Source organism: Plectropomus leopardus, chromosome 18 (genome assembly GCF_008729295.1).
Source record: "Plectropomus leopardus isolate mb chromosome 18, YSFRI_Pleo_2.0, whole genome shotgun sequence".
Classification (NCBI taxonomy): Eukaryota; Metazoa; Chordata; class Actinopteri; order Perciformes; family Serranidae; genus Plectropomus; species Plectropomus leopardus.
The window spans coordinates 14,932,407-15,470,748 of NC_056480.1; the positions used below are offsets into that span (position 1 = coordinate 14,932,407).

Here is a 538,342-nt window from a genome sequence, read left to right on the forward strand (position 1 = left end):
AAGTCATTCAGTCCTTCATTACACTTTTTAATAAGCACAAATTAAATCATACACATTATGAAACAAACTTTAATATAACATATGAAAAATATCTATTTTTTAATAACTGCATCAAAAGCCTTTTTTACTTTATATACTATTTATCATAATTCTATTCTACCTTTTTTAATGCAGTAAATACATCAACAAATTTCTCTTGTCAAACAATGGTATTCATTCAAGTTTCTCACCAACAACTACATTTTACAAGATCACACTGAACACACTGAGAACATCAGAATTTACCTTCACCCAATACTCATTTTTACCAAAGACAGCTTGAATGCATCATGGTGCAACTTCATGCAACCTCAATTAGTAATAACAGCTAATATTAACCAGCTCTGATTTCAACATGGATTTGTTGTTCACAATGTAACATTAGCAGGGTTTAGCAGGATGCATCCTCTGACACAGATAGTGAGTTTAACTTTGTCCTTTCGTCCAGACAGCATCTTGGGGAAGACATCTGTTTGTCCCAAACATGTTTTCTATTGTCTGTGGGACATCATTAGTCTTTGATGTGACACATTGGAAAAGCAACAGCCACTGCCAAGGGTGAATGTAATCTCATTAGCCAAAAGGCCAAAGACAGTTACTAAGGTGAACATCAGCTGATACTGATGTGTGGCCAGTAAATCTGTGCGCATGATTGAGAGCCGCACATGAAAAGTGCACCTGCAAGTAGTCCAGCGAAATTACTGACTTCAAATAACAGCACTAGTATTGATGACAGAATGAAACATGACATTTGTGAGGTGCCGCTAGTTGTCATGCAGCCAAGTTTTCTTCCTTAACCTGGCAGATATCTGTTACGGGACGCAGTTTGATGCAGTCTCCTAGTAGTGTATTAAATGAGAGCTATTGAAAGTGTAAGTACTGAAATGTATCACAAAGACTAAGATACGATGCATAAACTTCATGTTATATTTGGGGGTCGCACAAAATGTTTCTGAGGACGGCCATTTGTATGCATGCTGTACTTTGAGCAACAATGCTCTAGATTTTTGGTCCTGTTGCATTAGACAATAAATAATAATTTGGCCTGTTGTTTTCTGGACCTTATGTTTGATTGCTGCTTCCAGTCATGAATACTTAATGTTACAAAGCAATGACTGCATCTAAAGATGGACTACATGTCTTCACTGCTTCACACTGTACAAAAATGAAGCCAAAACATTCCCGATACGGGCATTGCCATCTTGCACTGGTGATGTACGTATTTGGAGCCACAGTCTGCACAGTAGAGATCCTGAAGTGGAGCCACAATATAAAGGTTTTGCCCATGCATCCATATGACTCCACTGCAAGCCGTGCTACTGATTACAAGGACACACACAGCTGTCAATCATCACTTCAAACCCCCTTTTTTACAGCATCACATAACTAAATCCAATAACATAATTGAAACAAACATAAACAATCATCAGCAAGATACAAACTACCTAAAATGACAGAAATCATCTTTGAAAAAAAAAACTGATGTGTACTTTGATTTTTTAGTTTGGCCCATAACCCATCTGCTAACATGAAGGGGGTTGGGCTTCATGACTGCAGCCAGTGTATTGGTACCTACCTACCTATATGTATAGGTACCAATACACACTATCAGTATCAATACAGGTACGATAAATATTCTTGCAATACTCATCTTTACAACCAGGTCAGACCACATATAAGTGTTCACTTGATCTTTCACTACCAGAAGTTTGTAACTCAGCTCTACGAACTCAATGGCCCTCCAGCTATCTTTAAAGACTGATTCGTATGAATAAAAATAGTGATCTAGATTCAGACATCTTGACTTTAATTTCTCTCAGTATCCCTCTCTTGCTATATGTCAAGCCCCGAGCATTCAGACCTGCATTAACCTTTTTTCTTTCAAAACCAAATAAATTTTATCTGCGCATAAGGCAAGGAAAAGCAGAGAGAACGAGAGTAAACACGGGCAGAATAAGAGAGCAGAGGACATTGAGGTGGGCGGGTGAGCGAGCGGAAAAGAGAGCCACTTTAACTGTTTGGGATTAGAAATAAAATATATTACGCTTAAAAAAAAAATGAAGCACATTATTGAATGGGCTCATGCATTCACAGATGAGAACTCCACAAGCAGCATGAAATATGTATCAGCCTGAGATATGGTTTTCTCTCGGAATAATAATCAACGCCGTGGCCAGCACAGAGCAGTAACGACAAAATCAAATTCCACAGCCACCCGCAGACACAAAGTAAGCCTGGTCGCATCGCAGCCGCTACCGGCACCATCTCAGGGGGGAATCTAAATTATGTTCCAGGGGCACTAAGTTCATGCAAGCTAGACTAAGTTGTCATTGTAACACCAACTGTGCCTGTGAGTCTCCAGCGGCTTCATGCTAGTTTAGCTGTCAGAATCTCTGTGTTTCTGCATAGAGAGCACAATGACAAATGTTTTCGGATGATATGCTGGGAAATGTCAAAGGTTTTATTCTGTTTGTCTCTATCTGTTGGTAGGTCTGCACTCTGTATTTTACACATCACTGTCTGTGTTTGTGTGTGTGTGTGTGCGCACATGTTTACAAGACTTGTAAATGTTGCCACCTTGTGATAGAGTTCTTAGCAGTGATATCTTTGCCATTTCCTCGACATTTCCATATCCCCTGAAATACGAGCATTTTGCACATTGCCTTTCAAAGCTGCTTCACCGGCCACCACTCACAGGGTCGTGCTGGAGTTGGAAACACCATCAAATATCCACAGTTGGCAGTTTATCAAAATTCTAATTCATTCAGCATGAAAATAGCTTTCTTTTTCTTTTCAGGCAATAACTGAGACAACTGGCAGCAAGTGAATGTATAAATGATTGAATACGTACACTGAGGGGAAAATAGAAGCTTACTGTTTGAGCAGCATACTGTTGAAATAAGGAACACTGCCAAACCAGACCTGTGTTTTGCAGACTATGATGAGCTATCATCAATAAGTGACTGTTTAGTGAAGATACAGCAAAATTTGTGCAATTGGAAAAGCCTGTGAGTAAATTCAAACCAGAAAAGCTGATCAATTGGTGAAAAATGCTCCATCAAGCCATTTATACAGACTAACATGGACTCAAATAACCTTCTGTGATGAGACCAGGGCTGTTGCATTGTTCGAATTTGGCTTTTGACGATTGACAATGGCTAATCAGTGCCATATTTGGTATTTTTGCCTTTTTTGTTGTTGTTTTTTGCGAATTGCTTCATTTATCCTAATTTTAGTGCTTTATAAATAAGCTTTATTGTTTGGCTATTATTAGTAGAGATGTTCTAACACCATTTATTTTCCTTTCTGGTAGCAATTTGGATACTTGATCTTGCATATCATCTGATACAGAGAACCAGTCGAATACCAGTGTATTGAAAAAGTTAACAGCTGTATACTACCAACACTGGATGGATCTGAGATTATTATCATTGTTGTGGCTGCACAGTGCAACCAGCTGTGTAGGCTACTGTTTTAGTGCAATGAGAGACTTGATTTCGGGGAAAAGTGGCCTTTTATCCAGGTGTGAAACCACTTTAAAGTTTAAAATATTACATGATACTGGATCAGTGCATAGAATCGCATGCTTGCTTATACCTGAACCAGCATTTTTAGGCAGTATTGAAGGCATTTCTGGCAGGGTTCTACCCAGAGTTCATTTTTTTTCAACAAACAGCACCTGGACCACTATTGGCCTTTATAGCAGAGTGTAAATATGCATCCATGAAGGAAAAAAAGGAAAAAACACGGACATAGATGTTGTTGCAGTTGCTTGTCATTCACTTTGGTTGGCTTGTCAATACCACAATGTTGCAAAATCGCTGTTATCATGACAGCGCCAGATGTAACGGAGTTAGTAAAACTGAACCCGCTGACAACCAACCTCCCAGTCTGAGACTTGTTATATTAGTTGAGTTTAACAGAAAATCTGATTGAGTTCAAATCATGCAAAAAAGCTGATGATTCCCTGACTTTTCATCTTGTACCACAAGATAGTGTGTAAAATATCTAAACATCTACAAAATGAACTGTCTACAGTTTGGTACAGACAATCATGTTCCTCAGAGGATGAATCCTTTGGTGATCCTGACTTCTCCTTTAGTGCCACCGGAAACAAGTTGAACTGTTAGGTTACATAGTTACAATAATAACACTGATTAAAGTGAGGGACCATGTCATGGTGAAACGAAAACCTTGCTTAATGTCAACAAAAGCGGGAAATGAACAGCCGTTTTTTGTTGATTGATCCACCGCAACCTCCTCCCTTTGTTGGCTTTGTGGCTCTATAATAGCGTCACATTACTTCCTCCTTTGCTCCCAACGGACAAGAGTCATAATTCTCCTGGCAGATAGAGGGCATTATCACTTTAACATAGACATTTGTCATTTTTTGGGAATCTGCTGAAATTACTGATACCATCATTTTTCTTGGGAGGCCAGTCTCAAAGATTCACAATCAGAACCGAATACTGTAGAAGCATGCTCTCAACTATTTTTACTGTCATCAATTTGCTTTTTATATGCAAGTATCTTTTAGTCCTGACATTATTTGTTCATACATTATCCATAAGCACCACATAGTATTGAGGCTTGCTGCTGTTATTTCATTTTGTAGTCTTCCTGCTCCCCAATGCTCACCATTCACTAAATGCTGCTTTAATAAAGAACAATGTCAAGCAAGAAAAGACTTTAACACAAAGGATGGCCCGTACAGAAAAGAATCTAAGTGATGTATTTAAGGATCTCATTAGCGTGGGATCGAAGGGCACAAAGTGAAATGTTCATAGTTTGAACCTTGTCAAACATGAAAGAACAGCAGTTTATAGAAAATACAAAGAAGAGAAAAAAAACCCTCTCCTTTGTCATTCAGTTGCTTCTGACATTTCAGTGGCATCAGCAGTCACTGATAAGGTTAATGGCATAGGGAACTGGGAATTGCGTTTTCTTCACATTCTGACAACAGAGGCAGAAGAATAAGCAGTGTTGAAGCATGTTTATGCTATATGGTTATTTACAGCTGATCTTTTAGCATTGTCTTCCTGTTGACAGAAATAAGATGTGGCTACATCACAGTATTCTTCTGCTCTTGGCATTTCAGCGTTGAGAAAACACTACAGTTCTCTATGGGCCGAGATTTGAGGCATCTTGATATATAAATGACGCTTAATGTCTTTGATAATATTCCTCTTGGTATTTACTGACATACTGAATGGTTTACACGGCATGTTCACTGTCACTTCACTTTCCACCTTCAAAAGATGAGGTGTTTGCTATGCTTCCTTGACAGTGGCGCTGGTTAATGCATTTCAGTGTTCACTGATCTGTAATGCTACTTGGACAGTGACACCTCTTTGATGGTTTATTTTTATGCTGTTATCATTTTGACTGTCAAATCACATTGGAGCTGTGAGGTTAATGTACCGAAAGCTTTGCTTAGTGAAGGTTTTGCCCCCCCATCTCCCTGAAAAGAATAGTTTAGAACATGACAGCGCTGAATTACAGACATTAAGGGCTGCTTTATTATGGTAAAAATAATCATCACAGTAATTTAGGTCATTATTGATATCACGATTATTTAACACGATTACTCACTGACTTTGGAAACATCATGTGTTCTTTGGAACTTGCAAAAAACGTGTCTTTTGAACAGTGGATTGTCTTGAACTTTGAATAAAACTCAACTGAAAAACAGGCTGTAGGTAAAATTCACATGCTACAGCCTTAGTGACAGTGAGTTTCGGCCTTTAGGGAGGGGTGAATGTGTACCACTGTAAAGGAAAGGGGCGCACTGGATTTATAACACAAAGCCAGGGCTCTAACTTCTAACATTATTTTCAAAATGAATAGAAATACATAGCATGAATAAAAAACTCACCATAAAGATGACTAAATTATTAATTCATTCACATTTTAAGAAAAAACACTTGCTTAGTCTCCTCCGTGGTACATTTTGCCAGTTATGTCACTTTCGACACCATAAAGCATAAAATATGGGGCGCCGTCATAACAGATTGACAGCCCCCAAAGGTTCACTTCGTCCAGATGTCATTGTTGCAGGTCATCTTCTCGCTGTGTGTGAGCATGTCAGTGTGTGCGACAGAAGGCTGGTGCACTCCTAAATTGTGTCACAATTAAAATAAAATAGTTTAGTTGCAGTTGTTTCGCTTTCTTTAGGCAAGGTCTACCTTAAATCTTACAACAGTCCCTAGAATGCATTTTTGATTGTACCTGATCTTTTTTTGTAGCCCAAGGACGCCCCTAAAGGTCCAGTGTGGAGGATTTAGGTGGATATATTGGCAGAAAAGGTGCAGAATATTTTCATGGTTTCAGATGGCTAGATGTCGCTAAATCCTACACACTAGACCTTTAAGTTAGAGACCTGCAGAAGACAAAACAAGAGCATCTTAGTGAAAAGGAATGCAGCATGATCATCATTTTATTTTAAATGATCTTGTTTTGATTGTGTTTGGAAGAAAATATCAATAGTGAATATAAAATTGAATTAATTGAGATTTGAGTATGTGATGCTCCAGACTCTTCTTTAGTCATATTTTTAAAATATATCAATCCTACATGCGAACAATCATGTGAAATGTTAAAGTGTATCTTTCACAGACTAAAGATGTTTAAAAAACCTTTTTTTTCAACAAAGCACAGCTCTTTCCTCTAAAGTGCAGTTAAACCACCTCTCAGACCTTTAAAAATGAGTCAGAGAAATTCTGCAGGGCAAATCATTCTTAATATTTTCTTCTTCCTCTAGACATTCAACTGGACATTTTGCCCAATTTTACCATCCACAAAAACCCTTTTCTATTTCCATAAGTGTATTGCAATTACAGGATTATTTCTTATCACCTTAAATGACTCGAGTGTTAAAAGACAGTTGTTTATTATGCATGAGATCAATTCCAGCCTCTGCAATAAAGACCAGCCCAGACCCAAGACTCTCAGGGCACAGAGGCACAGAAAACTCCAATCAAGGCCACAAATAACCCTGTCATTCCTGTGAAAATGGCCTGCACATCATCTGGTTCTATTTCACCTCTTTGCAACCTCTTAAAACTATCGGTCAAGATATTCTCTCTGAATGCTCTATAGCCAGAGCTGGAATAACAACTAACATCTGAGACTGGATCATAACCTGTTTATCGAGCAGCCACTTATTTACTTTTTTGTACATTTTTTTTTCCTGTAAAGTATATTTCACAGGTTTTACTCCATGGTCTCCACTTTTCACTCTTGCTAACATCACTCAGGTTTCATTCTGCTCATTACTCCTACATTTACACTGGCGTTCAAAGTTTGGAATTGCCACAAAAGCCTGATTGGATATCCCCTAAGACGGCTGAGAGATCGACTCCGGGTTTTTTTAAAGTTCCTTTGTGCTTTTAGGTTTGAAAAAAAAAAAAGCCAGTGCACTGCATTGAGAATAAAAGGCTGAACAAATCGTTCAACCAGGCGGACGACTGAAAAAGCAGAGAGAGACAAGGACCTCTCTGAGCAGCACATGAATAAGAACAGAAGAATCGCCGGTTATTGGTAATAAAAGCTGGAAGCTTAGTATCAAAATGTGTGCAAATTTCAATAGAAACAGGTTCGTGTTTCAGCATCACAATGCTTGTAGAAAGCTCAAACAAAAAAAAGTTCTTCAAACTTCAAGATAGAAATAGAGGGTTTGTCCAAGGTTAACAAGCAATAACAGCTGGAAAAACTATGAACAGACAAATCACAGTTTAAACCTATTTGATCTAACCACTGAAAAGACCGCAAAGGACCCACAGAAAAAGAAAAAATTTTTAAAGCTGAATTGCACTGCTGTGGTTCAATAATGACATAGGGTCACTTCAGCACTTCTGGACTGGAACATGGTAGAATAAATTCATATTGTGATAATGGGAATATATTGGAGGAGAGACAGCAGCACGCACAGGTCCAAGTGGAGAAAAGAACTCAATTATTTAAACAAATGCCACAATACTTATAGATTGACAGTGTTTTTTTATATTTGGTAATTTTTTCATATTTATAGGTTTTGATCACTTTCATTTCCTTGTGATATTTATATTTTATACAGAATCTGAATCTCATTCTGAGTTACTGTTGTTTACAAACAAAAAACTGATATCATTTTTGTTCATTTTTTACTGAATATTTGAAGGTGAACTACATCCGTGTTTATATATAACTTTAAAACAATTATCTTATTGCACTTGTATGTTTTGAAAATTAAGAATAAATTATTTTCAGTATTTTTGTCATACCTTGACAAACATTGTTATCGCAAAAAAAAAACTGAAATATTGCAATATTATTTCACGGCCATATTGCCACCCCTAGTGGGAAATCCTGGTGTAATGGTCTATTTAGTTGCCAGGGGTCGCTGGTCTGTGTGTCAATTAGTCGGGCACATGGGTGGATCTGAGCTGGGTAGCCATCAGCTCTAAACACATGGTGCATCATAATCTAAAGAAAAAAATGTTGTTTTTTTTGACACAAGCTAGAGAGTGTGAACAGAGAAGTGAAGGAAAAAAGGTGTCTCACTACTCTTTCAGACACGGCGGCTTGTTGATTGGTGGCGTTACATGTTGTTGCCAGTGTTGCAGTTTTCTCTGGTCCTTTAAGGCTGATTGCATTTTAGATCTCGTCAAAGACTGTGTTTGGACTTGGTCTGACTGTCTCCTGGTCCCTTTGTAATGTTATTCACATAGAGTCTGTAAGTAAGTGATACATCTAAAATTAAAAATTAACTGACTTGAGCCACCATAAGCCACTAGGAGTACTACACCTATTAAGGCTGAGTGTATTAAATAAAGTAAGGATGTGTTTTTTTTGCAAATGAATTGTTTTTCTTAGAGGACAAATTTGTCGCTTCTTTTTAAACGCTACATAGTCTCACTTTTTTGCTTCCTTCTGCGCTGTGATACAGTTGGCTGCTTAAGTTTGAAAGAAAGAAAATGCGTGAAACTGCTCAGAACACTGTGTGAATTATCTTGACAAGATGTAAATTCTCTTTAGTGACCAGGTCATGATTTCTGGAAAGAGACGTTGTTGTTGAGTTTTTTCAAATGTGTATTTTTGGCGATTTGAGCACCACAAGCCGAGCGCCATCTCCTTCCATTAGAGCGCTTCAGCAACATCAATGATGTCATTATCCCACAAAACATGAGTTCATTCTTATTTTCCATAATACCCAGTGTTTAAAGGCCACTGTGGCAGTGTTTCAATGTCCAAATAGTGTTTCCTTTTTGAAAAATCAACAATGATTTTCTCATATTTTTTTTCTATTTTGTCGTGACAACAGTACTCATACATTTGAATGTTTATTTTACAGCATACTGTGGAAAAACAACACTCCATGTGTTAATTAATGCTTATTTTCACATACAGGATTTGTGTTTGATTGACTGTACATTATACACTGTGATTTCAAACGTCTGTGAAACAGAGTGGAAGAGATGTATTTCCTGAAAAACTGCATGTGCGTGTGAGTCAGGGAGTGTGTATTGTACACACACTGCAACACTTCTCCCCGTGCTGCAATCAATCCCTTTAATTACTCTGTCGTCGCAGCAACCAAAGCCTTCATCACAGTCCAAAACATCGCAATCGTGGCAGAGTAGAGAGAGAGAGAGAGAAATATACAAGACTAGATGAGAGAAAGAGTTCAAGCTGCTGTTAAAGATGTTTCAGGTATATCTCACCTGTCACGAGCCTGGTAACTCATTACCCCTCCTGACACTGTGAGGTGTTGGATATCTTAATATTTCATTGAATGTGCAGACATGACAGCTTTACATAACTTGTATGTATTCAATTTGCATTTATGCAAATCTATAAACCTAAATCAACTGAATGAATTAGCATGCATTAGCTATTAATCGAACATCATTTCCAAATTGGTTTGCATCGATATTAAAAAGGAGAGTTATTTCATACTTATAAATGATAAGAAATACATGCTTCTAATTTCAGAAAGGTGGCAGGTAAATTCTCTGATTTTCACTGAAGCAAAATGTCTCACTAGCTCCAGAGTTACCCACAATACACCATCACAATAAGTGGTATTATTGATATGGCTTTGTTTTTAACATTGCATGTTGCAAGTTTATCTACACCGCACAACAGCGCTTTACAAACTTTTGTTTGTTATCCATTAAAATGAAACAACATCTCCTTTTGGCCCCCTCATTACATGCTACAACGAAAACAAGAAATCTCAGTCAGTTGGTGTGTCTTTCTGTCCTTCACATAGCTCAAAAACTATTCATTCGCTCTGCTTCACACTTGGTGGGTGTATTTGTGGGGACCCAAAAACATGGTGAGTCTTATTTGGTGAAACTTGGACACGTACCACATTCAATATTAATAAACTGTGACTAAACAAGCAAACAACGCTCTGTGCAATATACAAGTGCTAATGTTACAACAGACCTCGTGTCCATTTCCCTGGAGTCTTTGAGCCCAAGCAGAGGAACAGCGCCACTCTGCCTCTGCACAAATTGTATAGTTCGCCATAATAATTCACAACACTTTCCAGCTGGCAAAATGCCCCTGCCAATTAAATCCATGCTCTACTTATATAACCACAGTGTTTATGTCAAGGCAAGTGACTAAAAATGCCTATATGGAAAGTAAAACCTCCACTAAGTGATATGTAACCAGTGTTTCTGACACTGGGTAGCCGCTACAGGTATGTTTTTTTAATGTTTTTTGGGGCAGTTGTAGTAACTTTTGTAATTTGAACATCGTCTTGCTTTACCTTTCACCCTTTCTCCAACATGGATTGTTGTTATTGGCAGAGGAAATAGTCAAAACATTTGTTTCTATCAGTGGTTCTCGAGAGAGCTGCAAGCAGCAGTAACATAAGCCAATCAATCAGCCCGGCATGTTTTAAATGAACACTGCAGTACTGTCTATATACTGAATTATATTGTGTTTCTTTTAAATAACTTCAGCAATAATATGCAGAAATTCACAAGAAAAGTGAAAACAGGAGCAAAGTCTGACAAATAAAACAGAATTATGTGTAAGGAGTTTAGTTTTTTCTCCCTGTGATCATCTTTAAACTCCTTGGACCCCCTTTAGCCTTTACATAAAATGTTTTTGGGTGATCAAATTGCAATTTGACAGTGCTTGACCACATGAAAGTACACATTTAAAAGCACCCTAAACATATTGAGGACTGATTGTGATACACTTGACCAATCCACCAGCAAGGTAGCAGCCATTAGTCAGAAAGCAAGCTAAACTGCTATCAAAAAAAACAGCAGAAAGCATATGAACATTCAAGACAGGACTAAATGTCTGCTTTCAGGTTGATCTGACCAAAGTATACAAGCAACACTTGACAATTTGACTCGCAACTAAGCCATTTTATAAGCAATGGATAAGCAAATGGTGGAGAGTGGCTACAAATGAGTAGACGCAGGTTGTAACAGCAGTCCCACAGTGAGAAGCTCATCACTGTCAAAAGAATTTTATCCAGGGTCTTTGCTTACAAATCCGTGGAAATGGCCATCCTTAAACCTCTCTCACTGAGAGATTTAGGACCACCCTTTTAGAGCCACAACCAAAGATATCGCCACAGTATACTGGGCTTAACACCAGGAGTGATGCTCAGTTGTTTAAGCTGGACAGGCTGACTGGGTCTCTGGGTGGAAGTACAGACTGAATTTCACAATAAAATGAAAGAAAAGACATAAGAATGCACTAGTATACAATCTAATAGTCTCAAACAGTCTCTGTTTGACTGTTGGCTGCCCCATCTCATCAAAACTGGCCTAAAATAATAGTCCGTTTAGCTGTGGCAAAGGTCCACATTGTAGTTCATAGGCTAGCTAACTCATCGCAGCTAATTATTTTTAATTAGCTGTATCTTTTTGCTCCATTACTCACAGCTGTACTGATGTACCACTGTGTCAAACCTAAACATAAACACCCACAAAAGGGACCAAAGTCTGATAGAAATGTCTGAATTCTTATTTCAAGTATTTTGCACAGTTGATTGTTCTATAGAAATCAGTGTCACTGTATGTCACCGCTGCAGATCTCACTGTGCAGTGAAACTCTTCAAATCCCTCTCCTTATTTTGAAGCAGGAGGCCGCAGTGTTCTGTACTCTAGTTGACTTGCTGAGAGTGCAGTACTCTGGGAGCCTCTAGGCAGTGTTCAGAGGCTGGCCCGGGGGTGTTACTTTGTTTTTCATCATTCTCAACCTTTAGAACGTGCCCATAGGAGGTGACAATGCTGTAGCTGGGAACTGGTGTTGTTGTTGTTGTTCACCTCTGCTGCACTTTGTTCTTTTGTCCTGGCAGATCGTTGTTTCTGTGGTCTAATGAGATCACAGAGAAATACCATAGAAAAATGATTCACACCGAGAGACATGTTTGGGCTTTTGTTTTGATGAAGTAGGAGAAAAAAGACCACACTTTTACACATACACACACACACACACACAGACACACCCACGCACACACATATGCACATACAAATCACAACAGACTACTGTGTCAAGTCTGTGGACAAAAAGGGGGAGTTTTCGGCTCGCTAAGTGACAATGCTTGGCTGGCTGACAAACTGACTTGTGAATTGCTGTCTGATGGAAAAGGAAAACAACAACAGAAAGTTTGATCGAGCAATCACAAACTAATACTCTTTCCTGCCGTCAGTCTGCACTGTGAGTCAGACAAAATGAGGTTCTTTGAGGTGGCAGTGGGACCAGCACTGCCGGGGGTGTTGCTCTACTTTTGTAACATGTTTTGTGACATGGCAGTGGTTTTTTGAGGTGACAGGCTAATTTAACATGTCGCTTTAAGAAGAAAGAGTGACGCTGTTCTGGGTGGCATACATTACAGTTAAACATGCTATGCTGCGAGTGAATAATGGGAGATTTCTGTGTGATTTGTGGGGTCAATATCTGTCTATTATTATCCATCCATAATGAGCCAACAGTATTTCAGTCACAAACCCTGCATGAATCAACCTAAATCCTCAGTGAGTCAGCTGTAATCAATCGCTAACCATCACATTGTGACTTATCCACGTTATTTACACAAGCTTCCTTGTCCGCACTTGAAATTCATAGCAGCCCTGCCATGGTTAATGACATCATTTTAATTGAAATCTAATAAATAAGGAACTAGAATTAGCACCTTGTGGTTTTATGCCTCCACAAACGAGTTAAGTTGCAGTTACAGTTTATATCCATGTCTGTCCATACTCATATGTAGCCATCACGGTTAAGAACGCTTCAAATATTAATGTTGCTGCAAAGACGCTAGCGCTAGCATCAGCACAGTTTCAAGATGGGCACGCAAGCATCACCAATTCAATATCTGACCAAATGTCTCCCTTTCTGCTTCCTGAGTAATAATAATAATAATTATAATTACAACTGTTGTTGTTGTTATTATTGTTATTATTATTATTATTAACTTTAATTATATAGCACTTTTCTTAACAAGGTAACAACAAACACAAACAACTGATAAAAACAAGGTAACGATAAAACAACAAGAAAATAAAATGCAAACAACAATGTTGGATGAGGTCCAGAAAAGTGTCTTTGCAGAACATAATGATGTCACAGTGAAGCTGACATTTGAAAAAATGTCACCACTTTATCATTTTTTTCTATTGAACATTTGGGTGAAATTTTGTCATAATTAGTGGATACATTTTTGAGTAATTGCCAAGTTTGCAAGGTGACAGTGACATTGAGCTTTGGCCACTAAATTCTGATTAGTTCACAGTTTTGTGGACGTTTGTGCCAAAATTTGAAAACATTCCCTTAAGGCCTTGTTGAAAGTTGTGTTCACAAGAATGAGATGGACACAAGGTCACAGCGACTTTAATTGGAAAAACTAAACAGTTCATTATTGAGTCCAAGTTGATGTTTGTGTCAAATTTTTAAAAAAATCCTTCAGAAATTCCCTCAAGGCGTTCTTGAGATATCACATTCACGTGCATGAGATGGACATGGTCACGTGTACGTTGACTTTTACCACCAAAATCTAATGATTTCATCATTGAATCAAAGTGGACAAAATTTGAAGAAATTCCCTAAAGGCCTTTTTGAGATATCGTGTTTACGAGAACGACATAAAAAATATTTTACCTATTTGCATTTGTGATTCAGCATTCCCTGCACTGCATATTTACAAGAGTAGCCGTTTTTTTCCCCTCATCAAGCCAGTCTAAATGTTACACCAACGCTAATGACAATGCACTTGCTGTGAAGAAACCCAGGCAAAGTGTTAATATCTAGAGAATTTTGCTGTGCACGACATTAGATTTCTGTTCTGACCTAACTTTTTGTCAACCTGTTGCTGTATTACTTCACAGCCTCCTTGTTGTCCCTAATGCGTTTCAATGATACAGCGAGGCGTTAACCAAGCTAAGGTTTCTTTGTCGCTGCCTTCATTTTGTCTGGTTATTTTTCTTCTGCCAGCTTGTTTGTTGCGGTCTGTCCTTGCGCCCGTCTCTTGGCAGTGAGCAGCTGAGTTAGTGCGAGCAGAGAAATTACAAGAAATGGGCTCCTAGTGCAGTCATGGTTTGACATCATTTCCATACGGACATCTGGGGCCAATCAAGAAGCTGAATCCAAGCAGCGGAAGCTCAGGTGTCTGAAAGGCTTTCATAATAAAGAAAAATAAACTGGGACGGAGGCAATATGAGATACACAAATGGACGAGAATGCAGAGATGGGAGGCTGCGTGCAAGTCGAGTATACTTGTTAATGAGCTGCAGAAGTCTTGCCAAGCCTCTCCTTATGTTACGCCTCTCTTTCCCTTTTACCCTCTTACCCTCTCTCCCTCTCTTTCTTGCACACACAAATCTACAGTAAAATGCTCCCTGACCCAGAAGTGCCAAGGAATAAGACTGCATTTAGCTGCCGTGGTGTATAATGCACTTTGATCACTTCTGATCAGAATTTGTGACACTTCCCAGCTCTGTCTCTTTTGCCTGTTGGGGATTTGAATAATAAAGGAACAATCTCTTAAAGGTGCTTTTAAATTCTCCATTTCCTCCATTTTGTATTTCAGTGAGCGGCACATCTCCGTCTTTCTGCTATGTAAGTTTATTTGAAGCAGGCGAGGCTTGAGGGGTTTCCAATCTGGGTGAGTCTTTCAAGGTGAAGAGCTATGGCTAAATCTTAAGCTTGTATCACACATGTGTATGTATAATGGCAAATTATTGCTTTTTTCATTGTGTTCTTCATGTCTCCTGTATTTTCTTCTTTTCTTCTTTTGATCCCAAACAACCCAACCTGCCAATCTACTGCAGATATCAGCAGAAGCGAAAACTTTTTTTTAATAAGACGCTACGGCCGCTCAGGCGGTCATAATGAGTGCAATTCCTTTCTGAAGTCTGACTCTGAAAAGTGTAACCTTTATAGGCAACAGACATGAAGACAATAAGCCCACCAGTTTGTTGCTCTGTGCTCTTTTTCTGCCACCTCTCCCTCCCTCGCTTGGATAGAAATACCCACTGAAAATATTCCTCTTTTGCGCTCATATATGGACTCATCCACCACATATTTTTCACTGTGTTCCACACAAAAGGGAGATGAGCAAAAAAGTCTGTACCCAGGAGTAAAGGTAAAGGCTCTACATTTCAAGACGTACAATGTATTCTGATATCTTGGCTTTAATCAGAATTTGCTATAGGTCAACTCCATATTCCTCTGTCTCTATAATTATAGTGCTGGGGGCACACGGCCATGCCACATTATTTCTGTGGTCACCTACTCTCTGGGTGAGTGAGACAGAAATAGTGCTGGTAGGGGAGAGAGCGAGGGAAAGAGAGTTTCACCAGACATAAATGTGCCCCAGTTAGTTTCTTGTCACTTCTTTTTTTTTTTTTTTTTTTATAGAACAGGGAAAGGTCGAGTCGAGACATATTGAACCAACATGGCTGAAATGCCAGAGAGTGCTACTTTCTTCTTACATTCACATTTTGTCTTAAAGGGAAACTAACACATGTTATACAGTAAATGTCCACCTGTACAAAAGGGCTAAAACGGATGAGTCAAATGTCAAAAAAACATTGCAAATATTGCAAAAGCATTTGCTTATGTGTGAAATCACGAAAGGTCCTTAAAGCTGTTTCTGTTGTATGTACGTACGTGAAAATGAAACAATGCCTCCAAATATTACCCACAAAGCATAAATCCTCTGTGCTGCTTCTCCAAGCATGTCTTTTATATAATCAAACAGGGTTATATTAAGAGAGAAATAACATTTTACCCACATTTTTATGCAATACATAAATGCTGCTCCTCTATTTCAATGTCCTCTGCATAGATCATTTATGGTGATTTCTTGCTGGAAATGGAGCTTTAGCCTAAGTCTGCCAGCATTACATCATGTTGTGTCAGTGATGTGTTTCATGTGACGTTGATATCCGTCTGTGTTTGGATGAGCGTACTGAACTGAAAGCAAATCTCGCAAACCTTGGTTGTGCAGTCATTAATAAATGATTGATTAATATATTATTGATTGTGTGTAGCCATGAATTGCATATTTAAGAACTTTCTACATGGTTCTTGTTTTAAAACAAGTCAGCTGGAAAAAGTGAAAAATTCAGCCTTTCGCTAACCAATTTATAGGGCTGGCATTAATTAGCTGGCTAGCTCCAGTCTGTACTTTAGCTGAAAAAGCCAATAGTTGTCAGCTAGAAACAAGCAGCCTGGTTTTGTTTACAGCTGTGGGAAATTTAAAGACCCACTGTTTCAGCTAGAATTACAGCCTTGTGATTGTATGCTTCCGAAAACCATTTAAGATGCACTTACAGTTTACACCCATGTTTATGAAAACATGGATGCTTCACACATATCTTACAGCTGGCAGCACAGATCTATAAAATCAGCACAGTTTCAAGGTGGGAACACAAGATTAGTGTCAACAATTCAGTTTCTGACCAAACATCTCCCCTTCTGTTCCATTATGACGTTGAATAAGGTGCAGAAAAGTGTTTTTGCAGAACGTCTTGATGTCATAGTGAAGTTTGTCATAATTAGCGAGTCAATTCTTGAGTTTTTGCTAAAAACATGATTTGTGAGAGCACAGCGACTCTGACCTTCCACAACTAAATTCTAATGAGTTCACTCTTGAGTCCAAGTAGACAAACAACTTTGAGAAAATTCCCTCAAGTCCGTCTTGAGTTATTGCTTTCATGAGAACGATGGATGCAAGGTCACATCAACCTTTGACCTATAAGACCATCAAAATCGAATCAGTCCATCATGAGTCCAAGTGGACATTTGTAACAAATTTGACGAAATTCCCTCACGGCATTCTTGAGATATAGAGTTCACAATAATGGAATGGACAGACGGATAGATGGACAAACAGATGTGCAACCCAAAAACATACTGTCTCAGACCTTGGCCACTAACCAAGTTAAAGGCATTAAAATGACTTCAAACATCTACTCGTAGCAAATGTGCCATTGTTATCATTGCAAACGGTCTATGTGCCATGCCAGAATAAAAACTTGATGGACATGGCAACTGTAACTTAGGTGAGCAGTTTCTGAAGAGAATCATTTATCCCACACTCAACAATCAGCATCCAAGATTGGACAAGATGACCTATTTACTCCCATTAGAGCCGCCCTCCGGTGAAAATCAAGTTTTTAACAATGATAACATGCCCATAAGGCGACTTTTATATGCGACAAAACGTATAATGAGTAAAAAAATTAAAAAAAAAAAAAACACCATGGCTGAGCATTTATGACTTGGAACTGCAGTGTACCAACAGCAGTCTAAAAACACAGATTCAGACCATCATGTTATCTATTACCGTTTACAAGCAGCGGTTTGTGTGTTTGATGAGCAAACTCAAAGATGAAACTCAAAGCTTCATGCAGGCAGCTGAGGGGCATATTTATAGATCTGTGCATACTAAATGAAGCAAAGGTGTAGAGATATATTTTTTCTACGAAAAAAACTTCTAAATATGTAATTTTGATGGACAGAGATGAGTTCTAAGGGGTTTAATCAGTGCTCAGAGAGAATCTTAAAAGAAAAATACAGGTCAATCCAGAATAACCAGATAGCACAGGTGTTTGGGTTTTTTTTTTAACAGAAAATCATTTTTGTCCTTGCCTTTACATATTTTTCTTCAGGCTTTTAAAGAAAAGAGCTTACTCTCTTGTGTGAAGTTGGAACACAATGATTCTCCACCGACACCCAAATGTGAAAACTGTTCTTCACACATTGAGGATATTTTGGACATGTTGGCTTTGCAAGGTGCCCACTTTAAGACACCTAAAAGGGGCTTGTAAAGGGCTTAAATGTTTTTATGAGCGACCTCTCCAACTTTATTTGAAGCCTTGAAGGTTAAGTATCGTGAGCTAACCGTCCAAAATTGGATGTGAACCTAAAACGAGTGCTGTGTCCTCAATTCAAATATGAATAACAAGGTCAGCTGAAACATGAAGAGGTAAAGGTACAGTGAAGATGTCATTCAGAGCAATGACATTGCTTTTGGGAGAACAGCCACACACACACACACACACACACACACACCTGTCTTTATGCAAACTATCAAAGAGGCAGGTTTGTGTATGCGGTCACATGCTGACTAACACACACACTCACCACTCAATTAAAGACAACCTGGCCTAATCTTTACCCCTCTAATTAAGCCCTGGTGAATAATGCTTCCAATCTGCCAAGGGTTACCACGCCGACAAACCACTGTTGCTAAGAGACGGCTAGCCTCCAGAAGAAACGTGGATACTTAGAGTCATTACCATTCAGATTCTTCTTCATTTATCTAAACAATTGTTTGGATTGCCTCCACTCTTATTTTATTTCATTTTCACTCAGCTAAGACGAGGCCATCACTGTGGGTCATAAATCAATTAATGTAACCATGAAAAAGGCCAAAGATCAAATAGAGAGAAGTCAAGAATATTACATTATGTATTCGCTTTTTTTCTTCTTCATCTTTTTATCACATCAAGTGTGTGGTAGCAGTCAACATCAAACATACTCTGCAAAATAATCCATGCTCCATGTCTTTTTTGCTTCTGCAGTCAGAGAAAGAAGCATCACATTAGGTTTACAAATTTGATTTAAGGATTTGGGGTCTTTTCCTCAAAATTTTACAGAGTTGGTTTCTTAACAGCCAAGCAATTGTCCAAAAGAAATGTTCTGTGCTGGGTGCTTAGTGTTAAGCAAGTTTGAGCATTGGAAGAAGGTGCAATCTTGCCCTAGATTAATGGCCATATTCCATGATGAATTTGGTGAGGGTGGCATTATTTCCTTCTTCTTTTATCCACCATGGGGTTTAACGTGAATCATTACTGTATTGTTGCTCTGCTGTAAACACTGGACAAGGTGCACGGTTAAGATGAGTTAATGTGGGGAAGGCGCAACGGGAAAGCGAGAGATCTTTGTTGGAATTGTGTTTTCAAGTCTATATATGGTTGTTGAAGTGAGGACATACTTTTCACAAGCACCACTGACATTCAGACAGCCAGCATGCCAGGGAAATTTTAGAGCCCATTACAAACTCACATTATGGAAAGGTAAATTGCATTTTTGCCTGGTACAAAGAAAATGGTTTGGGTCTCTATGGTTTATTTCAACAATCAGGACAGGACATTTTTTAGGTTGAGGCCTCCTGGAGGCTTGACAGGCTGTCTGCGAGCCACTGTTACAATCTATGAGTTAGATCCACCCTTTGCTCCTCCATAGCTAGGACCCTTAACCAAAAAAATTGTCTCTTCTAGCTCCAAAACTCATGGTGGCGATGGTTGATTGAGTGATCTCAGGGTAGCAACATGCATTACTTGATACAGTCTGCAGCAGAGACATAAAATACCAACTTTTTTTCTGGAGACTGGGCTGTTTTTTCAGCACAACTATTGCATATTGCTTTGTGTGACTCACATGTCAAATAGAGTGGTCACAAGGTGCTGTTCCATGAAAACTGGCCTTCGTGTGCCTGTGATCTTGCTTTTCAAAAGAATTAATTCTATCTTCGCTCTGCTTTTCGGGATGAAGTCTCTTTTTTCTTTTTTACTCTCTCAACTGTCAACTTCTTTTGTTTAGCCGTGGGCACACGGTGCTTGAATACTGATGCAATCGCAGCTTCATAGCCACACAGCAGAAGCAATTTGATACTATTGATCCTGAGCAGAATCCATCATCTTGTCATGTGTCATTGTACCAATAATCCTCCCATCTTTGAGAGTCTAACCTCCATTTTTTTGTTTTCTTGAAAAAAAAAAAAATGTCTTGTCTCTGACTATTCATGTTGGGTAACTAAGGGAGAAATAATCTCAACCTTTCCAGGAACAAGCACAATACTGTCTCTGTTGCTCTGCACGTTTACACTGTTTCTTACTGAATGCAGCTGCTCTGCTGACCTCCTCTCCTCCCTGGCAGAGAGAGAAAAAGATTGAAGAAAGCACATACGACCTCTAGCTAGAAACTCCCTACCGAGCTTGATACGAGTTTTTGCTGACTATTCAGAGTGCACATCCGAACACTTCTTTCCTCTTCTAGTCAGACTGAGAGACAGCATGAGACCAGTCGAGGAAGAATAAAGGATTATAGACAAAGCGAGCTGGGCTTCACGAATTGAGAACTGTCGATTCACTCACTTAAGGTATTATTTGCCTTATCAGAAGGATTGGAAGCTTTGGCTCTGTGCACCTTTTGGGAAAATCTCTCTTTCCAACCAAAGCCTTCCATTCAGCCATCACTTGGTGATTTACAATTTCCTGCTAAAGACGTTCCTGAATGAACATTTCATGCCTTCACGGAGATAGTCTACCAATTAAGATAATTTGTTTTCTTTTTAAGATTTAGCTTTATTACACGGTGTTTCACAGCATTTGCCATGTTCGGGACCTATCTGAGCTATTTCAGGAGAGCAAATAGACCATTGCTTGGGAAGAAACCTATCCTTTACAAAGAATGACAATATAAATCATGAGTACAATAGATTGGTGCCATTACACGTGATGGGACAAGGACCAGCAAAAAGGTCAATGGAGTACGATTCAACCACTGAGAGAGCTGAGATTAAATGAGCCAGAGAAAATGTGTCAGTTTCAGCTATTTCCCACTCGTTTCCTTGACTATGTTTGTGTGTGCAGAACGTGACTCCTGTGTGTAATTCAGCAGAAATGTGAAATGCAGTCTAAGTTGTCTTAATCACGCAAACCAAAAGTGTTATAATGATGCGTAATGGGCCAATCAAAGTCCTGACCCCGCCACAGATGATGAAAGACACTACACACATATTTCAAATAGATAAAAGACACACCCAAATGATGCTGGCTGAGCCATTAGCTGCTCCTATTAACTCATTGTAATTTGCCCACAGTTATAAATGCATACAAGCTCTTTCCATCTAACGCTCTGAAACACAACATTTCAGAGTATTTGCTCAACTGTGTAGATGCAACCGCGCACAGAGAAAGGGGCAGGCTCATTTTTCCCTCTCTGTCAGTGCTTACATGTGAGATGTCTCTGCTTATGTGAAATCCTCCTCACACTACAAGAATAGGAGCATTTGTAGTTGTGTGGCAACACTTTCCATTCTGAGAAAAACAAATAACTTTTGCTGAAAGAAAAAGCGAAAAAGGGAGAAACCAAGATAGAAAATAGCAGAATTTTAAAAGGGTTTCCAGGGTTTTTATATCGAATACGTATTAGATAGCAAGCAAATGCACATAATTATGCATAATCCCCCATTTGCAAACACTTGAACAGTGGTTGAATTTACAGTAGATCACAGGTTATCGATGGTAGTGGTGAGCCTACTGTACAGAGTAGTGCTGCAATATGAGAAAATGAAAGAATTAATAATTTATAAAGCCACATTGATGGTTACATAATATAACCCCAGTTCCTAGTTCTAGCCTATTGATCAAAGGTGTAAGATCTCCAACAGGGCTCCATTGGTTTCCAGTAACTTGATGTGGCAACTCTCCTCAGGAGTCTACACTTCTCATTGTGAGGGGTCATCGCTCAGGATGGTGTGAATACTGACACAACGGGCTTCCTCTAAAGAAATGTTCCTTCCACCAGCACTTTGAGTGCTCCAACAACAGAGCACATGCCCCTAGCTAGTAGTGAAATACTCACACCACAATGTGGGCCTCTGAAAGGGAACAGAAGAGGTGAATTACGATCTCAACTGCACTGCATGGTAGCACACTGAGGACTAGTCCAAATCTGAAAATGTAGGGCAATTAAAAAATAAATAAAAGCAACAAGGATTTGCCCTTTGGCCATTTCCCTTTAAGTGTCAATAGACAGGCCCTTGGACTTATTTCAACAGTCAGTAGCTATAACCTCAAAATATATTTATTATTTTTATTTTTAATCAGAAAGAGCTTAATGCCGAGTAGGAATGAACATCGATAAATCTGAATTGGTACTTTGGCGCATACTGACATAACTGCAATAATTTGTGCAATAATTCAACTGTGCAGTACTCTGGCATTAATACTGCATTTACTGTGCAATTTAACTAATATTCTTATACAGTCCTTTATGGGATTCTTTTTCATATTTACCACACTTACAGATCTATAAATAATTTTTTGTTTACACAGTAGCTATACAGGATATTGTGGTATGATACACATTTGCACATATTACTTATATTTATTATTTATGTAATTTCTCTCAATATATTTGTGTTATTTACTGTATAATAATGCACATATTTTCACATCCTTTTTAAGATTTTTCTTATATTTTCTCTATTTTTATGTATATAAGTGAAATTGTAACATGAACCAATTTCCCAAAACACAGCCTCAGATTGTCAAAAAAAATCAGGAACATCGCCTCTGATTGGTCTACAGACTCAACCTAAGGCATCATGGTTGGCTAGAGGAGGGCTTACAACAAAAAAAAAACAACAAAAAAAAAGCAAAGCTCACATGCAGTGTTCCAAATATATTTCATTAGTAAGGTTATGTCAAATGAGACATCATCGACCTCAGAGCTCACATTTTCATCAGTCCTATTTAAAAGTCTGAGACTTGTACATGTAGCTCAGCTCAAAAAGCTGCAGCAATACAATACGCACGTTTATTTCTCATTTGGCCAATTGGACAACTGCATGAAGCAAGCTGGCAAATGTTAATGTTGAGCCATAATATGTTTTAAAACAAAAGCTAATCACTGAAATTAGTGCTTTATATCTCTAGTAATGTTGTAGCCATTTGTTTCTGAGAGATGTTCAGGGTGGTATATGCTTTAAACATGCAAATGAGGTCTGTGTCTACTTTTTGAATGGTCTGGTACCAGTTGGTAATTACTGGATACAAGGTGATTACCATGCATGTCTTCCACAGCTGTGCAGCAAATGAAATATCTAGGGTAGACGTGCATTCACATACATATATACATTCCCGTGCACACACATATAAACCACTGTTAAGCACGGGATGTGAGACATTCATCACCATCTGCTCTGCAATCCATGCGTCAAATTGACTTTATTGATGACGCCTAACAGCCTCAACTGCCTTGCAAAAAATGTGATTTCTCCAGCAAACATTTGCTCATACATCTATTCAACAAGTTGACATGAATGTCACTGGATGCTAAGAATGTCACAGACGTTGTTGGAGCAAGTGACAGTTCCATCAAAAACCTTTCACACGTGGGCTTAGATTGCCATCACCGTCTTAAAGAATATTGTATTTTTCACGTGTGGTTTGATCAAGGTCAAATATTTACCCGGGAAAGTTTACTTTTTCCTCTAAGCTTCATGACAAAGCAGAAAAAAAGAGTCTGTTGAGCATAAAAAATGATTTAAATGACAATCAGGTAGTGAATAGCAATTCATGACATCCTAAGTGTTCTGTTAATGTTATGTTCTGTATTTACACTGCCACTCTGACTCCTGACACCTCCAGTAAATCTCCATGGACTTCTGCCCTCTCATGATACATATACATTAGGGATGCAACAATTCACTCAACTCACGTTTCAATGCGATTTACGATACTGGGTTTACGATAGTGGGTTCACGATACGATTTTCTCATGATTTTTTTTTTTTAAATTCAAAATGAGATTACAGAAAAATTATGACTGAAAAATATTCCCACCCTCTACTGTTCAAAAAAAAGTATCCTGGTTCATCTTTCATTTCACTTATTTGAATCTCACATATTTTGTATTGATTTTTAACTGCCTCGCAACACATTGTTACATCCTTAATATACATGCCATCATCACACTTATTTTTTATTTCTAAGGTCTTATATTGTCACTCTCACAAAGAGAAACACTACAATGTCTGACAATGTGAAATCTTAGATTAATGCAGAGAAAGATAAGTCATTGTAAAGGTTCAATTTGGTCCAATTAGATACAGTCTATAATAACTCTGGAAAAGAAAAACCTTGTCACAGCCTGTGAAAACACTTGGAAGTCCTCATATTCTTAACAACCACTGCAGAAAATATAAATACACTCACCTCAGTGTTACCCAGGGATGCAAAGACATAATCAACAACATGAAATGTGTCCCTAATTGGACAGCAAGAGGTGAACTGACATGTCTTCTGTATGCACATGTGAAACACCCAAGAACCTGCCAGTTTACTATATTTATAACGACTGTCGAAAATCTATCATTATCTTGTTTTTAAATGAGACACTAACATTTCAGAGGAAGAAACTATTTCTAACCTGCTGACCAAAATCACACAGGAACAGCTAATGGAGCTAGTTTTGGATTATTCATGATTTCGTGGTTGCTTTGCCCTTTACAGTGAAAAGTGCTTCAGCCAGATATGCACCTTACCTGAAAAAAAAGGAAGGTAGCGTAAATGATACCTGTGCTGCTGTACGGGCTAAGAAAATGTCAAAGCAATTATGGATGTTAAGAATGTGCAGCAACCCGGTTTGGGCTGAATGTCAGTTAATGAACCTGACACAAAGGTTTACTTTTACAGCCGCATCTAATGCCTTAAAGTATTAGTTTCGTGTTAGAAAATGAACAAAATACAAGGTACATGGTTTTAGAACCAAAATGACACTCAAAATAAATTAAAGATTTTCTGTTAAATAAATGACTTAAAAGGAGAGGCTGAATTCTTGCTTGATCTGGTTTAAAGTGACAGTAACGTAAGTGGATTCAGAGGTGTGTAGACAACAAGTTAATCTGAATGAAACTTTACCTTTAAAACACACTACGGTCACAACTCCCTCACCGGTCACATAATACATCTAAAGGGTTGAAAATTTTTCCCCTTTCATGAAATACCTAATAGTTTTGCTTCTTCAGGCTCATAAAACTAATCACATGAAACTATGTGAAGGAAACATCACTTATTCAGTGCACAGGTTCATTCTTGATCTCGGGAAGAAATAAAAGCTAACTCAACATTCACTTGCCATATATTATATTAAAGTATGGACATAGCTAGTGTGACATATCCAATTAGTTTATGAACTCCTGTTTTGAAGCCTCAAGTTAGGCAATTTGGTTGTTGTCATGTTGATTTTTTTGGAGCTGGAAGTCCCCATACTTGAGCGTGAGCTCGAGCTGCCGATAGGCGAAGATGGATCTGACTAAGAAGCCGAGGACAGTTTTCGCAGAGAGCCTGTCACTCAAAGTGGCCCACCCATAATTATGCGAAACTTTGAGTCTTACAAAAGTGTAAATGGGTGAGCCGCCTTCTTCACCACTGTGAAGAAGGCGGTGAATATGTAACTATGGCTGTGTGTCACACAGCCATAGTTACATATTAAGGTCATGTGATAACAACTGAACAAGTTCCTCTCACTAAGGAGACCATGGGATTCAGTCAAAAGCTGCATAAAAAGCTGGTAAATGATTGCCTGGGTCCAAACTTGATATCCTTCCAACCCTTCGAGTTGACTGATTTGTCTGGTATTGTTAAATGAAACAGCAGATTCTTGGTAAAAGTTTAAAAAACTATCCAGTGCCACGGGATGATTAACAGGCTGTGCGCAGTAACCAATGAAGAGTAATAACAGTGGTGAGCGTTATAGACTAAACAGATGCCGCTACTGCTGCTCCACTCTACTCTTAGTATGTTGGCATGTATGAGTGTCGACTTAAAATGATGTTAGATTTAAGCGTATATGTTGGTTGCTAGTGAATGGTTGGGGAAAGCTGAATCTCCCTCCCTAAAAGTGGAAAACGGAGTGGGACTGGAGTGTAAGGAGATGACAATTCTGTCTGGGTTCGAGGAAGGTACTTGAACCTCGAGTCTATGGTATTGAATAATCTTCCTGTGCATATGGGGAGTTTGCTCAGTGGATTGGATGGTAATTCGCTTGAAAGAACAGCTAGATATATTGTGTATACAAACTGTTATCAACTAACGTTTCCAAGTTCAAGTATGAGCTTTCCATTACGAGACTGGGGCTAGATCATGGCTAAACTACAATGCCATCTGCCAGTGGAGACATACAGATTATTTGATCTATGTCATTGAAGAGCAGCAAGCACCACCAGCCAGACAAGCTCTTATTGACAGGAGCGACGCAGTCAATAATTCTGATGAAATCAGTTTCTGAAAATCGAGCCAAACCTTAATTTCTCCAATTATTCTCCAATTATCTTTAAGGCATTTGGCAATGTTTTCATGAGCATGTTCTTATTTCTTTCACTAATGTTTGCCTGTGTTTGAAACTTTTAACCAAATAATGTTTTTTTGTTTTTTTTGATGGATGTAATACCCTCAGTATGGTTGAGCAAAGGTTCAAATTAATCATGTTCAACTCAGTCCAAGATTCCATAATTAAACAGAAATAATCAAAATTTAAAATGCATGGTCAGTTGCTTCTAAAGTAGGATAAGCTGTTGTAGACACAGACCTATTCCTGGTTAAATTAGCAAAAAAGAAGCCAAAAAGGTTACTGTACTGCCATCATGATTATTATATTTTAGTAAAAGCTGATATAATCTTACATTTCAGTTACTTGGGCCGCAAAAATGTGAAATAAAACTATGTGCAAAGAAAAACCCAGGGGGTTTCTTTACAATGCGATCTTGTTTATGGGTTTTTCTTCCTCAAACAAGAAAATACATACAAGCTCATGGATGCACACATATATGTAAACGATATTCTCATGCAGACTGTAAGTGTATAGCTCACTGTTTGTGAAAGGTAATCTCTGATGCAGAGATGAGTAGCATCTCTAATGGCATCTGTAGGAACGTATGAGGAAATTGCGACGCTGACTAAGTTGAACCCCCCGTAAATAAATAAATAACTAAAACGCATCAGCAAAAAGCAGAAATGATGTACTTATTCTTTGATCATTGCTGGAATGAATTCACCAACATTCACATTCTCAAGTGCTATGTCATGCCAGTTCTGCTTGACTAACATTTTTTTTTCCTGAAAAGTGCTTGCTTTTATTACCATATTAGTCTACATTATGATGAAAGAGTGTGTGCGCACGTTGCAGAATGTGTGAACCTTCTTCGCTACAGACCGCCTGCTGCAATCTCATCGTAATACAGGAAATGCATGCTGCCTCACACCCTGATAAAGCTCTCTCACACACTCACACTCACACTCACACACACACACACACACACACACACACACACACACACACACACACACACACACACACACAGGCATCTGCCCAAGCACCTGTAGAGGTTTTTAAGCTTTGCCAGCTGCCCGGCCAGTCCAAGCACACAGTGCCAGTGCCTGTCATAATCTACAATGCCACCGCACAGAGACACATTTAAAGCTGGTCTAATGCATGTGTGTGTGTAAACAGGACCAGTTCCATAAGAATAGTAACATACTTGTGCTTTGGAAAAATCCTTCATTGTGCACCCCTACACCCCTTTGAGGAAGAGGGCAAGTAATTGCTTTTGCTTTTAAAAATAGAGATTCGATCTTGCTTCCCATATAGAAGCTAAGAGTAAACACTTAATCTAAGAGGCTTTGGTGAGGGAAAAAAAAAAGTTATTCCCATAACTCCTTTTTGAAAGGGAGTCTATCCTTTTGCTTTCACGCATGCACTCACACCCCCTTGCTTTGGCTCTGTTATCACAAAGAGACACACACACAGTGGGGGATCCTGTTCGTATTCTCCATATTTTACTGCCACTTCTCCCTCCTCACGCCTCACCTCTCTATATGTTTTTATATGTTATTCTTTATTATTCCTTGTTCTGTTTTCCTCTTATTTGAGTCCAGAAAACTTTTCTCATCTGTTTGCACCCCTCCTTCTTTTCTTCCTCCTGTTTCTCTGTCACCTGTCTATGCGTCTCTTCTTTTCTCTGCCTCTCTGTTTGGTGCTCTGCCCAGGCAATGTTTCACTTTCTATTTAGATCTCGGGCATCCCCTCTCTCCCTGTGTTCCTTTCCATTCTATCACTTGCCACTTCTCTTTCTCTTTAGAAAAAACACAAAAGTCAGAACCCAAAATGAGCATACTACACTACCATCGGAGATGTTTTTCTATTTCACAATAAAAATGAGAAATTACTGTTTGTTAATTGAAGTTTAATGGGAAATGTGAAAGTTAAAGTACATCCACTTTTTCATCGGGGATGACAAATATTTAATGAAATTTAATTTCTGTTTCCACCAAGACTTTGTATTTGCCTCAAAGCCATTCATAAAAATGAACCTCACATTCAACCCTTTTTTGATTTAGAATCTCGCTCGCGGCATAAAATTCAAAGAATTTCTACTGTGATCTCTTATCAGTTTTTGATAGTGGAGAGAAAAAAAAATACCATTCTACAATTCTGAAAGGTAGAATAATAATCAAAGCCTGGTGTTTCAGCGTGTGATTTGGGAAGAAAAATGGCCATTTGAATATTTCCATGACAACTAGACATGTCCATTTGCTGAGGAAGATTATATGATATGATCAAAGGCTCCATAAAAGCTACTGGGTGGACAATGTCGTCAGATTTTCTTTGTCAGTGAAAAGTATTGTCTCAAGAATGCAATTATTTTTGTATTTTATAACTATATATTGAAAATGTAATGGAAATCTGTGGGTAGTGTTGGTTTAAGGACAAAAACAGTATAAAGATCACCACACAAAAACATTTGTTGTAATACAAGTGTAGGTAATCATCAGTTTTGATGTGCTAACATGCATGTTTTATAGTGCATTAGCATTACATTCACTCATTTTTTTTAAATTATTTATAAGGATCCCTGCAATGTTCTTTTAATAACTGTGACACAAATGTATACTGTGCAACACTTTCACCATCAAAAAAAAAAAAACAAGACAATTGGCAACACTGTTTCTTAATGACCTAAAGCATATCTCTTCTGGACTACAATGTCTTGGTAGTCATCAGCTAATATATACTTCAAAACTACTACATCTGCAACAAGCAAATATTGGCTGGCTCTACTGTCTTTCATGTTCATGTCTGCGAGACGAAATGTCAATCCATTCTGTCTTTACAAAGAAACAAAGGCACTGTTTTCAAATTCCAAGAACAGACAGATAGAGGGGTGTCTTTCTTGAGTCAACTCTCTAAATATTATTGACATCGGCATGCTGAGCACATTACCAAACAAAGCCAAGAGCTTCACTTTGTAATGGTCCATGATCAACTGACTGAATGAATTAGCTAATAAATAAAAGTGATGGTTGTCGTCTCAGCCAGCAATATCAGAGATTTCCTGTAAGTCTATTAGTTCTGGGAAGACTGATTATTTTCACAGTATCAGTTCCCTCAGATTGATACATGTAAATGAATCATACCTGTCAGATCTTATGACTTATGATACTTTTTGCAAAATATGGTGTAAGTTTCTCTGTGACACTCCGTTATAGTACATTCAAGTCCGACAGCATTACCCAAAAAAAAAAAACAGGGTGTGGGTGAGTGGGAAAAGTCAAGGAATCATGAGCATTCGGATGTGGCTGACCCAGTACATACTGAACAATAAAAATATAATACAAAAAGATTTATTTATTACTTACTACTTCACTTACTACAACCTATTTGTCTCTAAACCGCTTTCTTCTTTACCCGCGTCTCTTTCTCTCTCCCCCACACCATGACGACGGCCCGTGCGCTCCCTGCCAATGGATCCATTTTAAACACTCTTATCTTCCCTCTCTCTAAACAGCATCATTCACATTTTCCCTAAAATGAATATATTCACTTCTCCACCACGATCCTGCCTTTCCTCATCATCTATCTATTATTTCCTAACCACCTCCCACCCATTCTCCACCTCCTCATCTCTCCTCTTGACCCCTCCATTCACCACTGCGTCACCACGCCGCCCAGCAAAGCCAAACTTCCAGCAGAGCTGGCCTCATGACTGGGGCAGGGAGCTAGCCAAGAGCACTGGCCCGGGACCAGAGCTGCGATCCTGGGCGGCCCGTGCCCAGATTAGCCCCTCCTCAGAGTGGCACTGGAGCTCCCCTGTTCCCTGGGCTCCAGCTGGAGGAGAGGAGATTAGAGCAAGAGGGAGGAGCAGATTGAGACACTGGAGATTCCAAAAGCCGTTTTTAGACCGCCTGTGAAATTGGATAACAGATAACTCTCAAATGTCCTCCTAACACTTTATATTAAGTAGAACTAATAACATTAATCTAATAAATTGCCAAATACTTCAGTGGTGCTTTGAAGGGAGAGCAGGGTGGATTCAAACTGGGTGTGTTCTCAATCTCGTCACCAGGCAGCACACACTGTTGCTGTTTTGTGTTGGGGTTCGCCTGAGTTGTGGATGGGCTTTGTTGGTGTTTTGTTGGAATTTTTTTTTTTTTTTTGACATCTTCGATCTAAAGCTGCACTAATCAATATCAGCATTAATCCAAACAACAATGTATAATATAAAATGTGTTGCTCAGAGGGACAAAACCACTAAAAATATCACCCAACAGCAGTTTTGTCCATTCTGGTTCACTGTTTTGGTTTCCAGGCCTGCAGACTTTGCTCTCATGAACACACTGCACGTTATTTATTAAACTGAAAAATGAAAGTTTTTTCTTAGTTTACATAATACTTTTTTTGCAGCTTTTTTCCTAGTGTTGAATTTAAGCTAACATCAATATAAAATGAAAACCCCCAAAATAATTAAGAGCAACAAAGTAAAGGGGTTAAGAGCGGTTAAAATCCATGCTGCAATTAGCATTAAGTACCTCTTTATAGAGATTTTGGGCCAATGAGAATCTCGTAACACCTGAGCATTAATCCCCACATAGTACACTGATCACAGGCTAAAGCCAAAAACACCTACTGCACTCAAATTTATCAAGCTCCAATACATACCGTTTTGTTACAAGTGATAGGTGACATAAAAACAGAAGCTGCTAGCATGAGATACCAAGCTTTTCTGGCTTTCAATTTATTTTTTATTAAATTTTGCTAAATTTTGTCACAGCTCCACAGTGAGAAACAAGTTGCATCAGCCCAAGAAAAGTAAGAGTGACACATACCCGTTCAGGCAACCACTCACACAGTCAATCTAATGTTGGACCCAAAACACATGCTTGCGCCACATGTCTTGCCTCCCACAGGCGCAGCATCACCTCATCCGCAGCCTTCTCCCCTTCCACAAGAACTAATAAGAGGTGTCAGAAGAAACACCTCCTCATTTTTGTGGGTAATAATCATATACTGGAGCAATCATGTCATGCTATAAAATTGGATTCTGCTTGGGTTTATGTGTGCGTGATGCATCCTGATTTGGTTTACAGAAAAGTCACTGATTCCAGGGGGTCCACAGGCCAAATCAATATGGATTCTCTAGTTGGGCAGATCGATATGGAGAAGCAAAGGTTAACCTTCCTCAGACTGCATGATAGCTCTCTGCTAATATCTAGTACACCTTTAACCTTTGGCATGGCATCATTCACTGCTGCTCACAGTGGTTTGCCCCTGTTAAACCAATCGCAACAGCCTCTCCCTTGAGTTGTGACTATCTTTCACTATCTTCAGCATTATAGCTATTGTATCATCTACCCTCTGACACACACTTACACATTCTCATTTCTAAATTTGGCACCATTTCTCACAAATGTTTTATCATTATTGCGTTGTCAGGGCTGTGTGGCTCTACTGTTGATTGCTGGTAATATTGGTGATGTAGGAATTAAATTGCTGCAGTAGCTCACCCGTGATAAGAGCATCAGATAAATGTGTCTAAATCTACTTGATGGATCTCATAATGTGGTAGATTATTTTACACCATCCATCACAAGCTGTGCTTATGACTAGAAAGTTCTTCTTTGCAACCATACGAAGAAAGAAAGAAAAATGAGAGGCACAGCGATCGAAGAAACCAGCATTTCTGAGTACACTGTGACACTGTTGCTCTTGAGTTGACTCAAGTGCTGCACTTCTAATAACTCAGCAGGATCCTTGATGTTCTGTAAGGTATTTATAGAGAACCTGCCAGGGGCTCGTGTTTTGTGCAGTTTCAATCAAGCAGTCTGATTGGTCAAAGACTAAATCCAACCCTGCAAAGTGACGCAACCGTATACTGCCATTATTTTGAATCACGCCTCCCCTGCACATGGGACTTTTATCAACACCCACAGTATTTGCACATAACATGCTATAATAGTGTGCATTTAGTAAATGGTTACAACTATGGTTATCATAATATGACATGCGATTGTTTCCATTATTGCCCCCCCCCCCGCCGACTCGAAACTTTTCCATTTCTATCTCTAAAAAGTTGCCCTAAATGGCAGAAAAAATTGGATGTCAGCAAACAACATTATTGATTATAAGATTCTTGTGTGTAGAATTCAAGTAAATCAAGTTTGACATCCATAAATCATATTTCCAGCACAATGAATTTTGCTAATGCATTATAGGTAGTTGTCCTAAATTGTATTTGAAAATAAGTCACAGGAGAAAAGGTTAGATAAAAAACATTATAAAAGATGGGTGACACTGAAACAGATATTTACTGTAGTCATGGCCAGACCTGAGGTACTAGTACAAAATCTGATGCTGGGTGAAAGCACAAAATGATGAATTTATGACCTGCTGTTATACTCTTACATCGATGTGTTCACATATATCTTATTGTTGAGCTATCATAAAGTTGATTCAAGCTGAGATTTACTTTGAATTGCCTTGCTTAAAGTTTAGATTTCAGCAGAAGTCTGGTATAATTCACTACCTGCAGAGACTCCTGTGACAACACATTACTACTCATAGCTGAAGCTAAATAAGGCAGCTGACATTAACACCTGAAATGCTGTCAGAGCCAAAGCACAATAGCTGGCCACCATGCTGATTATAAGTGGTGGCAAGATCGAATGCAATGTATGCTTTAGGAAGGCATCTATATTTCTATGTATCTGTGGATATAACACAAAGTTATCGGCTACAGCCGTTTCCATTTTCTCCCAGTTTGGATGTCACAAGGTTTGCAGAGCATACACACCAGAACACTGAATTCTCACTGAGTCATAGCAGTTTAATCCTATCAGATGTTTGTGCTCTGTCTCCTCTGCCGGAAAGGCTCTGACTGACTTCAAACATAATCAAAACTGGTTTTATATGTTCAAAATGACAAAACAAAACAAATCTTAACACGACAACTGTTTTTAGTTGTTTATCAAAGATGGATTACAATGTTTTGCTCCTTTGAATATGTTCGATTATGATTGTCACCCTGCACCGTCTTTGGGAGTACAAATCTTTCAAGTGACTACAGACGTAACATTTCCTTTAATTTGCTTGAATCCACCCCTGGTGTATTTCATGAAACTCAAGGACCTACTGTATGTGTTCAATTAATTTTATTCCTTAGTTTGCCAAAGAACACAAAAATATAACAGAGGCGAGAACAGGAACTGTGATGTCGTAATCAAAGGCAACTGGAAAGCACATTTGCCTGAATATTTCTCTCCTGATCCAAGGAGAAAAGAAAAAACGAAGAATTGGATTGTTCTATTGTTTGTGAGGCACACATACGTGCTGGCTGTCAAGGTCAGAAAAGAAAAAAATCAGGCATTTAAGGAGGTTGTGCGTACATGAGTATTGGCTCACAGCTTTGGTTTTACTGCTGTAATGGATGATTCTGGGAGGGTTTCAGCTGCACGGTTGACGTGGTTAGCAGCCTTTAAAAAGAACTGTGACGCACTACACAAAACCTTCCCTTGACTTTTAAACAGCCAATTATTTAAAAGGAAGTATATGGGTCTACTAGTGTGGGAGAGAGGAAGAGAGAAAGGGACATAAAGAGGTTAAGAATATGTGTGGAAAAGCAAAAGCAGCTCCAGCCATACAATCACAGAAAATGACACATGACATTTGAAACTCAATTTGTTCCATATAGCAGCCCTTACTGTAAATTACCAAACCAATCACCCATAACCACTTCTTTTCCCTCCTTTTCTCTTTGCAGGCAACACATGAAAGCAAACCTTCTTCAGCATAGCCCTTTATAAAGTCAGTTGCATATTTCAAGGGCAAAAGCCACATGTGACCTTGAGATGCACTCCATGCATGAGAGGTGAAATTAAATCAATGGGTTGTAGCTAATGGAGCCAGTAAGAAGATTCCAGAGAAGTGGCGTTAATACAGCTGGCCTTTCGTTTGACACCTTTTATCTCCAGTGATACTATTCTAAGTTTATTTCTGGTAACATATACCTTTCTTTAACCAAGTGTCCTATAGATTAAATAAAACTCTTCGATTAAATTGCAATTAGTTTAGCCTGCATATTTCTTTTTACCTACTTCACATATTACAGAGCTGAGATCTGCACTGAAGAAGCCGCAGATGTCTGAGAGGATGCAGACAATATGGTCAGTCTGTTCTGCAGCGAAGTTCAGTTTTATAACACAGCTCAGTCTGAGGCAAGTAAATAAGGCTCTATTTATATAGCACTTTTTGAAGCACAGTTACAAAGTGCTTCAGAAACAAACACAAACACAAAAAGTATAAATCAGTGAGCAAATCAAGTAAAAATAAATTACAATATAAAACACTGCACAATGAGAGAGACCAAACTAAAACAAACCAAGCTATAAGACAGGAATAGAGGTCTATATAAAGGTTTTTCCTACAAAGGTGGGTTTTAGAAGCTGATTAAAATGTCTAAGGACAAGGCAAATCTTATAGATTGAAAAAGATGATTCCAGATCTGCTTTTGCTTTGCGGTTGAAATAGAGGATGTAGTAAAGGCAGTGATTTCAGGATAGGAGTTGTACAGAAATAAAATATGGAACGAGGATATCAGAACTGTATCTCGGGGCAAGGTCAAGCAGTGCCTTACTGTATATGTAATCAGCAGGATATTGAAGCTTATTCTGAATTTTAAGGTGAGTCAATGGGGGGATGCAAGAACAGGTGTAATATGTGACCAAGAAGTAGTTCTAGTTAATTACTCGACGGAAACATTTTGGACCAACTGTAAAGTTTGTGGACTAATAAACTGATCAACTGCTGGGGCAAAGTTAACAGGTTCAATTAAAAATAATATCTTTTGTCAGGGTTTTAATGGAGGAAATTAAAAGACATCCAGATTTTGTTGGTGGCTAAGCAACCACATTGGGAAGACAGTTGATTTAGGTTATTGGGTTTGGCAGAGAAACAGATGTGCATATCATTGATATATGCGCATATCATAAAATCGATTCATCAATGCATTGCAATATGTTTTTTGCCAATTCAATATCAATTCATAAAACCCTGAAAAAAGTTTATTTCCGTTGTAATGACGTCCTACTCCCGTGGGGGCAGCGTGAGCACCGCCAGAGTGTGATTGACGATGTTCAGAGGCCCCGCTTGACCCCCAAACAACATCTGTTGTTCATTAAAATGGCAACAGTGGTGCGAGTTAGCGGTGTGTTAAAGTCAGTGCCGACAACATTAAAAGACACAAAGTCGATAGCAGTTAAGTTGTGGGTGAGCCTTGTGCATCAGTGTTAAAACACCGCAACAATACGACGAACCTACGTAGCCATTTGAGCCAACACCGTGCAGATGTTTTGCCACCTGTTGCTAACGCTAAAGCTGTGGATCACACACAAATGCAGGTTGACAAATCCTGCATAAATGTTTATTACTTTTGTTAAGTTCCGCTCAGGCAAAAATGTGCACTTTTCTGTACTTTAAATTTATTTTAGTTTTAATTTTTATTTAATAAAGAATAATGTAATGGTAAAATACGTTTTGGTGTCAGTTTGTTCTGAATAATGCAGGCTTTATTGAACAAATATCAGAAGGTATTCTAATGAACTATCTGGGCATTTCTGACATCAGCCCACATAACTGAATTGATATCGAAAGCAACTGGGTCAATATCGAATTGAATCGAAATCGAATCGTGACCCAAAGAATCAAAATTGAATAGAATTGTGAGGTTCTTGACAATACCCAACCCTACAAAGTTTTGGAGAAATATGTATTCAATATGGATGTTCCAGCCATGGTTTAGTCTTAATGTATTTGTGCACAGAAAATAATAAAACTGTTCCCATCTCACCTTTGAAAGAAAATCAGCTATACCTCCCTGCCCTAATCCATTAAAACCAGATGTTTCTGCAGTGTTGTTGTAATCTAATCTAAAAGATCTTATCTGAAAATCATATGTGATGGTTAAGCTCCATACTTCCCTCTACGCGACTGTGTTGATGGTGATATCAAAGTGCGTGACACACTCTGCCCTGTCCTTGATCTCGCATCGACGAGGGGATTGAGTCATCCCTTATGACATGTAAGAGACTATAAAATGTTGGGACAAGGCGCCTGTGTCAATAATAAATAGATTTGTCCATTTAGTGCAAGAGTGATAAGATGTTGTAACTCCTTTCATCTGTCTTGTTTTCTCTTTCCATCTCCTTCTCACACTGCCTTTTCTTTAAATCACAGAGGTCGGATTGCGTTAGAAGAATTAGCTGAAAGTGAAAGGGGAGGCTTGACTCGCTATGCCGAAAGCAACCAGTCTCTGACAGTAAGACTCAATATTTAACACCTCGGCAGTCATCTGAGGGATGGATCACATCAAACTGAAGTGGGAGAAGAACAGAAAGAGAATTAAGGAAATAACAAAGCTGAGGGAAGCAGACACTTGCCTGTTGGGATTTTAAAACTAGAGCTGCTAATGAAAGAAATTGAAACAGCGGCAAACATGAGCCTGCATATCTGAGACAGGGTGTGAAAACTGTGCATTCACATGGGAGTCTGCAAAAGTTGACGGCGGTGCACTGGTGTCCATGATGATGCCTGTGTTCATACGACTTCACTGCAGTGTAGCTGATGTATGAAAGAGACGTGGCGCCTCGATGAAGCCAGCCATGAAATTGTTCTGAACACAGAGGCCTTAAGCACTCTTACACACACACCACAATTGCCTCTGCATACACTTACACACGCAAATGTAGTCAGAGGGACAAGAGAATGCCTTAGGAGATGAAAAGAGGACCTGAGGATATTAGTGAAGCAATGAGAGCTGACCTTCCCCACTCAGGAAAGCAATATCCATCTGACACAGAGCAGAATGTAAATCCAAAGCCTCGGTATTAACTTGGCAGCTTCAGCCATGTGCTGTTTAGCCTACATGGGCATTCCCATTTATTCAGACGTCTATTATAAAACTGATTTCGCTCTACTTTACTGCTGCCTGCATGCAGCAGATGGATGCCAGAGATATTTAGAAGCTAATGAAAGCACAATATACCCAATAATTGTCCACACGTGTGAGCAGCTTTCCTGATTTACATTCATTCTGGAGATTTTCTTTCTGACACTATTTTTCTGATTTGTGCGCTGAAGAGAATAAAAAGTTAAATTGTCAATTGACCCTTCACTGAGCCCCGCCTTTTTTTCTTTTTTTTTTTGTTAGCTGCTACTACTCCGCCAGGCTGTCGGAGCTAGCATTGAGCCCACATTATCACTAACTGCACTCCCTGATGTAAATGTTAATTTATTTCAGAGAAAAGCAGACAGAATGGTCAACATTATGTATTTGAAGAATATATCCAGGATGTCAAATTGAGTCAGCAGCAAAAATGGACTTAAAAGATAGAAGCTAAGGCCTACAGATCACAGTGTAAAACTGAACAACCACATTACTTGGCGATCAAGACAGAAGCCAACAAAATTAAAAAGAAAAACCAGGACTTTCCACACACTCCTTTACTTGTGGCACCCTGCCATGGTCAAAATATCTGCTGCAATGTATTGATTTTATATTTTTTAAGCTGGACCATTCATTAGGAGTGCTATTAGACTATATACATAGTGTTCCTTATTCGCCACTCTCTTGGAGCGCAAAGTGTACTCTGGGCACAGACAGAGCAGCAGAAGGCTAGGTGCAGATAAAGTGAAACATAATTGTTAATTGCGCTTGGTCAAAAAGTTTGCATTCCCTCACCTCTGCAGCAGCTGCAGGACTCAAACTTCCGAAACTGATACTGGTACTGACCTGAAAAACGTCTGAACTTAGAGAGGGGGCACCAAATAATAAACACACTCAAGGCAAAAAGGAAATTTTGTTGACACTCCCGGCGCCCCCAGCAACTTATAGATTCTAATTCTGCGGTATTTATTTACTGTTACAACATTAAAAAGCAAACACAGCATCAGCTTCAGTATCTAGCGTAGCATAGAAGTGCTATAATCTGCTAATGTTAGCTCCACAGATTTTGCGCTCATTCAGTAACACTTACCGAAATGTATATCTCTTTCCAACCTTTCTGAGTAATGAGTTTCACTATTACACATCCCCCAGGTAAAACGTTTAACCATGACTAGCTTAAAACTGTCCTCAAAATGACAAAAATCTTGCATAAGAGTCAATAGAGCACAGCCGTTTGGTAGTCGGACCCTACACAGCTGCAGATGCTACACTATGACTGGCCAGTCTGCGTTTGAATGGCTAGACTTAGAAAAGGGTGAATTCTAAGAGGAAAGGGAAATACAAAAATATCTCTTCTTTGTCCTACACACAACTGAGCTCAATTTAATATCAATATGAGATTTTGACAATTTTCTCATACTTCTAAAGATTCAGCTCACTGAGAAATTGTCCTCCTCTTGCCTCATTCAAGATCTTAAAATGCTCCTTTTCCTCTTTCACTGCAGTAATCTTTATTAATCTGAAATAATCTACTCGTAAAAACTAAACTAACTAACTAATTCAATAAATTTCTTGCTGCCTTCAAATAAGGCAAATAATTAACACGTCACTTATAATAAATTTCTCTTTATTTCCTGCAACCTGTAACACTAAATATCCTCAGTTGTCCTTGGAGACCTGCTGCATTTGGCAAATCAATATTTTCTATTGATTGTAATCACTCACCAAACACAGGTGTCAGAATCAATTAACATTGAGTGTGTAGTTCATAGGGCATGCACGTTTATGCATACAGTGATTACAGCTCATGTTTTTATATATTAATTGAATTATGAATTATGAATTTAATTTACCTATATTATAAGAATTTGTATGAAAATGTGTCTTCTTTCCCTCATTTGATCAGTATTCTTCCCTGCTACTGGTCCTCAGCAGATCTCATCCATGTCTCTAAACCCAGAATAACAGCAAATTCGCAAGAATTCGTTATTAATTTCCCATCAGAAATAGCAGTCACCTCCTATGACAAGTGCTCCTCTCATTCTGTTTTTTTTCTTTTTCATTTTCATTTTTCATTTCCTGTAGTGCACCTGAGACGCAAATACTCCCTCACGGCTCCCCCTTTGTGCTCCCGATACTCTTCCTCCTCCCACATTTGTGGACACCCTGACATGTCAGCCAAACATACATACACGGACTCAATATGATATCTTTACTGTGCTCCGCATAGATGGGAAAAAAGCAAGCATGCATGAGAATACACAAATACAACCTCGACTGTTGCAATGGCAATACTATCTGACATGGAATCATTCTGAGATTGAGATGATGTCGGTCATCTTGCTTGCAAAGGAAAAAAATCCCTCCTCTCTTCAGTCCTGAGCCACCTGTCGCTTTCAGCTCTTTATCTGGATATGTTTTCAGGTCTCGATTCCCTGCTCCGTCCAGGTACACTCTGGGCTTTGTGTGATTCTGGAGATAAAGAGCTCGCAGCAAAAAAGCACACCCAATGTCACAGAGACTTCAGATATATTTAATCCCAGCCACCTTTTTAGTGTTTTTTGTTTTGTTTTGGTTTTTTTTGTCTTTTCCACAAGCAATGCACTTATAATGTTGGTTTTGGGTTCAGTTCATTAATTAGAAAATAGCTCTTAATCCTTGATTTAACTATAGGTTTATTTGTCTCACAAGTGCATTTACAAAAACTGTTTTGACAAAATCCCTATTCTTAACATTACATTTTGAGTTTTGTTTGTGTGCTTATTACGGTGTGTATTGTTTTATCATCTGTCCATTTTACTAAATAGGCAGCTACAGTACAGCGTAAGCAGGAAGAGACAGAATGAGATGACATGCAACAACGGCCATTTGCTACAGTTACATGATTAGTTTTACCCCATTACTGTTATGACTGGCTGCCACAAAGACAGCGCCAGAGTTTTCTTTATTTTTTTCCATGTTGTATACACACACTTCACAATGGACCACTGACCCAAGAAATACGTGTCAGTGTGAAGGGCTTGACCCACGTTGTAGAATAAGCTTGGTCAAGCTCAGGTTCGGTAGCCAGGTTAAACTCAGTGTTCAGTGTCTCTCTCAGAGTTGAGAAACAATCCTTTTTTATGGAAGCCTCAGGGTTATTATCTGGAAAACTTTAATGTTTGCAGTGTTGAATTGAAAAGCTCCCAAAAATAAAGTCTCTATAAGTTTACAAAAGAATGCACTGAGCACAGGACTTAAATATCTCTGACTTTGGAAGTTTGGCCTGTTCACCTAGTATCCCAGGTGAACAAGCCTCGGTCTAAAAGTTTGCATTCACTCACTCTGCACTCTGTTTCTCCTTTCTTTCATCGATATGATCAGCTCTGACTGGATTAACTGATCAGTTATCCAGGCCATGACTCAAACTGCTGCTGAGGGATAAAAACAGCTTATGATGAGTTTTGCCTGCATGGCTTTCACAGACCCCTAAAAACATCCTAATTTAAAGAGGGGACACAGAATGATTTAAAAAAGGGACAAACAAACATAAGATTAAAAAAAACTAATGCTAACACCAGCTATTCTAATTTAATTATTTATGCATCTATAGCTAGAAAGTCATATGATAGCAACTGGAAACTGGATAAAGAAAAATGTGAAAATAATTTGAAATTGCACTTTTTTGTCAAGTTAAACCCACAATGTAGTTATTATGGTTGCAGTTCAGAACATGAGATATAAAAAGCACCATTAAAAATAACAGCACCAGCACTGAAGTACAGGGAACAGTGAAACATATACTTTGAAAACAAAGGCATTAAATCATCACTATCATTCAAATTATTTTAATGCCATGTTGTTGTGGTGTCAATCAAATCAGTATCAAACTATCAATAGCTTGCATATATTATACATATTTGTGTACTTCACATGACAGTGTATAAATCTCATCTGTTTTTTGTTTTGTTTTTTAAGAATAATTAGCGGCTAATTAGTTGTCACTGTTCGTCTCTGACTCTTAGCCCACCATTTCACCAACCATTACACGTCCTTTCTTTTTCATGTGTCATTGGCCGAACTTGACTGAAGTAGAAATTAGATTTAACCGGCTTGATGCTCATTAGCAATGTGGCTGCGTGATAGGTGATTAATCAGGGGCATCACTGGCTTTGCATACAGCAGCATGAAACTTTGAAAATAATTCAGTAAAAGTTGTTTGACTGTTAATATTAATTGCCATAACCCACAGTTTCCCTTCAATCAAATTAGTCCTGACTAATCAAGCTGCTAAAGATTTTTTTTCTCCACAGAAGGATCTTTTTAATGCATTTATATTAATTCATTATTTATATCTCATTCAATTATTCTGTCACTGGCCCCAGTGGCACTGTCGTGGCAAATTAAAGGCAGTTTGCAAAAAGACACATACACACTTTTGCAACGCTGACAACGGTGACATATCTTCATTAAAATAATAACGCACTGTTTGTGCACCAACTTATTGACATGCACACACGCTCTGTTTATCAGAGGGTGTCGTTGGCAATAATGTGATTATTTGCAAGTGTAATGCAGAACAGAGTGTGGTGAGGGGGGAGTAAGAGGGTAGGATTGGGGGAGGGCGTGTTTGCATGCTGAAAAAGGATAAAAGAAGGGATAGAAACAGAGGGACGAGGGGTAAAGTGCAGATTGTATAATTGAGCATTTCTTTTTGGAGCGAGGCCATAGCAATAACTGTTCAAACACACTGCGCAGGTTCCAACCCTCCTAGGGGACAGGACAATGATTGTTTACGGGCGATTAAGCAAATTGCTAACTAAAAATATGTGTGTTTAGGAACAAACAAAAAAAAGGAAGAAGACTAATGGAGTTGTTAGGGCACATTTTCCAATTGGCAAGTTCTCATTAACGATCCTAAGAGTATTAAATGGACCCGAAGACAAATGTTTTAAAGATAGGGGGTCAGCCCACAACTCTGGCTTCCACATCTTTCTTGCCAGCATTTAGTTAATGATGAGGTTAGCATTATTTAAAACAAAGTTCAGATGAAGTTCTCTGTTTGGCCTGGAGGCTTTTTTAGTCGGGAGAGCAGCTCATCTTTCAGTGGCTAAAGGACGACTGAATCAATCCCAAGGTAATTTCAATTGGCCGGGCATCACTGCAAAAGGTTCTCACCTCCGCAGAGAAGGTCAGCACATTCAGCGCAACTGAAATATGAAAAGCACAGTGCTTAAAACATGCAACAACTGCAGTCTTACTCAGATAAGATAAGAAAAGAATATTTTAAGAAGGCACCCTTTGGCTTCTGTGTTTTTCCTTCTTCAGCCTGCAAGTCAAGCTTTATTATAATTTAAATGCCAGAGGAAATAAACACACCTCATGCCTCGAGATTATGTCTAGAAATAGTCCCTGTGATTATAGAAATCAAACAAAGGACATGCTCATGGCTCGAGAATATATAGAAGCAATCATTTTGGATTTCACAAGTATTTTAGAAAATGACTGTTACCAAGGGCACGAATCTTTTTCTCCTGCTGAAACTCCGTTTGCAGCTGGACCACTCTCTGACCCCCAATCCTTTTTTTTTTTTTTTTACAGGTTAAACAAAAGAGATATAAACTGCTAATTGACAAGCTTTTGTTACCTTCAGAGAGAGCCAGGCTAGCCTTTTCCCCTCTTTTCTTGTCTTTGGCTTAGCAAACATTCTGCTAGCAATGGCTTGTTGTGTATTAAGTTTGTATTAAGTGTATTAAGTTTTGCCCAGTGATAAAGCAGTTATTTATGCAGGATTTGGAAGTGTAAGCTTTTTTAACTATTAATGAACTAATTAATTAGATGGTTTTAACAAAAGGATGCACTGATCTGATTGATACATATTTAATGTGTAACGTAAAAACACAAAAGGTTGCTCTGCTGCTTTGCATTTTCTCAATTTTATGTATTATACAATGAGGTATTCATTTGAAATCATTTTTTACCAGTTTCTACACTTTTTTTATGCACGGTTCTATGCAGTTTTCATCCGTTGGAGGGCCATGGAATCTAGAGAAAAATAAATAGACCAGCTGCATAGAAATTAACATTCAGCTACGTACTGCCCCACTACCAAACACGGTTTACGTGGTCAGTGTAGTAGCTTAAGTTGACTATAATGGACGTGCTCTGTTGTGGGCATACTGCAGCATGTATTTTGGCCATTATAAAAGTCAACTAACTCTCAAAAAAAGAACGAGAGTAAGTATATTACGCACAATGTCATGTTTTCCATGAACAAGAATACAGTCAAACTTGACATAATAAACCTTGACACTGTGTGAGGTAGCTTGAGTCCAACTGTGAGTGTATGAAACCAGCTTACAACATAATATTCTGAAATACAAACTGCACTTACGTGCAGAAGGGATTCCCACTTGGTGACAGTTAGTCTACAGCATACACGTCAAAATTGGCAAACTATATCAGAGAAAACGTGCAGCCACATTCAAAACTATGCTTCTGTGATCACAGTCTTACATTTTCTGTCTTTAAAGGCTTGCGTGTGTAAGGGCTATTCTAATGGCTGGCTTCTGTATTATCCAGAGCATTGGCCTGGGGTAAGGTGGGGTAATGTTATAAAAATGACATGCAATATTAATGGTTGTGGGCAGCAGCGTTTCTTATACCTAAGGTAGATGTAGATGGTAAATCAGGGCAGCACGAGTCCGTGAAGAAAGAAATCCTTTTGTTGTCTGCTTGAACAAGATGCAGAGAGCTCTGTGTGAGCATGACGCTGACACAAACAGCACTTTGACTAAAGAATAATACAGACTCTACACAAACTGACAAAGCAGACACATTCAGACACACTCACAAATCCAAAAGACTAATCCACGAGCATGACGAGGCACTCGGTTTGGGTGAACACATTCCTATAGGCACACTCAATATTGTGGCATTTTGACAAACAGCCTGCCAGAGCTGGTCTGTCCACAGAGGGGGGACAGGAGCCAGCAGAAAGTGCTCAGAGGCAGTGCTCTCCTCTGGGGATGAAATCTGCTTAATGTCCTGGAAGGCTGCACAACTTCAAGGACAAGCCTATGAGCACAATGAGTACCCGGGCTGTTCCTGTCAGGCTGAACTTTCAACATTGTTGTGAACAAATCCGTGACCCAAAATGAGAGTTGGGCGTTGGGAGAGGGCGTGATAAGCTGATGAGGCAGTTATCAGAAAATAGACTAGAATTAGGGCTTTTCATTGGGGCTGTAATTTAACATGAGCTGTTAATCGTTTCGTAGTGTCGCCCAACTCTCTGATGACCCGATTCTACATATGTGTGTTTTGGTTTGTGTGGTAGTGTGAAATACCTTTTTTATTGATCCAATAAGTATTTTAAAAATGTCCTTATATGGGAAAATGCAAGGGCACGCAGGTCGCCTAATTAAATAAAGCCATGGTTGGTTTTTTTTTTAAATAAGGTCTGTGAAGACCATTTATTTCATTTTTACTATTAGACAGTTAGTCGCATTCAGATTTTCTCATTCATTAGAATGGACAGAAAAAATATGATTAAGTATTTTTATCTTGTTTTTTTTTGCTGCAGGCTTATGAGTTCATTAACTATAAAAATCAACCACTAAAAGAAAAGGTTGAAAAAGGACATAGGAATAACTAAAAGTACAAGATTTTGTCACTGTGATTGATGCATTTCAATATTTTTATTACTTTATTCTCAGCTATGTTTATTGTTCTTTGCAAATTACTTTGTTCTCATTAATTAACAGGCAGATGTACAATTCCAAACCTAGATGATTTCATGTGAAAATTAAAAAAGTGCATAATTCTTTCTTCTTCTTTTTTTTAAAACAGTGAACGTGCTGTAATAGCAGTCATGACTTTTAGGCTTCCTGTTTTGAATATTTTTTTCTAGCTCTGGAAAATCAAACATACTGAAATTTCCTGTCATTGAGGGTTAATCAAAATATCAAAACAAGTTCTGATGAAAAAGGAAAAAGTTTGACAGCCCAATTTTTTTTTTTATCCTCTCTCTCTCCCCTGTTGGTCCTCGTCAATGCAGATCATTCCTGCTGAGTGCAGATATTTGGGCTTGTTTGTTATGGTTGAAGTGTATCACTCACTGAGGCTCTGCTGCGCTGCATCACATGAATTAATGATGAATAGAAGAAGAGATAGGAAGAGGGAAAAAGAGAGGGCAGAGGGCTGCAGAGGGATGACAGAGAATGAGAAACGTGAATCAGAGATTAGCCAGAGACATTAGGAGTGGCTCATTCTGAAAGGCAAAATGACAAAAAGGATTGGAGAGAAAAAAGACAGATAGAGAGGGAAAGAGAAAAAGAGACGAAAGTGGGAGCGGCCCCTCTGTAGATTGATACATGGCCTTATCTTCCCTGGTTGTTTTGTGGCGGAATAATCATGGAACTCATTTGATTACAAGTGTCTCATTGAAAAACATGGGTTTTCATAAGTGTGCAGCCAAATGCTTCAATCACAATCACATGGCATTTTGTAACTGTGGGTTTGTAATGAGGACTAACTTCACGTCTGGGTGATTCATCTCGTCTGACGTAGTGCCGGGCAGTTTGGCACTTTCTGGTGATTTGTTCTTTTAGAGTCAGTTCCTGGAAATGATTCAGGGTGAGTTTTCAGTAATGTTAGCAGCGAGGCTCCAGAGATGGCAATATTAGTCTGATGTCCCTGCAGTCACTCCACTGTTTTTTGCCTCGACTAAAACATCTTAGCAACTAATGGATGGATTACAGGGCTGGGATGATATGCTTATCTCAATAGTTTCACGATACTTGGGTGTAAATTCAATATGTATTACAATGTATATGTATTTTTTTTCATTACAATTATATTGTGATACAATATCACAATCGATTGTGATATGCATAACAACCAGAATCAACCAAGCATGGGCAAACACCTCTTGGATACCTGCAGGCTCTCTGCGCTGAGGAGCAACTCCAACATTCACCACCGTCATGGCAAGTCCAGACTGACCATTCATCATGTTAACTCAGAAGCTCATTGTAGAAAGTGCTACCTCAATCTGCCTTGTACAGAAATCCCATTGCATAAACTACAGAATGTCTGCATACACTAAACAAAAAGATATCACAATAGCAAAAACAATATTATTTATTACTCAATAAAATAAACCAATTCAGAACCCAGTCTTGGTCTAGCCTGTACTATTGTACTGTAGTACATTAAAACTGCTCATTTTAATGAAACTTGATTATGTGCTCACTGCCTCGGAGAGATGCGAAGACGTCCTGTCTCATTTTGCAAAGACGTAAAAACCATTAGCCTCCAGAGAGTGCCTGGTCCTTCTTCCTGTTCAAGCACTACCATCTCTTTCAGCAATTTTGAGCAATTTTCCCTTCAAATATTTAATTTCATCCGGATTTTCCTTGGACATGATTCATGGAAACTCTGTAACATTATGTAGTAAACAAGGACAGAACACATTAATGTCACCATCCTGTGATGCAGATGTGCCATATGTGGCCACCTGCAGTTACTGAGCAGGCCAATGTTGGAAATGTAAGAAAACATCTCAGAAAGAAAAAGGATATGAATGAAATTAGACTAGATTGAAGCTCTGTTAACTTAGATTTAAATTTTGTGCCAAGACCAAACACTCATCATACACTACTATCTGCATTAAATCCATTTAAAACATGCAAACTGTGCTTTGTATCATATAAACAAAGTGTATTACTATGATTACAGCAATATCTTCAAGTAAACCCTTGGAAATATTGAGTGACATGACATTTCCAGAATGCCATTCAGTGTAAATGTTTTAAACTCCAGTTATTCCACATCTAATGAGAAAGCACTTGTGGTAAAGGTCACTTGTGTTAATAATACTACAGTTTGAGGATCACACAGGCCACTAATCCTTGCCCATGGATTTTACACCAAGTCCCTGAAATTCTCAGACCAATTTATAAAAAATAAATAAATTACTCTTTCTGAAATATGTTGGTATTTTATACTGGCTAAATTGATCATTTAGTCTGTGATATTAGCATGGCAATAAGAAATAAAAGAAAGGCAGACAGAAGAGAGTTAGATAAGGTCTTTCATTCATACATGTTCACAGTCAACTTTTGACTGTAGGTCTGAGTAGCTTCTGTGAGATCTTAAAAATATTTGCCTTAAATGAGACAATAAAACAGTAAAATCATATGAAATGCAGCAAAAAAAAAAAATTGCATTCATGAATAAGTATCCACATTTGTAAAGGGAAGAGGCTTCTCCAGGGATAAAAATAAACATACTATATTAAAAATGGGATTTAAGAGTTAAGTTATAAAAAACGTTCCAGCTGACGAGATGCTTAGCGAAGAGTTGTTCTGTTTTTGTACAAAAATAGGAGTACTATTTGTGACAAACCAAACCTCGCCTTAATATGTGTCAAGAACATCATTAAAAGTATCTAATTAGACATTTGAGAGTAAACATTTTCAGGGCTTTCAATCATATCTCACAGTCTTCATTAGTGAACTGAAGTTGGCTCAGATGTCATGGAGAAGGTTCAGTTGGGAACATGTGAACCAACTGAACCAACTTCCATGCCCTGATCTGATTGTGAAATGTGGTTACACTCTCTGATAATATATAGGCTCAGTACACTAAAAGCAAACCTCGCTTTCTGCCCACACTGAATCCATTCAAAATAAACTTCTGGTACGTACTGTAAACAAACCACGTACCTATCAGCAGTGCGCTCAAGATTAGACTGATGATATAACCAATTGAAAAATGGGTCAGTGCTTGCTATCTTCCTACGTTTGTACTCTGTAAAAATAAAAACACGTTTTACATTGTGATATTAACTGTAAATGGCAATGATATGGCCTGCAGCAAGTAGATTGTTATTAGCACTGGTCATTTACCAGAAACTTTCAGATCCCTGGTGATCTCCCTCCAGCCGGCCGTCACCTCGTCAAGGTCAAGAAATCTTTATTGTCCCCCAAGGGACAAATTACATTAATTGCACACAATACTCAAGGTGTAAGTTTTTCTCGTGAAACAAGGAGGTGTTGTGTAGATAACTCCTGATTTCAGCTTTAACAAATCAGCTGTACTTCGTCCATCACAGAGCTTTCAAAGCATGCAACAGGTATGAATAGAAATAGAGTGTCTGACATAAGTTCACCTTAAAATGCCGAGCTGGGCAGCACTGTGTCACTTGTGGCCAGTTAAGACATTCGGTTTGAAAACAATGTAATCAAACTGAAACTGATTTTGCTGCTGACGCTCGCTTGTGTCACTTTCATTTCAGACGCGGTGAGCTGAAGGATGATATTTGCGTTTAGGTGTTGCCCCAATGAATGTAGGCTTGCATAGAAATAATTAATAAACTCAAATCTATTAAATATATGCAGAAAATATTTTACCATAGTTTCTCCCATTTGTCTAGGACACTGAAATCTTCCAGGATGTGTAAAAGGAAAATCTGACTTATGAGCAAGTAGGGCACGATTAGTGCGCAGACACAGAGGGAGAGTGGGTGGGGTTGCAGGGACTGTGAGAGAGAAGAGACACAATAACTAGCACGGCTTTACAGAGGAAGTAGCGTAAAGTAGTGTGACTCCACATTAAAGTATACCGATATAAACTGTCATGTCTCATCCTATATTTCATTTAAAAATAAATCAACATACCTTCAAAGATTGATAGACCGCCAACTCTACTGTAGATTATTGTTCTCATAATGAACTGCTTGGCCTGACCATCCCAGAAAGATCAGTCAACAGCACAGCCGTAACAAATCCAACAATAACTTTTCTTCTGATTACCAGAAGAGGTCAGATGCAGACCAGAAAGGTTATCTCTCTTGTCTGAAGCATCCCTCAACATTTTTTGTAGTTGTGGGTGCATGTCTAAGTTTGGGTGTGTGCGCTTTACAGTGAACATTGCCATAAGGCCTGGTCCTTTCCACTAATCATTGCAGCAGGGATCCATTACCTCAAAGCCTGCTGGGGAAAAACATTCTGCCCAAGACGCACTGCTCATCTGCCAGCATATTTTACTCCCTCCCTCTGGAGATGTCTCATAAGATGAAAATGAAATATGAGTGTAATCAATATCAAAGTGGGTTTTTTTTCAGTCTCATGAAGAGTAATTACCATCGGCACATCTAGAGGACAGTGTGATACTTTATTACAGTGGAAACATGCTGTCGTTAATGCTTCTATTCACTGTCAAACTTACCTATAAAACAGCTTTTTATGTCTCAATAGTGGAGCAAATAAAAGCGTGCTTGTATGTGCATTTGAGCCATACTGTACTTGTAGGTGTGAACACGCGTGTTTGTTTTTACATTCCCCTAAAGGCTGTGCTTACAGCAAATGCTGCTTAGACTTATGCGAAAGTATTTAATCATACATACATGCAGGATTTATGTGATCCCAAGTCTTAAAAACAAGATTAGCAGTTCCTTTCTTTCTTTCTCCATCGAAAGCAGTAAACACTTTTTGAAATCCACTAATTACAACCACTCTTTCCCCAGATGTGCAGAAATAATTTAAACATTTAAATGCATAGCTTTAGTGTTGAAAAACAGTCAGCTTGAAGACAATAATCTGCAACAACTTTGGTAATTAAATGAGTTAATTTCTAAGATGAAACAATCAATCCATTAGCTAATGAGTTGACTGTTTGAATATTAATCTGTAGATATTTTTTATAATTAATTCATCTAAATTTCCCATTCATTCATTCCATGACACATTTCTGAATCAAAATGTCTGACATTTCCTGGTGCAGCTTTTCAATTTTGAGGACTTGTTTAGAACTTGACCAGAGTACCTTCTTCTATATGTTTGAGGAGTCTCCCACATACCTTCCACTCCAAACGTGTTATTTTTCACTCTTAAAACAATGGCTTTTTGTCTAGTCATTTTTCCATAATGCCCAGCTCTTTGGCATGTATGGCTTACAGTGGTCCTACAGATACTCCAATTTCCGCTGTGGAGCTTTTCAGCTCCTTCAGGGTTATCTTTGGTCTCTTTGTTATTACTCTGATTAATGCCTTCCTTGCCTGATCCTTGAGTTTTAGTGGGAAGTCCTCTCTTGGCAGGTTTGTTGCGGTGCCATCATCCCATTTTATAATAATGGATTTTATGGTGCTCAGTGGAAGGTTAAAAGTTTCAGATGTTTTGTTTGAACCCAGCCCTGATCTGCACTTCTCCAGAACTTTATACCATGGAGAGCTTCTTGGTCTTCTTTGTCTTACTTGTTGCTTTTCGGTGTTGCAGACTCTGAGGCTTATCAGAACAAGTGTATATACTAAGATGATGTGACACTATGAACACAGGTGGACTTTATTTCACGCAGAGTTTGCATGTTCTCCCCGTGTCTGCGTGGGCTCTCTCTGGGGTCTCCGGCTTCCTCCCACAGTCCAAAGACATGCAGGTCAGGTTGATTGGTGACTCTAAATTGCCCGTAGGTGTGACTGTGAGCGTGAAAAGGTTGTCTGTCTATATGTGTCGGCCCTGCGATAGTCTGGCGACCTGTCCAGGGTGTACCCCGCCTTCCACCCGATGACAGCTGGGATAGGCTCCAGCCCACCCGCGACCCTTACGAGGACAAGCGGTTACGGAAATGAATGAATGAATAGCAAATGGAGTGAATACATATGCATGCACTACTTTATTATTTTTTTTAATTTTCATTTTTCATTATATTTAACTATTTTGCTTACAAGCAAGAACACAAAATGTGAAGTAAGCTTATGAAAAAACTGAAAAAAAAAAAAAAAAGAATGTGGTATCACCACTTCAGATAAAGTGGCGCTTCTGCAGAATCTGAAGCTTTTTCCATTTGTCCCATTTCAATTTAAAAAGCCTGTGGGTCATTTTCATGGACACTGCTTAATAACCCAATTCCAAAATATCACAATATATATATATAGACAAAACTAAAAGCTGTGTTTCTGAACCTGTGATATGCAAGGTCTCTCTTCAGCAGTGCCTCAGTGTTAGTCACGGCCAGTACATTTCCGTGAACTGCCCCTAGCTTCATTCCAATAACATTGTCTTGTAAATCTCTAACAATTCATATATTCTCTTTCATTTGGCTGTCTAGCCGTCTGGTGTCTACAGAAGCAATCCTTTTAAAAGCCTGTACCAGAATTATATACAGCCAATGTGGCCGGGATAATTAAACACTGTCTGTCTGTGTTTGTGTGGTACTGTGTGTCCATGTTTTTCTCATATTCCTCATACTAAAAGTTAAAATTCTTCCGCTCCCCAAAAGGAAACACCAAGTTCTCCTCTACAACTTTTTTCCATCTTTATTCCTTCAGTGAGAAGACTGAAATACCATGAGCGATGTCAGATCTGCCAAGAAATGTTAACCATTTGCAAAACACTGAAGAGAAAGACAATGAGCAGGAGCAAGCAACAGAAAACCAAGGGTCACAGTGAAAACACACGTCTTCAGGCAACATTAGGAGCTCTCAACATGATCAAAAGTGACAGCGCAACACCTGCATTATGGATATTTGATCATGGCCAGAGATGCAATTGGACACACTCAGGGGAACACACACATGTGCATGCAAATAAATTCAAGTTTACAAATACATGATTCACATTCATGCATACACACAACTTTTCTGCAATACGCTTCAAGAAGTGTTGATTTACCATAAATTCTATTCCTGGTGTTCTCTATATACAACATCCAAAAAAAAAAAAAAAAAATGAGAATGGGGAAAATGGAAAAACTCCAGGCGCATTTTGAAATATTTTGATACACATTTTTACATAGCGTCAGCAGTGTTCAAGCTCGCTCTAATCAAAATGTGTCAAACTTAACTTTCCTCTATATGCTATGCTGCTATGCGAGAAGCCTGCAGTTGTATTCTTCCTCCTGGAAAATAGCAACAAAAAATCCTGTGACATTTTCTCCTGCATGCCATCAAACCTTTGTCATCCTAAAAATAACGCCCCGGTGCGGGGAATTCACCTGCGGCAAAGCGCTTCTTTTTTTTCCCATCTCTACCACCAGGAAAAAAAAAAAAAAAAATTTCAATATGGTTGCTTGTGCCAGCGTCAAATCAGAGCGGGAAGGTAATGCCGGCGATACATCATCATTATGCAATCCCTCGGAAAAAAAAGTTAGAATAATGAAATTTCTTTTTTGCACTTTCGCACTAGAACACCTCATTATAAATCACACCTAACTCATCGCAAGATCACTCATTTCTCTACCTACTCTAATTCTCTGCTTCTCTCTGGAGAGTGAAGAAAGAGCAATATATATGAAATCCAATAGATGCCAAAGGTGTTGTTCTGACAGCGTAAGGGAGCGAGAGGGAAAAAAAACTCTTGACATGGGATGATAAATATATGGCAGAGGTGGAAATGGTTTCCACCTTATTTGATATGGAACACTCTGCCTGTCCCTCTTAATCTCGCAGACTTGGTAACATATTCATTGGCACTGTCAGACACACTGCTTTATGGGCTAAAGGTGGGGAGTGTTGCCACATGCTCTTATCTATACAGACCCACGTGCAACTGTTGGCATTTCCATACAGCACACACAGGGAGCTCTATAGAATGTGCAAAGTAGGGACTTCATGTCACAGAGGCATAGATATATCATTAGTATATGTAAATGATATTGATGTTTAAAGCTGGAGTGTGGAACTTCTATCTCCGCCCTTTGACAGTGAGAGCATGTTTTCCCACACATTCATTTATTTGTGGCGGCCTGCCATGAGTAAAACATCTGCCACCGTGTACTGATTTTATCTTTGGGATTTATACCGTTCAGTAATTCATTTCGGAGCGCAGAGTGTAGGTTACGCACAGACGGAGCAGCGTAACAGCAGGTGCAGTAAAAGTGAAACTCAGCAGCTCCTCTCATCTATCCATCAGTTCTGACCAGATCCACAGATCAGGAACCCACACCGCCAATCAAACTCGTCATAGTGCTGCTTAGGAAACAAAACTCATGACGAGTATCGCCTGTGCTGCATTCTCGGACCCACAAAATTGTCTGAATTAAGAGAGGACGCAAAATGTAAAAATGTGACACCCACCCACCCCAGAAGTGGTCTCTTCTTCTTTTTGGGGGTTTAATATTTACTCTGAAGTTCATTTTTAACTGGAGCATCCACTCCAGAAAGTTTTTTTGGATGGTCCTTTGGATCTTCTTCAAGCTGCGACTCAAACACCATGGTCTTTCTCCCTTCCTGCCCTCTTTAGCTCTGGCTGCTTGACATACAACACATCACTTCTGATGCCCCAATGCAAGAAAGCCGCCACAAACACCAGACACCACAACTCCAGTGAAATACAGTGTTCCCTAGTGGCGACAGGCTTAATCAGCATTGTGTGAACTAATTTGGCAAGGGCTTGAATGTAGCAGACCTTCATTTATATGTAAAAGTTCGGCACTCCACCTTTAAGGTTTATTTAAGTTAACATTACGATCGAACTGACCAAATGTTCAAGCTGATCTCGCTGCAGGCATAAACATATTCTCATCAGACAAACACTATCTTTTTATCTATATCTGTCTTGGTGTCTGTTGGTCTATATTCATCTGAAACACACATACACAAATTCCCTACCTCTGCATGGAGAGCTGGGTAAGCTGCTGCTGGTGATATAGAGAGGCTGCAGAGGCCCCAGCTGACCTGGGCTCTGCTGCGCTTTGAATCTTTTATCACATCACCTCTGCAACCGCTGCTCACCACTCTGCCCTCCCCACTTTTCCCCCTCGCTGCTTCCTTTTCATCAACACACTGCAAAAACTAACGTTATAAAACCAAGTAACATTAGAGAGCATTTAAACATTCATTAATGATTAGCAAATTAATGACGAGATATTAGTGTCCATAAACAACTGATGCCAGAGCCAAGAAGACCGTCATCCTCTAACAGCCACGTTGCCTCAGAGCTGCCCAAATTAAAATTAAAAAATAGCCTGCATCACAGCATTTATTTTTATAGTTTCCTTTAACATTTTATAGTGGCCTATAGTGTTTTATATCTGTGATCTAGGAGTGTCAGTGTAGATCTGTTTGATAAGTAGTGCACAAAATCTGAGCATGAAATCTCTTCTCTGTATAGTGTCTGAATGATTTATCATTTGGCCAATCACGTAAATACAGGTTCTAGCATATATGTTTATTTGTCTATTTGAAATTTCTTTTTGCAGAATGTAATGGAAAAAAAGATGATTTAGCCCATTGGTTCCAATGTATCAATTTAAAGATATTACAAATACAAAATTAAAAAAACATTTCTACCTTGAAATGACTTCAGATCTGAACCTTAAGGTGTTATAAAACACATTGTTCCATAATTCCTGACAACTGATATCAGTCAATATATCTTTTTTTTTTCCCTTGTACCCAAATTTGCATCAACCCCAATGGTAGGGCTTTAGTACCTTAAATAATTCCTGTAATGGAAATAACATGTAGAGTTCATAGCATGTATACTTTTGCTACAAATTCCACAAAGCCATTTTTTGCCCCTTGCTCAACATGTAACCCACTGTTGCAAAGTCCGTACCTGTCAGGCAAGCAGAGTGACTTATTTTAATAACATTAACCAATTGCCATCTGTAATTCAAATCTCATCTATAAACAGTAACTCTGTTAGTGCTTTTCTAAAGTCTGATGTTCCAGGATCTGGTTTGTATTTGTTGTTCTGAAAATGACACACTATCATAGAAACAGGGGCACAATCTTTAACATTTTTAACCCATTTTAAGTTCCCAAAGCATGCTGCAGCATTTCCAGTTTCCATACTTATTCTGTACCTCAAAACAAACCTTGATCTTAATAGAACATTTCTGCAGAGCCTACAAATGTCATGAGAATTTCTTTTTTTTTTCAAAAATATACTGAGGTGTGCAGTGGCTGTGTTATGGAAAACCTAATGATGGTGAATGATATTTTTCATGAGCCTGGACTTCAATAAAACATGCTTATTTGAAACACCTACTAATGAATGGCTTGAAGGTACGGTACATCACTCAAGAAGATTAACTACACATCTTCCTCAATCATTTCATTTTTCTTCACATATAACTGCAGCAGTTTATTGCGTAGGTATAGATCTATGTTGCATGTCTCATAGATACATTTTGATGGACAATATACAAGGTAATTCACATCTAATGTTTATGTTTTATTGGAGGAGATGAATAAAATAAGTGAGTTCACAAAAATATACTGTAAAATAATCACAACATTATATGTGCATCACATTATTTTAAGAAAACAAAGTTTGAAGAAAACAACCAAGAAAAATGTATGCGACTCCAGCGACAAACTGATCTTACTTTTAAAAAAAGAAAACAAATTGCCTTGGAAAAAAGGAAAATATGGTAGAGAGCTATTAGACTAATATACGACTAATATAGCAATATATTAGTCATATATTAGTCTAATAGTCTGAAGTTATGTTAACTTATAAAGTAAACAAAATGTAAGACTAATAGCTATGTTGATTTAGCTTTTCCTTGGCCATTGGTTTCCTATATTTTTTTAATATAAAAAAATCAAAATAGGAATATGATGCATTCATTAGGTACTGCGCTCTCTTTGGTTAACGCTAAATATAGGTTATAGGGGCACTGGTCCACAGAGATATGAGAAATATTGTGGACTTCCTTCCATGTCCACTGGTAAATCCTCTGTAAAAATTAAAGAGGATTCATAAGCCTTGACTTGTTTTGGTTTTCCCCTGTAGGCAGGGCTGGATGGAAAGAGGAGGAAGATGAGGGACTTAGAGAGACAGAGTTGGAGAAAATGACAAGCAGGATAAAGAGTCACCCCGAACCCACGCACAACTGTGTAAACACTCCACACCAACACTTCTCACAAGCTGTATTCAAATTCAAATGCCTCTCTTCTTAACCTCCAGTCATTCTCGACACTGCTGTCACTCCATCCTCTGGCAGTCCGGAGAGAAGGTGTGCCGTTCAATTATCCCTCTCTTTACGGGACGAGTGCGGCGACCTTGGCCACCTAGGCTCAACTTTAAATGAATAACAGAGGGGGCTTTTATGTGAAATGTGAAACAGTACGGCACATGACAGGCAATTACTCTTGGTGATGTCACTCTGTCAAGGGGTCACTCCTGCCGCCATTGTTGGTATGCGCTGCTCCTCCCGCTCGCCTGACTTTTGATAGACATTTCTTTAGAGTTTAGGCCGAGCGTTGCTGGCAGTTTGTGGCTGCGCCTGGACAGAAACTCAATATGGGCCAGTGCTTGTATGAATGAACTTGGAGAAAGAGACAGGAGGGAGGAGGAAAGAACGGAGGGCGAGGGAGTAAGACAACAGCTTTAGAAGTGACACAGAGAGAGAGACAGATTTTAAAAAATGACTCCCAAAGACTTGGAGAATAATTTTTGTTCTGAGGTTGTAGTGAAATTCAGTCATGGTTTATTCATGCCAATCTTTTTTAATTTCTATTTACATGCATAACATATTATTCCACAGTTAGCCCCATCCAAGTCCTCCGAGACATCTCTGACTGCATGATGAAATTTTGAGTGACAGTGGAACACCATGGCTGATTTCAAAAGCGCTGCATCATTTAGTGGAGAGAAAGAAAGCCCTGCTGTTTTATAAATACAAACACAAGCAGGCATCTTGTGAACGTGCGCAGCGGCATCCTTTTTTAATTTTTTTTGTCAACGTAACTGCATCCCATTTCCCTATTGGGAGTCAGATAGCTGCTCATCTCTCCCATAAAGAGCGGAGAGAATTTGCAAAAAAAAAAAAAAGGGGGGGGGGGGGGGGCTCTTTTCCCCTGGGCCCCAATTAAAACTTCCTTTGGCAAACTGGCAGCTTTATCCCTCGCTTTTCTCGATGTTTTTTCACCACATCTCTTAACAAACTGCAGGAAAGAAGCAGTGAAAGCAGGCTATTAGAAACTAAGCGCCAAGTGAGGGAGGAAGGAGGGGACGAGATAGGCTAGAAGACGGAAAGAGCAAAAAAGCTATTAGTCACGCATTAGTCAGAAATTATGGAATAATTTCAAATGTTAAAACTCCATATCTGGTATTCAGAGTCATTATTATACGGTTTGCTTGAACTTTGGGGAATGAGTGGACTGCTTATGTAGAACAAGAACGACAACTGAATGGAGGGGCGTTTATAATGCCAAGAAACCAAGAAGCAGCTGCGAGAAGTCGAGAAGAAGAAGAAGTAAGAAGAGTGCTGTTATGAGTGTACAGTGGCTGTGTGAAGTGAGTTCCAGCTCAACATACACACTGGCATTTTGTCACATTTCAAACACTGTAAAGATCCTGATCCAGTTGTGAGCTTGCTGCTGATTCTGACAGATAGCACATGCCCAGATGCTTATATTCACAGCATGACGCTCTAGTGTTTTAGCTGATCGATTTAGTGCGGGTATACATGACGCCACGTCTATATTCACAGTGATGCTCATACATCTCAAAGAGTTACACTTCAAGTACAGTGAACTTAAAAATCCCTACATGCTTCTGCTGCTTTGATGAGAGGCAGTAAGCTGTGCAATGATTAGTTATGCTTGTGGGGTTGGGATGGCTGGCTAGATGTCTGTGCTTTTCTTTTCGCTATCTCCGTAAGCCAACAGCTCAGCTTGTTGTTCCTCAGAATACAAAGTTTCCATCTGGACCAGACCATCAGATTCAATTACTGAGCACAAAGCCCACAGCAGCACAAAACCCGTAGCATTCAATAACAGATGGAAATAAATAATATGCTTTTATAAAAAAAAGAATAGGGAGCTCCAAGATAGCAGAATTGGCTCATGAGGTATTTTGATTAAAAAATATCCACTGATTGCTTTCTGTCCATCGTTCTATCCTATTCCATTTTGTGTAATTTTCTGCAGTGTAAAGACCTGAAAGAATAAAGATGGGCTCCTTCTCACGACTGGAGCCAAAAATCATTTTGTCCCTGTGCACTTGTTTGAATTGGATGAAACTTTAATCAAGGAAATCTCAAATTGGGTTGAAAAGGTTGAAAAAGTTGTCAGTAGACACATTTATGGCTGTTTGGTAACTACGGTTTTGACTGCAAATACACTGGGGGAAAAAAAATTAAATACCAAAATTTAAGAATAAGTTCATTCTTTAGTCCAAGTGAACATTTGTGCCAAATTTAAGGACACTCCCTCAAAATGCTCTTGGGATATTGCAGTTAAGAAATGTGATGGACGGATATACAACCCAAAAAATAATGCCTCTGGCCACAGCCATTGCCTGCGTTGGAGGCATGATAACAAAAATTTAATTTTTCAACAACCTGCAGGGGTGATCATCGATTAAAATGCAATTCTGCTCCTCTTCTCTAATCTTATGCCTGTCTGTGTGTGCCTGTGTGTGAGTCTGCTCATTTAGCTGTGATACTAGTCTATTACTACAAGAATATAGAAAAAAATAGACTACACACCAAAAATATAGCTGCAAAATTGAACCCTGTGGCTCCACAGAGCTCCATTGCCGGCCTTTGAACTCTGTGGCTTCCAGGCTTCAGGGCACGTTTTGGCACTTCCACCTCTTGTCTTGACCCAGCTTTCTCACACAGATGTGCTCTTAGTTACCAAAACTTGCCACTGATGGATTTAACATGAATCAGTACTTGATAGTACTGACTTAATTTCAGTTGATTCCCTTAACAAAACCAAATTCTTTACCCATCCCTACCTCCATATATCACTTTTATCACACAATAATCAAAACTGAGTTTCCCTAAATAACGATGGCCAATGTGAAAATCAATCACTGATTGCTTTCACACAATCATAAAATTGACTCCCGGAAATTGAACCAAGAAGTTCTATCTTTATACTGAAAGACGAATTAAAGTCAAAATCGCATTCAGAGGGGACGCTGGCATACAAAACTTTATCTAAAAACTCCTGTATCGGGCAGCTTCCAAATGCTCCACTGTAGCTCTCTGCAGCATGTAAACTCTCCATCCATTTGAGACTGACATATTAACGACGTTGATCCACAGCTATTTCACTACTGCACAGATAAGAGAGCCACCATTGCTCCACATAAATGAAATCAGAGACCATATCTCACACTGGTACATGACGCATTATGAAATATAGAGCCAGCCGTGCAAGATGGGTAGGTACTGTGTTGGCAGTGAAATGTGTGTATGTGTGTGTGATTGCGTGCGTGTTGCAGGGAATGTGACAGCCGGGATCAGATAGCAGTGAATGCATCCCAGACTGGATTTAGAGTCAGCCTGATATAAGGGTGGAAGGGGGGAAGATTGTCTCCGATATTTACTGACTGCAGCATTTGTGGAAACAGAAGTGGAGATGCAGGAAGCAAAAGAAACTTTCATGCTTTGTGTTTTCACAATTCCAAACTTGTATTAGATTGGACCTCTTTCACACAGCTTGATTTAACACAGATAACCCTTGTGTGATGCCCTGAAACACAATCTCGCCTGTATTCAATGGGTTTTGGTACCAAAATCTGGCACCAATACGGCACCAGTTCCTATGTTCGTAGCAAATGTGTGGCCGAGAGAGAGAGTGTGCCAGTGATGGTGTTAGTGGTGGTGATAGTTATCCAAATTAAAAATTTGTTTTTCTGTTATTAACACTGTAATGCTTATCTAGGGTTAGATTATTGTAGTGGAGTTAGTTTTATTTATTTTGTGAATCTGTTAGGTGTTTTGTATTTTTTCATATTTATATATTTAAGCATACCATAAACTGTTAAGCATTAACACATAGTTCAATTTCAAGTTTAAATTTGCCTTTACAATTAAAAATTTAACACTGTTGAATGTCTTTTTGTGCTTTCTTTTAAAAGAAAGTCTCGGTTCAGGCACCATTTAGGCACGAGTGCCAATTTAAAAGTATTGTTTTAGCATCAGTATCAGGAAAAAACCCGAATAACGGCATGTCATAGGTATCTGCGGATATAGTCTTTAAAATGAAAGATCAGAATATGCCAACATTCTGATTTCTGCCAATATCGCAAACCAATTTTTTATTGACAAAGTTAACATCAACCCTAAGTTGAAGTATTTTTCTTATTATGCACAATAAAATAATATTACATACATGGAAAAGCATTGTATTTTTATGTCCCATCACAATAAAAGTATGCATAATATGATGTTAATTCAACTACAGAAGAGACTCTATGGTCACTAAAATTAGGTGAGGAAAAGTGAATACATTAATATCAATATTGGTTGGCCAAATGAGTTGTTATATATTGGCATATTGGATAACGGCAAAAAAAATCCAATATTGTGCATCTCTAAAAGAAACCCAACCCTAGTACTGAATTAGGGGTCGAGCGATATTGGTTTTTCAGGGTCGATACCAATACTAATTATTAGTAGATAATGAGACCAATAACCAATATTTGGAACAAATATGAATTTACAATGAAATGAAATCTTTCCGTCATTATGTTTAGAATTTGAAATATAATAAACTAGAGCACAAAAACGTGTTCAAATGTCTTTAGCAAATGTTGAATTAAAACTGAACAAAAAAAACAAAACAAAAAAAACTGAAACGCTAAACATCATAAAGATCAAATTTCCAGCAACTTTTTCTTTTGCAAAGTCAAGAGAAATTTTGAATAAAAAATGAATTAATAAAAATAGCTCCCTGAGGTTTTACAACATAAAAGTTCCTCCCATGCTGACACTTTTTTGCACTTTCTAATTAATTAATTTTACCATTGATGATTAAAATAAAAGGTTGATACAGATAATCCACACAACGCCAAATATCTTCCCCAATAATCGGTCAAGCATATAATCTGTCAACTCCTATACTGAATTTCCTTGTAAAACATGTAATCATACTCTGAGCTTGAATTGAACATTCTCCTCAAAAGTCTGTCCCTAAAGGCCACTGGTTTGCAACTTGTCAGCAGATAATTACAGTTGTCAGAGCCACACTCGATCAAGTCAGCGTCCAAACTCTGCAAACCCTTTGTGGGCGTCCTGCAAAGGGTATTTCAGGACGTAAGGCTTCTGAATCCTGTCGCTTAAGATTAATCCATGTCACTATAGCTACACTAGTGATAGGGCAGGAGGGTAGACTGCATGCCTGAGGGAGAAAGATGGCTAAAGAGAATGGAGAATTAAGTCTTTGCAGACAGAGTTAGGAGCGCTGTAAAGGCAGGTAAGAAGAAAAAGCACAGTGATTATACTGTTCCTTTCTGCATGACTGAGTGTACAGCATGCAGACTATGTCCAACCCTCTATGTGTGCCTGCCTAGGGTGACGACACAGTTTGTCACCAGGAGTTTATGTCCTAACAAGTCTTTGTCTGTAGTCAGATTGAGGCAAAGGCCTCGAATGGACAAGCAGCCTGGAGAGAGAGTCTGATTAGCTACACGGGGCCAAGCCCTCGGCAGACCTTTCCCAAGACCTTTTCCTGTCTTCCTCTTCTCACTACTGGAGACAGCTGAAGAGAAAGCCTTAGGTGACTGGCCCTGAATGTAGAATAGTCATCTAAACACTGTGGAGCTTTATTTAGCAAAGACATTGCTTCGCATTTTTCCATATATATGTATGCAAACAAACATCCCCAAAGGCATGAATCTCCTGATTTGCCCTCCCTCTTCAGTTTATTTCTAAGACCCGCTGTCTGTTTGCTCAGAAGATTGCCTTCAAGTCTTAGGATGGCCTGTGTGCATTACCATCAAGGTGGTGCTCCACAAACAACATTTGAGGAAGCACAGGCAAAATAGCATTTGCATGACGACAAGTTCATCAGTTCCTCAACCTCTCGTCACCCTCTAATTTCCTCTCCTGCCATTCCTATTACCTCCACCAACAGGAAATCTGTTATACATCTTGACAGTGGTGGGTGTTTGCCTGCGTGCCAGCACAGTAAACGGATGGAATACTAAACAGGTCTATACGCTGTTTCTATATGGGCTCGAAGGGGGTTGAATTATACATATATTTGGAGATCACTGCAAGTATTTGTGTGGAGAGGGAGAGAAGGGGAGAAAAACAAAGCTGCAAAGGTTGAAGGTCCGCTATGTAGAATCAACTGTCAATTACACTGGCCTCATATTCACCCACTCCTCTCCCCATCTCTGCTGCCCTCTGTCAACTGCACTTGTTGAATTTGGATGCATTATTGTTTGTTCCCCTCCCACCACCTTGCTCGCTCGGTCCCCCCTGATTGCAATCGGAGCTCCAGCCTTCCGGCATTAAGTATGCAAGCCGTGCAGCATGGGGTGCATTCGCTATCAGCAATCAGCAAATGCCACAGTCTCTTGCCTTTTTCACGTGGATGGGATGAAAAAAGACTAACACACACAAACCGGCTGAAAACTGCACAATGAAAGAGGATAAAATAGAAAGCAACGAATGTCGACAAAAGAGGACATGGAGGCAATAACACATACACACCTGTCACTGTGCAACTCCGGTGTTTAAAATGAAGATAATACAACCCAGTAGCCTCATTATCTCAATACATAGCCTTGAATCTGTACCTCAGCAACATGGGAGTCTCATCTTTAACTTGACTTTTGCATGACCTTTTATGAATCTCATATTTTCCACTGCTAATGTTACAGGTGGTCTGCACTAATGAATGCTTGACTTACTGGCTTTAAAAACACTGCTTAATTTCTGACATTTAAAAGCCTTTTGGACATTTTCTCAGCAAATCTGGCAGAATTGCAGTTAAGTAGAGGTGTGTTTCTTGACAAGTTCAAAAGGCTGCTGTCTAAACCTCTTTTCAGGAAGCGCAATGCAACTAAGATAGAGACTCTTGTGGTTTGGGGAGATTAAAGGCATTTTTTCAGACAGATGCATGTTGTCTGTCATTTAATGAAAACATCAGCGCCTGCACTTTTATCTTCTGAACAGGCAGACGTCACTGATGATCACAGCTACCGCGAGAAGCTTGAGCACCTACAGATGCCTCAATCTCACACACTGATGAGCTCGACGTGTACCTCAAAACTGTGGCAGCTACAGTCGAGCCTGAATTTAAATAACTTTGCTTCGAAGTTGCACAGTTGAGTAGGTTACGGTGTACTTTGTTCTTTAAGTGATTCATTCACTGCATGTGATTCTCTTGGAAAGCAAAGTACACAAGATAAAAAGTGTGTGAGAAAAAGCAGCGATTTATTTCCTTGACTGACGACTTAATACCTTTACAGATGGATTGTCAATGTATAAGATTTTCTGATGGTGCATATTTGTTTTAAATCAAAAGGTCTAGGTACAGCAGGGTCTTAAAGGCAAAAGGGAACATTTTGGGAGATGAATACATTGTCTTCCTTGCCAAGAGTTAGTTGAGAAGACTGGTAAATACAACAAAATAGACAGCAACTGGTTACCTAGGACTGGGTATTGTTTAAATAAATTACAATACCAGTGCCAATACCAGCGCCCTTTAGGTGTTAACTATATCAATAGAGTAATTAATTTGATATCCTTTTACCTTCTTCATTCATCATTTGAGTGGAGGCATTCATTTGCGTAAAATGCCTCCAGACGCCAAATTAATGTAGTATAGCCACTTTTGAACATCTTGGTGGCATCTCAACATACTAAACTGCCAGTTCTATCAATTCCATCGTGCTCGAACTTTCCACAAACAGACTGTACGGTTTGTTGTTGCTGAAGAACGCTTGTGGTTATTGTCAGCAGGCAAAACCATACAGGAAATCATTTTTTTCTAGATCTTGATACAAAAAGGATCTCACGCAAGTATCATTCAACTGGAGAAGTTTTGATAATACTTGGTACTAGGTTATTTCAGTCATTACCAATACTTAGGCCTGCATTTACCTTAGCCTGGCATAATCAGAATCAAAACCTGGTTTACTGCCAAGTAGTTTCAAGATACAGGAAATTTGTTTCGGTGCAAAAATAATCATAAAATAGCAATCTAATATCAAACGAAATACTAACTAAAACATGTACAATGTAACTGTAAAATGATATGCTTGGTTGGATCGTGCAAATATATTTTTTAAGGGATGTGCAAAGGTTCAGAGTATTAAAAATAAGCATATGCTACGTACAGTATAGTAGAAATATAGTACAGTACATATAATGTACATATAGACAAATGTTATACTTATGTAACATGTAGTGACTATAGAGGGATAAGATAACAATAGAAACTGAGAAATAAAAATGCTGTATTCAAATTAAGGATGCATGATAATATCAGCATGAAATGTCAGAATAGGCCAACATGCTGATTTTTGCCAATACCACAAACTGATTTTTTTTGTTTTATTAACAAAGTGAACATATACAAAACATCAACCCTAAGTTGAAGTATTTTTCTTATTTTACACAATGAATGAAAATTACATACAGTGAAAAGCATTGAATTTTATGTCTTCATCTGCTGGTGGGCCATTACTACAAGGGTATGCAAATCATGATTTTATTTCCACTACAGAAGAAATGTGAGGATCACTAAAAGTAGGTGGTGAAAAAAGTGAATATGTCAATATTGGTATTGGTTAGTGGTCTGATGATCTGTTATATCGACATATCCGATATCAGCAAAAAAATACAATATCGTGCATCCCTAGTTTCCAGTCTCTGTACTAAGCTAAGAAGCTTCTGGCTGCAGGAACACATCTAACACACTGACCTGAAATCGGACTCAACTTTCTCTCAGCAGGACAAAAAATGTTTTTTTCCCAAAATGTCAAACTATGCCTTTTAAACAGAGCAGCTTTATACATGTTGCTGATATTCTGCAATAATAGCATTTCACTGAATTGCTCTGGGCCTGATTAGCCCTTTTGAACTTCCATCTGATGATTTGTGCCAACAACCTTTCATCCATTAATAGAGAGGCTTTCATACTACATTTGAGTATACTTCTTCACAGCAACGCGGCATGCACATATCCAGAGGCCTAGCATAAATACCACTTTGATCTGCCCACAATAGAAGAGTAGCTTAGGGATAATGGTGAGATCACCTCTCCAACCCCCTCTCATCCACTCCCTGGAATATCACTCTGGCAGCAGGCAATGAGCAAAGCTCTGTACCAAGAGTCAATAGTGGAAAAGGGCAGCATTGAAAAGAAAGCATTACTGAGTCAATGATTTGACCATTACTTTGAGATTAGCATTACTTGAATTACGTTGTTCAATGTCAAGCCTAAACAAGGACTATCTCGGAGACGCACTCGTTTGAAGCAAGGTTGTAAATCAGTGAGTGTTGTACGCTGCACAAAAATAGCTAATGCCTTTGTTTTGATTAGCAGTTTGACCTCAGAGATGGACTTGGCTCGCTTGTTGTCAGTGAGAGACTGGAGGGGAGCGTTGGCATTCAAACCAGATTCCTTGGCAGTCATTTCACTCAGCAGGGATCAGCTGCCTGCCAGAACAGATTACACCTGGGATACTGACGCCGTCTCCGGAGAGTGTTTTGACAGCTGACCCTGAAATAAAAGTGATCTCTCATGGAAACACAAGTGTGCCTCAAAGGAGCAGACTTAATACATATTACGTTTAACATTGGTTGAAGTGTGAGGATTGCATACAGATGCATCCCACAGGACTTAAGCCTGGAACCCACCCTTGAATATTTACTGAGCATTGATGTTAAATCCTGGAAGTGCTTCATAGAGTTTGTGGCAATAAACAAGCCTTATATTACATTCTTAATCATCAGAATTATTTACATGTCTTACATCAGATTTATAATACCCTGATGTACAGTATGCTAATAATTTACCTCATAAAGCCTGACCAGTGCAAAAAAAGATGTCTACTTAGCGAATAAAAAAATGTGTAAATAAGTTGTAGATGGATCAACATTGCTAGAAATTATCTTCCTCAACAAGAGAGGTACTTTAATGTACAACTCCTGCTTGATTTCTGTTTATACACTGTATGTCTGGAAATGTGCATACTTCTTTCAAGAGGTCAAACTTGCTCTGCCCCTGTCTTATTTCTTCACAGGTTAACAATTAACAAGGAGTGGTTGCTAATTGTGTGCAGAGTGTGTGTGTCCATGTGACAATTTTTGCACATTGTTACTTGCAAATCACAGAGAGGTACAGAGCTCAAGTTTACCAGGAAAATATTGACAGGAGAGAAATAAAGATTAAAAACAAAAGAATGCACACACCTGCCCACTGGGAAGGCGTGACCCTAACTGCAAATGAATAGAGAGCTCATACACAGCCAATTAGTAGAGGTGCTTGTTAAACCGGCCACTTAACACATGCTGTGTCAGGATAGATTGGCCTTTCATGGCTGCTTTGGGGCTATTGATATGGCTGCTGACGAGTGCATTAAGAGAGTGGGGAAAAAAAGCTTCTGCTCTGGACAACTATTTTATCATCAGTGAGCAACTAAAAGAAGATCGGCTGGCTAAACAGCAGCCGCAAACTACTCATCTGTTTACTTGCTCCTTCAGTTTTACCAGCTCTGAGAAGAAGGGAAAGAATGAATGGGAGGTAGATGAGGTGAGAGAGAGAAGCTGTGAGGTACTGCAGAGCTGCAAATCCACAGAAAAGGGAGAAGATGGAAAAAAGAAGCAGCTGGAGCTGAGGATGAGAGCTGGGCAGATAAGCAAACAGGTGAATGAAGATGTGAAGAAGAAGAGCACAGGAAAGAAGAGAAGTCACTTCCATAGAGATAAGCCAGAGGGGATGAACAGTGTAGACAAACTAGCATGGTGAAGCAGAGGAGGGCGGGGAGGACTTGGCACAGTAGAGGGAGGATGGAGGCAGCGCCGTGGTGAGATGCCTCACGGGAGGATGACACATATCTCATCCCCTAGAGAGTGAAGGAGAGGGGCCAGACAACCCTGCTGATTGACTGGCAGTGTCTTGGCCTGTCATTCACCATAAACTCACACTCATCAACACTGGCTGGGCTCCCTGCGACAGAGCCAAGGGCAGAAAAGCAGCGTTGCACAATACGATTCACCAGCATAAAAGACACTCTATGCCAAACGACTGCGTTGCATAAAAGGAGCTTTTAAAATATGCGATTTCCCCCGTCCTCAGCTCTTTTTTCAATAAAACATCCATGTTATTCTGGCAAGACATCTGAGAGCTGTGTCAAGCATTTCTGATAAAAACAAACAACATTAAATTTGCCATCATCCCGAGGAAAAAATTTGAAAGAAATGGGCTACAAACTGTTTTTATAACTTGAAAAAAAAAATGCATTCGCATGCCAAGTCAAGGCAAAATCAGTTTCTATTGATACAATCAAAAACAGCTTCTCCTTATTGCAGTCTGCCCTCTCTGAGTTAGGTAGGGGTTAGTTACAGAGACCATTTTCCACTCCTTTCTTTGTTGCACAAACAGTAAATATGTGATTATTAATTACTGCACGGCTTCCTCTGCTGAATGCAAACATCCCGAATACAGTGGCAGTATGACTCACCAGATTGGCGCTGTCCAAGGTGCTGCCAGAGAGAATACATCACACTTCTCAACACTGCAGCCCACCAGGAGCATCTGAGGGTTTAGTGTATTCGTACTGCTCTCTAGTGGTCATTACACGTATTACTACGCTGTTCAGATAGGTCTCTATCACCATCTGGTGGGGAGGAGAGACATCACTTTTTTAAAAAAGAAAATCTTACAGCTCTTGAGTGCTTGACTGTCTTTAATATTTTACGATTAAGGATGGGAACCAGTGTCTTCAGTGATGGGGAAATCACTGTTTGTACAATTTTGCATTGGCTTATGTTAAAGACTGAATGTCTTTAATACACAATATAAAACATGACTGTCAGTTGAGTTAACTGGCAGCCAATAAAAAACCCCAGCAAGTGCCCCTAAGGCAAAAATCAGTTCTCAATTGTCATAGTTTCTATCTGCAGTGCCACATGAGTGATTTTTACATTCCTATTCATTCATCATTCAAGCAACACTTCTCAATGTGACAAACACCCGTTTCACAAATGTGCCTCAACGCTGAGTCAAAACTGATAATTTCTTTGAGTGTGCTCAGTCTTAAAAGATGCTAAATCCCACTTTGAAAATTAAATGGTTTTGCTCTGAAGCACCAGAGAATGATATGCACCAGTGTAGCCTGTGGGGAGTTACTGTGCGGAAATACTCGCTCTGCATTAGACAGAGACAATTGATCAAAACAGACTAATTAATGTATGTGTTTTACATATATTCATTTCCGTATCAAATATTAATGAAAATAAACGTATTTGTTTTTCAAATGAGCACAAGGCTATCAAATATTTCAGACACACCTCATTAAAGATACAGAGCCAAGAGCAAGCATGCATTTTTAAAGGGCCACGATTCACAATGGCATAGTGCGGAGTTGGCTGCTCTGAAGTGTGGCCTAGATCAGCTATGCAGAGGGCTGAGTGTTGCATGAGATCAAGGTCTTTGTGCAGAAGAATAAGTATAATGTCCTTTACAGCAAATAGGAAAGCAGCTCTCGGGCTCTTGATGTACACTTAAAAACAATTCACATATCGCTGGGAGTTACAAGAAGCTTGAATCCAATGAATTTGTAGGGCGAGTTTAGACCTTTGGCAATACCACAATTACAATGTTGCCTTTAGTGAATCTTCTGTAATGAATTTTGCCAAGTGAAGGAATATGCCAGATTTCTCAAAATTATTTCATTTTCCCTTTTGCAGGGGGAGGGAGCATTGGTGCTGTAATGATCAGGAGGAAAAAAGATAATTAGACCGTGGATGTACTCCAGTTGACGGTTATAGTAAAAATTAATATATTCAGGCTTTTTTTTTTAAGAGTGTTTCTGATATTTGTCTCAGGATTCCTACAGCTTGAAGTAAATCAAATTAAATTTTTTTTAGACTTTTTATTCAAGTTAGGATGAAATTTAAGACCAATTATACAATACCCAAAACCTAAGGAAAAAAAAAAACATGAACCATTATATTTTACATAGCATTAAGGGTAATTTTACCCCAAAATTTCCTGTAACATTAAACATTACATTTTTGGTCCAGTGAAAAAGTTAGATCTGGTTAGACTTGGGAAATATCTAGCATTTATTGCTGAGTTTTATTACCAATTTGTGTTTCTCACCTTTGTGAGCTTATTCCACTGCTTTTATTCCTTTCATGAAGATCTTACGAAGTGGAATTTTGTAAATTATTTTTTCAAATACTTGTTACCAATTATTTAAGATTTGACAATGTAATGTCAGAAAAAAAGCAATTTGTAAAATTCTTCTTCCCATGTCTTTGCATTTTAAAGACTTTTGAAAGACTGATTTAAGACATTTTAGAGTCAGTTAAGGCATTGTTTATAAATATATTAATTCAATGCCTTTTCAGACTTTTTAAGGAGAGAACCCTGATTTGTCTATTCTATGTCAATCATAACAACAGACAAAATTAAGGGAAAAAAAACCTGTCATTTATTCAATACAAATCAACACTACCACAAACTACAGCCTCCAAAATAATAATAAAGTTGCCCTCTAATCAGCTACTTTGATGTTTATTAAATAATCTCAGTAATAACTGAAGTAAAAATTCAAGCACCTAAGTTATCATGATTTGTCAGATGTCTTACTTCTCTGACAGTAAACAATCTATTTGGGTTTGGGACATTTACTGGCACAATTCAAGATATTTACATATGTCAACTTGTGCTATGGTAATTTGTAAAGGCTATTTTTCTCTAAGGGAAGGTAGCAATGCACAACAGGAAAGGCATTTCAAAGATTTTAAGCACTGAGGAGGGACTTGTGTTTTTTATTTCAGCTTGGGAGAAGGACATACAACTTTAATAGTTGTATTTTATATTTATTTTATATACCATCTAAACCCCATTACTGCTGGTGGATTTTAAAGGCATGTTTTGTTTAAAAACACCATAATTACATAATTTTTTATAGCTATAAACTGTCAAAACAGACACATCATGCACAACTAAAGCTTCCGTCATTAAAATAACTGTGTCTCATTTAAAATGGTATGCTTATTTATGGTGAAGGGAGGGTCATGTGTTTCCCCTCAATCACTCAGGGAGGCTCAAGGAAAATTACTTGCAGCCTTCCTGAGGCAACAAATATTCAAGATTAAAAAACAAAACACACAAAGTAACATCCCAGCAACCCACCTCCTCCGATAAAGTATAGTCCCTTACAGATGTTTCTAAAATACCTGCCATTTTAATGACCATGCAATTAATTAACTATGTGAGAAAAATAATTGACAGACAAAGCTAATGAAGACAATTATGTACTAAACAGAATAACCTTCATGAGGTGAAGCTAGGGTTGGTGTTGTATTGGACTACATTAATTTTAGCTAGATGTAAATAATGTACTGCCAACGGAGCCTATATTAACCTTGAAACTTGAGCAAATTAGCGTGTTTCTTTACAAAACATGAAAAGAAGGTAATGGCAAGTTGAAAAGAAATTACCCAAAAATTAGCAAGAAATTTGAAATAGAAAAAGAAATATTTTTTAAAAAGTACAAGAAAATAATGTGGAAAAACAAATAAGGAAATGGCTTGGGGGGAAATGTGCTTAAAATAAAAACAATTCTGAAACAGAATTTTAAAGATATAATTGTGATAATTATAAATATAGCTTCCTGGGAATTTCCCATATTTTTTAAATCTACAAATTCTTAATAATTTGCCAGCATTTCTTGGCAATTTCCCTTTTCCTCCATGTTTTTTAGAGGAAAACAAGCCAGTTTTAACCACAAGGTTAAAGGGTTTTAAATATTTGTTCGTGTCACCTGATCACAGCAGAAAAGCGATGTCGATCCAGGTTTATAATGATTCATCGTGTGTTACAAGATATAAAGCTGGTGCAGATTCATAAAACGGATCTCCTTAGACTTTCCATGAGACAACAGATTTCACAACATTATAGGCCCCTACACGCAACTCACTGATATCAAGTCAGTCAGACAGACAGAAAGTGCATCAGACTGAGCACATACCGCCGTTATGAATTAATAACAACCAATGTCCGGATGTCTTCATGCACACAAGCTCACGGAGTCAACACAAACTCCTCAGCAACACAAAATGACCAACAGAAACTCGCACCCAGCTGAAAAGACTCAAAAACAGGCCTGGCGGCCATCGAAAAAACACACAAAACACCACACTGCAAATAAAAACAACTTGCACTTACTTTTTGTTGTTTGTCTTCGCGTGAATATCCAGTGCTTGCGTTCATTTCCGAGCATATTCCGTCTGTTTGTGTCCACTGACCAAGTCCTGTCCTTGTCCCTTGGCCTTTATAAAGTCCTGTCCGGCGTTGTGTCGTTTGTTCCTGTCTCCGCGTGTTTTCACGATTAAAATGTCCTCTCCTCTGGTCAAAGTATCCGACTTGCATTTAAAGACATTTGGTGCTGTCAAACTGCAGAAAAGTCTTCAACCTGTCCCTACATCGGTTTGCCTGGAGTAACCCAAGCTAGCTACAAGCTATGCAGCAGGTAAGGCAACAGGACAGACAGAGACAAGTTGTGGGTCTCCCCGTGACTAAAAACGTCAATTTATTCATAAAAATGTGTATTTAAAACCAAGACTATAATTTATATATTTGTATTTAAAACTTTTAGCCGAATTTATTTCCATTTAGCACCCCTACATGTGGCTAGCTAATTGTGCAGCTAAGTGGGCGGGGCTGCTGCTCTTCTTCTTCTGATTTGATGTGACGCATTAAAGAAAAAAACACACGAGGTAATTGGTTAACCCTCTCAAACCCGAGCACCTGAAGGGAATGGGCAACTAAACAAGAAATGGGCAGATAAACGACAAGAAATTCGTTGTTTTTTTTTTAATTACAAGGAAATCATCTGAAAATAACTACAAAAAAAGACAGAAATAAAAGTAAGTGCTTGATTTTTTTCTGTGACAAAATTTTCAATATATAACGAGAAGAATTAAGAATATAGTTTTCTGGATGTTTTCCCCATTTTTGATAATATCTAATCATCCCTGCACAACTAATTTTCAAGTAATTTTCCTTTCACCTTTTACAAATTTATTTGCAATTTACCAGACTCTTCTTGTTATTTTGCATTCACAAATATGTATTAAGATCATTTTAAACCAAACTTACTAAAATTCCTGACTCATCTTAAAAAAAAAAAAATTAAAGTTTTTTTTTAAAGCAATAATTAGGGACTATACTTATCTGAGGAGGTAGGTGGCAGGGTTGTCACTTTTTTTTTTATCTTTACCCTTCCTGAAACTAAAGAAATATTTTACCCTAAGCCTAACCCTGAAGTAATTTAGGGTCATCATATATAACAAGAAGTCTCTTAATATTTTTCCAAGATGGTTGCAGAAAGTGATATGTTTACAGCTGTTCACTACTCACTACTTTTTTTTTTTTGCACAAAAAATGTTTAGTTTTATTAGCAAGATCTTTATCTATATAAATGATATTTTCCAGACAGAAAAGCATTTATGTTACTCATCTTGCTTTTTTTCTGTAGCAGTAAGCAGGCCAGCATGCATAACACCAGGACCCTGAATATGAAGCTGCTAAATAACATGCAGCCATCGTAAATGTTATTAATTAAATCTGTGTTTTGTACTGTGACATGTCAAAATTTTTGCTGTGAAAAAATAAAGCCTACAGTTGCTTTTTTTAAATGAAATGTCAAAATGTCATCCTCATACTCCTTTGCATGCCAATTATAGTCTACAAAACAGAATATGTCGTACATTAATTTGCTTTTATTGAATTACACTACATTGTGTGGTAATAATAACAATGATGGTTGGTACTGCTGCCTTACAGCAGGAACGCTGTGGGTATAAATCCACTGGCTGTACAGAGTTTGCTTCAGATTAAAGTAACATCAATTTATGTGCACAGTTGTGTCAGTTTGTGGTGTGTAATCGTATCCATAGTAACTGGCATCAATCAGCCATGCAGTTTTAGTGCTAGTGAATGTGACAGTGGTTTTAGCCCATGTTTATACTTTTATATCTGCAATATCAACCAAATTAAAAATATCTTTTCTAAGACCTTGATAGAAATGGCTGCACCACCAGGACAAGGTTATTCCCAGTCCAATAGCCACTGTAAAATCTCAGTCAAGCTTATTAAGCTGTATTTACTCAATTTTGTGAAGTTGTTGCAACTTAAAAATGTCATGTGACATCACCTTGGTCTTTCTATGTGTAAGCTACTTCAGTGAACCAAGTTGGTCTGACTTCATTATAAAAGGGGTTTTGCCGATGATGAAGTTAGGAGATATACTTGCTGTGTTTTGTCAACATGTTTAAGAAAATACAAATATGATTTAATAGTATGCAACCAGCAGTATACAGATATATAAGCACAATAAACTTGGTTAACTGAAATTGCTAAAACACAGATACCGATTTACTTTAACTTGTCATTTTTAAGTTGCAACAACTCTTCAAAATTAGGAAAATAGCTAAATTTGAAGTAAACTCAGATATAAAATAAACATAAATTAAAGCAGTTGGTTTTTCTAGATATTTTAAAGTAAAATTAACTTTAACTTAATAATTTTAGTTGTTGTTTTTTTTTTTTTAATCTGAGGTGAAAATAGAGCCTGACACTTGTCTTGTCTTGTGCTTTCAACCCATTGCACAGCAGGTTTATGATTTTGATCATTGTCTGAGTCAGTTATGATGACATACTGAGTCATTTATTTCGACTGGCATCAGATAAAAACCACGAACATTCTGTTAGCTCTTGATGACACCTATGGGCGGGAAGCAGTATAATATGAAGTACATCTGTGGTCCATGTGTGTCTATAAACACATCTCCTTTTTACTAAAAGAGATGTTCTTGTCTTGAACTAAACAGGCTCTACCATTCTGTGGCATATCATTACTAGTTATACAATCTGTTTCTTAGGAACTCAAAAGATTAAAATCATATACCAGAAGAAGTCAAGTGGAAAATTTAAGGCCAATTGTATTCATCGTAGCACGCCAGACTGAATAACATTGTATGATGGTGCCAGTACAAGAAATACAGCTTTTCAACTGGAACAATGAACACAAAGATTTTAAATCAGAGGCTTTGGTTGTCACACATTTCACTGTAGATGACATTCATATTATTCAAAGCAGGCTGAGCAGCAATGGTAATACAAGCTCATTTGTTTGCGGTGCTGCTGCATTATTGCAGGCAATGACAATAACAAGTCAGTCAGATGATCAAAGTTGGTCAAAATATTCATTTGATAAGATTACTATTATTAGCATGTTGCAAATGCACTTGCCTTGCTTACCTTTGGTCATGACAGTATATGAGCAGCAGAGGGAGCCCTTTCAGTTGGTTCAGATATTGGCTGGTGTCGTGATTACCAGTTGTGGTTGTGAGTCATTTCTCAGTACCACGGTGTCCTGTGCCTTCCACGTGGTGCTGACTCACTCTCTACTGTGGAGAGGACATGCAGGACTGGCTTTGACTGACATGCCTCATGAGCACACACTGTCTGGGACAAACTAAGAGTGTTAATCACCGAGTGCAAGGTGGAGGCTCATTTTTGAATCAGGGTACTTTTTTTGTTTTTCTGACATTTTGTTATGAGGGCTGGTCTAAAATATTCTATCGCAAGTAAGTAACATCAAAGTAATACTGGCACTGTAACATAATTCATAGGCTGAAATAGAAGGGAAAACACAATATATCCCCTTCAAGGTCCGAAAAGGAAGACCAACAAAAACATCTCTACTTGGATACAATTAAGCAGCTTGCAGCCAAGACAGAAGGTTCACAGCAGTATATCCAGAAATATCAACCAATGATTTCTTTAGTGTCAGTGTAAACTCAAACTACCAGCCTACATAAGGTACAAACTCCACACCTACCATTGACTAACAACTTAAAGGAACAGTTCACCTTAACATCAAAAGTATATATTTTTCATTTTGCCTGTAGTATTATTTATCAATCTAAATTGTTTTGGTGTGAGTAGCTAAGTTCTCTCCAATATAACGGACCTGGATGGCACTTGGCTTGTGCTGCTCAAAGCACCAAAAAAAAGGCATTTTAAAAAACTTATAGCCTCATTACTGAAGATGATCCACAGACCTTGTTGTAAGCAGTTTCATCTTGGAACTATTTTTTTCTACCAAACTACACCTGCCAACTGTATCACAGCGCAGAAGTGTGCATCTACTCATGGACAAGAGGCTCGTGCTTTTGACAGTGCGACACGTTAACATTAATCGCACCCTCCTTGGCTGAGCTATAATGTTAGCTAGCTCAGTGGTGCCAGGTGAACTAGTAGTAAATGCTAGCTTCTTTCTGTGTGTTGATACTTTTAGCAAGTGTAGTTCAGTAGAAAGAAGACAAACTGCTCACATAAGGCCTGTTACTACAGGTAAGAGGAGAAATATGTACTATTGATTTGGGGGTGTCCCTTAAGTTTTTTTAAGTGTCCCTTAAAAAAAAAAAATTCAAAGGCAGAAGAAAAGACACATATATGCTTTTTATTTCAATTTATTTATCTTTAAAGAACCAATACGAATTGGGGATGTTTTCAAAATGGGTACAATGATAAAAAACTGACCATTTTCATTCTTCTCCACCTTGTCTTTCAGACTAAATCTTCAGCTCTGTGTGTGAGTTAAATATGCATATTTAGGGGAAGTCCTATTGTAGCCCCGTTAAGGAGAATGAATAAAAGCAGGAAAAGTACCTGTTGTAGGAGTTGTTATGTTTGTTTCCTGTTTAACTGCCTGGATGAGGTGGTCTGAAGTGTATGTATACGTGTGCGTAGGATGCTAAGCAGGGTTTGGTAGGCTTATCTGAGGTGGACTGATTATTGCACTCCAACAAGATTTAAAAAAAAAAAAAAAAAAAGAAAGAAAAAAAAGACATGGCTCTCAAAGGATAAAAAACATCAACAAAACTATTGGATAACAAAGTGTCCTTGCCCCTGCCAAACTCATAACTGCCACACATATCATATCTTGTGAATAAATATTGCAGACATATTCAAACTGAGTGAACCCCTAAACTGAAAGTGACTTTAAGAAAGTGAAGGGTAAAAGGAAACATTACTGCATTTCAGGTGAACCTTTCGAGTTTTTGTGCAAAAAAAAAAAAAAAAAACACCCCAATACCAAAATGGACAGTCACAATATGTGTTCAAAGTTTAAAAATGTTTTTCTAAAAAGGTACATTATTCTGGCCTAATCATAATGTCAATAATTAGTGGAAATAAAAATAAGCAATATCATTTAACATTTCATCTTTTCTTCACCATTATTTGTGTAAAAATAAAAATTCACAAAATGGAAAATGTTATCCCATGATTACAACTGAAAAAAAAAAAAAAGAAAAAAAAAAATAGAAACAGGATGGACTCAAGTTGAAAAAATTCTGGCCCGTGGTTGTACAGTATAACCGGGAGGCGGGCCTATCTGTGTGCTTTGACCTTCCATTCATTGGTTCGGCTGGTGGATCCCCAGATCTGGATTCATTCATTCGATCACTCGCTAGCTCTCCAATCAATTAACCATGACTCAGTGTTAACAAATCATCACAATAATTACTGATAGCACTCTCTTCATTTTTTTTTTGTGTGTATCTCCCTTTGTTGGAAGATTCCCCCGCTAGATGCACATAAGAAAGATGCACTGACAGGAAGCCTACTGCACACAGCAGTTGTGGCTGTTGTTATCCTTGAACCGCAGACGCATTTTGGGTCTGTATTTCTCGAGGTAAAGAAGCTGTTTGGAGTTGAAGGCTCCACGTCTCTTCCTATGAAAAAAAAAAAAAAAAACAGGGAAAAATGAGATTAAACAGCTATATCTACAAAAGAGGGCCGATAGCACATTATAGCACTACAATCATTTCCGTAGTGATGAAAGAAATAATTCTACATTTTGGGAAATACACTCATTTGCTTTCTGGCAGAGTCAGTTGAAAAGATTAATCACACTTTTATATCTATATTTTGAATATAAGGCAACAGTAGGCAGCCTGTTAGCCTAGCTAAAAATAAAGACTGGCAACAGAGGGAGACAGCTAACCTGGCTCTGTCTCAAGACAACAAAATCCAACTGTCAGCACCTCTAAAAAACAATTATTAACACAGTATATCTTGTTTGTTTAATCTGTCCAAATATAAAAGTAAAGACATCAATATGCTATTTCCATACAGTTTATGTGCTGGACTATTTCTTGGAGCTTGGAGCAGTAACTTCCTGGAGTCTAAAGACATTTTCACACATGCACTTCAAACTTGAAAATATCAAAACATTTCCCAAAGGAGTTGCATGTAAGACGCAATTGTCTGCATCATTTGGAATGGACATCAAATGGACCTTATCCTGTGAACTCCGTAGAACAAAGTGTGTATAATGTCTGACAGTGTCAAGTGTGAATGAAGCAGCTAATTGTCGAACGAACGGGCGTGGGGGTGACATTTCTATCAAGTGGCTCATGCAAAACTGGAAGAAAACAATTTAATTTACATAAAGAAGGCAACAAAAATGTCTACATGGAGAGACAAAAGGATTGAGGAACTTCTGTTTATAAGGGCAGATGCCGAAATCATCAGACACATTCAAGGAATGGTAATAGACTTGGTGTAATTTGCGTCATGTCCTGCCTCCTGCAGGTGATTATTTGCATTAAATGAGTACGCCGGGTTCAAACGAGAAAAAGGCTTAAGCTAGTGAAGATGCAAACAGGTTTATTTTCCAAAATGTTGTATTATTCCTTTAACACTGGACTTCTTGAAGGAACCAGTGTTGTTTCAAGTGTAAATACCAGACTCGAGAGTTATAGTTAAAGATTTACTTTGCGCACTACAGACTGACAGATGCCAAAATGAACAAGTCATTGATATCAACAAATCAAAGGAATATAAATCATTAAATGATTTACCTCAACTTCAATTACAGTTTGGCTAAAAACCACAAGGGGCCATCCATCTTTTTACATCAACTGCATCATTAACTGATTTAAGACTCAATCTTTAATGAAACCTTAAAAGTACAAAAGTAGGAAGGGTACTTACTGCCTTATGTACTGCACAGCGTCCTCATACTTCATCCCACACTCAATGAGGGCTAAGGCCACCAGGACTGGAGCTCTGAGAGGTGAAGAAATCCAGTGGACCAGTTCACAGAAGACAGAGAGAGAAGCGAAGGAGGAGAGAAGGAGAAAAGAAGATTAAATGCCATGGTTCACATGGTTCCATAGTGATACAGTGGCGGGGAAGGGAGAGGGTTTTAAACCTGGGAAACAGGCCTGGGAAATCAACAGGGGTGCACAAGTTCACTGTTGACCTGCTGGGGCACGGTGCTCACACCATAAGCCTCTCTCTCTCACACACACACACACACACACAAACTGTGATATGTTACAGCAAGACAACCTTCTCCTTTCTCACCAGATGAGAAAAAAATAAATATAAAAACTTTGCAGACCACTTGGCAAGTCAGATCAGAGTGCTGACAGAGCATTTCCTTGAGTGGCCTTTCTCTCACACAAAATTCTCAAGGGTTAGTATGTGAGAAAAGAGGAGTTGAAAGAAAATAAGAAGGGGAAAAAACAATACGATAGCGTGAAAGGAGGAATGAGAATATTGTTAAAGAAAGGACAAACAACAACAAGGCACAAAACTGCAGCCTCCCACACTAAGGGCCTTAAGAGAATTTTGGCTCGTGTAAGGCGGATCAGACCGTAAGGCTGTGGAAAGCCCAGATGACTGCAGTAAACACAGGACAGGGAAGAAGAGGAGATGAATTCAGAAAATGCCAGTCTGACCAAAACTGGTAATTATACAACCCCTGGAATGCCACAGCAATGCAAAATGCTGGAAGCCATTGAGAACTGATTGGCTTGTTGCGCGTTCGTGGTCAGGAAAGACATTTTCACACTAGCTCGCCCACATCATGTGCTTCTGCCTTCTTTGTTTTCACACTTGTGTTGTTACTCGGCAGAATTCATCTGTAATTTGCTGCCACACTGGTCCATGAATAAGATATCTGCACATCATTTGTGCAACCTCATGACCAACAGACAGATCACATGCGAATGTAGTCGCCTTTTTTTCTTTCTTTTTTTTTTTCCAAGTCAGCAGAGGCAATACACTGTTATGATTAATGAAAGATGTTTCAACCAACTGATTGTCTATTAACACAGCACTAACAGGAGCAGGAGGAGAGCATGATCATTCAAGAAAACGAATAATCAGCAGGGTATACTTAGGTACAGATGCACAGGTACATTACAGCACATTTAGTTTCACAGCCAGCCAAGTCAGCCTTGGGCTGTGTAAGTACTGAAGAAGCAACAAGAGTTAAAAGATCAGAGGGGGGCTGAGAGAAAGGCTAGAAGCTCAGGAGAAAGAAAGACTTATACGGACAAGTAACTAATTAGTGCTCTCTGTGGCCTTGTTTATTTACATATTCTAACAGGTGGCCAAATCTATCCCTTTGACACAGGGGAGATGAAATGATCTAAGCACAGACTGCACAAAGGAAGTGGACGTAGCCACAGTGATGTCACCCAATGGTTTCTGGGTTACTGTTCTGAAGTGGTAGTAGTGTTGTATTTTGAATGTCACCATTTTGGTTTTATGGAGGCAGAAGTGACCATATTTGGACAAGAGGGTGAAGTTGACTGACATGCCTCTATCCTGCTTGACAGGTTGGCTTAATAGCAAATCTATTTTACTCTAAATGGGTTCAGAATTTAACTAAGGAACAGCATGCTCTATTGAAGAAGACTTGAAACTAGCAATTGAGACCAGGAAAATATGAATAAATAACCTGCCTTAAGATTTTTCAAACATTTTAGATTCAATCTCTTTTTAAACATAATATGAGCTTGTTGGCATACATGAAGAGAGAGACAGAACGTAGGGAGAAAATGAAGAAACATACATAATGGTTAACGAAACTTCATGCGTTGCCACATATCAGAGCTACATTATCCTACAGAAAATAAATTAGACGTTATTTGATGTTTCTATACGTGGAGGGTTATCCACAGAGGATTTCTGTAGCAACTTCATTACACACAACAAAATCCAAAAACTTTTCCAAAACTTTTGGAAAACATGATTGTGAAACTCTATGATCTTTCCAGGTTTTTCATAACAGTGGAAACCCTAAAAGGCAGTTCTGCATTAGCTTTACATTTTAAACCTTCTTTTATTCAGTCTATGGCTCTAAACACCCACACAACATCACAGTGAACAGATAATACTAACAGGAAGGGGAAACACATTAGGTCAAATGGGTAGCATTACACTGGGGAACGAGCTACTGCTGACAAGCTTCAAGTTTGCTTTGCTGCTTTCCAATTGGTGTTCTACACCAAAAAAGTATAACATACATCAAACATGGCTACACTTTAAAGAGTGATTGTTGTTTAATTTGTTTAACACCCAAACTCACCCACCCCTACCGTCACAGTTCAGATCATTGCTACAGCGCCTCTGTCTTTCCCCCTACCTTTCTACATGTTTTCAACTATTTTAGCCTTTACAATAGCCAGCAGAGGCTCACATTTTACTGGTGCACCTGAAACGTAGCATTTTTTACTAACAAACATGGATAGCAGTAACACTGACATGTGCAATGCCGTGTAATTTAGGGGAGTGGTGTACCAGGGAATGTCATAGGTTTCCATGTTTTTTTAGACATCTAGAGAACAGAATTACTCAGCAAAAATCTAATTATCTCCCTTGCAAAAAAAAACCCCAAAACAAAACACAGATAGACTGGGACCAGAATAATTTCACAGTATGATAAGTGACAGAACACATAATTCACTTATTCAAACTAGAATTACTGTCACATGATTGCATGCCTTAGCAAACCACTCAAGCTGCACTTTCAGTTTACATCTATGTCTCCGCTATGGCTTACATTCCAGAGTTATGACACTGAGTAATGGCCAGAAAAGTGTTTTTGTAGAACATTGTGGGGTCACAGTGACAGTGACCTTTGAACACCTAATTCTAATAAGTTTATACTTGAGTCCAAGTGAATGTTTTTCTTAAGATATTGCATTCACAAGAATGAGACAGACAAACGTATAGATAGAACTCAAAATATAATGCTTCTATCTACAGCTATTGCCAATGTGGAGGCATACAAAGTTAATTTTGTGTTAGGTATTCTTTCAGCACCTCTGAGTTAGTAAATTGTCTGAGCTTCCATGCTGCCATTGTTTGCTGGAGCCGGATAATCAGCAGGAAAAAGTTAGATGGAAAGTCTTAGCCGTATCCACAAACCTGATTTCCCTTAAACCTGAAATATCTGCCACTGGAGGAGAAATTTTATGGTACTCACTCACATCCATATCACAATATCTCTTACAGGACGAAGTAGCTATGTGGATTTCACATCTGAGGCCAGTCAGAACTTAACCGTATAACAATCCAGACCACCTAATCTGCCTGTAGAATTATTGTTACATCTCTTGACAAAAAAAAAAAAAAAAAACAGCTAGCCACTCACCGGCCAAGTCCTGCCACACAGTGCACAGCGATGCAGCATCCAGGTTCCTCTCGAAACTTGTTGTTGACCAGCTTGAGCCAGTCTTCCACAATCTGGTTGGGAGGAGGGGCCCCATCATCGAAAGGCCAGTCCTAGAGAGCACAGAAGAGAGTGTTTGTGTTTGAGAGTTCAAAAGGACAAACACAAAAAAGGAAAGGCTGTCATATGTGTACGTGTGTAAACCGTCTCTATATACGCTATATATCCTTTATTTAACAGGTGAAAGTCTCACTGAGATTTAAAATCTCTTTTTCAAGAGTCACCTGGCCAAGAAGGCAGCATGAGACAATGTATACAAGCAGACAAATACGCTGTCACACATTATAAATGAGCAAACATAAAATACAGTCAAAATGAAACAAGTGCAAGTGTCTAAGACAATCTTGGTGGTTTTTTGAATAGCAATCACATAGACCACGAGTACCACTTTCTTGATCCTTTAAAGTTGACTTGAATTCCATGATAGCTATCAGTTCAGGCAATTTCAGGTCCTTCCGTTAATTATCCCACGAAAATGGGGCAGCATATTTAAAAGCTTTCTTGTCAAACCTTAGGGATCAACATCTGTAGAAAATTGTGAGAGTGCAGGCCATATTGGTTTTGGTTTTCACAAATGTATGTACACAAACAAGAAGGAATCAACTCAAGCAAAGATTTATATACAAAAAGCAACCAATGCGAGTGTCTGCAGACGGACAGAGAAGGCCATTTAACAGTAGTGTACAGTGTGTATTAGTGCACGTGGTTTCCACTGCCAGTAATAAAATGTAAAGCAAAACAGAACACAGCATCAAACTTCTTTAGGCACTAGTCTTAACTCTTACCAGGACCTCTATCCCCTCCTTCTCGACTGGAGTCTTATCGTAGGTGGCATCGCAAACTCTCACCAGTGTGTTCACATCACTGTTTTTCAGGTCCTGGCAGGAATCAGAGGAGAGAGGATTTTAAACAAAGGACTTGCAAACTAACGCACGCAGATACCAACAGAGACAGAAGTGGGCATACCTCTGTGAACTTGTTGAGCGTGGCATTGGTGGGGTTGTGGGTGATAAGGAACCTCATGCTTTCGTAGGTAATCTCGACTGCAGCGGGGCGGTTCATGTTGGCGAGACGGCTTAAAAAACAATTACAATACAATACTCTTACAAAACAAAAGAGACTTTTGGCTCAGAAGTCAGCAAAGACTGCTAGGAGACTTATGTGTTCAAAGGAGGGTAGAATAAATAAAAATGACAACACGTGGTGAAGGATGGGTCAGGAGGACAACAGGTGTTCAACTACGGGATGATGTACACAGAAAAGGGGAACAAAAAAAGGATGGACTAGTCCACAGTACTCCGGGATGTAAAAAAAAAACAAAAAAAAAAAAAAATGAATTAATACAAAACCAAAAAATTAAAAAGAATTTTAAAAAAGACAAAAAAGATGGAGAGACTATCCAGGAGTCATCCAATCAGTTTACCCCATTCAGGAGAGCTGTTTGTGATTGGCTGTTCAAGGAGAAAGTGGAGAGCAAAGATTTGTCGTATTGGTTGGGACAGGGCAGGGCAGTCGGGCCAAGGACTACGCAGTTTCCCAGGGGGCCTTTGGATGAGTCAGCAGTTCCTTGTGTGCTGGGCAGTCAGGGGGGTTTCTGGGTAGCGTAGTCCCTCAGGGGGCGGCCGATTCACTTCTCCACAGAGGTGAGGTGCTGTGCCTGGCAAAATTCTCCGCTCACACACGCCATATAGGTACGGCCCAAATCAACACAGAAACCCTGCCAAGAGAGGACAAAGATGGTGAGTGAGGTTACACGATAGTATTGACATCACACTCGGACCTATGGAGACTGAGCTGTCTCGTTTTCCTGTTTTTAAATTCCTCCAGGGATCAATTAAGTATTTCTGATTCAGATTCTGAATAACAACTGTGTACATAAACGCGCTCGGTGATTGTCTTGTAACAGTTTCAGAGAGCTAGCTAGTGGGTCGCTTGGTAGTTGTGTTAATGACAGCTGGTGAGTCTGAATTTCCTCCCAAACTTTTTTGGATAAATATGCAGCTATGAATAATATTAGAATATTATCATCACAAAGGTGTATGTATTAAAGAATGTTAGGTATATACTATAAATGTAATATCTTAATACGTGTGGACAAAAATGTGTCAACTTTTTCTACAAAGGACATGCAAAGTTTCTACAGAGGCTGACTTTTGTTTGACTGACTGGAAACCTTGGAGGACATTGAAACGAGGCATCTGGATTATTTCAAATGATTTCATTCATGTATAAACAGGTCAAGTTTGTTTTTATGTTTAGAAACAATTAAATCTTGAGATTAATTTATAGAAAAATTGAAAATGACATATTTTCCTCAAATCGTCCAGTAGTACCCACAGCTTTAGTGTTATAATCTTGATTTCCATAATCCCTTTGGCAACATTTACGTTCGGTTAATCAAGAAGACGAGTACACAATATGTTGCATGCTCAAAGCTGTGGTCATAATGGAAGAAGTTGTATCTTGAACTTTAAAGTTAAAATGTATACTATACAGGACTGTCAAAACAGTGTGCAGTCTCACACAAAAGTAATCACTTTCAATGATCACTTTAAACCCATGAGAAGTGTGTAGCAGTGTATTCTTTTCAGCAGAAACCCTGTCATCTGCACGCATTTCATTGTTTTCTGTATTTTGGACACTGTTGGGCAGAGAGCACAGTTGAGGTCCGGACTCTGGACTATAAAAAAGTAGCAACCAGGTGCAGGAGCGGAAGCAGCACACATCCAAGAGGAAGCTACAAAAATGTACATTAATCCACATTTAAACAAATGTAAATGCACCTGAGTTACAGTAGCTGCGGAGCTCATTTCCATCAGTATTCCCTTGCCTGATGTTAAAAGGCATCCTTAAATAGTAAAACTGCAAACAAAGTACAGAAAAATGCAAATATTTTCATTTTATTTTACCTTTATTTACCCTATGCAGTCCTATTGAGATTCAAAATCTATTTTTTAAGGAATCCTGGCTAATATGTGGCATAAAGAATTTCACAAAAAAGAACTGTATGGCAAGGCGAAACGCAATTTGTGATCGGCCTTCACATTCACTGGCACTACTGTTTACAAACAGTAACCAACTATGTCAGTGTGATGTACCTTTAATTTTAATAATCTCCCTCTGCACTTCTGAATTTCAGCTTTCTGCTCATGTAATTTTAGGTCCATAAACTCAAAAAAGGTACCATCATGATGACCATATTTACTTTCAGGCCTTAATATATTCATCTGCTGTGAACTGACTACAACTGTGGATTACATCACCCTGTCAATTCACCACCTGTTACTGAAATGGAAACTAATAATATGCACAGTACCAAGCACACACGCTTCACAAGGGTGTCTTAGAGAACAGGTAATGTCTGGTCTGTAACTAGCCAGGGAGCAGTAAGTCAAATGGTGCCAAGTCCTTGACAGTCTAAACCCAGCCGCCACAAACTGGCTGGAACCGTCTCAGAGCAACATAGGAGGGAGGTAGGAAGGGAAGGGGAGGGCGGAGGGAGTAGGGGGAAAGTGGATGACGAGAGCTGGCTATCACTACTCTAACTACGTACACACACAAGTGGTGGGCGGGAAACGAAGAGAAAGGGCTTGGACTTCAGCACCGTGTCACAGGCAGTAGTCACAAGGTGAGGATTGCAGGGTGGGCAAAGCTTCAAACAGATCTAGTATTTCAGTCCCACGCTCCCTATTTTCACCTCCTTGAGACTGACACAAGACTCCCTGTGCTCTTTCTGACTCTCTCTCTGTTCCTATTTAACTCAGTCATGATTTACTCTAGATATTAAAACTTAACTAGATCCTGAGTGATCATTTTAAACTCAAACTGACAGTTTCTGAAAAGGAATCTGTCATGTTGTCATGAACGAGCTGGTGATTTGTGTTTATTGTTTTGTATTATAGTTGGTGTTTTAAATTGTGTCAAATCATGCTTGTATAGTATTGTATGTAGTTGTTGAGTCATGCATTTTTAAAGGCCCATCTAGGGACGGGCATTGCCAATTAGCTTAGGCTATAAATGCTGTGGTATGTGGCATCAGTTTTATGCTATATACTTGTCCCTATTGAAATAAATAAATAAACCTTAAGATGCTATATATGCTGTTTAATACTGGTTCTCTTTATCCCACCTGCTTGATTTCTATTAATCCAGTTACAGGCATCTATTTTTTTTTACAACCCAAGGCCACTCTTCAAAACTTGACCAACTCTCTGCTCTTTTTCTCTTGCTCCCACCCACTACCCCAGTGTCACTTATCCTCTCAGTTAACTGCCAACCACAGAGCCACTGTCAAGGGGATGCATCAACCCACTCTCCTCCATAAATTTCTTTCCTCCCCAGTCTTTTATAATTGGCAACAGCCACAAGGGCACTCAAAACAGTCTTGATTTATATTTTTTTGCATGATGGCCATGATCCTCTGTGACGCCTTTAATTACCGCCTCTGAGCAGTACTGAACACAGTGTGGCATTGCTGCATGCAGATGACTGAAGGTTGGGGGAAAAAAAAGGGTAACCAGACTTTAAAAGCCTGTTGGCTTTAATCCTCCAGGAATGAAAAGGATGGACAAGGGGTGAGAGGTGGGGAGTAAAACGTGTGTGCGTTTCACCTGTGAAATCTGACTGTGGAAAGCAGAGCAGGCAGCTGAGAGACTGAAACATGGAGTAAACACTGAAGTAGAAAAGAGCCAACAGACAAACCAAGTACACCACAATGACAGCTTATGCTAAAAGATGAAGAGCAGCTGGTTTGTGGATGGATGCCCAGATGCACAAAGTGACTTCATACAGTCTGTGTTTTAAACGTGGCCAATAGTCGGGTTACTGAGAGCAAAAAGACAGACCATAAGACCATTTCAAAGTTTACACTGCTATATACATGAAGAACATCTGGGCTAGGTGGGAAGAAGTTGTTAAATAACAATTATTACAACACTATGTTTTGGCTACCATTCCCTCAGCATGATTAATATGATTCTTAGGTTCCCACACATATCCATAGACAAAATTTCTAAACTTTTAATGACTTTTCAAGGTCCCATGATTTTCTCAGGAAGAAAATGAAGAAGCAAATTTCACGGTAAACAAAACACTGTAAAACATCAATGTACATCAGAGCTACGTTACGTCGACAGCTACAGGAAATAACATTTGCCATTATGTGGCATGACGTGAAAGCTTATCCATAAGTGGTGCTCTGTTTATGAGGAAAAGGGTGCAGGTACAGAGCACTGAGGTGCGGAAGGGCAAACTTTTTTACAAAAGCCTAAATCCTGCCGTCAAAGCCATTTTAAATAAGAGACTCCAGAGTGTCTGCTGTCGTGTGTCGTCTGTTATACAATGTGTACAGTGCTGTATGTGTAAAGTAATTTCCCCTTAGGGATGATTAAGTCTAAAGTTTGAAGTATTGTATTTAAAAATTTTATTGTAGGCAACTGAACCCTGGCCTCAGTCTTGAGCGAGCTTGTCAATAGAGAAGTGAGTAAACTGTGGTAACATTAGGCCTGCGCTGCTGGGAACACATGCAAATCACTCTGAAATTTGCAAACTGGTTCTGCAGTTACACACTGCACAGATGCAGGAAGAACTAAACAAACACACACACACACACACACACACACACACACACACACACACACACACACACACACACACACACAGATACCATATCTGTTTGTAAAAGCAAAAACATGTTTAACCACACAGGAAACGAGCAGTTTAAACTAAAAGAAAAAAATAAATAAACTCAAGGCTAGACAATGAGCAACTGTCAGCAGCGTCAAACATGAATGGGTGAAATGCTATTGATTTACTGTTTAACCATAACACAATCAGTGTATGCAAAATACATTGCAGCAGCAACTGATGATTATTTTAATTATAGATTAATCAGACAATTATTTTATCAACTGATCAGCTGGTCTTGTTTGTCTAAAAGTAGTGAGAAAGCTGCACAGTTGTACAACCAACAGTCCATGACCCAAAGATAGTCAGTTTACTAAAACACAAGACTCAGAAACCCAGCAGATTTACATCTGAGATTCTGGAACCACAAAACATGTGACATTTTTTATTTTAAAAAAATACTTCAATGACTACCAAAACTTTCATTAGTCAACCAACCATTTCAGTCTTGCATTCACTGTCTATCTTGGCAAAGCTGAACAAAGCAGCATCTCAACATTGAAAGAGCAATGTCTCTCCCCAAAAAATCTCTTAAAGTGACTAAGGAGAAAGAACACAAGCAGAGAGAGAGAGAGATGGCAAGTGTGAGAGAGCAGGGAGTAGCAGTGTGAGCTGATAAGGACCGCAGTATCACAGAACAGAAAAGGACACGCAAACCTAAACAGGTGATAAAGTCGCAAAAGAATGGGAATCAGGGCATGGGTATCCTGACACTGCTAACTCATCGTTTTGGGATGATTCATCAGTCTGTCTGGCAAAGCAGAAAGCCACGTCAGGTTTAAAAGCAAACTGAATGACAAGCGTATTCAAATGGAGAGTAAGAGACGAGGCAGTTTGTTATCTTGATTATACAGTAGCAGGTTATATGATTTAATATTTTCCATTGACAAAGCTCATTATATCAGCAACAGATTGGAACACTGCCCATGGAAGTTGTAAAATATCACAGCTGAAGTGTATGGAGACAACTGCTACAGTGATAGTCATAATTGAAAGCCTTCCACAGCAGTGAGCATTTTATTGCCATGGGACTTATTAATTGTAGAGCTAAGGCTGTGGGCAGCTTTTGCTGACACCTGATAGCTGTCAGGTGGCGAACCCTCATCACTCGCACCAGTTATACACATTCTCTATGTACACCATGTACATAGTGTAGATAGTCACAAGCTGGATGAGGAAATATATTTGCCACAAGGGCAAGGGGGGCTGTTCTAAAATTAGAAGGAAAAAACACACACACACACACACACACACACACACACACACACACACACACACGCACACGCACACGCACAAATGTCTGGACATTGAATATACAGACTGGAAGGGCATGGTGGCAAAACGTCAGACTTTTACACAAAATGTGGAATGTCTGAGTCCATCTTCTTCCCGCCTTGTGAAAGATTTTAGTTAGTATTACATGCAACCCTGTCTGGTGGTCTGAGGCTGTGCTTGAGTCTCGCTGCTGTTTTGTCTGGAGACAGACTGGGCATGACCAGACTGTACTGCCTTGAAGCAGCTGGAGGGCTACTTGACTGTGTGGGAGCAGAGTCAAGAAGCAGGGGGGAGCGCCTGTCATCCATTGCAGAACGGAAAGTGTGTGTGTGTGTGTGTGGGGGGGGGGGGGGGCTCTTATTGGGGGGACAGCAGCATGGACAGCACGAGGAAGCCAAAGGGACTGACACTGTTGCCCTACATACCCACCTGCTTGCTACTCTCAGTGCACCCACTCTGCATTCTCCTTTCAACTGCCTGATATAGCTGATCTGACACTCACAGGAGGATCAGAGGAAACAATCACACTATCAATCACAATCGCTATCAAACTCAAAGAAACTGTCAATGAGTGGGAATAGAAATAAGGTTAAATGTCATAAGGAATGTCTTCATTCCTGTGGCCTCTGTGAATGCCAAATAATAGATAAAAGATATGTTTGGAAATGTCAAGGAGGACAGGGACAAAGGAATAGTAACATGAAGAAAGCTGGTGAGATGTGAAGAAAAAAATCATCAAGAGGACACAACAATGGATAAGCTAGATCAAGCAAGCAAGAAAGAAAGCCAAAAAAGCTAAGACATGCAAAAAAGTAAAGTCAAAAGCTTGGCAGTGACTATGGCTGAGATAAAACAAAGGATCACACCTGCCCAAGGGTCCAGCTGGTTCCTTGCAGTGACGACAATGCTGTTGATACACCAGGTGGGCCGATCTCACTTAAAAAGCTGTTCACAACCTAACTGTGTGCTCACACCAACCCGCCAACAAGAGATAAAGAAACCACTATTCATTCATTCTAAATGAGTGCTGGGACACAAGAAGAAAAAGCAACAGCTGGTTGGGAGATCTCAGTGACTTGATGACAGGGAATGCTGGGCAGGGGCCAGCTTAATAAAACAGCTCTACTGACAGACATATGCCTACTTTTAGGGTGTTTTTTACACTTCAAGATGTTTTCACTATCAAACCGTGGCATTTTCAAAGGCCCTGGTACATTTGGTTAGGTGTGACAGTTGGTGTCAAACTTAGGTGTGGACCAGACAAGCAGTCTCTGGTTCACCTTAAAACTGTGGTGGTGGTGCCTGCACTGTGTTCATGGACCACACTCCAAATTTGGAGGGTGGACACAGAACAATACACAGCGAAACAGATGTATCTAAAAAGGTTTGCAGTCAGCTGTGTGCATTGTACACAAACCAACCAGCCAGCAGTTTGCAAGGCTGGGGTGGAGATGCATGCCCAAAAGAAACGCCTACATTTCTGGTCGAAAAAAGAGACACACCCACTTCATTACATACTTGGATATCAACTGGTTTTCAGAAATGCACAAATATCGCAACACACTGACCTTTTCAAAAAGCTGGCTGAAGGAATTAAAATGCGAGGCTGTGTTTGTATGCTCCAGCACATCACGTGATAGGGAACTGAGGTTAATGGGAGTATGCACAGCTGCATGTAAAGGGGAGTATCAGTGGAAAATTCATTTTCGTTAATCAAGTAAACAGCTTAGTAGGAATATTGTTTTTTCCAGAATAAGGGCAAAAAAATATATTTTGAGCATGTGATCGTATTCAGCGGTAACTGTCAGTTAGATACAAGGTCACAACACAAACATCTTGACATTAGCCTACTGTGAAGGTGCAGCTGCATCATGACGTGCTGCACGCACATAGGCATGACTGGTTTTCATCTCTTTTTGCATGTCAGCAGGGACTCAGTTACAGTAATAGAATGAAAAGCATCTTATTTTATTAAGTTTACAAGTTCGGCATAATTGGTGCACCTTTTGCCACAAATGACTGTTGCACAATAAAGACTCTAGAATATATAGAAGCAAACTGTCAGAAACATCTCCCAAATATACTTTGGTTTACCCTCAAGTATTTAGGTCTGAGAAGTCTGCAAATGCTTTTAGTGGGCCTCAAGATAAGCAAATTTACTTCAAAATCAATACAGACAAAAGCATGCTATGGGCTCTCGGGACACAGTCCAAGAGTGAAGGGGCCTATCAATGTGGGGTATGGTAACAGATCATCACAACACTCAGCAAACAGCGCACGCACACACATAAAGGAAGTAGTGTGCCTTACTCTCCCCTGCTCTTAGTCATGCTTGAAAACACACAAAGACAAACAGACTAGCAAGCAAGAAAGCAAATATACACACACACACACACACACACACACACACACACACACACACAACTACAATACACTATACTACTTAGGGTTTTAATCTTTCTTTCTGCGCCTCACCAGTTCATCTAGTGTAACAAGTGAGGCTGAAATCTCCAGGCATGCCAGGACAAGACGGCATTGAGAGATACACTCCAACAGAGATCCTTAACCGTTGCTGTGCCTCCAATGTGCTGCACACCCCTGGGGTTTGCAAACAGGAGCCTCAGGCTGAAAGTGATCCTTCAAGTCAGTAGATTCTGTGTGGCCTCATGCTTTGTTGACTGAATTCTGATAACGTGCCCGCCCGTCGGTTTCTGAGAATGTAGGCACCCAGCGGGAAGGAACTGGTACACGTCCATTCAAAACTTTTCTAAGAACAAAACCTTAACTTCACTTGTCATGAGGGTAGGGAAGAGTTGGCGTGACAAAGGTTAATTATGGCTGTGTGGGAAGTGTTGCCACCACTTCAGGTGACCAATCCCCAGAATATCGTTTATCCAGTGACAATCTGCTGGATACAGAACGCACTGCTCTTTTCTTTTTTTGCACTTATTAAAGCTGCTGTAGTATGTATATAGCTGCAACGATAAGCCTCACTGGTTAATTGTCAACCGTTGTTAAATTAATCCCAAAGAAATTTGAAAATCAATCTGTTTGATTTTTTTTTTAGAAAATAACCCTGAAAAATTCAAAGATTCCAGCTTCTTAAATGTAAATACTTGCTGGTTTCTTGTGGACAAGACAAGACATTTGAGGATGTCATCTTGAGCTTTGGGGAACATCTGCAGAAATTTTAGTTCACCCCTTTCTGGCATTTCATAGACCAAACAACTAATTGTTTAGTCATGAAAATAACTGCCAGAATAACCAATGATGAAAATAATTGTTAGTTTCAGCCTGACTTGATCTAGATGTAATGGACTTTCATCTGTGTTACCTCATGACTTTGCATTCACTACAAATATACTAAGGTGTGTTTTCATTATGTAACAAAACAAAAGTGCTGTATTGTAATCCAATTTCCCCTCACGATCAATGAAATATTCCATTGCCATTTAGGTGGCCAAATTTTTTAAAGGTTTAAAAGTGACTGCTTTTGGTGATGCACCTATTGATTACTTTTTGATTGATGCATCAAACAACTGTTTTTCCCAATAGGTCGATTCATCTAACAACTAATTTATCAATTATTTGAAAGACTTTCTTTTTTTATTACTCTCTTGATATAAAAAGCTGCCAATATTCATCCCCCAAATATTTAAATAATACATTCATATGCAATAGTGTAAAACCATTTTAGCAGCAGCCTTGGGCTGTAGTTCTTTCTACAAAGGAATCAATACTTTGACCATGTGCAGCTTACTATATTGTGACATTCATTGCACTAGCACCAGGGTTCCATCCTGCAAAAGTTTTTAATACTTTATTTGGGCCGTGATTGGATTCTTTTTAAAAGTTACAACACTTGTATTATAATTGAAAAGGCCATTGTTGCCAAAATTCTAAAAATGAAGAATAAAAAGTTTAACCTTTATTATTGAAAAAATATTAAAAACGATGGATGAAATCAAAGATGGTCATGTCTTGAACATGTACTCTATCTCTTAAATTAGGTAAATCCTGCCTCAAATGCTTAGTGAAGCAGTTACAAGCAGTGCGTATATACGATAGTGGGTACGTTTACAAATTCCAGTGCCAAATGCAGTAATTTCTTGTCTAGGTTTAAACATGATGTATAGTACAAAAGTGGAAATGTGTGCATTATCATAGGAAAGCAGTTTGAATGTATGTATGGACAAAAAGCTGCACAGCAAAAAACATAATGTGTGAATATGAGCAAAAATAATAGGCTACCTGTCCCTGTCACCTAATCAGAGCCTTACAATTGGGACATGAGTCACAGTTGGTCACGTCTGTGTTTACCTGTGTCAAAGCAGAACCGTGCACAGACGGTCTGACTCAGGCTTGTGGTTGTCTCGGTCTGAATTATAATAAACCTGTGTTTTTCACAGGGCTATTACCACAGACCCCTAAGATATACAGGCTCCCCACTCTAGGTAGTAGTACTTGAAAATGGACTAGAAAAACCACAGCACAGACATCTCCATGGAGCAGGACAACATTGTACTCTCAATCCAAAACTCAGATGTGGTAATGAGCCACAAACATTTAACAGTGTGCTCGGGGAAGACCTTAAAGCCTAAAGGCTTGGTGTCAATTACCACAATTAATAACTGAAGATCTGGCATTGCTGACAAAATGAAAACCAAGATGGCAACACTAAGAGTATAAATAAAACCTTCATTAAGACTTTCCTTTTGCGCTCGCTTGTAAAGAAAAAATATCTCTCCTGTTATAGCCTGTCTGTGGGTGGACTGTGTTTGATCAAGCCTAGAAATAGGTCCGGGATACAAAATGACCCTCCATGAATGCAACACTCCAACCCAACAGAAATATAAAAATACTCAAGGCTGCCGACAAGTTAGATGCTTTATAGATCCACAACAATGTCTCACCTACCCTTGCTAAGGTGCTTTTAAGCAGCTTAAAACTATAGTTAAAGTCTGTAGAAAGGAAGTGCAATTAAGGAAATAAACATCAGTTGTACTGACAAATAGCTTAGGACCAGTGTGCTCACTGAGACAACAGGAATGCTTTACTGCAGTGTGAATATAGATAAAAATGCTGTTGTAGGGCAAATATTTTTACTTTTCCAAATTTATTACTTCTTCATTTTAAATTTTAAACGTATTTTGTTTAATTTAAATTTAAAAAGAAAGAAAATCAAACGGCTAACTCAGAACAAAAGGCTAATAGTAAAAAAAAAAAAGGCTTTAAAAGAAGATGATGCCTTGACAAGAATAACTTTGAGGTCCTGATGTGGAGCGTTTACAATGACATGCTTAAAATATTGATAGGCTTTTAAGTTTACTGGCAATTTAAATTCTAGATCACTTCCCTAAGAATAACACAGGACTCTTTTAGTCTGTATGAACAATGAAAAAACAGCCCACTTGCTTTCATGCAATATATCACAGTAGACTAGAGGTTTCTTTCTCTAGAAACCATTTGGTCATGCATAGATAAGTACAGACACCGCTTTTCAGAGAGCACAGTAACTAAACATAAGTCGAGTTTTTCTTGACTGTGAGTATGAATTTATGGAAATAACTTTAAATACCCTGGCTATAACCAATTACATTTGCAAGCAACAACTTTAATCTCAAACAGAGAAACAATTGCCTATTCAAATTAATAAAAATAGCATCTCTTTAACAAACTTAAGTTTTGGGGATATTCTTCTGCCTAAAAAAAATAACAGGCAAAAGCACAGTTTTGCAACATTTCTTCAATGTCTAAAAACATACCAGCAGCATGTTATAAGTCCTGTTCTGTGGTTCGTCAGAACAGACACACCAAAAACATTCAAGATAGAGGCTGTGAAACATGGCTATGATGTCTGTTTTTTTCTAGATTATATCCACTTATCGCTTACTGTATTCTTCACCTACAGTAGCTCAGCTGTAATGTCTTTGTAAAAGGGTGCGCACCTTAACAGTGCATTTTAAATTTGATGTGCTATTGGATTTTAATGCTTGTGATGCTGTGCCACGCCTTGAGAAAAAATAATTATTTTACTTATGATGGCAGTTGTTTTGTTGCCCATGCAGCCTTAATGCTGGTAAATGGACATTTTCATTCTGTCCCCTATTCAGCACAACAGGTTACCTCTCTGTGTTCCCAGAGGACAGGAACTAATCTTCCCGCAAGAGCACTTGTTGTTCTGGCTTCTTGTGTCCGTGTAAATGTGGCTGGAGAGAGGAGGTGAGAGGATATGTAACCCCCTATTTCCATGAACAGGCGAACACCCTGTACGCACGTACTCACACATGGCAAAGCCCACTTATCACACTGCTTTGCAGCCTCTGAGTGAGCACAGATAAACAGTGTGACGATCAAAGGCCTCTGATAGCGCTTTGGGGGGGGGCAAGGACTGATCCGTCTCTGGAAAGGACTGAAAGAGACCAGGGCTCAGTACCTTAGAAATGGGAATGAAAAGAGGAAAACATATCCAAACAAAGGCCTGTTATGTCCTCGCTGTGGCCTAGTTGCACTTTTAATCACACTTTTCACAAAATTAAACACCTGCATGATAGACACTTACAACAATACATCAACAGCTTCACGAGACAGATGAGGAAAGACAGAAGTTAGAGCCCAATTGATTGAAACTTTAACATGCTGGGGCCTCACTTGTTTGAACATTTTCCTAATGTTTCAATGGATCACTAAATGACTGTTAAAACTCATTCGTTCAGAACAACCATGGCTACGATGTTGCAATAAAGTTAGCCGGTGGTAAGTTAGCAGATGGGGGGAAGGTACTGCTTTTAAAGTATCACTTTTCACCAGCCTACAAATGTTTCGAATAACTACCTATGTTTTAATGTGCTACTTAAATATTAATGTATAGTACTGTGCAAAAGTCTTAGGCCATCTTAAACCTTGTTATTTTAGCATTGTCATAATGATCATACATATTTATTTCTCCAGAGTCTCTTTACTAAAGTACAACCAGAAAATATGTACACAGTATTAAAACATTTTCAGAAAAAAAAAAAACTTCAACAGGCTATAGTTGCAATTATGTAGTGTGGCCTACCCCCCTTCCACTTAGCATGTCTTGAACTCTCTTGGGCAGACAAAATGAGATTTGCAGTACTCATCTTCTGCTATACCAGCAACTACTTAAGAAAAACTTCAAGATAGTCTGCCCAACAGAATGTGTAAAGGGAGGTCACACTAAGTATTGACTGCAGTCTAAAGAGGCCATTTTGTTCTGGTATATACATATACACACACATATCCTCATATCCTTTTCTGAAAAACTAATCTATGGTGGCAGAGGACTGTATATCGCAACTTTTTTTTCCAGCTGTATCCTCCCCAGACAGAATGGTTAAGTTGTATATTTGAATATGGGTCGAGGGACTATATTCAGCCATCTGAGCTCCTTTGATAAATCATAATCTCATGTCACAATCCTCAAATCGGCTCCAAGACGACATCTCCCAGCGTCTACAGACATTCATCACAGCAGTGAGCCACACCTCCACCTGTTTGCACACGCACCAACGCATGGATAGTTAACATTTAAACTAGCATAACAGGCAGAGCAAAGACGTGCACAGCTTTAATGCTGATCAGAATACAAGCTGTTCCTTTTCCATCCCATTTCGCATTGCTTCCACTCTGACAAATAACTGACAGCTACTTTCCGTGAGGCTAAACTAGTTTTACAGAAACAAAAGGTTCTTGCGTGTATATGCGTGTCTGGTTTGTGGGTTCATCTAACTATTTAGATGTCAGAAATATAGACTCCAGTCAATGCAGGGCACAATTACTAGGACCCATCATGGTAATTAGTAATTACTTTGACCAAAATCATAGTCATTTTCTAATCTAAAATAGAAATAAGTTTCAGAACAGGCAGCCAACACTCAGCAACAGACAGACCCAGAAAGGAGAATGCCTGCTCACATTTTTTGCTGAGAGGTGCAGTGTCCCACTGTGACATCAATTCTTCTGACATTTGGAGACTAAGTTGGCCTTCTGACAGCGGCATCAGGGGATACCTGTTGCCATAACAACGATTATCTCAGCAGTAGCAACAAGTGTTCCTGTAGGGAATTTTGGTGTCCCTCGCGAAGAGATCAGAGAAGAGCAATGGTGCTCTCTTTAAACATTCACAGAGAGAAGTTGAAGACGCAGCAGGGGGGTGCAGCATTAAAGAGGGTCAGGGTCCAGAGTAAAGAGATACTGATAATGTTTTTATCTATTCTGTATGTTTTACCGACCTATATTGACTATTATTATTATTATTATGATTATTCTTCTTCTTCTTATTATTATTATTAGATGCCTGTATACACTGACTGATCTCAGGACTTATTAACCTAGAGAGTCCAACTTCCTTACCAGAGGCATCAAATACTCACTGTGATCAGCTCCAACTAGCAAATCCATCTTTTTCAGATTATGGCCACAATGAACACATTAGTTTAAGCCACGTTGTGAGAGGTAGTCCCACATTTCATGCATTTAATAAGCTGCTTACGGAAATGAAGAAAAAGCCAGTGAGGAGCAAAGCAGTGCCTAGGCAATAGGAAAACACAGCAAGCTTGTTTATGTGCAATAACCCAGCATTTTCCAGACAATAGTTGCTTCAAAACTCTTTCTGGATCAGTAAAGGTGAACAGCTACATACGCCTACAAACAACAGCTCTAATAACAATAACAACAAGCTTTACTATAGCATGTTTTGGCAAAGGACAGTGTTTTCCCCTGCTAACAGCAGCTCTGGCAGCTGTAGCTAGACAAGGTAGCTGTAAACACAAATAACAAAAGAAAATCCTATTCCTACCTGTTGCTATAGTTTCAGTAGGCAGCCTTGCAGCAGCATCTACAAGAGTTGTCAATCTGTCAGACACTGCCAGTGCTGCGGAGCCAGTGCCTTTGCTTTATCCCAGCTCTGTGGCAACAACAGTAAACGAACGCCATGCCGACAAGGGCATGATTCATTAACCAACATGCAGCGCAAGAAACACACAAGGTGCCCATAGCTACTAATGCATAATTACATATGGCTTGGCTCTAAATGTCTTGAAATGGGGAGAAAAAAAAGTGTGGGCATCTTATCCTAGTTTTCCACTTTGAGTTGATTTCAACACAACAAAATTGCTCCGCAGCCAGGGATCTACACAAGCATAGTAAAACCAAAGCTTGTGTTGCATTCTCACCACAGCCTGACACCCAGGGGCATAACTAGATTTTAAATTGACCAAATCTGTTAAGCCAGTCACTGGAACAGACCTCTTCAACCCTACCTTTCAACACTCACAGCCACCCCGTGGCTAGATGGGCTGAATGCCAGCAGGCTACAACATAGGTGTTCTTCTCCCCCAGTAACCTCCTCTGTAAGTCGGTGTCGTGTTACTGTACACTAGGCTCGCCTTTCTCGGTTACGGTAACCAAGGCTGAGAACTTCCCTTCTTGTCACACTGCTTTTTTTATGCCGCCTGTAGACAGAGGAACCACCCTACCCTTGGTGTAAAATGTCATGCAGGCATCCAGCTACATTTGAACCTACAACAACCCACTTCAGTCTCATTACAAATCATTTGGAAGCAGGAAGGGTTGAAGCCATAGGCTATAACGGTTATAAGGTCTACCGTGATATGAAAGTTGAGGATTATCATACTATGTGCATTTGTTTATTTACTATATTGAAAAAAATGTAATTGGACAGAAAATCTCACCTTTATTTTAGTTATTTTCAAAGGGGAGACTCTTTGCATATACTTCATTTAAAAATGGTTTCAAGTCTTAATTATGTTGGTAAAACATTTGTTCAACCGAAACTAACCATTGTGTTTTCATTCCTTTAAGGGTAATTCTTGCTGATAATAATAATAATAATAACAATAATAATTCTGTAATACCACAATACCACATAATTTTCTGAAACTGTTATCAGACTGTGAAATCTCATACCGCTGCATCCCTAGTACACAGCAATGCAAAATAAAGACACATTTCACGCAAGTCCAACAACGATACAGCGAAATTAAGGTTGATATGTTACAAACATACACAAAAATAAGGTTGTTAGGCTTGAAGTGTGGCATCTCATGAATGAGGACTTCCCACTGTTTAGGCCTGCCTTTAGCTGCAGGCCGTAAGTGGACTGAGAGGAGCGATACTATTTCTAGCTTGGGCTATGCATCGTGTGTCAATTAGCTATAACATAAAGCAGGTCACCAATATGAGTGACCTACTTCCACACCAAAGTGTGAATAGAGCATGAGCTTCTGGCACAAAAGAGTTGTGAAATTCCAGTCTTTTTTATGGGGCGAGTATGTCACTGGTGCTTGCATTACCCAAAGGAGCGCAATTGTGTGATTTGAATACAAATATGAGAACTATAACGGTTGCTTCTATCATACATTGCCCTCAATTTCTTTGGATAAAGATATTGAAAGCATCTCATTTTCTATACCCTTTACACTCAAATTAGGTCACCTTGCAGTGACTCATAAGCAGGAATGTAATTAGCTTACCTGTTACACCAGTTACTCATTGACTCATCCACCCATGGTTGTAGGAGTGTTCAGAGCTATTCATTTGTATTAGCCACCCACTAGAATTTATTACAGAGGAGACTGAAACCATAGGAAGGTCATAAATTGAAAACTGAGAGGCATGGGAATGTGCTGCGGCCTTTAGTGTCACAGCTGCTCTAGTCAACTTCCTCCCCAAGTGCATTTCCTCATTTTACTTCATCCAACATGGCTTAATGGTTGGGTGCTTTCTGCTTTAAGAAGCCAGACAAGGCTAAATTATAGACTCATATAACCTCAGCGCAAGCTACATTTTTTTACACGAAAGGCAGACGATATGAGTCAAACCGGGTAGTTAACAATAAAGGACAGTTTGACGATGCAAACCAAGAAGACACGATAACAACAGGCAGGAAATATCGTGTTGGCGGCCACGTCATTTTTGTTATTAAAAATATTAGCTTGGCATGTGGCTTCAAATGAACGGGTCAACTATGCTCTGGGTCAAGATTTGTCACAAAGGGCGGAAGGCAGTTAGCTCAGTCGCCATCTACACCTCTAGCCCCTACCTTTTACTACTAACAACGTCTGAAGCTGAATATAATGGCAACCACTGGTTATATTTTAAACATCGAAAGAGTGCTCGAAAGCCAAGACACCAGTTAAAACGTTAACCACGTCGTCGTTAAGCTAAATGTTGACCAAGAGAAAAGCTACCTTTACTAATACACCACTGCACGGCTAAGGGTAACAGCAGATCTTATTTTATGAAATTGCGGACGACGTCCAGTTTGCACAATAACATGGCGTTATAAAACATCTAATGTGGTGTATTACAAAATAAAAATAAAACTCAGTGACCACATACTGATACTGGTGGTCACAACGTTATTTGTTTTGATTATTATCATTATTATTATTCGAGGAAATAGCCTTAGCCCCTAATGGCAAGCTAACGTTGCTACATTAGCTAGCAGGCTAGCTCAGCTCCGTCACTTTCCCAGTAACGTTTGGCAACCAGTCCAGAGATACGCCAAGACTGGCTATATCAGAGTTAGCTTTAACTCACTTGAGGGCGGTTAACACCGATTTAGAAAACAATACTGGTTTATATTCGTAGACGTCAACACATTCATGAACTATATTCTAGCCGCACAAGCGAGCTAACGTTAACGTGGCTACACACTCTGCTCAGACAACCACTCGTGTGACTTACTTTAGCTCCCTTGTGTTGTGCTAATCACCTCACAATATGTAGCCCAACTTTTAACCAGGCTCTTGGCGGATCTGTGTTGCTGCAATCGACCATATCAGAGGCAAGTACGAATGAGTCAGTTATAATTAGCTGGGGTGTTTGGGGTACTTACAAAGAGCAGGCTGAACATTGAAATCCCGTGACTACCCCGGAGAAAGTGGAGGGAGTGTAGAAACCGCTGCCAGGTCGCCTTTTTGTTCCTCTTCAATGTGGCAGCTTGAATTCTCGTCGGAGGTCGGGAACTGTTGTTGGGGAGGAGCCTCCTCAGTATGCGCACACCTTCATGGACTGTCGGAAATATGACTTCCAAGGAAATGACAAGACAACACGGTGAGAGGCGACTGGCAAATCAGTACTTTTCTGTGACACACGAGTATAAATGTGCTTTGTAATTCTGCAGAATGCACGCAGTGGGACTACTGAGCACAAGCAATGCGTTTCTACAAAACAAGCAGATGAATAAACATTTTTCAAACGTTTTAAACTACACTGGGCAAATACACACATCTTTTATTATAATTTCATAATTTATTTCTTATATTTCAGATGTGCAATGTTTTTTTTAAGGGGAAATAATTCTTTACACACTGCAATAATTCAACTACGACAATCCTCCGTGCAATTATTCAAATGTGCAATATTCTTTCAACTCTTGAATGTAGGCTATTTAGACTATATTCAACATAACATATTGTATGTATTGTTATTTTTCTTCTTAATTATGTATATATTTGTTGTACATTGTAGCATCATACACATGTTTTATATTTCTAACTTTCCATAATAGTTAGCCTATATACATTGTATTGTAACATAAGGTACATCGTTTTATATTTTACACACTTGACACACTCAGCACATTATCCATATTTATGATTTAAATATTCACATATTAGTGCAAATTGCGTCTTATTATTTCTGTGCTTTCATGTTATATAATTTTTTTTCACTTAACACACTCAGCACATTATACATATTTGTAGTTTCAAAAATATTCTCATACCAGTGCTAACTGTTTTTATTGTATCCTATGTTATATTTTTACATACCTTGTGCTGCTACTTATTTCTACTTTCTATAACTCTATGCATGAAATCAGAGCGACTGTAACGAACCACAATTTCATATATTTTCAATAAAGAATTTCTGATTCTGATCAGAGTTGAGTCTGATGTCATTTAAGATGTTTAGGACAATACACATAGAATAGGAGAAGTGATGTGGAATCTTTTATTCCTTTATTGACCCTTAATTTATTGCTTGAACCATGAGACTCATTCGGCAGCTGTTACTTATTTCCGCAAGAGTACGTATGTGCACGTCAAGTCGTTTTCTCAAGTACTCGAGTTAAATGTACGAGTTTACCGGTATCACGTGAATGCAGCATGGGGGTCTAACGTCAGTGCGACGTAAGAAGAATCCGGGTGCACGATGACAGCTCACCATGGTGACGACAGTTCCAGAAAATAACCACATAATATTATAGGCCCGCGCTCACCAGTTGTTTGGTAACGTACATTTTATTTCATGTCTTTATCCAATCACATCTCGAGTAGTTCTAATAGCCACTCGAGACATGCATATTATAGGCCACTAGGGAGTTTATAAGGCCTATTAAGGTGGTTCCACAGTGGTCCCACTACTTGCAGACCTGTTCATCAAATGTATGTATTTATAATTTGTCAAATTATCTCTCTCTCTCTCTCTCTCTCTCTCTATATATATATATATATATATATATATATATATATATATATATATATATATATATATATATATATGTGTGTGTGTGTGTGTGTGTGTGTGTGTGCAAAAATATAGGCTATGTGTTTAGATCATATATTTAAAGTAGATTTTAGTATCATTGCACAATAAAGATTGACATATGTCCTTCTGCTTCTGATGTCCCCCTAAGATGATTTGCCACTTCAAAACACAGAGCAAACTAAGAAAAAGATTGACACTGCTTGTATAAATATTTAATTTTAACTAGACTCGTTTTGTGTTATCTGCAATTATTGTGTATTTCCAGAAACTGACTGGCACACAGCTGTTATCTAAGTGATCTTAACTGACAAGCAAATGCCTATCAATGCAGCTCTGAGCTTACTGGCAGATCAGACAAGGCTCTATCAAGTGTAGAGGCCTGACCCGTAGTTTTTACTATAATTGTATATCTCCCTCTAGTGTTCATTTCTTTGCCTGCAACACATTTCTACACCAAATGTGTCATGATGAAAATGTCTTCTTGCAACTGCTCTGGGGTACTTACTAGGAGAGACTGGAGATATTTTCAACACTTTTTGTATTTCTCAGAGACTTTTATGGAATACAAAAAGTTTACAAAAGCAGGCTCACCCAGATGATAAACACTAGGTGCCTGGCAAAAGATCATGTAAAAGACGGAAAAACAGATATTATTAAATTTACATACCATTTAAACATCATTACATATCACATATGGTTCACAATATTTATGTGAATGGAAGAAGACAGATGTTGCAACTGACCCTAACCCTGGGGACAAATGCAACATGTTAAAGAAATAATTAAATTTCATGATTAACTTGTGCTTTTTCCCCTAAAAAGCATAGTTTGCTGAAATTAGGTTGTACAATGATGTTATAATGTTATTAATTTCTACAATAACATCGTATTTATCTTTTTTTTAGTATAATTTAACAAATTCCTGTCAGTAAAGCAATTACTGTGTCTTGTTTGTGGGAAATCCCTCTGTTAAGAAACATCTTCCTCAATCCAGACATACTGAAAACAAACAAGCTAAATTCCTATTACTATTTACTAACGGAGAATTACAATAATGAAGTTGCAATAATATGAAATAATGAAATCATCACATGATTACATTAACTCTAATGATTATGGAACTCACAACTAACTTGTTACTCACTCATTTGCATATACAAATGTAGGTTATACATTTTAACTGGGTATGTGTATATATGTATCTGTCACCTCTTTAGCATGTTTCTGATTGGAGGAATAAGAGCTGTTTAAGCATCCCATGTTGCAACCATCCCCACTCTCCCCTACTAGCAACAATACTGTGTGTGTTGCAGTGATTTAAATTTTTCTTCATAATGTCCACATGCAGATACAGTACAAACAAAGAGGGGACCTTACACCAATATACAAGAAGGTTTTTATTGATGTGGTATCAATACAATCAAGTACTGTAGATTTTGTATAAGCAGACAAACATTTTCAATCAAAAAGAGTGCATTTTATACCCAAATTCTATTGCATAGAGTGCACGCAATAGCCTAGTATGACAAAAATCCTCTAAGTTGATACATTGTACATTACGCAAATAGAAAATAAAAGTCCACAAATAATCCTTCACAAACAACTCTAGAATGCTAACTACACGTTGTAAATGCTCTTAACTCATCAATGCTGTTAAATACCATTTATACGTTCTAGGCTTCGGTGGTCGGTTTTGGCATCCCTATTAAATTATCATAAATGTATAAATACATCTTCATTAATTCCATGTGCAAATGGGAATGGCCGTTTGTATTTATTGAAACTAAAACAAACAAATATCCCTTAAGAACCGAAGCAAGGCTTTTTTAAAAAAAATCTTTTTTTTTTCTTTTTCTTTTGTTTCTTTAAAAGAAAAACAAAAACAACACTTCAAAGCATTTTGTGATCGGGGCGGTACATGGATCTTACTTGTTAAATGATTTGCACACAGGGCAAACTCTGAACATGAGTGACATTGTGTACAACATAAGGACAGAGAGTTATAGCCACATGTAACTCACATCACCATTAATTGTGACGAAAAATAGAAGGCGACCAAAAAAAAAAAAAAAAGGCAACATACAGTACATAACGAGCCTTGGACTGTCTTGTAGACTCACACAATAATAATGAAATGTAGCAGTTGTAGTTGTGTTCATGTTATGAAATGGAAAGAGCGAGGGCAAGTGCATTGTTTGCATTACATAGATGTAAAATACTGATTAGGCACTGCTTTTCCAGAAGAGTTACTGTTTATGTATAGTGATGATTAATAGAAACTGTTGAAAATCAGTATACATTCATTCTGATGCAAAGCTCAACATTTGGCACAATCATGTACATTGACATCCTCCATCAAGGTGTAAGGTAGTCCTTAATTCAGTGTAATGAAAGCATTTTGGCAGCATAACTGGGATTTTGTTTAAGCTGAGGCATGTAAAGGCGCAAAGTTGTTATGATAAGCGTAGACTTCTCAAATTTTGCCCAAATGTCTATCTCCTCTCCTTTGTAACTGCAACCACTTCACCAGAATGTCTTATTTTGTTCGTGACTTGGTGCAAGTCAAAAGTTATTGCACACCAGTATGCCACAGAATTATGTTTTATGTTTAGTAAATGTTTTCATCTTTTATCATTATATCAGTTTCTCTGTCTCCCATCTATTCATGATATAACTTGTTCCCTTACTTTGCAAAGGCACTGTCACTATGTGGGATAGTCTTAGAAAAAAAACAAAAAACAGGCCAAAACATTTTAAGTGAGATCTCTTGTGGAACATTTACAGGACTGTAAATTATTCCTAATGTTTTGTAACTTCACTTAAGTTTGTTATTATCCTTACAGAAGTTTTCACGACCTGAATGCCAATGGGACAATGAGACACAACCCCACACACACACACACACACAAGTATATTGACACAGTGACAGAGAGAAGAGTACACCTACTAGCATACACATACACACACACACACACACACACACACACACACACACACACACACAGCACGTATCTTTAATGCCTCATCCAACAGAAATGAGTAAATACACTGCTCTCACCTCTGGCCCACCACCTCTCCCAGAAATCTGGCAGGGGTTTGTTAAATGTTACACAACCTGCATTTCATAACCAGCCTCTGTCAGTCCCTTTACTTATTTATGGAGTAAATGCAGATTGATTCTCATTTCCGGCTTTGACATCCTTTGCTTCTGAAACATCTTGTCCTCGTAGCCACGGATGTTCCATTAAGTTTAACAATAAATCAGATGTTTTAGACACAACGGTTTAGGGATTAATGGTAACTCTTTTCACTCACAAATGATTCAAATTGCTCTCATTTGCCCAGCATAAAGTCACACAAAAACTGGCCCTGAAGGAAGAAAATTAATGGGTTTTTTTTGTTTGTAGGGTTCGCACAGACGGGGGCGAGTCATATTTAAGTTCGAAAGTTCTTTTTCAAGCACTCATTGTCATGTAATAATAAAATTGTTTTCTCCACAAAAATCTGTTGTAAGAAAATTGTGCAAATTCGTAAACGGAGCAAACGTGCTACTGGGGCCTAAAATCAATTTATTATTAAATAACTGCTGCTTATGTACCGCCAAATTACAGATTGAAACTCGCATCAACGGTTGACGTTGCTCAGCCATTGGTGTGCGACATCCTGGTGCCCACTATTTACGGGTGTTTACCGACCATTTGGTGCCAATAAGGAATTAGCAGATAATTGAAACCGAAGCTGTAAGACGATTATCTAATTTAAAAAAGAAGAAAAAAATATGCTGTTCTTCTCTCACTTATGTTCAAGTACTTCTTAAAGGACCAGGTTAAAAAAAAAGTCTGTTTTTCAAGGCATTCCAGGACTTTCTGAGTGTCGAATTCAAGTACTTCAAGCACCTTGTACGAACCCTTTGTCATCCATTTGAATCCCTATTTTCTTAAGCAATTATAGCATCTGCACAGATGTTGCAATACATGGCCAGAATGGGGCTTTCGTAGTTTGGCGGTACAGACTGTTCACTCGCAATGTTAATGTGATACTGATTTATTAATAGGTAGTATACCATGAGAAAGCAGTGATGTCATTGTCAAAGAGTCTGAGGAGGATTCCTGTGACAGGGTGATAGAATTGGCAGTGCAAATGGGAAAAATCAGATCGATACAAGGAAGAGGGGCCATCGATCCAGCTGGAGTTTTGTCCTTATTATCCATTTTGCAGTTGCTCTCAGTATCTATTCTATGACATGTAAACATTGACTGCATGCATACATAATGTCCTTAATTAATATCGTCCTGAAAAAAATAATTAAAAAAGGCATTATCCGCTTTAAAAGGGCAGTTAAACTTTACAATGCTAATACTGTGAGGTCATTAACTCTTGGATTGTATTTATTGGTTTGCATTTCCGGACAGCTCAATAAATTATAAGAAAGATAAAGATCATTTTAAATTGTCACCGACTAAATTCAGAAAGAAGCAGAGAAAAAAGCATCCTACAGATGCCAACTAATTGTCAAAATATATATCTCACTCTACAAACAAAGATTTAATCCCATTAATAATTTTAACATTGTTTAGAGTACCAAAAGGGTCAAACAAAAAGAAATGTGAAAAGTATTGGTACTACAACACCAAATGCCTTGTTTTGCTGTTGTTTGTCTATATTTTCTGTGTTGTGTCATTGCTCTTTAGGTCAATATTCACTGTTTAAATAAGATCACAACAGGGACGTGACTGCAGCCAGAGGAACCGATCACCCCTCAGGGTCTGGTGATGTCAGAGCATGTGGGCAGGATGTGCAGTCACACGGGAAGGTCTGTTACTAGCACATTACAAAGTAAGGCACTTAATAGTCTGAATCCGAAAAACAACAACAATGATGACAAGGACCAAATAATAACAATAAAATTATGACAATATAATAATTAAAATAATATAAGCAAAAAAAACAAAAAAACAAACAAAAAAAAAAAACACCAACATAAAATACAACCCAAAACACACATTTGAAGGACACTGAAACAAAGAGCACAGTATGAAATTCCTACCCCTGTCTTTTAAAACTTTCCATATTTCGTTCACAAAGTTTCTTTCGGTGATGTTGCTGAGCATGAGACATATAAAGATGATTGCAGTAATATTGAGAATCCTATGGGTTTTGCGTTTCTGTTATGGCTGCAGGTATTTTAGGTTTAAGGCTGCTCTGAGGTGCCAATACAGGAACATGTTTGAATGAAAGGACAGGGTTATGTGGGACAGAGCAGGAATCCTGAGAAGGAGGAGTGGATGTACTCGGTAGAATAGAGGCCGTTTGCCTGATCTGACGGCATCTGGACCCAAACCTGGTCACCCTCCTTCAGCTCCAGGACAGCACTACCAGACGCCTGGTCCATGTAGCCTTTCTTGTATTCGTCATAGGTGTAAGTGGCTGGTACATTGTTCTTGTACAGAGCCACCCACAGGCTAGTTCCCTTTACATGCATGTGGTACGCAAAGTAGTAGACACCAGATAAAGGAGCAGTGAACATGCCAGTAGCGGAGCTGTAGGCGTTTTGCCCGTTGTACAGGGTCCTGTCAAATTTGATTGGCATGGCAGAGGGAGGGAAAGGTGTGGTGAGGATGGCTGTGAAGGCCGGGGCCACGGAGGCAGAGAGTGGGACTTGACTGTATGCAGGCCCCTTCCTGTCCCCTGGTACTTCATCCCCTTCCAGCTGCGAATCAGTTGGCCCTGCAATAACTGTTTGGCCATTTCCTGGAGGGCCAGGGGGCCCGGGTGGGCCAGGTGGGCCGGGGTTACCATTAAGACCAGCAGGGCCTGGTTTACCTGGAGGACCCTGAGGACCTATAGACCCCTTTTCTCCAAGCTTACCCAGTCCTGGAAGCCCTGGAAGTCCAGCCTCACCCTTCGGGCCAGGGACGCCCTGAGGCCCCATGGGACCCATGGGCCCCTGTAGACCAGGAATGCCTGACTGACCCCTGGGGCCTGGAGTCCCTATAAACCCTGTTTCACCTTTAGGCCCTGGAGCTCCTGTCAGCCCTGGATTTCCAGGCAGACCGATGTGCCCTGCCTCACCCTTGGGTCCAGGTTTTCCAATAGGACCATTAAGCCCAGGGATGCCTTTTTCCCCAGGGATGCCAGGTTTTCCAAAGGCTCCACTAGGGCCTTGGTCACCTCTGAGGCCAGGAAGTCCTGGAGGGCCCTGGGGCCCTGCCTCTCCCTTCTGTCCTGGCAGCCCATGTTTTCCAGGGAGTCCCATTGGGCCTTGAAGTCCTGGTGGTCCTGATTGTCCATCAAGGCCCGGTTCACCAATTGGGCCCACCATTCCTTGCTCCCCTTTGTCCCCTGGAAGACCAGGCAACCCACCGTGGCCCTTGTCTCCTTTTGGCCCACTCAGACCAGGTTTTCCATAACCAGGAGTCCCAGGAAATCCAGGAGAACCTCTGGACCCTGGCTCACCTTTTGGACCTGATGGACCTGGTCCTCCAGGCAGTCCGTCCAGCCCAGGCTTCCCTATCCCAACTGGTCCTGGTAGACCTTGTAGACCTGGAGCCCCAGGCTCTCCTGGTTCTCCTTGTCCCCCATCAGGTCCTTGATCACCTTTAGGACCAGGAAGTCCAGGCAAACCTTTTAGTCCCGGTTTGCCTATACCTGGAAGACCAGGTGGTCCTGAACTGCCTTTTAGCCCAGGAGGGCCCCTTAAACCCGTAGGCCCTGGCTTCCCATTTCCATTCTCGCCCTTAAGCCCCCGCTCACCTGGTGGGCCAGAAAGACCCTTAATTCCTGGTTCCCCCCGAGCTCCAGGGGGGCCTCTGATGCCTGGAAGTCCAGGTTTCCCATTCAGAGACAAGCCAGCTGGGCCAGGGAGGCCGGGCTGGCCTGGAGCACCTCTAGGACCTGGTTCACCACGTGGGCCAACCTCACCATTAAGCCCTGGCATCCCCTTTGGCCCAATCTTTCCTGGGAGACCTGAAAGTCCAGGCTTACCAATGCCTGGAAAACCAGGAGGCCCCTGAGGGCCTGGTTGGCCATTGAGACCCGGCTTGCCCAGTCCAGGTTTTCCTGGAAGCCCTGCTGGCCCAGGGGGACCTCTTGGTCCAGGTTTCCCTTGGGGGCCTGGTTCCCCCTTGATTTCCATCATGGGTGGCATATCTAGAAAAAGAGGAGATCATGTTGTTAGTATAATAACGTATTTCAAACAAAAAGAAAGCAGATCAATAAGTTTATAACATATGAAGGGGTGTGTGTGTGTGTGTGTGTGTGTGTGTGTGTGTGTGTGTGTGTTGTGTATTGAACGCATTTAGAGCAAAACAAAAAAAAAAATTCAAATTGCTTTAGGTCAAAGCTTAATATAAAAAAATATAGAAGACACTCAATAAAAAAAAAAATAAGAGAAGCAATTCCTATCGACGCTGCAACCAGCTGCACCCACAGCTGCTGCGCCATTAGAGGTAAATTTGGTAACCAACTGTTTTTGACTTGGCAGATACTGCTTCATCATCACGTAATAATTAAAGATGGTGGAAACCTGGACTTCACACATAATTGCCATTTAGCGGTAAGGGTGTCAGGTTTGTAAAATAACTATGAAATAAAAGAAAAGACAATGAATCATCGCTACAGTGTCAACTCATCAGTCCTTTAAAGTCTGCATTAAGTTTAGCCATAATGAATAAGACTTTTAAAAGAAATATGTCTTGATCAAGCAAATGCATTAGATGACAGTATCATTGCAGCAGTGCATGCATCAGTGGACTGTTTAAAAGATTAGATACTTATGAATTAAATTTCTTTTGTTGATATCAGTATTTTCGATAAGCCGCAGTGTTTTAAAATTTCATTGTCAATATAAAGACAGTAAATGTAGCAGCTATTAAAGGCACTATAGAAGATGATCTAAAAATATTCCCGAGGGTGTCAAAGTACATTTCCAAAACAATAATGTAGGGAAGAAGGAATTAACAATGAATGAAACAGCTACATAAAATCATAATACCTTGAAATTGTTGTCATCTTGAATTTCAAAACATTATGTCAGAGTTCAAGTCTGTTGGATAGTGTCCTCTGAATTTACTTTTATATCATTTTGTGATCTGATGACTTTTTCCATTCTTCTATCCTATGATTTCTTCTAAAAACATAGGGGGAGGGCAACAAGCAACTTATCAAGACATGGCAAAAATTTTCAAAATAATTTATTTATTTAAAAATTACAAGAAAATTACCTGAAAATAAGCAGCAATTTATTAATTTTTTTTTATATATATATATATATATATATATATATATATATATATATATTTTTTTTTTTTTTCTTTAATATAATTTGAAACAATTATATCATTATGTAATTGTTATATTTTAAAGTATCATTTTCTGGAAATGTTTCCTCTTTTGTTTATTATTTCTTTTAATAATCCCTCCCTGTTTTTCAAAACCAAATTTTAGGTAAAATTTCATGCAAGTTGTGGGACATTTCTTGCAAAGTTTCCAATTTTCTTTGTTTTCAAAGGGTCAAATAGCTTTTCAAAGGCGTCTGAATGCGGCACGAGAAAACTGATTTCAATACAGGTTTCAAAGGGAAAAAAGCACAGTACTATTATTGTTTTTTTTTATTGTCTATGCAGGTCATTAATTCATTCTTTTTGTTAACTGCTTGTTCAGTGTCATGAAGGGCTAAAAAGCATTTTAGCTCAGACTGAGTGGAAGGCAGGATACATTCAGGACAGGTCTCTAATCCATAGGCTTCTAAACTGTTATGTAATAGTACAATTGGACAGGAATTCACTTTTCTGTTTTTCAGCTGACTGACTTCAGGGTTTAATTAGGTTTGAGTGTCTGTAAAATGCTATTTTTTTATTGCATAACAAAGGGGAAACTAAACTGAACAAGTATGCCACATGTCATAAACTGTGTTATTATTCTTTCCTAGCAGAGTGGAGCAGAACACAGCTAGGACACAATGAGCAAAAACACAAGCTTGGTCTGCAGAGCACAATTACGCTCAGCCAATTTCAGCTGGTTTACTACCTCATTTCAGCAGCACCTCGCCTGTAAGTCAGACGGCCAGAGGGCATTTCACCTTGTGTTCTTTTTATAATGATGCATAAATGACAGGTATCCATGTTTAAAAATTCATAATGTGTATTTTGGATCTTGGAGTGTATCAAATGACCAACCGCTGCTTGTACCCGTCTACCTTCCTGAACGCCAAGATTCTGGTGAGAGGACAATCTGAGCCAGTTTATTTCATGAGTAGCTTGAATAATTTCTCCTTATGTATTAATCATATACAAATAAAGCGTTATGTAATGCATGGCCGGGATCTGTCAATATACCTGCAGTTCAACAATAATAAATGAGATTGGGGGGAAAACTTACTCTTTCCCCTTCCTTGTAACAAACATGCATGTAAATTCAATTTGGAATTCCCATCACATCCCCTAAATCGGTGACACTCAACTTGCAGCCTGAAGATCAATTTCAAATTCACAAGGAAAATAAATTGTTTCACTGGCAATCTGTTTCTTTTGGTTTTTGTATTCTGAATGTAAGTAAGGTGCCAGAGTGCATAAAAAGCCTCAAAATAGAGCTTATTAATGAAAAAAAAGTGCAAGAGGAGGATCCCAGAGGTCCTATACACCCCTACACTGTGGCTGCACAGGGCTGCTGTGACTGGATTTGCCTCTTAGCAAAGATGAGGGAACAGAGCAACAGTTAAGAGGTTGAAAAAAGACATTTAATTTATTATCCTGATTACTGTTTTATTGTTTATTAACTGGCCACTGGTATCCTGTCATTTAGGAAAAGTTCAGTATCCCTGCCCTAATGTAAGCAAAGAGCTCTGCTGCCACCTGCTGGCAGTTAGCAAGAATGCAGTCTGTTTTGGGTCACTTTGAAATAGGACACAAAAATTAACCCCTTAAAAGTCACACTAAGAAATGCCCTTGCAAAAAATTACACAGCATTGTGGACCGTAGAATATGCAACTGAAGGCATCAATTCATTAAGAAAAACAAACATTTATTCATTGTAATGCATTGTAAAAAGTAGACATAAATAATTAGATACAAATGAAACAATGAAACAATCTGTTTAAGTATATGGTAAAAAATAAATTGTCAGTCTGAAAAAAGCAAATTCATGAAATAAACAAATGTGAAAAAAATATAGAAATAACACTGAATCTAGTAACAAGATCAGTCAATTTAGTATAATAAAAATACAGTTGAATAGAATTACAGTGTAATCAAAATACTACAATGCATCATATAAAAACATTTGCATAAAATTAAATTTGGTTTTGCCAGTTTTCTTCTGAAGCAATTTAACTGCAAAAATATCAACTATGTGATTACAATGCCTGTTAAAGGGTTAACAAAAATCTAAATATTCCAAAACAGGACATCATTTAGGGCATTGTAGGATTTTAGTTATGTTTGTTTTGTGGTAAATGCACAAACACGACAGGCCTGAGATGCTTAGTTTAACTTTGAAATCTGAAGAGATGGCCAAAAAATTAGCAGGAAATTAGTAACAAAGTTTTTTGAAAAAGTAAAAATAAATAATAAACAAGGAAATGACCTTAAAAGGTGATGAAAATGTATTTATTTTATATATTTTACATTATTTTGTTGTGTAACAAATTTTACGTATAAAATTATTTTTATTATAAATATGGTTTAGTGGACATTTGACCTATTTTGGGGGAAAATTTCAGGTTTCAAAGAGTTAAAAAGCTTGTGAAGGGTGTTTGAATGCAGCTCAAGAAAACTGATGTTGATCGATATTTCAGAGGGTTAGAGCTTGAAAAATAGCAAATGGAAAGCTTAAGAAGTCACACTGATAAGTATAAGTTTAATAAGTATTAAACTGATTCTGCTTACTGTCACACTATGCAGGTTTTGTACAATAGTGAGATTTCCTGTGTGATCACTTTAGGTTTCACTGCCAGATAAATGCTTTAGATAATATGTCTAGACTTGAGGTTTTTTCTATATCAGTGATGTGCCACCTGGAACACTGTGTTCAGGTGTGTAATGAGCATTACAGCCTCAGCTTTGTTTGTTTAGCTCCACTGTAAGCCGCCGTAATATATCACCCAGAGAGAGAAAATAAGGCGCTTCACACTTCAGAGGATATAATGGCTTCCTCATTACTCGTTGCAAAGCTCTCCAGCAGTCAAAGACTTAAGTTGTAGTTTCAAATACATTTGAATCGACAGAGTGAAAACATTTATTGTACTTTGCTTTTGCAAGAGAAAAACCAACAGGAGCACCCAGGCAAGCATGAGAGCCATGCTGACTTAGACAGATGCATAACCCTCAGCTCACGAAGGCTTTTGAATGCACAAACAAAGTTACATGACTGGTACATTAAATGTTTTGCACTGAAACATTCGACAAGTTTGTTTATTATACAGTCTTTAATCTTTCTCTTCATTTGAACATTTATTGTTAATAAAATAACCTCAGAAAGGTCTCTTCAAGTTACAACACTCAAAGTGAATGGGGTAAAATTATAGGTATCACCATGAAACTACCCCAGGTGATTACTTATATTAAGACGCTTATCTTTTTTGTATTACAAGTTGTTGGATTTTTTGTGTTAAAATATACAAACGAGGTATTATCTGATTATTTAGTATCACTGATTTGCATACATTTACAGGATACACATCTGAACATTGGATAACGCCAGGTTAAAAATTGCTGTTTTATTTTCCTGACACATTACAGCCAATATTTTTTAATGGAATTTTAGAGAGGTTTTAAGGATTTTGGATATTTCTTTTTATCACTCAAAAAACAGAAACCAATGTCAACAGCCATTATTTATTTATTTATTCATTCATTCATTTATTGGCACAATTTTAGGAACAAAATGTTATATGTATCTGGCTAGAAATGACATATGAATAAGCCTGAAAAACTTTCAGAATACAGTCAAATAAAAATGGACAGTTTGGTGTATGGAAGTGCTACTGAAGAGATTTTATGGCTCAGAGTATGAGGAAAAATAATTCTGAGAAAATGGCCTTACATTTTGGACAAAAAATAACACCACAGGTGAATAGAGTAAAGATATCACCATGAAACTTCCCTAGTTTATTATTTAAATTAAAGATCTATCTTGTATTACAAGTTTACTGAAATTTTATGTTTAAATATGCATAAGAGGCATTTTCTGAGTAAATATGCACTTTTAACAAACATTTCAAGAACAGAAATCTTAACTAAAATAACCTGTGTGTGGGTTTTTTCTTTACTCTAGTCTGAAAGCAGACATGTTATGGAGGAAAAATATGCAAAATTTAAAAATTGACCAGCGCTTGTAAAAAGCTATGTTTTTACAAAAGCTGTCCTGCATCAATATATATATTGACATGTTTAGTACAGTACAAATCCTTTATGCCTTTATACATTCTGTATAAGAATTTGTGAATTATTTGCTATATTTCTGGGAAGTTGACTGTTTTTGTAAATTGTATCTGATGCAATAGATTTTACAGCATATGGTTGATTAATAATTGGTAAATTACTAAATTGTTCCAATCGTGATGCAATGTGGACATATGACCACTGAGTGGCAGTAGAGACATTGCATTCATGTGGGCCACAGAGAGCATTTTTTTCACTCCTCCAAATTTAAATCTTGTTTCTACCACATTTTGAAATCCCATTTCTAGAAAGCATAATTTCTTTTAGCAGACTTTTGATGTTGCTGAGAGGGATTTAAATGCACCATTTCAACCATACATTTGCTCTGAATCCTGCTTCTGGAGTCTGTCTTTGTCAAACACCATATTATAACACTGAAATGAAAATGTGCCCTGCGTTTGCTTTGAAATTTGCTTTGAAGAAGGGGCCCTCTGTTAACACCAGGCACGTCTCATGTGATCCAGAACTTGTATTGGTAGTTTGAGTCAAATTTGATAATGAAAGCAGTGACAGCATGCACATTTTTTCAGGATGATTATCACCCCCCTCCCTCTCCCAGTTCCCCTTGCCTGGGCCTTTTATATAATCTATTTTTATTTCCTTCACACTCTCATCCCACAGCTGAAGAATATGTGATAAACACTGGGGTAACAGCATCCAGATGGCAGCAGGAACAACTGGCCCAGTGGCGCTCAGCAAACAGTAGGCAATCAGGCCTCCACAGGCCCCAACACAGGACCTGCCAAACACTGCTGGACCCGCAGGGCACCGAGACACACACTTCAGTGAGCATTTTAACTGCCTGAAGAGAGCCACTAACCCAGTAGCTTAAGTGTACAAGTCTGTCCTGGGAGGGGACTTCCTAAAACATTGTATTTCACCTGGGCACTGTTCCGCGTGCTTCCTTACACAGAGTGATGTGTGCGTGATGCACCTTCTTGACGGCTCACATTGGGTCGTCTTGACACTTTTTCGATAATCTAGCAACACCATCATCTGAAAAATTATTTCATTAACCTAATATTTGCCTTAACCTCAAGATTAAACCTACAGAAAACCTCATGCATAACTTTATCTTCAAATAGGGATGATTTTTTATTTTATTTTTTTGGTCAATGATTTATGAAGATACACTTAGATTTTTGCTTTATGGGCTGCTGGTGTGGCTGCAACTGTCACTAGACATCACTGTGCATTTTCAAAAGACTTTTACCTGACTCTTGAAATTCTCGACTATCATGATGTGAAACTTAAACATATCATGGCAAAAAGGCTTATTCTGCAAGAATGGAAATCAGCTTTTCCTCCTTACTTTACAAAATGGCTAAAAGACAATGCCTTTATCTTAAAGAAATCTGGTATACTCTGTCCAACTCCCTCATCAAGTTTTCTATAATCTGGGGTCCTTTTATGAAGATATCAAAAGGGTAAAAAGTCAAACAGGTAACTAACCACAGGGACTGCTTCTTTACGTTGGACTGTACACTGTGCCTCCATCTGCCAGGATACTAAGTCTCTGTTGGACCTTCCGTGACCACGCGTGGTCCTTACCCCATGGATGCTAGCATTATTTATTTTTTATTTATTCTAACAAGTTTACAAGGCAGAGAATCCGTTTCTATGTGAACAGATGTGAGACCAAATATACAAATTATAGGGAAACATGAACAGTGTAATCTGTATGCCTTTGTACTTGTAGCTTGTATTATTCAGTTAAGTTTGCCTAATGAGTCACTTGCGGTTCATTCAGAATGGACCTGTGACCCACTTTTGGACCGCAACCCACTAGTTGGGAACCACTGTTCTGAAGGATGTATGCAGACAGTAACTCTGAGTCAGGATTTATTTAATCTGAGGCGGCACAAACATCAATATACAGTTTGGGTATTTATGGACTTACTAAGGAATGTATCGCAATAACATGGGGTTGAATCATACTGAATCAGTTCAAAATGACCCAGTGGACTGTTGAAGTGTGAGTAGACCCGCAGGTCTGCGGGTTAACAGCTTATGAACAGGGATTACTCACCAACGTAATGTCCCTTTCCTTCTCTGAATGGGGGTCCAATAGGCCCTTTCATCATGGGCTGCATGTACTTCATGTGGGGCATGGGGGGATAGCCTCCGGCGAGAGCACGCGCCCCCAGCATCAGTAGCACACAGACAGGAGCCAACAGCATGGTCACAGGCATCCCAGGCTTCAGACGTCACACACAAAGAACTGGAGGCACACATAAAAGAGGAAAGAAAACAGAGTTTATAACAATTCAAAAAGAAACAAAAAGAGACATTCAGTCTTTATCTTTTTGAAATCAATAACAAAGCATCACTGAAAGAGCACGACGGGAAAAGGCAGAGATGGCATTTACACCCACGGTGATAATGAGTTAAGAAACCAAGCATGGAATCTCGCAATTACACTTTAGTGCATCTCAGCCTAATTTACAAGACACCACATTTAATACCACAAATTTGTGGAAAAACACTTCATTTAAAAAAGTTGCAAGACAAACAGTAATTTACTCCTGTGAAACGTGCATTTACTGTTAATGGGCTGGAATTAAATGAGCTAATCTACCACATGCAATTTGAAGTACCGTAATTCACTGATAATAAGTCTGTGAGGATTAGTTTGTAGTTTTATTAGTTTGTCTGTCTACAAGCAGAGAAAGTCTAAGCCAAGCTAGGCACAGATATTCTGGGGAGGAACAAGGAAACATGTTTCTTGTAGGGAAAGCTGAAGATATTTATGCCCAAATATAATGACTAACGTCTCCTAAAGCACACACGTGTAACTATATTAAAAAATAAACACCTCCTCCAGCATTGGCAAAGTGACACTAATGGTCCCACACTTTTTATATAAGTCCAAACATGAGGTGCAAAGACGAACACATATAACCAGTGAGCATATTGCTGATGCATGTCCCTGTTCTCAGCTGCTGCACTGTATGCGGTAAGTATCTGGCTCAGTTAATGTTTGTGCTAGATGGTCCTCAGAACCTGTGACAGGCAGATCTGTTGACTTTAATTTACTTCAGGATAAAATGACCACATCACCCTCTGCCAAATATTTTCACAACCGTGGTCAGGTGCGAACAGGAAACCACCAGAGGATGGCCAGTGTGTTTGTGTATCGTAAGTGAGCAACTGGAGGCGTCCAGGACTGGCTTTAACTGGTGAAATGAAGTGTGAAAATGGCATAAATTTCCACTCCAGCTCTCCCCTGAGCTGTTTTTGTCAGCTGCCTGAGGAGCGATGACTGTCACGAGTCATTTTGTGATGATGTGGGATGCAAAATGTAATCTCAGGTTTAGCCCGCTCCTGTTTAATTGCCAAACATGACACGCTTCTATCAGGCATGGAAAATATGCGAGGATGAGAGAAAATGGTACATATCTGAGAAAAACTCAAACTCTATGAATCATCCAGCCATAATAGCATAATAAACTGAACCACCCAGAGTAGTTTCATTCAATGACAGGCTCTAATGTCGATTCAATATGCTAAAATTGTCCCCCCAAATAAAATCCAATAAGGGCCAACTAGTGCCAACAGTGCAGGACAGACTACAAAAAAAACCCCCAAAAAACTAGGGCAAGAGACACTCACCAGTGGCCCGACATTGAACAACAGCAGAAAGTTAATTTGTTGCGTCAAATCTCCCATAAAGGCACCGTACAGTGTACAAACACTGCCCCCAAAAAACCCTTGTCATAAATAATACATTATGTATGACAGTTACAGGTAGCTACAGGGGCCCCAGCCTTCTCTGCCTCGGCCCCCCAGATTCTAGGATCGCCACTGCTCACATAATACAGCTGATACAGACTCAGGGGAGTTCACTCTCCAAGTTTACAGCGAGGCACCGCCGTCACTGAAACATGATCTGACATTTTCTAATTTGAAAATGATCTGACATTTTCTAATTTGAAAATTACATCAAATCATCCTCTAAAGCTAATTGGAAGCAGGGATTGGGGAGTAATCTGGGAGTTCACCGCAGACTTCAGCTCACATGTACTTAGAAAAAGGTGTGCTCATTGCCACCATGTGTGTGCAGAGAGGTCTGTTTTACTGCTTTTACTTTCACCGACGTCTGTGATTGTTTAGCAGCCACATAGCTAGCTCGTCAAATTCCTGTTTTACAGTCATTTACCAAAGTGTTTCTTTGGGTTTTTGAGGAAGCTTATTGTCATTAGTCATAAGTGTGTGAGTGTCTGTTTATGCGTGTTTACATCTCTGCTTAGAAGAATCAAAGTTCACTTCTGAAATGTTCACACCAACGCTTAACCTATGAAACATGAAGAAAGCAAGGATGTTAAAAGAAATAAACAAGGAGTAAGAGAGAGCAGTACTGGTAGGGGAGTGTTTGGTCGTTGGCCGACTTGCTGGCTGGTTGGCAGGGAAGCTCGTCTGGTATGGGGGTCTGTGGTTTTGGTGGAGATGTAATTTAACAGGCGGCTCTGGATGCCCACCATTCTACAGGCGTCAAACTCTCTCAAGAACCAGAGCGACACACACTCAGTCCCAGAAGCCGTGCATGAGCAGGGATCAGACAGGCAGTTTCACAGACCTCCACAATCTGTTTATCAAATGGTTTTGTTCAGAAAGCTCTGCAGACGTTGTTAAAAAAAAATCTCACGCAATCCTCTCTGGCTGGCCACCACGAGCCACCGTTGGACCGAGACTCGTACATGCTCTCGCACACAAGAACACCCACGTCACAAAACACACACTCTCGGTATGCATGGGAACACAATATAGCTCTGGTGAGTGGTTATGGGGGGTGTCTTGAAAATGCTCAACCTCGTTAACTTCCCCCCATTTTCACGTAAAATCAGTCAATTCAAAACAAAGCATAACAAAGAAAAGTGGGCTGTGAGGAGAGGGGAGCTAATGGTGAATCACAGCCTCATTCAGTCATTAAACACGAGCAGCATCCAGAGTTACAGTGAAAGAGCCTCGCCTGGCAGGCCGAGTGACACTTTATATAAAACAGATTTAGCTGAAAAAAGAAATCGCCACACACATTACAGTATCAGGTCCAAAAATATGCAAAGAAAGAACGAAAGAGCAGAACAGAGAAGTAGCTTTAATGAGGAAATGAGGGAGAGTCTCGCCCTTGGGTGTAAAAGGGCACCGCCAACTCCACTGTAACATTGTTATAGTCATCACTTCGCTTTTCCCAAATCAAGACAGCTGTTAAATAACCGTGCTTTGTCTCACATCCACGGACAGATGATGAGAACATGGACCCGTGGACGAAGGCATGTAAAAGGCTGCCCACCTCTCTTCATAGAAGCAAGACACTCAGGCAGACAGTCTCTTTTTGGTGGTTTTGCGTCTCTTCTGAATTGTTTTGTGCTGCTTTGTAGTTATTGAGTGTGTCTTTGTAGTTGTTTTATGTCTCATTTTGCATCTCTTGGGTTGTTTTGCTTCTTTTTGAGGTTGTTTTGTGTCACTTTGTAGTCATTTAAAGTCTCTTTGCAGTTGTTTTGTGTCTTTTTTTGTCATTTTACATGTTTCTGTAGCTGTTTTGGTTCCTTTTGAGCTATTGAGTCACTTTGTGGTTTCTCTTTGTAGTTGTTTTTTGTCTCTTTTTAGTTATTTTTCATGTCTCTGGAGATGATTTGCATCATTTTGTAATCATTAATTGTCTCTCTGACATTGTAATGTGCCTCTTTCTGGTTGTTCTGCATGTCTTTGTAGCTGTTCTGCTTCTTTTTTTTCATTTCGTGGTCACTTCGTGGTCATTTGGTGTCTCTGTGGGTTTTTTTGTGTCTTTTTTGGTCATTTTTGTAGGTGGTTTCTCTTTACCATTTTACATGTCCTTGTAAGTTGTTTTTCTTCATTTTAAGTTTTGAATCAGACTCTTTGACATTTGTGTCTCTTTTTGGTTGTTCAACACTTCTTTGTAGTTGTTTTGCATCATTTGTAGTCTTTATAGCTGTTTTGGGTCTCCTTTTGGTTGTTTTGTGTCTCTCTGTGGTAATTTCGCACACTATACAAATTATAGGAAACCATGAAAAAAGCCTGAGATGCACATTCTGTTTTTTTTTTGTTTTTTTTTGTTTTTTTAAGCATAATTGTTTGTCTGCTCTACCATTGTTACAGTATTTTAATGAAATGTTTCTGTTGCCTCAGTATGCTGTGCAGCTGTTAAAAAACAAAACAAATATTGGCCTGTATTTGGTTTGCAGATACTCTGACTCTGATAAACATCAGGAGCAAAAAGGCCTACTGGGCCCGTTGAGAAATCCATCCATACCCACATCAAAAACAAAGACACATGTTGGCAAGTGCACATCATGAATACAGACAGACATCCCACTTTCCCACATACAGTACACCTCAAAGATCTGTCTCCAAACCACCTGGTAATCTGAGTCCCGGACACTAACCATACCCAAAGCTTTCTTCAACACTTGTTGGATGCCGTTTCAACAGAGCCGAAATGCTAATCTGCAAAGGCTTCGGGCCGCCAAAGCAGACTCAACAGCCTCCAAACCCAAACTCAGCAGCATCTCAAGTGGCCCTCTCAGACAGGCAGAAGAGACACAGACACTGCGGCTGAGTGCAAGCCAAGCACACACTTCCCTAACTGCTCCGTCTACCCGCTAATGAAATCAACAGCGCCGGGGAGGTGAGGTTGAAGGTGCTCTGCCTCCACTTCCCTAAAGCGGTACATGTGTGAATTCAGACTGCTAGGCATTTCCTAAACCACGTGCCACAGAGAGATTATAGGTACACCGATTGTGAGGATTCAGTGTCACGATGGGGAAGAGGGGGCGGTTGTTTTTGCGGTGTACATTTGAGCCGCTCCTTGAGTGGAGGAATCATCACCTGAACATCATGTACCAGCTTTTTTTTTAAAAAAAAAAACAAAACAAAACAAAACAAAAAACACCAAATGGTTCAACAACAACCCAGCTCCATGGTTGTTAGATAGTTTGGTTGCAACCACAGAGAACTGCACTTAAAACCTGACCACATTTTAGCTGATTCATCCAATTCTGACAAACCTGAGCCACAGCCATGACCATAACTATCCCTAACTGTAACCATGAACCCACATGGGTGGTCAGCTGTATTAAACCACAGCCATCTTCTTTTACCAAACTCTCTTCTTGTAAATTCAGCAAGCAAATGTTGGAAACTTTCCTTTTTACAGCAAGAGTGAATTTCCAGAACTAGAGTCGGATACTAAAAATAAACTTAATTTATACATCTGTGGTTTATTATTCAATCTGTAGTCTAGACATTTGAGTATTAACGGATTTTACAGATTTGCAGTAAAAACACATGCACCAGCAAACATAAAGCAAACTCTTAAAACATACACAAACAGGCCAAAACATTGCTAAGGCATCACTTCCAGACAACACAGAGCTCCACTGAACATTGACCTGTGCGAACACGTTGTTCTATAAGAGAGTGAAGGAAAGAAGAGGAGGGAGAAGTGAGCACAGCAGTTACACAACATGCTGGTGTCCAGAGCGACACAGCTTCTACTCTGTGTGTGTGTGTGTGTGTGTGTGTGTGTGTGTGTGTGTGTGTGTGAGGAGCGGGGAAATTGAGCGTGTGGGGTTTTATTTAGAGAATCACCTTCTTTTGAATGAGGTAATCTCTCTTTCAGCCTGAGTGGCACTTGGACCATTACGCCAGTCCCGTGTCAGCTCACTGTGTAATATTTGAGCCGTGGTCACAGCTTTTGGTAGCTTTGAACGCACCCTGCATTACTCAGCTCCAGGGAAAACAGTATGGCTGTTCATTTAAGTGTCCATGCGTGTGTATAAATGTGACCACAAAGCTAATACATATATGATGAGACATTAACATCTGCTGTCACCAGCTGGAAAGTGTGTGTTGTTGGTTATGTTTGGTTGCTTTTCAAGAAAATATTGTCCAGTCTGCGCCACCACAATAAAAGCTCCTGTGTTGCCTCAGTAGTCGATACTCTAAGTCATCTGTAAATTATAGAGTAGTCATTAGAAATACTGTAAATTATTATTTTTAATGTCGAGACATGATGTACACCGTTTATATTTCTACTGTAACATAGTGATGCATACATGTTTGAGAACACTCATTTACCCAATACACTATAGGACAGTATATTTACTCATTAATACACACACAAAATGTTTTCATACCTTATGCAACCTTAAATATGCTCTTATATTATATTACCAAAAATATGTGGACTCCCCTGGTCAGGGAATGTAGATGGTTTGGGCCTTTCAGGTCAAATTAAGGGAAATCTTAATGCTACAAATAGTACAGTATTAAAAAGATAAATATATAAAAAAAGAAAGAAAAACATATATATGCATACATACGCACACATATATAAAAATCTATAGCAATTGTAATAGTATGAATTACTATTATTATAGTAATAGTAAAAATGTATATACATCATTTATACTTATAAAATAGTGACAACAGTTTTCTAAAGCCAAGGTGATGTTCAGATTGCTTGTTTTGTCTTACCAACACTCCACACTGGTTGTTCAAACAAACAACATGTCACTTAGCCTCTTCACTGACACTCTAAGCAGGTGAAGATCGTCTTTGGGAAACACCGAAACAATGTTTGCTCATTTGCTTGTTTGCAGCATCCAGTTTGGCTCTGTGTTACAAAGAAACTTGGCCTCAAACCAACCCAACACCTCTGGGATGAAATGGACTGCCAGACCTTATAGCGTCAATGCCCAAACTCACAAATGTTTTCACGGCTTCAGAGGCCATTTTAACAGCATAAGTGACATGTTCAACCATCACATACGGTGTAATGTATCTACATACTTTTGGCCATGTAGTTTATATTTCTGTCAGCTATGGGTCTGTGTGTGGCCAAACAGTTAACTTGTGAAAACTGTTAAAATTTATCAGAGGAGTGACAGAAGATGATGGAGAGTCATCATCCAGCCCAGCGCACAGACACACGCAGCTCATCCATCTTTCCCTCTCTGGGTGGCAATAATGATGATATATATCTGCACTACAGAAGACACAAAGGGCACTATTATTTTACACTTGAAATGCTCCCCCGCTGGAGCGCAGGTTCCCGAAATCATTTTTTGTGTATCTGCCTCATGTCTGTCATCTGTCTTGCTTGTTGTCAACCTGAGGATTCCCCTACAACAGCTTGACTTTTCAAACATATCTGTCTTAATGTTTATGGGAGGACGCAAAACACAAAATGACAAGTCACAAATGTAGCGCAGGTGAACTAAAGACAGGTTTGAAAAAGGCTACGCTTCAGGAGAGAAAAAGAAAACCCCATAAAACACAGAAGAGATGAAGTAAAAGAGAAGAGTCTCATCAATTCAGGAAACGACTCCCGTGGAGCGGGGGCAGTGTTTTCCTAACATCCCTGAAGGTTGAAGCAAGCGAGAACAGGGCTGAGAGACGGTCGGGGTGAGTTTATGCTGATGGAGAGGTTTAAAAGTGGGAGTTTAAAAAAAGGAAACAGACGGTGCAGGTGGTGGTGGGGGGGGTGAAGGTTGTGAAGAAAACACAGGGAGGGGAAATGAGTGAAGAGGTTAGAGAGAGGGTTTCCATTTCTTGGTGACTTCATTCAGAAGAACACGTTTAAATCCCCTGGGCACTTATTTGAGTGCAGAAGCAGACGTGCTAATCATAAGATGGGGTGTGATGTACTGTGCATATGAAAGTGTGTATGGACAAAGGGCAAAGCAGTCACAGAGAGGCTAATTAGCTGCAGAATTATTAACCTGCAGAATCTCATGCATGTGCAATTGCATACACGTTCTGAAAGGGACCCTTATTTGCCCCTAGAGGGAACTGTTTCAGGCCAGTGAAAAGGCATTGATTACAATATATTAGTCCGTCTGGCTCCCCTGCTGCTTTACAGATTCGTGCTGTATCACCTCATCTTTCTGTGAAGAATATAGCCAGGGGAGATGGACTGAAAGTCTGCAAAACATCCAGACTAACTCCTGACCTGCCAAGAAGCCAGTTACAGTATGCTGGGAGGGAGCTGAGAAAGCCGGAGTCTGACGGGCGCAGCTATACCTTTCCAGTTGACCTATTGATGCACCTAAAGTGATTAGGTAATCAAAAGCATAAAAATAATAATCTCATAAAAGGTGATCTGCTTCCAGAGCAATAAATCTTCAAAACAGGTCACTGAAAGCGCACATCGCCACTCGCAAAAACTCACAGCGTTTGCTCATCATGTGAAATATGATCAAATCAACATGAAAATAGAGATTTATAGCTTGGAATATATAACCATAAAGGGACTTGTGTTTTAGAGGGAACTGCGGAGATGACCTCACATCAGAGGGAAAAACTTCGAGGACACCCAGTAATACAATCTCCTGCAAAATCAGAACGATCACTTTGTCTCTCTCCGCCTGGCAGGTCTCGACTGGCAACCTCAGCTCTTCTCTCTCCCTCTCCTGTTCCTCCTTTTCTCTCGTCCTTAAGCCTCCTGCTCTCCGCACCGCACCGCTCATTGCTGGTGTGAATACTTTTATTGTGCGCTGCCAAGGCCTGACCAAGCAAGGCGTTTCTTTTTTCCCTTGTAAGTCCACTGGTACTGACATACACTCAAGTCTCTGTTATTCTTAATTAACATAACAGCAAATGTCGAGGGAGGAGAACAGAGAGGAGAACAGAGAGGAGAAAGTGGGAGAAAGAAGGAGAGAGCGGGGACAGCAAAGCAACAGCGAGTAAGACTGCCACTTTTGCACACTGCATTTGCAATTTACCTTAATAAGAGAATGAATTGTAATTTTTTTTTCAAACTACAGATTTTGATTTCACACAGAAATAAACAAAAGCAGCTTCTCTTTTTTTCTAGTTGATGGTTTTGGATTATGTCAACTAAACAGAGAAATGTTGTAGACAGATTTCATTAGCAAGCTACCGAACACAGGTTCATGTAAATGTGTTTTGAAAAAGTATCACTTTGGCGAGGGAAAAAGGACTTCAGGGTAAGCAATCATAACATAATGGAAGCGTAACGCTTTCTAACAGTTTGGCTGCAGTGTTGTGCACGTGTACACTTTACAAGTGCTAGATCAAAGTTCAGTTAAAAAAGATTAAAATAAACAAGCTCATGTTCATGTGCACAATTTAAAATTTTGAACAAAGCACACGGTCCCATAAAAATAAAAAAATTTGTGCTAATTTCTTCAATTTTTTCAAATATAAAATAAACCCTTTGATCATCATTCACTTGTAGTTATTTCCCAAGACTAGTGGGATGGTTAATCTCAATGTGTTGTTTAAAATTTGTTGCAGATTTGGCTGATGCTTAGACGTTTGTTTTTTATTTCAAACACAGGGGGCACAATTTTCAGAAAATGTGTGATTTTTTCACTTGGAATCTTTACTGATTTGTTAATAAAGCTCCTTTAGATATTCACTTGAAATGGCTTCAATAGTACTGATGGCTGCATTGTCTGAATTGCCAGTGGCACTATAGCCATGCATGTGTTGTGTTGAAGTTTGTCTCCCTCCTGTTAAAATGGGTAGCACCCCCCTCAGTGGTTAGGTAAAGGAAAAGGTTTGGTTCAGAATTATGTAGGGGGAAACGCATATCAACAGGGAAACAGTTTTTGACTAAAAACAAAAACAGAATGCCATGTGCCGTAAATCCTTGGTTGCAGTAAAACAGTGCTGGAGCATTATTCAGTATCCTCTTTTACACTGCCTGTTCGAGGCGAGAATATTGCGCCGTTCTGCCACCTTGCTTGTCTGTATAAAAGGTCCGATCGCGGAATGGGGGCCCAGAGTCTTCACGTTTTTTAGCTGCCATGGGAGGTAATATCAGTGCCGCAACAAGATCTGCATAAACAGGACAGCGGGCAGGATGGGACCCTGGGTGGTATGGCTGTGACATTTAACGGCAAGTTATGTGTGTACCTCACTGCGGGAGATTTAAAAAGTAGCTGGTAGCAGTTGGCAGCTAACTCAAGGATGAAGAAGAGCAGATATAAATGTCTGAAAATTGGGAAAACAATGAGGTCCAGGAGCTCCTTACCCTCTGAGCAGCTGACAAGATCAGCCGCCATATAATTGAGAAGGTAACTGATTGTAATTGTCATTTTATGCCCTTGTTATTGTTGTTGTTGTGTTAAACATCATGCACCTGTTTTGCTTCAGTAATGCCAGCATGCTATCTAAAATCACACATTGTAAAAATGCAAAGGAGGCATAAAGAGGGGACTTAGTAGCGGCCCTATAGTGCGATCTCTGTGTAAAAAGGGTTACTGTCACAAGTGCGAATAAAAGCTCCCATTTACAGGCATTAGCTGCAAACTGACATGTTCAGTTCATCAAAAACATGTTCTGTAAATGCACTGTTTTAGCATGTTCATGCGAAACACAAGTGTATACTTCCTCAGACAAAAGAAGTTACTATCGCTGCTTTAAACTAGAATCTTGTTTCCAACACAGGGAATATTTGGTCCCCACTGGGATTTCTCCTCACCACACAGAAAAAGATTGCTCATGACATACCACAACTGTAGGCATTAAGCTAGTTAGCTGGACATGCTAACATCTTATGTTAAAGCTGATAAACAACAGTTTAAGACATACTTTTGACATACTTTGTTACACATGTTATACTTTTTCATTTATTAAAAAAAAACAAAAAACATGCCATACCCCCAAACTCTTATCTTAGATTAAAGCTCCGTGTATTTCAGCATTTGGAGTTATCCAAAACTCCACAAACTTGATGTGTCTAGTTACAGAGTTTAATGAATGGTCAAATGCTCAGTAGCTGGACGAGATGGTGTTGTGCCGGATCAAGGATTGGATTCAGGTCTCTGTAGGACTCTAATGTACTGGGCTGAGCTTGGTCTGTCTTATGTCTTGTGTTTCTGTGCCATGTCTCCAAGTAGCTGTTACTTTTCTCCCTTCACTGGGTGGGTGGCTTTGCTTCTGCCAGAATGGGGCCTCAGAAATGTGCAGTAGCCACACAGGCCAGGGAACACAAAAGCGAGACAAAGAAAAGAGCTCAAAACAAGCCACCGCACGAACAAATCAGGATTTTCCTCATAACGAGTTTCACAGCAAGCTTTATCGCAACATAGCTTAGTTATTTCCTGACTGTGTGTCAAAATATGCATGGTGGCAGTTCATCCAGAGGCAAAGCTGGCTATGGCAAGAATTCAAGTCCATGTGGAGAAGTGTGTGCATGGGTCTATTTACGATTCAGAGCTCTGAAGGTGAGAAATGTTCCGGGGCGCTTAAATAAAGACTAAACCCGGAACAATCGCACACCATCAATTGTTCCATTCTTTTTTGCCAGGACTGGAAAAAATCCCAAGCTGCACGTAGCTGGGGCGAAATTCCAGGAGGGAAAAGCCAAGAAAAGTCCTCTTGTAGTCTGTTTCTATCAAAGGATTCCACAGTTTGACACTCCATGAAAACAGCTAATACAGATCACATTGTCAAAGGCTGCCACTGGTGGAGATGGAAACTTGTGTCAAGGGACAACGGAGAAGAGGAAGAAGAAGAGGAAAGTGCCTTATTGACCGTAAACGAAATCGAAGCAACAGAAGGGGGAAGAGAAAGCAACTAGCCATGAAGGAGACGTGAAGTCATTACGACAGGCAAAAAAGAAAAGACGGGGAGATGGAGGAGGAAAAAAATGAAAGGGGAGCAGAAAGTAAAAAAGCTTTAGCTCTTGATCTCCCTGTTGACCCACTTCAGATGCGTGCCCCGCCAATCATCTCACACGCTCCTTCCGCTGGCAGCCCAAACGGCTTCACACGTACATGCACACGCCGCGCGCACACAAACACACACATCAGTTGGCAGTGAAACAGAGAGGGAGGCCTATTTTTCTGTCCGAAATGGAGAGAAGGGGAGAAAGAAAGAGAGGTAGAAGGGAGATTATAATTTAATAAGGGGCAGGAAATCTTGGTCAAATCCCCCTGAAGGAGCTGAAATGCCTCCGTGCTGCAGGCTACTGGACTATAGACTGACTGGGCTCCATCTGAATGGGCTTCTCTGGCACAGGCAGCAGGGCAGACAACCAAAAGAGCAGACAATAGACCAGGAAGAAAGAAATCCCACAATACTATAGTTTGGAATCATATTCCTCTGTGAAATATTGACCCAGAAATGAAAATGAAAATCCTTCGTAACAGCTGCGTGATTTCTGGCGGATCCACTGTGATGAATTTTGTGGGCAGTATGTAAGTGAACAAGGCTCAGATATTCATGTATCAGTTTAGCTTCTCCCTATCGCTCATTTAAACAACACAGTCATCTTATGTCATGTCTGGTGTTGCGTTTTGTTTCGATACTAATGTCAAATGTCGTATTCAAGCAAACATACAATAAATTTGCTCGACTTATGACCTAAATTGAGATATATCTGTATAAAGTATGTGCTGACAAGACTTTGTGTAAATTAAAAAGTGTTGTCAGTATGAGTAGCAATTATCACCACATGTGAAGAAAGCAGCATGCAAAAGAGAAATAAAGTCACAGGGCTGGCCCGCTGTTGGCTTGATGAGAATACTCTGAGAACTGCAGTACAATAACAGAGCCGCAGTGACCTTAAAGGCCCAGCGTGTCGGATTCAGGGGGATATATTGGCAGAAATGGAATATAATTATATAAGTATGTTTTCGGTAGTGTATTATCACGTGAAAATAAGAATCATTGTGTTTTCATTACTTTAGAGTGAGCTGTTTATATCTATATAGGGAGCAGGTCCTCGAGCATGGAGATCGCCATGTTGCATCTCCATGTTTCTACTGTGGCCTAGAGCAGACAAACCAAACACTGGCTCTAGATAAGGCTGTTTGCATTTTCACACTGCCCACTGCAGTTAGCAGCCACTTTATGACAAGCAGCATAGGAAAAACACAGATTTTTAATGTGACACTGCTTTATTTATAGTGTTTTTACCCAAATTACTGGGTCCATTTGTTTTGGAGAGGAAGAGACCTCTGTGGATAATTCGGCTCCTGCTAAAAAGCTCTTGATTCATTTCAAAAGAGTTTCTTGAGTCAGATCTATTAAAAATATCCTTATCAGACTTCATTAGCAACCATAACACGAGCACAGGCAGAAGACAATAAACAACTTGTTTTACTTTTGTAATAAAACCATTGCGATGTTTATTTGTGCCATCAGCAAACTAACACAGAAATATCTATTCTGAGCTGCTAACAGTTGCTAACATTAGCCACCATAAACCAAGTGAAGCCATAGAAGCAAAACCCAAGAGTGCATCCTATTACTCATGACCTCTCTCTCTTATTTTTAAGGAATTTGTGTTTTTCGTCTGTCAGAAGTTACATAACACAACCAGAGCAAAAAAAACAAACAAAAAACTAAACACACATCAGGGAAAATACTCAGTAAATGACACAAGAAAACCACTAACTCCAATTACACAGGCCAATGTGAAGCCTGGAGCTCAGTCTTGACAGTCTCAAAATAAAAGGGATTGACTGAATGCATTGTGGGGTTTTAAAAAAAAAAGTGAGTCTGAGGAAATGAGCTAGCAAGTGAACGGTTGTTGCTCGAGGACTCAGACAGCGTGACGCAGGGCCGTCAGAGGATTAAGATGTGGGATGGGATGACATAGAGAGATACGCAGTGAGCTCTTAGACACCAGCACAATTATGTTGCTGTCTTTCCAATAGTGTGTGAAGGCCGGGGTTAGCGTTGTGTGTGTATTTGCACTTGGGAGTCTTTATATAACATCTAACATATTTGAGGATATCAGGTCACACGGGCAGTGCACTCTCCTTCATCACTCCTCTACCTCTCATTTCTCTGCTCCGGAGGGCAGAAGGAAATTTGCAGAATCCCTCTCTGCTTAGAAATCACTTGTCCCCCCTTCCACCTCACACTATGTTTTAAATAGAAATTCACTGGATGGTTTGAAACCCATCGAGGACCATTAACTGTTCACTGGGCCCTGTTTGATTGATCACTCACTAAAAACACCGCTGACCCCAGAAGGGTGTTTAAGTCTCCAGACTCAGCCAACTGAAAAGAGCACACAAAGCACCAAAAACACACACACACACACACACACACACACACACACACACACACACACAGACATGCATGCATATTAACCAGACCACCAGCATACAGTGCATAGCCCCCTCTGACTGTGGTCCTCACTGAAGCCCACCCCACCCATCAGGATCAATGCAAGTCTTTATTAGCTGCTGGCAAAGAGCGCTGGCTGTGTAAGAGGACCCTGCCAGTTCTGGTCTCACACCTCCCAAAATCCACCGCTGGGCTGTATAAACATGGCTCTGTGAGTGTGTATGTGTGTAAAATTCTGTCGATGTAGTTGTAAAGATGCTGTTAAGTTCAGAGAAACAAAAAAGAGATAGAATTAAAAGTAGGGTGTAAAAAAAAAAAAAATCAGTCTAATTTTTCAAGACGTTCCAGTTTCTCGCAGGGTTGTTGAAACAGCGCTGCAGTGTCAACGGAGCAAGCATGTGATAAGTGGGACTTTTACGGTTGCTACATCTGTGCAGTCATAATCAGTCTGCTTTTCTAGTATGAAACACATAAAAGAAGCTATTTGGCTGCTGACGAGCACCCACAGGGCCATGTGAAAACTGTGAGAAAACTGAGTGAATACGTCCCGTTGGAGTAGTGTACAGCGGGCCCACGCCAGGCCCTATGAAGGCAAAAAGAGCCACGAGGGAGCAGCACCGATCACACCAGACAGTATTAGGAGCTCTGGGCAGTGTCAGATACTCGGAAGGGGAGTATGACAAGTGGAGGGCTGGGATCATGCCCAGTGCTATTTCACACTTATGCATGTTACTGTATGTATGATTTAGTATGTGATTTCAGAGATACAGTCTAAACTAAATGCACGCCTGCAAGTCATACACACATACTGTACTGTACTTTAAATGACATGCAAGCAGACATTGCATATGAATAATCAAATAAATGCACATACTGTAATTATTGGTGTATTTAGTAGTACTATAATTGTTTTGATCCATCAATACATCTTTCAACTGTATCGATCTGCTACAGAAAATATTATTTAATGCATTAACCGCAATGCATTTAAGGTTTGTAAGTGACGCTTTTGTTTTTTCAATCGTGTTAATCAACAGCCAACATTTCTGTCTTTAAGAGGCTGGGGCTAAGGGAGAGTTTTAAAGGTAGTGATGATACTGGTAGCCTATCATATCAAACTAGAAGAATACAATGATAACATGTGATGCTAGCCTCTCAGTAAGGGAGCTAAATAAAGCTCAATTTTGGTTATGGAAAAACAGCATGGACATTTTACAGGGGTCCCTTGGCCTCTGTACCCATGAGTCTACCTTTTATAGACAGGTCATTTGTCATAGTCACATGCAGTTTTTTGCTGTTATTTGATTCCTAATCAAGAAAAGCTGGTAAGAATTGCTGTACCTTGTCAGTATTGACTTCAAAACTGTTTTGAAATGCAAAATAATGGAATTGAAAACGTGTTTAAAAAATGAGCGTAATCATGATTAACTGCTGAAATTAATTTGGATATAAAGACTTCAAGAATGTATGACGCTATTGGACTGTCAGATTGCTTTGAAGGCAAGGGGACACAATAAGCTGAAGGTCTGCATACTGGATTATTTTCACCCCTGGGTGCTACATTTCAATACATATATTGTGGTTATATTAGGATTTTCCTGTCAGTCAGCCCATTTGTTCCTGCTGGAGATGTAAAAAACAACAACAAAAACAAACAAACTAAAATTTTATTTAAATTGAATAATTAAATGAAAAAGCAAACTAAAAAAGTTGGTCATTTTAGTTTTTAACAAATATTACTCAAACATAATAGAATCATGCATTTGTTGGGGATTATTTTCACTTGCGGATGAAGACACGTGGTGCATTAGTGAACAGTTATGGTGGCCGGATTGGCTCAAAATAAACATGTCACCCAGTGCAACTGTTCAATGATTAAAAAAAACAAAACAAAAACAGGATAAAAAAAGGATAAATAATAACCCCTACAAAGGCTCTCAAGGTTTCTGGCTTATTCAACATCCCCTGAACACTACATATGGCGTGAGTGGCTACTTTACAGAAGTCATGGAAATGTTTCCTTGTGGAAGTACACCGTGTTCTCCAGGTCAGTCAATTCGAAACAGGCCAACGAGTAAACTTGGCAAAATCACGATAATAAACTTCCAAAAGAAAAAGCACTAGCAACAGCCAACACATTCATTAAAATATCTGAAATCATATTTGGATTATTTATAGTCATTAGCTGAAATATTCCTGATTCTAGACAGAAGACAAATTGGGCGTGCTGTTTGCTCATTTGCTTGTGATCCAGTGCGGCTCTACAGGCACGTTTGTTAAATATCAAGGAAGGAAACAGAAGACAGAAACACCTTGGTTTGCCAAAAAGCTCTGTGTCTTGTTTCAATAATCACACTTTGTACAATGAAGAGGAGGAAACAAAAAATAAATAAATAAAGGCTGAATGAGATGCTGCAGATCTGCGGCCGGGCCAAGACAACGGAGAGATCACCGCCAATATAATGGACTCACTGTTTCAGGAATAAAGGAAGCAATACAACTGACAGTGAAGAGAGGCCATAAAAATAACGCTTGCTTGCTCTTTTTTTATCACAGTACATATGTTATATCAGATGCACAACGGTTTAAAATAACCACCGACTGCAGCAACTGTCTTGACCGTCCATCTCATCCGTCATGTCTTGTGCATTATCTGGTTTGTTAAACGAAACCCAGGTGAAAGAGGCAGTGAAGTGTGGGAGTTTAGACGAAGACAGAAAAGAGGAATAAATCAGTCCAAGCTTGGAGCAGGACAGGGGAAGCGTGCCTCCAAGATACAGCGATTAACTCTATATTTCCTCCCTAAAAACTTATCTCTCTGTGTCTCCCTCTCTGACACTGTATCTCCCTCTGACCTTCCCTCCCGTCCTGTCAACAACCCCTCCGCTCTCTTGACACTAATCGCGCTCGGGGTGACTCCCTGTTCAGTTCCCTTGTGTGTGATTGATTTCATCGGGGCTCCTTTTCATATTAAAACCAGATCTCCTCGTTCCCTGCCTCTTATCTCCATAGCGCAGTCATCAGGAGGTGATCAGAGACATGCGATGGAATGTTCCAGTTGCTACGAGACAAGATATAACGGCGACGATAAAAGGCGGTGAGAGTCAACAGTGTCTGTCTGGGACAGTTTAGGGGGACCAAAATCCAGCTGCATAACGATACTGCAAACTTATATAATCTAGATATGATTTTTAACCCTTTAAAACCTGAGCAAACTGGCTTCATTTCTTTCAAAAACATGAGAAGGCAATGAGCCACTTAAGAAATGACACAATTTATTTTTTTTAAATGACCAGAAAATTAGTTACAATAAAAATAAAATAATAAGAAGAAAGAAAGTTAAATAAAACAAACAAGGAAATGCACTGAAAAAAGTGCTTAAAAAATTAAAAGAAAATGTAATTTTTGTTTTTTTTTTCATTTTTCCCGAGCTTTTATGATATCATTTCCAATTTCATGCAATTTGTTTCTCACCAAGTTGCTCATTGCCTTAATTCCCATGGTTTTGACAGAAATTGCACCAATTTGCTCAGGGTTTAAAGGTTTAAGGTTTAAATACTTAAAAGCAGCACAAGGAAAGTGATGTCACTCCAGGTTCCAAAGGGTTAAAATCCTCTGAAATGCCTGCATGCTGTATGAGAGACTGTATATGATTCAATTTAGTGAAAATGAATTATTTGCACATGTTAGATTTATGGTTAATGGGCTGTAAAAGTGTCTGGTCTGCTCCCCAGAATGTCTAGTCTGAGTGCTGTTCATCAGGAAGGAGGAAAAAAAAGAGAGCTTTTAATGACAACAAACATTCAGATAATTGTGTAGTGTTGAATGAACTCCATTTCCTTGTTCACCTGCCTCATGGAATTCCTGCAGCGCTGCCAAGAGCCAATAAAATAGCACATTCAAGCTCTGCGAGGCTAGACGCAATAATAACCTCCTCATTATGCATTATGTGGCGAATGGTTGAGATTAAATGGAAATAAAAAGGGATTTTTTTCTCCCTGGTTTTTGAACAGTGGGATCTGTGCTCGGTGCTTTAATCAGATCATATCAGTCTATCTAGCATGACGGAGCAGCAGTTTGGGAGGTTATGATAAGTTTGACGGAGACTACATCAGTCTGTGTGCATCTAATGGTTCATTAAGGGCTGATTCTCAAGATCTGATATGTGTTTATCTCAACGCTGGCAGCCAGAAGAAGGGGACATTCTTGAGAGTCTGGAGTTAGTTTAGATTGATGGGCCCTCGCTTAGATAATCACCAGACCAAAGGAGGGCTGAAGCAGCTTCTTTGTCTCTGCTTGGCAGCTGGAGAGGACGGGAGGATTGGTGGGAGGAATATGAGAGTTAGAGAGGAATAAAACTTACACCACAGACATGAGAATAAGATGCATCTTTGGACAGTGGAGGAGCTGCAGGGGAGGACTGGAGCGATGCTGAGAGGTGGCGAATTTCTTCCAAAAACTGTGTGGACATCTGAGTGATGCAGCTATTATTCTGACTCGAACTTTTCCTGTTTAACCCTTTGAAACGTGGAGGGACATCACTTTTATTTGCTGTGGTGCTTTCAGACACCTTTCACAAGTATTTAAACATTCAAACATTGAGCAAAGTGGTGCCGTTTCATTTTAGAGACATGGAGGAAAAGGCAATGTGTAACTTGGTAAGAAAATTGCAAAAAATTTGTACATTTAGAAAATTATTTTGTTAAAAAGCTGGGGAAAATTGCCATGGGAAAAAAGAAAAAGTTAGCCAGAAATGATATTTATAAACATCATAATGACATATTAAACATAACTTTTTTTTTTTTGGCGTGTCATCTAAAATCTGTTGTGTTTAAGTGACTCCCTGCTGTTTTACATGCAGCTTTGAATACATCAAATATGGGTGTTTTGTAAGCAACCAATTGCTGTTTTCCACTAGGGACAGTGCCACAAAAGGTGTTTGTTTATTACCAAGACAACCAATGCCTTTCCATGCAGGATCGTATCTCCCAAAACAGAAAAAAAAGCCAAAACACATCTATCCGAACAATGATCAAGTGTTTTTTTTGGGGCCTAAACTTGATCACGCGTTAACCACAGATTATTGAAATGTAAAGTTTCAATGTATTCACTACATAATAACAATATTAGAGATCCATGGTTTGCAGAAACATACAATGCCAACATTTTTTCTGTTAGTTGGGTTGCTCATGCCGAGTGCACTCTAACATCAGATCACAGACGGATGGACAAAGGACAATCATTGCTGAGAGGTGGGGTTCATCCTGGACAGGTCGCCAGACTATCGCAGGGCTGACACATAGAGACAGAACCATTTACGCTCACATTCACACCTACAGGCAATTTTAGAGTCACCAATTACAATTAACCTGCATGTCTTTGGACTGTGGGAGGAAGCCAGGGAACCCAGAGAGAACCCACGCTGACACGGGGAGAACATGCAAACTCCACACAGAAGGGCCCCCCCGCTCCAGGTCCTCTTGCTGTGAGACAATGGTGCTAACCACAACACCACAGTGCTGCCAAGATTTAAAATCATGTTACAAAATTATAATAATCTTAAAGCACTTTTTTCAGGTGTTTTTTCCTGATTGTATTTTTTTTTAAAACAAATGTTTAGATAATTTTCAGGTCATTTTTTCTTTCATTGCTCATTGCGTTCTTCCCATAGAAATCAAGCCATTTTGCTCAGGTTTCAAAGGGTTAAACCACATTTGCTGTTACCGCCACTAACTGCAGTAGTCGCCAAATCAACCATAACCAACATTTTTGAGACTGCAACTCTAAAAGAAAAATAATATATCTTTGCTGTGTTTCCAGCTTATTTTTGCTGCCCCCAAAAGGCCCAAAAATCTGTCACAGGTTCAAGAAGTCACAAATTTTAATTACTGTGCATTCATTCTAGCACAAGAAAACTTCTGTGCAGTGTGACACATGAAGGGTCTAATATGGTACATTAATAAAGAGTGAAAGGTATACCTCCATGAGGTCATATTCAGTCCTTCCAGTGAACTAAACCTCTCCAGGGGTGGGAGTCTCTGCTGTGTTATTACTCCAAACAAACCTAAATGACCGACCCGCCAAAATAAGGAATGACAGGGATGAAGAGAGGATTTGAGGGAGAAGTGGGTGTTGAGCGACCTCTTTAACCAAGTTTGTTTACAAGTTGTCAGTTGGCAAATAAGCGCAAAGTGGAGGGAGGGGGCACCGGGCCAAGTGCGGTCGGAACACCGCAGGTCGGGAGCGGTGACTCAGCGTAGGTTGACGATGTGATGCCGCCCGACCCAGGCAGATGCCTCCAATCTACGTGCAAATGTGGGAGTGAGATCATCGATGAGAAAATGTGTCATTTCCTCTGGGATACACCCTTGTTAATGATCTGTCAAATTTTACACACAGCAGACTTTATGTTCTGTTAAACACCTGATGCTTTAACCTTTTAAAACCTGAGCAAATTGGCTTAATTTCTTTCAAAAACATAGAAAGGCAGCAATGAGCAAATTAACAAGAAATTACCAAAATTAGCACGAAAATTAATTAAAGAGTTATAAGAAAATGACCTGAAATTAGTAAGAGAAAAAAAATAAAAATGAAGTGGAAAAAAAGCTAAAAAAAATAAGATAAATAAAAATAAAAATGCTGAATGTTAATACACTAATATACTAATTTTTAATGTAAAATTACAACAACAATAAATATATTTTTTCATGATGCTTTTCCCGAGTTATTTGATAATTTCCTTACTATTCTTTTTCACTGTCACCTTTTAATTTTTTTGCAATTTGTGGGACATTTCATTGCCAAGGTACACATTGCCTTTTTTTCGCACATTTTTGAAAGACATCAAAACAATTTGTTCTGGTTCTTAAGGTTTGAATGCTTGTAAAAGGCATCTGAACATACCACAAGAAAACCCATTAAGATTTCTAAGGGTTAACAGCTAAAGACTCAATTCCAGTGATTCATCTGATGCTTTCTCATGGCAGTCTATCTATATCATTCGGAAATGAAAGGTACGGACCTACATGGCAGAGAGGTTTAGCAGTCTGCCATTGTAACTGTCACAGCGACAGATATCATCTGCAGACTGATTAAGGAAGTTGAACGGCTTCCACCGAACCAAAGCGAAGTCCAGACCGACTTCCAACAACTGACGTAGCAGCTTGATGGCAAGAACGGAGAGGGACGGTGGAGTGAAAAAAAGCAAAGAGAGGCAGACAGAGAGAGGGAAAGCTGTTCGAGTTCCTCGGGTGACACAGAGCAGGCCGCTGCGGGAAACCTCAGCTCCTTCATTCACTGTGGTCTGAGAACATAAAAAGCACCACACCGTTTGATCTCCAGACTTGAATACGTCTCTCAGCTTCATAAAAAAATAACACAGCTTTGGAAACCATATTCCCCAATTATTCCCCCCGTTACCCCACACCCCCTCTTTCTACCTCTCTCCCTCCCTCCCCTTCATTCCTCCCACATTAGCGATTCTGTCTTTGATATCAAAGTGGGATGAAGATTAAAGTCTGGGTGAGGGAAAGAGTTGCGTGGTATGGGGCAGCTCGGCACTTTGCCACAGCTTTAGACGGGGCTTGATCCACCGAGTTATTCGCCCTCTGTCTGCCCACAGTTCGCTCTGTTCTAGTGACCGAAGATGGCCGGGAAATGAAGGAGGGCTTTTGTTTCCTCTCATCCGAACTGACATACTCGACACATACGCGACATCCTCAGTTATCCAGTCACACCTCGCACCTTCACACCTTTAACATCTCCGGATGGATTTAAAAGTCATGGGAGGAATGTGAGCTCATAGCACTGTAAAAGCAGAAAATTGCTTTGCTTTCTTTCAATTTTTTTATTTATCAACCAGCATCGGCCAACCAGCAAAGTCCATCTCAGTCAAATCCAACCAGATGCATCACCACCTTCTTGTGTGCAACTGAGCATGCACTGCGACCCCCCCGTGACCCAGGAAATGTCACCAATTAAGAAGCAGTTGGAAAGGTCAGAGGGTCAAACCCCATGTCAGTCACTCCTGAGGATCATATTTGTTATTCTACACTAGAGTATTTTTATGTGACTATGAAGGAGAGAGATGTGCATTCATGTCTCAGTTTTTGAGTGTATTTGACAATGAATAAATGATCAACCTTTATCTTCTTTGAGTCTCCTCAGGTTACAAGATTAAAACATTTCACTTTTTTGTCGAGAAAAAGTTGCACTTCTGTTGAGTGATGCAGTTTTCCTTTGACGTGTGATTACGTGTCACTAAAAACTGATGGAAACGGCAAACCATCTCCATTTATGGTATGCTCTCTGTGGCCTGAGCCCTACTTGGGGACAGGAATTTTAAAAGTGTGTTTATGAACATACCAAAAAGCTGACACCCAGAAAACAACACTAACCTGCCCTACTGGTTACTCGTTATGGGAGAAAATCTGTTAATGTTTTAATTTCTTTATACAGTGAGCAAATGTTAAGCATTCTTCCCTTCCCTGCCCAGGAAAAGGATGCAAAAGAAGTTCCAGAGGATCCATTCAAACTGAGAAAACCAATAATCAGTCTTGATTGTCTCAAACAAAACTATGGAGGGTAATAGTCCATAGGTACTGAAAATCCAAAGTTGGTGTAATGATTCTACTGAATTTTGGTGAAGAAACCATTTAAGTGGCTGTTCTCATGCCATTTTCTTACATATGAAAATTGATGCACAAACAATTTGTATATATCCCAAACAATCATGAGCCAGTAATTTTACATCCAGTGCATAATGTCATTTGTGGGGCAGTAATTTGTTAAATATCATATGAACTCTTGCATGAGAATATGTTATATGTATAATTTTATATAACATCACTGGCTTCAACAAGTTGACGCGATAAAAGGAAATTTCTCAAAACTAGTATATTTGCATTTGAGCAAGACGATAAAAATCTACGGCCAAATGATTGATGGATCACCAAAGTTAATACAGTTTTGTCCTGAATGTGTGCCACGACATTTAACAAATGTCAGAACCCCCAAATTGAATCTTATGGTGGTCCTCGAGGGAAAAGTCAGCAGATTAGTCATTAGGAAACATCGTCCAGGAAACATGGATATCTGCACTAAATTTCATGGCAATCCATCTAACACATTTTAGTCTGGGCCAAAGTGATAAACTGACCCACAGGCAAAGTCAACCCTCGGAGCCATGAAACTAAAATGGCTTAAAAGGAAGATTATCCAACACCACTGGCTTCAATAAAAAAACATGTGATCAAAGAATCTTCTTCAAAACAAGCAGAATAGCACATAAAAAAAATCTCATCCCATTGGCAGATATTTAGAAAACTAAATAACAGCATACATACTTTGCACTGTAGAAGACCCAGTCCCAGGGTAACCACTAAAACTCACTCCCCACTTGCAAGAGAGACTTGGGAACATCATTTGTGATAACTACTGCCATCGCTAACTTCAAAGAAAGACGAAGGGAGCAACAGGGGGAGTATATGCATCAGTGAAAACCCTCAACCAATCCTCTAATGCTACCAGGACCATTTCCACACCACATTCTGGCTTCTTATCCGCACTGACCTCATAAAACCTCTGCAAGCACATCGCAGTTGTCAAGTGAAAACAAAAAGAAGAGAAAAAATTGCGGTTTTAGCTTGAAAGGCATTTTTATAAGTAATTTAATTGGCTATAAAAAGGTTTCACGCACCCTGAGGTCACATGTTGCTCAATCGAGCGCTTTGAACTTGAAATATGCAAAATGTTCATTGGAATATTGACGTTTTTGTCCAATGACTGGTGGCATGGTTTCCGCAAACATGCATATATTATAAGAATGACAGTATCTGAAATTAAGCATCTTCAAAACAGCAACAGCATGCATACACGCTGATCTTCTTGAGGAGATTCAGCAGCACATGGGCCAGAGTGCGTCTATGAGAAACAGGAATAGAGAAGGCGATGGGGTTCAGGCTGGAGACTCTGCTAGAGCAATTATCTTGTTCCTCAAACCTGCAGTTTAATGGAAATCCTAGGCGTAAGCCAAACTACACGCCTGCCTTTAGGTATGAGCAGTCCAACTGATCCACGCCCCCTTCTCCCCCTCTCTCATTCCACTAAATATTTTCATAGGACATCTGACTTCAGTGGCTCGCTATTAGTTCCACAGGTGTGGAGAGACAAACTCCATTAAAACACTCCGGGACATTCCACCACTGCACTTGCCATGAGTCCCGATACATGTCATACTTTCTCTCCCTCTGTCTCATCATACAGTTCATAATTTTAATGCATTTCCAATACCTGTCCATTCTGTCGTTCCCCTGAATGTAATCAGTCACCGGGTTTTAGAATTATATCAATTTAATAGTTACTCACTTGGGTTTTTCTGCGTATGAACGTGTGTGTGCGTGTGTTTATTGCTACAGTAGCTGGAAATATGCAAGCAGCCTTCTCGACTGTGAGCTGTTGTTGTTTTAAGCCCCTTGGAGGTCTCTGTATCACTCCCACTCAAACTGGCACGGGATACAAACTGCAACCAGATGGAGGACTTCTGCCATTGTTTTCCAGTTGAGCAACACCATGCTAGTGGGCAATGCAGAGGAGAGGGGAGGTGGATGAGAGCATCATCAACCAAATCTGAAATCTGTGCTCTAAGGGCATGCAGCACATAATGGAAATGGATGGTATGTCTAGTCTTCCCGTCTCTGTCTTCTCTCCCATTTGAAATGCAAACACATTTCTTGCATTCACCCTCTCTAAGAGCGAGATAATGCTCTAACATTACTGAAAGAACATGCGTGAAAGAGGGCGGTAAAACAGAGATATGATAGTCCATCCAGAGCAAAAGGCATGGGAGCCTGCAGCCCATAAACGACCCCGAAATGACTCAAAGTCCCGCGTATGTAAATTGCCCACAAAACCTCTCCTTCCTTTCAAATCACTCATCTGCTGCTGAGAAAGCATAACCCCGAGCCCTGTCTGACACGTCTCTTTAGCGCGACGCTGTATGGTTTGGAAGCCGGCGTGTTTACTTAGGTTTGGGGAGGCAGGAGTGAAAACCCCAACACTTCTTTTTTTCTATGCAAAACAAAATAAGATGGGGACAGGAGACATCAACTCATGCTCAAACCATGATGTTATTAAAATTTCACGTGTGTTGGAGGTGGTGAGAGTGAGGTTTGTGGTAGGCGGGTATAAAGGACGACAAGCTAATACGTGTTCTGTAAATCAGAGGTAATGACTTTTGAATGGTGTGTAAAAATGTTCTGTGGCCTGTGCTGGAGCAACATTTGTGAGGGTGGGCGTGCATACGTGCAATCAGGTGTATGTGTACATGTGTGCATACTATATGTGCATTACAGCTCAGTCACATGAAGAAAATGTTCATCAACATTTCTAAAATGGTGTGGATCTAGAAACATATATATCAGCTAACCAAATTGTATCCAATACCGAAGCTTGATTTATGGCTCTGTGTGTCAAACTATAACTCTTTGGGTACTACTTCTGCATTAGTTTTGGATGTGGACTGCAGAAATGTACAATGGCAGCATTTTACTCTGCCTACTGGATTGTACATTACACAGAACTGTGTGACGCTTCGTAAAAATGGTGTCGAAAAATTTGGTGGTGGGGAAAATTGTTGTTACAGGGTGCAAAGAGCACACTCTCATTCCCAAATTGTCAAACAGCAATGCCTGGTCATTGGCCCTACACGTCAAATGCTGGTAGTCCTGCGTCAGCTTTGTACGCCCAGGGACGGCGTGTCATTTCATGCCAGTTACATGCATTGTATCTTCCAAAAAATAAACCTCTGTTTTCACAGGGACTGTACAGTTTCCACTCATTAAATGCATAAAGTCTATTTTCAAAATGAACTTCTAACATGGTTGAAAAACTCTGTTTTTAGGTTTATTTCCTTTGGTTTAAACAACAAAAGTGTGTGGTTAGGTTGATTTATAATTGTTACTAACATAGTGTAACGTCACTAGCATACTATGCTACGTACCAACATACCTTGGTTTTACTAAAATAACTTGACTGACTTTTGGTTTCACACAGGAAATGAACATCGGTCTCCCGGGTGAAAGTCCAGAGTGTGTTTGACCGATCCACCTTCCCTCCAGCCCACCCTATGCATACGTCCTTGCTTGCTATAATATGGTAGTTGCTTGCGCCAAAGAAACGTTGCTGCCCGGTGCCTCAGTGCCTTGGTATCTGTAGCAAAGCCAGTGACAAAGTGTTTATATTTGAGGAATTGGGAATGAGAATGGGCTGGGGAGTCGACTGTAATAGAGTACAACATCAATGAGGACTGGCTGTTTAAAGGGCATGTTCACCCAAATCACAAAAAGCACATTTTCCTACATACGTTTAGTGGATTTTAACTATATAGACAGTTTTGTGTGGTGACGCTGTGAACACCAAATATGGAGATCTTCTCATCAGCATTGTAACAGAGAGAAGGCAAAAATGTTAGAGATGAATATCTGAAAACCTGGACAAGAAAAATCAAAACTATCTGCATGGCTAGATACCACTGGAGGTAAGAATGAAAATGTAATTTTGGGCCAGAGGTATGAGGATTTGCGTGTTTCAGAGGCTGACCGGGGGGAGAAAAAAAGGATCAAGACGCTCAAAAAAAGAGAGGGAACACATGCCATGAAGTCAAGGAGCCGCGATTATCCGACATCTCCATCACCCTGCTCCATATTTGCACTCGCTCTGCTGTGCTAACACTGGCCAGGATTGCGTGGTATGAGAGAGCTGTGTTTAGATGGCTTTTCACAGCCCTTCAGTTGAGAACAGAGCAAATAGACATAATGCCGAAATAACAGTCGTCGGAATGCAACGCTGCGTATGCGGTTGTTGGCCTTGGATGGAGATTTAAGGTCGCGAGGCAGACAGATAAACCCCCCCCCTCTTTCCTGCTACATGTCGGTCTGGTCTGTCACGTTTTCAGAGGAGGTTGTTGTCTGAAGGTCTGATTTGGAAGGGTGGTGTGGGGGGGTAGTGCAGCCAATAGGCAGTGGTGGATGAAGTATTCAGATCCTTTCCTTAAGTAAAACTACTAATACCACATGGTAAAAGTAAAAGTCCTGCACTGAAAATGTTACTTAAGTAAAAGTAAGTTAGTATGATCAGATAAACATACTTACAGTACAGAAGCAAAAGTAGCCAATGCAGCAAAATCTTAAAATAAAAACCAAGCACATCAAAGCCTTAATTATTTTGGAAAAAATAATAAGAAAAATAATTAAAAATTGGTAAAACCTTAAAATAATAAAAACAAAAACATCCCCCAAATCAAGATAATAAAAACACAAAAAATAACTAACAAACTCAATTCTCAACAAAAAAAAAATACACACAAAAATGAAAATTAGTGAAAAAGGACCCCCCCTCCCAAAAAAAAACTAAATTATCAAAAACAAAAATATATACATAAACTAAAAAAAAAACACCCAAATGCCTCAAAATTATCTAAAAAAAAAAAAAGAAAACCTTAAATGTTTATCAAAACAGTTGGCAATTAATTTTCTGTCAGTTGACTGATTAATCAACTAATTGTTGCAGCTGTACATGTATAAACTCTTTGGTAATTTAATGTCTCACAAAACAACACATTTCTAACTTAACTAGTGTTCAGTTAAATTTAGTGAAGTAAAAAGTACAATATTTCCCTCTGAAATGCAGCAAGATGCAGAGTAAAATTATAAAGTTGCATGAAAATTAAATACTTAAGTAAAGTACAAGTACCTCAAATTTGTATTAAGTACAATACTTGAATAAATGTACTTAGTTACATTCCACCACTGCGAACAGGTAATGGGTGACAAATGAGGTGGCAAGGTGCATCACAGGGGTTAGGGCCAACATGAGAGCTGTATTTGTGGACAATCACTGCCCTCCTGCCAGCAGAGCTCCAGCTGTAGGAAATGTTACAAGTTTAGCAGAGTGAAAAGCTGATTACTAATAAGCTTGGCAGTAATATAAATGCTTTGCACCTTCCTACCATCATTAAATCATTTTCCCAGACTGGAGAAGCCACCTCCCTCTCACAGAGAAAAGCAAGGATGGAGAATGACGTGAAAAAAGATTGCAGACTTAAAAACAAACATTGTCTGACTTATTTTCCCCACATTTTCTTTCTACTACCCCTTACCCGAGCTTGCCCATGCCATAACTTTCTTTCCCCTCTGTCTACCCCTGGACAGCGTATTATAACGGCTGCAGTTTTTATTGGAATGACTTAAATGGCTCTTAAAATGCCGTTTGAATGATGGGTGCTGGTGTCTATCCTCTGCGTGTGTGTATGTATGTGTTTATGCCGGCTCCAGACCCCGTTTCCATCAACGATGCCAAATTTCTTTCACCCACCCAACCAAGCCCTCCCCTCCCAGCCCTCCATCTCCACTTCTTGATGTTCACCACATCTCCCACAGTGGTCACACTCATTTTTGCTTGTGTGCGTTCTTTTTTTTCTCCCCCTCTTCATCCAAACTGTGAGGGAAAAAACACAATTGCCCTCTCACACTCATAAGGTAATGGCTACAATTTGCTTATCGCACAAGCACAGATGTGAAAATAAATGGAGTCTAGACTGACAGTGGAGACAAAACCCTTCCATCTGGGTTTAAATGTGGCTTTCCCAAAGCATCATAAGTCAACAGAACAAAGATGTTTTTTGTTCTGAGACACTTTTGAGACAGCGGCCAAAGTCCTGGCCAGTCTTGATTTCTATATCTGTAGATCAGATGATTTTCTCAGCCAACAAACGTCACCATCCATTACTTTGTCTGCCTGTCTGCATCTCTGCTCCCACCCGCTGTACACACTTTGTGTAACTGTCTGAGCTCCCCTCTTGTTGCAGAAAAATGCAGTGAAAGTGATTACAGACACATTCCAGACGCCCTCTATGGAGTGAATGATGGAGCAGTGCAGAAACGCAGAGAGAGAAGATGCACGGAGGACATAGGATGAAGTGCATCTGAGGTTACAGATGAGGCATTACAACACTCCTTGCTCCCTGGAGTTGAGGGTAGAAGACAGGAGACACTATATTTCAGCTTCTGCACACAGAGAGCAGGATGTGTTTTGCAGATGACGGAGAAGGACGACAGCACTGCTATGCTGTCTCTACCCTGACAATAGACAGAAAAGACAAGTAGGCAGTATCTTAGCAAAATGCCAAAACTGCTAAAGGACACAACAGAAGACAGGATCAAAATCAGACTGAATTGAATCCAAAGACAGGCTGAGACTGTGAATGTGCTGTTGTGTCTGGCAGGGCTGAGAACTATTTGGACCATTTTGGACCCTGGCAGCATTACAGCTAATGCTTTTCTTTTACCCCCTCCTCTCGGAATAATTGGGTTGAGAGCAGAGTAATGGGCAGGGACGAAGCAGGAGGAGCGTCACATGGAGGAGATTTGCAGACTAATCAATGCAGACTCCATGCAGTACATTCCTTAATGTTGTTCTCCCATTTGTTTGATTTTGTATCCCAAATAAAGAAGGAAAGCAGCAGAAAGCATACCAAAAGTTCAGCTTCTGTTTGGGGAAGTTTTGGGCCCTGCAGTTTATACATTTGTATCTTGATGTGTGTCTGTGTGCAAAAAATGGCAACCATATTACGAATAAACCTGTCACTCAGATTCTTGAACTGTAATGTCCATTTTCGTTCCAACCCAGCCCGTTCTTATTCCGAGCTTATCAAATAGTGCCAAAAGGCACCTTTCGCATGTACATGGAAGGCTGCTAGATGGCGTCAGGTGAGAACGAGGCTGGACAGAACTGGTCGCAGTGTTATACGAACAGCCAGCCCCTCGCTAGAACTGTGACCCTTTTGGCTTTCCATACCTGCGGCATCTGCCAGATACATGCATGAGGCGTCACTTAAGAACGCGGATGGTCAGAACCTGACGCTTGCGCATAAAATGCATCAGGACAGGGACAGGTTGTAACACTGCCAGTAATGAAGTAATATAAAGAGCGTAAGGGTGCTTATAGGGCAGGTGAGAGGGTGGATGGGTTGCACAAACCCAGACTTTGATGCAAGAAAACAAAACCACGTGCCACATCATCCCATCACGTGCATTTGCTGACATCATGGTAGCAGCATCCCGGCCATAAACAACAGAAGGATACCTAACCTGTAGTATGTCGATGCAGACGTTCGGAGTTGGGACGAGAACATGTGCAGCCCTACCACTAGATAAAAACGTCAATATTCAGGCAGTTCAGATTAACAGTTTGTTCTTATACCTGCAAAACATAATGCATTATAATTTGTATATAAACATGTAACTGTGAGCAAAAAGGCTGTAATCATGTGACATCATCTATGCGCTGCAGGCATTTTTATTAGGGATTACTTTTCTTGTACTGGGATTGGCGACTACCAGCCCTAACATGTCCTTTTCCCCTTAACCTAACGTCTCCAACCGATCTAGTCCAATCCAATCGAAAACGTTAGGAAAAAGGCAGTGAGCAACTTGGCAGGAAATGTCCAGCAAGTTGCAAGAAATTAATTAAAGGTGACGAGAAAATTACTTCAAAATTCGTTTTAAAAAAGGGAGAAATTAAAAAATGCTAAGGGAAAAAAGCCCTGAAAACTATATATATATTTTGACCATTAATTTAAAACTATGTCACAGAAAAAAGAATCCTTTTTTTTCAATTTTCTGGATTTTTTGCCATGTCATTTTCTTGTTTGTTTTTTTGCTTTTCTTTTTTTTCTGCTTATTTTCAGGTAATTTTATTTTCCTTTTTTGCAAACAAACAAATTGTTCGAGGTTCATCATAATGCAACCCCACAATCTTGTTGCAAATCACAATATCAGTGTAAATTAGATTAGCTAATTTTTGGCAAAGAAAATATAAAATGCATTTCTCTCATTCACTCTTTCCTTGTCACCACTTCCTCTTGTGGTCTACAAATCTCTACAGGTATGTGAACTTTACATTGTTTCTAAGGTCTGGGTCTTAAGGTACTGTAAAAACTATTGGTATTTTAATGGTGAAAATAAAATGTCTCAAAAGCAATTTCTTTCTCTCACTTTCAGGAGCAACTGGACTGCAGGAGTACCATATTGTGCAACAGGAGTATTATCCGTCTTTTGGAAGAGCTCTGCGCTCAGGCGATCTGACTATCATCACTCCCTGCTCGCTGGGAGATCCCTTTCAACAAGCAAAACTCCAGAGGAAACAGCAAGACACTTGTGATCAACAGAATTATGCATGGGAACAGAAAGAGACACAAGACAGAGAGAAATATCAGCGAACCTGGTTTTTGGATCACACAGGTATACAGCCCACTAGGGAAAGGCCCTAAATTCATTAGGGCGCTGTTAGTGTGTACTGTGCTGGCTTGAAGGGGGTCTTGCACATTCCCCACAAGTGTTGATGGGGTCTGCATATGTCATTGTGTCTGCGTGAGAGTGGATGGCTGCTTGTGCGTCTCCCCGCTGCGTTACGCCTGGCTTGTCTAAGCTGGCCTTCCTCATCATCCTTCAAGACAAGATGTCCTGGCTGATCCACTCCCAGAGAGGGATTAAGCTCACAGATCTATGGTTCCCCTTATGTTTCTGATATTTTAACCATTTCCACACAAAGCAGATGTCTATTTTTATACTGTAAATGAAGACATGCCTCGAATTTTCTGCATAGCTGCATGCCTTACTGCTCGCTGGTTTGACAGAATAATGCCTTTCATAAAGGTCATCCGTAAAAAAAATGTTTCTTTTACATATTTCTTCTCAATATGGAAATGTTTCTTTTTTTTCTTTTTTTTGTTCTTTCCGGAGAGATTCCAAAGTTTTATAATCTAATTTTGTGAAATTTACAATCTTATCAAAGGGGTCTTTAAGTTTGAGGACTTGCAAGAGTCCAACTGAACAGTGCATAGTCAAAATCAATGCAGCGGAAGTAAAGATCAAGCTGCATCCTAGTGTCTAAAGAAATAAAGGCAACTCGGAAATGCCAAAAACTGCAGTTGCTCACAAAGCCACTTAAGGGTGTCTCCAGCAGCGAGTCAATCCCCATATATCCTAATGTTAAAATGCCCAACTTAACAGCAGAAATAAACATGTTTTCAGCCTTTTTTTTATCTAAAAAAAAATAATTAAAAAAATCAACATTTGTGACATTTAATAAGGCTTAAAGTTACAACTGTTAAAAGGCGGGCTGCTTGAGTGACAGGCTGTCTGTGAGGCATTGCTTCATTCCCATCACTCCTCCATAGCTCCACCCTCTCATCAAAACACACTCACTTCTGGCTCCAGAAAATCAAGATGCTCCTGACTGAAATTCAAAATTTGAGGTTTCAAAATGGCTGCACACAAACCAATGGGTGATATCGCAGTAGCTATGTCCATTATTTATATAGATTATGGCATAAAAACTGACTTTTCCTGGCTTAAGTTTCAAAAAAAGCAATGGGGAACTGCAGGGCTTGGCTTTGTCACTACAAATGACACCTATGACATGACTCATATTCATTTGACCCATTGTCCAAGTTAAAATATTGATAAGTGCAGCCTTAAAGTGATACTTTGCCCATTTTCATACAGCTTTGTGTCATAGCAATGTGGGTAGTATTTTTCTGTGAACTACTGTAAACTTCCCTCCATCAGACCAACGCTGGCCTTTGGGACGTTATTTGAACTACATATTGTACTTCCACATTTTCATTTGCCCACCACCTTAGACACAAAGAGTACAGAAGTGGATCAAGAGAGAAAGCCACCCCCCTCTCTCTCAAACACTTTCAAACAGCAGTGCTGATTAAATATAAACCACAATTCTGTTACTGTATTGCCTATTTCTTGCCAAAAATGTTTTCAGAACCATATTTTAGTGCACTGTTTGGCTATAATACAAGAGTTTTGCGAACAGAAGGTAGGGGCCATACTGAGACCAAACAGCAAAACTAAGCAGCACTGATGAAATATAAACCAAGACTTTGTAACTACGTTGTTTGTTTCACAACTAAAATGTTTTCAGAAACATTTTAATGCACTGTTTAAGTGTAATTCTAGATCATTTGTTACCAGCCGGCTGCCGTGTTGCTGTCTGTGTCAAAGCGGAAGAGTTTGCATTACATCACCCAGGAGCAGAAGCATTGATTGCGGTGCATCCTAGTAATCTTAGGTTTTCTACCTGTTGAGCAAAAGCATATGCCATGACTCTTTTTCTCTGTTTTCTTTGGTAATATAGTACTAACTTCAAAAGTATTTGCATCTTTCTACTGTAAAGACAGCCCAGTTTGATAAAAAAAAAGAACCTCTTTCCAGCGGTGAAAAGCCTCTTTAACAATACCAAGATTTCTTGATGCTCCTAAAGCCCTTTTGTCAACGGACAGTTTTTGCAGTCTAACCATGAACAAGCCTCTAACTCTCCTGTCTTTTCACTGTCTACTCTGCTCCTGACATAAGGTTTGAATCAGCAGGCTGTCATATGGCAGGGACACAGCATTCAGGACACATCCTCTCACTGTAACGATCTGGCCGACATGACTGCATCCTCGTCTTCCTCCTCCGCCTCCTTGTTATCCCTCCCCTCTTCCTTCCAGACTACGAGGGATACAGAACATGCCTCATCCCTGTGATGAAAGACAGCGACTGGAGTAGAATGAATGGATTATAGGGGTAAATGAGAAATGACTCTGTTGCTGAATAAATTTCAGAATAAAAGGCAGCACTGTTTGACTCAAACGTATCTTTTAAATCTTCAAAACTACCCAGATTTCTGCTTCCCTCTAGAGATTAACGACATAGAAAGTTTAGCTGATTGCAGGAGTTCTGGGGTATTAGTGAGCTTGTTGCTCAACTTGAGGAATGGGCCGGGTGTTCCCGACAGGGTAAACAAACATTGGAGTAGTAAAGAGGTTGCGGCGAACTGAAGCAGAGTAATTCATGGAGGAATGATCTGTGTCTGGGAGCAAACAGACGGCCCCTGCATGTTTCTGTTGACACTGGTTCAAATCCTCGGCCAGATCAAAGACGCCACATGGTTGCTACAAACTGAATGTTCCTCAGACCAAGCTTATTTTCTCTTTTCTGCTTCTTCTACCTTCAAATCTTTTCCTGTGCTTTCACCTCTCCTTGCCTCTTTCCCGCAAATGCCGCCCCTTCCACTTTCTCCTCTCCACATTTTCATCATGTCCCACTTCAATCTTTCTTTCCAAACGGATCCATCGCCATCCTCTCTTTCCTAACCCTTCCCGATGTTTCCCATATCCCTATCACACTTTCACCACATGTCAGGAAGACTTGGGTTTGTGTGGTTTCTGCCCTGCTTTGGGAGTGGTCCAGCTCAGGCTCCATTGGGCTGGTTGTTGGTTCGGCTTGCGGAGCAGGCCGGGGCCCACTGTTAGGAAATGACCACTTCTCTGGTTCAAATTAGCAATGAGGCAACGCAGCAGGCCTTTTTTTGCTGGCGGCTCACAGAGAAAAGAGGAGGAAAAGTGGGGAGAGAGAAAGAGAGAGAGCTCGTAGCCATCTGCAAACCACATGAAAGTGAGTGGTAATTGATTCAAAGCCCTGCCTAATTAAGTATTTTGTTAGTTGGCCAAAGAACATCCCCCTAGAAATGGTTTGTACTTCTGTAGCTTTCGCTGTCCAAACAATCTCAGACTTGCATGGTTAACGTCAGGTAGAAGATGTTTTATTTCCGTCAGCTCTTCCTGCAATCCATCATCTATGGAACATCCAGGTTTTAGCTCAGGTCATGTAAATCTTTGACCTTTTAATAGGACAGTTCACTTCTGTGTTGCTTTATACAAATACAGCGCTGTTCTTACAGCCAGCAGCAGCTTCCTAATCTCTCTAATCTCATTCATAAAAAAAGGTGACAGCATTGCACCCATATATTGCATTTGATCTGCAAAAATATACTCCATGTCATCACTGTATGCATATATATGTCTCGTGATGGGGCACACATACTAAAATGCCAGTTTTTATAAAGAAAATCTTTCTGTACTCACTTGCATGGTTACTTAAGTTACCCACTTAACTTCACGGTGACAGACAAAACCAAGCAAATGCGTGATGAAGAGGCAAACAGTGAGGCTGTCATCCAATTAGTCTTGTGTTTGTTTATTTTAGTCTTCACTGTACAGCATCTCAAATGTTCTCCATGAAACCCTACTCCGTTTGTGTCCCTCCTAAATTGTGGGGCAAAGCAACAGCCCTTCCTGTCTTGTGAGCATGAAATAATTCTTCTTCAACAGCTTCTTTAAGCACTTGGGAATGCTGCCAAACTGCACTGCCTCTCCTGTCTAACTCCAGGAAGTATTACATATATTGTACGGATAAACAGAAACAAGAGAACTGTATTTAAGACGGTGTACACACACATACACACACATAGTGTAGAACGCACTCAGTAAAGCAACGCTCACACAGTGTTCACTTCAAACGAGCTGGAACGAGCACAAAGTCGCTTTTTCATTTTATCGTTTCACTGCCTTGCTGCTGATTACGAAAATGAAAAGCTTTGAAGGACTGGTTGTGTTGTACGCAGCCTAATGCCTCTGAGTTGTATTATGAAACACATGTTGCTCAATGGGCTCAAAGTCTGTACAGAAAGGATTAAGTCTATAAGCCAAGGCCATTTAAACATCAAGTCTGAGATAACCAGCACCCTGCATCGAACAATCATGGGCTACTGTAACAACTAATGCAAAATGTGTATTTTTTCAGATTATTGTTTTTAATTTGTTGTCTTTACATGGGATTGAAGGCATCAGTGTACGCAAAGATTGTGTGAACCACTGGAGGCGTAATTTGTGCTCTTGTAATGCATAATACAGTGTGACATAAAACCTTTTTTCCGAAGGCAGGGGTGGTCCATTACAGGGGATAAGTCGTCTTAATTCCATCTGTTTGATGACCACTATGAGGCAAGCTAAATTTGAGGTGTTTTTCTGGGCAGAAAGTGGCAACCTGTGCCAGTTTGTGTAAGGGCTGGAAGAAAGAAGGCTGACACGTTTATGGCCATGTGGTGGGCACCTAGAGTCACCTTAAGGAAGTCCCTAAAGTTAAAAGATATATGTGAAGGGACAGTCTTTCATTTTATAGTATACTCAGCAGCACTTATATAATCAGGCGTGAAAATGTCAAAACATTGTCATCATCATTTTTTGGTTTGATTCATGACCTCCCACTGACACCTTTTAAATCATATGTCGGATTAAGTTCTTGTGATTGCACCACCACCATTTAGCAGCTAAAGAACCTGATATTTCCTACAGGAGTTGGTGGAGACCAAAACAGAGCTTAAAAAAATGTCACATTAATTCTATAAGGTGATAATATGTTAAAGTTGTGTTTACAGCTAGTTCTGCTGCCCCCAAGTGGCCAAAAAAATCAATCAAATGCTGCTCTGAAATATGCCATAATGGTTGGGAATATCATGTTTAGAAAGTCTGGTGCAGCTCACTCATTTATCGACAAACTTCTATTTTCTGCTGAAATATAATAAGCATGTTGCAAACATGCTGAAAGAGTTTTAGAAGAAATGCTAAAATATAAATATTTATGGAATGGCCTAATATTGATGGTGCAACCAGTGCAGTGCATCACGCCAAAAAGCTGTCAGGGGCCCATTTAGGAAGGCGTTTGTTTTTTTGCGGCTTGGGGAATCCAGGCTATTCAGGACAGGCTGTCAAATAGAGAAACCCAGTAATGAGTCCTAAAACACGGAAATCTATTAGCATTTCAGCACCTCCGGTTCCCTCCTCTCAAAGTCAATGGGTTTTTTTGGATGGATTTTTGGTTGGAAGCCTTAAATAAGGTCTGTGGTTAACACAAGCTTAAGAAATGTTCACGCTTTATTCTACATCATAAAATACAGTAAAAATTAACTAAATACCCCATTTGTGAACTTGGAAGCTTTTATGTGTCTTAAAAAAGAAGGCTGCGAACAAGTGGCTAAATGACACCAAAGAGCATGGGGCGTCCGACGGCTGAGGCGCCCCATGTATGAAGGCAGTGTCCTTGCCGCAGCAGCCATGACTTCGACTCCAGCTCATGGCTCTTTACTGCATGTCGTCCCCTCTCTCGCCCCCTTTCATTTTGTCACTCTGTCCTATTCGATAAAAGTAAAAATGCCCGAAAAATAATCTTTAAATGACACCACAGAACGTCATCACATCAAACTACATCAAACATGGCTTTATAGCCTGATAGCAGTAGTGACGTGATCGTAGCGTACTGTGGTTCATTTTAGCCTAGCAATAGCTTTTTACTTCTGGCGATTGTGTTTAGAAAAATCCTGAAAGTGATGTTCATTAGTGAAGATTATCGTATTTTCTCCATGATTCAAAATCCAATGAAAAATCACATAGGCTTTTTGTTAAGGCAACGTTAGCTTGCGGGTTGGCCAACAGAAAAACGTCATCTCTAGGGTACTCTATTAGTGTAACAAATGTGGTGTTTTGGCTGCTGTCCGTGGTGCTGATCAAAGGCTGGCTTGCAGAATCTGAAGAACACCTTTTGGTTCAATAACGTGGTTGTTTTGAAAAGGGCCGTTCAGCAGCAGTGTATTTTAGCCTTACTTCGCCAGGTGGAGAGCGGGCAGCCTTGGCCGTGGTATCACAAATTCAGACAGCACTAATCCCATACATATGGGATCTGATCCCAGTTTGCCCAGACTCCCCACTGGATTAACAAAATGTTAATTATTGCCATTATACACGTTGGACCCAGTACTATGCTATGCTGCAATTACTACATCCGATATTTTTGCAATATGCTTATCTGCTTTCTTCCTGAAAGTTAGATAAGAGAATTGGTGTTTATCTGATAAATATATAGCTACCGATAGCAGCCGGTTAGCTTACTTTAGCAAAGTGACTGGAAACAGGTGGAAGCAGCCAGCTTTGCTCAGCCGTCTAGCAGCCCTAAATATCACCACTTCACTCATTGTATCTTGTTTGATCAGTTAGTATGAAATGTTACTGGAAAAAATGCCACATTGTGGTTTTATGGTAGCTTCATATCCTGACTATTTCTTATACATTAGTGAAATGAGGTTTAGGTCAACTGGTATAGGTCTTTCTATCTAACTCTCAGCATCAACTTGAATAATTGTATTTCACAAAATGCTGAACTATTCCTTTAACAGATGCAGGTTCAACTATGAGGTAGTTGGTGCAACAAAACTTGTAGAGATGGTGGATATCAGGTTGCTGTCTGCTACTGAAGATTTTTTGGGGGAAAAAACGCTGTGTGTGAGCATACAGCACAATACATGTGTCACTTAGTAAGCATCCATTTCCTACTCCAGAAAATCTGGCCCCATGAAATAAAATGCTTTTTATTATCCTGCTCCGGGGGAACCATAACGCCACAATAACCCCAGCCTCTTTTCTCTTTTCACGAACACCTACGCACACGTCTAAATCAAACTCAGACTGAACAATAACAAAGTCTGGAGCTTTTCAAATGGTCTCAGAAGAGCTGTTTCCAATCCCTTACTCAATATTGACCCATCAGAGAGAGATATATCCATCCTGCATCTGAAGTGAAATAATAAAAAATAAACAGTTGGCTCAGGAAGCACGTCTGTTACAAGATGAAAAGAGGGATAATATGAGTTTTATACTGAGGACTTGACCCCTGTTAAGAGTTGGACCAAACGTCATGCTTTTGGAAGCCCCCAACAAAAGTCTTGCCAGACGGTGAACTGAAGGGCAATAAGTGAGGGGGAGCAGGAAAAAAAAACAAAACAAAACAAAAGGCAAATAAACCTGCATGTACTGTAAACTCATGCTCATTTGTACGGCTACCTGAACCAACCAAACATCAAACAACCTTTATTTGGCTTTGCTCAGTGTTATGGATCCTTTTTGTTTTTTTCCAAAACTGACTTCACACACATCCTCAGGAGACAAGGGGAAACTCTTGCTTCCTTGTATCCAGGGAAAACTCAGATGTCACATCCCATTAACTTGGAACAGCACTGTTGCTGGATGAGCACTAAGGCTCTCGTTCCTGTTGGATTCTCTTTGAAAACACGAGCTGCCGTCTCCAAAAAAAAAGGAGCTCCGGCACACCATTGGAAAAATATAGATTTGACTCCAGAAAGCATTGCTCAATACGTGTTTTGTCCGTGGCTTGGTCGGTGCGCCTTGTTCAGGCCTCACTGACTGACGTTGGAGAACAAAGTTGCTTTACCACAGGGATTTTTCGCAGTGGTTGAATGTAACATAGTACATTTACCAGCCCGTTCTTATGCGAATATCCACTGACAACATGTGACGAGTTGGGATGAGAAAGTGTTGCATTTTCTCAAATACTGAAGTTAAATCCCTAAAACCTGGATCAGCATCAGTTTTCTTATGCTGCATTCAGATGCCTTTCAAAAGCTGTTTGAGCCTCTGAAACCTGAGCAAACTGGTTTGTGTTCTTTGAAAACATGGGGAAAAGGCAATGAGCAATTGAGCAAAAAAAAGTCTTACAAATTGCAAATAATTAGTTACATGTGAGAAGAAAATTAGAAAATTATCCAAACAAAAGGGAAAAATGTCTCAAAAATGTATCAATATATTGCTTTCACAAGAATGAGACAAATGCAAGTTCACCGTGACCTTGACCTTAGACCACCACAATCTAATCAGTTCATCCCTGAGTCCACTCGGATGTTTGTGCCAAATTTGAAGATATTCCCTCAAGGTATTCTTGAGATATGGCATTCAAGAGAATGAGACTGACAAGGTCACATTGGTTTTCACCTTTGACCTTTGACCACCAAAATCTAATCAGCTCATCCTCTGGTTCAAGTGAACATGTGTGCCAATTTTTTTTTAAAAATTGCCGAAAAGTTTGCTTGAGACACTGTGTTCACAAGAATGAGACAGACAGGGCCACAAGGACCTTGGCCTTTGACCTATGACCACCAAAATCACTTCAGCTCATCGTTGAGTCCAAGTGAACATTTGTTTCAAATTTGAAGAAATTTCCTCGAGGTGTTCTTGAGATATCACATTCACAAGTATGTGCCGGAAGGACAGCCAGACAACCCACAAACATAATGCCTCCGCCCTCTGCTATCACTAATGCAGTGGCAGGCATAAAAAATAACTTTGTCATATTTGCTTAAAAAAAAAAAAAAAACACCTACTGTAACTTTAAGTAAGGCTTTGGATGCAGGGCTTCAACAGGATTTGTAGTCCATAACATAAATTATGGAAAGAAAGGGACAAGCTGAGACAAGCTGGGACAACTGGACCTGAATCAAGAAGAAAGTGGCACATTAAAAGGGGAAAAAGTGGCAATGATGAAAGTGTTTCTGTCTCCTAAGCGTGCCTGTGATAAGTTCCCTCTGATAGGTGAAGAGGGCATGTTGTCAAGCCCCTCTGAGCTCGGAGGCCCTGCTAAGACTGAGCCACCGCTGACAAAGTCAATGGGAGGCGGAGGAAAAATAACAAGGGGCGTCTGCCAAGCCTCCCCACTGCTTGCCCTCCCTGTCTCTCTTTCTCTGTCCCCCTGTTGTTGCCAGCCCAGTGGAAAAACTCCCTCTGGTCCAGACACAGTTGTGAGAAATTGACAGAGCAAGTGGGAGACAGATAAAAGGAGACAGACAAATGAATTAGAGAGAGGCAGAGAAAAATAAATATGCTAAAATGCCAATACAGAATTAGAATAATAGAGAGCTTTCTACTGTTCTTTGTTTTTCTGCTCCTCCTGCCTCTGTGCTCTGATCTGCTCATACAGAGAGGAGAGCCAAAATAATGTCCTTTAGTGCAAGGGCTTGATTAATAACCTGCTGCTCCGTCCACTCTGGAGGGCCGTCTGTTTGTGCAGATTCACTTTCTGCCATGGAGCTGACTGACTTCTACATATATCAGCAGCATGTCCAGGCAAGATGGCTACTGGTGATGTGCAAACAAGCTTAGAAAGTATAAAGACACAAGGTAAAAAGTAAGTTAAGAGAGTCAAGATGCATGCAATCTTTCTCCCTTTTCTATCTTTATCTTTTTCTTCTCCCCCTTTTAGCTGAAAAACAAATCCTGCCTATTAATCTTGAATGTTATGGTCCAGGCTCTGATTAAGACCAGGGCCTGTATTCTGTTTCCACCACCCTTTACTGCAATTCTTCATTCAGTATATCAGCAGCACCGGTTAGCAGGCCTTATAATCCATGCTGAAGAGTGCGTGCACATACAGTATGTGTGTGTGTGTGTGTGGCTGTAATTACAGACATGGTCTTCCGGCTGAAAAGAAAACACAGTCTTTGTTGGTGAAGCCATTAAAGGAGTGCCCTGTTTTCACACTCTTTCCTCCTTATACTACAGCAACTATGAAACAAAAAGGGGAAATTTCTGTGTGTGTGTGTGTGTGTGTGTGTTTGTGTGTGTGTGTGTGTGTGTGTGTGTGTGTGTTCTGAAGGTGTTTGGGTTCCAGGGAAGTAAAGGAATAAGTGGGTGTTTACTTTTCCTTGAGAATGAGTGGCATTCTCCTTCATTTCCTGCTAGCACAGGCATAAGACTGGGAGTAATAGAAGCACATGTGTGCTCTTACACACACACACACACACACACACACACACACACACACATGCACAAATGCCCACATGCACACACATATGCAAAAGCATATACAAACATACATTAAGAGACTATTAGGGAGTACAATTCAGGGAAGTATCACACACATGCATGTGACACATGAATGTTTTGAGAAAAAATTGAAAAGTTGTTGGTATTAAAGAAAGCTTCAGGCACAGGGATCTTTGGCAAAGTATTTAGATGCTGAAGCTCTAAATCATGATGATTGAAAAGTAAAAGGGGAGTAAGAGACTACCTTGAATATTATCTGTGTTATGATACAATTTATTGTGAAATTTGGATTTGTGTGGTGAAATAAGCCCCAAAATGATTTAGCAAAGCAGTCAAAAGTACAGAAACAGGTTTTCCTTTTACAACAAGATGCCATGTGTTTGTGTCTGTGTGTGTGATGCTGAACTGCTTGGTATTCTGCCCCCTTGTGGCCACAGATGGTCGACTATTTTACAAGCCAAGGAGGGGTGAGAAACAGATAAGGCAGAGAGAACTCCAATAACTTCCAATTAAAATCCTTTCACTGCATTTCTTTTCCTTTTCAAGTAAATCTTTCTCTTTTGCTCTCTGCTCTCAGACAAATACTTTTCAATCCACAGTGAGAGTCTGAATCCACTCTACCTGTGTCTCTTTGATGACGCAAGAATAAGACTGATCTGGGAATTAGATTTCATTTTGTTTCTCCGTCTTGGTGCTCTAAAGAGGTGAATCTTCCCAAAAAAACCTTACAGATCCACAGAAGAGACAATGTTCTTTCACCTTTACATCAGAGCAGGAGCTATCCCCAAAGATTTTCAGCAAAGGAAAGAGCTCAGTTTAGAGTCTTAAAAGTTCCAACTTCAACACGTTCTGGCCCATAAAATTACTGCAGTGGGGTGCGAGAGTCTCGGCGCTATATGAGCAGGCGGTTTGGCAGCTGACGATGTGAGCGTGTGCATCTGCTTGAAATGTGTGTGTGTTAAATCCATGTAGGTGTTTGCATTGCACAGGGCATAAAGTGTGCTGTATGTGCTGCTGTGCATTCGGCGTGACTATTGTTTGTGTACACTCAGTCGCGCTTCGCCACTTTGTATCCAAAGCCTGAATAGGCAGTGGGTTGGAGGCTGTTAGTCGTGGTTAAAGAATGTGCCGCACACACAAAAAAATACTTGTAACCACTGGTGACAGAGTAAGTGACCAGTTACCACCCACTGGAGAATACAAGGCAAAATGTTGGCATCCCGCATGGACACATGTGCCAAGTGAAGAAGGCGACCGATGCAGAGAAGCGCATAAATCTCCTGACCTATAGAAACGGAGAGCACTAAATCTGTATGAGGCCCTGAACTTTATGAGCAAATACGCTTTGAACACTGAAGCAGAAGCTGCTTCTGCGCACCAGCAGCTTCGCAGACCTGTTGTACTTCACTGCCGGTTGGGGGGGGGGGGGGGGGGGGGGGGGGGGGGGGGGGGGGGTTTCTTCACGCTTTAGTGTGTATCCATTCACCCGCTCCTTCTTGCAGGATTGTGTAACACACTTTGATACTCGCACAGATTCGGTCACCTAGAAGCATGCATGTGTGGCTGCACGTGCACCAACACACATGCAGGTACATATCCAGTTGACTTTTCTTGCCGTAAGCCAGCGAAATAGCCGGATGCTGCCAAATGTTTTTGGATTTCAGAACTGTCTTTTCCAGACTCGCTCCCCCCCTTTCTCTCTTTCTCGTACTCTACACCTCTCTCTCTCTCTCTCTCTCTCTCTCTGTGTCTCCCTCCTTCTTTGCTAGGAGAGCCTGCTGTTGGTGCGCTAAAACACATGTGATCGAAAAATGTATCTCAGCAAAGCATGCAATTTGGATTCCTCTTTTTATTTTGTTTACCAGTGTCTTTTCTTTGCTGCTCTCTTTCTGTCTCTCTGTTAGTTTGTCATGCAGGACACCTGGAAGACTCAGTGTCATGGCTATCTGTCCTGTGTCTGTTTGCGATGGAGGGATGTCGTTACAATGGAATGCAGCGTCGCTTGCCAGAGGCGTCACAGTGGATGGACAGAGTGAAGCAACAGGGGGACGAGGAGACGAAAGGAGGAAAAATGATAGGACCATGTGTCCATTTGCACTATTCCTTCACCTTAATACATTCCACTCCTAATATGAACTTTCAGATGAACGAATCTACCAAAAAGAATCAAACAAGCTGCAGCCCGTGCCAACAGAACTTGGGTAGCAGTTACATACACAAACACAAGATCTGTCCACATGGAGGACACTCCTCTTAAGACGATAATCAGAATGTCTGTTATTCAGCCACTGTACATATCCCACCACCACGCTGCCCCACCCCTGTACACTCTCTGAATACACACCACGCCCACTCCAACATCATCAGCAAAAGATGTATGTGGGTGCATCAATGTCACAGCTCTACACCTGAATCAATAACCAATACTCATCAGGGCAAAAACACACAAGAAAATCCCTACTGTGACTACAACAAAAGTCAGGGGACGCTCAATAGAGGGTGCTTTAAAATCCATTCAGTTATACGTCTGGAGCTTGGTGAACAAACTCCCCTCTTTTTAATCTGCAAGCTCTCACTCTGTGCACTAGCTTAGGACTGAAAAGAATTATGTAAGTCCCATGACTAAGATATTGCACCGTCTGTTTTTTATTTTTATTTTTTTCTCCTTTCCTGTTCTCTCCTCCTGTTTCTTTTGGCCTGAGCCAGTGCAGCCACATGTGATAAAAGTGAAAAGGCAGAAGACGACGGGACACGAGGATGCTAGCCCCAGAGAAAGGGCAGGTAGGGCTTACCTTTCTCTCCTCAGAGTGTTGAGGGGCAGGGGGGGAGCGATGGGTAAGGGCAGCGGTAGGTGTGAGCTTCAGGTGGGTCTCTCTTCTACCTCCCTCCTTTGCTTCAGCCACGCGTGTCTCCCATGGGATGCGATGGCATCAGATAATCAGTGAAGCCAAAGCAGAGGAATGGTGTCCCCCTGGGCAAAGAGCTTGCACCCTGAATTGGTCCAGTGCTGCTGGCAAGTGCAGGAGAAAAAAAAAACGACCAAAAAGTTAAAAATTTTAATCTGCAGGTAGAAAAAATTGTCTGTTTAAGTTTTAATTTTCTGCCTCTGGCAACAAACAAAAATCCATGTGCTTTCTGGCTGAGATGACGAAATCGAGGATGAAAGTCAGAGAAGAGTGAAAAATCCTCTCTGTGCCGTCTTCAAGCTGTCCAGACGCAGGTCTGAGGAGCACCTTCCCCAATCTGTGCGCTCTCGCTCTCCAGGGTGGAAAGTAGGAGGGAAGGAGCGAGGGAGCAGGACAGGAGAGAGAGTAACAGTGGAGTGAGACTCCAGTCAGTCAGTCAAGTCAGTCAGGCAGGCAGGCCAGGCAGTGTATATTGAGCTAAAGGGCTGTGGGTCCAAGCAGCACTCCCAGGACTTATAACCAGGGGCTGTGCACCTCGCTGCTCCAATCTCCCTGGCTTTACTCTGCGATCCCTCTCCCACTGGCTTATTTTGGGAAAGACAGACAGGATTGTTCATTGGGTTAAACCCCTTCATACAAAAAGCAAGTGTCTGTGGCTGGCTGCGCTGAGGAAGGAGGGGAGTGAGCAGGATGGGGTGGGGTGGTGGCCGCAGCAGAGAGGGGTGGGATGAAGAGGAGGAGAAGGGAACGAAAAGGGGACAAGAGGGGGGGGGGGGGCATCTCTTGCTCATGTTCTGCCTCCCTCCACTCCCATATTTACCTTCCAAGAAATCACCATGCTCATTTATCCTTTTGCTATTCAGACACACAAATCAATCTCAGCATATTGGCATTGAACACCCCAAAGATTCTAATCCTGAAGTCTCTCTTTACACACCTTGTGGCTCCAACGGACAATTAATAATCTCTACGCAAGACATAACATTGGATAATACATAAAGGGGCATTGTGCAGTCGCCTAAAACCTGCCGTCGTTCACGTATAATCGTTACATGATAGCAGTCTCTTGGGGTTAATCACCAAAGCACAGCAGTAAATGACATCGGTTCAAGTTTCGTGACTACAGCCCCGGCTATTCACCGCTACATGAAGTATTACAAGTATCAAATAGTCCTTACATTTAAAATGTGCCAAGCATCTGCAGGCATAAATTCTCATCAACACGGGTAATTGGAAATCATGCTTTTTGGATGTTAGCTAACAACCTGGATGAACTACAGTGGCTTCTTATCGTTCACCAGGTGACTTCCAACAGTGGTTTAGAGAGGCCAGTACAGGCTTAGCATTCAGTGTTTAATTGGCACCGTGTTAGCTGGCCCTGTGCTTTGGTAGCGGACCTTGAAGAGAGAAAGAACTGCTCGTGATTGGATGAGCCAGAGGAAAGCTGGCCTAGCCTTTTCCTGAAAGACCTACTGGGACTACGCCATTGGCCCAGTTCGAGATCAGATAGAGGCCGAGAGTCGATCTTGAAACACTGCAGTGAGAGGAGAGAGAGGAAGGCTGTTTCCAGCAAGTTTTTTTTGTGGTTTTATTCATCACGTTGTGCCAGTTGGAACTGATTTATTAAAAGGCCTGTCATTTCAGCAGCATCCACTCATTCATTACTCCAATCACAGCTTAAATTCTATCTATTTACCGAAAGCTGGCAGTCCTGCCGCACTTTTCTCATTCATGTTTTGCTCATGAAGAGTAATAAATGTCCCCAGACTGTGTAATCTTCCAACCATTAGGCCTAAAGGAAGCCTTTGCTCGCATGAGAACTATAGGCAACGTCTCAACAAGGGCACATTTGGATAAAGTCTATTATATTAAATTGGACCCGCCGTTTAAAGAGTGTTATTATGGTAAAAATTTACGATGCAGATGGTGGTTTATGTTTCTTTTGTTTTATTTTGGAAAATTGACCATATCAAGATAGCAAAGTGATTAAACACACATTGGATTTGAATTCTTTCTGTTCAGAGATGTCTGTGCACTGTAAAATGTGACAAATTGATCTTACTTAATCTTGGAAACCGATTGCCTTGAAAAAGAAAAGTAAATAGAACTATTAATCTTACTTTAGGTTTACTTTATATCTAATTGTTAAGTTTACTAAAATCAATCTGTAGTCACCTAATTTTGTGAACTTTTCGCAACTTAAAAATGACAAGTGGGATGACCGTGTCTTTTATGAGTGATAGTAACTTAACTGACTTAACTTGACAAAGAGGATTTTGATGATGAAGTTAGGAGATATGCAAGTTCAGTTTTCTTAACATGTTTAAGCAAAATGATTGACTAGTTTGCAACCAGCAGAGTGCACCTGTATAGCACAGTAGACTTGGTTTATTGAAGTAGCTAAAACAGAGGAAGATTGATTGGATTAAACTTGTCACTTTTAAGTAGCAACAACTTCATAAAATTAAGCAAAAACAACTATATAAGTAAATTTAAATAATAGATATAAAGTTAACATAAATTAGGATCAACAATTACATTTAATTACATTTGTCAAGGCAATTGTTTTCCTAGATTTTTTTAAAAGTAAAATCAGCTACTCAGATTTTACAGTTTACTGTACTGATGAAAAGGCATAAACTGGCCAATTGTTGATTGAGCCATTAGAAAAGTATTTTGTTCATGACTGGAGCCGGTTAAATTGAATAATCACTAGAAAATAAGCAACGGCGTCACGTCTGTGAAAGAGCCATGGTGCAGTTGAATAGCTCTCTGAAACATGGAGAGGGTGGAGTGACCAGATGCCCAGCAATGATGTCATCAATAGGAGCCCTGTGTGGTAGTCAGGGCCTGCCATTCATCCATCCCCCAGGTGTGTGTTTCTGCATGTGTGTGTTGTTGTTGTTGATCACACCCTACCACAAAAGCTACGGCGTTCTGTAGCTCAATGAGGCAAAAAATTGCTCGGTGGAGGCTCACACACAAACACGAGAAAGCCTCCGCCTCCTCCAGTCGTGGCTATGCTACAGTTCAGCTGAAGAATTCTGCCTCCGGCTCCACAGAAAATCTCAGCTCAACCTCTGATACTATCACACAACACACACTCATTCTCACTCTTTGGTCAGCACACACCCCTTGAAAAATCCCCAAAACCATTCACCTCGGCCACAGTACACAAGTCCCCTCCCACTCGCTTTGCTTTTACAAGGTGAAACATTCCCAAGAAGAGGGAAAAACACCTGGTCGTCATAAGTTTCCCTTTTTTTTCCGCTCCACTTTTCCCCTTCGCTCCGTTCCATTAGTAAGAGTAAAAACAAACAGCAGCCGTTAAGTGACTGGAAAACCGTTGCATTGCATCACACAGACCCGCTTTGCCAGTGATGTTCGTCAAAAGCCCAAAAATAAGCCGCGAAGGGCAGGTTGGCGTCACTGATACACTCCACCCTACACCACACCCAGTGTCACCAAACATAAACCCACTATGTGTTAACGTATGGGGGTCTGTTCTACTCAAAGGTGGTGTGTTTGGGGTGGGGTGAGTTCATTGAGGATATGTGTTCCTTGAGTAGGTCGCGTGAATGGTAGGAGTGTGTCTAAAGGGTGGAGCTGTTTGTGTTTGTGAGCTCGATTGGAATTAACTTTTGGGCCCTAATATGACCTTGTTTATTCCAGTCAGTGGTCGCTCTCTGAGTAAAGTATTTCATGGTGGAAACTGAGTCGATAGCGTGAGCTAATATGGTTTTGACAGTGTTTAATCTCATTACTCCGAGGCACAAAAACCCTGTAAAAGCTCACACTTTTCAGGTTTTGCACCTATACGCCTAATGCACTTTCCTTCAGTTAAGCCCCTTTTACTCAAACAAGCGTCCATATCGAGTAACAAAGGTCAGAGTTGAGGGTTCACATGAGGACAACAGAGGACAGGTGTTCCTCTCTTCCATCTCTGCTTTTATGCTCCCTCTTTTTCTCCGTTATCAGCCTCTCTTTCCCCCGGGCGATGATTCAAAAGGGCCGTTTTCTCTTCAGGTGATGTGGTCCACCTTTGTCTGTTCTAACCTTACAAAGGAATGCCTGGCATTCACCAAGCTGTGCCTACACGGGGCCGTAAAGGAGAGCGAAGAAAAGGTGGTGAGGGAAGAAGGTGAAGGAGAGGGGAAAAAGGCAAAAGGAAAGTGAATTTAAAGAGATAAATAGCTGAAGGGAAGGTTGTGGAGAGGACACTTGTGGAAAGGGGATAGAAAGAAACATTTAGAGACAAAGAGGAAAAGTGAACCCGAGAGGGAGAGAGGAGTTTCAGACTTTTCACACGCTTTGGATAAAGCTTGAGGCCTCTGAAATTGATATAAATTTCAACAGGGAAATGCCTCTGAGATGGGCTTGGGACTCTGCCACCGCCCTCGGCTGGCACTGGGGCGGAGAGTGTGGGTGGGGTGATGGGAGAGCATGAGAGAGGGGGGGAGTTAGATGCAGTGGAATGTAACTAAGTATATTTACTCAAGTACTCTACTTAATTACAAATTCAAGGTTCTTGTAGTGTACTCGAGTATTTCCATTTCATGCCACTACTAGTTATTTTTCAAATTAAGTTTTTTGTTGGTCTTGGGGGGTTTAAATTCACAGTTTTGTTGCCAGGCAACATCTGCTTAATGTCCAAACATCTCATTCAAAATACCTGATTTTGTCACAAGAAAATGGCTGCTAAGATTTTTGACATCTTCTTTATAATACCAGATTTTGTCCGCTAAATGTCTGAATGTCTCATTAAGAATACCTGATTTTGTTGCCAGGAAACGGCTACCAAGTTTCTTGGCGTCTCGATAAAAATACCTGGTTATGTCACCAGAAAACGGCTGCAAAATCTCTAGATTTTTTTTTAAAAAATACCTGGTTTTGTTGCCAGGAAACGGCTGCTAAGTGTCTCAGCATCTTGCTAAAAAAAAACCCCAGTTTTGCTTTTACTTTTCATTCCTGAAGTGAATTTTGCTGATTAAACTTTCATACTTTTGCTGAATTTTGACTTGTAACAGAGTATTTTTAGAGTTTGGTATTGACACTTTAACTTAAGTAAAGGATGTAAGTTGTCCATTTCCGTTTAAATGGTCCAAAGGATGGATGGAGGGATGGATGGACGGATGGATGAAGCAGGTAGAGGAGGACATGTTTTTGGCCGCTCTCCCCCTGGCTAACCTGTCGCATATTGTTGCCGAGCTCAGTTTCCCCTCGGGTAATCATTTGACACTGATAAAAGGGGGAAGGAGGGGGGACAGTGGAGAGAAAAAGGATGGCAGTGTTTCCACCCTGGGAAAAAAGCTCACCGGAGAGATTAGAGGACAGCCGGGGTAATTCTTCCGTCTGTTGGACTGGGAAAAGAGAAGATTGGGGAAAAGAAAAGGAAGAAAATGAAGAGTTGCAGGAAAGAATAACAGGAGGGCGGTTGTGCATTTTTAAAAGGTGTTAGCACAGTAATTCCCTCCGCTTTCTTCACACACACATGCACAAATGATTGAAGACAGGAGGAGGGGGGGTGCGCATTTTTTAAGTGTTTCCACAGTAACTTGTCCACCTTTTCTTGCTCTGGCACTACACACACCTATGTGCACGTACACACACTGCAGCATGTGTAAATAGAAGAGTGGCGACTGAATGGTATTTTACTGCTTCTGTATTTGTGGCAGGTTATTTTGACCCTGGGTGGTCCCTGCTGAAAGACTCCAAGGGTCATTAATCATCAGTCGGGAATCAGATGTCAGGTGTGTGTGTGTGTGTGAGAGAGAAAAGAGGGTTGGTCAGTAACCAAAGAGGGAGCAAGGGCACCTACTGTACTGTACAAGTGTGTGTGCACAAGTGTGTGTGAGCGTGTTTGAGGTTAGCCTTGCGTACCAGTGGATATCCTAATCAGCTGAGCTGGTGGTGGGATGAAAGAATGTGAAGATTATTGCCTGGTAATTGTTTCCAGAGTGCAACAGTGCTGCTATATCTCAAACACAAGAACTTTCACTGCAGTATGTGTGTGTACGCATCTTTTACTGCACCACAAGTCAAGGTTGGAGGATACGTGCAGGAACAGGGATCCAAAAGCAGCGCAGAGTTAAAGCCAAGCTTCTAGATTATGACGCTAATGCAAGTTTTTAGCGACTGCTGGAAACCGGCTTCCTCTTTGTCTCTAAATTACAATCTCAAATGGTGAAAAGACCAGGGTTTCCACACATTTTCATGGACAAAATTTCAAAACTGTTCCATGACTTTTCAAGGACCCCAAATATTTTTTTTCCTTGTGCCACCTACCCAGCATTTTTCAAACATATAAGATTCAAACTCTATTCAAACACATTTCAGCCTCACTGATAACTTATCAAGGGCTAAAGAAATTTGAAAATCCCAAAATATAGATTTTTTTTTACTGTTTCTGAAAATAATCTGTTTTCTTAAGAAGAAAGAAAGATATATTTTTTCTATAAAATTTGCACAATATATATTTAAAAAGAAAAATTTATTGCCATTTTTTAAAAATGTGGTTTTCTTTAAAAAAATAAATTTTAAGGGAAAAAACAAACAAACAAAAAAAAAGCCAATTTTTTTTTCCTACATAAAAACACCCAACATTTTAAAGAGAAAAAAAACCCCACCAAAAATGTTTGTTTTCTGTAAAAATGACCAAAACAACTGCAAAAAAAGAAAAAAAATTATCACCATTTTTTTAAAAAGAAGAAAAAAAGCCCAATTTTAAAAAATAAAACAAATCTACAGGCGTGTGGGTTTGGAAGTCATGTTACCACAATGTTTTCACATATGAACGCTACGTTGCGTTGTCTGCTGCAGAAAACAAATTCATCGTTATGTTACATTAATGTAAATGAATTTATTACCCTTTATATGATTCAATGATTTTTCCAAAATTTCATTAATTTCTCAATAATTTTAAGTTCTATCACTTTTTCAGGCTTAAAACATGTGACTGTGAAATACCATGACTTTTTCATGTTTTTCCATGACTGTGAGAACCCTGAAAGAAAAACACACTGCTCAACTGAAATTTCCTTCACCACTAACTTGACCAATATCCTGCCAATCCTGTGAATGCAAACATTAAAAACAACTGTACTCTACTGATAAGCTCATCAACCCAGCAGCTATTCCACCGTTAACATTCTGTTTTTCTTCTCCTTCTCGTTGGCAGATTTTTCTCATGTTAGGCGGCCCTGACGGGGCAACGAGAATGACGATCTTTTGCAAACACAGAGAAACGTTTAAGTTTGTTTTGCTATAGTTTTTAAAAACCATTTTCCGTTTCAGAACCAGCAGGCAAGAGAGCAATTTCCTTCACAGCGGGAGCAACAGAATCCCCAAACCCAAACAATCAGGTTAGAATAAATAAAGCCAACTGCCGGAGTTTAGAGATCTCAGCGGCACATCCAAAAACTCCACCCTGGTAAGATATGAGGGGTTGGCACTGTGGTCCAAGGATGGGTAGAGTTCATTCATGGGTGTCTCAGCCCTCAAGAATTAAGTACTTTTGAACGTTCATAGTACAGCACGAGAGGTTTAATATTTAACGTCTAATTTATCAAAGCCCAGAGGATAACAATGTGCTCGGGACCTTTATCTCAACATGACATCTTAATTATTTCATTCCTACTTGACACAGCAAAGAGTTCTCTCATAATCACTGCGTATCTATCTCATTATCTTGATAAAAGATAAAGCAATGTTGTGATGCCAATAGCTACATTTTAAGACCATGAGGAATAAGATTTTTCATGTTTTTAATAATGAGATGTCAAATGTGGACAAGACGTTTTATTCTGATGATTTGCATAATTCATTGTGATGTCAGTCATTTATCATCTTGAAAAAATGCACTGGCTGTTTTCCTCTTAGAAGACATTTGGCAGAAAGACACAATGAGATTTCTACTGAGATTAGATCTCAGTTAAGATTTTAAATGCATCATCAATTATGGTCTCAGCCTGTGAGAGTCTGTTAGTCCAATGGACCGACTTCAATTATCCAACTGACATCTTGGGAAATATGTTTAAAAATATGGCTATAAATATCTAGCTTAATGAGATATGAAAGCCATAATTACAAGGAAACAATGATTGATATGTTTAGACAACAATATAAAGTGTTTTGTTAGGATAACTGGCAACACTATATACAAATTTGTTATACTGAAATAATTATTTGTTGCCTCGAGATCGTCCAATATTTAAGCTGTTTTAAGATAATGACCATACAAGCATGCTAAGCAACTATGGCCACCTGAAGCATATTAGCTACAATGTGACAAATGTGGTTGTTGTGGTAAACTTGGTCGTTGTAGCTACGTGGATCGGTGAATGGACTGATAAACACTGTGCAGGACAGTAACACCAGAATCCAACAATCTGCATCCAGAATACAATCTGTGGTTTAGGCAACAAAAGCATTTTGGTTAGGGTTAGGGAAAGGTCATGGTTTTGGTAAAATGTTAATAAAAGGGTGATGATTAAAAACAAAATGTTGCAGTGGATAGTAGTAGTGTAAGACCCATTTTGGCAGAAAAGAAATGAAATACAGTGTCAGTGAGCATTTTGCTGATATGTCCAGTATTAACATTTTTGCATCTTGCCAGGTACGTTCATTAGTAACATTTCACAGAAAATGTCATTTTTAAGGAGACAGTTATTAGGTTGATGAAGGATGAGGTGTGTCAAATACCGCCTCTATTACTCCCCTCAGTGTGATATAGACGCCAATGGCACCCCTTAATGTCTTTATGAGAAGCACCAGGCTTTCAATTAAAAACCCAACCACGGCAATACTTGACGTTGAGAGCAACTGACTCAGTTTAAAGAGTTTGGAAGATCACGTAGGCTGGAAGGGAGTGAAGGAGGGTGGAGGGGTTCAAACAAAACCAGACATTCATCCAGAGACCACAGTTTGTGTCCCATGTGAAACCAAAAGTCAATGTTATGATAACATCCGATGTACTTTATTGTCCCCATAGGGAAATTTGTCTTGGACTCAGATGCTGTGCCCATAAATGCCTTCCCAGTCACAATAAAAACAAACCACATATGAACAAAACAGCACTTGCTATACCAAAGCACACCGATAAATTGCACATTTAAAAGTTTGATGGAGGTAATGTTCTTAAAATGTAATGTTGGTCAATTTTCTTATGGTCCAGACACATTTACGTTACTTACATTGTGCATTTCCGTCAAGTCATGTTACAATGTATTCTAATGGAACGGGTCGTATGATATCCTACAAATTAGTGCCCCTTAAAAGAAGTTACTTCCTAATCATGCCGTTATGTGATTAATGTACAGTTACCTAATTAAAGTATAGTTACTGAGGTTAGGTTTAGGCAATAAAAGTTATTATGGTTAGGTTTAGGACAAGACACATGGCTCAAAGTTCACATGGTTCCAAACACGTGTCTCCAGGGGAAAGTCTCCAAAAGAAATTTGTATTTTTGTGACCCATCCACAACCTCAACCTGTGTCCTTACAAGACTGCCTCCTTGCTTATTCCTGTCAGTGTAACTTTTCACTTTTCATAGGAAAACGTACGAATAGTTTGTGAGAAGTCTGTACATCATGTGACAAACATACTTATTTTAAGCCAAAACATGATCATTTTTTAATAACCTCACCGAGAAGTTGTGTTGCCTAAAGCTAACCACGATCGTTTTACAGCAGTAACTATGTGTTACAATGTATTTCAGTTGTGTGTCACTTAGACTCCCTAAAGGGTGCCCAGTACGTTGATCAAAGATGCTGCGGGGCGTGACAAAATGTCAGCATTTGAAGGCTTGGGAATGAGAATGGGTTTGGTTGTCTGGGCGAAACAGAAACTACAGATCTCGATGAATTTATAACTTCCTGTAACTAGAAATAAAAAACCCACAAGCCTCCCAGCAATGTCATGTTTGCAGGTCTTGCTCTCTGAGGCACTACAACAACCTGGGTTGTGACCTCTTGAGCGGCAGCAATCCTCTCGCTGACCTTTACTCCCTGTGTTCACACTAAGTAGCTTCTGTGCTCCCAATGCAAAAGCCTCACTGCTCTGAGTTTGGTCCTATTATAACAAACTCATTTACTCACTTGACCCTGTGCTGACCCTAAAGAACTTTCTAGCATTGTTTGTTTTGTGTTACAGCCAAACATCCCCGCTGCGAAGCTTTTCTCTGTGAGGCTGTCAGCAGAGCTGTCTTTAAAAAAAAAAAAGGCACGTGCACATACACACATGCATCCTGCTAAATGCTGAACATACTCACATATACAGTTTATTGGTGTCCTGTCCCACCTGGCTTCCTGTCTAGCTTTGTGAATGTGTCCTGACCTTGATGCTCACAGGAACCTCCTCCCTAAACAGCTGTTTCCATATGTCCCACCACCCACCATCCTCCAAAACCAAGGAAACGGAGAAAATGCACTGTAGTCACCATCTCGGAGCTCAGCTCACACACAATCTGTGGATATCACATCATGAATTTCAAATTCGGAAGGGGTAATGGGTCCCACTAAATGCATCTGGGAAAACAGTTTGAATAACACAAAATTGGTTCTCAGCAAGACGTTTAGAAATATTAACTGTCGGAAGGGATCATTTTTGGCCTTTGATCAGTCTGGGAGTATAAATAGGGAACAATATGACCTTGTTCAGAGTGGGGGGAATTAGCCATAAAGCGCTGGTGACTGAGTGACTGTTTGATCTGTAACACACCCTTTGGGGGGAACACTGTTTTCTCATACAAAATTCATTAAGTTGACTTATTCCTGTGAAACGGAGAAGACAGGGCGGCGTGAGGATGGAAATACGTGTGTGTGTATATTACACAAAACTAGCTGTCAAAATGGAGTATAAATAATGAGGCTGTCAACATGTGTGCCAGGCCTTTGCCAACAAACCACAGTTTATGTCAGAGGAGCTGGGGCTAACACTTACTCTCACACACACCTACAGGGAGAAAGTGGCAACTTGAAGGCAGAGCGTTCGTGTTTCTTGCTGCTTCTCCACCCTCCTTTTTTTCTGTTTTTTGCCCAGTTTTCTCCTCGAAAGCCTGCAGATGTGTAGCTTTGCGAAAGAAAACAGGCAGCAGGCCTCCGGCTTTGGTTAGCATGGAGAGACATGCCAGAAAAACAAAGACCTCTGAACTGTACAAACACCACAGCAGAAAAACTGCAGTAAGGACCACCCATGGAGGTGTGTAAGTGAGCAACCAAGACCAGAACCAGCCTCTTGGATCAGGGTGCTACCAGATAAAGAGCACAACATGCATGGATGGATAAAGAGTCAGAGACAGATGTGCCACATAAACAGTTATGTATGAGAAACGAGGAGGATAGAAAAGGAAACAAACGGAGATGGTGCCATGTCTTAATGCTGCATAGTACCACTGTGAATTACGTGCAGTTACATCCAGTTCTCATGTTACAAGTGTGGTAGAAGTGTACTCTTAATGTAGCCAAGCGGGAGAAGTTCCAGGGATATATTAAGAGACCTGGATACGGCGTTCAAGGCAGGGCCCTGCTCATTCCAATGAAAATTTCTCGGTGGAACATGAAGCCAAAAAAGTTCTATTATCAGTGGTATGAAATTACCCTGATGATCGGTGCTGTTTCCACATCATTGGGTCAATAAAGCAAGTGCACCAGAGACTTCCGCCAGGCGAGCTGGCTACTTTGGGTTTAGCACTCTGCTAACTTGACATGGGAAAAAAATGTCATTTTGCGTCTCTTCTAGACGTTCCAAATGTTATCAGACCAAATGGATTAAATCCCAATAGTGAAACTACTCATTTCGCGAGATTGTGATGCTCTAGAAAACGTATCCACAGATTTACAGGCTTTTCTTTTGCAATGTAAGTCAATGAGAAAAAGTTTTTTTGGGGTCTAATGGCATTACTTGATGCACTAAGGCGTTGTAATACCTCTGTTTGGCCATTACGAAAAGTAGCACTTCCTGGGGGCCTGAAATATATGCATATGCAGTGCTGGACCTAGCACAATCAGCACCCTGGGCACGATTCCCCTGGCACCACCAAAACCCCAATGCCCCAACCCAAAATTATCATGATAATCATTCCCATTGTATTTATTATGAACAAGAACAAGAGCTTAAAACAAAAAATAAACAAATTAGCTAACAGAAACACAGAAACCAGCAATTATTGTTATTGTACCATGACCACGGTCTAACCTAACCTCTAACCAATACCTTAATCATAGTTTATTTACCATACCCACAACCTTTGCCTAACCCTTACCATACCGCAGCCGCCATGTGAGGATATTGCAGAAAGAAAAAAATATTAAAATGCTGGCACTGAATGCTAAAATCCTTGAACTTAATCCTGGGTTTTGCAAAATTGTCCAATCTCAACATTTGTGTCTAGTGATAGGGTTGCAAACTGAAGCTGAGAGCTGGAAACAGTGTTTATCCTCAGTAACATGCTTCCAAATCCTGCACGGGCCCCAGCAACTCACCAACACTTAACCAATTAGCACCTTCCTCAATTGCATCTCGCTCCTGCTGCAGGCCTGGGGCAACAGCCTGTCTCTCTGCACATCCGTGTCTGTCTGTTTACACACCTTTTGGTGTTACTGTGCAAGAGATGTAAGCTCAGACATGTGCAGGACATGGACATTTTCTATCATAGATTTCCTGCTTTGACTAGCTGGTAGCGGAAGGCGTGTCTTTTCTTTCCTGAGACAGACGAATAAACATTATTGTTGGAGCTACAGCCAGCAGCTTGTATAGGACAGGTCGTGACTTCTGTCAGTTGTGCATCTGTGTGTGTGTGTGTGTGTGTGTGCGTGTGTGTGTGTGTGTGTGTGTGTGTGTTCAGGAAAAGACACAAAAGGGGTGGGCTGTCAAAATGCACGGAATAACAGAAAAGAGAAAATATGTGAGAGGGAATGCAGGAGACACTTTAAAATTAGACATTACCTCCCAAGTCACGTGTGAGGCTGAGCATTTGGTTTTTATAGCACATGATTGTTCATTTAAGTTGCCATATAAATGCTCTTTACAACACTTTTTTTCCCTGTTGCTAACCGCTGCCTTTCCTCACACAGCATGCTCCGAGACTGTGGCTGATCCAAACAAAAACCACTATTATCATTTTGTTACACGTGGCCAAAATCACCAGGAGACTAATCCAGTTCAGTTAACATTCCAGGACAAACAAATGTTCACACTTTGCATCCAACATAGTGCTACCCTTGGGCTGTAAAACGCAAATAACTTGCGGAGGGACTGGAGCTGGGGCCTGTGTTCTCCTCCAAGCCAATTTCTCGTGGGAATGCGAATTGCAGAGCGCTCTTGAAAAGCATATTAATGATTTGTTAGTGTTGCAATTACAGTCCAATTTCATGAAAATTGTCACATATGCAGGCGGTGGAATTTATGAAGTCTCAGAATTGAAGGCAAGGCAGTGTACTGGGCTTTTTATGATGTCCTTGAATGTCTGAGCATGTTTCATTGATGTGATAGAGGACCATAATGATGAAAAGTCAAACAAAATATTTGCACCGCATGACCTTTGGATAGCATTTATATATATTATCTGCAGAATGATTTCATCTATAAAAAGCCAACAAATTTTATATAAATACGGCTTCTTTTCTTTGCTTGGGGCTAATCTCTCTTTTCCTCCGCTTTTTGCCTTATAAAGCTGAAGTCATGCAATCCTGGTAAAGATATTAGCCTGTGTTTTGTATGAAACCTAAAGCCACATCACTAACTTTATTTGAATCCCCACCACTTAATATCGTGTAACTCTACATTCCACATTAATTTATGTCCACAGCAGCTGAAGTGGAGAGTAGTTTGGGGAAAAAAGCTGGGGAAAAATTGGACTGTACATATGTACATGTACGGTATATGCGTTCCTGACCTTTTGTTCATCATCTTTGTCCCCTCTTGTTCTCCCTCCTCTCCAGCCTCTTGCCCTCCATCCTCATATTTCTCCCTTGGTGTGTGTTTTAAAAGGCTGAGCCCTCAACCCAACCAGTGGGCTGTGGTTCCCTCCTAAACCATTCACATGGAACTGGTTAGGAAGACATTCCTTCCATGGAGGGAATGTCTGGCACCAAGCGCCTGTAATACAGAAATCATAAACGGGAGGTCCAGCCTAATCACATCCCGTGGCACTCTCACCCTCTCTGAGCTCCCTCTTCCTCCTTCCTCTTCCTCCCATCCTCTCTGAGGAGCTATTAAGAAGGGGAAGGGGAGACCATGAGCATTAGCTGATCCTATCTTTTCCTTTCCTGTGTAATATAAGGGTGTAAATCACTTGTGGAAATCGAGCGGATCAGATTCTGGTGGTTGGCAAATATTCTTGCTTATCTGATCCCCTGAATCCAAATCCTTAGACGAAGTGTTTTATATTTCCATAAATAAATAAAGACATAAAACGTTATGGATTAGGTGCACAGAAAGGCTGTTGTGTTGTTTTGTTTTGCAGTTGCCATAACACACGCCCTAAATTTCTCTCAACAGCAGGGCTGCGATGCCATGTTCTACAAGCTATGGTAAAAGTTTGATTAATCAAAGTTGGCCAACTGCAATGCATTACATATGGGAGAGAAATCTGTTTCTATGCTGTAAACGCACTGAACAGAGAAATCCACAAGTGCTACATAAAATGAAAACACACCATCCCTTAAAACAAGCACATATGTGATGTTTCTACCACGAGTCAAGGGTTGGAAAAAATAACCTTGGTCCCTGTGAATGTTTGTTTTTGTCTCAGTGTCAAGCAGGCAAAGTATTTAAATATAAAGTAAATTAAAACAGATTCATCAAAGTTAAAGCTGCGCTAAGAAATATTTTCATATTTTGAATGGATCAAAAAGCTAAGTGTAATACGTGAGCAGTCGATTGTAGAAATGAGCCCACAGGTAATTGTCACCTGACTCTGCAGGTGTCCAGCTTTATAGTGCATTTTAGCTTCTGTCAGCTCTTTGTTTTGGTTTTATGACTTAAACACCCTGTGTTGGTTCACTATCAACATAGTTTCCAGCTGCAACAGGTAGCTGTTTTTCAGCAGCATTTATCTGATGAACCAGTTCTATGCTACCTGCCCAGCAACAAACTACAGACAGACAAAGTTAACAACTTGCTGGTGAACATAGTGGAGCATTTAGTAGCTAAAGAGGCAGAGCTAAAACAACAGCGAATATTGGACTTTCTTAGAGTACCCCGGTAATGCAGTGAAACACGGAAATAAGTTAGCATTTCAGCAACTCTGGTTCCCTCGTCACAAAGTCAATGTTTTGTTTTTTATGGGTTTTTGGTTTGAAGCCTGATATAAGGGTCTGTGGTTAACAAAAGCTTAAAAGACTTTTATGTTTTGTTCTGCAACATAAAATACGTCAGTAAAAACCCTACTCACAAACTTTTAAGCTTTTATGTGTCTTAAAAAAGGTGGTTGTTAACAAAAAAAATCCTTTAAGTGGTGTTCATTTGTGAAGATTATCTTGCTGAATAAAATGTCTCAGTATCATAAATGTTTCTTTACCACAGAGCTTATTTTCTGTAATGATCCAAAATTCTATGGAAAAATCCCCTAGGCTTTTTAACGAGGGAACCAGGGGGACATTAACTTCCACATCGGCCTACAGAAAAACGTCATCCCAGGGACATTATTTGTTGGGTGGCAAGAGACACAACTTCAAATGAGTGATAATGTTGCTCCTGTTTGTTGGACGTGTAAAAATCAATCAATACTGCTTTAGGGGGAAGATATTTAGCTGCAAGTCAAAACTGGAGGCTTTTGATAGACCATGGCGGCTGTGGCTCAGGGGGTAAAGTAGGTTGTCCTCTAAAAGGAAGATCAGTTCGATTCTTTGCTCCTCCAGTCCGCATGTTGAAGTATGCGTGTGTGTACATGGTTAACTCAGTGGTAAATGGAAGCCTCAGTGTAGGAATGGTTGAATGTGACGCACTTCAAGTGATCTGAAGACTAGAAAGCCGCTTTAAAAATGCAAGTCCACATCGAATTTAAGATTTCCATCCGAATGTAGCACAAATTTAAACCAAGTTTTTTTCAAATTTGGCCAAAGGAAATAAGAATTTATGCACTTTCCATACTGTTATGTGAACATTGGGTTCATCAAAATAGGCTGTTGGCGGCAGTAATTCTTCAATGCAGAAAAAGAGGGTGCAACAAGATGATGGAATTACAAGCACGCCAACTGAACTTCAAAGAGATTGTTTTGATCTTTTTAAATGACAAATCGAAAATGCAGAAAAGACTGTTGGATGTAAATGCACCTATTGGTATCTGAGCAACAGCTTGTGCAAGCCAGTTACAATCCATGATCTACTTTTTAATTATTGTATTTCAGCTATGAGGATTGTGTTTGTTCTCCTTTTAGCAAAGCAGCATAATGTTTGGGCTCTTTCCTCTATATTATTAGATAATTCTCCTGCAAAGATGATAAGTACATCTTTTATCAGGTTAGTGTGGTTAGTGTTTCACAATAGTCTTATTGATTACAGCATCTTTAAAACCTTTTAAATCAGTGGCTCTTGCTGTCTAGTATGTGCTGTCTACAGTACATGTTGTAGGGGAGTTTGGTTAGGATTGTGCAAGGCTGTCTGGCAGGGTTTCTCTCTAAAACTACCACTGGAAGTTGGAAAATTAAGACATATTCTGATTCTTTGCACAATAGCAATAAAGGAAAAACTAAGGGACAGGGATGCAACCCACAGGCGCACACAAGGAGGTACAAGCTGCTTTAGATACTAAATTTTCAGCTCCTATTTTAGAAAAAAAAATTCCATCTATTTTCCACGTTGTGTTGTTTTAAAATCTGTCAGTATTTCTTTCCAAAATCTTTGGGCAGTTGGCCTTGCCATGCTCTCCTCTACATGCTTTTCGTCTTTCTCCATGTCTCCATGTCTCCAGAACCTACAGATGTCCCTGCCCCCGTTTCCTCCTCCTGTTTCTTCACTGCTGCACTTGGCCCTGATTCGTCCTCCTGGATAGAGTCGATGAGAAACGGGGCGGCAGAGGATTGCCTCCGTCCCAGTGCCTCATCCGTGAGGACAAACCAGCGCCAAGTAGAAGCAGTGGGTTTTCCACTTAACGTTCCCTCTCCTGACCTTTGGTAGCTGAAATCCTATGATAGAGAAAAATCTGGCCCTGGCTCATTTTTTCTGACAGCTTTTGAATTTTCTGGCTGAAATGATGACTCTAACCCAAAGCTGTAGGTAATTAATGTTAATTACGTAAGCTTCTGAGAGATTTTTTGGAAGCAGCGCAAACGAATTTGATATCTCATTATTCTCTACTGATTAATTAGCCTTCTGACCTTCTCATGTAATTGCAGCAAGACACCAAAAGAGTAGATTTCCAAAAATGCTGGAGTACTGCCTTTAAACCCAGTTGTATTTTAGACTCAGAGTGATTATGACATTGGTTTTGCACAGCAGAGGGAAAAACACACCCAGAACACACACATACATTCTGTCACTGCTTGTATAAAATGGCTAAGTCAAAGGCAATCAATAATTATTTTAATTAAATTGTTCAGCTTTCCTGTCTCACCCTCTCCCTCCTGTCTCTCTGATTCTCGGTCCCTTTCTTCATTTTGCTTAAACACTATAAGTGGCACCTCCACATCTCTCTGGGTTTGGGTTTCTAAAGGAAACACTCCATCATTCGAACCCCTGAAAAACTGGCCGAGGAAAACAATGGTGCCCTTGAAATTCTCCTGCTCATTTTGCATGTAATGATATCTAGATTAAACACAATATTATTGTTGGCCCATGCAAGCCAATCATGATTTTCTCTCACCCATGCATCAGAGTATGGTGCATGTGGAAATAGGCCTTATTTCAAAACACCAGTTTTACTTACAGCTTCCTGGTGGTAGCTTTAGGGAGAAGGGAGAGGGTAACCACAGTGTAGGCAGGAATACTGAAGCAGCTGGGGAATGAAAAGACATATCAAAAATCAACTGTTTCACTGCAGAAGGACATAAAAAGCCAAGAGTTTTTGATATCAGGAGCACAGTTTGTGGCTACAGTAATAGTTTGGCAATTTAGTAAAAAGTCTACAGCTTCTCATCTAACTCTGAAAGAAAGCAGTTCCTTTAAGTCTGTCTGATTTCTGTCAGACATTGGATGACATTGAGTAGCTTACAGGTGTTCAGTATGTGATCACAAAATCTCAAAATGAACTGGTTTTCTCAAACATTACTGTCAGAAACAAAATCAGTAACTTTAAGCATTTGAGCCCCTATCGTTGGTCACCATTGCCGGCCAGCCACGGTCTATCAAAAGCCTCCGTGACATACAGTATCACTGTCACACTTGAAATTTTCTAACCTAAGGTTCACATTTTTGTTACACTGTATAAATTTGATCCTTTTTGTTTTAGTAACATTGCAGTTATACAGAAGCACTAAAGATCTATACCAACCGAGTGTGTCCAGTATAGCAGTTTGGCCAGTGACCTTTGCTGTCTACCAACACGAGTCATCCTTTAGCTTATGAATAAGATGCACCGGGCTTTCAACTAACTCCAATGTAAACCCATCTACTACATGACAAAATCAAGGTGGTAGATTGGTCAAACAGACACAGGACTTTCACCCAGGTGCCTGCTGTTTGTGTTTAGTATGAATCTAACAGTCAAACTTTTAGGGTTTTTTTTAACTACCTAGTGTAGTTAACATCAGGTGACATATGTGGCATGACATACGTCAGGTGACATATTATTTGACTTAAGTTATGTAAGGTAGTTCTGTTGCCCAAACCCGAAGTACATAGTTACAGAAACCTACATTTTCCGTCAATATGGAAGTTAATTTTCAAAAGACAGTGAGCATCTAATGACCAGAAATTGACACACAAACTAACACAACAACTGATGCTACAGAGGAACCGAAAGTGTCATAGTTTGAAGCATAGGTCCGCTGACCAAGCTGCTGTGCGTAACGAGTTGGGAGTGAGAATGTGTTGACTATACATGACATACCTGCGTCGGCAACACCTACACAAACTGCATCTGCTGATACTTGACACTGGCTGATTCGTGGAGGGGCTCTTCCTTTCTTTCTTTCGTGTCCTCTCTCAAACCTAAGCCTCTTCTTCCAACTGACTCTGTAAAGTCGTAGGACCAAATGTCAAGCATGTGGTCTCCTGATTTCACCATTTGCTACAGTGGCTGTTTTCACACTAGAAAAACCTGAACCAATGTTTCAATTCGATCAGGACCGAGACCACCTCTTTTTGTGGACTGAGGTCTGGGGGAGGTGGCACACCTGTACTTTTGGTCTGGATCAAACTGAAAAGTCTCAGCTCCGGAATATACAAGATAGATGTGAAGTGCCCTAAAACTTATAAACATTATTGATGCAATAACTTTTGCAGATAGATGCATGATTGCTTGGGCTTTATTCTCTATACAATGCTGATTTTGTCCAGAACTGAAATGATTTGAGGAGCAGAGTGATTCGTAGTTTCCCATCTTAGTCGAGACATGGTCAGACCATGAATCAGCTCTAGTGCAAACAGAAATGTTGGAGTCAGCAGAATCACCTGCACTACAAAGAGAAAAGCACAACATGATTACCTCCAGACAAACCGCTTCAATACAGAAGGGACCTAAACTTTCACTCTCCCTCTCTACCACCACCAAGCTACCAACATTCTTCCCCTTAATTTCTCCCCTCTCATCTATCTCTTCACCTCGGCCCGCTCAATAACAGGAGCACGCAGGAACGTGGGGTAATCTGTCTGGGCCAGTGTGCTGGGCTATGCGTGGGCTCATGTTGAGGCCAGCCTAATCACCTTTCGGATCAGCATGGAGAACAGAGGAGGCAGTACCTTTTATCCCAAACCAAAGTCAACAAGGCAGGATTCCTGGGAAGCATTGCAGACATTCTTGAAAGCAGAAAAGAGGGGTAAAAAAACAGCCATTGACCCCTCTCTCCCAAATTTAAGAGCAGTAGAAAGTGAAGAAGGAGAGTGAAAAAACTTGTTGTTGCGGTATAAGACAAGTTGGTTAAAATGTCCCAATAAACTTCTCTGCATAAAACAACTCCAAAAAAATCATTTTTTCCTGACTGCTATTTCTCTACCTCATCCCTGCTTCTTTCTTCCATCCCTTTGTTATTTAACATCACCTCCCCCCCTTTTCTGCGCTCCTGTACTGGCCCTGAAGTTTGGCCAGTGACCCGGGGTAATTAATAACTCCCTAAACTGGGTGCTGTTTGCACAGATGGACCTCCTCCTTCAGAACTGGCCACCCTTTTTGTCAATGCTATTTCCTCCCTCCCGTTAGCCTGAGCTATCACATGCTATGTAAACACTGACGCTCGCTGAACATGCCAAGCACAGCAGAGCTCCTGTATGAGCTTGAAAGTGTGAGCCAGTTTCCCCAAGTGTTGCCCATGTAGGATTTGTGCCCTTACATTCTCCATTTATGTCTCATGCCATTTTTAATAGAAGAGTATGCGTTCTCTGAGTCATAACAACAACTTCAACCACATGTAAGAAGAAGAAAAATAAGAGAAATAGAGAAAAAGAACAGAGAGATGAGTGGTAGAGAGAAAGTCAAGAGTAGTGGCAGTAGGAGGATGGGATTGGAGACATTTTGGCCAGGGATGTCAGAGAGGAATCAGTGAATAACTTGGCTTGTTTCTTTGTGGTGAGAACAGCATGGGCTGGAGGCTTGAGCCAGAGCCCACAATGTCTAGCCTGGAAGGTTCTCTCATTAGAGAGATTGGAGCGCGCAACCTCCTGGGAACCGCAGCGCCAGAGAGCAGCACTCATCAGAGCCCTGGGAATGCTCACTCTGAAGGCCATCTCAGGTACAAAGTTATGGAGGTTGGAGATTTGAGTGTTTTATTTTATGTAATGGCTCGCCACTCTTGTCCTTTGTCTCCGGACTCCATGTGTCTTAAGTTTGTGGCGATGCTTGGAATTGCCATGCGAATATCCCGCCCCTCTGTGTTTGTCGATTGAGAGTGTGTCTGAGAATATCCAATAAGACATGAGCGCAGTCTCTGTACTGTCTCCGACGCCAGAAAAGTCCCCTTTGAAGGAGCGCAAAGGCATGCCAGTGTTTTTTGTTAAAACACTCATTTTATGGCTTTCAGGGAGTGAAGCTTTGCTGGTTGGCAGGAGAAATGACAAAATACAGCGAAGGAGCAAAAGGGGAGAAAAAAAGGCAAAGGATACAAATATTCCAGTGTGGGGTCCTCGCCGTACAGATCATTGGACCAACTGCGGCAAGGCCTCTGAGGCGGCCTTTAATGTTTCCCCTTAAATGAGGAGAAAAAATATTTGAACCTGTGTACTCAGCCGGAAACCATAAACGGTCAGGAGCTTTAACAAGAGCCATGCACATGTAATTATAACAATCAAAAAGTCGTAGGGGTACACATGTAGAAGTGTGCTCTCTCCTAAATTACCCCTGGCATATGGATCCAATAGCAGACCGTAAAATACATGTATATTTGACTTTACAGAATCTTACAGAACCTTTTTTTTTTTTCCGGGATGCCCGTTTGCTTTAGGGATAATGAGAATACTTTTCAAAGGTCTTTATTGAGTTAGCTTGTGAGTATAACTTGTGGAATATTGTTTGCGTGTGTGTGTGTGTGTGTTTGCCTGAAGGACTGAGCGCCTGACAGCATGATTTCTGTGAGTCCCTCTGTCAGTTTTTCTCCTGTGCTTAAGCATGTGCGGAGCTTGTCAGTGTCTGTAATCAAAAATCAGTACAGGATTAATTTATATGGTTTGTGTATGACTATGACCTCAATTAAAGACCTGGTCCTTAACCCAAGAATAGGATTTGCATATTTAGCTTGGTAACCATTTAGCATAAATGGCCACTGAATTTGAAGCTTGTACACATCAATCTTTGTTTGTGTATCCAGGTAAAAGAACACAGTATATTCATAGTGTGTTGATGCTTGGTCAGCTGGATGGTTTATAGCAGTGTTTGGGCTGGATAGGACCAAATCTGTTTTGTTTAAAGACAATTAAAAGAGAAGTTGATGAAAATGTATGCTGTTCTCCAACATAAAGCAATGATTCCAGCCATGTCAATTTAACAGGCATGAATAAAAAAGGCTAGAGATTGGAGATTGATACTTTTTGACAATTCAACACAAGACCTTGCTGTTTTTACATCTTTTTATACATTAAACACATAAATAATCAAATTCAAAGCGATACTTTGGTTTTACTTTACAGCCACTAAAAAGTGCAAAAAGCACCATCTAAGTGTGCACTAAAAGGCCTCAGAGGAGCACTCTCTCTAGAAAGCCGCAGGTGTTTCAGGACTGGCTCCAGTACTCAGCAAAAACAGCAGGCAGCTATACATCTGGGGCTTTTAAAGCAGGTTCACTCTTTATTTTAACAAACTTTTGTGGCTTAGTGTGTGCTTTCAGACATGTGGTTGTGATTGAGTAAAAGTGCTGGGTTTGGGACCTGGGTACCACAGGTGAAGTGAGTGATTTTTACAGTTTCAGCCACCTTGAAGCCATGACTCAGCACTCCTACTCCTCCATGGATCTCACTCTGGAGGCAGCAAAACAACACTAACCATGATGAAACTACAGAGCAGGGCATGTGTTCAACAAGTCAAAACTGTCGTTGACATTAAGAGCAAACACAAGCAAATTCTGCAGAGCACCACTCATGATTTGCTGCTCCAGCCTCTTCTCCCTAATGTTACTGTTTTTCAAAATAACAGCTCGGCAAAGCGCGCAGTTGCTACCCTCATCATTTCTTCTACGTCAGTCCTCAAAGGTTAAGAGCTTGCTGTTTCCCAAAATACCCAGCCAGAACCTTTTCGGCATTTACCTCATGACTTGTATGAATGAAAAGGCTTCCTGTACGGAAAACTTGGTGATTAATTTTGCCCCCAGCATCATAACTGTGTTGATTGTATTCGCCCTGCAGGGACACATATACCAGTTTGTGCAGGTCAGAATGAATGGTTTGACGTTTCCATGGCAAAGACAGCTTTTGAAAAACTAACATGACCTCCTCAGCAAATTGCCAAGACAATACTTAAGTGTTTCTCTTAAATGTAATGGGTTTGACACAAGAGGTGCCTGGTGCTGTATTTTGATCAAGTGCTAAACTGGGGTCTCTGTATCCTTTGGTTGCACTTGTAGTTCACTATCGCAATTTTTCTAGTTAAATGTCCAAATCACAATCGCTCACTTCTATTGATGACATTTCTCTTTGTTAGAGCTTCATTTCCTGAACAAAAGACACATGCTTTGATAAAAAAAAAAAAAACACTTTACACGTGTGATGGTTTTTATACTTATCTTTACATGGCCAGTCCATCAGTTTAAAACTACCTCATAAATAACATCATTAGTTGGGCAATCTTAGCACAAAACGTGGTACTATTCACTAATTCTGGATCCCTTAAACATACATCTCAAAGCGAGCATGCTTCTGGAAGCACTTTACTCAAATTAACTGCATCTGGCAGCACTAATCTAAAGAAATAATCAGCTAAAATCACATATCATTAGCCTGCATATACAGTATGTTTATGAATCGATCTATAGTGAGAGTAATACGGCCAGTCAAAAGCCTTAAGTCTGATTATTTTTTATCAGTATTTTGTTACATATTTGCCCTCACGCAGATTATAACCGCACTGACTGACTCTAGTACTTTATTTTTGGGGTGGACTAATGCTTAAGCCTGAACAAACTGTTGAGTGTCACATGAGGAAAAACACTACAAGGTCGTTAGGGAACGAGGCAGGAAAAGTTCACATTGCAGTAGTGGAGGGAAATGGTAGCCTGTTAACCTCTGCATGATATAGTAAGAGACGAAGACATTTATAGTAGACACTCAGGGCAGATTATAGCTAATGCACAGGCACCTACAAACACAAATTATTGACAGGTCTGTCGTGTCTAGGGCTGTCAATTTTAGTTAATTTTGCTTTGCAAGCTTGGCAGCAATTAACTGGTAACTAACTGGTTAATTTCTAAGAGAAAAAAAAGATGTTAAATGCCTCTCCTTTTATTCCGGCGCTCCACTGCCTTAGTGAGCATTCACACTACATTTCAAAGCACTATCCATTTAGAGATTGTGAAGTTTTATTGTTTTGTGGTGTAATTGCCTTGCTAATTGTTTTATTTTATGTTGGCTTTGCTTACAGACAGTCTAGCCGCATAAACATGCAGAAACATAGTGCCCACTACCCACCACCCAGTCTCCACTGGTTAACCATGGCTGCTCTGCACTGCGCACCACCCGAGTCGTGTGGGAAATAGCTACCAGCACCGCTCATCAGGATTACTACTGCTGTCATCCTGGTGGCGGGACAGCATTACTGTGGAAATATGGTGGCCACCCTCGAGTCTCTCCACAGGAAGTTCCGGTGAGTGAGATGCTTCATTTTTTACCACAAAACACTTCTAAAGATGTTAGCACACCTAGCTGTAAAGATGCTGCTAACAGTGTTAACAGTGATAATAATATTTAACTAAAGGGGATTTGCGCCTCAAAATTGAGCAGCTTACTCACTAAGCAATGTGGGGTGCGATATTCTCAGTGGTAAACAGATAACCAGTTAAGTGCTGTACTGGCTATCATGTCTCTGCATCACCATGTCTGAGGTTTGTTCAGCCCTTCATTTAGAAAAGAAGCTCCAGTATGATCTTGGGAGTATTTTATTTCAGGTACCATGTAGAAATGAATCTCAGAATTTCAGCTTAAGTATTAGATCCACAAGTGTGAAGGGTTATTAGATGCCAAAACACTGCACACCAGTTCATTGTCTTAAAAGAAAGAATTTGACAGGTCTGGGAGGTTATCAGCGCAGGAAATATTTTATCTTTCTTGAGGATGAATGCCAGGTAAGCAGCAGAAATACAGCTTTTGTAACCCTAACCCTATGATGCCTTTAATGATCAGCATCTTAACCTTTAAAGTTATGGAAATGATCTTGGACTGAGTCCATTGCTTGCTTGAATGAGAGCTCTCTCTCCTCTTTGTATCGGTGTAAAGTGCATTTGAGGTGTGCACATCTAAACAGCGACCACACACATGCCAAAAGCTCTGTTTCTAAGACTTCCTAAAACCAGTGACCAAGACTTTGCCTTGATTCAGACTTGTGAACTTCACTTGGTTGTGTGTGTGCAGGTGTGCGTGCAGTGTTATCTGAGTTTCCTCTATCATGCACACACCTTACAGAGAGAACATCCTGATAAATCAAAGCCTCTGATCTCCCAGCCAGGAATTCCAGACTGCCTGGGCCACACCATTCAGATCCGTGAAATACGGAAACAGCGGCTCTGCGCACCAAGAATTCAAAGAATGCCATTAGACTCCATTTGTTTTCTGCTGAGGTGACAAGGAAAGTGAGGGTCAGTGGATGAAGACATTTTTTGATTTTTGAACAATTGAAATAATCCACGTTTAACCACGGCCACATGTTGTGCTTGGGGTAGACCACACAAGAGCACTGAGACATGCATAAATTAGTGCTAAGCCACACGCAAAAGAATCCATAGAGTACATAAAACAAAGCCAAAAAAGATGAATGAATCACACAAAGACACGCAGCCAAAAGTGCACATACATTATACTTAATATCATGTGAATATAAAGAGGGAATGCCCCATTCCCTCTTTATGCTGCATCAGAAGTGATTTTTCTCGAGCAGCTTTCATCCCATCATGCTGTCTACAGCCAGCTCATTAGTGGGATTGGTGTATGGTTACATGTGGAAAGACAAGGTGGGTGGAACAAGAGGAACTGTGCAGTATCTGAGCAGGAGAAACAGCATGCAGCTGCAGCCCAAAGGTGCTTCTTCATATCTTCTGTGCATGCATAGTTTCTTAGGAATCTTCCAGGTGAAATCACAAAAAAATATGTCAAGTGTTCATGAAGAAGATGTGCCCCAAATTGTGGTTTGAGTTTTTTTTCAGATGTGGCCAACGAAGCTGCACAGGCTGCAGGAGTGGAGAACCATATTACACCAAAGTGGAAAGATTTTCCTCTTTGTGTGATTTATGCATCAGTTCTGATTAGCAGTAGAACAAATAAAAGAAACACTAAACTGATGGAAAATACAAAGCCAAACATGTCCAAATGTATGCTGATGGTTCTTTAATTGACTGTGTGTGTTTGAGAAAGAGTGTGTGTTCATGTATGTGTGGCTATATTAGAGGAGACACAGTGGGCAGAGTCACACAACTGGAATTTGCCATAAGAGCAGCTGAAAGTATAACCTAATGCCCCTGATCAAAAGCCAAAAAGAGGACACTTGACATCATAATTTGAGTTAGAAACCAAGAATTTTGGGTTTGGTTCTTTGTTGTGGTGTGGGCCCTCTGCTTACATGTCTTTGTATCATTTCAGGAATAAAAAATACCATTTACACATGACAAACTGCTAAGTACTTTCAACTCTCAGGCACTGCAACGTGAGAAAAAGCCTTATCACTGAGTCCGAAAGTAACAGGAAACAATCCGAGTGCCAAAGACGCATTGGTTTAGGTGTTATTCTGTGTGTTGGGCTAGTTTCCTTTCTCAGAAGAAAATAAAAGTCATTTGTGTGACTTCTATGACTGACAGTTGAGCTTGTCGTGATCAGCCAGCAGCCGACTTGAACTCTGTAAAATGCGAAAGACTCTGAAAGCAGCTTTGTTGATCTTTTGGAAGCCAAGTCCCAATAAAGGAAAATGGGATTCTCATCATACATCCTCCTTACTCTTTCCGAACATGTCTTTCATTACAAAAGTGGAACAACAAAATATCTTCAAATTGCATTTAAAAAAACAGCGTCCAAAGTAAAACTTCCAATCCTCATTCCTATTTTCATGCTTGTCAGGTCGCTGCAAAAGGCCAGTGCTGAATGAAAACATTCACCATTGCAGTGTATCATTGTCTCAGAACATGAGACGGTGCTGGAAGCTTATCAAGCTGCAGCTCTTGGGAAAGGGAGAGAAAACATTTCCAAGCATGTCAGATTCTACTGACACATTTCACCACCTCAACCTCAGAAACAGGTAATCTCTCTAGGAGACAGGACAGGACAGGAGAGAGTTTGGATGGACCTGATAGCTTTGGGAGTCAAAAGTTGGTAGGTCATTTAAAGGGCTATTTACTTGAGTTAAAGTGGACTGCTAGTACAGAGTGTAAAAAAGAAGTTGATGTAGTCGCTGGGTCTGATGGGTGTAACCACTGTGGATGTGTCTTAAACCTGCATTCTTTCTAATGGTCAGCAGGGGGCGACTTCACTTTTTCAAAAAGAGCTCAGATTGTTTAGAAGTCAATAACAAAATGACCCTACTTTTCACTTGATTTGCAACATAAAAAAAACCTTTTCCTTACAAGTTTATGGTCTCAGTCACTATTTTCAAGTCTTCTTCAATACAGCATGATGTTCATTTTGTAAATTATGGTTCCATTTGAAGTAAAATAGACAGTAAAGCAGGCAATGCTTTAGGGCATGGCTACCTTGTGATTGACAAGTTGCTACCATTGCCACATCCGTAGGTTCTCAGTCAGACTGATCCCTTGGTCCTCCACAGCTCAACCCGCTAATCCAAATATGGTCATCACTGAATAAAAAAAACAAAAACAAAAACAAAACAAGACTGAGACAGCCAAAATACCAAACTATAGGCAACACAACAGTAGTCTAGAAATTATTTCACGGTTTGTTCACAATTGACTGCTAATATGTTTTATGAGATTCCTACAAATAGAAAAATACAAGGGTTTTTTTGAGTTACAGATTCACAGTTGGTTCAGCGGCACTTTAAGATTCAACAATCAGTCGTATGTGGAAAAGTCTAAAACTTTTACCGTTTCACAGCCTAAATGTGTAGCACCATTACAATCTCTCCCCATATACCGCCACATGTTATCATGAGACAATAAAGTTCCAAACATGTACAACAGAATCATCTCAGTGATATCGAATCAAACTCAATAAAGGCCCTGAGATAAGGCTGGACACTTTTTCATGGACCCTGAGTTTAGAAATTATTTTTGTTAAATTGATTTTTTTTTCTGGGTGATACAGTAGTCTGTCAAACTGTGGACATCTGGAAAATTTCAGATATCTCACATTATTTGTTTTTTTTATTATTGTTCAGTATCAGACATTCTGTGCTTTTATAATAAAGTAGGGAGCTGTCAGGAAAATAAAGGAAGAAAGAGATGGGGAATGACATCAAACTTAGTCAGCATCTTAAACCTCTCCGCCACCAAGCTGCCCATTTTCCACTTTTCACACCATATCTTTTGTAATGTATTCTGTATCAATGCTCTCAGTGTTACAATTGTTTTGTCTAAAGTAGTCTCACAAAAATGATTAGGATGGTCTTTACTTCATGCATGCAATCATTTGGCTAAAAATGAAATGTTTGGAAAAGATCTGACATTTTATCAGTTTGGAGCTTTTAACATTGCTTAACTGGAAAGGTTGAGTTTAAACTACAGTGTCCTGTGAACTCCAGTGGAGTTTTGACTAGCCATTGCCATAATGCTCTTTTAATGAGGTGTGGCTACCAGCCTGGTCTCAGTATGGGGTGATTAGTTTTAATGCCAAAAAATGTCAAACCTGAGACTAAACTGACACTGGGTCTTAATTTAGCCAAACGACAAGCAGCTCAAACAATACCAAAATGCAGAAATTCAAAAAGCACATTAACTGTACTATGCACACACGCACACAGGCATGCACACATGCAATGGTCAGCCAGGTGTATCCACTTAGGAGGTATCCTACACCTCAGGCCACATTTTATAGGCCCTTGAAGCTAATATAAGCTGTGAACCTTTCAATGGTGTATACCTGCCTGCTCAGAGGCAGAAAATTACATGCTAGGCATTAGATCATTTTGAAACAATGTCCATGTTTTTTATATTTTTATTTGAGGTCTGTGGCCCATACGTCTGCGCCCATGCATCAGGGGTCTCGTATAACCTGCATTTTAACACGCCATTATGTTGTAACATTCAGAAGCCCTGCTCCTGTTGAATATCATGCTTGTTCTTCCCAGTTTTGGGTGACCGCTCTTTGGCTTTTCCCCTCGCTGTCTGTGTCAAAGAGACAAGTTTCATGAGGTATGCCAATGTGGGCAAAGAATGCTGAAAATGTGGAGGAATGGCTAAGATTGGATCGAAGAGTGCAGGGGGTGAGGCTGGAATTTCTTTCCATTGATAGCATCTTGCCTGAAGCACAGCAAAGGATTACACTTAATGTAACACAGATAGGAAGGACATCTACAGTACGTACAGTATGCCAGCACAAAGGTGAACACTGCATCTTTATCTACACAACTGTAGGACAGGACTTTTCCTTTTTGCTTTCGCATTTTCACACTCCAACTCACCCTCGCTATCTCCCCCTCCACTCACCATCTCTGTGTCCTCTGGACTAGCTATCAGTCCCTGATTGATGGCTGCAGGTCAAACATTTTGGCGAGGGATCCAGTGATAAAACATCACTGGGGGTGCTGTTACACCCTGCTCAAATCGCTCGCCTCTTCTCCCACTTCACTGACAACAGCCTGAGGCTACACAAATACACCTGACCCTTGCCCTGTATGTGACCTGGCAGTAAAAACAAATACACACATCGCTCCCTGGACAGCTTTCTCTTTCTCCTTCCCGTCTCCTTTTTCTGAGCTAAATAAATGAAATAGCACTTGTGAGAATCCTTTTATCCCTTATGTCCTATTCCCTTTTTGTTCCCTTATTCTCTGCGTTTTTAAAAATGCCACTTTTTTCCAGGACTTTTTTAGGGAAGGGCTCTTTGCTTTTATTAGATAGTACAGCTAAAGACTGAAAGGGGCGAGAGAAAGAGAGAGGTAATGACACACAGCAAAAGGGGTCCCAGGCCGAATCAAAGGACTTAGCTTCAGTACGTGGGGAGCACACTCTACCAGGTGGGCTACCAGGGAACCAAAATCCTATTTTTTGTTTTGAAGTGGAAAGACAATTTTTTCAACTTTAGCTGCCTAGTGTTTTCAAGTGATATTATTGCTGGTGATGCAAAGACAACCTCATGGCTTACTGTTTCTCTCAGAGCCAAGCAACTACAAAGCTTCAAAACCAGACGAATTTGCGAGCGAATGTTTTATGTGCTCTGGTAGATATGTCTGGTCTTCTTTCCAGTCAAGCAGACTTTCACTCAACCAGGCCTTCAGTGGGTCTTTGGTAACCAGGGATAGATACCGATAGTTAACAGGAGAAACAAACATGTTATTTTCTTCCTGTTCTGGTTGCCCAAATGGTAACACTCTTCCTTTGCACTGAGCTTTCGTTTTCATTGGCAGACAGACTACCACAGTAAAAGCAAGCCTTATAGGAAACCAATCTTAATGGCAAATGTGTCATTATTCTATAAATAAATCATACATGTATATCCATTATTACATTGTGCAGTCATCATTTACTTCTTCATGATAAGTTAAAGCAAAAATCTTTTCTGTTTAAACTTTAAGTAGTTAAGGTCACTGTTTTCCACTGGCTTGAAGAGACGATAAAAAAACAAGGCAATCTATCCCACACCATTGTTTAATAGGTCCAGTTTGGATGGCGACATTATTTACTGGAGAAAAAGCAAACAACTGATGGATTTATTTCATCTTCCTAGAATCCCATGAGATCTGGCCATGCTCTTTCAACAGTGCCAACAATTCACCCACTGCCCATTCCTTTCACAACAGAGCAACTCATAGTCAATCAGCGGCGTACCTTTCCACTTTGTCTGGTTCGATGCATCTCCCCGGATTTATTTTGACTACTATCTCAGAAGTCTAGACATGCACCTTCGTCACTGCTGATTCTTTTGTAAATGAACGGTGATGGAAAAAAAAAGGGAGAAGAGATGGGAGCATTCCTTCCAGTTCCTAAAAAGGGAACACACAGACGCATTTTTGCCATAGTTCAGGATGGAGAAAAGAAATCTGAAAGACTATGATGGATAGTTTTTGTAAAAGATAGGATTATGACTGAATGTGCGTCAGCTTGTGAACAGACGAGACAGAAGAATGCAGTATTTGTCAGATAAAATAAACATATTCATCAGCCTTCATTTGGCTGCTGTCAAGTACTCCATGACTAGAAGGGAAACGGTTTTACATCTCGATCCAAGATGAAGCTGTCCTCAGAGAGCTATATACAGCTTATCACTGCCGTAATGTCATTTCAGTTTCCTTAATGAAACTACTTCTGCATGGTGGGAGTAAGACAGTAAGACAGAGAATGTGTTTCCATGTTCGTGAGTAAGAACATACAGTAGATCTCAGTGAGCACAACTATCTGCTTTAAAAGTAGAGATTATCTATCCTATAAGCATCAGTTAAAAGCTTATGTGCCCCAAATTACAAAAAGACATATTTTCCTTTTTAACCTCTAATGGTAGCCAGCTTATACAGATGGTTTTAGTTTTGCATGCCCAGGTTTTGAGACACCTGCTTCCAAAAAATTCTGCCACCATGTCACTACAATGAAGGTGAATGAAACTCAAGCCTTTGAAAAATCCAGCTGCAACTTGCTTTCCAAGAAATATTGTCCCAGTTAGTGACGGACAGCTCAATACCTCAGCACATAAAACTGAAACTATCTCAACTGCTGGATAAGGGTTAGAGAGATATGCTTATTTGTGATTTGAGGGAATTGAAGCTTTAAAAGAACAGATTGGTAAATAATGATGAGAGTTTCAATGCTGTAATTTCGGTTATTGTTTCTATACATCTATCAGTTATAATAGTACAGACCTCATCAGAGTAAATGTGGTACTCTAGAAACATTTGGACATTGCTACCAAAACTGAGCACACCCTAAGGTTCGAGTTCAAGATTGTCCTTATTGTCCCCCTAGAGAATTTGTTTTTCAGCCAGGGTTCACATGAACTTTCTCAGACCATGCATGAGATTTGACAGTTTCTGTAGTTTTTACCTTGTGGTGTTATCGCCTTTTTAAATAGCTTGGGATATTTTCTTTCTTCCTCTTTTGTCCTCTCTAATGTTATTTATGCTATTTTTTATATATAATTTTTATTACTATTGTCTTTTGATTAATTTTTTGGTATACAGCACTTTGGTTAACTCTGTTGTTTTTAAATGCTTTATAAATACATTTGATTTGGATAAAAACAAAATAAAAAGAATACCCTAAATGACACATCAACACATGAAACCAACAGAACTAAAGCACAGAAATGGAGGCTACACATGTACAAGAGTGCAAAGTGCCAAGTGTGCAAAGAAAGGACAAGGAGTACAGCCAGAGTACTATTTGCTATTAAGCATATCAACGGGACTTGGGATGAAGCAGACTTGAAAGCTTTTGGATCTCCTAATTCATGCCCTGAAACAATGTCCAGAGGGCAAAAGTTCAACTCATTTGGAATTAGATAGTCTTGGCAGTGTAATATTGCATTAGCTCTTCTAAGGACCTGCCTGTTATAAATGTCCAAGAGCTTGACCTTACTCCTCCCTGAAATCTTACTCACCATTTTGAGACTTCCAAGTCTTGGACAGATTTAGATTTCCAAACCAAGTAATAATACAAAAAGTATAAACAGATTCAATGAAACATCTGTAATAGAGAGTCAACATCCGAAAGAAACATTAAGAGTTCATTTTTCTCAGGGAAAAAAAGTCTCTGCTGGACCTTTTTGGAGATGGCATAAATATGGGATTGGATACTGAGTTTGTTAACTACAACACTACCCAAGTATTTGTAACTAGATCAGCGTCAATACTTTTACAACATTTGGCAGTGGGCTTAGTGGTGACCCTCTGAAATCAATGACCTTATCTTTCATTTTTGATACATTTAGATGGAGGAAATACTCATCATACCAAGCCACAGACTCATCCATCACCACCCCGTGATCCTGAACCTCCCTGCCAAGAAGGACAACAATAACAGAACCATCAGCAAACTTCAAGATGTGTCCATTCTTTGAGCTGCTAGGACATCCATTAGTGTACAGGATGTAAAGAAGGGGGAGACAGCATCAGTTAAAATTGCTGCAAGGAATCAGTCACTGCACAGAAAAACTAAAGGTGCACATCTAAGTCGAGAAGAGTAAGTCAGTCTGTTAACTGCAATTGATGTTTACAGTTGACAGGTTTGGTAAGAATTAGGGCTGTCAAACGATACATTTTTAAAACCGTGACTAATCGCAAAATTTCAACAGCTAATCGCGAGTAATCAGTTTTTCAATCACATGTTTTCAATTCCATTATTTTGCATTACAAAACGGTGATGAAGTCCATATTGACAAGGTGAAGCAATTCTTGCCAGATTGTCCTAATTAAGAATCAAATGACAGCAAAATACTGAATGGGACTAGCATAAAGTGGGTATGTCTGTAAAGGAGAGACATGTGGGTACCCATAGAAACCATTCATTCAGATATGGGGTGGGGGATATATCGAATATACTCACAGCTTGTTCCATGAGCGATATATAAAATGACTATATCATTAACATTGAGTATAAATTGTTACATCATTTTTATAAGCCACCGGCGTTTGGGTTCTCTCACTCTGTTTTACAGCTCTCCGCCTCTCACAGACACATACAGACACAAAGCAGGGCTTTTGCAGAACTCCAGACTGTGACTCTTTAGTCACACTTTGCTACCATGGAGTACCACTGCAATTTGCAGATAAAATGAATACATGGACTACAGAGCTGTACGTTTGTTTCCATCGACAGTGAATTAATCATCAAATTTATCAGCGCTGCAATAATAGTCTAAATTAATAAGTGGTAGTGGCAGTAGTGCGAGTAGGTGAGGTGTGCTTTTGTATTTGCAGAGCTCCAATTGTGACTATTAAGTCACATTTTGTGATGGAGCACCAATGCAACTTGAAAAAATGGGTAATATTTGAACTGCATTGCTGTTTGATTGTTGTATGCTCACAGTGAATGAATCTTAACCACATCGCTTTAACGCATTAACACTGTCAGCCCTAGTAATAATTTAATTTCTCTGTTTTATTTTCTCTGCTAAATGAGTTTTAGCTAACTCAGGGAAGCCTGGCTGATCATCTGACTGCTTGTGTTTCTTGCTACATGTGATTCTTTTTTTCTTTGGCTGCGCATTTCTACTAGAACAAGTAACTTAGTGAATACAATGTTATTAATATGGACAGAGATGACGGTTCAAACCAGGAAAATAAACTCCAGACCTGTATGAGATCAAAATGTCCCTTTAAGGCTGTCACACCTTTCTCAGACAAATTCAGTTTTACACTTTCTCCTTTGCTTTGCCGCTTCTAACACTTCATGCCAACCTTTTTTCACTTGGGCCAGTCAAAACATATACGGTCAGCCCCGCTGCTGTCCTCTCCCAGCAGGCCTGATCAAAGCCTTGCTGAGGAGCGTTTCACCAGACCCTTTGCAACCCATCAACGGATAATTCCAAAATCCTGTGCAATCCCAGACCGTGGCATTGCTCCGAGCTCATCCGGATATATCGATGAAACCTCGTACAGGAAAAACGTTTCCAAAGCATGGCTACACACCTGTGACCACTTGCAGGGGGAAAAAAGCATGTGATACAGTAGGACACCAGCTTGGAACAGAAAAATACTAAATATTTACCCAAGCTCCCCAGAGAGAAGGTGGAAAAAACTTGCTTTGTGGGGTAGAAGAAAAGATTATTAAGGAGGAATAAAGAAAGAGAAATGGAGGCAGGAGGAAAAACGTGAGCTTGTCCTTGAACAACAGAGAGAGAGGGAAAATGTATTTCATATTTGCAATCATTGCACAACTGAAGTGTGCAACCGAATTCAATGTTTGTTTTCTCACTTTCATATTCCCTCCTCTATTTTGGCTTAAACGAATTTTCTCATCCTTACCCAAATACACAACTGTCACTTCTCCAAATATTCAATGTCTCAGGGAGAAGAAATGTTGATGGTCTGCCCAAGAGTTCTCCAACAGCAGCAACCCCGTCCCTTTCATCCGTCATTTCCCATTTATACAGGAATCCACAGCTATGGGTTTAACTGGGCCTGTTTAAACACATTGAAGAACGTTCAATTGTGCAATTCTTTTAGGTAAAATAAACATATTTGGTCATTTTTTCAGTCAGAAATTATCAACAACGCAAAAGCCACTGCAGAAATGTTTAAAGAGGCTGGGTAGAAGTCATCTATAATCATGTTTCCATCCATCCGTGCAGGCAATCTTACATAAACATGTAACAAAACAATGTAATGTGAGTTAGGTGTGCTTTGACTGGCAAAGAAAATAGAAACGATAAAAAAGAACCTAGCTGCATCAGGAAACACTTTGCTATAAATGTTGTCTGATAACTTATTCATGAAATGTGTTTCCATTGTTTTTTAAACGGAGAAATTCACATGGCGTTTATTTCAAGGAAAACCAGAGCTCAATATTTTCCTACCACAATGATTTCTTTAGTTTTGGCAAAAGAAAATACTGAATAACACTGTAAAATTGTAAGCTGTGGTACTATAGAGACTTAAGCAACTATTGTCAAACTAGGCAAAAAAGGTCTGATTTGGGGGGAAAGAAACATATGTATTCTCCTCAAACCTGATGAAAATATGAGTCAGTGATAGTATGATTGAACCTGTGGAGATAAAAGAAAACCTATTTTAGTTTTATTTCCGTCTATCAACTTAGCCTGTTGGTGGTTTCAAACTCTACACCCTTCTGCTCATAGAAGACACAGCTAACAACTATGCAAACCCCTCAATTTTCCTTAACAAGATGAAAACAATAAATTAAAACGTGCAATGGGATCTTATTGAAATAAGAGGCCTTACAGCATCCATGACGCTTCAGTGAGTCCTGGTCCCCCAGTTGCGAGTTACGTGAATAATAACTCCATAATATCAGACAAAAGTAGACAAAAATGACTGCAATATGATTTTGAGAGGTACATTGACAATATAATTTGTCCACAGAGTTTTGAAAATGAAGAAAAAATTAAATTGAGGGAAGAGCTCACTGATATACAAGCATCAGGCAACTTGACAATTCACATGGACAAACATAAACAACAATGCTCTTACAAGGATAAGTCATTTTTTTGAGTCCCTATAGCTTTCATTGTCTAATATACATTTAGTGCAATGCTAGCAAAATTAAAAATATCCTGCTTTCCCATTTGTTTAGAGCGCAAACATCTAGTTAAGCTCTTACCTGGCAAAAAACATTTCTTTTGTATATTATTATGATGATTTTTTTAAAGATTATTTTTTGGCTTTTTGCCTTTATTGGGGATAGGACAGCTTTAGCGTTAAAGGGGGAAGAGAGAGGGGATGACATGCAGGAAAGGGCCAAGGCCAGAACTGAACCCACGGCTGCTGTGGCAAGGATGTAGAGGTACAGACTTCAACACAACATTGGAGAAGAAAAATGAAACCTTCAGCACAAAGCAAAAAGTGCAGAGAGCAGAGTTTGCATTAGCATAGCAGCCTTTCTCTGGAGCTAATGCAGGCCAGCTTAATGCGTACTGCTCTTTCTAGCGCAAAGCGTAAAGTGAAAGCAAAACTGACTGCAAGTAAATTTCTCCATATGGGGTATACTAAATTTGGCTTTTTTAACTATTATGTATACTATTATATTAATATTAGTATAATACTTATCTGGAGAGGGCCTTTCCAACATGCTAGCATCTCCTTTGTCTGCTATGAGCAGCGGATATGCAAAATGGACCTCTAAAGGGGACATGCAAAGCCAAGACATGACATCAGAAACAGAAAGTTGGCCCACATGCTTGCCACACACTCACACATAACGCCACAGTCCAAGACCTAGTGGTTGGGAACCACAGGAGTTGACAGTAAATAAATAAATTAACATCCTTCAAACACTGCAGCGATGCAGAATTACCCCTGGGTGCAGAACATTGCAATCTGAGAAGGTCCTCCTTTTTGCGCCCGGTTGATATTTCCATGTGGGATGCAAGTTACTGTTGTGTCTGCATATTCAGTTTGTCTGTTTAATGGCCTCACTAAGCTTCAGCGCTTACAGTATGCGACCATTCACATGCTGCCCTGTGCAATATTGGAAAATATGAGGCCGACTTTATTGCTCCGCAGGCTTCGGGGACATACAGTGAAGCCTCCTGCTGCGCAACTGGATAGTGATTGATGGCGGGGCTGATGGGATAGCGGCTGGACCACGAAGACCTCCAGGTGCTCCGGAGTCTGGGGGCCAGCTGATCTACAGTCTGCTCCTCCGCATGTGGCGGCATTAAATCTCTCACACCCCGACTTTATATTGCGCAGCCACACACACAAACACATAAACACAAGCACACAAGTACCGCAAGAAGATATATGCTGGGAAGGCTTGTCGACACAAACACATGCTCCCACATGCACCAGGCTGCCGCACCAGCAGAGGCCTAAGTCGGTAATCCAGCCGCAGTTCATGCTGTTGGGCTGCATGTACTTTGGCCTGGCGCTGCAGCTCTCCTTTGGTGAAGAATTGTCAACAGAGAAAAGTGAAGTGGACGTTTTCTAAACGACTGGAGCCAGTTCTTTTCACACAGCTAAGCATGGCTGCTGTTGGAGCTGTGTGGGAATAAGCTTGGCACAGCAGCTCTCGTGTTCTCCGTCTGTCTTTTCCCTCTCTTTCGTTCTTTCTCAACATAAGGGCAAGGATCTTACGTACCCTGTGGCAACACTGTTAGGGATTGACACCTTTTGTGTTAAGTATTTTTCAGGAATATTTAAAGGTAAAAGTGGGATTTTAAGAGTTTTTGTGTACAGTAGAGATTTAACTGCTGAGCTTTGAGGGCATTTTGCAACTTTTCCTACTGTTTTTGTTTCAAAGAGAGACATCTACACTCAAACTCGCACTGTCTTTCTCGCAGGCTCGGTCCGTGGGCAGCAGGGAGAAGCAGTGGGCCAGCTAATCATTTGCGGAATGTGGCGTGGATATAAGATAGGCCCAGATTGGGAATGCACGGAGCCAGAGGAATGGTAATTACTGTGGAAATCAAACACCATCAATTGTGAGGTTTTTCAACATTTCACAGTGTCCCTCTCTCCCTCTCTCCCCTCCCAAAGCCCCTTCTCCTCTCGCTCCAACTCAAACGACCCTCGCTGCCACTCCCTCAGGCCCTCAGCCCTCCCTCCTGCCCTCCTTATTTTTTCCACTATTTCCACCCTATTCCGCTCCTCAGCTTGCCTCTCTACCCTCCCATTTATTTTCCTTTAATTTTTTCCGCCTCACTCCACCCTCTCACTTTATCTATCTTCACTTCGTTTTTCCTGTCTCTCGCGGTACACCCATTTATACCTAATCCCTTGGTCAAAATCGCTTCGTTTCCCATCCTATGTGCTTTGCCCATGCTCGTTTGCGCACACACACACATTCAGGCGCTCACAGAAATGACCGCATAAGACAAATGACCCTCATCACTGTATGTCTGGAATGTAAAAACACTGAAAAACGGCGCCCGAAACATTCGTTATACATCCCAAATGCTTTAAGGGACTCACTTTCTTTGCACTCTGCTGTCTAGCAAGAAATTATAAGCTAATGCTAATTCTCTCCATGCATTTGTCTTGTAATTAAGATGATAAATTAGTTTCAGTATTTCTTTCCTCCGATGTGTCTGTCTGCCTCTTGCCCCTCGCTAAAAACCACACACATGCTCGGGTGACCTCAGAGGTAGTTAGGGGATTGTGGAGGTGACAGGTGATTACAGGTCTCTGTTCCCCAGTGGGTAGTTTAGACTGTCGACCTCACATTACACCCACGCCGGGGCACATGACACTAGCCAGCCTCACTGCAATCAAAGGCACTTTTTGACAGTCGGCTGCATGTGTTCTTGAGCATGCCTACCACTTTATGTAAGGCTCATGGGTGCTGATATCAAAGTGCTGCTGTTACATAACACTCTCACACATACATAAACAGCCTCTCCTGTCCGTCATTCCATCATTTCTTACCCTTTTTGACAAAGAGCGAATGTGAATTGGACAAATAGGGCTTCTGTCAGGGGTGACCTTCAGGGAAAAGGAGGTGAACACTGATAGGAGGGAGGGAGATGGATGTCAGGACCCACACTTTATCCATTTCTACTTGAGCACTCGTAAGCCCCCAAAACCATTTCAACCAGATGTTTAAAGAAGTATTTCACCAATATAAGAAGTAGAATGTTGCAAATACTTTTGAAATTGGTGCTACATGACCAGAGAAAACAGAAAAGGACACTTTTAGGTGTAGGAAAAAAAAATTACATTTAGACAGGAAGCATCGACTCCGTATGAAAGGGGTTTGTTTGATCCCCCCCGCCATCCAACGGTGTATGATGTGGACGTTACAGGTTACATCTGGCTGCGTTCTCACCTGATTCTGTGTGTTACATGCTGCTACTGCAGGTGTCGTGCAGCCGTCCACTGACGTATAATAACACTGTGAATGGTTCTGTATGACCACGCTCTCAGCTGACGGCGTTCAGCGGCATTTCATGCAGACGCAAAAGGTGGCTTTTGGCAGCAGGATCCTATGCGGACATCACTTCAAAAGTGTCAATATTTGACAACTTATAGTTGAGAACAGGCTGGTTAAGCAGCAAGCTGAAACATGTTTCTGAAAACATTTGAGTCGAGAAACAGACAACGCAGTGACAGAGTCTTGGTTTGTATTGATCAGCGCTGCCTAGTTTTATTGTTGATCTTCCTTTTTTCTGACTCCGTTTTCACTGTGCAGCAGGATGACACCCACCTGCTGTTACAATCTCACAGTATTACAGCTAAACAGGGTGTTAAAATAAGCAGTGCAGTAACATTATCTTAATTTATATTCATCAGCACTGCCTAGTTTTACCGTTTGGTCTAATTTTGGTCCGAGATTGAGAGACAGAGAAAGGGGCAGGTCTGTCTCTTGATCCAGCTCTATATTCTTTGTGTCCACAGTGGCGGCATGGTTGGGTGGTCAAACAAAATGTGGAAGTACAGCCTGCAGTGCAGGCAGCAGCCTGAGAGTCAGGAGAACGCTGTCGGGGGCGGAGGGGGGGTATCTAGGCACTGGTTAGATGGAGGGAAGTTTATCTACACATACTACCTGCATTGTTTTGATACAAAGCTGGCTGAAATCAGCAAAGTATAACTTTAATGTACTTCACCAACACAATGATTATTTGTATTTCATTTACTTATCTCTTACTACGAAGAAGTCTTAAGGTTGAGGTTTTAACAAAAATGCATGTGTTTGAGAAGTACTGAGCATATGACTGCATAAATGAGACTTGGATGATACTGCACGAATTGTGTGAGAGTTTGTACACAGATATTTTGATATAGTTTTGTTGTCGTTAAAGTTGGCCCCTATTTATGTTCAATTTATTGAGAATTTTCTCACTTTTTGGATTCTTCGTTCACCTTGGAGGCATGTCAGAAAAATGTTTTCTTCACAAATTTAATGTAACATGGGGTGAGTAACTGACATACAAATCATCAATTTGTGGGTGATTAATTGATTAATTTCAATGCTTTGATGCCATCTCTGCATCAATAATGACACTTCTCCAAGCTAGAGATGTGCTAAAGTTCTTGTATCACTGTCATCATGGACTAATTTGTGAATGGACCTGCCAGGCACAGGCCCACAGGCCCAAAGTGTCAGGGACTCCCATCTGCAAAATGTCCCACAAATTAACACATACTGACTAGGAAGAGACTTAAAATGACCACAAAAATATGCAAATTAACTGCAAAGACACACAAAATGACCAAAAAAGACACGAAAATGCACCAAGAGATGCATTATGACGACAAACAGACACAAAAACACCTCCTCCGTGGGCCTTTTTCCTAATAAGGAGAGGTTGTGTGACATTTTGCATATATCTGTGCCAAGGGGCCCATGTATCCCATATATTAATAATAATTTACTGTTTGTCACCCGCTGGAATGATATCTGGTGACACAGAGGTCTAGAGAGTTCATGAAAATATCTGAGCCTGATGAACTGGTCAACAAGGAGACTGCTTTATGAGCGCTGTGCGACCTTTGTAGTTTATCTCCCATGAGCCGCCCGTGCAAAGTCAGCCACCCGTCTGTGAGAAGACAAATAGATGGAGGAAGGGACACATTAAGGGGGCAGGAAAACTTGCACAGACGCAGACACACGCACACGCGTCTGCGCATTTGCAGGGCGGTCCAGACAGTAACAACACTCTTTGCCAAGTGTCACTGGGCAGTGTTTGTCAGAACATAACGTTCACGCAACACCATGGCAACAAGCACTTCCTGCTTCCTGCTCTAGCTGTATAATGAGACAATTTGAGGAAATAAATTTTGTTGCAGTAGTGCAAAGCAGAGCCGAAACACAAACATGCACTAAAAGTGTGACTTTAATAGTATGAGTTGAAGCAATTAAGGAACCCCACATAAAAAAACATCACTTTTTACACATGAGTTCCTGTATTTTATCAAAGCAAAAATGGGTAAAGGATTGTTTTCAGCTACAAACTTCATTGTATTACAGTTGATGTTTTGATATGGAAATACCATCCTTATATCACATTTTAAATGCATGTTTTTCGGAGATATAACCACAGCCAACAATGTTAATTTCCACTCTTATATGGCTTGACTGACACGGCAAAACAATTTTCAGAAAAACCCAAACATCGTCTGATAAAGAAACTGGAAAAAGAAGAGCTTTCACCACATTAAATGGATCCATGCATCCATGTTTCATCACTTGGAGGAGCAAGCAAGCGTATCAAAATAAATAATGCATTTGCATACAATACTGTTGGGGGAAATGTTGTGGAGGTCTAAACAAATCATAATCAAAATAAACTGCACTGTCGCTTGGGTTAAAATGCTTCCTGTTTGTGAAAGTGGGCCTATCATAATATCCTGTCTGCACTCAGGCGCAAACAGCAGATTGGACGTTTAGTTATACAAACATCTCAGAGGCAAAACTGCTCTGGAGGCAAAAGTGATCTCATTAGTTGAGGATATAATTCAACAGGTGGTGCCAAAGTGTGTTAGCTTTTCAATGCAAATTTGACAACTGGAAAATCTCATAGGAAAAGCAGACAGTAAAAATATGAATATATGGAAGAAAAAAGTAAATAAATGTTCAAGATGTCCTGCGTTCATTCACTACCATGCAGTTCATGATCTTGGAAATAGTCTTGCTACTGTGGCTAGCCTCGCCTAAACTAATTACAGTGGTGGTATTTTTACTGTAACAGCAACATTTTTAAACTTCTTCATATTTGCTAACACCACCTAGAGGTTGACAGATACAGCAGATGGTCGCATTCAGTAAATGTCTGAATTAAAATGACTCAGTGGCCTGGACATCTTCCCGTGTTAGTCTGATGAGAAATCTTATTTTTGTTGTCCTCCCAGTTGGCAGTTAGCCCTGGCCACAGCCAGCGACGGAGGAATGTGCATATCTGAATGATGTAATTGACATATTTCATGGTGAAGACCAAGAATGTTGACAGTAAAAACATTTGGAAACCGAGAGTCTGACTGCCACTGTTAAAAACTAATTTTTTTACCTAATTTTGCAGTGGCTGTGACATTGTTTAGATGAGATTAAAGCGTCCTCGTAATTAAAATATGAGCTTCTGTATCAAAGTATGCTTTGTGAAATTGAGGTGAAAAGCAAATCTGGATTCCCTGAATTTGCTGTTAGGAGTAGAGATGTTCAGAGACATCGTCTGTGTCTGTATCTCATACAGTCCATGATCTGTTAAAGGTAAAAGTGGGATTTTAAGGTGTGGTTAATACCGGTCACATAGTCACATAAAAATCAGAAAAATGTAATACTTTCTCACTGTATTTTCATTATAAATGAGATTGCTGTGCCTTCAAAGCATCCAACTGATTTAAAATCAGCATTTAATTAATAATGAAATATTTCCACATTTCAAAATGTACAAAATGTACTGTTATTTTTTTTTTTTTTAAACTTTTTTTTTTATTTATTTTTTTAACTAAACTAAGTTTTATGAACTATCTGTATGCCCATACAGCTTTGAAATAAATAAATGAAGTAAATACATTTATGAATAAATTTAAATATAAACATATAAACCAATTCAACAAATAAATTGTTTTGGGTTTTTTTTTTAGGATGTTTTCCAAATTACTACTTTTCTTTTCGTAATGCCACATTTACTTTTCCGCTGTTATTTGTTATCTGTTTAAATAATCATGGAATAGTTAGTAAGGGGTTAATGGATGCTTAGTCAAAATATCATGAAGACTCATGGCATACACCTAAATTGACCGAAGTACAAGGTAAAAAGATTTTCTCTTTCAGAATTTCGACAGAGTATTTTAAACAAAGGAAATGAACACATACAGCTCCAAACTGCAGGTTCTAAGCTTCATTTTGATATAGATTTTGTGGGGATTTTTAAAGGAATCCAGCTGCCACACAGGGCTTTTGTCTTGCTCCTCACACATGAGGCCTTTGAACGTGCTGCCAGCCCACTGCCTGCTCACTTGATGGAATATATCAGAATAAAACAATCACTTTTCATTTATGTGTCATAAATGAGACGAATAGTTAGTGAAGCGCTGTGTTGCACACAGAGTTTTATCTTGTGGCCATCCCCAGTGACATGAATCCTTCATGCACAAGCATGTCAATATTTTTTCTTTTAATATTAACAAGCAACTTGGGGTAGAATAAACACTTGCTTGCCATTGTATTATTTGTGCTTTTAAGGAATAACATATTCAGATTCAGGTAAATCTCAGGCAACTAGTGAGTATTTTGTGTAGTAGTTACCATTTCTTGTGTTCATGGAAAACAGATACATAAAGGAAAATTCTGTTTGTGTTGCGTGCATCTGTAGTCATCAGCAGTTTGGGTTGAAATAAAATCAGATGGTGCAGAACAGTTGTTGCAACAGATTCCTCTATTTTGGACTTTCCCATTCTCTCCATTTAAAGGTCAATATCAAAAAGGTTTGCAATTGGTCAACAGCGCAAATTTGCATGTCAAAACTAACTAAAGTTGAACATTACAGAAAAACACACACTTTTCGGCTGCAATTCCACTGAAAGGAAGTAATATCCAGCCATTAGCACCAGGCAACACAAACACCAAAACATTAATATTGAGCTTGTTAAGGATTTGGCCTGCGTTTTGTACTAACCACAGCGTACAGTACACTGTGTGTCTGCAGTGTGTGTCATGAGTGGCCTGCTCTGTACTCTGTCACACACTATATGTGTGATTAAAGCCCGAAGCCTGCACAAAAATCCAGAGGGCCGCGACGAAAAACGTAACAATGCTCCAACATGTCACTCAGTTTTTATGGATAACATTCCACTGTTAAATTAATCACCGAGGACGCAAGCGTCCGTGAAGTGAATCGACCCCGACCAACACACGCACATGTACACGCAGACACAGAGGCAAACATAAGGGAGCTAATAAGGGAAATCAAAGCAGAGAGCTCCACTTGGTGATGACAGAGTGCCCCAGGGCTCCGTCACACGACCTCCGGATGGTCTGTCTGCTCCCATGGTAACCCCCGTGCTCTGATCTCATCTCGCTCATAAACAGCATTCGATACTCCAGTAAACACAAACACTGCAGCCAGCATCCATCATCCAGTGGTCAGAACACACTCCTGATTTACAGTTTACGGCTTTGTTGGCTCGTTACCCACGTTTGTTCCCAGGATTCCTCGTTTTCGTTTGGTTTTGCATTCCCGTGTCGTGACCACTCGCTGCGTTGAAAGTTTTGTGTGACATTCATTGTGATGAATGCCTGACACCTGGGACTTACTGATATACTGATACTGATACTGATAAAAGTAAACCCACTGAGCCATAAATTTTGGTATCATAGTGATGTGTTTCTTGACCTCTGCAGCATGTTAGCATCACAGACGCAGACAGTGATAAGGAAAATGTCAGCGCGCGCGTGTGTGTTGCTTCCTCCCTCACAGAGCAACTTCCCTCACGGTTAGAGGTCAATAATTTCACTCATACGTCTTCGACTTCCCACACTTTTTAAAGATTAAACAAATACATGGTTGATAAGAGAAAAATGTACAGAATTCTCTCTGTGAAATGAACCAGTTAGAAATACTGTCAATGTTTAGGTTAAAGCTAAGAACAAACAGAATAAACCAAAGGGGGAGTCAAAGGAATTCAATGTGAAAAAAGGCCACTAATTTTATATATATATGTATATATATATAACATTTCATGTATCCTCATAAAATGGTTTGTATGATATCCTATGAGTTAGCACCCCACAAATGAAGTTATGTCCTTAACAAACGATGCGTTATAAGCGTAAAGTTACAGATGATGGTTTGGGGAAGTGAAGTTACAGTGGTTGGGTTTAGGGAAAGAAACATGGTACCTTATGTACCTTAAAATAACTTTAAAGTTCACTCAGAGCTTGTACGGTCCCAAACATACCTCCAAGGGAATGTCCGGGTTTTTCTGATCCATCCACCACCGCGATCTGCCTGTTTCCTGCCTGAATCTGACTGTTCCCTAATTAACTTCTGCGCATTGGTCACATGATCAGTTGATGGGATCACATGATGGGATATGTAAGAATTGGGTTGCATTACTTTTCATAAGAAAACAGCTTTTGAGAAGAGCCTGAAATATTCCACACACTTAACGCTGTAACATCTGAATAAACATCAGTTTTCTTGTGCTGCGTTCAGATGCCTTTCACTAGCATTTAAACCCCCCAAACCTGAGAAAACTGGTTTGATTTCTTTCAAAAAATTTAAGAAAAAACATATTGAGAAACTTGGCAACAAATGTCCCCAACTGCAAAAATTTTTTTTAGTAAAAATAGACAAGGACATCATCTGAAAATGAGCTGGGTTTCATCAGATAGAATTTTTAAAAAAGGGAAAACTATATGTATAATTCTCTTAATTATGTAAAATTATGTTACAGAAAAAAGTATATACATATACAGTATACACAGTATAGAGACAGTGTCTGTATTAGCACTTTCTTGAGGTCACTTTCTTGTTTTCTTTCTTTCTTTCTTTTTTTTAACTTATTTAAAATAATTTTCTTGAAAGTTTTTGCTAAATTCTCAATTTTGCAATTTTGTAATTCTCAGTTCTCATCTCATAAAAATCTCCTCACCCCTCTCCCCATGTTTAAGAAAGAAATCAAGCCAATCTGCTCAGGTTTCAAAGGGTTAAAACAAAATGTATTTTAACAAATGTACAAATAAGCAGAGAATTCAAATAATCCATCTATTTGAACCCACTATATCTTGAAAAACACCATTCACAACTACATTTAAAACCAAATCTTGGCAAGCAGGTCACCCACCCTATGAAGTAGTACAGGGCTCCTCCTCAGCAATGTACATAAAGTCCCCCACATTAATCTCAATTTGGATGTATATAGCACCATTCCCTACCACCTCCACAGCACCAAATCACATGACCTCCTGCCCATTAATCACTGAAATCATGTGCAGAAAGCGCACAGGATCATTTCAGGAAATTCATTGAGTTTTTCCCCCCTCAGCTCTGTCTCTTGTCCCTCTATCTGCATTTCACTAACATACGTCACTCCACAGTTTGTTTTGCCACAGGAGCAAGAAATGTTAGACTGTAGAATAACAGTCGACACAACGTGGTAAGAAACAAGACAAGTCACACAGCGCTGCAAATCGAAAACATTTGCCAAGTGTATACTTGGTGGTAAATGCCCCGCAATGTAGCCTGCAGTACAAAGTCCCTTCTCTGTGAGTGAGTTTTTAGCTTCTTTCTAACGAAGTTTGGCATGGCGCTGTAGGGGGACAGTCTTTATTTTGCAGCTGTTAAAGGTCTTTAGCAGTTAACACTATACTGTGAAAGGTTAAAGTTGAGCTGAAATTTAGATTGTTTTGCAAATGAATAAAATCTGTGATGATACTGCAGCTACTGTGCACATATTTGGATATTTGCATTTTCAAAATCTTCTTTAGAATTTAAAAAAATCACTATATAATATACAAAACATAAAACCCTTCCCTTTTCTGACCTATTGGTCTCTCCTACTCATCCTCTTAATCTATCCCACCACTCAGTCCCACCCCAGCAAACCACAACAGTCTACAACTAACTATAATAACAATAACAATGCCTATAATAAAGGAAATTACACAAAGGTGCATGACATTGAGAGAAAAAAAAATCAGAGAATAGAATCATACATACTGCAGAGCTACACATATTGATCCACAAGTTCGTGCTTTCCTTCATAAAGTGAGCGCTATGAGTCATTCCCATTTGTTTTCCCAGTAACAGTAGTGAAATAAGATATATATGGGGTCCATGTTTTCAACCAGTAAAGCTGCAGTTTACATCCATGTCCCTCCAGACTCATATAATATATGTAGTGAAGACTTTAAGCAAAGGTATTAAGTCTCTGTTTTGGCATAAGGTGGATGCTTCACATATATCTTCCATCTGGCAGCAAAGAAGATCATCACATTCAAGGTGAGCACCCAAAATTCATTTCACCAATTCAGAATCTGACCAAATGTCTCCCCGTCTGTTCCTAAATAATGGCGCTGAGTAATGGCCAGAAAAGTGTTTTTGCTGAAAATTATGATGTCGCAGTGAAGCTGACCTTTGACCTTTTGTATATAAAATGTCATCAATTCATCATTTCATTCTATGAGACATTTGTGTGAAATGTTGTCAAAATTTGCACATGAATTCTTAAGTTATGACCAAAAACATGTTTTGTGCGGTCATTGACCATAATCTTTGACCCCCAAATTCTAATCTGTTCATTGTTGAGTCCAAGCTGTGGTCTGTGCCAAATTTGAGAAAAATTCCCTCAAGGCGTTCTTGAGATATCAGGTCATGAGAATGGGAAGGACAGATGGACGGAAAATGGACAAAACATAATGCCTCCACTACGACTGGCGCCGGCGTGGAGGCATAAAAACAACCAGGCCTCATGGATAACACGGAAAGTGTTGGTACACTAAACTTACCCACAGTCTAAAACATTGCCACACACAAATGTGTATACTTGCTACAGCTTTGTTTTGTTTGTCCACTTGTACTGTAAGCACAGAAATGAAGACAGGAAATTGAGACATTTCCTCACATGGCAACAAAAAGTGTGAAAATTGAGACAAATCACAGAAAATCACGCATTGCATTGATGTGCAAAACATTTCAGTAGTTCAGCCAGGAAGCTTGAACATACCATAACGACCATAGCAAACAAGGCACTTGTGTGTTTGTGGGGACCAGCCAAACTCTAGAAACCGAATCCGAGTCCAAAATCAGCCCAAGAGTAACTACATTTTTCAAAATTTCATATGGGGAAAAAGACAAAGCAAAACTTTATGTTCTGTACTGCTACTATGCTTTTAAAGTTATGTTAACAAATCGGAATTATTGAGAAAAATTCGTAACACATGAATAAAGCAAATCATCTGGGGGCTGAGGTAGTGAACACAAACAGCCTCTTCTGTTCTGTTTCTCCATATAATAAATATTTATACCTGAACACAGAGAAAATACACAGGCAAAAAGACAATCACCTGGCTCGGCTCACACGGCCCATAACGCCTGCCAAAGACTCAAAGCTTGCACGAGAGTCTTAAGGCTGCGGTGTGTATGAGTCGTTTTCTAAAAGCCATCACGGCTGACTGTGGACTTTGGTTTGATCCTGGAGCTAAAAATAAAAGCGCCTGAAATGTACAGCTCTCCCATATTGGCTGAGTGTGGTTACCTAATAAAATAGCAGCTCTGCAGGGCCCTGGAGCGGTATGGAAGCTGTATAGAAGACGGGGTGACTGGGTTCATAAAGGAGTGTCACATCCACCTGTGTTCTACATATGCAAGATGCACACATTCAAACACACTGTAATTATAATTGTGCAAAGTTGAAAAAAAGCACAAGCGCACATGCCTAGACATAAAAGACATCCATCCATCCTTTCTCTAAATCACTTATCCTGTTCAGGGTCATCTTATCTTATGGAGCATACATAAACACACACATCCCTGTACACACAAACACACACACACACACACACACACACACACACACACAAGATGTTGAAAACCAAACAGTGCAGACGTTGCCCGAAGGAGCGTTCAGCTGCAGCGCAGATGTGCTGAATAGAGTGGATGGAACTGGTACACAACATACACACGTGCACACATTCACATACACACCTTTGCTTGGCAGTGTGATGGAGGTTTTAGACAAGGTAAAGGTTCAGAGGGTGAGAGATAAGCATCACATACCCTCCTCAACCAGGTAATATATTAAGACGCTCTGATCAAATAGAGAATGAAAGAAACAAAGGAAATATTCCCACAAAAACAGCTGCAGGGTCAGGAAGAAAGAGTAAGAGGAAGTTGGAATGAAAGAGAAAAGGAATGAGGATAGTAGCGAATGGAACCAAGACTCCGACATGCGGTTCAGATTATGACTCGATGCCATGAACATCCTAATGGGAGAAGCCGTGCGTTGATCCAAAAAAAACTGGCAATGTGTGGCTGAAGGTATTTAAAGGGGCAAAAGCACTCTGCACCACTAGCAGCGGGGTACAATGGTGGGCAAACAGCCCACAGGTTCATTCAGTAAACAAAACAACATCACCACCATGTCTCAGCAAGAGAGGGGACATTTGTTTCCTACGGGGAAGCACCTCGCACAAACAACATTTACACGCTTAAACAAAACCTGTTTACTCCCCCGACGGCCATTCCTTCCCCCCATTGCGTTGCACAAGGTCATCATGCATCTAACTTTGAATAAACTGTTTGGAAAAGCCAGCTGTCATCTGCAAACAGTATACACAAAACAACATGAAATTATTCATTGTTTCAACGTCTAATCATGTGTAATCAAGTCACGTCAATTAGGCAACGGAAAGGTTGCTTTCATGGTTTTTGTAACATGAAAGAGAATAACGGCTTAGGCGCACCTCTTCCCGAACAAAGGCTCCATGTTTTGTTTCTGCGGTCTTAACGCACCGCCGATAAACAGGTAACAGAGATTAGGCACAAATTCTCATCTTGAAGCAATCAAAGCGAAATAGTCTCTGAATTTGTTCCTGATAGAGGCCAGGGTGTACATGGGGCCTGTTTCTGATCTGCAAGAAAACAAAACAAAAAATTTCCACTGAACTCAGAGCAGAGAGGAGGCACCAGCGTCCAGACGAGGACCACCAGCATCATGTGGGCAAACAGACAGGAAGTTACTATTAGTGTGTGTCAGAATAAAAGACATGCTCAGAAACCCACACTTTCAGTAATGCAATTATGACAAGGATACACAAGTATCATATTCCCATTCAACATACTTATCAACTTTTTTTCTCGTATTTTATCAAGATAAACTCAGTCCCAAGGTCATAATTTCATGGTTTCTGTTGGAGCGCTTCTTGGTATTTTTAAGTTTTTCTTGGCATAGGGAGATACAAATAACCTGTTCTTGTAAATATTAGGTCTAATCATGGACTTTACTCAATAACAAATCGTTCCATTGCAAGAAGAAGGCCAGTGTTACGGAGGACAGGAATGCCCAAATTTCCAGGGACACAGGTATGAAGCAGCACCCTTCAGCCTCAAGCTGCTCTGAACCCCCTGAGGGGCATTAGGCAGCCAGGCAGAGACAAAGACGCCACACACATTTGGATGGACCCCACTATCCCACAGATATAATCACCCCTGGAAGAGTCTCTGCTAGTCTGTTTCCCATTTCAAACCTCAATGAATCCCATCCTCATCCTTTAAAAGAGCAAAGGCACACACATACACACACACACCATGGCCTGGAGAGATGGTTACACTCTATGTCGACTCAGTGGAAAATTTCAGAACCACAGAAACAAAGGCATTTGGTAGATTTAGGGAATAAACCTCATATATATATATATATATATATATATATATATATACATGCATACATACATATATACGTATATATATGTCAAGTGATTGGTCCTTGAACAATCGTTCGAGATGTAGAGGTTTCATAAACTCTAACTGGCTGTGTTCGAACACCAGCTGGAGGCCCATTTAGGAAGGATGTGCATTTTTTATATCATTTTTGTCCACAATATCAGAGACCTATGTGTCAGTGTCCATCCCATTCTCACTCCCAACTCGTCAAACACTGACACTTGGTCAGTGCCCTTACACATCAAACTATAACGCTCTAAAAAAAAAACCTTCTGCGTCAGTTTTGGATGCCCAGGGACAACATTTAAGCTTGTTACATACAACATCTTAAAATTAACATCTGTTTTCACAGGAAATATACATTTTCCACTCATTAAAATGCATGCTGTCTCCTTTTGAAATTAACTTAGAAGGTAGGGAAACAACTTTGTTTTAACATTTACTTCCTTATCACATGGTTAGGTTTAGAAAAAAACCCATCATGGTTCGATGACTTAAATAAGTACCTTCGTTACTAACATAATATAACGTCATGTGACATATGTCACTAGCATAGTATTCTGCATATTAACACACTAAAATGTTACTAAAATAACCTTTCATTTCACACGGGGCACAAACAGCAGTCTCCCAAGTGAAGGTCCTGAGTTTGTTTGACCAATCAATCTCCCATCCACTTTATGCAGACTTTCTAGCTCTTTATACTTCTCGGAGTGTCACAAAATGTCAGCACCTGAGGTGCCTAAAGGTTGTCCAGGTGACGTCGAGGGCTGCTGACCAAGCGTCCCTGTTGGAGTTGGGAGTGAGATCGATTGCAATGTCCTTTGCAAAGTTTAATTCGGATATAAGCTTCACACCTTGTGCCACATCTTTAAAAAAACTGAACTGATGATCTTGTATAAAACTAAGGACAACTAACTATTTCTCAGTTTGAATTTATAGTTCTAGAAGTGGGCTACTAAAATTTTAATTTCAGAGATGCAAAAAAAAAAAAATGGCCTCATTTATGTTTTTCTATATATGGAAAACCCCTAGAAGGTATTTTTGTGCACATCATAGACAAAAAACCCCACAAAAAACAAATGTAGAATATGGTGCTGTAATCTAACAGCCAATGTTGTTGTTTTCATGACAACAAAGTCTGACCCTCCTTTGCATTGATCTATTTAAAGACAGTCATTAATAGTAAGTCCTACAGTCTCTGCTCTTTCCTTTTCCATTCTGTATGTTACAAAAAGGAAAACGTGTTTGTAAGTTGTAACATTCACTCATATGTGCTTGTTTCAAAAATGGTCTTGGCCAAAGCCTTGTGTTTCCAGTGTGGGTTCTGAGGATCAAAATGGAAACATATTGAAACCTTGGTACAGATCCAGCTCTCTTTTAGTTGTGTACATTCTTCATCGGCAGTGAGCACTGCTGAATCAGAAAGAGTTACATAACAAAAGTTGCGAAACCAAGAGGCTCAGGGCAACAAAATGCCCCTGGTCGTCTTCGTTGTCTGACGGCCTCGCTCCAAGTCCGAATGAAAACGCACAGATATTCTATTCCTTTCAGCTGTGAGAAAACATACCTCTGGAGCTCTCCATTTCAGAAAGCTTGAAGTACAATTATCTGCCTTAATATTCTGCTCCTTTCAGGGAGTTTGCAGTGTATAATCAAGGTCTGGAAAAGGCCTTGCACCGCCAGTTTGGCTTTGTGGAACCACAGCCAGAGTTGGACGACAACCATTTCTTGTTGCCTTCCCATGGTAATGGTAGGAATGATCCAATCATTAATGTCCTCTGTATTCACAATTCAATTCAAAAGGGAAGAAAGCCAAAATGACCGCAGACTGTACTACCCCAAAATGAGACTGCATACAAGCATATTCTGCTTGCCTCTGATTAAAAATCAAACCACACAGTCAGGGCAGAAATGATTTTACCATACAGCACGATCACAATAACACTAAACATGTCTCAATTTTCATACTATCATCCACCATGGGAGTCTTTATTACATTCAGTGGAAAAATCAGAGAATGTGTATCGATAGATGAAATCCCTCCACTTCTGGTGGACCACCATGGGCCCTTGTTTCGAAGAAAAAACTGTACAATAGTTAATGGCAACAGACTTTTTTTCACACTGCTGTTTTTCTTTTAAAAAACACACACAGGTCCAAAATACAGACACATGCACAAACAGCACAAAGAGATATCAGTGCTCTTGGGATGGAAATGTTGGCTGGTCCACCAAAGTGATCCAAACTTAAATATCTCAACAACTACTGGATGGATTGCTGTGAAATTTGGTGCGGATGTTCATGTACCACTCAGGATGAACTACCACATTTTGGGAGGTCCTTCAAACTTTCTTATAGTGCAGGCGCATGTCTAAGGAGTGGCCTAGGGTGGCACAGGCCACCCCTGAAATCTAAGTGTCCACCATGGTGCCACCCCATTATGACCCAGTCAGTTTGAACTATTTGACCAGTAAACTACATTTTCATTTATAGGTACTATCCAGTCTTAAACCTGAGAAGCAGTAATCTGCCTGAGTAGTGTTTACACAATTGTTTAAGCTTTATTTTACATTTGTGCGTTGTCACTTCGTTGTGTTTTTTTGGTCTTAGTCTTAACTGTACTCTTTGTTTAGTGCTAATTAGCATGTGTTGTAATAATCCACCAAAAATAAAAGGATAAGAATGCTAAACATTAAGCTTGCTAAACATTAGCATGTTAGCAGTGTCACTGTTTTCTGACGTTAACATGTAGCTTAAGGCATCCCGGTGTCTGTGCACAGCCTCACAGTGCCGCTCACGTGCCTTCAGACTCTCTGCCTCTTGTGCAAAGCCTGTTAAATACTTTATAGTAAGCACAAATTGATAAAAATCTGCCTTGCAATGAATTGTAAAAACATTCACAGATTTTTCCTGCAGAATCTAATTTAAGTGAAATGTTTATCACAATGTGTTGAGTCTGGACTCGTTTTATGATTTTCTTATTTTATTCTTCTTTTGAGTGCATTTGAAGCAAAACCACTGATGTCACACGATGTTAAAAAAAACTACACATGGTGCAAATTTATCCTGGTTAAACTTTTTTTATACACCGCCCTCAGGGCAAGCATGACAAATAACACTGAGACTGCCTGTTACTATTCCATTGTATAATAAAGGACAAGTCTGCCGTATGTCATGCTCACTGGTCAGAAAACTTTCATAAAAACATTTAAATATGAAAAAAAAAGTTCAAAGTGTGCAGCAGACCAAAACAAACACAGATTTGTATACAAATGGTTTTTCAGGTTTTTATTGGGAACATTCCCCATTGGCTCTTACATGTGAGAGGCCAAGTCTACAAAATATATCAGTTATCAGGGGATCAAAGATGTAAATAGGGTCAATGTAGAGTCTTTCCAATTAGGGAACAGAAAACATGTGTATCAGAGGCAGGTTGCCAACATGTAATCTGTACATAAAAAAAGCTCTTGAGACTACAAGAATAAATGCATGCAGGACTGCTGTGCTGAACACACTGTATTTCCTAAGAATAAAGTTGAAAAAATGCATGTCTTTCCACTCACAAATACAGACACGCTCAATTTTGTCCCTTTGAATATCATGGTCAGTAGCAGCTCGGGATCTCTGTGGAGTTCAGCAGGTAGGGCAAATACTCTTTTAGGGCCCGCCACTGAAATCTCCAGGGCTTTGGAGCGCGTCATTGGCCCAACGCTTCAAAACACTCCTCAAATCCTGGAGATCACCCTGAGAGGGAACATCTGTGGGCTGGGGCGGCCTGCAGATGAGAACAGACTCCACTGTATGTGTGTATCTGTGTGTGTGTGTGTGTGTGTGTGTGTGTGTGTGTGTGTGTGTGTGTGTAAAAGATTGTGGTTGTGTGTGGTTGAATGAATAGGTTGGTGGCAAGGTTATGATTTATGTCAAGCTGCATTTACGTTCATGTATGTGTAACATGCATATGTCCTTTTGCAGACACCTAATTACAAGTATTATAATGTATTAGTGGGAGTTGTTTTGTGTGTAAGTGTATGTGCCATCAAGTGGTACAGCTCTGATTCCCTAAAATCCCTCAGTCATCAGTCAGTGGGGAAAGTGAGGCTGTTCGCAGGGTCTATAATTCCGTAATTGGGATCATATGCGTGAACAGACCAAGAAAAGGAGTGTGTGTGTGTCTGTGTGTGTGTCCTTGACTATTTCTTAACGTCTTAGGCGCATCATCACCAGAGCCTGTTAATCCGTAAGGCGAGGCAAGTTTACAAGGCAATCAAAAGTGCTTAGCATACAGGCAATAAGAATAGATATGAAAATCTAAATTTGTAAAGATAAAATGCAACATCGACTTGGAGAAAACAGCATCAGCACCACAGAGGCAGCAAGATATGTCAGTGCACGTCACAGCCTTAGAGACAACCGACGCTACACTTACACTTTATTCTATGATTTTTCATTAATATAATGTTTTTGCTTTTCCTTTAATGACCTCAAGCAAATATTAATTATGTATTATTCCGATGTCTTTACTTGTTGTTTACCTGTTTACTCTGTTTTACTTATAATGTTATTCACGTGATCTGTTGTTAATTTCACTCACTGTATGTTAATTTTAATTGTGCTTCGGCAAATGTCCTGCCAATAAAGCCCATTGAAATGAACTGAATTGAAAGAAAATCCAAGCATTAGTGCATTTCTCTCATAATCAGCTCTGATCACGGGTCTTCTTGGTCCCATTCGGGTACAGAATGGGACTCGACCCAAATGGCCATATTAAATTGTGGGCCCAAATCCATATGGGTCCCAGGTCAGGGTCTCAGGTCCTAGATTTCAAGTAGATCTGGCAGACCTCTTTTGTCTTGGCACTGTAATGCTTGCTCACTGCAATGTTTCCTCAGTAAAAAAAATATAACCTCTTCTTACAAACTATAATATAGATTTTTAGATATTAATGCTGCTGTACTTAAACATGGTACAAGGGTGCAGTCCTTACCTACAATTCAACCTTCAACTAAAAGCCAACATGCAGCAGCACACATTACACACACTAAATGTAGGCTACACACAATATAAATTTTAACATGCTGAAAATCACTGTCTGACCAAAGAAACAACAGCGGTGGTTGTTTCTTCTGAAATCCTCTTCTAAGTAGGAGTTGGAACTTAACCAAAATCAATTTCTAATCTTGGAAAAACAGCTTTAATAGCATAAACTTAACCAAACTTTAACTACTGAGGTGGCAGATGAGAAAACATCTGTACTTACACACTATAGAAGTGCCTCAGTGCACACTAGACTTATCAGGGAGCTGACAAACCTACACACTGCACACACTGTACATCACACTCTACATAATCACAGTACATCCAGATGACCCACAGAATCCCTGCATACCCTCTGTACCCCAAAAACCATGTGCACAAAACAAACACACACTGACACACTGTAGATCCACTGCACATACACACCACCCACACATGCTGCACTTACAGCCAAGACCAACTCTGACTGACAGCTTAAGCAGATTCAGCCTATCTGTTCCCATCAGGTGTGATGACTGGCGGACTGAGGGGTTAAATCCAAAACTCCACTCTAAACAGAGAAACGGGCGTATGTTTAAACAGGTCGTTTCCAACTAGCCAAGGAAAGCAGGACTTTGTGGCCACCTCAGCAAACAGCTCGATTAAAAGGATTTACCATTGATTTCTTGGTTAAAGTTACAGTGGAAATATTTGGACAAAAGGCCGCTATCAACATGAATTACCACTGACATGTTTGCACGTTTGAAAAAGGAAGGAGGAAAGAAAGAATGCTAAACTTGGTGAAACCTAAGAAAAACAAGAAAGAAAGAATGCAAGACAGGCACAAAGAAACAAAGAAAGACATAACGGAGATGAAAGTGGGGGTGCAGATTTTATGAGGGGGCCGTGAATGTCCCTGATGTGCGTTTCTCTGCGGGAAGCATGTTGGAGGCTAGGTACACTCTCGTATGTGGTTTTCCCAAGGCCAAGCAGATCCAGCTCAACCCACCTCGGTCTCATAGACACATAGAGTTACACACCATTTCTCAGAGGGAGGGAGAGCCAGGGTTTTCCTGTTCATGTGGAAAAAATGGAGGGAAGAGGGGAGGGAAGAATGAGTGGAGGTAACCCTAGCCACCGAGGTGGCCCTCTGGTAGGGCCCAAATCCTACTATTCTCTTTCCTGAATCTCTCAGCCTCTCTCACTTTCACGGACACATACGCACAAGCTAAACACGTGGGGTGAGGCGCCGTGCTTAGACGTCGGCGGGTGGGGTGGGGTGGGATCTGGACACTGCTGAAACCTCTCCCTGTTTTCGACCACAGTTACGTTACATGCCAGTGGGTGTCTGGTTAAGAAAATAAAGCAGTGCGTGGGCCCAGTCCAGGCTCGTATATAAAGCATATGTCTCCAAACATAGGAATCCAAATTCCAAAGGCAGGAATGTAGCAGAGCTCTTTAGTTCTTCTTCAGTATGGCGTGGAGCTCTTTCGATCCAAAATGTGATTATCTCCCTTACAAATTGTTTGAAAATAGCAAGAGTACGGGGCCTGATTTGCAGCGTTGCAGGGTATAGAGTTAACTGTCACTGTCGGACACAGGGGTATTTGTCTCTCTCTATATCTGGTATTCACTTTCTTTCCGCACGCTCCATCATTGTGTCCTGCTCTTTCCTCTTCACTCCATCTTCCCCTGTCTCTCTTTCTGTCCCTCTCTGGGGGACACTGTGCAGGCAGACCTCTACGTTACTCTTCTGGTCCCAAAGTGGGCCCCGCTGTGGAGGGATATGGATTCCATAAAGCACTCAGCTCTTTAAACGTCTTCCAATCCACATCCAGCACCTGGCTAAATATTATCCCAGCAATGCTTTGGTGACGTCCTCAGAAAACACCACGATGTCGCTTGATGACAAATTCTCTGTTGTGATGAACGACGCACTTCTCCGCACAGCACACACTGTACGCGGTTTACAAAGATAACAGTAGCTGATTTGCTACTTGAAATTCCTTTCAGTTTATCAGCAGAAGCTAGCTGGCTAATTTAGCTAACATTCGCTCCATGAGTTGGTTGAAAACTCTGCTTCCAGCTGACTTACATAAAAATGTGAACACTATGTGAGGAATTTTAAGTATGCTTTTGATGGATACATACATGATATCCCCCTAAAAACACTAAGACTAAAGCTGCATGTCCTAATTTTAATAAAGAGCAGCACAGAGGGGCTAATGTTAACCTACACTGTGATAGCATAGCACCGGCTTCAATTCAGTGGGGAAATAGGCTATTACACAATGGACGTGCCAGTCATTAACAGGGTTTTTTTGTTACCTGCAACCACGCCGAACAGAGGGGACAATATCCTGTGCCACAATATGCAACCAAGGGCTAAAACACTAACAAAATGCCTGTAGCTAGCTGAAAACATGAGGTGATCAGAAGGATTATTTTAGCGCCTTACAGCTACCAGAAAAAAAGAGTTATATGTACAAACTCAGAATTGACATTTTATGTTAGTGTCCATTCTGTCTACCATGCTTTTCTCTGAGAAATTATCCCACTGAATTGCCAGTTAAATAGTTTGATATTACAACTTTTTGAGGACTCTCCAAATGTGTTGCATCTTTTATAAACTTTTGTTGTCTTAAAGGCTCAGTTTTTAAGTTTGGTGCTTTATAAAAACATAGTACTGGGTTCTTTACTCTGCTGGTAATACGTGCCACCACACAGCAGCTTTTAGGTATTTTTCTATTGCTTTTTAGCAGGCGAAAGTGACAACGAGGCACCTTTACACAATACAAAGACAATGAAGGATGACAAATTGTTTGTCCCTCCCATGTGGGTGGTACTTAATTGCACTTTGTCTCTATTTGTCTAAAATCCAAGGTTTGACTGGCCTGACCTGCTTAGTTCATGAATGCATGTAAAAATTTGGATAGAGCATTGGAGTTTTGGCACCATTGTTTTTCTATTAGAGTTGCTCAGTAGTGCATGAAGTCTAAAAAGTTCAACTGCAGCGCATAAAACTACCCAGATGATTGGCACTACTTCAACACTGTGTGGCCCATAGAGAAGGCGCATTAGAGACTTCCGCTGACCAGGCCGACTACTTCCGGTTAATGTCTCTGCTAACTTGAACGGGAATGAAGTGATTCAATCGTTTGGCTCTTCAAGACTTTACAAAAGTAACCACAGCATATGGATAAAATTCAAATGGTAAATGAGTCATTTCACAGCAGTTGTGGCGCTTAAAAAAATGTGAATCATGTTTAGCTTATTGTCAACTGTGAGTTTATAAAGTGCCTATTTTGGAGATAGAGGGACGAGCCTCGGAGAGATGTAGACGCACGTCTCTGAGCTCCCCCATATTAACCTTTATTTATGTCAAGGAGCCCAACTCACGCATCTGTGTGTGAACAATGGACATTATTTGAACAGCTCCAGGGCTCTGGTGGCTTCGTTGAAGTCAGGAACCCAAGACTGACATGAATCTCATAAACCACACAAAAAGACTGCATCTACAAAAGATCGCAAAGAAAGTTCATAAGCAGGGAGCGCCTGGTGGCTCAGTGGATAGAGCGGTGCCCATGTACAGAGGCTGTGTCCTCGCTGCAGCGGCCGCGGGTCCAAATCCGACCTCGGCCCGTTGCTGCATGTCTCCCCCTCACTCTCTCCCCTTTTCATACTGTCCTGTCAATTAAAGGCAATAAAAGCCCAAAAATAATCTCTTACAAGAAAGTTCATAAGCAGGTCAGGAGGGCATTTTACCTCATGGTTACTCTAAGCAACAGTTCAGCTTCCTGTCAGCATAACAAGCTACTATTTGAGTGCTTTTGTGAACGCCTGTGTCTATACGACCTCTGACCTGCTTAACACGTTACCTCTGGTGCGAAGATGGATTACATTCGGATCATGCAGGATGTCAAAAACACCACGTTCCTTATTTTGATGGGTTTCAATGATGTAGCCAATATGGGACAGACACATTAAGTCTTCAATGAAAACACAAAATTTAATGAGGATCCCTGGCTACTGTGCATGGGAACCAAAGAGCAGCAACAGAAGCATGTGACACTTTGAGCCTCTGCAACCCTCGACTCCACATGGAATGACTTACATCCACTGTCTGACTGCCAGAATGCCTTGCATTTCGAAGTACAACCACAGCCGTGTTTTTATGATTTTACGATGAGAATGTCTAAAGCTGAGGCCATACTGCGCTGTTAAATAATGACTTCAGCCTTACTGAGGGGGCAGTACAGGCCAAGGGTTGGAAACGGACAAATAGAAAAAGAAAAATGCAACCAAAATAAGGGAGGGAATTTACTTTCTTTTTCATTTGCCTTGATTGTCAAAGAATCTATTAATTACTGCTTCACATGAATTAATAACATTTTACTGGCTTGCAAATAAAAGCCCTGTTAGCAGACAATGTTGCTGACATGTTACCTTACAGTCAATCCAAGTCTGACGAGAAATCTCACATGAAGTCAACAGATCTCTATCTAGATTCGATTTGATAAATAAGATTGTCCCTTTAGTTCAATCGCAAAACCAGGCTCAGAAGTCAAACATGCTCATTTTTAATAGGCTTTGGCGGCTCAGAACTACAACAGAAAGCTCTCGGGTTACCACAGCTGCACTCTGCACGGTTCACAATTTGGGAAACCGATTTGCAGGGATGGATCCAAGATTGAGACGTGATCCAGTGGACTTGATGCGACCTGGACTACCTCAGCCAGTGCACACTGACAGTGATGGAGAAGAAAAACAAAGGGCTGGAGGGAGGGAGAGGAATCGCAGAGGAAATGAATATCTTACAGTAACACATGGTGTGAAAGAAAGAAATGTCTCTCTTGCTGACCTCCTTGTGTTTTTCATTCCTCCCCTCTCTCTCCCCCTCCCCTCCCTCTTGCCCCTTCCTCCTCCACCCCTCACTTGCGCTCCATGCCGATTGAAATATGCAAGCATAATAGTCTGGGAAATAGGATCGAGAGGTTTATGAAAGAAAGTGCATTTGGGCTGGGCCTGCTGTGCCGTGTTAAGTCCATGTTGAAGTCCAGTGAAAGAGATTTATGCTGAGTCAAAACCATAAAGGTAAATTGGAATTATCACGTCGAAACCATAATACCATGGAGAGAAAATGATGCAGGGGAGAAGCTGAGTGAGTAGGAGATGTGGATGGAGTAGCATATTAAAAAGGATTATGCCAAAAACTGCTCAGGAATGACCTAATGGATATATGGTTTGCTGTGGTTTCTCTACATGTACAGAGTCCAGACCTCATCCAATTTAACTCTTTAACTTAGTGTGTTTCACGCCTGTATTAAACAATTTTGCCATTTTTTTTCTCTTGTAATATCCTCCCCCATAGCTGATCCCCGCAGAAAGCCAAAATCATTTCACAGCATTAAATGTCTTCTCCAGTTTCACCTCAAAAGGTGCTCCGGTAATATGGACAGTGGGAAGACTGTTGTTTCCCTCCTCTGCAGGAAAGCTTTGTTTGCCTTCACTCATCCAGACAAGGATAATAGAAGCCAATTATCTCGCGCCACTGATTTCATAATTACCTTTGGGGTCTGTGTGACAGATCTGTTCCCACCAAAGTTTGTCAAGAGAAACCAACGAGGATCCTCAATTAGATTAAACTGATAAACCTGGCAATAGACACTGCATGAAAGACAGTTTTTCCACCAGTGCAATGATTTGTTATTGGCACAATCATAAGGGATTCTCCACTGGAGATTTTTGGCTGAATGAGGTTTGCAACACCTCATGAAGGCAAAACAGTGCAGGCGTCAGTATGCCTCAACTGAAGCCCAAATCCACACAAACGCAGGTATTTTTTACATAAAAAACAGGGTTTTTCTCCTCCATTTTCAAAAAAAATCCTGTCAATACATACTGTTATAAACCTCTGTCCAAATAAAAATGTGAAAAAAAACAACTGAAGTGCTGTTGAGAACATTCCAAACCCACAGGCAGTGATAAAACTGTAACACTAAAGCCACACAAAGAAGAAGACATTGTCCAGAGGCCTGAGAAAAGCTGTAACAGTGTCAGACATTGCTTCTTGAACTTGTAATGCATTGCCATTGACATTTTTGTCTCTCTTTAGCATCTTTGAGTATTGTGAAAAGCACTCTATAAATAAATGTATTATTATTATTATTATTATTATTATGGAATGCAATAAAGACTTTGCCTTCTTAGTTCAGACTACGGAGCCTCTGTGTTATTATTTTACCTTCTTAAGTATGGGCACAACCAGAATTTTTGGCTGCACATTAGCCTAGGGAGTTTTATATGTGTCAAACTCCGACACTGACAGCAGAGGAACAGCAAAGCAGTGTGCCTGTAAATGACACCAGAGGGCAGTAAAGGCTCTCCGCATACTTTACATTACAATACTATTTTGGTATAAACATACACCTGGCAGTGTCTGACAGTTACAGTGAAAGAGTATTTACGTATGTATTTGTTTAAGTAAAAGGTGTGTGTATAGTGTATAAATATTTTTTATTTAATATTACTTGATTTTTATATTCAAATTTTTATATTTTATATTATCTTTTTTTATCTATTTGGTATTTTGCAATATTTCATCTGTTGTTTGTACTCAAATCACTTTTGCATTTTTCTCTGCTTTTGACTCTTGAGCAGCTGTAACATGTGAATTTCCCCAATGTGGGATTCCTTAAGTCTTAATCTCATCTTAATGTAAAAACATGTAAAAAGTCCATTAGCAAGGTCAATACCAGCACTATTTGGGTCACATCCACCACTTCACAAAAAGAAGCCTCATTTGTGACGTCCATACCACCTCACATAGGAAATAAACGCACGTGCTCTGCTGTTACAATCCAAAGAAGTCCTTTTTTTCTGTTTTCGCTTTGGGCATATCCTCAGTATAGCTGTGACGGAGCCATCCTCATCATTAACTATACACCAATAACAAGTTGTACATGGTCAGCAGTACTTTACTTTTTTCCAATTTTGATAAAAAATTGAATTTTTATCCAAACTTCTGATTGTCAGTGGAATAATAAAAATCACAAAGTACAGTAGGAGTGACCGGGTGAGCTGCTGTAAGGTGCAAGACACACAGACAGACTGACCTGGCCCGACTTGGCCCCAGATGACGATTCACATATCCTACGCCCAGTTGACAGGTCAAACGCGTGTATCCCACTTCCTTTTCCTGCTGTGACCTCATCTGTCAGCCGTGGTGACCATCCACACTCCTCCCACCTCAGTCTCTGGCTGCCCTGAAATGGAAACATTAAGAAGGAAACACTGTTACCATCCCACTGTCCTTCCAACATGAAGCCGTCTCTGTCAGCTTATAGAAAGTCTAATTGTATTTAATCTTGAATGATTCCATATTACACACTGTGCACACATATAAAGAGGATGTATATGAGTTCAACCTCTTTCAGGAGGCGGAAATAATGATGCATTTCCTTTGAGCTGCTGGTTGGTGTTACAGGCCTCTTTGGCCTTTAGAACACCAGTAGCAAGGGCGGGTCTACAGGTGGTGTGATGTGGTCAAAGAAACACCACAATCATTTTGGTTTTAATCCCGTCAAACACTTTATATAAGTGTCCAAAATGTGAAAATGGAAACATCAGATGCAGTTTTCCGTGCATGTTACTTGCTCCTATTTTTAGGTACTGTACCTTTTTTTAAAATGAGGTACACAACTCTATAAAGAGGTGCTAATGAATGACTCACATTCATGGATCTCTCCACTACGCCTGTCACTCTTTCCTTGCTGATTTAAGCATACACCTTGCACCACCGACCACAGTCATTCTCTTATTTTCGTGGTAGCACTAAATATTGGTGGTCTCGGTGGACTTTTTTTGTTTGTTGTTTGTAATGGTTGGAAAAGATCGCCGGGTTACACTTTGACAACCCCTTCATTGATATATTCATGTATTTATCACTCTGTCCAACAGCATTTCGCTCCCTCTTGCAGTGTTGAACTCGACTCACCGACCCAAGTCTGTGTCGAGTCTCAAGTCACCAGTGTCCAAGTCCAAAGAAGAGTCAAAGTCGAGTCAGAGTCAAGTCACCAGTACCTGAGTATGAGTCCCAAGTCCAAGTCATCCTTCAAAGAGCTGATATACAGATAAAAGTGGCTCTACATTAACCCTTTAAAACCTGGATCAGCATCACTTTTCTTGTGCTGCTTTCTTAGACCTTCCACATGTATTTAAACCTTTGAACTTTGTGCAATTTCTTTCAAAAACGTGAAGAGTAAGGCAATGAGCAATTTGAAATGTTACACAAATTACAAGAACTTTGTCAGAAGTAAAGCGGTTAACACTATGCTGCTTAACAGAAATATAAAACCATAGTAACGAGCACACATTACACATGAACTTTTCACACCATCAGAATATAATAGAAATATCCTACCCCCTGATCTGACTGCCAGCTTCCTGTTTGTCCACTCCATTAAGCCCAATAACAACAAAGCACGTGGCTACCTAACATGCACGCGATTCTGCACATTAAGTAGCCACCTTCGTTATTGCTATCTGGGTTAAACCTCGTGTATTTATGATTACGGCACTGCAGAAGCTAACTTTGGCTAGCTAGCTAACGAAAGCATTTCACTTACTTTTTTGGGTGTAACTGTGGCAGATGTCTGTTGCAGTTTGACATCCCAGTCCTCTCCTTAATTGTGCGTTTGCAAAGGGAACATTTAGCGGTGCTCTGTCCCGAACTGATTTAAAATCGGAAGGTGAGCTGCAGGATTTGAGGTGCATCTTTCCATTGTTTTGACGGTGCATGGGGGGGGGGGGGGGGGGGGGAGGGGCGCGCGCGCGACACGAACTCGTATGCAGGTGAAGGAGTAGCCTGCACACGCGCCCTGCCACTGCAAGAAATTACACTGTTAGACACTTCATATATCCCTGCTGAAAATGTTGACTCTGTGGCAATGGTCTTAGAAAGAAAAGCCTTTTTAGTCATTTTTTTTAGTTAACACAAATAAACGTCAATCAGTGGCTTCCTCAATGGTAGAAAATACATGTAAAAACATATGAAAAAATCAAATTATGAATTAATTAAAATTAATTAAAAATATGTGAAATGTCCTTATATTGGAGTAAAAAAAATGGGTTAAAACAAATTGGTGGCACAGTCCTTTAAAGCAAATTAACTTTCAGGTGTGTATTTGGCTCCACAGTATATAATGTATGTATGTAACCATCATCCAGTATGTTGAATATGAAGATGCAGAGAAGTACGTCATGTGTCACAAGCATACACTGTGAATTAATCTTTATATACAGTGTATGGTTACAAGGAGCACAATGTTAGTGCTGTGGTGCGTGAGAGGTCAGGGGTCACTAAAGTGTGAGGGCACTGGCTGAGGGAGCTGACACTGTGATTGACGGCACCTTGTTATAATTACGCACTTATATTCAAACCTGAATTTGTTCCGAACACATTTACCCCCTGGGTTATTATTTTATGTTCTTTTCCTCTCCTCACAGTTGTGCGCCAATCTCAGTAAGATCCTCCGCTGACATGTTTCTCCCAGAGCTGGTGTTATTGCTAGTACAGTTAGAGCTGGAAAACCAAACAAAGCATGACACAGCACTCCATCACCTGGCCTGATGATGTCATGATATCATAAATACCCTGCTACAACTACAGCCCCACCTTTCTCCCAACATGTGTCAAAGACTGGTGAGCCATGGGCAGGTGTGTGTGTGTATGTTAAAATCAGTGACATTTTTGGGAGGTTGAGTAGTGACAGGGCATGTTTTAAGACCCCCCTTCATGTTGTAAAGTTGAACCAGACCATGCAGCACCGGAGCTTGGTGTGAATGGGGGGTTGTGTCTCTGAACAGTCCGCTCTTTGAGCTTCCATTACCAGGTCCACCCTAGCAGATCGAGCATTCATGGTAAAGGTGTCGCCATCAGGATGGTTGCTGCTTCTGGCCTCAGGTGTTAAAGTTGATGAAGTGTTTCAACTGAATTCTTGTTGCAGCACATCCCATTACTACAAACTATATCAACATCAGTGAGATCATTTATGATTTTACCTTAACCTTGACGGTTTTGTAGGTGATGTAAAAAATATGTTACAGTTTAGAACTTCTTTTGTGTTTCCCATAAATTAAACTATTTGAATAACAAAATTTATACCAACTATGAGAAGCCTCAAGTTTGACATTTTAGCTGTCGCCAACATGTTTTTTGGTGCAAGAAATGATCATTATTTGATAAGAGACTTCCCACTTGACAAGTCGTTACAGTAGCAACTTGTCCGTTGCAGGGTAGCCTTCTTTATGATCTATTTTACTCTAAATGGAACCATTTACTAAACGAACATCATGCTGTATTGAAGACACTAGCGCTAGAGACCATTAACATATTAGTAAACTGTTCACTGAGGTAAAAAAAAAAATCAAGTTAGCTCATTTTCTCAGTGACTTCTATACAATCAGACTTTTTTTTTTGCAATTAGTGGAGTCGCCCCCTGCTGGCCGTTAAAAAGAATGCAGGTATAAGGCAATTCCCCTCTGGCTTCACTTTTCGGATCCGGAGGCTAGTCCACTTCTTTTATACAGTCTGTGCTAATACCAGACAAACATACTGCTCAAAACAAAATGTCATCACTTTTATCTTGGCCGAGACCACGTCTTCATTTTTCTCACAGCATCATCGGTCTGAAATCATTCACACCTGCCAAGAAATTGATAAAACAGAGAAAGACAAAGGAGAGATAAAAGTTAAAAAAGAAAAGAAAAAAAATGTTGGATGCTTCCTTACAGTTGGAGTAATGCTTTTGTCTTCCAAAGCACATCTCCAAGGGCATCCAGGTTTCATATGCTCAGCTCCACTGGCTTTTATGTCCACTACAAATGTCTCCATGGTGCGTGCTGCATAACTGAGTGCAAAAGAAACCAAATGCAGTATTCTGAAAACAGATTGTTTTCAGTAATTATGTTTCACTTTTCTTTGTTTCTTTGAAATATAATTTTGGTTTAACTGGTTACGGTTGAATGTCTGAATCAAAGAAGTGCTTTCATAGAATTAAAGAAGGGGAAATAGGGAATAATTACATGGTCTCTCAACATATTAACAACAAAATGGGTTCATAGTTACTCAAAAATAAACCACAGTGTTCTCAGATGACAGCGGGCTGGAAAGACTAGTAAACCCGAAGAGAATCTCACTTGGTGACAGTCGGCTGCACCGCTGTTTACTGAAAACAACAGACCCTCCTGCTGACATGAGGCATGCTTCTGATCCAGGCAGTATAGACAGAAAAGATTTGATAGTTGCGTGTGGGACAGTTTGTGGCTGCATACATACATGTGTGTGGTTGTAACATGGCCACACAGATCAGAATCTGTCTGGCTTTTTAATTTCTCCCTGCATGAAACCATATGACTGTCCTTAAACTGGCTAACTGATGTGGATGCTGACAGTCGGAGGGCTAGACACTGACCTGCAGCAGGAGAGGCCCGGAAACCATCCGACAAAATGCTACACAGCTCTTGACAGCTTCCTCCGTCTTCCTCTCTCTATGTGTCCCTTTGGAGCAGGCCCGGTGGGTGTTTTGTCTGGGTCAGATTTACAGTAGATCTAAGCACCACTGAGCCCAACCTGGACAGCTAATTGGAAAAAGGTTTGTGCGTTATGAGGCCCACCGAGAGCGCTTTCAGCACCTCTGCAGTGAATGAGTAACAAAATCACACAGGGAGGCGCATAGGTGAAGCAGATGCACACATATGTAGGGAGTAATCCTCTACAATATCTACACATGCACGCAGACACAAACATCAAGATTTCAACGCTATAAAAATTAAGAAGAACTTTTGGCGCAGTGCTCACATTATTGAATGACATGAGCGAGGAAATGGAAAAGGCAAAAGTTGAACATTCAGCTACACATGTTTGGCATGAACACTGCCATTTGAGAATACAGTCCCATTATGCATCCTAAATATATGTATGCATATGTTGTAGTTGAAGGACATGCATGTCCTCTTGCACTTTCTCAGACGCACACAAAGTCAAGTCCTTTCCTGTGCTGACAACATCCTCTCTTGTGCTAATGGGGTGCTCAGAAACCCACAGTTAGCATAAATCAGAGAATCATACACCTGGAGGCAAGACTTGCACGACAGACATTAAAATTGCAGAGAAAATCCCTCCTGCTGTACTAGATGCGTGCGCACTACAATGGATTATTTTTATGGATTAGTGATGAGGCATGCTTTACGCTTAGTATTGGCCCTTCCAATGAATACAGCCCAAAACATGAAATCTCTCATCACCCAGAGGCCTTTGCATCACCGCCCAGCAGGTGAACAAGAGGTCTTAAACTTAGCAACAATACACAGACTTTGAAGGCTTCACAGTTGGGCAGACACACCACCAAAGACTCCAGCAATACTGGGATGGAGTAACACTACACCTGATGAAAATAATACCTTGAGTGACAATGTGAACATTTGTCTGGCCTCGTCCTTAATGACAAAAAAGTTAAAGAGCAGAAATGATAGACTTTTGCCTTCTGTAGCAGAGTTAAAAGGAGGAAAAGTTTTACTAGTTACACTTGCAGCGATGCTCTAGAAATGGCGAGGCCACTAAAAGCACCACTTTGGTCCAGACAAAAATATCTCAACAATCAGGCTATTGGATGTTTTGCCATAAGGTTTTGCCATTCATATTCCCCAGAATATGAATCCCCCTGTTTTTGGCGAGGGTTAGGGGACTTTTCTATTGGAGCACAAGCAGGTCAAAGTTTACATTTACACATTAAAATTTTCAGAAAAGTACCAGCCCTAATGCTAATGTGGGATCTAATAGCTGCAAAGTTGTTTTTTTTTGGTGCACTAAAAAAAATCCCAAGGGCATTTTTCATCCATACAACTTGCCTGATTTCTTCAAAGCCTTTTTTGATATCATTTAATGTGTTTAATTAATTTCGACATTTTCATTTTATTTGGAAAAAATTCTAAGATTGCATTAAACAGCTGAATGGGAATATCATTAATAATGCCCCATTAAGCATCTCCCACTCTGGGAACTTTTCATGAACCTCCAGCTGTCAGATTCCAGTCAGTCTTCTCCAGCATGACAGCTTGAGGTGTTTTATATGGAAAGTCATACTTAGACTGAAATGTCTAGCCTGTATAATAGGACATCCAGACCCCTTACAATCACATTGACTAGTGTGAAAGGTGCTTGAAGTGGGCGAATAATAAATGACTTGCTAAAGACATAAAGCCTTCGGGCTGGGGTCTAGATTTATGCTGTGATATTAGCTCGGATATCATGCTTTAAGAGTTAGATAGATGACCTGCTGGGGAGACATGCGTCATCAGAAGTACTTCGCTCTAATCAATATATGATGTGTGTTTTGTCACTCCAAAATTTTAATGTGACACACACACACAAGGTCGGTTCATGCTTGGCAGTGGTGAGCGGTGATATCCCGTCCAGTGCAGCTGGTGTGCAGCCTCGAGGCAGTCCTGTGCTCTGGGAGGGAAGCCTGGATTGATTTTAGTCCAGGGCAAACCAGGACTTTCACATTCCTGCTTTTCAATTGGAATTAACGTATTTGTTACTGCCTGGGAGAGTGATCTAAATATATGCTTACATATATGCATTTAGAGGAAACGGCCCTGGAATAATGAAGTCAAAGGTGAGATGCCGTTTGACCTCAGCACTAGCCAGTGTAATATTACATTACACTTTTTTTTCTTCCCTTCTCTCCCACTCATTCTCTTTGCTCCATCTTCAAGTGAGGCCGTTCCAAGCTGGAAAGTTCTGCTGCTGTTACATAAACTCCAGCTCGAACGGCTGCGGGGTCAGGAAAAAGGGGAAGAAAAGAAGGAGAAAAACAAGACAAAAGTTGAGCGTATTGTGGGAAAATGAGGCTCAAAGATAAAGAGGATCTGGAAGGGGTAAAACCTGTATCATCAGGAACGTCTAAAAACTCCTCTTCATCAGATCCTGGAGAAAAGAGGAAGAACAAAAGAGCAAGAGGAAATTGGAAGCAGAGTGAAGGAAGCTTAGCAGTTCCCATCCAAAAAGCCTGGAAGAAAGGGAAGGAGGAAAAACTAAAAACAAGGCATTAAATGGCTCGGCGTCTTCCAGGGCTCCAACTGAAGCGTTCGTGGAACAGGCCAGGTCACTTGTGAGACAGAAAAGAGACCCGGTGTTGGATCAACTTCAACCTGACATGTCTTCCTGCTGAGAAGATGTTTTCTTTGTTAACACGAATCCCTCGTGACAGTGGTGATCCAGGATTTTACTGAGCGGGTTCACTGGATGTGCTCCATGCTTTTATTTTAGAGCTTGGAGAAAAGTGTGTTTCACTTGTTTTGTTTCTCATTTCACCCTTCCTGCCAACACTCCTGATGACCCAAACATAACTTCAGGAGGCCTAAAAACTTCTCACTTTCTTTGGGATGTGTGGTCCATGCTAAATGGTTGAGCAATGCATGAGTTATTAGATTTATAGGAAGTGCTCAACAGTTTGTCTGGAAGTGGGTGATGATTCATATTCCAAATGGCTTGCAGATGCAGCAGCAGATTTCAGTGGGTACATAATGTGACTGAATACCCAATCAACTCATAATTACCCCTCAAAACCACATCCACGTTTATTTACTGGTGTTTATGCACATAGATCCCAAATGAACATCCCCTCAAACCGCCAAAATCTCACTTTCACCATGGACAACAGGATGTGTTTTAGCAGACAAGTGTAGAGCCTGTGAATTATGTAACAACTCTCCATGTTCATGTGAGCATCTTTTCAGGTGCGCTCCAGAGACACACTCATTAAATCAACCACCTCTTCCCACCGCTTCACTGCCTGGGAACATTATTCAGTCTGTCTGGGATTTTTACCATGAATGCACTCTTTTGCTGACTCACTGCATTCTCTTGTCAAAAAGTGCTGTCTGTCCTGCTGTCATCTTCACTCTTTCCACTGACCAGACACAAAACACACACTCCGGAAACCTGTGGAAATCCCGGGTGACTGCATCTTTTGTCTTACCTCACTCTAGAGACAACAGTTTTGCATCAGATGTGGGACATTCCCAAAAGGTTGCCTATCACACATCCTCTCTATGATTTAGAGAGTTGCTGGCTTTCCTTGAGCACATCAGCAAAACATTAACAAGACTACGAAAATGGAAGGAATGATCAAAACAATGGCAGAGAAAACAAAGTGGGAAAACTAGGAGAAGTGGTGGATGGAAATGGATCGAGTGGAGGTAGAAGAAAGGGATGCGGTATTCAATAAGCGCAGGTCAATACCAGGCTGTGCGCTGGGCTTTACTGTCACAGCGTGCCTTTCACCATTTGTTTCCCATAAAGGCCACATGGAAACGTTTAGCTGGCTTAAAGCAGATCGGCGCACGTTGTCTCAGGCCCGTAACATTTGCTACTTGTTTTCCAGGTCTGTCCTAATAAAGTTTTCCAAAAATATAAGCAGCTGCAATAAATAATATTAATGACTTTGACATAAATAAAACAAATAAAAATGATGCGAGACACCAAACTGTGTCTGAGATATGAGTGACAGGAAACGTCCCTCTCACAGAGTGCGTGTGTGTGTTTTAAAGAACGATGAGAGAGAGAAAGGAGAGGAGAGGGAAACAATAGATAAAAATAGCCTCTCCGAAGCAGTTCCTCATGGCTCGGAGAGAGTCTTAAGTGCCTCAACTACAACTTATTTTCTTTTTTCTTCCTTAGTGTGTTTTTACTCTGCAACAACATCTGCAGTCTCGCAAACGTAATCCCAGATGGACAGGTTATGAGGAGTGAAGTAATAACGGAGCGTTAGTTAGTTTGTAGTCTTCATACTTTGTTTATAGGGGTAAAACTGCAAAAAAATCAACACAAAACTCTCAATAGACATATTGGTGGACCTGTGAAGTGGTGAGAGACAGAGAAACGGGCTATTTGCGTGTTTAGACAAGGTCCTTCTAGTGTGTATTAACACCTATCTGTGAGTACAGTGGTTGTAATAAATTCACCCTCACTTTGGCCTCCATGTACAGTATGTGTGTATACGTGTGTTCGTCAAGTCAAATTCCTGCGAGCATATGGCAGAGTGATACAGGTTTTCACAAGTACACAAACCCAGCTGTCCGTCCATCCCCCAGGTACACGGCTCTAATTCTGCCAAGTCATTTACATCGAGCTTCTGCACAAAAACTATTTCCTGCCTGCTCTCAATCCAACATCCACATCACGGGCCTACAGGGTGCATAGATATGTGCACGTAATGTGCTAAGAGCTCGCCTAATGGCCCACCAGGCTTATTGCAAGCCGACAGCTGTCATCAGGGTGCTTCCACTTTCCACTCTTTCTCCTTTTAAATGAGCAGTACCCCAGACAGGAGTGGGCAGAGGCTTAAGACAGTAAATAATACGAAGAAATCCCATCTAATACATCTTCCCCAACATTATGAAGTACAAACTCTCCATGTTGTCATGGTTTCTCTTATCTCCAGCCAAATCAAAGCTTAGAGTCCATATATTGGCATCAGAAACTGCTCAACTACTACGATTTGTCTGCTCCTCCCATATTCATAATCTGAAAATGAACCTTTTATTTATGTTTTCTGGCAGCTCTAGCCTTCACTCCCACAAATAAGGGAATGTTTTTCTCCCACAATAACCCACTTAAGCCTTGCACTGAGAACGATGCTGCCTGCAGCTAAGGAATGTAATGTAAACAGCAACCTCTGGTGGCTATTTGGAGAATTTTACTTCAAGTGCCTGAATTCTAAAGCTGTAAAAGCAGAAATGCGTTCATGTAATAGCAGCTGTAAAATAGAAATGTGTGGCGCCCCGAAGGTTTCCAACGGCTAATAGCTGACAGATTTCTCCAAAAGGAAATCCATATCTGACAATCTCATCCTCTAAGTGCTTTCAGCAGACTCGTGAGTTTAGTACTAATGTTATTGTTCTGTTACACAATAAAACAAAAAAAGACAAAGAATAAGAAAAACATGGCTAATGTTCTCCTGGTATCCACAACAGACTTTTAACTCTAAAGACAGGCCGGGGATGACATGTGCATGTGTGTGTGTGTGTGTGTGTGTGTGGGAGTGTGTGAGTGTGTGAATGGCCACCTGTGTTTTCAGTTATTGACGAGGTGTGCAGTGGGTCTAAATGAGAAGTTCTGTTTGTTACTTTAGGGTGATGGAAAGCCATTCACAGGTGTGACAACCAGAACCAAGAACTGGTGAGTTTAGTAAGGCAGCCTTTCGTTTTCGGCACACACACACACACACCCCCACACACAGATTGCTTCCATGTACCCTGAACAAACATAAGAGAGGCATTAGGTCTGTTATTGTTTGCCTTTGCAGAGCAACTGCGGTACCCCAGAGGAATAACGCTCCCACAGTACACTGAACCAAAACTGACAAGGTGGCACAGCAGACACAGTGTGTGTGTGTGTGTGTGTGTGTGTGTGTGTGTGTGTGTGTGTGTGTGTGTGTATGTTTAAAACGGTTCCAGGTTGCCCAACAAGCACCTCATGAAGTGTAAAGTCTCTCCACTGTCACAAACACGTGAGAAAAGCATCATATCAAATATGTCGCTTTTATTTGACACATCCATCGACATAAATTAACATGCCATATAATTGGCAGCAATATATAGTGATTTCTTTAAAAAAACAAACAAAAAGAAAACAAACAAGACAAACATAAAAACATTATGATGTAAGGTTTTCCAGCCTTCCTACAAAAAAAAGAAAACAGTGTATACATGGCCAAATGAAAAGACATCTTTCTTTAAAGCCACGCAACAGATATTTTAACATCAAATGAAGGAAAAAGTGACTTTCCATGGTGACAGATAAATGGTCAGAGGCATTCTCTTCTGTTCAACTGCAACAGATGTCATGTAGGCACAAACCTACAAAACTTTTCCCTTAAACTGGACCACAGATCAGTGCCAAGGAAATTTTTTTACAGATAAGCTCTTCAAGGTAGCAGGGTCATGTTATGATCTTTTGATAGTGTAAAGTGTTTTCTGGAAATCTCAATCGTCTCTTCTAATTCCTAGCACTTCTCTCCCAACAACACAGTTAGAAAGAGCGGGAGATGAAGATGCCAGAAACTGAAGAGTCTTTTTACCACATATGTTTGAGTTCATTCATCCGTTACGACTGTATGTAAAGGTGTTCCTCGATCGACTCAGTCGTCCCTAAATGAGACACAAGAAGTTAAAAGGAGACTCTTTTTTTTCATCACTCGTCTCCTGCTGGGAGATTTTCTTCAATCCTCTTGATAAACTTCATGCGGATTTCTGTCACATTGTCCCCTCTCAGGGTGTCCTGAGCAAATCTGACATCCACAGCCATCTGGACCTAAAACAGAAACAAAATCACTTTCATTTCGATGCAAAAAATGTTTTTCTCTTCATGAAACTACACCAGAAATCTATTAGATGATTACAATAAATTTACGTGAAGTGTTATTTTAATGTAAAGTAAGCAGAGGTGGGACCAAGCTATTGTTAAGCACATCACTGGTAAGTCGTAAGTCTTTGCACTCGGTTCCAATTCTAGTCCCAAGTCAAGACAGGTAAGCTCAGAGTAGAGTTCCAAGTCCTGAACATTGCATTTTGAGTCCCTAACAACTACTTTTGCGAAAAAAAAAAGACTTTTAAAAAATGGTATCCACTTCTTAAAACAAGTGCAGCTGAAAACAATCATTAAAACCTTGGATCTTCATAAAATATAAATGGTGAGTTACAAAACAATCCCCACCCCCCTGTTGTAAAGTTGGGCATTTTATTAAGGGCGTCTCTGGGAATTGTTGACAAATTCCTGATCCCAACTTGGTGCCCTTGGTGATCCCAACAACACATGGTGCTGCTTTGTCATCACTGTCTACTTATTATGTCTTAGGTATCCTCCTGCGTCAGCTGTTTATGCTCCAGGATAGTGCTACCGTGATGTAAACAAATGCACATGGTGAGATGACGCAGCACGTGCTTATGTTTAGGCAACAACAGCCCATGGCAACCAATGCGGTACATCAAACACACATGCTGGCACGAATGGTTAGGTTTAGGCATAAGAGGCACATGGTAAGATGTAGAGAGAAACCCCATCACATTCAGACGGGAGGCGAACATCACTGTCCTGCATGAAGGTCAGCTGTTTGTGTGACCCATTCACCATCCCTTCCAACCGCCCACCCTATACGCGCATTTGCGCTCCTTATATGACGTCCTTACTGGCATTGTTTCAACCTGACAGCATCCTTCCACGTTTTATATGCACATGACCGGTTCTGTCTGGCTAAGTTCTCAAGTGACGCTGCCTGTGGATGTATTATGTGGACGCACCTGGTGCCGTCAGGTGATCCGCCAGCCTATAATAACACTGCGGCCTATTCTCTGTGGCCGCATTCTTACTATGATCCATGTGGGCAGGCAAGGTGCCTTTTGACAATGTGCACTTACGCAAAAAGTATTGAAAAGGTGTCGGTTTTAGAGCCAGCCTCAAGTGGCCATTCAAAGAACTGCAGTATTTGGCACTTCAACATTGGCTTCATTTTTCAGCCTCGGGAGTTACCGCTTGTGTTGAAGTCCAAGCTGAGTTTCAAGTCCTTTTTGATTCTGTCAAGTCGTGTTTTAAGTCATCAAATTTGCGACTCGACTTTGACTTGCTTCCTCACCTCTGACAGTGAGTATGTTGATCTTACCATCTCCAGCGCTCCTCTGAGGACCCCACAAAGCAGGTTGGAGTAGATGAGTGTGCTGTGGTTATCCGGCAGCTCCACAAAGTCTACCAGCGGGTTGTTCTCAAGGATGAGGGAAAATTCATCTCCTGCCGGGCTCCAATTGGTCACACTGGGCGTGATTCCCAGGTACATCTTAAATGCAACCTAACATCAACCACATTGCAGTGACATGTGGATGAAAAAAGAAAACAGTGCAGGATTATTCAACTGAAATCAGTAATGAACAGTAATGTCTGATTTAACCGAAATGCCAGATTCTAATCGTAAACACACCTGTCTCATTACTGTTGTCTATTGCTTCTTCTCTTCCGCAGCACTTTGTCCCTGTGATGTGTCTGCATACTTTTTTTGCATGCACAAATCAAAGGTCGCTCAAGCTTGTGAAGTTGGAGTCAAACCAATGAAAATATTCACTGGCGCTGGCTGATTCTTTTTTTTTTAAGATGCGAAATGGTCTGACTTTGGAGCGCGGTCTTACCATGACAACAAGTATTTTTAGAACCACTGAAATATTATTAGTTAACAGCACCACAACTGAAGAGGTGTGATTCAGTCTTGCCCTCTGAAGAAACCGGCCGTGATCTGGGAAATCTGTTTTCCTGAACAAACAGCAGACCTCCCTCGTATACTATATATTTCATTGACAAATGACTGAGGTGGTTTCAGAGTCTAGTTTGAGGTCACATGATATCCTCAGGCAAGGCTATCAATGCACCTTCCAAACCGCTGTCCCACTGTGGTCCTCCATTTACAGACATGACCCTTCTCTTCATGACCAAGAGCCAGTTCCCTGAGCTAGTATGAGGTTACATTTGTGGAATGACTCCCAGAGCAAGCAGCAGCAACACCTTGAAAACAGCTGGAGTGTTGAACACACAGTCAGGCCTGAGAGCAGCCTCCCCTGTCTGCATGCATCATTCTGTCTGTCAGTCATAAGGGGACTCTGACTTTTGCAAAACAAATGGGGGCAAACACAGAGAGGAAGATTGAAGTACAATATGTCACAACTGTAACATGATCAGCCAGGTGATTCGGTAAGTAACAAGAGACACATTAATATGTCTACTCTAGTTGTTTAAGAGCGTAGTGAGTAAAGAGCACCTGGACAGTGAAGCAGAGACGGGGTATCACTGAATATGCATCACCTCTCTGACCAATGGGATTAAATTGCATTCCACATGTAAGTGAATCCACACCTTCTGTATATCAAGGTTACTAACACACAAACCGAAGAGGAAAGCCATCTTGGCCGTTAGTGTAAAAGGACGCAGACTGAAGGTTTTTCGGATCTATTCAGTAACAATCATCAGTTTTTCCTTCCATCAACTGTTAGGATGTTTCAAAAACATCACTCTCTGTAATTTTTCATTTTCTGTCAGCCCCTTCTCCCTCCCTCCATCTTTGGGAGAAGTCCACGGTCACGCTCTGATTGGTCTGGAAAAGTCCAATTACCTTAGCGATGACATCGGCCGTTTCTCGGAAATCCTGACACCTGCCGATGCTGGAGCGCGCCAGGAAGTCCTCGATCAGACGCACTCCGATGTTATAACCCCTATGAACAACAGAGAGACAGGGATAAAGTCATTCTTCCCGTTCACAGTAGGGGAAAAATTATAGTAACAAGATAGAGGGCAGTTCAAAACACTCCAAACATTTTTGAGTCATACACTTGGCAAATGATGATCATTATGATCAGACGGTCAAGTCATCTTATCCTGACTACAAATTCTAGAGCCAACTGATGCATCCCGATCCAAACATGGTCTGTCTCTGACCAGTTGGCTGCCAACTAGCAGAGTGGGCAGTGCAGAGTCACTGCCTTCTAAGGCCAGGTAAGACAAGCCTCATCTTGACTTGGCTTGTTGAGAGCTTAAGGTTGCTGGACAACCAGAAAAGCAAAGCACATCCAGTCCAAAGTCCTGTCAGCGTGACAGGATGATTTGAATTTTTGTGTTATTAACCCATCGATTTTTCTTAATCTTGTTTGGTGGGAGAACAGTATCCTGCACAGCCTTCCAGAAAGTTTTTGCTCTCTTAAAAAAACACACATCAGTGTTCTCTTCTTCAAACACCCTGCATGTTCTAAGAAACTACAAGAGCAGAGGGGAACCTCTGACACAGAAGTGTGAAAATAAACCCTGATTATGTCATCTTTGTGTGTCTACGTATATTATGGATCGGGCGGCAGAATGTGTCAGAGCAGTGTGAAAGTGTGAGTCTTGGTGATGCTCAAGAGGCCGGAAAATTACTTTTCTTCTGTAAGTTAAGCAAGCAAAAGATTAACTTTAGCACGCTGAAACAAAGCAACTTGGATTATGTTCTCAATGTGTGCATTCACAGGGAATACCATCTGTCTAATGTAACTTTAGTATTGATATTGATATTGATATTGGTATGGTATGGTATGGTATGGTATGATATGGTATGGGTGTGTTGCTGGATATTTGAAGGTGGTATGGGTGATGTACAGTGTGATGTTGAAGCCTTGCTGTTAGACACTGTACCAATAACAAAGTCCTCCAGCGTAGTTATTAAAGTGAATTGTGCTGACACACACGAATAACTGCTATATGACTAGCTGAGCTAGTTTCACAATAAACCTTTATTTCTGATAATTATGTAATAAATTATTAAGGTGGGAGGAAAAATTACATTTGCAATGCAATTAATAAAACAAACAAACAATAAAATAAAATGAATTACTGATAAAAATTGTGTTCTGTTTTTTAACACAAGTCTTGCACACTTGCTTGGCATCTATGCTATTTGCAAACTCAAGTTGAGTGTGAACACAATTAATGACAATTAATGACAGTCGATGGGGATACTTACATCTTGTCCAGTTGTTTATTGACTTCCTCGTCATTCTCATAGTCTTTACAGAGCTGGGTGACCAGGGCCCCGTAAGTCAGAGTGAACAGCTCAGAGTTCTGTAACAGAGAAAACAGAGTTCTCCTAATATTTGTGCTGCAAAATTAAATGAATCACACTGGAATAAGGGCATCAAAGTGTGGTGAGTTTTGCAACAAGCATGCCTTCTCATTGTTTGATGCAGAAACCATCTGAGGCAGCCCTAAATTACCATAACCAAAAACATACATGTGCATCTATAAAAATGTTACCAGAGAGTTGCAAGCTTTTAGATAGATATCTTTATTGTCACAACAAAATTAAGATTGCAACTCCCACACAAGATGCAGTAAAAGACAGTTAGCTGGGAGTAAAACACTAATCAGAGAGGCAACAATCGGTAAGTGAGTAAAAATCTGATATGGCGACTGTCTTTGCTGCAGTAAATGATAAATAGATTTTTTAATATCATAACATCTAGTCATTCTCATATGATATGCTGAGCAAAACAGAGAGTGTTCAAGTATGATTATATAAAACATATAGCCTGAATAGTGGCCATTAGCCCCTGGTGGTTTGGGGTTAAACAGCTAGGTGCACACTTTTACTGAAGCCCGTTGTACCAGCTCTCTCTTTACTCTTTTAAGACTTTAACTTCCCATCAAATAATCAATTCCTTTAACACGGTGAGATGCGTTCGAACATACAGAGCAGCTCTCAGCATCAGGAGGTCTACATTAATATGTCATACAATGGACAGCTCCTGGTGCTGAAATCTAGTCAAATGACATTGATTTAAAAAAAATAAAATATAAAAGAGCTGTTTAACCCTTTGAAACCTGAGTGAATTACCTGGATTTCATTCAAAACATAGGAAGAAGGCAATGCGCGACGACATAAAAAATAATCCAAAAATGTGTTAGAAATAGTAAAAACTACACAAAATTTACCTGAACATGGCCTCAAAAAAGTCTTAAAATTTTAATTAGAATGACTTACATAATTTTAAATATGTAATTATGGTCATTTTTAATATATTTTAACCTCACTTTTTAAGAACAAAATTTCCAACTTTCGTGCATTTTATAGAATATTTCATATCAAACTGCTTACTGTCTTTTCCCCCATGTACAAGAAAAGTGATGTTGCTTGAGGTTTCAAAGGGTCAGTTATGAATAAATACAGTTTATATCAACTTTTGTCAACGTAATGTAAGTTATTTTAGTATTTACACATATGGCTTGTGTCTTCGCTGCATTTATAAAACTGCTGCAACTAATAAAAACTAACCCACAATTAAACATGATAACAGACCTACAGCGGAATATATGCATGTTTGTTATAATCGGATTTCACTTGGAAAGATATATTCAAAGTGAACAGGCTAGGAGGGGAACATGTACAACTACGCAGGCTAACTGTGCTAAAACGAGCTACAGCCTGTGAACCCTTTTCATATCAAACAATGAATGAAATACTTGTTCAGCAAGTACAAATACGTTTCGCGAATCCAGCCACACAGGTCAAAGAAAGCCCTACGACTGCCAAGTTTTTAACTTATCTCACAGAAAAATAAATTAGCCAGTTTTTATGTTAGCAATTCGGCAACGGTTAGCATTTTGCTAGCGACGCTAGCTAGATTTGCCCGATATTAATCCTGCGGGATTTGCCTACCATCTTCTTGCTGTCTGTTGTTCGGTTGGATTGCCTGGACATTGTGGACAGTATTACAGGCTGACACAGGTGGTGACTCGATATTAATCCTTTATTTATTTGATTCTGGCTAAGCAGATATTTCCGTAATCACCAGTTCAGTCACGCACTTCCAGTAAAGTCAAGATATCTGGATTAATACATACTTCCGGTCTCCCTTTGGAGTAAAATAACTATTAGGAAGAAATATCGAGTATTACAAAGTACAGATATGAAATAAAACAACGTATTTGAGAAGAAAATTCAAATAATGAAATAAAAACTAAAGATATCGGCCGTCCTTGCATACAGAGTTCAATAATAAGGAAAGAAACACAATAAATGCTTTATTATGAAAACACAGTCATTTCTTTTCCGGTGTTGATGTGTAACTTTAGTAGCTTGATCTTCAGTCAGCTGTCTCACTAACGTTTCCTCGGTTATTTTTCTCCTTGCAGGTTGTTTTATCGCCGTCCTGCGTCCTGGAGGGGAACAGACGCACACAGTGAAACCGGCTTCTCAAAAACTTCAACAATTGACCACAGGATGGCAGTATACTGAATATATTGACAGCAGAATAAGCAAAAAAAAAAAAGAAGTCATTTCTTTATAAACCAGAAATGCACCATTATACATACCAAAAACATATAGACTAATGCAGTAACTATTTACACTTTTGCAGCTGTATTTTAATAAAAATGTATCATTTAGCATGTGCGCGCGCATCAGTGTGTGTGGCCCGTGTGTGTGTGTGTGTGTGTGAGAGAGAGAGAGCGAAAGAGAGAGAGAGCTGAAGGAGTCAGTACCATGCAGAGATAGGTTACAGATGCGCTTTAAAGTCGATCTTACATTTGGCTGTATTTTGAGGCTTGACAATCACATGGTGTTTTCCTCCACGTTACGTCTCGATTAGTATTAGTAATTGTACCTCGAATAACCCGCATGCTGGTTGGCTGAGAGGCAGTCATCCCATCTTGGTGAAACAAACTCGCCCTGCTCTACATCGAAGAAGAGGAGGAGGAGGAGGAGGAGGAGGAGGAACTGACGGATCGCATCGGCTCTGCACACCCTGCTTTAATTTTGTCAAAGAAGAGGCTATTTGACTAAAGCCGGGCCACGGACTGCAGGGGCTGTGGAGGAGGTGGACTAGTGCAATGATGACGGGCAAATCTGTGAAAGACGTTGACAGATACCAGACTGTCCTCAACTCTTTATTGGCGCTGGAGGAGAATAAATACTGCGCTGACTGCGAATCAAAAGGTAGGTGATTACATATGTCTTGTTTGCCCATGCTTTCTAATGGACAGAGCGTGAATCGACCCCTCTTGCTCGTTTACTACGCTAGAAAATGCGGCGTTGCATTCATCAGCCCTCGACCAATTACGTTGTACTATGGTGCAAGACACGGGGCCACATCCTCACAAGGCTGGAGCATGGCATGCTGCCACATCATGCCACCAAGTCATATGGTATATGTAATAACCAGGTACAATAGATACAGATTTCATGAAGAATTCATCCAAAAAGATGTTTTCTGATAATAAGAATTGGACAACTATATTGCAGGGTGAGCAGCTGGGACCACTGTGAGACACCTGAGGCTTCCTGTATGAAAACCACAGCAGACATGCACACTGACTTTGAGTCACCCTGAACAGACTGTTCCTGCAGTCTGTGGGCATATGGGGCAACTCTCAACAAAACATTATCACATTGAGATCACTCATTAAAAAGAAAAAAAAAGTGTTCAACTCAAGGAGGACAAAATACTCACATTTCATTTATTTATTTGGCTCACATCACTGCCAGCTAGCAGGAAACATTCCCACAACATTGGCTAACATTACCTACAAGATGTAATAATGTTTTAAAGAAAACATTTTAATATAATGTGCAAAGAACATTTTAAGGATGCTTATCGTTTGAAATAATGTTCCTTTAAGGTTAAATGATAACTAAGACGTACTGCAACGCTCTGGGGATGTTTTGGTGATGTTGAGAGGTGACAAATCACAGAATGTTCTTTTATAAAGTGTTCCCACAATGTTTCATGAGAACATAGGAAGAACATGTTCAAAGCAACATACAGAACATATTATTGATGACTGAGATTACAGACCTTTTTGTCAATGAAAATGTAATGTAATGTGATATGCTAACTATAAAAAAAACAACATTTTAACATGTTGACTTTAAGAGGGACATTCTGGGAACTTAAAGACAACTTGCTGTTACCAAAACTTTGCATTGGTTGCATTGTACCATTCTCAGAACATTTTTAGAACCAAAAAATGCTAGCTAGGACTAAACTACAGCCAAATAAATGAGTTTAATGTGAGTATTTTGTCTTCCTTGACTTGAAGACTTGAGATGTGCTTTCTTTTCAATTTTCGGGAAAAAGCTCACTGGATCTGGGGTTTAGCACTCCACTGAGAATTGTTGAAGCACAACTGCTTTTTCCAAGTACAGTATTCTCACATTTTAATGGAATTATACAGAGACATTGCAAGTCTGTCAATAATTACTTATGGTGTAATTGTTACAATGAATTAAGTAACTGGTTGTAGTGACGTCTCACTGATCCTCATGTTATAGCCAGACACTCAATTGGGTGTTTGTGCATGTTCATGTTTGTAGCCGCAATGAGGCCTTGAACTATGCCATCAGCTATTTGCTCAACCTGTTTTGCCATGCTGGTAGGTAAACACTGCTGTTTTGGTCACAAATACACTGAGTTGGAGATAGAGTCAACAAACCAATTCTCCAGCATTTTGTCTTCGTTTTGTGTCTGTCAAAGACTCTATTTTGTCTGTGCTGTAAGATGTACACATACATACATGTGCTACCATGGGCGGATTACGAGACAATGGGCCCCTGGGCACAAAAGGCTGATGGAGGAGGCCCCACCACACTTGTAAGATATAAGAGCAAGACAGACTTTTGAGCTGTTTAGCTTCCGTTTTGTGTCTCTTTGTAGCCATTTTTTGCTTCTTTGTGGTCATTTTGAGTCTCTTTCTGGTCAGTATGTGTCTCTTCAAGTGACCTTGTGCTTGTCAAGGGAGGTGGAGCTGACACTTTGGGCCCCTGGGCCTGTCCCCGGTAAACTTAAGTAATACATCCCTGTGTGCCGCTATAGGTCCATAGAGTTTAAGTTTCATATACAGAAAATCAGCATTTTGCTCCTAGAGACAACTCTTCTGTGTTAATTCACAGGAATTATAGGCTACTTATGGTAACGTTTTTACATCTTTTTTTGACAAAATGGCTTGTTTCTTGCAAGTTATGTCATGTTTTCAAAAATATGCAGTGCTGATAACCTGTTTTAGTATTAGCCCATTTGATACCTATGTGCTAGATTCCAAACTGGTTCTGATGTAACTCAGTGTCACTGGTGCTGCTGAGATTGATGAGATTGGCCTCTCCACATACTGTGCCCGCAAACTGATTCAACAGGGAAGCTGCATGTCACGTTTGCACTTCCACATGGCTGCCACTGCTCCCACCTCACTCATAAATTCTCAAGTGAGGGCCCTGAATGTGCTTGAATCCCTGCAGTCTGTCGCGGAGGGGACGCCCTCAGGATTCCTCATGAAAACTTTATGAATGATAAGAGTAAGCAGCTTCCCATATTTTACTGGGATTAAGATGTATTCTGTGGTGTTGCTTTCAGGCTCAGATCCATATTTGCATCCTTAACAGACAGATAGAGACAAACAGACAAATGGACAAGCAAACAACAGCAGAGAAACCTGATGTGTACAAAGCACACTCAGTCAAAAATCAATAAGTTATCTTTACTTTGGCTTCGTGCACAGAAACATTTCTGATGTAGACAGGAACACTGGTGCAGGCAGTTTTTTTTTTTTTTTTTACCTCCAGTAAGTGAGCTAAACCCCGAGTGCTTGTTCTGTGTCTCCTTTTAATTTCTCTATGTGTCTGCCTGTGTCGCTGTTCATTCTCAATACTAAGTCTTTGTATCTCTTTCACAAAGCTGCCAAATTCAGGTAAAAATGACCTGGATTGCTGGCATCACTGATATTTCATCAGAAGCACTAAGCAGGTCAGCTGGCTGCAGAAAAAAAACATACTTGTACAGAGAGAGATTTTTCATTGGATGTGAAAATCTATGTAACCTAATATAACAAATACAGCGCCATAGCCTATGGTTAAAGTCAACTAAAAGGTTAAATGGATAACTTTTAGAATTTTAAACCTTTTAAACCATGGACACAAACAGTATAGATATGGAGAGAGAAAAAGAGTCTCAAACTCTGGTCAAACTGTAAAACTAGGCCTTGCTAATCAGATATAAACCAAGAGTCTTCTATTTCTTGCCTAAAATGTGTTTAGAAACATATTTTAGTTCACTGTTTGGCTGTAATATGAGAGTTTGTGAACATGAAGCATGTGCCTTACTGTTTCCAGTATTATAGAAATTGTGGCTGAAAAAATAGATCAAATTGTAAAACAAGCAGCGCTGATCAAGTATGAACAAAAAAATCCTGTTTTTGCATTTTCTATTTCTCACCTAAAATATTTTCAGAAACCCATTTTAGCTTACTGTTTAACTGTAAGCTGAGAATGGTTGCTGCTGTATTGCTTCCTGTGGAAAAACAGCCAAGCTTGTATTACGCCACCCACCAGGGGGAATATTTATTGGTCTGGTGAGGTGCACTGCATTCTGGTCATTGTAGGTTTTCTACCTCTTAAGGAAAAGGCAAATGACACAACTCTGTTTCTCTGTTGTCTCTGGTTATGTTGCATCTTTCCACTGCATCAACAGCTCAGTTTTATTAAAATACCACCTGTCAAGCAGGGAAATAACTCTTTAAGATTAAGCTACAGAACAATGTGAAATCTATTTTCCACAATGTGTAGTTAGTCAAAAAGTTAATCAGTTTTAAATGCAAATATCATCTGCCTGATCTTTAATATGTTCTGTGATAGTTTCTTTTTCCTCCATTTTTTTGTTTGTTTCGTTTTCTTGCTTAATTTTCCTGTTAAAATACAAAAATCCAACTTCTGCATTTGAGGTGAAACGAAGTTTCATCAAACCTTGCACAGTGCAAACACAACGGCAAGATGTATGAAGTGCTTTGTTGAGATGACACGTGATGTCAAGGTCTGAGTTGGATTCAAATTGGAGACGTCAGCAGGATAATGTGAATGCTTCTTTTCACAAAACAAGTTTTGTTTCAGTGCCTATGGCCTTTGGATGGTCTTTTTAATAAGATATAAATAGGACTGCAGAAGTGTTAGACTTCAGGCAAATGCACTTGTGACTGTTCAGAAGTCAATTTAAAAAAGCAAACTGTGATCAGGCTCTTGCAGCCTTTCTAAAGACGTGATTGTTCCAAGACAGCTGACAGAAAAGCAGAGGAAAATAAATTATATTTGTGAAGCTTTTCTGGAACAAATCTGGGACATGTGGCTAATCATTTAGGTTTTATTGTTGTCTTTGATTCTATCAAATCTCTTTTTTCTTTTTCTCACACACTCAAACACGTGGTCATCAAGCATGCCTGTGCATTGCTTTTTTGTTTGACTGGTGTGCCTTCACGGTGCAACAGACTGGTCTAATTAGACTGCAGATGGGATTAGGGGTTAGGGGAGAAAATAGCAACCATACACTCAAAAGACACTGTAGCTCAAGCTTTTATCCTAAAGTGACAATTCCTCTGATTGTTTATGACCTTTTGCTCGAATCTAAAGCATGTTTTCTGTCAAGTATGTATTGCATTTATTATTTAACCATGTAACAACATACAGCTCCATACCGATGAAAAGGTCACACATCACTCACTCATGTAACTGTGCAAATAAGCCCACACTGTTGGCTGGAGAGAGGTGTTTGACCTCGTTCCTAATTAGCACTTTTTCTAGAATCTGTTTCTCTGCATTAGATTCCAAACACACACTCTCACAGGATCACACACGTGCGCACACATGCGCATACCTTTAAAGCCTTTGTCCTCTCCCCTTCCCTCTCTCAAGTCAGGCTTTAGGCCATATGGCTTGTGATGGGGTTTGGCCTAATCTTGTTTGCTTTGACATAGATTACTGTGCATTTATCACCTTCCTCCCTCTGGGTGATTGAAGAGGAAGTGGCGAGATGTGTGGAGCCAAGCGAGTGCTCACACCAGCACATGGAAACACACAAAAACGCATTAACAATTCTATTAGGTCATCACAATCAGAGCTGTATCTCTGCTGTTTGACTGCAGTTTGCAGCCTGTGCCGCCCAACTTCCTGTTTCTCCTGTCTGTACCACATGACATGCTGTTGTATTTGTTTATCACTTGGTTACAATGTGACACTTCTACTGTAAATCCCCAGCACTGCCAGGAAGTAATGAAGAGATGGTGGAGAGAGGGTGAGGCAGGTGCATAATGTGGTCGATGCTTCTACCTCTGGCCTCAGTCTCAAGGGGCTGCGTACACGCGCATGTGTGCACGTGTGTTTGCATAAAAGCCTCCCTACTTTATTGTCTCTATTGTACCTGTGTTTACATGCACACCGGGCCCCTGTTGCCGTGGAGATATCACCTGGTGATATCATGCCATCCTCCACCACCACCACCTATTTCTCCCCTCCTCTCAAACCCTTTAATCTTATCCAGTCAAAAGCCAGCAGGGATTTCCCTTGAAACAAGGAGGTGATTGGCTGTGTGTGTCCCCTGGCTGGAGTTCACAGTCTCACAGTACCAATGAGAGGATGGCACAGTGGTAGAGTCTATAGCATATTGCTGTGAATATACGTAACCTGTTAACCCTTGGAAACCTTGATTGGCATTAGTTTTCTTGTGCTGATTTTAGATGCCTTTCGTAAGCATTTAAACCTTTGAAACATTGAGTACATTGGTTTGATGGCGTAAAAGGTAATCAGCAACTTTGCATGAAATGTCAAGCCTTGTACAGCTGTTTGTAACAGAAAAACACACAAAATGTGTGAAATGGTAAAAAAAAACAATACTGTAAAGAAACTTTTGTATTTTACTCTCAAAAAAATAAACAACACAACAATGTACGCTCAATACAGGAATACACTAACATTACAGAAATAATAGACATGACTACAGAGAGTACAAACAATATCAGTAATAAGATGAAATGATGCGTAAAATCAAGTCTAAAGATGTGTGTTTTGAGAAGAATCTAAAGCTCAAAGTGATGACATGTCTTGCTCATCTTTTGGTGTATAACCCATTCAACTTTAGTGACTCACCTGCAAGATCACAGTCGTGATACTAACGCAGATGGTGGGAGTGTATTAGTAAATTATCAATAGGGGTCCATCTGCTTAGCTCAGACTGGGACTAGGTCACTGGGAGGCCTAAGGGTTTCTGGATGGGTTTAGACGCTGAGGGGCAGAAGAATGGGACAAGCGTGTTTATATACACGAGTGTGTGTTTGTGTGGTGGTGTAGGAGGGTGTAGGATCCAGTGATGACTGAGGCTCTGTGGGATTAACTGGATGCATGCAGAGAGCACCGTTTATCCTTGTGGGATATAGGCTAATGAGCCATATCCACCTGCTTGTGTGTGTGTGTGTGTGAGAGAGAGAGAGAAATTCAGTTGGTGTGTGAACACATATATTTGTGTGTAACACGTACACTTATGCGTGTCACCAAAGGTGTGTGTCAGAAAAACATGCTTGGGATGTAAGACGCTATTATTATGTGTGCTAATGTCTAGTTCTGTTATTTTGTTTACTTTGTTTGACATTATGAGAAGGACAGCATCACATACAACTACGAAAATGTCAAGGATGACACGGTAAATTCCAAGACTTGAGATGCTTTTCCACTGCCAAAAAAAAATGCTAACACCCGCTAACATCTAGCTTTTTGATGTAATGGGAAAGATTAAATTCGACATTCACACCCACGTCCAGTGACTCTGCAGTAGTCACAGGTATTTATCGCCTCCAGCTCTGATCGGCATCGATGGAAATACAACACCCAGGTGAACATGCTAATTTTAGCTCCTTAATAGGCGAGATGCAATGATGGGCCACGACTACTGACTGGTAGCTCCAACTAAACAGTGCTTAAACATTGATCTAAATGTAGTTGGCATTTAATATGAAAGAGAGACTTGTCTGTGGTGTCAAAAGAAAAAAAAAACCACACACACAGATAGGTACATTCATCAGCTGCAGAGCCGTGTACACAGCTCTGCTATACTTGGAATGGAAAAGAAGTATATAGCCAATTTTAGCAGGTTTACTTGTGTTTAAAAAAAAAGCTTGTGTATGTGCTAATTTTGTTGAAAAAGGGATATTATTTTCTTTGTTGTCCTAGCTAGTAATAATGCCAGAGTCCAGGTTACCAGATAGCCTCTTACAATCAACAAACCAATATCAAATTGCTGGAACCACAAAACCTAAATTAACAGGTACCTATGTTTATGTTATGCCGGACATGATTGAATTGCTTCTTTTAAAAAAAGGCATTTCCAGATCAAGTAGTAAAAGCAACTCATCAACAAGAAAACCGGCCAAAAATCTTAACTTCCTGTATCAGTCAAATGTGCTTTTACAGCCAAAAACCTTTTGTTGTTCACTCTCCTCAGGGTCTTTAATGCTATACTCTCTCAACCCAGATTACTGTCCAACAAACTAACAGAGGTCTAAGCAGAAATAAATCTCAGTAACAGAACAGTCTACTCTAAATAATCTTGGGGAACAATGTAGTAAATGTGTGTTAATTCATGATAGTGGTTTGTAATATTCTATTTACATATTTAAGATGATTAATATCCTTATAGGTTTGATAAATAAGAGAAATTCTTCCCAGTTTAGGGTTACCTTCCAGGCAGCCACTGATCTCCATTTATTTCTGTATGGTATGAAAATCTGTTGGCAGGCTCTAGTTGTATAATTATTCAGTGTGAACATTAAAGGAGCATAGTGTAAGATTTAGTGGCATCTAGCCGTGAGGATGGCTGATTGAAACTAGCTCCCCACCAGGCCTGAACTCCCAGTTGGGATTCCTCTTCATTGTTCAGGAGGTTTTAAACAGGAGCTGAAATATCCACAGTAGTCTTTTCCTCTCCAAATCAAACTGACCAGGTGATTAAAATCGGTAAAAACTCTGAATCAATCTGTTTCACATTAAAAAACAGTGTTTTTCCAATGTTGTTCGTCCTGTTGTGCAGGGGCTGGTAGCTACAGTGGCCAGAAAAGAATTGTGGAAAATCCCATTGACCCTATTTAAAACCAGTGTTTGTTTTTTCCATTCTGGGCTATTGTAGAAACATGTCATTAGTGATGGTAGTGAAGATCTCCATGGACCCGCTTTCTATGTAAATGCCTCATTCTACAGTAACGAAATACAACAATTCCTATTTTCAGGTGATTATACAGTAAAGACAACATATGCATACGCATTATAATAATAATAATTATTATTATTCAATTTTTGCCAATATATCCTCCAAAATCCTACACACTGGACCTTTAAGTCTGTATTATTTGTTTTTTTAAACAAAATTGCATTTTCATAACAAGTTGTTGAAGTTCATTTTTTTCATTTCCAATTTCACAGTCTTGTGAACCCCAGCTTTGCACAAAACTTCCATGAGATTACATGTTGCATGTTTTAAGTGATCGTTTTAGCCAGACCCGCGATCCTTCCCTAACCCTAACCAAGTGCTGTTTGTGCCTAAACCTAGCCACAGCAGTGTCAAACCATAAAACAGCAAGACAAGAATATATATATATATATATATATATATATATAATATATATATATATACATATATATTATATATATATATATTATATACTATATGGGAATGAATGGAAATCAATGGCAACATTGAAAGTCAATAAAATGCATACAAAATCTGAAACTATATAGCATGTAATTAAAAAAAAAATAAAAATGTCAATTTAAATGGAAATTACTAACCAAAAACTTGCACGTGGTAATTATTGTGCCTTTGAATTTTACATTTTGTTTATCGAAAGGACTAATGGTTAGAAATGTACTGGAGGGAGAAACATTGAAGGTTACAAAATGAATGTAGCCGTTAAATGTCCTCACAAGTGTTGTAATACATATGAATGTGTGTGGGTGAGTGACAGAGAGGTTCATTATAGATCTCTGTTTGCGCTCGCTGGCTGCTCGTCATACCCCCTGTACATCCCAGCAGGCCATCAAACAGCTATAGTCCGCCATTTAATGACGATAAAAAATCCCCTCTTGTTTGCCTCTGTTTTTGGCTCTCGCCCCGGCTCTGCCTTCTTCTCCCCTGATGTGCTTCAAGCTGCATGTTTGACAACCACAACCACACTCATTTATTTTGCCAGGGTGATTCATCAATCTCATATGCAAACATTTTACTCAAGGGTAGTTTGCCCTATAAAAACTGTGGATTTATGAGTCAAACTTTGAGCATTTAATTGTGCCTCAAACGCAGGTGTTTGTCATTTGATGACAAAAAGAGAAGAGTAAGTTTGTTCATCGTTCTTACTAAACTGTGGAGAAATGTACATTGCAATCCATGCGACTTGCAGAGACTGTTTGTTCAATCTTTCCTTCCTTTTTTAGAAGTCTATCCCTCCTACTCTCTCTCTACTATATCTGTTCAAAGTACCTGTAGGTGTGCATTGTTGCTGGACAGACATGCTGTATGTGGATTCTTACTCAGGCTCTGCATTGACCAGAACCAAAGAGACTGCTGTGGTGCAGTGTGCAGGTGTGACTCACTTGAAATAACTAACCTTCAGCTCTGACCTGCTGCCTCTTTCTTGGATCATCTGGACAGCACACTCCTGTGCACACCTGAGCACCTGACTCCAAACATTCATAATACCCTGTCGTAAGCGGATTAGACATGCTTACTCCGCTGGACACATGAACCAACACGGTTTTGAAAGAAATATATGGCAGTGTGCAATTTTTGAGTCTAACATGGCTCATTATAAGTATTTCACCTTTGTTTCTGACCGCAAGTATATCTGACTTGGGTGTGTTTTAACTTGAAATTAACCATGTAATGTAATAAAGCACAATTACCTTGTCACATGACATGAGTATCTTTTTGGTGGTATCTGTACTTAACTGGAGTTTTTAAATTTCTATTAACGTTCACTTTTACTTCACATGTCCCCTAAGCATTTTAGTTACTTACCACAAAATGGGAAAGGAAGGGAGGAAGGGACAGGCAGACTAATGAACAATTGAGAGGGAAGGAAAAAACTGGATTTAGTTCTTTAAATCATTTAAGTTATTTATTTTATTTTATTTTTTTAAAAAGACCTTGTTTTTCTTCAAGTATATTATAGGCTCAATTTCTAAGGTGGTTTTGTTAGAGAAGTAAACATTTTAATTCAACTTCTGTTGGCAAAATCCTTCCTCTAATTAAATTCATGCTCTACTGTATGAACGCAGTGCTTTTGTTAAAGCAAGCGACTAATACACCTGATTCGAAATGAAGCTGTATTTAAAATTCTTATTTATAATTATTTTTTATTATGTAACATAATAAATCTATAGCTGTTTTTGGAGCCTGAAGTGTGTCTTTTTGGCCATCAGCACCTTGGGGTTTTGGAGCCAGAAGTGACCATATTTGGATAAGAGGGTGGAGCTGTGGAGGATCAAGGGGTGGATCTGACTCACAGACTGCAGCCATGCCTTCTGTCACTCAAGCAGCCTCAACCTTACATATACATATAAACTTAATCCTTAATAAAATGTAAACGGGTGAGCTGTATAAAAATAAAAATTCCTCTGTACAGTTGCCATGAATGTTGAAATTAGGTATAGAGACAATTGTTTTTTGTACGAGGCTGTAAACTTCTTTTTTCTTCATCTGGAGCCAGCCTCAAGTGGTCATTAGAGGAACCGCAGTTTTTGGCACTTGGACATTGTAGCTTGGTTGTTTGTATGAGCGCTTTTTGAGAAAGCTACAATCAGTAATACTACAGGCCAAGCAATCTGCCTGCTCTGAGGAGGCATGAATGGGCACTGCACTACTGTCATTAAAAAACACAAAATGTCAAACTCGTGCTGGTGCTGGGGGAAAAGGCAGGGGAACATTGAAGTCAAAAGGATTCATTCTCCAGGCACCAAGGATATCTGTATCACATCCAGTAGCTGTTGAGATATTTCAGTCTGGACTAAAGCAGTGGACCAACCGACCGACATTACCACCCCTAGAGCCACTCCACGAGCCTGGCTAAAGAGAGATAAAAACAAAACAAAAAAAGCAACTGTGGCGGCATGTGGACCAAACCCCAGAAAGTGAGGGTGGAGAATGTAATAGAAAGGGAGAATTAGAACTGTGAGAGAGAGATATGGACGGACAGGGGAGAGCAGGAGTGAGGCAGCGGTGGTGAATGAGAGAGATAAGAAATGGCGGCCAGGACACAGAGGAGCATGAGAATAAGGATGAGAAGGACAAACTAATTCCAGTGTTCAGGGGATTCAACACAATTGACAATCTCTTTCTTCCTCTCTGCCTGCACCATGCAGTGTTTACAGCGGTTAAGCAGGCTTTGCAGAGTAATTCTACTATTAGCCGGCATGACAGCTAATGCTGCAGCCAGACGGTCAGGGTGATGGACAGTCTCTGTCTGTCTGGTGACCCTCTGTTGTTATTTGCTCTCTTTGCAATTTTGCCCATTGATGTCTTTCCCAGGTTTCCTGCAGCTTAAGGCAAGGTAGATTTGAGACATTTTTAGACATTTTTTTAATGCCAATTGGAATTAGTTTAAGACCAATTTTCTAACCATAACTAAAGAAGGACAATTTCATTTTGCCTAAATGTTTATTGTAAAATAAAATGACTTTTTTTTGGTCCAGTGAAAAACTAGATTGTCTGCATCAAATGTTTAAAAAAACAACCCTTTTTTTTTAGAGTGGAACACATAGAATATAATAAACATTTTATATTTTCATAAAGGTATGTATTGGATTTACCAACGTTGGAAATACCTTACGTTTCTGGTTGCCTATTTCTGGGCAATTTTATGTTTCTCAGTCTCTACGTGAAAAATTAATTTAAGGCAGTTTAATACCAAGGCCTTATTTTTAGATTGAATTCACTGCCTTTTAAGACTTTTTTTAGGATCTGTGGGTACCCTGTTTCCTTTCCTAATTTGAAAATGTAGTCTGCAAACTATGCAACCCAGAATAAAAAACAGAGCCAGTCTGATAATTTCCTCCTTGATACAAAATGATTTAGCATTCATAGGTCAGGATACAACCAAGACGAGAGGCTATTATTTGACTCTGCACCAAGACACAGTGTTTCCACAGCTGCCACAAAGAGGAAGGTTTTGCATGTTTTCTCTCCCGAAACTCAGCTTCCTCTTTTATTTGCATACAATGGCCTTCCTTTAACACTGCACGGCCACTTTCCCAGACAGGAAACTCAAATTGAAAGCTCCTCTTCCATCTAGTGGCATAAAGGCCACAGTACATCAACTCGAAGCAAGGTTGCAAGCAAAGGCTCATAACAGAGAGGTTTAGCCAACTAGAGCGAGCAATGGAGGGGGAGCAGGAAGAGATGGAGGAAAGAGAGCAGGAGGAGGGGCAAGAAGTGAGGGAGATGTAAGGAGAGATGGGAAAGAGGAGCACCAGTATTCTCTTTGAAGCTGACTGTATTCTCTGAAGAGGACGGTTGCATAATTTCAGCAGAAAAATAGCCTGACTGTGTTGCTTTTATTTCACCCCCTCTCAAAATTGTTCGGGCAAGGATCTCTGACAGCGAGGCACACACAACATGATTTAAAGCTTGAACCTACAGAGCATGGGGGTGAATATGGGGCACGCAATACTCACATGTAAGCACTAAGATAGAAATGGCAGCAAGATGGACAAAATGGCCCACTCAGATAACCGCACACCCACACACACAGGCTCATGACCAAATGAGTAATCATCCCTGCAGGTATCCAGAGTGTGTGTGTGTGTGTGTGTGTGTGTGTTTGTGTTACTTTCTACTCCCCCTCTCTCTTCTCAGTCTCGGTTATGTAGGCTAACTCTCCTATTGGATCCCATTATGTGTCAGGACACCAAATGACTTACACTGGATTAGATGAGTTCCCAGCTGAATTCAAACTCATAATTGAATTTCAGGCTTGTCCTTCTATAATTGGACTAAAATTAATCAGAGTTTTTCTCATCATTCTCCACCCAATCCTCTCGCCTGCTTACTCTACCTGTCTGCTATACTTATAGACTCACTCTCCATCTCTTTTACTCGTTTTTGTTCTGCCATCAAACTACTTTAAAAGACCCAAGGTTATGCTTTCCATATCATCAGCATAATGCTGCAATGAGAGTCAGATGTAGCTACATATTAGTATTTGCAAATTAAGTTTCACTATAACTTGTCAGAGCTGGAAGACAAGGTTTATCTTAGACTAGCAAGACATTATTAGCTGTTAAGCATGTAGCTGTTTAACATCATTTAGCTGGAGGCTCATGTTGTTTTTATTCATCACATCTCTGATGTTGTGGAGAGAAATGAGCAAAAAGTCAAAATTTGAATATTCATAGATCTGTGCATAGTAGAAGAGACAAAGGTGTAGACGTACAGGTGACTCTTGAATATGCAAGTTTCACGAACAGAGATGATTTTTTGGGTGTAATCTTTAAACATTACCTTTTTCCTCTCCACTAGGTCCAAGATGGGCATCCTGGAATTTGGGCATCTTCATCTGTATCCGCTGTGCAGGTATCCATCGAAACCTGGGAGTCCACATCTCCAAAGTCAAGTCTGTCAATCTGGACCAGTGGACACAGGAGCAGGTCCAGGTCAGCGGTCACTCTGCAAAACCAGAGATTCAAAATGGAGAAATTTACTACGTGTTAATGTGCTACACATAGTACATGGTTTTCTTAGAAAATGTGATACAGTACATGATGACTAACTTGACATCATAGACTGTATATAAGGATAGACGACGCGTCCCCACTTAACCCCACTATGCTTAAGTGAGGGTAAAATAACTGAGATACGGACGTTGCCATCTGGATTCTGCGCAGTAGCGATAGCTGTGGTGGGGGAGCAATAAAATTACACTTTTAATTGTGGGCTGCATTATAAATAGACTTTTTAAATATCATACCAACATTTTTTTAAGAAACCCTTGTCAGATATGGCCGTTTGCTGGATCAGTATTTCTATATCTGCCAGCAGGATAAATTAAGAGTTTCTTAATAATCAAAAAAAAAAAAATTCTGGTTGCTGCAACTCTCTGTCTGGGATTTCACTTGCATGCTCACATACAGAAGAGGAAATAGACACTTTCTCATCAGTATGCAGCTCGTCTTGTCTGGGTGTGATAGGCATAACAGTCAGCATTATGCTTCCCAGTGTGATCATTTTTCTACAGTCAGCATTTCTTTATTTTTTCTCCTGTCTCCACATCTACAATAAGAATTCACACTATTTTATGAGCAGGAATAGTACCTTGTGTATTGTATCTCTCTTTATGAGACTGAGTGTGACAGTGTAACATGGCTCATTGTGTTTTGGTGGCATCAGTGTGTACAGGAGATGGGTAATGCCAAAGCCAAACGTCTCTATGAGGCTTTCTTACCTGAGTGCTTCCAGCGCCCAGAGACAGACCAGTCTGCAGAGATCTTCATCAGGGACAAGTATGACAAGAAAAAGTACATGGATAAGGTCATTGACATCCAGATGCTCAGGGTGAGTCTACACATAAACACACATACCGACACACACACAGAAAAACATGCTTTATGCTTGTCTCAAAAAGGATCAGCAGAAAAAAAAACCTTGAATAACACAGTTATTTTTTAGTCTCGTCTCTTTATCTACCACCATTATCTAGCATCTCTTGAGCAGGGTCACTCATCCTGAATTGTCTGCTTGCTCAACAAATAACATTTTATCTCTGTGCAGAAAGAAAAGAGCTGTGACAATATACCCAAGGAACCAGTTGTGTTTGAGAAGATGAAATTGGTGAGTACAGTCGGTGTCGCAGCATTAATGGATACTGATCTTGTGCTGTAATTGTTTGTTCTTTTTGACATTAAGTTGATGCAAAGTAAGCGAATGCAGCACAAGGAGAGGGGGACTAAGAGGTAAAGAAAAAGGAGGGAAGGTGTCAATCAGAGGATAATGTGACATGAGAGGAAGTACACCTTGAGGAGAGGAATTTTCAGCCTGCGGTGAAAAACTGGGAGTAACTTTAATGTTCTGACTAGAGTGGGAAGGTCATTTCACCACCAGGGAGTCTTCAGAAAAAAAGGATTTTGGCTTCAAGCTCATTTGTCAGTGCAGACAGATTGCATTACTTGTATCGACTTTTTCTGTTGTGACAGAAAAAAGACATCAGCCCCAAGACAGATTCCCAGTCTGTTACAGACCTGCTTGGATTAGGTATTGTACCTCACACACACACACACACACACACATATGAAAACACTAACATTATAGAAGATAAAGATGTAGTCAAAGGAATAGACAGGTTATGCTTATATCATGAATAATTTTAAATAATCAGAACATGCTTCCATCTACCCTCCATCAGATGCCCCAGCTCCAAGTCCTGCAGTGTCTAATGGTGGAGGATGTGTTCCAGACAGTAATGAGAGCCCAGCGGTGTCCAATCCAGCTCTGGCTCACTCTGCACTGGATCTCTTCAGCTCCCTGCCAGCACCCTCCTCTGCTTCCTGCACAAAAACCACGGTAAGACACTGCACATGCTGCACACTTTCTGCTCTCCACAAAACCTTTATGATTGTAGCAGGGCTGTCAAACGATTATTTTAAAATCAGGATGAATCGCAGAATTTCAAAAGTTAATCGCGATTAATCACCTTTTTTAATCACATTTTCAATTCAGTTTTGAAGGCCATATTGAGAAGGTAAAAACGTTTCTACCAGATTGTAACAACAAAAACTGCATAGGACTAGCATAAAGTGGGCTTGTCTCATGGGTACCCACACAACCCATTTTCATTCAGATATCTTGAGGTCTGAGTGATATGGTGAAATGACCATCTTGGACCCGGCCGGATTCTTCAGTGTTATGGTTTTATATGATACCAGTTTAATCACTCTAGTTTTAAAACTCAGCCCGGTACAGCCTCTAAAAGACAGGAATGCTGGCCGGCGAATAACACACTTGAAAAAAATTACGCGCTATGTATAATCCTTAATGGTACTGCAATAAACGCGTTAACACTGACAGCCTTAATTTGTATGGATGCCAATGTCAGTGTGTTACTCAGTCCATCACTTTGGTCCAGACTAAAATGATTTCACAATTCTTGGATAGACTGCCATAAAGTTTTTAACAAACACTTATGGTCCTCAAAGAATGAATTCTACAGACTCTGTGATCTTGACTTTTTCTCTAGTGTGAAAATGAGGTTGACATTTTTTTGTAAAAAGTGAAATGTTGTTAATATTGGATGTAAATGAATTTACTGTGGCAGGTCAGTTTAGTGCGAACAAAGAGAAAAAGAATTAAGGAATAAAAACAAAAAGTAAACTAGATTAATGACGGTCTTCCCGTTTACCTTTTTTGAATGACAGTTACAGATGACCGCTGTCTGCTTGTAACGACAGGTATTTCATTTCAATCAGGCAGAGAACATACCCGGGTGTTTGCCGTCGCCCCAGACTTTGCTGAGTGTCCTGCACTGTTGACCTTTGTCAGCATTAGTCAGCTTTTTCAAATGTTGTCCTTTTTTTTTTATCAAAAAGATAAATCAAACATCAAATAATAGTGTGAAGTTACAAGGTTAATCAAATGGAAAAGATACAAAAACCTACATGACACATGTAGAGCCTCTCATCAAAGGGAAGTAGTTGCACCTAAGGGAGGTGGCGCCTTCCAAAGCAGGAGCGCTTGTTTTATCCTCCTCCCCTCAGGTGGGTCAGGCAATCTCTGGCTTACCAGTAAATACAGACATTCATATCCCCCCACAGGGTGAACTGTGATATCTTCAACCTTTGCTGTACTTTGTAAAGTGCTAAATAGAAAATGTTAGCATGCTAATATGCTTAACCAAGATGACGAACATATCTACTAAACAACAAGCTCCTAGGCTTTGAAGCCAGTTTGACACAGGAATCAAACCAGGGAAATGACCACTCTGGGGTCCATCACATGATGCCATTAGGCCAAAAAATACTTTTTCCCCATAAGCTTCTGTAAAAGAGACATCAGTGGATAAATGTAGTTAGCCACCTGGCCATCACTTGCTTTATGGGCCCTACAATGCACAAGATCCAGGTCATTGGAAGTACAGAAAGTACAACTTTTTTGGCTTCATGCACAACTGAGCAACTTCCATAGGATTATGGAGCCCAATGCTGTATAAGTTGTCTGTACAAATCCATGCTAAACATCTGCATGTTAGCATTTTCATTGTGAGCATGTTAGCATACTAAAGTTAGCAAGTCGCCCAAAGCACCACTCTCCCTATAGACAGCCTCATAGAGCCAATGGTGGCAATGTACACTCATACTTTTGTTGAAATCTGCCTTTGTACATGTTATTTTGCCATTTTGTCAATCCTATCACTGTCCCAACCTTCTCCAGGCTTCTGCTACCCTCTTTTCATCTCTTTATCCACCTTGTCTTTCCTCTCCAGCCTATTTCCAGCTCCATGCCTCAGAGCAGAGTGACTGCCTCTGTGCCTGAAAACCTCAGTCTGTTCCTGGGTCCGTCGCCTAAAGCAGAGGAGGGTACTGTCAAGAAACTGTCCAAGGACTCAATACTCTCCCTGTACGCCTCCACCCCCTCAGTGCACGCCAGCAGTATGGCAGCTCACGGTGAGAACTGTAAAACCTTCTGCTGTTTTCTCCATGTGTCCTTAAGTCTTGATTTAATGGGTTTATCCTTTCATCAGAGAGACTTGAGAATTAATTGCTCACCAATTGCCAAAACGGTTGCTTTCCATCTGTGATTATGTTCCGCAGGCTTGTACATGAACCAAATGGGATACCCGACACACCCATATGGATCGTACCATTCTTTAGCTCAGGCAGGTGGAATGGGTGGTGCCATGATGACACCACAGATGGCCATGATGGGCCAGCAACAGAGTGCCATGATTGGAGTTCAACAGAACAGCATAATGGGACAGCAGAATGGCGTAATGGGTGCACAGGGTGTCATGGCCCAGCCTAGTGGCGTGATGGCGTCACCCTACATGACAGGGATGACCCAGGGCATGATGGGACAGCAGCACAGTGGAATGATGGTACAGCAGCAGAGTGGGATGATGGGGCAGCAGCAGGTTGGAGGTTTACCTCATCAGCAGGTGTATGGAGTGCAACATGCCCAGCAGCTACAGTGGAACCTCACCCAGGTGTGTGTGTGTGTGTGTGTGTGTGTGTGTGTGTGTGTGTGTGTGTGTGTGTGTGTGCATTTGTTTTGAATCATATGAATTTTAAAGGGAGTAAACTTCTGTTTATAACCAGGGGTTTAAATGTAACTAAGTACATTTACTAAGGTACTTAAGTATAAATTTGAAGTACTTGCACTTGAGTATTTTCTTTTCACATCACTTTATGCTTTTACTCCACTACAGTCAGAGGGAAATATTGTACTTTTTACTAACTACATTTATCAGACATCTTTAGTAACTTAACAAATTGAGATTTTTGTTTTGTTTGAAACAAATGACCAAACAGTTTATACAAGTACAACTGAAAGTTGATTAAATTTTTTTAGCAGATTGAGATGACAGAAAATTAATCGCTAACTATCTAAAATATTTATGTGTTACCAGAATATTAATAATATTGAGGGGTTTTTTTTCTATTTTTAATAATATTAAAGTTGAGATGTGTTTTCCAGTTTCTTCTATGTTTTTTCTATGATTTTTAAATATAATTTTGTAGTTTTTGGGTGTGTTGTTTGTTTCTTTCTTTTGTTCTCGCTGTCTTTTTTCTTTTTTTTAAGTACATGTTCCTGATTATACATACTTTTAGTCAAGCAATATTTTAATGCTGGACTTTTGCTTATAACAGAGATTTTCACAGTGTGGTATTAGTACTTTTACTTAAGTAAAGGGACTGAATACTTTTTTCCACCACTGTTAATAAAAGTATGTGTTTTTTTTCTCTCAGATGACTCAGCACATGGCCGGTATGAATCTCTACAACACCAATGGCATGATGGGATACAGTAGTCAACAAATGGGAGGCTCAACAACTCCAAGCTCAGCGCACATGACGGCACACGTTTGGAAATGATCTCATCTACCCAGGAAGTGATGCAATGCCATTAACCCACAAAAGAGAGGGGGACTGAGTTGTAGAAATCCCTGGATCAGACTCTCCAGGAGACATTTTCTAATGCAAGGGACGAGGAGGAGAAGGAGGAGGAGACAGGTGTGAAGAAGACGACCGTTTGGGAAGCCACTACTACCTCTCTTTCTCTCTCCTCTCTGCCCATGCTTCCCCTTCTCAACCCATCCATGGCCATGTTTCGCATATTTCCATGCTTGCCTTCAGAAACCTTTGGTATGATGACCATGACAACAGGGTTCAGAGGTTCAATGGTTTGGACTACACGTCTTTCTTTGTACCTCGCCTCTGTGTGCGATCGTCTGCGCACACTTCTGCTGTATGTGGGTGTCAACTCATGCTTGACTTAAAAGTTGGGTTTTTTGAGTGAGTTTTTCTTTCTTGATCAGAATCAGAATTGAGAAAACACAATGCCTAGCCTAGCTTAACTCAATTGGTTGATGTGCTTGAATATCGTTTACTGGAATAAGACACATTTTCCTTAAAATGAGGGGCATATTTTTGTCAATAAATCGATTCTCACCCGGCGCTTGTATACTGGGAGGACAGCAGTCCAATTAAATAGCCTAATGGAGCTATGAAAGTGAATTAGTGTTCTGTTTATGCCAAACCAAAATGTTAATCTATTCTTTTAAACTAGCATCAACGATTAATCTTTACAAATAATTCACAACAGAATGCAACAGTCAGCTTTATTTAAGCCACAACCATATTTGTGAGGGAGGAAATTTAGCCTACATTTTTTTCTCAGTCAGTGCACAGACGTTAAGAGTTTGATACCTTAAAGGTGACAATCATGATAAATTATGTTAACCTTCTTGTTGGAGGAACATCAAGCTAGGCTAGGCTAGGCTAGGCTAGGCTAGGCGAATGTCGTAGATCATCACACCTTCGAGCTGCAAGTAGAGGGAAGGCATTAACAAATAAGCCTCATTTGTGAGTTCTTAAAATAGTAAAATCTCATATAAGCAGTGTATCCCCTTCCTAAATACTTAAGTTATCCTTCCTGTCCAACAATATTTAAATGAAGATTAGCCTTTGGGTGATTAGTTGTTAGATCCTTACTGTCTCATAATTTAAAGCAGCAGCAAAACCTACCTAAACAGCCCTTATTTATGATGTCTTCTACTCAGTTTACAGAGGGCTTCTTTTAGAATCAATATCTAATCTCAACTTTAAGTGTCAAAAATTCTGAAACTGGATTTTGGAAGACCAAAGATCAATGCTAGCTTTATTATGGTTGTACAGTATTCCAATGCTTTGTTACATCTGTGTAGCCACTTAACTAGTGATGAGTAGAAAATTCAATTCAGCAGTCCTTTAACAATACACACCTGCTCTTACACTATGAATGTTGGGGCATATTAATTCACTGTGCTACGTCCTCAGCAAGGGTGGGACATTAACAAGTCACCTGCATGCTTGTAAATGTTGAGGTAACGCTCACACGCCTCGAGTTAATCTACCTTGTACAATAGAGGCCTCAAATCATGTTGAATGTCTGTAAATAAGATTGAGAGAGAGGTGGCAGGAGACTAAAGCAAACTTTAAGGGATCAGCCGTGTTTCAGATTCTTCCACTGAATTGCATGAGGGGAATGTTTATCTAGCTCTGACTGTATGTACTGTATGTCCATTAAGATATGCGAATGTGTCTCTCTGAATGTTTCTCTCTACATGTCTCCAACCAAGACCAACAAAATGTCTCAATGAATGTGCGTCCTTGAATGTGTTTCTCGACTGTACTGGACTCCTTTGAATACACACACCTACTGGGGTGTGTTCGTTTTTGATATTCTACGACTATGTCCAGCAATGTACACTCGTGTCTTTTGAATGTTTTGTGGTCAGCAGCGTCCCGTCCTGTGCCCAAGTTTTAACTGTTTATTGTCTTACCGTCAAATTAGGAACAAACTGTGACCAAGCTGACGGATTTCAGGTCACTCTTGGGCGTTTACAATTTGGCCAAACCACATTGTGAAGCGAAAAGTGATTGTACGACCACAATCTGTCACCTATCAATGTTTTAGTTAACCCTTCTACACTTCGCCCACACATGCCATCTCTCTCGGTGTCCTGATTTTTTCTGAAAGCATTTCTAAATATGTTCATTCTAATAAATGCATGAAGCCATCGTGTAAATAATCTGTCTCTCCGTTTTTCTGTGGGAGTACTTAGGTGTTGATTGCCATCTTCAATGTGACGGGTAGGAGCTAAAAGAGAAATAAATGAACATACTCTGGCATAATAAGATAACTAACTGCTGCCAATAAATAAGCAGTACAGCCTTTCACAACTCAGAAACTTGTGTACTCCTTCCAGGTATTTCTTTTGATTTTGGCTCATCCGGTGGCAGTTGAGGCAACAGTTTGACAGCAGCAGTCATTTTTTTTCCACTGCGAGCAATATCACATTAGGACAACGTGTCATCTCTGCAGTGTAACAGCAGATCTGTCAGCTAACGATTAAAAGTTTTTGGAAAAGCAGTAAAAATCCAGCTCTGTGGGTGATAAAGCTTCACCTGAGCTCTTTCATTTCTGATCATCTTTTAACTTTAGTTTGCTTGTAATCAGATCCTTTTTTGTCTGGTATATTTTCTGTGAAATAAAAGCAATTAAAGGAATGTATCTTTTATGTACTTGTCAATCAAGATATTGTGTACCTTTTATTCTTTATCAGAATATCTCTGTATATTGTGTTTCTTAAACAAGATTGATGAACATGTACTGTATATTAGTTCTGCATTTTTTTCACATGCTTTGCCCCTTTTGACTTCATGTCTACATAAAAATAATCACTGAAATTGGAGAACATGTAACATATGATCTTTGTCTGTGAAAATATACAAAATAAATATTGTTTTGATTAAATTGTAAATAAATTGTAGTAATTTGAAATTTTTACACATGGTTGTCCAGTGCTGACCTTCTGCTACCTGTTTGAGTGAGGCAGATGTATGATTTGATGAAAGATATATACACCACAATTTTTATCCTTGAACTGAAGTTTTTGTGTGGAAGCCTATTTTCAATAATGTGATGGGGAAAAAAAGATCCTACTAGTGATCGAGAAAATCTTTCGAAATAATGACTAGTATCTCAAAGTAAGTACTCTGTATCTACAAAAATGAGAAACTTGCTCAAAAATAAGTAGGCTACTTTCTTTTCTTGGAATAGTGATTTATAATCTTAAAATAACAATTATATTGAGAAAGTTTCACATAATTATGAGATACGTCAATATTTTTGAAAATGTTTGTTATTATATTGCAATATTGAGTCATGATTTCAGAAAATCATTTTGAGAAAGTTCCTCATAAATCTGAGATACTAGGACATCATTTCAAGACAAGTAAGTAGGTTTTTCGAGAAGTCATTTTAAGAAAGCTTCTCTTTCATTTGAGAGATTAAGTTATTCTAAGATAAGTCATTTCGTGAAAAATTCTCATTAGAGAAAGCTTCTCATTAATTTGAGATACTAAATCATTATTTGAAGATAAGCAAGGCATTATTTTGGGAAAGTTTGTCATTAATTTGCAGGTAACTATTTTACTAAGTCATTATTTTTGAGAAAGTCTCATTTATTTGAGATACTAAGTCATAATTTCGAGGAAATTTCTAATTATTTTGAGATACCATGCCAAAACTTTGAGACAAGCAAGTCATCCTGAGAAAGTTTCTCATTATATTGCAGGTAATTATTTTACTACGTTGTTATTTTGGGATGCTAATTTACTATTTTGAGTTTCTCATTATATAGATTTACAGGATCTTTTTTCTTTGCCAAAGATAGATACAAACCCGACTGTTTGTGATTCAAATAAACTTTATTGACTTTGCGTCCAGATGTCAAAGGGCATGCAAATACAGGCTTGAATCGGAAATTGTTTTTTTTTTTTCATCCATTTGATTCTATTTTCTTACAAAACTACGTGCACCTTAAGTAATCAATTCTGCAGCGTACAAACCACAAAAATACCAGTTTTACATTATCAAATACTGCACATAGAAAACATTTACAAAGCACAGGTATAAAATTACAGCTCCCTTTTTCCTCTTTATAAGCATCCTTTAACCAGACGGTCTGCTATGCTTTGCCCTTTGAAACGTACGCTCCACTATGGAAAGGTTAAGGCCGGTTAGGAAATGACAACTGCTCATCTACCAACACCAGCAGTCCATTTTAACTGGGCAGTATGTTTTGTTTTATTTCACTAGATGCTTTCATCCATCTTTAGATTCGATTCCAAGGCAACCATTTACTATATGTGCTTGGAAATATTATTGTGTTCCTTTAAATCTAGTGAAAGATTTACCTCAGTTGTCGAAATTACAAATGTGCTTTGCTGGGCTTGATAAGATGACGGTTGTCTTAGATAGTGGGGAGGGGAGCTACAGTGGCCTTAATATAGTTTGACAGACAGCTAAAAGGACAGAATGGCTACTCAGAAGACTTGTGCTGTGATTACCAACATTTATGGACGCGGATGAAGACAAACTGGTATATTCAGCAGCAAAAAGTCCAATTTGCCCATCAGATCAGCAGTAATGTCTGTTTTGCTCTCATTGGCAGCTGCTACATCGGCAAACAGACATTTGGAATGCATGCTTCATTAGACATAGAAAGTCAATTAAAAAATAAAAAATTGCTGCTCATGGGGCTATCGTTAAATAGCAATTATTAACAATGCGCTGCATGCTCTGTCGAGTCTAAATTGCTTCTAGTGCTTGAGAATGTGATCTGACTTTTTATCGCATTCGTCGTGGTGGTGGGCTGATGCAGATTCAGGCTGAGGTTACCATGACCCAACACTACTGGGTGAGACAGAGGCCGAGGCCAAAGGTGAAGGCCCCAGCAACAGGCTACAGCCAATAGTTATTGCCAGAAGACAAAGTGGAAGGCTAAATCCATGCTACTTTAAGATACAGCATTTTTTGCATCTCATTGAATTTCCTGTGACATTGTACTGGGTCTAATTGACTTCCTCATCACGTCATGTCATATTATCATCATAATCATACCATCACGTAAGTTAAATACAAGAAAATCATCAGAGTAACCATGCGTCAAACGTTTTTTGAGTTCAAAGTACAAAAATCATATCAATCCTGTCAGCTTGACAGAAGGGGAATAGCAATACTTTCAGTTTGAAAGCCATCGTGGCGATTTAAATAAATAAAAATGCATTTCGCCAGACAGAATTCATGCTTGTTTCAACCACAGAGCTGTTCTTTTAAAGTGAACGCACAAAGAATAAGACATACAGTATAGAGTACAGTAAAAGTAGGGGCTGTCTGAACCAACACAGACGAGGTCCCTGGAAAGTCTTCAAAGAGATGATATAGCAAACAAGATGACAAAAAATTACCCTCAGTTCTGGTGTAAGGATTAAGAAATACATTCATAAAACTATACATATACACATATATAACTTCGGTACAATATTTCAAGCAAAATACATTTGTCAAAACTTTCAGTTGTGTGCTACTATAGTGAAGCAATGTCTCCTACACAAAATAAGGCCATTGTAAAATGAACAAGCCCTCATTTTCATGAAAATCTCAAGGCAGGTTTGTGCCTCTCTGACTCTCTCTCCTCCTTCTCTGAACAATACCTCTCCCCTTACAAAAATAAAATACATTTCCAACATAGCACTCAAGAGACGATTCAGGTTGATTGAAGATACGTTATAAAAAGTTTTGCACGCAGTAAAAGCCGGATGGTGGATTTTATAGGGAAGCAAGCAAGAGTATGAGTTTACATTCCAAAGCATCCAAAGCCCTTACATTCAAACCTCAGCTGAGCCAGAAAACTCAAGCCAATACTATCTTTACCCGTCTGAAGCGCAGTTAAACAAGCTCTGCATGCGCCGAGCCGTTTCCATTAAACTGCCAAAGTGTCTATAATGGACACTTTGATTAATCCAACATTTCAGCAACCTGCTTGCATGCATCAACCTTTACATTTACAAAAGTCTAAGACGACCGACTGTAACTCTGCCCTGCCATAGTCAACCCTGCTGCTTGTGAGGCTCAAACCTCTCTTAAAACCCTTTGAAACCAGAGCAAAATTTGCTTAATTTATTTTACAAACACGGGAAGAAGGCCATGAGAAATTTTAGAAGAAATGACTCAAAAATTTGCAAGAAATTAGTTGTACAAGTACGGAAAATTACCTGAAAATTAGCACACATACACACACACACACACACACAAAAAAAACCCATAACAAGGAAATGACCTGGAAATAAAGCTTAGAAAGTACTAATAATGTTGCAGCATAATTTGAAATATATAATTATGATCATTACAAATATCATTTTCTGGACATATTTCCCTAGCTTTTAAAAAAAAAAATTTAAATCCAATAATTTCTTTCTGTTTCTTGGCAAGTTGCTCATTACATTTTCCCCATGTTTTCAAAGAATTTAAACCACATTTGCTTAGGTTCCAGAGGTTAAAATACTTGAGAAAGGTGTCTGAGCACAGCACAGGAAAAGTGATGTCAGTCCAAGTTTAAAAGGGTTAAGGGACCCTTTTGTCAACTCACTTAACACAGTAGAGTCAAAATAAATCAAATGTGATGAGACAATGCATGCTAATCACGTAATACTACAGTCAGTTTGTTCTAATCTAAGGTCAAAGCAATGACAAGAAATGTTAATGTTCATATCTTAAAAACCCTGATCCTTAAATGCTCCTCGCTGTGGTCCACAACTTGAGTTTAAGAGTTGCTTTTTTAATAAATATCTACACATTTAAATCTCTCACTCACTCACATGTTGCTGCTCATTATTATGCATCACACAGTACAATAAATGCATCTCATTGAAAGACATACACCCACACTACACTTTGAAGAAAGGCAATATTTCAACTTTTTCTTTTGGTTGCAGGAATTGAGAGATTTGGACAAATTTGGCAAAATTTCTCTTAGCAAAAACACCCCTTGTAGGATTATTATACATCTCTTTGCATTATATCTTTCTCTACTTTTAATCATTAGAACAGTTAATGTTTAGGACTACTCATTATACAGCAAAGGGACATAATACGGTCTTATATAAGCTCCAAGGAATCACATGGAAAAATATTAAGTCTACCAAGGATGAAACATTCAGCTGGGATGTTATATAGGTCTAGAAATTTCTTTTCATTTTTTTATGTTCTTTCCATTTTTCTTACTCATCAGCCAATTTTTTGTCCTCATAAAAGGCGCGCACTGAAGAGAATGTGTGCAAATACCAAGAGTAATAGTCCTTATTTTTACATCATGCCAGCTGTCCACAAAAATAGAAAGATACAAATTAACAAGGTACGTAAAATTACTTCATATACATGACCATACAATTACAGATCCAGCAAGGAATAGCTCCAAAAAGGTAAAAAGAAATTGGAACCCAGACCTTGACGGTTTTTCAAAAAAAGGGCTGTATATATGATGGGAGGGTCAAAAAATGACCATCATCCTCCTCCCAAAAAAATTCAAGAATGCCAGAGATCCCTTTATCCAAAGTTCAACGAGCGTTGAAATGTGAATTCTGTTGGTCTGAAGTGCTGGCGAGACAAACTGCCTCGGAGTTTCCCTTTTTGCCGAAGGATGAAGAGAGGAGTGAGCTTCACAGTTCTTAGCAGACAACAGAACATATGGTGGTGATAAAACCAAATGTAAGCTTGTAAAGACGCACAAGCTTTTATTAGCCAATAACTTGAAACTGTCATCTCTGCTCACAACGCTACTTAAACACGACTCTGATGTATTTATCCATACACAAGGTTAGGTGTTGGTCCCGAGACAGACAGAAAACACTCTGAACCACTGAAGAATAGGACGAAATGTTCATATTAGAGAAAACAGTAAACACCAGTGGTTCAGTTTGCCCTGCTGCTCCTCTGCCAGTTAAGACTCAACCATTGCACATTTTACAAACAGCACACAGGTCAGTTTCACCTCTTTTTTGTGTTTTCAGTCACAAATAATATGCTTCAAATACGAGTAAAAAGTGGCATTGGTAAGTTTGAGTTAAATATTAAAGGTATACTATGCAGGAATTGTTGGCTCAGACACACTTTCTGCATTGAACTTCCACAGACAGTTAAGGGTTAATGTCTGGAGGTGAGTTTACTATCCTCCTATTGCCAATGTTGGGTGAAAGTGAGACGGCACTGCTGGGTCCTGAGTGTATGTTTGTCTGTCTATTATCCAACTTAAAACTAACTTCACGGGGCGCCTGGTGGCTCAGTGGATAGAGCAGCGCCCCAAGTACAGAGGCTGTGTCCTCGCAGCGGCCATGGGTTCTAATCTGGCCACGACCTTTGCTGCATGTCTCCCCCTCTCTCTCTCCCCCTTTCATGCTCACACTGTCCTGTCAATTAAAGGCTATAAAAGCCCAAAAAATGATCTTAAAACTAACTTCACCGTTTAGAGAGGTTTGCGGCTGACTTAACTGCAGCGTTTTGGGCTGGACTGGAGTTTGGAACAAGAGACTGGAGCATGTGCAGTTAGTGTGCTTACTATGTGTGCAGTCCATGCTGTCTCAAAAAATGGGCTGCACACTGATGTCCACACAGGGACTCTCCCAGACATGACTGTTAATCAGCCCTCACCGTCTGAAAACAGCATTACCAGCGACAGCTAAATTTTGTGCACTTTGCATTTCGCCTTGCTATATTTATGTTTTTTGGGGCTGTGTCCTCAGTATTTGGAGCTTACAGTCTGGCACCTGTTTGTTACCTTTTTATAAAGTCCAGACCTCACCTGCAAGCTGTGCTCAGGGACATCCCGAACACAGCAAAGGAAAAATGAAATTAGAAAAAAATAAAGAAGGCAGAGTCTCTGCAGATAAATCCAATCCCTGCACCACACACTTCTAGTGGGACGAAAGGGAAGATTGAGAGAATTTACTTCTGTAAAAGTCTTTTTAGGAAAATCCTTCATAGTACATCTTTAAATATATCAAATACTCAAATGCAAAAGCAAATGATTACATTTTTACCAATGCACGCCTTCATCCTAAAGACATATATTTTTAAGATTTAAATGTACCTATTTACACAAAAAGATTGAAGCTTTTTGCAAATAAATAACTATCATGAGTGCTCAGATGTAAATTCAGAATCAGTGGTAGAACTGACCTGTTTCAGCTGTCTCAGCGGGCCTTTACACTGAAATTCAAAATACACTGGAGTTACATATCCATCCTGGCTTTCAGTTAAAAGATTCAGAGCACACTGCAGTTTGACCGAATAAAATACAAATAAATAAACAAGTGGTCGACCCCTGCATGTTTGTCATTTAAACATAACACATATATTACAGTAAAGTGCCATCTTAAACACAAACACGCTGCCTGACAGGAAATATGAAGAGGGACTTGTTGCACCTGAAATGAGTAAAACTACCGAGCACGGCAGGTTCACAATAGACCTGCTAGAAAAGTAACACTGGCGTAAATAGTCAGATATCAAAAAGAAAAATGTGTTTACAACATTTACAACAGGTTTAGTTACAGTCAGTGTGACAGAGAGGAGGGGACCAAAGAGAAAGAAGGATGGTTCAAGGTTGTGGTTGGTGCCAGAGACAGAGACAGAGGCACACTCAACACCTTCCCACCTCCTTTATCAGTAAGGAAGAAAAAAAGATGACATCAAAACGGGGAAATCAACAGGAAGTCTGGTCGCTGGTATACAGAGAGAAAAAGAGTGTGGCTGTGGCACCCCCTGGATGTGGAATACAAGAATCACAGAAAAGAGCTGGACGCGTTTCCCAGAACACCTTTGTACCCAGTGCCCTGTGCGGTGCAGCAGTCTTTTACTCTAAAGATGAAGGCATGATCAGAAATTTTGTTCATCAGCGAATGAGTAGCTGGCTGACTACTTTGCGATGATAGCGCTCCCCCTGTCACCCGCCATTCTCCCTAACTCAGTGCAGTGCTCTTTTGCAAAATAAAGTGGTGCTATACTCCTGTTACATTGGTCGCAGCAAGCTAAAATTAAAAAAAAAAAATGAAGCACTCCAAAATGTCTCTACAAGGGTTGCAAGCAAACATGCAGAATGCAGCCGATACATATATAAACACAAATAAGTATTTAACTATCTATTTATATATATATATTTATGTATATCTATATATAAACTCTGCCCTGTGAAAATTATAGAATAGCAGTGCTGCTACCTCACATAATAGCCATTATGTGAAACATCCAAGCCTGTTGCCCAGGTATGTTTATGCGTTTCGGCCTGCTGTTCTCAGCCTGTGTGTGTAGAATGTATCTTCTTTTTTTGCATTACATCTAAGTCATTGACTCTGCTACATATCCATACTTTATATCATATACTAGTTCACCTACGACCTATAGCAATAAGAACAACAATAACAATTGCTTTGGTTTTAAAAAATAAAGTTTTTTTTCTTAGTTTGGCATAGAGAGTTTAGAAACTGGCATTGGGATGGCCCTGGGATGAGTTGTGCCATGGATATCTGGTACCTTGGAATGCAGAATATGGCACCCGGTGGATCGCTGTGTCGTGGTAGGTGTTGAGATGGGACGTTGAAAAATGCTACATGTTCTGGTAACTTAACTTCAAGTTGGTTTTGCTCACGGTTTTCTTAACTAAAATACTGATTAGTGTATGTGAGAATGCGGGCATAGTGTCAGTGTGTGTGCGTTCAGGTGGATGAGATCAGGTATTTGTGTCTTCCTGCACAGATGTGTACGTGTATATGTGTGTGTGTGTATGCCTACCTGTCATCAAATACAGTCGTTGTGTATATACAGTACGTGTGTCCGTGTCTGCATGACTCTGCCTTTGCCATGCATGTGCGTGTCTACTGGGTATCTAGGTGCACGAGGGGCTGGTGGCGCTCTCCAGGGAGGACTGGGAGAGACGTCTAGTGAGGGGTCCGATACTGGGATCTGCCAGAGAGGAGGTAGGGAACAGCTTGTACCAGCCGCTGACTGTGGCAGACAGGTCCAAATCCTCAAGAAGGATCTGGGCCATTCCCATGAAGCACTTGTGGTCCATACGCCCGTAATCCCCCCACACTATTACCTACAGAGCAGATGAGAACAAATCAGTGGTGGAGGAAGTATTCAGATGTTTTACTCAAGTAAAAGTACTAATATCACACAGTGACTGTTGCTTATTTAGTCACAAATCTTTACTGCCACAGGTAATACCTTTACTTACTTCTCTTCCTGTAAAGAATGAAAATGTTTTTACTAAATTCACCTTTTTCTCGAGGCCAAATATAAAATGTCCTCATTCCTGTAATTATACACTCAAGCAGAAATATGCAAATTCACTGATAAAAATGCAGTCCGTGGGACATTTTACAGTAAAGTCAGGGAATAATTCTGTCAGATCGGTTAAAGGATTCCTCTTTTTTTTTTTTTAACTGCGGCTTTGCATGTTTTACAATTTTCTAGGAATTTTGACAGATGAAAAAACCAATACCAACTAATAACAACTGACATGACTGTGTTGACAAGTCTGTGTGTTGGGTGTGAAAATGATCATTAGGAATGAAAAAATGAGGAAAATAAAAGGAAAAAGTAAGAAAGAGCAAGTCAAATGAAGTCCCAAACCTGTAGCACTTTGCCCTGAGGACTCTCATCAAACAACAGAGCCTGCTGGTAGGTGGGGTCCAGATTCTTCTTCACTACTTTGGTTTTCTTCTTGGCCAAGCACACGCCATTCTCCAGCACATACACCTTTACGTAGGTCGCTGCAAACAAAGCACAGATTAGACAAAGGAGCCATATCAATAAAATATCAAAGCACTGGGTGAAGTCAGATCAGAGTACCTGGTATGTTCTTGGAGCCCGGCTTTGGGGTCAACCTTCTGGCCTGGTTGATCTCAACCTCCAGCTGCCCTCCTCTGTCTACCATGCCTACATAGACATCCCCTGTAGAGAGAAAACACACCATCTGTAACAATCCAGAAGAAATCTAATCAATCTAAACCAAAAACTCACAACACTGTGGTGCTCTGAGCTTCTGTTTACTGAGGCTGAAATGGCCAACATCTAACTGCAGAGGGCGACACAGAGCTGTAAGTCTGTCCTCACAGCCAGGTATGGAGGAGCTCTGCTCTGTTGTTTTTCACAAGCAATGACCTTTGCATGAAAGATTTATACCTCATGAAAGAATAACTTCATCCGTGCTGAGTGAATACACGAGTATTGTGCAGTATTTTTAGATGCTGCGGTGCAGCTAACAATTTGTATGTTGGCACAGAACTGTCGATTTGATTGTCTGTCATCCTACAGTCCACCATCAGATTGTCGCATATTATTAGGGATGTCTAAATCGGATCAGAAGGATCGCTATCAGGCCCGATCAGTGCTGTCACACAGGCATCATAAAGGGAGAGCACAATTTGCAGCAGATATTCAGATTGTATTGTAATGCTGATACTCAAATAAGTAGAAACTGATGATTTTTTTATGTTCAGCTTAAGCTGCTACACCACTTTAGTAGAACAGAAATTTTTTGTTCATTTTTAGTGAACTAGCTTTACTATTATAATGTAATAAGCAGAACTGTGACTGATTTTTATTTGTTGTGACTGAGAATATTAAAGTTCAGCTACAACTACTTTGAAGTGGATTTGTGATTACAGTACTCATTTATAGTGTTCTGTACTTTTGTTACAATGCTACACAAAGAGACATTTTAGTTTGTTTACTTTGTTATTTTGTTGAAAAAAGGAGCACTAAGTGGATTTGTGAGGAATTTCTAAAGAAATTTCAGTTTGTTTACTAGGTCATTTCATTAGAAAATGCTGCCCTAAGTGGAATCATATCAGACAAAATTATCTTTAGTTTGTTTTCTTTGTTATTTTGTAAAAAAATAAAATAAAATCCCTTAGGAACTATTGGATGCAGACATTTTTTCTTGTATTGCATTGCAGAGCTATTAAACTGTCAGGTACACTGGATTTATTTAAATAACTTTAAAGTACTTGACAAATGCATTGTGCAGCAGTATTGTCAAGGTAAATAGTATTGGATCGGGACTCAGTATCAGCTAATACTCAATATCAAATAACTCAGATCGAGCTCGGGGGCAAAACAATACTTGATTGGGACATCCCTTTTACTTATGCTTGTCTGGTTGATGATAAATCTAAAGTGATGCTGTTTAGTCATTGTTTAACTGACCTTAACTGTGCAAATGATCACATTATATCCCAGAAAGAATCAAACAATACTAGATTGGACTGAACATGTAAAGATGGCGCTATTGGTCAATTTCACTCATCTTACCCATGGGGGGTGTAGCTAGTGTTTGCCGGCCTACAATCTGAGCGGGGCCTAGTCCATCCAGAAAGTCACTGAACTGGCTCTCAGGCCCCAGGCGTGTGGTAGGGAAGACAAACCTGAGAGAGGGAGGAAACAGAGTACTGATGAAAATGAATGGATACTGTACATACACAGATGAGATGAGGTGCAGTTCAGATACTCACGTTCCATCAGAGCTGTTTGAGTTGGTGCTGCCATCAGTTGAGTCCTTGCTGCCCTGCCTTGTCACTCGGTTTCTCATCTCCACGGCGATGCCAGTCTCTGTGCTCCGTCGGATGGTGCTGCGCAGCTTCTTCGTCCCGCCGTCTGAAAAACACAAAGGTAACAGTTCCTGCTCCAAGTGCCCTTATTTCAGCAGGATAATCCTCCAAGCATAATAATCAGAGGAAGCCGTAGAGCTGTCTGATAAGTAAGTCGGGTATTACACAGGACCAGTGCCTGCACGATAAGAATGTGCTGCCTGGTCATTTAGACACAAATATGAAGAGATCTGAACCCCTGCATATCTTGTGCTGCAGATAAAAGCAGAAGTTTTCTCAGGTGAGAAGTTCCTTGAAGGCTTTCTTACATACCAAATTTATAAAAACACACCTGAAACAGAGCGAGGACAGATGTTTCTGTCATTTTTTTATGGCTGTATGATGGGCTGCACAAGAAATATCCACTATGTTAGTTTTTTTTTAAATATCTCACTAAAAAATAAGGAAAACTTCAGGGTGGCCTTGAGAACATCCATCTCCCCACTATTTATTTTGAAGCAAGTTCACTCAAGCAAGAAGGCAATCTCACCTAAATTCCACTGGGACGTCCACACGCTATTGGAAAATCTCTCTACCTCGCAAGTATTACTGCTGCCCATTTTAAACACGTAAAGCCCATTTCACAATGCCTGTTGTGAGCAGGGGGCAATAAGCTTCAAGGGGGGACTCCTGGGCCTGACTTGTGAGGTAGAAACATACACAAATTGGCAGCTTGAGGAATGCTGTGAGAGGCGGTGTGGAGAGACAGTCAGGAGGCTGAGCTCAGAGGGGGAGAGGCGAAGGTATTTAGGCTTTACAGCTCTGCTGACGCGAGGAGAACAGGAGCGAGGTGGAGAGCTGCTAACCCCACAAGAAGCTTTCAGGGCATCATCCCCTGTAATGACACACTGTATCTCTGTGGGACTTGACATGCCGGGTTCAAAGTAGTACGGCAAAGTCGATGTGATTTGGATTCAGGATGTGACAGGTAGGGCTGCGTATTTGTGCAGTTTGAGCAGGCAACCCTTTCCTTATCCCTTCCATCACACATTTGTCTGTGTTGTCCATCTTGCAACATTACCCAGAGTTCTCATGGTCTAAAGAGACAATGTAGGCTCACTGATGCATTTCAGGGCAACACAAACACACAAACACACGCGCACACACACACACACACACACACACACACACACACACACACACACACACACACACACACACACTGATATCCTGATATACCCATGTTTAATTGTTGCACTAATTTTTCAAGCAAAAGTGCCAAATATTGTTTTTTTTATGTTAGGAGTTGATGGGATTCTGGGAAAAAAATTGCATCTCCTGATCATAAAATACTCATCAGATTAAAGAAGAAAATGTATTAAAATAATCGTAAGGTGAAGCCCTTATATGAGTGCATTTATTACTGCAGTCATGAATTACATTTATGTAAACATACAGTGATTATGTAAAAGAATATGCTAACTTAGACTTTCTATTAAAACATTACAAGCGGTGTAGGCAGAAATCTGGAATAGAAAATACACTCTCTTTATGCAGCACGCCCCTCTTTGTCCTACGCTACTCCCACTAAATGACCATGGACATACAGTAATTCATTCAGCCCTCCGTACCCCGCTCTCTCTCTCTGTTTATCAAACCACAAATGATACATGAATAACTGGCTAGTTAGTTGTTAGCCTTCTCTTTTGTGTTGCTTCGCAGTGTAGGCAGTTCTTGCCAATGCTGGTATAGCTACTTTCTCTGCAGGATTCTCAGCCACTGAAAAAGGCTTTCACGAAAACTTGTGAAAATCTCGTTTTCTCTCAGTCCACTTGAATTATAATATTCTCAAAGTTTACTGTAGGATTTTTGCCCAATGATACCAAAATAAAACCTAGCTTTAACACTTTGAAAGTGACATATAATATATATAATATACATATAGTGACATCACTTTTGTTGTGGTGCTTTCAGACGCCTTTCACAAGTATTTAAACATTTGAACCTGAAGCAAATTGTTTTGATTTCAAACATGTCAAAAAAGCAATTAGCAACATGGTAATATATATATGTATCTATAATATTGTGTTGCTTATTTTCAAGTAATTTTCTTCTCCTTGTTGTCATTGCATCACCTGTTTTTAATCCAACTGGTTCAGGTTTCAAAGAGTTACGTCTCTAAGCTGGTAGTGGAAAGAAGAAAGAGAGAGAAACAAAAACAAACACTTTCCCCTACAGCTGTAAACAATAAAGCAAATTAACAACTTAAAATTTCCCTAACCGTTTAACACAATAATCTATAGAGACAAGTGCAAACCATCACACACAAATGTAATGCTAACAGTAGATCGCAGGAGTGTCTGTACATTCACACCTCCGTACAACATTTACACTCAGACCCATGGTGTCTGCACGTGAGCAGTCTGGGCAACAGGGTGACAATTTAGTCAAACAAGAGGATGAAAAAGCTGCTCTAAGTTGTTTTGTCAGCTTGCTTTATAAGATCTCTACAAAGTCTCCGACTTAATTTCCGGGGCTTCCCCTTGACAGGGGCTTTAAACGTTGGCACATTTTGAAATAATCCTGCTGTAGGGGTTTAAATTCTTGAAAATGTCTTCAACCTTTCCCAAACATCTCTAACTTTTCCCCTTCAACGTGCTAATTTGGAGATAAATCACTGGTTAACAAAGCAATAACAAGAGCAACAAACTGATTAACCTCCTCTGTTTTAGCGCTGTGTCCGTGCAGCTCATTATGACTGCAGTTGCTGTAGAGACTCGTACATCTCTCCTCTATAGGAGGACATATAGTTGAATGGTGCAGTCACTAAAGGAGACTTTTAACAAGCGGTTGCTCATTGTTGCCAGTTAAGCGCACACCCAGGTACAGCCGTCCCACTTCATTAGCCCAAGCAACTCCAAGCTCATTAAGCATCCTCGCTGTGCCCATCTCATCACCATGACAACCACAGACACCCCGCATCATCACCATCACTACGGGGATAAACAGATAGCAAACAAAGCCACTTGATGAGACTTTAGGGGGCTGAGAGGAGGAGATTTAACACAAGAGGAGAGAGGGGTGAAGATTGAAACAAGAGAGAGGACAAATAGAAGTAAGGAGAAATGGGTGAGACAAGAGTGATGGGGTCCCATGGGTGCTGGAGATGAGGAGAGGGGTTCTGCCTTCTGCCGCCTTCTATTTATAATCCTGCAGTTAAGAGTATTTCCAACACACAGTGTATGTGTGTGTGAGAGAGAAATGGTGTGTCTGTTTGCAGCATCACACCCAGACAAACTTCATGCTCTCCTGCTGCCATGACAACCCCCGCCCTCGGATCTGGACCCAGACAATGCCACCTGAGACAAATGGCGCCATGGTGACAGGCTCATCCCCCATTACTTTTTTTTAAACAAATATCAATTATTGAGGCAACATGTCACCAAATCACAGCACTTTACACCGTCACTGCAACAGTAACTCATTATTGAACCATGCGGGCCTGCTGGCCAAGAGTAGAGTTTGACTGTTATCAAACCCCCTGAAACCTGAGCAAGTTGGCTGGATTTCTTTCAAAAACATGGGGTGAAGGCAATAAGCAACTTCAATAGGCATGGCCCAGAATAAGCATGGAATTAGTAAAAGGCTACAAGAAAATTACCTGAAAATAATAAAAAAAAAATACATAAAGGAATATAAAAAGAGAAAAGAAAAAAAAGACCTTAATTTATTTTTTTCTTCTAACATAATTTTCAATAAATAATTATTTCTTTTCTGTAACCACCATCCCCCAGCCCCCTTTGTTTTGGGTAATATCTGATAACCCTCCCTAGCTTATGTTCTGGTCATTTTCTGGTCACCAATTTGTCAGACATTTCTTAGAAGTTGCTCACTGCCTTTTCCCCTCTGTTTTTGTTTTGTTTTTGTTTTTATTAAATTAAATAAATTAATACATTTGATCAGGTTTCAGAGGTTTAAATGCTGGCAAAAGGTGTCTGAATACAGCACAACAGAACTGATGTAGATCAAGGTGTTAAAGGGTTAAACATAATTCAGTTACAAGTGTGAATGATCTAACAATCATGAGGGTCAAATGCATATTTCTAATGACTTTGAAATCTGTCAAAATACCCTCAGAGTGTGGGTCACCCCCCACTAACTATCTTTGAACTATCAAGCAGTTATCCATTTAACTTTATATTAACACTTGTTACTCATTTGTCAGCCCCCCGCCCCCCTAAATGGTGCGAAGCAGTGATCTCTTCCTTCCTATTTAATCCCCTCCTCCTCGTCTGCGCTTTCCCTCCATTCGTTTCCATGGCAATGCCGTCTGCATTGCACCAAGAGCCCCGGCTGGCGTGTTCGCTCATAAGCCTTTCCCCTCTCTGTGTGTCTTTCCTTGCTTGCATTGTCCTCTCCATGAGTCCTTAATCAGCCACCACTTCTTTTTCTGTCTTCAAATCGGATCTCCCCCCACAGTTTAATTTATTACAGCTCTTTGTTAGCTTGCTGTCATTTTTTGTTATCCCTGTGCCCCCTTTTCCTATACATATGCACCTATATTCACTGACTCCTTTGTTTGCTTTATGTGCATTTCCAAATCCTTGTCATTCCCCCCTTTTCTTGTAGTTCTAGTCACTGTCCATCTTTGACACACAACTTCTATCTCTCTTCTCTCGGTCCATCCCTTCTAAATTATTCAGCGCATTTCCTCCTCTCCCTCTGCTGAACTAACTTTGTTATACAGTGTTAACATCAAATGCACACACATCCTGGAAGGAGTAATTAGAGGTAGTCTGACATGTATGCCGTTTGAGCAGCTAAAATAACAACATTACATAAGCTGTTGTGCTTCACCGTGCTGGAGGAGAGGGTCTTTGTGCGCTACAAGGCTCCAAGTGTCTCCTGTTGGCTTCGCTATGATGAGCAATACTTCAGTCCCTGAAGACACACATGGTTCAGAAATGTGCAGCCCGCAGAGCAATCACACTCTCTAAACTTTCTTTGTGTGTGTAAAACAAACAAGGTATTCATTTAAACTACTCATGCAAATCACATGTTTGATACTCATGATAAGGCAAGAGCAAGTCACAAGGAGGAAGATTAGGATGAGAGGATGACAGAAGTGATGGGGATGGAAAAAATTAATAGCTTAGGTGGAGAGAATTAATAGCGGGGGGGTGGGGGATAAAGAAAGGTGGGATTACTGAAAACGCCAACAATGCAGAAAAGAGCCACACACTGTGAGTGTGCTGGGAGTGCATGCACACGTGCACATGATATACAGCTTCTGTGTGTGTGTGTGTGTGTTTATGTTTGTGGTGCATGTGTGTGCGCTCAGTGGATCATTAAAGCTGCTCTGACATTTGGAAAGAACACTGATGAAGCCTTTCTCATTATATGCTGTAATATAGAATGCTGTTTTTAGACTCCCTGGCTGCACCGACATGCCTATTGGATGCACCGGTGACGGCAACGATCCACCATGCATAGCAACAGTAACCAAGCATGAGTGTTGGAGATGAGAGATGTGTTGTGGTTATCTTTACCGTTGGACCCCTGCTAAATTTGGAAAAAAGGAAGATTCAAAGTGGAAAAAGAAGAAGTGGGGGAAGAGATTATGAATCAGTGATTCTAAACCATATTCAGGTGTTACAGAGATACATAAGAATATAGCCAGTGATTCATGATTCATAGTATGTATTTACATTGTGCGTGTGTGTGTCTATATATATATACACACACACACATATATATAGGTAACAGGAACAGTTTTACTCTTGAAATATACTGACCAATTTGCTGTATTATTATCTGTCGTTTTGAAATCTTTCTAGCAAGAGACTCTAAACATTTTAGAAAGAGAAACAAAAAAGATGAAAAAGAAAACTGATTACATACCATCAACATCAGAAACAAACATAATGTATAAATAAAAGGAACTGCCAATTATTATCTTAATAGGTTAGTATTGTATGCACCATAAATGGGTGTGTTTATACATTGCATTTTAGGCAGCACTACGTGTTATTGTCAGACTTGATCTTTATGCAGCTCAATTTTATACAAATTATGTTGAGTCTCTGCTCTCTCTCTCTTTTGGCTAAGTGGTCCTTGGTCTGAAAACTGCTGACAACCCCTGCTCCAGGACATCCGTTTACAAAACACAGTTTCACCCTGTAAACACGAGTGTGACCAGCCTTTTTCAGCCTGTTTCAGTGCTTTGCTGAAGGGCACCTCATCACTCTGAGAAGACTCATTCATAGTATCAATGCCTCCAGTTGAGCTAGTAACGTTTCTTTAAATACTCAAAGGAAAGATTTGCCACCTTTTATTTGGATGTCCAATCAGTACTGATAATAAATGTAGTCAGTTCATCGTCTGCCTAGTTAGCTCAAGCGACACAGAAGCAGCAACAGCTAACAAATTGATAACGTTAGCTGTGTGATGCAGACACTTAGCCCTGTCACTGTGTGTGTTGGCAGAGTCTCACCAACTGTTCCTAACGTAGAACGGAGCTCTCAGGATAAACAGAGAAAGAGAAAAAGAGCGGAGCAGAGCAAAGTGGGGCCGAGCAAATCAATATGCTGCACGCAGGTCTACAGTGAAACAAGATTTTATCCATTTTCAATTTTAAAAAAAGAGAAGAGAGAAAATCAAAGTTTGGCAGCCAATGACAGGCAATATAAGGTGATCAATAATATTGAATCAATTTTCTGCCATTTCTCAAAATAAATAGGTAAATAAATAAATCAACCAAACAATATCCAAATCCCAAAATTGAAAACTGAATACCTGTCCAACCAATGACTATACAAATAGTGAAATATTTGGGTCCAGCCTTAGAATAAATTAGAATTTCACAAAACATCAAACTATTCCTTTAAGTACACTCAGGAGAATATCTATACTGTATACTACATACACTAATACATTGTAATGCCCACAGTCTAGGGAAAGCATGAAACTTCTTTACACCTTTATGTCTGTGTGCAATCGTATGCCTTTGTTTATTTCCAGGCTGTTTTGTGTGCAAGTTTGTATTCATCTTAAAACCTTTTTCTCTACAGTTCAACCATTTATGGGACACTGCCAGCAGTTCACTTTTAAAAGACAGTTAAACTCTAACAGAGCATGCAAAACAAATAAATGTGGGAGAGTTAAGTGTCGCTTAGTATGCAAAGTGTTACTCTAGCTTTAATGATGATGCATGGGAGTTAAACAAAACTAATCTCCTGTGTTGTCTTGGCATGTGTGTACTGTCAGTGTGTGTGAGAATCACATTAACAGCTCAGGCAGGGACATAAGACAGGGAGTGGTCAATGCGAGGCGATTAGCCTTTCTCGGCACCATGTTGCATAGGAAATGATTTCTTGAAATCTAAAACCTTCATGTATGGCAGGATGTCTGTCAGTGAGTTAATATGCCACACGGGCTCCTGTCTAATGACAATTAATTACAATGAGGGAAAGAGTAATCTAATTCAGATGTAATTTCCTCCTGATTGCTCAACCCGGCGGCTGATGGGCAAATGATGCAATAAGGCCAAACGAAGATGAGAAGAAACAGATGACTTCATATGGTAGAAACTAACCAAAATATTTCATATTTCACAAAACCTTCTGTTGCACTGCATATTATTTACCGCTAACATACCCAGCGAGACAGAGAGAAAACAGAATAATACTTGGTACTAAAAAGTTCATCTCAGACTGTTTTATTAAGTCTTAAAATCAAAACACTGGCAGTGGGATGAGATGTTTCCACTTCCTTCTGATCAAAATTAAATGTTTCAGGTAACAGTTTGCAGAAAAATGATGCCAGTTCACTTTGTATAAAGAAAATTGCACTTAAGTCAAGGAAATCCACCAGAAACATTGATTTACACTGAGCAGAAAGAAAATTATCTTAGCAGATTTGATCTCTCTGATTTAAGAGCAAATACAATAACATTTTTAATTCTCAAAATGTCTTTGTTGATGCTCCCTGCAGTGCAGCAGCAGCCTCTCTGTGCCATGACACAGATTTAGAAATTAACCTGTATGTTTGCATTGGCTGAGAAGGAACTAAAAGCGTGTGTGTTGCTCTTATGCACCAAAAGCTGCTCTCCAGTCCCCCTTTCCTTTAACAGCACCATGCAGCAGCCAGCAGCAGGCTTGTGTACATTCTGTATAAGTGAGTGTTTACAGCACTCTATGTCGAGAGGAGTGGTAATGACAACCTGATTATCGGTCTTTTACACACAGACATCTATACACACACACACACAAGATGGTGACTCACCTCACACACTTTTGAACTGTGTGACACTCACTGCGACTCACTGCCTGTTAAAGCCTTGCTGGGGAGCCAATAAGTGCTCTTACTCATTTTCGACGCGGGTTGCTAAATCTGAGAGCTCTTACTCTATTAGTGCGGTTTGCCAGATCAGCGAAAAGCTCCCAACATATGAGCAATGACACTTCAGCTGGCTCTGCTGTGTGAAAACTCTGACATGATGTATAATACATCAAAGAAGAAATAGTTATTCCATGAGCTCCAACAAAGTGCAAGCTTTGAGTTGAGAGGCGTTGTTGTTAAACCATGTCTACTTTCTTGCGGACAGTAAAAAGAATCTCTAAAGGCCATGGTTTAACATGATATGTCTCCTTTGTTTAATCAGTAGAACAATCGAAATGTAAAAAAAACAGGAGATTTATGTTTTTTGGCCAGGTGCAGTAATGTACGTAAAATATGTGGTTGTAGGCCTTGGTGTAAAACTGGCTGGTGAACTGTCCACTAAAGCCTAAGACACACCAATGCAACATCAAAGAACTAGTGCCTGCAAAGGCCAACTGCTGCATCGCCTCGCGTCACCTGTTTTTGGCCAAAACGTTACACATGAACACACAGCAAAGACTCCAGCCAATGTTCAACTGGAACATTAAGTCTGCTGCTGCATGAGAGGAAATATCTCTCCATAGCAGCATGTGGTAGTAGTCTGTATTTGTCATTCAAAAAGGGCTACTGGAAGACTGACAGGACAGATTTAAGATGCTTGTTAGCAGATTAATAACATAACCTAATGGTGAAAGACTGAATCTCACCACTTCTTAGCAGAAGAGCAGTATGTCTTTCCCTCTGTGCCTCTACCTGTAGGTCCGCAGTTTCATTGTAACAAAGAGTGGTGTGAAAGACAAGAGCGCTTACCCTGTAGCAAAATCTGGAGATCAAAACATCACCAGAAGCACACTTTACAGCATGCTGACTAGCAAAAAAAACCCCGAACATACAAAAAACCGACTTCGACATGAAGCAGTTTCTGTTGACTCAAGGCACTCTGGCTGATGATTCGAATCTCTAATTATAAAGGGGGTAGTTCTAGTGATTTCATTGAGGCAGAATCAACATACTAAATCTGGCTGAAAAGAAGCAGACAAGGATCAAATAGTGCCAACAGACAGACTACAAATCTAGGGCAACAGATCCTCATCAATGACCCAATATTGATGAACAGCTGACAAACAGCTTGGTGTGTCAGGGCCCTAGTATATCCTGTCCATCAGCTACCTTTCTCATAACTGTTTGTTTCATCCGGCATTTATGCAGAAGCTATTTACACACACACACATACAAACACACAATAGCGGGTATACAGGCACAAAGAAAGACAGATTCGCAGTTGATTGGTTCAACAATCTGTCTGGCTAAAAATAGAGCATGGAGTATGGAGGAGTCTGCGGGAGAGATTGGGAAAACATGATAGACACTGTGAGTGAAAGTGAGACCAAAAAAGATAGAGATGAAGGGAGGAGAGATAAAGGAGAGGGAAAATTAAGATGTCAGCGAGCTGGGAGAAACAAAAAGAGGACGACGAGGGAGTACGACAAGTGGTGAGATGAGAAACAGAGAGGGGAGAGAAAGAGATCGCCGGTCAGCTTAGCTGGTGTTTGGTAGCCTCTAAAAGCACCGGTGGGGAAGAGAAAGCTTTTAGAGCCATGAGTGAGGTTTCAGTTTGTATGTGTCAGGAGAGCCAGTGACTCAATACGCTTCAAAAGAAAAATGAGTTGGTGGAGCAAGAGGGGGGCGAGGGAGACAACAGAGCAGCAGTCTCACCTGAAATAGCAGCTCAAAACACTCAAGGAGGATTTTTCCATTAGTCATAGAGAATATGAATAGCTATCATGTGCAGTCATCCTGTGAAATCGCTATCATTATGAAAGCACAGTTACCACGGGTCAAATGCTGCAGTGATTCAACAACTTCCATTGTTGTTATTCTAAGAATTCACAGCTTTGTATCCACTGTTGCTCATTTGTGCATAAGCCTTATTTCTGAGCTGTCTTGATATGTATGAATTTCTCTTTAGGGTTGAATTTTCCCTCGAAGGATCTGATCACTGTAAGCTCTCCAAAATATCTCAGCCAAAATTCCTAACGTGTGTTTCCTAGCTGTGACTCAGAAACAGAGCTAGAAGTAGGGCATGAGTGAGTCACCCCGAAAACACCCTGAGTACTAAAATACCAGGTCTATTCTTCAGTGTAGGAGACCAAATAAAGGCTGTTTTTAACATGTGGACTGTAGTCTAAGACTTTTTAATGTGTTATTATTGGTTTTCTTTTTACTGCCACACTTCCCCCACCATGTGCATCAAAATCACAAAGCCACTCAATCATTATGTTTAGGATTGTTGAGCTATGGCACAATCTCATATACATGATACGCAGCATCTTCAAAAATGAGAGCAAAAAGAGGCTGAACTTGGGAAACTGACTGTAAGAAGACAGAAACGTTCAGCTACAGTGTATAATGTGACACGAATGACAATAAAAAAGGGAATGTCTGCACTCACATAGCATAGGACTACCTAGAAGAACTACCTCAGAACTTTTTACGTATTTTAGGACAAAAACAAACTTGTTGAAAAATGTTATCTGTGGCTATCTCTCAACTGCATCACATCATCCTGTTCTGCAGAGCATCTCAATGTGGGGGAGCACAATGTTCATGGGTATTTAGGAAACTACAAAGACCTTTTATGTATACTGCAGTTCAGGCAAACTGATCAAAGCAAGGCTTTAGCCAAGCCTTATCAGTAATAACAACCAGAACTGTGTCCCTTTTTAAAAAGAAATTCTTTCTCTGTCCCATCTCTAAATTTGGACGTTTTTGTGAGAATGCACTGCAGGCAGAACTCTTCATGATATCTGTATTTCCCTCGGCAGCAGGTTGAGGAACTGTAATCTGGTCAGAGAGCTGATCTGTAGAGCAGCAGCTGTAGAGGCGATCGAGTGACAGCAAACTTATAGACCCAGTGCAATGAACTGCCAAGTTTCATTTTCACTGCACCTGACATTCTACTGCTCCATCTGTGCCCAGAGTATACAATGCACTCTGAGAGCGTGGTGCATTACCCAAAGGTATATATTCCAATAGCACTCCAAATGGTAAGTCCAGCTCCAAAAATTTTAAATACGTTGGGGCAGATAAGTTGATTGTGGTAGGCGGCCACAAATAAATGAAAGTGTCGGAAACCCTGAGACTATTTGATGCCTTTTGAGCCTGAATATTAAAAATAAAATGAATGAAATGAAAAATGAAACATTTTTAAGACTTTTTAAGGACCTGCAGACACCCTGCAAATTTTCTTAACACAGAGAAACAAAGCTCACAAGGATTCAATTCTCGTATATGGCCAAAAGCAGAAGCACCTGTGTTATTTCAATAAAACACAAAATAAAAGTGACTGAGAAGCATGAAAAATGGGTTACTTATATATGTGCCTCTTCACATATCTTCACTCCCAGGAGCTAGAGTTCCAGTCAGCCAACTCAGAAATGATTTGTCTGACAATAGTACACCCAGAGACGTAGCTGCTATGGGTCTAGAGAACAAAGTTGGAATCAATTCAATAAGCAAACTAACAAGTATTCTCTACCTGTGTCCCATTTTTCCATCTCTGCCTCTGTTTCTTCTCTGCGTCTCTGGTTTATTTTAACAGTATCTACAGCACCTCAGAAATAAACACGCAGACAACAGACAGATTTAAATAAATAATATTTTAAAAATGGAATTGAAAAGCAAGGTGGAGAAAATAAAGAGGATGGGTGTTGAGTGGGTTGCGAGAGCTAAATGGAGCAGAAAAGAGTGAGGTGATTGAACTAGCCAAACACACACATATATAAACTGGAAGGGGGGGCTCAGAGTTCAAGCCTTTCACAGGGACGCAGACAGCCACACATCCACGCCTGGTGTCCTTTAATCTAACTCTCATGGAGCACTGCATCTCATCAGAGGCGCTTCTCTGCAAGCCTCGTCCCTCCGTGCAGACTGACAGTGTGCTGAGAGATGCTCTGTTGGCCCTGTTTTCACAGTCATGGATAAACCCGCTCAGGAGATAAGACAGTGTTCAGCGGAGGAGTGACTCACCCATTAAACCTGGGAAACTGCGAGCGTGTGTGCGTGTGTGTGTGTGTGTGTGTGTGCTCTCTCCTCACCGATACCAATAATAGCAGGTAATAAATAGAACACAGACAGAACCAAAATGCCATCCTCGACACTCGCCTGTTATAAAACCCAGAATAATGAGACAATGACACAGTGGGAGTCAGGTCTATGAATGGAGTTACATGTGGGAAACTGATATACACTATGGGAGAAAAACCATACACCATCTATGTAGGAATGCACAAAGATAACATGTATCAAAAGGATCTAAATATGGAAGCACAGCTTATACAACAACACCGGTTTTGCATCTAACTTTATCTTCTATGCTGCCTGTGTTTTGTAAGTGTTCTTGCTCATAGATTTATGTTTTAGTCTACATTATTCTTTGATGCTGTAATCAAATTTTGACACCTTTCTTCACATATAAAGTACAGAGACAAGGGAAACATAAAAAGTGACAACATGCATTTTGCGATGCCAAATGGATTGCTAATATGACATTATTATTATATGAGTTATGACTCTCTAAAGTGCCAACAGACACATTATTGTTTGGAAACACCAGAAGGCACAATTATATAGCCTCCATTAACAAGCAAGCTTCCGCAAGGCTGCGGTTTAAAAAAAAATGTCCTTGTCCTACTTTAGACATCTAAAGTCAGTGTGAAGATGTTTATATTGGAGTTTGTGGCCCATTGACACATGCAGAATGCTATTTCTCAGTTCAGACATTTACCCCATCCTTTTTGCACTAAAACAATTTTTGTAAAGCGGGATATGGAAGTATGAAGGCATGTCATTGTAGATATATGCCAGGACAAATTAAGTTTGCTTGTTTTCAGTTTCGGTATGTGTAATTTGGTAGCGTACCCATTTTTCGGGGGTAAATGGGGGGTGGTTATTTTTGGGTTGTATGCGGTTACCCATCTTTATATATATTTATATTGATATTCTATATATATATATATATAGTGGGGATATTTTCTCTGCTCTGGATTAGTCTAATTTTTGGGGGGGGGGGGTGTGGATTCCATGGGCTTCTAAATGACTTGGTTATTCTAAAAAAGAAATTTTGGTGTGGCTCACTAGCTCTTTTTCTAATATTCTCTTTGTAAGGGTGAGGCTAAGAATCTTGTGTCTGGGGGATTTGGGGTGTTGGTGTGGGGTGTGTGTGGTGGTAGGTGGGTGATTGTGGGGGGGGCAATTTTGGGTTCTTGCTGGGTGGGTAGGCAGCCCATGTAGGGGCAACCTACGATGCGACCGGAAGAATAGAATAGAATAGAATAGAATATTCCTTTATTGATCCCCCATTGGGGGAAATTTCAAATGTTACAGCAGCATGAAAAAGAGAAAGTGGAATGTAACAAAGAAAATAACAATAACACAATTATACAATAACACAATTATACAATAACAAATAACAATAAATAAGTAATAAAATAAGTATGTACATAGAGGAAAAAGGTATGTACACATAATAAGTAAGTAATAGAATAAGTATGTACACAAAAGATGGATTTGAGAATAATAACACATAGAGCTAATAATCTGTCTGCTTGTGTGTGTGTGTGTGTGTGTGTGTGATTGGCAATTTGGCTTGCTGGGTAGCAGCCCATGTAGCAACCAACGAAGCGACCGAAAGAGTGACCAACGGAGCGACTGACGGAGTGACTGACAGGGCGACTGACGGGGCGATCGGCGAGGCAACCAAGGGGGCGACCAAGGCGGCAACAGACCGGGTGGAGCAAAGACAATAACCTCAGAGCATAGACACTGCAAATGTTCCTAAAGTTATGATGTAATAGCTAGTGGGGAAAACAAAAGTGCTATCATCTTCCTATTTTGGTTGCACAATGGTTGGCGCACTTCCTTTCTGACTCGTAAATCGAGACAACTTTTTTCTGGGGAGATTGTACCCAGTGGCAAACAGAATTTCATAGTTTAAAGGGAACCAATCTAAATGCAGATGGTGTCATAATTCTATAAACATTACATTGCACAATCAATGTTTACTTCATAATGAAGTTAAAGCAAAATAACATGTCTGTGTCCATTTTAATATCTGAGAAGAGATAATGTAATTACATAATTCTCCTTTTCAAATAGTTTTATTTTCCAAATTTGTATTTATTTTTATTCCTCTGCTTGTGTAAAAGCTTACTGGGCCAGATTCGGCAGATTGTCTTAAATTGACTGGATCCAATTCAAGAAATGGATCATGGCTAGAACATACCCTGCAGGAACTCTGACACAATAACAACACCATAACCACATTACCTCCTAATAGCACTTTAATGGTGAGACGCTGACATATTCCCCCACTGTCTCCATTCACTTTGTCTTTTTTACATCTGCATCTCTATCAGCTGCCTCAGTGTTCTGTCACTCTCTCATAACCCCTTATCTTTTTTAGTCAACCACTATAAATCTTATTATTTATAGTAGATAAAGCAAAGAAACAGATTTTTAGTCCTTTGATAGAGGACTGCTTATGGTCTGATCTTAAAAGTCAGAAAATGAGTGTAAAGCATTTTGAGGAATGACAAAAAAAAAAAAACCCACACAGAATAAAGGTATTTACTATATTTTACAGAGTGCTTTAGGTGCAGCCACGAAAACACACAACAACAAGGTATTTAATAATATCAGCTACCAATCAACTAATTAATGACCACAAGACATATGGACATTTTCAGGCAAAGTCCGAATTACTACTACACATCTTTTCTCTGGGGACCAATTCAACCTGAGGCTTTTCGGCTATTAGGTGACCAATAGAGCGAAGCAGGGGTCTGGCACCTGGACCCCTTAAGCCGATCAATGCCTGTGTCACTCATAACATAGAGCAGTGACATTTGACCAGATTTGGGCGTTAACGAATGCCAGGAGGGAAGACAGAGAGGACCTTAATCGAACTCAACCGGGCAAAGAGGAATATTTGCCTGTTGCTCAGTTTGTCTGTGTGTGTGACCTTCTGTCTGTCTGTCTGGTTGTGTGGGCCACCCAACTAATTATACCCGTTTTTTGCCTCTAGCTGGTGTGACTTATGAGGGAGGGAAAACAACAGATTAGAGAAGCCCATTCTGGCCTCTCTGGGTCACTGAGTAAACAGCCTTGTTTGTCTCCAGCAACAGATTCCCTGGCTCAGCCTTGTAAAGTTGCAAGGAAACAACCAATTCCTTGTACAACAGTGACATAATCTTGTTATTGGGTGGTGGTTACATAAAAGAATTTATGTAACATTTGCAACATACAGTTTAATTTACACCTGAATCAATTGAAAGATTATTTTTTTTACCTTAGACAATTATAAATAGGGATGTACCAATCCTACTCTACCTCCCCCTCTGCCAAAACTCACAGTCAATAACAGAACCAGTGCTTTCCCAGGAAAATTATCATACAGGAGCTGAAGATAATACCTCTACAATAAGGAGAGATGTGGTGTGGATGGAAGAGGAAGGAGCGGTGCATGATACTGGGATTTTGTTCCAGGCGCGATGTGTTCCTCTGGCAGCTGAGAACATCTAAATTTAGACACACCCCTCGTCTCCCCTTCCTCTTCTCTGCATCCTCAGCCCCTCCTAGCCTCCTCATCCACACTTTCCCCTTCATTGTGCTCTCCTCATCAAGACGAACACAGAGACACGAAAAGCCCCTGTGGTGAAAATATCGACAGCTCTCCCTGCGTCAGACAAGTGTCAGCTGTGCCTCAATGCATCAAGCTCTTTGTGTGTTTGTGTGTGTTGAGGGCTAGAGCAACAGCCATCTCACATTGATGGAAGCCAAAAACAGGTAATGATACAACATAATGATACAGGATTTAGGTGGGTGTTTGCATGTGAATGACTGTGTGTGTTCCTGTGCGCACTGCCCATTAGCCATATGGTAACCATGTCAGAGCTGGCAGGAGAACATGTATGAAGTAAACTCACATTTTTTATGTTGTTTTTTTTATGTCGTGCTTTCATCCACATTCCTCCTAAATACTCTCTTTCCTCACATTTCTTAAGGTTTTAAGATACTTGATTGTCGCATTTTCATATTTTGTGACATTGCAGCGATTCTCAAAAACACTGCTTTGATTTTAAATGGTTCACAATTGTTATTATTTCTGTATTTGTTTACTGAAAGAATCCTACAAGCACACCTCGGCAAATCCTACAAGCACACCTCTGATCAAATGAAAGAAATGATTTTTTTTTAATGCATATGGTGATGTGCTCTTTGTATCATGACAGTTTTCCTCAAATTAGATTTAAAAAATTGCAATTTATTGCCTTGCATACAGCACTGCATCATATCATAGCATAGTCAATTGTAACCCCTGAATCATGATAAGATTCATATGGAGAGATTTTTACCAATTCACAGCCTCTTCGCTTAGCTTTCAGAGGTTATGCGAGATATTCAGATTAAGAAGAGGACAGAGCTGCTGTGACAGGACAGACATTTTGTTAAATATTTGTTCAATTAAAACAAAGTCAAATAATGTCTTATGAGTAACAGAGAAGTATTAGCTTACAATTTTAGTCGTAAATTGTACGTGTTTCTTTATAATTTATTTGCTGAATATTAGACTTAATTTTACTGATGATAGTAATGTTTATTGTGTTGGTTTGTTTGATAATGTCACCTGGATTATTTTGAAGTTTGATGTTTGGCTTAGTGCTTCACCTAAAGACCATTTTCTGTATCGATTAATCTGCTGATTATTTTCTGAATTAACCGATACACTGTTTGATCTATGAAATGTCAGAAAATAGTGAAAAGTGCTCATCACAACTTTCCAGAGCCCAACGCCTAAGGTGACCTCCTCTTACGTCTCGTGGGTCTGACCATCTGACATCAAATAAATTCACTTTAATTTCACAGAAGACAAAAAACTGCAAATATTCATATTTAAAAAGCTGAAACCAGTGATTTTTAGGCATTTTTAAAAAGTACTACTTATAGAAAAACATATTTATATACACTTCAAACTAGGGAACTGAAAAGTGTCATTTTGGTATTGGTACACATACTAATGAGAATTTAAAACAGGACACAGCCTGCAACATAAAGCTGGTATCAGCCACCCTCAGACGTTGTAATAAGACTGAACGTTCTCATAGAGTTAGATGTACATGCTGTGCTACCACAAAGCGATCAGGCGATCAGACGAGCAGAATAACATGCAGACGGCGTTCTGAAAAGGTTACAGCTCAATGTACTGCAAGGAGAGACAGAATGTGCTAACAGGATATGGGGAGATGAACAACACGCTTGTTATCGAGAGAAGAATGAAGGAAGAAATTAACTGTATTGAAATGAGCTGCATCCACTTCCCTTCCTGGCCCTGCCTCTCACCCTTTACCAACTCTCGCTGTGTGACATGTTTTTCCTATTTCCCACCAGGAGTGAGGGGGTTTGTGTTCAATGCTGAGGTGGAAAGCGACAAACACTTTTGTTGGTGCTGCACAATATCTGTAATTATACCCCACAGGACATATACCAGAACACAGTGTCACTACCGTTGCCAGCAAACATACTACCTGCAACTGCTGCAAACCTGCTTTCAACACACACTAATGTTGCAGGCTTCAGGGTTCCCACACATTTTTATGGACAAAATTTCCAAACATTTCCATGACATTTCAAGGACCCATCATAAATACTTTTTTTTTCTTGCTCCACTTCTCTGCCGTTTTTCAAAGACATCGGTTCAAACGCTTACTTATTTCGACTAGTTGGCATGGACAGAAGAACCCAGGGAGAAAATGACTACACGTACGGTATGGTTTGAAAAACACACTGACACACATTGGAGCCACGTTAAGTCGCCAGCTAAAGAAAACTTGTTTGCTGTCATTTTACATTACATTGAAGGTTAGTCATGGCAGATTATTATAACAATCATTATACACAACAAAATCCCACAACTCTTCCAAAACATAGAATGATTTTGACTAAAATTCTATGACTTTTCCAGGCCTGGAAAATGTGATCATGAAACTCCATAACTCTCCCAAGATTTCCATGACTATGGGTACCCTGGGGCTTTTAAAAAGAGCCTCATTACATTGATGATACCACAACAGGTAAAACCATGAAGAGGTTGTTGAATTAGATATTACAGGTATAACTGAGGCAGGGCATCAAATACCCTTTGGAGCGGATTATGCTGATGTTATTGTGCCAACGATTACTGTTCTGTTAGACTTGTGTCGGCATCCGTTTAACAATGTAACTGCAGCAGGAAAGCATTTAATCATTTTAAAAGCACAAGTGTTTTGAAATGTAAAAACAAGGGTCAAATGGTGATTAAATATCCTGACTAATTAAAAACCCAATATTCATTTGGATATGAATGTGATTTGCAGCTTCACATCTGAACCCTAATTGAAACAAAAGATTTATGTTACCATACTTTATGAAATATACAAAACCAAAGAGAGGCGGGGGAAAACAATGGAAGAATGGAAGGGGGGGTGATGAGGAAAGGAAGAGACAAAAGGAGTCAAGGATCACACTGACTTAGCTAAAATGCAGTGGTGTAAAGTAACAAAGTATAAATACTTTATTTCTTGGGAGTATCTGTATTTTACTTGAGTTTTTATATTTCTGTCAACTTTCACTTTTACTCCACCATATTTCCTAAATAAAATATAAACTTTTACTCCACTTCATTTCCCCAAAACATTTCAGTTACTAACTGCAAATTAGGGAAGGAAGGGAGAGAGAGAAAGGAGGAGACAGACAAATGAAGGAATAACAGGGAAGAAAAACTGAATTTTGTTATTCAAATCCTTTAACAGACTTAGTTTTTCTTCAAGTGTAATGTACACTGCATTTTTACATGTAATATTTAATTGGGCCTATCATAAAATTACTTTTGATAATTAAGTACAGTATACATGAGATACTTTAATACTTTTACTCAAGTAATATTCTAATAGGTGACTTAAAATTCTACTAGTCATTTTCTGGTAGGATACTGGTACTTTTGCTCAAGTATGGCTTCCTGGTACTTCATCAACCACTGCTAAAATGGCATAAAAAAAGACAAAAAAAAAATCTTATCTTATAAAGTGTGTTTGACAGGGGTTCAGAGGTCATGAAAAAGAAAGACAGCAGCATGAAGGAAGAATATAACACTTGCACCAGCAGTAAAGCTTAATCTAATCAAGTTTACATCCAACAAACTGTAAACTGACCTTGCTGGTTGAGCTGCTGTGTGCTCTTGCTCCACTGCGACAACCCCACAATGGCCACCATCTTGGCGCCCAGACTGGAGCGCCGCTTCTTGTTGCCAGCCAATGATGTGGAGTCTGGTCCCCCACTGCCAGGACTCTTCTCCAGGCTGTACATGGCCCCAGAGATGCTGGAGGAGCGCACCACGTTCCGAGCCGCTGCGCTAAGCCCGCTAAGGCCACTCAGACCGCCTGGGCTGGGCACCTCCACAGAGCTGCTGAGCATCATGGTCCCGCTGGACTGGAGGGCCGATGGGCTGGGGGGGAGGAAAGTTGGAACAGGGCTGAGGGATTGAGATAAAAAAAAAGGACAAAAACAATGTTAAGGTGAGGGTGGAAGTAAAGAGGACAGGTTGAAGGTGGCAGGCGTAGAACAGCTCAAATAAAAGGGCATCTTGATGTGCAGTTTGTCTGATGAAATCTAGAATTATAGCTTGTCTTACAGCTGCAGTAGCTCCCTGAGGCTGAAGGACACCAAGTTTAAATTTCAACCACAGTTTGGTTTACAATTAAATTCCTGGCTTAATGCAGAGGCAGCAGAAATGACTTCCTACCCCATGAAAGACAAACAAAAAGTGAAAAGCTCTGAAAAGTCTTTTTGATCTCCAATAGTTTTGCAAACTGAGAAAACAAAGAACACAAAGGTCAGCAGATGAGGACAGTGCAGATGGCAGCAGACTGTTCAACTGAGTTAAGAAATGTCTCCAGACTCTTTCTCTCTCTCTCTCTCTCTCTCTCTCTCTCATACACATACACACACACACACACACAAACACACACACAAATGTCAGGGCTGGCCTGCTGTTGAGGGGTGACCCTGTCAGCTGGTATTTGTCTTGTGTGTTTTTTTCGGATTCTTATTCTGTGTCTGACCTTAACAGTGACACATGATAAACTCTACGGCTCAAGTCATCACTGGTTGGCTGAATCCTGGGAGGACAACAGTGTGTGTGCGCACGCTCTCGCTCTACGTTAATAAACTTAGTAAAGTATCTAACTAATGCACACAGAGGTTCAAGTCTTACAAAAACATTTAGACTTGTCGTAGTTGAAAAAGCACAGGTGTTACTAATAATTTAATGACGACTCTGTTCTTCTCAAGTGTCCCAGTAAGCTTTGACAGTGTGACAGTGAGTCAGACTGCACAAACCAGCACCATGAAACTGAAGCAGCCATCATTAAATTTCATTGCTCCTGTGCTTCTCCTAATGTGACATGTCAAAATGTCTTCTGTGACAAAAAGGACTGTTATCCTTCAGCATCTCTATCACGCCATATCTCCCTCCTCTCCATTTTTTTCCTTCGGTCTTCTCCCCTATCTTGAGTGATTATACTGAGGCTAAACCGACAGCCGAAGGGAACATTAAATATGTAGATGCACTGTGGCCAACATCCTGTTTTCACACTCCTTTTTAATAGTTCTCTTTCTTTGTGACTCTTCTTCGATATAACTTCTCCTACCACCTGCTTTATTATCACAGCCCCTGCTATCTATATTTTTTCTTCCTCTTTCTTTCTATTTTTTTTTCACAGAAAGTATAGCAATGCAGTTTCATCCTGTCTCAGAGCCTATATAATTACCTTGCAAAATTTAAGTAAGTAAGTAAATCCTGTAAGTCCAGCTCAGGAGGTTATGTGTTATGTCCATGATCATTTTACAAAATGCAGTGCACTATATGTACCCAGATGGTGCACTCCTAATGGCCGTAAAGGTGACTGTAGAGCATTGGACACTTCTCACCCTCAGTGGTCGTCACATTGCCTACATAGCGGAAGGGGCAGTACCAAAAATACATTTAATACTTCAGAAATGTCAGTCAACTATTGCGGTAAACACCGAAGCCTTGTGCAAATATATGTTTATTTTTAAATACAACTGTATTGTTGTCAAATATCAGCCTTCAGTTTGTTAACTGGGATAATTCTGTAGTAATTTGGTACAGCAAACAAGAAACTACTCCAGCTCTACTCCGAGCTCCTCACCCTTTCTGTAAGGCTGAGCCCAGCCACCCTCCGCAGTAAACTCATTTTGGCCACTTGTGACTGCAATCTCATTGTTTTGAACACTACCCAAAGCTCATGAACACAGGTGAGGGTCGCAACATAGATGGACTGGTTAATTGAAAGCTTTGTCTTTCGGCTCAGCTCCTTCTTCACCACCACAGTTCAGCGCAACTCCTGCATCACTGCAGACGCTTCACTAAACCGCCTGTCTATCTCATGCTCCACTTTACCCTCACACATGAAGAAGATCCCGAGATACTAAGTCACGAAAAAATATTCAACATCTGGGGATCATGAGTTTCTCTAAATTTCATGGTCAATTCATCTCACTGTTGCTGAGATAACAACCAACCACCCAACTGGCAATGCCATTTCTCGAGGGCGTGCTTCTATCATGTCTGAAAGACTTCAGTATTACATAATCTGCTACTAATCGCAGGAATGTTGCACCAATTCTTTATGCTACTAAAACACTCACTCCCGTGACTGAAAGTCATAAATAATACATATGCAGTACAGCGAATTTGTCCTTAATGCATCTTTCAAATTGAAGATGTAAATGCCCTGTGCTTCAGATGTCTCTGTAAATCATCATCACTGCCCTGCTTTGTCACACCACCACAGCCATGATGCTTACAGCCCAAAAAATGTTGCTGACCGGCACTCTTTTTACAGATTCATTTAGCATTACCACAATAACCGAAGTGGGTGCTATTGAGGAACAATGAAATGGTGTAGCAAAGGGCAAATTTTGGCATTTTGTAATGAAACTCATAAAAATAGCCAAGTGAAAGACTGCATGCTTTGTATGGAGCTACTGCAGTGACATTTGTTATAAGTGGAAAAGGGTACCGAGGGGAACAAAAGAGGGGGAGAGGGGAAGTAAGGGCTTGATATCTGGAATTCAGGTGATCCTATATGCCATTTTTTTCTTCTACTCTTTCTCTCTTTTGCCCTCCCTCTCTGCCCTGCTCCCCCTCTCTTTTCTATTCCAGCCCATGCGCACTTCTCTCCAGCTCTCTGGGGGGCCTCTGTACTTCGAGCAGAGCAGGAGAAAATGAGGATAGAGGAGGGACAGAGAAGGCTGAAGGGAGACAAACAGAAGAGCTCTGCTTTCAGAAAGCCATGGGGATAAAGACGAACAAGTGAGAGAAGTTGCAGGACAGGGAGAAAAACATGGGAGGAGAGGATGCTTCATAATGAATGGACACAAAGAAAAACACTGCAGGAAGCTGGGGCCTGATCTGTGAGAAATTATGGAGTGAAAGCAAGAGGAGAGGGAGAAGAGTATGACACTGATAGTGACAACAACTGAGACATGCATCCATTCGTCTCCTTTTAATGACGAGATCCTCAGGCTGTGAGTGTGTGTGTGTGTGTGAGAGAGAGAGAGAGAGAGAGAGAAACAGGGTGAACTTTAGTGTACTGTATAGTGTACAGTATATACGTTTTGCCCAGAGGACATATAGATTGACAAGTGACACTGGTAACTGTGTTGGTTTCATATCTGTAGAGCTAAAGTTTCACTACTTGGTTGTTAGTCTGACATGCAGAGATTGATCTAGATAAAGGGAGAGTTCAATATATTGTGAGAGACACTAGGAAGCTAGAGCCTGGAGAAGGTGGCTCAAAACAGTCATTTGAATTGTTAGGCGATGCTTATTTCACACTGACAAAATCACAAGCAGACTGCCCTTTTTTAAAAAATCCTGTGTGTCCTTTTTTAAATCTTTCTGTGGTTCCTCTATAAATTTGGACATTTTTGCGTGTGTGTGAACACAGTACAGGTGAAATTTGTTATTTGAATTCTTTTGTCCTCTCATTGGGTGGATAATTGATCTGTTGATCCAGTCAGAGCTGATAAGATGGATGGTGAGGAGCAGCTGCCGCAGAGAGGCGAGTGAAAGTAAACTTTTAAAACTAACACAACAAATGGTTAAGTTTCACTGTCACCACACCTGACCACATTCTGCTGCTCCATCTGTCCCTAAGGTAAGCTCTTCCCTCTGACATTGTGGTGCAATCAATAACCAAACGGTATATAAATTCCAATAGTGCTCCTGATGAATGACCTACCTCCAAAAATACAAAATCAATACATTGCAGCAGAAGTTTTAATCATGACGAGCTGCCACAAATAAACTGAAGTGTGGCAAAGCCCAAACTCATATTAATTGCAGGACGCTTAATTGAATTGAATCGAAATGTTATCATGGCTTTGTGACATCAGCAAATATTGTATCGTTGTCCAAAGTATTGATATAATATCATAACGTGATGAAACTTGTGATTTACATCCCTAATAGCAAGAGAGTGTGGTATGGTGGAAAACTCTGAAACAATGACTAAATAGCCCTCTAGATGAGATTGTTTGGTCAATAACCTATTTGGCTTGCATGTTAGAAGGAGCTAGTGTTGAATTTATTTCCCATTGCAAAGAATGTAATCTTAGACAGAAAAGGCAGCGTAAGTAGAACATTTCCCAGTTTTTTTAAGAGTTTCTTATCTTGTGCTGTGTGAACTTCATAGCTTATTAATCAACCCACAGAAGAAATTAAAATATATAATTTAAAGTGGGGCATGGACTACTTGTGTCAATATTCACAGAAAATAAAGAAAAATCAACTCTTAGGTATAAACTCTAATGATATGCCAGACATGAATAATGGCTGAATTAACAAACTACCCACAGCTGCATTTAGGAGTCTTCCAATCTTTAAAGATGTCATGGTGTACCTGTCCCCACGCTGTGTTTTGCTGGACCTTAAGATACAACCCAGAACCCATCTATCTTTATCTCGGTGCCAGACAGCTCCCCTGCCATATGTCTTTGTGCTCTCTAACGTCTCATCTCAGAGCTCATTTATTTCTCCTACCATCAGCAAACTGCCTCCCTCCACCCAGTCTGATGGCTACCAACCCCTCCCCTGCACTTTGACACCACCCATTTCCACCCAACACTGACCCCTGCCGTGTAAGATCTGGCCTCTTAATTTGTATGAGTGTTACATCATGTCTACACAGGAGGCGTGGTGTGAGCAGTGTGTTAGCAGAGCAGCAGCTAAGTCCTCCAGATGCACAATTTCAAAGAAACATACGCGGTTTTCTGACCATTTAAACTGTGAAAATTCAACAAACATGGCTTATCTAAACTTTCCAAATGTCATCAAATTGAATGAATCAAATCCTAAGAGTAAGAGGAGTCATTTCGCAAGGGTTCTACCACTCAAAAAAATTATCCACTAATTAACAAACGTCTCTTACACTATTGAAGTCTATGGGAAAAGCTCACGGGTTGTAATTCCACTGTTAGGCCATGACGAAAATTGGCCTCAATGCTCTGTGCACTTCCTGGAGGTCTAGGTTGGACGAGCTTAAAAAAAGAAATATGGTGACGCCAGTTGTGTTTAGCTGGGTACAATTTGAAGACGCCAACTGCAAGGACTACAGTATGCAATAGAAAAATATATTCATAATGCTAACTTCTATGAACAAGGCAAAACAATGTGAGGTGAGGCTAAGTCATTCCAATCGCAATGAAAAAAGCACATATTATTCGCATGGAGACAAAGGATGACAAGACTGTCAGTCAACATTAGTCCTTCACTGTTGGATTGTTGGAGTCTTCCCTGGATTAGTATTACATCCACTGTCAAGCATAAAACTGTGTTGGCAAGCTAACAGTGAAGATGATCAAAAGTCATGAACCTCAGTATGATTCAGACTGTCTGCAGTCAGTGTAAACTGATGCAAAGAGTGAAAATGTGACCTCTCCTTTCAGTTTCTCCCATAAACACAAATGCCACAACCCTGTAATTAGATGTGGCTGAGCAATCCATTAATGGTCTCTTTAAAGTTGCTCTCGTATGCAGGCCACACTGCCATTGCCAGTCAGTTAATTAACCTACAATTTAGCTGCAAAGTAGATAGTAAAGATATAAAGAGATGTGTCTTTTCAGAAAACAATCAATATAAAGCCAAGGTGGACCTAAATGTGAACCAATAACCTGTAACATCTGTCTTAGTGTCTTTTCTAAACTTGTTTTACCTCTTTTTAATTTGTTTTTACTGCCTTCTGTCTCCACTCATTGCTTTTACTACGGCGTGTTATTGTTTTTTAATTGAGGATTTTTTTTTTGTGTGTGTTTGCTGTTGGATGAGTCTGTTTTGATGTATCTTTGCCAAATATTTTTGGCTGATGCAAGAAGAGTTTCCCATGTGGGATAGTAGAGAGTAAACTGAGCTGAATCATAGCTAAATGAACAGAAAAAAACAAATATCTCTCAATGTTCTGGTCAAATGTCATCAGACATTAAATTGCAAATAATCAGCATCTTATCCTGCTAAATGAGATTTGTGTAGACCACAGACAGTATGTAAAGATGGACGACATGAAAGCTCACTAAAAGTGAGGCCAAAACATCTTGATTGCCCTCTACTGGCTGGTTGCAGTATAGGTCATAAGCCCCTTCCCCTATATGTTAGCATGTATGTCATGGGCCAAAATAAAAAATCGAAGCATAGGTGTCGACTGAATAAAAGCCCAAGTACCCATGTGCGCAAGCGCCCATTCGGGGCCAACTGAAATAAATGTCAGATTAACTGCCAACATGTAGGCTTTGTTCCACTTGTCTGCCCTACTGACTAGCCAATCACATCACAGGACCAAAGCAGCTTTGAAAGGAAAAATGTGCAGCAACTCGTCAACTTACCTTGACCTGAGATTTTGCCTTGGCTGGACAACAAAATGGAGATACTTTGTAATAAAAATAAAAACAAATTTAAAAAAACAGTGAGTGGTGTTACTGTTTCCACTAGTGTGACTTCCACTTCCCTCAGTACCTCCAGCAGGGCCCCTCCAGCTACGGTGAGCAAATAACAAACCCACTTCATTTTGTGGCTGTGTGGGTCCAACCAATTTTCGTTCACAATAAAATGTGATTGGCATCCTGGGAATTATTTTTGTACTTTTAGTATAGGTAAGTTGCCAAAGTAAATGAAACAGCATCAAACTAGAGCTTGTTTATGAAAAAAAGTGCCAGTGGAGGATCCTCCACACCCCCCAACAGAGGTCTTCGCTAAGCCCCTAATTTTCTAAAATACTAGAAATGTCCTAAAATCCTACAAACATGTATGGGGCTGCTGCGACTGGCCCCTGGCCTCCTGTCATTTTGTCCCCCAAGCAATGCAAGTTGAGTATCTTTGGTCTACATGTAGATGGTTAAATTTCATGGTGTGAAATGTTAGTCATAAATTGATTGATAAATACTTTGTGTCAGGCCAAGAGAGGTGTAATGGACAGGGTCACTTAAATTTCAGGACCATGGACAGAGCAGTTTGTGTGTGTGTGTGTGTGTGTGTGTGTGTGTGTGTGTAGAGCCGTGTGTATGTGGCCTCTGGACCTTTCCAGTCCTGTTTTGTTTTTCCTGCTGATGTTGCCAGTTTAGCTTCTCCTGAGAGAAAATTTTGTAGCTGCCACATCATTCGTTTCATTTTTTTGTGCAACCTGCTCCCAAAATAAAAGAGCCATGAGTGACTTCTGCTTGGATCGCAGTTATATTCATCTATTAAGAGTTATTATTGTTCATCTGCAGTCACCTTATTAAGTTAGTTTAATTTTGCTAGTGTAGTTATGTAAAACTGACATTGGTTAAAAGAGGACACCATACATAACATACAATACATAACAACAACAACAGAGTAGAAATTCAAGTGGATGGGGGTTGGGGGTGCTCTGTTTTGAGCCAGCAGAAATATAAATCGGCGTGTGTGAATCAATGTCAAATCAATTTGGATGCTTTCTGTCATTTTAGGTAGTTCTTATCACACTGATGAGTGTTCAATCGTTCATTTTTCTGCTAAGAGTTGTTTTAATTCATTTTTTGATGCTTTCAAAAGGGGATTTGACATCATGATTGACAGCAAATTGATGTGTTCACGTTTAAAAGCACTTCTCGTGACTGGTCAGACCAGTGTATGAGCAGGAACACAATACAGATAAAATTGCTAACATACAGACTCTGGCTCCAAATGATGATTCCAGTGCAAGATGATATGATTTTATATTTCGGATATTTTGGCTTCATTTTATTTTACATTGCAGGAAGTGAAGACATCCTTTCCATCTTTATATACAGTCACAGGTCTAGACTATTAAGTTGCCATGGTTATCTGGATGTGAATGTTTACCATAAAGAGCTGGCATGTCACTCGTCATCCTAGCTGAAACATTACAGTATTTTTAATGAAATTATGGAGTTATTGTTTTTCGGGTCATGTGTGCTTCTTTCATTTCTCCCAGGTAATTTGTATTGATGTAACTGGTGTTGTCACTACATATATATATAATTTTTTGATGTTTATTTTCTAGAGATGTTGTTCTCATGCATCTTGCAATGAGTGCAAGAGTGAAAAATAGCTAGAATGAATAAGAAATTCATGATGAAGAAACGAACACCGACAGTGCACATGAAGAGGCAGGAGCTGTAATGCACTTCCTGTTGAGGCTACCATGGAAACTTCCCAGGTTATAATATTGAATGTGTCAGCCATTGTGTTGGGCCTGGTCTTGTGTGTGTGTGTGCATGTGTGTGTGTGGCTGGTATATCTCTCTAATAATAAGAGGTCTCTTAAAGCATGAAAACAGAAGGCTTGGTTTTGCAGCTCCACACACACACACACACACACACACACACACACACACACACACACACACACACACACACACACACACACACACACACACACACACACACACACACACACACACAGAGTAAAGAGTGCCAGGCTGTGAGACAACTGAGAGCCAAATGGATCACACACAAAATCCAACACAGAGAAACCCAGCATAGTGCAAATACACATATGCTGTACTGAATGTACAAGCCAGAGTGTGGCAGGAGAAAGAGCCCAAATATTGAATGATAGAGGCCGTTGACACCCATGTCTTGGCTGATGGACCTGAATTTGTATCCAAGTTTTCTGTAAAACACTGCTTTGACACAGATTTGATTTCTTCAGTATCACATTGACCGAGAAAGTACAGTGTGTCAGAAAATTAACTGACCACATACACTCACATCACCGTAAGATATTCACAAATTTCCCATTTCACACTTTGCAGAGCAATATTATGCCTGGTGCACACATACACGCAAATCTGTATCAAATGCTAACAGCCATGAAATGAACAGAAAAGGGAGTTCATAAGCAGCTTTCGCTTTGCCTCCCTCATTGGCCCAATCAAATTTTTTTATCCAATAAAATCTTTAATGAGGTGAGTCATCGAGTCACTCCCTCTACATCACCTTGTGACAGTAGACATAAATTCGATCAGTCACATCATGTTTTCACACAAATTGCCAGGATCATGTCCAGTCAGCCACGGCAAAGGTTTAATTTTTTTTCTAGCTACAGTTAAAGGGTCAAATTAGCCTCAAGTTGTTTAAAATAATATAGTCGTGAAATGCCTCTTTTTAATTGAATATTTTGAATATTTCTTTTTCACTTAATTAACATACAGGTGAAAGGAGGTGGCCCTTGTCTTTTCCTTTGGCTGTTGCAAAGGGATTTTATTTTGTTTCTAGGTTTGATCTGTAAAATGGGTCACTATGGCTCTTCAAGGACTCGCGCTGAGCTGATGGAGTTTTGAATCATTAATGTTATAAACACCGCAGAGATGAAGCTGTACATTTGTTTAGTCTGTGCTGCTCACACACACACACACATATATATAGTAAAATAGTAAATGTGCAGCATACATCTCTGACCAATAACAGCAATAAAGAAACAGATGGATCAAAGCAGTAGCAATAGCAGTAAAAGAAGAGATGTAAAAGTAAAAGACCATTTGTCTGAAACAGAATTAATTGCAGTATAATGCATACTTGAATTCCATATAACACTTCAACACTATACTGTAAATACTGCTGGTAGTGTTTACCTGCATTCACTGGGCAAAAATGAAGGAGCACAGGGCTCTTTTTACAGAACCATCTGTACAGAGTTAGACACGCTGCTGACCAAAGTTAACATTTCTTCATCTGTTTATTTAATTTATCTATAATACTTTGATGATACCTCTGACTTGTGAAATGCTCTGCCGTTCGGCAAATGTTGTCATGTTCTGACAATAATCAACAGTTTAAACCACAATTAACCATATGATTTCTTCAGCTTTCACTTAGGAGCAAAAACCAGCCCCCAACTTAAATGAAATAGTGATTTGACTTGTATCGCTATCAACCAATATGAAAATTTTAGATCATTGAGCCCTCTTGATGGACGCTACCCTACAACAGTCTCTCTGTCTGCACCACACTGCACAAAAAACAGGTAAACTGAGCTCACACTTATCCTTATATAGCAATAACAATTATATGAAAACACTTTTGGCATTAAGCCACATTGATAACCATCAAATCACTACTCTGGAGTGTCATTTCAAACGTTCAATCACTCATCCCCAGCTTCCCCCACATTCCACACTAATCCCTCCACAGCTGAGCTAGCAATACAATGTTTTCATCTCAGCAGTGAATCAAATACCTTGTCCAAGATTTGAGCCAGCAGCCTTTTGGAGAAATGCAACTTCTCTCATATCATCACTTATTACCCACAGCAGTATCACCAGCTCACAGGGTTTATCTCTACACACCACCATGGGGAATCTGGTGTGAAAATGAGACACACTGCGTCATCTTCTTTGTCTCCCTACAGTGTCAAAGACTAAACAATTTTATATGTATCATCTTCCAATGTAAAAGTTGTTTGGGAAAAGAAAGTTTCCCTTGCTGCACTCCAAAGGTTGGCCCTAAACCTCTTCTCCCTCTCATCTCTTGCTGCATCCTGTCCAGCACTGAGCCATTCTCTTTGCGCCCTCGTCTCCTTTTCATCACTATCAAAAGAAGGATAGGAAAGTTACTGTCAGCAGCAGGGGGGGATGGAGAAATAGCAGAAAATAGAAAAATAAAAAGCCGAAGTGGCTGGACTGGAAGGAAAGTGGGTTAAGAGGGGCGTGATGGATGAGACTGGGAGCTTTCCTGACTCATGGCCTGCTTTCTCTGGTGACTAATGTGGTCAGTGACATCTCTCTCACTACCCCCTCAGCCACCTCGCCCCATCGCTCCATCCCACCTGGGATTCTGGTTGCCGGCTCGGGGCAGAGTAGCGCACAGACTCACCCCACTCACCATGTCTGGATCACCAAGTCCCAGCTTAAACAGTATGGGTTGTGTGGTGCGAATGGGGGCTGAAACAGGCCTGTGGGGACCCCCACCGGGGTCAACCAAAGCACGCCTCCCAGTCTTATTTACTGCTAAACCTCTGAAAGGGATACGAACATAGTCAGATTCTGAGGGAGGATAAGATAAGAGCTGTATATTTATCTCTCTCCTGCTTATGTTTTTAAGACTTCATCATAGGCTTTTAATGCATTTCTCTGCTATCTTACTTTAATATGTGACCTTATTTTTGGGGTTGCTTTGCATGTTTGAGTGTTTGCTTGTTTGTAGATGCATACCGTACGCCGTAGCTGAACAAGCACCTCCTCAAAAAAAACAAGATGACGACTTCTGAAATGCCAAACTCAAGGCTTAAAAGTGGAAGTCCACGAACCAATGGATCACGTCACCTTAGCTTTGTACAGTCTACGCCGCCAACTAGCGTTTTAGAAATTGCAATGTAAAGGCAACACAGACACACCAATGTACAAGTAAAATGCTCCCAATGGCATAAGCAAATTGCATAGGCTACAGTGTAGACTCTGCGTGAAGCCACCGCAACTATAAATCAGCTTTAAGTTAGATTTCTTCCAGTAGCCTAGGTCTTTCTTAACCCCCTTACCACTTTTTTTTAGTTGAAAAGCAATCAGATGTGTATTTATTAGTGTTATTGATTGATTCAGGTCCAACTCTTGACATTTGAGTGTAAAGTATTTACATTCTACATATTACATTATAAATATGCATAGTGACTGCCCTCTAAAGGTTGAAACCTGGTTATTACAACGTAATTTTACTACTGGCTGATCCTGGTATCAGGACTCTACATCATCAACCAAGCCCCCTGTCTCCCCTTGTCGACTACTTTGTGTGGGGGGGGCAGAGAGGTGCTGTGGATCGAGAGGCAGCACGATTGCGTGACTGCATGTGCCTTAATCTCCCTCCTAGTGCTGCCCTTTTCTGATTCCAGGGAGGAGACACTCAAACTAAAAGTCAGGGGGTTTAGTTACTCTTTAAATTCTAATTAACATGCAGTTCCTTGTACGCACAACAAACTACACAAATTGACAATTACCCCCACACAGCCACAGATACAGTAATGGTAAATAGCTTTTTTAACAATTGCTATCTCTGTTTTTTTCTAGTATTTAATTTAGCAAAAAGCAGAGCAGACTTTTGTCTCAGAGACTAGTTTTAGGTTAACAAGCGAGTGACTCACATGCACATGATGGAGGTCACCTCTGCTGCTGAAGCAGCCTTTAAACATGTATCAGGTGTTGAGAGGAATTGATTTCCTGTGGACTTTTGTTGCAGAATCCAATATAGCTTGGTAAAAATACAGAGGCATTCAACTGGATAATCTTAGACTTTTGTAAGGAAAAATACAAACTTCAAAAATATAGGTCAAAGTCCATATCCACATTCATATCAGCTAAACTCTTGTGGATGTGATTCATTCTGAGGGGACAAAATAATCTCACACAACACTATAGTGCCTCATTAGCAAGTCTAGTTTGAAGGGGGAAGAGAGTCGCAATACAGACCAAACATTCATTGTAAACCAATCACAGCTACTCTCTTTGATGACACATACCAGTTGGCCGTTAAACTGCGCCTTGCAAATGGTTGTCCACAAGTGTACAGAGCCACATACACTGCAACCGCAACACAACCACACTGCAACAACACCACACTCACATATGAAGCTAAACCCAGACGCACACTCTGAAGCCTGCTTCATTACTATGATAAGTGTCTGCTCTGCCCCTTGGTTGTTTTCATTTCAAAGACAACCAGGACCAGCAGCTGCCAGCTACAGATCTGAAGTGTGGTCAGATGTGTCAGTGCATATGTGTGTGGGTGTGTGCTGCACTGGACTTTGCCTTTGCCCTTTCCAGCTATCATTTTTGAGAAGTGTGTGTGTGCGTGCATGTGTGTGTATGTGTGTGGGCAGAGACTCTTTGATGGAAGATGATACAGTGCATAACGTTCAGGCTGGCCTTTTGAGCAGCCAGCTTATCTGATACTGTCTGACTCAAACACATACTCATAGACACACATGCACACATATCTCCCCCCCGGTGAATATTTCAGAAGTACGGGGTTCGTTCTGCCCCTTTGAACTTGTATGTCACACCTCTCAAATCTGCTTGGTAACCACACCCATCTAATCCTGGACCTTAAACTGTGACACAAATGCATGAATACTTCATAAATGTAAGCTGTGTGGCGCAGCTGTTTGAAGACGTCAGAAAGGATGACAGATTCTTTTTTTTGGACTAGTATAGATTTCCAACTTTGTGGAAAATGGCTTCTGCATTTAAATGTTTTGAATTTTGTGTAAATGGAGATACAGAAACATGACTTTCCAGAGGACAGTGTTGAGTCTCTTTGCAGCTTTTACTGCCTCAATGGATTATTCAGAGGATCAAGTGAGAGTCGGGCAAGGATTTCAAGAGTTAAGCACGTGGATAATTATTCTCTTTCTCCTCAAAACGGGCCAAGGAGGGCACACTCCTTTAGTGCAGGTTAATGTACCCACTTTGTGCTTCACACAATGTGCTTAACACGAACAATTACACATGTAGAGCTTTTGGATTGCTAGATTTTCTATGAAAAAAAAAGATTTAGAGAAAGACACAGGAAGCTCTGGAGCCCCATCATGTGTTTCTGCCACCATCCACAGGTGGGGAACACAGTTTGAGCTGAGATCTGGATACTGTCATGTTTGCGTCTGTGTGTGCGACCATCTGATATAATCTCACACCTCAGCATGCACTTGGCCTGACCTGAGTGCTGGCAGAGGACAGACACCTAAAAAAATAAAAAAAGAGCTTATTCTCTCCCTCACACTCCCTTCCCCCTTCTGTTACTGTCACCCTTGCTCACATGCACTCACATATACAATCAAAAAAAGAGGTAGCAACTGGTTCATTCTGATGCACCTCTATGCCTTTGACCCCATGCAACCCTAATAAAGATGACCAGCAAAAGTGCAAAGTTGACCACTTACATGCTTGTCTTTACATGGCTAAATAAATCAACAGACCGTTAGTTTTCCATTTCTCTGGTAACATTGTTTAAAATTTCATTAGAGCACATTTAAATGTCAAAAGCATGCATAGGCTACTCATATTAATTTAGAAATGAAAGAAAAAAATGATTATTTAGGTCACATTGCAATCACTCTCCTACAGGTTCAATGTGCATTATCTTTATACCATCTCATATGACCACATCAATCCCTTTAAACAGTTAATGAGATTGAGTAAAGAAGCATTAAACTGAAACCTTTAAGTACATCTTGGCATTGTTAGGCGTCTAATGCTTCATTGAGAGCAAAAAGGGAGAAAGTCTTCCCAGCTGATAGCAATCATTTAATCTGTTGCCCATTGCCTGCACAACAGACCTATACATTGTAGCAATAAAGAGAAATTCACATGACTGCGCCCAGTTTGGGCCATGCACCTCTTATCCCCGATCATCTGCTATTAATTGCATGATTCAGAATATCAATCCATTGGCGCTACCGCTGCCCTGTGCGGAAATTAAGCACCGCGAGCCCCGCAATTAAAAAGGAATCAGAGCACTTACCGCTTACAGCAAGGAGCGGCGAAGGCAAGGTGTGGGGTCGGAAGTTGTCAAATGATTGTTTGCTTCTGTCGTATCTGTAAGAAGGTCATCGTTTGGGTTTTATTTTTGCGGTGCTGGACGTCGGTTTGCTGGACGGTTTCGCTCCGCTCAGTGCTGCTGCTCACACGGCATCCAAGGCGCGGTGAGAGACGCTGCTGTGGAGGGAGGAGAGGAGGGGAGAGAGGAGAGATGAGATTAAGCCTGGTTGCTTTCAGCAGCATGGCAAACAGCGACATTGTGTGGTCTTATGAGGGAACCGTGAATAAACACTATAGATCTATGGTGACAGAGATGGGGGGATCAGGATGTTGCCCTGAGTTGGTTCACATCACCAAGTTAATTGCACATGACTGCCCAATGAACGCTAAAGTTGGCTTCCGATTCAGCATTTAAAGGGAGATTAAAGGGAATTTACACCGTTTAACAACCGATCTTCGGCTTTTTACACCTCTTACTGTTTTGAAAGCATGCTAAACATAATCTGAAACTCACTTTCACATTTGTAAAACCTTTATTCTATTTGTGAGAGTGCAAACAGGTAGATTTCACTGCGTTTCTCACATGCTGACCACATTAGACCAGGTTCAGATCAAAAACCACTATACTGAGACTGGTCAAACCTGGACTAGATGATCCAAGATAGGGATGCATGGTATTGCATTTTTTACTGATATCCTATATGCTGATACATAACAACTCATCTGGTCGATAACCAATGCCGGTATCGATATATCCACTTTTTTCCCACCTCAATTTGGTGATTATCAAGTCTCTTCTGTATCATATTCTGCATATTATTGTGATGGCCCACCAGCAGATGGAGACATAAGACAGACTACACTAATTTTCAATGTATTTAATATTCACTTATTGTGCAAAAAAAGAAAAGAAAAAATACTGAAATTTAGGGTTGATGCTTTGTAGCCTACACGTCCCTTTTGTCAATTTTAAATAAATAAATAAAAACATCGGTCATATTGGCAGAAATCAGCACACTGGCTGATTGTGATATTTCATTTTAAAACCAATATCTGCTGATGACATGCTGGAATTAACATGCATCCCTAATCCCAGAAATGCTAAATATTATACAGTTTTAAATTTTAGAAAACTTTCCTCTATTTGTGAGAATGTAATAAAGGAAGATTTCACTGCTTTTTTTTCCACATGTTGACACCACTAGTACAGGCCCATATCCAACAGAATAAAGGTTTCATGAATCTGAAACTGTGTTAAATAATCATTAACATCTCTGGGATAATCCAGTCCTGTGTAAATATAGTGGTTTTCAAGAGAGACATGATCCAATGTGGCCTAGATTTTTAAAAAGCAGTGAAATCTACCCCTTTTTTTTTTTTTTTTTTTTAATTTTCACAAATAGAATAAAGGGTTCACAAACCTTAAATCATGTTTTAAATTATCCTTTTAGCCTCTCTGGTTTAATCCAGTCCAGATATGACGCCTTTAAGTAGACTGTAGTGGTTTTCAAGAGTGAGAAATGCAGAATCTGATTCACTGGATCATTTCGCAGATTGCATTAAAGAACAGTTGCAATTTCTGGTAATAGTGGTTGGAATCCACCATCAAACCTTGTTTTCCCATCATCTGATTTTTCCCACCATCCGATTTCCTTTTTATTATGCCATCTATTTTTTTTCTCCCCCGTGTCCCTTTAAGGGCACCATATTGACTTGAAACTTGCTTGAGAGAGAAAAAAATCAGACATGATGTTTACTGAAAAGTATTTGTAATTTGTATTAAATACACTACCACATGTAGGACACTGTCTTTTGCAGTTTGGTGCAGAGCACAGATGAAAAAAGGGAGCTCAGGCAGCGCTGTCTGCATACACAGATAAAATTAATGTAATGTAGCATAATTATCTGCCCAGCCTCTTAGTGCCACTGTGGTTCAAATAATCCAGGCCTCACCCACTCCGGTCTCACATACAGTATATTCTCTGTGCTGACAGTATTTACCCACTACAGTGTGTTATTACTGTCAGTGTGTGAGAAGAACATGGTGCACTGATACTAATATGAACCCATAAACATCTGCAGCACATAAACCCGGGTCCAGATCCTCGCATGTGAAATATGTGCCACTCAGTCACCCATGCAGCAAACCACTCAAACAGACATAAATCACAGGCCTTGGATCAATGCCCTGTTTCCCATAGGCGAACCGCTGTGGCACAACACAATCAATTTCTTGTTCTCTGCTGCACCATAAGGAGGGTCGAGTGGAATCAGGCCCCATCAAACTTTAATACCAGCACTGAATCCGAATCAGCTCATTGGCATTCTGTAGAGAGAGGGGATTCAAGCGGTGGTAGGAGCATCTGTTGCTGTCATCAGCTGATGTAGTGACCCCAGTGGCTGTGTTATGGCTATGAGCACAATGCATGCATTTAGGTACTGCAAAAATGCTGATCTGGAGGATCTAGAAATGGAGGAGGAATTTTAATAGCTGCAGGCAGAAGTCATAATTCAAAGGATTGATTTGTTTATAGCTCTGACATACATACACGACCACAGCATACAGGGAATTAACAACACGGACGACCCCCATTTCCCCAATGAAAAAGTGTGTTATATATACTGGAGCACAGTGTGCACTATGACTGGTCCAAGTTGCTGCAGTCAGGTCACGGTCAACTGAATTATAGCACACATTGGAGTCATGCGACCGGGTATGAGTAAGCTGTGACTTCACAGGAGGGTGGGGCAGAGTTGGGATTAAAGGAAGAAGCAGGACAGCGTGTACAGTACATGACAGGTGAGTGTATGTGTCTGTTCAACTCAAATGTCATCCTGCAAAATATAAGCTTCCTTTTGGTAACAATCCCCAGGAGGGATGGAGGATTTACAAAAGGTATTCAACACAATTAAAATGAGTGAATTGAAATCTTAAATTGTACCATTATCATATACAGGTCTTAACGCTTTGAAACCAGGGAAAACTAGCTTGATGCCTTCAAAAAAAAAAATAAATTAAAAAAAAAAACATGTGAAGAAGGCAGTGTGCAATTGGTAAGAATGACCCAGAAATTAGTAGAAAATGCAAGAAAATGACCTGACATTTAGCAAAAACAAAAACACTAAAATGACCTAAAAAACTGTTTCAAAATTGCAATTCTGCAAATTATCATGATAGTCAAAAATGTGGTTCTCTGGAAATTTCCCACTGGCTTAAAAAAAAAACCCTAAACTAAATAAACGTGTGAGATATTTCTTGCCAATTTGCTCATTGCCTTTTTCCAATGTTTTTGAAAGAAATCAAACTAGTTTCTTTAGGCTTCAAAGGTTTAAACACTTGTAAAAGGCGTTTGAATACAGCAAAAGAAGAGTGATGGTTTCAGAGGGTTAATGCACTGCATAGTGATGTAAAATTATGCCTGTAAAGCTTGTGTGTGTGTGTGCAGCTATCCATATGCTCATCCCTCATCTTTAATATTGCCCTTATTCACTCTGTGCAGCTCATACATATATTACATGAACACAGGCAGGCTGGCAGTTTGATGCTGTTGCAGTTAGTGATTAAATCTGCTTTAATTTGCTGTTGGGGAAACAAGGATTCACACATGCATATATTTCTGTAATATGTATTTAAGAGTCACCGGATGGCAATTTAAACACTGCAAGTGCCTTATTCAATCGTTCATTAATCTGCTGAATTATTTATGTATTATCTGCAAGCAGGGGGTGGGTGGGAGGTTAGTGCTGACAGACTGAGAAGTAGGAGAAAAAAAGCAGTATTAGGAATAATTCTCTGTGCCTCTGACCCGGCCATGAGATACTTGATCTCCGACTTGATTTTTCACACACACACACACACACACACACACATTCAGGCTCACACTAAGACACACATGAGAGGCACCTCTAGCTCAGTTTCACCTCTCGCCAATATCACAAACTCCCTGTCAGCTGAAAATATGCTCGCGTCAGCAGAGCCGTGAGCCCCTATGGCAGCAGAATAGCTCACTGCTGTCTCTTTGTCGCTGTATTCCTCTACTTGTGGTCCCAACGGGTGTTCAGCACCTAATGAATACGTATTGAACAGCTTACTCACTCATTGTCATCCCTGCACTACCACTTTCCTCTCTTTTAGTGGATGTGGGTCTGGAAGCTGGTGAAGATGGATGGTTTTTAACAGATGGGCCTGGTGTCACATTACGATCTCTAACTATAAACAGAGGGAGAATAATATCCAACCTGAGGCATCAAACTACCTGTTCTTTCCTTGGCTATTTACACTTGCCTAGTATTTATTTGTGCTTCACTAAAATGTTAAAAAGCTGGATTTTTTTTGCTTGTATACTGTCACCCTCTGCTGGCCACCTTTTGCAACTTCAACTTATATAAATACAGTAAGATTACAGTATGATGAAATTAAATTATTCTACTCTCAAAGGGTTATGTTGTTGTTTTTTCAATCTCTATTTTCCCATGTTTTTGTGTCTAACTGACAAATGGGAACAACACATTTCTTTTTAATTGTTCCAGTTGAATCATGAGGCACCATCAATATATGTCCATTAAAAGTTTTTGCCACTCACAGGCTCAGATTATTATTATTATCATTATTATTATGTGTCCAACAACATTATCAAAAGGATCCCTCAGAGACAGATCTTTTTGTTAATGAGTCCTTCTTGTTTAACCAGAGTGTCCCAAAATCACATCATTCAAACAGTAATTTTAGAGTGTAGAGAGCATATTTTAATGTCTAACTGTATAAATTAAGGGTTTATTTCAAAACTCCATTTCAAAAAAACTGTTGTTTATTTGAATGGAGTCTTGTGGGTTTAGCTATTTTGGGGCTGTTTCTAGTTAAACATAAAGGATTTCACTCTTTAAGAAAATGGTCTGTCCGTGTAGGGATGTCAGTGGAAAAACAAGCATTTTTAGCGCATGTAAAATGGCAGCGCACAATCGCCAATTAATGTGACATTGCAGCTTGTTTTGCTGCTGCTGGCCAATTAAAAAAATGTTGTCTCCATTAGTCACTTCAGACAAAAAGAAAACATGGGAAAATATTGTCCAGGATGAGAAATACTGAAGTTACCCTTTAAGCAGCATTGCTAGTAAAAAAGACATTATGTCTGAACTGTTGCAGGAGTTTTGTGCGAACACAAGTTTCCAACCCAGTTTAAGGCGTGTTTTTATTATTTCGTTGTATTATAGGTGATGTTCAATAACATAATCATGCAAATGAAAACTTTGAGAAACTTTGCTCATCAACTGATAACTGTCACTATCTCAGCTATCGGATAATTATAAAATTGGCAATTCAGAATGATCCTGAGAGACATTCAATCATTTGAAAATAACACTTTATATGACAAAAGACATCTAAAAATATGTACTCTGTATCTTTCAGCTGTGCCTATACACAAAAATATTAAATGAAACCAACACCCGTCTTCCCTGCCAGAATTGCTTTTATGTATTTAAACATTATCAATACCTTAAAAATGAGTATAATTTTGTTAAGACAAAAGTACTACGCAGAGGAAAATCTTTACTTTGTATAAATTATCTCACGTGAATTCTCTTCCTCCATTATACCACCAGCATATCAGCTGGGGGAGGCTTTAAAGGAATCTGACCTAGAGTGAACCTTTTAGCTTTGAACTGATTCAGTTCCTCTGGAGTCAGTTTGCTCTCGTGTGAAAACAAACTGTCCGATTCTCCACCAGCAGACCCGACTCCTGCTGCAGGCGGAGCAGCCGCCGTCCCAAACCCTCCACTCGCCTGTCCAAAAATACTGCTGCTTCCTGCTGCAGCAGGTGCTTCAGCCCCAAAACTGCTCCCGAATCCTCCTCCGGTGTTTGGTTTCGATGCGAAACTGAAGCCAGAGGCAGAGCCAAATCCTGAAGTGGCTGCCGGCTTGTTAGAGGTCGGACCAGCGAAGGAGAAAGAAGCCGAAAGTGCAGATGAGGCTGCAGAGGAGGAACCAAACCCAGAGGGAGGTTGTGTAGGAGCCGCTAAGGTGCTGCCAAAACCTGTGGAAGCTGATGGTGCTGCGGAGGAACCAAATCCACCACTTGGAGCAGCAAAGCTGAAAGTGTTGGCCTGAACTGGTGCTGGAGCCCCAAACTCTACACGGTCAGAAAGATTTAGAATGAACAAAAATGAACCGCTAGAATGGATTTGATTATCCGATCAGCATCTTCACATAGGACCAGGGCTGCAACTAACGATTATTCACAATGACGATTAATCCGTTGATTATTTTACTGATAAACCAATGAATTGTTCGGTGTATAAAATGTCAGGAAATGGTGAAAAATCAATCACCACTACTGAGTACCTATGTAGTATTGATTTCAACTGAAAAAGTGGTTTGGGGTTTTAGTTATTAAGATATTTAGTTTACAGTCAAAGAGGAGTACAGAAACCAGAAAATATTCTGAAATAGCAGGAATCAGAATTTTGACTATTTTCTTTCCTTAAATAAAATACTTAAACAGATTAATCGATTATTAAATAAGCTGGCGATTCATTTATTGTTGAAAAGTAATTGATTAATTGTTGCAGCTCTCGATAGGACATGCAGTGAAATCATCTGCACAGGAACTTCATGAGAGATAACGGATACTTTGAGAATTTGATGATACCGCTCTCATATCTGTTCGCTGAATACGACTAAAACCAGCAGCCGGCTAGCTACACCTACCAGCACCTCTAAAGATCCCAATTTAACAAATGACATCTCTTTTTAGTTTTATCCATAAAAGAAGTGTAAGTACAAAAAAAAACTGATTTTACAAGAAGTTATATGCCAGACTATTTCTTGGATGGGAGCTGGTGTTTTCTTTAATCCTTTGCCAGAAATAAAGAGTTCCCAAAATGTTTAACAATTACTATTACTATTACTACTTCACTCTACAGATAAAATAGGGCAAAACTTAATCTTCACCTTTGCTTTGAAAGCTGGATGTAGATGATCCAAATCCAGTCGCTGTCGCTGAACCAAAGCCACTTGAAGATGTCTGAGGGCTGTTTAACTCAGCGAGCTGCAAGAAAATGAAATACCACAATCAAGGATGTCCTGATCATGTTTTTTCCCCCTGATTCCAATCAAAGTCATTTAATATTGAACATCTGCTGATACCCGAGTCCAAGTCCTACACTTTTGTTTTCCAAGATTAGACAGCTGCACAGTGCAAATTTTAAGTCTTTTTTTAAAGTTATTAACAAATACCTGCATCCAAGCTGTTCCTTGATGTGTTTTTTTTTAAATTTATTATCCTTTTTTCATTTGTTTTACAAAGTAAAGGAATAAATGACAAAGCCTTCCTTTAATCTAGATGGTGTCTTCGCTGTCTGGAGGAAATGTCTCTGTCCGTATGTCTGTCACTGCCGTGCAGCCTGCGTCTCAGTAACCTGTATTTTGTTGAGCGTTTATTGTCTTCTTTAGCTCGTGTTTTGGGCAGATTATGCGTCATTAATGAATAAGCCATGTTGGCTTTATGCTTGCGGAGCTGCTGTTGTGTCTCCTCACAGACGAACAAGACAAACAGCGCAAAAGGCAAAACACAAGACTCTCACACTGAGCTGAAATGAAACGCGTGCTTATTACTTTGGTAAATAATGTCAATTAGCAGTCTCATATAGCTTTTTCGTTTACGGTGTGTGGTGTTTTGCGGCAGACAGGGCTCTTAAGTTGAGCTGAGAGGAGAAACAGGCAGCACTCCACGTCGCTCTGCATGAAAACACACACGCCTGTGTGACAGCTGACATGAAACAAAGGATTGGATGCCATATAAGCCATATATTAGCAATCTCGATCAGTCCAAAAATGCCTTTATTAGTCCTCGATTTGATGTTTGAGATAGGATTGGGACATCCCTAGTCACAACATGTTGACTGTATTTTTAAGAAGTACTGTAACACTAACCATGAGTGTGTTTGCGTGTATGTGTGAGGAAATGTGTGTATGTGTGTGTGTCTCACCAGAGCTGCGCGGGTGGATGGATTCATGACCTTCAGTTCCTGAACTCTGCTTCTCCACTGGTTGAGCAACTGATTGATACCATTAACCTAAACACATGAAACAGGGATTTCTCAAGACTCTTACACATTAAAAAAAAACTGCAATTAATTTAAACATTTGAACAGACAACACAATAGACTAATTCAAGATTGTGTGACAGAAACACTGAGGTATCACCTATCATCTTAACAGAAATGAATACTTATATGCATGCAGAGGAGTCAAGTCTCTGCAGAAATTATCAAAAGAAAGTATCTTTTTTATTTTCTTATCGGTATAAACAGACATATATCTATGTTATATACATGGATCCCACACATTGTTATGGACAAAATTTCAAAACTTTTTCATGACTTTTCAGGAACCCAAAATAGTTTTTTTTTTCTTGCCCTACTTGCCCATCGTTTTTCAGACATATAAGATTCTAACTTTATTTAAACATAATTACAGCATCTCACATGATCCAACAATAATTTCAGTTTTTAAAGTTTGTCTTTTCTAAATGGTGTCATTTTGGCAATTTTAAAGGAAATCAATCACCCCAAACAGTTGTGTTTTTTGCATTTATTTTAAAAAAATGCAAAAATTTTAAAGTACAGAAAAAACGCCAATTAATAAAAAAAAAAAAATTGTCAAAGAAAACATGCCCTTCAAACCCACGGGCATGTTTTCTTTAAAAATCAGCTGTAAAATAAATACAAATACAATAATACAACTATTCAGAGTTGAATGCCCCCTCCTCTCAGCCAAAAATGCTTAAAACGTTATTTGTCATGTCAAGTGGGCAAGTGAAAGTAGAGACGGAACAAGGGGAGAAAATGAAGAAAATTTCAAATGAACAAAACATAACCAAAACATTCTCATGCGCCGACGCATATTGGAGCTACATACATCAGCAGTTAGAGAGAAAAAAAATCCCCATTATGTTCTAATAATAGATTTCAATTTAATACACGCAAAACATTCCCATCATATTTCCCAAACCATTAGTGATTTTTACTAGTTCCATGACTTTTCCAGCCTGTAAATGTGATCAGGAAATTCTAAACCTTGGGAATCCTGTATATTCAACTCTAACACACATGACATTAATGAGTGAAACAACACTTACATAGCTCTGCAGGTCTCCTGAAGCTCTTGTAGAGTAATACTCCAGTCTGAGCTCTTCTGGAGAGAGATCCGTGAAACCTACAGACAAGAAATATTAAACATGATCAGGTATATTGTTTACAAACACAAATAGATATTCTGCAATTAAATGTGTATTTGATACAAACCAGATAAAGATTTCTTGAAGGTGGAATAACACGAGAAGCCCCACTGCCCTGAACTCTCCCAAATATCCATGTCCATCTGAATCATCTCCCTAGGTGACCGTGAGACAGACATCACATGAATTAATTCCTAATATGAGGAGAAATTATTTGGATGTTTCACAACTTTACACAGCAAAAAGGCTCACAGTTTTTTGTCGTCATCTTCCTCTCCAGCTGCCGCCTGCTGTCCTCCTCCTCTTCCTCCTCTGTCAAAGGTGCTGGGAGTATCAAGCGCTGAAAATCTGTTTTGAGCAGAGAAGCTGAATTCGGAGCTCTTCACATTATCTCTTCTCCCTCCTCCTCCTCCTCTACCCCAGTCAGCTCCTCCACCTCCTGCTCGACCCCAGTCAGCTCCTCCACCTCCTCCTCGACCCCAGTCTTCACTTCCATGAGAGGAGAAAGATGAGGGCTGGATATAGCCTCCTTTTTGCTGGGAAGGATTCACCCAAACTCTGTTGCCAAACCCTGAAACCAGCATGCACACCAACACCTTTACAATTATTTTGTTTGCTCATATTATAATTTTATTACTGCCACTTCTACTTTGTATGTATTACACATACAGCATGGCTGTCTGTCCTCAGAGAGGGATCCCTCCTCTGCTTTCCCTTATTTCAACTTAAAAAAGGCTTTTTTGAGTGTTTGTGTTTCCCAGAATTGAGTGTCTAAGGACAGAACATAATATAAATGTATGTTTTTCTTGGTGTATAATCACAATCAGAATCAGAATCTGGTTTTATTGCCAAGTACATTTATAGAAGGAATGTGACTTGGTCTTTTGGTGCAAAACAATTAACATAAAGGATATAATACAAATAGAGAATTAAACAGAATAGAAAATAAGATTTAAAAAAACAGAAGCAATTTAAATATATAAAATGACAAAATAGAATATAAAGGACACAGAATGTATGTACAAAAGGTGCGATGGAGGGACTGTATAGTTTTAAGTAAAGTTACAGTAATCACCTGAAAATAAGAACTGATGTGTTTTTGTTACCTTAGGATGAGCCACACACACTGGAGGAAATAAGTATTTAACATGTCAACATTTTTTTCATAATACATATTTCCACTGCAATTTAGACTAGACTTTGATATTAACTCAATAAAACTATTCTGATAGAAAAATCCTAACATTTCAATCCATAATAAAACTTCTATGTAACAAAGTGGAGTGAATCAGGAAAAAAGTATCGAACACCCTTACTGAATTATTTTTGATACTTTGTGGAGAAGCTTCAGTTTGTAAACAGCAGCTTCAAGATGCTTCATGTGAATAATCTGACCTCCCAAAGTGTTCAGATTTTTGTTTTTGACGTTTTCTGTCACACATACAGTCTTTACATCTTGATCTTCAGTTTCTTCCACAAATGTAATGTTTTTAAGTCTGGTGAATGACTGAGTTTCAGAGCAGATGCCGATTATTATTATTATTATTATTATTATTATTATTATTATTATTATTAGTGCTTAATGGAACCAATAACTCATGTTTTCGGCGGGGGAAAAGTTTTCGTCGAAACTCCGCGTAACATATTTCTTCACAAAGACTAACGTTAACAAACTTACGTCATAAATGAATGAGAAACGATGGTTAACGTTAATTCGGTCCGGATAAACTAACCAATGCAGAGTTTCCTCACAAGAGACCAGCGACAGAAACACAGTTTATCTTACCGCCACCTCCTCCTGCTCCTCGGGGCTGCTGCTGAGCGGAGGAGCGGCTGTAGTTCTTGTTGTTGTATCCTCCTCCACCTCCTCCTCCACCTCCTCCACCTCCTCCTCCTCCACCTCCTCCTCTGCTTCCTCCTCTCGGGTGTTCATTCCAACATTTGTCGCCGTATCGACAACGTCCCTGAAGAAAAAAAGCTACACACCACCATTTCTGCACGGAGTCTGGGCTGAATGCAGCTCGCACTCCGCAATGTTTTCCTGCGACACACGCGCTGGTGTCGCAGGAGATTTACGTCATTCTGCTTAAATCTGTACAACAGCGACCCCACGTGGTAGATAGAGCGGGAAAAAAGCATGGACAATTTGTGATCAATACTGTATCGATAACTAATGACCATGGTGGAAGAAGTATTCAGATCCTTTACTTATGTAAAACTAATAATACCACCATGTAAAATTCTCAGTTCCAAGTAAGATGGAAAGAACGAAAAATCATTATAAAAAACAAACAAACAACACATATTAATATATGTATTAATAATTAATAAATTAAAAAAAGCAAAATTACTGAAAAAATTTCATGATTGTAAAAATAAATAAAGAAAAGAAAAATATTTTTTAAAAACCCTCAAAATTGTAGAAAAATAATTTTTTTTAAAAAAACTTAAATTGTAGAAAATAATTATTTTAAAAAATGAAAATAGAAAACTCAAAATTAATAATAATTATTATTTTAAAGAAAGAAAGGAAAGAAAAAAATGATCCCCCAATCCCAAAATAATTTGAAAAATAGAAAAAGACCTGAATGTTTATCAGAGTAATTGGCAATTAATTTTCCTTGAATCGACTGATTTACGTGTCATCTGACACTGATGTAAACTAAAATAATAAAGACCTTCAAACTTAATTTGGACAGCATGACACCTCAAGAGAAGGCCAAAAGATCATATGATATTGCAAATAACATTGTAATTTTGCGGTGCATATTTATTTTACAAATTTAGAAATGAATACAAACAAATTCTGATCTCCATTCCGCATGTGGGAGTCTGAGGCCACGGGACAGTCCCCCTAATCAATTTGCAGCTAAGTGCAGCAAACAAATGGTGTAAACTCCTCCGCCCTAACAGGTGCAGCAACATTGAATCTTTCATGGTCTGTGAACCCATACACTGCTGAGCGAGGCTCTAATCAGCCAAAGGAAAACCGTTGTGGGTGTACAGTGTATGAACATGAAGCACACACACCCAGAGGTGAGTATGGTTTGTCTGGTATGTACATATATAAATAATATATATGTCTCAGACTTGTCATGATTAATCCCTCTGAAAGCTATTGCTCATTACTAATTAAGTACAATGTCCCTTGTGAATAACAATACTCAATATCACAATATCAGACAAATGCTGTTTGGGTTTAGTCATTACAATATGAATCTTATAATGAATGAAGATTTTCAGTATAATTAAACTTAAATTGTTTAATTAGTTATATTTATGACTATCATTAACCTTAAGGGTAAACATTTTCCATAAATATTTCCAAGAACAAAGAATACAATTCCTTATTTTGTATCACATTTCCTCATCTTTCGGAGAGAAACTGCCATTTCTGTTAGACAAAATGATACAGTTTGAAAAAAGCAATGACACTGACAGAGACCTATATGCAAAGATTTGAATATGTATTTATGTGTTGAAAAGTAATTAGAATAATACAATAAATTACAATGTTAACAACTGGGCAAGTGACAATAAGGCCCTGTTGCAAAGGCAGCTTCATAAAATGTTATTGTTCATGTAAAAATACACATCAAAAACATCAATACTACATTTTAATGAAGGAATGTTAAATATACTGTTTTCTTGATAAATAAAATAGCTTAATAGCAAATCTTTTGATTAGGAGCAGCATACATAATAAAATACAACCAATTTAAAATAAAAATCCTGGCAAGAAATGGCGCATGACAGTTTTCAGCCTACTGCATAAATGTATAAATGTTACCAAAGTTGCGTACTAATAGCAAGCATCAAACTTTACACTTTGTAGAAAATTGAAAAACTTGACATCTACCACATTTAAAGTTTTTTCTGAGCCAAGGAATCTGAATGGTTTTCAGCTCAACAGTGGTGCATTTTCACTGATGAAGAAGACACATTTTCATAAATAAAAAAATAAAGCTGGATTTATACAAAACAATAACACTTTATAAGGCACATTTATGTAAGGTGCCTGATCGATGAAAAACCAACTTGGTGGTTTACAAGCTATAAAAGAGCGAGACAAATAAACAATGTCAGAGCTGCACCAGAGTATAAGAATCCATCTCATAAAATATATAAATTTCCTTTTGTATACAAAATATTAAGTGCTTGTTAAGTATAAAAACATATGTAGGATGTAGGAAAGAACATATAATAGCATTATTTTTCTCACACTGTAGGCATAAAAAAAATAATATCATGAAATAAGGATTTTATGCAACATATTGCAATAGGCTTACTCCCAATAAACTTTATAATAAAGAAAGAAATTGAGATAATGTAACATAAAGAAAGGAAGACAAGAAAGTGCACATGCAGACACAATTACAGTTTTAACCCTTTGCACAGCAGGGACAATCCCTCTATGCTGAGAGAGAGGACCAGTGGGAGAACCCCTGCTTCATTTCCTGTCTCCTTCCACAGCATGTCGCCGTCTCTTTTCAGCGTCACATAAGTGGAGCTGAGCAGCTGTTCTGCCAGTTGGAAGGCCTGGTTGTCCTGCAGCGCGATGGGAAGCTGCTGGATTGAGAAAGGCTCGCTGCTCTTCTGTAGCGTGCACATCTGGTGAGATATAGACAGATATAGTGATCATGAGTGACATCCCTTTTATTGTGCTGCATTCTGACGCCTTCACAAGTATGTAAACTTTTTTGTTTTCTTTTGAAAAAATGGGAGAAAGGCAATGAGCAACTTGGCAAGAAACATTTTACAAACTGCATGAAATTAGTAGATTTGGAAAGTTAATTTAAAAAAAAACAAGAAGAAACTAGAGAAAAATATCCAAAAAGTATATTTCTAACTCTTATTATTATGTATTTAAAATGATTTTAGAGAATTATTTTCATAGTACCTTTTCAGGTAATTTCCTTGTTTGTTTGTTTTCATTGTTTTTCAACGTTTTCAATGTTTTTTTGTTTTCTAATTTTCAATTTATTCACATGTACTTTTTCCTTTTTGCTAATTTTTGGGTCATTTCCTCTTTTTTTTCTCAATGCCCTTTGCCATGTTTTTCTTTCTTTTCTAAGCTTGTGGCCTCGACCGGCCAGTAAAGACGTGAGAGGAGTCAGTAGTCAGCATGAAACAGTCAATAAAACAGGTTTTTTAGCAGTTATGAATCACAACAACCACCAGCAAGGTCCCTGAGCATGCAGTTATATAAGTGTACACAAAGTATTCAGCTGATTGGTCTAGTAGTTTGTTAGATTAGCTGTGAAAAGATGGATATACACACTCACACTCACAAACACACATACACACACACACACTCACTCATGCATGCACACACACAAGCAAATGCATAATCACCTCCAGGTGTACATGTGGTGGAGATAATTATGACTCAAATGTTCATATAGCTGACCTTGTTGAGCCCGTAAACAAGTGGCTGGTTTATTTCGAAACTGGGTCAAAATAACACATATCTAGGTATGATTGGTGACTTTTATACTCATAGATTCTGAATAAACTTTACCCATACTGGGTGGGTGGTAAATTGACCCAGTACTGGGTACCTTGATTGACCCATATTGGCTAAAAATTGAACCAAATGTGTGTAATATTTTCAAAAATTTTGTGTAATGGTGTGCATGTAGAAAAAACATTGTAACTAACCAGCGTGTCGAAGGCCTTCAGAAAATCAGGACGGCTCTCACTCAAGAGGCACAGAGTTTCATCAGGCAATTCTACAAAACAACACATATAAAACACAACAAGGTTAAACAACTTCTTGAGTACAAACTTGCATTGCTCAAAGCACTGCTGGGAAATGTTTAAAGTTCACTCTCACCTTCCATGGCACTGACCAACAGGTGAGCTGCGTTTAGGTGGGGAGGGACACCACCCTGGCTGTTCTCAGCCAGCTGGTCCAGTACGGCTGACAACGATTCTCTCTGACTCTCTGACAGGTCCTCGTGCTTGGCCATATCGAGTGTTTTACCACTGCACAACTCCTCCAGCTATCAGAGAGGTACAGAAAAGAGGGGAAAAAAATGTTGTGATTGCAGATTTTTATCTCAATATAATATATGTAATTTAATAAAATAGACTGATTTTAGGAGACAGTGTCTGTTTGCGGAAGTTTACTCGTTGCACAGTTATCTACTTGTCCCCTGGAGAGATGAGCCCGAACCGACTCATGTTGGTGTTGAAGTCATTGTGTCGCTCACCAAAAACTCCATATATGAAAGAGCAGCTTTGTCGCTCAGAACCTCCTGAAGTCTCTTGAACAAGGCACACCGAGTTGAGTCGGGCAGCTCTGCCAGAGGAGAAAGGTCCATCTCCTGTGATCCTGTGAGAGGCAAAGAGACACTGAATGAGATTTGAAACTGAAGCTAAACCAGCATACAGAATTTGGCTGATACTTGTCATCCACTGCAGATGGTTTTTACTCATAACCGTTGAACTACGAGACAAACAAAATTCAATGTATTAACACATATCAATTCATAAGGGGCATGCATATTTCTGGCAAGTTACATTATTTAGCCATTTTCAATCACTACGCTTGACAAAGTTTTACAAAAGGGGTTATTTCTGGTCTTTGAGTATGATGGGCTAAGCTGTGTTTGAAGCTGCTGTAACATACAGCACACAGCAGTGACTGTATTACAATTTTAGGATTACTACGCCAATTGATCAACCATTGTTTAATAGGATTCGGAGCTAAATGGTCATTCAATGAATGCACAAAAAACACAAAGATGCCTCTTTAAAAAAAAAAAAAAAACAAGTGAGCCAACTGAGACTTATGTTTAAGCAGCCACTGTGTCCTGTCGCTGTCTTGGTTATATCTGCAGCCTGCTAACTTTTCTCGAGCTGTGTTGTCAAATGCTACCAATATCGTTTTTGTCAGAAACTCAGCATGTAATCAGGTTTGAAGTTAACAAAAATGATATCACTGGTAAGTGACAACAGCGATGAACAGTAAAAGTGAGCAAATGGTTGTGTGTGGTAGATAAATATGTGGTTATAATTTAACTGCAACATGATGAGAATTTATTTCGCTCTCCCCTTCTGTTCTAGAGACCATGCAGCTGAACTTCCTCAGCCACATGTTGTCAGGTATTTGTAAAACTGCCCACACTTTCCATTGCATCTGTGTGTTGCTTGGCAACCATTATGCTAAATGTCACCAAGAAACTGCTTTGCTTAGGAATGGTTGTTTGTTTATCAGTGAATTATTGCATTTTTGTTGCTGTGTGTTTATTTTATGAAACATTGCAATGCATATGCAGTAACATTTTATAAAAGTTATAAGTCAGAGGCTGAGGCTTTACAGTCATTTCAGAACAGCTAAGAGACCATGTGGCTTAGTACTTCGACATAACCGTTTCAGCTTTCCACTCCCTTTTTCTACAAACAGAACTGAGTTCTTGTAGGCTCAACCTACTACCATAACACTTGAACACGTTATGCAATTAAAACCATATTGTGAAGACATTGTGGAAATCCTGTTTCTGTCGATGGCAGAATTAAATGGACCTTATTCACAGTCATAACTCAGAATCACTTGATAATTTTACTCCTGTAAAAAGGCCTACTTTTCTCAAAAAACTCTCTTAATCTCATCACCATGTTGATTTTGACAGATCAAAATCCAGATCCAAATGAACTGACTTTCAAACCTTTTTAAAATAGCACATTCAGAGGATTATGTAACTTTGGAAAGGGTGTGCCCTCTTTGGTGTTCTTCTTGTTTTGACCTTCAGTTGGGAACCACTGATAAATTAGTTTACAGCTGAATGAGTGAGTTGGACAGAGATCTACTAAACTTACATTGGAAATCTGAGAATGGAAAGCTGGCTAATTAACCAAATTCTGAAAATGATATCACAGAAATAATTCACATTGCCCACAATGATGATTAATGAATCCCACTGAGCGGTTCACCTTTGTCCTTACAGTTGCAGTAATTCCGAGTTACTGCATGTACGTATTGTAGATAGTTTTAGTTCCAGTTTTAGCTGCTGAGACCAGTCGGCTTTATTTCAGATCAAACAGCCTGTGCAAACAACTCATTGAATCCACAGTGCCATGTGAGATAGAAAAGGGAACCTACTTCTTTTTCATCATATCAGTGATGTGTATCACTTCCTCACAAAACAAAAAGTAACAGGATTATCAAAGACAGTTCTGTAACCGTCATAATAATTTCCCATTAAATATATGAATGAATGGACACAAACCATTAAGCAGTGCACTCAGAGGTATTGTATCTGGAGCCTTCCCCCCATTGAGCTTGCCGTCAACCTCATTTATGGAGACGTGGGATGACCAGGACAAGGGCGAGTCTTGCTCAATGCCTCCTATTGTGTCAGGCTGTAGACATATATCTGAAAATGTACAAAATATTATATAGTTACTGTAAAATAGATGCATGCACCTACAGGTGCGCAAGCATATTAGTAAAGATTTATTCAAAACACATGAGCTTTAAAGAAGTATTTGACTGCTGGACAGATGGTCTTCTCATAGAAATAGATTGTCTCTGCAGTAGAAAGACACATGTACTTTTGACATTTACCCTTTAACACCTGGCACGCCAACAGTTTTCTTGTGTGACAATCAGTCGCCTTTCATAAGTACAAAGCAAAGCAAGTCTTAAGTAAGCAAAAAATAAATAAATTAAAAGATATATATATAAACAGTGTATATATATATATATATATATATATATTATATATATATACACACAAAACATACATTTTGAGCAGCAGATCTGGGTGCTGGTAAAATGGAGGGAAGTTCATCAGAGTTTATACTAACCATATTGTTATTACATATTGTACTACTACTACTACTGCTACAACTACCGATATAATAATATTAATAATAATATTAATAATAATAACAGTATCACTATTAATTAAGGGTTTTGTCTAACCATCTGCTCCACTTCTCTTTTCCCATGCAATTTTTGCTGTAGGCATGATGTTATGTTAACAGTTTGCACAATATTTAAAATGCAAAGCAACAACATAACAGTGTCTCTAGATTCGGCTGAATTGGAGAGAATGGAGAAGTAGCATTCTAATTCCTACTTTCTTCCCTAAAAATTAGTTTTTGACAACACATCAATCTCAGTTTGCTTCTCTTTAACCACACACACACACACACACACACACACACACACACATGGCACACAAACATACACACACACACACACACACACACACAGACAGAGAGAGAGAGAGAGAGAGAGAGAGAGAGAGAGAGAAACTTACTAAAGTGTCCATTTTTTTTAATCTCCAGTTCCAGGATGCTGTACGCAATGACTGTACCAGAAGGGATCTCCAAGGAAACATCACTGTCTGCCTCAATCTTGTTTTTGTCTTTCACACACATCTGAGAATACACACATATATATGTGATTTTCAAAGCTGGTGATTTAATCAGACATGTTTTGGGGATTGAAGATCTGATATTTGCTGTATTAAAAGAAAATGTAAAATGTAAACAAAGAACAGTTCAACCACATTCAGCCACGCCCACCTTGACAGGGCTCCCCAACATGGCCACTAGCCCGAGCACCCCCTGAAACATGCACTGCTCCCTTTTCATCTGGGTGATGGAGCAGGAGCTTGTGGTGAGGATCCTCTCCTTCACCACTGCCAGCACATCAGCTTGCTTCTCCAGCTGCTGCACCAGCTGGTGCTGCATGTCCACCAACCTGAGGCAGGGAGATTTTTTATTTTAAATCTGGGATGGGAGGGTAGGATTTAGGTGCTGTCACTGTCAATCATCTAAGTGCAGAAGAAAGATGGCACTATCGAACTCTGAGGTTTTCATGTTACTGCTCTAAGGTGTCAAATGTCTGATGTCTAACTACAATTACAGCTTATTTCATTAATATTGAAGTCATCATCTTGTGATAGTCACAATGTGCAAATAACAATAGAATTATTTAACACCTGCTTCTGGAGTCCCGTAACAGCGTCCTCACATCCAGTTCCTCTTTCTTCAGCTTGCCAAAACATGACTGGAGCTTGAAGGAGCCCTCCCCCTCCACTGTGAGTCTGGCAGAGCCAGCCTCGGTGTCCAGCGTCCCAGAGACTTTGTCTCTAAATGTCCCCTCATAGTCAAGGAATTCTGCCTCGGACACTCCTGACAACACATGTGGTGTTAGCATGATTTAGGGATGTGAGCTGGAGAAAACTCAGGACAGAATTTGTCTTACAAAAAGGTAGCTGAAATGGAAACTAGAATTACCACCTTGGGGTTGTATGTTACACTTACAGTTTACATCCATGTCTGTGAAAACATAATTCAGAATTCAGTATCTGACCAAATGAATTCCCTTCTGTTCCTGAGTTATGATGCTAAGTAATGGCCAGAAAAAGTGTTTTTGCATCACATAATGACGTTACCGTGAAGCTGACTTTTTGGATATAAAAATGTCATAACTTTATCATTATATCCTTTAGACATTTGTGTGAAATTTTGTCAAAATCAGCACAGATATTCTTGAGTTACAGCCAAAAATATGATCTTGACCTTGGACCTTCAACCTCCAAATTCAAATCAGTTCATCCTTGACTCAAAATGGATGTTTGTGCCTAATTTGAAGAAATTTGCTGAGATATCCCGTTCAAGAGAATGAAATTGACAAGATCACATTGACCTTAATGTTGACCTTTGAGTATCAAAATCTAATCAGTTCATCTTTTAGTCCAAGTAGACGTTTGTGCCAAATGTGAATAAATTCCTTTATCATGTTCACAAGAATAGGAAAGGTGATGGACATCCAAAAATATCTCCGGCCACCACTATCGCTGGCGCAGAGGTATAATAAAATGTTACACTTATAAAGCTTCAGCAACTTTTTTCCACTTTTTTTAAACACAAACAGTACGTGCACACCTACATACCAGGAATGAGCACCTCGTCGCCTTGCAACAAGTCGCTGAGGGTGAAAACTGTTGGTTGGTACTTGGGCTTCTGCCAGAACCACTTGCGGTTGCGTTTGACAACCACTGCCATGGGAACCAGTTTTTTTGAGTCATTGACTCGGGACACGTGGATGAGGCTCCCCTCTGGGTCAATCTGACGGATGAAGTTGGCAGTGGCTTTGGAAAACATGGCTTCCGCAAACACTGACTGCAGACAGCTGGAAGAGGAGAGGAGGAGAGAGACTTTTAAGGCTTCAATTTGAGTTTATTTTGTCCACAGGACGGCACAGAGCGCAAAGACAAGAACCCTGGCTGATTATATCCAGCTACTAAACCTCTATGGGTGATTTCCAGTTGGTATTCTCCCCAGTTTTCCCCTCTAGAAAGTTTATGCAAGTAAAAGAAGTCCCAGTGACGCTAAGCAGACCCTGTGTGGGTGCTTATGAATACCACGTATCACCACACGACTCTTGAGTCAACAGTTGGCAGTGAACTACAAAGCAGGAAGGAAGTCCCCAGGATGGTGTTAACATATTAAACTGACCAAAAACAACTGCAGGCAAATACACACAGACACACACACACCTCGGATCACTAATTCTGCTGGCTCAGATGTCACAGCTTAAATATTGTACATAGTCAGGCATGAGGGGGATTTGTGCTGTGAGGAAAGAGAGGGGGAAAGAAGAGGAAAAAGTTTGAGCTGTGCCCCTGTTACTTTGAGAAATGTTAAACAAAAGACTGCCTCACTGGAGGACAGAGAAAGAAGACATTTTGAGACATAAATACAAAACAGGGGAGAGCTTAAAATTTTTAGGCTTTTTTTTCTCCTCTGAATGAAATCGAGAAGGGCACCACCTCTTCATGCGTAAGAACAACACAAAATCCCCTTGGCTTGTCACGTTTTAGCGTTGAGTCATTTGCTGTGAATTATTAAGGTGTCATTACATCAGTAGGGACCTTTCGCTAACCTCAAACTTGGTTTCCAAAAGTTGAAACATGCTGTTTCTAAATATTTTATGTTTCTTTTGTTATGTTTGATCTTGGACCAAGGAAAGGAGGAAAAAAGACACTTCATGTATAACTTAGTATATTAGGGTTGGGCTATTGGTGAACAAACAGCAGTAATATACTGTAAATCTAAATGTAATGGTTCCTTAAATACATTCACATGCTAATTATTATAAAGCAAACAGCCAACATCATTACTTTTTAAAGAAAAGTAGGCAATCATTCATGCTAATCAGTAAAACGCATTGAGCAAATATAACATCAAAAACTATGAATTCACTTCATTTCACTTGAACTGCAATAGCTAAGGTAAAGCACAAAAAACTATAAAGACATTTAAGTTATTAAATGATTATGATACAATGTAACCAGGCATTATGAAATGTGAATGAAATCATTTTTTTGTTTGCTTTTTAGTTTTTGTCTTTCCATTGTATTTTTTGTATTCATTTATGTTTTTTGTTTGTCCCTCTATCTGTATTCATTCTGTAATGATCTTGTATTAAAAAAAGTTTTTTTTTAAAAAAAAAAAAAAGCTGCACTGCCCATCGTAGAAAAACTTAAAAAAAAAAAAAAAAAGTAAAAGAAAGTGAGATTTCCTATAGAAAATATTTGCCAGTATAAACAGTTCAGTGGTTAATGCCCCCACAACATTCCTACCGCATCTCTCTCTCTCTCTCTCTCACACACACACACACACACACACACACACACACACGCACACACACACTTGCACGTGCGCCAGCACGCGCGTCTATTTCCCGGTAGCCCACTTTTTGCTAATGTAACCAGGCTGCAGTAAGTGAGCGCGTGCTTTTACAGTAAGATCAGCTGCGCGCGAGCCCCTTAAGCACGCATGACTCGGGTTATGAGTTTTAAATCAAAGAAACAAAGTGGAAGAAAATCGTGTTTTGACCGGAAAATCATAACAAACAGACCGCACTGGTAATGTTAAGTAGACAGATGAGAGCCAGTTTACAGGCTTTCTGTCTCTCAAAATCACAAATAAATTATTTTGTTTATACATCAAGTTGTCGCTTACCTGGGATTAGTTTATAAACAGCTCTGTAAATTCACAATTTAGCGTCGCACGTTATGCCCGTCCAGTTGTCACTCCTGGATTGTCACCGATGTTGCCATGCGTAAAAGTAGAAGTTGTCCAAACGCGGACCAGAAGTCCTCTGGATGTATGAATGACACTTCCCTCACAGTGTTAGACCTATGACAAAACTAACAAATGCTCGTAAGTAGAGGGAGAAAGCAGCAGTGTTGGATCAGAGCGATGGCTGAATGGTAGGAGAGAGGCTGACTTCAGTTATCCACCTCACAGAGGAGGTTACAGACCGCCTCCTCCTCCCACTCTCGCTGGAGAGTTAATTATAATCATATGAACTGAGGTATTTTGTGCGTGCGTGCGAGCGTGCGTATGTGTGTGGGGGTTTCAGGACATGAGCAGACTTGCCTGATTTTTAAAGTAAATTAAGAGTGGAAATATTTTTGCAAAACATGCATTTTTGACTCATTCATAAAGTGTTACTGCTTATGTGGTTGTTTGTAAGTAGGCCAACATCTTTTTTTTGACACATTACAACCAACTTCACCACATCCTACAAAGGGGGAAAAGCCTCCTGTGCAGCTGAGTGAAATGTTTTCAAGTTTTTCTTGAAATTACAAGAAGACCTTTGTATTACTACGAATACTTTTTGACGGGGGTAAAACATCATTTGACTGTAAATCACACAAATAGCTCACAAAGCAACTAAATCAGTACAGGGCAGCACCAGAGGTTAACATTGTCCTGACAGTGGCAGGTCTTCAAATTTCTGTGTTTGCTCAGATTTCAAATGATGTAAGGTCTGCAGTTCAAAGAATGTGTGTATGTGTGAGTGGGTGGGTGTATTTTGGTCTGTGACCCATGGTGATAAGTAGTTACTTTGTAAAGGCTGACAGGGAGTTGTCTCTCAGATGTAAAGATATTGGTCCCCTTTAACCCTGAGGTATGGATGCACTAACATGCACACACACTACAGCCACTGCTGGTTCAAGAATACTAAAAAGGGCAGCTAAAGGTTAGCCTCTTCTTTTATCACTGTATTATTATTACTTTATTTAATGTTGTATCTAGGTGGCAGACTCCAGCTGTGGGCACCAGTGCTCAGCAAGTTTTTGAGAATGCAGGGCAGCCTATATGGCACTGCATTATGTTTTCTCCATTTTAGCAGCACCCTGTAATGCATCTAATTTTTTTTAAAACTGCACCCTGGAGAGTATTTTATTCTGTTTTATCTACCACGGTGGCATCCAAGAACAAGAAAGCCCTTTTGTGGCATTTTTTTTTTTCTTAACATTGGGGCACCAAGGGGGCCGTCACCAACCCTGCCCATCCCATCCGCCACCCCTGAGTCCACCAGGGTAATTATTGTTGATCACGATTGTCCTTCAACATAAAACAAACTTCAAGAACTGCCTTTTTCACCTATTTAACCTTGATAAAAATAAGACACCTTCAGTCTCAAGAAGGTACAGATAAACTAGTCCATACATTTGTTACTTCTTGGCTGGATTACTATATGACCTTCCCATCACCACGTTTAAAAGAGGGCATACAATTTTCCTCTATCATCTCTGATAATCATCCAGGCCGATAATCTGTCGACCTCTGATTATTACTTGGGGGAAAAAATTACTTACCTGTGGAAGTGTGTGGAACAAGTAAACTAAATGTTGGCTGAACGTTGTCTTATCCCTAACACATTCAAAAACAAAGTGTGACACACCATATTTCTTTCAACCATTATACAGTTTATTATCCTCTTTTAACATGGAATATTATTGCCGTTTACCTCATGGATAAACATGATCTACAGTCCTATGACACTCATAACTCACAACAAGGCAGCATACTGAAACCAGAATGACGCCTCGCTTTTATAATTAGAACCTCTGATAAGTTTCTGGTTTAAGTCATGAAAAAACCCTTGCATCATGATGCTGACTGAATGGAAGTTTACTTTAACAGGTTTTCATATTTCAAACAAGTTCACTTCCACTCCTGATCCCTTTGAAGTCCACATATCATACTGACATCATCCATAAAAGGTTTTAAAGTCTGAATAAGAGTGTTTTTGCATAACTGCTACAGCAGTCCACTGAGTGAGGCACTGCAAGAAAAGGCACTTTGGTGAATGCTGAGATGCAACAAAACAAGATGATATTAATCTTTAGTCTACACTGACACTGTGTAAATTGCAGTTATGATAATAAGAGGAGAAAATGTACCCTCAAGGAGAAATGTAATAAACAACAGAAACAAAACCAACAGAAGTTCTACAGGCTCTGCTCAGTCCTGGAAGAGGAAGCAGGAAGTCCATATGGGTTATCCTGACATGGAGCAATATATGTTAACCAGGTCAGGATACTTGGAAGCTAGTCTCATTTCAGTTTTATACTTCCCTCTTTATGATAAGTTGTAGTAAAAAGGTTTGGTCAAATCAAGAGGTCACCATAACACAGGAAAGTCCATTTTGCTGAAACCAGGGTCTCTACGCAGCTCCCAGTATGTGTTGTTGCTCACCCACGTGTCGTTGTTAGACTTCCTGCCAACACAACAAAAATGACATGATCATGTTTGAAACATCTCGAAAGATTATCATATTTAAAAGAAATGATACCTTTCAAATATTCAGCAAATAGCATCACTTCAACACTTTGAATCATGCAAAAACAGTATAATAAAATGAAGTTTTTGTCTTGATAATGCTCAGAACATTCTGTGGGCTAGTCTGGAGGAGAGCAGAAAAGTTTTGACTTTGTGACAAACATCTCTCATTATGCCCAAAATACCTGATATGAAAAATCTAGGAATGTAAGGGGGGACTGCATTTTGAATTTTCTGGAAATTAATGAAAGTTAACCCTCTGAGACCTGGGGCAACTGGCTTGATTTCTTTCAAAAACATGGGAAGAAAACAACGGTCAAAAAAAACAACACACAGACACTCAAAACAAGAGGCAGCGCAAGAAGAATGATGTCCATCCGGGTTTCAAAGGGTTAATAAGAAATTGAGCATCTGAGGAGTAATGAGTCCCATTTTACCTAAGAAACTGCTCTCATTGAATGGACAATTACTTTTTTTGTCATGATTAACCCAATAGTTATCTAAAAGGAATCATTTGTATATCAGTTTCTCATTCCATGTTACGCTGAATTTGTTTTGTTTTATTTTTCTCGTTTGTCTCCACAATGAACAAATAATTCACAAGAGGCGAACATAATGATAAATTATGAGGTCATGGGTGTCAACATTTAACAAAAAGTTTTATCAAAACATCCGATGACAAACTCTGACATTACTCATGCAGAATTATCAAAGGCTCATTTATTCACTTGCACGCGCAGTAATTCATGCATTTTACTTTAATCCTAATATTTAAAACCCTTTTGCATGAACAGCGCCTGTGCCCTACTCTTCTGTGGCCAAGACCTTTCACGCATGTGTTTTTAATATTAGAGTTTTAGAGAAAATGCATGTGTTTTGAAAGAACTGAGCATATGACTGGATAAATGAGTTTGTGAAAAGATGTTTTGACAGAGTTTTGCTGTTGCTGAATGCAAACCCTTTTACTTCAATTACTCAATTACTCTCTCCGTTTATGGATTCTTTGTTCACCTTGGAGGCATGTGAGAAGAACAGTTTTCTTCACAAACATAACTACATAACATGGACTGAGTAACTGAAATGCAAATGGTCTTTTGCAGGGTAAAGTCCCCGTTTTGTAAAAAAATAACAAGTCTGCAGACTGTGACGGTCACAGACATTATATCACATGAGACATAATGCTTGCCATCGAGGTGATCTCTGATCATATGCAACACACCATTACGGGAAAACATATGCAAACCCTGTGTCTGACTGCGCACACATACACACAGACAAGAAGTCAGCAGCATACTTGAAAAAGCGTGGCTGGTGTGTCATGTTGTTGTCCTGCAGCACTTTCCTCCTCTCCCTCTGAAGCTGCTCTATCCTCTGTTTCTGCTCCTCGGCTCCTTCTATGTTCCCCTCCTCCAACAGCCTGGGAAAAGAGCACGAAGAGAGTGAGTCAGATAGGAAAACGTAGAAATTTGGTCCATCTGGAGCTGTGCTTCCCAACTTTTTTTTCTTAAGGGGCCCCTTTTCTGTCATTGCGTAAACTGATGAATGCTGGCAAATCAATATATTTATTACTATAACAGTACAGAACAACTGATAAACTGCTCAATTAACTCAAATAGTGAACGCAATAACTGCAGCACGTTAAATGAGCTATTTGGATTAATTTTGAGCAAATCACTCACTAAACTTTCCATACCATTCTCAATCTGTAATATGGTTGGGTTTTTTAAAAATTATTATTAACAATCATACATAATAGGCCTCTTTTTTGACAAATTTAGTGTTTTCCTCTCCCTGACGCTTGGCCATTGTTCTGTTAGCTCCTTGTTTTTTTAAACTGCAGGATAAGGCTGGTAAGCAGAGCGTAAAGGCTCTGTGAATACATTTTGTGTGCAGGTTTTTACTGTGCCCTTATCTTTTTTATGTCTTGAATAGTTATCATATCTTGTAAAATAGCAGATATACTCAGTTTTCTTTACAGAAATTTGTGAAATGCTGAGATATAGGTCAACTGGATAATTGTTTTTTTAAAAAGTTGTCTCAGACCCCTTAAAATCAAGAGGCCTCACAATCTGCCATGAAGTTTTGGCGCCCCCTTGTGGGGGTGAGGACCCTACTCTCACTGTTTCTCCACAAAAACATAAAAATCCTGGCTTTCCCTCACTCTGGGTTGAAATAGCTGTGGTAGTTGCAGCTGACTTTTTGTTCCTGTGCAAACATAGATACTCAGTCTTCCTGTTAATTACTTCTTGAGTGACCCTCAGTGAACCGTTGCTGTTTCCAGTAAGACAAAATGACCACTCTGGTTGCTGGCAATCAGGAATCTGATGGCACACTGCTAGTACACTAGAAACTAAAGGTCCCTTTTGAGCTGTTTGTGCTTCCACTGCATCTGAGGAACCGTGAAGAAAGGCAAATTAGACCTGTGGTGGTTTAAAAAAAACAGCAGTGGTGTTTAAAATTCAGTTTTCACAAATGTGAAAAGAACACAAAACCACCCTGCTGTCATTTGTATTTACTGCTGCATAACTTTAATGCTTGTGTTGGATTTAATGAATGCCACATCAACAAAATTTTGTTTAAAATGCAGGTTTAAAGTTCCATTGTTCCTAAAAAAGGTTATTGATCTCCTAGAAAAGTTGTTCTACTCTCATGTCCCAGTAAGCCATGACAGTGTGACAGTGAGACAGCATGCACGAAACAGTGACCCTGAAACTGAAGCTACGACATGGAAAACAGCCATCGTTAAATTTATTATTTAAACCTGTGGTTTTCCTACTGTGACACCATGCCAAAATGTCTTCTCTGAAAAAGATACTTTGCATTTAAATTGTGAAAACATTTCTAGTAATGTTACAATGATTTTGCTTTTCTTATTTTTACATCTTTGTTGTTGTTTAAATTGAGTAATATACCTGCTAGGGTATTAGGGTTCCTACACATTTCTATCAAAGGATTTTCAAAACACAGGTTTCCTATAGCTTTCCATTATATTTTACCCCATTTCCCTGACTTTAAGTAGTTTAAATAGGTGGACCTATATAGAGATACAGACATACACATAAATGTAAACTTTCCAGGCATTCACAGATAAGCAAACTGCAAACTTTACTTGTTTATTAGACATGCCTGCTACCAAGTTTCCTGTTTCTCTTCTGCCTGACAGCGAGTTTCTACTGCCAACAAAGGGGGCCTGGCTGGGGCAATGACGTAATGCAGGTCTGGTCTAAGTGTATCATGTAATGCTCGTGTTGTTTCAACAATCACGCAGTGCAGCACTGGATTTTAAATAAAAAATAAAAGGCACTTATCTTGCTTCAATGTGAGACATGTTTTGGGATCTTAATGAACATCTTCCAAACTTTTCCAAAACATTCTGTTAATTCTAAACTGTTTCCAGGCCTGGAAACCAGTTTTTCAAATTTTTTAACCTTTTCCAGGAATTTCAGGGTTCAGGGATATTATATCATGATATGAAGCTAGATATCATCATTTTGGATATCGTAATATCGTAATATTGTAGGTGTTGTTTTTTCCTGTTTAAAGACTGACAGAGACATTGCAGTTAAGCCATGTTATTTTCTGAACTTACCAGACAGTTATAGCTGTTCTATTATTTATTTATACCCACATACTCATTTTGTACACATTACTGATGATTATTTATCAAAAATATCATAGTGTTAATATTTTTGCAAAAGCACCAATAGTCCAATTTACAATATCACAGCAATACCAATATTGAGGTATTTGGCCCAGCCCTAAAACTAACTAATTTGGGCATGTTGCAGTATAATAACCTTTATGTGACTGTTATTCATCCAACCTATAACCAGGGTTCCCACACACTTACACTGACAAATTTTAAAAAGCTTTTTATAACTTTTCAAGGAGCCATAAAAAAAATTCAATGACCATTCACAATGTACAAAACCAACTTTGCTCTTTCAAAATCTTCAAAAATGCCAACAATTTAGAATTAGTGGGGCATAGTATAGGTATAGGTATAGAAAATGGCATTCATATGTTAAACTACCATCCCATCTTTTTTTCTCTTATTCAAACATATCAGATTCAAACTATGCAAACCAAATTCCAGCTAGTGGGCATACATGGAGGGAGAGATGGGACGTGGGGATGAGATTAACGTATATGATGGTAAACAAAACATCACAAATCGACAAAAATCAGAGCTACATTACGTCAGAAGCTAGCCAATAGAAAACAAATTTTCTGTTATGTTTCATTACATGGATGGTTAGCCATGGAAGATAACTGTAACAATTCATTTCAATACAAATTCCATGACTTTTCCAAAACTTGAAAGGATCTGACTAATTCCATGATTCTCCCAGGCCTGGAAACCCTTTAACGCATACTAGAACTTAATATATTAATAAGAATAATAATATTACTAAAATAAAATCTGTGAACATAAGAGGGCAATTATTCTCACGCCTCCATTCCCCTGGATTTAAGCTCCTATAGTCTGTTGTCATGGTTACGTTCATATTTAGGACATTTACTGCTTCACACCACACAGGCTCACCCTTACTGGGTCCACAAAATTATGTCTGTTAAAAAATGTTTTGGGCCAGATGGTCTGATTTAAATCCAGTTAGGCTACATGGTCATCTTTAGACCATTAGAGTAGAAGAGTAGAATATATGCTTAAAGTGTGATAAAAGTTATAAAGTAAGAAGTTTCTTAAATGGGTAATGATGATGTCTGTGTCCTGACTAACAGAAATCAACATTACAGACGGATGAGTGCCAACCTCTGGTCCGGCCTGAAGCGTGTGTCTGTGGGGGGCAGCAGAGGTCTCAGGGTGGAGTCCAGCTCATTTAACTCCACCGCCAACTGGGTGAAGCCATAGTACTGGTCTTGGTCCACTGGCATGGGGTCTATAAACACACAAATAGCAGCTGTCACGCCACAAAAAGCTCAGGCTTGTTGTTTGCTTGAAGTGCCCTTGCATTCAAACACTGAAACTGACATTCTCAGCAACCAATCACTCACTTGCTCTCCAGATACACGTGGCAGAAGGTGGGTCTCCTTGAAAAATGGACTCGTGCCATTTTCCAAAGATGGAGTGTACAACTTTTCCATTTGAGTCTGTCACCACACCCTCTATCTCGTTCACTATGGAGCTCCATGACCTTGCCTACAAAATAGAGGGAGATTGTTTGTATGTGTATGATGGAGGACAAATATTATACGAAATCAGAGAGAACATAAATATAAGATTCAAATCATCAGTCAGAGACGCCTTAGTCAATAGAGATTCTCGAGGGAGTCTTGAATTTTTTTGTCAGCCAGTGTTCAGTGTACTTCTGGTAATGTTTCGGTCATCAACTTTTGCTGCAGAGTGAATTTACAGCTGCGGGAATGACTAGTTTAAAGTTCATGTATAACAGCTAAATCTGTGTCAACTGACATAATTCTGAGTCAGGTACAGCAGTTTTGTTTAAGTGTATTGGATTCACCACCAAATGGATTGTCCAGAAGATGGTGCTGTTTGTCCTTTATAGCAGTAACAGTGAGGCATTCTGTTTGAGTCGGCAGCACCTCAGGAGACTGTAGTGATCATTACTTTTACTGTGAAGGAAATATTTCAAAGTTTCTGTTGAGAGGATGATGAAGTTTGCTAAAAGCGACACACGTAATGATTACATGAGTCTGATGGCAGCTCATGTGAATGTGACAAACAATGCTAATGGGGGGGAACCCACAGTAAGAGTTTGGCATGTACAATTAGGTACAATTTGTCTCAACAATGGGACTATACAAGAAATCTGCTGAAGAGCAAGTCAAATCCAACAGGGGCTAAAGAATCCTTGCATTTTTAAGCCATGAAAAACACATTTGTGGAATAAAGATCAGTCTCTGTCACTCATCACTGTAGCACAGACATGGTCAACAAAGACAGTGATTTAATAAAATATCTGTTGTCAAACCTTTACAAATGTGACTTTGCACTGGCAGGCATTGCTGTTGATGTTTTTGATGGACATCTCTCCATAGTGTTCGATCCATCGCTGGCCGCTCAGGATGTTATGGATGCATGAAGTCACTTTGTTCCATTCGTAGTGGTCCTCAAACCTGGAGAAATCACACACAGACACACACACACACACTGCATTAACATGCGTGTTGTTTTATATCAAGTAATTACACTTAATGCCTATACTGTGCACAATGACGTGGACACTCCTAAACATGCAAGAGTGTAAACACTTGTGCACAAGCAATTGCATGCCCACACACAATAAGTGTGTAAGGACTTACGCAGGTAGTGTGACATGAGTGGTTCCCATGGGAACAATTTCCATAGATTTGCCCCAGAATTTATTTTTCCATCGGACATCTAAAAAGAAACGCAGAGCAAAATGACAGGTGAGTGTTAGTGACAATGAAAATTGCTACATTATCTTCATTGAAATCTTCAAGGCTTCATCTGCTCTGTTCAGTAAACAGCTGCATCTTTTTATTAATCAGCTTCCTCATTCATGTGCACAAAGGGAATGCAAACAAGACATCTGCAGCTTCTTTGTTGAATTTAGAGTTTATAAATGAAGTCACATTAGTGTAATCTGCAAAGTAATTTTTTAAAGTATCAATATCAAGCACTTTATCATGCAGTGGAAAGCTACAGCGCGATCAACAAGGCAACACAAGGTGATGCAATCTACATATAAGCCCAGACAGAAAGGAGCTGTTTATTCAAACATGCTCTCTCCTGCTCACCTTGCCAAAAGGTGAAGTTCTTTGAATCGCAGTGACATGCTGACACAGGTGGGTGATGACTCACCTGGGAAAAAAAGTAAAGACATACAAGATGAGATAAAGGCATGTTATCAAAAGCTTTACACAGTAGACACTGTAGCTCAGGAAGTTGTATCATGAATCAGAAAACAAAAGGTGAATCTTTCTGCCAGCCATAAACCATTACTAAATTTATTTTGAGAGTTAAGTATAATTACTGTAAACAAGCACAGCACCAGACAGGTGAATGACAGGTCAGTGCACAACTTCACGCTTGACATCAGTTGCAGCTAGACTGGTGTTTGTGTTAAAAGCATATATCAAGAAGAGGGCGCTATTCTTGCAGTGCACAAGACCTTCATGGATACTGACATGAAACAACCAAACCACGGTGTGACATTTAGATATTCATGCTTAAAAATAGTAAATGTAGCACATGTAACTTATAAATAAATCAGTGGTTCCCAAACATTTTCCTTGTGGGACCCATTTTAGTTTTTAAAAACACTGAGTAAACTGATGACCCCTAACAAAGTGACATATTTTATGGATATTTCATATAATATTCAATGCATAACAATAAGAGCACAAAACAGATGATAAACTTTGCAATTAATCAAAATACTCCACGCAATAACTGCATGAAGTTTGCAAAAAATGAGTGATTTAAAGTAATTTTGAGAAAATTATTTCCTGTGAATATTTTATCAGAGATGGTTTTTCCTGGTTTTATATAATTCCGGTTATATTATCCATTTCTCAAATTTCAACAATCATACACACTTAATAAGCTTATTTTTTGTCAAATTCAGTGTTTTGTTTTCCCTGTCACTTGGCCCATCTTGTATTAAGTCCTTGTTTGTTTTTTGTTTTTTTTTTTACTGCAGGATAAAGCTGTTTAGCAGAAAGTGCAGAACCTGTATAGCATGTCTTCACGTCTTCACCTAACCCTTTATAAACTTTATTCTAAAGTTTATACCTTAAATAATAATCTAAACTTACATAAAACAACAAATTCATAAAGTTGTCTTCACAAAAATAAGTGAAATGCTGGGACATAGACCTACTTTTCTTTTTGTTTTTCCCAAAATTTATCTTACACCTTTAAAGGCCTTGCAACCCCAAATGAAGCTTTGGCGACAACCAAGTTTGGAACCAGTGACATAATTAAACAGTGTGCAAAACCTTGAATTTGTAAGAAAACCTGTTTCAAACATGATTTCAATTATTTTATAAATTACATTCAAAATAGTGTGAAGTTGAAACAGCTTTTATGGATCAAAAAGAATGGGAGAGAATCATTTCTATACAAATTGTCTTTAAATAACTCATTTACAGTAATAAAGTAATCTGCTTACACTGTTTTGGGTCTTTTCATACTTGACAACATATTGGAAAACACTTTAAAACTACATTTATTCTATGTATTTATTACTTTACACCCATGATGCCTTGTCTCATGGAAACCTGTCTGCTTCCAGCTGCCTACTTCCGGCTGGTGCTGAGTGCACAGTGAAATCATAATGGAAAAAATAAAGTAATTTTCTCTCAAAGAAAATGTAATCTCTTTAAAGCTTATGGCTGCTAGTGATGGAGACAGAAAAAAAATGCGCATGAGGAAAGCACCTGTGTTTGAAGCCGCCTGTTATGTGGATTGATAATCCCCGGTCACGTAATGAAACAGCTGTACTGTATTTTGAAACAGTCCAGTAAGATTCATTAAATAGCTTTCCGTTTCATTATTTTATACTGTGTACACATTATTGTATACTATGTAATAAATACAAAAATGCCAAAGAGATGACTTGAGAAATGACAAAAAACAAAATCAGCTATATTAATCAACTGCTTATAGTGAGCAATGTGAACCTGACAGATGAGATCATTCAGTGGTTTTCATTGTATTTTAAAAAGGCCTTGTGAAGTGAAATGAGAAGCACCTTTGAAGGGAGTGAATACCATTCAGTGAATCACGAGTGTGTTGTAAACTGCTTGACCTCTACCTGTTCTGCTATAAACCTGAAGCTTTTATCAGGTCTGTCACACTCGTACGTCTCTCCAAGGACAGGGTTAAAGGGTTTACTTCCTGCTCGATGGTAGGTGGATGCATACGCAGATATTGCAAATGTAGCCACATACACCTGCACAGAAAATCAGAGGGAATTAACTGCATTTGTTATTTTTGTGTATTTTAAGTATTGGCATGTTTGTCTGCATGAGGTTGTGAACATGACTGTGTTTTCATGTATACGTGGATGACGACGCTGTCTTTTGTGTGGACGTATAAACTGTGTATATTCATGACAATTTGAAGCACATGTAAATGAGTATGTCGAGATACGAGTCTTGAGATACAATGTGATATTTTTGTGTCTTTGTACCTTCTCTGTGTCTATTCGAGTATACAGCCTTGTTTTACACTGCCTCCTCCAAACCAGTTATGACTGCGAACTTAGACTACACTAAACTTGATTTTTAAATAATTTTAAACAGTCTTTTATCTTTGCTCCTCTTGCCTGCACTTTTGTTATTTCTAATGATTTCATATTATTTAGAAAATTAATTTCACCTTTTATATCTTGTCTCTTTACTCTTTCATTATAAATCTGTATCCTTTATCATTTTTTGTATTTTATTGCTCTATAAAGCACTTTGAATTGCCCTGTTGTATGAAACGTGCTATACAAATAAAGCTGCCTTGCCTAAGTGTGCATCAAATACTCTCTCTCATCAAAAACTCTTCTAGGAAAGAAGAAAAGACAACTGCAAGCTTCTTGCTTGCAAAAATTAAATATTAAAAAGGCTCTGACAGTGGCGCACAAAGGGCAAAACATAGGAGTAGCTTTTGAAAATCTGTTCAAGGAGGAGCACTGAGCTTGAAATGCATCTTATCAATAAGTTGCTATAGCTACTTTTCTTTTTTATCTTTTTTATTTGCTCATCTCCATTTGTGTGCTTTAGTTAACACATGCACATCAGAAACATTAATAAATCTAATCTTTTTAGATTATGTATGTCATTTTTTTTAAAATTATACAGTAAGTGCAGAAGCCAGTGACTGTTTTGAACATGTGCACATAAGACTGACATACATGGCTCTAATCTTGCTCTTGCAGGTGTGTGTATGTGTGTGTGTGTGTGTGTGTGCGCGTGTGTATGTATGTGTGTGTGTGTGTGTGTGTGTGTGTGTGTGTGTTTTCCTCTCACCATGCGCTGGTAAGGGTCTTGGGTCTGGTTGGCAGTGTCCAGCAGCTCGCTGTACTCCAGCTCCTCACACAGCCTCTGCAGGGTGTTGATTGGCTCATTAAGTTGTACTGGCATGGCCACCTTGGACAGGTCCTTACCGATGTTGTTCCTCAGGATGTTCCACAGGCTCACGCTACTGGTGGGGCTCGGAGAGGGCAGCGTGGAGCGCCGACGAGCCAGGGTCAGTACGCTGCTAACTGAAGGGCAGAAATGTGGAGAGAAGACTGGTGAGACGGGGAAATTAAAACAAAGTGACAGGGGACTGCATGTGTGAGAGCTAAAATAGGAGTAAGGTGGTTACTTCAGTGTGCAGATTGTTTAAAACCAGTGTTGCAAAACTCTGATATTCAAAGTCGAATTGAAATTTGAAATTTTTAAACCCCCTGCAAGCTGCAGCAGACCTGTTTCAGATGATCATTATTGTGTCTGATCATGTCTAAATGCTGTTTGAGAGGCAAATAAGGAAATTCTAGAAGATAATGTGAAACAGTTTGACTGAATGGTTGGGGTCTTTTTAGATATTTTTGAAAATTAAAATTGTTGAACTACTTACACACAACAAAAAATGTAGTAAAATACTGGCTTACTTTCAGCTTTAATACAAAATACTAATCATTTAGTTTCAGAAACCCAAAAAGAAAAGTAAATAAACAAAGACAAAAGCCAAGTAATTATTCTTCTCAGTGACATTATGATAAGGATCCCAACAGATAAGAAAACTTTTGTTTAATAAGGTTCTTTTTTGTTTAACCGGAAACAGCCTGAAATCACCATCGCCAAACTCACCAGACTATAATTAGAATAAAACCAATTAAGGGCTTAAAGACAAACTAAGATGTTTTTTGTGTGTTTTATTGTTTCTGTTGACACTGAACAAGTTGTGTTTTATGGTGATAAAATTACCATTTATTTAATAGGAGTCTGATGGGTTTGGCCATAGTGAATTTAGGTTTTTTTTCATGGTAATCGAAAAAGGGTCTTACTGTTAAACAACAGTCTGCTAAGCTCTTTTAGTGGATGTACATTGATGATGTGGTATTGCCCCGAGTGGTTTCATTGCAGCCTTTTTCATGGCAGCAGCACTCTCCCTTGTCACTGGACCAATTTTAGAAATTATAGCTCAAGTTGATTAGACACAAAAACATGGGAATATTGAAAAATACCAAAGCTACCCTTTAAACAACTAATATGTTAACAGTTTCATTTACCCCTTTCTGTGCATAAGCTCAAATCATACTCTCCATATCTCTCTGTATCTAACCAGATGAGCAACAACGTCTCCATTTGGAGCTGAACAATGTAATTAAATCACAGTTTTGCCTGTTTTGTGTTAGCTGGAGGCAAAGCTTTATGTAGTGAAAATATGAAACTAACACCATCTGCAGCAGTGAATTAATGATGCCTGCACACAGATGCTTTGTCACATACGGTCTGATGAAACATCGCGCTGAGTTTGTAAACACGTCTGGAAGTCGGCGTTGGCAATGTTCAACACATTCTCTTAGCAAGTGAGTAATTTCTATGTTTCCAGATATTTATAATTTATTTGATGCTGACATTCAACTGAAGAAATAAACAAAAGCACTCAGAGGCTTAGTTACAGTCACACTGAAGTGCACTGAGACAGACAAGAACTGCTTCTTCTTGACAGAATAAGGTCTCTTTGTACTTCTCTGCTGAGGGAGTTAATATGTCCTCACACACAGACGCACATGTTGTTACTATATCACGTACCAGAGTTGTGTCTCTCACTGCCTCCCTCGTTGCTGTAGGTATCCATGGAGACGCTGTCACTGACATCACTGATGTACGAGTCATCGTCAGATACCTGGAGATGGAAAATCAATGCTGAAAGGTCAGTTAACGACAAAAGGACAAAAACACATAAACCCAAAAGTCTTGTTTAGGTTTGGGTTTTAGGAGTTATTGGACATCAATCAATTTTCCTGCATAATTAACCCTTTATTAGACCAAAACTTGATTTGTTTGATTGCCGTAATGCTAAAAAAAAAAAAAAAGTAAATAAATCGATTATAATCAGCAATCTTGATAATTAATTTAAAATGTCATTTATGAAGCTAAGATGCAAGAGATTTACTAGTTCCAGCTTCCAAAATGTTAACTTTTGCTGCTTTGATTTGTTAAATTAAATACCTTTGAGTTAAGGACTGTTAGTTTGACAAAACCCAGTAATTTTTTCCAAATTCTGACATTTTTTTTTGGACAAAACAATTAGTTGATTAACATACCGATGCATGTAATTTTAAACACAGAGGAAGAGGATAAAGTAGTAGATAGTGTCTCACCTCATTCTCAGAGGAGGAGGAGGAGAGGAGATACTCCTGAGCATCAAAGAACTCTGATATGGACTCTGGGATAGATGCTCTGCTCTCATTGGACACCTGGTGGACCAATGTGTGGGAGCCCCCTGGACTTTCCTGATGATAATAAGATGTCACATGAGTTAAACTGGCCCTAAGGTGGTCACACAAAACAATGATTTTTGAGTCACAGAGACACTCACTGAGGCATATGCAGTCTTCAAGCCCATGACCTGCACTGGCTGTGGTGCCTGCATGTCGATGGTGTGCCTCAGTCTGTCTCTTTCTGCTACTAGGGAACTAAAGGCTGACTTCAGTGTGACGTGGACTGGAGAGAAGCAAAAGTACAGAGTTGTCATGGAAACTATTCTACCATATGGATGCAAACACTGACAAAAACGCATCTTTCTCTATCCAAATTATATGCGTCTTCTGAGCAGATTTGCAGACAGCTCCAGGAGGGACTCACTGTTGTTAGCCAGCATGCAGAAGTCCTCCTGCAGACGGGACGCGTCTGTGGGCGAGTCTGGGGATTCAGGGCAGACCTCCTGAGTGTTTGACTCAGTGGTGGACAGATTGGGGTTGGAGGCGTGGAGACGAGGGGATTGGGAGGAGATGCAACTTGGGACCTGGTGGACAAAACAGGTTAAGGTGATGAGCTGTAATCCATTATTTTCCATTTACTCTTACCGTTGAATGATTGTTAATTAATTTTAAATAATTACCAAACAGAAAAGCTGCACATTACCTGAAGTGTGGCTTTCGCTTCTTTGCCATTGTTTTTGGATCGCCATCTTCTTGGCCTCTTCTCTTTTTTGGGGATGTCATAATTAGACGCCTATGGTACCAAAAGCAACAGAGACATTACAAGAGAAGAGATTTTTTTTCCAAGTTTTGATGTGATTACTGAAAAAAACTAATGTCTTCATTGGTCTTACATTAGTTCTTCATCATCAGCTACTTTCCTGTTACACCCACAAAGTCTGTCATTGCATTTTCAGTGGATATTATCGCAAGTAACTTTAAAAGGACAGTTCAACCCCATTAAAAAAATACAATTTTCTCCTCTTAACTGTCGTGCTATTTATCAATCTAGATGGTTTTGTTTAGAGTTGGCAAGTGTTGGAGATATCGGCTGTAGTGATGTCTGTCTTCTATCATATACAAATCTTGATGGCACTCAGCTTGTGGTGTTAAAAAAAAAAAAAAATTGAAAAACTCAGCAGAAGTTTATTTCCAGAAATCATGACCCAGTTACTGAAGATAATCAACAGATGGCACTACACCTGTCAACCGCCTAGCAACACTGAGCTAGCTAATGTTACAGCTCAGCTGATAAGGATGCCACTAGTGTTTACACCTCACACTGTCACCAGCATGAGCTTCTTGTCCATGAGTAGATGCACGCTTCCTGCTGCGTGGTGATACAGCTGGCAGGTGTAGATCGAAAATAGTTTCTACATGAAACTGCTAACAACAAGGTCTATGGATTATCATAATGAAGCGGGTTGTGATCTCTGGAAAAAGACATTGCAGTTGAGTTTTTCAAATGTATTTTTTTGGTGCTTTGAGCACCACAAGCCAAGTGCCATCTTGGTTAATTATATTTAAGAGGAGGAAGACATCTCCATGGCTCATACCTCCAACACTGAATAACTCACATCAAAACAATCTGGTTTGATAAATTACACTACAGGTAAAAGGAAAAATATGTATTTTGGATTTTGTGGTGAATAAAGTTTAATAAAAACACCTCTAAATGTTGCACCACGGCTGACTTAATCTGTGTTCCTGTGCTTACTTGTAGTGCACTGATGGCTGGGGCTGAGTATGTGCGGTGGAGGACCTCCATGCTCTTCAGCAGCAGGTTGAGTTCAAGCAGGTACGATTCACATTCCTCCAAGTCTACGAGAAAGAAAAATTATGAGAGATTATTGATGAGAGACAAAACACAACATGAAAGATTCACTGCAGCAAGATACAGTATTAAGGGACTATTGAAGAGACAATTTGTGAGCAGAGAGAAATAGAAAAAAAAACAACCTTTGCAGCACTTGTCCATGTCCTCTGAAGAATGGAGCCAAGAGCTGACCTTGGCCTGGTGGACTGATGACTGCTTAGGAAGAGTACCCCTCTGATTTAGTGGCAGAGAGAGATAAAAGAGTGTGAGTCATATGCAGCCTCACTTGACTACATTTCTACTCTGTGAAATCTTAGGGAACAACGACTTCTACAAGCAAACAAACTTACTTTTCTAAGGGAGTCATTGAGGGAGGGGGAGGACGAGGCGTGGGGGTTGAAGAGGTGCCTCTCGTGGGGATACATGGCAATCTCATTCTGCCGAAACACGCGGTGATGACGAAGCTTTGACACCCACTCCTCAAACAGCTCTGGAGACTTCACCTGGGTGTCACAAAGTCAAATTAGGAGCAATAACAGACAGCTGCTGCGAGTGTCTTTGTATGAAACAGAAAGAGTGAATGAGAAAGACAGTGTGTGGGTGTTGATGCATTTGCATGTACTCTGAGAGATGTCACTGAGCCGTTGAATGCCACAAAAGTTAAGGTTGTTAATGCGAGTGTCAGGAGTTACCTTTAAGTGATAGATGTTGTCCTCTGTGTCCAGGTCGATGCACATGGCTTTCTTCTTGATTGACATGACAGAGAGGCCAACATCAATGCAGCCATGAAGCTTTCCCTTCTTCAGCTGTGAACATAACACTTTGTTAGTGCATGTCTGTATGAATTGAAATCGAGAATGGAAGACAGATGGCGCTCTTGAGGAAATACCTACATCTGCTCCACGCTTTGCATACTTCAGGATGCCCTTTTCCAATACAAAGTATCTCTAGGTGGGAAAAAATCAAACTGAGTCAATATTTATCACAAGAATTACACAGTTTTTAGTTCTTTGAATCACAGGTTTATTGCACTTTTTGCTTATGTAATAGTTAAAAACACCAATAAAAAAAGGTATGCAGACAATGTACCGTCAAGCACCAATAACACCACTTTTCCCTTTAACCTTCCATTCAAATTTCATAACCGCAGTGATGAAATGAGTTATCAGCAGTATGGATGATGACATAGCAACAGCTTACAAGCACACTTTGCTCACTTAAGGTTTACAGTAAAAAAGAAAACACTGATAAAGCATTTTTCCAGTACTTGAGACTTCCTTACTGGTTAAAATACTGTCTATTCAATCATGTTGCAAGGCAAAACTTTCCAGGTATGCATGAGCACAGAGAAGAGGGGGAGGAAGATGAGTCAGGGTTACAGTATTATCGGCTTGGAATAAAAAGAATGGAAAGAAGGAAATACAGAGGACTATAATGGTGAAGAGGAGGAAATGCGGAAATAGCTTGAGGTATTAAAAGACAGAAGGTCAGAACTCTAGGTAGACATTTAGGGAGGACTGAAATCATTGCTCGCTAAATCTTGGTATGATCAGGAAACTATCACAACTAACACCCATGTACAGTCTTGCTCTAAAATCGCCATATTTCTTTGTCCAAATGGCATGTGATGATTACAGTAAAGAATATTAAATAGTTAAAAAGTCTGCTTTGGTCCAGAGTTTAAAAGCACCACAGAGCCTTTATAGCCTCAAAATATGAGCAAACTGCTGACACCCTTTGTATCAAAAGCAGAGTTCAGATTGAAAATAGCTCTGTGGTTTGATAAAAGGCAGCAGTGTTCTATAATAAAATGTGTTGCAATGCTGTCTTGGGCTGCTGAGGTGCTCACCTTATGCCACCCCTTCATGGGCCACTTCCTCCTCTTGAGCAGGAAGCCCTCCTGTCTGTCAGGCTCCTGCATGCTGGCAGGAACCCCCCTGAGCCCCTCCACAATCTCCCAGCTGTCCTGAAGGGAGACACAGGAGCAATACTGTATGAGTTAGACAGACATCTCCCTTAAAATAACAGAGGCATAACAAAGTCTAAACATGTCAAAACAATACACCTATCATCATCATCATCATCATCATCATCATCATCATCATCATCACTAGTACCATTTCAGTGGAATACTGTTGTGACTTCAATACCAGCCATTGTAAAATAAGAATTGTTGCACTTAATGCATTCTTTTGTGTTTGTGTTTTTTAGGAATAGTTTTAAGAGATTGCTTGGATCTTTTGAAGTGGTGTTATATGAGGTATCTATCCGTAGTTAGTGTATAACCTACAGTAGATGTCACGTCAACAGTTTAGAGAAGCAGAACGAGGTCTGACTCAGATGATAAGCAGTGTATTGCTGTGGGTGGAGTCAGCAACTAAACATTTTTCAGTCCCCCCCCCCAAAAAATATCAATATCAGTTTAAGTGTACACTATACTTATAATATTTTAACCACTTTAACTTAACATCAGACAGTGATTACCACCTGGGAACAGTCACGGCTCCCTGGAATCAGCTGTCTGATGGAAAGGTAAAGCGCTGTATATACTCGCAGTATGTCAGATGATACTGAAACTGATACTGATATAAATTATATATTTTTATTTTATTGGACAGATTAAACATGTTTTGCTGCTGCCCCCCATCTGCAGCAGAACATTGCTTTTATATCTTCACTCCTGCCTGCCTTTTCGAACTGGGGGTGTGCCGACAGACATTTACCATCGCTAGTAAACTGACTATGGATAAGTACCTCGTACAACCCCCTTCCAAAAAAAATCCAAACTTTCCCTTTAATGATTGGTCGAAGAGAACCCCTTAACAAATGTATCAATTTCAACAGTTGCATCCAGACAACAAATATGCAGACAAGCATACACACGCACAGTAAAAATATTTAGCCTGATTCATTTAACTTGAGCACATCTGCAAGACCAGCTGATATCACCTGAAGAAAAACTAACGGCTAAAGTGGCTGCTGGCACTTTTTGCTCACACAGCAAAAACTCACATACTGTACATTAAAGTACCACACACACACACAGACACACACGCACACAAACCTGGTTACTTTCGTGCTTAGAGGAGCCGCTGCTGTCACTGTGAGTGGGCGACGGCGACGTCATCTTTTTGCGACTTGACTGCTTTCTGCCCACCGTTGTTTCGTTTCTGTGGAAACTGCAGCAACAGAGATCACAGCAGAGCCGCAAGGAGCATCACTCTGACCTTTGAAGGCCACGCCACAACAGTCAGCACTGCAGAGAGAGGTTAGAAATGAACTGATGTCAGAGCAGCACAAAGGTTATTTTAAAGAGAACGTAGCAGAATGCAGACCGATAAAAATAGAGAGGAATTACTTACTCACTTTGTGTCTGACTAGGTGTGCGCAGCACAATTAAGGACAAGAAATCCCCAAAGTCAAAAGTATCTTTGTTTTAAGGAAGCTAGACACAAATATCCAGAAAAAAACATATGAAAGACTAATAGTTCTTTATCGTGAGCTCTCACGCACACATAGTTCAGGGTTCAACTTGCACCATATGAATGCAGATGTGTTCGCATTGATGTCTGGCTTTGTTTGGACTGTGATACTTTTGAGATAAGTTCACACAAAGTCAAATAAATGTTGGAAATCAGTGTCTACAACCGTGGTGGTGCCAAACAAGTTTAATGATCAGAGGCCCATTTGTGAACAAGCATGTGAACATCAGGAAAACGGACAAAAACTCCCATTAGAATGTGTAGAGCATCATACAAACATTGAAAAATAAAAAAAAAATTGAAAGTTATGACTCCAGAAGCTATTTCTACTTCAATGTGCCAGACGCAACTTAAATGCCCACGCAAAGTATGTCCAAAACCTATTGCTAACAACAAGCAGCTCATAAACATTAAAAGCTCACTTTATGTGCACGCTGCAAAATTGAGAACTGGACCCTTGCTGCTTCACCATTAGCTGGTTTCAGCATTTCTAACTTCCTCTGCCTCTCCAGCCTCCTCCAACTGTATCAGCATTTTAAAATTCAAAGTGAATTTTGAATGTACATTTCAAGTGTTGATCATATTTTGTGCATCTGAAGCTCAAGCCAGGAGGCTTGTGAGGACACAGACGGTCTATGTCAAGCTTTGTCTAATGTATATGTTCAACAATTTGCTGTCATAACTTTGTAAAGTTCTGTAAACCAAAAGTAGTATTTCAAAACAACCACAATATAAAGTAAGAAAAAAGTTTGTTTTGCTTTACACCTTTATTGAGTTTTAAGTTCTGTCTCTCTACATAGCTACAGATATGCACAGCACATGTTTGTGGCCGTATGGGGTGAGCACCGCCAAGAACACTGTATTCTCACTGTGATGTAACATTCATTCCTCTCTTCGCCACAAATGACATGCCCCAACCTCGCTGTGTATGTTATACCTCTATGTGTGCTTTAATGCCACTCCCTTTGTTGATACTGTCAAAGAATAACCCCGGGCATGTTTACAGAGACATGTACTGTAAATGTGAGTGGGGCACATCCCAGTCTGGTGGATTAACACAGTGAGGGAATGCCTGTGTCCTTTATCTGTGCTAGCATGCAAATTTGTGTAAAACACTAGGATTTTAAGCGCGCTGCAAACTAAGTACATGCTCTGCAAACTGTTTGGTGGTTAGACTATGTGTGTGTATTCTGTGGTTCCCCAAGGCCTCGCTTAGAGCCAGTACCATGCCCAGGACGTGAGTCATCAACAGGAAAGAATGTGCTCTGTGCTTTGATACCCCTGACACACCATAACACACAGCTAGCTACAGTCAACACTGGGCTAAAAGAGGCCTGAAACACATGGACGGTCCACTTACTTCACGGCTCTGGTGCACAGACTAAAAGGACAGCTAGCGTGTCTGAGTAGGCTTCAAATGATTAAGTTTAGGAGCTCAGATTAGCTCATCAAATCATTGTGTTTGCACTTTTCAGGTTGTGACATGTCTGGCATCTGAAGTTGCATCGGAAGATGGCTGTAAGTCAAGACCAGGAATTCACTGCACATAACTTCTGCATATCTACACATGTCTGTGTGTTGTCTAGATGAAACAACAAAAGGTGCATCCAACCATAAAACATAACATATTTGGCATGTAGCTGTGGGAGCTTAGGGTCTGGATGGTAAATTTGCAGCTCTGACTGAATTTGAAGAACACAATCTGGAGAACAAACACATTAAGCAGTGAGTAAATTAGTAAGGGCAAGCGGCATTAAAAGGGGTAGTTGGGATTTTATGAAGGGGAGTTTTGTGAGGTACTTTTCCACAGTCAGCGTATTAGCTACAGAGAATGGCATTCAGCAGTTTGGAGAAACAGACAGGAGTAATGTCACGGAAGCTAAGCAATGCAGTGCATGGACAGGGGCAGTTTAATTGTACACTGTCACCTATTTAGAATATTTTACCACTTTACCTTGCTGTCCTACAGCTTTTGATGACTTAAAGCCATTATCCATGCTATTTTCAATGCCAGACTTCATTTACAAAACAGTAATTTTACCTGTAAGAACACAAGAGCCGCTGGTCTGCAGCTGCTTTGGTCAGTTAGTTTGTTTGCATTATTGTGTGACTTTTATGTTTTAAAGGGTAAGTTCAGATTCACTGAAGTCACAAAATGACGCAAACAAATCAACTGATCAACACAGAGGCAGACACATAGCACAGACCAGACATGTCCAAAGTCTGGTCAGGGGGCCAATTGTGGCCTGTCAAACCGATTTAAAATGGCCTTTGGCTTGCCTTTCAAAATACATTTCAAGATGAACACAATATTGGTTAATTAAGGAAGATCACTTTTCAAATATTTTCATTCCCCTCACGATGGCAGGACAATCACACAGTTTTTAAACAAGCATCAAGTAGGAGCTATGTGGGCGTCACCAATACGTTTTTTTTAACAGATGGTAGACAAGCAAACTAACAGTTACCTAACACCAGATATTTCCAGCAAGGTAGAAGACATGGCCATGGCAAAGGAGCGTACAGTCAACAAGGGTACCCGTATGGTGGAAGGTTTTTTTTCACATTATCTAATCTGGCCCCTGTTCAAAAAAGTTTGAACACCCTTGTTGGAGACTGATATACTTCTTTTCTAAGGAGACTTAATTATGTTTTGCTGCTGCCCCCATCCACAGCAGTACACTGCTATATTTACATGGCAGTACTCCTAGCTGCTTCTCCAAACTAGCGGCTTGCAGATCACCATCTACAGTACGTAAAAGACTGAATTTGTATTAGTATCTCATATAACCCCACCTAAAAAAAAAAAGAAGAAAAACTATTCCTTTAAACAGAACTTTACATAACACACTCGGCCCTGCCTTCCATTCTTCAGCCTTTTCCCTTTCACACAACATAGCAGAAAAGTATACAATGAAACACTTCCTTTAAACAAAACCTCAATCTCTGCAAAGATTTAGCCTAGTTTGAGGTCACAACACTTCCTAACTTTCACTTGTGCAAAAAGCTGTGTATTAGTGCAGAATGCTATCTGCCAGAGATGAACTGTAAAATCTGTAAATGAAGCTGGGACATGTCAGTCCCCAAACATCCAACTGACTGCCCCACTTACCTCGGCTGAGTGATTACTGTAGTATTGTACACCGCCAAGCCTCATGCACTGTAAGACTAGAAGCGCTGGGGTTTTGCCTTTAGCTTTACGTAATAGGAGTCAATCATTAATAGCACAACACCTTGTAAATGATCTGTTAAGATGGAAAGGGGTCATTCTGACAGCAAGGGCCAATGCCACAGACTCACAAGGCCTGAATGAGGGAATAAAAGGTTTAAAGGTGATGGAAGTTACGGGTTTATTTACTTTCTTTAACATGTGTCAGCATTCATGAGATCAGCTGATGGGAGGGAGGAAGAGAAAGACTACATGCACACAGGAAATTCATTTGTTTTGTCCGGATGTATGAAAGTGTGATAACAGTGGGTCTAGATGGGACATTATGAGGTTGAAATTGTGTACGAGTGCTGTATGCTCCAACTATAAACCCGTATAAACTTGTGTACGCACAGTAACTTAATCTACCTTGGGTATGCTCTTTGTTTTGTTTTTTTCCCTCTAGCATATTTTCTCTTTCATTCCACTAAAGGAAAAAGTACCTAAACGTCACTCTTTATGATGGGACTTAAAACCAGTTTCTGAGCACAAACCTGCTTAATGCCAGAAGACAAAAGCAAAGATACAAATGTACAGAAGAGTGGAACCTTTTCCTCTATTTGGCAGATTCCCAGCTACCAACCAAGTGGTCAGCCTCCTAAAATGGTCAGCGCACAAACCACCGGTGCCTCCTCAAAGCTTCCATATGACAAACTTTGTGCACAAGCAGAAAGGCACTTCAGAAATGCTGATTTTAAATGCATCATTCAACCAAATCTCAGACAAGATTAATCCAACAAGTTGTTAAGCACACCACAGTTACAGGCAACACATATTGTGAAGTCATCAAAAGCCCTATGGCGTTCACGAAGTCTCATCTGTTGTTTGCCAGTTTCCATGACAGGATGTCAAGACGACTGAAGTCTGAGGAATCATCATGCTGGAGTTTCCAGTCCTTGCATGACAAACACCAAGACATTGTCTTAACAGCCAATCCATCTGCTTTCTGCCTATACGCATTTCAACAGCAGGACTGCCATCAGCCCGACAGTCCACATAGTTGTGTATCCTCTCCATTACTGGCTGACTGGTCCTGCAAAAAGGTCCTCACAGATGGCCAATCTGCCTCCAATAAAGCGTCAGAATCTTCCGGTAAAGCCTCTTCACAGAATTACTGGGATAAAGCTGTGCATGAGCCGCTGATTATCAAACCGAGAGCCGGCTTAAAATAGACGCACATCTGGCAATATTATCTGGCTACTTCATACGTCAACACCCAAATTTTACAAAGTAGAGAAACTGATGTGTGGCAGCATATGTTGGTGGCAGTAGCACTTAGCTTATTTGACCTGTGACTTGATCTTTTAACAGTATTTTTTTATCTGAAAGTAATACAGTGCCAGTATTTCCTGTATGCTGGCAGAGAAAAAAACATGATATGATGAAAGAGGTAAAAAGCAGCCCCAGTATGCCATTCAGAAGTCAATTATTTTCCTGTGCACTCAGAGAGACAGAAAGAGAGCCAGCTTGAGAGGCAGTGTGCCCATAGATTCTTGACCGATGTATTTTTGAAAAGCTGCATCACAAAAGATGTCTCTCCGTCTCCTTCCTGCTGAGACAAGGGACACTTTGTATTACTGCTCAATCACAGGTTGCTATGGATACAAAAAAGGCAAAGGCAAGAAGAAATCCAGTTTGTTTGTTCTTTATGGAAAATCTGAGAGCATAAAACATGGGGCTATTTATAGTTACCAGCAGAAACATGATTTCACATGTGTGTTGGTGTCGACCAGTCGGCGTGGCTGGAAGTAGGACACAACATCCTGTAACCTTTTACAACCATAAGCAACACAGGCAGGTTATTCTCAGAGTGGCCACTTGGTATGTTATTCAATGTTCTGTATTTACCAGCTTTTAAGTGGGTGTTTGTAAAGGGGAGAGTGACATAGAGATAACTGAGTGAGTCACATCAGCCATGCTGGATGTTTACACCCCGAGATGTTGCAACAAGAATGAACATTTCGGCTGAACTGTAATCAGGTGACTTCATTCATTCCTCCTGCGTTGGCTTGAGATCATGACGAGCGTTGGGATCAGCCTGTAGCTTTCCTTAAACTCAGTAGAGATTCAGTCTCAGTGTCTTGATCAAGGGCTTTGGACCCATCCAAAACATCGGTCTGAACCCAGATTGTTGGACCACATATAAATATGCCAGTTATTTTCTAGATTACTTGTTAAGTCTATAATCTGTCTAAAAAAATCTGAAATATGCATCACAAGTTCCAAAGCTCAAAATAACATCTTCAAAATCACTTATTTTGTCCAACCAACAGTCCAAAATCCAAAGACCCTTTCATTTACAATCATAAATGACAAAGAAAAGCAGCACATTCTCTCATTTAAGAAGCTGGAACCGGCAAATGTTTCATGCTTTTGCTTGAAAAATCACTGACACAATTAATCGACTACCAAAATAGTAGATTAGTCGATCTTTTCGACTAATCATTGCAGCTCTAGTTGCAGGGAAGCCTCTTGGTACTTCTACTCTGGGTTGCAACTAATAATTTAACATTTCTACAAATTATTTGGTAATTATTTTCTCAATTCATTGATTTATCACTCGATGTGAGACACATTAGAAATTTCCAGAGCTCCCTCTGACTTTGTCAAAAGTTGTTTTTTTTCTAACCAACAATCCAAAACTAAAATATAATCAGTATAAAATGAGATACAACATCACAAAGACGATGCTTATTCCCAAGCTGGAACAAAATCAGTTTTGGCATTGTTGTTTAAAAAGTGTCTACGATAAATTATCAAAATAGTTGCATATTTTTTTGGACTTATCAAGTACTCAATTAATCATTTCAGCTCTAAATCTGACTACTGAACTAGACAAAAAGTAACTGTCAGAAGTTCATATACAGCAGTGGTTCTCAACCAGGGGTGCAGGGAACCCCAGAGGTCCTTAAGAGGCTCCAGGACTTCTGGGGTCCCCAAGAAAAATTGGAAATATAAATTTTCAAACTTTATTTTACTACAGAACTGAGCCTAATGTGAGTAAGAGTCATAATAGTGACTATTTGGATCACAACTTTTACTTCCTCCACAATTTTCTCTTCAATTGTTGATGATTGTGCTGCAACTAAAGATTATTTTCACAATCAATTAATCTCTCCTTTATTTTCTCAATGATTTGATTAATCATTTTGTCAATAAACACCAGGAAATACAAAAACATTCCTTGTGTAATTTCACAGAGCCCAGGTTGACCTTCAGTGCTATATTTTGTCCAACAAACAGTCTGAAAATGCAAATTCAGTTTTTTTATCATTTGTGACAGAGAAAAGCATCAACTTCTCTTCACAAAATGTTAAATCCACAAATGTTTGGTTATTTGCTTAAAATTTATTTAGAGAATTATTTAATTTAATAGGAATTCAAATTTAATATATGTTGTATTCTCTTCCAATATTTTCTGCAAAGTAGAAATGTAGTCATTATCTGAGGCCATTACAGCTTTGTAATGTTACCAGTTTAGATATGTTAATAACAACTTTCAGGGCTACAGTTGTGTTTACTCTAGCTTGGGTATGTCTGTTGATGTGTGCCCACGGGCAGTCTGTGAATGGCACGGAGATAGTGATGCCAGCACCATTCATGCATACAGTGATGCTGTCTGGATTAAGGGGTGCTAGGCCAAGTATCGATTTACAGTTTAATGAAAACAAAGCCACTCAAGCACCACAAAAGCCTGAAGTAAAAGCACCAAGGGGCTCATCATTTCACTAATTAATAGGGAAGCAATCAACAATTACTTTAATTCTATAAATAAGATTGAAGTTGAATTATTCAAATGCCTTGTTTTGACCGACCAATAGTCAGATATTTAATATCATTAAAGCCTAAGAAAACACAATGAGATGTTTCGTAAGAAGCCTAATCATCAGTCATGTCACATGGATAAAATGACTAATTGGGTAAAGAATGGAACAGCTAGAACAATCCGTTAAGTTCAGAAAATTGCATCACTTTACTGTAATGCAGCCGTAAAAACAGGAAAAGACAACACATCAGAAATTTCCATATCTAAAATCTAACAAGACAACTAGTCTATATCATGGTATAAATAAAGGCTACTACCCAGCCCTACAATGAAACAATGTTTTCATTTGGAAAATAGTGGAAAATGTCCAAGATGACAATTTCAAATGTCTTGGTTTGTCCAATTACCAGTCCATTACCTAAACATATATAATCCAATACATTTGAAGCCTAAGAAAATGAGCAAATATTCTTTATTGTCACCTTTTACTAATTTCTTTTGCAATTTTTGGGAAATTCCTTGCCAAGTTGGTCATTACCCTTTTCCCCATGTGTAGGCCTATAAAAAAAGGGTAAAATAGCTTATGAAATGTATCTGAAAACAGCACAAGTAAACTGATGTTGAGCCAGGTTTGTAAGGGTTAAACTATTTTATATCAGAATTATCCCCAAGAAAGTTTTTGTTCAGTGATTAATCAACTTAGCTAATACGAAATGTTGCCTCCTGAAAAACATACTGTCCTCTGTAGACTACATGTAAAACAGACAGCAACTTTGAGTGAGTGTCTCCCATCAAATAAAATATGAAAGTAGCATTTTCACCATAATCTCAATATTCAATATGTAGGCTTCACAATATAGAAATGCAAGAATATGTGTTTGCTTCTGCCTTAGGATGATGTCAGCACAGCCACCAACGCGGATTGGTTAAATGAAATAGTCATTAATGGGGACAAACTCCACGGGGAGACACCACAGGTGTCCCGTTTAAATTCACAGCCCTGCTCAGTTCCTGTTGCCAACAGTCAACACAGCAATTCAAACTTGTCAGCGCAGACAAAATGTCCAATATATCCCATGTGGTCGTGAACCCTGCGCTCATACAGCCTCGATACAACCCAAACATCACATCAAACCCGGCACGCGGAGGCTTTCACACACCAACTCGGCACCAAATGTCACGAGGAAGTCCATTAATAATTCTATCGAAAGCGATAATTCACTTGCGCGAGACACGCTCAGCTGGAGCCACGACACTGTCAACTCTGCCGCTCAGTTCAACCGGAAGCCAGGCAAAAACAGCAAAAACACAAACACAATTTTACACGCGTAATGAGTAATAATGACAGAAAATACTTACGGTTCTGTGGTGAAAGCTACAGCATCCTATCCTAGAAGTACAGACATGGCTCACAGTACCTGGTTTTACTGCTCCTCGTTACAATGCCGGAGCTATGTGGAGGAGGAGGGGTCTGCGTAGTAGGCAGGAATAAATGACACCCCGCTGAGCCAATCACAATCGAGGACAAACCCGAGGGGCGGGACCCAGGGTCGGGTGGACACCTTTTTGAATGTAGGACCATAGAATGACGTCGACAACAATGTCAAAGACCGATAAACATAACCAAGGTGTCAGGTAAGCTCCAGCTGTTGAAGTGACGTAAAGCCACGTCAATACGTAACGTTATGAAATTGTTTCACATTTTTTTTTGCATTGCTCTCACACCCAGAAATTCTGGAAGGACATCTGAAAATTCATTATGAGCCATATCTTTACAGACATTATTTTGGGAAAATGTGGTGTTTTGCTTTCTCAATTACCCATTAAAAGTAGTTTTTTTTATCATTAATTTGGTAATGATTTTAGCAAACTACTCCATACATAAATGTAAATTTAGCCATAAAAACCCTAATGTTGTTGGTTTTCTGTAGGATATTGAACATTATATGAAACTACTCACTGACTTGACTAACAAAAAAGCTATCAAGACACTTAATATTTAAATGTTTAAGAAAATTTATATTTAATGTACTATTCCCCTGGCTTTTTATCAATGTTTTGTTTGTATACGTTAAACTGCATACAGGATTTTTGTTACATTTTGTTGTGTAAAAAATAATGAAAAAAGTGCCATTGTGTTTATCACTATTGCTGTTTGTCTCCAAAACATAAATACATTCAGTTTATAATCACTTAAGACAAAGACAAGCTGCTAATTGTTTGCTGGAACTTTTGCTATTTTTGCTTAAAAAAAAAAAAAAAAATTCTGTTAATCAACTTAATTCCCCTTATATTATTATTGGTTGTGGATTCTAGGACACAGTTTGTTCATGAATTAAAGCTAGTAGATGCGTAGAGACAGTATGTCTTCTGTCTGTTCTCATTGCTGTGAGAGTGCATAATCCACTGACAGATTGTTTGGTTCTTTTCCTCAGTCGTTCTGGTTGCAAAAGATGGCTTTAGCCACAAGTGCTGACTGTTTGCTGAAACGATGAGTAAGCGAGAGAAGTGGTGTGACTGCACCCAGACGGAATGAGCGTGTGGGTGAATGAATGAGCATGTGTTTATGTGTTTCTCTTTAATGTCTTTTCTGATGAAGTTATGCTCTTCACGTCTTCTTCGGATAAAAGCTCTGCTCAGTCGGTCACCCTCTTTTGTCCTTGTAGCTCTCTGAACCACCTTCATGCCTTGCATTTGTTTACCCAACAAAACAAATTTCCTCCTTTGCATGGGTATGAGGCTGTCACTTCCTGCCTGTGCTTATTTCTATGGCAACAGAAGGCAGGGAAAACATAAAATGGGTGGGTGGGTGGGGGGTGGGTCTGAAAGGGAGAGAGTTAGAGCTGGGTGTGTCCAGAAACTGAGAACCAACAAAACTAATGGCTGTTTTCAGAGTTTAAAGGAATGTCGGCCTGCAACGCCTGACTGACTGTGAGAAAATGAATGTTAATTGCTGACATGCTGTACTGTGATGCTGGAAGTGGAAAACTGGAAGATCAGTGCTTGTATCACAGTCAAACCCAAGTGAATTCCCTTGTACCTGACTACGCAGTGCATGGTTGTAAGGGAACACACCCTGGCATACCTGACACGGGACAGACTCTCAGCCACACCTGCCTACACGGGTCCACACACACACACACACACACACACACACACACACACACACACACACATACACACACACTATGGAATGACAGCTGATGCATGACACTTTAAGTCTGTGTATCCCACCATAGCTATATATATCCCCTATCACCTTACTGTCACTTACACAGACATACATACATTTGTTTAAGCCCATTATGTAAGACAGTGTCATCTCGGGTTGGATATGGTTATTGCACAGTAAGCAGCTTGTATTTATGCAGGAAACTGCTGCTTGCTGCACTGGTTGCTGCTAGGTGTCAGTCAGCTCGTGTTGATTTCTGTGGCATAATGTAATGAAGATTATAATACTATGTTACTCTACTTTCGTAGTTTTTGTGGAATGTCTGTACCTAACTAGATTTTTTTCAATGTAATTTAACTACAAAACAAAGATCCCTGTGTGCTCAGCTGAGATCTGCCATGTTACCACTGATGGTTAAAACTAGACAGCATATGAATTTAAAAGAACAAATGTGGATTTGTCGTATGTGTTCTCTGGCTGATATAGAAAATGAGTTTCGTTTTGTTTTCTACTGCCCTTTTTACATGGAGCTGTGCAAGTTTTGTTTAGTGACATAAAAAGATATTGATTTAGTATATATGAATGATGCACAAAGGTTAAGGTGGTCATTTACATATGAATCATTAGATTAGCTCATTATCTGGAGAAAGCAAGAGATGAAAAAACAAGCTCTTTATCAAGATAAACTATAGATGTGCAAAATGTATTTTTCACTTTAAAATTCTTTTTTTGCAAGAATATTAGTCATGTATTATTTTCTAGCTTAACTTATTTTGTGTACCTACTGCAAAAATCACAAGATGACACATGCTTTGCATTGTGATGATGTCTTGTAATCCCTCGTGGGATGGGCCAGAAACGGCATGACACAGAAATAAAAACAAACTAACTAACTTTTATGTTTCTGTCAACTTTTACTATTATGCCACTAAATTTCCTAAATAAAATGTATTCTCCACTATATATCCTCTTAGCATCTTTGTTACTTACTATGAATTAGGGAAGGAAGGGAGAAGGGGATGCACGGACGAATGAAGGGATGGGAGGTAGGAAAAACTGGAATTTGTTCTTTAAATTCTTTAAATTGTAAAAATAAACCTTGTTTTTCTTTAGGTGTATTAAAGGCTCCATTTTTAAGTTGGTGTACATCTTACAAAGAAATAAACTTCATAAATCTCAAAATTCTCACCCTTTGCTTTTTTAGTAATAGCATACACTTATAATTTGACTTTTAAAAAGTACACTTAATATCCTAACAGTACTTTTGATACTTAAATATTGTAAATATTAGACACTTTATGACTTTTACTCAAGTAATATTCTAATAGGTAACTTAAGCTTCTACCAAAGTTATTTTCTGGTAAGTATGACTTTTGGTTATTTAATCCACCACTGACAATGAGGCAAAGAACATGATTTACAGGGAGGTCTTGTAACGTTGATTTAGCAGGTCTGTCATTTATGTAGCTCTGTGCAGTTTTACCCGGGGAAGAGAGAACACACTTAAAATAGAGGACCTCTGTCTTAGAAGTTCAAGGGCCCTTAGGTTGACAGGTTCTATATCTGAATGTGACCTCTGATCCTATTAACAACTCGAGGTGTGGGCCCAATGTTTCTCCCTCTCTGTGTGTATTGTGTAGGTAATAGTTAGTGATCAGTAACACGTTTAACTGGATTAAGCACAATTGTATTTATCAAAATGCACCATGTAAGCACAATATTGATATACTTTGCTCCTTTTTTAGAGTTATATACATATACATATGAAGCTACAGTCAGCAGCAGGGTATTCAAACACAAAGAAAGGAAAAAGCTGATTTATTCATATTTTTATGCAAAATTCAAACTGCAAGCTATTATAATTCCAAGCAGCTACTAGCAAATGATATCCCGGTTGCTTAATCCTTACAAAAAACAAATGTTAATGTTACACGGTTTCACAGGGAATTATGTGCTGTACTATTTCTTGGACATGGTTCATTTTGTATGGATTTAAAAAACGAAATATTATTTTTCTATAATACTGGTGTGTAGGATGTGGGGGGATACACTGGCAAAAAAGAAGATAATATAGTAAGTAAGTTTTCTTTAGTGTATAATCACATGGAAATAAGAATTGTTGTATTTTTGTCACTTTAGAATGAGCTGTTAATATCTACATGCGGAGCAAGTTCTCATTAATGGAGATCACCAAGTTGCAAAACCATGTTTCTATAGTAGCCCAGAAAGGACAAATCAAAGCCAATCAGCAGCTTCTGCTGAAATGTAAAAAAAAGGTGACAAAATATTGACCTGAAAATTACCTTTAAAAGAGATGGAGAGAATATTAGAAATTATCAAATGAGTGGAAAAATATCAAGAAAAGAAATCTTATGATCATTATAATTATACATTTTAAATTAGGTCATACAAATATAACATGGTGTTTTTATTATTTTTTATTTCATTTTAGCAACCTTTTTCAGGCAATTTCCTGTTTTTCTTTTTTTTTAATCTTTGCTAATTTCAGGTAATTTTCTTGTAACTTTTAACCAATTTCTTGCTAATTTGTGCTTTTTTACCATGTTTTTTTTTTTTTTACAAGAAAACTGGCTCAAGTTTCAAAGAGTTGAGATTACATGTAGATTTTGTCTTAAGGTCTCTATCATTTCAGTTTATAATTTAATATAGTGGCATGTTAACAAACATACTTAATTAATTAAATGACCCCTAACTAAGTTCCACACTATCAGCGTGGAGTCCTCAGGCCACTGAGTTGTCTGGGGCCCTGGCACAGCTGCATACTTTGCCTGGTGAATAATCCAGCCTTACTCTGACCTCTCTGTGGGGGAGGTGGCTGGCAAATATAACATTTCTCAGAAGGGATCAGCACTCTATTAAAATGGTACTGTAGCGTTTCCTCCTGGTGCCATAATGTTCCATGTCTGCAGAGGGCGATGTTGCACAGAAGCAATGCAGTGTGGGGACTCAACAGAGACAGCCGACAGCTGCAGATCAGATGTCGCAGCTCTCTGAATTACTGACTGACGACTTTGTTTTAATGACTCATAAAGCGCATATTTTTTGTGCTCTTGTTTGTGACTTGTTTTGAATTGCGTTACTTGAGCGATGCTAATCCAGACTTCGTGTGCACATGAGTGTTTGTGCGCTTGCTTTCATGTTTTGGTGTGCTCATGCAGTCCTGTGCAGCCTATCACTGTTTCCAGGGTGCTTGAGTTCCTGTTATATGCTGCGCTGCTCAGTGATCTTAGGATCTTAAGGCATTACGTTGTCTCACTGTCATTATGTGATTGAGGCTTATTACGTGCACGCAGACAGTTTCTATCAAACTCGGTAGATCAAAGGTTTGCCCTCCCAACACACACACAAACACACACAATCTATCCTTTACACTGCCCTCCTTATTCCTCTATCTCCCCCTCCACCCTTTCAACAGGGCAATAGCATGCTCTCTAATTTTTTCCAGATGTCAAGTACCTCCCTTCCTCCCTCTCCCTGCTCTATTCCCTCCATTTGTAGCTCTCACAGGGTCGACTGAAACCTGAAAAGTTCTGCCCTCCCTTGCTCTCTTTCTCTTTTCTCCCCTGCCGCTCTTTTTCCCCCTGGTTCGTTGGACATGTTGGTCTCAGCGACAAAACATGACCCCAGGAGGTCAGGCAGGAGAGGCTGGAACTCTCCCAAAGCAGAGAGGAATGCCGAAGCGAATGCATTTCCCACACTGTATGACATGCAAATGTTGATGCAATCAGCGGTTGTCAGAGCCGGCTGTTTGGGGACATGCACTGATTTTGCTGAGATTGTTATTATTTTCTGAGCAGCAGAGAGATTTCTCTGTCACCTCCACTCTTTCGCTCCATGCTGCCCTCCTTTCCTCCTTCCTGTGATGGGAACCAACTGTTGGAGTTAAGCAGGGGAGCTGTGGGAATGTGGAAGGGTGTCAAGCATGGGGCCCAGGTGTTCCTTCCACTCTTCTTCTATCATTTATATTCATGTAGGTGCACATAAATGTGGCTGCATCGTCTACATAACATACAGTATCTCAAAGCGACGTATTGCTGGAGCTGCAGACGCATGTTGCACAGATTGGACAGAGCCTCTTTCACTATCTCCCTCTAAGTGCATAAACACACTCACTCATCCACTCACAAACATACAGGCATACACAAACACTGTTAATGCATGTGAGCATGAACAAGATCTATGATTCGTGGGTCTAGCTAAAGCACTTAATGATCCCAGCAGCTGGTGTTCATGTAAACTCTCCCTACACACACACAGACACACAATCCCACCTCCTCAATGCCTCTCTCCTTCTCTTTGCTTCACTCTCCCTTCTGTACTTTTGCATACTGATTCTTAGAGCAACTTCAAATATAGACTTCACACAAATACATGCTCTTAAACAAGCAAAACTTCACACATGCACAAACAAACCCACACGTGCTTTCCACCCCGCCACACACAGGGACAATCTGTTATTTGTTTGAACTATTTGCGATTGATTAGAGCTCTGTTGGAGGGCTAATCTGAGAAGCAAAGCTGTTGTTCATCTTCATTGTGGCCCATCCTTTATCCTGATTACTATGGTAAGCCCCAGATATGTGCTGCAGCTTCATGCAGTGTTAAGTTACCAGGACATGTCCCATACGGATTGTCTCTCTGATGCATGTTGGGCCCACAGGGGAAAAGCGAGCCGCTGAGATCCTTGTAGACGCTCATGTTTCCAATAACACAACTTCCTGCATGTTGGGGACTCTGTGATGCTCATTAGTTCCTTACTGTCAGTGAGTTTTTTTTGTCTGCATGTGTGGTATACATGATAAATGATCACTTCAAATGTTTAATGTGATTTTATAGTCCTGTGTGGGCAAGTATTTGTTAGTAATAAATCTCTACTTGTGTGCATTATCCGTCACTGCATGGTAAGATGCATCATTTGACCTCTTTTTTTTTTTAGCCTTGCTGCAGTTGTCATACTCACTTCCTTTAAAGGAAGAGTTCAACATTTTGGAAAAATCGCTCATTTGCTTTCTTGTCGAGAGTCAGATTAGAAGCTCGATACCACTTTTATGTCTGCAAATTCCCAGCTGGCCCTGGATATGAATATAACATCAGGAAGACGTTGGACTTGTGGGTTTGGCAGATGTTAAATACTGGTTGGAATGAAAAGTGGGATGACCACATTTTAAATGTCAAAGGACGTTAGAATTTAATGTTGTGTAGAAGTTAACATTATGGCTTTTTGCAGAAGTTAGGTTTTGGTGTCCTTACCTTGCGACTAAATGTCGTTATTCTATGTCAAGATGACTTTGGCATGAGATGTATGGAAAGATTTTGCTCACTTTACTACACAACTTAAAACCAACAAAATATCCCGTCATCTGTCATCAGTAATCGACACTGAATTGACGTCGGCATTAGACATTATCTTGACATTGCACTTCGGTCAACCAATGTTAAAATCACCAAATCTCTAACAACATTGGTGGCCAGCTGCAGCTACAGCCAGTCAGTGGTAACTGTGGAGCCTGGAGATAATGTCGTACATAGTGATCTTAAGACATTCTGGTAGGCAGATTTTGTTACTTTTCAAAAAAGGCAGACAGGCTGTTTAACAAGACGCAGCCCTACTGATTTTATTCTGTTTAGATTCAAAAGTTCAATGGGCAAAAACACCTTTTCATATACGGTGCAACTGAATGGAATAAACTTCCCGTATGTCTGAAATTGACTGAAGCAGAGAGGAATTTGCTTTGAAGCTTTGAAGAAATGGTTCGCAAATAGTCTCTCAGAATAAAGACCTTGCAAAAACTAATTACAGTGTTGTCCTTTTATCTTTCTTTTTTTTCTGTGTGCAGTTATATGGATGTTGTATCGCACCGGTTGGCCTTGCCAGACCTGGAATCTTAAGGGTCTTAGGTCGTTTTCAAAATCACTCCCTTGTTCACTCATTCACACTTCCTACTTTTTTACATCATTTTGCACCGTGAATAACAGGTGTAATCTAGAGCAACTCTAACTTTCACCTCTATAAAATGTGGCACATTGCACTGAGGGATTGTAAGCAGAAAGCAGTGTTCTTGCCATGGAATAGTGCAATTATAAATAGGGATTGATTTCAGACACAGCCCTGGTATTGTACATGCTGGGACATTTAACCCCTAGAAACCTGAGCAAATTGGCTTAATCTCTTTCAAAAACATGGGAAGAAGTCATTGAGCAACTTCACAAGAAATTACACAAAATAAGCAAGGAATAAGTAAAAGTTCCAAGAAAATTACCTGAAAATTAGCAAAAAAGAAAAGAAATGGTGAAAACAAAACAAAAATCACCACCACCACCAACAACAACATACAACAAGGAAATTGCTTGAAAAAAAAAGCTAAAAATGTAAATGTAATTACCATTAAATATATAATTGCAATCTTTTCTACTAATTTTCAGTTCATTTTCTTGTCAGCTTTTCCTAATTTCTTGCAATTTGTAGGACATCTCTTACCAAGTTGCTCATTGCCTTTTTAGCCACGTTAAAGAGAAAATCAGACCAGTTTTCTCAAATTTCAATGCCTGTTAAAGGCCTCAGAGCTTAACAGGAAAAACTGATTTTAATCCAGGTTTCAAAGAGTTAAATATAATGAAGCCCGTGTTATGTTATTGATAACACTTGAGCTTTTCAAGTGGAAATTTCTGCTATGAAAAGAGATAATAATAAAAAGCACATAACCCCCTATTAAAATATAGTGGAGGGGACTTTTGTTGTTAATATTATCATTAATATATTAATATTAAATTAATATTATAATTCTGAGATGCTTGAGTAAATGTAATTAATAACTTTCCACCTCACAGGAAGCAAATTATGAAATATAAACCATGCATAATCATTTTTACTGTTGCTTGTACAACTGCACATCATAAAAACTGACTTTATCCCTCCCGCTCTCTGTCTCTCTCCCTCACACACACACACTCCTCTTTCTCTCTCCCTCACACACACACACTCCTCTTTCTCTCTCCCTCATTCACAGAAAAGCTGCTTCAACACCTACAGACAGCAGTGCAGGAGAAATGTAACACTCCTCGGTGACCTACATACACTGCAGCATCAGCTCGTTTACATGCACACACAAACTCACCTGCACTGACCTGGATATTCATTATCACATGCAGACATACTCTCACACACACACAAAATTGGTCACGGTCCCAAGAAACAGGCGCAGTCGGGTGCAGACAGATATACAAGCCCTTCTCTCTCTCTCTCTCTCTCTCCTTGATGGAATTAGGTTTCTCTCCCCCACACACACACACACACTCTGTCTCTCTGCTGAGGGACTAAAATGTCATATGACCGCTAGATTGGACAGTGAGAGGCCCGCTGGGAGGAGAGGGAGGTGATGAAAGGATGGGCTGGTGAAACTGGTCCGCAGCCTTTATTGTGTGCAGGCACATTGGCAGACAGCTCTGTACAGGGTCCTCAATGCTGCCTTTTGTGCCAAAGTCTTTGTGAATCTGGGTCAACTCCAGAACACTTTCCCCCCCTCACAACAATCTCTGTCTACATCACACTAACACTGCTCTCACTTTCCTCCGATTGCTTTATCTTTTCTTCTTTCCATCTCTCATATCCGTCCAACTCATTTACCGAGCTCTCTCTGGAACAAATCTGTCACCCTCCTCGAAATGTTACATTAAAGTTAAGCTGGAGTTATTTCTGATGCGGCAGTGAAAGCCAATCTATGCTGACACAGACCAGGCGACTGCCATAAAACTAACTGGACTGGTCCCACTGTGTCTGAGGCCAACTGTGAGTGTTTTCTCAATGTGTGTGTTCCTCAGAGAGACAGAAAGACGGGCATACAGAGGAGGGGGAGCAGGGATGGCCAGACAGGAAATGACCTCCCAGAGAGAGTGGGCTTCCCCAAGGATTGTATTTCTCTCTGTCTCTCATACACAGACACTCACTCACTCACTCACCCACAGAGCTATAATGTCTGACTATGATGTCTACCAACAGATATGCATGAGAATGAGAGGGCCAATCAGTCAGAGTTTGAGGCTTTGGCTCTGCTGGAAATGCAAGGAGCTACAACAGTCATCCATTGGCTTGGCTGGAAAACACTGCATCACTTGCTTCTCAAGGGGAGTTGCACGTGTGTGTACATGAATATGTGTGTGTGACTTTGTGTGCATGAGTGATTATGACTGTTTATTCTTCCCATGGTGGACAAATCCCTACTCACAGACATTAACGTCATGTGTTGCAATTTAGTGTGTGTGAAAACTATTTAGCAAGCAAGCAGAAAAGGTAGGTAAAAGTATTAAATAAACAGTTGATGTAGTTCACTTTAGGCAATAAATAAACAATTCAAATAAGATGAGTTCAGGTAATGTGGGACATTGGTTAAGTGGGACAAATGAGCATTGTGATGATTGGATATGTGCAAACAGACAATCACCAAAACTAATCTTAAAATGTTGCAACAACACCTCTTGCCGATAATCAATGGTTTAAATTCGGTTGACATGCTTAAATTCATGGATAAACAGTTGAATTTATAACTGTTTCAACTGCATATACTTATTACTTTAAGCTATAGCTAAATGTAAGACATAAACAGTTGAAATAGTTAACGGTTGAAGCATCCGACTGTTGCTGCTACAGCGTACACAAATAAAAAGTTGACCAAAGCAACATAAACATTAATGATTGAATTGTAGGCTTTATTGTTTTTTGTTTCTTTTGTTTGTTTCAATGCCTCCACGCCGGCGATTGCCGAAGCCGGCGGCAATATGTTCTCAGGTTGTCCATCCGTTCAGCACACTCTTGTGAACATGATATCTTATGAATGCCTCGAGGGAATTTCTTCAAATTTGACACAAACAGTCACTTGGACTCAATGATGAGCTGATTGGATTTTGGTGGTCATAGGTCATAGGTCAAGGTCCCTGTGACGTCATCTGTCTCATTCTTGTGAACGCCATATCTTAAGAACACCTTAAGGGAATCCCCTCAAATTTGGCCCAACTGTCCACTTGGACTCAAGCACAAACTGATTCGAATCTGGTGGTCGAAAGTCAAAGGTCAAAGTCACAGTGACATGTTTTTCGGCCATAACTCGAGAACCTTGGGTTCCCACCTTGAAAATGTGCTTACTGTATCGATCTTCTGTGCTGACGGGAGTACGATTTGTGTGAAGCACCCATGTTTTTACAGACATGGATGTAAACAGGGTTGGACTGGGAACAAAATTTGGCCCCAATTTCGCCATACATTCACCGGCATCTAAACAGGATGTACCCGACTCAAAGCCTACATCACAGTAGGTAGAGTTAAATTCACATGTATCTCTTCAACACAGGACCCAGGTACACAATATTAACAGCATATTAACTAAAACATATATTCACCTGCAAGTCAACAGCACAATAAATAGAAAAGTGTGCGTATTACACTTAACCAACACCAGGGAAGGCAGTCTGCAATACATGCAAAGAAAGTGTCAGCATGGGAGGAACTCTTACTTTGTAAAACTTTAGGGAGCAATTTTTATTCATTCATTGTTTATTTAAATTTTCATTGAACCTCATAAAAAAAGTTGCTTGGCACCGGCTGTATATGATGTTAAACAAAGTTTTGTGTTGGAATTTGTTATATTTCATATTCTAAATTTTGACAGAAATATTTTTATTTTTATTATAAATGCAGATCGGTATCGGCTATTGGTCTTAGTAGCTAACTAGTAATAATCAGTCTTGATATGGGCCATGAAAAACCAATATGGGTCGACCCCTGTTGCTTAGTAATACTGGTATCACCTGTTAAGAAGTTGCCATGTCGCTCGTGCTTTTCCTCTTGCCTGTAACCTTACTCCGCTGGTATCAGCCTGGTCCTGCTCATTGTGTCCACTGTCCTTGTCCCTGTTTGACGTTAGCTTTGTCAGCTCCGTTACCACTGTAAAAACATGCATCACCTGCTGATGCATGCTCATCCGTCCACTCTGTCCTCATCTGGTTGTCATTGTTGTCATTACCGCTGCAAACGAAGATTTCCGACATTTACTTAATTTTTAAATGAGTCTGAACTTTTGAAACATCCTGCAGCATCAGCCTCGAGGTGTTTTTTATTCTTTTCTCGAACCTTCTCTGCTCCACCTTTTCGTTTTCGGGCTCCTTTCCCCTTCTCTGTTTTTATTCCAATTACGCCACCCTGTCTGCTTCATGGATGTATTATAATAAGTCGGTGTGCCTTAGATTTTATTGACTTCCTGCTTGACCTCTGACATTACAGGATGGACCGATCCACTTGATGCTGTAGAGGGGGGGTGACAACGGACGGTACCACTGCACAGGCCTTACATAGGCAGACTATTTACATTTAGGGGCCGTGCAACTCCCATAGACCGTCTGTCTAGCTCTCTCTCTATATATATATATAAATATATGTGTGTGTATATATATAGAGAGAGAGAAAGGGAGAGATAGATTATGATAAAAAAAATCAATATTTCTGGTGGCAGCCCCTTCATGTGGCATTTGCCAGAAATACCAGTCCGAGCTATAATTTAACTTGAAAGGTGCACAACCTACAAATTCGTGGCGGTGTATCTAGTTTTACAATTAAATGATGGGAAACATGCCAGGGGGGTGTCAGTGGAGATGTTGCTTGAGCTCATTTAATAGGGCCTTGTAGGTAGACCTACTACATCAGACAGAAACGTTTGGGGAACACTGATGGCTGCATGTAGTGTATGTCAGTAATCACTTTACCTCATGTGCCATAAATGTGCAGATGTCTTGGCAGTAACATTGCATGCTTTTCAGACTGGACTGGGACATAAACCTCTATGTACACTGCAGAGAATCATTCTGCACAAAAATCTCCACATGCTCTACTTACTCGGCATTTATTTCCCCACTTTCAAGTTGGGAGATCTTTACTCAGATTTGGCACCTCTCCTCGTCAGTCTTAACACACACTTCACAACCCCGAATTCCTCCTCTGCAAATGTGAACCATCTGTGCTCCTTGTGGCCCCGACAACACAAGGCGCGTTAATGAGAGAATGGTAAATTACAGTTAGGCTGCATGATGATGGCGTCCCCGCAGTACAGAGTGCAGACCTGGCTGTTGATGTGTTGATTGTGGTTTATGTTGTTTGTGCATGCAATGTCTCTCTTTTAGAAACTCACTGGGCTACAACTGTTTTATGAATTATCATTTTGCATGTCTTATCAAAGTCAGTGTCAGTAAGCGTTTTGTTAAACTTGTTTTATGAGTGAATTCCCTCTGTCTGCACCCTGCTGCGAGGGAATCCAAGACTTCGGGTTTTCTCTCGGGATTCCGTGGGAAGGAAATCTTCCTGTCTGCTTTGTCCATACCAGGGAACGGATCCAGATCTCAGACCCCCGGTGGCTGCGGGGGCGCGCAGAAAACTCGGTCAAAGGGTTTCTCAATCTCTCTCTCCCTCTTACTCCCTCTCTCACTGTGGAGACTCGTGTGTGCTTGATTACCTGCGTGCACGCGCAAAGCTGTGGATCTCGTGCGTCAAGACTTGTGCACATCTGGTTTTGGCAGGGTCGCAGAGTTGCGGGGGAGGGACTATTTCTTTCTTTCTCTCTCTCAGTGTGTGTGTGTGTGTGTGTGTGTGTGTGTGTGTACGTGCGCCTGAACTCTGTAATTCGCAGCAGATGACCACTTGAGGGGATGGAGGCTTTATTGGGGTGGTGAGCGCTCCCTCAGACAGCACCAGAGCGCGCGGCACAAATTAATGTGCTCCACAGTAGATGCTGCTAAGTGATGGAGCCGCCTGCTTGATGTGTGCAGCACTTTTCTCTCCACTTTTTAGAGCAACAAGTGGATTATGGACGAGTCGATCTCCGGCGTGAGAGAGGAAAGGGGCGCCTGCACCTGAACAACACAAAGCGAATGACGCATCTGTGCCAGACGCGCAGTGGGGATGGATACCGGCAATTTCCTCGCGGGATTTTGCTTTTTCCTGCTGTCGCTCAATGGGATCATCTCCTCCTCACCGGCGACAAGCTTTTGTCCCGACCGCTGTGACTGTCAGCACCCGCAGCACCTCATGTGCACCAACCGCGGGTTGCGCGCTGTGCCCAAACCTACCGCGCGGGTGTCCGAGGAGATACTGATCTTCAGCCTTGGGGGTAACTTCATCAGTAATATTTCTGCCTTCGACTTCACACGTTTCAGTAACCTCATACGGTTGAATTTACAGTACAATCAAATACAAACTATTCACCCAAAAGCATTTGAGAAACTCTCCAAGTTGGAAGAGCTGTACTTGGGACATAATCTTTTATCAAATATACCCGCTGGGACTTTACAATCCCTGAAGAAATTAACTATTCTCTGTGGAAATGATAATGAAATTAAGAAAATCACGCCGGAGCTTTTTGCCAATTTGGAAACTCTTGTTAAATTGCGTCTGGATGGCAACTCAATAGAAGCACTGCAGGACTCTGTTTTTAAAAGTTTGCCCAACTTACATTATCTCCACCTGGAATCCAACAAACTGCGGCACATTCACAGAAACGCTTTCTCTAAACTCACCAACCTGCGCTTTCTAAACTTGGCCCACAACAAGCAGTCAGCCGTGCGCAATGCCCTCACTTTCTCCCAACTCAAAGCCCTGACAACTCTGCTGCTGTCTGAAAATGAAATCGAGTACGTTGGTAACCACGTCTTCCAAAATCTGAAAAAGCTGTCCAAACTGTCCCTGAGCAACAACAAGATCTCTCGCCTGGAAAGCGGGGCTCTGAGGGGGCTGTCAAGCCTTAGAGAGCTTCTGATTGACGGCAACGAGCTGGAGGAAATCCCCGCCGGTCTCCTGGACTCTCTGGAGCGCGCAGAGGAGCTGGACTTCAGTCGCAACCGGATATCCAGCGTGGACTCTTTGGCTTTTAAGCAACTTAAACATCTGCGGGTGCTGAAACTGGAGAACAACATGCTCACCAGCCTGTCCGGGGACATTTTTGCCCTCAACAACGTGCTTTACGACCTGGATCTCCATGGCAACAACTGGACGTGCGACTGTCGCCTGGAGGAGCTGAAGAGATGGATGACTAATGTGCATTCTCAGGGCAAATTGTTGACTGTATTTGTAAAGTGTCATCACCCAGCGACTCTTAGGGGGAAATATTTGGACTATGTGAACAGCTCCCAGCTGCAGCCCCTGGGGAACTGGACCCAGTTGTGCAGGAGCCAAGCTGGGCCTGAGGAGAGCCGGGGAGGGGAGGTGTTGGTGAAGGTGGAGGGGAAAGAAATAGGAATGGTGGATACAATAAATCAGGAGGAGGGAGGTGAAGAGGGCCAGGTGGAGGAGACAGAAGTTGTGAATTTTAGGCCGGGCATCATTATGAGAAAAGAGGGTGAAAAAAGGAAGAGAGAGGGACAAGAGGAAGTGGGAATCCAAGGAGACGAAGGGGGTCCAGTGGTGGCAGCGCCATCTTCTTTGGAAAGAAAGAAGCCAAAGAAAGAGTCACTCAGCCTGAGGTCACAACCTGCTGCAGACACTGCTGGGAAACGTGCCAAAGGTAGACGAAGGTCAAATGTCATGGCTAGAACCGATCCACCTGCTACTTCCACACCAACTCATGCTGCAAACCAGGACCGAACCACCACCAATCCGAACAAAGGGTTCACCACCGCTTCTCCGCTCCAGTCAGGAGAAAAGTTTGACCTTCTGAGGTCAGATCAGGAGGAGGTTTTACCTGTAATCACAGATCCTTGTGTGTTCAACCGCCATTTCATTACTAATGTTTCAGTGGATCAAGTGACATCAGATACCGTCACCATCCACTGGACCACCAGGGATCATCACCGCTACACACCAGGAACAGTGGTGGGCCGAGATGAGGTCCACTTTCGAATTCTGTTTGACCGCTTTGGCACTCCAGATCGCTTTCCCCGCTATGTTTACGCTCGTGGTACAGCTCGCTCCGTCACCCTTCGAGAACTCAGTTCAGATGTGACCTACATGGTGTGCGTGGAGGGAGTAGTCGGAGGATCTGTGTGTCAAGTTGCGCCCCGGGACCACTGTGCTGGGCTGGTCACTCTTCCTGAGGGGCTCAGCCGTGGAGCCATGCTGACCTCTGATCTCCAGCTGGTGACAGTGGCCACGCTGGCCGGGAACGCCGTGTTGCTGCTCGTCATTGGTGGGGTCTGGCTAGGGCGGAGCCTGAAGAGGAGGCTGCAGAGGAGGAAGACAGCAGTGCACGTGCGGCACATGTACTCCACCAGGCGACCGTTTCGGCCCGCTGTGGCGACCGCCTCAGTGTCCGCTGACTTCACCAGCTACCAAAGCAGCCGTCCAGCTCGGCTCGCACCACTGGAGGAAGGGGACCTCATTGAGTTCCCTTGTGACCGCTTTCTGGATGGCAACAGTGTTCACAGAGACAGTGACATGCAGAGATTCTCCGACTAGAGCCATGAAAACTCTAAATATGTTGATTGGTTTGTGCTGCAAAATACAAAGTCCTCTCTCGACACACCTCTGTATCATAATAAAAACATGGGTGTGTTTGTGAACAAACCAAGTCAACAATCTCACAGTTTTATGTTTTTGTTTCTTGTTTGTCCACAAGAAAACTTTTAAACTGACAATAGAACAGCTGAGCTCATCAGTGCCTTTTCCGACACCAGAGGAAGTCCAATCCCTCTGACTTCCTCTTCCTGCTTTGTGCCTCTCCTCTTTAGTTTCCTTGCACCTGTGAGTGCTACTTAATGTGTGATTTGTTGTGTGAAAGCATAATGATTGCTCACTGATTTCAACTATGGTGCTAATGTTGAGTTTATAGACATCATATTGTCTCATATTTGTACAGTAATGATGGCTGCTGGTTGGCAGAAAAAAACACTTGTTTTGCATCATGTTATCTATCATGTTTTATACTTTTATATAAAAATTCTGCATTACGCAAAGAAGTAAAATCCCCAACAATGTGATTGCTTTGTCATTTGAGTCTTTGGATGGATGATTTAACCCTGTAGTGGATGTTACTGTATCTGTGGCTTACAGATATCTTTTGGATAAACCATGATTATGTAAAGCACCGGGGGATTATATTTCTAGAGATAGGGGGAATATATACATTTATAAAAATAATCTACTCCTACAAAAAGATCACTTGCATTAACCTTTTGAACTCCAGGTCGTGCTTCACTCACACTATTTTTACTCTTTTGATGTAGTCATTATACACCTCAGCTGAGCAGGCCAGCTATTATTTTGAGGACAGGTCAGGCTACTCAGAAATACCATCATTTGGCACCTGAGTGGTACTATACATGTCTTAGGATAGGGAGACATCCCCCTTGAATATCTAGATCATGTGCATTTGTCCCCCCAATAAACATGAAAACAATTAAGGATAATATATTTACCATAATTCCAAATATGGAGCAATTAATGAGAGGTTTTCCCAATATTTAGTGCTCAGGCGGAGACATTAACAATGTGTGAGGGTGGAGAAGATAATAGCAATAATATGTTAGAGAATAAGAGTGTGTGTGTGCTTTTGCATGCATGTCAAGCTGAGGTCTGGCAATACTTAAGCAGTCCCTTTGTTTGAGTAGACAGGGTGGAGTGCCTCCCTCACTTAGTCCAAATCAGGCACACATGCACATAGACACATGTACACACACAGATGCACAATTGTATAGATGCAAAGTATATTCACATTCTTAGACACTCAAAAACAGAAAGCTTTTGACATAAAAACATGTTAATATTGTGCACTAAAAAGTTTAAAGTTGGTGCCATAATAAAGTCCTTGGGTTCAAAAACTGTTTTTAATGTTAAATATTTGGAAATACTTACCTGTTTTTATTGGCGAAACATAAAACAGGCTATGATCTACTTTGCTGACAACTTCAGTTATTATTCATCTACCATTAACAAAACCAGTCACTAGATGGCAGACTAGACCATACTGTATGCACAGAAGCATACTGATAACTATAATCTCATTGGTCACAGCTTTAAGATTTGATATCATAGACAACATTTCAGAAGGGACATTGAAAAGAAACACAAGAAAATAACAGAATAATAGATTTATTATTAAGGGATTGAGACACAAGGTGCAGTTGATAGTTATTTAGTGTCTTAGGGCAGTTAAAAAAAAGTGCCTGGAAGAATACTGTACAATCATGTTTTAAATGGCTTTCCAAGACAGATGTGGTTTTGATTTGAAATCTGAAAATAAACATGTTTTTGTCTTAGTATTAATTATTTGTAGAAAAATACATAGCTTTGACATGCTGCATCAAAGAGAAGGCATAAGGTGCGCAGATGCTCAGTTAGAAATATAAAACTAATATATAGGCTGTTTTTTTAAATTAGTGCAAGATAAAAGAACAGGGGAAGTGTTTCGATTGTGTGTGTGTGTGTGTGTGTGTGTGTGCGTAATCAGTGAGGCATTGGTGAGATTGCTGTGAAATGAAACAGACGTTTTTCTAAATAAACACAGGATCCAGTTGCCATGTAACCATCACAGTTTTTAACAAGGCTTTCAGTAAAGGTCTTTTTTTTGCACCTGTTATGGAAATGTACCAGTATGTGGTTCTGGTTTCCTCTCTAACCAGAAAAGATGATTATTAGTGTTCACATGGATTTAGAAATTCACCTATCCAGTTCAGTATCTCAACTACAATGTAAAGAGACATAGATCCACAGCTGAGTGAGACTTTAGTGTAGTTATGACAGAAAGATTATTCAGTCTGGTGGGATTCAGCCGTCCAGTTCCACCCCCCTCCTCTATGTGGCGAGCACTAGCATCCAGGCCGGAGGTCGTGCCCCGTGTCGCCTCCAGCTGTCGAGGAGGTGGAGATGCTGTTGTGTTGGACGGCCTGCAGATGAGGACCTACAGGGGTGGGACTTCCTCCTGGGCTCACCCCTGCAGCTGGACACAGAGACAGCTGTCAATCAAAGTCACTGATCCTGTGTGGATTGTCCACTGAGTAAGCGAGCGGGGTTTGTGAGCATGAAAATGAATGGAAACCAACTACAGCTCAGATTAAAGGAAAATAGCTCTTTTATTTTAACAAATGAATACTGTACATACAGGTAGAAAGACAACAATAGAAATATACAAACATGCCAGTATTTCATCCATCTTTTTTCTCTGAAGCTCAACACTTAAAAACATAATGGCTGCTTTCATTTAAGCCACAAGGTGCAGTGTTTTTTCTTTCATTTTAGGTCACATATACGTTCAACTATTGTCTGCCTGGAGTGCGAGATGGTCTGCATTTTGTTCCTTTATGCAAGGCAAAATGCCAGAATACTGCATTGCACTCCGGAGTATTTCAAATACCATCAAGATCTGGTTCATTAAATGAGTATGACTATGGAAATGAAAATGCATTCCATTAAATGGAGAGTTAAGAGTGCAGTGCTTTCCCCTGATTGGCTCTCCACAGGAATAAAAGTGCATGTACTCATATTTGGAGACTGTGGGGTTAAAAGCAGAGTTTTTACTCTTAAGTGCTGTTTAGTTGCTTGCTTTAAGATACAGATTACAACTTTGAAATCTAGAGTGACAACACTTTTCTTGTGCTGCTCTCAGATGCCTTTCACAAGTATTTAAAGTGTTGAACCCTAAGCAAATTGATAACATTTCAATAAAAAGCATGGGGGAAAAGGCAATGAGCAACTTGGTAAGAAAATGATTCACAAATTGCAAGAAATAAGTAGATTTAGAAAATATTTTTAAAAAGCTAGGGAGAAATAGAAAAAAATAGGTAAAACCTATCGTAATAACATATTTAAGATCGTGTTACATAATTTTTCTAATTTAGAGTACTTTTTCTTGCTGGTCATTTCCCTGTTTTTCTTTTGATTGTTTGTTTTGTTTTTAAGATTATTTTGTTTGATAGGACAGGATGTGAATGTAAAAGGGGGAAGAGAGAGGGGACGACATGAAGCAAAGGGCCACGAGCTGAAATTTTCTTCTACTTTTTTAATAATTTCTTGTTAATTTTTGGGCCATTTCCTCTTTTGTTTCTCATGGCTGCCGTCTCATGTTTTTGAAAGAAATCAAGCAAGTTTGCTCAGGTTTCAAAGGGTGAAGGTCCCTGTGTGGGCTGACAGGTGGCGAAATGTAACCATGGCATATTCCCTTATGTGCACATACAAGGTATCTGAATTATACCCTCTGTGTAGGATGGAGATGACTGGTGTCAGGCGTCTGGAAAAGCTGCTGAGATTTCTAGGGAGAGGGTGCAGGGTAGTGGGTTTTACTCACTGGGATACCCCTGTGCCTCTCTTTGCCGGGCGGTGACAGGACAGTCCTTGTGGGTGAGCAGAATCTGCTTCAGTTGACCCACCTCCGACCTCAATGATGTCACTTCGTTCTGGAAACAAACAGTGAAACATTAAGCATCCTTAAGGTGTAGATGGTGTGTGCTTGTGTGAGTACAGAGCGTGTCCCACCTGGAGCTGCAGGTTTGTGTGCGTCAGCTCCTCAGCTTTCTTCTCCAGCGACGACACCCACACTTTCCTCTTCTGTCGGCAGCGGGTGGCTGCAGCCCGGTTACGCTCCAGGAACTTCTGCCTGCGCTCGTCAGGGTCCTGCTCTGCCGTCCTCCTGCGACGGTTGCCACCTCCTCCGCCTCCACCGCTGCAGCTTCCACCTGCCTGCACTGCATGCTGGGAGTGGGGTGGATGGGAGGGCTGCATCTGCTGCGCAACTGGTGATAACTGTAAACAAAAAAAACATTGCAAAAGTAAACTCACTGTGCCTGAATGCAGGTATATTTTGTTAGATGTATCATTGCTGAGTTGTTCAGTAAATATACCGTACCTGTGCTGGGACAGACAGAGGAGGTGCAGGAGGCGAGCCCTGGTGCAGATGGGGGGGAGGGTGAGCCTGAGTGTGGTGGCTGTGGGTGCCTCCCAGATGCTGTGGAGGGGGAGCATGACATCGCTGTTGGAAGGTGAGGGGTGGAGCTGGAAGCTGCGAGTGATGAGGATGAGGGTGGTGTTGTAGTGGAGGTGCCTGAGGACGCTGTGACATCATCTCCATCATGTGACCCATGGATGTCACAGGGTTGTTGATGCCGACCATTGCTGGATGGTGCTGTTGGAAATGATGGCCCAGCGTCTGTTTGGATCTCTGAGAGGAGAAAGTTTAAACATATATAAGTACACAGGTTTGGAACTGCACTTTTTTAACTTAACTTAACTTAACTTAACTTAACTTAACTTAACTTAACTTAACTTAACTTAACTTAACTTAACTTAACTTAACTTAACTTAACTTAGCTTAATTTATCTTAACTTAACCTAACCTTACTTAACTTAATTTAACTTAATGTTAACTTAACTTTATTAAATGTAACATAACTTAATCTAATATTAACATAACTTGACTTAATTTACTTGATTTAGCTTAATTTAGCTTAATTTAGCGTAATGTAACAAAACATAATGTAATGTAATGCAAATGTAATGTAACGCAAACATAACGTAACCTAATATTAACTTAAATGGACCTAAATTAACTTGATGGGCTTATCAAATTCCTGGGGATAACGCTTTTTCTGTTGTTTTATGATTTTTGTATGGATTTGTGTTATATGTGGTTGTTTTTTAGTCTTTATACTCATTTGTGCAAAGCAATGTTTTCATTCATTCATTCATTCATTCATTCATGTGATGCAAGGTTAAAAGCATTTAAGCATACATGAATAGTGACAGCTGTTATTCTGAATGTCCACCTAATGTACACTATGTTGTCAGCTCTGAATTCATTTAACCAAAAGTGCAGCCATGAAGACAACTTTCTAAATCAACAGACAAATTTTATAAAATACTTTGTATCTATTTTCTACTATTGGAAAGGCTGAGAGCTGTGAGCCAGTTCTAAATCCACTGAGACAAAAAGTTTGTACGTGTCATTTCTTTAAGAAGGATAAACACAGTGGAGCCTCAGTAATTGACACTCTCATTATAACTTGTATATTTTCACATCCTCTTATTTAAACTGCACATTCTTGTTGAGTTTATCATGGCCTCCAGGAATGTAACAGATGACCCATTTTTTTTCTCTCAAATATCTCAAAGGCAGGGAAGCTGGACATAAAAAGATGAGTTAATGCATCCGTTTTTAAAATCCCCAAGTGCATGCTGGGACATGTGGGGCCAATGATGGCCCCTGTGACACTGAAAAGGATTAGGTTATTGCAAGTAATCTCCTGAATATTATTTCGGGCAAGTGAAATTTAAAGTAAACTGGAAGACATTACTGATAAATTAATGAATTTACAGCAAGATGGATTTGCAGTAGAGTTTAATAATGTAACATTTCCACTGCAAGGTACGGCTCATCTTAATTTGTCTTGTTCTTTTTTGGTTTTCCATAAGCAGAAGTTTTTGGATACGTGGTACATATTTTGGTAACAGCTCAGCAAACAACAGATACTATAAGGTGTTGTTAAAACACTGCAGAAATCTGACTGGTCAGAGAGAATTGTCATTTGTTCAACACAGGACAGCCTGCATAACCATGTCATTTTAAAATAGGGATTGCTTTTTTTTTAATCACACGACCAGGTTTTTTTTTAAATGACAGAATACAAAGGAAATGTGTCTCAGGGGAGGTAGGATGAGTACGCAAATGCAGAACAAAAAAGCATACAGGTGTGCAAAAAAAGCAAGCTTTTAATGCTGATGCTAAGACATCAAAAAACAAATAGGTTACCAAAAAACACAATACAATATCATTCAAAAATTAAACTGAAAGCAGGATCACTAGAAGAGCAGGATAACAGCAACAGTAACAGACGAACTGAAAGGAACGTATATATACGTCACTAATCAAGACAACCACACACACAGCTGAGGTGGGTGGACACAGTAAACGGGAGGGAAACACAGAGATTGGCTAACAAATGAAGGCGTGGCAGGAAACACAGAGGGTGGACCAAACGAGACGTAAGGTGTTAAAGATGAGGTCATGCTTTGTCACCATGGCAATAGGAAAATCAGCCAATCAGCCTCCATCCTCTGTCTATTAGACTAATGTATGTCTGTTGTTAAAGAACTACAGCTATACTGCCTTGTTGAATCATTTTCTAATGCATGCACCAATATAATTGTCTTATTATGTCCATTTGTATTCTTCATGAAAGTGCCTCTGACATGACTATTATGTAACTGGAACATTAAAAAGGCCAACAAATGCATACAATGGACTTATTGATCTTATTGAGAGAAGATTTGATTCAACCACACTTTTATGGTCAGGACTGAGATATTCTTTCATTAGAAATCTCACCCCCTTAAAGGTCATAACTCCACTTCTCTCAGCTCCTGAACATTACACCTGAAACCCTGGCAACTGGACAGAGACCCCCTCCTTACACGAAGGGTGACCCAATTGGCTCTGAGTTTGTTGTAACCTTAGAGGCCAACAATTTGCTTTGCAAATTTGTTTCTGTATCTCTTACATAGGGCTGTACCAAATTCTACTTAGGTTTTTTTGAATGACGCTTCGAATATCTGTCGTCACATTTTATGATATTGTCATCTAAAAAAATCCTTGAACAAAATCCTCACTTTTAATAAAGTATTTAATTCGATTACAAGCATTCACTTGTGATAAGCATTTGTGTGTAGCTTTATGTTGAATTGTCTATCTCGTGTCTTTGTATAACTTTATAACATGTGCTCTTGTGTGTATTGTTTGTCTTTTGTGGGTTTTCTTTCTGCAGATGAGGGATTGCAGATGTGAATTAGCTCCAAGCTATAATGAGCTATGGGGCATCAAATGGTAACATTTAAGTTTTAAACTGTACATGGTCCCTTTTAAATACATTAATAAATAATAAAGATTAAATGAGTTGGTCTTTCTTTTCTTAACTAAATCAACTTTCTTTAATGAATAAATGTAATTCATGGTGCTTTTAGGGTGCTGCTAGAATGCCCCACTAACACAGGTGCGTGCCTCCATTTGTGTGAGGCAAAGTGAACAGTCTTTCGACTGCAGTGAAAATGTTGTTTTTAAAAGATTAAATGCCAACAAATATAGACTCAAGGTGAATGTTTTTTTGTAAAAAAAAATGTTGTGAATTTTGGAAATTATTACATCTATTTTTTTTAAATTACTTTTGGACTGTACAATGCTCTGGAGTTGTCGGCAATGTCTGGATCACACAAGCTTAAAACAATACAACACAACAACCACTAGGATCTAATTCAACAAATTGTAAGACACATACTACATCAGAATAGCCTAATCTCTATCCCTAACTGTGTAGAGATACGTGTTTAAACCGAATAAAGAGACTAAAAGAAACCTAAAAAGAAAAAGCTGAGCAGGATTCGATTCTTGATTCAGAATTCAAATGTCAACGTTACAGGTGAGCCTCTGACGCTTCAAAGTATTTGTAACAGCCCTACTTTTACAATATATTGAATTATTCACAAAATGTACGGCTATTATCAGTAAAAAGTAAACTCATGTCAGCTGGAGACAATCAGTCATTTTTCCAAACTAAACAGGAACACATCTAATTCAGCTTTTTAGCATTTTTATAAAAAATCTGCAAATTAATTGTATAGCCTAAGTTTCAGTTTCTTCTGTAAATAAGCTAAAAAAACCCCACAAACAAACCCTGTTTTCATAAATGAAACACAAATGAGTACACAAAAGTAGTACACAAAATAAACACATATTTCACATACAGTACTGCCTGTTGCTGTTGCTGTGTTTTCCACATGCTTATTAAGCCACAATTGAGTTGATGCCAGTAAAACTAAACACAATATATGAAGAGTGTGTGGATATCCATAAACATTTTCCATCCTCTCATAATGGGAGGGGTGGGTTTGACCCCCAACAGCAGCTAAATTGGTAACAGCAGATAAGCTTTTTAACCTGCAGGCCACTTCAGATCAAACAAGCTTTAGTGTTCCCACAGTTTCCTAACTTAACATAGTAAAATGTCTAAAAATTAAAATGATCAGCCACAACATCCCACTTAGCGCTTCATCGCCTTTTCTCCTAATTATCCACAACCGTGAAAACCACCAAAGATAAGAGAGATAATGTGTTCCAATAAATGCTGCAGTCTGCAGCTTGATACCTTCACACTTTATCATTCCCGCGTATCATCTGACTAAACAGACTGTAAGAGCTAAATTAAACCTCATCTCACCTTTCTCCTACACTCAGCAGAGGAGCCGGCGAAAGAGAGAGAGGTCATGTTTAGAGCATGACATCACCCCCACCAACCCTCCCCGGCAATATTGCTATCTGTTCCCTGTTACACAATATTTCTTTAAGAGAAGAAGCAGATTTTTTTTTCCCTTCAACCATTCAACGTCGAAAAAAAGGGAGCACATTTAGCGGCTGCCAAGGATGAGGTCACCGCGCTGTCTGTGCCAGCTTTACCAGCCAGCCAGGCTGCCAGTCAAACACACACATGCACGCACAGCCGCACACACTGAACAGGATGGGACAAGAGTATTTCAGCTCTGTTTACTACATAGAAACACCCTGACACTGGGGCCTGTGATTACATCATGGGTTTCCTTGGCCTGGATGACACACCACGTTGATATTTCTGTCTGGAGGGATCAGTGAATGAAGACACAGAACTGTACATGAAACACTGATCCACTTGTTAAACGTTTACTTTTCCACTTCAGCTGAGTGTGGAGTTACTGTACGACGGAGGCATGTTAATACACCTCCTGTGGTTTTACAGAAGCAGAGTCCTGTTTCGCACCTTGGAAAGGCAAAATAATACAATAGCAATAACAATAGAAAAAAACACATTGGTCTGGAGAAATGTGTGACTGTGTGTGTGTGTGTGTGTATTCAAAGAGTTCAGTTTTGAACCTGAGACCTGAGCAACTCTGAAATCTGAAACCACTTTTCTTTTCCTACTCTATATACAACCTCTACACATGAAGTCATAACCTCTGTGTGTGTGTGTGTGTGTGTGTGTGTGTGTGTGTGTGTGTGTGTTTGTGTAGTTGCAGGGCGATTTCACAGTTTTCCCTTTGAAGTTGCTTTTGATAGCACACAGATATTTAACAATTCATACTACATGCACCTAGAAAGAGGAAATGTGAAATTCACGAGGGGAGAGATTGAGAGCATGTTGACACAAGGAAAATAAAACAACCTAGAGGGTCAGGGAGAGCATGTAGATTGTGACTTCCTGTGATGCGAAAGAGTGTGTGTGTGTGTGTGTGTTAACATGTGTGCGTGCAATTGCGTGTAAAGTGCAGAATTACAGTCCGTTTCCTGTCTTTCCTGATTAGAAAGTAATAGGCCAAAGGCAGAGTGTTTTGTGGCTTTAATTTCAGGGTAGAGATCTGAAACCATTAAAACTTGGAGGAATAGTCAGACTTCTTGGGAAATACACTTTTTTACTTTTTGTTGTTTAATTAGATGGCATTTCTTATTAGATAGTTTCAAAAAACAAGGAAAAATGTCCATAAAACTATATTTATAATGCCCTTAATTATATATTTAAAATTATGTTACGGAAAAGGGAAATAATATATATTTTTAGCACTGTCTTGAGGTCATTTTCCTGTTGTTGTGTTTTGTTTGTTTGTTTGGTTAGTTTTTGGGGTTTTTTTTGGCTTATTTTCAGGAAATGTTCTTGTAACTTTTTACTAATTTCTTGCTATTTTGTGGGCCATTGCTTGTCAAGTTGCTTATCGCCCTCTTCCCATGCTTTTGAAAGAACTTAAGCCAATTTGCTGAGGTTTTAAAGGATTAAGAAGTAGAGTGGAGGTTTCTGGCACAACTTCACCAACATCCAAGGTGCATGGAGAATGAAGAGAGTCTAGAAGAGGTCAAAGAGCTCCAGCAACACTTGTAGTTTGAGGAATAACTTTAAAGGGTTAAGAAGTAACCAACAGACGGTTAGACTAGCTTGGTATTAAGACTGAAAACAGGTGAAAACAGCTAGCCCTCTTTATTTGTGGCTTAAGGGTTATGGTTATCACCAGCTGTTGACAGCACTTCAACAGTGTTTTTGTGTCTTCTTTAGGATGGAGATTTTTTTTAAAACACTGCTTGTGTAGACAGGATGTTTTTGTAAGAACAGTGAAGGAAAACTCAGTTAACAAAAACTACTGGTGTAGGTGTGGACTGGGGAAAAATTAAATGAAATATAACATGTAAATTAATGAGCTTAAGAGGTGCAACTAGGCGACCTTTGTTACCTTTGGACAAAACCAGCTTGCTGTCTCCCCCGTTTCCCATCTTTAAGCTAAGACGTAACATAATCAACATCTATATCTCTGTCACAAAGTGACAAAGTGTGTTTCTCAAAATTTCTAACTATTCCTTCAATGGTGCAACAAATAAATAACTAAGCCTATGAGCTTCAGTCCAAAAATGATGGCATTAGTTTTCAAAAACCAACTAATGGTCCAGTTGTACGTAGCGTTGTCATGAATTGTAATATAAAGTATGCTCATAAAGACGGTTTTTGATAGAGCATAATGTTGGAGGAGGAAGTTATAAACAGGAAGAAGCAGTACGAAAATATCTGACTAGTCCGTACCTGAGGTGAGGAACAGGAGGGGTTGTGTACAGGACCTGGTATACCCATTATACACGACATCTGCTTCTCTATCTGAAGTGGGAAAAAAATTGACACGCAAAAAACCTTTCAACCATGAGAAGAAAAAGCTTCAACACAAACATAACCTCAAATATAAAAAGTTCTCCCCAAGGTCACATCCATTAGGAGTTTGACACTTTTGATTAATTCATACACAAGAGTGAAGTGAATTTTTATGTCAGCCATAAATATTTCTAACTTCGGGATCTTGACCACTTTGGCCACTATACCTGCATCTATAAATCATAATGCATGCGTGTCTGAATACAAATGTATGTGTGCGTGAGTCTCCCAAACTTACGGGCATGTGCTGAGCAGATGCCCCTTGCATGGCGGGGTCTGGCAGGGTGCCAGGTAAGGAGGCTGGCAGTGGTTGTCTGTGTCTGTTCCGCATGTGGAGGAGGGATGACAGTGGCCCGGGAACCGGCCTGTGGTCAGCCACAGAGAGAGAGAGAGAGAGACGAGTCATGCCGGAGTGCGATACACAGCTAAAGAGGTGCAAGTTCAAACGTTTATAGCTTTCATGGTCGACGGGGGTGAGGCTGAGAAGGATGGACATGGTCAAAAACGGTCAATGTGGAAACTGAGGGTGGATAAATGGATGACATGAATCGAAGTAGTGATAGAGGAGGGATTACGTTAAAATCTACTAGATTTCTATCTTCACCCCAATCAACAATAGGTGATTGGAATTTCATTTGGGGTGCTCAAAACATTTTTTTCCTCGAGAAACAATATCCCAGTTACAATCCACAGACCTAAGTCCTTAATGATGTGGGACCCCTTTTTCAAACACGTGGAAGCTGGACTTTCAAGATATTCCAGAGAAATTGACCATGTATTTTAGCGACATTAAAGGCAGTTGTCTGACCGACAACCATTATATTATGTTTAAATATGTTATGTTATGTTTATTATTGTACACATGTATTTACTTTTTATTACTTAGTTTTTCTTTTTATCTTGGTCTGGGTACTGGTTTGATTTGTAGTATTTGTCTTGTCTTAGTCCTGTCTTGGTTTTGTATTGCTCTTTATTTCACTTGCTACTGACATTTTTGTTTTATCTTTACTGGATTGGCCAATAATTATTGTCTTGTTTTTTACTGTCTTATTTGAAAAAAATCAATAATCAGATTGTGGGGGAAAAAAAGAAAATCCACAGACCCCACTCTGAACAGTTTACACTGGGACTCCTTTTAGCCGAATGAAAACTAGTTCTGTGGATTAGAGTTGTGCATGAATGAGTCCCAAAACCTGGAAATGAGTTTCCTTGTCCAGAAGTCAATGGGTTTATCATTAAATGCCTGAATTTTACGTCTTTAAAAAGGTGGTTGCTAACAAGTGGCCAAATGAGATACAGGACATCATCACACTGAGCCTCACTGTGGTGATGTTGAAGTCATGCGACCATAGTGTACTTCGTTTACAGCCTAATGTTAGCTTTTTACTTCTGCTGATTGCATTTATGCTTCAAAAATCATAACACTGCTTTTCATTTGTGAAGATAATCTTGCTTACCAAAATGTGTAAGTATCATAAAGGCATGTTGAAGGTTCTTATTGGGCTATTTGGTCTCAGTCAAATCTGGCAACACTGGGTGGAGGAGGAGATCTCAAAGGAGTAAATATGGGCGCATAAAACCTAAACTATCAACAAAGCTGCAAAACACCAAAAGTAAGAGAGAAACAACACTTAAAATCTGGACAAAAGCATCCGCTTTTGAAAAAGAAAGTCAAAATATTATTGTACGTGTGAGAAAAAAAGGCGTAAACAGTGGTCTGAGGTGAAGCAACGATGATGGAAACTATTATGAGGTGAAAAAAAAGCGAAAGAAAACAGAGATATGGGAAAAAGTGACAGCTTGAGAGGGAGGAAAGAAGCTCGAGAATCACAGCGGGAGATGTAGAGACCCGGGGTGCCATGTGCTGACCTAACCGCTCTGGCTCTCTGCCAATCGGACAGCGTGGGCCTCCATGGCCGCGCTGAGGTCATCGGCAATGATGTCATCACTGAATCTGGGGTATGCGGCCCGTTTTAACATACAACAAAGTTCAGACAAACCAAAACAGCATTTCCTAACGTAACCACAACAGTTCGACCGGGCCAAGAGCCAGACAGTCAGAGACCAGGTCGCTATGGAAACCGGTCGTAAACACGAGGGGAAACAGTCAGACACACGATCCATGGTTCATTTAGTAACACTTAGCTGGTCTCACTGACTAACATGCTGTCTGGATTCAGCTGGCACTGATTTATGTACTATAATCAACCGTCAGCTTTCTCCCACTGTCCTGTCCTGTCCTGTCTGGTCCTGGACAGATGTGTGGAGCTTATTATGTCACTCACTTACTTTTGGTACCTTAGTTCATCTAATCAACTCCAGAGATGTGACATATGCTTTGTTTATCTACAATATGTATTGCAAGAAGAAATCGGAAGGTTTTTATTTTTAACTGAGTGTCGAGATAAAAGAAATCTTTAAAATTCCTCCTCAGGCACCAAAGTATGAACAACAGAACTACAAATGTGAGGCACCGGTCATGTATTTTCAATGTCCCCCTGGTTCGAGGCTGACTCAAAACCTTTGTTACATGTCATTCTCTACTTCTCTCTCCCTTTATTTCCAGTCTACGGTTTACTCACAAATAAAGGCATTAAATGCCTCAACAATACTTGCCAATTTGTCATAAATGTATTTAAACAAAATGTATTTTATATATTGGATGATAAAGAGTAGACAAAAAAAAAACAAACGATCTCGTCTGCTAAAAACATTTGAAATAGTGAAAATACTGAAAAAAGTCAAAGTGGCAGTTGAATTACAATTACAGAAAGATGGTGAAAAGACAGTGAGAATAGAAGTGCTGAGAGAATATTCAGCAATGAAAAAAGCTGAAATGACAACTTGAGTCACATGGCTTGGACTCAAGTCAGACTCACAAATTTTATCACTTTAGACTCAATTTGACAAACCCGAGAAAGATTTGCAACTCAAATTGGACTTAAACACCAACGACTTGTAGATTCACTTGGACATTGGTCTTTTCATTTCGAAATACTTGATACCTCTTCCTAATGTTACATTGAGAGCCAGTTTGAAAAAAAATGTACCAAAAATAATTTTGTTTGCGCACAAAAATTATGTGGTAGTCAGCAAAAAAGAATTGCAGTATGCAAAACATGCAGGTTGAAAATTACAGAGATGACAGAGATGCAAGAACTCTCAACAAAGTTGTTTAAACAAATAGATACAAATTTTAAAAAGCCTTCAAGACTTTTGTAGATGTGATATATAATTATTCTGTTGTTAAAATTGCATTACATTTGATGAAGAATACATTATGACTTGTTTAGGACTCAAAACTAGAAGTTTAGGACTTGAGAAGTACTTGTGACGAGCAAAATAATGACTTGGTCCTATCTCAGCATTTTAAGCATATGGTAAGTGTTTGAAAAAAGAAAGTCAAAAACTATTTTACTCTGTTTGTGTTTTGGTCTAATTCTATTTTGTTTTATTTTAAAAGAAAAGAAAAGAAAAGAAATGTAACTTATACATGCTATTAAGACAAAATATTAATCATAATCCAGTCACAGATATGTTGTTATTGACGGTGTTACTTAAAATTTTAGATATTTACCAATTTGCATGATAAATTAAAACTGTGCAATGTATACATTAAGCATACAATCAAAAAATATATATATTTTTAAAGTTAAAGATCTGCTTGTACTGTCAGTCACAATTATGCTATTTGCATTGCCATAAATGTGGAGCTTTAATCAGGGAATAATTGAATGAATTTTAATTTGACATGGCTAAAATATAACAAGATATTTTTTCACATCAAACATTCTGCGAGTAAAATGGGTGTGACAGTTTTCATTAAACTCACAGTATATGTAATAATGAGATATTCGGATGACACAAATCCAAAGTTAAAACGTCAGGAAGAGGGAAAGCAGCTGCTGGGAGCTGGCCAGATGAAAGACAGGAACTCCTCTAATCTGTCTGTTGAACTGGTTGATAACCAGGGAGCCATGGACGCTGCACAGGCGCTGAGAGCCTCTGCCTCTGAGTCTTAACAGACATAACACAGGCGGTGTTTGGGTGGCAGGGTGGGTAGTGTCAGTGGGTTTGAGTGGGCGTTGTACAGCGGTTCTCCATCTCTTTTTGCTAAGACTTTGTTCTCTGAGTAAATTGATGTTTGATTTTTTTCCCTTCTCTCTCTCAGCTCATTAGTGCAGTGATAAATTATGCAGGGGGAAATGCCAGTCTGTGCCAGACAGAATGAGTTATAATACGTCCAAAACAGGATGGGCGAGACGATGAAGCAGAGGAAGAAAGAGCGAGAAAAGGCAACATTAAAAGGAAATATGTGTGTGTGCTATGAAGAGACGTTGAAGAGCATGGATGAATACAGAAGAAGTAAAATCTGCACTGTATAGGTGCCTTTAGGTATGCATGTGTGCAGCCGTACTCACCCTGAGTGTGTGAGGGTGGAAGGAGCCTGGGTGATGACTGATCCGGACTGCGAGGAGGACAAAGCTTGCTGGGCAGCCAGGCTGCAGCTGGGGCCCATCATGGGGCCATGAGGCTGAGGGTGCTGCAGGGGATGGGGATGGTGCAGCGGTGGCTGGGGATGTGGGTGCTGAGGCTGGGGTGGGTGCTGGAGCTGAAGCTGGGGTTTGAGCTGCTGCTGGTTCATACAGGACGGCCCATTGTGAGACAGCGTCTGCTGGGAGACGTGGGAGCGACAATCAGCTGGGAACGTTTTGAATTCGCAGTGTCTGCTTTCAGTCAGCGTGTTGTTTTGTGATCTGAGGTGATTTTGATGAGCGCATGCATATGTAAGTGTGTGTGTGCTTGTATGTGCTTGTGGGTTTGATGTCTAGCTGTTTAATTTGCAGGGGAGAATGTGATCGCATGGTGTGTCTTTCCTCGCAGCAGGTCAGATATCTGCAGCTGTCTAATTGGGTCTGACTGCTTTTATCTCCCTCACACTCAAGTGTCACTCAAAACACTAACCTGAAGACCTCAAAACAAACACTGAGCAGAAATATGGGACAACTGTGTCTCTATTCTTGCAACCATCAGCCAGAGAAGCCAAAATATTAGAAATTCTGCTTAATTTTAGCTTGAAATGTTCTGTAAAATGTACCTGTTTGCACTTTTCCTCTTCTTGTGCTTGAAGAAACTCCTCCTCTATCTCCTTGAACAGACCAACCTCTTCACAGTTCTGCAAAAATCGGGTTGGCGTTGGAGTCTGGTCTGGAATCATTACAAACAAACACACACAAAAAAATTAGCACTCATTCAAGTATCTGCCACAACAGTCTCTCCTGTTTTAGCTTAGTTAAATCGACTGTCGTCTAAGCTGCAATGCAAGGAGGAGAAACAAGTTTTGTCTGGGCCACTGCTTTCTGTCTCTCTCTGTGATAACACCAGTCTGTCTCTCTGAGCCGTCTAAACATGCAGGGGTCAAAGGTCAGTCAGGCTCTTTGTTTTGACATGAGATTTCCTGCAGGAGGCGTGACAGGCTCCAGGACAGAGAGGGAGAGAGAGGCGCAGAGGGAGAGTCTGCAGAGGTTAGATGCCATGCTAATGTTTACGTCCAGATGAACAGCTGTTTCTATGGTTACAGACAGTGTCACGTCACAGCACCCTGATCATGAGACTGGATCATGGCGGTGCAATAGAAAACAATACTTTGATAATGAAACTTCTTGTCATTCATCTATCTTGCCCCCTTCGTTATACTTGTAGGAGGTTTACATTTACAGCATTAAAGCTGTGACCTACACCTGGATTAGTATATTAAAAATATCTTAAATAACTAAATATAGATCATTTGTTTTATTACTATGTTGTTGCATGTATGGATGGATTGCTGAACAGACCACGTGGGTACAGGCCGAGGAGCCCAAAGTGTCAGGGGCACCCCAGGCCTTCATCTACAAAATGTTACTCAAATTATTATATTATATTACCAGAAAGAGACACAAAAACACTACAAACAGATGTGCATGAACTGCATAGAGACACAAAATAACTACAAAAACAGGCAAAACAACCACAAGGAGACACAAAACGACCAAAAAAGACACAAACATTACTTCAAAGGGACAAATTAAACCACAAAAAGATGCATAAAAGACTAAAGTAGGGCACAAAACAAAGAGGGCAAAACCACCACATACTCTGTGTGCTGATCCCATATAGGGGGTGGAGGCTTTTGTGTATCAGGGCCAACTGTCTCATGGTTTGCCCATGATTGCATGCAGTGCGATAGTTTGACTGGTTTTTGGAAGCCACTTTTCCCTAATTCTTACTTTTTTAATTACAAATGTATCTAAAGCAACATTTAGACTATCAAGGAATACAAAGTTTCCCAACTAAATCCCATGATACTGAATCTCCCCTCAGGTAAGCAGGATGACTCATTTTTTTATTCCCTTATGTAAAAAAAAAATCTGACTTGAAAAAAGGGGAAGGAAATGAGGAATTTACCCAGTTTAAGTTATTTTGGTCATCAGTCAAGTTTCGATGTTTTTCAAGCAAAAATGCAAAAAACATTTTCTGGTTCCACTTTTAAATGTGAGGATTTGCTGCTTTCCCCTGCATTTTCGTAAATTTAATATATTTGGGTTTTGGACTGTTGGTTGGGGGAAAAAAGCTATTTGAAGAAGTCACATTGGACTTCGGGAATTTGTGATTTAGCTTTTTTTTGTTGCTATTTTGTGTAAATTTATAGACAAAACAATTATGCAATTAATCAAGAAAATGATTGGATCCACTGTGGTATATTTACTGCAGCTGCAACAATTAATTGATTGGTTGTCAGCAGTATTAAACATCAACTTTTTACATGTGACTATTTTCTGATTTCTTTACTCCTCTGTGACAGTAAACTGAATATCTTTGGGTTGTGGACAAAACAAAACATGGGAGGATGTTACCTTGGGGTTTAGGATACACTTTCATAGACATTTTCAAAATTTTCTGGCATTTTTATGACAGCTAATCTATTATTTGTTAAAGTAATCAGCATATAATGCATGACAATGAAAATCTATCCATTTGATATTGGTAAATAGATTAGAATTAATCAGCAAACTAATATAGAGTCACTGTCAAACTCTGTCACAGTGTCAAACTGAGGTATCCACAAGCATTTGGTTTCATAAGTTCTGCCCCATGATTCTCTCCTGTGCCTACTTGCACTCCCACTACTTTGCCCAGTATCCAAAAAGAAAAAAAAAAAAGAGTAAAATCTTTGAAACCTTTGTGCTGACCTTTGTGCATCGTCTGCCTGTGTTTTAAATCAAAGTTGGTTTTGATGGTGTTATCAGTATGTTTGGTCTAATCTGATTGAGTACACTGTACACGTTGCAACATGAGCAGCTCTGTTTCACAGCACAGACTATCTGAGGGAAGGAAGCCTGTATCGAGCTTATCTGATTTCATACTGTATAACGTAGCGTCATCATTTTTTCATCGAGCACTGATCCTGAAAGGAGGTCACCACACACACACACACACACACGCGCACACACAGCCAGACAACAACTCAACTGAGAATATATAGCATGTCTAAGCAGTGAAAAAGTGAAGATTATTCATGGTTATAGGGAGAAAAGGCAATTCACAGACTATGTATTAGCTCTTGGTGGATGTGGGATAGAAGTCAGAGAATTGTATGTTTTTTTTTCTTTACGTGGTTTCTTTTGCACCCTCTCACCTGTGAAAGCCGTATCCGTCTTGATGGAGGAGAACTTGAGGGACATCTCATGCTTGTGGCTGTGGATGATCAGATGCTCCTCTAACTGGAAGCGCTGCAGGACACCGACAGAGTGAGAAAGATATGAAGAGATGCGTGCAGCTGTATGACATGATGAAGCATGGGATGACGTCCACATAAATCAAATTACATTTCTTATAGCTGACTTATCAGTCATGGTGGTTATAGTCACTATTTGAAAATATTTATCACTTCATATAATAAACAAATTAAGAATACTGTATACTTATAATGTATATATTACACATATATATGTTTTTACAATTATTAAAGTTATTTATTGCAAACCATCCCTTTTCCAGTCTTGATATATGCACATCATCATGCAATTCTGGGTTTAGTGAGGCTATTTTTTAATAATGAAAAGCTCAATATTGGCTTAAAGAGCTCTTGAGCTGTTAACATATGAGCTAAAACTATACATATTATATATATAGCACATATATATATACTATATACTGCAACAATAAAAAGTCATAGCATGGTGTGGGGAATCATGTTGTGTACTACATATAAAAAAAACAAATATCTCCATGTGCTTGGCTAAAATCTGGCATGAACCTTTTACTTTTGAAACTGGATGGTTTGTTAATCTAGAAAAAGAAAATCAGATCCATCCAGTGTATTGTCTAAATTTTGAGTCTTCAACAAGGGGTCCTCAGAGTTACTGCAGAGGGGTCACCAAATTGTTTTTTTCTTTTGTGTGTGTTCTTTGCTTTGCTCTTGTTTTTAACCAAAATTTCAAATATGTCTGACAATACACATTAAAATGAATCCAACATATTTTACCATTTGAAACTTCTATTCTTTGTGCAAACGGATTTTCCTCTTGTACCTGAAAAGCAGATACAGGTCTAGCTGCAGCCTGAGGCTGATATGGCCCTCTGCCTGATTACCTCCATCCGCCCAGTTTAACTCGAAACTAATTTTTATACATGCACAAAGACTGATATGGCTGTTCACATGTGAAACATATAAATGAGCCAGTTATTTAGCTCTACGTAGAGATAATCTGTAGACATTTAATAGCTCCTCATGTCAGTGGTTCATTTGAAGATTGTTTGTGTTTTCTTTCTTTTCCCTTTCCACGTCCTTCATATATGCATGGCTGGAAGATGTGTTTAAAATAACAGTGATCTATAACAATCCCATGTGGGATAAGCCAAAGGTTTGGTATGACAGAAATAAAACAGAATGAATGAATGTATGCCACCTGCTTTTCATGTGACAAATATTTGTTTTGATTTGATTTTTTTGAATTTATTTCATTTCATGTAAAAAAGGAAATAAAGAAATATTGCACAAAAACATCTTAAATCTTGAAGATCATATAATCATCAATATGGAAATATGTTTAATAATCATGTGACAAAGACCTTTCTTTCATATTAAAGCATTTTATTTCACCTACAATTGATGATTTTTTTATTCCCGGTCAGGAGTGAAAACCTAGTTTGATACTGATAATCATGTAATATCCTGCTGAAGAATGTTAAATATAGCTGGTACAGTGCAGGTGTAACACAAACAAACTGTGTCCAACTGACCTGAGAGCAGCCCGGGGCGCCGCACACATAAGGCCTGTCCTGTCTGTCATTCATGTCATACACAAGCCTAAAGAACAGAAGAAGCAAGAACAACATATCCTCATCAAAATGTAGGAACTGCAGTATCTCTCTGCGCACACAGTTCCAGAGTATTTAATTCAGCGGGCAGCTTGTAGTCCTGTATTTTTAATTACACAGAGGCAATGCCCTCAAGTATCCCGAACTGAGCTTGTATGATTATTCTCCTTTTATCAAGTCTTCACTGTGGAAGCGGTGTGTAATGAGGTCGATGCCACTGATGATGGATGTTTCACCAGAGACACAGCATTATCTCAAGGAAAATGATCCCTTTGGTGCCAACAGGAGAGCTACAGTGCTGCTGTACATGGCAGGTAGTCATTTTTATTAGGACAAGCACTATAATAAATACAGTCTGTTTGTGTTTTCCCTAACTATTCATTACACATTACTAATAACATGTAAGCACCAGAAGGGAATCAGAGCCTTACGGGAATTATGATCTTTTCTTTTCATGGTTATTATGTAGCCAAGTGTGGTGCAATTAAGCTTTCATCAGGGTGTCAGTTAATAATACAAGTGTGATGAGAGGAAACACGCTTGCCATGCAAAACATGCACTGTATTCTCACAAGTTGGTTTTATTTATTTTTTAAATCTAAGAAAATCAATTGCCTTGTTAAAGCTAAGTAAATATAACTATTAGTTTTAATTTATTTAAATTTCATACATAATTGTTAAGTTTACTTGAATTTTAGTTATATTTACTTAATTTTATGACATTGTTGCAACTTAAAAATGACAAGTGAATAAACTTGTTCTGAGTAGATGATAGCACCATGCTAGTAGTACTTAACTGAACATTTTTGAGTATTTCTCTCAGAAAGATTTAGTCTGAATAATTCTAGGGTTTTTTTTTTCAAGATTTTTTGTAGGACTTTGACCATTTAAAAACCTTGAGCAAATTAATTTGATTTATTTTAAAAAACATGGTCAGAAGGCTGTGAGCTATTTAACAACACATTGCTCAAATTCAAATCAACACTGCAAGAAAATTACCTGAAAATAAGCCAAAAAAAACCCCAAAATTATTATTAAAAAAAAAAAGGTTTTCCTGGACATTTTTCCATAGTTATTTGATAAGTTTGTAACAATGGGGTTAAAGTGGAATTGTTTTTTGTTTGGGGATTTTTTCAAGTTTTTCTTTTTTGGCTTTTGCCTTTATTGGTGATAGGACAGTTCAAGTGTGAAAGGGGGAGAGAGAGAGGGGATGACATGCAGCAACGGGCCGAGACTGGAATTGAAACCACAGCCACTGCGGGCCAGAACATAGTCTTTGTACATGAGGGGGGTCGCTCTACCAACTGAGCTACTGGACACCCCAAAGTAGAATTGTTTTTATTAAATAATTTTGTTTGTTTTATAAAAACTTCGGTCTTGTCTCAAGATTTTCACAATGGCATTTTTTTAAAATGAAAATAATCCTGTGAACTAGTCATTCCTTGTTGTGCTTACTTTAGTTATCAAATGCAATCAGTTTCCTTAACACAACTTAAGATGCTGTGACTCAAAAAGAACAATTTCACTTGTCATTTTTCAGTTTACTTAATAAAATGAAGTTACTACAACATTTTTTTAAGTAAACCTAACAGATAGAAAGTAAACATAATATAAGAATAGTTATATTTAGTTCCTTCTTCAAGGCAACCAGCCTCTAGATTTCTTTAAGTAAGATCAACTTGTTTATTTCCCAGTGTAAAAATGAAGTTGTCATAGGTAAAAAATATCAACACAAACAGAGTACAATGATAAACCCATGTGCAGCTCTAACCCAGGCTTCAGCTCTTCAGTGGAGATATTAAGCAATTGATGGGGGGTAATTATGACTTATTTGAGGGGCTGCTGACCCCTCATTTTCCACTGAGAGCAAAGGAAGAAGCCTTCAACTCCCTGGCCTCAGGCGTTCCTCTGAGCTGTGTCACCTAACAGGACTCACACACTTGTAGAGAGGTCAACAGGGTGCTTGACTTTTCGTCCTCCTACAGCACATGTTTACTGACAACTGCAAGGAGGAGGAAGAAGTAGTAATCCAGAATTGTTAAGACGTACGTGGGACACTTATTAACAGGTACACACATGCTTTCCCCTCAAGCAAACTTTGGGTGTGCGTGAGCAGAGAGCCATGAAAAGACAGTAAAGTGAGTCCTGATGTTATGGGAAAGAGTGAGAGTGAAAGAGAAGAGCGAGGAGAGAGGGCAAAAGTACATGCTTCCATAAGAAATGGAAAGTGTGTGGGGTAGGGGGGTTGGAGAGTGACATTAGGGTGATGGAGGGAGAAATGGAAAGGGCAAGTGGCAGAGAAAGAGAGAAAGAGAGAGAGAGAGAGGAGGAGGAGGACAAAATGAATGGAAGAGAGAAGGAATGAGGATGGGAGGGCTGCACTGTAGGACTACGCTGACAGGTTTGAACCTGCCTCAGCCCCCATTTTCCAACCCCTACAAGTAGATGTGACTTCATAGCTGTGTGTGTGTGTGTGTGTGTGTGTGTGTGTGTGTGTGTGTGTGTGTGTGTGTGTGTGTGTGTGTGTGTGGTGGGTTTGTTTGTGTGTTACAAACAGAATGAGCAAGCAAGTGTCCATAACACCATAACAATAGATAAATAGGTAATTTTGGAAATCAGTTGAAAAAGACATGTAACTGTAATTTACAGTGTCTTTCTAGTTGCCACATTATATAATGTGATATTTAAATAAATAGATTAATAGATAGATAATTATAAGAAGATCATCATGATTATCTCAAACAGATTTTTCCTTTCTGCCCTCTTTTCAGAAGCACTTGTGCACATTGGTGGAATGTAACAAAGTACATTTACTCAAGTACTGTATTTAAGTATGAATTTGATGTACTTGTACTTAGCCTGTTCTTTTCATGTCATTTTATACCTCTACTCCACTACATTTCAGAGAAATATATTGTACTTTTTACTTCACTTCACTTATCCGACAGCTTTAGTTACTAGTTACTTTACAAATTAAGATTTTTGCACAAAAAGCATAACAGAAGTTTACAAGATATGATGTGTTATAAATGAAACTATCCAACAATTAACACAAGTACAGCTGAAACAATTAGTCCAAGAATCAATCAGACAACTGAGAGAAAATTGAATTAACAATGCTATTTTATTTTCTGATAAATATTTTGGTGGTTTTCTAATTAATGTTTTAATAATTCGTACGTTTTTCTTATTTATTTATTCATCTAGTTATTTTTTTTTTTTGATTTTTCCTGGATTGAGGACTTTTACTTTTAATTCTTAGTACATGTTCTTGATTCTAATTAGGCTACTTATTTTTATTTGAGAAATATTATTAATGTAGCCTCGGGCTTTTACTTGTAACAGAGTATTTTTACAGTGTGGTATTAGTACTTTTACTTGAATAAAGGATCTGAATACTTTGTTCACCCCTGTTTGTACAAGATGAGCAGACTCAGCACATTTTCAGAAAAACCTTCTGTCAGAGCGGTTACATCAATGCCATATGACGTCATCCTTAATACATAAATCCAACAACAGACCAGACAACATGTTGCCAATTCAAAACGGATTAATGTCCCTGTTGTTTATTATATATATATATATATATATATATATATATATATATATTTGTCTTTGGGGGCAACTAAGTCATAAGACTTTTTTCCCGCCTCCCTCTCTGTTTCTGCTCTGCATTTATTATGAATGACATAATACAGTTGGAAATTTTAAAACCACCATGTGCTTGTGAATCATCAATATCCAGCTTCAAAAGCGAGCCAACTTTACTTACTTCTCAAAATTGCCATGTTTGATAGATGACTGTCAACAACACCGAAGAGCTCGCGCCGGTTTGGAGCTCATTCAGCTCAAATTAGACAGCGGTTCTGACCAAGCAAAGCGTCCGGCTTGCAGACGGTCCTGTATGTGCCCCCAAAAACATGCCGGTGTGTTTCCCTTTCCTACCGCTCCGAATAGCAACCTGTTCAACCCATAAACAAGCCCGACACAGCTGTATGGAGAGTGCTGTCACACCCCCCAAATAGACGCTCGCGCTCAACCTCGTCCGCCTGATGATGAGCGTTAACCGGGACACTCAGCAAGCCAAAAAAACTTCCCCGTTAACTTTACAGCAGCGTCAAAAAAATAAGAAACGAACGTAAAAATAAATAAATAAATAAATCAGCAGACTGTGTCAGCGTCAAGTGAATGCTTGCTGTTGAGTTTAAAAGTTTTGTGAATGAAAGTAAATTGCGGAGGCTTACCTACAAGTAGAGAGGGACAAGCGGCGCTCCAGAGAGGAACCACGTTGGACTGGAGCGAGATTACAATACGTTCTATTTACAGAAGCATTACATCACCCTCCCGGTGACGTCACGTGGGATTCCTGAACTTCTAAATCATTGCGGTCCCGTACGGAGAGAGGGACTAAGGGGGGGGGGGGGGGGGCGGGTTACGGCACCGGCCGGTAGGGGGACGGCAGCAGCAGCAGCATGGTGGCGGACCCGGACCGACGGACGGCCCTTGTCAGACACACCAATGACAACGTGACGGGACACGGGGCAGACCGGGTGGGCGGAAGAGACCCGGCCCCCCCTCAGTTTCAGTGTCTGTCTGAAACGGGACGTCCCAGCGTCTGTATCCAGTTTATGCCATGAGCGACAGCCCCCCGAGTTTTTTCAAAACTTTCCTGCCGGTTGTGGGCTTCTTTTTAATGTCGAATAAAATATAAAAAAAAAAAAACATAAACAGGCTTGAAGAGAAAATTAGACTGTGCTTTGTCTCGAACAGATGCCAATAAATAAAACTGAGACCATGATGAAAACACAATAAGTATAATAGTAACATTGCTAAAACTAGAGCCAGCATCATTTAAAAAAATAAACAAACAAATAAATAATTTAGAATAATAATAGTAATATGCATTCATGTATTAATTGTAATTAATTGTCCCAGTGACCCTCTGTTTTACTCTCTGATTACCCTAAAAATTGCTTTACCCCCACTTGTCATCTGTCACACTGCCAATCTCAGTGACCTGAGAATAATAATAATAATAATAATAATAATAATAATAAATTTATAATCAGGTAAATTTATAATCAGGTGCCTGGGGGCTGGGGGTGGCATCATTGGATAATAAATGAGCTTTTACTGCAGTGACAAAAACACTGAAATGAGAAAAGATATGTGAGGTATTTGAAAAGTTTCAGCAGTGGAGTGTTATTGATAAAGTGTAAGACATTGGGATATTTTGAGTTTGTTGTTGATACCATCGGTGCATCCACAGTTACTACACACTGATAGCCATTGTGCGTTTAAAATGATGTCATAAGTCATGAACAAGGCAAAGACTCATGCCCCATTCTGACACAAATTTGTGTAGGGGACACATACAGTATTTCAAACAGAACAGATTCACAGTTTTAAAAAAAGTTGTTATTCATTATGTTTTGTACTAAAATAAGAATAATTTTATACTATGGTTTACAGTTTGGCAGTTTTCATAGAGATGAGAGAAAGATGAGATTTGAAATATTCCGGTCAATGCATCACTTTTTCATTTAAGTAACTCTGAATTCAATTATTGTTTCCAAAAATAAATAAATGCCCACTGTGATGTAATTTGATCAAAATCATTTATATGATGCCCTTAAATCCCATTGGTCATACAAAATAACAGCAGGGACTTTGGCCATTCACATCTCCACTGAGCTAAGCCATGCAGTAATATCTGCCATGTTTGGTCAGGCTTTCCGGTGCTCCAGCCGGGCTGGGGCTGAACAGAGGGATATGGTTTTGTTGTGGTTCAAGAGCAAAACGGGACCAAACCCTACTGACTCATCATCAACCAATCGCCCAAGGTATGCAAATTCCAGTAGCCAAGGAAACGGGAAGAAACAGGAAGTTGTGATGATGTCACTCTGTGTTTTGAGCTCTTCCCCTGTGTGGATGTGAATCACTGAGCTTTGTTTTCAGTGAAGATATGCAATGTTTTCTGCACGTGTGCGTGCCTGTGAAGACTGCACAGTCGCACTGAAAGTGTATGACGGCAGCCAGGAAGTCTCTTGCTGGTGCCCCAGAGCAGACAATACCACTGAGATTACAAACTACCCCCATAACTCAGTGGCTGCAGCAGCCATTACCATCTGGCATCGTCACCTCAGCATGGCTCTTAACAGCCAGACTGGGAGCTTCAGAGAGCTGCCTGCTCAGAGCCTGATGTCGCCGCAACTGTAAAAATATGGTGTTTCAGGTCATAGGTCAAACAAACTTACTGACCTCAGTCCCCATGTAGCATTATCCTCGCTGTAGCTACATCTGGCTCTGCTCCCACCTACACCCTGCTGCCAAACTGTTTTAACTGGTACACAGAGGTTTCTGACTAGAGATGGGACCAAGCAGTTGTTTTGCAAGTCACAAGTAAGTCTCAAGTCTTTGCACTCAAGATACAAGTTAAGTCCCAAGTCAAGACAGTTAGATCCCAAGTTAAGACAGGCTGGTCCCAAGTCAAGCCTCAATCAAGTCAGTCAAGTCCTAAGTAAAGACAGCAAAGTTCAAAGTCAAGAAAGTCAAGTCCCAATCAAGACTCAAATCAAGACAGTCATGTTTCCAAGTCAAGACAGTCAAGTCTTGAGTCAAGACAGTTAAGTCCCAAGTCAAGACAGTTAGATCCCAAGTAAAGACAGGCTAGTCCCAAGTCAAGTTCAAAGTCAAGAAAGTCAAGTCCCAATCAAGTCTCAAATCAGGACAGTCAAGTCTCAAGTCAAGTCAGTCAAGTCTCAAGTCAAGTCAGTGAAGTCCTAAGTAAAGACATTAAAGTTCAAAGTCAAGAAAGTCAAGTCCCAATCAAGTCTCAAATCAAGACGGTCAAGTCTCCAGCCAAGGCAGTCATGTGTCCAGGTCAAGACAGTCAAGTTCCAAGTCAAGACAGTCATGTCTCAATTCGAGACAGTCAAGTCTCAAGTCAAGACAGCCAGGTCCCAAGTCAAGACAGTAAAGTCCCAAGTCAATTCTCAAGTCAAGACATACAAGTCCTAAGTTAATACAGTAAATTCCAAAGTCAAGACAGTTGAGTCTCAAATCAAGACAGCCAAAACTCAAGACAAGTCTCAAGTCGAGACAGTCAAATCCCAAGTCAAGTACCAGGTCACGAGTGATAACCCCAAGTCCTAAACTTTGAGTTCTGAGTCCTTAACACACCATTATGTGCTCTTCACCTTATGTAATGCCATTTTAACAGAGTAATAATATATCAAATTTACAAAAATTAGGAATGCTTTTGAAAATTTGCATTTATTTGTTAAAACACATTTGTTGGAAGGTGTTGCATCTGCATTCTTTGACCTGCACATTCTGCATGCTGCAGTGAGCTGACTACTGCGTAGTTTTAGCATGGGAACGTGGGAATTATCTTTGGCTACTCAGTAACATAAAATTAGCTTTTAATGGGTCTCTCCTGCAAATTGATTGGATGCTTTCAGATTGGTTTGAACAAAATGGATCCTTGGAATTAAGTGTCATCTTGCTGGGTATGAATCACATGAAAGTCAACTGATTCTGGAAATGAAGGGACATTAATCCATTCTTCGTACAATTTTAAAATTCCATACTTTTTAATTTTTGGCCTTGGGGGAAGCTATCATGTTTTTGTTTTTTTTTAATTTAAAGGGCTAAAGTCCAAGTAAAGTTTCATGACTGTTTGTTTTTGTCAAGTCGAGTGTAAAATAATCAATTCTGTGACTAGTGCCTGACTTGAGTCCAAGTCATGTGACCTAAGTCTAAACTTCTGTTTCTGACTCTTTCCATCAGTGAAGTGCAGAGTAATGTGCGACTTAAAAAGTAACTGGAAACAGATATTTTAAACGGCATCCAAGTATACAAGTTACAGTCATCTGATTATGTAATGCTGTGGTTGTTGGAGTTAAATTTACATCCAACTCTGACCTCACATGCAGATCCACTCCAGAGCAGACCGCTTGTATACTTGAGTTGTGTGTTGGTCATTACACTACCTCGACTGTTTGTCTTCAGCGAAAAAGGAGCTGATAATCAGATGATCCATGCTGGCTTAAAATCCATCCAAAACTGTTACACTGTGCGCCACCCACACTCCCTCAAATCAGATGATGTCATGCACCATAAACTCTCGCTGAGTCTCTCCCTTTCTTTCTTGCATTTCACAACACATGCTCCCACTTCTCATTTACGTAATGGTGTTGGGAACTGCGTCACTGTCACAGCTCTGATACACCATGTGTGTGTAATGAGTGTGTTTGTGTTGAGTGTGTGTCTACGGGTTTGTGTGTAAGAGAGAACATCTGTGTTAGGCTCATGAAGTCACTGAGTTTCTATACTGCACACGTGCGAATGCTGATGATGTCATGTTGTTTGTGTGAGCATATGTGTTTGTAATGGTTGGTACTTATTTGCAGCTGTACAATTTATTCTATCTATTCTTCATATGCATGTGTGTGTGTGTGTGTGTGTGTGTGTGTGTGTGTGTGTGTGTGTGTTTTCAAATGGCTGAGTAGATAGACGGCAGTCAGAAAAAAAGAGAGCGAGTGTGCTTCCAGGTCTTCAGGTTGTTTGCTGAAGTCACTGGCCAGTGGTTTATGACAGGCCATTTTAACGCTCGATTAACAGGTCCAGCACAGGCCAGCCGGCCCTGGTTAGCCGACTTCAATGATTTAGGGACATTCTCCTCTCTCTGGGAGCCACACACACATTACTAAGTTCTCTCTTGCCACTGAACCATTAGAGGGCAATATTAATCCTAAACTTTATGGTTGTGATAGATACTGTTGTCATTGGGTTATGCAACTGCTATATCTTAAACATTAGAGTTATCTCTGGGTGACTTTGGGACAGAGATGGAAAATAAACAACAATAATTAAGAAGAAAAGCTACAAAAAATAATTGATTTTGAGATTTCCAAAATTCCATTTCAGTCTTTTGCATGTGCACATGTAAAATGTTTGCTGCAGCCCATTACACCGCTATGATTAAATCAATTTCAAGGAAGGAAAGTATTATTGCACATTTTATACACATAAACAATCCAAAGTGTTTACGTGAGGCATAAAAGAGATTAAAAATGGATTACAGCCCATGCACGCACATTACTGCAAATTAATGTTTGTTTGTTTTTTTTTAAATCCAGCAGCTATTTACCATGATGAATATAAAGAGAAGAATTTAGATTGTCAGCATAAGTCCAGCTCACAATCAGTTGTTATTCTGGGACTATGATGCTGCCACTCCTAGGTGACTCTGGTCAGTGGAAGTTCAGTTCCTCCTCCAGATCATATCCACACAGTATCTGGATAGCTTTGTCTGCTCAGGCCTATTCAATAGCAAGCTGTACGATCCTACTACTCTAATGTTTTATTACAGTGTGGTGCTGATGATAAGCATCAACTTCAAGGCAAATGTAAACTATGTTTTTCTTTGAGAGTAGGCTTAACTGACAAACTGATGATATTAAAGGCTTTTGCATTGTCAAAGGCAATAATATATCTAAGCAAGCTACAGTGTCAAATAAATATACAGTGGCCTATATTACTTGTTATAGGTAATCAATATCTACATTATGTCCAACATATGAAAGACAACTGATATTTCTTATGCATAACTGGGGAATTTACAGTTGGGCGTTAATAAAATAAAACATGAACTGCTCTGGTTCTGCTGTATCAATATGAGTATTTCCACTGGTGGAATGTAACTAAGTTCATTTACTCAAACACTGTACTTAAGTACAAATTGTAGGTACTTTGCTTGAGTACTTTATTTTCATACCACTATATACTTTTACTCCAACACATTCCAGATAGAGGGAAACATTGAACTTTTTACTTCACAACATTAATAAGATGAGTTACAGGTTACTTTAAAAACTGGAGGTGCGCACGTTTGCAGCGGCTTTGCTCTCTCACCATAAAGTGGCTGTTTGAGTGCTGTTACCAAGACTGAGAGCATTTACTGACTATTTATTACTGTTGTTTTGTTGGGTAAATATTTGCTGATGTTCTTAAAAAACACTGTTTGCTTTTTTTACCTTCTACCACTGAGAGGAGATTGGTGGGGTTTTTTTTTTTTTTTTTTTTTTTAGATTTTCCTGCATTGTGTACTTTTACTTCTTATTCTTCAAGTAGATTATACTAGAGAGAGAGAGAGAGAGGGAGAGATGTGTTTGATGTCTATTCAAATCTGCCGAGATTTTCCTCTGATTTATTTCAGTGTGTTTGATGTCATCATGATAATGTCTCATGTCACAGATCGGGGGTCTCAGATCCCAACAGGTAGGCAGATCGTGACGTAAACAGCCCACCAGCCAGCCGGCCCTCCTCCTCCCCCCGTCCCCCCGTCCCCCCCCCACCGTCCGCCTGCCCCCCAGTTGCGTTCGCCGCGGTCCTGTCTGTCCGCCCGGTGTCTGCTCCGCCGCTCCGCGCTCCGCGGCGCTCCCACCCCGAACCCGATAACTCTGCCTCCTCGTTCACCTCCCCGGCTCCCGGTAACCCCCCTCTCTCCCTCCCCCCCCCCCCACCTCCACCCGGTGAATGCACCAGCGCCGAAAACATGACGGGCATCGCCGCCGCTTCTTTCTTCTCTAATTCCTGCAGGTTCGGGGGCTGCGGTCTCCAGTTCGAGTCTCTGGCCGAGCTCATCGTCCACATCGAGGACAATCACATCGGTGAGTCGGGCCGGAGGGGGGGAGAGACGGAGCTAGACAGCTAGCTGGTGTTAGCTCCTAAGCTAGTTAGCTGAACACACAGAGGCTCGGTTTGCATTCCGCTATTCCTGCTGCTCGCTCTCCGTCGAGGCTGGTCGGAGTGCGAGTTATCTAGCAACATGGGACTTTAATTCTTTATAGAAACACTTGTGAAAGAAGTGACCTGCTTGTTGTGTTTTGCATTGGCCGTGATAGTTACCTTTTGCAGCGGTAACTCGCCTCGCAGGGCCGCGTAGGTCTCATAGGTGTAGCATTCCGACCAGGCAGCGGTTTCACAGCTAACGCTGCTGAGGAGTCGCTGTGTTTACGTCTCCGGGCCTGATGCAGTGAAGCCCGGGCTCCTCTGTCCGCTCACACCGCCTGTGCATCTGTCGCTTTTGTCACCTCAGGTGTCTCAACGCATCACCTTTTATATTGCTTTCTAATTATCTCGGTGTCGTTTACCTTTCACACTGTATCGGTTTAACTAAGTTGTGGCAGACGAAATGAAACTATCTCTATTGACTGATTTTCTTCCACATGCACAAGCTTCAACTTGTTGCACCGCATTTTAGATTTTGATTTAAACCCTTTTATAATCTCACCTGACATGAATAGACTCACATTTATTTACCCACTGTTTGACATGATCAGATTATTACTGTGTAAAACCATAGATGTAATAGCATGTAATTAATGCAAAGGACTGCACTTATTTCTAGGTAATAAAGACATAGGTAGTTGATTGTTTACGTTATAACATAGGTGTAGATTTGGTTGGTGATTTGTTTTGGGGTTTCTGGAGGGGGGTGTACTGCAGTATGGATGTTGATCATTATCATACTGTGTACAATTGCTTATGAACGATATTGGGGACAAAAGATGCAACTGGACAGAGAATCTTACTTTATTTTAGTTATTTTCAAGTGAGACCCTTTACACATACTTCCATTAAAAATGGTTTCAAGTCTTAATTATAGTAATAAAATAATTGTTCAACCAATACTAACCCTTCTGTTTGCATTCCTTTAAGGGTAATTCTAACTGGTAATAATAATAATAATGTGATAATGTGAAACAGCAATATTTTATGAGACAGTTATCCTACCATAAAAATCTCATACTGCTGTAACCCTAGCCCCTTAATATTGAGAACATGTGCATGTTCCCCACTTCCCCAAGTAGCCGCAGGCTTTTATTTTAACAAAAAATAGACATTTACACCATGAATTGATGCAGAAAAGACACAAATTGGTGCATAAAAGTCCACCACAAAACAGGAAACAATGTATTTTATGCCCTTAATTTCATTTTTAACAAAATAAAAAGTTACATAGACAGACTTGCATCTTAAACATCTTCAGTTTTCTTTTAAAAAATATAAATCACACCTCTCCAAACAGAGGTGTGATTTGATAATGCTTCCACATTAAGTCATCGGACTTGATGGGTGCGTTTACATGGAGATGAATAACCCATTAATGATGAGGTTTTTGGAGTACTGCGTTTACGTGTGAGCATGTAAACAGCTTATTCCCTTTATGAAAAACCTGAATATGTTAGATGTTAATAGATCATTTAATCGTGCTGTTAGCTAAGAACTTTACCTCTGCTAAATGCAAGCACAGTAAATAATATATCTGTAAAAGTCATCAGTATTTTCTTTTTGTTTTTAAGAGCGCTCCTTTTTAATGACCTTATCTGACAGGGAAAAGCATTCAAATGTAGCCTAATTAGCACCATGCAATAATGCTTGGTAAATATTTAACACTTTTTGAATCACAGTTCAAATATATAAACACAAATGATCCACTCTGGTAGATTAATCTATAATCCACCACAGCAGATTTCTATAACTACTATAGAAGAATCCAGGGAGTTGTGAGCCGCCAAAACGCCCAATAATCTGTGACAAAGTTGATGTGGCCTCATCATTATTTGTGGCGTGTCCCCATCGTCAGGAGGCTGTTTGACGCGAGTGAGGCGGTGGGGGTGAGGGGGTAGAATGGATGCTTCATTGAGCCAGTCTCCATGGCAACTGGCTGTCTCCAAAGGGGTTGGGGGCAGTATATTGGCTGAGTTATTGCACACCTGCTGTCTCACTAACAAAGAGCGCTCCCGTGCAGCCAGCTGTGGCCGAACATGTGATGTGACAACACACGTGGGGCAGGACTAATGTGCGGATGTTTTTTTTTAAAAAAAGGGGGTTAAATTTTGTTTGACTGTGTATGCTGTGGGTAAGGAGAAAGTGGTGTGGGTGGTTGTGTTTTGGACCACTCATCCTACCATATGCTGCATGGGTTGCTTGCAAATTAACCAAATCAGGGGGAAATTATCACCCTGAATGTCCATTTGATTGCTTTTACACTATCTTGTGACAAATACACCCAAAAAAACATCAAACAAATCAAAGGATATAAACTGACGGGAATGCAAGAATAGATTTTACCTTTTCATTCTCACAGACAAAACCCCACACTGATATATATGCCCCATCTGGCTCTTAGTTTGACCTTTGACCCCAACCGTCAGCCGAGCAGAATGGCGGTTTCCCAGTCAGATCACTTGGATTAATGAGTTCCCCCTCTGCTGGCTTTATACTGCGGCTGATCATCAGCACCGTCAAGATCACACACAACCTAATCAATATCGCTCGCAGATCAGTTTCCACGGGGATGAGCGTGACAGATGGAGGGGATTGAGGTGAGAGTGAGGGAGAGGACGAGGTGGGGAGGGGGGGGGGGGGGTAGTGGCGTTTGGCTTTTAGCTTTGAGATTGCGCTGCAGCAGTGTGTGATCAACAATCGATCAAGAGATAAGCTAATTTGATCTTCCCAGCTCCTTCACGCCAGACGTCAGATAAGCTGTTTGCAGATAGGCTTTGCAGATAACAGATTGCCTTGATTGGGGTCTATCCTGTGAGCAGATTTTGCAAAAGCAGGCTATAACAATAAATTAGATAATCCAGAGGTGACAACAGGATCGTGCTATTGAACATAAATAGCTGTACAAGTGAGTCAGTAGGTCTTAGGTCAGGGTGCAGAAATCAGTGAAGGCCTCTGCTGGAAACACATCATTACTGTAGACTCTGCTGCCCTCTTGTGGTAGGACATCCTATGTGCACCATAGCCAAAAAAGTTTTTCTTTTGCCTCTGGTTTAGCCCGCTGTGTATCTTATTTGGAATCCTGCCTCCTCTGACACAGTGCCCAATCATAGCTTGCAGCGAACAAACCAGATGAGCCTCTCGTGATCCTTTCCGTGAGAAAGTGATGTAATATGTGGGTCTTCGGTGGCGCTGACCTCACCCTAGAAGAAAGGATAGCAGCCTCCCAATAACATACCCGCACTGTTTAGATTACAGCTGAATACAAGAGGACCTGGGTTAGGTGAGCTGTGTATAGTGTGTTTTGGTTGTTGTCGAAGGCTTTGTGCGGTGACTCGAGGTAAGGTCTGAGGAATGTAATGATGTCAGGCTCATCTGCCTGCGTGCACGGCAGCACTGTGCTGTGTTCCCACCTGCACAAGCACATACCTGCCTCTTACCTCAACAAAGAAGAGTTTGGAGGGAGGGAGGGAGTGAGGAGGCAGATAGAGAGAGATTAAAAGTTGGGAAGAGATTTGAAAGACAAGGTTAAGAGAGGAGAAATGTGGGGGCGAGCACATGGGAAACAGCTTTGTTTATCAGAATTTACTTGGATTTTTTGTTCATTTGGATTTGGTTTTCTTGCTGGACTCAGAGGCTGAGGTGTGACTTGACAAGAGGAGTCAGGTCAGCATTGTAACCATTGCTGAAGCTTGCAGATAATTAACCTAAAGTAACTCTTAATTACGTAATCACTCAGCCCACCGGCCAAGTTTGGCTGTATTCCTCTATCTGCCTTGGCTCAAAGGAAAGGCAAACAATGTGGTGAAGCAGTTTTTACCTCTCTGTCATTAACAGATAGGAAAACCCCGTCCCTGGTGGGGTTTTTTTTTTGAAGATATAATTACATAGCTCAGGAGGTATTATGTGAATTACCTAAATGTTTTTTTGCATTAGTCTTTTTGATGTTGCCTGTAGGTCTGAGCAGTAAATCACACTCAGTTAAAAATCACATGATCTCCAAAGCTGAAATGATCAGTCAATTAATGAAAGAGTTGATGACAGAAAATTGATCTGCAACAATTTTGACAATTGTTCAATAGTTGAAGTACTTTAAGGAAAAATGCAAAATGCCCTCTCTTTTCTCAGATGTGAAGATTTGCTGATTATCTGTTTTCTTTCACTTCAGTAAAAAGAATATATTTAAGTTTTGGATAGTAGGTCAGACACTTGAAGCTGTTGCCTTTGATTTTGGGAAACTGTGATTGGCATTTTCACAGTTTTTCAGACATTTAATGAATCAATACAGGTAATAATTACACCTGCAGAATTGATGTAAATATCAAATAGCAATATGGATAAGCAGAATATCCAAATTGCACACTTGGGACTAAAGACCCAAAAGCAGACGGACAAAATAGGTCTTAGCAAAAAACAAACAGGCAAGCTGGCAAAAAAAAGGGAAAAGATCTGAAACAGAGCTGAACCTACAACAAACTGCAACAACCTGGCAGGGAAAGACTGTCGAGCCGCTCCCTTTAGGTTGCAGGCCTGATTGCAGGCAGGTGTGTAGATTGATGAGTGCCACCAGGTCTGTAGAGTGAAAGAGTGGGGGAAGAACAACACAGAGACAAAACAGGCACACACAAGACACACAAAAACGATGACAAAGATAAACAAAAATCACACTCATGCAGACACACAGCAGTCATCTCAGGCTGGTTGTGACACAGTAGCTGCAATTGTTTGATCAAAGTAAAATGTTGCACAACATACCATCATAACTGAGGAAGTGCGCTGCTACAGAGATGCCCCGGTATACAATTTACCATACATTTGTCATATTGTGATATGAATCTGTAATAAAAAAAAAAAATACCTTGTTGGTATTATAATGATTTAAACCATATAGTCCAGCCACCAGTTGCCAGATTGTTTCCCATCCCACTTTCAGAGGTGTGAGACGGGAAGGGGCGTGTGCTTGTGCATGTGAGAGAGTGTGTTCACCATACTTCCTAAATGACCTGTCAGGGTGTAGCGGAGCAATTAGTGCATCGACATCCCAAACTGTAGACTGCAGGCCCTCTCTTTTCACGCTACACATACACACGGTCACACAGATTGCCTTCCGGAAGTCGCAGTGCCCGAGCGCCTCACCGAGCACGGGGATGTGTAATTACAGAGAAGTTTGCCTTTTCCCCCACCCATGTCCCCCCTGCTCCTCCTCCTCCTCCTCTCCTCTGCTCTCCCTCCATCCGGTTGCCTGCTGCTCTAGAAACACGTTAAAATGCTCTCTGTGGCTTAATTAGCAGTCTGGAAAACAAGCCATGCATTCTTGGCCTGGTTTCAGCACATACACACATGTACACGCAGACCTGTACACATGTGCACACACATGTGGACACATATACACAGTGTGTGTTCAGCAGGGGGCAGCAGTGCACTGCTGCGGAGAGATGGATGTCTGTGTTGAAATGAGTGGAGCAGCAGATGATTGGTTGCTGCTTTTAATGACAGGCATGCTAATAGGGGGATATTTATAGACCCTTAAGACTCTGAAATGTCTGGGACATGCAGCATACATGCGCTGAAACATGTATGCACACACACACAGAGTAAGCTGCTGGCACTGCAACAGTAGGTTAAAACGTGCAAATTAAATCAGTGAAAACTGATATTCTTGTAGCTTATTGCATGTCTGTAGTCTAAGTGTGTGTGTGTGTGTGTGTGTGTGTGTGTGCGTGCGTGCGTGCATGCACGCAGGTCTCCTTCTGTTCCAGGATTAGCAGTGTGTTAGCTTCCTGTCCTGCTAGGTGAGCGGAAGTCATAAAGCTGGTGAACATTTACTGCAGCTCTCTCTCTGCACCTGGCTTACTCTATTTTTTTTTACCAACACCCCCACCCCCTTCTCTCTCTACACACACATGCACACACTTACCTCATCTTAAAGCAGCAAAAAAAAATTAAAGAGCTCCTTGTACATCCCAACTTATTAACTCTGGGATTTCTCTTTCTGGTACTTGTTCTTTTATATTTGGCTGTCAAACATTTGCCTGAATGGCATTTAGCTGCCTACCCCTGGTTCATCATTGCAGACAAATGATTGCTGATTAAAATGCTTAAAGGATAAGCTGATAAATCAATTAGTCACCCTAACACAACATTAATCAACAATATTTTGATAAAAGCTTGTTCAGTGGTTCCACCTTCTGAAATGTGAAGATTTACGTGATTTTAAATGAAATATCTAGGGAATATGGACTGTTTGTCAGACAAAATGAGCACGCCACTTTTTGTTTCCTTTTTTTTGTTATCTGGTCTTAAGGGCTGAGTTAAAAGTGCAATGAATACCATTACCTATTGGGTCACATTGCAGACATTTATTAAAGGAATACTTTAACTCCCAAATGACCATTTGTGTATCAGGAGGTCACCTCGTGTTACGATGAATTCATAAAGACAACTTTTTTCTCATACCTCCACTGAGAAAATTCTCAATGAAATCCATGCTAACGTCAGCAAAACGATATCAAAACATCAGTTTAGAAACTTTCACACAACTTGTGCAGACAGCTCTTTCCAACACAGAACTGAAGTAAAAGTAACAGTTATCCATGTCCTCTTCAAAGCCAAACTCTGCTGATAAAAACCTCACAGAACACTGGAGCAGCTGGTCTACCACTGCCCGATCAGTCGGTGTGCTTGTGTTATTGTGTGGCTTTATTTTGTAAAGTGTTAGTTCGGATTCACCACCCATTAACACGAACAAACCAACCGATAGAGGCAGTGATAAATAAGCCATTCCCATGTTCAGTGAGGTAAAATGACTGTTTTTGTCAGTGGAGTCTGGCTTTGAAAAAAGCATAGATAACTTCCACTTTCAGGTTAGTTTTAAATAGTGCGTCCGAGTTGAGTAAAAATTTGTAAACAGATATCTGGGTATAGTTTTGCTGTTGTTAAACGCGTTCTTTTATTACCTACAGTAAATTCATCAAAGATTTTCTTAGTTTTTGGATTCTTTGTTTACTGATGATGTCTTCAGAAATTCAACTGAACATGGGATAAGCGTTTAATATACAAATGGTCAATTGGTCGGGTGAAGTATTTCTTAAATAAATCTTTTTTTCGTCTTCAAATATTCTCCGAGTGCCTCATCCTAATACTATTATCAAATTATATCACTGTGTTTTATAAGAGAAGAGAAACCAAAATAGGCAAGCTACAAAAATCAACCTCAGTGGTTTTAGAGAGGTCAGACTTCAAGATGCTGCTTTGTCATCTTTCATGACTCGGCGTTGTCAGTGGTGTAGTTTAAGGTGTACTGGTGTGTTGTGTGTGTGCACATGTGTGTGCGCGTGCCTTTGCATGTACAGAGAGCTCTGGTCTCTCCATCTGAGCAGCAGGTAGGATTATTAAGGCTCAGCTATAAAAGACTGTCAAAGACCACCTCTGTGGACCACCTCAGATGTGTTTGTGTGTGAGCCTGTGCGTGTGTTTATGGATGCATGCTCTTGCTGTCTTTTTTCCTCACCTATCCTCTTAAATGTTTTTACATACACTGTATAAGACTCTGGTATACGCTGCAGCCGCAGCAGTAGTGTGCTTTTTTTTTTTTTTTTTTTTTCTAGGTTGTTTTCGTGTTTGCTGGTCTCCTTGGTGTTCTCCTGCACTGTGGGAAGTCTGCATTCTTTTTTAATTATGAGGTGTGAAAGCCTGAAAACTAAAGGGCTAAGAAGGCCAACACGCAAACACATACACACACGTGGAATTAGTTGGAGGGAGCGTCCACTGTGTGTTGTTAATTGTTGCTCAGAGATGATCAAGTTCTTGGGTCTGATTCACAATACATCTGCAAACCATTATATATAAAGCCGCAATTATACCTACATGCACACACACATGCACACACACACACACACACACACACACACATAGCCATGCACATCACCATGGCTTAACCCTACGAGTTTTTGTTGGTGTGCGGATCCCTCTGAGTGTTCCCCTGCTGAACACTTGATGGCACTGGTACTTCACAGATGCACCCACCCGCAGTGTTTTCATGCACACTTGCTCCTGTTTTCCAGGGGGTGGGAGGTGGGGCTTTGAAGTTAACACTGCTTCCCTCAGGCTGTGGAAGTTGCCTACTGTAGTGTTACTGACCTAGCAAGTCAACTGGAAAAAGCAGTGTGTGTTTCGAGCAATACACTGTGTACATTCATCACAGCCTCCGAGTGGCTTTTTCTCTCGCGGACAAATTTCTTCTTTGCCACATTCAGACTCCGGCAACGATCAATCAGCCTTTGGTCACTTTGGGAAAGGCATTCGTACTAAATTACAGACGCCATGGCGTTGGCGTAATAATGTGCCACTTATGAAAGTATTCGAAATGTATCAGGCTCTCATATATTATGGACTAATACAGAGAACGCAGTGTAAGAAACAGTAATCTATCAGCCAGTCTGGCAGGAAGAATAGATGTATGAGTCAGCGTCATACTAAGAGCATTCACGCAACATTTTCCCTCCACAGAGAACAGTGATTAATCTGAATGTCTGTCTCTCTTTTTCTCTCTCGCAGACACAGATCCGCGGGTCCTGGAGAAGCAGGAGCAACAGCAGCCCACTTATCTGGCCCTGAGCTACATCAACAGGTACACACACATTTACACTGAACAGCCAAAGGTTGTCAGTCTATAGAGGGCAGCCTCGCTCCACCAGTGAAAGTCTGTGTGTGAGAGCGTGTGTTCATGTGGCTTGTGGAGAGCAGCTCAAATGACTGATGTCTTCCCATAGACATAACGGTGACTCATCCACTAACCAGCAGAGAAAAACCACACAAGACAATCACTCCTGACTCCCTGCGCTGCAAACGGCACAGCAAAAGGCCGCCTTTCAGGATTACTGCATGTGTGTGTGTGGTGAACCAATGTGTCATGTCCCACTTCATGCCCTGTTAAATCACTCCAGGATACAATGCTGAGAAAGATAACGGCAAAACAGAGAGAGAGAGAGTTAGGTTTGTTTTCTGTGGTAATTGTTCAAGTGGCTGGGTTGTAAATGTCACCCGTATTTCTTGTACAGTGTTGTGATGACTGTGTACATTCAAAGAGGCTACTCATTCAGTAACTCAATTATGTCTTTGTCAAACCTCTCTTAGCACTAGGGCAAAGGACAGCCATAATTAGATGAGATGAAACCTTAAATGCTCCCAGCGGAGCAACATGTAACACCACAGAGCTATTAGAAAGCACAAACAGAAGTCGAGTAAACAAAATACGGCAGCACATAGGGTTTATTTAAGTATAACTCCAGTTAATCACAACTGAACTGGGGCCAAATCGTTGTAGTTTTGACCAAGGTTCCTCTTAGTCGTGATCTGGGAACGCAGCAACATTGCTAAAAGGAGTTAGATGGGGCCGGAAACACCAGCAGTGTTCCAGCTGGCTGTTGTAAACATCCGTCACAGCTTAAACACTGCCTTCCTGGTTCAGTTTTCCCCTATTACACTCTCTGTAGTTGGACATACACAGTTCTCCTGTGCACTTAGGGCTGGATATCGACCGAAATAACCCTGTACCAGGTGGTATCAAAACATATCCAGTCAAACGATACCTGCATTCAATTCTTTTTTGTGCTATAATCCCTGATCCCAGACCATCCCAACTCCCGTCGGATAAATAAACCTCTCGCTGCCTTCTCTGGAACTGCTGTCCTCCCAGTCAGTGCAATGTTTGCATGGTTAGCACGAGCTCACACAGAGACGCTGTCTTATGTGCCATCAGGTTCATGACGGATGCAGCGCGGCGGGAACAGGAAACCATGAAGAAGAAGGCCACACCCAAACTGTCCCTGTCCATCACAGGCGGAGTGTCCAGGAACAGCACAGCCACGCCTCCTCGCCACACCAGCGGTAACCTGACGCCTCCTGTCACGCCCCCCATCACCCCCTCCTCCTCCTTTCGCAGCAGCACACCTACAGGTATGACAGGTGTGTGTGTGTGTGTGTTGTTGTTGTTGAAATGTGGGTTTGAGAAAGAAAGACGGATTGCGTGTACCTGTGGAGTGAATGAAGGTGCTGAAAATGACTAATGCAAATGAACGCTACTGGCGGTAACTGAAACAGCTTACAGTTTTGGTTACGCCATCAGGAACCCATTCATCAACAATTTAGACTAGGTACTGATGAGCAAATGAAGATATCTGTAATGTAATGGAAAGCAAAATTTAAAACATGACTTCAAAAGGTCCGACAAGAGAGCACAAGCCAGATTCAGTAATGCAAATTGTGTTTAGAAACTGCAAATTATTCACTTTAAACCTGATAAGTCGGATATGTGGCTTTTTCTCATGCCAATATTTACTTAAATTTTTGAATTGCGGAGAAAATCTAATTCCAGAGTGAAAACGGGAAGAAGCTTAGACCCCAACCACTGTCTACTGCTGCGTGTGTGTGTGTGTGTGTGTGTATATGTTTGTGTGTTGTTTGGTGGCTCCTGCAGTGAGCAGACCAGTCAACACTCTGCTAATTACATAGCAGCTGTCACGCTGTGTGTTCGCATGGGGCCGTGTGTTGCACAGCCCAGAAGCAGATGTCCAATTCCAGCCCAAATGGTTCCAAACGTAGTGTTAGGTCTGGGCTTACACACCAGCACGGCTACACACACACACACACACACACACACACACACACACACACACACACACACACACACTAACACACACAAGCCCTCTTTCGACATGTGCCAGGGTGCCATCCATTTCCTCATGCTGAGGTGCAGCATTTCCTGTGAAATGGTGGGGGGTCAGTGGGCCTTTGTGTGTGTGTGTGTGTGTGTGTGTGTGTGTGTGTGTGTGTGTGTGTGTCTGTGTGAGTGGAAAATGTTCTGCACTTAGCAAAGCACTTTTTCCAGCCTGATCACTCCCACTTAATGATCCCTTTTTCAGTGCCAACCCCTGCGTTTTGACTCACAGGCATACACAGAAGCATGTACACATGCACACCACTACCGTTTTGTTCAAACTGTGCTTTCCGTGGCGTGTGGGGCTGCTTATGTTTCAAAATCCCAGCAGAATAATGACTGAAGTATTAACAGATAGTCACATATCATTTCTGTATGGTAAATTCCCAAAGCATGATGTATTTTTAGACATGTTCCCATCCATTTTTCATCTGGGATGACTAGCATTTTTTTTTTCGCTCTGTGTCTCCATTGTCCCTCCAGGCAGTGAGTATGATGAGGAGGAGGTAGACTACGAGGAGTCGGACAGCGATGAATCGTGGACCACAGAAAGCGCCATTAGTTCCGAGTCTATCCTCAGCTCCATGTGCATGAACGGGGGAGAGGAGAAACCGTTCGCTTGCCCTGTCCCCGGCTGTAAGAAGAGATACAAGGTAAGGCCATAGCAGAGGACTGAGAAGACAGTCCCAGTCACACAGCCATAGGACATGAGGTTTATGAGTTTCTGATAAAGTCCACACTGGAGCTTTTGTGTGACTATCACATGTCTGGACATAATATTTGAAAAAACACATTATAAAATCTAGAATGTCGTGATTGGAGCCAGTGATAAATATATCATGGCATGTTTGTTTTGGTTTGATTTTTACAAGAAACTCATTCAGCTTGTTGTCCATGCTCTTTTAATAATTTGGCAGTCTGGGAACATCACTTTCTTCTCCCTTATTCAGAGTAAAACGGTGACGTGGGATAAAGTCATGTGTGATATCCAACTGGACTGTTCCACCCAGTGTGTGAACGGGCTTTGGTCCATGTCCGACTTTGTTCAGCTTTCATGTAAAACGGTGAAGAGGGGGTTCTCTGATGACTTTAAAAGGGACTGTAGAGTTTTTATACAATCAGTAGTGTCAGTGAAATTTAAAGGTGATTAAAAAAAAACAAATAAAACATAAAACTAGGGAGCATCTCGAAATGTGCCCCAGCCACGAAACAGCGATCTGCTATGGTGTTGATAAAAATCTGCTCATAAAAACACCTGGCAATATACTCAAAACCACTTCTGTAGTAGTACCAGCTATAAATATATAAATATATATATATTTTATGATATATATATATATGAGCTTGAACATGTTGTTGGGAGTAGATCCACGCTTCCCTCTGCGTGGTGATACAGTTGGCGGGTAAAGTTAGGTAGAAAGAAGAAGAAGAAAGAAGTGCCCACATGGAGCTGCTCACTGTGTGCTTGCAACCCTTTTTTCCCCTTTCATCATGTTTCTCCTCCTCTCCGTCTCTTCAGAATGTGAATGGTATCAAATACCACGCCAAGAATGGCCACCGCACGCAGATCCGTGTGAGGAAACCCTTCAAGTGTCGCTGCGGCAAGAGCTACAAGACCTCGCAGGGCCTGAGACACCACACCATCAACTTTCACCCGCCCGTCTCCACCGAGATCCCCAGCGCAAGATCCGAGGCAAGAGCGTGTGGTCACACCAGTCACTACCCCAAACATAGCCCTATCCTGACTTTCCTGACCCGACCCTTTTCTACCCATCCCACACACTAAAGGATCAAGTGCGTGCTTTAAGTTGTTTCAGTTTTCCTTTTTCATCTTTTTGTTTGTATGGTATTTTTTTTTTCTATCTATGTTATATCACTTGTATTTTTTGAAAAGAAAAGTATCTTTGTAGTATTTTTTATTGTTGTACATTTGCACATTCGTATATGCTATCACGTATTTTTTTCCTCTATTGTTTGATTTTCATAAGGTGCTAACTGTAAAAAACAGAAAGAAAAGACACAAAAACAAATGATATGAAAGAAGGGTGGAACTAAAAGAAGATGTGAAACAGGAAGTGCAACCAAGCCCTGCCCCTTTCCCCTGCGCGCCTTTGAGCGGGATGAAGTTTGACATGAGCGCAGATCTTTGTTCAGAAGTGGTTAACACTCCTTTTCCATTAGATGCAGAGCTGAGCTCAGATCTGCGCCTCTGCAGTAACTTCTGGGGGTTGTGGTTTTGAGAGTTAAGTTATACTTTAAATAGATATATTGATATATAAACAATAGACAGATATGTATGTGTACATAAAAATATATAAAAGTATTCATGAGCATATACATAAATAGTTACACTTTATTTTCAAGCTTTATTTTATATATTTTTGTCAGTGTTTTTGTTTTCTTTGCATCAGTAAGTGTTCCTTTCATTCCTTATTTTGCTGAGACGGCCAGTTTTGTCACCTCAGAGGTGAAGGTCAAACAGCTGGCTGACTTTGGGTTCGGAGAGTTTTCTCTCACCACACCCTCGAGGAGCCAAAACGCCTTTCTGTTTGACACACCCTGAGTCATGTGTTTTTCTGTTGATCAGGAAGAGGCGCTATATTAGGACACGGCCCAGGCCAACAATCCATATCTTTAACATTTCACCCCCACGGGAAGCCATCCATGTATTTCATATCTCCAGTGTTTTTTCTCATTCAGAGTGCCAGAGCTGTGTTCAAGAGACTTAGCCGTGAAAGCGGGTTAAGCAACATACTGTATTCCAGTTGCCAAGATCTTTGTTGTTGTCGTTTTTTTTTGTTTTTTTTTTAAATCCATGATGTTGCCAACAGCTCTCCACTGCCAAACATTGACCATACCATGTGCCTGATGAGGGGGTGGGGGGAGGGAGGGTTTCACCAGGGAGGTCGCCGAACGCGTGGCAATGATTTTCTTCTTCATTGCGCCTCCAAAACGTGCGGATGAGTGGATGTAAATCGAATGTTTTCATGCATGCTCTCTGTGTTGTAAGAAAGGAAAAAGTGTGCGAAAGATTTGTATTTGAAAGAGATTACCATCTACAACCGGTCATTTGTGTGTGTTGTAGACAAGAGCATTCCAGTTCATTGGGTGTGTGTATGTGATGTGTATGGGTGCCATGTGAATGTGTGTGTGTGTGTGTGTGTTTTCTCAGCGGTATCCATCAGCCTATAGAGTGTTACTGTATTCTGTATGTTTCGGATCTGTCCGTGTTGTCTGTGCCAGGCGGCTGGTTCGACTCCTGTGGAGCAGGACGGCGCTGGCAGATGTTGCGTCATGTAGTTGTAGTGGTGGCCAACTTGTTGCCCCCCTGACTGGGATTTCATCATTCATTGCCTCGAAGAAAAACAAGAGCGGTGCAGTGCAGCCGCGCCGCGTGCCAACACACATTGATTCATGACATCATGTCCCTCATCGTGCACAATGTTTTTTAAAATCTGCAGAGGGCTCAAAGCACGAGCTTCTTTGTGTTTCGTTGTTTTGTTGGGTACAGTGACCTCTGACTTGCACACACCCTCCTGTCTCTCCAAGCTGCTGTTGCCATGGAAACCACAGGGTTAGCATGGCAGAAAGACTTTTAAATGGTTTTTTTTCTGTCTGGTATTTGTTTATTACATTTTTATGGGGTTAAACTAATTATTTGACCCCTAATTTCTTTTTAACACTCAGCTCTTATTATTGTAATTACCATGCACCTGTATTGTGCTTACAGTTCTTTTAACTAGTGTGCTACCTATCAAAAAAGCACAAATCTGTGTGCCTGAATTACTTCCTGCGTCTATTCTGAAGCACCAGTAAGAGAACCAAGAACTCTAAAATCTTGGTATCAGTTTCAAAGTACATCTGTGGACTTATACCCCGACAATAACCCTGAGATAATGGTTTGCGTGCAACAGAAAAGCTTCATTCCTGCCTTTCGGCGCAGGCGAAGAGTTTCCAAGATGGACAGAGACTGAGAGTCTCCTGTCAAACACTCGTAAAACCATCCCCACTTCATGGACACCGCCATCACCATGGCAATAGTTTCAGCTTTACACAGGGGAGGGGGGCTGATTGCAGTATTACACAAATGGGAGAGGAGGAGAGGAGGCTGTGTGCAGAAGGAGGAGACAAGGGAGGGGGTTTTCAATATACCGTGTACAGTGAATGTATTGTAACGTGTGTCTGTTGTCAAGTGCTTTTAAATTATATTTTCGTATGTAACGTGGAGACCAATGTTTCCTTTTTGTATGGGTGGACAACAGGTTCTGAGCAGAGTGACTTGTAAATGATGTCAAACTGTCTTTCTATATAAAAGAGAAGCTGCTTAAATGTAAACAGGAAATGACTGAAAAACAAAAAAAAAATAGTAAAAAATAAAGTAAAAGCTCTGTAGCTCGGACTCATCTCATTTCTTCCCTTTAGAGCCCAAATAGAGGACACTGTTAGATTTAAATGCATTAAGACAAGCTTACTTTATTCATAAAGATCTTTGCAGTACACACTTAAACCACCGTTCGGACATTCTCACATGAAAAGGGGGCTGCATCGGACACATGACATACACACACGTTCGCCTTGTGATTACTGGGCATGTGCAATTTTTAAAGCCTGAATACAACACTGTCAGGGGTCACTTTGTAATGACAGAAAATAGACAAGCGGTGATGTGGAGACACACACGGAAATGACATTCGCTCGTGATTTGGACCTGCACACAAAGCGTTGACTTTTTCTTCACAGTTCTAACTTTAAAACGTGGAAGTATGTAACAATAAAAGTGTCTGTAACTTAGTGTCCTGCAGTCTATTTGCCTAAAACGTGACAGTTACTTCCAATCAAATAAAAGAGACCAGCCCAGTTTTCTGACCAACCGACCGAAACAAAAACATTATTCGTCTGTCATTCTTTCATCACTAAAACATGAAGGAAGTAACAATGAGGGGAGGCAGGGTCACGACAGTAATTCACAGGTCTCTCCACAACTTGTACTTATTTTCATATGTACAGTACATTCAGAATAAAGCCTTATTTAGTGCAGATACATGAAAACGTAGTGCTGATTTTGTTTCAACCATCTGACGTCTTACAGCAGTACTGTAGTTTTGGGAGAAATAAATTCCCATTCAAGTCGAAAAAAACTCCACCTCACCATTCTTCATTTAAATATACACACTCAGATGACTCTTTAAGACGTCACATATTCAGATCTCACTCTGCATTTACACCTTTAAAAAAATGAAATTGCCTCTGCCTGTCTTAGCTGTGAATCATGTGGACAATTATAAGAGGAAGATGTCTTGGCTGCTTCATCACACGAGAATCACTGTAAATAATATCCAGGGTAGTTAAAGAACAGGGACACTGACAGACTGAAATACCTTCTCTTCAAAGTCCTGGTTCAAGCTCCTGCTACAATTCACTCTTTTAGCTTGAACAGCCATAATTTTGTTGTTTTGGAACACATAAATGCATGCACTACTAATGGTGCTTTAGTCCCTTGAAGCAGAAAGATGAGCATAAAAATGATAGAAAATGAAATTACCGCGGCACTTGAAGATTCTTTTACCTATGGTGTATTAAGGTGAAAGCTACTCAACTTAATAAAACAACTTGGTGGAGTAGCCGCCACAGGACAAACTTCCTGGACTACATTCTTTCTAACCTTTGCTAAGATTGCAAAAAAAGTGCAGATGATTGTATATTAACAAGACAACTTAACCCAATCGAAATGAACTAATAGCTGACAACACACATTTACCCATACGGTTTGTCAGAATTCTAGATTTGCCCTTCACATCCTTCATTCAATCTGCTCGAAGTTGAGCACGTGGCCATCAAAGTGCGTGAGGACGTGCCTCTCAAAGAGCTGCTGCTGACAGTTGAGGGGGAACTGCTCAGAGCAGACGGGGCACACCTTCCAGTGGCTTTCCACGTGCTGCTCGAAGCTGCGCTGCTCAAAGTGGGGCGGGAAGATCACCTCGCACAATGGGCAGCGCTTGTGGACGTCACTACTGGAGAGAAAAAGGAGACGGTGATGTCAAAATAAAGCTTTCTAACATTCTTTCTTCCGGTTGCTGCCGTCCTTCCTTCAGCTGCCAATTATAAAATCCCTCTTATATAAAATTAATGTTGTTTATTTATTCCATAAACCAAAAAAAAGAGACATAAAGATGATATAGTGTGGTTTTTATAGGGCTTCATACTTAATGGACAGATATGAGAGTAATGTTGGGCAGGAAAATGGGACAAATTAGTGTATTCTGATAATATCTATGTTGATGAAAAATCGACCGGCAAGGGATTTTGTAACTATTTTTTCAAATATTTTTTAGCCACGTTTGGCTCAATAGTGAACTATATAGGGAATAACCGAACAAGATTTCGGACACTACGCTAGAATTTTCTTCCTCCGGAAATACACGCCTGCATTGCATTATGGTATATGGGAATAAAACGTTGGGTACATCGCATGTACACTCAAATTTGCTGTGCATTTTGGATATTTTATAGCGCACAGTGGATGAAATATACTGCTGAGAATTCAAACACTACTAAAAAATGGCGAATACACTATATAGTGCACTATTTCTGTGAAAGGGAACAATTTCAAACACAGTTATTGTTTGTTCTACTGTCTGCCATTTTCACCACTGGGAATAGTAACTGAAATGAACTTACACTGATACTCTTTGGTAATGGGAATAGCTATCAATAGCTACTGGGGAAAAAAAACTGCTACCCTCTTCCTGTTTTGGTGGCGCAGTGGTTGACGTATTTACTTTTAAAGATAAATCAAACCTTCATTTTTTTTTGCAAAATCTACCCGGTAGCACACAGAGTGTGGCGTAGTGGAACCGAGGCTTACAGGGAACCAATCTAAACGCGGATGGTGTCATTATTCTACAGCAAACAACATTAACTTCATAATAAGTTGAAGCAAAAATGTCTATTTCCACTTTAAAAGTCTATTTACTTTGAATATGTGTTTTTATGTGTGGGTAGGCACACTACCTGGAGTCAAAGCAGAAGCTGCCCCTGGCTTCTGTGCGTCTACTGGACTGATGCTCACAGGAAGGCTGAGCCCCATCAGCAGCCTATGAAAACACAAATGAACACAGAAGGATATAAAATGATGCCTATCTAGTCCCTCATAAAGCTAAATGCACACACAAACACAACCATTAAAGATGTTTACTAAAAAAGGAAAAAAAAGTCTATTAAATAACTGAACCGCTAACAATCGATGCTGTTGGGTTTCTATTTAAAGAACATACAGTAAACCTTCCTCTCAATGCTTTATTCAATTTGCTTTAAAAAAAATAGTAATAATAATGTGACATACAGTACACTAACTGATCTTGGGTCTGTCCCTTTGCAAAATCTCCCCTAATTACTTTCCGAGCCCTTGTTATCTCGGTCTCTCTTGAGCTCTGAGGGAGTGACGTTAATTAGAGCTTTATGCAAATGAGTTAATAGTCTCAGCTTTTAAGGGCAAGCTCTTATTCCCTTCATTCAGTGAGGAGCAGCACTCCAGAGACAGAGTGAGAGGGATTATTATGACAGAGTGATACAAAGTGAGGGTAGGAAAAGGAAAAGGCTGGGATCAAAGTTACTCCTTCATGCATGTGCGAATCAGATGTTGTGCTGTATTGAGATGAAATGTAACTTATTAACTGTGGACTACATAAACTACATAAATGTGGGATTTTTGTGTGGCTGAATGGCTCTGGAGTTACGAGGACAAGATGATGTGTTGAAGAAGCTCAGGAGGCAGAAGTATGTGCAAAAAAAAAGGCAGTGATTAATTAACCAAAACCTACAATGGAAATAGAAAAGAACAAAATCCAAGAAAAACTGCAGCAAAAGCAACTAAGGCAAAAAGAAAACCACAGCCTCACAGCAAGCTTCCACTGACAATCATTTCCCCCAGTCTATGCCCAGGTGGCTTCTTATTAGCCCTCCTGGCCCCGCCCTAATTGGACACATCCACTGCATAGGGGCAGGGTAAACCGAAAAAGGGGAATAACTCTTAAATCTAGTTCTAAAAGGCCAACACCAACAGTTAACCGGTAAATTATCTACAGGCAAGCCAGTATCAACATTTTTCTCTCCCTAGAATGATTTTTGCTACCAAATCCTCAATCTGTCAATCACCAGTGGCTGATCACACAGCCAGAGGAACTCAGAGCGCTGAGTCCTCCCCCCTCTCTCCTCAGCTCAGGCTGACAGCAACCACAATGACCCTGGTGAACAAAGGGTAAAATCACAACCATCATCAATAAACCAGGTTAAAACAGAAAGCAAAAACAAACACACAAACCTGGTTTGTGGAAAACTCATTTTGTAAGACGTTTCATTGATAAAAGAGGTGATTAGTCACTTAACTGATGGCTTCTCTCTGACTAACAAGGCACAGGTGGCCTAATCAAGCCTGCTGACTGCTGCTGTGGATCTGTGCATGTGAGAGGGTATTGCAAGATCCTTTTCACAATAACAAAACTGTTTTCAGGAGATTGGGCTGAAAAAAAATTAGGTTTGCATTATCCAGTGCATGTGAAACCTCAATTGATAGAGATATTCCAAAATACAATGGCTTGTTAATGAAAGTCTAACCAGCCAGAGTTTTGGTTTGGTCGCGTGAGTTTCTGTCCTGTATTAGTGTTTTTATTATGTACTCACATTTCGTGGCTCTTCCGGTGGATGCTCCACACTCTCAGGGGGGCTTGTGCTGCGGGATGGCTGGATGCAGACCACCTCTTGTTCCCAGCCTGGAGCCCCGGGGCCCGGACTCGGGGGTGTGACTGGGGGGGCACAAGGAGGGGCGCAAGGTGGGGCCTCAGGTGGAGGACGGGAGATGTGCTCAGGAGACAGTGCAACATCCACCCGGTCTAGAATAACAGTAACATAGGGAACCGTTGTTCTTTACCAAGATCAAAAAATGCAGCTTAAACTTTATAATATAAAGCAGGTAAAGCTGCTATATAAATATATCAGACTGCTGAATCCTCAGAGAAAGGCACACAGTCTGTATTTTGAAACTGTGCCTTTAAAACAGGCTGCCAGGACTTCCACGAAGTTGTAATATCACAGCTATAAAGAATGTTTCAAACTTTACAACATAAACACTTTAAATGGGTCCCTTTGTATTTCCTGTTGGTATGTTTTGAAGTGTGATGACATCAGCTGACAAGAAGCAAACGTGGGCCGACGCTGTTAAATAGAAATGTGTTTCCAGTGAAACGGTTTTGAGATAGAAGCAATTATCTCTACACCCTCTACAACCATTATGCTACCTCGCCACTCTGTACGAAAGGTTCATTGGTAAGAAAGGGAGATGAAGTTGTCTCACATTTAAGCCAGCAACAGAGGCAACAGCGCCAAAAACGAGGTCTATGTAAAAGTGACAGCGGGCAGGATGGACTCATGGGCAGGACAGGTGAAACATTTTGATGCCGTGTTACCTGTGAGACCCACAGCCAGAGATTTAAAAAGCAGCTAGCAACAGTTAGCAGTTTAAGAACAGTAGCTAAAAATGTTTGAAGATGGAGAAACCAATGAGATTTGGGGGCTCCTTAAACTCTGAGCAAAGGACGAGATCAGCTGCCAGATAAAAGGGACAATAAATGATTGTTACAATTACGTTAAGCCATTGTTTTTTATTAGAAAGGGCTGATTTTTATTATATGTCACACAAGAGGCTGACGATGGTGGGATAAACGTCAAGTGCGTTGTGGCTCTTAATTCTGCGATGCTGGCATGTTATCTAAAATCACACACTGAAGCGGCACAATGTTCGCAGTTTGTCTGTGCCAAAATGCGAATGCAGTGTAAATTAGGTAACTTTGTAATGGCCCTATAGTGCGATCTCTGTGAAAAAAAGGGCTAGAGCGTGTTGCTACAGTGCTGTCATCATCAATCCCCTGGCTGAGTGTGAACCTGAAAATGAGCATAATATGGGACCTTTAAGGAAAAAAGACAGTCAAAGCGTTTCAGTTCCTCTCACCTCTTGTTGTGTCAGTGGAGTAGGGATTGCCGTACTGCAACTCAGCAGGCCTGTGTGGAACCAGTGGTGGAGGAGAAGGGTCCTGAGGGTACGGCAGTGGGTAGCGCAGCACCATCGGCTGCCTGATCTCAGCACCCTGAACACCAGCTTCCTGCTCCCTCTGCCTGGACACGAAGCGCTGCAGCTCCTGGAGGGGACGTGGAGACAAAAAACAATCCCTGAGTGTCCCAGTGCCTCACAGAAGTTTACTATATTAATATATATAACATGTTTATCTTAATATTTCCACGCTGTACATATTTCTGGGTTCCCACATATTTGTGTTTCTGTGGGTTTGTTTTGCGTCATTTTTCATCTCTTTGTGGTCATTTTGCATCTTTGTGGTTGTTTTGTGTCTCTTTGTGGTCATTTTGCATCTCTTTGAGGCTGTTTTACATCTCTTTGCAGTCGTGCATCCCTATGGCATTATTTTGTCTTAAGGGTTATCCATGGATGACTGCTAAAAAAAATGGCATAACACACAACCAATATACATGACTTTTCCATGACTTTCAATGATTTTCACAAATACCGTGACTTTTCCAGACCTGGAAAATATGATTGTAAAATTCCATAACTTTTCCAGGTATTCCATGACCATAGGAACCCTGATATTTTATATTATCTCCTGTATTTCAGTATGATGTCTACTTTTCCTGTTTTCCCCTTCACGGTAAACCCTCCTTTGGAGATCATTATTGTTGTTAAATGTGGAAACACTGTCAGCACAAGCCAACAGTATCTGTTTGCAGACAAAGGGACTGATGGGAATAGAAATACAGTCAGTATTTCCATGGCACATTTTCACTGTTGGAACTAAACACGCACAGTTAAGTATTTTCAGCTCAGAGTTAAGTTTCCCTCTACATTGTTTCTGCCCTTTGTGATTATATCTGAAGCAAGAGCATTAGTACCCTACTCATTACTGTAATGGGTGTCAGACGCTGGCTCCCTCTGCTCTGGCTTTGCTGATAGAGGCGCTCGCCCTCTCCTTCTTTTACTTTCCTCTTTCCCTCTATCTATTCCCCCCCTGACCTCCTCTCTTGATGACTTCATTAGTGCGCAGCTATCAGGTTTAACATTTAAACCAGGGTTGGGAAGGTGAAACAGACATGTCGCGTGGCATTTGCACTGTCTAATGGTGCTGTACCGATGGGCGGAAGAAGCAGGTATAGATGTATTAATTAGTGGGTAGTGGGGAGTATGGAGAAGAGAAGGGAAGGCTATAGGAATGAGTTCAGACACTGCACTAAAACACTCATAATTGAATGTGATGGTATTGCTATGGTCCTTGGTTGAGAGTCTACATTAAATACATACATCATTTTTATTTTGCAGAAGTTTTATGCTAATACGTAAAGTTTAAAACCAGATTTTCTTCTTTTCTACAAGAATTCTGTAACCTTCATTCAATTAACATAGGAACTGTTTTAACCATATGAATCAATTTGGTGACGGTTTATTTATAGAGAACTAAGAAGTTACAGTGCTTTACTGATCTATGTAGCGATGGACGACAAAACATCCTGATTGCATGTTAATGGATGAGACATGGGCCAAACTAAAAAATTAAAGTGCACGTCAAGAACATTTTATCCCAGAGATGGTTTCTGTAATGTTTGTAGTTCTGATTATGCTGATGTATGCTCAAGTGTTCATTCTGCTGGTATATTTAGTTTTAATTAGTTATTTGATGCTATAAAAGGGGTACAACATCATGATTGACAAATGGTTAAATGGGCAGGTTTTCGATGCCCTGGCTGCATTCCTCGATTGCTACTGCACAGCTTCTGGCACCAAATGACATTTCCAGGGCAAGATGGCACTGGAATCTGGGTTATTTTGGCACAGTGGGCAGAAGTGAAGATTCTTCATCCATCTTAACATACAGTTTAGATCTCAATTAGTTGTGTATATAAAGCTGTAATGTATAAGTTTGGTGTTGCTGCTTTACCTCTTGTAGTTGCTCCTTGTCTCGGAGGGCCTGGGCGAGGTTGCGTTTCAGCTCCGTCACCTCGCTGGCTCGCTCAGCCATGTGCACCTACAGACAGGGCACACACAAAGAAAAAAAACAGCTACATCAGGTCAAAGTTCATAAAAATACAGCAAAGAATGATCATAAGTATGTAACAAATGACATCAGTTTCAATACAGGGATTTTTTATAAAGCAATAAGTACTGTCCTGATATTTGACTTTGTCCCCTCCTCCACTCAACTAGGTGTATCTGTTTTTCTGGCTATGCTTTGTCTTACAGCCAAGCCAGTTCTTCAAGCCAGAGAGGGTCGTCGTTAAGCTCATGAGCCTCACCTGCGCCCAGTATGGTTCATGACACAAATCAGCATCAACTTCTGCTTGTCTGCTGTCTTGCTAGAACGGATGCTGTTGTTTTTTGGTTTACTACATACATTTTCACACACACATACATCCAGACATGACTTATTACTAATGTACACATTAATCCTGTTATATATTGATACTTTTGCCAAGTCAAGTTCATTTTATTTATTAAACCCATTATCACAAATCACAATTTGCTTCCTGTCCTTTACTTTTGTAAACTTATGCGAACTTGTCTGGTCACACGGCTTTGTTGCAGCCTCTGAGCCGGGTTGCAACAATTGCAATACAATACCTTTAAAAATATCAATATTTAAGACCAGTTCATATTTGACATCAAGGGCATGTCGTTTTGTTTTTTTTTAATGTGTAAAATAAGGAATTACATATCAAAGATGGATCTTCTCTTGGTAAGTAGCAGAAACAATCTAAAATATTCTGAGTCGATACCTTTGACAAAGAATTTGGAGAATGTATTTTTCATTTCACCGTGTCTTGAAGGCGCCAACCATCCACCTGAGACCAGCAACCTTTGCTGCATCATTTCTCATCCATCTTCTAAAGTGCCTTCCAAAAAAAAAATATTAAAAACTGTCCAATCAGTGAAGATTAAAGATAATTTGACACAAGAAGATATTAGCTCATGCTGTTTTGCATGCGTTTTGTAGAAAGCCACAGAGGTAATGATTGAGGCTCCCCACTGCTCCAAACAGCAAAAAGGGGAGGCAGAGATTATATAATAAAATGAATGGGCTGTAACTAACAGTTGCTTTCCACATAGATTAGTTTTACAATTTTTCTATAGATAGATTAATTAGTTTAGTCCATAAAATGTATTAATAAAGTAAAAAAAAAATTCCCAATATAATTTCCCAGAGCCAAGAGCAACATCTTTAAATGCCTTGTTTATTCCGCCTAAAACCCAAAGATAATCAATTTAGTATCGTACAAGACAAAGATGTGCAGTAAATACTCCCAGCTAAAAAGCTGGAACTAGGCAACTTTTGGCATTATGGCTTCAAAATACTTAAAAACGATAAATCAGATATCAGAATAGTTGCTGATTAATATCTGTACATTGACTAATCAATGTAGCTCTTAAAATAAACTTATAAACAGAGACACATTTTCCTAGAGTTGATGGAAAGGATGCATCTTAACACTAATGGCATAGATATAAACCCCTTTCCTTTTCTTTTTCACTCCATTTGTGTTAACTGGCAAAGAGGAATGTCAGTAGGCATACACGCAGGCAAGCAAGTGAACTAAATATTTGGTCAGTTGAGTTTTATTTAACCTGGAGCGGCGTCAAACGTGTGGTGCTTACTGTAAAACACACAGCTAAAGCCACAGAAACGCAGCCTGTGTCCGGGGCAGACTGGAGCAGACCGGGGGATCGTAGTAAATCTGTAACTTTCTAACAGGACTGACCCTGTGGGATAGTTTACATGGACAGTTGCCTGCTCTTCTCTCTTTTCATCCCATCACAAAGGGTCCAAATCCCCTCCTCCTGCAGTTTCTCTTTCTGCTTCATGTCTGTCTGTGCTGCTTTTTTCACTCTTAAATTCAGTTTGCTTTTTTGGCTTTTCCCGTCATTCTCTTTCATCTTCTTTTGTCCTCTCTTGCTCTCCCCCTCTTTCATAAATTTACTGAGCAGCATTAGAGGGTTAAGTTCAGGTGAAGGGATCCTGCAGCAGTGTATTTCTGTGCCCCCCTCGCACCCTGTCTATTCCCCTCCCTCGCTCCGTCCTGTGGGTGGCTGATGTAAACAGCCGTAAAGCATGGAGCTCTGCGGCTGCCTCTCTTGTCAGTCTCCGGGGCCATTAAGAGCGGCTCGGGGCCCGGGGCACTCGCCTCAGACAGGAGACTCTATCAAAGACAGGGGAGAGTCTTATTTACAGCGCCGATAAACACACACTCACTCATGGAGATTAAATGCCAGTAGGTACTTTGGCAGACGTTCGCACGCAAAATGCAACTGGCCCACGTAGACGCAACGCGCTTAAGTACTCGTATTGAATCACACACATACCACACACATGGCTCATGTGCAGCATGGAATAACCAGGTTACTCGGGTTCATGCCCGAACCCTAACCCATATAAAATGTTATGCACACACAATTCTTTGACGCAAATTTTTTTGGTATTTAAAAACTTTTAAAAACATTTTTCTACTAGTTTTTTTTAGGCTTTATTAGAATATTGCACACAGTACTGCCCTCTTAATGAAATAGAATATTATTCAACATTGACTCAAATAATTGATTGTTAAAGAGATTTACCAAGCAAAACTAAGAAAAAAAATGGCAAACATTCACTGGTTCCAGCCTCGGAAATGTGAGGCCTTGCTGGTTTTCTCTTTTTAATGTTACTGTAACTGTAATATCGTTGATCTTTGCACATTTCCTTGGACATACTTATCTAGTAATAATGTAAGTACACCCTTTCAAAGAGCTCTGAACTTTTAATCATTAAGAATATTTAGATATACATTAAAATTAAAACAGTAAAATATTACAATTTAAATTTCTTACGTATATACATGTGTTTGTATGACTTCTTCAGTATAAGGGTGACACATGGCAGAACACAAGTTATAAATGGGGGAAGTTTTTTCTTTGTCATTGCATTGTTTCTGATGTATTCTTATTTTGTTTCAGATGTCAGGGTGGAACCTTGATTTTAAGGAGTGTGTGACGCCCCTTCCACTGTCTCGGAGGATGTCCTGGCCGACCTAATCAGGCATCTGGCCGGCTGACACTTGTTGCCCTGATTACGCTCACCTGGCTGTTAAATTACCTCTCCCTTCCTCTAGCAGACATCTACCTTGCATTGCTGGTTTTGCACACACCCATGATTGCCTTTCATTACTTTGCTGATCTCCACAATCTATTGTTCACTTAAGTTACTCTTGGTGCTATACTGTTTTTCTCGTATGTGGACTCCCTCTTTGTCACATTCCAGTTTGTGACAGTGTGTTTACGTGGAGGAGAAGATGAGCTCTGCCAATGGTGAAACTGCGACAGTGAGAGCAGCACACAGCAGCACAACATGAAATGACAGCAGAACGTGTCTCAGCATACTTTCTGCTGTTCATTTTGTTTAGGCACTAAACCAAAGTGCTTTGGTGTATTCTGGTAACATGTTGGCTAAAATTTTTCACAACATTGTTATGTATACAAACACTCCTTAAACACAAAGGCAATGCCATATAATATATAAGGATAAGACCTTAGTCATTTTTGATGACCTTGATAAGTCGATAATGTAAATATTTTGACAGGCCTGTAATAACCATAGGCGATCAATAATGAAAACATTTCATTAGTCCAAAGACCTAATTTTGCATAAAAACACTATGAGAACACTCTGCTCATAGACAGCTGAGTAGGCAGTGACTGCTCTTGTTTTTTTTTGTTCACACCAAAATGTTTTTATGAAATTAGTCAGAAATATCTTAGAGGGCAAAGCTGAACTCAGGACAAAATAATAGATGTTATGTTAGGAAGAATAAAGTGTTACCTACAAATAAGTCAAGAAAGTTTGCACCTCCCCTACAATACTGCACACATATACATATAAATATATATATATATATATACATATATACATATATGTATAAATATATATATAAATTTATATATATATATATCAGTGCGTGTACAGCTCTCGTATAAAACTAAATTTTAGGTAATTTTCTTGTTAATTTCTTGCAATTTGAGGGACATTTCTTGCCAAGATGGTTATTGCCTTTTCTCCCCTGTTTACGAAACCAATTTGTTCAGGTATTTAAAGGGTCAAATAGTTTGTGAAACATGAATACCTGAATGCAAAAAAGTAATGTTGATTCAGGTTTCAAAGGGTCAATGGAGATACAGTAGCTGCCTTTCTTAAAGGGACAGCTCACCCCAAAATAAAAGATACATATTTTTCCTCTTACCTGTAGTGCCATTTATCAATATAGATGCTGTTGAGTTCTTCAAATATATATGTTTTTGCATCTTTGAACAACGCAGTGCCATACAGTTCTATTATATTCAAGTGAGGGCAGACATCTCTACGGCGGATATCTCCAGTACTTGGCAACTTACGCAAAAACTTTCTAGATTGATAAATAGCACCACAGATAGGAGGAAAACCTCATAAGGTGTTCATGTTTGTAAGTGTGTGTCTTACTCTGAATCGCTCCTCCTCGTTGGCCAGCCGCTGTTTGAGCGTCTCGTTGATCGCACACTGCTGCCTCCACTTCTCCTCCATCATTGCCAGCTCTTCCTCCACCGAGCGAGTCTGTGCCTTCTCTGACTCCTCCATGCTCCTCCCCTCCACCTCCAGAAGCACCTGCTCCTGTGCGGCATCCCTCACTCCCTCGGCCTTCCCTTCTGTTTCTGCCTCGCCGTTCTCTTCGGCACTCTGCCTCTCATTCTCCACCTCCACCCAGCTCGTCATCCTCAAGCTCTCCTCCGGCAGGCTGTCCTTCTTCTCCTCTTTTTCTTTCTCTTTGTCCTCTTTCTCCTTATCCTCCTCTTGGTTTGCTTCTCCCTCAGCCTCCACCTCGGCTCTCTCCTTTGGCCTTTCCTCTCCCTGCCTTTGTTCTTTCTCTGTGCTGATGTACAAGTCAGCATATGTGGATTCCCTGTTACTAAGTTCTGGAGTGATTGTCATCTCAGCAGCTTCTTGTAGGACGGCAGTAGCTAGATTCCCTGTAAAAACACATAAAGTAAGCTTAGGACACAGATTATACATAGTCAGCAGGACAGTCTTTGATTATAAACAACCGTAGATAATGCAATACAATCACTTTTTATTTTCCCTTTGACAGTGGTGATAAAAAAAATACAGAGAACACCACATTGTGCTTTACTATCCTCCACCTACTTTCATTTACTTTCTACATGTCCAGGAAAGATGTCTGAAAGTTTCCACAGAATCTGCATGAACTTGTTGCTTTTGATGCAGATCGAGTTTAACCCTCTGAGACCCACCATAGACCTATTTTTGTCTGTTTTTAGGGGGACAGGGGACATTTAGTGGGAGATAGAAGGTCGCCAGTATACGCCACATAGATGTGGTATACATCATCTGGAAGAATGATGTATTTAAGTTCATTTAATTTAATTCAATTCAATTTAAAGAACTTAATTTACCCGTTAGGACCTTCATTTGTGAAAAACATCAGTGCGTGTACAGCTCACACACCCAACAACAAGCACGACAAACCACTCAAACATATCACACACAACATAACACGGAGGGATCAATAAGTGGCGGGTAAAGCTCTGCAAACACAGGAAATAATAAATGATTTGTAAAGCATAAATAGATGTTCTGAAAACTGCTGAAAAAAAAAACTTATTTTCTACAGTATGTGCCTTTGAATACAATTGCTTTAGGTCTTTGATTTGTGGGTGTCGATTTTTATGACGCTGTGATTATCCTAGAGGTCACAATGGGTCATTTTATACAGCCGGGCAAAGTTTCAAAAGATTGTCTCACTACAGTAAAATGCCCACTGTGGGGGGCTAACATCATCACACATGAACACAATTGGGCTCACTGTATCCACAACAGTGTCGGCTTTTCAGCTGTCCCCATTTATGCAATTCCAAGACTGTTTCGGGACATTAGTGTGCAGAAATATTCAAATACCACATTTTTAAAATAGGCAAAAATAACTCTTTTATATTGTAGGCAAAAAAGTGCATGGGACATGCATAAAGTGGGCTGGTAATTCTGTGGTTTGGATTAAGCCCTTGCTCAGACACACAAATCTGTATATTTTGTTGGCATGGCATCAATCTATGGATTTTTTTTTAATTTATTTATTTTTTACATTTTTTTCTGTGATTAAGTCAAGTACAGCACATCTTTAAATAAGAAAATGGAAATGCAGTGTTATTTTCAAACTAGTGTTTCTGTATTCATTAATTTTTCAGAAATCTGCAAAGCTGTTCTTGAAAAAAATGCAATTATACTAAACTTGAGAATTTTACAATATGCTTGCTCTTGTATGTGTGTGTGTGTGTGTGTGTGTGTGTGTGTGTGTGTGTGTGTGTGTGTGTGTACCTTCTGTCGGTGACTCTGGACTCGGGGTCAGTGGCTCCTGTGTTGTCTCTGTTGATGCGTTTCTCTTTGGCTCCTACAAAAAAAACACAGAACAAGAACAATGTATCAGCAAAATGTGATTGATACTGCTTTCGGCGCAAACTGACCTGTATGTATAATTTTTTTTACTTATAAGTTTTACATTATAGCACTCACCCCCTGTGATTCTGTTGTGTTCAGTTTGGCCACCTGCCTGCGGAGGCGCTGACACTCCCGGTACTTCTCCTTGTAGTGCTCAGCAGCCATATGAAGACGCAGCTTCAGCTCCTCCACCTCTCTCTGCAGCTCGGCCTCTGCCTCTGACACCACCATCATGCTGGGCGTTATCTCCCCACTGGTCCCAACACCCTGGGAGAGAAAGAACTTTTGAAAACCCTTTTTCCTCAGCCCCAGCCTATCACAGTGTGGAAAGTGAAACACAGAGACACAGATGTCAAACACTGACCACTTCCTTCTGTGCAGTGCTCCTCATGCGGTCTAACTGGCTCTCCATGCGTTGGCACTCGGCCTGTGCATCAGCTAGACTGGCACGGAGTTTGTCAGCTTCCAAGCGGGCGCGGTACAGCTCGGTCATCGTGTGGTCACGGGCGCTGGCTGAGTCGCGGAGCTCCGAGGCCAGCAGGGAGGCCTGCTGCCGGGATGCCTGAAGCTGCTCCTCTGCCTGACGGAGCTGCTCACGCACACGGACCAGATCTGCCTAAAGACATTCAGAGGAAAATTATGTATACCACATAGACAGATAAAATGATTTTACCATATAGACACATAAATATGGGTACAACCATTACTACCTTGTCAGCCTTATGTGCCAGAAGCTCTTTCTCCAGGCTGTCCCGCTGGGCAACGCAGACCCTGAGCCTGTCCAGCTCCTCCTGGAACTGGGCGATGGTCACCTCCCGATTTAGCTCCACCGCCTTCAGCATCTGCAGCTCTGCGCTCAGCTTGGTGTTCTCCAGCTCGGTGCTGCGCAGGTGGGCCTACACATGAGACAACAGAGAAAAAAAAAAGAAAAAGATGCAAATTCAGAAGGCAGACAAAATACAACTATCGTTCCATTTATCCGGCTTTTTAAGAATGAGAAGCATTTCTCCCACCTTGTAGAGGTCTCTCTCATCCTTCTCGTTTTTCAGTTGGCTCTCCAGGCTGTCCCTCTCTGCTGTCAGCTTCTTAAGACGGTCACGCAGGCTGTGACAAATAGCTTATGTTTAAATTTGTGTCCATATAATCATTATTTTTGAGGCTGTGATTTGTACTTTTCATTATTTTGTCCACACATTGTCGACAAGTGATAAAGATGTTGAGGAAGCAGAAGGCAGGCAGAAAATCCTCCTCAAACACAGTTATTTAAACCGTCACATCCTCACAAAAATGAACAAGTTCGGATGATTGATGGCTCATGTGTTAGTGCTCTCCACTCACCAATCAAGCTCCGTCTCCTTTTGCAGGCCTCTCTGGGTGACTCCCAGCAGGTCCTCCTCTAGCTGGCGGACCCGGTCTGTGGCCTCTGTCAGCCTCCTCCTTACATCCTCCCTCTCTTCTGACAGGCCCTGCGACGAGCGCAGCAGCTCCTACGGGACAGAAAGGCAGCTGTGGATCACTGTGACAGGTGCTGCAGCCAATCGCAGCAGCTGAGTCAAGGAAGAATGAACGCTGAGCAAAGTCAGGAAGTTGTGCAATACTTTTGATAAATCACAGCTGGTAATTCATGCAACCCATGACATTCATGCGCATATTTATATGTTGTATATGCTATATCTGCTGTTCAATGCTTTTATGTACATTGTCATTCCCATTCGTACCTACACTCAGCTGTCACTATGTTAGGTACACCGATATAAAACTAAATCAGTCTCTTACTTAAAAAACTGTACATGTATTTTTGACGAATATTTGCAAAAATACGTAAATTCATGTATATGGTCTAAGACAACTTTTTTTCTGTTTCTGTTCTGTTCTGACTGAACTTTATGTGAGTGGCACGTCATACTGACCTTTAAAAAAAAAAAAAAGAAATCGTGCAATTTGGAGCATTCTGGCAATATATTTTATACTTTGCAAATGCACCAATTTATGCGTGAAAAATATAAAACATTTTACCTTCAAAAAGTATGATACCAGTGATGAAGAGGTCTTTGATAATTCATTCCACAGGTCGTTTAATACCAGGTAGTGGTAAAGAAAATAAAGTGCCCCTTAAATACAATTGCCATACCTTTGATTACAACATCTGTCTCTTTTCCTTGTCATAATAAATTATTTACAACATTGCTTACAGAAGTTGATCCATCATCTGCAAAATGTAAAGCAAAAATGCCACTGTGCCATCACTTCTCCACTTTACACTCAGTCAACTGAAAGTGACTGATCTGAAGTCGAACATGCGTAATTGTCATCCCATGAGGATGTAACTCTAAATTCTTTTTCAAACTAACTGAAGCAAATAATACTTTTTTGTGCTAGCAATAAAACTTAACAGAAAAATAATTCACTTTTAACCTAATGTATTCTCCTTATATATTAATATATTTTCCACACATTAATTTATTTCAGGCAGCCCACCAAAATGCCAAAATCTACCACCACATATTGATTTTCTATTTTTAGAGCCGGACCATTCATTGTGTGCTGTTGGAACATATGTACCGTGTGGTTATTCAATGCACCACACTGTTGGTGCACAGAGTGTACTCTGGTCCCAGATGAAGCAGCAAATGCCAGGCGCAGTAAAAGTGAAACTTAACTTTTCATTGCGCTGAGTCTAAAAGTTTGCTTTGACTCGTCCCTGCAGTAGTTGCTCCTCTTGACCATTGATCTGATGTGATCAGTTCTGATCAGATCAACTGATCACTTATCAAACCCCCTAATAAAACTCCACAAAGTGCTGCTGAATGAACTCATTCAGAAATCTGCCTGCGCTGCGTTCAGGGACCCACAAAAACCTTTAGAGAGGGGACACATGACAGCTACCGCCACATATAGATTCTAATTCTGTGGGAAACGCTAGATATCCATCTGTAGACAGAGCCCTTGCCCCTTTGAGAACAACTAAACAGAAAAAAATCCTGTTTGGCAACTCCTCATATTTATCTGTTAACCCCTTGGGGGCTCAGACCCCCAGGTTGAGAATGCAGGGCCAAAGATACTGTAACGATTATATTATATGTAGCTTTTAAATCTTGTTTTAATCAGTTTTTTTAAAAAGTACTTTTAAATAGTTATGCTGTTGCTCCCTACCTCTACAAGCTGTCTGTAAAGCAGCTGTGACATATGAATTTCCCCTCTGGGGGATCAGTCAGGTCTTATCTTATCAACCCCAATCACCAGTTACAAATTATGACAGAAAGGGGCCTTTTGATGTAGGTAAAACACACATTCTGAAGTGGCTGAAGTTACTGAACAGTAGCAGTATGTTGTGAATGCATGCAGGAATAACCTGTCTAGTTTCAGTGAAATCCTTCAGACAAATTCCCAGTGGTGCACAACAGATCACATAAGGTCTGTTTTCTCAATGTGGTGTGTGACTGCTGAGGAAATGCCTTGTTTGAACTTGCTGCAAATCAGCAGTGAAGGACATTAAATCATCCATAGCTAATATTGGTTGTGACAGAACAACATTCCTCTGCACACACCCTCCTTTCTATTTGTCGCGTGCACACGCACACATGCACACACACACACACACACACACACACACACACACACACAATGTGCACGGCTACCGAAAGATGGACACCCAGCTACACATTCAAGGACATATGGAGACAGACAGATAGCACAGAGTGCAGCCATCAATCCAAAACCAACACACCAATGCATACTCAGGCCTGTCTCCCTCTGGGCTTGGCTCTGCACAGATTACTGTATGATTTTTACGGCTGGCGTTTGGGAAGCACTTTAGCAGTGCATAAAGACCTTATAAAAAGTGTACTCGTAAAATTAGCAGCCGCAAAATATGTACTTATGTTTTCATGTTGAGCTCAGGACATTTTCATCAGCGTGGCATGAGCGAACGCACCTACTGTAAAGGCTCTACAAAAAGAGACACACACCCACTCGCACAAGTCGTATATCTGCAGATGGACATGCCTGTTGAATGAAAAGCAGCATGGTAATAACAGTGTGTGTGTGTGTATTACCACGTAATTTATGGCGATTTTGTCCTTCGTAAAAAGAGAACAGCGGACTAACTCAAAGCAGCCTGCTCTGACTCTAGAGTCTAGATCGGAGAGCTGCACTAGGGGGCGATAAGAGACTAGATTCAAACTCAGAAATCCCCTGGCAAGTTTCAGTGTTTCACCTCTTCTTACTTCTGCCACCACCCCTGCTCTGCTTTCAATGAGTTTCATGACTGTTTTTAGGTGTGTGTGCCAAGATACTGCTTATCAAATGAGCAACTCATAACAGACTAAAATGTGAAATCTGACTCATCCTGGTGAGAGAGTGAATGGGGAGGGAATGGAGTAAAAAGAAGATGCATTGAGGTAGAAGTTCACTTTTAAAAAAAAATAATTTTCATTAATTTTCTCAAACTTGTTTTGTTTACATTGCTCTGGAAAAATTAGTCATATTTTCTAATGCCAGTGAACCAACTCTGAAATGAAAACACTGTAAATTGGGAGAAAGAAAGACAGCGACAGACAGAGCGACAGGGAGAAAATAGACAGTGAGAAAGCAGTGGCTACTGAATCGCGTGACTGAGTGGTGTTTGTCCCTGAGGCTGGGCAGGGCTCTTTTTTTCAGGCAGGCGGTTTTGCGGACTACCCTCCTCTCATTCCACACACAGACTAAAAGGGTTTGCAAGCGGGTGGCATAATGAGTGTGTTTGTGTGTGTGTGTGTGCACGTTTGTGCATGTGTGAATGCACATTAGAGGGGCCCTGTGGTGTGGAACCTGAATGTGAGTGTGAGAGCGAAGGAGGGGGGCAGTTTGTGTATGCGAATGAGCGTATGTGTGTGTTTGTGTGTTTGACGTCATGTTTGTTCACTCTGTGGTTGCGATGGCATCGTCCCTGACGCCAGATGCCCAAGAAAACTGAGTCCCAATTCCGTTCTGGCCCACTGAGTCAGGTCGTTAAAGAGGGAGAGAGAAAGACTGGCGTTCTCACACACACACACACACACACACACACACACACACAAGCTGCTGCTCTTTGTGTGTGTCTCAAACACGGACACAGATTATTCATAAAATTGGGCCTTTGAAGTTTTCAGACCTGTGATCAATGGTCAGGAACCGGCTCCACACACGTGTGCAAATAGAGACTGTCTGTCTATGTACACACACACCCCATACACACACTTACATTGAAATAAACGTGTGCAAACACACTGAAACTCACCTTAAAACTCAGTATTGTTGTTAGAGCCTTTTTGTGTTGAAAAGCATACGTGTTCCCAATTTACAGAATTATTGAAAGAGTTTTTTTTTTCTTGTAACTTCTAAATCAATACCAATTCAAATAATTTGAGCAATTATTTCTGGACCTATAATTAAAGGTTGATAAAATGATGATGATGATCACCTGTGGCAAAAGCACGTCGTGGGACGCAGTTTCCTTGAGCAAGCATGCAGGAATGTTTGTTGAGTGGGGCATCGATAAGTCTTTGCTCCACCGTGAGTCTCAGAAATGTTGCCATGCTTTTGATATATAACAGAAAAAAATAAATTAGCTGAAATAGAGGCAACAGCATCTGTGGCGTTGCGCTTTGGACTGTTTCACATGTGAGACAGGAAGCGGAGCCTCGTTAAGGTATATAAGTATAAAAATACAGGCTACGACAGCCTAATATTGCAGAAATACCTTCTGATTAGTCATATTAAACCTTTATTTAATTACATAAATGCACTTACTATATATCTGCTACATCATTATTAATGTGTGCAAAAAATGAAATTAAATAAAATTAAATAAAATCAAATAAGGTCTAACTTCCTGTCACTCTCTCACTCTCTAACCTGGTTGTGTGTCCGCAGCAGGCAGCACGTCTCCCTCTCCTGCTCCCTCTCCCTGGCCAGTCGTTTCTGCTCCTCCTGCAGCTGCTGTTTCTCCTCCTGGAGGACGCGCATCGCCTTCAGCAGCTCCCTGCGCTCCTGCTGCGCCTCCTCCACATGCTGCCGAGCAGGAGGTGAGTGAGAAGGTGAGAACTGTAGCTGGTTCTTGAAGATTTTAATGTTCGAGCCATTTAGTTTTGCCATGTTTTTTTTTTTATTTGTGTCATTTTGAAAAACTGTCCATTGTTTTGTATATGTTCTATTTGTGTTGTATGATTTATTGTGTGATGTGTCTCTGGCTGACTGGAGGAACAGTAATGTTATGGTTTAAGACGGGCCAGGTCAGTCAGGTCAGATATTCACAATCAGGTACAGAAGAGAATGTATAGCACATTTTTGTGGGACCCTTTAATGCAGGCCAAGACCCTGACAGATGGAAATTAGAAAATAAATATCTCATGTGGCCTACCTCTAGCAGGCCAGACTTGGTGGTGACGACCAGTATGTCTGAGTTGCTGTCGTCCTCGGTAACAGTCAGAAGCTCTTCTGTGGGCGTGGCTGACCTGAACTGGAAGGGAGTGCTGGCCCCTCTGATGTCACCAGAGTGTGTGACGTAACAAAACTGGTAGAACTCTCCATCAGATTTGGGAACGTAGTAACCTACAAAGAGGTAAGAGTGTGAGTTTGTGTTTAACAGAGGATACTGGAACTTTGATACAATACCTTAAAAAATATTAATATTTTATTTTCAATACCATTGCGGGCATAAAATGAAAATTTTTAATTACAAGATAAACATAACAGGCTTACAACATGACAAAAGCAATTTTCCTCACTTGGTTAGTAGCAGAGAACAGCAGACTTTTATCATACTGTTATCACTGTCATTAATAATAAGAGAGAGAGAGAAAGCGCAGATGGTATTGGTGTGTCGATACCGCGGAAAATGACTATTGAGACTATTTCAGATAGTCATAATCAATATGTATCCACAGTATTTTTGAGTGTTAAATTCTCATTTTCCACTTTGTTAAATATTCTTTTAATCAGGCAGTACTTATTTTATTAAACCGGGTAGTGTTGGAAAAACACCTTTACAATATCAAGAATTGCTCTGCTTCAAAATGGAGAGAAGATGCTACACTACATAAACATGTCATCACTGCCCCCTTTCACACAGCCCAGCAGCAGGTACATTTATTAAAAAAACATTAAATATTTCCACAGATGACACATCGCCTATATTTGCTTGTATTTCAAGCAGCTCATAGCTCCACTGTGAGACCTCACTGGAGCACATCATTTGCATGCTAGGCCAGGCTCTCTGGGACGGAGGAGTAAGTACAGAACATCCGGCAGCCAACCGGTTTTACTGACTACTGACACACCACAGCACGCTCTCATATTTTCACTGTGTAATATCTGACCGTTCCAGGCCCAGTAAAACCAGTTTGCAGGCCCTCAACCTGTGTGTGTGTGTATATATGTGTGGTTTGAGAGGTGCTCAGGTCCCCGGCCGCCGTTTGCGGTTGTGTTCCCTTATTAAATAAAAGTGCTGGTTTTTATACGCGCCGTAAAATGGAGGAGTTACTTTGGAATACCCTGGCTCTGTATAGTGGTTTACATAGAGTGTGTGTGAGTGTGAGTGAGTGTGTGTGTGTGAGTGTGTATGTGTACCTTGAAACACCACAGTCCTGTGCACAGTACTTCCTGGTTCGTAGTTTTCAGGCATAGGAGACCAGAGGAAGGTGTAGTAATCTCTGGCTGTGCTCCAACCAACCTAAGGACGTACAAAACAAAGAAAATGTTGATCCATGACAAAAAATAGTCCCCAAAAGTCAGATATTACGTTGGGGGAAAAAAATCACAAATGTTCACATTAACGTAAATAGCTACTAGCTAGATGACATTGTATTATTTTTTTATCAATAGATTTTCAAAAAAACATACTAAATAAAGAAAGCTGGAGGATTACACACAAGCCAAGAATGGAACCATTTAAAACCATGCCCCCATTTCTCTTCCACACACCTCCTCCTCTCTCCTTCCCCTCAGTTCCTTCCCCTTTTGGGCTCACAAAAAGAGGGGCAGCAAAGGTGTGAGAATGGGGTGGGAAGGCTGGGGTGTATTGCGTGTGTGCATACACATGCGCAGACTCGTGAGACGGCAGAAAACAACACACGTGGAAATTTGAAGAGGGAGGGTTTAAAAGAAATAAGAGCGAGGGAAGAAAAGGTGAAAATTTTACACAAAATGGCAAGGGAGATGTAATTCTGTGGATTTCATGTGTTGTTAGGTGACAGATGATGAAAGAGAGTTGTGAACATCATAACTCAGGTCCTGCGTCGTAAATCTGTCGCGCACAGCCGCACACTCTCCCTGCTTGGGCCACTCACGCACATACGCACACCTCATTTCGACTCACATGTGCGATACATGTTTGTGACATTACATAACAGGTCTTCAGCTGCGGCTAGCTCAACCACCTGTGGGTTGGGGTTTTTTTTAAACATTTTTGTAAAAATGGAGAAAAACTGGCACAAGAAAAAGTTTCTCCTTTTACAGCTGACATATAGCAGACATATAATATTGCAGTTCAGGCAGTTGGTTGACAATGGTCTGCTGGAAATTATAATATGCACATAACACTAGGAGTAATTACTTGCTTTTGTTGAATTTAAATGGGCCATAACTTTCAGAGATTAAAAAATAACATGCCAGACATTTTTTACCTAGTTCACATAAAAACATTTCTGCAGTTAAACACTTAAATAAACAACTAATGAATTGAAGTAAATGAAGTAAAAAAATAATAATAAAAAAAATAACAATGGCCCAGTACCTGACAAAGCACTGGGGAATCTTGAAACGGCAATAGTAAATCACCTGAGCTACTCAAAACATTTGTCAAACTTTCAGGTTCTGTTGCTCGATACATAATTGCAGCGTGTGTCTTATTAACCCAGTATAACGCTATTCTAAACAAATGGTAATTGTCAGCATGGAAACCCGGGCCAAGAACATTCTTTCCACATCCAGCAGTATCTCAGTGAGAGGCTAGGCTGCGATGGACACCTGCCAGCTTTGCTTGTGCACTCACGTGTGTTTGCTTAAGAGAAAACAGACATAAATAATTTTGCTAATTGCAGAGTGAAGGTGACTGACATTTGGTTAGGTACTGCGTGGCATTCCAACATGGGAGTGATGTTATAAAATAATCACAGGCAGAGGAGCTATCAATCATTTAGCCAAGGTGTGAGGGAACAGCACGATGACACTTTAATTATACACTAACACAACGGGTTTCTCCCTGCCGCTCCAGAGAACATGCCACAACCGAAAACCTCCACAGGGCTTTTCAGGGAGTTGTGTGTGTGTGTGTGTGTGTGCATGTGTGTGCGGGCGTGCATGCGTGTTTCAAATATCAACTACACTAAAATTTCACTGGAAAACGTGTTTAATTTACCATGCGTGTAAAAATGAGCTACTACGATGCAAAAACAAAACACAACATCCCTAGCTTGATTAGAGTGTACACTGTTGATGTTTACTGTGTATACACTGCATGTGAGTACTGTTTTGAGTGCACCACCATTGAGGAAAAAGTGTGTTACACCAGGATCCTTGTGAATATTTTCAGCCACTAGGGGGTGTCTGTGCACAACTCAAACGAGCTGCGCCTTTCTGTGCAGTCTGAGTCATCCTCACAGCCAGTCAGTCTCTCTCTTTCTGAAACAGGTAACGCCTGTAGATGTGAAAGGCAAAAGGAAGAAAAATGCTCTCTCCCTGAGTCATCTCTGCACAAAGGTTTTGCCCCTGGGAAGCAAAAAGACTCACATGGCAGAATGTCATCAATGTTAATCGTCAGTGCTCAGTGGGAAAGTATAAATCTAATGAATCATTTTTACAGTCAAACAACCTGTTGATTTATACACTAGTGTCACTAAACACTCTGACAAACTCTAAGCCAAGACAGAAGATTTATTAGCCTTTGTTTGGTGGCATGAGTTCCCGATATATTTATTATTTGCAAAAGCACAGAAATAAAGACCTTTTGATATATGTTAAACTGACAAGAAGAGAAAACCATCATTAACTGAATGGTTTAATTCAATCGGGCTGCACCCTGAAAGTCAAAGCTGTCACTTTTTTTTCTTTGTCAGTCAGTGTGCTGTGTACTTCTGGGGATGGTTCGCTCCCCACGTATAGCTGCAGGGTGAGTACTCCTTGCTTTCAAGTTTCGGACAGCTGCAGACCCAGACCCAAGGTGAGTCTGGGTGAGACGGAGGAAGCTGCCTGGAGGAAGAGAAGCTTTTTCTCACTCTGAGATAACGTTATCTTCTGCCTTCTGCTTAAAAGTGGTGAATTTACAGTTAATAGCAATTTAATATGACACAGTTTCTGGCTTTTGTTTAACATCTAGTGTGGGTGAAAAAAATGTTGTTGCAAATGTCTGATTGGTCGTTAGCGTAGTAAGCATACATTAGCTCAGAGGACTTACTTGGTTTGTTTACTTTAGTACCAGAATGTCATGTTTTTTTCTTTGGTCCTACATTATAGTAAATGTAATATTTTGGGGTTTGAAAATGTTTATGGACAAAAGAAGACATTTCATGATGCCACTTTAGACTCTAGGATATTGTTAACAGGCTTTTCTAGACCAAACGATTAACTGATTAAATGAGAAAATAATCTACAAATTAATTGGTAATGAACATTATCTTTAGTTGCAGCCCTAACACATATATACCAGGACTGGCATGACATCAGATTTTCACTACACAATTATTGTAGCCAAATGAGTTCAGAATAATGATATTATCACGTTACCTATACAAATTGTGAAATAATAATGCTATCCATCAAAATTCATCTTTATTGTGCATTTTGTCTCTTTTTTTGGCAAAAGAACTTTACTTAAAATCTGATATTCTGTAATATCATATTAATATTCATTTTAAATACAACTGTTAACGTCAATATTGTGACACACCTAATATAGACGCACACTGTCTACATTTTGCGAAAATTAAATAGGTAACTATCTCTTTGAATATGCAAAACGACAGATGTGTGCGTCAAAAGGATAAAAGCAGCTCGGTCTGCTTATTCCCTGACATGAAGCTCCGACCATCAAACAGGTTTCATTAGCACGGATTACAACAATTAAATTTTCCAATTGACTTTTTTCCAAATAAACACAGCGTCTTTATTCCTTTCTAATTGAGCTGGTGGATTTGAAGTCAGTTCTTAAACAACAATAAAACGTTTGTCTTTTGACTTTACGAGACATTAAGTTTCCCCGTTCACATTTCCTGTTAATTACGTGTGAGATTTGATGGCCTTGATAAAAGAGCGGAGAGGCGAGGCTGGTTAGCAGGAAGCAGAGAGAAGACCGATGGAAAGACAGAGGGGAGCGAACAAGTGAAGTGGGGGGAAAAGCGGTCCCTAATAAGAATCAGAGTGGTTCATAAAGAGCACCAAATGTTTGCCCCCCAGCGAGACCGACTGCAACCAGCCCACCATGTACACTCTTCCTCTTTCCGCATGCAGAGCAACCGCACCAAAAGCTTGTGGTGAGGTTTTAGGCATGTAGCGAAAAGGTGAACCATTAGTATCAAGGCGGAAGTATGTGTTAATGTACCAACTGCAACCTATGGCCAATTAATAAAAGCATAACACATAATCCATGTGACAAACACTTGTATAATGGGCCATCTCTAAATATCTCTTTGTATATTAAGATGATTATGCTTGACGATGTCTTTGAAGCATGGAGAGAGCAAAAGCCACTGCAGAGTGTGTGACGTACCTTGAAGATGCCCACCCAGTCTTTGGGGTGGGGAGCGATGTAAGGGGTCAGGGTGTAGCGACACTCCAGGGGCGCCTGTGGCAGGAAACTCTTCCCCACGTTCTGGAAGATGACGTGGGCAAAGTTGGACGTTTCCATGACGCTGACGCTACTGCCCGGCGACGAGTCCACCACCTGGAACGATGACATTGTATCCTGTTGGTCACTTCATTTGTCTGTAAGACACGAGAGCAGAGGACAGAGAAGCTGAGCATCACAAACAGGGGCGTGAGGGAGAGTCTTTCTTTGAGTTGTACACACAACAAAAAGATAAATTAGGTAGAAATGCTCTCAAAAAGCTTCCAATAGCAAAGTTTCGAGTTCCCACACTATCTCAGAAAATACTGATGTATTAAATAAAAGACCAATGAGAGGTATAATGAAGCATGGATGCATATAAACAACATACACGTAGGGTTGGGTATCATTTTTGTTTTGTTTTTTTCCAATACTGGTGCTAAAACGATACTTTTAAAACAGTATTAGTGCCCAGAGCCTGAACCAATACTTATAAAAACACAAATGATGGTCAACGACATTAAAGAACAGCTTTTTATTTTCAAATTGCAAAATCGAATTTGAAATTGAACAATATATAAGGCCTAACTCTTGACAGTTTTACAATATGCGCAGGGGTTTTCACCAGTTTATATCTAAAAACAAGGGCCTTAGGATAGAGGATGTCATGTGTTGTACAGTTTATAAAAAAACCCCTGAAGCAACTTTGTGATAAACAATATTGACCTGACTTGACTTAAGTAAGCCACAGGGCCTCAGTGTCCATTTTGTAGAGCAAAACCTGCAGCAAATCAGGCTACAATATTTCAAGTAATCTATGACATTTACAGCACAAAGAAAACATCTGTTTCAATGTCCTAAAACGACATGAAGCCTGAGAAGAAGCGCCCATCTTAAAGATGAACTTGGGAGGAAAACACCCTTCTATTGTTGACATTGCACAACCTACAAGCTTTGTGAGGGGGCATAAAACAGATGTAAATGTATGATTTTGATTCCAACTTTTACTTCTAATATCAGTAAGTAACTTACAAGGTTTCTGCAGAAATAAATAAATAAACTCACTCTCACCAGAAGAATAAAACTCTATTTAGTTATTCAGTTATTCAGAAGTTATTCAGTCTCAAACATGGCGACTCGTTTCTGTCTGACAGAAAACAAAAAGAGGTGAAAGACGTGCTGCACCACTGAGTTCTATAAATACTGGGAGTCTGACTTTATCTCTCACTGGTTATTATATAAACATATTAATGGTATTATGTTAAAGCTAGACTGACTAGACTGCTATGCATCTGCTCACAGACTGTGAGTCAAGTTTTAAAGCTGCATACACTAAAACAACTCTGTCTCTGGATGGTTATATTATGTCTGATCCATCTCACACTTTATACGAAAATCAGTTTTACTATCACACAGAAGATTTAGAGTCCAACAGGCTCGACTAAACCAGCTGAGGAACTCGTTAGTGCCTCAATCTGTCAACCTACTAAATCAGAGTATGCCTGCTACGTAGCCTCAGTGTATCTTGGACGAACACTGAAATTAATAAGAATGATTAATTTGTTGAACTGCATCCAGAGTTTGCAGTATGGTTTTGTTGTTTGGCTGAATGTTTTTCTGTGTTGTATTTATGTGTTGCTTTGTAATTTCATATTTATGCAAAATGGGTGAAGTCCTGGGATACAAGATACATTTCTGAATTACTTTTTGACAATTTGGTGAAATGTTATCTTTCTTTTTTTTAACCTCGTATTTTTACTTAAAATGAAAAACTGTCAAAGTAATCAGTGAAAAAGAACTACTCAGCCTTGACAATAGTTGTTATAATGTGTCTTCCATGGCTCTGGGGGAGCTTAGCCAGGTCAAATATGGTGATGTCTTGGGCTCCTTAAGGAAAATTGCATTATTGGAAATGCTATGTCCAGTTATCACCAAAAGGCAAGATATCGCTGCAGCATCAATTTTGACAACTCCTAAAGTTGTCCTCTGCAAGTTCCCCAACTTTATGATAATGCACAACTTAATGAGAGCAACCTTTAGATCAGTCATTTCAAAGCCCAATTGTGGCCCTCAGACTGATTTTAATGGCCCTTAGCTTGTCTTTCAAAATACAGTGTATGATTAACACAATATTGGTTAATCAAGCAAGATCACTTTGCATTCATTTTCATTCACCTCACTGTGGCAGGACAATCATACACTTTGTAGACAAGCACATAGCAACTACATATGCGAAAGTGTTTTCATAAACAGACAGTAAACAAGCAAACTAACGGTTACCTCAAACCAGATTTTTTCTTCAAGGTACCAGACACGGCCACAGCAAGAAGGAAAAAGTCGACAGTGTGGGCTGCCACTTTCAGGAGTGGTGGAAAATCAAATACTTTTTCACTTAAAGATGAGAACATTAACATCTGTGTCACTTGAATGTGATTTTTTTATGCATGATGCAAGAAGCAGCTGGCCTCCAGGCATTTTCACATTATATAATCTGGCCAAAAATTCCATATGTTTGGACACCCCTACTTTAGATTAAAGGTTACATCTTTCACCAAATTGAGCACCAAGCTGAGACGTATTTAAAGGGGTTGGAGGCCACAGCACAACCATCTACCAAGACACCACCACACCACTGTGACTAATCACCTTACAGAAAGGCACGTTGACTTTTTAACTGCTCAAACGGAGCTTTTAGTGGTGAGGAGTATGACAGCAGGTGTGTCTGTGTAGCTGCATTCAAGTGATGCAACAGCTTCATCTCCTCATTATTTCCTGGATGAGAATAAAGCTAAAATCACAAACCGTCCTGCCCTTCATTTCCATTCAACCCCAAACTCCTGACGAAGATAAATAAATGTGAAAGTAACCAAGTCATGCCTCTCAAATCGGCTAACCAGCTAACATAACATCGCTTGTACAGTGATACACAGTGACCGACACCTAGTAAATATTTCACGAAACAGCTTATGTACAGCTTTACCACATGAAACTACCTCAGTTAATCAGAAGATAATCTTATTTACGGAGGCTAGCAGCTAACATTAGCTTCTAAACAGGCCATGTCGTGTCAAGTCACTCGCTAGCTGCACATTAACCCTGCTAGCTTGCTGACACAAGACAGTCACAGGCGTTGACTTAGCGTGAATTTAAAAAAGTACCCATTTCGTATGAATTCCACTTGCAAAAAACAGGGGGTTTCTGCCGGGCAGGCCGATGTTTTTGCCACTGTCCCCGTTGTTGACAAAGCTCTGACGATGATGCGTCTCTTCCTGAAAGAGCAAATGATGCTGGACTTCCGGGATGCTGAGCAGTACCAATGATGCTGGAGATGTGAAGGGGGAGAAAGCAGACGTCTCTACGACTGGAAAAAACACTATTAATTATATAAGTCAATTAAATCAGTTTGCTAATTCTCCTTTTTTTTGCTTCATATATTTAAATCCCTTCTGACTTACAACAAAACAGAAATGCTGCGGATCATTTGCAGTCTATATACTGTGTACTAACTATGTAACAATCGTTGCAAAGCAAAATATATGCATCACAGCTATCTCAATAGTTGTTAAATCATTGATTTTGAGTTTATGTAAATTCAGAGTGGACACTGTATTCATAAAAGCGGCTAAATTGCATTAGATAAAAGCGCAGGATGTCCCGCCTTTGGCTCGTTCCCATTGGATGCTGAAATCACGGAGAGCTCCGATTGGTGGGAATCACAGTCAATCATAACAGTTCAGTTGGGCTTTCCTGGCTTGACAGCAGCTGTCACTGTACGCCGTGCCGAGGTCAAGGGGAAAAAAGCATGGCTGCGCTGTTTAGAGGATCGCGAAATTTATTAAGGTGGAAAAAGCATGTCGACCTTGCTCTCGGTAACGTATTCGCTCATGTTGACACTCTCCTTGTGCCGTTTTTCTGCGTGTGTTGAGAGGGAAGTGCCAGCGAGACACTCTCTGCTCCAGCCTGTTAGCTAGCTTGTTAGCAACCTAAAGAAAGTATGACTACTCAGTGCTCGTGCTAGAAAAGTGTGACAGTCTGGACACAATGTCCCGGAGATGGACACCTGCTGTGTGGTGTTGCAGTATGTTAGGACAATGTGCGTAATGGGCGTGAGCATAGTGTAAGGTGAAGCAGTTGCCAGTAACAGCTAATTTTAACTGACAATGATTTAACGCTTCAGACTCTGGACCTCCATGTGCAAGGTCTGCATCGGGCTCTGATTGTGTTAGTCTGCTTCAGGTGTTGCTATTCTCAATACAACTATTTGTTCTTGACTGCACACGTTCATGGATTAGCCTTTGATTGCAACACTGCCACAACGCCACTCCTCCCTGCCACTCCTACTGTAACACCATGATTTCTGAACCAGCAACAGTGACTATAGATTAAAATGGTCCTAGTGAAGATGCTTTTTGAAATGCAGGGTCCACTGACATTACACCGGTCCTTTTTTCAGTGGTGGATGAAGTACCTGAAAGCCATACTTCAGTAAAAGTACAGATATCCTTCCAGAAAATGATTTTGGTAGAAGTTTAAGTGTCCTATTAGAATATTAATTGACTAACAGGCTTGAAGTATCTCATATTTACTGTATTTAACTATCAAAATTAATTTTAAGATACCAAATGTACTTAAGTTCTGAGAATTCTGATGATTGCAAAGTATTATACAAAATTATAGATGGATTTAAATACAGATAAACTAATGGCCAAATATGCTGTAACTGACTGTTATGATTGTAGTGGATAGTTATGCTTATGTGACATGCATATATTACATGCTAATATTAAAATGAGTCTGGAAATTATAAATAAATCTGTATTAATCAAAAGAAAATTAACAAAAAAAATTAATGCAGACATTGGCTTGGTTTCAGTTTCTCAAATCTTAGGATTTCCTGCTTCTCTCTTGGACTAACTCTCAAACAAAACACATGAATTGAACAAAATTAACATTGTCAAGTCAAGTCAAGTCAACTTTATTTATATAGCACATTTAAAACAACCAGGTTGACCAAAGTGCTTTACAGGGTAAAAAGGCAAATAGAATACATAACACAACCTAAAACAATATCAAAAATATCGGCAATATCAACAAAAACAGTCAAATCTATTGGAATAAAAACATTTTCATCTTAAACGAAGGCCAGGGAGAAAATATGAAATATATTCAACAAAGATTTAAAATGCTCTAGCGTCGGGGCAGATCTGATTTAAGAGGTAAGCTGTTCCACAGGTTTGGCGCGGCTACAGCGGCTGATTGTTTAAAACACCTATTGTATAGTTTTAAACTCAATGAGTGTACAACCTCAGAAACGCGAGAATAGGCCCTTGATTTAAAGTTTGTTGTACCATGCTGTCCAAGTCAACAAAGTGAGTTGTTAGTTTGTTAGTTAAATTCACTATATGCCATTCAGTGTGATACATCATGCAGAAAAATATATTTTAGATAGCTGAAAAGTGTCATCAGCTTTAAGTGTGGGAACAATATTCCTATACTAACCAAAAGATTGTCTCCTCCTGTCTTGCGTTTCTGAAACATGTCAACAGTAGTCTAATTGTTAAAGCCCCCTTTTTTTCAAGTTGGTGTATCTATGTTGTGAGGAAATTATGATTCTATTCTTAAATTGGAGAGAATGGGCGTAATAACAAGCCGTGGACTGCAGTGTTATAAAACAGATGAAGCATTAAGGCTACATGTCTGCCTGAAAGAAACATCTGTTCAACTGTTGTTTTTATTTTATAGATCATAACATTATATTAGATTCTCATCTCAGTAGATGTCAGTGTTTCCTAAAGACAAAACATATTCCATGCAAAAGAATTAACACCTGGATAATTTGCGATGTTGCAATGTTGTCCCAACAGTGTACGTTGAGAGGGTTGGTTGACTTTCAGGTAGGGCTTTGTGTTTGTCTTTACTATCCAGGCCTAATCCTGTTGTTGTACTGCAGTCTAGTTGGTTCACTGCCAGAGTTTCCACTGTGTTTAGTATCTGTTAACCTGGATGGACCTTGGCTGAGCCAGCAGTGTTTAATAGCTTGGCCAGACTGCCCAAAAGCTGGTCGTAAGTCACATTAGAAAGATTTGTTCTGTTGTTATTGATTCTAATTAGAGCAATTCCTTCTGGAAAATATGAGGAAAGCATTTTTTCTCAGTGGCTTTTCACGCCATAAGGACCCATGTTTTCCATAGCAGAACTCTAGTTCCTGCGAATCCTTAAAATATCTCAAAAGGCATTGAATTCATTAATTAAAAAATAAGGCCTTAATTGTTATTAAAACATCTTATACCAATATTTCAGAAGTCTTAAAAATGCAAAGAGAAAGGATGTGGGATTTTATCATTATTATTATTTTTTATTCACTGTAAAATCTTTTTTTTTTTTAAGTAAATTATAAGAAATAATAGTTTACAGAATGCTTCTTGCATTAATGTCACCATAAAGTCATGTTTTATGTTACAATAAATATTTGGGCAAAATTCTCCACAATCCTAAGTAAAACATGTCAGTTCATGTTTTTTTTTTTAATTTTTGTCAAATTGGTCTTTAATTGCATTCCAAGTGGCATTTAAAAGGTCTTAGAAAGTCTTAAATCCTACATGCATTAAGCTGTAGGAACCCTGGTGGGAAGTAGTCTTTCCTTCATTTTGTGTAAAGCAATCTGAATTTCCTCTGTTTAAAAAGGTATTCAAATACACTTTTTCCTTAACAGAATAAGCTGGGGAAAAAAAGCTGTTACATGTAAAAGTGATCACAGATATCTACTGTGTGTACCCTCTCTGACTGTCAAAATGTTGAGGATTGTAATGTGTTTGTGTCGTCTGAACTTCAACGTCTCACATTTTTTCTCATACCTCTAATGGAGTCTTTGTTATCTTCCCAGTGTCAACGCGATCAATGGCCTCAAAAACACCAGTGGGGTTTGTCGGTCTGGGAAACATGGGCACACCCATGGCCAAAAACCTGTTAAAAAACGGTTATCCTGTTATTGCCACTGATGTCTTCCCTGAGTCCTGCAAGGAGCTGCAAGACATCGGTGCACAGGTAACAGTCAACACATTACATTTGGACATTTGGGAGAATATAAAAATATAAACAATGATATTTAACTTGCCAAGTTGTCTAAGAGTACACTCCATATTGATGCGCATTGTTCTTAGCTCATTGAAGCTCACTGCGGTTCCTTTAGAACACCTACAAAATGTGCTTCTAAGCCAACAGATTGGCATCAATAAGAGTAACAACACTGCATTTGTCTATGAAGATGTTGATTTTGTGTTCATGACGTGGTAACCATGTGTAATGATGACTCCAATATTCAGGTTGTAGACTCTCCAGCAGAGGTGGCTGAGAAAGCAGACCGCATCCTCACAATGCTACCCTCCAGTCCCAACGTCATCGAAGTCTACACAGGCCCAAATGGCATCCTTAAGTAAGTAAACTTACTATCACAGATTCTGCTTTTGACATTGGTGCAACCCCACACTACCACTTTAAAAACTATAAGAAAGAAATAAAATAATAATAATAATTAAAATATTAAAATAATTACCATGGACACTAGTGTAGCCCGTCTTCAAGAAGATCTCATATGCAATTGGTGTGATAGATGGTTACTGAAATTAATCCAGAAAAATGTATACATTTACTTACCGGGAAATCTAATGATAATATAGTTTATTATATAATTGGAGATCTGGTGGTTTGGCAAGTTGAAGAGAAAAATGACATAGGTGTAGTGATTGACAGTTCACTGCAAATTTCAGAAAAAAATGTGCAAACTTTATGCTGACAATAACCAAAATAACTTTTCAAAGTATATGTAAAGAAATATTTTCGCCATTAGGATCACATCTTGACTTTGCAAGTTCATCTGGTATCCTTAGAAATTAAAATTTATTGCAGAAAAAATTAGAAAGTTCAGAGAGGGGCTATTAAACTAATTCTAGATCTGAGAGAGATGTTAAGAAAATTAATTTACTGACTCTAGCAGACAGGACACACAGAGATGCATTAGTGGGATTATAATTTTTTTTTAAAAGAATATATTACAGAGTAGCCTGTCGTCCACTTTTGGAATAATATATATAGATAAAAAGGGAACTCTTCAAAATTATTTCCTGTATGGTGTTTTTTTAAAAAGAGAAAAAAAACATTTTGGCACTTAATGCATTAAAAGCGTGGAACAAGCTTTCAGAGGATAGTGCAGACTCCTTCAAATAACTCTTAAAAAATAAATTGGATAAATTCTGGTTGTGTAATTTTAAATGCTGATTTGTCATTTTATGTGTCATTGGTGTTATCTTAAACATGTATATTGGGGTAGTGTTTTTTTGTATGATTGGCTTGTTGTAGTTGGAGAGTCCAGTCCACATCAACTACGAGAACATTTTTAATAAATTTCAATGAATACATGTTTAATGTACAAACAGAAAGGTGTGGCGAATCAAAACTTACTTTATGTGCTGTACATGGCATTTAAATGCTTTCTGTCTTCCTCCTTTAGGAAAGTGAAGAAGGGAACACTTTTGATTGACTCCTCCACTATCGACCCCGCTGTCTCAAGAGAGATGGCAGTCGCTGCAGAGAAGATGGGTGCCGTGTTCATGGATGCTCCAGTGTCAGGAGGTAATTTGTCTTTTTAAAGACTGTGCACCTTTTTGATTTGCTGTCCATCTCTGCATATTTGATTGCATGATTCTGTGTAGCTCTCCTACTGCGATTAGCTATTTTTGCTATGCTATATTAGAAAATATTTCAAATATTCCACTTAACAGTCATTGCCAGTAGTCGATGGTGTTGCTCATGCAAGCTGTGTCTGGATAGACCATATCACGTTGTTGTAATGGTGTCACAGACTTTATTTCTCTCTTTCAGTCCATTGCCACTGGTCAGGCATTATAGAAAGGGATTGAGAGTAGGTGTAGGTGGCAGTATCAAAAGCAGAATAAGTCTGCTAGTTTGTTCATTTGAGAATACCAATCATAGTGTCAGGTCTTTGACCCCTCAGCCTTACTTCTGAACTGTCTTACACTCTTTTGTATATCTAAACTGTGGGACCTTTTGGGTTAGTGCTAGGACATGGGTTGTAATTACTGAGCGGGCCAGCCAGTAGGTGCCCTCTTGAGGTTTTATTGCTGCTTTTGACCAGGGGTCTTAAAGGCAAGGTTAAGGTTTTAAGTCCTCATTATGTCGGTGCTGTCTGCTTGTGACGGCTTCTTGACAGAGCACAGGATCGCCAGTCGTCCTTAATGGGCTGAGCCGCGGCAGAGAATCCCGTGTCAGAGCTTTTCATGTTGATGGAGCCGTAATGGCGGGTATCCCATGTTAGTGCCTTTCATGTCAGATAAAGAGTCATAAAGAGGAGAAAATCTGCCCTCACATGGAGTGCAGGAGAGGAGCAGAGGGAGATAAGACATGAAGGAGACACATCGCAATAAAACTGTCCATCTCTCTTTCTCTCTCTTTCTCACACACACAAAATTATTTCCATTGAGGTATGCAGTTAAGGTATGCTACATCTTGTCACTCCTGCACATCTGACTTTTAACTCTGATAATTCTATATTTTCTTTTTATTGCACAATCTTTGATTAATGCACAATACACACTGTAGCTCCCGCCCTTACCCATACAAACACAGACTCGGCCCACACGGGCATGTTTACCAGCTGGCGTCTGCAGAACAGACCGACTGCAGTCAGCAAGATCAGAGCCTTAAGCCTGTTACTCTCCCTTTACACACACACTGTTTACATATTATTGACAGTGCACAGTTTCTGTGTGCAGTCCTCTGTGAAGGTTCTTCCTCTCCTGTCACTTAACTTAAGCCTCTTTTATTAGCCTGAGATGACCAATGATTTACTTGTTACCCCTGGCCTCTGTATCTAGCTCTGCAGACACTCTTATTTTATACTCACATGCACACATGCCGTATGCACCAGCCCCACCCGAAGTCACCTCAAGACATCCATAAGTCATCTGCACACAGCTAGTTTAGTGCACAATAGCAGAAAAGTACTTGATGTTTGATAATCAGTTATGATTCAGATAATCAATGTAAGTCATTTATGGAGCAAAAGTACCGAACATTTGAAATGTAAAGGTTTTTCTCAGTTTCATATTTTTGTAAATAGAACATATTTGGGGTTTGGACTGTTAATTTGACAAAACAAGTAATTTAAAGATGCCACCAAGGCTTTGGGAGGTTTTGATAGGCATTTTCAATAATTTCTGACACTTTATAGATAAAACAATGAATGCATTGATCTTAAAAAAAAGAAGCAACAGCTTGATTGATAAGAAAATAAATGGTTATTTGCTGCTCCCAGACACACACTGTCAGATATTCAGCCCCACTCTGAGCAATGGTGGTTGGCGGTGATGGTGTGACCTTTGTAAGCCAGGCTAAACCTGTGGCGACATACAGGTCACGAAAGAGGGTTTCAGCATGCGGCAACTTCATGGTGGAACAGACCTTTATACCCCCATCCCCACCCCAATTCAGCACATCTCTGGGTCGGATATGAGGTTACATGCTCTGTTCCAACCAGGAGATGGCACCCTACCCAAATAGGGCATTGTCATCTTCATGAGGCTTGTGTGTATGTGTGCAGGAGTATAGGTGACAGCAGCTCAGCTCTTTGACCAGTTTTACTCGTAATTATTAGTATTTGTTATTAAGACTGTATGTTCACATATGAAACACAATACAACATAAAGGTAAAAAAAAAAAAGTTCAATATTTAACTTTAAGTCTAAAAAGAAATAGCTGGAATAGTCTCACACAGATTTCAAGGGCTGACCTGAATAAGTTTGAAGTTTTTTGAAGATTCAATCATTTTGTGTATATATATATATATATATATATATATATATATATATATATATATATATAATTTAATAAAAATTCAGCATGGCATATTATGCATCAACATTAACATTTAAACTCAAGGCCCTTTCCCACTGAAAAAAATTCCACTAATACCTGCTAACAACTGGCTTTTTTAATGTTAAAGGAAAGGTTACAGTCGGCATTCACACCTGGTTCAAATGAGTCTGTGGTAGTCAGGGGTAATTATCGGCTCCACCTGGCTTTAATCGAAATACAACACCTGGGTGATTGTGTTCATTTTAGCCATTTTGCCAGCAGGATTGGAGCGAGGTGCATGACAGGCCACAAAGAGCCGTACGTCTCCACACAGCAGCACTCAGAACATCGTTCCAAATTTAGTTTGCACTGAGTTTGAGAGAGAGACTGAATAAGTAATTGAAATAAAAAAAGGAACTACTGTTACATTTTCATTGGCCTCCATTCTGCTTTCTACTGTTTACAAACCTGTTTTCTGGCCTCTCCATGACATCAGATGTAACACACCAGAAAAAAACAGCCAGTCTGGTCTACTTGCAATGGGAAGGCAGTTTATTGCCTATTTTTAGCGGGTTTTCCCTTGTTTAAAAAAAAACCTATATACACTTGCTACTTTAGGTGGAAAAGGGGTATTATTGATATTTTTGCGTATCTGACTTGCTCTTATCTATTATCAGTCACCAGCAGAGCAGCATTAATGTAAATGGGATGGTTTGGCCACATGTGGCAGGCTAACAGATTCACTAAAAAGATGACAGAAAAGTCAAATGTCTAAAAACAAATTTTCCAAATTGATGCCTAAAAAGTTGGATTCCAAGTACACAAAAGAAACTGGTATATCATAAATCTGCGCAAAGTTTGGCAGATCAAGTGAAAACTGTAAATAACAGCTTAGCTGTCCTGCAAGGCATTCTTTCTATAGAAAACCTGCATGCTCACCAAATGGCTAACTCACATTATTTTATTGTATTGACTGAAATCTGATATTTCATCCAAAGTCTGACTTGCGTCCTAGTCTCTCATTACCATCATCCCCATTAAAGCTTAATTGCTGATACTTCCTCCTCTGCCCAAATACTGATATTTGGAACATTCCTACAGGTTCCAGACATACAATAATATAACACTATACTATATATTGTTAAAATATATATCATATCTGTAGGATGAAATTGAAATGACTTTAAAAAGACATTTTCCATTCAAAATGCACTCATAACACACAACATAATAAAATTCTTAGCACAGACAGGCTGTGATCTTCTGGACTCTTAAACTTTTGCAGAAACAGTCTGCTCTTTCTGTGGTCCCTACATTTGTTTTTGTTTTTAATTTAGATTTTTTTTTTTTGAGATAAAATGGATCCTTTTCGTGTATGCGTAGTGTGTGAGGTGGCGTATTTTACACAGAAATGTGTGTGTGTGTGTATGTTGTGTGCGTCACTAGAGGTTTGGCAGCCAATCGTGGGATCTGAATAGCAGAGTCATAACCCTTTTTAAAAAGAGCAATCAAAAAAAAACCTTTCACTTTCTTCTCATGGGCATCTTGCTGGCTTTCATTCTTGCACATTGACCAGTGTTTTGGCTTTAGCTCTGCACGACCCAGCTGTGTCTGTTCATGCACGCACATACACACACACACACACACACACACACACACACACAGAGAGAGTTGTAATCTCTGTGCAAACACTTTTCCTGCATAGACACAGTTATATTAACTTAGACACTGGTTCGCCAGGCATGCCACCATTTGCCTGCACACACACACTTCTACCACTGTCTGGTGTCATTAAAAGCGTCCGCATGCAAAGTTGACCCACAACAAAACAAGCTCTGATGTCACAGGCCCAGGGTGTTGGCACAGCGATGGCAAAAATAGGAGGTCTGGCTAACAAGCGGCGGGGTCGTTAGCAGTAATTACCCAGAATACCGGTGTTTGTGTCTGTGTGCCCATGGTGGGCTGCCACATTGCTAACGGACGATGGCTTTAAAAGGGCCCTAAAAAACCTTTCATTGTGTTTTTCCCAGGCGCTGGGAAAGTCAGCTATCGTTGCAAATGAAAGCAAGAAGGAGCCTAGCTGTTGTGGGACCATGGGCACCCGAGCTAATGTTGCTTGTTTGCGAGGTCTTATAATTCTCAGCTAACTACCTCTTTAGGCTGAGTCTCAACACCACTCTAATCATATCCATACCACATCAACTGAAGCCTGAGTGTTGCAGTGTGTCATTTGCCGACAGTTTGAACGTCATCTTCCAGCCTGTAGGAGCTTGTTCAAACCAATGCTGGCACCAGTTGGTTCATCAGTCAACGCTGCCAATCCACTTCTTTGTTGACTGATAGAGGCTCTTTCTCTCCCTCCGGGCACACAGAACCTGGGGCTTCTTCCGCAGAGATCAGCTATGACTTACACTCAACATGTAGTCACAGTTGTTGTTAGTTTTTACATCACTGGTAGGCCAAAGCTGTTTAGTTTAACTTTTACACATTAAAAGGTTTATATTTGACCTTGGAGATGATATTTTAACAAAGCAATCCTTTTTCTGGAGCTTTTTACCAAATCACATTGTCTTCAAGAATTTAAGTAAGTATGAACGCTGATGCTTAAAGTCCCCTCCCCTATAAAAAAAGCACTTTTCCTGTTCTTGATAATGGATGTAAAGTACACAATAATTAATGTTGCGATGGCGTTTTTGGTAGATAGTGGAAAAAAGCTCTAGGGTCTGGTTTACATTTAAAAACTGCACTGCCAAATCCTCTCTATGTAAAGGGGTTTCAGTTTTTTTTTCTGGTGTAGTATCGAAAACTTTTACCCTATCAATACCTGTTTCCCGCATTAAATAGCGATTATTTGATAGCGATTGGCTTTTGTATTAGTGACGTACTCTATTTAATTTGCCTCACATACATTTGGATCTCAGATTTTAAGAAAGTGCACAGACATTCAGAGGAATGTGAATACTCCTCTCTGACAAACTGTACATGGATACAAGTCAGTATAGTTCAGATCAGACTTTTTTGGGGACATAAATATAAGAAAAACACATGGAGTGTTGAATTGCTTGCTTTAATCAACTAATTACTTCATCAACTAATACTTGCAGCACTAATTTTAACCATGTTGTCGTTTTTGTGTTTCATGTCATCAGGACAGAAATCACCCCCTTGTTCACTTATTCACTACTTTTACATTAGTTAACTCTATGAAGAGAAGTAAATTAGAATTTTTTGGTAAATGTAAATTATCAAAATTTTGTAGCATTACAGGCAGGTATAAAGTGTTATATGATATTTAAGCAAAAAGTAGTGAACATGCTACAGATACTTTTCGGATTCATTGTTGGAATTTTTAAAGGGCTTTTAAGACACTGAAATTCAGACTCTGAAATAAAAATGATGGAGAGTAAATACAGGGGACTTAGTAGCAAGTCTGGATCAGTATGAATTTGTCTTTATACAGCCTGCCACTTGTACGTCAGGTGAGAGGAAGAAGCAGAAGAGCACTCAGGCCCTAAGGGCAGTTTAGTGATAGTTAGTGATGATTCTCTGACACTGACTTGAGGAATCAAGCTGGATGGGCAGGGGGTGGTGCTGTCGCAGTCTGTCAAGTTGATGGCAGTACTAGAGAGAGTCAGCGGTCCAAAGACTAGATTAGCATAACAAGACTCCCACTGACGGGTTCTGGTGACATAGGGGGAATGGGGAGGGGGGCAGTGGGAGTGAAAGGCGGTAGAGTGACCAGGGCGGGTGATGATGGAGGGGTGGTGACGGGGGATTCTAGCCTATGCTCCAGATGGGGGTGGACCCACAGCAGCTGGGGACTGGCTCTTACTTCTCTGCCCGTATGTCATCTGCTGTGTGTGTGTGTGTGTGTGTGTGTGTGTGTGTGTGTGTGCGTGTGTGTGTGTGTGTGTGTGTGTGTGTGTGTGTGTGTGTGTGTGTGCGTGCGCGCGCGCGTGCGCGTGCGTGCGTGTGCGCGCAGACACATAGTAAGCGGGTATATGAGTCATACAAAGGGTCTGTCAAATGTAGCCCAAACGTCACATTGCATGTCACTCACCTAAAAGCGAATTAGCATTGTATGAAGGACAGTTTCTGCACCTCAGCCATGTGAGTATGTGTTTGTGTGTCTGCCTGCTAACAGCCTAATTGGGGATCATTATTAACTTTCTTCTTCCTGGATGAGTCTCATTGGGCCGGAGAAAGGATTGATTGTGGACCTCTCTTGCTCCCTCCATCCTCTGTCACCTACCATTGACCAGCCTCTCCCCTGCGGAATAGAGCAGTTACTGATGATGATGATAATGATGATGATGAGGCCTGGCCTGGTAGTCAATGGACAGGCATTGCAAACTAAACCCTTAAGGCTTTATAACGTTTATGTACAAGAAACTACGTTGACGCTCTAAACTGAATTCCCTTGTTTTTTTTCTTTTCCAGTCGTGGTTCTCATGGCGAGTTTGTGTGCATGGAGCCAGTTCTCATGGCTCTGTGCTCGTTAACTGGAGCCGATAAAGAGTCTGTTTTTAGTATAACAGAGGAGCATTAGCAAAGTTGGCAGATAAACTGTTGAAAGTGCTGATTTTTTTAAACTTTTTTTTTTTACATGAGCGATTTTGGTTAACGCACTCCCTCGTACCGTTTCACATATTCACCCGATATCCGTTATGCTTTTTACAGGGTCTGTTTGGGTTTTTCATTTGTTTGCAAAAAAGATCTGCCCTGGGGTGTAATTATAATGTTGGACCACATGAGGCTGTGTTGTTGGCCTGTAAACATCCTACCCCCACTGGCTTCCACCACAAGCAACTCCCATTGACTCAAGGCTGTTACACTATTAAGTGTGAAGACTCTTTTCAGACTGAATTATAGATGGTTGTCAACCAAGCCAAAAATTTCACCTACATGTGCATTTAGTTAAAAACTAAGTAGCAAACAGTGTTGCATTTTGTCAAAACCAGTTTGTTTACAGCAACTACATCTGGACTTGAAGGTGTGACATGAATTCAAGCATATCCCTAAATGACTCCTGGCGTTGTCAAAGTAATAACAGTTACATTATCATTTTAGGAAATGAGGTGTGTGGAAGAGCTTTAATGATATTATAGGTGTTTTTGCTCAGAGTGTTTTTCTGTATACTCTCTGGGGGAAAAAAAAGCAGGGTTGTGGCTCGTTGTCAAATGCGTCATTCATTACCAAACTCTGGGAACATCCCTTGTCGTGTGTGTGTGTGTGTGTGTGTGTGTGTGTGTGTGTGTGTGTGTGTGTGTGTGTGTGTGTGTGTGTGTGTGTGTTGTTTGCGTAGCCTCATATTCACAAATGTAGTTTAATTTAAACCCACCACCAATAAAAAGTGCCTACTGGTTTACATGCGGCTCGTAACTCTGAGACACAGCCTCAGAAGCTCCAAACTGACGTCTCATTGGCAGCTGACTCTGGGATCTGCACCTGTCCTTGGTACACACATATACACAGTAACCGACACACTGATACTGCATGCACATGTACACAGACATTCTCACTTACTTTGTACATACACACCACTTCAAAAAGCGCCAAAGTTTAAAAGGTTTTAAGGCAGTCATGAAATGCTTTGGTTGATTCTTTTGTGTGTAATGAAAAGAGTGCTAATGAACTGAGTGTTCGCTACAAACACGCCAAACCAAAGTCGTTTCTCTGATCTTCCTTTGCCCTCACACAATCAGTGTCACCCTCTTATGTTAATGGTTGACAAAGCCTGCTGTCAAGCATCTGTCCTAATAGTGCTTGATTGCCAGCTTATTAACTTGAATCTTGTTGCTAGAAGAGATCAGATGACAGAGATGTGTGCATGTGTCTTTAATAGAATGGAAGTGAACTTGCAGGCCACACACAACTACAGACGCAGATATACACACTGTGGTGCCTCTCCATACGTCATACAACATATTGTTGGAGCCACTTTCATTCTCTGAACCCGTGCACTGTGCACAGTTAAAGCCACAGAGTAGCTCATTAACAGTCAAGCCAGCTTCAACATGCTCTGAGAATATTTGCATTGTGTGATTTGCGGGTGAGGAGGTGGGCACTACTCAGCCAACCAAAACTTGTACCCTGGAACTGGATAAGAGAAAGTGACCGAGGAGAGAGGTGGTTCTTTCCCAAGGGAATTATTTCCTGAGAAAGATCGCCTGCTAGACATTAGAGTGGCGCTTTTGTCTTTATACTGCATCTACTTGTTTTAATATGAAGTGGCAGAATGTGCTGTTTTTGCACTCTGTTGTAATTATATATTTATTAAGTAGTATTTGGTGTGGTATTATATTTATTATTTATGAATGTATTTTTTAGCTCATGTACAGTTTAAAACATAAATGTTTCCATTTGATGCACCGGACCAGATAATAGTTTAGAACTAATTCACATAGCACAATAACATTATAATATAAAGATGTTCAAAGTACAAAAAATAAACAGACAGTACACACAATGGTGCATGATATAAAGTGATAAAAAGAAGAAGACACAAGACAGACAATACAACATAAAACTACACAAAAAAGCACATCACACACAAAACACACAATAAAAAGCTACATATAATAGCATATCACAAATGAATGCTTGTCCCAAAAAAAAGAACAAGTTAAAAGTCTATATACAGAACTTTTTCCCTTGTGGATGTCTCCTTAGTATTTACATCTCTCCTCTACTCTCTATCTCTCTACCCTGTATCTTCTATCATAGGTGCCCCCCACCCCTTACATACACACATACACACACCTTGTCTGCCCCCCTAGGGGGCGTTGTGTAGTTGTGCAGTGCTAACGATCCAGGACTGTCACTCCCGCTGGGATGGATGAGCTGGCGGGCCCGGCGCTCAGGAAGCCTCATAGGATTCCTTTTTAATCCGTCTCTGACAGGACCAGTCCGAGAACGGGATGTCCCCCCCTTTCTCTCTCTCTCTCTCTCTCTCTCTCTCTCTCTCTCTCTCTCTCTCTCTCTCTCTCTCTCTCTCTCTCTCTCTCTCTCTCTCTCAAAAAACACACACACACACACACACACTGACACACATGGTAGACGCATACACACTATTACAATTACACATCACACGCAAACACAAATGCACTTTAGCCCAAGCACAATGAACAGACTCACTAACACACACACACACATTGTTATGCTAATGATGTGTTATTCTTCCACCAACAAGGATCTTCCATCATCCTGGTGTCATTGCCTATAGAAATCCACTACAGATCATAAGAGCTTATTATGGGTGATTAGTTAATTTGAGGGAGGGAGAGTTGGGGGGGATGCTGGGAGGTAGAACGAGAAAGATCATTTTCTTTCTCTGCTGTCGTGTCTACATCTCTCTCTCTCTCTCTCTCTTACTCTCTTTTTTGTCTCGCTCCTACTTTTTCTCCCTCTCCGTTCTCTCTCTCTCCTTAGTAAGCTATATTGATCACCACGTTGACTGTATTATCAATAATCTCCTCTTTAGTCGTCCGCAAACAGTGATCTCCACTAATGAACCAGCACAGTTGTCACACTGCTCTTTCTATGTGTGTGTGTGTGTGTGTGTATTTGTCTCAAGAGGAGAAGCCTGAAACTTTATTATACATGAAATCTTAAAAATAAGAAGTGATATAATAAATTGAACTTTTACTAATTTAATTTTTGTTGTAATTATTTCTTTTTCTTCTTTTTTTCTTTTTTTTTAATATAATGATAGCATTGTCAAGAAAACTTCTCTGACTGTGTCAGCAAGTACAATATGGCTGGGTTGCACCAGCAAGGATTCATTTAATCAGAGATTAGCTCTAATGAGACTTCAGTAAAACTAGGTTTAAAGTGAGTTAATGCAGAATTGAAATTAAGCAGAGCTCTGTTGCATCATTAAAAATTAATCTTGGTTTACTGAAACCAAGTTTATTTTTTAAACACAATTTAAACTGAGTGTAAACAATAGGGACAAGTATCAATAATAAGCAAAATACTGAATAAATATACATTAACTTAACTAAATACATATATAATAAGCATGCTGTTAGTACCTAGTAAGTAGAAAAGAGGGCAGCCCACTTAGTTTTTATCATCATAAAAACTAAGTGGGTTAACTTTCTTTGACATACTTGATTATTTTGCTCAGGCCATCTCAAAAAGGTGGACGCTGTAAAAATTAAACCTCAACTGTCAGTTTAAAGTTAGCCCTGGATCACAGTTTAAATTGGAGTTTAAAGTTTTGGTGCAACTGAATTAAATTTAATCTTGGTTTGGAGTGTGAACTAATTTGATATTTAAAGAGAGGTTTGATTTTAATCTTTCTTAACTTTAAGGTAGTTTTAACTTTGGTGCAACAGAATGTAAAGTTAAACCATGATTTCAAACAGACAGTACAATGTCCCGAAAGTTAAACGTATAAATAAGATAAAAAGAGACAGCATAAAGTAACGAGCTAAATCTATCATGTCCATGGTCTGTGAACCATATGTGTGTATGATTGGTGTGTGTGGCAGCCTTATGTTAAGCGTGTGTTTGCCGTGGTCCATAGGCAGCTGCCGCAGTGTGGGCTTCATTATGTGGCCCTAATGACCTGCTGACAGCTCAACACTGACACTCACACACACACACACACACACACACACACACACACACACACACACACAGTGTCGTGGCATCACCGTACACTTGACAACAGAACAGCCAATTAAAGAAGGGGGAGGGGAAAAAGATGTATATTTATGTTTATGTCATAGAAATATACAGTAAGCCTCTCCTCTCCTCTCCTCTCCTCTGCTCTCCTCTCCTCTCCATCTCCCTCGAAGTCTGATAATGTGATTTCAGCTGTTTCGTCCTTAGTAATCCCCTTTTAATTATTAACATCGACATTATTAGGCTTTCACTATTAAGAGGCCTTTCATTAGAGCCAGACGGCACCCTGAAGAGGCATTTGAACACACTCTCTCTCTCTCTCTCTCTCTCTCTCTCTCTCTCTCTCTCTCTCTCTCTCTCTCTCTCTCTCTCTTCTCTCTTCCTTTCCTTCTTTTGGAGAAGTGAAAAAGTCACTTTGCATGCACAATCACAGTCTTTTGACTTCTACAGTACTTTACAATACTCTAAATATAGTGTGCAAGATCAACATTATATTAGATTTTCTCCTCTGTGATTGTTTGTTTGTGTGTGTTTGTGTGTGCAATATGTGTATACCAGATTTCACTGATGTTTGGGGCTATTCAATGAAGCATTTAAGGGATGATGCCATTGCCGAGGAGGCTCAGGCCGGCTGGGTCCAACCCACCCAGAAAAGGGCTTATTTCTGCATTAAGAACCCCGTGGAGTGGGAAAGGGGGGGTAAGGTTGCCTCCCACAACATGGCACGCTCCTTAAGCCATCAGGCATGGGGAGGGATGCCTAATTGAACATGATAAAGTGTAAAGTTAATTACCCCTCACGCCTGTCACTGATACCCCCATGAGGGGGCTGGCCTCAGGCACAGCTGTTGGTGTGTGTGTGTGTGTGTGTATGTGTATGTGTGTGTGTGTGAGAGAGAGAGTAAGGGTGACAGGACAAAAGGCAAAGGCTCCCACGAGGGTTGTGCAGAGGATGATGGCAACAATCGGCTTTTAAAGATACCTCCGTCCCTCTGGTGCACCACTACTTAACACGCCTGTCTCACCATGAGTCTAACAAACACACACACAACACACACACACACACACACACACACACACACACACACACACACAGAAAAGCACACAGCTGACCTTTTACACACAGTTGGTAGTGTTGATACAGTCAAGTGGTTGATACATTGTGTTTGTTTGTGTGGGGAAATCCATACATTTTAGTTGAATACCCCTGTTAAATTGTGCTCTGTTAAAGTATAATTTGTCTACACTTTCTCAGTTTTGTAAAATTGACCTCTTTTTTCAACCTTGTGTGTTTGCAGTGTTTCAGGTCCACAGGTCTGGGTTGGACTAATTCGGGGATCAATATGTTGAGTGTGTGTACTATAAAGCACAATATGTGCTCACCTCAGTTAACCTCAACATTGTGATTGAACATGCGTTGTGTATTTAGGTGTCGGGGCTGCCAGCATGGCCAAACTGACCTTCATGGTGGGTGGAGTGGAGGAGGAATACTATGCAGCACAGGAGCTTTTCACCTGCATGGGAGCCAATGTTGTCTACTGTGGACAGGTTGGCAGTGGACAGTAAAGACCCATGCATGCAAACACACAAATCTTTTGAAAAGATTGGGGAAAAGATGCAGTGACCAAATTGGCAAAGACGTGTCCCAAAAATTGCAAAAGTAAGTAAAATGTGACAACACATGTACCTAAAAATTAGTTTAAAAATTAGGGAAGATTATAATAAAAATGTGCAAAAATGGAGAAAATGTTTCAAAAACTATATTTATAATTACAATAATTTTATTTAAAAAATTGTCATAGAAAAAATATGGGTTTTTTTTTTAGCACTTTTAGTGTGTTTTTTTTGTTTTCTGATTTGTTTATTTTTTTTGTTTGTTTGTTTGTTTTTATTATTTTTTTTATTTCACTAACTTGTTGCCCTCTCCCCATGTTTTTGAAAGAAATCAAACCAAGTTGCTCAGATTTCAAAGGGTTAATTGAGTAATTTAAACGCATCCTGTATATTCCCTTATAAACTGTATAAATACCCAAACTTGTATACACATCCATAATTAGTGCTTTTGATTAGAAGAAAAGCATAACACTTTTTTTTTCATAACTATCCATCCAGAGGAACTCATCAAAAATAAACTTTACCAAAAAGTGCCAAACATTACATTTATTTTGTATTCAATCTCATCATCTAAAATATATATATATATATATATATATAATATATATTATATCTTCAAGGCAAACTTGACCCATCGGTTAGTTTCCACTAATCCCTATAAACAGATATCTGACAGATATCAGATATATAAATGTGGATTCATGTGTTTTTTTTTTAAAAAGCTACTGAAAAGCTAATTTGTCATCAGACGATAGCAGAGGGGTTCAGAGATTGCATTTCAGCCATTGCGTTTCGCCTCCTTCACTCTCCACACAGACTGTTTACCTGTCACTCAGATGTGAGTGGTCAGTATTACTCAAGCTACGAACGGAAACCAGAATACTCCCCATACCAAAATCTTGTCCCATTACTCACCAATAATTCATACATATGCAGATATCTGTTTATAACCGTTATCTTTAAGGAGACCATTAAACCCACCATATTATTTAGCTAATGGTAATGTACCTCAATGTACAGAGATCTTTGACTTTAAATCCTGCTTCACATAACACTGGAGCTGCTTTTCAGAAGACAACATGTTCATAATGTAAATTTTGTAACAAAAACAGCCGACCACCTTTCCTTAAACTTTATCAAACAATGTGCTCTGAGCATCCTGAATATTAAAATGTAACTTTTTTTGAAAAATATAAATCATACAAAATAAAGATTTCTCCTAGCTTATCCACGAATGTTTGTGCAAAACATCCTACTTAAAGATCTTTTCTAGAGTGTCACTATTAAAGGTATATTTATAAGTTTGTTCCAAAGCTGGATCGTCTTATAATTCTGATTATGTCTGATGTACCTTTAAAAGTATTTACATTCTGTATTACATGTTGTCTTGCAAAACTCCTCATATACACACAGTAAAAGTGTCCTTTCTGATTTCTGGTTAATCTTCTTTAGGCAGCCAAGATCTGCAACAACATGCTCCTGGCCATTGGGATGATTGGGACCGCAGAGACCATGAACCTCGGCATTAGGTACTGTCAGCCGTTGATGCACTAAGCTGCTTCCTACCTGTTATCCTACAGGGAAAAACAAGGATGAACCACTTGCACAGATTTACATGGGCCAGTTTTATGTAGCTCTAACAGTTAGTGGTAGAGCGCAGAAATTCGGACACAGGGAAGCGAGTGGGCTAATAAAGTGGATATCTCCAATTTAAAATTATGCCAACTATACCCCTAAAGAGACGGTTCAGATTTTTTAAAGATGGGTAGTATGACAGTTTATCCATAGTCATTGTATTACCAACAGTAGATACCAGTGATGGACAAAGTACTCAAGTCAAATTATAAATACTCCTGGTCAAATATTACTGCTATACAAGTGACAGTTGCTGAGTCATATTATTATATAAGTTAAAGCACTGTAGTACTTAAAAAAAAATATATATATATATATATATATATATATATATTGCATATATACAGTATCAAAGTACTTTTTATTTCTAAAAGTGTGCGAGAACTTTGTGGGAAAATCCATAAAACACATTTGACCAAAAATAGCGAAAGAACTGCACCTACCACAAGCACATACATTTTTGTTTAAAATATTAATCTTCAATTAAGCAAGCCTTTACATACCTCTCTCAACATGCAGTGGTGAAATTTGTGTTCGATAAACAGAGAAACATTTATAAAGTTTGGGAATCATTCTTCAACTTAAAAACTTTAAATGTGGACTTGAGGTAGGAAATCTTCATCTCCATCTGCTTCCGCAGCCATTATTAACACTTCATAACCAAATACAGACACCTACTAAAGACCTCTCCTCTTTACCCGTCTCCACTAATGAGCTGCCCAATCAAAGTAGCGAATGCATGAGGTAGAGGGACAAGAACACCACTTCAATAAGCAAACCAAATGCAGAAGTGCATGATAACACTTTGTGGATTTTTGCATTTTAGAAAAGAAAAAAATATCCACTGACTTCAAAGCAAATGTAACAAGTAAGGAGAGCCTTCATAGAAATGTAGTGGAGTCATAAGTTTGTCTTTCATATGTATTGAAGACAAAGTATTAAGTTCACAAAGAAATGTATTCAAGGTACAGTACTAATGTAAATGTACTTTGTTACTCTCCACTACTGTAGAGACATAGTTGAAGAGGGATACAGGAGTGCCAACATAAAGGTGAAGCAGTGCACTGCTGTGGATGTGGGCTGCAACAAAACTTATTTTGGCCAACTGAAAAAAAATCAGTGTCAGTTTAAGTGTATGCTGTATTTACATTTTTTTCAGAATTTCACTGCTTTATATTGCCATTTTACAGCCATTTCTGATGGCTGTAAGATAGCAATAGAAATGCTTTGAGTTGAGCTTAGATAATGAAGCTATTATCTAAGCTCAACTCAAAGCCACCAAAGTTCTGTGACAAAAACAATTGTTTTAGCTTGCAGAACACAAGAGCTGTTGAACCACCGCTGCCTCAATCAGTTAGTTAGTTTGCGTTATTGTGTGAATTTGGTGTTTTAAACGGTTAGTCTGATTCACTTAAGTTACAAAATAACATTAACTAACAGATTTAGGCAGTAACAGACCAGCAACTCCCACATTCTGCAAGGTGAAATTACTGCATATGTCAGTGTCAGCTGCTTTCAAGTCTGGTGACTTTGAAAAAAGCATCAACAACGGCTTCAGCTCTCTGTCAGAAAAGGCTCTCTGACAGCAAGGTAAATCTTTAGAAATATTATAAATATAGCATACACTAAACTGATATTAAAATGTTTTGTGGGTAAAATATGTTTTGCTGCTGCCCCATCCACAGCAGTACATTGCTTAGCTTCTGTGTCGGTACTACTGCCTGCTTCTCCAAACTGGGGGCATATCGTCTGTCATCTACCTGTAGGTAATACATTGACAAAGAGATAAGTACCTCATACAACCCCACTTCAAAAAATCCAAACTATCCCCTTAAATAGAATATGAGCTAGGAAGCGCAATATGTTGTTCACATGCAGATGTTGCCCAGTGAGGTGTAACTACATGTGTAAAGCAGCTGTTCAGCAGACCCAGTGGGGTTCTTCTGTCTCGCTGAGGGATGTGGAGCAGCAGACTTGTCCTCCAGAGTCAACAAAATAAGACATTTGGTTACAAGTAGTAAAATCACCATTAGCTTTAAGGAGGCACGTTGGAGGCTTCTGTATTTTAGGCATGCATGAATTTAGCCTGGACCCAATCCTTAGATATAGCCATCACTGTAAAAGCAATTACTATACCAGTGATATGGCTGTAACTGTGGCAGTAATTTACTACTTCAATACAGGTTTGGAAACGTGTGTGTGTGTGTATGTGTGCGCGTGTGTGTAGTTTATGGAATTGCAAAGGGGTCAGCCCAGCCCAGAGTCAGAGCCACCTCCGCCGGAGAGAGATGGATGAGGGGGTGGAGCCACAGACTCTCATTTACATCTGCTGATTGAGCGCTCACCAGTATCCTGTCACAACCCTGTCACTGAATACTGCCTTGAAAACCTATCATTCATTATGGCACAAAGGCTAAGAATGATGGGATATGAAGTCTTGTGAATTAAACCTAAAACATTTTGATATGACCTAAAATACCTGTCTTAAATAAGGATTCAAAAATGCCGGACAGTTGAGAAACGAGTATCTTAGCATGCATTTAATTGAAGTGCAGATTCTCTTCAGAGTCTTTATTTTTGGGGGTGTAAATTAGGGTTAGGACACATCAGATATTCCTCGCATGACCACCAGATCAGCTTTTCATCTTAAAGGTGTGAATTTATGATCAACTATATTTGTACATATCCCCCGTCAATAATAGACTGTTTCTTCTGTCCAGCGTGTTACTATTATATGTATTTATGGGTTTTGCAACTTAAATGGTGTGTGCACCCAGTTGTGTGTGTGAGTGCGTGCATGTGCGCGAATTGCTCCTCTCACAGTGCAGCTGTGTTAGAGCGGCTGATTTATCTGTGCTGAGACAGAGGAGGAAAATTGGCATGAGCAGTCGCACATAAATCCCCCCACTAGGCTTCTGAAATATGGAGGCATTAAGGGAGCAACACAGATTTACACATTGCCACACTGTCTCTGATGCACACACACACACACACACACACACACACACTTGGACACACAGATTTACATTCGCAGACACTGAAGGCAGCAGTTTTCTACCAAACTACAACAGCTTCTACTCACCGTGCACATCATTATAACATATGCCTCGGGAAAAAAAGGATAGGAACTACTGCATCTCTTCACTGTAATTGTGAATTATTTTTTTACATGCAAAACTGACCCGTATATTGATTGTGTGTGCCAACATTATTGCCGGTGTGTTTCCATGCCCCCCCCCCCTTTCTCACTAGCCAATCTCTGGGGCTTTATTATAGGGTTTGACAAAGACTGTCATCGTTTAGAGTGAGCCCACACCCGTAAATCTCCCATGCTGCATTGCGGCCCAGCCTCTTATGCAGAGAGGACGCTCTCTTAGGCGTGCAGACGCACACACACAACACGGTCCAACACAAAGGAGACCGAGCACTCACAGCCAATTTACAGGAAAACGGCAATAACGTTTTATCATGCTGGACTTGGGCCTGATAGAGCTGCCCTTTCTTCAAATATGTGTGCGTGTGTGTGTGTGTTTCTCCTTACCTGTACATGCAGGTGCACACACACACACACACACACACACACACACACACAAACACACACACACACACACACGCACACACACAGTTCTGTTCGTGGAGCTAATTTGTTGATCTCAGATGGAAGCTCGGGCCGTCTCCAACAGAGCGTGACGTTCTCTTAGTGCAAGGAATGGCCACGCATGACAATTATGAGCACACACACATACACACTCTGCCTTTCTGCCATTCTGTCCCTCTCTTTCGGCTTTTCTACTCCATTCCTATTTGCTGTACCTCCTCATTTTGTTCTTTTCTTTTAATCCCTGCATTTCTCTCTTCTGCCGTAATTTCTGCACGCAGCCAACTAGTCAGTGGAAGAGGGAGATGAGAAGCTGCAGAGAGTAGCAGAGAGAGGCGGCAGTGATTTTAATGATGCACATGGAGATGAAAGGAGAGGAAGAAGTGGAAAGACTGGCCCAGGAAGGGATATGGGGCTTTTACAGCTTATGGTTCACCTTGCACGCATGTGTACCTGCAGTTATTCATGCATACAAACATGCAGTCACAACGCACATATTTTCTCCTTTATTCATTTTATGTGGAGGACAACAGGCGAATTGAAGGGCATAACAAGATTCAACCCTTTGTTTGAGAGACAGAATTGGGTTCACCCCAACACACATGAACACACATCTCTGCCCCTTTAAATGAATTGTGAGCATATGTTCCGATGAAGATTAAAGTTGGGTGATAAACGCGCTTGTTGCCTCTATAAATGGGACCGTAAATGCTTGTGTGTGTATATGTGCCTGTTAGCTCTTTAATGTAATAATAAATGGGGAACGGGTTGGGCTTACTCTCCCATCAGACGAGGACGACACGCTAATCGCAGTGAAACAGACAGTTAATATCAGCGCCGCAAATGAACTCCACCTGCTAGAGCTCCCCAGCACATAAACACCCTCCCCTCTTATCTTCATCTCCATCCTTCTCACATTTCTTTAATGTGCAGAGGCATCACACAGCAACACGTCCAGCTTACCGTTCGTGTCTTTGTGTGTTTATCCATGTCAATCTTGTTAAAGCGTGACATGTCCTCTTCTCCACGCAAATTACCACAGGCGAGGAACAACACCACTGCGTCAGCTAATAACCACGGCCGTGTGCGTGAGTGGTTGTGCGTGTGTGATGGGACCAGGAGGGGAACTTCATTGATTTATCGTTAACAGAGGACAACAGCTCCCCGTCAGCGTCTCTGGTCGCTATAACAAACGATCTGCGCGCTCGGACGCGCTTTATTGTAGCTCAGCCAGTAACCTTTTCAGCTGCTGACCCAGAACGCAGGGAGGGGCTGCCTGCTTGTGTGTGTGTGTGTGTGTGTGTGTGTGTGTGTGCGCACAGGGAGATTGGGGGGTTTGTGTGCGATGTCAAACATATGTCCCCCAGAGTCCTCAGACAGGGAGGTGTCAGCAGGGAAGACGAGGGGGTGGATGAGGAGAGGAGGCGGAGGAGAAGAGAAGCAGCATGGCGAGGGATGCTTTCAGACATAAACTAAAAAAGCCATCATGAGCGAGACTGCCGTTAAATAAAAATGCAAGCTAAAACACATGTCTCATGCACGCACGCGTCACTTATGCCACATTTCCAAAACACTTTGTTAAAAAAGCACAAGTGCGGGACACAAAAGAGACGAAGGGTACGGGAGGAGGGAGAGACATAGAGAGAGTGTAAACGCAATTCCCATTCTTAATTAGTTAGTAGACAGCTAATAAAAACTGTGGTAGTAATGGCGGAATGAGAGCCAGGTGGAGGGAAGGAGGGAGGGAGGCTGCTGGCCTTAAGGACCTATGATGGTTTAATAGTCATATTGAGAGCAGAATAGAGTTACAGGCCTGTAAGTAACAGTGAACTGAGGCAGCCAGGGCTTGATGTGGTTGGCTTTACACTGGCCTTTAAACCGTTAATATACAAAAGCTGCACTACACAGACCGACACAGTTACACCCTCTCCGCTGTAATGGTTGGCAATTTGTTTCACTCCCTGCTCCTGTCTGTCTGCGTCTCGTCTGCTTTTTGCTTCTTCTTATCAGAGCCTGGAGATTTGTCCTCTTGCATATGAAAGTAGGTTGTTGCAAAATGGGGCAGCAGAAGTAAGAGCGCACTTGTATATATGTGACATCGGGGGGTTTTATGGCTCCCCTGTGCTGCTTAACCACTTCTCCTCCTCCACTTTCTTTTTTTCATGAAAGAGGGATGATGAAGGATAGATGTGCTGGTAAACATCAATACTGCATTAGCCAGCATTACAAAGCCGTCAGCCATTAACACTGAGGAATGGTCACAGCAGAGCATAAGGTTCAGTGGGGGTCACTACAATCACCAGACGCCCCGCACCCATTTTTTCCCTGTTCTTCTTTTGCTAGGTTTTGAAAATGAATTCCATAATCGATGCTTTTATTCCTCACAATCTGTTTGTCCCATTTCCTGCCTCCTTCTGGTATAAATCCTCCATTCTTTTCTATCGTTACCAACAGCTTTCACCTTTATCTCGACACCTCATACTGAAATTGCTTTGGATTAAAATATTAGTGTAACCCTTTGAAACCGGAGCAAATTGATTTCATTTCTGTCAAAAACATGAGGAGAAGACAATGAGCAACCTAACAGGACATGTCCCAAAAATTTGCAAAAAATGGGTAAGAAGTTACAAGAAATTTACCTTAAAATAAGCAACAAAAAAAGAAAGAAGAGCAAAAAAATAAAAGACTGAAACAAGTGTTGAAAAATATGTGTACTTTTTTTCTGTAATATAACTTAAAAATATATTTATAATAATTATTGATAAAGTTTTCTGGACATTTTCCACTTTTTTCCTTTTTTAAAAAACTTATTTTCAGAGCATTTCCTTGTCACCTTGAATTTATTGCAATTAGCCACATTTATTTTGCAGATTTTCTCATTGCCTTTTACCCCATGTCTTTGAAAGAAATCAAACCAATTTTCAAAGGTTTCAAAGAGTTTAATAGCTTGTGAAAATTGTCTGAATGCAGCACAAGAAAACTGATGTTGTTCCAGGTTTCAAAGGGTTAAAGCCTGAAATGTAACATGGACCCTTTTGTCTTTTTTTATCATGAGAATTTTTGTGGCCTTTCAGTTTTACTCCTTTTACTTCTTCAGTTATGTAACCCTGTGTTGAAGCATATTGGTTCAACTCCTGTTGTATTTTTATGTGCCAAATATATAAAAGTAACTTGAGCTTTACCTTATCACCAGCAGAGCACCAACAGTGAGAATGTTGCAGGGTTTATGGACTCAGATTAATAGTTTTACACTGATGATTTTCCCTGTCGCCAAGTCTGAAAAAGATACTGATCTCTGTCTTCCCCTCCTATTCCCAGACTGGGTTTGGACCCCAAGCTGCTGGCAAAAATCCTCAACATGTCCTCAGGTCGTTGCTGGTCCAGCGACACATATAATCCAGTCCCCGGCGTCATGGAGGGAGTCCCCTCTGCTAACAACTACCAGGGCGGCTTTGGAACCACACTTATGGCTAAGGTGCAACCTGCTCCCTGTCTCTGTGTCACTTGAAGTTAAATCATTGTCACTATTTTTGATTAATTTCTTGATTTCTTTTTTTTGTTCCTGAGTTGTAGGGCTGAGCAATATATTGATGTTATAACGATATTGCGAATTGAGACTTGTTTCCTCTAGATATCGCTATATCGTGTTGTTTTTTTCCTGGTTTTGAAAGCTTCATTATAGTCAGGGATGTAACTTACCAAACTCTTTTAGCTGTCAAATTACCTGCCTTTATCCACTTAGTCATTAAATCCATGTTACTTATGATCTCATAGTGTAAATATTTTGAGACAGCATAAATAATCAGCCCTACAGCACTATTGCAATATCAGCATTGAGGTATTTGGTCGGAAAATATAATTATATTTGATTTTTTTCCATGTTGCCCAGCCCTTAATTGTCAGTTGTATTTTATTCTTTCTCTTAAGTTTGTAAAATGTCATAAAATAGTGAAAAAATGCCCATAAAATTTTCCAGAGCCCAAGCTGACATCATTTTTTTTGTTTAGTCCATTAAACAATCCAAAATAGATTCACAATAGAATGAAACTTAGAAAAATAGCAAATTGTCACATTTGAGTAGCTGGAAGTAGCAAATGTTTGGTATTTTCCCCAAGAGTAAATGATCTAAATGATTAATAATTTATAAGTTACCATTTAATGTTCTACTGATCAACTACTTCTCTTTCTCTTTTCTTTTCCTCTATTTGTTGTCAGTCTTTTAACCCTGTTATCTACTTTGTCTCACTTTTAACTGTTCTTTTGTCTCAGCATGATACTCCCGCTCTCCTCTTCACCATCCCATCTGTGACTTACTGTGTGCCACTTAATTTTACTGCCACTGCATTAGTGCTCATGTATGGGGCAGTCTTTGTGTTATCTGGTTCACACACTTGCAGTGTGTGCTCCACATACAAAAGCCTGGGCTGCAAGGAAATCTGATAGAATTGGGATTAACAGTTTCCTTCTTACAGTTATTTATAGATAAATAAAAATAGATGAATGTGTGCATCTATCTGACACTCTGCCACTCTTTCTCCCTGTGTCTCTGTTTCCAGGATCTTGGTTTGGCTCAAAATACTGCCACCAACACTAAGACACCCATCCCTCTGGGTTCCCTCGCCCACCAGATCTTCCGAGTCATGTGCTCCCGCGGCTACGCTAACAAGGACTTCTCATCCGTCTTCCAATATCTGCGCGAGGAGGAAGGACAGTGAATGGAAGCGGAAGCACAGCTGACTGTGATGTTACCATACATAAACACACACAGACACACACACACACATGCACACACACTACAGCCACACACCCCAGTGCCCCTTATCCCACTATGCTCAGGAGAGACTAAGGCATTGCCCTCAGGCTCAGATCTGCGGTCCAATTAACATACTGTGTGTCGGCACATGTCCCTTTGTCGCATTATCTGAATCATATTTTCAATTCACGGCTCTACCTCTGCATGGGGGAAATGCTAAAGCTGACCTTAGATCACGATCTAGAGGCAAAGCAACTCTCTTCAGTCTGGGCTGAGAGGCCTGAGCGGAAAACAAGAGGTAGGATGAGGCACTGCTGGTTTATGTATACCAATGCAAATAATATGTGGTTTTCGGGATGACTGATAAGTAATAAATGCATGGTTGTTAAAAGTTTAAGTACGCTTTTGTCGGGTTATGCAAGGTCCGCGAGGATTCACACAGTGACAGAAATTTCATTGAAGAGACAGCGCAAGAGAGTGCAGAGCTTGGGTTACTCTTTTTTTCTACCAGAGTAAAACATCCCATACTCATAGTCTTACATCAAAGGCAACAAAAACTAGCCACACAATTCGCAGTTCATTTGTTTTGTTACATGTTTTTGGCAGAAAGGCAGTGTTATTTAATCAGCTACTAGTTACCTCGGTCATCCTGCCAGAACACTTTCATTTGTTAAAATCTTTTTTTTTCAGTCATCCAATTAAACTTTTTACCTCTTGGATACACTAGACTGACAGTAATTTCATGTTTTAACAACATTGACATCAGTACTCACTGGACCGGACTACTTCTTCTTGTTTAAATATTGTGACATACTGTATATCTGGTTATTTTTGTACTGTGTGCATCGCAGTGCGATGTGCCGGCCCATTTTGATACAGTTACAGAACCTCTTTGAACTTACCTCGATTCTCTACTGTCTACATCTGCTTATCGAGCCAACAGAGTATTATTTTGTGACCAATGCTGTTTGACTTTTATAGTTTTCACAACAAAATGTTCACTGTCTAGCACTTTCTCTCGCCCGTTTCGAATTTAATTTAAAGTCTGTCCTCTCATATTTCTCCTCTATCTCTGTCTGTCTTTCAGCTTGTGTACGACATCTGTGTCAAGTGTGAGCAAGGAACTGTTCCTCCCTGCTCTGAGCAAATGTACATAATGTATATTTCATATTGTTGTGTAGTATTGAAGAGGCGTCTAAATGGACTGTAATTTTTTGTAGTAAAATTCATTAATAGTGTCTACAGTTTGTCTGTGAAACAGATCTTCAGTCACACTGTAGCCTAAAATAAAAGATGCTCTGTGTATTTGGTGTTTGTTTGGTTTTGTAAGATAAGAGCAGGATGTTGCTGATGATGTAGCATTTGTCATTTATGGTATGATTCATTTTAGCTCTTGTAATCATCTGCATTGAAAATATTGATTATCAGTGCACATTTTGCTTAGAAATAACATTTGTTAGTGATTAGTTCAGGAAGTGTAGAGCTTTTGAGAGTGGTTTTAGTGGTCATTTTACCTGTTAATTCATGAGAACATACACACCAAAACTGTTCGGTCCCACTGTACTTAACACATCTCCAGCATATTGTGTGTGTTTGTCAAAGTAAATAGTGTATACCAACAACAACAATTATAATCTGTGTGTCACCTAAGAAGTATAGGATTTATCCTCTGGGGCCAATGAATGTCTGTTCCCAATAGTTGTAGAGATATTTCAGCCAGTCATAAATTAGGAGCCTATTTCTCTTTTAGTCATACATGTTAGCTTCACAGCAGCCTGTATTTCTTATTTTGTTAATTTTGAGACCATACAAGTCATGTACTGTTATCAGACTTAGCATTTATAGAAAGTCAAACATTTGTTATCTACTGTGTGCTCACAATATCCCTCCTGTAGGAGGGATTTTGCCTTAGTTGCTCTTCCGGAAGTTTATTCTGTTTTTATGCCTCTTCCCTGGCTATAGCCGAGGCCAGAGGCATGATGTTTTCAGGTTGTCTGTACACATACAGTATGTCTGGCCATTCTTGTGAACCATAAGCAAAACTGAGATATCTCATGTACACCTTGAGGGGGATTTCTTCAAAGTCAACACAAACAATCACTTGGACTCAGTGATGAACTGATTAGATTTTGGTGGTCAAAGGTTAAGGTCACTGTGACCTCATCTGTCTCATAATTGTGAATGCAATATCTCAAAAAAAACCTTGAGGAATTTTTTTCAGATTTGACAAACATTCACTTGGACTAAACAATGAACTGATTAGATTTTGGTGGTCAAAGGTCAAGGTCACTGTGACCTTTCATCCGTCTCGTTCTTTTAAAATTTTTATTTCATGAATGCCTTGAGAGAATTTCTTTCAATTTGGCACAAACATTCACTTGGAAACCTCTGTGCTGCTGCGGGAAAGATGTGTGTGAAGCATCCATGTTTTTTACAGACATCGATGTAAACTTTAGGTGCAACTTCACTGATGCACAGAGACATACAACCTTGTGGTGGTATTTCTGAGTGGGTTTTTTTGTGATAAAGGTTTTAATTGTGAAATTTTTCATCAATCAAATCAAGTGTCTATAGGGATACATAATGTCATAAGATGTCCAGATCCTGAGGCCCCTCGGGGACAAATATCCAGCCACTCTGCTCCTCAGTGGGCTGTTGTTTCATTGTTTCTCTAAAGCTCTTCAGCAGGCGCTCATATAATGCTTAACGTCAGTCGAGGAGAAATAGCAGCACTAATCTCAGAATGATGCCCTTATTTCCATCATTACAATGAAATGAGGGGAAAGAAACAAATGCGGTTTTGTTTTATTTAACTCTCTTTTTTTTTTTGAGGGCTGGTGATTCTTTGCGACATTTTATGGAGCTGCTGTCGTCTAAGTGGCAGCCACAGTTGTAGCAGACTGCGGCGAGCCGTTGGTGGCAGGGGTTGTGTCGTGGGCTTGTGACTCACTCTGTTATTGTTCCTTGGGAAGTATGCACTTGCCTTGGCTGCATGCTTTGAAGATCAACTTCATCTGATCACAAAAAAGTACTTCAAGGTTTAGATTAAGAAGCCATCGACATCACACACTTCTTCCAATGTAAAAATGTATCAGGCAGGATTTGGTACTTTCAGCCTCCAGCTTCATCTTGCAGACATTCGACTTTGGTCTTCCTGAGGTCTAGCAAAAGAAGAGCTACGCCTCGGGCCTGGCCTGCTGAATTAGGCAGCGTAGCTGATTCATATTTGGGTGTTTTAATTTGCCTGTGTTTTATTGCAGGCTGCTGAGCCGGCGGTTTCCTCATTAAAGGACACATGAAAGCAGGCTGTAAAGGAGCCTTGGTGAGACCGGCCTGCGCTGACGTCTGAAGGGGATGCGAGCGACCGAAGGACCGACCGAGTCCTGAGCCAGCCGGTCTGAGCCGGAGGGCCTCACCCAGCCAGCCAGGCAGCCAGTGGTGGGACACCAGACACGCCACACTGAATTGTGTCCACACCAGGATACGACACCAGTCTGGTGTGTCAGCAGGAGTTCACTGTTTGATGCAAGACTTGTGTTTGTATTGTGGTTTTGGAACAATAGTCATATCCAGATATTGGCATTACCAGTTTTCAAGCATCATGCAACCTTTAACCTTTTGAAACCTTTGCAAATTGGTTTGATTTCTTTCACAAACATGGGGAGAAGGCAACGAGCAAGTTCACCAGATATGGCCCAAAAATTAGCCAAAAATAAATTAAAAAGTATTAGCCAAAAATAATTTAAAAAGTATATATACTTTTTAAATTATTTTTGGCTATTTTTTGGGCCATATCTGGTGAACTTGTCGTTATATATATATATATATATATATATATATATATATATATATATATATTAACAAGGAAAAAATGAAAAAACAAACAAGAAAATTAAATGAGCTTGAAAACTGGTAATGCCAATAGTTTATATATGTTTTTATATACACTTTTTTAAAAATATAAATATATTTTATTTTTCCATATTTTTCTAATAATCCTCCCATCATATTTGAATCTTATTTTCAAGTAATTTTATTGTCACATTTTAATTAATTTCTTGCAATTTGTGAGACATATCTTGCCAAGTTGGTCATGGCCTTTGCCCCCCACATTTTTCCTTGTGAAAGGTGCTTGAGCACAGCACCAGAAAACTGATGTTGATTCAGGTTTCTTCTCATGAAATTTAATGTATATATTATATGCAGATGATCCAAGCTCCTTTTTTCTGCTCATGCGGTCCGAGACTTTGAATTTAATCACCCTCTCTTTCTACCATTTAGATAATAAAACAGCCTCCGCTCTGGGAGCTGCAGCTTTGATAAATACCTGAAGCAACAGCGTTCATTATTTCACCATTATAACCGCTGGTGAATCCTCTCGGTTGTTTAACGACTGGCTCTTTAAGGAGGAAAGAGCGTTGGGGTCACAGCGCAGTGAGAGAAAGGAGGGGGTTAGGCTCCTCTAAGCACCCCGTGATTCATATCAAACTCACATTAAGTGGCGTGTGGCTAAATTAGTGGCTGGTATCTAGCAGGTATAATAGCTCGCGCGGCGATGCGTAACAAGCCACTGTCTCAGTGTGTAGTAATGTGGCCTTGATATCTTTTACATGAACCACCAATAATAGTCATGTCATTTAGCTTTAGCCCATATCCACACCCACTGCGTCTGCACATCAGCACAACACCCACACAAGTCTTCTTCCTGTTTTGTAGACAACATTCTCTCATCCTGAGTCATTGACTCCGCTTAGGTTCATTAGGGGAGATTATTCTATTGCAGACAGCGGGTCAGCACATAACATGTCCCAGCAACATCAAGGCACATAACGGCAGCTAATTATAACTACGAAGTCCTCATTAGAATAACTATGGGGGTGCAGTGAGTTGTTGGGAAACACTGGACTCACTACCTGGTTAAAAGGTTGTATCTCAACACACTGTAAAATTGTGTTCATTAATTAATTTTACTTAAATAATCTTGGAAAATGATTACCTTGAAAAAGCAAATATAACTATTAGTGTTAATTCATTTTTATTTTAAGTTAATGCCAAGTGGAACTGTTCTTTCTAATTGTTAGCAACTTCAGTAAACCAAGTTTAAATTGTCTGACTTGACTTGATCATCACAAAGAGGATTTTGCAAATGATGAAGTATGACTGATTCATTTGCAACCAGTAGAATCCAGATATAAATCCACAGTAAAGTTGGTTTACTGAAGTTAATAAAAGATTGATTTAATTAAACTTGTCATATTTGAGTTACAACAACTTCACAAAACAGCTTAACAAAACAACTTAACATTAAATATGAAATAAAAAATTATTTGAGAATAAGTTATTTACTTACATTTTTCAAGGCCATCGGTTTCCTAGATTTTTTTAAAAGTAAAATCAACTTGTCAGATTTTACAGTGCAGTATGAGAGGGATCCGAGAGAGAAAGGATCCCATATAATCTGCCACTGCTTGTCCTGTCATGCTGTGTTGGTTCCACTCACTTTTCCTGTAAATAGTTTAATCAATGTGTCCCCTGATTTCTAAGATGTTAACATCCCTGCAATCCTCCAACATTTTATCGATTCATTCATACTTTCCTATCCTGCTCTGGCTTTCTTTTTCTACACATTCCTCCTCTTTCACTTCCCTGTTCACATTACCCCCCACACACCCTCTGTCACCTGAGAGTAACGACAACACGCACCCTCTATTCATCACAAAGTTCTGCACATGCTCAGTAGCTCTTCATTATATTAATTACTCTCATTGGAAGAGTGATCATCATCCCCGTCAGAATCCATCACAGCCCAGCTCCCACAGAGACCCAGGCCCAGTAAATAATCACCGGTGTCGGTACCAGGGCTCCGACCCTGTCGCTCCCATAGGACACACCAGGGTGGGCTCTAAATACCCAGGAGGGTGCAGCTCCCGCTGAGCCACATTTATCTCTGCCACCAGCAGAGGAAGAAGGCAGCTGTAAGGCCGGTTCCAGAGGTGGCTCATGCTCTTTCAGACCTGTAATGGGTGAGGGGGGGTGAGAGCAGAGTAAAGGTATAGTCTGATCCAGTCTCAGTAGTCAGTTGGGAATAACACTTTTTTTTTTTTTTTACAACAACCTCTTGAAGGATGTATGAGGACCTCTGTGGGGGAATAATGGCTTAAAATGAAATATGAGCTATGGAGTCCAAATAAATGTAGAAACTCTAACAAATCAACCACAGGACCATGAGGGAAACCACAGGGTCCAGTTCACAACAAGCATGCTCTATGTGGTTGTTTGAACAGTGAAATGTTAACTCTTGAATAGAAGATGATAAGAAAATGCTGCATGACCTCATGAATATTAGTCAGTACATTTACATGTACAAATAAGTTAAGTTATGGTTACAGCTCGATTAGGCCATTGGAGTACTGTCCTTATCCCAGTAGACAGAGAATCCATTTATATAGACTCCTCCATGGTAGGTGGTGATATGCCCCCTTTCAGCTTGTTGCTATTGGACCTTCATCCTGTTGACCTGTTATGTCACATACCAAACAAGTTATCAGTCAGGTTGCATGCTGACCAATGACAACATGGATAACTTTTAGGCGCTATACATTTCATACATACTCTAAGCTTTATTTGGCACTTTATTCTTGTTGTGTTTCCTTCCCCTCCTCTTCTTCTTTTGTTTTTTTCTAGCTTTCCTCTTTGAATTTTTGCTGTCTAACTTCTAGGTCAAAGCCCTGCAGGGACCGTGGAGCATGTGCAAAATGCCCAGGCCTGTTCATGTCTATATACATGAAAGAGTAAATCAGCCTGCAACCGCATTATCTAGATGTATTACTCCAACATTGAGAAATTAAAATTTGTATGATTTCAGTCAGACTAACATGTTAACATGTGTTTTAAAAGTCCAGTTTTTACCAGACCAACACAATAGTTCTAAGATCATGTAAATATACTAATGCTCCTGTCCAACTTTGTCTCCTGATACCGAGACCTCATCTCTTGAGTATCTCTTGTCACAGGGTATTGATCTGTTACCAGTGCTCTACTCTTCCTAAATTCAAAATCTGCCATTGAAATCATTTTTAAATAAGGTAACTTGAGGCCAGGGACTGCTGTGGCACTAAAAACAGAGTCACCAGCCATGACTGAAAGAAAGTACAAAATGGTATAAGGACAAGGATGAAGACACTGTGGATGGTCGTATCATGCTTAATAAAATCTGGTATATTGGTTCAGTTTCTGGAAAATTGGAATATATTTTAGTGTGTATAATTTGAACCAATTCTAAGAAACAACCCCAGAGGGCAAACATTTACTGGTGTTGATGGCCATTTAATGGCTTGCAGTAACTTAGCTGTTATTATATTGCCTGTAAAGAGGAGCAAAACAAAAAGAATGAAAGGTCAAAATAGCTACTTTTCCCCCTGTTTAACTGTTAAAAGAAAACTGCTAAACTATTATTAAACTGCTAAAGGGACTGGAATTATGTGGATTTTCAAGGTGTAGGATTTAGTGGCATCTAGCTTGCAGATGTAGGAAAACTATAGTGGCTGATGCAAAAAATGCTAATGGCCCTGTCTAAAGCCAGTGTGTGGTTTCTCCATTCTGAGCTACTGTAGAAACAACATGACAGACTCTGTAGAATAGGACCCACTCCATATGTAGAAATAAATGGCTCATTTCAAGATAACAAAAACACAACAATTCTATTTTTCAGGTGCTTATAAACTAATGTCACAACACACTGTCCTTTTTTTGGCTGTCCTGCACGGCTGTGTGGGTTGGGCTTAATATGGGTTTAACCTGTGAGTGTCTGAAAGGGGATGGGCAAATGTAATTAACAGATGATTTAGACCAGGTGTGGAGCCCCATTTGATAGGAGATGTTTTCTGAGAGCTGCAAGGAAGAAGGATGGTGGAGATTCCCCTTTTCCCCATAAAGTTTTGTTTTCAGATATGGTCTGCAAGATTAAATGAACTGACAATGGAGTGCTCATTGGTCACTGACCAAGTGACGGGCCGATGGCTCTGGGCTGCGACAGTGAGCCAACAGGTAGGCCCACCACTCCAACAGTATCCAAGTTTTTGGATCTGTCACATATCCATGACATTTTTGAAGCGTATCCTGGAAGATCTGATTCGTAGCAGATCCATAATTATTATGTTTTCTCCATATGATATCTGTGACATATCTGTTACGATACCAGATTTATATATCACAAAGTTCACAGATCTGGAAAAATACCATCAACAGATTTTCAGGCAACTGCAGATACAAAGAAATCTGACTGACATATTCACGGATCTGCAATATTGTCTCAGCCGGCCAAAACAATAGTTTCATCTATGGTCGAGTACAGACCTTTACACAAGCATGTTAGGGATTACATGTTTAACATTAAACTAATTTGACAAAGATGCTAATCTTGTTATATTTATCTATAGTATAATCTGTTAGAAATACAAGGTTAGGTGTCCCTTATACCAAAAATCTTACAAAGACAAAGGAGCCTATGGCTAGCAAATCCAGTGGTATACAATTTTATCTTTCATTAATCCATAGATATCTGGAAAGTATCTCATCTGTTGCATATGCTTCTGGATATTGTCCGTATACATATCCTGTAAGATACCAGTCACACTGTATATAGATTTTACATTTACGAATGTGTGTGTGCGTGTGTATATGCGTTTGTTGTAGAGAGATGTGATGAAACTGACACAGTCAGAGCTCCAAGCGGTTAGAGCCTTAGTAACTCAGACTGACCCCGCCCACTGCGCATGTCAGTGACAGAGGGATAGCATCAAGTGCAAACTATGGACCGCCAGATTTTGAACCTTCTGACCGTTGCGACCGCTAACGTTCTGGAACTTTCTGGACCCTTAGCTCGGTGGATGTGAACTTGGTGGAACTTTCTGGGCTGCTAACATTCTAAAGGAATCCTTCTCATTTGGTGAGTATTTCAGAAATCTTCCAATATTTTCGGTGTCATTATTGCAGTTAAAAAAGGGCAGTGATATATTTTTACTTTTAGATGTAGTACTGATGTATTTGAAGCTATAATGTTATACTGTGGTGGAAATTGTTTCTCTGTGATTGGAAGACTAGTATATTTTGGACAATTTGAAACTGTTTTAGTGACTTCAGTATCACTGAAATGAGCGTGCTTGATGTGGTGCTGTGTCATGGTTATGGTAGATAGCTAGCTAATGAGCTAATGTAACTTTAAAGTAGCATTAGCTAATGGTGGAACAAAAGTTGGGTTTCGCACAGAGGCGGTGATGTTCAGCGTGCCTGATGCGCGTTCTGTCAGCTGGCGTTGAGAGCCTCCTCACACTTGTTGGTTAAACTCACAAACCATAACCTAAAAAGTTGAGTGTGAACTTAATAATTACCTTAACCCCATTAATATACTTAAAGGAGATCTCCTGCCCAACTGTAGCATCAAACAGATGATTTTTTCATTTTTATGATGATATATTTAAACAGTCGGTTTTTAGAAGGTCCTCTACAAGGTAGGCTACTGTTACAATGCTAACAAACCAGAATCACTCTCAACTTCCATTCACTCAATTGTAAATTAAACAATTTATTGATAAGGTGAGGTTCACTTAAAATTGGAGACAAACTGATGTTGGGGTTTTATGATTTAAGGTTGACCAATTTAACGTAAATGCTACCAAGCCTTTGTTTCCAAATGAAACCTGTCAGTGTAAAGTCAGCTTCTTAACAGTTAGCTGACATAAGCTGTTTTCATCTGTGCTTTTTAGGTGGTAGGGGAATAAGCCCGGTCATGAAGATTTTATAAATATAATGTTGAAGAAGCTTTTGCAAATTACATTGCTGGCTAACTCATACAATGACATTAGCTAATGGAGGTTATTTTGATTAGCAAGAAGGCTGAAGAATAAACGAATAATCATAATATCTATATTATCAAAACATAAATAAGTAAAAGTCTTACAATAAATTTAAAAAATAAATAAAAAATTGACACTGACAGAAGCAAACAAAAAATCCACACTCATATCTCATCACACGGATTCACCAGATAAAATTTTGTAATGATCTAAAAATCTGTTGCTTTTTTATAATTTGTAAAAGCAAGAGTGTAAAGTGTTGAGTTTAAATCCATCCAATGAAGATTGAAAGAGGGTTTGAACCTAAACATTTTTGTTTATGGATGAAGAATTTCTTCATGAAAATATAAAAAGAACTTAAATAAGTTCAAAAATGCACTGTTATTTTAAACAGCGAAAAAACTGATTAAAGTCTCATCAGCCTGCCCTCAGAAAGAACGAGTCTTCTGTTTGTAACGTAACATAGGCTGTTAGTAACATGAGATGAAGTTAACACAACAAGCTGTTTTAAGTGCATGTCAATCACACTATATAAAATATACATTTAAATAACACAGAAATTATTTTTAAAACAGACATCTTGGACCATTTTTTTCTTCCAGTCTACAGATGAAATCCATTATTGACAATCTAGTGGCTGTAAGTAATGAAATTTGACCTTCAGTGTAAATGAGGATGCAAGCTGCATGGTCACTTAATTAGTTACACCCACAATCTAATGCTATCCAGTACAACAACAGCTCTGCATAAATTCTGCCTTAAAGGGGAACAGCCATTAAAAAAAAAAGAAGAGGAAAAAAAAAAAGAATTATTCAGGAGGCTAAATAACATGATGGAAGAAATACTAGAACCTGCTTATGAACTCGCATATTGCCACAGCATGCCAGGAAGAAAGGTCTTAAAAGGTATTGGATTAATTAATCTAAAAATAAGGCCTTAATTTGGTATTAAAATCTCTTAAATAAATCTTTCTCATGCAGTGGCAGCTCACCTGTAACCTGCTCGTGGATGGTATGGCAGTGGAGGCTAAATAAATAATAATAAAAATAAATAATGGAATATGTTTTGTTTTTGTTTTTTAAATTTATTTATTTTCTTTAGATATTTTATTTAGTTGATATTCCCCCTTTTTTGTTTTTGTGCTCAGCTGACGTGGTAGGGGGGATACATAAAGTTTTTTTTATTGTACATAGTTTTAAATAGACATATTTTGTTTGTTATATCAATAAATAAATAACTTTTCAATAACTTCTTTATCAGTTGTCTCATTTTGAGAGAAGAAAATCAACCTCATTATCAACCATGAATTTATAATTATAAATTTACTGTGTAACAAATTTAGTAGTATATTGTCAGTATATTTAAGTAAAATGCAGCCATCACTTAGCCTGTGCGAGTGCGCTCCATGAAACAGAGATGTAGGGAGGTTAACTTTGACATAACATGAGGTCCCTGGGCAATAATAGTCCCATGCGAATGGGCCTATGTCTGTGTTGTGTTTTTGGCTGTTGTGCCATGTTGTCTATATCTCCTTATTCTTTGTCTTTCTACCAGACCACACTCTGTAACATGGTCCATGCTGGACTTCTGGACTCAAACCCAGCACCCTCTGTTTCCCACACTAGACTGAGCTACTGCAGCTAAACTAGATCTGCAAATAGTAAGGGCCATTTTTATTTTCTTTTAGTCTGTGTTGTCATTCTGGTTGGCCACCGTGCCAGCTGATCTGTTTGATTATTGATCGTGGCCGCCGTGCCATGACTATCCATCTCTCATCTCTGTCACTATCTCTTATCTCTGGTTTTACCTCTCTATATCTCTATCTCTATTCCTCATCTCTCTTTATCTATATATGGCTGCTGTGCCCTGTCTATCTCTTTTTATCTCCTCTCTATCTCTCTGCCGTGAGGTATAAGTGTCATTTGCATTTTGCCACCTTAGAATTATGAGTTTCTATCTGCTTTCTGATCAGTTTTGGGATACTGAGCTTCAAAGTTTGTGTTCAAAATAGCAAAAACCTTTTTTCCTTTTCTAAATAAAAAGTCCCAAAATACATATTATTTTAATGAAACTCCTCACATTGTGTTAATACATTGTATCAGAGTAAGAATAACACCCTTGACAAAAATGTAGAACCTCATGATGCTGAGGTGGCGATTTGTGTTGTGTTAGGGTGGTTTGATTATCTGTCACGGCCACTGTGCCATGACTGTCTGTTGTGTATCTGCTTGAATCTATTAGTTTAGATCTATATGATACAATAATTGTCAAAATTGAATATTACATTCTGTTATTAATATTTATTACACACACACATGTACACACAGGACCTATATACAGTACATGCATTAGTTGCAGAGATGTCAGACTAATAGAGCTGACCCATACTCAGAGCTCCAAGCAGTTAGAGCTTCAGTGCCTTGCTCAAGGGCACCATCCTCCAGTTTCCACATCAAGTCCCAGCAGACTGAGCTATCGTCGCGTAGCAAGGTCTACAAAAAAAAGTGTCATTTTTCTTTTTCATGTTTGTGTTGTGTTTTTGGTTGACCGCCGTGCCAACCAATCTGTTTGATTATCTGTCATGGCCACCATACTGACATGTCTGTTTGGTTATCTTTAATGGCCGCTGTGCCATGACTATCCCTCCATATATCACCCTAGAGTATCTTTCCCTCATCTTTCCAACTATATCTCTATTTATTTCTATCTATGGCTCATCTCTCTTGCCTCTCACATAAGATACACAGTGTTTTTATTTTCTTAAACACTGCCATGTGTTTTCGGTTGGCCGCCGTGCCGACTTATGTCTTGGAATGATTTTGTATGGCCACCGTGCCATGACTGTTTGTTATGCTTCTATATTTTGTTTTAGCTTGAATCAATATTGATACAATATGCAGTTTTAATTATTAATCTCTCAATGAGGGAATTCAGTTTTTTTTCACTCTTTTAATCCTTACATACACAGATACACCAAAACTACACACATTGACATTGTTTGATCAGGCATGGCATTTACGTGATTATAGACAATATTGTTGTTCCCGTTGTTTGTATGTGTTTAATTTGTCTAAAATCTTGTTTACATTTTAGGTTAGTCTATCATACTTTACGGATGGGTAATGTAAAAATAAAGGTATTATCTGCTCTGTGCCCGAGATTATAACCAATCCAGTCCTTTTTACCACCTTTAACCTGTTGAAATACCTGTGAAGAGCCAATACAACACATAAAAACCTGCCAAAAATAATTGCAGCTCCTATCTTGTCACTTAAAGGTTGTTTCTGCCTCAAAATGGCTTGATTTCATTCATAGTGATATATTTGACAAATTCACCCAGTCCTTTTTTACCTGTGTAAATACCTTTAAAAGACCAATGCAACAAATAAAAAGCCAAACTACAAAAACTAGGCCAACAGACGCTCAAATGCTACCATTGATCAAAGGCCAACTTTCGGCTTGGTGTGTCAGGGCTGTTACAAAACGCAATGAAGGATAAAAAATGTCTGGAGTGCAGGTTTACATCATTTCCCTTGCACAATATTTCTGATACGGAATAGAAAACCTTTGTGAAACAGCTCAGGACTGCATCACCATTTAAAATGCAAACCAACAATTTCGAGGCTCACTCTAAATATACCATACTCCAGTCTCTAGTGTTCCTGAGCATAGTAACTCTGTGATGGCCTCATCTTGCTCTGCTTAAAGCTCTCTTCATGGCCAATTGACCTGATAGCTCACTCTTGTCTCTCACTAATTGAACAGAGAAGGAACGAGAGAGAGGAAGAGAGAGGCTGAGGAGGAGAGAAAATGAGGGAGACTGAGGAGGGAGGAGTGATGTGATAGAGGACGAGTGAGAGCGGAGAAGCGAGGGGTGGTGTAGCATGCAAGGCCTCATTGATTAGGTGGTGAGCGGTGCAATGTTTCTCTCCTGATGCTTAAACGCATTAAAGCTACATAAACACCCATAATTGGTTCATTTAAAATGGAGTGGAGGCAAACAGCGCACACACATGCAGCGATCATTGTATGTGTGTGAGGAATATATATATAGAGAGAAGATGAGCAAAATTAAATGCTCATAAAGAGGCAGCTTGCAGAGTGGTTGGTGTGGATGGAAAGATGCCCATGAATGGTTCTGTGTCACATGTCCCAGTGCTGTACTAAGCAGGAATGATAAAACCCTCCTCCGAGACTTTGGATGACAGTAACACTCACTTCAGGGAAAGGGAAGAAATGGGAGGGACGCTGCTGACTGTGACAAATTAGCTCTCAAATACTGAGGTCGCTGATTGGCTGTGGCCGTCGGGAGGGAGAGATACAGTTGGCTGGCTGAGTTGATGGATAGTTATTATGTCATTCTAATAAAAGAATGTGCAACTTTGGGGCTTTGCAGTTCAATTATAGTTTTGGAGGCACTGTCATATGGGATCATGCAAAGTGTGTGTGCTTGTCTATGCATTTGTGCAGTTCTGTCTATGTCCTGGAATATACAGTAAAACACAAATATGGTAAAGCTCTAAGAGAAAATTATACTGAACCAAAAATTTACTGCAACACATTTTTTTGCACTGATTTTTCACAGGTTTAAGTTAGAGATCTGACACTTTCTTCATTAATTGGAAAGATATATTCCTCTTAAATTTTGGTCACAAATTTGTTAAAGTCCATGTAATAGAGCACTTCTCTTCCGCAAAATCCATCCCCCTGACAGGTGTGACATATAGATGTTGATTAAACAGCTTCATTAGTATCTAGGTTGGGATGGGCCTAACAAAAGTCAACTCAAAAATACCTAGCTTAATCACACGAGACAATGTCACAGATGTTGCAAGTTTTGAGGGAGCATGCCATTGGCATGATTACTACAGGAACCAGAGTTGTTGCCAGTGAACTTAATGTTCATTTCACTACCATAAGCCATCTCTAATGTTGTTTCTTTGAATTTGAACATTCATGCATCCAGCCTCACAAACGCAGACCACATTAACCACATCACCTCAGGACCTCCACATTCAGTGTCCTCACCTGCGAGATCATCTGAGACCAGCCACCAGAACAGCTGATCCAATAACTGGTTTGTACAGCTGAAGAATTTCTGCACAAAACGTCAGAAACGTGTGCGTTGTGAGGCTGACAGTTTGTCGTAGTCAAATGAACATTGAGTTCACAGGAAAAGGCCCCAGTGGTTAATCCTGCAGTTCGCATGCCAATGGCATGCTTCCTCAAATACATTTTATATTGGCTTTTTACTGTGACCATCTCAAGATACACCTGTGTAGTAACCATGCTGTTAAATCCTTTGAAACCTGAGAAAATTGGCTTGATTTCTCTCAAAAACATGGAAAGGATAAGAATGAGTAATTTAAGAAGAAGTAAATAATTTAAGATGACCCAAAAATGTTCAAGGAGTTAGTGAAAAAATGTGCAACAAGATAAACTGAAAAACAGCACAAAAAAGGGAAGTAAGAACTAGGGAAAATGCATAGAAACTAAACTACAATAAGATAGTTAAATTTATATTACACCTTTCTGATATTTTTAGCACTTCTTGAGATCATTTTCTTGTATAATTTCCTTTTTTTTTATTTTTTAGGTAATTTTCTTGCACTTTTTTACTAGTTTTTGTACTAATTTTTGGTTAAGTTCTGCTAAAGTTGCTGATTGCCTTCTTTCCATGATTGTTTTTAAATAAATCAAACCAATATGCTCAGGTTTTAAAGGTTCAATCAGCATCTTGATGCTCTACACCTGTCAGGTATATGGATTATCTTGGAAAAGGTCACTAACATGGATTTTAAGAAATTTGCAACCAAAATTTGAGAGAAATATGTATGTTGAGTGCAAAAATAAAAGTGTTGCGTTCAAATATTTGATCACTATAGCTGTAAGAGCTGTGCATCCTGCTGCACTGATGTCAGTGAGCCTTTCTCTGTTCGAGGTGACCGTGTCTGCAAGAAGCAATATTCAGGGTGTTCCCTGCATCCCGTAGCGCCATATCCATCAGGTCATAAGACCCCCTGTCAGGGTGTAACCAGCACCCCCTCCTCCTGCCCCACCCCAGAGGGGCGGTGTCAATGGCTGAATGGTGCGCTCCCTGGACATGGAATGATGGGATTCCTCGGTCTTGGCTGTCATCTCTAATCTGACACTCTCACCCACACAGCTGAATCTTCATCTCTCTCTCTCATGCTGTGCACTGCCCGCTCACACACACACACACACACACACACACACACACACACACACACACACACACACACACACTCAGTAAACTTTCTCCCCCTATCTCTCTGCACTCTGGGCCACAAATAAATTTGCATTCACTGCCAATTCCAATGCTTTATCAACATCGCTGAATCTACATATCGTTGACGTGTCCAGGTGCTAAGTCACCATTATGTCCCTCTCAAACAACACACACACACACACACACACACACACACACACACACACACACACACACACACACACACACACACACACACACACACACACACACACACAGGGGAAGGGGCAGGCAGGTCACAGTGGCCCCAGAGCACTGGACTGTGCTAAGCAGGTAAATATAGCGAGGACAGGCTTTATTAGAATAGAAAAAGCTCTGTTACTGTCACAGGTAAGCATGAGTGATTGGGATGGATCTCTACCTCCCCGGCCGAAGTCCAACAGTCGTCCTCAGCTATTTCGAGAATCCTCCACCGTCTTGTCTTTTCTGTACCAATCCTAAAAGAACAGATACCTCATATGACTGTTTTTCCACAGTTTTTCATTATTTCATGGTTAAAAAGGGGGTCTGTGGTGTGCAGGGTTTGTGTGCACCCTCTTTAATTTATTACCAATGTTCTTGGTCTATAAAAAAAGGAGAAGGTGTGAGTATGTCATTTCTTTCTAATGTAACTGCCCAGCCGATTACCGCCCTATTGCCTCCAAATCAATACCCTCGAGTGGGTGAAAAATAAGGCTTGCCTCATCTCTTGTCACCTCAGAATCCCCACTGCACACGCATTTGCACAGACACTGTTAATGCATGCATTTTAACATGCATGCTCATTATCGTGTATAGGCTATTGCCAAATGGTAGGGAAAAAAAAGGTAGAAATAGAGAGATGATGGGAGAGATATGGAGCCCGGGTTGTGTAATCTCTCTGGCCTTGTCACCACCGCTAAGCCTACACACATGGAGCCATCCATCCTCGATCCTCTAAAGCTCATTGATCCTATCAACATCCAGACGGAGTAAGGATGTCCCCCTCTTTCCCTCACATTGCCCAACACTCACTCTATAACCAGGATCAATATTGATTATCATCTTTAAACTGCCTGTCTTTGGCCATGTGCTTCAGGGGATGCTATATCCTAAAGGTATCAAGGTTTGAGGAAGCAATAAGAGGCTGTGATGACTTTGGTTTTGGGCTCATTTTAGGGTTTTGTAATAGAGAGAACATTGTTGGGGAGATGGCAAAATGTGGATATGAGGCAAATCTAATCTTGTTAGATTTGTTTTCTATAGTTTGTTTAAGGTCTGGTGTGTAGGATTTAAAAGTGCATTATTTAAGATCTGCACATAATTTTAGTTTAAAACATTCAAAAAATGAAATAATCCTATCAACATAGTGTGAAGAAGAAACACCACTGCTGAATAGTCAGAGACGGGCCCTCCCCTCTGTAATAATACATCCTGGTCTGAGAGGCGATAGTGAGTCACTGTTGTCTTCTGGTGTGGAGTGAATGAAGAAGTTGAGCCAGCCAGAGCATAGAGTCAATGGATACAGTGTAGAAGTTACTTTCTCAGTAAATTAATTTGAGTGAAAGAAATACAGCAATAGCAGGAGCTCCAGGAAAATGACCATTATCCCATCACAAGCAGCTCCTGAAAAGAAGCAACGTCCCACAACAAAGAAAAGAAGCGATGTAAGAAGAATCTAAACCAGAGTTAATATTGATGTGTCTTTCCAACACTAATGATGCGATTTGATGGGGAACTCGCAACATTTCTTTTACTCTGGTAAGTAACATCTTGGCTATTTACAGAAACATATCTTTAGTTAAACTAATGACAACACAAACTGTAAGCTTACAATTTGCGATAAACTTTTCAAATGGTGTGATGTGATTGTTTTCTTGTTACTGTGGCGTTGCTAAAACACGTAAGTAAACCATAAAGTAAATTATACACAAACGTCACATGTGAGGATCATACGATAGCAGCCTTATTTTGACCGACTGTATTTTTGCTCTGCTGTTATTTATGATTTACCTTTATTCATGACTGGAGACTGTAAATTGTGGTCTAATGGACACAGTAGTAGAAATACTGTCTCCCATTTGGTTTGACTGGGTAGCCGGAACTTAAATAATGCACCTTCAAGGGGATATATTGACAGAAATGGAATATAATAAGTATTTTTCTTCAGTGTATAATTACCTGAAAATAAGGATTGTAATGTTTTTGTTACCTTAGAATGAGCAGTTTATGTCTACATAGGAGGTGTGTCCACATGTAGCACCACCATGTTTCTACAGTAGTCCAGAACAGACAGAGGTAGGGCTCTAGGTAGGGCCATTCATTTTTTCGCATTGGCAGCCATACTTATTAGCTTCGACGTGATGAGCAGTGTCAGAAAAACATTGATTTATTTTTATTTTCATTTATTTACTTTTATGTGAAACAGCTTTACTCACTGATTATACTGGTTTAATTTATTTGATGCTCTGTTTTATTCTTTTTTTGCTACTGTATTTTTGGAGCAATCTGGCACAAGAATTTCCTTCAGGATTATTAAGGTCTATCTTATCTTATGTTATCTTATCTTAAATTCACCAGGTTTGTTTTGAGGAGGAGACATCTGTCGATAATTCCGCTCCCAGAAAAACATCCTCAATTTCTGGATCTGAAGTTATCAGAGAAAAAAGGTGAGCACACTTAAGCAGGTACTGGGCCAGTAGCCCGTCTCCCACATGCCAAACAGCATTGGAGAAACACTGATTTCCAAGGTGAAACCGCTTTATTCTGTATTTTCATTGGCTTAATTCGCCTGTTCTGTTTGTTTTGGAGAAAAAGAGACCTCTGCAGATAATTCAGCTCCCTGTAAAAACCTCCTGAACAAAGAATGCTTAAGGAATTCTTACCAGGAGAGGGTTTAGCTGGTTGCAATCTGCAGTACTCACTACTAGCTGCCACTAAATCCCCTTAAATTTTAAGCAATGTTCCTTTAAATGAGCCTTGAATCACCATGTTTGTGTATTTTCTTACTGCATTGCTCTGAACTCATCATTAACCGTCTGCTGCACCGTTTCCCCCCAAAGGGACAAACATATTTGCATCAGTGTCCAGCTCCATCCTGTCCTCCTCTCCCACCCCACACGCCCAAGTCCATCCCGTCAATCATGCCTCTCAGATAGCTCCATGATCGCAATCGACACTCAAATGATGGAAGTGAATAAAACTCATTACTGACAGTCAGCGTGAGTCATGGCCTGACATTAAAAGTTGTGTCTGGCCCGCGGCTGTTCATCCCTCAGTCATGCTTTATGATGGGGAGACCTGGTCAGGTTCCCATCGCCTTTCTGCACCAATCTCCATCAATCCACCACACCTACAGACACCCCCACCTCCCCCGGACTTAATGCACCTTGCTATTGTCAGATATCTAACCGTTTTTATCTAAGTGGTGGGAGAGTTTTTAGTTGTGGGGTTTGGGCGAGGGGTGTCAGAAAAGTCTTGGTGTCTGGGGTTGCAAATGTGGTTGTCGTAATAAACCAAATGAGCTGCTACTTTTTTTTATTTTTAATTAAACACCCATTGGCACTGTGGAACTTGCTGCTAATTATTCCCCACACTGGTAAAGGCCAGTGGTGGAAGAAGTATTCAGATCCTTTACTGAAGTAAAAGTACTAATAACACACTTTAAAAATACTCTGTTACAAGTACAAGTCCTACTTTGAAAATTTTACTGAGATTAAAATAAGTTATGTTGTGTTTTTTTCCTGGAAAAGTTGATGTACCCAAATGCAGAAAAATCTAAAAACTCTAAATTATTTAAAAACAATAGAAAAAAATCACAGAAAAAACAAAAACACTTTATAAAAATTAATAATACACCCAAAAAAATTAAAAATAATAAAACATCCCCACAAAAAAAAAAGATATATAAAAGAGAAACTCCCCCAAAACCTCTGATTATTAAAAAAAAAAAAATAGAAACAGACTTAAATGTTTGTCCGAATTGTTTGAAATTCATTTTATGTTTTATATTGTCTGATGATTATTCAACTAATCTTTGCAGTTGGTCTTATCTAAACTGTTTGGTAATTTAATTTATAACAAAACATCACATTTTATTAACTCTTCTGCTGTTTTTCTATGCAAAAATCTTAATCTATAAAGTAATGAAAGAATTCAGATACATGGAGTGAAGTAAAAAGTACAATATTTCCCTCTGAAATGTAATAAAATGTAGTAAAGGTATAAAGTCAAAAGAAAATAAAATACTTAAGTAAGGTACAAATACCTGGAATTTTTAGTAAATGAATAAAAAATCTTAGTTACACTCCATCACAGGTAAAGGCAATGGTTGTATAAAAACAAACCTCCATCATACTACTGCTCTCCATACTCCCCACCTGACTATACTAACTACAAGTCTTTACCAAATGTAAACTCGGCAAGACCAGTGAGTCACCCAGCGTCTTAGACCTCCTCCTAACTGGTCCTGTCCCCATAAACCCAGTGCAAAGAGAGCAGTGTTTACAGAAACACAGGAGCGGCTCACCTCTGATCTGCCCTGTGATAGGGGAAAAAGAAAAAGACAGCAAGGGAATGAGAGAGAAGGACGGAGAGGAAAGGAGACGCCAGGGGTTACATGATTGCAGGACAAACTCATAAAAGTTCCATTAACCCGCGAGGAGTTAAAGAGGCCCTGTTTTCATCCAGCAGACAGCCGTCACAAACAGAGCATCACCATAAACCATGTCCTCCTTCCTCACCGCCATCTTTCTCTTGATCTACACAGCACTCGCTCCCACACTCTTTGTCTTGTTCTCCTTCATCTCTCCATTCATTTTCTTTTTAAATATTTTACTCATTTCTTCCTTCCTATTCACATTACAAACACAGATCTGTAAAACAAGGACTAAACTCTTCCTCCATCTCTTTCCCTCCCCGTTCTCCCCCTGACCAAAACAGGACACGCTTGTTACACCCTCTCCCCCCTCAATCTGGGTTCCTGGTCTGTGAGTCACAACCTGAAGACGCCACAGGTCTGTCAGCGTCAGTCAGTCTGTCTTATTAAACCAGCTCGCCATTCATCCATGTCTGTTCACTAACTGCTTTCAGACTGATCCGACTGCTTTTAAGAGAACTTTGCATCAAAACTTGTCTTCTGTGTGAGCACATTTTGCTGATTTAAGTGGAAATCTGAGATTGCATTGTTTTAATTCTTTTGCCATCTTTGGCACTGAGCTCTGCTCATCTCTGCCTTTTCCAGCATTCACTGTAAATCTTCTCTTTCTCTTGCACTTTCAGTCCTTTCTATTGTTGCAATATGCTAACCAAGCAGCTCTTCTTTGATTGATTCCCAGCAAACCACTGTGGCCGCTGCCAGAAACAAAAAGCATCACTTCCTGTTCGCCAAGGAAACCCAAGTAACACTGTGTTCCAACAATGAACAGTGTATATATGTGTGTATATACTGTATATGTATATATGTATGTGTGTATGTGTGATATGTGATATTATAAAAGACTCAAATGTAAGACTATATTTAAATATAATTTAATCTACACAACATGCTGTAAAATATGATCATAGGGTACATCATATCATCAGGGTTAATCATCACACAATAAAAACCCCTTGTGTAAATCGACCCAGTTTAGTCAATACTGGGTTAAGTACAAGCAGGTTGTTTCAACCCTGTGTTAGTGTTAGTTTTTCATTATTTACCCAAACCATTTTAAGCCCAAATTCCGCAGCCAGAAATGTAATCGTTTACTATCTTTAACCTACCTTTAATACTTGAATCCTTTGTGAAATTATCCTGAGTACTTAACAAACACAACACACACACACACACACACACACTGCTGACCCCACCTCCACCTTGTCAATCACAACAGTTTTATAGTTTTGGGGAGGTCAGCTCGCAGCCAAACAGTGTGAGTGTTCTTTTAAATCATCCATTAAGGCACTAAGCACAGGCTCTTAGCTCCTTGTCTGATGCTCTCACTATCTGGCACCACTATCTCATCTGCTCCCTTTCCCATGGTGTAACCTTACCTCCCAAACTCATCTTGCCTTAACGCACACTCAAACACACCACACTCTTGCTGCTTGGTTGGCAATTGTGTCAAAATGCACATCTCTATTTTGAGCTGTTTCAATGGCAATCGACCATTTGCTTAACCTTTACTCCTTAGTTCTACTGCTACACCCGTCAAGCTTTCTGTTTATGCACAATAGACTTGCATACAGTTATACATACAGTTTGTGATGATAAGTTGAGCAGATATGCAACACACAAAACAAGCCTTTCATTTTTGGCAGATGTTCCCTGCTGACTTAAAAAATAACAATATCTGGAAAAAACAAAACAAAAACAGTCTTAATTGTGCACTTGATAGCTACATACATATTGTGTTAAAAGGCCGAGGTGAAAGTGAATAGGCCCTAGGCAAAAAGTAAATATCCTCACCAGTTGTTAATCCCTGTAGAAAGCATGGAAACAAACAAACTGCATTTTCTTGTATTTTGGCATAGAGCTTATGCCACAGTTATGCTTTCCGAACAGAAAGTCGCACATACTGTACATGGGCTGAGGCTGAATCATAATGAGGATTTGAATCTTTTATTGTTTGTACAGGTTTCTCTTTGTGGCAAAGTGATATTCTAAGGGAGGCAGTGTATTGAAAACCATAGTCTCCATTAAAGGTCTTCGTTTTCTCTGCCCACGTGCATCCATGTGGTTAAAAAATTATGGGTGCACATGGACCCGGCCCTTCCCATTTTAGTATTGGCCAGACAGTGGAATAATATTAACTTCCAGGTTCATCATACAATGCCATTAGGCCAAAAAGACTTTCACTCATAGATTTAAACTGTGAAAGAAGTGTCTGAAAATATGTGGATACATTTTTTTGAGTGTCACAACCCCTGCATAATAACTAATTTCACAGTCGGGATTAATATAATCCTTGAAGTGACGAATAATTAAATGATATTATCCCCATTCAAGTCAGCTGAGAGCTAAAGCGGGACCTAGCTGCTCTGTTGGCAGAAGTTAGCCGCTTGGATGTCTGTAGTGTGTGTGCTCTATGAGCCAAATAATCAGATGCCGGTAATTTCATAGCCAGGAAATCAAGCTTTTTTTGGCTTCATGCCCCATTTTGCAACTTATTAAATGGGACCCTGCCCCCAATGCTGTATCCAGTCCTCTTTATATATCAGTGACATGGACAGTTGGAAACCAACCACATTGGACCCCTGTGAAGGGGCGTGTCTGATGGCGTGACATCCCTTTGGCCATGTGGACACTTGCAACCCTTGCGAATGCATCAAGCATAAATCAAGCTGTAGTTCTAAGTAAAATAAGGACGAAAACATACTTGTTACTTTTTTCAAACTGTATTCCCTAAATACAATAAAGAGGAGAGAGTGCTGCTAACATTAGTCTACACCGGGAATTATCCTGTCCCAGCAGCCCCAGACATGTTTCTAGGATTTCAAGCATTTCTAGGATTTTAGGATGTTTCTCGGATTTTAGGACATTGCTAAGATTTTAGGAAAATAAAAATTTCAAATTAAAAATTTTATGCTGTTTTATGCACTCTGGCAAGTCATTTATACTAAAAGTACAAAAACAGTCCCCAGTGTGAAACATTATTTTTACAGTGAATTAGAAAATGGTTGGGGGGCCAACTTACACCCTATCTGGGGCCAGTTTGGCCCTTGGGCCCTAAGTGGAGTATCCCTGGCCTACAACTCTGAAAGCATCCAGGACCGGCTTCCATATGGAGAGGCTTTTTTTCTAATTTAATCTGCAAGCAGACAAACTAATGTAATTGCTTAATGATGTACTCCTTTGTCTTTTAAGGTTACAACGGATAGCAGACAGGCACACTGTTCATTCCTGTTGTTTGGTTTTGGAAAGAAAAACAGTAACACCACCCTCCAACCTCTCTTTAAATGCCGGTTATCACTCTAGTTAGAGTCACATGCACATTGAGTCAATATCCCAAGTAATTCGAAACTTGACAGGCCTGCTAACGGTTGCTAAGCCATGATTGGACAGTTACTGTTCAGACGTACCTGTTTAGCCTGTTGAACCGTTGGCTTCATTACAATTTCTTTCCAGAGAAAACATATCACCAGCACTGTTTGTCCTGTCCATGTCTTTATTGTAAAGGCCACTAAACCTGACCCCCAATTCAGCTGCAAGTACTTTAGAACTGTAAGCTTTTCATGTTCGGTTGACATCACCGAACTGTAGTCATTGGTCAGCAGCAGTCAGAGGTCAGCAGGACGACTCAGCACTTCAGCCTGAGTGCATGTTGGGGGATGGGGGGATTGGAGTCAGAAAGACAGGGGGTTGGGAGATGGAGGAGCACAGAGAAGGGGAAGCCCAGACATCCCAGTCCCCCAGGAGAGGACCAGTAGGTTGGGTGTGACGGTCATGGGACGTGGGCATAATGAGGATACATCACTGCAGCAATGAGGTGCTCTATCACGGGCACACACACCAACTAGCAGGCACTCTCTGACACATCACCAATGGCCCACAAAGACGTCAAAAGACCATCAAACCTCTGATCTGATCATGGCAGAAAGACGTCAGATAAGCCTCAATTTCAACCCAATCCTGCTGTAAAAGACAACATGTAGCATTTTGGGTGATGCAAGTTCAGTATGACTGTGGGAACAGACTTTTTCTTATACTCTGCAGTCTGATGATTCTCTGGGAAAGAAGGGGCACAACTTTTCCTGTCGCCTTCAGCCACCACCATTGCCGAGCAGTAAAGCGGCCAGCGTGCAGTAAAATAAAATGAGGTGTGGAGAGAATTGGACTGATCTGCAAAGCCATTGGCTGCCGCGAGGGTCGTAAAATAATAACACTCCGTCGTAAAACAAAGTGCTTATTAAATCATTTTAAACAATATCGCACGATGTGGTGTACTCCGTGAGCCATTCCACAAAACAAAAAAGATCTCATGGGGAAAGCAGCTGAACAATCAAATGAAATTTAATAAGTTGATCATCATTACAACGCTGAGTAAGACTTTTGGGAGGCCTCAGTGGCTCAGCTCCTTTCAGTGCTATCAATAAAGTGACACTTGGCCATTATGTGGCCATTATTTGGACTTAAAGTGACTATTGTACATCAGAGGAACAAGAGAGTACAGCAGTGATATTTAACTTATGGCCTATGGGCCAAACTGGCCCCTGATGGGTGCCAGGTGCCCCCCAACCATTTTCTAATTCACAATAAAAAATAAAGTGATTCACACTGGGAATTGCTTTTGTACGTTTAGTATACAAAGGTACAAGTAAAAACAGCATCAAAATAAAGCTTGTTTATCAAAAAAAGTGGCAGTTGAGGACCCCCCCCCCAAAAAAAAAAAATCCTAAAAAAAATATATGAAAGTTGAATGGATTAAGTCACTTTGCACAAAAGAATCTGCTAAATGAATGTCATGTAATATATCTGCAGTGTATGAGCTACTTACAGTGCAATGAATCTCATAATAGGACAGCATCATCATCATTATCAAATTAGTTAAAATAAAATGAATCTTAAATTGGTCATTGCACCAGTTTTTTCAGTATATCAAACATTTTGTGCGCTTCCAATTCAAAGGCTTTTTGGGGGGGGATAATGAGCACTCATGTATTATTTATGAGTTACATTAATGCCTCAGAATACCACACTGTATTTATGACTGCCAACTGCTGTTTCCAGAAATTGGGACAATTCAGTTTCCTCACCTGTGATTTCCATGTGAATGATCAGTGTAACAAACAACATCAATATCAAATGTTCTTGCCTTTCTCCATCAGTCAGGGCAGAGGGAATGCTTCCGCCGGGAGAAAGCAAAATTCATTTTGCAGCTGACTAAGATCAGGGCCACTTCACAGAGTGCCTGTGAAATGAAATACAAAGATGAACAATTTGTGAAAACGACATACCCTGTCTGTGAATCAACATTTTGCCCGAGGGTTCATAATCTATAGAGCATGATGCTGAACACTGAGTTGTGCTGAAAACCTGCATGCTTTTTACTACTGTATATTGCCACAGTTGTTAGTGTTCTTTATATTCTATTTTGTCATTTTATGTATTTAAATTGCTGCTCTATTTTTTATCTTATGTCCTATTCTATTTAAATTCACAATTTTTATTCTTCCTTTATGTTAATTGTTTTGCACCAAAACACCAAGTCACATTCCTTGTATATGGAAATTTACCCTGGCAATAAAACTGGTTTCTGATTCTGATTCTGATTCTGATTGTTGTCTTAAAAACAAAACTTTGGTCTGGATCCTCATATTACTGTAATCATGACCAGCTAATCTCAAACCCAGCTAATCTCAAAGTTGCAATATCACATGAATGTTTAGTCCTCTATCCTCTAAAAAAGACACATTAACACCTACTGTTGTCCCCCAACACCAGCAATGAGGAAAAAAAAATGTATGATGCAAAATGAAATGATGCTCTTTCTGTTACGACTGAAGTGTGATCTTTATGTATTTGAAAAATCAATACTTAAATCTTTGTATCCCCTATCCCAGTCTCAAATGGCTAAGTCCAAGAACTAATGATGGCAAAGAGGTTAAAAACCAGGATGGATCAACACTATGATAGAAATAAGGTTCCCCCAGGAGACTGTTCTGGTTCACCGCCCATCATCCCAACAGCTGTTTTACAAGAGGTGACACTCTAATCAACATTGTCCGTGCCCTTTAATTTCAATATAATCAATGAATAACAAAAGTGGTTTGTATGATATATTCACAATTAGGTGTTAGTTGTCTGCACAAAGCTTTTTAACTGTGATATTTCTCAGCATCAGAGGAGATATTTTCCTGTATTCATTACTTTGGTGCCATGCAAAGCACTGACATCTTTCTTCAGTTGTTACCACAAGACAACAACTTGAGATGTAAAGCTCTGATTCTGCACGAGAGCAGAGAGAGAATACAAGGAGACGGGGGAGACAAATCATGCCTCAGCTCTTTTTCATTCCTTAAAACTGGTGTGGGGTCAAGCTGTGTCATTTCAGACTAAATCACCCATCAAATTTGTCCTGAATCAGAAATAATAGTAATAGTTAAATATGTATCATATTAATAGCCCCAAAGAGCTGCAGATCATTACACAAATTTTGTGAAGATCCAAGGCTATTTTGTAAAGCAAAATAACTTGGGTTCAATGTTAGCCTCTGGGTAGGCATCTTTTGATAAATCTTGACCAAATGGTATAAGCGATGAATGCCAAATCTGAAAATATTTATCGCTCATTAGTGCAGATAAATGATTGCATGTCTCCATCAGTGTTTCTGCTGCCCAACATGCGTTAAGTTCTTGAAAGGTATACTTCCTAAACGATTATTTATCCCTATATTTCAAATTATAATTAATGTTATGGAGTCATTTCAGACCATTCATTTATCAGCGACATATATTCAATAAAGGGGATAAACAGTATTTTATCATAGATGGTGATAAGGCACTCACAATAAGTTGATCATGGTGAATTTCCATTATCAGGATACTAATTAATTCTATGTCCAGCAGCACTTTAAGAGACTGCTGGGAAACCAACAATGAATGAGACTCTGCAAAAACAGGCTGCTTATACATAAACATCAAAAAACACAAAAGATCTTCATCAAGCATTGACGTGTTTTGAATTAAAAAATTAGATTAGATTAGATCATTTCAAATAGCTGAAAATTCTGGCTTTTTAAGATTATTTGACTGTTTTTTTAAGGATGTTCATAAAAAATAATGTGTGTCTTATCTGTGATGCAGTACAATATTTGTTTATTGACAAAATACGGTGAAGTGATTGTGTTTTAGGGCCATTTTAAGAGTTTTCTGCATATTTTGACGTTATGGTATCAGTAATCATAATTATTTTGTCCAGGATAATTATGACATACATTTTTCATATTGTCCCATGCCTGTTCAATACACAACACATATGTGACTACATTAGACATCCAATATTTTCATATTCCAAATTAATAAAGTAGTTATTATTTGCTCAGTATCTTCAATTCTTTTAAATGTCGGACATCTCAACACTTTTAAATGGAATAAAGTAAAATCCCATGTAATGTGTTTTGTACAGCTATATTGATCTATAAAATGGAGAGGAAGGGCTCTATTACCTTAGATGGGTAATTGATAGCCAATTTATTGAATTGCTTAACCATCCTTATTGTTTGCAAAGGATTAATTGAAATATCGATCTTCAATTTTCTTTTGAAGGCCTACAATTTCACACATTCCTGTTTTACTGTTTGGGAGGATGCAGAAGGTGAGGGGCTATTTTTAATTTATAAACTGAACATAAAGTGGACATCTTTACAGTGAACAGTTACCTTATCGAGAAAGACACACAAATTAGCGTTTACCGTCTCCGTACTCTCTGCTAGTTGTGGTACTGCAAACTCCTTTTAAAGGGCCACACACCTGCTTAAAAGCTCTAGGAGCAGACCACATTAATAAGGAGGGGAGCTTAGTGCAGAGACAGCGTCGATTTGTGTGATTATATCGGTTACTGTGCGTCACTGCATTACGTATACGCATTTCCACTGATGGAAACATTGATTTTAATGTAAAATGTGTGCATGGAGTGTTGTATCTCTAGTAAATATTAATTCTGTCAATGCCTATGTCCCACCCACATGGTATTTCCCAATGTCTTACCTGCAGATAAAAAGCAGCTGGTTTCATTTCTCTGTTTGAATCTTCCTCCCTGTAACACACCATGGAAAAAATGTTTGATCATTTTAGATGTGAAGTGTCGGCCGCCACTGTGACAATCCGAGCCATCTGCATGTGTAAGCAAATACAAGTTTAACTTTTTCGTCTTCTTTTTCCTTTCTGTTTCCCTTCTGCTTCCTATCTGACTTCTAACCAATGCATTTACACAAGGTAAAATCCTTATTTCGCAGAGAGTTAGTGGCGCGTCATTTGGCGCCAAAATACTGTTTTGGCGCCTGAGAAGTTTTAGTCTAGGCCTTCCAAACAAATGGTCATTTTCCATGAAACCCCTCCGATTTGCACAAGTGGAGGTCTTTGAATGATGCTTATGGTTTTAGGTAGTCAATGAACTTTGTGCAGATAGGGGAGTTAATTGTGAAGTGAAAGAGGCATTTCTACTATGGTGTGTTTAGGCCTTCTGTCTTCTTTGCATGAGGTAGGATAGTTAAAAAATAAATAGGCTAAACGACCACAAACCAGATTTGCTGTCACATATATGTATCTTATTTTAAATGTGCGATTATTTTGAGACTTTTTCCATTCAACGCATGTTACACCGAACCTCTTTACAGAAACCTAATATTTGAGTTTATTTGGTTTAAATGTCTTCATTTTCGATCCATAATGTGCATATTGGCATGAATATGCACAGAAACCCTCAGACACATCTTCGGCTCCACTTGATTCGAACAACTAGCCTAATAAGAGGATCTTTTTATACCCTGAATCCATTCTGCTCTGTTTTTGTTGCTCTAGCATGTCACATAAGCACGTAGCAGCCGGCCCATTTTCCAGCTGCATATAGCTGTCTCCGGTGCACCGTAAATAAGGTTGATAAAGACGCCGCCGAAAACGACTTTCACGCGTCCCCCGATTGATTTAACGTGACCCCCGTTTCCAAATGATATTGGAAGCCTATTTAAACAGATGAAGGCTTAAATTGTCTTGCTTGTATGCGCATTAATCTCCCATTCATCATCATTACTGTGTGATTGGTCCGTCCACGCCTCCGCCAGCCCCTTGCGTTACGACAAGGGCCTGTAAATTAGGATGTAATCCAATTTAAACAGCGCTAGCAGCAGCCACAGATCCATTTGGTGTTTTTTGAATTTGCTGTCAGTGGACAGCTGCACTGCACCGCCCCTATCAAAACGCTTTGTGCTAGTTGTGGGAGCTGGGGAGCCCTGAGCCCATTCCCACTAATAGGATCTTATACGGCTGATGTAATTGGTGTTATGTGCGCAATCTATGAGCCCATCATATCTTGAAGCTCAGTCACACGCAATCTTTCGGCGATTAAATGGCATGTTGATGCTGGATTAGGCCGTTGAGGATTCATTCGTGTAGTTTACGCACTGAGGAGAGATGGAGATCCATATGCGCGGCTGGGTAAATGTGGTTGTAATTTGCCTCACTTTAATGTGTCATTCTGGCACAGTGTGACGCGGGTTTAGCAGATGATCGTATAGTGCTGCTCCTGTGTAACCAAATGAAAATCAGCTCCAACGCTTTAAAAATAGCCCGCTATGAAACCAGAAGTTTGGAGAGCCGGCGCCTTTTGAATATTCAGCTCAGTTCATCTTTATTTTATGGTGCGATTTTATTATGCACAAACCCAAAGCCGTTTTCTTGCATGACCCGTGTCCCTATCAGGCTTAAAGACACCGGCTGATAGTTTACATAAATCTGCCTTGTGGTTTCGCCCCGACCCGGGCGGCTTAAACGGTGTATTATTCCAAACATATGCATTTTAATCAGCTCGGTCACACTTACAAGAACTCCAGTTAATAAGGCCATCAATCAAACGCGCGTGCGGAAGGGAGTTTGGGGAGAGGGAGGGCGCATCGGTGTGGTGCGGTGCGTGTGCAGTGCTGTCTGATTAGGATGAACCTTTTACCTCAGAAAGCAGCAAGAGGAGGTGGCTTTTTTAGACATTTTCGGTGTCTGGTTTTCCATTTTCGGCAAAGAATTTGTGCTAATTGAGGAGATAACATGAAAGGATGAATGTAAATTATTCGTTTGTATAAATGCTAATTGATAGTACTTAATCACAAAAATGTGAAGACAAAGGAGTAGAAGCGCTGCTGGGTCTTTGTCGTGGTCACTTACAGGTGCTCTTTGGAGAAATACTGCGTTTATTCCATCTCGTAAAGGGCTGACGTGTACCCTAACCCTCAAAAGAATAAATAAATAACTATTGCAAGTCTCCTTCAAAAACAAAGACAGTGACCCTGATGTAGTAGTTTTATTCTATACTCCCATATAAAATAAGGACATTTTAATATTTGCACAGCAGTACGCCTTCGAGTTTTTGAAGACTTTTATTTTATTTTATTTATTTTTTATTTTATTGATTGGGGGTATACTTCAGCATGCAATGAGCCCTTCACAAAATGGATTTTAAATGGTTTGTTTTTTTTTTTTAATGCAACCTTGCTTCTTACATTATAGCTACTTCTACGCAATTGGTCACTTAAAGGCCCACGCTAAATTCCAGCCACTTCTTCGCAATAACTTCTGATCTCTCCCAGCTACGCCGAAAAAAAACCGCAACAAAAAAACACCCTTTTAAGATGTGATTTGTGTGTCTCTCTGCGGGCCGCAGCACCTCGCCAGTCCTATTACGCTCAGAAAACTCTTTTAATTTGCGGTCAAACGCGGCCAATTAAGATCCTGCTGATTGGTGGCGGGGCCTCTCCGTATCATCGATCTCTTTGCATTTCCAATATCTTCAGACAACGAATTCTGTCGTGTCTATTAAGTGGTCGAAAGAGAAAAATATGAGTGGCTTTAACGGAGCCCGGGGACCACTTAACTGCCACGGTCAATCTAGCAGTCCCATCAGGAGATATGAGGGGCAGCACTCCGGTGTTTTGACACGGAGCACTTGAGAACAAAATTAGTGTTATTATTGGAGGAGGGAGGTAGAACAATTGTGAGTATAGAAAATCTTTAACAACCTGCAAACGAAATAAAATGGCGTAAAGGGCAGGGGAAACTTGTTTGAATCAGATTCTTGGATTAAAGGAACATTTTAGAGGAATAAATTTATTTATTTATTTTTTTTAAATTTGCTTCCGGGCTCTTTGCTATTTAAATAAATCATAAAAGTATTTCGAAGACAATCACTGCTTTGCACCATTCTTTGACAGTGTTTATTGCAAATGAGACGTTCAGGACAACCCAGTCAAAAACAAAAACAAACAAACAAATTCAATCGCTTTCTCTTCAAAACTAATCTGACGCCACTGCAGCAGTGCAAGGCAATAAAATATTTTAAAAAGAGGCCTACGGGAATATATTAATCACATTTTTATCAGAGGAAAAAGAACCGGCTCTTATACAGTAAAGGGGAGAACTGAAAGAGTGTTTGATGGCCTTAAAAATGTTCACTTTTATTTTTATTTTTTTCATGTTGATTGTCCTCTCACTCCATCCTCTTCTGGGCCCTTCTTCTTGTTCTTCTCCCCCCCTCCCCTCGTCAACCGTGCGGGCTGCAGTAATCCGTTCCCCCGGCGCCTTGTTACCTTTTGGCAGTAACGATCCCTTCCTGGTATTATCATTAATTCAACACTCAAAATTCACCGGGTCGTACATATACATCACTTACTAATTTCACTGGCATCTGCACATTTCGGCCCGGGCCGCCGCGGAGGGCCCCGGCGTGGAGAGCCTGCTTTATAATGAGACGGTCTGTTAACAAATCCCCTTGTTAAAAAGAGAGATGGAAAGCATCATTCTCGCGTAACTAACAATACGTATAGGTCGATCTGAACGCGTAAAGACACGACAAGCAATGATAAAAAAAACTTAACGCCATCCATCACGTGGATTTAAACGTTCCTCTGGACCCCCTCTCTCTCACACACATCAAATTAATCTTCTTAAAATCAAATCTGGTTTTGTGTCCATGCCGTCATATTTCAGCCCACTGTCCTGGCACTGCAATGGGATTATTATTTTTCAGTAATGGGAGATCCGTTGTGCGTCACATAGCTGAAGATCAGAACGCTGAAGTTAGCTTCCAATTCGTAGCTTCAGATTCAGCAGTTAAGGGGAGAGTTTAAGTCCTACTTTAAAAAAACGCAGTGATATCTTACTTTTTTCGTTTTCACAAATAGAAAATAGTTTTCAAAAATCTGAAACAGTGTCTTAGTTTCTTTAGGATAATCCAGTCCCAATTTGACCCGTCTAAGTATAGTGGTTTTCAAGAAACCTGGTCTAATGTGATTAACCTGTGATAAAAGCAGTGACATCAGTCCTTTTTTTGCATTTTCACAAATAGAATAAAGGTTTTACAAATCTGAAACTGTGTATTAAATAATTTTAGTTTCTCTGGGATAATCCAGTTCAGACTTGACTCCAGAAAGTATAGTGGTTTTCAAAAGACCTTGTCTAAAGTAATGAACATGTGATAAGAGGAGTGAAATCTCTCTCTTTTTTTTTTTTTTTAGAATAGGATTTCACAAATTTGAAACTGTGTATTAAATAATCTTTACCTTCTGTGGGATATTACAGTCCAGATTTAGCCCCCTTAAATATAGTGGTTTTCCTTGCCTAATGATGTTAATGTGATAAAAGCAGTGAAATAGTCCTTTTCTCACAAATATAATAAAGGTCCTAACCTGAAAATGGTTTTATAACGCGTCATAGCTTTACCTGAAATATTTCACCACATTAAGAGATGCAAAAAGCCGAGGATTGGTCGCTAAGCAATGTTTGTTACTTTTTTTAAGTGTTGAATCGGAAGCAGTCAATTGGAAGCGAACTTCAGCGTCGTCTGAAGCTTTAATTATCTTGCCCCAAGTTGAAGCTAGCTTTCACTGCTTACAGGCTACCTCTTCATGCTGCATCAGTCCTGGTCATATAATATGTTAGGTTAAAAAGCTTAAAGGCTAATATAGAATAAGAGCTGGTTTGGTTTTATCTGGTCAGGGGTACTTCTTCCCTCTGGTCTAGAGTCACAGATGAGGATTTGCTGAGCACTGAGGGCGTGAAAGTGACAAAAGCGTCAGTCCTGCTGGTTGGCGAGCACGCGAAGTCCGAGCCGGTGGGCCTGCTGGAGATACCGTTGCTTTGACTTGAGTGACACGCCAGGCAGGAGCAGGGGCTGCCTCCGGGACCGAGGCCGTGGGTAGGACCCGGGTACAGGGAGGGGTGTCTGAAGGCGCACAGCAGCTCCGGCCTCTGGTAGGGGTGAGACAGCATTCGGAAACTGTCGAGGGAGCGCAGGGGGTTGGAGAAAGGGGTGGCAGCCGGAGCCGAGCCAGCTCCGACACCCAGGTGGGAGTAGTAGGGTAGCGGCAGGTGGGATGGGAAAGGGTAGGGCAGGTTCCCCGTGGCCGCCGCGTGGCTCATCATGTAGGTGTAGAAGGCCGGGTCGGCGGGGTGTGGCCAAGTCATGGCCAGACGCTGGCGCTTGTCTTTCATCCTGCGATTCTGGAACCACACCTGGGACAGAGACACAGAGAGTCAAATATTAACCACAGCTCCCCCACTGAGCCAAAGACAAACAATAATAACAAAAGCAGATATGGAGCTCAGACAGTAGCTCCGCTTCTTACGCACGCATTTGAATTTGGGTACAGCGAGTTTTTTTTTTGTTTTTTTCCAATGTAATTCAAGGCAGTTTATTTATAAAGCCATTATCGCAAAATTTGCCTAAGAGGGCTTTACAGCAAAAGACATCCCTCTGTCTTTGTACCCTCACAGTAGATAAGGACCCTACACAAAAAAAAAACAAACTTAAACGACGGAAAATTGGTAGAAAAACCTCAGGAAGAGCAACTGAGGAGGGATCCCTTTTCCAGGATGGACAGACGTGCATTAAAATTACATATGATAAAATGATACACAGGAAAGAGTAAAAGAGAGGGAGGGAGAGGTAGAGATGCATCGCAGCAATAATAACAATAACAGCATATAACAATAGAAATATGAATATTAATACATGTTTATGAATGTATGTTACATGCATATTTAATAGTATACATATGTATGTGACACATAATCATTTGTGTATTATAGTGTAATGGCAGTAGTAGTAGGCGTCAGGTATTATGGGATTTTACAGTAAAAAGGTCACATTCATCTTGTTCTTACCAGTTGAATTAAAAATAATATTTTAAAAGTCATGCCCCTACTACGGTTAGTGTGCAGGGTTAAGGCTCTTCGTGATTTTTTAAATGAGCAACCTTAGGCTCACTTTATTCGGCTTCTATATTTTCAAAAAACATCCGAGACACGAATCAGTTTTGTAGCGCTTTCTAAACCCCACAGCCAGAGAGGCCTGATCCAGCCCTGCTCCTCTGACTCAAAATCTCACCTTGATTGTGGTTTCAGGTAGATTTAAGGCGGCCGCCAGCTCGCATCTTCGCGGCCTGGACACGTAGTTCTCCCGGTAAAACTCCTTCTCCAGCCGTGCGATTTGCTCCCGGGTAAACGCTGTCCGGTACCGCCGAATCTGGTCCGCTGCGTAGGACAGGGAGCCCGGACCTGGGACGATGTTACCCGGGTCAGCACCAGTCTCACTTGGGTGACCCGGTGAATCCCCGTTTCGACCTGAATCAGTATACAGAAAAAAATAATTAGTACACGTAGAGTAGAATAATTCAAATGGAACAAAACACTAATAAATTAGTTTTATGTTTAATGAGTTATTTTCATAAGACAGTAGGCTAAATTAATTATTTATAATTATTGCACTACGTTTGACTCTTATTATTAAGGGCCTTTCTGACGTATAGCTCACATCTTTATCATGTGGAGTCCTAACAATTTTCTACCAGTATTTCTTTTACTGTTAATATTATTTTCCAGAGCATGTTTAACCATAATTTTAGTTAATAAAAATGATTAATACTGAGTATTTATTGATGTTTTTCGTTCGTCTCCATGCCATCCTTTCAATTTGATTAAAGAAACTACAAATTATTCATATTAATATGAATATTTGCTGACATAATTTCGCATTAGAATGTAACACATGTGCAGCAGTCTTAAGCCTTTGCACCTTAATACATGCCAGATAGACATTCCTCAGTCAGTGGCCTTCCATTCACGGTTTTTGCTTGTGGTTTACATAAAATCCTGCATTCTTCCTCCTGCAGTAAATACACATATAGGCTGATTTGGTTTTGCACGAGTGGCTCATTGTCAAAGTCGGAGGGGAAAATGCCTGGTTGGATTGTGGGTGTCACCTCAGCGTGTTTCTAGCCACACTGCTCACTTGACAGAACAGCTGTGCGGCACCGACTGCAAATCTATCCTCCCGTTATTCATGACATCTTTAACATTTCGATTCACTGTGCATTTTTAGATAGGATAAATGTATTTTGCATGTTTTGTGATTCAATGCAAACGTGGATTATGCAAGTCAACTTAATTCGCAAAACCATACAGTCACAGAAAACCCGCAGTGGCATGCAGCTCCTACCTTTAGCTGTTGGGTAGTCCATGCTTTCAGGCGTGCAGCTGACATCAATTTCCTCGTAGAAGTCCGACTCGGTGTCTGAGCTGCTGCCGTCTTTGTGGGGATGATCGCTCCGGTGTCTCTCCCCGGAGGCAGACGTGCCAACTGGCCGTATATCGGCGCACATATTCCTCCGTGCGCTGTCCTCCAGCCCCACCTCCGCTCTGTCCCGGGAGTAGAGCGCAGCGCCGGGGCTCAGACAGCTCCTGTGGCCCGGCTTCCCCTGCGGATCTCGCACGGGGCTCCCGATGCCTCCCGACAAATTAGAGCCGCTCTTGCTAAACTGACCTCCCTCCGCCAGCATCACCATCTCCTCTCTGCTTTCCATCACAGGCGCGACTTAAAAAACCTTCGCGGGAGAGTGCAAGCCGTCAAAACCAAGGCGATGATTTTCAGGTTGGAGGGGTGTGTGTGTAGTGATGGTGGAGGTGGGTGGGGGGGTTGAGTCCTAAGGAGAAGGAGAGGCTTCTGGAAAAGAGGGGATGCAATCCGGTCTGACCCTGAGAGAGGAGCGCTCCAGAGTGCGCAGAGGGAGCTCTGGGAGGGATCACCATTTACCCTCTCTCTCTCTCTCTTTCTCCCGAGCTGTCATTCTTAATAGGCCAGTCGTCATGATGGTCCCCCCCCTGATGACGACACGCATTGATTGGATTTTGGTAAACAGACGGAGCAATGGCAGCGTTGAGATTGAGGAGAGGGGTGTCAGAGAGGGCACGAGCAGCTATGAAAAACAGTCTGTCTCTATCTGTCTGCGCGTCTGTCCATTTTTAGTTTAAAAAAAATAAATTTTAAGTCTTTAAGCTAGAAAGATTTGCAGAAATACCCCAATAAAATAACATATTTTGGGATTGGAAAACAGTTTTAAATTTAAATACAATTTCTCCTCAGTTATTTTAACTCCTGCAGTGTAAAATCTGATAAATTGGTCTTACTTTTAAAAAAATTGGAAACCGAATGGCTTGAAAAAATAAATTAAATATAACTATAAATCTGAATTTATGTTCAGTTTACGGTATATCAAAGTGTTAAGTTTACTTAAAATTTAGCTGTATTTACTTAATTTTGTGAAGTAGTTGCAACTTAAAAATGACAAGTGAAATTAATGTGTTCTTTGTCAGCAACTTCAGTAAACCAACTTGGTCTGACTTAACTTGATCATTATAAAAGGATTTTACTAATGAAGTTAGATCTGCGAGTTTTTTTTGTTAACGTTTCTATGAAAATACAGTATGACTGACTAGTTTGCAACCAGCAGAATACAGATATATTGCACAGTAAACTTGGATTACTGTAGTTGCTAAAATTTGGAAAGACTGATTCAAGTTATCAATTCAATTCAATTCAAAACTTTAAGGACTCAGCTCATAGAAAGGTCCATAGCTAATCACTTTGCAAAATTAAGTAAATATAACAGAAGTTTAAGTAAACTTAACAATTGGATATAAAGTAAACATAGATAAAAACTAATAGTTCTATTCACTTACATTTTTCAAGGCAATCTGTTCCCTGTGTTTCTTGAAGTAAAATCAAGTTGTCAGATTTTACAATGTGTAGTACAGGTTTGTTGCCTATTCCAAATATTAAAAGTATCATTTAAAAGGTGTTTTCTTGCATTTTAATGCACCCTAACCACCCCTCCATTTCCCCAGCCTCTCTGTCTTAGTGCCTTTCTCATCTCCACCTTAAGTGGAGTCAAGTAAAATCCTCAAAGGTCAAGTCTTGCGGTCAGTTGAGATAAGAGGCCATTTGACATGAAGTCTTAAAAGTCAACAACAGCATGGACAAATTACATCCAGGCAGAAGTCTCAATTCCTTATTTGTGCTCCTTTCAAGAAGTGACAAAGCCTGAAATTACCATGTATATAACTATAGGCAGTGTCTATATTGTAAGTTTATATTTGATTTGCAAGAAATCCAAAATGTGCATGTACTACTAATCTTAATATAACATCGTGGTTTGATTCTGTGACAGTGTTTCAACAAAGAGCAGTGATGGATGATGCCTTGTATTCTTTCAGGGTCTTAATGCAAAATATACCATGTAGTCTCAGTAAAAATCACTGAATGAAGGCAGGTGTATTTTACAGGGTTTTTGTGTCCTTTGAGGGCTTTGATCAGGATAATGAACTTAATCACAACTTCCTGTGTCTGTAGGGAACAGAGAAACACCGGAATAAGATCACAGGCTTAATGTGGATTTAACCGCTCCTGTGAAATGTAGGTTCATTATATGCTTGATATTTCAGCGTGAAGGGTGCAATGCATAAAGTGTCCACTGAATGCTTTCTGGTGCCTCTACAGGCTGTGATCAAGTTCACTGAGCCTTTGCTTCAACTTGCACCCTGTTCCAAAAAATATGGCCCCTGATTGACTAAGCCAAACCTTCAAGTGACTTTTAAAAAAAAAAAAATTAAAAAATGAATCTTGGATTGATTTTATTTTCATTTTATTTTAATTAGGACCAATATTAGTAAATCAATAATAAGTATACAGTGTTTCTTCCATCTTGTGAAGTGCTCATTGCATAGGTGAAGTATACTCCCAATCCAAAAATATACTATTCAAGTCTCCTTCAAAAACAATCCATAAGGGTTTTTGCAAAACTAAAAATGTCTTAAATTGTTAAATCTACAAATTTAATCTATATTGCTGTGTAAAATAAAGGCATTTTAATTTTGCACAAACCCTACAGTGTGCCTTGGATCGTTTTAAAGGACACATCACCCAAATAAACCCTTCACAAGATGGAATAAACACAGTGCTTGAAGTAAAGAGCACCTGTATGTGACCACTGCAAAGACCCAGTGGTGCATCTTTGTCTTATATGTTTGGGAGCTGTAACAGATGAAAAAAACAAGACATTAGAGCAGTACTGATCAATGTACTTCTAAGTGGTATTATTTTAAAGCACCCAACCTATTAACCTTAATGCATTTTAATAACGCATTGTCAGGCCACCAAGTTGTGACAAAAAAGCAATGCATCAGAATCTGGCCATCTCCTGTGCCATTACAAACAGCTTTTTTCCGTCGAGTTTTGATCAACTTCAGCAGCAGCTGCAGGGCATGCTGGTGTAGCTGGACGGCCATGATGATGTATAGAGAGGTGCAGTCGTGTGGTCTCAAATAGAGGAGAGGGAGGCAGAGTGTGGAGCTGCAGCAGCCTCCGCTGTCCTTGTGCGCCCTCGCCTGTCCGAATGAGGGAAAAGGCCCCAGTGGCGGCCGCCCCCTCCCCCATACAGCCCGCCAGCTGAGGAGCTGAGGGAAATTCCTTTGGCTTTCTCCCCCGACTCTTTCATCTGGCCAGCAAAGGAAAGAAGTAAACCTTTCTTTTTCTCTTCCCCTCGCTCTCTGACGATGTAATGTTGCTGCTTTTTTGGAGCTGGAACAAACAAGTCTGTTTCTGAAAGTTAACAGAAAGTTACTTTTTTTTCTATATTTCTCTCCAGTTTTGGTGCCTATTTAAATATGTTAATTAATGTTTTTCGGCGACGTAAACTCCCCTTCTGTTTAAATCATAATAGCACGATTATTAATGCTGAGGACAGAATCAATAGTTTAGATCAGTCTGCATGTCGTTAATGAAGAACGACAAACTAATGGAAAATGTAGCCATCAAAGGAACTTCACACAACCATGAATAAAATCTTGAGACTGAAGGGAAAAGAAAAGGCAGATTGGATTTGTTGACGTTGTTTCATGTTGTTCGTTCCTTTAATTTATGGACCTGAGGATTTTTGTGGGCTATTGAAAATGAAAATACACGATCTGAGCTTATTTATGCTTTTTTATATTAATATATTTGGTTATGATTTAGTGTTAACAGTTCATTTTGACTGAGGCAGATCGCATCCGAGGCTGCACTGGCTCATTGTTTGGTGGAGCCAAATTGTCAGTTGTTTTTAGAGACTGTTTACTTCTGCTTTCAAAATCATAAAAATGGGTCATCATAATCTTTTAGTGAAGCGCCCAAAGATGGCAAAGGTCCCATTTTTTTGCGATACTTACCGGGGATTATGCAATGGGTCGTGCCCGGGGCAGATGTGATCTTGTGATCATCCAGAGATAACACTTAAAAAGGCTTTTGCGCAACAGATGAATGACCTTGTGGGTTTACAGTAGTGTCACTTATATTGTGTGTGTTTTAGATAGTGAAGGATAGCAGGTGGGTTTGGAAGGTTTGCTGATTGTGAGACCTTTTTTCTGGTATTTACAGAAGAAATGTACATTTAAAAACCTGTACATTCTTGGTGGCAGAAGTGCAGAAAACTGGACTGCAGTCATGGCTCTGCTTCGGTGTCTAGTTTTGCAGGGGGAGATCAAAGAGGGGGGGAGCGCCCCCCACGGCAGACACTGCAGAATGCGCCCCTCAGTTTTACTAGCCAGCCCAACTTGAACTTGACCATGGAGCCTGCGCAGTACGCATGTAATCCAATCCATGGCCCTGGCAGTGCAGAGCTGCCAGAATATTTGCTTTTAGCACAAAAAGTGTTTCAGCGTGTGATAGAATCGCGCATGAATGGGTTTGGTGGATGTCCAGTGTGCGGCTGGCTGATATGCACGCCTTTCACACAAGGAGTTAGAACCTGGAAGAAAATAACCTCTCCTACATTATGGTGGCCCCTCCCGTCTCCAATGCTTCAACTTGGCCTTGAAACAGGATGACGCAGCTACCAGAGAGTTAACTCGCTGACCTTGGAGCGAAACATGTCCTGATGACTATACAGCTGGAAATCTCTTGCGCTGTAAGATCCGCTTTTTATCGCTCTTCCCTGCTCCATCCCCGCAAACCCCGACGCTGCTACAAGTTGAGTTTAGGAAGCCACTGAGATCAGGCCTGTATTACCCCATTATCGCGGTGGGTGGGGGGGGGGGGGGGCATCATGGGGCAAGGCTTACCACCAATTCAGCAGTAGCAAGGCAACACACCAGGTGCAAAGCCCTGACGTTTCACAAGAGTGCATATAATTCTTCAGACTGGTCTGTGGCTCCCTGGCATCTTTGAGGAAGGCGATATTTACAAGTCTCTGCTTGCAAATGGGTTTTTATTTTTAGAAAGTGTTGCTGTCATCTATAAGTGTGACCTCCACTGTTTCTTGATACGTTTAACTATTTCAGATGCTAATAATGGACGTTAGAACAGAGGATATTATATACATTACTATACATTTCTGTGCGCATTTCTTGAAATGTCCTCCAATTTTCAGCCTTTTTTTTATTGCTTTGAGTGCACCTCATGTGCTAATGTGTTGTTGCATATAGCATTCACACTGGCATCCAAAAGATTTGCATGTGATTTAAGGTGTGTTATAGACAGCCCCGACAGAGGATTGAACGCAGTAAATGAATCATACGTCGACCTATCGCTTACAGTATTTGCCACGACTCAGTTGAATAATGTAAATAGCAGAAGGGAAATAAGAGAACTCACGTGAAAAAGTTGATTTTTCAACAAGTTTGCATTTTGAATGCGGTATTGCATGACCTCTTTCAGTTCTATTGTAAATGAATGAATATGAGCGCAGCCATGTTTATAGAAATCATCACTCACAAAACATAAATCAAATATTGAACTTATGAAAAGAATTAAACACGTTTCCAAAACTGGATTACACGTTTGTAAATAAATTAAACAAAACGCATGTTTTTGTGCCTTAAAATCTGCGGCAGCTAATAAAAATTAAATAAGTGCTTTATGTTTAATTGTTTACACTGATCTGTCTTTGTCATTAGTATGTTTTGTCATTTTTTATTTTGACAGATGCTAATTAACTTTGCGGTTATTTTAGGGTTTTTTTTCTGCTTTTCTAAAAGGTCTCACAGAAAGCCAAATTAAATTCACTTCGGTATCTTCATCTTTTGAGTGTGTTTGATTTTTTTAAATAATGAAACGATAAATACTGAAATATTACAGGTTTAGCAACCTCAGTGCGTTCTCCTATTTTACGCATAAAGTCGTGTGTTACAACGTTAGGTTTCTACAGTCTTTGATGCACTTTTTTGCTTCTTACATTTGTGGTGCACATGGCTGCAGAAGCTGAACTCAGAAATATGTTGTTTCAATTCGGCCTTTGTGCTGGCTGCACAAAGCAAAAGGCCAAAACGGCAGATTCTGTGTATCACATCGTGTCCTGGTGACGACGAAGTTAACCACACCACGACAACAGTTATAATAATTGTGATAATAATAGTGATAATGATAGTCATGAGACTAACGGGCCTAAATTGCACTTTCTCTATGAGGATAATAATAAATTGACTTAAATTATGGTTTATGGTTCATATGAATATATGAACCATAAACCATAATTTTTCTCTTTACTTCAAGGGGCAGGAGCAGAATGTCACAAAGACGGAGTGATGAAATTAAAAAACAAACAAACAAAAAAACCCCAAAAGCTACTATTTCTCTCCTTTATATCCCCTCCATCATCCATGCAGTTAAGAGCCGGTGCTCAGAAAAAAAAGACAGATGTGAAACTGTCAATGAAACAAACTGCAGACCTTTTTATATTTGGTGAGAATCCTTTATGCCAATAAATGATTTCCCATGCAGCTCACAGTCCATAGCTTTAGCAGGCAGTTAACGCAACACTTAAGCCTTCTGCTGGAGAAATTGAAACGTAGAAACGAGCATGTCAGTCAAGGCACACATCAAGAACACCTTGAAACTTTTCCAGTTAGACCTTTAGGTGGCTCCCTGTGTGTGTGTCCGAGTATGAAGTGGGTCCGTTTTTCTTGTTATTTTTTACGCAATCCTTCATAATCACACCGCAGGCGAGCGTCCAGAAAATATGGAAAAGTCAAGTGTGTGACCGCCCTGTGGTTCACTGCTCTGACCACAAAAACATATTGCTTGTTATGTTTTGACAACTTTTTGACAGCCGCCTGCTTTAAACGCGTGTCATCAACGGGACTGAAATTTGACTGCGTGTACTCCGTCTTAGCAGCCCGTTTTATAACACAATTTATACTATTAACGATAGAAATTTATAGCTGTGCATAACTTTATATAGACCTTTACCCAGGCTGCAGGCGCTGTGGCCGTGGAGTAAATGTGCTCTTTCTTTCTCGCGCTGCGTAATTTGGATGCCAGTACAAACAGAGGGTTGAACCTTGATAATGACCTCAGAGAAAGTCTGTGCTGCCAAGTCCCAAAGTGGAGGAAGCTCAGGGGATCATTCAGATAGATCAGGAAGGGTTTCATGTCAAAATAGAAATCATTTAAGTTAACTTTTTTTCGTTATCTCACTTGAAACTTGTAGAAAATCGTGTGTAAATATTTTCATCATCAACCATTCAGATTTTTTTCCATCTTCCACACATTTGCTGTTGACAACATGAATAAGAATCCAGAGCAGAGTCCACAGTGAATAAGTGTTTGTGCAAGTGTGTGTGTGTGTGTGTGTGTGTAATGAGTGCAGCTCATGGTGAAATGTGCGACTACTTGGTGGAATAATGTGCCCGCCATTCCAGTAAAGTGTGTGTGTCCATTGTACTTTAGGATGTCTCATGTCTGGACTGACCACATGTGCGCGCCGGCGGCCACCTTGGCGAGGGCGCGGGCTTGTTGTGACTGTTCAAAAGTATAAAATGATCTTAACATGAATACAACATAAATCATCCCTGAATGAAAACAACCTGCGGCATATAAATAATAAAAACAAAAGGTCCGATGTGGTAGCTACTGATTGATGATGTCAAATCTAACCTGACAAACACGACAAAGTATGGAACGGTTAATGATTAACGCAACTTTGTTTATTTTGAAGCTTGCTTTTGCCTATTGAGGGAAGCGCCACAGGGCAGAGCGCAACAGGCTAGGCCTTGTACAGCTACCCCATGACTCACAGCTGCTTCTGCATGTTGCTACTGAATTATTTCATTAATCTTTACTTGTATAACGTAAAGACACTTCCAGGCTACTTTGCATCAGTTCCAATCACATATTTTAGCTGGGATGATTACGCGCGCAATTGTGAAAACAACTCGCACACATTCTAACTTTGTTTATTAAGAATGTTGTATATAATCATACTTTTTGATTAATTGTAAACTAGAGAAATTGTGTATTTAAAATCTATCAATAGGCCAACTTAAATACAAACACATATTGAGTTGCTGCAATGCAAATTTAAGTAGGGAGATATTTTGCATTTCTAACCCAGTTTTCCCAATTTCTAAAACTGTAGCCTGTTGCTTTTCAAATGTTGCTTTTTGCGCAATTAACGCTCATCTTTTATGATAACTAACTATAATAAGCGCTATAATCCTGTGTTTAATGACCGTAATCTCAAAAAGCCTGGTATTAATAGGCTATTGTTGGTAATGTTTGCTAATTTAAAACGCGGCCTGATGTTAATTAAAAATGTGTATTTATTGTAATATTTGGTTTAAAGTTGACACATTTAGTCCATCGAATGGCTTTAATATCAAATCATCAAAAATAATATAGACACGTGTAGATTCGATTCAACAGAAATGATGCACCTCCCCCATAGATGAAATCATGAAGCACATTTCAACATTTTTGTGGTAACAAAACCCGCCAATGTTTAATCTCGGTTCTTGTTTAATTGGAAAAAAATCTTGGCCCATCATTTGCTCTGTTCGGCACATTTTTGGTCTTAAGATCCACAGCATTGTTTTTTTTAAGTGCCTGCAGGCCTACAGCACAAAAGACCAAATGGTTCAGAGCAATTCCGTATAAAACTGAACAGCCTACATCAGTGTTTTTGGTTAATAGTTTTTTTTTTTAATTGAATTCCTTTTAGTTTGTGAGGTGTGATACATTTAGGGTTTTGTGTAATCTCTGTATCATTCAAAATTATTTTATATAGGCCTGTTTAAGTGACTGTATGTTGTTTTAGTACATGCTGTGGTGGTGTAACTGCTTGGAAGCTTAGATTTTGACATATTAAAGAAAAAACAAGCTATTTCCCCCTAATTTGCATATAAACATTATACACATATAGGCGGGAAACCAAACATCTGCATCTGTGTTTTACGCATTTGAGTGGCAGCTTCTGTTTAGTTGTTGTTGTTTTTTTTTTACTCTCTAATAGCAGATAACACACGAGCACAATTATCGGGCACTCAGTTGGGCCAAAACTCAAACTTGATTTTTAATCTCTGCTAACAAATCCGGTGAAGGCTCCATCAGGTCCATTTCCTCCAACACAGAATAGACGGAGAGCGACTGGTCGTAAACACAAACCAGCAGACCAGACACACACACACACACACACACACACACACACACACACACACACACACACACACACACACACACACACACACACACACACACACAAACGACACGTCTATCCCGTCCCCTCTTTTTCAGAGATCAAGATCATTTTCACACGTATCTGCCAAAAACACCTCCAAAAGATCTGCAAATAAAAAAACAGCAGCATTCCTTTTATATTTCCAATGCTGGAACACAAAAGTGCTCACCACCCAAGTGCAGCGGGTGCAGACTAGTTCGTGAGAATAAACGGTGGAGGAAAACAAAATGATAGTAAAAGTTAATGTCCTCCAATAGCTTTCATTGGGACAGGAATTCTCACCCCTCTTCCGCTCTTTTCAAGCGCTCAGACGGTTCCTTTAAAGCCTGAATAGCCCGACAGGCTGGATGGCTAGACAGCAACTTTCAACTTGACCTTGGCCTCCAGCCGCGTCTACCTCCTATGTAAAAACATGCAAGCACTGCCAAGTGGAGAGCTGTTTTCTATCTTTGCATATTGTAAACATGTCAGAAGTCGTGTGTCTGGAATATTCACCTAAAACAGTGACGTTACATCCGATTATCTTTGTTTTGACCTGATATTTGTATGGGGGCATTAATAGAGAGGCATGTGTGATTGTGTTTCTAGAAATATATGCATGTATACCTTAGATATATCGACTCTCATACTTTTCTACGTCTCATATTGAAAGCGCTTTTTCGTGCAGAGGAAGAACGGGCATATGTCATAATACACAGTGTTTCTGCGCATCAGAGGGCGGCTGATGTATATTTTATTCCTTGTAGATCGTGCGTAACATTGGCGCACATTATATTCGAACATTATGTTTGTATAACTGTGAATCTCCTTTTGTAAATGGCTGCGTAATCATACCCAGCTCTTGTAGCGACAAAGACAAAGGCTGGTCAGTGTGCGTGCGTAAAGGCCATGAGGCGATGCATATTCGTGATATGTAGATTGATGAGTCAAAGCTGTCTTTTAATTTCTGACCAATTTTCAATAATACGCTCTTATTTGAGCTTCACACTTAAAATTAACATTTTTTAAGCCATTAGTTGTCCAGTTAATTAATTTGGAATTCTGAAATCTAATCTTGTGTGAATTAAAAAATAGGCTGCTCTTATCTGTATCTTACTTTTAAAGAATAATTGCACGTCATCCATGTCGATTGAAGCAAACACGAAGAAAGCTAAATCCCTTTATAGGTACGGTCACCTTACTTCGCCGCATTTTTCTCCATTTAATTATCTGTACTGGCTGATGTTTACCGTCCTCTTTGCATAGCCTGATCACGTGGTAATGCCTGAGCCAATGACGGCGCAACCTCTGCGCTCTAGTGCGCGTCAGAGTGGCATTACTCTCTGGGAACCAGTATCTCCTTTTCTCAGTCTCTGTGCTTTTTAAAAAAGAGCCAGAAGCTTCAATGTTGGATGCCGTGCTATGACAACGTCACTGCTCCTCCGTCCTCGCTGGGTCGACCCGTCGGTGATGTTCCTCTACGACAACGGCGGCGGTTCCGATGAAGTGACCAAGAACATGGAGGGTTTTGCTGGTGGCAACTTTGCTGCGAACCAGTGTCGGAATCTGATGGCGCACCCCGCGTCCCTGGCACCCAGCACAGCTTACTCGTCCAGCGACGTGCCCACCTCCGGTATGGGCGAGCCAGTGAAACAGTGCAGCCCCTGCTCTGCGGCTCAGAATTCCTCCAGCGCGTCCCTGCCATATGGGTACTTCGGCAGCGGCTACTACCCGTGCAGAATGTCGCATCACAGCAGCATAAAGTCTTGCGGAGCGCAGCCCCCCTCCGCGTATGGAGAGAAATACATGGACACGTCCGCCTCGGGCGATGACTTCACCTCTCGGGCCAAGGAGTTCGCTTTTTATCCGACCTATCCTTCAGGTCCATACCAACCTGTCCCCAGTTACCTGGACGTCCCCGTGGTGCCAACTATTAGCGCGCCGTCAGAGGCCAGACACGAGTCTCTGCTGCCTATGGAGAGCTACCAACCGTGGACTCTGGCCGCCAACGGCTGGAACAGCCAGGTTTACTGCGCCAAGGAGCAGCCTCAGCCCGGACACATGTGGAAGCCCTCCATAGGTAGGCTACATCCCCCAGGGTCCAGCCTTTCACTGGAATGAGCTGTTTGACATGTTACTGCGCCGCAAACAGGATGCACATAGTTGAGAATGGAGTGTATTAGATGTCAGTTGCTGCGACAACCTGCAGAATAAACAGCACAAGAGATTATTTAGTTAACGATAAAATGACTTAAGCTAAACATTTAAATTTTCCACACGTAATTTACTCAAAAGAAGGCAACAAAACACTTTGCGCTAAGAATATTCCTTAATTTTCCTCACTTTATATTTTTTAAATTATTAATGTGAAGTGTGCGGCCTTTTTCCCCCTTGTTTTGAAGATGTAAGATATAATTCTTACATCAAATCTTGAAAGAATTGATTTTATTTGAGAGTAAATAGAAATGTTTAGCTCACTTATAAACATTTTAATTCACTGGACGGAAAATACAATTTTGGGAGTGCATCTTAAACTGAACCACTTGTTGAGAAGCAGCTTATGACAGCTTCTTTTGTCTCCTTCCCCCCCACCCCTAAGACGCAGTGTCCCACGCCGGAGGTGAGTCTGGCTCTTACCGACGTGGAAGAAAGAAGCGCGTGCCATACACCAAGGTGCAACTGAAGGAACTCGAGCGCGAGTATGCCGCCAATAAATTTATCACAAAGGACAAAAGGAGGAGGATATCTGCCCAGACCAACCTGTCCGAGAGGCAGGTCACGATATGGTTTCAAAACAGACGCGTAAAAGAGAAGAAAGTTGTCAACAAATTGAAAACCATCAGCTAGTTTTTTTCTTATTTTTTTTTTTTTTTTACTACGGACAAGAGCTTGTGGGAGATAAACACGCCTGCTTGGCCTACAAACACACACACTTACAAACACTTAAACACACGTTTTTGACTCATGGATTGGAAACTCCTTTCTGACTGAATATGATTTATTTGTATGTTCCCAAATGGAGCTTCTGGATCAATTTTTATTTTTATTTTTTTTATTTTTTATTTTTTTTGAGGCCTTGAATGGTGGACCTGCCATTTGTTGTTAAATATTGTTTAAGGAGGCAAGTTGGGGAAAAAAGAAAATATATAGCTGCAGTATTTGTGACTTTTTTTTTTTTTTTTGGCATGCTCACTCTCAAGAAAACTGACCCCAGTTCAGAAAGGTGTGCGCCACCGAGCTACGCCTTTATCTGCAACTTTAACGAGAGTGATAATAAAATTTAAAAAAAAAAAAAAAACGCGAAGATTCACAGGAAGTGACAGTGTGACGGATTTAGACCTTGAGAATGTTAAATATTAATCTCTCCTGGCTTCCTTTGTTTAAAACCTTACTCACATGCTTAGCTTGTATGAAGTTTTAGTCTTATCATATGAACCCGTGCTCTCTCATTCATATCCAATCCATGGTGCAATTCTTATTATAATGCTTAGATAATCGTTCGGGATATGTGTTCATATCAATCATAGCTTTTTATAATGTGTGCGTATTCATGTGGTTGTACATAAAGTAAATTCCGGCATGATATCCAGGTTATTTGTGTGTGAGTCCCAGTATGTCGGTGTTGAAGTCCGTCCCAATAAAATATGGACTTGGTTGAATTTTATCCCAGTGATGTTGAACTTTTCATGGCATTAGCCTATGATGTTAGTCCATATGTTTGACATTCAGACACTCTTATCTTTTCAAAGAAATTATTTCTAAACGTTAAATACTCTTTTACAATTATGGTTAAAATAGGGAAGGTGTCTTGTTGCGACATGCTGAGTTTTTAGATGTTCTCTTTATTCGGAAATGTTTTATTTGAATTTATATTCAATATTTTAAATGTGTAGATCTCTGACAAAGGGGTAAATAAGTCAATTGAGGCTGGTCTGTAATGAAATATAGGCTGACATCGCCATCTAGCGGTGAATTTATGAAATACTCAAGTGGGTTATCAGTGGTCAAATAATCAGAATTTAAAGGCATACTTATTTGAATAACAATATTAACAACGATAATGATAAAAAAAAAAAAAATAATATATAATAATGTTTTATTAAATTCTACGATAACTCGAATATTTTGATTTTGACCGAGACAGCAGCCTTAATAAACAGACGCACGTGAACTTTGTTGGAAAATCTTTATTTTTATTTTCATCATATAGAAAACAATTCCCCCTTAATCACTTTTAGTGTGACTGTACAATGTAAACAATCGCTTGTATATTTAAATGTTTAAAATGTTATTTAATCTTGAAGGGCAGTTTGAGGTGAACTTGTGTATTTTTCCTTTCCAAACGTATTTCTCATTACTTTTGTTGTATTCATAAATTCACGTTAAAGTTAAAATCCATGCACTTGTGAGTTGCTTTTTAAATACGAGTCAACCTTTTAAATAATAAATACATTTCTATAATTTTTACATTGCATTGATAGTTTGCGTTTACTGAGATGCAGTTTTATTACGTTGAAAATTCGTATATTTGTTTTTATATTCTGATTAAAAAATGACTAATGCATTTGCTTAAATCCCCAGATGTTGACTACATTTGGCGACGTTTCAGCGACTGGTTGCAAACGGCGCAGGCGGCCGAGTGTCTATCTATTCTGTACATCTAGCCTACACATTTCTAATACGTAGTACAATAAGAAACCACAAGAAGGGAGCCACGTCATTTGTTTGTGCCTATTATAATTAGTAAAGTATGAGTGAATACATATTACATATTACATATACAATAGGTGTGCGTAATAAGAGGCCAAATGTGATCAACCGAAAATTTCGCTTGATCACCGTAATTATTCATTTATTTATTTTAAATATTTTGAATTTAATCTGACAAACATTTTCTTGAATTATCAGTGGAAATGTTTTTTTTTTTTTAATGAAAATGCACAATAGGCAAAAAATATTTTTTTGCTGTATATGAGGTGAACTTCTTTTAATCAAAAACAATTTAATCTCAAGTCAAACCTTCGTTGGTTGTTTTGTGGTGTTGAAATAATTGCACTAAAGGTGTTCGTTTCGTCCCCAGTCACTCGCAGCGGTCATCGCTCATTGTCACTGATAACGCAGTGGCGTTGTGTGTGAATATCCCTGCTTGTTGTATTAGATTTTCCTTTTGAGTGACTAAGTGCAGTTACGAAGCTGCAGCCAAAAACATAACTTCCCACTCTGCTTGTTTTGGCTGCATTAATGAACATGATTCAGTCTTACTGGCAGTCAAATGTCAGGCATGAAACCAAATCCCTCCTCATTGAGAGCTGCGGCCCCTCTGGCTGGCTTTCCCACCTGTTAGGTTGATTTACTTGGTGATTTGACAGTTTTAGCCCATTTTGTTAAACGGAACAACTTCATGCATTGTATGGCTTCTCTACATAGACCATAAGCTAGAATGTGGTAATGATATTCTCATACAGAAGGCGTAGGCGTACAGGCTGTATTTTGCTTTTTTGTAGTTTATTTATTTATCTTTTAAAAAAATTAAATATATTACATATTTATCCCAATAACTTAAAGCAAAAGCTCTTATGGGTGACTCTCTATACATTCATTTCATTAGGCTAAATGTTTAAATTTTTTAAATGCATACTTATTCCAATAATTCAAAGCGAAGACTTGTGGGTGACACAGTTTATTTAAGTTATGATCTATTTTTAAATACATAATCCAATAATTTAAAGCGAAAAGACTTATCGGCGACATGCGTAAATATTAATGTCATTTAATTTATTTTTTAATTGAAACAGACTTATGGTTAACCCTCATAAGGGCTACACAGGCCATGTTTGTGGTTTCGGATTTGCGCTTAAAAAGAAAAGAAAAGAAAAAGTCTAAGCGTGACTTCCTTTTCTTACTAAAAGATAAAGAAGACTGTCTGCTTAGACAAACTCAAATAATTAAAAAAAACAGTTTAATTTCTATTCAATTGTTATCCGTTATCGTTGTTCTTGTTCTTGCTCTTATTCTTTATTCTTATTCTTATTCTTATTCTTATTCTTATTCTTATTCTTATTCTTATTCTTATTCTTATTATGCTTATGCTTATGCTTATGCTTGTTATTAATATTAATGGTATTGGTCGCACTTATAGTGGTGTTTAATATTGTGGTTTTCAGTTGTTGCTATACATATTTTTGGTTTTCATTTGACTTATTTTAAAGGCTAATACCACATCTAAAGCCCCCCTCCCCCTATATTTAAAAAGCACATTTTTATATAGAGGTATCCATATGAAAGTTGCATTTACTATTCATCGTTTACGTGTGTCAGCTTTTTTTTAAAAAACAGCAGCTGTTCAGAAGCCTTAACAAACAACAATTCTTGATTATACACTACATATCAGCTAAAGGCTGAATTGTGGAGTAAACTAAAGCCGTGCGTAGTCTGACATCCTGTGGTATGATTAGCACATATGGAGTTGGCTGACTGAAAGAAACACCACAGAAATGTTAGACAGTAGCCCACGTCCGCGAGCACGGAATGCAGCGTCGCCCTGCTTCCACGTCCTCTGACGTAGGCGCGGCGGGGCGCGCACGTGTTATACAATAAACTCGAAGATGGGGGGAAAAAGTGTGATGTCTGACTGCTCATGGCATCCTGTAGTCCAAACACACAAAGGAGCGGAAGAGCTGAAGCCGTAGAGCGGATGTTTACTGCAGTGACGTGAAAAGCGAGGCAGCTCATTGGTTGCGCGGGTGCACAGCAGCATTTTATTGGCTTGCTGAGAACCAAAACAAACTCACAAGTCCCGCCTCCAATCTGACACATAACGTGACAGTCCAAAGCTCACAGCGCAATGGCTCCACCTATCCCTCCTCCTCTCATGAGCCAGCTTTGATGGGACAGCCCATCCCGGCAGTGACAGGAAACTCAGTTTGCAAAAATTGAGTTCTGCCGCCACACTAAGGCAAAATAGTGAATTACAGATAATTTCAGTGCTCAGAAAAAGTTTAATTAGTCTATTATTTAGTCTATTGCAAAACACTTGGAGGTTAATCCTGACTTACTAAAATAACAAATGTGTAGCAGAAGTGTAGTAAGAGCGAAATGATTAGGTGCGTTTTCAAACAAATATACTTTAAGGCTACAGCATTTAATTAAACATGTCCATATCAACCCAATAGTGAAAATGGCTTATTTTAAAGAAATATCAAAGGTATGCTTTGTTTTTGTCAAATTAATTAAAAAAGCAACAACAATATTTTGCATCCTTAGAGAGGTTGCATATAATCTCAACAAAACTCGGTATTCTGAAATAAATTGGTGCCCTCTGATGTTTTCGGCTGAGTGAATTGGTCAAATTGACCACATATCCATAAGCAGCCCGTTATGTCTCTCGCCTGCCTGTCAGACGCGGCTGAACACAGACAGGGCCAACGCCAGCCATTGCTCTTTACATTGACCTTCGCTGTCTCTGTGCGTAATGGTGGCTGGGCCTGCAACCTTCAGTCACTCAATAATACAGCTCTGGACAAGCTTCAAAAAGCACGAGGTTGGAAGATAATCTCGTAATACACCACAAACTCCTGAGGGGACATACGTTTATCCAAGAGCGTGACAGCGGTCAAATAGAAGCACTTGACCGAGATTATGTGGAAAGCCTCAGTCGGCGCCTTTTTTTCTCTGCAGGCTGTTTTTTCTTGTCCTGATCTCATGTGGTTTGAAATATAAATGCCAGATAATTTATTGTGTTCATCTATGAAGGGTTTATGTGTTTTTAAAGGACAGATGCACTGTGTGTATCTGTGCGGTATGGATTACAGAAGAGGCAGAGGCTCTTTGCTTCGTGTGGCTTTTGTTTGCTTGAACAGATTAAATGAAATTCTTAAGGACGGAATTCGTATTTTACATTGATTATAGTCAAAGAATAACCGTGAACTTGCAGACGCTGTAATAAGGCCAGTATGTTGCAGACAGTATGACTGTTTTTATTAAATATTTGATTCTCTGTCAAAAACCGACATGGGAGAATGTAGAAATCTGTGCGTCTTTGCATGCTTTAAAAACCTAGGCAGATGCGTCATATTTATATCCAATCCAGAAGTCAGCCTGTGGAGACAATAGTTACAGTTTTAATCCATTATAAAGGAATAAAGGAATAAAGGACTGACGCAGCAGGAAAATTTCTTTCCTTTTATTTTTGGTTTAGTTTGTCTGATGTGGTTTGATTTGATTTCTTTTGACTTCTGTTTGACTCCTGTTTCCGTATCAGTTGTATGTAAGTCAGTATATTTAAATGAATGTTAAAATTAATCTGAAAAAAAAAGGGATCGTAATTTGGTGGTCATCCTTTAAAAGAACCTAAACTGCAATATTCAACCGTGAGATTTGTTAAGTTATTTGATCTTGGGATGAATTTGATGCGAGAATAAAGATTGATAATAACATAATATTCTGGTGTTCATAAGGGATAAATATCAGCGGAGGTGCTGAATAGGCCTGAATACATTAACAAAACGCAAGAGCGAGAAATGTAGCCTAAATCAGCGGAGACGTTTTCCTTGAAAATGCTCGTTCAATAAAATAAACTTGATCACAATGAGATCGAAGATGTTGTAACTAATTTCCAAATACGAAAAAAAAAAACAAAAAACGGTATGTCATCAAAATTTCAGCACTTCCCATCAAAATCAACTACAAGCGTCACGTTAGTTTGATTAAGATTCTCCAAAACGCCACGTGAGCATCTTCGACTGTTAAATCTAAATATTTTATTTGGCATTTGCTTTGGGAGATCACATCTAAAGTCGACTGCAGCAGAGATGTTGAAAACCAACCAAAAGTCTTGACTATCTTCTTAAATCAAAGCATCCACGGGAGAAAAAATATTTTAAAAAATATATACTATTCACGAAGCTGAGTCCTTTTCTGACTCAATTTCTTTATTGAAATGATTAACGTTTCATTTTGAGCACGCGCACAGAATTGAATGACTGAAATTTATCTTGAAATCAAGTTTTAAATGCTCTAAATGTTTTTGTTCAGCCATCAATAGTGAAATTAATGCGAAGGTTTCTGACGCATTCACTTATTTGTGGGTTCCTTTTTCAAATTAAATTTAAACCCTATTACTACACTTACATTTCTTTGTCTTTCTTTTCCAATTTTTCTTTTGTCCTCTGTATAAATTCATTTGTTCCCCCACTGAAGTCCACTTTATGTCCTTTTTGTCAATGCAGGCCCGTCTGCTGCTGAGCCTTGTCTCCCAGGATACCCTCTGCAGGCTAATCCACCATTGTGCGTCTCCACTGGTGAGTCAGAGGTGCTCCCGTTGACCGTGGAGTTGGTCAGTTTCCCTGCATGGCCCCTGTGTGGTCCGCCTGGCCCCTCTGTCATCGCCATCGCTGTCGGCCCACATTTCTGTCACCTGTGGATAAATCAACAGTTGTTCGACGAATCAGGTTCAAATTTACTGATACACACATATTCCTGCTCGTTCATTTGAACGCAACAAGTAAGTGATTGTTTCATGTTTCAGTCTGATGGTTTTATAATCCCCCCGCCAACTCCAGGCTCGTATTAGTGCACCCAACAACATGATAACTGTTTAGACCATTCAAGTTCAAAAACACATTAAAAAAGCTCCTATTGCGTAAATGTTAGACAGAAAAATACAAGTAAACGCAATTGTTTAGATTTTTAATGTGTGTTTTGGCTGAAAATGATGCATATATTAATTCGCTCAGTCCAGTTTTGTTTTGGTTGTGCAGCCACTGGTCTGTGCACGCACTACAAGCCTACATGTTTAGTTAATTTGTATTTTGTTGTCTTTTAATGCATGTTTTTGCATTCTGTGCATCAAACGCTCGCTGTCTTCCTAATGTGTTGTCACGCTGCTTGTGTATGTTTTCGGCCTCCTGCTACAGACGGTCTTCTCATTTTGAGATAAAGAATATGGTCAATAGATGCTTTGAGGCGCAGGTGTGGTGGCCCATTTTTCTACCATAAAATGAAAACAAAAACCTGCCCTGAGCCAGCCCTGAGCTCTGTGGCTTTTTATTTCACTTGAAGACTTAAACTACAGGAGGTTTCTTTGCAAGACACTGAATGCGCCCATTTAGCCCGCTTTACAGCCCATGGGCCTACCTGACGTGGCGTGAAACTCTACTTTCAGTTCCTCCCCACACTTGATTGTTTACTTGTTGTCTGACAAGGTTTTATGGCACGCGGGATTGTCGCATTCTCTTCCTGGCAAAACCACTGCGCTGCTATCCGTCCAGGGTGCCAGTTACACCTCATTTAAAGTCAAGTATGTTGTGATAATATATATGATTTCATATAATTGTTTGATTTGAGTGTTTGATTCAATCCAAATGTTGTTAACCAAGTGTGTATGAAAGTCTGTGTGTGTGTGTGTGTGTGTGTGTGTGTGTGTGTGTGTGCGCGCGCGCGCGCTAATACGAAAAAAAAAGCAAAGGAATTAGATTATTCTTTTGACACAAAGACCAAAAAAGAGTGTCTCTTGTAGACATTCCATCTCTATATGTAATCCTTCATATTCATACTCGTGTTCATTTATGACCAGAGGGCAGTGCATTAATGTTTATCTTTTATGTTTCCTGTTTTGTCCTAAATCTTATATATAAATGTTGTATTTGCGTAAAAGCGCAAAAGACTAACCTATTATCAACTTAATGGGTTTTGATGAAAACGATTCTCCCGAAAATGTGTTTAAAAGCCTACCAGTGGTGTGCTATTTTAATTTAAACATACTCCAGACACTCACATTAACGGTCTACACCTCATGATGTACTCACTATTAGTGCGAAGGTGAAGTTCATTAGACTTTTCCTCAGTTTAGAGTTACAGGCGCACATTATCGACCAATCTTGTAACCTAAAGCCTGCGAAAATGCAAAAGCAATTAAAGGAACTCCATCCGGGGCACAGTGGGCCTTTGCTCTCTGTGAAGGACCCTCTCCCTCCCCCGAACTTGAAGTCGACCGAACAGACAAAGCTTTGGCTTTGAGAGCTTTTACGCAGCGCCAGACTGCAGTTTGATGACCACTAAGGATGGTCAGAGGACCAACACAACGACTTTTTTTTAAAATACCAAACTCATTTGACATAGCATTGGCTTTTAATTTGTAATGCGTGTCTCTATTTTAGAATAATTCTTAATTGTTAGAAATATTATTGTCTTTTTGAAAGTAGGAACCTTACCTTAGTTGCGTACAGACATGATATGTTTCTTTATCGTTGAAAATCCTCAGATGCTGACTTTGAGTCCGTCTAGGTGGCGACTTCCTATCACGCTTGGCCAGTTTTGTGGTGTCTGTCTGGCCGGAGGAGAAAAAAAGCACAGCAGAATACTATAGCAGCTATAAAAACGTAGGTCTGTGCAGAGCAGGCTTTGGTTTTCCTGGGTATCCTGTGCTCAATTACAGCTTAAAAGCTTCAGCACAAGTCGTAGAATTTGTCTGGATTGACTGAGAGGCGGAGCGTGTGGTCGCAAAGACACTCGACTTGTTTGTGCCTCTGCAATTTATCCAAATAAAATGACCTGCAAGCAGGACGGTGGATAGAAGAGCCTACATGCTTTTCTTTCCTGTTTTTACACTTACAGGGCGTTAGTTGGTGCTTGCACCGTCTTAGTGTTTGTGATATTTTTAAGATTGTGTTTCACATGTGCCACAAGGAGCCCACTGGATTTCCATGTCACGTCGGTCTGTGGGGCCAGGCCATCCGCGGCGGTCTTAATCCGAGCTCAGGTCTCTCATTCACAGCACATTAGAGTCAGGTTGCAGCCTGTCCAAAGCAGGCTCCACGGTGGCCTCAGAGCAGAGAGCCAGGGAATGTGCACTGTGGCATGTTTACCAAATCAAATAGAGGAAATGCGTGCATATAAAAATACACTGAGAATATACTGAATCATTTGCTCTCATTGGAAAGTAAACATTTAATCAAAAATTAATTGCCTATTTCTCTTTGAAAATTTATATCCTTACGATATTTAAGGTATTCATAATCAGGATTTTAAAATAGATTCCCGAGGAAAGTGTTGCTTGCATAA

General features: G+C 39.9%; 15 protein-coding genes across 19 annotated transcripts; 5 read left to right on the forward strand and 10 right to left on the reverse strand.

Moving 5' to 3' along the window:
- Nucleotides 1-76,753: 76,753 nt before the first annotated feature.
- ptp4a2b (protein tyrosine phosphatase 4A2b) lies at nt 76,754-100,997 on the reverse strand. Its single transcript, XM_042506204.1, has 7 exons — nt 100,876-100,997; nt 83,455-83,748; nt 82,998-83,106; nt 82,817-82,909; nt 81,954-82,084; nt 78,497-78,571; nt 76,754-77,232 (listed from the first exon to the last, which is right to left on the reverse strand). Exons 2-7 carry the CDS (start codon nt 83,457-83,459, stop codon nt 77,121-77,123), a joined length of 525 nt encoding a protein of 174 aa, XP_042362138.1. The 5' UTR covers nt 83,460-83,748; nt 100,876-100,997; the 3' UTR covers nt 76,754-77,120.
- Nucleotides 100,998-107,462: 6,465 nt separating this feature from the next.
- col8a2 (collagen, type VIII, alpha 2) lies at nt 107,463-224,557 on the reverse strand. Its single transcript, XM_042507074.1, has 4 exons — nt 224,515-224,557; nt 161,393-161,607; nt 116,997-117,188; nt 107,463-109,679 (listed from the first exon to the last, which is right to left on the reverse strand). Exons 3-4 carry the CDS (start codon nt 117,157-117,159, stop codon nt 107,776-107,778), a joined length of 2,067 nt encoding a protein of 688 aa, XP_042363008.1. The 5' UTR covers nt 117,160-117,188; nt 161,393-161,607; nt 224,515-224,557; the 3' UTR covers nt 107,463-107,775.
- Nucleotides 224,558-234,992: 10,435 nt separating this feature from the next.
- trappc3 (trafficking protein particle complex subunit 3) lies at nt 234,993-241,845 on the reverse strand. The gene is made up of 5 exons (XM_042506465.1): nt 241,687-241,845; nt 239,995-240,092; nt 238,615-238,714; nt 237,124-237,306; nt 234,993-235,778 (listed from the first exon to the last, which is right to left on the reverse strand). Exons 1-5 carry the CDS (start codon nt 241,726-241,728, stop codon nt 235,659-235,661), a joined length of 543 nt encoding a protein of 180 aa, XP_042362399.1. The 5' UTR covers nt 241,729-241,845; the 3' UTR covers nt 234,993-235,658.
- Nucleotides 241,846-242,508: 663 nt separating this feature from the next.
- smap2 (small ArfGAP2) lies at nt 242,509-262,417 on the forward strand. Its single transcript, XM_042506806.1, has 9 exons — nt 242,509-242,964; nt 256,340-256,473; nt 257,207-257,371; nt 257,588-257,647; nt 258,010-258,067; nt 258,219-258,376; nt 260,292-260,472; nt 260,620-261,011; nt 261,775-262,417. The coding sequence occupies exons 1-9, from the start codon at nt 242,859-242,861 to the stop codon at nt 261,898-261,900; spliced, it is 1,380 nt and encodes a 459-aa protein (XP_042362740.1). The 5' UTR covers nt 242,509-242,858; the 3' UTR covers nt 261,901-262,417.
- Nucleotides 262,418-272,693: 10,276 nt separating this feature from the next.
- rims3 (regulating synaptic membrane exocytosis 3) lies at nt 272,694-310,154 on the reverse strand. Its single transcript, XM_042506641.1, has 7 exons — nt 309,980-310,154; nt 295,125-295,444; nt 275,425-275,566; nt 275,225-275,337; nt 273,761-273,862; nt 273,542-273,681; nt 272,694-273,005 (listed from the first exon to the last, which is right to left on the reverse strand). The coding sequence occupies exons 2-7, from the start codon at nt 295,387-295,389 to the stop codon at nt 272,793-272,795; spliced, it is 975 nt and encodes a 324-aa protein (XP_042362575.1). The 5' UTR covers nt 295,390-295,444; nt 309,980-310,154; the 3' UTR covers nt 272,694-272,792.
- A 5,017-nt stretch (nt 310,155-315,171) lies between these two features.
- On the reverse strand, nt 315,172-321,413 carry nup42 (nucleoporin 42). Its single transcript, XM_042507039.1, has 8 exons — nt 321,392-321,413; nt 321,019-321,273; nt 319,485-319,803; nt 319,300-319,388; nt 319,134-319,210; nt 317,983-318,069; nt 316,946-317,042; nt 315,172-316,124 (listed from the first exon to the last, which is right to left on the reverse strand). The coding sequence occupies exons 1-8, from the start codon at nt 321,411-321,413 to the stop codon at nt 315,586-315,588; spliced, it is 1,485 nt and encodes a 494-aa protein (XP_042362973.1). The 3' UTR covers nt 315,172-315,585.
- A 1,423-nt stretch (nt 321,414-322,836) lies between these two features.
- LOC121957793 (gasdermin-E-like) lies at nt 322,837-332,502 on the reverse strand. The gene is made up of 10 exons (XM_042506572.1): nt 332,223-332,502; nt 330,149-330,387; nt 329,192-329,384; nt 328,773-328,950; nt 328,505-328,625; nt 327,467-327,613; nt 325,448-325,569; nt 325,069-325,237; nt 324,894-324,964; nt 322,837-323,843 (listed from the first exon to the last, which is right to left on the reverse strand). The coding sequence occupies exons 2-10, from the start codon at nt 330,357-330,359 to the stop codon at nt 323,607-323,609; spliced, it is 1,449 nt and encodes a 482-aa protein (XP_042362506.1). The 5' UTR covers nt 330,360-330,387; nt 332,223-332,502; the 3' UTR covers nt 322,837-323,606.
- Nucleotides 332,503-333,961: 1,459 nt separating this feature from the next.
- LOC121957535 (oxysterol-binding protein-related protein 3-like) lies at nt 333,962-360,971 on the reverse strand. The gene is made up of 22 exons (XM_042506156.1): nt 360,883-360,971; nt 352,132-352,323; nt 350,917-351,033; nt 349,961-350,014; nt 349,760-349,873; nt 349,418-349,570; nt 349,211-349,301; nt 348,969-349,072; nt 347,916-348,005; nt 347,637-347,796; nt 347,371-347,495; nt 347,153-347,284; nt 346,581-346,674; nt 344,808-345,043; nt 343,604-343,741; nt 341,583-341,646; nt 341,124-341,202; nt 340,793-340,937; nt 339,855-339,999; nt 339,613-339,739; nt 336,133-336,255; nt 333,962-334,776 (listed from the first exon to the last, which is right to left on the reverse strand). Exons 2-22 carry the CDS (start codon nt 352,192-352,194, stop codon nt 334,680-334,682), a joined length of 2,451 nt encoding a protein of 816 aa, XP_042362090.1. The 5' UTR covers nt 352,195-352,323; nt 360,883-360,971; the 3' UTR covers nt 333,962-334,679.
- A 13,493-nt stretch (nt 360,972-374,464) lies between these two features.
- tril (TLR4 interactor with leucine-rich repeats) lies at nt 374,465-377,965 on the forward strand. The gene has a single exon (XM_042506765.1). The coding sequence runs from the start codon at nt 374,655-374,657 to the stop codon at nt 377,139-377,141; it is 2,487 nt and encodes an 828-aa protein (XP_042362699.1). The 5' UTR covers nt 374,465-374,654; the 3' UTR covers nt 377,142-377,965.
- An 876-nt stretch (nt 377,966-378,841) lies between these two features.
- On the reverse strand, nt 378,842-402,009 carry creb5a (cAMP responsive element binding protein 5a). Of its 3 annotated transcripts, XM_042506767.1 has the most exons (11): nt 401,986-402,009; nt 397,661-397,727; nt 396,054-396,147; nt 393,474-393,583; nt 392,797-393,050; nt 388,614-388,740; nt 388,253-388,324; nt 381,523-381,834; nt 381,153-381,419; nt 380,965-381,073; nt 378,842-379,620 (listed from the first exon to the last, which is right to left on the reverse strand). In XM_042506767.1, exons 2-11 carry the CDS (start codon nt 397,712-397,714, stop codon nt 379,490-379,492), a joined length of 1,530 nt encoding a protein of 509 aa, XP_042362701.1. In that variant the 5' UTR covers nt 397,715-397,727; nt 401,986-402,009; the 3' UTR covers nt 378,842-379,489. The 3 variants fall into 3 exon arrangements, with proteins under 3 accessions (XP_042362701.1, XP_042362700.1, XP_042362702.1); XM_042506766.1 differs by lacking the exon at nt 401,986-402,009 and having other exon boundaries at nt 392,797-393,047; nt 397,661-397,744; XM_042506768.1 differs by lacking the exon at nt 401,986-402,009 and having other exon boundaries at nt 378,842-379,614.
- A 6,103-nt stretch (nt 402,010-408,112) lies between these two features.
- On the forward strand, nt 408,113-423,635 carry jazf1a (JAZF zinc finger 1a). Its single transcript, XM_042506769.1, has 5 exons — nt 408,113-408,413; nt 417,091-417,163; nt 418,295-418,491; nt 419,735-419,904; nt 420,771-423,635. Exons 1-5 carry the CDS (start codon nt 408,299-408,301, stop codon nt 421,035-421,037), a joined length of 822 nt encoding a protein of 273 aa, XP_042362703.1. The 5' UTR covers nt 408,113-408,298; the 3' UTR covers nt 421,038-423,635.
- A 69-nt stretch (nt 423,636-423,704) lies between these two features.
- Nucleotides 423,705-452,846, reverse strand: tax1bp1a (Tax1 (human T-cell leukemia virus type I) binding protein 1a). 3 transcript variants are annotated; one of them, XM_042506763.1, is made up of 18 exons: nt 452,755-452,846; nt 451,877-451,987; nt 449,540-449,754; nt 445,405-445,507; nt 444,197-444,387; nt 443,692-443,847; nt 439,156-439,304; nt 438,831-438,921; nt 438,528-438,713; nt 438,182-438,433; nt 437,893-438,084; nt 437,698-437,770; nt 435,811-436,334; nt 431,248-431,334; nt 429,255-429,441; nt 427,931-428,139; nt 426,263-426,345; nt 423,705-425,262 (listed from the first exon to the last, which is right to left on the reverse strand). In XM_042506763.1, the coding sequence occupies exons 3-18, from the start codon at nt 449,726-449,728 to the stop codon at nt 425,052-425,054; spliced, it is 2,883 nt and encodes a 960-aa protein (XP_042362697.1). In that variant the 5' UTR covers nt 449,729-449,754; nt 451,877-451,987; nt 452,755-452,846; the 3' UTR covers nt 423,705-425,051. The 3 variants fall into 3 exon arrangements, with proteins under 3 accessions (XP_042362697.1, XP_042362698.1, XP_042362695.1); XM_042506764.1 differs by lacking the exon at nt 451,877-451,987 and having other exon boundaries at nt 423,705-425,259; XM_042506761.1 differs by lacking the exon at nt 451,877-451,987.
- A 501-nt stretch (nt 452,847-453,347) lies between these two features.
- hibadha (3-hydroxyisobutyrate dehydrogenase a) lies at nt 453,348-481,991 on the forward strand. The gene is made up of 8 exons (XM_042507133.1): nt 453,348-453,465; nt 456,480-456,640; nt 456,919-457,028; nt 458,103-458,224; nt 470,528-470,661; nt 472,165-472,241; nt 479,264-479,420; nt 480,502-481,991. The coding sequence occupies exons 1-8, from the start codon at nt 453,399-453,401 to the stop codon at nt 480,658-480,660; spliced, it is 987 nt and encodes a 328-aa protein (XP_042363067.1). The 5' UTR covers nt 453,348-453,398; the 3' UTR covers nt 480,661-481,991.
- Nucleotides 481,992-514,075: 32,084 nt separating this feature from the next.
- On the reverse strand, nt 514,076-517,536 carry evx1 (even-skipped homeobox 1). Its single transcript, XM_042507135.1, has 3 exons — nt 516,979-517,536; nt 515,869-516,104; nt 514,076-514,994 (listed from the first exon to the last, which is right to left on the reverse strand). The coding sequence occupies exons 1-3, from the start codon at nt 517,340-517,342 to the stop codon at nt 514,467-514,469; spliced, it is 1,128 nt and encodes a 375-aa protein (XP_042363069.1). The 5' UTR covers nt 517,343-517,536; the 3' UTR covers nt 514,076-514,466.
- A 10,132-nt stretch (nt 517,537-527,668) lies between these two features.
- Nucleotides 527,669-529,944, forward strand: hoxa13a (homeobox A13a). The gene is made up of 2 exons (XM_042506579.1): nt 527,669-528,362; nt 528,882-529,944. Exons 1-2 carry the CDS (start codon nt 527,705-527,707, stop codon nt 529,127-529,129), a joined length of 906 nt encoding a protein of 301 aa, XP_042362513.1. The 5' UTR covers nt 527,669-527,704; the 3' UTR covers nt 529,130-529,944.
- Nucleotides 529,945-538,342: the final 8,398 nt, after the last annotated feature.

Excerpts from the sequence above, each read along its gene's own strand:
- LOC121957535 (XM_042506156.1), bottom strand. The coding sequence starts at position 352,194 with ATGACGTCGCCGTCGCCCACTCACAGTGACAGCAGCGGCTCCTCTAAG. Across the intron at positions 349,073-349,210 it reads CATGGACAAGTGCTGCAAAG|ACTTGGAGGAATGTGAATCG; the intron begins GTTGTTTTTTTT and ends TCTTTCTCGTAG. Across the intron at positions 340,000-340,792 it reads GCAAAGTCACATTTGTAAAG|GCAAGGTCATGGAGCTCCAT; the intron begins GTTTGACAACAG and ends TCTATTTTGTAG.
- creb5a (XM_042506767.1), bottom strand. The coding sequence starts at position 397,714 with ATGAATGACAGACAGGACAGGCCTTATGTGTGCGGCGCCCCGGGCTGC. Across the intron at positions 393,584-396,053 it reads GACGGATACGGCTTTCACAG|ACCAGACTCCAACGCCAACC; the intron begins GTGAGAGGGTGC and ends TAATGATTCCAG. Across the intron at positions 388,325-388,613 it reads CATCTGCTCAGCACATGCCC|ATAGAGAAGCAGATGTCGTG; the intron begins GTAAGTTTGGGA and ends TTCCCACTTCAG.
- hoxa13a (XM_042506579.1), top strand. The coding sequence starts at position 527,705 with ATGACAACGTCACTGCTCCTCCGTCCTCGCTGGGTCGACCCGTCGGTG. Across the intron at positions 528,363-528,881 it reads CATGTGGAAGCCCTCCATAG|ACGCAGTGTCCCACGCCGGA; the intron begins GTAGGCTACATC and ends CCCACCCCTAAG.
- ptp4a2b (XM_042506204.1), bottom strand. Across the intron at positions 82,085-82,816 it reads AGGAGGGGATAGAGGTCCTG|GACTGGCCTTTCGATGATGG; the intron begins GTAAGAGTTAAG and ends TGTGCTCTCTAG. Across the intron at positions 77,233-78,496 it reads GCTGTGCAGTACATAAGGCA|GAAGAGACGTGGAGCCTTCA; the intron begins GTAAGTACCCTT and ends TTTTTTTCATAG.
- rims3 (XM_042506641.1), bottom strand. The coding sequence starts at position 295,389 with ATGATGCTCAGCAGCTCTGTGGAGGTGCCCAGCCCAGGCGGTCTGAGT. Across the intron at positions 275,338-275,424 it reads TCAAACAGCTCTGATGGAAC|GTTTGTCTTCCCTACCACAC; the intron begins GTGAGTATCTGA and ends TCCCTCTCTCAG. Across the intron at positions 273,863-275,224 it reads ACTAGCTACACCCCCCATGG|GGGATGTCTATGTAGGCATG; the intron begins GTAAGATGAGTG and ends TTCTCTCTACAG.
- evx1 (XM_042507135.1), bottom strand. The coding sequence starts at position 517,342 with ATGGAAAGCAGAGAGGAGATGGTGATGCTGGCGGAGGGAGGTCAGTTT. Across the intron at positions 516,105-516,978 it reads GGACTACCCAACAGCTAAAG|GTCGAAACGGGGATTCACCG; the intron begins GTAGGAGCTGCA and ends ATACTGATTCAG. Across the intron at positions 514,995-515,868 it reads TACCTGAAACCACAATCAAG|GTGTGGTTCCAGAATCGCAG; the intron begins GTGAGATTTTGA and ends TCTCTGTCCCAG.
- col8a2 (XM_042507074.1), bottom strand. The coding sequence starts at position 117,159 with ATGCCTGTGACCATGCTGTTGGCTCCTGTCTGTGTGCTACTGATGCTG. Across the intron at positions 109,680-116,996 it reads AGGAAAGGGACATTACGTTG|ATATGCCACCCATGATGGAA; the intron begins GTGAGTAATCCC and ends CTCTTTTTCTAG.
- trappc3 (XM_042506465.1), bottom strand. The coding sequence starts at position 241,728 with ATGTCCAGGCAATCCAACCGAACAACAGACAGCAAGAAGATG. Across the intron at positions 240,093-241,686 it reads CAACAGACAGCAAGAAGATG|AACTCTGAGCTGTTCACTCT; the intron begins GTAGGCAAATCC and ends TCTCTGTTACAG. Across the intron at positions 238,715-239,994 it reads AATAAACAACTGGACAAGAT|GGGTTATAACATCGGAGTGC; the intron begins GTAAGTATCCCC and ends TGTTGTTCATAG.
- jazf1a (XM_042506769.1), top strand. The coding sequence starts at position 408,299 with ATGACGGGCATCGCCGCCGCTTCTTTCTTCTCTAATTCCTGCAGGTTC. Across the intron at positions 418,492-419,734 it reads TCGCAGCAGCACACCTACAG|GCAGTGAGTATGATGAGGAG; the intron begins GTATGACAGGTG and ends TTGTCCCTCCAG. Across the intron at positions 419,905-420,770 it reads GCTGTAAGAAGAGATACAAG|AATGTGAATGGTATCAAATA; the intron begins GTAAGGCCATAG and ends CCGTCTCTTCAG.
- hibadha (XM_042507133.1), top strand. The coding sequence starts at position 453,399 with ATGGCTGCGCTGTTTAGAGGATCGCGAAATTTATTAAGGTGGAAAAAG. Across the intron at positions 453,466-456,479 it reads GCATGTCGACCTTGCTCTCG|TGTCAACGCGATCAATGGCC; the intron begins GTAACGTATTCG and ends TTATCTTCCCAG. Across the intron at positions 456,641-456,918 it reads TGCAAGACATCGGTGCACAG|GTTGTAGACTCTCCAGCAGA; the intron begins GTAACAGTCAAC and ends TCCAATATTCAG.
- smap2 (XM_042506806.1), top strand. The coding sequence starts at position 242,859 with ATGATGACGGGCAAATCTGTGAAAGACGTTGACAGATACCAGACTGTC. Across the intron at positions 257,372-257,587 it reads TTGACATCCAGATGCTCAGG|AAAGAAAAGAGCTGTGACAA; the intron begins GTGAGTCTACAC and ends ATCTCTGTGCAG. Across the intron at positions 260,473-260,619 it reads CAGCAGTATGGCAGCTCACG|GCTTGTACATGAACCAAATG; the intron begins GTGAGAACTGTA and ends TATGTTCCGCAG.
- tril (XM_042506765.1), top strand. The coding sequence starts at position 374,655 with ATGGATACCGGCAATTTCCTCGCGGGATTTTGCTTTTTCCTGCTGTCG.
- tax1bp1a (XM_042506761.1), bottom strand. The coding sequence starts at position 449,728 with ATGTCATCGTTCCAGGTGGTGGACTCGTCGCCGGGCAGTAGCGTCAGC. Across the intron at positions 437,771-437,892 it reads ACACAACAGAATCACAGGGG|GAGCCAAAGAGAAACGCATC; the intron begins GTGAGTGCTATA and ends TTTTTTTTGTAG. Across the intron at positions 428,140-429,254 it reads CTCCACTGACACAACAAGAG|ACCGGGTGGATGTTGCACTG; the intron begins GTGAGAGGAACT and ends CTGTTATTCTAG.
- LOC121957793 (XM_042506572.1), bottom strand. The coding sequence starts at position 330,359 with ATGTTTTCCAAAGCCACTGCCAACTTCATCCGTCAGATTGACCCAGAG. Across the intron at positions 328,626-328,772 it reads TGTTGGGGAGCCCTGTCAAG|ATGTGTGTGAAAGACAAAAA; the intron begins GTGGGCGTGGCT and ends GTGTATTCTCAG. Across the intron at positions 324,965-325,068 it reads GTTGGTCAGTGCCATGGAAG|AATTGCCTGATGAAACTCTG; the intron begins GTGAGAGTGAAC and ends GTTGTTTTGTAG.
- nup42 (XM_042507039.1), bottom strand. The coding sequence starts at position 321,413 with ATGGTCATTAGTTATCGATACA. Across the intron at positions 319,389-319,484 it reads GAAGATGACGACAAAAAACT|GGAGATGATTCAGATGGACA; the intron begins GTGAGCCTTTTT and ends ACGGTCACCTAG. Across the intron at positions 319,211-319,299 it reads CTTCAAGAAATCTTTATCTG|GTTTCACGGATCTCTCTCCA; the intron begins GTTTGTATCAAA and ends TCTTGTCTGTAG.